This window comes from Rhinolophus sinicus, chromosome 16 (assembly GCF_057876585.1).
Source record: "Rhinolophus sinicus isolate RSI-liver-muscle chromosome 16, RSI-T2T, whole genome shotgun sequence".
Lineage (NCBI taxonomy): Eukaryota > Metazoa > Chordata > Mammalia > Chiroptera > Rhinolophidae > Rhinolophus > Rhinolophus sinicus.
In genome coordinates, this window is record NC_142516.1 from 16165565 (window position 1) to 16742280 (window position 576716).

Consider the following 576716-nt stretch of genomic DNA (forward strand, 5'->3'; position numbering starts at 1 on the left):
ATAAAAGATGCTCTCAAAACCAGCAGCCCTACAGGTGAACTGGATGGTTTACGCACCCCCTCCCCTTACGTCAGGTAAACTCTATCTTTATATCCCACACTATCCAGCCTATCCATCACAGAATAGCTAACCATAAGAATGTTGTTTAGATTATAAGGGTTGTCTTTCACACCCTAACTGCTCAGTAGAAGATGAGGTAGACAGGCAAGTGAATGGAGCCTGGGTTTGTGCCATTCCAAGAACCAAGCCTGGAAAGTCTGGAAAGGCAACTTTTGGCCAAAACACTCCCTTAGTACCAGTCATGGTACAAACTGGTAACTTGTTCAAGGGGATCAGGATAATACAAATGATTATATCTCTAATCAAGGTGGACAAGAGGCATCTTAGTCAAGGAAAAAAGTACCGTTCAGGGAAGCAGAAGTGGGGTTCTGTGGCTGACATGATGTGTAGCCCTGGAGACTCTCCTTCCCAACACAGCCTTCAATTTATCACTTGACAATTAAAGAAATTATAATAAACATGAAAAAGCACCTGGAACATGTGTACTGCCACCGTCCTTTCCATTTCCATGATAGGCAGCTATGGGGGAGGAAATGAGTTCAGAGAGAGGACTTTCCAAAGTCACACTACCCTTTTCCCTGGAGCCTGGATGCATTATAAAAACCTTCTGTGACCAAGCACTGCTATTACTACCAACCAATCTATGTTGAGATTAAGTTGAAATAATTGCCATCCCTGGGGTATTTAAATAACAATGAATTTGGCCCATTTAGGACAGAAATTATAAATCCCTTTCTCTAGATGAGGCTACTGAAATTCAGACAAGTAGAGAACTGCCCAGGGTAACACAGCACAGAAATAGCTAGGCTACCAGATCCCATCCGACCCCACTCTGACCCCTTCCCCAAAGCCTTCCTCTCTCATCATGACAAACCTAGAGAGGGGTCAGCAGGACTCTTACTTGCATTTCTAAACCTACACACATTATCACATGGTTTTCTATTTTCCCAGTAACCAATCTTAACAAATAGCTAGATTTCCCCATCCCCATATTTTATTAATTAAAATGAAACAAAAATAAGGACACTACTTTCTGCTTACTTTTTCTGTAAACCCAAAACTTCTCTAAAAATAAGGTCTATTAATTTTTAAAAACCTAAAATCAGTCACTAGCAGTGGTGTACAATGAGTTTCTAGAATCACAGAATTTTACACACTAAAGATCATTTTGTCCAGTCTCACCATTTAATAGATGGAAAAAGAAAAATCCTCTGCTCACCCACTGTTATCACTTTTGTCCAACTAGCCATCGTTTCTTTCCTGGACTACACCACATCCTCGAACTCCCTACATCTTCTCCTGTCTTCTTCAGTGTTCTCCTTCACACTGACATCTAAGGGATCTTTCTCAACCAAAAATCTGATCACGTAAGGCTCGTTCTGAAAAAAGCATTCAACAGCTCCCCATTGCTGTTAAGACAACGCCTGAAATCCTCAATATGGTTCATGATAACCTCTCCACCCTCTCACTGGTCCACTGTTACCCTCTCTTTATGTTTTCTAAGTGTATTGGCCTTTTATTCAGTTTCTGGAGAGTGCCATGTTTTTTTCTTACTTAAGATGCTGCATCTGCTGGTTCCATTTACTTGAATGTATCACCTGCCTTTTTCTCATTGCTGACTCCTCCTATCTTAAAAGAGGTAAGTGGCTTACCCCAAGTCACAAGGGGCAGATGTCACTTGTCTCTGGTTCTCCTGATTCCTAACTCAGGCGTTTATACAGCACTGCTATTTTCCACCCCAAGCCTCCTTCCTGTAGAGAGTTTAAAACATTGGCCCAAGGAAGCAAGACTTCTCCAGGACTGACGGCTAAAGAGGCTGTGCTTTTGTCCTAGGTGCTTATTGCTGACACTAAAGGTTAAGAACTGGATACACTTACCAATGCCAGCATAGCATGATAGGAAGCCACTCCTTTTATTTTACTAAAACAAACTTTAAAACCATTTTCCTTGGTTAGACAAACTCTAAACCTTGAATGTTTCTGCCTGTTTTAAAGTGAGAAACAAGTAATTTTCCCATTTAACAGATTAAGCAGATTAAGTCCAGTGAATTTTTCCACTACTATTGTGTGTGTGTGTGTGTGTGTGTGTGTGTGTGTGTGTGTTTAAAAGACACTAGACCTAATATCTCTTATCTTCCAAGAGAAGTCTCTTTGCCCCATGACTTTCTCTGCAGATAAAATCAAGGAGTACAAAAAGTCATATTAAGACTTTCTCTCTTAATTTTTTCTATTTGGGAAATATTTGCCTCTTTTCATGAAGCTTTTCTTTACATTTTGTTTTAGTCTTCATAGTGAATTCAGTGGAACTGAATAAAATCTTCTCTTTAATCATTTATCTTACTGTGGAAATAACCAGTTATCTGGCAGAATTTAGCAATGACCTTCATTTTATTTTATTACTTGGTGCCCTCCCAAATAAAATAATAAAACAAAATGGGGCTGTGTTTGTAAAGAGTCCGAAAACTCTGCTATGGGTAGTCTTGACTTCCTTACCCCTGCCCTTCGATGGAAGTCACACTGATAGTGCCAAACTGCCCCTTTGTGCAGAATCCAACATTTCGAGTAGCCCATATTTTGGCCTGTCCTGTGGTGGTATGCTAGCTACCAGCTCAGTGCACAGTGCTAATAACTTGACTCCATGGCAGTGCCTGGGCGACTGAACACTGTAGTGCACCTTGATTTTATTCTTATAAAAAATAAGCAGATATGTCTAACCACTGCACTGCACACCTGAAGCTAACTTAAAATAATATTAAATGCCAACTGCAATTTCAAAAAATAGTCCTGGGGTTATGAAGTATAGCATAGGGAATATAGTCAATAATACTGTAACAATGATGTACGATGGCAAATGGGTACTGGCCTTATCACGATGATCACTGTGTGATGTATATAAATGTCTAATCACTGTGTTGTTTTGTGCCCCTGAGACTAATTAAAAAAAACAAAACAAGCAGATATTAGACAATTAGTATATTATTAATATTGTCATAAGCAGCCCATCTAATAATAATCATAACAAGAGTTAGTATCTGTCGCAGTTCAAGTCACTTTGCATATTTGTCTTGTTCTAGCAACAACCTCGTGACGTGGGTACTTTTAATATTTCCATTTTACAGATGGGGAAACTAATTCTTAAGGCAGTTAAATAGGTTTCCAACAATCACATAGCTACTCACTTAGTGATAAGATTTAAAAAATGAGATCCAGTAAGCAGATCAAAAACAGCAAAACTTCATTCTCAGTTGCAGGTTCATTTGATGACTTGGATTACTGAGTATTCAATTATGAAGGGAAAAAATGAAAATAATGAGTATGTTGGAAATATATTGTCGACGATAGCATCCAAAAGACTAGAGACTAGAGATAGCTGGTGGTGATATTCGTTTTCATGCCCTGAAAACTAACTGTCTTATAGCATGTAAGAATGTTTTTCAGTGTTTGCATTTGCAAAATGTAGATGCTTTCCTGGAATTATTTAGGCAGAAGATTGCGTATATATTGGATTTGACCTCACTGAGCTTCTAAATTTAGGCCCTGGGGTTCTTTTCCATTAATGTGTATATATGCGCGTCCACTAGATTTCCACAACAGACAAAAACCACACCACTACATATTGAAGCATACAAGCTATTATATATTTTCATAATATAGAACTTTAAGGTATAGTAATCAACAGTGGCAAAATATTTCTGTCTTTGACATTAGTTTTTTTTGTGAGATCCAACCTGTAATTGAGACCAGAGAAAACAGTATGGAATAACAAATCCATGAGAACAGGATAAAAATATCATGAACCGCAAAATATGTCTGAGTATTTAAAACCGTATAGAAAAAATAAATTAGATGAACAATTGTGTAAATATAAATTAAAAAAGATGACATTCTTAATAAATAAAGTTTACTATTTACATTTTTTATATATTGCTGAAAGACTTAACTTAGATCCATAAAAACACATAAACAGGAAAAAAAAATAAAACCCAAAATAGGAGCAGCAAATTTATGCGCGTGAGGTACAGAAAAAGGATTGGAATTGTGTTTTATTTTTGGTGTTTAGATTTTTTTTTTCCTTTTTCATGGTAGGCCAGTAGAATTCTCATGAGAACAGATTTTAAGCACTTCAATGAAGAGTCATTTTTGGTAGTTTCCAGAAGGTGCCAAACAGATTTCAACATCATAATAATTAGAAATACCCATAATAATTATAACAATAATAAAAAAGTATAATATGATACATAAATATGGAAGAGCAGTTTGTAATATGAATACATTTTCTCTAGACGAGATCACAGTTTTATTTTGTAAATATTACATTTAAGTATATATACACACACATATATGTACAACTATATATACATGTGCATATATATGTAAATTTATATTTATATATAATATCTTTATATAGATAGATATCTGCGGACAGGTTATTGATTATAGAGACCCAAGAAAGCAACTCAATAATTGTTCAAAATCCTCTCACTGACTGCTGGTGTATAGTTTAAGAAGCCCCAAGTTATTTGTACTCAGAAAGCCAAATCTTCTCTTAATGAAACACACAATGTGAGATTTTAAGTCTGAGAAGAAGAGAATTCAAGGACTCTCTTCCTCTATAAAGTTGGAAATGGCCTGGAAGTATTGAACAGACAATAGTAAACTAACTTTTACACTGTAGGAAGTAATTGGCTTTAAATCAAATTATAGAACTGGTGAAGGCCAGAATAAGGGAGGAAAAGTCCAATTTACCTAAGAATGAAATACCCCTAAATGCAAGCCTCTCTCTTAACATGGATCATAACGCAGGAGCTCCAGCTTTGTTCCTTGAAACATCCAACGAGCACTCCGTCTTTGTTAAAAGGCCAATGGGCCTGGGCATTCTTGAAAAGTAACCCACGGACTCTGTGTCCAGCCTCGGCTCTCACAGATGGCCACAGCCTATTTAAAACCTCAGGGCCTCACAATCCCCTGGCCTCCCACTGTGAGGTAGGTAAGTAGTATTATCTCCACTTTACAGCTGGAGAAACTGAGGCAAATGGAGAGGCAATCTGATGACTTATTCAAGATCACTGAGCAAACTGCTGTCTGGAGTCAGGAATCGTAGGTTCTTATTCTAGGGACATAATTCCTCTCTTGGCTGTTAAACATTTCTTTCAAAGATCACACAATTGGTAGGAATTTGGCAAAACTGGAGTAAATGAAAAAAGACTAGGCTCTTTATTCATTTACTATTTAGTTCTTCCGTTGGCTGTTGGCTTGGTTTATTTTGTTTCTCAAAAACCATGGGAATTACCTGTCTGGTCATGTAGCAGCTTTTTAGGAAAGTGGACTGTGCAGCGTGGTTCTAAGTGCAGTCTTTATAAAGCCCAGTGCTCTACGGATCAATGCAAACGTTTTATCATGTGAAAAGCACAACACAATCTGCCCTAAATATTTGGTGAAACCAATTTCAACCCCTCCCACTCCCTGCTCTCACTGATTGCCACCAGACAAACCGCTCCCCCAACAACAATTACACATCAAGGGGGTAGATGCCTTATTTCCTGGACCTACCACAATGCACGTAAAATAACAGCGGTATAATATCCCACTGTGTCTCCTGTACGCTGGTGTCTACCTACTCCATCTGCAGAAGAAACAATTTCCTTTAGGAAGCACAAAAATCGTTTCTTTAATTCTTATTTTTAATCATGCATTTTTATTTCCTTTTCATCCCCTCTCCTATTAATTTCTATCTGTACAGTTTTGACCCCATCAATTTCTTTTTATTTTCCCACTTGAAGTAGTTCCAGAAAAAAAAAAAAAAAAAACACACACCAAAAAAACCAAAACATAAAACCTCAAAACTGTTAACTTGAATGTATAGTTTCCTTTCTTTCTTCCCTCATTCCTTTCTTTTCCCCTTCCTTCCTTCCTTCCTTCCTTCCTTCCTTCCTTCCTTCCGTCCGTCCTTCCTTCCTTCCTTCCTTCCAACACAGGTAAGACCTATAACAAATTGACAGTTACAACCAAGTTAAGTCAAACCTGGAAGAGAGGTAGTTGAAATCTGTCTCAAAGAATTATTTTCAGCAAATAGCATTTAAGCATTGGCCAAGGTGGGAACAAGACCAAGAGAACTGTCTAGGCAGTGACTCAACATGCTGAAACCAGGAGTAGCAGCTCCATCTTCAGAGCCCTGCTACTTGTGACCACTGATCTCTCCTTTCCGTAACACCCAATGCAGCCACCAAAATGGCCTTCCCAAGGACTGTCTTCCCGTAAGAGGTGATTGGCACAGAATCTGGGGGCAAGGGGTCATGCAAGTCCTCTGGGCAGGCAGTTAGGGTTGTGGCTTGAAAAGGCTTCCCAAGAGAGGGCTGAGAGGACTATCTATACCAGGGGTGTCCAAACTGCGGCCCGCGGGCCAACTGCAGCCCGTGATCCATTGTTAATTGGCCCGCAGCAAATTCCAAAAATATATTTAGTTTACTTAAATAAACCAGGTGAGGCAATATGTACTTCACCTGAAGTGAGTGGCCCGGCTGTTTGTGTATTTTACCGAATATGGCCTTTGGTGAAAAACGTTGAAAGAAGTTTGGACACCCCTGGTCTACACCATCTTTTCTTTCTTGCTGCTAACGTGCTAATACTTCTTCATTCCCAGAACACCCACATGCTCCAGGTCCCCTCAGCTGCTGACATACTAGTGCTTCAGAGTGCCTTCTTGTGAGTAGTCCACTGTCCTCAACAGGAGATGACCGAAGGGGTGAGACAATGAATTTATTCCCAGCAGGACATTGAAACTGGGTATTCGTGAGTGGCACAACTAGAGCAGACCCTCCTCCATTAAGGTCTGGCCAGGACCTATTAAATTCACCTTCCATGTGGGCACGAGGCTGGCTATCAATCAAGTAGCCTCCCTTGCCTAGTAGCCTTGGCAAACATGCATGTGAGTAACAGAATGGAATGATGGTAGGGAAACTGTGGGTGGATCTTGACTTAGAAGGGCTCAACTTAATCTGTGAATCTGAAGATAGAAGTCAGCCTCCCGGAAACTTTGCTCAGCTGGAGAGTGTGGGGATAGACAAGGGTGAGAGTGAAGGAAGAGGACGAGGGTCACTTTCAGGGAGGCTGGTGAGGTTCTTCTGTGGCTCCTGCAACCCGCCATTTGTAACGCTGTCTTTGGGTCTCCAAGGCTTTTTGCACTGATTGGTGTAATAAATGAAGCTTTCTTAGTTCCTATCTTCTAACTAACACCACACAGGATGATAACTCAGCCAGGGCAAGAGAAGGGCTTTAAGAGTTGGCAAGAGTTCTAAGATACTAGAGAGGGGAACACAATGGGATCAATTCTTCTAGTATTAGTATTATTACTTTGCTAACAATCAGCCCTGCTAATTACAGAAAAAAAGGAACTGAATATAAACGATATGAGTTTGTAAGGAGGACACATACAGGATTTGAACCTGGCCTTAACAATGGTGGCAGCCTCTCCACTCCGGCATTCAATCTCAGAGTTTGTAATACAGTACCAGCCACACAAAGCTGCCTAAGCCCTGCATCCTCATTTGTGGGCACCTGTGCAAAAAGCACCTTGATATATATTTTAATGTAACAGACCACAGATGGCCAGTAAGTGTCTCCTCAAGTGTTTTTGATCAGCTGGTAATTGCTGTTGGGAATGATATAGTAAGAAGCTTTCTGAAGTTATTTTTGGTCCCCGTAGGAAAAAGGGCGATAAACGATTAACAATGCCTGCCTCAGATGCAGGAACGAGGAGGGTCAGCCGACGTGCCTGGCTTTGCCCATTCCTATGCCAGACTTTGTTTTCATTGGTTGTCTTCTCTAGGCTTGAAACGATTTGATTTACTGCAATTTTTGTGCGATACACCTAGTTTAGACCTTCCCATCCCCTCTTTCTCACTTCCAGGCCTCAGAAATGATGTCAAACGTAACCATTCTCTCCACCTCATTCTGTATTAATCTCTTCCCACATTAATGAAAAGGACTGGCCAGGTAACTGGCTTAAAAGAGGCAAAGAGGACCCCAGAGAGGTGGAGGCTTCCACGTGTGTTTGACTAATTTACTCTGAAACTTTCGGAGGCTGAACATAGCAGAGGGAAGGGTGACCCAAGCCCAGGTGTGGATGGGAGTACTGGAGGATGGAAGACTATGGAAAACATGGTGACCATGTTGGGTTGTTGGGGACTGAGGCTGTGAAATCTGGGGCTTCCCTCCGATGGCCTCTGAAACAGTCTAGATTGACCACATCCGAGATAATTCTCTGTTTCAGAAGTGTAGCCACTGTGAGGTCCTCAGGACCAATGCCTGCTGCAGCCTGGAGAGGCAGGGAGGCCTGTTTAATGGTAATAACTCAAGACTTCCTCCAATTCTAACAGTCTCTGGGTGGCTCCAACATCACAGAACTTTAACACTGTTCCACTTGATTATAAAATCTAACACTGGCTTAGTTAGACATTCCAGACTCTCAGTGAAGGCTCCAGCATCTTAAGTCCCGTGTCTCCCTTCCAGAATGAGAAGCCCAACCACGGGGGACTTACCTTCTCACCAGGTGGGCCACTGAGGGTGTTTCTTTTGCAGAAGTGCTAGAAAGTGAGGAGCTATGGGACAATGCGGGTTGCTTTTAAGGCAGACTGTTTGGTTGTGTGGGGTCTTTCCTAACCCAGACCTACCATCTTGGGGTACTCAATGTATAGGATAGAGCAGCAGGGAAAGTAGCAGCAAATGTGGTCCCAAGGCAAGATGTGGGGAATGGGTAGGTTCGGGAAGGATTTTATGGCCTCAAGCCTCAAGCAGGGGGCTGTTATAATACCTTGACATTGCAATTATAAGCCATTTCCAGCTTGGCCTCAAACCCTGGAGTTGGGGTAAATCCCCCATGGCAGCGGAAAAATTGGGGGGCTTTGTATACCTTGGATTCTTTACCTCTTCCTGGGTCCTATTTCCCTAGAAGGGAGGTGATCAGAGACCGTTTCACTTCTAATCCCAAAGGACCACACCACTGTGTGTGCCCTACATATTCCAAGCCTCAGGCTGGGAGCTATCTTGGCATCTCAACACTTGGTCTTAGCGGTTTCTACAACTCTCTTTTTCCCAAGGACAGTGTTAGCTAGGAGCTTGGGAAAGGAAAGATTGACTTTGTTCCAGTCTAGTTCTGCTCAGTCTCCAAAACTGCCCTCACACAGATGTTTGTATGGGTGTGTGTGCATGCATGTGTACTAACCACAGATGTGCACACTCCTAGGTACAGGACATGTTTCTTGCTGTGGCCATGTGACAAATGGTTAGAATTTTAGGAGGCTCTGGGGCTGCACACTGTATGTATAATCCATCTAAGACTTTGGGATGGGATTCCATTCCATTCAACATGGCGAGACTTGGTTCATGCGTTCCCCATTGTGAGTCCTTCCTGGGTGAAATTAAAGGCAGACCGGTTGGGTGCTAAGGATCCCTGGTGTGGAGAGGCCATTCCGTCGAGCAGCTGACTGTGAAATCAATACCAAAGGGATGCGGGTCCTGGCGTTGGGAATTCTTTGACCACTGCCTGTCCTTCCTTAGCCATGGCTGTATCCCCGGAGGTCTTTCCGGCTATGTTCTTGGGCCTGGGGGTCCCGACAAGCACAGTCTCCTTGTAGGTCACAAGACATTGGGAAGGGGGTGACCTGCAAAGACAAAGAGAGAAGAGGTGAATCAGGGGGTTGTGTCAGAAGCAGGAACTTTCAGAGAGGCATTGCAGGATGGGGACAGTCATTGGATCAGGGGTACAGCAGAGTCAAGGTCGATTCATGGCCGTGCCTCTTCCTTGCCCTGTGATAACTTTCATCAACGTCACCACCGTCATCATTATCGCATCTTCCCTTTCTGGTGGCATTTCTCATGGGTCAGGCAATGTGTTAAACACTTTTCTGAGCCCTTTGACAACTCTGTAAGAGTTTAGTACCTAAGATAGGTACTAAAATAATCACCCTTTTACAGATGGGGAAACTGAGGCTCAGAAAGGGGCAGACAATTTGCCCATAATGATAAGTGACAAATATGGTATTTCAAGTCGGACAAGTTACCTTTCTCTGAGCCTCGGGCTCCTAGCTGTAGAACTATGAGAAGACCCCCCCACCCCTTGCGCTGTGAACTCTATGGGCTGAATGAGATCATGGGTGAAAAATCTTAATGTACCATCCCAGAGTCGGTTGATAGCATTGCACAACGGAATAGTGAACTTACAGGACTGTTGTAGTGATCAAGTAAAGTAAGGATGTGTCTTTTAAGAAAACGTAACTATCTGCACACAATGGAATTTTGGTTTGGGGAAGCAATGATGAAAACAACAAAAGCATGTCTCAGCAAGCCGAGACACCTTCTAAGGGGCCTGACGTTCTCCTGGTAGGGAACATGTCCCAGAGATTTTTGCATAAAAGTTGGTTGAAGGAACTAGGGAGCAGATTTGAGCATAAGAAAAAGCGAGAGGCATACAATGTGTCATCTGCATATATTACAAAAGCTGGGGGAAATGAGAAATAAAAATTAAAATCTTTTTTAAATTAAAAAAAAAAAAAACAACAAGGGAAAGTGAGAGGCCTCCGTTTCAGCTCCCACTCCGTCCCTCCACGTGCTCTGTGACCTTGGGCAGGCTTTTCTTTCCAGAAAAGAGCCTAGCAGAGCAAATGTCTTCCCCATGCAGGGGTTGACCTGTCTTTCCCTGCGTGAGCCCAGGCTGGGCTCACGCAAGCAGATTTCATTTCCTTGCATCATGACATTTGCATATAACTTTCCCCAGAGGGTCCCCCATCTGCGCACATGGATTTAATGACCTCATTCACCTCCTGCCGGGGCAAAGTGGCCAAATGCTCACACAGCCTCAGACAGCATCTTTGTCTGTAGCCTGTGGGCTTGTTCTCTATATCTACCTCTTTTTCTCCCTGCCTCTTTGCTGGTTCTCTATATCTACCTCTTTTCCTCTCTGCCTCTTTGCCCTCCCTCCCAACCTCGCTCTCCCTGCTGCAGTTTTGCAACAATTTAAAATGTAGCAATGAACAAGAAGATGGAAATATCAGCCCCAGCAGCTCTGTCATCTAACGGAGGTGTGACCTGGAGCATGTGACAATTTCTCTGAGCCTTAGTTACCTCACTCATTAAATGAGAATAGTGAATGCATACACCTCCCTGAGGTTGTGACGAGGGATCAGTGAACTAAGTGACCAAAAACACTGAGCACACAATGCTTGGCATGCGCTCAGCTCAACCATGTATATGTTGGTCTTGTTTGTTCTTGTTTTCCAAGGCCCAGACACAGAATGAATGAGTGCCTCTTTGTTTCTCCTGCTCTATAACTCTTCCCTTGCACTCATGGCTAGCGTCTCTGTTTCTCGTTTCAATTTAAATACATAGGTGCTTGATGCTGGCTAAGCATTCTCACAGCGTCCTTTTCCAGGCAGTGCCTGCCTTTCTGCTTCCAACTCCTTGCTGTTCCCAGTTTAGAACGTTTTCTTCCCAGACTCCCTATCTTTGTAGAGGCTGTGCCTTCCCTAAAATATTCTTTCGTAACCTCTCCACCTCCAAGAGAAGCACAAAATGTTAGAATCACAAAAGACAGAGAGAAAACCCTCCAGTCCAAGTGGAGACACTGAGGGCAGAGCCAAGTCCAAATGTAACAACTGAGGCTGCGTGGGAAGAGTACCATCCTGGGAGACAAAAGGCCGGGGTTGGCGTCCTTGCTTGCCTCATACTTGCTGAACAATTTTGGGAAAATCCCTTCACTGCCATCACCCAGAGTTTCTACATCTTTAAAAGAGTGATTAAAAAATATATATACACTGTATTTTATATGGTCTTAAGGATCAAACAAAAGAAATATGCAAAAGCCCTAGCACATGGCCTAACACTCAGGAGGTGCTTAATACTAAATACACGTGTGCGGACTCCAATTCCCTACCAGCTCATATTTCACCATCTGTGACACCTTTCCTGCCTGTGTCCCCTCTCTCCCACCTCCCAGACTTGGGCAGCCTCTTTGTCCTGAACTCACCTATTCCTTTATCTGTCCCCTTCCACTGTCCTTGCCCACATTCTAACTTTAGAACGATCCAGTTACATCTAATGCCTCCTGCACAATTCCCTCGGTAACTCTTTCCCATTGGGCTCTGTGACCCATGAGGGACAGTTTCACATCTGATTTCTCCCTCCTGCTTCTTGTCGCACCTCACACAGCAAAAATTCAACAGATTCTATCTCTTCACCTAAGACCCAGAGTCCTTCCACACGTTCAAAGCTTTGCAGGCTCTCATCTCCACATGCTTCTTAGACCTCAGCTGGCTCCCTTCGTCCCCCTCAGTGGCTTACTTATTGATTTCCTGGTTCCTCAAATACTCCGGGCGCTTTCCTACTTTTAAGTCTTTAGCCATTGAGTTTCCTCCATCCTGCCGCTTTTTCCTGACTAGCCCCTCTTCATTCTTCTGCTCTTGTCTCCAGCACAACCTGCTCCCTCATTGGTCTGACCAATAACACTCTCACCTTCATCCCATGGCTCAGCATCCTACTCTGGTGCCCTCCTCGTACTGACTCACTTCCATGTGGGGATGCCAGGCCAGTCTGGGCAGCATGTCTGCTGTGGAACTGAGCCCTTAAACCACAGAACAGGCATTCAGTGGACCCATGAATGGAGGGACACACGAATATATGAATATACAGGCAGAATACAGTCAGGGAGCCCCTGCTCTTTCACTCCCTTGCTGGGTGGCTTTGTACAAGTTCCTTCACTTCTCTGCGCTTCGGTCTCCCTAGCTCGACATTCAGATTTGATGTTAACGGTCTCTACCTTTCCATCTGTCTGAAAATCCTTCTCAGTCTCGCCAGGAAGGACCTAGAAATGCACATTCTCTACAAACCCTGCCTCGCATGTTCCCCCTTCTGCCATTCCCCCATTCCATCAGCTTCTCCCAAATCATCAGCTTCCGGAGCCCTGCCTCCAGTTAATTTCCCAGGCTGGTCTGGCCACTCTGGTTCGGCAGGCAGACTAACAATCTGCCTTCCTCCAGGTCAGCCCAGGCCATTTCAGCGTTTCCCAGAGAAAGGTGTCTGGAACCTGAAGTAAGGAACCCCAATCAGAATACAGCAAAGTCTGGGAGGTTTGAGCTCAGGAGGCAGATCTGGAACCTCCTTCTCTCCACCACTTGCTTGAAAATGCAGCTGCGTTTCCTGAGCCCTCGCAAGGCATTTAGGAGCAGACCAGCCTGGGTTCAGGGTGGGCTCCACACTGGTACTGCATGACTTTTGGCAAGTCCTTGGCACCTGGTGGACCTCATGTCCCCATCTGTAAGAGGAGGGTCGTTATAAAGGCCTCACCGGGTTCTGGGAAGGAGTCAATGAAATAATGCTGTCTCCACACCAGCTCCCACTGTGTCCAGTGCAGAGCGATGCACAGCACTTGTTCCCTCCCTGGCCCCTCCTCTCGCCTCTTTGAGAACTGCCTGTTCAGAGCCTGTCCTGGGGTCTCCTCTTGCCACAAGCTTCCTGCTGATCAAGGGCCTACAACTGGGAAGAGAAGGGTGGCGATGGCTTAGCTCCATCCACCCTCCCAGATGTTCCTAGGTCTGACCTGGAAGAGACTGGGGAAGCCTGTTCATGTAGGCTCACAGCAGGGAACACTACTTTACACACACACACATGCATACACACATGTGCACAGCATTTCCTGAGGGCCTGCCACGTGTCAGATGGTTTCCACGTGCTAGCTTGTTGACTCTGTACAACCTTGTGAGGCTATCATTAGCTACCCATCTTGCAGATGAGAAAATAGAGGCTTCAGAATGTTGCAACAAAACAAACTTGCCCTGAGCCTCTCTACCAGCATGTGCGTAGATGATGCAGAATTCTAAAGCCCACTCCAAACACAGAGTTTTCAGCAAGTAGGAGTAAGGGGCAGGTACCTTCTTCACAGCCTGGCCGGGCTCACTGCTGATTGGTCTACTAGCCAACAGCCTTTTGTCCCTTATTAAAACTCGGGGCCTGTGAACTCAACGTGCATTGTCTTACTGTTCCCAACAATCCCAATAAAGCCGCTATTCTTCCTATCCTGGTTTTACATCTCAGAGGAAACTAAGATGCAGAGAGGTGAGTCATTGGGCTGGCAGGTGCCCTGGCATCTGCTTCCTGTTTGTAACCATTCCTCCACATTGTCCCCCAAAAGGCGGGCAGAGCGGGAGTCAGGATCCCCTTTTCATAGAGAAAGAAACTAAGGCCTGAAGAGAAGAGCCACATCCTGAGAAAGTCTTCTCTTAGCAGGACTCCCAGATTCCCTGACTCCCCCGAGCAGCTTCCCACCTTCTCCCACAGATGGCCTCCCAAGAAAACCTACCACCCACGGCACAAACGCGTGGTGTGGTGGCCAGTTTACATGTGGGATCCCCAGCACCGTGTGGCTAGTCTGTCCCACACATGGCTTGGCCACCCACTCTGGGATTCTGTCAGCAAGCCCAGGTCAATGACCACAGGCCAGGATTATCTCCTTTTCCCCTCTGGGCTGGAGAGGTTGCTCAGCTCCAGGCCTTTCTTCCTCTGGGTGAGCTGCCCAAGCTGACACCTCCATCTGCATGTGTGAGCGGCTCAGAAATGCAGGCCAGGCCAAAGCCCCACAAGGCTCTGGCTGCAGGTCTCATTTGAGGCTGGGAGACAGACAGAGGCTGGATTCTGACCCAGAATCAACAGGGAGGTCACAAGCAGAGAGTATGCCCTGGAAGGTCTGAAAGCCTTGACTGCTCCCTCCCACTGTGGGACCTGGGGCAATACCATTTTGCCATGCTGAGTCTCAGGGTACTCAGAGGGTTGATGGAAAAATATAATGAGCCCAAGCAACAAGGTGTGATGCTGAGTACGAGGACCCCCTGGAAGCTCCTGGCGGGGAGGGGGGATTGGTGCCTGGCAGAGGGCAGGGATCAGTCAGTGAATGCAGAGGCTTGTTGGAATGTGCACAAGTGGGAGATAAAATGGGGGGTGGGGGATGTCAGTAAAATGGAGAAAAGCAGCAGCCTAGAAGGAGATGGGTTTGACTTCTTGCCCTCTTACTGACTCAGTGCTTGCTATCCAACCAGTTACACCCCTTTTGGGAGTTTCAGTTTCTCTATCTGTAAAACCGGAGGCAGTACCAGTCCTGTCACAGAGAAGTATTTTGGATAAAGTATACAGTTTAAGTAAAGCGCTCAGCACCAGTGCATGGCTTATAATATGTGCTCATTTAATGAGGATGGTGGCGGTGACAGTGATGGTGACCTTGGTGTTGGCAGTAGTGTTGCCAATGTGGTGAGAATGGTGGTGATGATGCTGACAATAGTTATGTTGGTGATAACTTTGGGGGATGGGCGAGTCTGATTCCTTCTCAGGAACAAGCTAAAATGAGTGTTGAATTCATCCACATGAAAAGTCAAAGCTACACCCCAAACGAGGATCTCATAACACTCCAGAGGCCAGTGCTTTGCGACAAGGAGGAATTCGTCTAATCTGTTTTGCCATTTGCCTGTTATCTCTTACTAATCTTCCAAGTTAAGCACATCTATCACCTCTTCCAGGAAGCCTTCTAGGATTGTCTCGGCTGGTTCAGTGCTTATAATCATTGGATACCCCCATTGCTCTGTGGATAACATTCAAATGTCCTGGTTTGGCTTATAAAAGCCTTGCACATGCCGCTAGGCTCATCTCTTCCCCCTTCCCATCCTTTCACGGTGCTCTAGCCACACTCAGGGAATTATAAAACTCCCTTAACACTCTCCTTTATGTCTGGGTCTTTGCACAGACTGTGCCCTCAGCCAGAAAAACTCTTTCCTCGCTTATGCTTACGTCGGGTCATCGTCCCACTCCTGTCACCTGGGTAAGACCTACTGTACCTTTCACATCTCCCGTCTGGTGTTGCTTTCCTCAACTCTGCTAACTTGCTGTGTTTCCATTAGCACTTCCTAGACTCTCACTGCCTGACCACGAGTCCACAAGACATGACCTCAGCATGGCTACAACCAGGTCCGTCTTGCACGTGGCCAAGCACAGTGTTTATTACGCAGCCTCAGAACCTGGAATAGATGCATGTTCTGCCCTCATGAAATTGTCATTCTAGCAGCAAGAGGGGTAAGGATTGCCAGCTCATAAGTAATCAATACATTTTCTAGTACGTGCCCAAGCGATAAGTGTTGTGGAAGGAACAAAAAGTGGAAGCCAAGGTAAATGGGCGTGGGAGTGCCAGGAGGGCAGTAAGGTGTGCGGTCAGGGTGGGGATCATTGAGAACATGACACTTGGGTGAAGACCTGGAGGAGGTGAGGGATGAGGATGGATGGGAAAGAATGCTCTCATCTAAAAGAACAGCCAGTGACACAGGCTGTGAGGTGGAAGAATTCCTGGCCTGCGCAAGGGACGTCAGGGAGTCCAGAGGACTGGAGTTAAGTGAAGGGGGGCCTCAGTAGTGGGGGGGTGAGGTCAGAGAGATAATGGGGGTAGAAAGAGCATGTCAAGCCTGATAGGCCATTGGGAGAACTGGTTTTACTCTGAGTAAAATGAGGGAGACACTCTAGGGCTTGGCACAGAGGTCTGACACCATGTGATACATTTAAAAGGACTGTTCTTGTTGCTAAGTCAAGATGTAAGAGTCACTGACGTACATCCCTGACTCTGGCCCTCAGCATCCAAACCTTTATCATGGCCACTCAGCTAAGAAGGCTACTTTCCATCTAACGATTTTGATTCTCTTCCTATATCCTATAGAATTACTAGCCTTCGACCAATGGGCTACATTTAGTTTTAACATCCTTTCCTAAGAAAGTATGTTTTCACTTAGACTTCGCAAGTAAATACCCCAAGCCTACGCTCAGTGTCATCAGTTGGGCGTGCCATCCTGTGCTAAGACATGTTTCTAGGGTTGACGACCTCTTACTCTCTCCTGCTCCCAGCTATGACTGGCCTTCAATTCTCGCTCGATGACCACCTCATGCCGGAAGCCATGTGGAGAGTCCCGAGACCCGAATCTAATCCAAATATCAAGAGATAAAAACCTAAGGTGAACTCGACCTGCCCAAGGTCACAGAGCTAAGTCAGGGAGCTGGCACTACACCTCCACTCACTCCCCAGACATCTTCCAGAATCAGCCTCTTAGCCGCTGCCTGAAACACGACCATAATTATTGTTCCAGGCCACCACACTTTAGAAAGTTTTGGCATGTTCAATGTGTTCAGGTGGTTTCTCCTCTCTCTGTTACACCCCCAACGCATGCTTACTTAGAATTATTCCAATTAGAAAGGAATACTTCTTCTTCTTGTTAGGAGGGGAATGTGTTACAGCAACCATTCTGGAAATCTGCTCTGTATTCAAGACTCCTCAAGGCTCCAATAGAAAAATATTACTGCTGAGAAGCTGAGCCCTGCCCCTTCCTGTCTGCCTTGTACTGCAGACAGGTGTCTGGGCGGGAAACTGGTCACCCCTGTCAGACAGAGTTTCCTGCACTGTCTTGCTCTTGTCTGTCAGCCGAGTCCAGGTCACCCCACAAGGCAGATGTGGGAAACAGCTGGTGTCTGTAGAGACAAACAAGGGGAGGAAGGATGGAGGAATCAGGCAGACATCATTCTGGGCCAAGTGACCGGGGAGGCCCCAGCCCTGGGGACTGGGAAAAGGTTTAAGTGGAGAGTTGGCAAGAACGAAGTCTGGGAGAAGATGCTGAGAGTGTAACCCCAGACCCCGAGGTCATGCCCACGACTCCTGTCCAGGAGGACTATGAAACAAGAAGCCCACCTGCCAGGGGAAGGGGAAAATGAAACCTCACTGCAACAAGATGTTCAGAATAGGGGTTAGAGGCAGGTGTTATGTGGGTTAGACTCACTGGGTTTGCATCTCATCTCTACCACTTCCTAGCCAGTGACCTTGTAAGCCTCAGCTGCATCATCTATAAACTGAGAATAGGGGTGGCCGGTTAGCTCAGTTGGTTAGAGTGCAGTGCTATATAACACCAAGGTTGCTGGTTCGATACCCACGAGCTATGCCCTCCTTTAAAAAACAAAAAACAAAAAAACCTAACATAAAATGAGAATAAAACACCTGCCAACAGGGCTACTGTGCTGCTGAAATGAAATGGCACATGTAAAAGCAGTTAGCATTGCACTTGGCAAATGGGAAGCTCTTGATACATCGTAGCCACTATTCTTTGTTTGGAGTTAGAAAACGCTCAATCCTACACACAGCTCTGTCACCTCCACAGCTCTGTCATCTCGAACAAATGATTCCACCTCTCTGAGCCTCAGCTGTCTACCTTGGTGGGAGGTTCTGCAGTCCAGGTGAGATATTCTACACAGACATTACAGCCCATAGCCAAGTACATACGTAGAGTGTGCTCAAGTCATGGAATTACTCTAATGGAGAAGGTACGTGGGGCAGGTCTGCCCTGTCTGTGAGTTTCTGAGTGCCAGGTTGGGTGCTTATGGCTAGAGAACCTCCCATGATCTGTGTCCGGGGTCAAGAGTACAGGAAGGACCGGCAGGTGAGGGCTGAGGGGTGAGAGGAAGGAATCTGGACCCTCTTCTGCTCCGAGGCCGCCTGCTGTGGAAACTGGACACAAGACATTTTTCTGCTCAGGGAAAACACCTGTCTGGGACTTCAGCGGTGGTTGGCAAGGCTGGGAGCCTCAGTTACTGCCCACCCCGTCTTTGCTGCTGGGGAAAGCTGCTTTCACCTTTGCCAAGGGGAGGGGTCCCACAGCCAAGGTTCCCTGGCAGTCTGGGTTCACAGTGAAATGTCTCCAGCCAGAACTGGGAAGGTCATGCCCAGGTACTCTGAGGACAAGGTCCTACCCCCACCTGCTTTTCTCTTCTGAGACTCAGCCCCGTGCAGGAGAAAGAACTGGACTTGTGAGTCAGACAGAACTGGGTTCCACTTCGGGCCTCGGCATTTGCAACCCCCATGAGTACTCTGAGCCACAGTCCGTTCACCTGTGCAACGGGGTCATAGCAACCTGTCGGGGCTGAGATGAGGATTAAAGGAAGTCATGGAGAACAAGTATCTGACAAACAGCAGCTCACGCAGGCGTATTTTATAGCCCTGTCTCTACCTACCGCCTTTATAAACCAGTCTAACCCACGGAGCAGTTGGGTGTGTGCAAGAGAAAGGAGAAAAGTTTCAAGACATTGAAGTTTCTGTAGAAGTTAGACTGCAAAATTTAAATTGTAGGAAGAATGATTTGAATTTGAGATTCCTTTCTTCTCCAGAAGTCAGACTTCCAGGAATCTCGAATCTGAAGAAAGCCCCAAACACTTCTTAGCAGCTAATTACTACGGCCAAGCCATCTGCACCATAAAGAGGCCGTTCAGCTCTAATCCATACGTCACACATGGTTCTAACAGCTCTCTCCAGTCTGCCCCAACCACCATCCACCTTCACCAGGAAAACACGGCTCCATATGAATGTCACTTCCTCGGGGAACATGTAAGATCTGGCAGCTCTTCTGCATTGACCCTCCCATGAAGGGAATTACATACATAGTTGGATACCTCACTGCTGAATGTCTGCTTCCCTTAATAAGCCATGAGCTTTACCAGGGCAGGCACCACGCCTGCCGTGCACACACAGCCTGGGCCAGTGCTGGGTTTCCTAGGCATGCCCAATGAACATTCATCTCGTGCATGAAGGAAGCTTGGCCATCTGCATTCTGCAGCCTTGGCTGGCCGGAAGAACAATTTAAGGTGGAAGAAGACAATCCTTTTAACACAAAAAGCCACAATTTATAACGTGGGTAGAAAAGAGGGGAAAGAGGACTAGGAAGCATATTCAGAGCTAGCAAAGAACTGACTCTGGGTCCCTTAGAGAAGAGGAAACACTCATTTCAGGGCCCTGCAGCCTGAAATTGCTGCAACTGAGCCCAGTATAGAAACAAAGTCAAATGGCCATTTGGGTCTGTGTGTGCGCTCACGGGCGCGCATTCACGTGACTATGATAAATTCAAATCTGCACCGGAACCTCAATCTCATGACTTCATGTCCTTACCAAACACTCTCTAGAAATAGCAATCCGTTTCAGGAAGTTTCCCATTAAAAAATAAGTTTAGTTTTATTTTGTATGTTTTAGTATGTGAGTTGTACTCAGTGGTAGTACAATTCTTTTAATTTTTTTTTTTATTTATTTTTATTTTTTTTTTTTTACAATTCTTTTAATTTGAGCTGCTCTTTCACCAGATGTTGGTGTCAGATGAATCACGTGTCATAAGTTTGTACACAAACTTCTATTTAAGACACAAATTTCATTGTCTATTCACTTTCAAAAAGGGCTGACTCCAGTGGAGTGAAATAGACACTACTGTGCTCTGTACTCATTTGGAGACAGGTACCAAGAGCCTTACAAATGTTCACACCTTTCATCCTAGCTATTTCGATTCTAAGATTCAATTGTAAAGGAATGAGCAGAGTTACAAAAACATTTTTTGAGTAAAGATATTCACTAGAATTATTACTTATCATTGTGAGAAACTGAAATAGCCCAAAAGTTAAAAATAAAAGTCGCAGGTAAATCGTACATCACAACCATATGGTAAATAAATAATAATACAGAAAAATATGCAGCTGAGAAGCTTAATCTAAGATCAGGTAATTCTTACGTGCAAGCTGTCCTGGGCTTAGTAAACAAAACAGAACAAATCAAGAATCCAAATTGGAGATGCAGATATATACGTAGACACAAACACCCACATACTTTTACACAGAATAAAAACGACCAAAGGAAAGTAGCTGTTTATCTTTGGGTTGTAAGATGATCAGTGAATTATTTTGTTATCTTCTACTTTCTGGATTTTCCCAAAAGTGGAATACATATTGTTTCATAATTGGGAAAAATAATAAATTTGTTCATAGAAACAAGACAAACAAATGAGAAACAGAAACTCATAGACACAGACAATAGTTTAGTGGTTACCAGAGGTTAAAGGGGGCGGGGGGTGGGAGATGAGGGTAAATGGGGTCAAATATATGGTGATGGAAGGAGAACTGACTCTGGGTGATGAACACACAATGTGATTTATAGATGATGTAATACAGAATTGTACACCTGAAATCTATGTAATTTTACTAACAACTGTCACCCCAATAAAAAAAAAAGTTCATAGAAAATAAATTTTATTCTCCTGTAGTTCAACAGAAAGTGTATACTTTCAGTGTTTTAGCCAAAAACATACAAAATAAAAAAGAAAGGAGGGGGTAGCCATACTGAAAAGTGTTGCCTATACAGGACCAACTGATACAAGCGAACCCCATCACCCTTATTCATCGACCAAAAGATACAGTAACAGTCCTCCGATTTGAGGGTGTCCCGTGGGTCTGGCTCTATCCATGCTGCATTTTAGCGTCAGATCATCTTTCTTGAAAGAACTGATTCTCGTAAGGATGTTGCGATATAAAGGGACGTGGCTGGGAGGCCGGGCGCCTTGCTCTGTTTTTGTCACTCACGCTGCTACCTTGGACAAACCATTCCTCCTTTCTGGGCCTCTGGGTCCCCATCAATGAAATGAAAGGTTTAGACCAAAGAATCACAGAGGGCTCTTCCACTAAAACTGACTATGAGTCTTTGCCTTTCTGGTCTCAGGAACACAGTTCCCCTTCTTTACCATGAGAAAGTAGATCCAATGATATTTGAAATCTTTCAGCTCGGATTGTAGATGAGTATAAAAAGGGAAATAGCTGCCTATTCACTCATTCATCACAAGAATACTTCTCAACTCAGGTTGCCCAGGTTGACCACCTCTCTCCTAGTTCTTGGCGGGGGCCCAAACTCTGGTCCCAGCCCTGGACAGGAGGCAGGTGGACGTTGAGGTGAATTTCAGTGGATGTTTCGGGTTCACAATACGTATGCACACCTAAATCACTCCTGTTGCCTCCTAATACACAAAGGAAGAAAATCACCACCAAGACCACCCCCTCAATTCTACAGGGGTGAACAACAAAAGAGATGTTAAAATGCTCAAAGGCAATGACTGACCTTGTTGGGAATGCGCCATCTTCTCTCTTCCCCTCGACTGTAGCCCCACCGCTTAGAAATGCATGCTCTCTAGGACTTTAACACCAGCAAACGTTCTGCCCCTGACACTCGTCTCCTGGCCCCCTCCCCACGCCTCCCCCTGTCCCTCAAGTTTCAGCCTTGACTGTCGATCCCTCCGCCGCGCCTCCTCCCACCCCATGACCGAGCGCCACCGGACTCCGTCCTTCGCTTCTAAAAGTATGTGTTGCACTTTTATTTGTCTGCTTCTGTATTCGACTCTAAGCTGTGTTGCTAAGGGACCACATCTGCAAAAGTTATCCATGAACCTCCACACCTTGCTCAGGGACGAGCATGTGATATTAGCTCAACTACTGACTAAAATAATTAAAAATATAATACCGTACCGTACCATACCGTACAATACAATACACACAACACAATACAGCTTGGAGGCGAGCGCTGACACAACCAGGACAGTGAGTTGTCCAACATGGAGGGTGGATCTTGGCCCAGGAAACCAGAGAGGCCTGTAGGAGGGGCCTGCTGGGGAAGGGGGGACACTGCCTACCTTTTTGGTCTTCACCGTGGACGCGCAGCAGTCCCCACCGTCGTAGTTGCAGAAGGCTCTGTTGTTGATGGCGTCACAGTAATTGTCTCCCATGAAGGGCTAGATGGGGGACAGAGGCAGGAAGGAAAGGTGCCCTGTTAGCATCCCACAGTGAGTGGGGGATGGCCTCTGTCATCATTTAGCTGTCTCTCAGCTAATGATTTAGCTTCTGGCTTCAAATCCCAGCACCCCCTTGAACAAATTCCCACTTCTAGCATTTCTCAAGTCATCTCTAGCCAAGCGTTTCCCAACTAAAGTATGGTCACCCTGGGAGAGACACTCCTGGATGCTGGGGAGTGCAAAACCAGGGGGCAGACCACTTACGTCTTCTTAAAGTTGGGGGCTCATTTAACTTGAAGAAATGGTAAGAAAATTTGAGCCCCTTTCCCCCATTCTTCCTGATAGCAAGTAATTAAAAACATAATTCATAATAAAATATATGCAAATATATTAGCCACCTGAGTGTAAACTGCCCAAGAATTGTAAAGATCAAACGTTGAAGAATTCAGGCATTTGTCTGTGTATGATTATGGGCTCTCTCTCCTGTCACACAGGAGTACAGATATACTTGATCTCACATGCTTTACATCTTTGTTTTCTTCCTTTATTCTCTGAACAACATGTGAGGGCAGGCATTGCTCTTCTCACTTTATAGATGAAAAGTTTGTGGCTCAGAGAAAGAAAGGGACCCAGCCAGGATCACACCGAGCAGAGGCAGAGGAGTGATATAAATCTATAAATCTAACTTGGTTCCATATTGTTTTCTTTACCATTCTAGGCTCTCTCTAGCACATATTGGTTTCTTTCTTTTTTCCTGTGTCCCTCCGACTCTGTGATGCTCCAAAGATGATGGGGTTAAGTCATTACTTATTGGAACCCAGAGCCATCTTAGGGGACAGTCAGGAGTCCCTGCAACGCCCTAGCACTTGTATCTTCCCACCGGAGCACTCAGCACACTGTCTTCTATGGTCTGTTGCTGTTCCTGTAGCTGGTGCAAGACTGAGAGCTGCTCAAAGGTTAGGACCACCTCCAGTTCACGTGGTCTCCCAAGCACGTAGTTTGACAGTAGGCACAACTTTGGCTCTTAGAGATGTTGTTGAAATGGAATGCAACTGTACGGGCGTAGTGAAAAGGCAGTTGTCAGGGCTTTAGACAATCTGTTCTAGTCTTCCAAATCGCAGCCAGCTGGGTGGTTACTTGGTGGTGTTGACTAGGCAGCTTATGTTCTCTGAGTCTCAGGACTCCCAGTAATGAAAAAAAGAGGCAGGGTTAGTCCACTGATTTCTCAAAGCAGTGGACATACCCTTTCTCTCGTCAAAGGCAATATTGTGTAATGCTTTAATACATAGAAAGCAGATAAAAGTGAAAGCCCTCTGATTAAAGTTCGGGTTGGGGTCTTTAATGCTCAGTGACTCATTGATGGGAAAGAAGACGTCATCACTTTGCTGAGATCACTGAATCTGGACACAATCCCTGAGACCCAGTGGTCTCTCTTTCCCATCCTGACTTCTCCATCCCAGTCCCAACCTCACAAGGAGTCCCCGTCCATCCTATATGGCATCCCGGCCTTCTGCATCTGTGTTCCAAGTTCATGCAGTCTTTGTTACCCCCACTCATGATGGCAGATTCGATTTCATCACTGCCCTATAGTGTCTAAAAAAATATCGTAGCAAGATAGCCAAGAATAGGCTCAGGTGTGTGTGTGTGTGTGTGTGTGTGTGTGTACATGTACACGGCTGTGAGCACAATTGTGACTGCCGTAACAGACACATGACTACAGTTATATTAGAGCAGAGAAGCACAGATAACAAATAAAGGATAAGCTCTTTGCTTTTCTCTGTGCCTTAGGAGATCTGCTTGTGGACTCTGTTCTTTATGGTTTTTCTCATATATGTAAGCAGACTAACGAAGGAAACCAAATGTCCCTTCCTTAGAATGAAAGGAACTGGCCTGCTAAAGGAGTAGCTCAGGAAGAAGAGGAAGAAAATAAATAAGTGAACTTTTTAAAAATTTGTCCCATGAAAAAATCTTGTCTCATCGTTAGCTACTTTCCTCTATGTGCCATTTCGTGCAGCCACATCCATCCATCCATTCATCGATCTATCCATGCATCTACCTATCTATCTGTCCATCCGTCTTCTAGTCAACCCTATTTATTGAATGCCCACTACACGTGTGCTAAAGAAAAGGGCATAATAGTGAGTCAATATAGATAGAGCTCCTGTTCCTGTAGACCTTACAGTTCAGTGAGGAGAGAGACTTTAATCAAATAATCACACATCTAATTGGCCAATTTCACCTCTAACAAGAGCTATGGAAGAAAGGTGCATGAGGCGGTTTGAGTAAAGAGTAGAAGGATTGAACTTAATCAGGGAGCTTTGTGAAGGTGTCCCCAAGGAAAGGACGTTTCATCTGAGATCATAAGATGAGTGGGAATTAATTACATAGGGGTGGAGAAGGAAGAATGTCTAGAGAAAGGGAATAGCATGTGAAAAGACCTGTTACTTAGAGCTTTCTCCCTGTCTTCGGTATTTCTCATGCTGCTACTTTTACTAATAATGTGTTCAGGTAAGCAATTCATCCTTCAAGACCTAGCTCAAACGCTGCCCCTCTAACATGCCTTCCCTAAAACCCCCAAGATGTTCAGTGCTTCTACAACTTCCTGACTTGTTTTGTTACAGCATATTTTGGTTATAGCATACATAGCATGTCTACATAGCATATAGACAGAGTTGTCTATTTCCTGTACTGTACTATGAGTTCCTTATGGACAGGAACATGCGTCATCCATATTTTATAGTCTAGATTTCCTAGCAAAACGTCTGGCCATTTGAGCAAAACTTTATCAAATAGATATTCCTTCAGTGTTTATTTAGGAAACCGGTGGATGCACAAACGGATTCATGGATGGATGGGGGGCAAGAAGATACCACAGATGACTCAGAGAGAGCATAGTTACTGTTTCCACTGGACTAAGATCATGTCATTGTCAGAACCTAGAATAGTGTCGGGCACAGAAGAGGCACTCAGTGAAGCTTTGATGTCTGAGTGAGTGAATGACCACTCTGGATATAGCTTGGGGTAGACGGCTGGTGGCGCAGGGCTCCCAAAACCCTTTCTCAGTCTCGGCTACCTCTACACATTCCAGGTGAATGGCTCCTCTGTGGGCCCAGCATTTGTATAATCTTCTAAACATACTTTGCAGCCCCAGACAAGAGACAAGTTATTAGCTCTAAGCTAGGAGGACAAGGAGGCACCTGCAAGAGCAAAGGTGATAAGCATCGCTGGCAGGGCCCAGAGCCTGACAGGTGAGGGTCTCTTAGGCCCCAGTGCTGAGTCAAAGCAGGGATCGAATTCCGCTGTCACACTGGTTGCCCAGACCGCCGACTCAGCAGAATGAGTGCCCAAGTAACCCAAGCTTTCTTTTCTTGAAATGCTGGACTGATCCAGAGAGATGGGAGGAAGCAACGGCTACATGGCCCTGGCCTTGGTTTTGTCATTCCTGGCTGACTCCTGGGAGAATGGGGGTTCTTCATGACTCCAGTGTCAAGTGCCCCGAGAAGATGCTGCAGAAGGTCCCTAACCAATACACAGGAAGACATATGTGACCCAAGGACTGTCTGTGACACTTATAGGTCAGGGGATAGTTCATGGGCATGAGGTGGCCTAGTGGAGAAGAAAAAGCACCTGCCTGGAAGTCAGCAGACCTGGGTTCAGGCTTTGGTTTTGTGTCTATTATGCTGTGCAACCTTGGGCCAGCGCATCCCCTCTCTGGCCCTCAACTTCCAGTCTACACAATAAATGAATAGGGTTAGATCACACTCAGAAGCTTTCCAGCTTTGACAGTCCGTCAAATTTTAGACCAACCATTGTCTCGGTCCCAGTTTTCCCATCTTTAAAATAAAAGGTCAGGTTTAGAGCATCTAGAAGAACATTTCTGGTTCCAACATTCTAAGAATTTCATCAAATACAACATTTTCTACAGCACAATCTATTCCATTTCATCTGCATTTTCCTGAGTGGGTTCTGGGGGGACTGCAGAGATTTGGACATGCACCTGGATGAAATTTGGGGCCTCCTTCTCACTGCCAGCTGAGAACCACAGGAGCAAAGGGGTGCACAGAAACGTCTTTTAGTTGCATAAGCAGCGCCCCCTTGAGACCACAGATGACATCCCAAGTACCCTGCCCTTGTCCCTCCCCAAGCTTGTCACTGATCCACAGAAACAGATCTCCTTAATGCCAAGTTCCAGGACATGGCTAAACCGTGAAGTCAGAGAACTGAAGGGTCAGAAGGCATAATCACTCTCAGCGCAATGTTTGGTTCTAAGGTGTCCATATTACTGCTTGGGTTGAAGAGAGAGTGAATGACAAACGTGGCAGAAGGAAGTGATACGTAAGACGTGTATCAGTAAAGGGGGGATGGAAAAAAAACGGGTTTGTGTTGTTCATTAAAGGTTAAATGTGATAATCTTGGTAAAATGCCTGGCATATTATAGACGCTAAATCAATATGGCTCCCTCCCCCCCTCCCTTCTAGGCGCAATATGCTGAACATAGGCTTAGGAGGCAGAAAAACCTGGCTTGGCGTCCTCTGTTACCCAATGAACATATTTTGGAGTATGTTTGTTGATATCTCTATGTTTCAATCCACCATCTGTACAATGGGATTGTTGATACATGTCCAAAAACTCAGATAAAGGTGTATTTACAGCACTTAGTAGGCACAGTAAATGGTAGCCATGATTAATATGACGATAACAATAAAAATAATAACTGTAGAATCCTTTCTGGGAACTCACCTCACAGCCTTTCACACAGTGAATCAGAGCAGGGTGAGGATACCACTTGAGACCAGCCGTGCACACAACTCTCTGTGGAGAGAAAGAGAGAGAGGTCAGACGGGTTTAGGGCAGGGAGGGAGGCATCTCTCCATTGGCATCACATTCAACCACCCTACCTCTTCTTGGATCTTCCAAGTCCTGACCTCACCTTGGCATTTACATGGGTAATTTGCCCAGATACTGGCAATAACAGGAGCCATAAGATTACAATACCATTTGTGTTTGCTGTAGATGTCAGGATTCTCTATTTCCTCAGGCGAAATAAGGGCTAAAGAGAAGCAGAATTAGGGGATGAAGACAGTCAGAAAGGCCCTTCAGAAAATGTGTGGTGATATTTGGCCCATGGATGGAGTTGGGGATAAAGTGGGAGGAAGAAGGAAGGACAGAGTGTGTGTGTTTGTGTGTGTATGTGTGTGCATGTACATGTGTGCATGTGTGTATGTGTGTGTGTATCTGTGTATGTGTCAGTGCAGCAGGGAGATGGGAAAATGGTGTGGAGCAGGGAAAACACTGAGGGCCACTTTCACAGGATCACTGTGGGAACATATTAAAAAGGCACATTCTTTGGTGTTGGCTTGGATTTAATGAATCCAAATCTTTGAGATCAGGGCCTCTACATTTTAAGAACAAGCCTCCCAAATGATTCGGATACACACTGCAGTTTGAGAGCAGTGGGCTGGAGGATGAATGAACTAACCTTTGGTGTGGAAGCCTTGGGCACACAGAGGACCCTTCCTGCCTGCACCTGCCACCCTGCCCTATGGGCCTGCGCACAATTCCTTGAGGGTGCCCACACTTTCCTACCTTATCCCTGTGACTTTGTTCCTACTACTGCTCTCCTTCACTGAAATGTTCTTCCCCACCTTGTCACCTGGAGAAACTTTAGTTATCTTCTAAATTTCTGCTCAAGACTTACTTTCTCTGCGGTGCCAGGCAGAGCTTATAGGTCTGCATATATGTGTTTATTTAAAGCCTCCTTTAATAATAATCATTACTGTTATGATAATGACAACTAAAATGTATTTAGTGCATTTGTGGTGCTAATTAGTTTATGTATTATCTTATTTATTTTTCACCACAGTGCAGTGAGGTGGGCATTAATCTCTGGTCGCGAGGACAATAAATTCCCCAAGCTCCATAGCTGTTAAGTGGCGAAACCAGGATTGGAAACCAAGCAGTGGTTTTGGAAATGATTGAAGGCAGCTAATAACATCCAACGTGATAATTTTTAAAGTAGGTGAAAAAAGAAAGATAAAATAGCATCAGGAATGGGACTAACATAACCATCCTAGCAAAGCTCATGATGCTTTCTTTGCTTTTCATGTCAGATTACAATAATTTCTTTAAAAATTCTAAAAAATAAAATAAAAATGAGCTGGAGGTAAAAGCTTAGATTTGCGATGATAAGTAACTGTGTCAGGGACCATCACGGAAGTCTGTATGATCAGGGCTTACTCTCCTGGCTGAGTGCCAGTTGATTTATTTTAATCAAGAAATGAACAGTCACATGGGCCAGAATGTGGAAAATGCATGTGACCAGCCCATTCTGTCCCTGAGGGCCGACCTATATGGGAACCAAACTGTAACTAGGTGTCTTGGTGAGCCTAGCACAAAAGGAATCCCCTGACTTCAAGATCTGGCTAAGATTCGGTTGGGTGACTTTCTTCTCTGCCCCATGGCATCTCTGGTTCAGTCTTGGATCTTCCGTGCCTAGAATGGTGCCAGGCACATGGAGGATGCCCACTAAATATTTACATTTACATGAATGAATGGATCCCTCTCAAAATAGACAGGATTTTATCAATGGACAATATTTTCTTGTCTTCCTTTCTTTTGGAGCGTCAAACATTCATAATGCCTAGCCAGTGTCTAGTGGAGAGGGCCAGTTTAGTGCAGCCCGAATTACATTAAAAATCTTGGACAAACAACCTCCCTTGAAGATCTGCCAACCCATCTTATAATGCGAAATCCACTATCTAGCTCTCCTACTGCCTCTATTGACTTCTCCAATACACATAATGCAGTGTAATATATGGGAAAGACTCTGGGTACTGAGGCACAGCAGGTGTCGTTGCAATTCTGATTTGAAATTGCTTTGTAAATTTGCACAAAGCAAATTTACTTTGAGGCTTGGTTCTCCCATCTGTGAAATGGGGACTGAAAATGTCACAGGTTTGTTATGATAATGCATTGAGATGCATGTTGTGGAAATGGTTAACCAGGAACTATTCCTTAAGGTTCTTGAGGGCAAGGCCTGGGTTTTAGACATCTCTGTCTTCCTCCAGGACCAGGCATGGAGCACAGCCAACACACGCATGTTGACCAAATGAAGGAACGTGAGTACTTCCAGGGTTCCTCCCAGCTCAGCTACTTTCTTGTCCCCTGTTTCCCAGCTGTGGGGCCAGAAGTGGAGAGAATCACCTGCTTTCATTTTCTGGGAAACTTTAACCAGACGTTCATCTCTGGGTCTGAGCGTCTGTTCCCAGCCAAAATTCAGGGATATTGGAGGGGCACTTGGTAACAGCTCAAATAGTAGAAAACAGCAGGGTTAGGCTCCACTAGGGATTTGATGCCCATCCCTCCCCCTGTTTATTTGAGAGCTAATTTAATCCGTCTGTAGGAGTGTCTTGGTGTGGTTGTAAATGTTTCTGTCAGTTGAGGTTTACCTGACGTGAGTTCAGAAAAGGGACTTTTATACTATCGGCATGAGTCTATTTATCTTTCCAAGGTGTTTGGATTTTCCACTATTCCTCAGGGCTGCACGCCCCACCTGTCTCACTACAGGGCCCCTCTGTATGTGAGGAGAAGTGAGAAAGGGGACAAGCAGCAGGTCTGAAGGAAAGGTTAGGCTGTTTATACCAAAAGTTGGGCGATCCCAGATGGGGCCCCTCAAATGTCAGGCTTGTTCCTCTCGATGCCAGGGAGACCTCTAGCCCAGTCACAGCCCTTTCAGACCAGATTTTGTAAGACAGCTTTCATTTCCTGCCTTGGTGCAGAGGAAGAACATACTGTCTTTTCTTCTTGACTACAATGACCGTCAGCATCAACACCACCATCATTAGTGTCAACACCACCAGCTCTATTACCATCACCTCCACCAGCACCACCAGCACCACCGCCATCAGCAATCACACCAGCACTACCACCAACACCCCCACCACCACCATCAACAACACCGCCAGCTTTATTATCATCACGTTCCCCCAGCACCACCAGCACCACCGCCATCACCTACAACACCAGCACCACCACCAACACCGCCACCACCACCATCAATAACACCACCAGCTCTATTATCATCACGTCCCCCAGCACCACCAGCACCACCGCCATCACCTATAGCACCAGCACTCCCACCACCACCACCACCATCATCATCTTCATCATCACAAACCCCACCATCATTATCCATATCCATCTCAATACAAAACCCTCTATTAAGCAAATATTATGGTCCAAGCCCTGCTGGGAACTTTCATCTATTTAATTCTTGCCATAACTATGAGATAAATACTATTTTTGACTCTGGTTTACACAAGAGAAAACTGAAGCACAGAGCAGTTAAACAGCCTGCCCCAAATCACACACATAGGCCATGACAGTCAGGAATTAAACTGATGTCTGTCTGATTTCTAGGTCTATACTTTGAACGCTACGCTCTCCTTCAAATTCTCCTAGTCCCTGGAGCTGTAAGTATAAAATAGCTTACTCTTTTGACCGATGGAAAGGCCAAGGTTCAGAAAGGTTTTGAGACAAATATAGGAGGGGGAAGAGTGTCTAAAAGATAAATCCCAGAAAAGATGGGCCCCAGCCAGAGCCAGATATGTGAGAAAGCATCTGAAGAGAAGCCCCTCATCCTGAGGTTCAGCCTGACACCCCTCCTAATATTTTCTAAGGTGAAAGTCTTTTCTCCTTGATTTTTTTCCCTTGATTTACAGGACCCTCTGTGAGTGAATTATATCATTTAACTTATTTTTGCCTTTTGTTATCAGGTACTGAGGTTTTGGCTTTCTCTTGGGTACGCTTTTTGAAAGCCTAGGCATTTTCCACCTTACATCCCTTGTGTTTGAAGAATACCTGCCATTTCAATGGAGGTACACAATCAATGTTTTTGAATGGGTGAATGAACAAATGAGCAGAGGCATGAATGTATGAGTGTGTCCACGAGTGAAGGAGAAATTGCTGGACTTTGGACACATCTCTCCATCTATGGGTTTCCCCACCAGGGCACACAATATCTCCTTCTATACATCGACTATTCACTCTGAACCATTAGACTCTTGGTAGCATTTTCCCTTTGTCTGTAAGTGTTGCCTATGTTTATGGTCTACACTGTAAGGTGGTTGCTTTGCAGGATGGATGCCGGAAAATTAGCCCTGAGTTCAAATTGTGTTTCAATCACACTTGTTATGAGAATTGGGCAGTGACAACCTTTCAGGACTTCAGAGTCTTCATCTAAAATGGTGATATTTAACTCATTGAAGTGCACTCAAGTCAAAATGAGGTGGCATATATGGAATTACCTAAGAAACAGTGCCTACATATATATTATAGATACTCAATAAATGGTGATTTCCCTTTTTCCCCCATAATTCTCTCCCTACATCCCTCTCTCCTTCCCTCACTTCTTCTTTTTCACTCTTTCCTCCTTCCATCCTTTTTCTAGAAGCCATTATAAAATCCAAGGTCCCACTTACCTAGAGGAATTATAAGCCTCTGAGGTTGTGAGCTGCGTTTTCTATTGGGAAACTCCCCCAGCTCCCCGGAACAAGTGGAAGTGCAGGGCAGATTGGAAGTACTCCTGAGGGACTGGAGGAACAGACTGCACCCTGAATTCTAGGTGCCCACGGCCAGAAGAGTCTGTCTCATTCAAGGGTTGCAAGCCAACAGCTTCCAGGCTACACAACCCACAGAAATGTTTGGTTTGGCACACCAAGACCTTAACAGAAGTCAAAATTATTTGCCAATATATATAAAAAAAAAGATTTCATATTTCAAAGACTCCATATTTTTGTACTCAAGAGAAAATGGAAAACCTGGCCACCCTTGCCACCTTGCCACACTCGGCTAGAGCCGTCCCCTGTGGAAGCAGCACACGCTCTCCCCAGTTTACCACATTCCACACCCTTCCCTGCCATCTCTCCAGCATTGAGCCTGAGGGGCATTTCAACATATCCTTAAATTTGTATTGTTTAATTTATTAGATTGGAAGACGAGTCCTCTGTATCCTTATCACCTTCAAAAGTGCATGGGTGTGCGTGGGGTGGGTGGGGAGCCTCAAAGGGGGAGTACTTTACAAAAAATAAAAGGAAAAAAGTGTTTTTTTCTTAATGAAAGGAAATCTAAAATGGTTTAGTACACCCCAAACTAATGTAATCTTGTATGTCAATTATACATCAATTAAAAAATAAATAAGCAAAACCAACAAAGGGGCACTGCCTGGCATGGGGAGGGGAGGACTCTCTGGGGAGCTGTAAATATTCCCATCCCAACTGGATACTGGTTTCATGAGTGGACACAACATAAACATTTATCAAGTCTTATGCTTAAGATTAGCATGTTATGTTTAAATAAAAACTAAGGAACCCCAACTGTATTTGCCAAGTCTTATTTGTTAAGTTGGGTAGCGTGTACATGTGTGTTTGTTATATTTTTTTTAAGTTTTTCCAAAATATTTATAGTAAATACTATAGTAAGTACAAGTAATACACCTAGGTATTTAATGTTAACAAATGATGTGTGTGGCCTGCTTCACCCATTCAGCCCAACTGCCTGGTTCCTGTAGGCATTTAAGTCTATGACTCTTGCTCTAGGCCTATCTCTCGTTTCACAGATGGGGAAATTACAGACTTGAAAAGGGATGAGATTTGTCCACGGACATACAGCAAGAAGGTGCCTGGGCTTGAACTAGAACCTTGGTCACTACACTCAGCATCCATAAATATTCAGTGAGCATCTACTGTGTGCTAGGCTGGGAGGGGTGTACCACAGTAAAAAAGATGACCACAGGCCTGCCTTCACAGAGGTCACTGTTCTGGTTCACTAGTCATAACACACAACCTCAGCGGTGATATTCCACTCATCTCAGTAGGCATCATTCTCTCCACACGTGCCAATAGATGCCAAGTGCCTAAAACAGAGCCCATCATGGATGAGAGTGCCAGTGGTGGGCTGCAGCCGGCTGGCATGGGCTGCAGAAGCAACAGTGCTTCTCTCTCCCCAACTTTGTGTGCAGTGATGCAACTTGGAAAACTCGACATCTGCCAAGGTGGCAATAGTTACACCACAGTAACTGGCAAATGCTACAAATCAGAGTTTGTTTTTTGTGGAGAACCAGTTGTTAACCATGTACCAGCACATTCCTGGGAAGCAATCAGTAAATGTTTTGCCTTTATTATTATTCCTGTACATTCAAGAGAGGCTGGAGAAAACTGCAACATTAGACTGTCCTGGGTTCCCCTTCAATTCCTCTTAGTCAAGTGGCTTCTGTCTCTGAGATGGAATCTCTGAGATTCCATTTCCTACACCGGAAAAACAAAGAGACCAATAGCCACTTCATAGGGGTGTGTGTGTGTGTGTGTGTGTGTGTGTGTACGCGTGTGTGTGTGTGTGCATGCATGTGTGGTGGGGGTGGAGGTGTAAATAAAGGATGGAAAATGCCTGATCCAATGTCCGATTCACAGTAGGCCTCCATTAACTCTCAGTTCTCGCCTCTCACTTTCTTACCCTGGGGACAAAGGTGACAGGAGTTGGAGCAGAGCTTTGCTCATACCGTCTCCCTCGCACTGGCACTCGGAGGCAGACCCTCAGAAAGCGGAACTACCCAGGGCCTGCGTGGGCCTGGCGATGTCTGCACCACCAGCTCCATTTCTACAGCTCTCACCACACAAGGGGCAAGGGTGCAGCAGAGGCCAGCTTTCCTGCCGTATTCCTGGAAATCATCAATCTCTGCCCTTCGCCCTCCTCCCTTTTTCTACCACATTTTTTTCCTCCTGGATAATGAGGCCTCCGGAGACCAGTGGAGGTCTGAACCTCGTTATGGCTCTCTCGGTAGGCCGGCATCAATAAAGGACAGCAGACCAGGGAACTGGGTGGGGGCTGGGGCAGGCAGGCAGCGGGTGGGCAACCGGGGAGGGGGGCTTGCAGGCTTTCAAATCCCTGGATTTATTTCACAGTGAATTATAACTGAACTCTTTAGTGCCCGGGGCTCACAGAGGAAAGGGTGGGAATTCACCCAGGGTGGGGGTGGGGGCGGCAGAGAAAAAGGCCCGAGTGGGAGGTGGGCTGGGGGTACATGGCTGGATCAGGCAAAGAAGCCCTGCAGGACTGGATGTGAAGGTGGTGTCCTGGGTCTGTCCTGTGTGGGGGTGTGTTCCCCTGCCTTCGGGTATGTGAGAGTCAGGGTAGGGTAGAGCGGAGGGGGGGGCCACAGCGAGTAAGGAGTCACAGATCAAGATCCTGACTGTTTCCTGCATGCCCCTAGCCTTGTCCCCTCCCTCTCTGCTCCTCAGTTTCTCTAGCTGTCAAATGAGGGGCTTCAAGCTGGTGATCTCCAAACTCCTTGGGATTCTGACACGTGGGTTCTGTAGATGCCCCGGGTGAGTACAGCACACGAGCATTCACTGAGGTGTGTGGTGAGAGTCTATGTGGGACTCTGGGTTACAAATGGGGAAAGGCAGACTGAGGGGAGCAAACGGATGAAGGAGCATGAGCTTAGGGAAACAGGACTGTCTCCTGGATTCGGGGGAAAGTCAGAGGCAGAGAGAGAGGGAGACAGAGAGTGGGCTTGGAGGGGAAAGGGGGCAAAGGGAGGCAGAGCAAGGTGACAGAGGTGTTGGGGGAGGGAAGGGAGAAAGAGGGAAAACAGAGGCAGGAAAAGGAAATCAAGTTGGAGATGGGGCAGAGAGCAGTAGACGAGAAAGAGGAAGGAGAAATGAGGGGAGGGGAACGGTGGGGCGCATGGGGGAGCAGAGGGGAGCTGGCCAGGTCCAGCGCCAGGTCCATAGGCCCAGAGTGCTGAGTAAGCCCTCACAATTGTGCCCTCAGCTCATTTGAGAAACAGGACACCCAGTATCGGGTTCTGCCCAGCTATCCGGGCGTGATCTGCAGCAGGCAGGCAGACTGGAGTCCTCCCAGCACCCCAGGTGGAAAGGTGGGTGGGCAGACACCGCTGAGCCTCACCCTGCACCCCACGCCTCCTTCTCCCACTTTCTCCAGGGTGGGGAGCCAGTGCCCAGAACTGGTACATGAGGCCTGAGATGCACGCTGCCCTGGAGGACAAGAGTGTGGTCCCACGTCCGTTCTGGGGACCCCTGACTGATCAGGAGACACAAAGGAAAGTAGGAGTGGCCAGCCCCAAACTGAATGTGGCAACGACACTGGCTTCCAGGAGGCGACGCCTCCATCGTCTTCCAGCCTGGGCAAGTCCAGCATGGCGCTGAGGGAAGAGTGTGACACTTGGGCTCAGGCTCGGGTTTGAGCTCTCGCTCTGGGCCCACCACTCCCTGCTGAGATCTCACTGTCCACAAGTCGAGAATGCAGACAGTGCCTCCCACCCCGCTCCATAAACCATTCTGAGGTTCAAATGCAGTCTTGTGTGCTAAGTGCTAGGCCCAGGCACATAGTAGGTGCTTCATAAACAACAAGCATGAACAGTTCCCCGTGTCATGGATTAATCGCTTTCCACCAAATCAGTAAAGCATGGAGAAAGAGACCAGAAATCCAGGCTATGGAACGTGGAAGGTCTTCCAAGAACGTATACTAGGGAAGCCCCATAGCATCAGCCTTATGACAGGCTTTCTGGTCAGACAGACACAAGTATGCAGCCTGATTCTGTGCTTTCTACTTATGTGTTCTCGGTGTCTCCGTTTCTACGGACGTTATTCGCCTTATTCCTAGGCTGTCATCAGGATTCGGTGGGACAGTAAATAAAATGTCCTTCGAACGGGGCCTGACAAGAAGAAAAGGACTAAATGCTTAAGGACTAGAGAAATGATGGAACAAGTCCACACCCCACAGGGAGGTGTGACAATTTGATGATGATTTAACACATGTAAAGGGACTACTGCAGGACCAGGGCACAGTAAGTGTTCCCCAAGTTCATTTCTCTCCCCTTAGCCGTGTGGGCAGCCGCTGTCACTCACCTCCACCCGTGTGGGGTTCAGCCAGTGGGGGATGTCACGGACGGTCACGTTCACTGGCAGGATGATGGATTCGCTGTTGTGGTCCAGGCACGAAGTGGCACATTCCGACCCTGAGAGGAAGCAGAGTATGAGGGAGCAGCTCAGCCCCCCATCTCCTGATGCCCAGGAACTGCTCTCACACAGTGTGGGCCCTGCCACTTCCTGGTCCGCAGGGAACTGGGCTGTCCCACCCTTGATGGCAGTGAGAAGGAATGAAGTGTCCAACATGGCTACCTCTGGTTTTTCTGACTCTGTTCTCTTGTCCCCAGGCTGGCACCCATGGCCATACTCATATGCCCCGAGCCCAGTTTGGTCTTGTTCCTCCTCTGCCTGAAACCTTTCCAAGGTTCCCAACATCCAGGACAAAATCCAATCCCCTTTGCCTGCATACATGGCGTCCCATGGTCTGGTCAATCTCATCTCGCACTAACAACCTTCACGCTTTGGTTAGTCTAACCAGCCCGTGCTTGGTTTTCCATCCGGGTCCCATACTTCCTCGCCTCTGTACTTCTGCTCCTGTTCGCTCCTCTTTCTAACATCCCGCCATCTGCCTTCTCAATAGTCAAATCCTAACGGTTCTTCAAAACCCAGCTCAAATCCCCCAAGAAATCTACCCTGATTTCTGCAGCTGTGTGAGGGCAGCATGTGAGCACTGAGTCTCACTCCAGTGTTGGCCCTATGCCCTCGTGCCTCCTTTCCATGGTTATGGTGACACCATGGGAGGGCAGGGAGTAGGTAGGTTCATCTCTCAGCCTACCTGGCACACAACATGCAAGGATTGCTTAGTAAGCACCAGCCGGTGAATGGCAAGCATACGAATACACAACAGCTTCTGCACCCCACACTTTCTCCTTGTACAAGGCTTACATTCACGCCCTCCCCTGTGCCTTCAAGACCCTTCCCACTCTTCTTCAACGAGTGCATTACTAAGGACCCTTCCCGTGTCACCTGGATCCAGTGTCACTTGCTCAGAGAAGACCTCCATGTTTTCCTAATAGAGGCACCCATCACAGCACTTGTCACGTGACCCCTTCCCATTGGCTTGGTGACTGTTTTGTTATATCAATAGTGTGTCTTGCCTGCTGGACTGTAAACTCCATGAGGCCGACACCCTCTGTGCCCCCCAGTCTATGCCCAGAGCCTAACACTGTAGATGGCAGATGGCAGGCACTCAATAAGCATTTTGAAATGAATGAAAGAGACCATGAGTGAATAATGAATAGATGGATGAGGAAATGAGTGAGTGAGTGAGTGAATGGCACAATGAATAGGTGTTTAGGTATCTTAGAAGTGGGTATATAAACGGATGAGTGAATGAATGACTGACTACATGGAAAAGAATACAAAGAAACGGAAAAAAAAAGAAATGAATCAGATAATGAGTCAATGAAGACACAGATGACTAATGGGGACAGGGGAGAGACACAGAAGCCCTCAGGCCAGGGATTTCTGGGTGAAGATAGTTCACGTTCAAGCTGCAGGTTGGCAAGTTTAACCACAATTCATCTAATTTATTCTCTGCCCTGAGCTCACACATTCTAAAGTCTCCTGAAAATCAAGCCCATGAGATGACCCCAGGACTCCAAAAAGCTGCTCAGTCATGTGAGCAAAGAACAGATATCAGAATCTGAGCAGGGCCTTGCAGAGGTCGTTCCCCTATCTCAGTGCCAAGACCGCCCTTGAACACTGAGTGGTTCACAAGAGACAGTCCAGTCTTCTTTTAAGTACTTTATTCTATTAGCCTTTGTAAAGGCTCCATTCCAAATGTGTGCATATATGTGCATGTGTAAATGTGTGACCACACACACACAGACTTGTACACATACACATATACTTATATGTGCACATGAGTTTATGTATCTAATGCCCTTCCTGTTGCCATCTTGTCATCTTCTTCAGTCTAAGAGACTCACCAGCACTGAAGATGGGGAGAGAGTCGGGTTGCAGGTGCAGGACGATGTTTAGAACCACTTCACTTTAAACATAGGGACACTGCGCCCAGAAGGGGAGAGTCCTGCCCTGCCCAGTGGTTTTCCTGTGTTGCTCATTCTTCTGCAAACCCAGCCCTGGGAGACAAGTGTCATCGCACCCATTTCACAGGTGAGAGAGTGAAATGCACAGAGCTCAGGTCCCAGGGCTGGCGAGTAGAGGCCTATGAGTTAGAACCCTAGCTCTCTGACTTCCAAGCCCCGCGATGAGTACGATGGAGCCACACAGAAGGAAGAGGAAGGAAGGCAGCAGTGGAAGGGGACAGAGACGGGTAAAGGACCAGAGGAGAGAAAAGAAATGGGGGGAATGCAAACAAATAAAAAACAATGAGTGATGAGAATAAGGAGAAAAACTGCTAAGCTGTCGGAGAAACTCAGGGCTGTGTGTGTGTCATGAGATCAGTTCTGAAGGGGTTTTTAGGGAGCAAGGACGAAGCAAGGCGGCAATGATAAAATTATTTTGAGCAAAGAAGGTGCAGCCTCTGAGAAATAGACAAAAGCTGTCTTATCCCAAGAGGCTGGACTAAAAAGGAAAGCTCTGGTCGACAGGAGGCCACCGCTGCCCTGTGCAGCAGTCCTGTCTTAATTTCTCTTTCTCTGCACTCCCCTCCCCCACTCCTGGGCAGCTCTGGGCTTCAGGACCAGGCTGCTGTGTTGTGATATATGAGCCCTAATTGGCATCATTACAGAACGGTGATCTCACCAGGCTCCCGCCTCTCCTTCCCCAGAGGAGCAGGGAGGGTGGCAGCCTTGGTGGCAGTAGCAAGTTTCTGAAGGCTCCCAGCTGCCACAGGAGCCTGCTTGTGCTGTGTGGGGAGGGGCCCAGAGGAAGCTGCCCTGGTGGCTCCAGGCGTGCCCTCCAGCCCCCAAGCCCACCTCATGCTAGCACGTACCTCACCTCACCCCTGTTGCATGGCCGGCCTTTGATCAAGGCCCTCTCCTTGCATAGGTGGGCTCTCCCCTGGGAGGGGCCCAGCCTGGGAGGGGGATCTGAGGGGCCTTTGGAGCTGAGAAGGGAGAGGGAGCTGGGAGTCCTGAGGGAAACCTGCCTTCCCTCTTCCTGCTCCCTCAGCGTCCCCCATGTTCCCCCCCCCCACCCTGGATGACCATATTCTCAATAGGGGTGTCGCACGGCAGTGGGAGCCTGGGGTGCAGGGGAGGGGAAGGATATTCCGGTGCCAATGTCATACAGAGTTCTGTCCATTTGTGCTTCGACCATGAAAAAGCTCAGTGGGTAAAGGAGCACTACCGCCACACCTCTGGACTGTACTGAGGGCAAGTCCAGAGCTGGGTATTACGGCTCATGTGTGTGTGGGTGTGAACGCATGTGCAAAGTGGCCATGTGATGTATTTGTGTACGTGTGTGTGTGAGAGAGAGACCTGTTTGCCTTTTGTGCATCTCTGTGTGTTTGATATGTTTGGGGGCATGTGTTTGTGTCTGTGATGTATGCGGCTTATGTGTCACATTCGTGTGCGTTCTGTGTGTGGCTGTGTGTTGGGGGTGATGTATCTGTGTGGCATTTGGCCGATGTGTACATGCTAAGCATGAGGATATTGAATGATGGGCATGTTTGCGTCTCTGTTTCGTGATTTAGCATCTGTGCTTGTGTTTCGGCATGTGTGAATATATTGGAATGTGTGTGTGGATGTAGACATGAAGCAAGTATGTTTTCATAGTTTTTTGGGTTTTTTTAAACACAAGTAACTTAATGAGTATTTTTCTCCTGGGCCTGCTTAATGCCAGTCATGAGTATGACTGAACATTCACTTGTATATCCTGAGTTGGGGGAAGCGACCCCATCACAGATGTACGTGTCCAGAGCCACACACACCCATCAACAATGATGGAGAGAAGCGTTGCCTTGAAAGGATCAGCTAACGCCACTCACAGTTGCTACACCTGTTGCCCCAACCTTCTAGAATGTCTGTATCAGCAAGCCCTACGAGATCCCACCTTTCTGCAGCCCTCCTGTCAGGGTCCTTCAGGTTGGTGACTCTGTAGAATCTTAAAGTACCTCCTACATCTTCAGAGAGGGTAACCATGAACTTTGGTGTTTTTTGACCGTTGCAGGAGCAAGTCCTCTAGACGAAATGCAGGAGGGAACACTGATCCCCCCTCTAAATTTAGATTGAAGAACCACTGTGCCCTGAGGCTATGTGTTTCCATTTTGAAAAGGCAGTGGTCAGGCCCCAGCCATCTCCACTGTCTAACCACAGGCCTCACTTCTGGTCCTCAAGTGGTAACTCTCATTTTGCTGGGTGTACAATGTGTTGGCTCAGTGTGACTGAGAGTGAGCGTGTGCACAGATAAACCTTCTGCTCCAGACATCCCTGGTGATTGTCCCATAAATCACACCGGCCATGAGAAAGGACATTCGATTCCCCGGGCTTTTCATCATGGTCAATTAGGGAATCAGCCCAAAAGGTCAGCATAACTGTCCTCAACTGAGGTCAGACTCAATGCACGGCCAGCTCCCCAGAAAGCCTCGGAGTCTGTGATTAATGCCTCTGTCCAGTCGCCTGGTTTCAACCAGGCAAATCCATGGCATTGAACCCCAGGGTGTCTCCCCTCACCGTGCGTACTTTGCAAACTGGCCTATCACCACACAGACAGCATTCTGAAACTACTATTTCTCCTTAGTTTGGAGGCAACTGAGACACCATGAAAAGAGCTCAGGCTTTGGACTGGGAGAGATCTCAGGCTTTGGGGCATGTTCTGTTAGCCCTCCAAGTCTCAATTTTCTAAGCTGTTGAAAGTTATTGAGAGGGTAAGATACAATGCCTCTAAAGTGCTTGATGCAGGGCCTGACCCTTACTAGGCACTCATCCTGGTTAGTATTATGCAAATTTTAACATAAATAATAAAGGCAGCCACTCTGACCCACGATTGCTTTCCTAAATATGATGTGTGCTCTCCTTCCCCCGCCACATGGTTCCTTTTGTCTAGAATGTCATGTCTTGTCCAACAAGTTCTTTCAAATCCCTGTGTAAGTGTCCCTTCCTCTGAGAGCCTTCTGTGTCCCCTGAGGCACTGACCAGCTCTTCTGTACTCCGTAACTATGTACAATCCCTTACCATTGCTTCGCCCACATTCATGCCTTAACTCTCTCTGGGAGGACAGGGTCTGCTCTCATCCATTTCCGTTTCCCAGTGGCCTCACACGGGAGAGGTACCCAACTACCCAGCGAAGCACTAGGCTGAGTTTCCAGAAGGTCTTTCCCCTCCCACGGCTCACCGCCGTGCCCACATCATACCTATGGCATAGCCTTCGGGGCACTGGAGTTTGAGGTTGCTGTTGAGCTGGTCCGGGGCTGAGCACTCGCCTTTCATCTCCTGGCAGACGTGGAAGGAGCCACTCCAGGTGCCATCTTTCCGGCAGTGGATGACATTGTTCCCACGGCCCTGAACACCACAGAAACACAGTCAGGACCAAGACAGAACCCCCTTCTCTCAACATAAAAAGCCTCTCAAAAGAAAAGAGAAACCATGTCTCATCTCCCCAGAGATCTGAAAGGATTCCCAAACAATTTCTTAACAATGGTGGAAACCCAATCACCCTAAATAGAGACATTGTTAATATCTCCATTTTATAGATGGGGAAACTGAGGGAGGACTCGATGTAGGGAGAAACTGGCTCAAAGCTTCCCAGACAGCCTAACTCCCAGGTTTCCTAAGTCCTAGCTTCGTGTTATTTTAGAAATTTCAATCAGAGGGATTTGTTTTGTTGGTTGTTAGTTTTAACAAGGTAGCTTGTGTCCTGGAGCTGTTCCTGAGGAGGTAGGTACACACCAAAGCTTGCTTCCTCTCAGCCAATGAGGATGCAACCCATGGCAGGGCTCTGCCATACGCTAACTAGGTAACCTCGGGCCAGGTGAGAGCTTTCTCTTCCAGGGCCTTTCCTTCCGCTCCTTTCCCAGCCCTTTCTTCCTTCGGCACCATTCCATTCCACTCCATTCCATTGTATTCCATTCCATTCCACTCCATCAATAATGGCACCAAGAGGGTGGTATGGGGGTACTTTTATTTGGGCCCTCCCTCCAATTCTTTAAAATAGGCAGCATACAGTTCCTCAGTCTTCTGCCAAGTGGTAGGCAAAAGCAACTCGCAGACACGGTCCTTTCTCAGAGCCTCCTTTCAATGTTTAAGATTCTAATGGGAGGTCTGGCTCTGTAGGTATTTCAGAACTGCCCCTGAATTCAAAGACCATTTCTTAGGCTCAGTCTGTGCCCAGCTCTATGAGGTCCAAAAGTAAAGCGAGCCAGCATCTGCCTCGGTGAGCCAGGCAGAAGGACAGCCATGTGAGCTGTCAGTCAGCCCTGTCACTATGACTGCTCAGTGGCCATGCTGTGGGTACACAGGGAGTCACCGGCTGTCAGAGGGCAAGCAGGGAAGGCCTCTTAGAGGAGGTGATACATCGAAAAGAGTTTTCAAGGATGCATAGAACAGGGATGGACATTTCTGGAAGGCCAAAGTTCATGTGCAAATGCAAAGAAGTATAGTTAGCAGTACAAGGCCCCCTACACACACACACACACACACACACACACAGTTCTTGTCTTGTGACCCAGAGGGGGAAAACGGGGGAGGATGAGCTATTAAGGCCAGCAAGGTGGGGGGGACTTAAACTTCAGCTTACATTTGGATTCTACCCCTCCGAAATGGAGAACCATGCATGGTTTCTGCACAGAGGGTCCAGCTATCTGAAAGCAAGCTGTATATTCTCCCTCTTTCAAGCTTGTGATAAGAAGAGAAATTACATGAGGCCAGAGGAGCTGACTGTACTCTACTAGTGCGACAGTATGTAGAACGGCACCCATGGTCTCCAGAGCCCCCCCCACCACCACCTTAATTCTGCCTAATTCTCCTGCTCATTGCTCCCTACAGCACCTCACCAACCTTGAACTTCAGTTTAAATTGCCTGCATTCTTGAATGCACCATAAACTGTTTCGCACCGCCATGCTTCTGCTCTCATTGCTCCTTCTTTCTATTTTCTCCTCCTTGACCTCTTGCCCAAATACATGATCTGGCACAAGCCATCCTGTCTTAACGCAGAGCGTTCCACCGTAAGGCCTCTGACACACGTCACCTCTCTATCATCTGTTCCCACCTAGATGATGAGCTCCTTAGGGCCCAGGATGGTGCCCTGTTTAGCTCCATGCCCTGGGGGCCTTCCACCATGTTCAATGGGTCCCGGCCACGAGGTCCATTCATTCATCTCTCAATAGATATTTTTGTTCATTTGAGAACTGTTTGTTTAACAAAAGATCAGTGAATGGGAAGAGAGTTATGGACTGAATTTGTTTAATAAACAAGAAGATAAACGCATGCATGGATGCGGAAATAAATGAATAAAGGGTGCACATGTACAAATGGGTGAATGAGGGAATAAATGAATGAGCGCAGGCATGAGGAAATGAATAAACTCTTCGAAAGGGCTGATACAGGCTGAAGCTCCCCTGTCTGAGAAAACAGCTGCAAAGAGACAGGATTCAGAAATGAAAGGGCCCCCCTCTCTGGGCCTCTCTTGGGCCAGCATGAGGAAGGTCCAATAGCAGTGGAAACCTCTGTGGCCATGGGACAAGGGTAGCCTATCCTGAGCGTGCAGCTGCAGGACGCCTTGCAGAGTCCCCCCCCGAGAGGTTCTGTGTGAGCTCAGGGAAAGTCTAGGCAGCTTCATGTGGCTTCAGAGAACCCTGACTCTCCCTCCCAGCGCCCCAGGCCCCAAGCCCCATGATTCTGCTGGGCCCTCAAGGGAGTAGGAAATTGACCCCAATTTCCTGGAGCCTTGGCCTGAGCCTGTGATGCATTTGGCCTCCAGCCCCTGAAGGGCTGCAGACCTCAGCACTACGTGGGCCAGAACTGGCTGGGGAGCTCGGTTTGCAGCAGAGAATGTATTAGAACTCGCTGGAATCTGCTTGGGGAATTTCAAACTGGGAAGGCTCCACCATAAAAGGTGGGAGCATAAACGCTCTGCTCTTGCTGCCTCCAGTCTCTCTCCCTCCTGCCCAGTTCATCTGGCACTTTTGGCTGTTGACTAAATCTGCTTTAAAAAAACTCCTTCTGCTAAGACGCCGTGGCCTTCCTAACAAGGCATGCTCATAGGCTGGCAGCCCAGGGCTGCCACAGTGGAACTCAGACGACACGTCCAGCCCTGTCTCCTGCTACGCACATGTCCTTCCTTCTGGTCTTGAGGTCACCTTGTCTCTCCTGCATGATTCTCTTGCTTCCCACCTCCACACTTTGGCTGTGCCACTGCACATCGCAACCTTTCTGGAACCTCTCTGGCTTTTCAAAACCTCCTTTAGATCGTGGTGCAGTCAGGGCTTGCCTACCACTGAGAGCAGATCCTCTGGGTAGATCCTGGATGTTGAGTCTAATTGGACCACAGAAGACCTGACATAGAGCATACCATCTGGGAAGACCAGGCAGGGAGCCCACTGAGGTATTTGGCTCTGAACGCACAACTCTGCACACTAAGGTGAAATCTCACTCAAGAGGGCTGAACATCCCTCAGCAAAACATTTTGCCTCTCTGTGCTTGTGTATCCGTCTACAAAAAAGCATGTCGGGCTCTCTTGAACTCTTTAACTACACAGGTGCACAAAAAGCTGAAGGCTTATAATAATTATGTGATCAAATACCTATTATACACCCAGTGTTTTCCGCACATTTCAAAATCCTTTTAACAATGCAGTCAAGTCTAAATTATGTCCCTTTTACAGATTTGGAAACTAAGGCTCAGCTAGGAAAGTTAAGTATTGAAATGATGCTAGTGTAATAGTTAAGAGTATGGATGTAAGCCATACTGCTGAGGTTCCAGTCCCATCTCTACAACATCCTATCTGTATGCCTTAACTTCTCTCTGCCTCAGTTTCCTCAACTGTTAAATGGGTATGGCATCCACTACTAAAAAGTCATTATGAGGATGGAGTGAGTTAGTGTATGTGAAGCGTTTATTGCTTAACACACACATCGGGTTTTCTAAGTAGCTCAGGCTCTTAACTGCTCAACTGTACTGTCTCTAGGGGAACTTCACAATCAACCAAACCATCACCCACATTTTAGAAATGGCGGCAGCCAGAATGGGGAGGTAACATGCCCAGTCGTGTAGGGTGCCAATGCTAGAGCCGGATCTCTTCTTGACTGTCAGCCTCTGACTTTACTACCATGGAGGGGAAAGGAGAGGCAGAGAGGGGAGGGCGGCGGAGGGGAGACAGAGAGTTCGACTTCTACTTAGCAGAAATGAAAATGAACAAAATAATGACAGGGAGAAACACGGCAGCATCAGGGCAAGGCAGAAGCGAGAAGTGCAGTGCAGAATATAAAGAATTAAGCTTTGGAAGCAGCTCGACCTATTATCAGGAACCTCAGTTCTGTCATTTCCTAGTTGTATAAACACGGGGCAAACCACTTTACCTCACTGAACCACAGTTTGCTCATCTGCAAAATGGGATAGTAATGACAGATGCTGTGGGGCTTCCATAAAGTAGTCTGTGTAAAGCATTTAGCCCAGCAACTGGGGTGTAGTAAATGCTCAACACATTGCAGCTGCTGTTACTTATTCACCTCTATTCCCAGTCAATGCCCTCACGGGCATTTGTTTCCCCTAAGTTAGGTACAGGGTTGACATGTAAACCCAGGAGTAAGAACAGGCAGAAAATATGGCTTGTGTGATGACTTGGTGAGGAGATCTGACACTTTAAGATCTGACCCTGCTGGTAACTTGCTCTATGACTTGGGGTAAGTCCCTCCCCTCTCTGGGCTCCACTGGCCCCATCTATAAACCAAGTGGGTTGCAGTGGGGGATCTCTTGAGATGCTGCACCGCACTAGTATCATATGGGTCTGTAATGTTTCTGACTTCCTCTAGGAAGCCCTGGGTGCAACCCTGAAACTGGAAGCGGCCTCTTCTTGCGAAGGAGGCATTGTACCTGAGACCCATGCTGCGTCCACAGCAGAACCCATAAAGGCAGGGCCAGTTGCCCACCACTAGTGGCAGAAAGGTTTTTACAGGCACCCTCTGTGATCCTGTAATGAACTGGGTGCCTTATTGATTCCAGCCCCACCCTTCTTCTCTTCTTCTAGCTCAGCTGCCGAAACCCACCATGGAGTGCATGACTGTTCACAAGGCACCTACTAGCCTTTTCCTCTCCTGCTGCAGCCTCTGTGAATTCATCTCCCACACACCCTTCCCCATCCAGAGATGGCCCACTCCCCTAATCACCTCCAAAGCCCCCATGGTGCTTCTCACGCAGAACTGAACCCGAGTTATCGCCTCTGACAGCTCTGGAGCATCTGAGCTGGATTAACGCTGAGACAATTAGCACTTCTCCCCAGTTGCCTGGGGCGGGAAGCCCCGCCCTTTGCCACTAGATGTCTGGAGGCAGCGGGAACAGCAGGGCTGGGCCATCAGTCAGTCAACACTCCCTAGAAACTGGGAACCTTGGGCAAGCACTACATCTCCCAAGCCTTCTTTCCTCATCTGTAAAATGGGCATAGGGTTTCTTTTACAAAGTTTTTCTGTGATTTGTCAAAATTAGAGAAAGTCTGCAACACCAGTTTGGCATGAGGGAAATGCTTCAAAATTTTTAAAAAGCTATTATTATTAAGGTTCTTTGTCTTGGCTTACAGGGATAATACTGGATCGTACTATAAAGTCTACAGCTGAACTGTCCAATATGGTAGCCACTATACAAAGGTGGCTGTTTACATTTCAATTTGAGCTACTTAAAATTATATAAAATGTCACATTTAGCTGCTCAGGTACTCTGGCTGTGTTTCAGGGGCTCCACGGCCATACATGGCTAGTGGCCATAATATTGCATAGCAGAGATATAGAACATTTTCCTCACAGCAGAAAGTTCTACCAGGCAGTGCTAGTCTAGAGAATGTATGTATTGAATAGGTTTACTTGAGTAGGCGATCAGATTTGCTAGTGGTTCATGCTGGTCTCCCAACTACACATCCTGGGCTCATGCGTGATGGCTGCCCCCACTTCTCTGACTTTCTGGGGCTAATGTTGAAGCCATTACCTTTGTTTTCAGGTTCTATAGGAGACCACATGGAGGACCAGGGATTATCTCCACTAGAAGTGAACTTAAAGGCGGGCTAGTTCATTTGTGCCTTCCCCAGGGCTGCCATATCTGGTGGTATAGGTTGTGCACTGCACAATTCCAGGGGCTCTCATAGACACACCTTACGTTCATTACCTCACTTAATCCTCACAAATAAACTATGAGGTAGCTGGTGTTATTACCACCCAGCCCATTTTATGTATGAGGAAACCGATGCTTAAAGAGTTAAATAACTTGCCCAAGTCCTCCAGCTAGTAAGCGGTGGACCCAGGATTCGAACTCAGACACCAGATGCAGCATGACACTGGCTCCCAAGGAATGAATAAAGTGGAGGTTTTATTTGTTAATTTGCTTTTAGTGGCGGTGGGGGAGAGAATGTGAATCTCCCCTGTAATAGCCTCTGTCCTCTCTGCCAGGATCTGGATCTTGTTTGGAAAGCAAAGAATTCCTGCTCCCTACGAGCTGTTTGATTCAAGATGCTCTGGGCCATGCGTTTCTGCTGTGTTTACAGGCAGCAAGAGGGGATCTGAGGTGAATACTAGATTTGGCTCTCCATCCCTTGGTCTGAGGGTAGAGGAAATTCATTTGCAGTACAAACTAGCAACGTCAATTGTATTAGGAGCCCATTTGGCACGCGTTCCCTCATTCTTTGAGCCGACAAGCAATACCCTGCTCCTTTGCGTCTAGCCTCTCCGCCGGTTGCCAAACAGAACTGCTTGAGTCGTCTGATAAATTTACATTTTCCTCTCCTTTAAATACAAACTGGCCATGAAAGGTACTTGGCAAGCCCCAGGCAGACTGGGTTTCAGTTTGATAACATGACCACGGCCAGAATATTATTTGGCTCAGTAGTCGGGGTAACTGTTAGCAACAGTTTTACGTAAGGGAGTGAGAGGGAAGTTGATCAGCCTGTGTGAGGCCGTGGTAATCTCTGGCCTTTGCTTGTTCCAGCATGGGCTTCTGCTTCCCTGGCCGTCAAGCATGGGAATGACTCAGGTACACAGACATCCATGAGTGTACCTGCGGATTCAGTCTGTCCACAGTCGGGGGGACCTGGGTTCTGATTCTGACTCAGCCCACACCAGCTGTGTGACCTTGGGTGGTTGAGTGACTTCTCTGAATCTTAGTTTTCGGAACTGGAAAATGAGGAGATTGGCCTGGATGTTCATGCAGCTCTTTCTCACGCCGTCCCTTCCTGAGCACCTACTAGGTGCCTCGCCCTGTCTTAAGTGCTGAAAACACAGGGAAGATTGAAGACGTGGTCAAGGATTTCCCAGCCTGTGATGAGGGACATAAAAGGAACCGTGTCCAGTGCTGTACAGGGGAACCCTGATGAGGGACACTGAGCCCGGCAGTGGAAGGGACATCAAGGAAGGGCTCCGGGAGGAAGGGGAGGCTGAGCTGAATTGTGAAGGAAGTGAGGCAGCGGGAAATGGTGAGAGAAGCTCTTAAACAGAGAATGCAGAGGAGAGATCCACCTTATCGGGAATGGGGGTGAGGACGGAATGCTACGCTGAGGACTAGGGATTTTATCCTGAGGGACATGGGAGTCGCTGGTCACAGGGGAACTGCCATGATCAGGTTTCTGCTCTAAACAAACCAGTCTGGCAGAAATGTGTCCTGGAGAGAGGCAAGGGCACAGAAGCAGGGAGGTGACAGGAAGCTGCATGGTGGCCCGGAATAGAGGTGCTGGTGGCCTGAGTTCGGGTGGCAGCTTTGGAGACAAAAGAGACAGCTTCAGGAGATGTCTCGGAGGGAGACGGGGTAGAACTTATTAACTGTTTGGATGCGGGAGTATTGAGTGAGAGGCGGTGAGGATGGTGGTTTGGCGGTGCTTGGTGTTTGGTAGACACAAATAAAGATGAATAAGGGTTAACTGAGGGTGAAACCTGCACTGGGGCCCGGCTGGCTGAACTTGGCCTCACCTGGATGAAGACCTTGCACCCTTATGAGACATGGGGGATCAACCCTGATTGGGTCTGTGAAGGTGAAACTTGTTATAGATTTTGGTCTTTGGAGCCAGCTGGCCTCTCATTTCTCTTTCCCATTCGTGACTCCTCACACATCTTATTGGGTGTAGGGGATGGTTTGTGTGTGGGGATTAAGGAAAATTCATTCACAGAACTCCAACGAGAGCAGGCAGGAGTGCTGGGCTTTCTCTCAGTTACACGTGAATTAAGATAAAATGCAATCCCTGCCATCTCCTTTACTCCCTTTTTCCGCAGTATTCTCAAAATTGTACCTCTCGTCTAAATATGGCTCCCTTTCTCTTTCTGCCTGAGGAGCTAATTAATGTCTTAAGATAGCGGTAGTCCTGGGATTTTAAATACTTCGGGGACCAATAGAGAGGTGATAGTGGTAGAAAGTTGGCAAAAGAGCCTTGGTCCTTCCCGTCACAGTAACGTAACTTTGATCAAGTTCATACATTGGGATTCCATGTATGATTTCCTTCATAAGGGTTCCAATACTCATTTTTGTTTCAAAGCTAAGAATCTCGGAAAAACTACAACATGGTGTTATAGGGAGGAAAAGAAGGCTGAGCGAGATGACAAAGGAAGATCATTAGGACCCAGTTTCTTAAATTCTGCGTGGGTGATACAACCATCATATAATCCTGGCATCTGTAGAGTTTCCTGGAGGAACCGGTTCTTAACATATGCGTTGGTCTTTGTTAAGCAGAGAGGATAGGGACGATGCATTGATCTCAAGTTCACGGAGTCTCACCTGGGTGGTGTCACTGTCTTCGCACTTGATCCTACACTCGCTGTTGAACTGGAAGCCACTAGAGCACTGGTAGAGCCCGTGGAATTTCGGTGGAGGCGGGTCACAGGTCACAGGAACACAAGCTCCTTCCTGCCAGCTGCCATCTTGGGTACACTGAGTCTTGAAGGCTCGTCTTCAAGGAAGAGATAAAAGAAGAGACATGTCAAGGACCCAATAGCTAGACCCGCACTTTACCAAAACACCCCCATTTCTCTGTAGCCCCTGGCCTCCCATTTCGCCTTCACATTCTGGATTCCTGACCTGTCCTATCTGGCGTTGGGGAGCATGGGTAGGCATTAAGGAAAACTCATTCACGGAACTTCTTCAACAGGGGCAAGCCAGAGTTTCAGACTCTGTTGTAGTTACACGTGGATTGAAATAAAATCCAAGCCCTGCTCGTCCTTGTCCTTGTCCTTTCTTTCAGAGTGCTCTGATGGGTGCTGACACGCGATGATATTAACACCCACCGTTTATTGAACAATTACTATGTGCCAGGCACGTTGCAAGCACTTCACATACACACCCTCATTTATTCTTCATAACAATCCTACCTGGTAACTTATTATTATCTTCATCTCATTGTTGAAAACTAGAGGCCCGGAGAAGTGAAGTCACTTGTCTAAGGTCACACAGCCAATAGGAAGTCACTAACAATGTCCGTCTAGATTCCCAGAGGACAGAATAGGATGAATGGTGGGTATTGCCTCCGGGAAAGAAACGAACACTTCCTTCTCATCAGACAGCCATACCTGGCTCTCCAGCTCCCCAGAACCTGGGAGGTTGTTTGCAGCCCCACTTACTTCTTTGATTTCCGAGAGGAGCTGGGCACATGATATCCAGGTTTGCACTTGTACTTGCAGAAAGCGCCCACCTTGTGCCTGTTCTCTCGGCACCGGGTTGTCTGGAGGTCTGCGTTGGGCACCGGGGGCGGAGCGAGGCACATGAGCTCACAAAGGGCTTCCGGGAAGGACCATAGCCCGTCCTCCATGCAGGTCAGAAGGCTGTTGTTCCCTGGAGGACACAGACAGGCAGGGTTAACAGATGGGGGATTCCGGAGAGTCACGCCAATTCACCGGCTGCCTGGACTTCAGCCAACTTGAAGAACCAGAGGCTCTTCCACATGTAATTCCAGACCCTTCCACTTACAACTCAGGAACCTAGGGAGATCCAGAGAGCTGCCATGAAAAAGAGATATAGCTTGGGGAGTGACTTAACCCCTGTCTCCAATGAACTAAAACCCAAGTCTCCTGACTCCTGCTTCTGAACTGTGTCCTCTGTGACCTCAAGCTGGCGGTCCTCTCGGAGCCCTGCACCCCTGTATGGATCCTAGTTCCTCTCGTGCCTGGAAGTGACAGCATCGTGGTATCTGAAGGGCTGACTTCCTTTTCAGGCCCCAGTTAGTGAAGCTTTGCCAAAGCAGCTGAGAGAGCAGCACTTCCCCCGTAGCCCGTGCCAGCTCTGACAGACGTGCTGATTACATCGGGAAGCTGGCCTGATGGGGAACGTTGCAAATAAAAGTAAAACACGGGGAGTTAGGCTTTTCACTGCCAGGTCGTATATTACCGACACAGCCTGCCCCAAACCTCCCCAAGACAATTAGGAATGGACCTAAAACTTGGGTTTCTCAATCAAACGCTCTCCTTCCTGGTTATTACTGAATGGTGTTGACAGCCAGGGCTGGGAGCACGTGGGAGGCTCTGGGATTTGGAGTTTGGAAGGTCTGATTTGAAGGTTGGAGGGGTGGAGTGATAGGGACGAAACTGACATTTACTATGTACTGAGGGCTTTTGATGTGCAATCTCATTTATTCTCGTAGCTGGGCTCCTAGTGTGACACTTTATATTCGGAAATAGAGACTCGGAGAGTAAAGTGACTTGACCAAGATCTCATAGTTACTAAAAAACAACACTGAAGCTTAAAAACATTGTTGTGTCACTACAAAGATAGTTGTTGTTTTTAAGAAGTTGGCTATATAAACTCAACAGAAGCTGTATTCTCTATTCTGAGAGAGTCAAACTCCAACTCTCTTATCTATAGAAAGGAAACAATTGCTCCTGCCTTTCACCGTGATGAGATACAATGAAACAACACTTATGAAAAGGGTCTAGGAGAAATGCTGTCAAATTCCTTACTTGCTTCCCTCCCTCCTTAACGTCTTCCCTTCCTCCCTTCCTTCCTCTCTCTCCCTTCTTCCTAACCTTTTGCCTTCAGTAGATCTGAAAGGACCATGTGAGTTGCACAAAGGCCTTCATTTATTCAACAAGCATCTATTTAGTGTTCATTATACGCCAGCTACTCTTTTCTATATTGGGACAAAGCAGGGGACAAAGTTTGAAAGAAAAAACACTTCAAACCCTGCCCTCTTGGAGCTTATATTCTAACGTGGTGGGTAAGAACATGGGAAATTATACCAAGAGGTGAATTATTTCATGTGCTAGAAGGTGGTCAGTACTGTGCAGAGAAAATAAACAGGAGAAAGAAGAAAGTACTGTGCAATGTTCACGTAGGCTCCTCTCCCCTTACTCATTGTCTTCTTCTTCTCCTGTGTCAGCGTGATTCATCTGGGGAGCACAAGACAATTTAGTGTCTGTAAACCCCACAGAGGATTCCATGTTGATAAATGGTGATATTACAAAACAAACTAGATATTTCTATAAAACAAACTAGATATTTCTTTACTCAATAAAAGGAGTAAAGGGTGTGGAAGGGTGATGCATTTGGTTTCCATAAAGCACAGGCTTCCAGAACACCAGAGACTACAAACTGCTTTTTGTGCTGCTTTTATGATTCGGGCAGTGTTTTGGGGCGCCCAGGCACAGCAAAAGCTTAGGGGGAAGGCGCGTTATAAAAGGTGTAGGGAGAACACCCTCTCTAAATTTTCCAGGAAGGATAACATATCTGTGGAAAAAGTGTCGAGACTCTTAAAAGTATACCATATCCGCTATGCAAATAGTAAACTGTGAAGTGAGAGTCACGGTTCTTTGGTGGCAAGATAAGCTAACAATTGCAAAATGGGAATCAGGAGAGAAAGTGCAGGCAGAAATGTAAATTCTGGGAGAGGACGGATAGGAGTGAGCTCTGTACCGCAGTCAAAAGAAGAACCACGCTAAAGCAGGAACTGGGGATTCAGGACCATGGACATGCCCCCGCCCCTCAGCAAACAACATCCAGGAGACACAGACACTGAACTGTGCAGAATCCGGATTTCCAGGCCCCAGCTGCAGCCACTACTGTGCACCCACCAGGAGGCCCTGAACAAAGGAGGGCATGACACATGCTGTCCGTGCCCTGCCTACATCCCCTCGGTACCGACCACTATGCTCTGAAGGATGCTTACTGCACCTGCAACCCTAGCCGGAAGCCCTTTGTCCTGGTCATGGATGCGTGTTCTGCCCGCACCCAGGACAAGCTCACAGTCCTGAGGTAGCAAGGACCCTGGAAGTAGCACTCAGCCAGTGATGGAGTGGGTAGATTAACATGTCAGTTTCCAGAGGTGCAATAACTGTGAGGAATATTCTACCCTGTCCCACCGAGGGACTGAGCCCTGCTTGCCCACAGAGACCACTGGCTTTAGAAGAGACCTTTGATGCTTCTGTCACTTCCACACCTCCCTTTCTCACTCCCTCACCTGTGTTTAATAGGGAAACATGACTGAGGATACTGGTGAAGGCATTTCTGAGCCTGGAGTTCCTTGATGCCGGGAAGTGTGCTGGTGTCAGAGATTGGGCTACAAAAGGTTATGTGAATCTGACCTTCATTTATTCATCTTTTAAAGTCAGGAAAATAAATCTTGCTGAGCTTGTCTACAAAGGTGCCTAAAGAAATTTCAATCTCTAACGAGTATTAAAATAATTGTAACACTGTCAAAAGAGATGTGCCTATTTTTATTACTTAATCTAAAAGATTAACCAGGAGACCAAGACTTTTGGGGAGCATCTTTAAGATAGAAATTAACTGAGGGCAGAATCCAAAAGGAGGACGATAAGATGAAACATTCTTTTAGGAGTTGTGTGAAAATTCCTGTTTGTGGGAAGATGCCTGAAGAGACCTGTGGGATAAAGCTAAACACTCCAGGGCCTGGCTTATATGCTTCTGAGAAAGATGCAAGGGCCTCTGTCTGAGAGAGGAAAGAGAATTTGGAATTCCTAGAGGGAGGGAGGCTGTGGCAGGATTCTGAACGGAGAGGGTGACGGGTGGTGAAAAGAGCTGAGGGCCGGCAAGGAGGTTAATTGCTGGGCACTGGAGGATGTGGCCAGGCTCCCTGCCCACCCAGCTCATGTCCCTGGCTTCAGTAACGTCTAAGAAGTCAGAAGGTGCTCAACAGTATTGGGTATCATATGGAAACTAGTGAATAGACCACGTTTTAAATCTGAGGTTATTAGAAAGGCAAAGCCGACATAGAAAAGGCAACAAGAGCCAGAGTAGAAAGCAGGCCTTTGAAAAAGGTCTTTGTAGCATGAGGGCATGCTTACTTTAGAAACCCCCGACTCCGTAGTCAATATCAAGGAGACCCAACACAGTCAGGTTGAAGTGAGGTGACGTAAGTCATGTTGCAGTTTTAGCCATTCCATGACCCATTTATGATGTTGATTTTGAATTTTTTTTTTTTTTTAACTTGAGCGTATGTTTTTCCCACGTGCGTTTTTGTACGTTCTGTATGTGCTGATAGCGTTCCTTTGATAAAGGACCTTAGCAGAAGTGATTCTAAGGCTGTGAATTGTCCAGATGTTTTGCATACATCTTGAAGAGGGTTTGGAGTGTAAGTCAAAGTCAAGAAAAATTCACTTGGAATAGAAGACGTAAGTGGGTTTGTGGTGATACCTGTGTTATACCAGGTTCCCAAGATCTACAGTTGACAGCCTGTGCTGGGTGGTGGCTGCTCACCCAAATGACTGACTCTAAACCTCTGGGTCCTGGGAGGAACAAGGAGGACAGAGTACGTCTGTACAGCTCCCAGGATTGAGGTCTCCATGGGACAAAGAGATCAGGGGCTTGGAGAGCAGCCACTGCAGCAGTCCTCACAAGGATGCCTCTTGGAGAAGATGAGTACTTACTAAGCACATTCTCTGGCTCTGCGTTCTTATACTCCTCAATCTGACCCTTCCATGGGCACTGCTAAGCCTATTTTACCAACGAGGGTATTGAGGCTCAAGAGATGTGAATTGCTCACCTAAGATCAAGCAGTGGGAACAGAACCAGGAGTATAACCCTGGTCCATCTGATTCAAAAACTAGTGTTCTTTTGGCTTAAACCATATCGCAGGGAAAAGAAATACAGAGGCAGGAAGGGAGGAAAGGGAAGCAAACAAAATAATGGGGGGCAAATTGTTTTGATCACCTCTTCGCCTCGCCTCTTGAGATGGTGGGCATTAACGAGCTCAGGAGAAAGGAAACAGGATGCCCCCAGTCCTTGCTGCCAGCAGATCCAAGCAAAGGCATCCGACCTAGAGTCTGAGCCCCAGATGATGCTGAGAACCAGTGGGTCCTAGTGGGTCAGTGTGGGGCCTGGGAGTTGCGTCCCAGAATTCTTGAGGGAAGAGCAAAGTTCTTGAGGGGAGACTATCAAAATGATGGCCTCCACAGCAGGGTCATACCCCTCCACCAAAGTCAGCAGAGAAGCAATGGCAGAAGGGTCTGAATCCCTTTGATTAAGAACTACTATCAGTCGCAGTGAGGGTTGTAATGATCAATGCAAATTTACATACACCTGCTTTCCCCAACAGCCTCTGATTGAGAGAAGTGTAATTCCTTCATCTGGAGTTACTAATACACCCCGCATCTGGGCCAATGGGGCCAAGTGAAGGGCTCAGATAGCCTGAAAGATGGACAGTTTGTAATTTCCATTGGTCTCTTCACCTTGCTCATGTCAAATCTTTGTATAGTAGCTCAAATAAACTGTCTACAGCTTTTTGCTTTGTTTTTTTTAAATTCAGATTGTCTTGGGTTAAAAATGAGGGGACCTACGGGATGCATCCCCAAAGTGCTCCCTGCTTTTCTTTTGGGACAGTGTAGTGAGATTGATGTCTTTCATTCATTTCTTAAAAGAAACATTTCTTGTGGTGTTACTGTCATCAATTCATCCAGCCATCTAGTCAATACAATACAGGTACTAAATACATTATTGAGTCTCACTATGTGCAGATCCTGGGGTTCCTGACAGCAATGTTAAAAGGAATTAGACACAGCCAACTGCCTTCCAGGGATTCAGTCCACCCATCTTTTGAAGTTATAGATCCCCTTGAAACTCTGGGGAAACTGTTGACCCTCTCTGATCATCAAAATGCCTGAGATTCATGAATATATAATATTACATCCAAGTTTAACTGAATTTACAGACTTCCCTCCAAACCCCCAACACCCCAGAGAAGTCCACTCTTGCACACTGTGCACAATGGTAGACCTCCAAATAGCATCTGTGCTTCAGTGAGATATCATTTTTGGTATCTAATAAAGGGGTGATATTTCCTCTGATATACCAAGCAAAGGGAGAGGGTCCTGGCACCTCTGAGAATTGGGTCTGTTGCCAGATCCAATAATCGGTCAGAACCCAAGAGACTTCATTCAGATAATGTCGTTAACTTGCTCTGTGATTTTGTACAAATTCCTTCCTTCCTCTTACTGGACCTCAGTTTCACCCTCTTTCCAATAATCAGTTATTCCTGATGAGCTCTCAGAGCCTTCTAGTCCTGACATTCTAGGACACCCAGGCCAGCCTGTCACTCGTTTCCAAAATGTGGCCCCTTCTTTAGCATTACAGACGATGTCTTATTCAGCTCTCCACTCCTAGTGCCTCGCCCAAGAGATGCTAGTAAATGCTTCCTACCCACACCCGCTCCTCTTTCTCAAGCTAGCCTTTCTGTAAAAGTAGCTATTGGCTTTGGAGAAAGGCAAGACCGGGGCTCCAATATGAACCCCACTACTAATGAGGTGGCGTTGGACAATCTCCTCCTCTGTGAAAATGGGAAAATAATAATACCTCTTAGGCTTACTGGGCCCCAATCCAGTGAACTAGTCACATGATCCAAGTGTTATTCTTTTTAAATTTTCTTCCCTCTCTCCCTCCCTACGACCCTCCCTCCCTTTCTTCCTTTCTCTCTCTTTTCCTTTTTGCAAAATTTGCAAGATCTTGGAGGGGATTCCTTTGCCATACTTATCCACACTCTACTGTTTCTTTAGCTGCTCAGCAGGGAAGTTTTCGTAAGCACAATTGGTGGAAAGAAATCAGGAGCGCAGTTAAATCCATCTAACACTTGGTTGGGAGGCCCAGGAGAAGAGCCTGAAAGCAGCCTCTGGGTTCCCCAGATGAAGTGGAGCGGCAAACCAAGCCAATGGGCCCTCTGTACCTTTCAACTGCGCTGGGTGACGACACTGGAAGGAGCATTTGCTGCCAAAGGTGGTGCCCTCGAGGCAGGAGAAGGAGGCAGCATAGACGTGGTGCTGATCCGGCATGCCACAGTCCACGGGCTCGCATGCCACCTGCTTATTCCACTTGCCCTCAGTGCAGGTCACTGTGACGCTGGGTCCCGTCTGGAAGGCAGAGGTGTGCAAAGTGAGTGGTGGCACACTGCATCCCAGGTATGGGGAAACACCCTTCTCCCCGACGCTACATCTCAGGGTCTTGTCTGGGCACCAGGAGACCAACGCTTAGTGTTTAACTTTAGCTCACTTTTAATGACCTCAACAACTGTATGAATTAGGCATTTCAGTTCCCATATTACGATGCAGAAACTGAGGCTCAGAGACAATAAGTGATTATTTCCAAGTTACACAGCTGGAAAGAAGATCAGTGGCAATTGAACCCAAAGGCTATGTTATTAACTCTCTGTACTCTCCAGTCATTATTTCCATTGTATTGGTGAGATTCTTGACACTCAGAGACCTCTGGGGCATGACTTCTTTCACAAAGCAGCCTCTGAAACATGACTCAAAGTTGGGGCCCAGGCTGGCAATCTTTGTGTCTTTCTTGGCTCTGGAGGATGTTACAGGGAACCTACGTAGTATCCGGCAGGGCGTGGGCATCGCCCGGGGATCTCGGACACCAATCCGTGTCCTCTGTGCTATGAGACCAGGGGCAAGTCTCGTGCCTTATTTGAGTTCTCTCATTGGCACTGAATCCAAGGATTGATCTAGGAGCCACTCCCTACTCTGAAATGTGATGGGTCCATAGTTGAGAGAGGTAGTTGTGAAGGAGGCACAGGCTGGGAAAAGTCATAGGGTCAGCAGCAGCAATTTGAAGCAAACTGGAAGATAACAGGTCTGCAGGCGTGGAAGGGCGCGGTCATGCTACATTGCCAAGGAAGGGGCCAGCAGCAGCAGCCCTGGGGGCTTCCATTCAAGGAGGCAGCCGCCAAATCGCAGGGGATTAGCGATGCTAAATGTTGATGTGGGACTTTAAAAGCTGAAGGACATCCCCCCCCCCCCTTTTGAGCACACATCAAAGGCATAGAGGTCCCTCTCTGCCAAAACACCCTAATTGTTTCCACAGGAGTTCAGACCTGCCGTGTCTGACACTGGGAAATAGGTGTCTAAAACAAGCAATCGAGAGCTTCCAGAAGGTCTGAACAAATAGATGCTCCCAGCAGCAAGGAACCTGCCCTGTTTGTTTACAGAATGAAGGTAGTCTGCTGGCAGGGCCCTGCATCTGGTGACAGAGCTCTGCATCCTGCATCTCAGGGCGTCAGTGCCACCGTGCCCCACACCCCACACCCACCTGAGACCCCACAGCAACATCTGGCTGAAGCAACATTCTGTCACGTCTCAAATCGACTCACTGCCACTCCCCTCATGCATGACACATGCCTCTTCCTGACCTCTTCTTATGACTTCCTGAGGGCTCTCCGTGCGGCCAGTCTGACTGCCAGACTCCAAGCCACACCCAGGTGGGCTGCCAGAAGGACCTTTGTCAACCATGATCAGACCATGTCATTTCCTTCAACAGCTCCCTGTTGCCCTAAAGATAAACCTCGAACTTCCTGACCTAGCTAATAGGGCCTTGTACCAGTGAACCTACTTGCCCCTCTAGCCCCATTGCTTAAGAGAGCTCAGAAAAAAGACAAATCTCTGTGTGGCCTGCTCTTCCTCCCCAACGGGCTTCCATGTACTGAGCCAGAGCCGATCTTTCTTCCCTCTCCCTGACACACACCCCTCTGCCTACCTATCTAGTTCTCCGTTTTCATGTCATTGCTTCCAGGGCACCTTCCTTGAATCCTCCTGTGTTTTCACAACACCCTACACTTCCCTTTACAGTGCTTATTACTCTGTGAGGACATTAGTCATTCATTGTCTGGTCCCCATCACAAGTCACCAAGCTCCTTGAAAGGAGAAATGAGGTCTACCTTAGTTACATTTTGTTTTTCTCTAGCATCTAGTATAGCCTCTGGTTCCCAGTGAACAGATGTTTCGGAATGAATGAATGAATGAATGAATGAATGAATGAATGAACACCTTATGACAGAGGGCTTACCTCTTCCTAAAGCTACCCATTTAATTGTAGAGGAGTTCTGACTACAAAGGTTTCATTCAAAATGCTCAGCCTGGGGTCTTCCAGATTTGCGACCTGCACTGAGACTTTGATACACATTGTGTGAAACACCCCTGTGCACAGGAGCCATTATTTTAGAAACTCCAGATCGATGACTGATTCATTCAATCAACACATATTTATTGCGTATCGACTATGTGACAGCACTATTTTAAGAGCTTGAGATCCAGCAGAGAACACACTCAACATCTGTCAGCCTTTCAGACTGGAGAGGGGCTCTCGGTGCAGCCCCTGCACATACCTGGCTCTTTATCAGCTCGTCGTCCCGCTGTATCTGGAGCACATAGCCCGTCCGGCAGCTCACGGTGCACTGGGCACCGTGGTAACGGTCACTGCTGGAACAGTTGAGAGAAGCGTTCTGCACAGCCAGCTCTGGGCAGTCAGCGGCCTCACATGCGAAGTGCACACAGCTGGAGAGGGAAGAAACAAGAGGCTAAACTCTCCAGGTACAAAACAAATAAGTCCTGGGGATCTAATGTACAGCATGGGGAATCTAGTCAATGATACTGTGATAGCGTGGTACGGTGGGTGTCAGATGGTTGCTGGGCTAAGAGGGATCACTCCTTTAGGTCCATGAGTGTTCAATAACTATGGTGGACACCTGAAACTAATATAATATAGTATGCTAGCTGTATTTTAATAAAAATTCCTTTAAGGGGGTAAGAGGGAGTTTTCTTGCAGGACCACTGCAATCCAGCTGAAAGATAAAGGCTAATGGCCACCCTCTCCAAAATTTCAGGAGGCCAAGACGGAGGTGGGGAAGAAGAGACTGAGGAGGGAAGGAAGAGGAGCTGGCTTGGGTTAGGAAGATTCTGGAAACAGTGGTCAAAGTTTATCATTAAGAGCACAAGTTATGACCCAAGGTTCAAATCCTGCCGCCTAAAAGCTTTATAGGTTATTGTGCTTCAAAGCTTGCAGAGTCTCAGTTTTTCCATCTGTGAAGTGGGGATCATTCTTATTACAGTTAGTATTCATTGTGTTTCTTATCTGCCAGGCACCAACTTGAATGAAAGCCTCTTGATATGGTATAATAGTACTCACTTCTGAGGGTCGTCGTGAGAATTACATCGCATGGGGTTCAGAGAAAGCACAGCGCAGAATTCCTGGCACATAAAAGCCCTCAATAAATGGTAGCTAACAGTACAATTTAATCTCTGCTCTACTACCTAGAAGCTGCGTAACTTTGAGCAGAGAAGGTACATCGCCTCTCTGACCTTCAGTGTATTCTCAAATTCAGCCAACCCACAGACTCAACTGAGGTGTTGAACGTAGACGTCTTTAATAAACTGTAACGTGATTTATGAATTGTGAGTAAAGCTGTACAGAGATCATGCCTTGCGTCTTGCTGCAGCTGCTGCTCCAATCTTCCTGCCAATTTGAATTCTACCTATTCTTCAAGTCCCCGGTACACGTCCATTTCTGCGGGACGCTGTCCCTGTGTCCCCAGGTAGCTCCCACACAGGCATTTTGCCCTCCTTTCTCTTAATACCATTGTGTCCTGCTTCAGGCACTGAAAGCACAGGTCCTGGGTGCCCACCAGAGCTGGAAGCTGTGCTAATCCTCAAGGAGGCAAACGGATATGACATGACATCCTCGTGCTCGGCACAGCGATCTTTCCCCTTATGTTAGAGTTACAGCAACACTCAGGAACATTAATGACTATTCATTGATTGCTTATATCATGAGCTCACTCCATCCTCACAACAACCCTATGAGCTAAGTGTTACTCATTTTACAGTTGGAAAAATCGGGACCAGTGAGATTAAGTTACTTGTTTAAGTTCCCACCCAGATGTGTGGCTCCAAAGTCCTGTGGGGAGCCTCTCCCTACACCTGAACTAGAACTTCCCTGAGGGTAGATAGAGATAATGCCGCTTCATCTTGGTACACTTTGCACTGGCAGGAAACACGCCTTGCATATAGATATTTCCTAACCAGCAGGACACACAAGGCCACGGTGTCCTGCAACAGCTCCTGAGCATTTAATAGAGGTTCAGACGTTGATTCCTAACACTGAAAGCTTCTAAGGAGGCATTTTTCTCTCACTTCTGCCTCTCTGACTCTGTCCATCAACACCTAGCAGGATACAGTATGCACAGATAGCTCGATTTGTATTCAGGACCTCAAGGCTTTCATTTTCCTGTTTTTATTTAGGGGACAGGGAGCAACTGGTGGTCAAACCAGCGTAAGAAATCCCCAATTATGTTTTTGGTGCCAGTTTCAGGATACACTGCTGAGGGTTTTACCGTCATGGATACTGCCCCACATGCTCCTTCCCTGAATGGTGAGAAATAAAGCGGGGGGGGGGGGGGGGGACAGGGCAGGGAAGGGAGGAGCTAAAAGTCTCCAAAACATATCACAAGAAAATTCACTTTTGTTGTTGCTCAACCAAACTCACTTTTGAAAATCCGGGAAAAGGACAAGTGTTTGACTTCGGTCTCGGACCCTACACTGATGTGGGCTTCCCACTCCCCACGTAACCCCTCTGAAATGCAGGGCTAGTGGGACCAAGTGACACTTGCTGAGCTCCTCGGATTCTCCGCCCTCCTTCCTGCTCCCTGACAGCCTCGGCGTTGCACTAAATGGAGACCTCGAAGAGACGGGAACTGTGGAGTCAACCCAGGGCTTTGACACCAGACAACGCATCTGTTCACATTGTGTAAGCGCTGGGGGGGAAGAGCCACATGGTTCCCATTTAAGTAGATTTACTCTGTAAGCTACTAGCTTCTAGGCTGGTCTGCTGTTGTACGCCTTACAGATTGGTCACTCTCGCTCTGCACCCCTGGGCTCATGCCTGACGGCCACCCAGGGGACTCGGGGAGCCCTTTCGAAAGACAAGGGATCTGGGCTTCTCTGGGCTGCGGGGCCATCAGAGTAAAAACAACGCCCTCCCCAGTTCTGCGCACAGTCGTGCTCTTCTCAGGAAAACGATAAATTGAAAAACTTAATTTCCTAGAATGGAAAGAGTAACAGAGCTTAGCAACTGCGCAAATCCAGGCCTAGCTCTGCCACTGGTCAGCTGTTCGACCTTGGAAAACTGTATGACACCCTGAGCCTCAGTTTCCTCATGTGTAAAGTAGAGGTAACAAAATGATTTCTCTCGCAAGGTTATCAAAAGGGTGACATGTCCGCCACTCATTCATCTATTCAATAGGCTTTGCCTGAGTAGGATAGCACGAGGTTAATGAGACCAGTCAGCTTGCTGTATTGTATTGCAGGACTTCTCAGAACCTTGAGTGTTCTAAAAAGCGCATTGTAGATTTCCAGAAGAGGCTAAGGTGCACATCATTCTCCAAACTCGGAGGACCTTTTTCTCTTGGGACATTTCTTAGGACTAGTATCTTCCAGAACACACTTTGAGGAGTAAGGCATCCCCGCTTTTTCAGCACATCTGTCTGCACTTGGCTTGCAGGCTTGAAAACAGAAGAAAAGGGGAAGGGAGGTAACGTGTGCCAGGCATTGGCTACTGTGTTTTAGCTGCATCATCTTATTTGCATCCTTGTGGTAACTCCTTGAGGTCGTATTATTAACCCCATTTTCAAGAAGAGGAGACTGAGAACAGGGGAGTTTAAATGGCTTATCCAAAGGCACGCTGTATAGACAGAATTCAAGTGTGGGTCTGCCTGTCTGTCCCCTAAGTCCCTGCTCCTTCCTTTGCTTTCTAGATAATTAGAAAGGGTTATGTGAACACATTGCCCCCAAATGATAAACATTACCCCAACTGCCCCTCCCAAATAACTCCCTGACACAGCCCTGTCATTTCTGAAACACAAAAACAAAAATTAAAACAAGGAAAACAAAACAAAGAAAAGCCTCTGGCTTCATAAAAAAAAGGGGGGGGGGATTTAATACTAGTGATGGATAGTCAATTAAAATAAGAAAAGAAAAAAGATGCTTTTCAGAAGGGAGGACTGTGGCTGATCAGAGGGATGTGGGAAGGAATGCAAGTACTGTATTGATGAAATTCTCACTTCTGGGCAAAGGTGGAGACAGCCCCTCCCCCAAAGGCAGAGAGAATCGGATACTTATGAACTTTCTTTTTTTCTTATCTGTGTTAATTTATTTACTTACAGACTCAGGGTTCCAGGTGGAGGTAAAACCTTAAGTTATCTGACAGTCAAGCCCCCAACTGCTGCCCCCACTACCAATTATTGAAATGGCCCTAATCACACATAACAGAGGATACTTGGGTGGTACTGAAACCAGGACAGAGAAAGCCAGAAGTTATAGGGTAGATGAGGGCTCCCCTCCTGGCTCTGCCCCTTGACTCATGGCTTCACTCCTGTGCCGGCTCCTTAGCTGCAATTATGCCATGGGGAAGTGGAGATAATAACAGGCAGGTTGTTTATAAACCATTCTGGGTTACCCAGATGAGGACAGCAAAAAACACAGCACACTCAACACTGGAAAGTGAAGGGGGATGTGCTCTTGGCACAGAAGCTGCAGGGTCACTTGGGAAGTGAGACCGATCAAGAGTTACCAGGACAGGATTCGTTTTCCTGCCAGGAAGTGGAGCGACCAGGGGTAGACAGAGATCCTAAAGGCTCTTGCGCCCTCGAATTCTAGAAGCCAGCGATGTGGTGGAACAAAGGACAGGTTCTGCAGAGCAGGGATGCAGGGTCAGCGGCCTGCAGGGTCCAGGCAGACAATGTGACGGCCAGGGTGAGCTGGGAGTGCCAGTGGGAGGCACGTGTCTGGCCCAAGCTACGGCCCTTCTCCACTCCAGTCCCAGGTTGCCCAGTGGGACTGAGGCTCCGGTATTTCCAAATCTCCTGACGTATTTAAGAGGAGGGAGAAGTCCGTGTATTTTAATATCACTCTCCTGGTATTTAATCATTAGCAACTAACTAAAGAAGATAATTAGTGAGGGCCACACGAACACACGTGGTTTGTGGCCTAGGCTGGCCTGTGGGACAGCAGAGGTGAATCCTCTGATGAAAGGAAAGAGCTCTGCCCTGGAAGCCCTGAGAACTGCATTTAAATGGCAGTGTCGTCCCTCACGACTGGGTGACTTTGGGTGACTGACTTCCCTCGCGTGGACCGTCCTTCTCCTGTCCTCCAAGGAGAGAGCTGAACCAGAGCATCTCTTAGAGCCCCCAGCTCTCAGGGATGGTGGTTTCGTGAGGATGAAACAGAAGGATATAATGTCAGAGCCCTTTGGAATGGGGACAAATAGACTTTGATAATCCCAAGTATTGACAAGGGTATAGAAAAGTCGGAACTCTGACAGAGGCCGATGGGGGTGCGAGCTAGATAACATTTTGGAGACGAGTCAGGCCGTGTCCAGTCCAGTTGAAGAAATACATATGCTGAGGCACAGCTGTTCCATTTGCAGGCATAGCCCCCAGACCAGCGACCCCCGTCCCAACAGATATTCTGAGAGGTGCTGGTCCCTTTGTGGGATGGAGAAGTTCGGTGAGCCTGTGGACAGCAATCTGAGGCCAGGGGTCTCTGGCTGTGAGCAGCTTCATTCTGGCCTCCAAATCTTACATATGAATTCCTATATAATCACCTAAGAGAATCTGCCTCGCATGGGCTCCTGTCCGCGCACAGACTCTAGGACATCTGGGCTTCCGCGTGTAGGCACCCCTCAATCCCCACCCGGCTCCAACCACAAAGTCCACCCTGGCTGGAGGAGGGGTGAGTCTGGCCACACGAAGAACTGATTCCCTCCTAATGTTAGCCTTCTAAAAGTTAGCTCCCTATGAGAACTGCCTCTCTCTAGATGGCCTGGCATGGAGAAAGTGGGAAGAGTTGGATATAGAGGAAGAAATAATATAAATAAAAGGGGAAGGAGGAGGGAAGGAAGGAAGGAAGAGGAGGGGGGGAGAGGTAGAAAGGAAGAGGAAAGGGAGGGAAGGAAGTTAGTTGTTTAAACACATGACCCACTGAATTTTATAATAAATTGCTCAATCTCTGCTTAGAACCCTAAGGATGGATAGACGCAGCCTGTGTGTATGAGACAGACACACTGGAGCCTCCATTCACGATGGTTCCTTTTCTCATTGAAGAAGCCTCCTAATTCCCCCGTCACCATCACTATGCTGCACCCCCCCCCCCCATCTTTCCCCCTTCCTCTATCTTGGTGTGAAGCTGGGGTTTGGCTAGAATTCCACAACCGGACCTCTCATTTGAAACCTGATCCTGTTTTCTCGGACCTCTGAATTAATTCCAAGTACAGCATGGGGATTGGAGACCCTTGAATCTAGGTCAGAACACACCACCTGAATTGATTTTGCTGTAGTGATGCTTCTCCTGTGGCAACCCACTAGATGTAAAGCTCAGGAGAAGAGAGAGAAAATGAAGAGGAAAAATAGGGGAGAGAGAGGAGGGAGAGGAGGAGGAGAGGGAACAAGGAGAGAAAGCAAGAAAAAGATTAGATGGGGAGAGAAAGGGGTGTGGGTGGGAGCAGGAGGGGAGGAGAGAAACAGCACCTTTCACTACCTGGGAAACAGCTGGGAGCACAGTGGGGTATTCTACTACAGCCAGCTGAAACTGGGCTATAAAAAGTGATGCTATTTACCTTGGTGTTTTTGAGAATGGAGAAAAACATCCTGAGGCTTTTTACAGTTGTTGCTAATTTTTCTTTTCTTTCCTCCTGGTTTGTTTGTTTTAGTGCATTTGCACATTTGCACTGTCCTGCCTGTTTGGGTAAAGGCCTCCTCAGATCCCCAGGAGCAGCTGGTGTCCTTCCTTTCCCCCCTCCCACCCTCATTCAGGAGGGGGTCCTGCATCCAGGGGGCTCAGCCTGCCCCAGCTCGGACGAGACTTAGGGCTGAGACAGCCAAGGCCCTGGGGGCTGCGGGGCTGCCTTTCCAGCACTTTACTTAGGTTCCAGGACTACATGCTCAGATGGAAGAAGCCGTGAAAAGGTCTCTACTCCCTGAGATGTGCCTGGCTCTGGAGGGCAGAGCGTGGCTTTTAGGGGCCCACAAAGCAAGGTTTTGCCTCTGACTGTCTGGGTGGATGGACTCACTCAGTCTGTCCATACCTCGCAGGACAGATGTGATAATGAAATAAGATAATAAAATAACAAATGTTGGTTTCGTCTTCTTCCCTCTCTCCCCTCCTAGCTCTTTGGGAATCACAGACTGTTGGAACTGGAAAGAACCAGGGAAAACATGCAATCCAGCATCATTTCGTAGGTGGGGAGACTGAGGCCCAGTGAGGACGAGTGCCTGGTTCACCATCATACCACCCGTCAGGGCTACACTTTGCCCCAGGTCACTGTTCTTCCACCAGAAGTCAAAGAACCCAACAAATATGTATGGATTGATTTGTTTCTGAGGTTAAACCCTTTCTACTGTTTACTTCAGGCACAGGAACTGTTGATTAAGAATTCAAAGAAGTCAGTGCCGGCCTCGGTGAACTCGGGGATGGTGCCGGTGCCTGGGGAAGGACGGAAAGCATTGTGGAAAAGGCCGATGGATTTGCATTTTCCATCCACATTGTTTCTCTGGGTTCTGAGAATTAAGTTATTTTTATAGTCTGGAGAAGCAGGGATGAAAAAGCCCTCTTAGGGTGAAATATAACAATGAGTGATATTTAAGGAGCTCTTTGGCCTCTGTGTGATTGCAACAGACTTTACACAACAGAAGCTAGAGACTGCGGCTGCAAAGCAATGTGGGTTTTGCAACCACCTTTTGTATCCTCTGTGGTCAGGGGCGTGGGAAAGGCTGAGGTCCCCTCTCCCCACTCCTTTTTCCTCTCCTTGCTCCCAGGTATAGGGGCAGGGTTGAATGGCCTTTCAGAGGGCTTCACTCTGGGGGAGCCCACCAAGACCCCAACTTTCTTTTTTCTTCTGGATCTCACTAAACACACATGAGAGATGCTGTGTGACTCTGGACCAGTCCCTCCCCTTTGGGGAGGCGGGGGGCTGGAATTCCAAAGGGTAACACAGAAGCTTAGATACTTTGGATGTACTAGGTGATCTCTGAGGCTTCTTCCAGCTTAACTCTGAGAACTGTATGTGGAATTCTGTGCTAAAAGGCACCACTGCATACAGAGATAAATGTTCTTTATCAATAAGTTGTCTTTTCAGGGTGTCTACCTGTGTGCGAGAGCACCTTCACTTACAGCGTCCCATTTAACTCTCACGGCCACGCTATGGGGCAGCTATTATCATCAGTGTTTCCCATGATAGAAAATTGAGACTCAGAAAAGTGAAGTGACTTATTCACGGATACATAGTCAAGAAGGGGCAGAGTCAGATCCAGGAAGAGTATGGCCACAGCTTGGATTCTTTCCAGGAAACACCTTCCTCTCTTAGCCCCAAATTGAGTATATTAACAGAAGCCAGGCCAAAAGCACTGAAGAAGTGATGTGATGCAACTGACAGACAGGTTCCTGGAACACTGGGGGGATCTCAGGACATAGGCATGGGGATGGCGTGGTGATTTCACCCATCATGGAAACACACAGTGAACTGGGATGAAGCAAATACCAGTTCCCATCCATCCCCCTCAATTTCAGATGCCTTCTGTCTGCGCTACTTAGGAAGCAGAATGTTCTAGTATTTAAGAGCTGGAAGGGAGCTAATCCATCTACCCTGTCTTTGTTCAAATGAGGAAGTTCAGGACCACAGAGGGAAAGTCGTGATCCTGGGGCCACCCTGCAAGCCACTGTCAGCTGGGGGACTGCAAGCCAGGTGAAGGGGGTCCTCTTTCCACCACACATCCCTGAATCCCTCCCTCACGCCTGGAATTCAGAGACATGTGGGCCTCCCAGGCCCAAAGGTGGAGCCGATCAGGGCCCAGACGCTGGAGAAGGGAGACACGCAGATTTTTTGCAGCCACACACGGCTACCCCGGTCCAGAATTCCTTCGTCTCCACTGGCTACAAAACGGCCCAGGGAGAGCAGACTCAGGATACCTTACCTCTGCTCAGCAGAGCTGTAGGTCTCCCCTCTCTGGCAGCTGCTCAGGGTGACGGGGTCAAAGCTGTCGAAGGAGCGGAGGGCCACCCCCGAGATGGCGACCAGGGGTGAATTGAAGCTCACACGGACCGCCTGGCTGTGGTAGAAGGGCTGGCTGAGGTCATGGATCACAGGGATAACCAGGGGATTGTTCCTGCAGCTGAGGACATGGAGGCCTGTCAGGGAGACAGAGGGCCAGGGGGCCAGGCTCATTACTCAAGGCCAGTCACGCCCTCCCCAACGGGCCCTTCCTGAAGCCCCCAGACCCTTTCATGTCACTGCACAAAAGCACCATTGGGTGGCCGGTGGGGATTTTGAGTTTGATTGAAAGTTTCTTTGTCTGCCTTCTTTTCTTGGTTCCAAATCTTTCCAACCCCCTTGCCTCCCTGCCCCCGAAGCTTTCCCTTCACCTAGCGCCCACAGCCCTTCTCCTCCCCCAAAGGGCTACCCCTCAGCCAAGCATCGCTGGCCCTCACCTCCCTCCCACGTTGCATTGGAGCTTGATGGTCTGAATTGCTAGTTTTCAGGCTGCCTTCCCAGAAATAATTCACAGCCACAGGCCATTCTGGGAGTGGGGGTTGGGGGGGTACCTACTCTAATTTTAATCTAGGAACCTGGGAGCAGCCTCGCAACCATTCTGCAGACAGAAGACAGAATTTGGCTTTCCAAAAGGACACAGAACAGCCAGCAATATAAAGTTCAAGTAGAATCCAAGTTTGTCTCACTCAAAAGCCCTCGGTTATTTCTAGAACAGGGAACAGGTCCCCAGGTTTCAAGGCTGAAGGGAGAGGGGCAGGGAGAAAAGGCCCATCCAGAGAGAGAGGGAAGGGAATGATGGGGTAGGATGGAGCGGGTTAAATAGAAGCTGGCTTTGGTGTTGGTGGAACTTGGTTCAATTCATGCTTTAGCCACTTCCTTATTATGTGACTCCAGCAAACCCCTAAATCTCAGTTTCTGCATCTAAGACATGGCATAATCCTAACCATGTCCCAGCAGGCCTGCTAGGTTGGGCTGTGAAGCTCCCACTCCAGCAGCAGCCCCCGCTCTGTGGTCCACTCTCTTTGAGCTGCAAAGCCTCTGCCAGGGAGGTCAGGATGCTGAGGACAGAGGACAGGTACCCGGTGGAGAGGGACAGGGACACGTGGAAGTCTCAGGCATCAAGTGGTGGGACCTAAGGAGTGTCCTTGGAACCAGATGCTGCCCCATTGCACTGAAAACCCTCTGCTCAGAGTCTGGCTGTGGTATTGTCTGCCAGGACAGCTATGGAAATATTTGCTTCCCACTTAGGGAAATTTCCCAGGAATCCTGATAAGTCCACAGGGGTTTTCTTTCTCTTCCTTATTAATATGTCCTCCCTTGCCTTTAAAACGAACTAAATAAGTAAACAAAAAGCCCTCCCTGATCCCTTGGCTTCTGCTCGACCTTGCCTGACCTTTGCCTGCCTGCTTCCTAGGGGTCGTTGAAATGGGCTCCCTGTGGAATGGTGCGGGCATAGCTTTGAAGCCTGGATTTCCAAACACCTGGAATGACTGCCCAGAGGTATACTGGGCAGGCTATACCAGACATGTAGGGGCAGATAACAGGACTTCCTGAGTGCCAGGTCTTGTACTAGGCACGGACCACAGCAGGCTCAAGGAACATCTCATTTAATGATGTCACTCTGCCTGTAAAGTGGCATCGTTGTCACCAATGTGCGTAAGAGGAATGTGAGACTCCGAGTGAGGCACTGAGTGGTCGAGAAAATCACTCGCGTTATCAAGGTGAGTGAGTGGCGGGAATGGGATTCAAACCTTGGCGATCAGCGCTGCAGCTGGGCTCCTCCCTGTGCACCATGGCTCAGGCGGGGATGCAGAGGTGGGGTGGTACACGTGACAACTCCAGCCCTCGTCCTCCCTCTGTGTCCTGTGCTAGGATAGCTGATTCCTCACCTGCCTTCCTACCCCTGAATCCAACCATCTCTTCTTCCTACAATCTGAAGCTTGTGCTGGACACACAGTTGGCCCTTGGGGGGCGTTCACAGGCAGCTCTGGCTATAGGGTAAGAGCAAGGGGCTACTATTCTGAAAACCTGGCTACTCTACCCTCTAGCTGGCTGTTGCCATGTAACCTGGGGTGTCTCAGGGCTTCTCTTTGCTCTCAGGTGCTGATACATACAGCGGGAAATGGCCTATGCTGTCTCCTTCCCAGGGTCTTTTCAGGATCAGATGGCATGCCTGAGGTGAAATGTGTCTGGCAGAAGGGAACGATGGAAGGGAGGCTTCTCTAGTTATACAAACACATCCTGATCGGAAGACAATCAGAATGCCACCAGGAGAACAAGCAGGAAAGGGGAAGGAAGGGCTCATCCTTATAGCTGCCCGTGGGCAGATGTGGAAACGGGTACCAAGAGCAAGCCAGGCCCAAAGGGTTATGCTTACCTAGATCGTGGCTCTGGTCTTTGGTATCGAGCAACTGGACACTAATGGTTTCCTGCTTCTGGTCCCCATAATAGGTCCCATCAGTCACCAGGTGGACAATGACAGCTGCAGCAACCATTGGCTGAGAAAAGTATGCCTGAAACGCACATGACATAAGAGGGTCACTCATGCCCTCTGTCACATGGTGGGGAAGTAACCCCAAGGCAGGGGTTTCAAGGAGAATCTTCTATTTCAGGAATTGGACTACTCATCAGGGGCCTATGATGGAAAAAGGGAGGTAGTGAAACCTCATAGTGAAGCGCACAGGCTCTGAGATCAGAAACTCTCTTCCAGTGTTGGGTCTGCTCCTTCCAAGACGCTCCTGTGTGACGCTCGGGAGGCTGTGTTGCTCTGGGCCTACATTCCCTCACCTCTAAGTGGTAGATTAAGTAAACAGCTACATCACAGGGTAACTGTGAGGCGCAGGAAGATAGGAGGAAAGTGTCTGGCACTTACAAAAACCACACAAAAATGGTCCTTATTATTAGGCAGCGAAGAAAACAAAGCTGAATAAGACCTGGCCCTTGTATTTCTGCAGACTGTGGAGTTCAAAGTAGGGCAGTGACGTACAAGTCAAAATTCGGTACAATCCACAATTCTGAGTCAGGAAGATGGGCTCCTAGACAGCTATGTAATATCATGTGACGAGTGCCATCCAACAGATAATCAAACATGTACAGGACTAGAGGGGAAAGACACGTCACTTTGTTCTGTGGGGATCAGTAAAGACTTCAAAGAAGAAAAGACAATTTTAAAAGGCCTTGAACAATGAATGGGGCGTTCTGGGCAGACAAAGGTATCCAAACTCTTTGCCAAAACAGGAATGACGGGGCGGTTTTTCACAAGCAATGAAGGGATTCCGTTTCAGAAAGCATCCCACCGCTAAGTATTTTGTTCCCTGTCCTTACAATTAACGCCTTCAGTGGGTAGACAAACCATCTCGGGAAAGGGTCATCCGTGGGGACCACTGCTAGAGAGTCTAAGGCTCTCAAAGCTTTGGCTTACCCGGAGCCAGAAAGTGGTCTGAGCCAGCTGGGAGTACGGGTAGCTGATGGTGCAAGGATACCAGGCATGCTGGGAAATGCCTTCACTGAGGTCAATCACCTTGGTTCGACACACCTGGGAAGAGATAAAGAAACACACATGTTGTAGAGGGTCTCAGAGGTTGAATTAAATTCAAATTGATAAACGATTACAATCCACATATTATGTTCTTGGCACCGCAGGAAGAAACAGGGATGGAGAGATAAGAGTCTATTCCAGGAGCCCACATGCTGATGTAAAAGAGGACACCTTCACTGCTATTAAGGAAATAACAGAGAAGATGTTTTGGTGGGAGAGGTGACAGACTAATTCTCATGGGGACAAATCCTAGAGGAGTTGACATTTGAGTTGGGTATGGAAGAACAAGGTAGGAATAAGGGGAGGGGCATTACAGGTAGAGGGCACGGAAGCAGAGGCTCAGAGGAAAGCAAAAACCCAGAATGGTTAAGTTGTGATAAGCTGCCTGGTATTATTAGAGTTTGGGGAAAGTGGCAGAAACACGGGCTGAGGGGTTGGATCTCATAAACTCTTGAATATCAAACAGCGTACTTTAGAACAAATCTGTAAATTGTGCTCAGAGCTGTATTAATAACAGAGCAAAATATAAGATAGTATGAGCATTTGCTTCCCCCCAAAGAAAATCAGCTCCACCACTCCATATATATATAATAATAAACATATGTACATATATACACAAACACATATACACACAAATTCATTCTCAGTGATAGATACACCAAGAGGTGATAAAAGAAACACAAAGCACGTATAGACAAGTAGAATTCTTCAAACTTGGGGGTTTCTTGCGTATTCAAATGTCATTTCATTCATTGGTTCATTCATTTACTCAAATAACATTTATTGAGTGACTGCTAATTGCCAAGCACTCTGAGACAAGGTGGAGGGTAAGACATATGCTGAGGATCTTAGAGTGACAATGTGTGCAAATATTCATCAAGTAATCACATATGCATACATAACCGCAAACTGTAGAATAGAAAAGCACTATGATGAAAAAAGATAGGAAAAGCTGAGTTGTTCTTGAGATTGGTCAGAACTTTTGCAGAAGGTCATTCCAAATTAGTGACTTTCCTCTGAGTTCTAGTGTGGCCCTCTCTGAAAACTTCCCTGTGCATTTGGGCCTGTCATTCTACATCTGCAGGTCTCAGTCTCCTTATCTGAAAAAGTAAGGCTGACCTAGAGAGAATCAAGGTATTCAAGGATCAAACACATCCATTCCGGCAACATCTATCATAGCAAAAGATTGGGGATAGGTTTTATGTTCATCTGTTGGGGAAGGGAATGCATAAAATACAACATATTCACATGATGGGATTCAAGAAACAAAAGAATATTAAGAAAACTGAATGAGATTCATATATACGGATGATACTAACAATATTTAACACCTGTTCAGTACGGGTCCTGGCCAAACAAAAGGGAAGCCCTACTTGTGAGTTCACAGATGTCATCCTGGAGAGATTGCAAAAACATAATAACATTGAGTGAATTTAAAAGAACGAGATGTAAGTGCATAAGTACATTATGATGTCATTTATAAGAATCACGCAAAGCAAGGCTATATGCAGGGATTTATACAGATGAGAGTAAAAGAATTAAAAATGGAGTGGAAAACTTATACATCAAATTCACTAATCAAAGTCAAGATAAAACACATGGCTGCATTGTAACGTACAATTGCAAGCATCAGTGCTTTTTTTTTTTTTTTTTTTTTCTCTTAAGCTTTTTGTTTTGGAGTAATTATTATTTACAGAAAAGTTACAAAGGTAATACTGGGAGTTTCCTAGACCCTCCATCCAATTTTCGTAATGTTAATATCTTCATCAGTTCACTCTTGGAGCCTCAAATAAAGGGACAAAGTCACTTAACCAACTTTGGAGAATCATACATGGTAAACTCAAGAGTTCTGCAACGGCGAGCTGGCTTTGGATGAAGGAGACCTGGGTCAGGTCCGAGCTCCCCGAAAATGTGATGTGCAATTGGGGACTAGTTATCTCGCCTCTTTGGACCTTGGCTTATCTTTCACATTTGAATGTTGCATTGGGTTATAGGATGTCAAGGTGTCACCTATGGATTCCTACGGTTCCTTGGAGGTGTCGGCCTGCGAGGTCAAAATGTGGGAAAATCTGCTTAGTGTCTGCTCCACTGTTTCAACCAGAGTGTCATCTGAGCATCATCTGTTTTATATATCGAGCTGCCTTGTAATGTTTCATTTAAGAAAAGAGCTTCACTGTTTTAAAAACATTGAAAAGCATTGAAACTCATTCATTGTCAAAGTTCCCTGCCCCCCTCCCCACCCCAAGGCATCAGTGGGTCCTGGGAATACAGTATGAGTTTCCTGAATGTCGCAGGTAACTTCTTAAGGAGAGTAAAGTTGCCAAGAATCACCCATGTCATTGGCCAGGAATTAGGTGATGGCTTCAGTTATTCAAAACTCTAGAAGCCTAATACCCAGGAGACTATGGGTAAAACACAGTAACTTTAATGGGCTGGAAGACGTTTTCAAGTTTATTTATTTTTCTCAAAAACAACTGGGACCGAGCTCAGGCAGATCTGCCAGTGGATTGTGTTACATTTTACAACAGTGTGAGACTTTGCATAAACTATCTATGGCATTTGAAATCCAGGCCAGCAATTCGACATGTATCGTTTTGGAATTCTTGCCTCTTGTGTTCTTAGCTGCCTGTCCCCCAGCAGAGCGTGGTGGAGGACATCTCTGGAGGGCGGGAGTGGGGGGCTTATCTCTGCATCTAAAGCACTCACAGGCAGAGAAGTCTCCAAAATGAACAAAGCACTCTTATTGCTTAAATACAACTTCCTCTTATCTCGTCAGCCCTATCAGCACTAGACGGGGCTTTAGAAGAACATTCTGCTGTTATTTTACTCTTCTGTTTTCCTGTTTAGTTTTGTGTTTGTTTCAAGCTGGCTGGGATCCTGACCAGGGACAGTCAAAGCAGATCAGAGAGGAACAAACAAATTCAGCTGAACCTTTGCCCAAAGTCCCAGTTGATCTTAAAACCATCTATGTTCCTGGGGAGGTAGGGGGAGGCTGCAGGGGAACAAACACTCACATGCCTCCTGCTTTTACAGACCTTGCATGAATTTGCTCATTCAGCAGTCATTCATTGAGAGTTTACGGCACACTGGGCTCCAAACCCTGGGAGAAAAAGAAAAATGCCTTGCCCATGGCCACAAGGTGGGTCACTAAAAATACAAGTGTGATCCCCAGCTGACTAATTCTAAGGGGATGCTCTGTTTTCATCCACCCTCTTTGTTGCACCTTCCAAAAGAGCAAATCCAAGTCCACAAGGCGTTCCTGAGCAAAGTGGGTTTTCCTGAACATTTTGAAGAACAGGAGAGTTACATTGCACACTCCATGCAGACTCCGCCTCTCGCACCATCACCCCAAATTCCTCTTCACTCATCATCCCCTTTTCTCCAGTTTCTTCAGTGTCATTGGTTCCAGTGATGTTCCCAATCTCTCCCGACTTTCTACTCCTTCCAATGTGCGCCTCTCTTAAGTCTCGTGCAGAACTATTCTGTTCTCCCTTAGACTCCCTACGCTTGTGCACACAAATCCTTCTGATGTTGCCAAGGGCTCTGCCCAGCCCCCCAAGCCCAGCGATGTCAAGGGTTGAATACAGTAAACTCTTCACTTTCTTTGGTATGAACAAGATCTGATGCCTCCCTTCACATCACGCACTGCCTTATGGCACACATCAAAGGGGCTCTAGAAGCATCTGCTGCCTCTAGGCTTCAGGTTCCCCCAGAGCGAGAAAGGGGAGGCTTCCTACAGCGGAAGCCCATCGTTCTGCCTTGCCCACTTGTATGTTCATTGCATCGTCAATCACAATGGCCAAGGTATGGGAAACAACCTAAATGTCCATCCACAAATTAACGGATCAACAAAATGTGGTATATACACACAATGGAATATTATTCCGCCTTACAAAAGAAAGAAACCCATCCAGGTGAGGCAACATGGATGAACCTGGGGGACATGATGCAAAGTAAAATAAGGCAGTCCCCAAAGGACAAAAACTTCATGATTCCCTTTAGATGAGGTGGCTAAAATAGCCGAATTCATAGAATCAATGAGTGGAATAGTGGTTACCATAGGCTGGAGGGAAGGGAAAAGGGAGTTGCTAACCAACGGGCGTGAAGCTTCAATTAGACAATATGATTAAATTCTAGATCCGTTATACAATATTGTACCGATAGTCAACATGCATTGTACACATATAAGCTTGTTAAAGAGGTTGATCTCTGAAGCGTTTTATCACAATAAAGTGAAATAAAATAAATATTACTTTGAATGACCAAAATATTGATGTTCACTGAATGAATGAATACACTCATAAATAAATGATCTAGTGAAAGGGAAAAGGGAAATTTATAATGTTCCTAGGCAAAGAGCAGATGTGGTTGGGCTGGCAAGCACCCTCACTTAGGTCTTGTCAGCGTTGGGGGTGGGAATATCCAGCATCTTCTTGATTGCTTCATGGACAGAGAACTCACTTCCATGTATAGACAGCCCAATTTACATTCGGAAAGCTCTTCCCAACAGCCAAGGGGAGATGTCTGGCTACACTGCACTTGCTCCTACTCTTTCCTGGAACGTGAATAGGTTCCTTAGTGAGACAATTCCTTTTTCAGTGGTCAAGGGATGTAGGTGTCCTGCACAATATAACACAGCAAGTAAGTGGCCGAATTGTTACGCAAATGCCAACCCTGATGTCCTTTCCTCACCTATATTCTGTACCCTCTCAATCTACCATGTTTCCCCGAAAATAAGACTGGGTCTTATATTAATCTTTGCTCCAAAAGACGCATCAGGACTTATGCTCAGGGGATGTCATCCTGAAAAATCATGCTAGGGCTTATTTTCCGCTTAGGTCTTAGTTTCGGGGAAACACAGTACCTTTGTTGGGTAGAATCAGCTCCAGTGAGATTTCTGCCTCTTCCCCCAAGAATTCATGGCACAAATCAGCGCACAGGAATTCTGCTGCCCATGACTCTCCCTTCTCCAGGAGGTCCAGACCTAGGTCTTTGAAGGAAGCTGAGCAAGTCACTGCCTCTCACCACCATCTTAGCACCTCTAGGATCCAAGAGGCAAGCAACCATTTTCCTCATTGGCCTTGAGGGGAGCTTCTTATCTTTAGGACAATCCCTTAGACTCCCCATCATCTTCAGATATATCTGTGCTTACTTCAAATACCACCCATAGGAGACCTGGGAAAGTTCTGGCTGTGTCACTTATTAGCTGGACATCCCTCCCACCCTCAATTCCCTCATCTGTGACATGTGGTGGTTGTACTGAATGACCTCTAAGTGCCCCCAGGTGCCCTCTAAGGACACCCACAACAATAATACCCACCAAGGGTCTCACAGTCACAATACCATTTAATCCTCACAATTACTCTGCGAGGCTGGACTCATCATCCCGTTTTTCTGATGAGGAAATGGAGCATAGAGGCTTTAAATAACTCCTTCAAGGTCATAGATCTAGAGTCGGAGCTTGAGCCCTCTGATTCTATGTTCTGTGTGGTCTATCTCAAAGTACCACGATTTCCGCTTTTCCTGCTCAAAACTTCCACTTTCTCTGATGGAAAAGAGGGCACCAATTGCCACGCTCTTTGCCTCCAATTGTTGCACACGCTTTCCCTGCTCCAAAGGGCCCCATAATGAACTTTCCAAAGTGAAAAACGAGTCGTATCATCCCGCTACTTATCACTCCCTCCATGGCTGCCCATGGACCACAAGGTGGAAAGCTTCCTAGACAGAGCTGGTTTCAGCCATGCCCTTGCCTTCACCACCAGCTGTTTCTCCTCCACGAGCAGCAAGCAGGTGTCCACATATATATATATATAGTGGTGCTCCCTTCTCAAACTAGACAACTCTTTCTCCTGCATGCTGCGGATGCTACCCTGATGCTTATGGCCAGACTTCTCCCTGCACCCCGCGACTCCCCTCCAATGCGCTGGACTGACCTCTTTGTGAAACACTACACATACTTCAAAGCCAGTCTCAAATATCACCCCTCCTCTGAAAGCCTTTACTCACCCCCAAGCAGAATTAATTGCTCTCTCTTATGTCTCCACATAGTTCTTTATATATACCTTGGTTATAGCACTTGTCAAGTTGGATTAGAGTTGTTTAGAGCCCAGTCTTGTCCCTTTAAACTCTGAAGATTTCCAAGGTGAGAACCATGTTTTATCTTCAAATAAAGCCTAGCAGATCACCCAGCATGCAGGACACAATAGGTGCAGGAACAATAACAGCAGCAGCTGCATAGAGAGAGTGTCTGTTGTATTCTGGGCACGGTTATAGGACTCTATGTGTACTCAGTCATGCAATACTCATGACAACTCTGTGAGGGTGGTACTATTATACCCATTTTATGGATAAGGGCATTGAGGCCCAGTTATTTGCCTAAGCTCATACAGCTAGTTAGTAGTACCAGGATTCCAATCCAGATACAGACTCAGCCACACTCTTCATCCTTGATGCTAGCTTGGAAAGGGCCTGCCTACATATCTTTCAGGGTTGTTATGGAGGATGGACTGGGCATTTCTCCTTGTTACCTTCTCCTGGGTGCCTGAATAGACACTGCTTCAGCAGACCAAAGCAGGCCCTTTATAGGTCTGCCCTGGGCAGATGTGGTCGCGAAAGCCCAGGATAGCCAGGCAAGGGACCTGCCTCCTAGGACTAACTCAGTCACCCACTTCTTCTGACATTCATCCTTCCCACTTGTAGAAGGATAAAGTAAGATGACTCCCCAGAGGGCTTTCTGTTCCGGCATTCTGCCAGTGTTTGATTTCTAGCCTCTTCCTAGCAACTGCTCCTGAAGAAAACGTTGACTCTGCAATGAAGTGATCATCCTGTTGGCCTCTGAGTTGACTCATGGATCCCATGTCTCTGACACTCTGAGGTGGAAGCTCATTTCACAGCCACCTTTTCATTCTAAGACAACTGGAGGAGTAACATAAAAGTTTACTGCATCCATCCCAGCAATGTGTTTTCTGTTTTGTTTTCTTTTTCTAGTTTTATTTATTTATCCTTTTTTTTTTTTTTTTTTTTTCATGTGTGTGTGGCTGCAAAAGAGCTGAAAGTTCTTCCCCCATAGCTTTGAGCACAATGGATGTTTGAGTTGGGATGCTCCTCAGAGATGTGATTCCAGCCATCGTATCTGACACATAGATGGGAACAGAGCCCAGTGGGGAGAAGAAAGACAGGCTTGAAGGTACACTGTAAGCTCCTCTGGGATAGGCCAGGATGTATGGTGGTGCCTGGGGTTGCCCAGGCTGACAGAGCAGAGACCTCTGTGGCCCCAGAAGTTGGGGACTTTCATCCACTCCGCACACTGCCAGCCATACATCCAGGTCCCACCTCCAAACCCCCTCCTTTGCCGAAGACTGCTTTCAATTAGAGGAGTTAACGATGTCTTGCTTTCAAAGAGTTTTTTAAATCCAGTTTATCTTCCACCCACACACGATGTACACAAAGGCGAGGAGACGGAGGGAGAACAGGGAGAGCTCAGGTTCGGGTGTTTTCCCACACGGGGGAGATGCCATGAGGTTTCTATTGAATTTCGCTTTTACAGATTTACATGCCCTTTTGTCAATCACAGGAGGGAGGAAGTGCTTGTCAAACCTTTAGCCCATCCTCTCCAATTTCCTCTTTCGACCCAAAAGGGACTTGGGAACGAGCCTCATAGAGAAAAAGAGGAAAAGGAATAAGGAAAGGGGAGGGTAGGGGCTCAGGCTGACAGTAACAATACACATTAACGCACACGCGCACGCATGCATGCACCCCAGGCCGTGTTTCCCAATATTTCTACTTAGGCCACACATTTCAACCTCAGCCTTGCAGGACCAATGCCAACTTATTTTTGCAAGAATTACAAGGTTGCAAACAGGGCAGAGTTCCTTGATCTGATGACTGAATGCAGGAGGGAAAGTCTGCTGGAGGTAGCACATCGGACCCTGGCTGTGAAGGGCCTAGGGAGGCAGGGACACAGAGTGACCCAGGTAACATAAAGTCACCGCTGTGAAGTCAGCTTGACTGTTCCTTACAGAACATGTATCTTCCTCCCCAGTGCTCCCATGGAGGAGGGAAAGGGCACCAACTCTCAAAGACAGCTTACCAATATGGATGCGTCCCGCATGTGATGTCATCTGGCCCTCATAATAACCCTGAGGAATAAACAGTTTTGTCCCCACTTTAGAGATAAGGACTCTGAGGTTTGGAAGGCCTTGGTCACTCCCTCATGGCTGAGGAGTCAAAGCCAAGTGGCCCGACTCAAAGTCCGTTCTCTTCCCACCCAGCGACTGGACTGGTAACTCTTGGTTATACCCTCTGTGCAATGTGTTTGCATTGTGGTTTCTTGTCTGTCCATCTGTCTCTGTGCATGAGCTACTAGAACAGTGCTAATGTCTGATTTCCCTCTCCTGTTCATTGGTGTCTAGTGCAGGTCACTGGGCAGGGCTGAGTGCACACTGCCTGTGTTGAACTGACGTGGCTTTTCCAAGGTGACACATGTGATCCAGGGAGATGTATCTGACCCAGAAGATCAGGTCTCCATAGGCTGAGCCCAATGTGCAGAGATGACAACTGCTACCGGGGTTGGTGCCAGGAAGTGACCAGGAAACCCAGAGTTCATGCACAAGTACTAATTAGCAGGCGTTACAGCCAGACCCATCTACCACCCAGGCCCACGTGGCCTTGCTGTGCAGTCAATATGAGGACGACAACAATAACTGGCATTCATAGTGACTTCTCATTAGTGTGTGCACGCCAGAGCCTGTTCGATGCCATTACTTCATTTCATCCTTAAAGCCATCCGATGAGAAAAGTGTTACCATGACCTCTACGTCCCAGATGAGGAACTGAGGCCGACAGCAGAAAGAAGTGAAATGGCCCTTGAGCCCACTGGACCCGTTGAGGGGATGCCTGGCATCAGTGCTGCCATTCCCCTGTGTCTTGCCCAGGACAGATATCATGAATCAGACAGTGCACGCTCTTCCGCAGGGTAGAACTGAGTCCATCGCAATAAAAGGCTACCGTGAACCACTCACGATTGCTCAGCATTGGCCCAGGCGATGAACCTACTTGCAATCCTTGAACTTGGCTGTTAGCTCACTGAGAGCAAGAACGGGGTCTTGTTACATCTTCAGTATTAAGAGCAGAGGAAGACCTAAGGTGCTCACTAAGCAAATATCAGTTGAATACAAGAATGAACTACCAACAATAAGTGTTATTGACCCTTCACTATATACCAGGCTTTCTAACAAGTGCCTCCCATGCCTTATTTCAATTCCTGCATCTACAAACACAGGCAACCCACACGCATACACAAACACAGGGCCTCTCCCACTGGCTGCAGGGTGCCTGGGTCCTCTCCCACCTGGGTTACCCTTCTCCCTACTCCTAGGCCCACCCTGACCTCTGTCCTATGCTCCTGTTCCAAACTGACCCCCTGAACATAGAACATTTAAAGGGCAGCTGAGGGTTAAAAGATACACAACACACATACACACCTTCAATCCCCCCTCCAACCTCCTTTTTACACACGTAATAGCAGTGAGAGAGAGAGAAAGAGAGAGAGAGAGAGAGAGAGAGAGAGAGAGAGAGAGAGAGAGAGAGAGAAGCCAGGCTTTCTTTTACCGACCATTAGAAACAATTATCACTTTCCCCAGGTCTCCAGAGCTTTCCCCTTTGACGCCCGCCTTAAAGAGACAGACGGAGGGGAGAGGGAGGAGTGGATTGCTTTCTTTCAATTTCAGGATTTAGTATTTGGCATAGACAGACAATCAAGCAAACAAGCATTTCCTGTGTATAGGGCCAGTGTGGAGAGCTGAGCGATGCTTCCTTTCCTCTCATCCAGAGTTCTAGAAATACCAGCATGATCTCACGGCCTCCACCCAGGAGACACTTCCAGATAAGATAACTTGGCATTGGATGCCCTCCAGCCTCAGGGCTCAGCCCCGGGGTGATTAGCACCTCAGAGCTCCCGGGGTCTGTCCCTGACACATTCAGCATCTCACACACCTTAGGGGTCTAAGGTCCGCCAGGCCTGCACCTTCTCACCTCTGTAGTCCTGTGGTTTGAGGTGTCCACCCCTGGCCTAATCAAATGGTCCTGCAGAAGAGGTCTAGGCGGTCAGGGGGAAAGGAACAAAGACAGCATTCAAGATACTCATTCAGCACGCTAACACTTTTTCCAGGTGTGGAAACAAAATCTCTTAGAGTTTTTGGGAATCCTAGGATTGATTCTTGGGGATTGCTCATTCAATTGCTTAATCCCACAGACAGAGGCTCAGGATTTCTAGGGCACAAAAATGGGATGTCCCAACCCTCTTCAAAGGAAGTGTTGATACAAGAGGCCTGACCAAGCGCCCATGGTAGGAGGCAAAGCCAAAGTATTTTCTGGGGCATCATTTCAGCAACTGTGCTGCAAGTACAAATGCTCACATTCTTGTGAGGTGGGTAGCACCATCCTGACTTACTCTACAGGTGAAGGGCCTAAGGTTCAGAGAGGTAAGCAGTGTGCCAAAGCCACATCGGTCAGGGCTGGTCCAGTCTGGCTCAGTCTCCTATTCTACAGACGAGGCCACTGAGGCCCACACAATGTAAATTGTGGTTACAATGAGGATGGTGACGATAGGGATAGCGCCCAGCTGCTTTCACCTCCATTTAACTCCACCCTCAAGTCATTGGGAAGGGGAGGGGGTGTCATATTACCCAATTCCAGACAGAGAAACTGAGGCCCAGGGAGGGGAAGAAATAATCATCATAGCAGTGGTAGCGATAATTAAAATAATGACACGGGTCACCAACTGACATTGGATGAAATGTTAGTTCTTACAACTGTACCCTATGAGGTCAGCAGTCTCTCCCCATCTTACAGACAGACAGTAGGGCCAGGCAGTGGGCATCAGGGAAACCCAGACGCCTCGTTTGAGGAAGCGCTAGGCAGGGGGCTGGGGCTCCTCCAGCTAGTAAATCCTCTAACAAGGGAGAGTGATGAGTGTCGGATGTGGCAGTCGCTTTTGTGCTGCTGACAACCCCTCCCTTGAAAGGCCTGGCCCGGCTCATTTCACATGGGCCCTCCGCAGGCCTGCTCCAATGTCTGTAATTATGCCATTCACTAGGCACCCAGGCCCGCCTCTGAACTCCTGACCCAGCAGTGAAAGACTCAGGATCTCATTACTAATCTCTTAAGCCACCTAGTCCTCCCAAATACACCCATTTAAGTTGGAGGCCAAGGCTTTGGGGGTGGGAGCCGGGGAGAGGGAAAACCCAGTGCAGGGACTTCTCATGACATGGCCATGTTCCCTTTCTGGGGCCTGTGGCCCCATCCAGAGGGCAGCTGGCCTGGCTCTCTGGCTTAGCCCAGGGCAGGCCTTGCCGAGGGCCGGCTGCTCTGCTTAGAGACCAGGAGGCCTTTGGAGGGGAGGGCATGTGGGCCCACCTGTTTGTAATTTCAGGGGTGCCGGTAAGGGATGAGGCCTGTGTTTGTTTTAATTATTATTATTGTTGTTGAAAAGGGAGGGGAAAAAATGAGCAGAAACTGCTAACATCTGGAGGCTGCTGTCCAGCTTACGTAATCTCCCGTAGCAGAGGAGGGACACGGGATCTCCAGCCAGATGGTCCGTGGGTGACTTCACGGCACATGTACCTTTTCCAGCCGTGAGATGCTGACGGGCGTAGGAGAGTGGGTTGTGGGACCCCCTTGAAACTCTTAAGGGGTAAGAGGCAGAGGTCTGGGGGGCTCCCAGAGATCTCACTTGTTTTTTTGTTTTTTTTTAGAAGACTCAGATGTCTTTTCCAGCCAAAGCTCAAATGTTTCCCTTGCATTTCTCTCTCATTCATTCATTAGGTCATGCATTCATTCATTCAGTATACACCTACATCGCATTTATTATGTGTTAGTGTCTTTGTTCCCCATGGTCTACATGAGAAAATGGATCCCAGAGGGGGGAAAAAAGGCAATAAAGGTAAAAATCCATTCTCTTGAAGAGTCTCAAACCCAGAAAGGGGTTGGGTGGAGGGTAAGACATTATGCAAGCAAACACACTCATAGAACAACGGGGTAGGTTCTGTGTTCGAGGCACACGCAGGCTGCGGGAGGAACTTGGAGGAGGCGATCGCCTGGGCAATCTATGTCTGAGGAGCAGGTCTGAAACGCGAAGTCTTAATGTCAAGTGGGCTCTGGAGAGCAGGGGCTGGAGGAAAGAAAAAAAATAAAAGGCAAGAGGAGGGGAGAAACTGGGCCACAGCTGAGCCATGACAAACCTAGTTTCCCAGATGATGTCAATAGCAGAAGCATGAAGGCTAAAGTTCGAAATGCGAAATCTTGCTGCAAACAGATTTCTGAGCAGATTGTTTTTTAAAAACACATCGCTAACTTTCTGGGTTTCCAAATCTCTCTGTTTTTAAACATTTATACTGAAAGCAATTAATGCAATTTCACAAATTCTAGATGAGGACATAAAAGCTGTGTACACTGTGGATCAGATCAAAAGGGCGCTGTTAGCTTCAACGAACACATTCTCTCAACTCTAGATCAGACCACAGAGATACAGCCAGTATTAGACGGAAATCCTGAGGCATTGCCAGCTCCAGATATGAATCCGGAAGCATCATGATTTTTATTTCAGAGCCCAGAGGCATCGCCGGTTCTAGAGAAGTATGTTGCACCCGGAAATACTTCCAGTTCTAGACTAGAATGCTGATACCATGATTCTAGAACAGGACCAGGCAATGCTGCCTGCTCTGAATCCAGCACCCCACAACTGCCTGAGTACAGAATCACATATCAAAGACCCAGAACACAAATCCAGTTAGTTTGAACCCCAAAGGACTCGTCTACTGGCTCTAGAACAGAATTGGGAAACACAGCCAACTCTGGAGCAAAGTACTAAAACATGGAAATCTCAACCACTCAGCTCAGACCTCTTCTTGGCCTTTCACTGGGAGCCCTGAGATGTTTATGGGTTAATCAGGAAAGCGGTGACCACATCCAAGCTTTGTGCCTGGTCACCGAAACCCTTGGTTGGGAATAGTTGAGCAGTGGGTATTGGCAGTCTCAACTTCACTGGCCTATTGAAGAAAGGTCAGAGGAGTGATTTTTCACTTAAAAAGATCTCTGTGTTAAAAGAACAAGACTTTCGCAAGTTCATAAAACTAAGAGCTTCCAGGCTTTCTTTTTTCTCCCCTCCCTTTTCCTGCTCTGTCTTTCTCCAGGTTTCCTAATTCAGATCTGTGCATTCCAAGTTGTGTCCAAGACAAAGTGTGAGTCACATTACCTGCAGGGAACTCTAGTCACTCTCAGGATGATGACACAGTGTGTATTGTCCCTGGGTATAGCGGCAGATCTCAGGGTCTCTGATCCACGCCTACAACCTGAGTGAGCCAAGGCTGAAAACCACTGAGTAACTTTTGCCTTTCTCCTCTTTGCTTTTGAAGAGCAGGTGGTGCTCTTGCCAAAGCTGCATCCAGCTTGATTTCTTCTAGGAAGAGGCTCCAAAGTGTGCAATGCACTGATATATGCAAAGGACAAGAGGACACGGATTGCTTCTGCTTTTAACAGTATCCTGCTGACCTTGCAGCTCAAACAAGGACTCTCATTCTTAAAGACAAGGGTGGTATTTCTCTCTGGCCTGCCTCCCCGTCCCCCCAGAAAAAAAATTCAGAAGTAGAGGTTGTGATCATGATATGCAAACTGGGGGATTTGCCCCCAAAATGTTCAATCAACACTGCTGACTTACATGTCCACCACCTCATCAGCAGATTCCTGAGACGGACAGAGACCGTCCAGAGTGATGCTTTCCCCCAGTGGCGCCCTTGGCCAAGGCAGCCCACATCTGCACAAAAGAAGGGTGTTCAAGCAGCTGTTCTGAGATGAGGTCCCTGGGAACAACTGCAGCAAGATCTGAATCCGAAATATGAACTCTTCAACAATCACCTGCCACTTTCCTGAATCTTCCTTGGAGCACTGGAAGCCCCATACATTTAATTACAGTCAAAGGGATGTGGGCTGGAATCTCAGCTTCTGCCACTTACTGACAGCATGACCTTGAACCCTTCAGGAAGCCTAGATTCCTCCACTGCAAAAGGGGATGGTGCCTACTATGGAGGGCTGATAGCAGGATTAAAACTATTCTGAGACACACTAGAAACACACAATTAACATTTCCCTCCTTCCTTCCTCCCTCCTTCTTTCTTCCTGGCTCGAGAGGAAGACAGTTGTGGGTTCAAATTCTAGATTTCCTAGCCCCACCCCTGGGACAGCTGCAAAAACTTGGATAAGTTACTTAACCTTTGAGACTCTCACTGGATTCCTCTGTAAACCAGTGAAAGTTAGTCGCTGCCTTATAGGGTGGCTAGCAGGTGTAAATGTGCTAAAACAGTGTGAAACTCTGGAGAGAGCTGTGATGCAATGACTCTGATAGGCTGGCCATTCCATGGCTCTTGTCTTTATTGTCAACTCTTGTGACTGCAGTCATGGTATTGTCATTATGTCATGTATTATTGTTTAGTCATTCCTTTACCTCTCTCCCTAAATTCTGTATTCCTCTTCTCCCTCTACCTCTCCTTCCTCCCCTTCTTGCTTTCTCTTGCTTTTTACACCCTCCGTGGCTGGGCCTCTCTTTGGGAGACCTCTCTGAAGGTGAACCACACTAACAAGCCAGAAAGACAGTCCTTTAGATTTCCAGCAATCTCTGTAGGAATCTAGTCACAGGGACACGACCCAGACCCTAATCATTCCCAGAATAATAAGAGGCAAAGGGGTAAAACCTTTATTCAACTTCCAGAAGTTGTTTCCTACTTTTTGTGCAAAGCTGCTAACAGAGCAAAGTGCAGATTTAGTCATAAATATTTCTCACATGCCTACTATGTGCCAGACTCTGTTCTTGATCCTGAAACACACGGCAATGAACACGGGAAAACAACAAAAAGCCATCCTTGTGCAGCTAACATTCCGGAGCAGTAGAAAGCCATGGAGGCAGAGTGGAGCAGAAAGAATTCGAGGCTGGGGCTCAGGATGGGCTTTCAGGACCTCTCCTCCCGACTCACACGTGGCAGCTGCCTCAGTTGTAATGTAGGGGAAGAACCAGGGGCCTTAAGAAGGCCCTACTCAAGCTGGTCACCTATTGTGAATTAACAAGGGAATGTATCCTGTCCACATAAGGGAATCACTTAGAAACGCTGATTTGTATATGTAAGCCAATCATAAAGGAGAAACCACTCAGCAGATACTGTTTGTAACAGCATCACCCAGTGAATCCGTAAACATTCTCTGAGTATCCTGAAGGTAGCCAACCCTGGGCGAGGCACTGGAAATACCTACAGGGATAAGATGGAGCCCTAATCCTTAGCTGTCCCAAGTCATTTGGTATGGAAAGCCATGGACACAGGCAAATGCAAACTCAAAGGCAGCTTGTGCTCAGGGCCACTGTATGATTCCAGAAGGACTGGCTATGAGATATCAGAAGAGTGAGGGCTGCATACGGGGTGCGGTGGTCAGAGGAGGCCACAGGGAAGAGGTGCCATTTGAGCTGGACTTTGAAGGAGAGTTAAGCCTTAAAGAAGTGGAGAAGCGAAGGATGGATCTTCCAAGCAGGAGAAATGGGAACCCCCAAAGCATGTCTTGGGATTGCATGGCAGCCCATTCTGCCAGGAACGCACCCATAAGGCCAGGGGCTGTAAAGAACAGCCAGTGCAGCTCATACGAGGACCAGCCTGCGAAGGCTATTGGACTGCGTAGGCCCTGGGGGACAATACAGAAAGCTTCACAGACAGCGGTCACTGACAACAGTATTCATTGTGAATTATGGAAAATAGATTCCAAAGGCAAAACTTCTCCACTGAACATATATGCAGACTTACAGAGATGCAAAGCATCGTATCACAAAAAGAGTAGTGTGTCACATCTCATTCTCAGAAAGAGAGACAAATTATTTAAAACTTTTGTTGCGAGAGGTAGAAAGGGCATGGGCTGTGGGGCTAACACAAATGGAGTTACTCCTGTTCCACCACTTGGAGTAAGGGACCCTGTGTGAAACTTGCGGTGTCCTCATCTGTGAAATGGGAACACAACTCCTACTACACAGGTTGGTTATAAGGATTTGATGAAACAACTAAGCTGAATGAAGTTAGGCACCAGTTCCTATTTATCAAGCCCTGTTCCAAGTGCTGCGTGGAACCCTCTCAATGACCACTTAAATTTCCTAGTTTACAGATAAGGAGACTGAGGCCCAGGGAAACTCAGTAACTTGCCTGAGATCTCACTGGCGGAGGCGGCACTGGGATATGACTTCTTCTAGGTCAACTCTGTCCAACAGGAAGCCCACTACCCCCATGTGGTTATTTACATTTAAATTCATTAGAATTCAAAGTTCAGTTCCTTAGTTTCAAGAGCCACATTGTAAGGGCTCAATAAAAGAGGTGGCCAGAGGCCACCCTATAGGGCAGGGCAGGTACAGAACACATCAGCTGTCACCGAAAGTTCTACTGAGCAGCTGATGTGGAGCCTGGGCTCTTCACATGGACACAATTCTACCTTCTCTGGAACATTAAACTCTTGCCCATAGCTCCCTGAGGCGTGTTCGGTCAGCTCCTTCCTTGCATCTCACAGAATTGATACTCTCTCCCTGGCCCCTGGCCCCAGGCAGCTCCAGGGCAGACCTGGGCATGGCTCAGGTAACACTCATTCCTGAGGGCGGCAGGTGTGGAGGAGACCTGCCAGCAGACCAGGTCTCCCCCACCCTTGTGCCTCCGTCCCAGGATGGAGAGAAATGCAGACACCGGCCAAACATCCCCTTCCACTAGCTGCACAGACGGGTCCAGTTTGGGAAGGGGTCCCAGGGTGGGCAGGAGCCCAGGGAAGTCTTTGTTGGACCGCCCTGGCAAGAAACATGCCTCTCAGCAGGGGTCCCTCTCACATGCCTGTCTGAGTCCATCTCTCCCTGGAAAAGGAATATGCACAAATATATCCAGGACCTCCTGGCACTTGGATCTCGCTGAAGAATTTGGAGAGTTTTAAGAAACCCATAGTTGGGGTGGAAGAGAGGGTAGAAAGCGCTTTATAGTCTGGTTCTATAGATAACACACCCTGGCTAATTCAAACAGTTAAGAAAGGGGGATGCAGAATGGGGGTAGGGGACTTGAAAAACAAATACAAACACAAACAAAAACAAAATTCCGTGCACAGCCAAACCCCAATTCCCCTCGGAACCCCATCCTTTTGGGCCTGGCTTGAGAAAGTTTACTTTCAGACTTAGAGAAATGAGCGTGTGGTTTTGGGGACAGAATTCAATGCCGTCGAAGCAGCGGGCTCAGCAAGCTCCACAAGCTCTTGCTTCCTAAGTCCGTTACAGCCTCGCAGAGTGAATACTGTTTACATTTTTCACATGTTTCCTGGGTACAGAACATGAAACTAAATTACACAGCAAAAGCCATGCTGGCTACACGCCGGTGCCCCAACTTAAAACAACAATCATTTTTAAAAAGAAAACGAAAGATGAGAATGGAGCAGGGTCTTCAGGGAGCCTGGGTGAATGGCAAGGATGGGAGAAGGGGTCTGGTCCTGCATCTCAGAGAAGAAAAAGGCGACGGGGAGAAGAAAGACAATGGGATGAGAGCGGGTTAGGCTTGGAGAAGAGGGAAGACAAGAGCCCAGGAATTCTTCCTAGAGGGGCCGTGGAGTGGGTTGGCAGGGCCGTGTCTGCTCTCTGTGGAGAACTCGTGGAAGCAGCCCCAAACCACAAAGCTTTGCTTGTTCTTGGGCTCCAAGTCAGGACTCCACTGGCAAGCAGGAAATGAAGACTCGCTCTTCAAACCAGCCTCCCCAGCTCCACGTGGCACCTCTCCTGCTCCGCGAATACATTCTTCCTGCATGACTACAAAGGCTCGGCCCAGCCTTTGCCTCAGCCTCACGCTACCCCTCGATGCCCGTCCCTCTCAGGGTCACTCCGTGTGTCCGCGTGTGACGGCTGTTGCCCAACATTTGTCTTTTCTTATTAGAAGTCCCTAGCTCCGTGCTCCCTTTCCTCCACGGACACACAGACTGCTGGAGGGCAGCGCTGGAATTATTCATCTCAGCCCGAACCCACTGCTGGAAGGGATTCTGTTGGACACAGTCCGCTCACAATAAGATTATATTGATTGGGAATCCAAATGTCAGAATCACTTTGTAACAGACGGGGGATTGAGAGGTGGAGGGAAGTTGTTTAAGTCAAATCTTAATGAAGGAAAATAAAACCAAGGGACTCTCAAAGTCTCTCTCTCTGCTTAGATTTCTATGGCCCAAAGAGTATTCCTTTAAAAAATAATAAAACTAAAAAACAAACAACGAAAAAAATCCCTCAATTGTTTCTAACTGGATCCCTCAGTTGCTAAAACTTCATACGCCACCAAAAGCATTTCTTTGAAATATTTTCAATTGCTATCAGAAGGAAAATGACATTTCTGACTCAACTGCCCTATCCTTGACAAGCACCTGCCATAATAGATGTCACTACTCCTATTTTATAGATAAGAAATTGGACACGGACAAAGACAATTGGCTTTCCCAAAGTGACAAGAGCTACTAAGGTAAGTGGTGAACCCTAGAACTGGAAATTATGTTGATCTGATCCTACATCTTTTTTTAATTTTTTCTCTTTAAAACCCTCCTCACTCTAAGTGTTCAAGGCCAGTCACTGTGCCCGGCATTTCATAGACATGAAAGGGTGAATGAACAAATGAATGAATGAGGGAGGGAACGAGAGGGTTGCGAGGAGTGTCTGCTAGACTCCTTTGCTGGGATCCTGAAAAAGTCCATAAATGTAAAGTCCTTCCCAGCCCAAGGGTCCATGAAAAGTTCAGGTGGTTATACCCACAAGCTCGGGGTCGTGGGGCGGGGGGTGGCGAGGTCCTTTCTGATGCAGGCATCACTTTATACTCTTCTGGAGAAATTTTTGTGGACCATGGGACTTTCTGTTCTGTCTCCTTAGATGACTCGCACATGTGCTCTTAAAAAATTTTTCAGAAACCACCAGGAGAAAGCAGATCCCTTGGGTATTTGGGAAAACTGCTTGGAATCTTCTCTGACGTTTCAGTGTTCCCTTCCCTCTCCTCTTTCCTCCACCATTGGCAGATGCTGTCCCATTTCACCAGTGAGAAGAGCTGCATGCTTCAGCAGAGATATGTGTGGGGAAGGGACAGTCCTTAGCAGTGACCTCAGCACTGGGCGTTGAGTCCCAAGATTTTTCTCTCTACCCTTTGCAAATAATATCATCGAAACAGCATCACAGAATTACTTATCCATGCCAAATTTCTGAGTGAGGCTATTTCAGTGCAATCCCCGTAGACTGGTAGAAGAAAAGAAAATAGAAGAAAGAGCACCACAGGTGAGGTGGTTCATCTCCCTGAGACTCAGTTTCTTCATTAGGAGAGACGAGAAGTAAAATATCTCAGTTTCATAATGTGCTTCAAATCCCCAGTACGGGTCTGGCATACAGGAGGTATTCCACAGATGTCGCACCTCGTCCTCCAGTGGACACCGGATCCTATAGCCTCCTGCTAAAAGCTCTGAGAAGCCCCCCCCCCCCCCCAGGATAAAGTCTAAATTTCAAGCATCAGAAGGATATCCCCGTATACCTTCCTAGCTCATCTCTCTTCACTTCCCCCTTATTTCCTATTGGCCTTTTGCTTGGATCTCCGTCTGTCTGTCTTTCCCTCCATCTCCTCTCTGTCTCTCTGACTGTTCTTCCATCCACACTCCTCTCCTATCCCCCAGCTTATCCTTTTAGCTGCAGCTTCGCAACCACTCTGACCCTCCTCTAGGTCCTCCTGTCTCAGCAGTTCCTACACTGCATTGAAAGTGCCTGTGGAAAGATTTCTTACCCTTGTGTCCAGAGAGCCCGGTGAGTATCGGCTCCCTTCCTCTAAACACAAGGACGAAGAAGACGCATGTAAACGGCCTGCCCTCCTGGCTCAGAGTTAGCTGCCACCAAGCAGGGCACACATCTTGCGACTCTCTGACTGACATTTCCAGGTTTCCCGTGTAGAGCACGTGGCTTGTGACAAACCTATTTACTGAGTAAAGTTGCCCCGTCCCTTTACAAGTGTCCCCTGTGTGCTTTTCTTCCTTTTCCTCATATAACCCATATATCCAACATCTAACATCATTTTTTTTTTTTTTTTTTTTTTTTTACACTCCAGGGTTGACAACTGAAAACATTTCCTATGTTTTTCACATGCTTTCATACTCACATTTTAAATGACTTTCTGGAGACTCAGGCAATGCCTAACCTTAAAAAAAAGAGTGCCTCTATATAGGTGGAGAGTTAGGCAGGATGGCGGAAACAATGCGGAAACATTTGGGAGGACGCTCCTGCTCTCCTGGTGTTCCCTGAACGCATAACACGTATGAAAAGATGCACGAGACACCAGGTCCCCAGCTAATTCTCCTGAGTCCGTCACTGAAGCCGGTGAGAGCTGCCTCGTCCTGCCCCTGGGCCCTACTGTGTTCAGCGGCCTGCATCGTGGTTCTGTCCCTTCCACGCGTGAGCCCCAGAGCTAGTCACTGGGCTCTCTGAGCCTCACTGTCCTCATCTGTCAAGTGAGAACAGTGATTCCTCTTTCTGGAGCAGATTTGGTAGGATTCAAAAAAAAAAAAAAAAATGGATGCAGAGCCTGGGGAAACTTGGTAAATGTTATTTTTATAATTTGTCCAGAACCTTCTGAAAGGAGGCAAAGGACTTTTCCACCCCTACACGCTGGCTCTCACCCCTGCTGGCTGAGTAAGCTGATAGCAGTGCGGTTTCTTCCTGAGGGAGACACCCTCTGAATCTCACACTCCTGGGTCTTGGCTGTGATTTCTAGTTGGACACACCCCTCTGATGAAACGGTGAGCTCTTTGAGGGCAGCAAAAAGGGCCAGAGCTTCTCTTGAGTTTCTCAAAATGCCTGGCACAGCCCTGAGTATGCAGGAAACATTTGCTAACACAACTGTGTTTAACTCAAACAAATGCTGACTGAGCTTCTGTACTGTGTGGGGTCCCTGTACCAGCTCTGGGTTGAGGGTGTGGAGGGGAAGCGAACATGAATGAAAGAGGTAATTAACATTGGTGCTACCCAATAAGTGGAAAAAAAAGAAAAGAAAAAAAAAAAGTGCTAAGATTTCCCCCTGCATTCACTCCGTTATTTGCCACCAGGTAGATGCTATCATTCCCTATTTCCAGAGGAAGAAATTGAGGTTCCCAGAGGGGTCATTTGGGAAAGCAAAGCCACATCAGCATGGTTCCCATTTCACCCCATTAGCACCTATGGTCTCTCCCTATTCACACGCCTGAGTGTAGGCTATAAATATATTTCTGTTTGCGCAAATGAATTAATACATAAATTACTGTAACACAAGACAAATTACGACTTGCCTTTTAATAGAGGCACCGAGTTTGATGGGCAGGCCAAGGAACTCCTTGCAACTCCTCGTGAAGCGGCAAAGGACTGACCTACCAATAACGGATTGATGGAATATAAAGTCAGAGACTCGGTTACAAAGGAAGCAGCGATGCCTCCATCTGAGTGCAGGAGTCTCCCGTCCAGCCACCAGCACTGCTGACCGCCTCAAGACTCAGGACAGACAGCTTCCTGTATCACAAGGCACTCCATCCGACTGTGGATAGTTCTCATTCTTAGAAAGGTTTTCTTTACTTTGGCCCTGAAACTACTGCCCTGGAAATGCTTAGTCTAAGTTTTACCCACAAAGGATTGACCACATAAATTGGTTGGTTGACGGAAGGTCCATAATTCCTGGGAGAGCACTGCAGATTCCCGATGGTCTTAGTGTTTCTATTTCTTCCTTAGGCCACTGCAGGAGAGAGATGCCTGCTTGGATAAGAGGAAATGGACTTTGGTAGTAATGCTGGGGGTGGGGGCCGGGTGGAGGAATATCTGCATCTCATTTTGGCAGCCTTTAGTATAAAGCATTGGGGAAATGCAAAACATGGAGACAAAATAAGAACAAGAGGAGATCTTTGCAGGCAGTTAAACCAAATCATTTCTGGGGTTCCCAGAAGGGAGAGAACTTGATTCTTCCAGTTCATTTCCATTTTTGTTCTGTCTCAGGGACTTCTTGAATTCCAGCTGGGCCCGGAAGGTGCACGGCCAAAATATCCAAAGAATGTCTCTTATTATAAGATGTTCAGCCCATTTGCACAACCAGGAAGCTTTGATACTTCTGATAATATTTGGATATAACACTCAATGTTCAGGGTGGAGTAACTCAGCCCTAACCAAATTTGGAAATCTTGCTTAAGGAGCATGGATGAGAGAGACTGGAAACTATTAGAAGCGGAGAGTTTATATGAGATCGAAAATGACGTTTCAATCCATTTTCTAGGCTCATCTAGCACAGTGCAACACGGTGAGTGTTTCTTCCCCACAGCAGTGACAGTGAGAACCCGCCAGCTGACTCTGATAGGGCTGCTCCTCTTGATAGAATGCTCACGCCTACATCTTGCTCACTGACCAGGTCAGAGGTGGGGTCTTTCACTTTTTTGGTGTCTTCCCCAGACTCTAGCATAGAGCTAGACATAGAACAGCAACAGACACCAACATGTATCAAGTTTACAGCATCATGGAAAGAAGGGGACAAAACTGATTTGTAAAGGGGAAATGGGAACAGCTGTAGTCATTTCATCACTGCCCAAGTTCACGCATTTCCTAGTGAACACCAGGGGACCGGAAAACAGGCCCACCTAGACAGGGAATGGGCACAATCTAAACTCAAAGGCATGGCAGTGATCAAGAGTCTGCCATAGGAGAATTCAGATACCTCAGGGAGTCTGTATAGTGACACCAACACTAAGATCTAGCCACTTATGATCCTTTCTGCTTGTTTCCCCGTGACATTTTTCAGGAATTCATTTACTTCCAACTTATGCACCTGACCACATATTCCCAATCTCCCACTGTCATCTTCCATGAGATCCTTCCAATCCTAGGTTCTCCACTTATGGGCTGTGTGCCTTTGGGGAAGCCACTCCACCTCTCAGTTTTGCCAAGGTGGGTAATAATTCTTACCTTGAAGAATGGCTATGAGCTATACATGAGCACCTGGTACGGTGGCTCCTGAGCCTGGAGAACCACTGGTTCTCTCCTCCACTCCCCTCAATCTGCTTTGGTTCCCACATTCTGGACTCATGCACCTACACGGCCTGTTCCTGTAGGAACATTCATGTATGTTGACGGGTGTGTGTGTGTGTGTGTGTGTGTGTGTGTGTGTGTGTGTGTGAAAGAGACAGAGACAGAGACAGAAAGAGAGAGGGAGAGGAAGAAGGAGGAGAGGATAATTGTATAGGGGGAAGGTGCTTTGCAAGCTATGAATCTCCTCACTGGAGTCCCTGACAGAGTGAAAATTAACTACCAGCCTCCTCTAATCACAGCACAAGGAAATGAAGACCATGACTACACTTCCTCCTCTTCTGCTCTGTCGTCAGAAGGGAGATAGTTTCCACTCCAGAAAGAACCTTACTTAGAATTACACGGTGTGTGTGTGTGTGTGTGTGTGTGTGTGTGTGTGTGTGTATGCAGGATGGGGGCAGGGTGTGTGAATGATTTTTCTAAGCATTTGCTTTTAGAGGGGAATTCAGGGGACTTTTGTTCAACTGCCCTCCAAGCCATCCTGCCTGGCCTTGCACCCAGCCTGCACACACGTCCCCTCCCCTGACCCTGTATTCTCCAGTGAGTTGATCTCATTATGGCAAATTTAGTTACAGCTGAAGTCTCCTTGTAACAAAGATTATGTCCAAGCCCGGAGTAATGGAACCTAGTCGATTTCATTAAAATAAAATTGGTTACAATGAATAATTCAATAGGATGATTTTGTTTCCTCATCTCCTCTTTGTAGATCGAAGAGCTAGTATTTATAATGATTTTTGTTTTAAATTGGATTTTTATTTAGGAAAAGATAATCACCCATAATTCCTGACAGCCCCCTCCTTGCAAAAGTGGAATAATTGCTCCATGAAGTCTCTTTTCAAATGCTAAGACTGGAAAATTATTTCTCTCTTTTTCTCACATTAGTAGCAATAACCTTTGGGTGATGTTTAAGCACAGCTGCTACCTCAGTTCTTCTCCATGTGAGATTCTGAGTGTGTTAATAATTCCCTTGTTTAAATGATGTTTTTTAAACATTTCTAGGAACTGGATGCCAGTGTTGAATTTGGAACCCCTGGTTCTACTGCCACCCAGCCCTGCTGTTCCTGAGCTGGACCTTCTCTGTCACAGAGAGGTGATTACTGAATATTTTCTCTTAGTGTTGTTCATTTGTATGTAGCAATATATGTGTGTGTGTGTGTGTGTGTGTGTGCACTCGCCCATGTGAACGTATCTACAGTCAATTAAACATGCATTTCCTGAGTACCTAGTCTTATCTAGATCTTGTGCTTGGAGATGAGGGGACAGAGATGAATAAACTCAAAGCTGTTTTCAAAGAACTAGCAGCCCAGTGGGGGAGACAGACACACAAACAGATCTTTGGCGTTCAGCACAAGAGGCAAAACCCAAGATGAATTCAGCAAGTACAGAGGTGGCCAGGGGGAGGATGAACCTTAGACAGTCATTCATTCACTCACTCACTCATTCACCAGGCTGGCACTGCACATGAGAAGCATCAGGGAACACCACGTTTCCATTTATTTCCACTCTCCGCAGGGCAATTAGAAGCAAATGCAAATCAAGAAATGAAGCGTCTAATGAATGTAAACATAAGCAAACAGATAAATGAGAAAAATGACCAAATACACACTGTAACTTAGAAATGAGATGGTCCCGTCTTGTACCTCATCCGCTGATTTTCACTTATACGAGGCCCCAGAAGAAGGTTACATCTCTCTTTCATCTGGAAACCCAGCCTACCCTCCTGACCCTGACTCGGGGAATGGCTAGGAACAATGGCTCATCTGCATGGCCAGGAGGCAGGCTGGCCTCAGAGATGGCTGGTGGGCCAGGAGGTCACAAGTACTGAGTCATGTCTCTGGGAAATGGGAGTCTCGCAGAAAGCAGGTGCTTGCTCAGCAGGATAATTGGAAAGGGGGCCCTGGGGACAGCACCACCACCCCTAGAAGCACATAAGCTCCGGTGGCCCCAACGCCCTTGCTCCCTCAACGAAGCTGTTAGTCCTTTGGGGAAGAAGCCTGGAACGTAAATAGTGCATTAGGGGACTGGGAGATGAGTCACAGCTTTTTAGAGCTGGAAAGGTCCTTGGAGTTCAAGTTCAACTACTCTCTCATTTAAAGATGGGGTGGAAGTGGGGCCCAGAGAGGTGGAGAGACGGGTCCAAGGCCACACAGCAAATTCACAGGAGAATGCTCAAGGAGCACACAACTTGGCACCCTCCACAAAATGTGGGGCTCCCCAAAGAATGTGTTCTTACCGTGTTGAATTCAGTAGTATATCTAAAATGGAGTTTCTTCCCTAAATATGAACGATAACAGGTGGACATAGGAGCAGTCATTACCTCTCCTGTGCTGATGTGCGCTGCACTTATCCATTGCATGTCTACTCCCTGACAAATGGTATTCATGAGGCCCCGTAAGCACATTTGGCTAAAAGTATGGTCACATGGCCATGTCCAAGGGCACTGCCTTTGAGGTGGGCAGCCTTGAGGTGCAGAGCAGAAATTCAGAATGTCTGCAGGGAATGCCACCCACAGCTGGGGTCTTACCTGGGACGCTGCTGGCTGGCCGATGATGACCCAGCCTGGGCATTGCTGGTCTTGATGGGAAACTGACGCATTGGATGCCCATTGATCCAGGAACCCCTGGGGCGTGTAGACACCACAGTCCTTGATGCTAGTTTTCTGTTCAAACTCCTCACATACCCCGTCACCATCATGGAAGTAGCACCGGCTGGGTTCATCTGCAGGAGATGGACATAGAAGAGAGGACAGATTGGTATCTGTTCTTTGGTGTCAGTTATCAGCAGCAGCTATGGAATCATCAGCACTGGTAACCCCATCATCCACAGGCACAAGGGAATATTATTTAGCCTTAAAAAAGGAGGAAGTCCTGCCATAAGTGACAACATGAATGAACGTGGAGGACATCCTGCTAAGTGCAATAAGCCGGTCACAAAAGGACGTATACTGTATGATGCCACCTGTATGATGTGTGTGTGTGTGTGTGTGTGTGTGTGTGTATGTGTGTATATATATATGTGTGTATACATATATGCTTATATATATCAAACTTAGCAGAAGGAGAAAGTAGGCTGGTGGCTGCCAGGGGCTGAGGGGAGGGGACAATGGAGAGTTACCGTTCGATGGTATAAAATTTCACTTATGCAAGGTGACTGAGTTCTAGACATCTGCTGTACAGTATCGTGCTTATAGCTAACGACATTCTCCTATACACCTAAAAATGTGTTAAGAGGGTAGATTCTGTGCTATGTGATTTTTACCCCCCCCACACACACACACACACTCACAAGCACTTCCACCTTCATTACCCCAAGTGAGTCCATAACAACCTTGTGAGGAAGGTGTTATTGTTTTCATTATTATTTTCATCTTCCAGATTAGGAGACAGAGATTCCACGTGTCATTAATAACTTGCCCAAGGCCACACCGTGTGACAATGCTAGATCCTGGTTTCAAACTCAAGCTTCCACGTCCCAAGTTCTGGGTACATTAGCCAACACCGTAGAACTCCATCATCACAAACTGAGGTTTATTGAACTCCAAAGAGGATTTTGGTTTCACAGGAACAGTGAACTTACACACCAGAGAGGCTGGCATCAGTCCCAGTCCTGTAACTAAATCGCTCTGTTACTTTAAGACAGGTCTCTTTTCCTCACCGGGTGCAATCGTTGTTATAGAGAAAGGGTTAGACTCCTGGGTCTCCCGGAGCCCTTGTTGTTTAATGCTCTAGGTTCTAAGGGCTTGTTGGATAACTTAGGCATTTCATGTAAGGCCACCCAAGCCCCCATGTAATTCAGATCACAGTCAAAATGTCTGCTTGGGATAATTTAAAGCTGCAGCTGGCTGCAATGGTTGTCATTCAGCTGCAAGGACAAAGATCACAGACGCACAGAGCTGGTGGGGTGCCTTCTAAGTAGGCGGGACCTCTGCATGTTTCTTGGTACTTCACATGGAATGATACCAGGAGAAATCTAGATGTAGCCATCTGAAAGATATGACTCTGCCCGTGTTTTAATAACTCGAATGTCAGGTATTGTGTGCTATTTTCCCAACTCTTGTAGGCAAAGTTAAATACCCCATTCTTGCATGGGTTCCTAGTTTATCAAGATCCCCACCTTAACACGTATCACTCTGTGCTGCCATTATGTCTACGTGCTATAGCTATTCCAAAAGACCATGAGTTCCTTGAAATCTGGTCCCTACCCAGGGTCTTAGGGTGATCATATAATGTGCCATCCACACTAGTGCACTTTGAGATTCTATTAAATACTATGTCCAGACAATAGGCACATATCCTGGGGAAAGCTGAATATCCCAGGCAAATCAGAATATAAGGTCACCCTAAGAACCCTGCCCGATCTAGGGCACCCTTCCCCTATTCACCCCAGAATAAGCAAGTGGAGCCCTATTTCAAACCAAGATCTGACTTGTGTCCCTTCTATTAGCTATGGAACTTCGCATAAGTAGCTTTCCTGCTCAGCCTCTGGCTTCTGTCTACAACACAGAAATGACTGTCCCATCTGAGACAACCTTTCAGAAGAGCCATAGGCCTCTCATAGAAAATGGACATAAACATGTTTTGCACATTCTAAAACAATGGTCAAGAGAAAAGATACTCTTCATTTTTTAAGGGGTCAATCTATCTCTAGGTGACTGAACTGAATCACCTTGTGAAATCAGGACTCACTTGAAACACTTTCAAGAAGCACCCCCCCCCCCCAAAACCCTAAAGGAAGAACCCGGGTCAAGTAGGAATAAGGCAAGGATTTCTATGATGCCAACTATCTGAAAAAGGAATCACTGCATTCAGGGGCAGCAGAATGTTGAACCCTTTTCGAGCTCCAAAATCCCTTGTTTATTTCTGCAAACCGTTTACATAGTGAAATACTATCAGAAGAGCCAGAATAAATCAATTCATTATAATTCAATTATTTAAGGGTGAGTTTGAGCCAGCTCAGGACTCCGGTGACCAGTAGCACGCCTGGCAGTTCAAGCACGGAAAGAACACAGGCTCAGCGCTTCTCAGGCGCTCCAACAGCTTGGTCAACGTGGCCAACTTACATATAATAAAACTCAGGCCCAGCCCAATCCAAGAGTGACCAGCCATCAATCCAGACTTCACTCGTTAGAAACCCAATAAAGGGAATTGCAAAGAGCATAGGTTTTGGCACCAGGTGAAGCTAATTTGGAATCCTAACTCTGCCGTATATATACCCTGTGGAGGACTTAAATAAACTAACTTCTAACTTCTCTGAACAGCCTTTCTCTCATAAAAAAAATAAAAAAAATAAAAAAGGAGATAATAATATGTATCCAGTGTCGCCCCAGTGATTTCATGGGACGATGTGTACCCTGCCAGCCCTTCACCCACTTTACCTAATGGAACACTAAGAGCCATAGGAGGTAAGGAGTCCGCAGAGCTAGAAGTAGCAGCCTGGCCTTTTTACACTTGGCAGAGAAATCACACCCCCTACATGTCATATCCACACAGTGATGAAAACATATCCTCTTGCTGATAAGACCACAGGGTTGCCTGCCTCTCGTTACCACCTTTCTCCTCCTCCAATATGAAGACAACTAGGGTAAGATTACAATAAGATCAGAGAAGGTCTATTTTCTAAGATGACTTAATTTATTTCCTCAGCAATGAGACCTCACAGTGGCAGGAAGTGAGGCTAGAGTTGAGTTCTCCTGAAGCCTAATTTCTTCTTGATTATGTTTAAGATTTTAGTAAAGACCTCTGCTTGGAATCAGTGGAACTGGGAATGAAGGAGAGGGAGAGGGAAATATAGGTAGGTAAATAAGTATGTAAATAGGTAGATACTGGATAGATAGACAGATTGGCAGAGACAGAGTTCAAAGAGCGATAAGAGAATGAGAGAGAGAGAGAGACAGAGACAGAGAGAGACAGAGATAGAGACAGAGAGACAGAGAGAGAGCGAGCTTGGTTTCTCCCCCAAGATTTTGCTGACAAAGCTACTCTGAGTCCCTTTTTTTGAATAACATCCCTGGATTCTGCTACTCAGTTTTTCTTGCTAGGAGAGTCCCAGAGGCCCTTCAGCTATATCTGCCAGTCTTCATCTGGGGAATTCTCTGTCCCTCTCTACTCCCATGCCCCACACACTGAAGAGAACAGGGTGAGGAATGGAATACAAATGTGTGGCCAGGAAAAACAAAGACAGCAACAACAAAACAGGAAAATAAAACTGGCCTTCCTGTTTTCATTACATCAATTTACTTGGTGCTTCTGGAATGCTTTATGCTGGGAGCTGAATAGTTTGCAGTGAAAAGAGTTTGAAGTCAAATGATCACCCTGCCACTTGGCTTCCATGCAGTAGTTAGGTAGCATTCATAATAACACATCCCATTGGGAGGGGTATGGTGAAAGCTTATTACATTCTCAATAAGTAGTTGCTGGTTGAATGAATGACTAAAATTTGGCACTCCCGATGCACATACTCTTGTCCTAGTATAGTTTAGACTCTGCACCCTTTGAATTTTTTATTTTTATTTTTGTTTTTTTACACTGGGTCTTAGGGTGAAGGAAAAGGAGCAGAGACACCAGTGGGGAGTGGTGATTGCACTGGGCGATGTGATTTCTCCATCTCAGCCCACCTTCCCCTGACATAGGGAATTCCTCCTTCCAGATTCATTCTCTTTTGTGCCGTGACACATTTAGAAATCTGCTCTATCCAGGTAGAAGTCTTGATGTGGGTGGGGAGGCACTGCTAAGCCTGTGTTCTTAGGTTAAGCATTTATTTTCAAGATACTTTCTATGCCTTTTGGAAGAAATGAGCTCAGCTCCAAGAGCCCAAGGCAGATGCACTCTCTGCAAGTGGACAGACACAGCTGATGTCGCTTCTCATTGACTTACTTTTCAATTACCATCTGTCTGGAGCATGGAGATGAAATGTCATCCCTCTGCATTCCTGAGGTACGTCTGAAGGACATCATTTGAGATAGCAGGTGTTGTTACCCTTATTTGAAAGCTCAGAAAGCCATGTCTTAGGAAAACAAGACGAGTTTACTTTAAAGTATAAGCAAAGTCTGTGGTTGGAGATATGATATTGTTCAGAGTTCTTGCTCTTGAAATCAGAAAACAGGTGATTGTCTCTCAAACATCTTCATGATGCCCAGCTGAGACTAAGAACCAGTCACTCATTTGCAATCATTTCAGCAATAAATGGGCAACAAATCAGAGGTACCGAAATTTTCGGCAGATTTTAGGAGTGAGGGATGCTTTCATCCCCAGCTAAGATAGACTCTAACCCACAAATGAGAATTGGAAGACTGTCAATTCATTTGACCAGTAAGTACCAAGTATCTGCTGTGTCTGTGCTGGTGCTGGGGACACACTGATGAATCGGATAGGACTCCTCTCCTGCAGGGGGAATCAATACTACTTGGGAAAATGGGGGAAGGTGTTCTGAGAAGATGGTTTGGGGGCAGCATCTTGAAGGATCAAAAGAATCTGAGCATGTGGAGGAAAATGTATTAATGAGCTTTATCCGCAGGTGGGCATATGAGTCACCTGGCAAAGTTATGATACAGGAAGTGCAATGGATCCTGGAACTGATCAACTGAAAAGCTCATCTGACACCAAACTGAGGAAGGATTGCAATGTTATGTGAAGGAATTTTATCCTGCAGAAATAGGGAGACTGTGAGATTCCTCCGATCAAGAAAGTCATGTTATACCTGTGATGTTCACACTCTTAGAGGCAGTGAGGTGTCACACCTGATTTTGCTTAGCACTGTACCACTGACTATTTATGTGATTTTGGGCAAATTACTTAGCATTTCTAAAACTTGGTTTCCTCATCTGATTCATGGTTGCAGGATTGAATGTTTACTTTGATGCTCAGACCACTTAATAAGAACAGGTGATCAATAAATGGCCTATGATGGTGATCTTGGAACTGAAAGCAGTGATTTCACTTTACAAACGGGAAAGCGGAGGTTCCTAGCGTTGGAGTGATTTACTGAAGCCTTTAGAGAAAATTTCCGGTAGAGACAAGACAGACTGCTGGTTCTTGAACTCATAACGCAATGCCCTTTCTACAGCACGATGCTGCCTCATCAGACTGGGTTTTCAGGATATAATTCCGGCAACAGAATAATTTGTACTCTTAAGTAAGTTTCGATATTACTTTTGGGACTCTCTGATTTCACTTTTCACCACAGACACTAGTATGGCCTCAATACAACTAGTCTGAGATGCTATTGGGGTTACGCAGTCTCCAGCCCATTAAGAAAAGAAAAGAAAAGAAAAGAAAAAAACTATCTGCAGATGGGAGATGAGAGTTGTAAGTGATAGGAGATAGATTCGGTTTAGAACTCAAGGAGGAAGCAAAGAATTTGAATACACTCTTCTTAGATGGGCTACCTTCCAAAGGATGGTAGATTTACCTGTCTTTCTAAACTTCCCGTTTATCAAGATGGGTCAGCTTTAGAGACATTCCAGCTGAGGAAACAGTGACTGGCATTAGGATACTCTCTTTTAGTCCAGTGATTACTTTTTTTTTTTTTTAAACTCTAGCAAAAAAAAATAGTATTTTTCAAGTTCAGCTGTTTGTTTAGGGGTGGGTCCAACCACAATAAGCTTCATTCCACATAACAATTCATCCAAACAACAACAACAACAAAAGACCAAACTATGCACAATCTTTGTGTCCAAATAATAGCTTCTTGGAACAGGGGAAATTGGAATGCTTAACCCCTGAAGGTTTTTGAAAGGGAAGTTTGGGATGTGTATATGTTGGGGGGTGGGTGGGTGGCTATATTGGCATATTTCCTCTGGAACAAAAATATCTGGACTTTACATTGCCTATCTTTCAAAGGCTCCACAACAAACCCACACTGCTGACCTAATTTAATTCTATTCAAACTGGGGTTTGTTCTTATTCTCCTCAACCCAATCAGCCTGTCCAGAGTACAAAACATAGGGTGACAAATGGGTCCTAAAAGACCATGAATCTGTTAATAAGCTTCAGATGCCGATTAGGTCTACTGAATCTGAGGAGCTGAAGTTGGTTTCTGGTTCCTTCTAGGGTTGGCCACATACCAAAATGGGCCAGAAATTCCTTCTTGTGTTTCATTGTGACAACCAGGCACCATCTAGCAAACCAAAAGCAGTGGAAAAAGAAGAGTGAATGTGGATGTAGTCTCACATTACTTCTCAACCCCATGCGCAAGCCTACCGTGTTTCCCTGAAAATAAGACCTACCCTAAAAATAAGACGCAGTTAAGATCATCAGCCAGATGGATACATTTAGTACGTTATGACGATGTTCCAGAAGAAGATGATATGACTGTATTTGAACAAATGTAGATTGTTGTATATGAAAAAATAAGATATCCCCTGAAAATATGCCCTAATGCGGCTTTTGGAGCAAAAATTAATATGAACCTGGTCTTATTTTGGGGGAAATACAGTACGTGAAGAGAACCCCCAGGGGACAGCCTCGTTCTCTGTCCACTTGGCCCTTGCAGCACAATAGTAATTGACTTTGGGACTTGCCCACTTCGATCCCTTCTCACAAGGCAGCCTATGAGCGATTAATCTAAAACGTAAATCTGATCATATTTGAAATCCTTAATGGACTGCTGTAAAAGTTTAACTTCCCCACCTAGTACTCACGTCCTTCTGTACTCCAGCTCCGTCTTTCCTATCTAGTCTCATTGCCAACCACACTTCCACTCTCAAACACACAGACTTCCTTCCCAGAGCTCAGACCTCAGAGCTTCTGTCCCTATTTCCTGAGCCTTCCTTAGAAAGGCTAGTTTCTGCCTTTGAATCTTCCATCAAGACAATTCCAGCATCTGCAGCTTCATGAAGACTCACCTGGCACTCTTTTGCATCACACCTGTCTAGCACAAACTAATCCCCTCTATTTCCTGTATGATTATTCTCTCCTTCCAAACCAACAAAACTGGATATTGCCTATATAAAACTTTTAATTTAAAAATGAAGTAACATAAATTTTAAAAATTAAAAAAAGTCCCATCGTTCCATGTATCACCTTACCACTATGTCTCCTACTTCACGTTTCTCTTTGCACCCTTCACACTAAAATTTACTGAGAGCTACCTAAACGTATGTGACCCACTTTCTCTCCTAACAGTTCACTCTTCAGTTCTCTCCAATCTAGTTTCTGTATTCACCACTCCATCTAAATCAATCTTGTCAAGATCACCATTAACCTCAAGGCTGCTAAAATGGACCAAAGTATCAAGCCATCTTGAAGCATATAGAGAAGTAGCCCATTCCTCTTTCCCTGAGGTTCTCTCTCTTGGATTCCATGGCACCGTGCCATCCTAGTCCTTTCTGGCTCTCAGCTCTTCCCACACAGAAGCATTTGATGTCTTCTGCTTCCCTAGCTCTCTACTACATGTTGCCAGCTTTCAGAGCTAGGTAGGTCTTGAACCCCCTTTTTCTTATCTACCTACATCCTCTCATCCAGTTCCAATTTTAAAATAAAAAAAAATTAGATAAAAATTTTAAAATATCTATGTACTAATGAGTCAAACATTTCTCCAGCTATGACATCTTTTCAGAGTCCCAACTGCCTACAATGGCATCTCTACTTAAACATCTATTTAAAGTCATTACAAAATCAACATGTCTAAAACAGAAGTAATGGTTTCTCCCCACATTCCTTTCTTCTTCGTCTTTGTAACTGACAACATTGCTCAACGATGGCCAAACCAAAACCTTCTGGTGCATCTCTCCTCTTTTTTCAACTCACCGCCCAACACCACAGAATGCCCGACGTCCTGTAGACTCTTTCATCTCAGAATATTCCAAAAAGATCCACTTTTGTTCCATCACTGCTAGCGTAACCCAAGCCACCGTCACGATTGCACTGTTCGTTTAACCAGTCTCTCTGATTCTTCTGTCTGTTTCCTAACCCTCTCTCCAAGAGAGCACAGCTAGAGTGCTCTTTTAAAAACATAAACTACTCATATATCAGATCACTCTTTGACATAAAGCTCTTCAATGTCTTTCCATGTCACATGGAACAAAATCAAAGTCTGTATCCCAGCCTACAAGGCACCACTTGTAGTGAACATCTCCTATCACTACCCCCTTGCTCACTGCCTTCCATCCATTTATTCATTCAGCCATAAATCCAGACATCCATTCATTCAACAAGTATCTATTCCTTACATAAACCAAACGTGTTATTGCTTCAGAAACTTGAACATGTTGTTCACTTTACCGGGAATGCTTTTTTTTTCTTGGATTTTCTCACAATTGCTTCCTCTTCTTCATGTAGGACTCAGTTCAAATACTCCTCCCTCAAATAACAACCCTGTCTAATTACACTAAGCTCACATCCTATCCCATCTCCAACAGAGAACAGCATACAATCTTATTTTATTTCATTAACAGTATTATTCACGATCTAAAAATAAATTTTTATGTATGATTGTTTCTTCCCCCAATATGACATAAGTTTTAGGGAAGCACATTTCAAAGTGAACGTCTTTCTTTAGTATCAAGAAAACTGGCTTACCATATTGTGATTGATATTTAAGAATGAATGAATGAATGAATATGTACAGCTCTTGGATTGTAAGATACTTCTGGGCTGGTCTCAGTCTTACTTCTAGTTACATCCCTAATACTAAGGACCATGTTAATCTCATAGCAGGTACTCAGTGAATGATGAATTAACAAAGTTCTTCTGGAGTTTCAGAATCTCTGTTATTGATTGTATTGAAGATGCCTCAAACCTGATTTGAATTTGTTTCAGCAGACTGTACTACAGATTTTTATGAAAATAATAATTGTAAGAAGATCATATTACAAATGCAAGCACACATTAGTGGGGGAAAATGCAATTCTATCTAAACCATTCCGTAATATTTTTTTCCCATGAGACACTGTGCCTCACCATCTGTCCTAAATATAGTTTTATTTTCTTTCTTAACTGAATTTGCAAAGAAATGGAATATTTGGATTGAAATTTAATAAAGAGATTTGATGGTCTTATGAATTGGAACTTGAAGATACATTTACATCACCTTGAATTTAGTATAGTTATTTGAATGGTCTAAAAAGATTGTAAGCAAAGATAGTGACCCTAATAAATGACAATACAGTCAATAGAAAAGAATATTCAAAGCCCTGGATGATTTTTAGCTGGGTCTCTTTTGGGTTCCAATGATGTTTCACGATACGGAAGAGGGCATAAAATTCAGTCCGACAATGAATTCTTTAGTGGCCACAAAATAAGACAAGCATTCTAAGCACAGCCAGGAGGGATAGTGACGCCTAGGACCCAAAGGCCTTGAAAAGTATGAGCAGGAAATAATAAAATGAGATTTGTCTTGGATAATATAAGCTAATAATAAATGGAGAAATCAATCTGAAACATATGCAGAGAGTATGCAAAAAGAGACCAAAAAAAGGTTGATAAAAGATAGCAAACTACAAATGGAATGTCAGTGGTTTTAATGTGATTTCATCACCTCCAAAAGAAATAAATACATATAGATTAAAAAAAGAAAAAAGACTAAAGCACGGGACCCTGTCTCAAAATCAGCAGCTTGGTTAAGAGACCTGGAATCCAGAGAAGATGGCCTCTAATCTATCCGTGTCTTTGGACAAGTCATTTTCCCGTCTGGGCTGCAATTTCCCCTTCTATAGAATAAGATACTTAAATCAAGTAGCCTTTATGATCTCCTTCAATTGAGTCACTCTAAAATGCATTTGGTTCTTGACATATATTTTCTTTTTCTTTTAATCATTAAACTAGATTTTTAGTCTGGAGATGGGGAAATGTGATTTCAGCAACACGAAGACTGATAAAGGTGAAGATGAAACCATTCTGAAAAACATAGAAGTGAACTATAATGAAAAGCAGAGGGAATAAGGGACTGGAAATCAAAATTTGTAGCTCAATGCTGTCACTAAATTATTCTTTGGTACCGGGCAACCTACATCATCTTTCTGAGCTTTCTTTTTGTCTATTAAAAATATGACAAAATTACTTTTCTTACCCATTTTAGAAAGTGGCTGTAATGATCAAGTAAAATAATATTATGGAAAATACACAAACATGTTATAATCACAGACATAATCTAGAACTCATCTTCCAAATCATCAAATTTTTTTTGTGTGTTTTTTTTTTAGCTCAGTGTTTAAGCCTCAGCTGGACCGTCACCTGCCCAGTGAGAACTTTTTAACCACACCATCTTCACTGCAGTCTCTCTCTCCCCAACTAGTCTATTTATTTTCTACAAAACATTATATTGCTTCTTCAAACATTCACTTGATCACTGAATTGTTTCTAAAAAACAGAATAGCAGCTCCGTGAGAGCTGTTTTGCTCACGATCACATTCCAATTCCAGGACATAGAAGACAATCAGAAAACCTTTGCTGAATGAATGAATAAATGAAGGCTTAGTGCTGCAAGGGTCTTAGAAATTATCCAGTTCTCATGTTTCAGTTTGCAAATATCACAACCGAGATTCAGAAAGGTGAAGTAACTTGCTGAATGCTGCACAGTTGATTATTAAAGGCCAAGGGTTTGGGTTGGCTAAATAAGGCTCATTTGATAAATATTAGGAATATGAAATACTGCCAAATAGAAATCGGTCTGTGAGAGAGAACATGCATGTGAGCATAAAGAAAAACAATGCATTCAAATAAAAGTCAGTATGTAGACACATATGCATATCGATTCTTTAATTCAGGAAAACAAGCACCCCATCTGCCTGCTAAGACATCCTCAAGGTTCCAGAGAAGAGAGATTTTGGACAAGTGGATGCTATGTTAACAGTAGCCAAGGAATCGAAGATGAATCAGGACGCCACATGAAAGCCAAGACAGTTGCCTGTCTGGCACAGCTGGTCATGACTAAGGTGACCACAGTTTGGTGGGTTCTTGGAGGGAACCCTATGTAAGAAAGTAGAGTGTCAAAATGGATCCTTCAAATCTGAGCCCCGATGGTGTGGCCCACCCACCACAAAGACTGTCTTCCTGCCACGTGATTCACACAAGTCCAAAAAAACGAGGTATTCAAGCCACAGTGCCCTCCATCTCCTAGTCGGTGAGACATGCTGCAAGGCTCTAAAAATGGGCAGGCTTGTACTCAGGTAAGTTTTCTGTATTTCACAATGATGGGTGGGCCACTCTTCTGTCTTCGGAAGATGATTTTATGTTAGTTTGAATCTATGTGCTCTTTGATTTGTATTGTTGAATTGTAATTCGTTCTTACAGAAATGTGTACAAATGTCTCTCTTTTCCCAATGAGGAAAGAAGAAGAGGAAGGAAGAAAGGAAGGAAGGAAAGGAGGAAAGAAGAAAGGAAAGAAAGGAAGGAGGGAGGGAGGGTGGAAAGAGGAAAGAAGGAAGAAAGGAAGAAAAGAGAGGGGAGGAAAAATTGGTCCTAAATTTTAAGAGTTAACTTGGAATATTTGAAACTATCAACCAAAACCACTGTGTTTTTATCAGAGATGAAAAGGGTCAGCATAACTATTTATGTTCAAAATAATGTTCCAAGGATTAGTGGTCACCCTGAGATTAGTTTCCACCAACTGGAGAAGCCGTTGGCCCAAACAAGAACATGAGATTGCAGATTGCATTGCTGGATGTAGATTCCAGAACAGAGGACAGAGAAGTCCCCTCTGGTCTTACTGATAGCAGCATAGACCCACTCTGGGCCACTGATGACCTATGGGGCCCCAAATCGGCACTATCACTAAGCAGTGTTCACATAGGTATCGGGATGCTTAACCTGAAGAAGAGAAGGCTCAGAGGGGACACAACAGAAAACTCCTTTAACGAACTAAAGTTGGTCTGAAAATAAAATTGGCTGCCTCAGAAAATACTGATACATCCAACATTTTCTGACAGAGGCTTGATGATGATTGATAAGGAATAATCTGGTCCCTGTCTGTTTCTGGAACCCCTTCTTGTTTTCTCTAATGCACTCTAGTCTCAGCTCCAGGCAGGGGACATTGTGGCCACTTCCAGAATGTACCAAAGTCCCTCTCACTTTCCCACCCTTGCAGAAGCTTCCCCCAAATTCCCAGCCCGGCTTTACCTGAGACAAGTCTCCACTCCTCCTTTCTCCACAGTTTAACCAGGTACTTCTCTGGAAAACTCCCTCAATCCACCCCAGAAGGGCTAGTTGTCCCTTTCTCTGTCTTCCTAGAGCATCATCCACTTCCCCAATTAAAATTATAGCTACCATGTCATAAATTGATTTGCTAAATGAATAACTGCATGACATAGTATGTGCTGGGCACTGTATTAAATGTTTTTAAATTTGTAATGTCATTTAATCCTGGAAGAACCCCATGTGTTTGGTGTTATCATTCTCCCCATTTAACAGACAAGGAAAATGATATTTAAAGAGGTTAAGTCATTACCTAAGTTTCACAAGTTGCAGAAATAAGAATCAAACCCTGGCCAGTTTGATTCCAGAATCCACTCCCTTCCGCCTTCCCCTGCCGCCCAATGTGGATATGGATAAAGAGGGGCCTCTAATGCGACAGCAGATCTGATTCTCTCCAAGATACCCTACAATTTTGCAGTACTTGGGGGCTCAGGGGTCTGATGGAGCTGTGGTCACAGCTCTGCTCTGCACGAATTAGCTGGGTGTAGATGAGCAACCCACTTATCTCTGAGTCCCAGTTTCCTCTTTGGCAACTTGGTGAAACAATGACTCCCTTCCCAGACCTTGGGAGGACGAAATGAGAAACTGTATAGAAAACGCCTAGCATGGCGGCCAGCATGAAAAAAGATTCTGTGAAAGATCAGGAGTCTCCCTTTTCCTAAAGGAAGCAATCTGTCTCTGCTGCCTTGTGCCAGAGTTAAAACGCAGAGGCTCAATACCTTATGTTTTGGTTAGAGCTTTTTGATTTTTTTAAAGTAGAATCCGAGTTTTTGTTGGCAAGTGGTTGAATGCACAGGGGCCGAGCCTCCAGGCTCATAGTCCATTAGGGAATTTACTAGGGCAGCTCAGAACCTTCAAATCAAGTGCTTGCTTCAGAGGCAGTACTTACAAAGCCATCAATTTCCTTAACAAAGAGCGTTGGCTTAAATGCCCCCTTAAAGCAGTGTTATTTACACAGTTCTCCACTTCCTTTTGAATTCTCTGCCTGGGGGGCAGCCTACCTGCCGTCCTTTCCAGCTAGTCCTTAATTAGGCTCTGTGCCCAAAAGGAGGCTCGCTGAGTCTGGGACTTGCTTTTGAAAAGCAGCTCAATTTTGGGCTATCAGAGAATCCTGTTGGGTGACTTAAGTAACCACCAACATCACTGGTTCTGTCCTTCCCCTTCTTCTAAAATTGGGAACTGTGTGGACCTTGTCAAAACGTTCTGACCACGGTCACTATAGAGAAGGAGAGTCGCTCTCCCCTTTACAGGAAGGTAAAATCAGGCTCAGAGGACATCACTGCCAACACCGCCCTGGTGAGGTGTATTTCTGCGGCATATCAATATGGTGATAGTGCCATTTTATAGATGAGGAGACTAAAGGAGCCCCCACCCTTTTTGTGGCAGAACCAGGATTTGAACACAAGCAACCAGCCTCCGAGGTCTGGGCATGAAACCAGCACTCTGATTGCCCGAACTGAGGCATCTTGCCTGAGATGACAGCTCAGAGGTGCAAAGTCTGTGATTCAAACGGCCGTTTGTCGGACTCTAAAGACCAAAAAAGCTCTACTCCACTTTGTTGCCTAAAAAATAAAACTTAAGAACGTTATCCTTAAGAAACATCCCTTTAGAAATATATCCTTCCATCACACGTACTCTATATTTATTGAGCCACAAATGATTTGCCAGGTCCTGGATCAAATCCTGGGAAGCAGATGAATTAAACTGGGTCTCAGCGTGCCAGGAACTCAGGCTGGTGAGAGGGGCAAGTAAGTCAATTATTGACTGCACAGTATTTTGCTCTGCGGTACGAGATGATGTGGGAGCATAAAGGAGGGATCTCCCAACTCAATCTTACCCGGAAGTAAGAAAGCTTCTTTGAGGAGGTAGGTGAATCTCAGAGGAAGAGGAGTTAGTGGGGATACCCTGTGAGCAGCAGAAAGGAAGCTTGAATCAGGGTAGAAGGTGTAAAGCGCAGAAAATGCTGGAGCATAAGGTGCACGTGACTAGATCAGGTGCCATGGTAAGTAATTTCGATTTATCTCAAGGGCAAGGCCGAACCACCTGACACTTTCAAATGGAGAGCGGCAAAATGATGTTTGCATTTTAGGAAGGTTGCTCTGTCTCTGCTGGAGGATAGATGGGGGCAGGCAAAGATGGGGCACCAGGAATCTGGCAGTGTTTTCTTGCAATAGTCCCGGGAGGAGCTGAAATGGGGAAGGGGGCTGAGGCAGAGAGCAATAAAGGTAGGCAGAGAGAGGAGGGACTGATTTGGGGGAAGGAAAACAGTTTTCAAAGTGAAGCAAGGGAAGAGTAAAGGAGATTTCCTGACCTTCTAGTTTAAATGTCTGGTTGGCTCGTGGCCCCACAAGTTGAGAATGAGAAAACTAGGGAGTGCAGCAGGTCTGGAGAGAGAAATGGTAAGCCTTGTATTAGATGTGTTGAGTTTGAGTGCCTGGGGGGGGGAGGGCATCCAATAGAGTCACTAGATACACAAGTCCACAGGGCAATAGGGCATGAGACAGATTCCAGACTGAAGATGGGGATTTTGGAGTCTTTGGTTCTCAATGATGGGATCGGAGAGAGAGTGTAGGATGGAAAGTGGGCCGATGATGGAACTCTGGAGAGTGCTAATATTTAAAGGAGGGGCAGAAAAGGTCTGTGTAGGAATGACAGGAAAGATAAGGATGGCTGTAGCGAGGTTAAAGAAAACTGGAAGAAGATAACACTTCAGCAGCCCTGGGAGTTCAGAATTTCAAGCAAGAACTAGATAAGCTGAAGGAGAAAAATACTGCAATCTGTCTATTGAATCATGCTATTTACTAGAACCCCCTTCATGACTTCCCAGAGTAATGATTCTCAATTTTCTGCTTGTTTCCTTCGAGAGGCAGGGCATTCTCTACCTATAAGAACTAGATTATTGTTTTTAATAACCAAGTTATCAGTATTTATTGGTCACTTTCTGAATGACAGGCAGTGTCCCAAGCACAGCAGATCTGGCCCTCTCAATGCCTAGTGTGGGCCTGACACATAAAAGGAGCTCAATACATATGTGATGAGTAAGTTCATAAATGAAGGAAAGACTACATTATAACTCCCATTTCTCACATGGGAAAAGGAGTTTAGGGGGCCAAGTTCCCGTGCTCCTGGATCAGGCCAACGGGCTTGTCCTCTCACTCTTCCCATTTAGGAGTTCTCTTGGCAAAAGGACAAAGACAAATGGGCAAGTCAAGGCTTTAAGATGCTCGTGCAAACCCTCTTGTTGGAAATGAGGCTGAACTCAAGTTATACGCGTGGTTTTGGGCTCCTGAACTGAAGGACCAGCTCCAGCCAGGACCTTTTACAGTCCTGCCAATGGCAGTTGAAAAGTTGAGTTCAATCTTGTGGATAATTTGGGCCGGGTTTCCTACTGGTGTTGAAAGCCAAAATCACACTGATTTCTCTTCAGGTCAGTTTGCCAAGAGTACTTTGCCCTTGAAGAGCATCCCACTAAGGAGAGGTTGATCTTAAAACACGGCTCCTAGCATGTCATGCTTCTACCAAGAAACCACTGCTTGTGACAGGATCACACCTATCCACCCACCCATGTTGCAACTCCCATGAGTACCTTTCTTTGGGACTAGTTTACTCGTGGTACCCCCCAAACAACCCTGACTCTGGACCTTTCTAGCAGCAGAGCACTGCACTTGGTTGTACTGAGTCCGGCTGTCCAGGAAGCTGTCACAGACTCATCCACCTCCCACCAGGTGCTTTCCCACTCCTCCTGGGGATCCCGCACTCCAATCCATGCACATCCTTAATGACCAAGGTCCTCTGAAGTCCTCCAATGAAGGACTTGTTCTGCGGCTGCTTGTCACTCCCATCTGCACCCTGCCTAGCACAGAGCTCTATGTATGCAGCAGGTGCTTAATATAGACCAAAAAAAAAATAACGAGCGTGAGATTGGTCACATTGGCATCCAGGCACAAAGACCCTATGGACACAGTCCGGGGACAGAGGAGGCAACCTTAGCACTTGTGAGCGGGCCTGCAGACATGGGGTGCAGAGTATTTTATCTTTCTGTCTGGCAAATCAACACTGCAAACCTGGTGCCTTCAATATTATCATAATTTCAGATTTGCTTTATCTTAATTTCTCCTTGGTACTTAATCAGTAGCAGCCAAGAAAAAGTCGCTAGTAGTTTCATCCTCTGTTAAGTCGTTAATGATCTGTAAACAAACACTTCAGACAAGTGTTTCTTAAAGAGACCCTGGGATCTTTTCATTCTGTGGAGATTCCTTTTGCACAGTCCGTTGCTTCTCCTTCTCACTGCCTGTTTGCTGAAACTCTGTTCAGCATGTGCAGGCCCACGTTTTTGTATTAGGTAATCTCAGTGATCAAGAGGTAGCAGAAATGACTGCTTCAGCCTGGGGGCTGAAGAGCCAGACTTCCAGAGCCCCAATCCCTTCTCGGAGCCTTGAGTACATTACTTAACATCTCTGTCCTTTTTTTTTTCCCTATCTAGAAAGTCAGAAAACTATGAAAGCTACCTCTTAGGGTCAATGCAATTAATCAAAGGACTTCACAGGGGAAAAAATCATTAAATTAATAAAGTCACAACTAACTGTTTTTATTATTATGGAAAAAGGGTGGAAATCTATGTGCCTGTCTCATCACTGCCACTTGCTCTGAAGGTCTGGTATTTTGGAGGAGGTCAGGGCTCCTCCAGTTTTGGAGTTAGGCAGATGCTGGTTCAAATCCCAGCTCTGCCATGTCATAGCAACTTGCTCGGAACAACTTACTGCATCTCTTCCAGCCTCAGTTTCTCCTTGTATAAAATGCAGGGAATGATCCCACCTTCCTGTAGTCTCATGATGCTCAAGGGAGGAGACATAAGTGTCGCACGTGTCCTACAGGGCATGTGGCATTCAGGAAGGTTTGCTTCCTCTTGTGGTGGATTTCCAGCTCAATAAATATTTCTTGAATGGAGGCCACTTTCTCAAATGTCACTTAAACCTTTGGGGAATCTGTTGTGTCATTTGGGAAGTGTGGTACTAATGCCTGGCAGCAGGTGTACGGTGGGCTTGCCGTGAGATAACGCATTAGGCTCTCCATAAATATCAACCCACTCCCTTCCACATTCCAGGGGGGGTCCAGGCTGCTGGCAGTAGGTGGTTTGGGCTCCTCTGGCTACTCTTTCTGCCTCAAAATGTCATTTGGTTCAATTCACTAGACAATGACTGGCTTGGGCTGGATGCTGGGGACCCAGGGACGCACAGGATGACTTCTTCCCTCAAGGGTGACGAAAACTGATGTGTAAACAGAAAATGTGGGGAGTCAACACAATCACAGTGATGCTGCTATAGGCCCAGGAAGGAGATGGATGAGGTGACAGGCTCACCTCCCTACCTCTCGTCTGCCTGGATCTCTCCCTAACTGGGTATTCTTTCAGCCACTGAGAGACGCATCCATCTATACCAACAGTGGGTTGGCCTTTTTTTTTTCTGTACAGGGTCACAGATAGTAAGTATTTTGGTTTTGTGGGGACCATACAAGGTCTCTCTTGTAACTACTCAACTCTGCTTCTACAGTGGCAAATATCTAAGCCAAAGGGCATGCTTGTGTTTCAGTCAAACTTGATCCACCCAAACAGGCATCAGGTCGGGTTTGGCCACGGTCAGCAGCTTTCAGACCCCTGACTTCTGCAAACACGCACTTGCCCACTGTGCCTAGTGCAGCGGTTGGCGCTGCGTGCAGAACGCATACATAGGGGGGGCCTTCTCCTCCTTTCCTGCCGTAAGCAACAGCCTCACTGCGGTCTTCAAGGGCCTGCAGGATTAGAGCCTGCGAGGCTCAGGCTCGAGGCTCTTCTCTCTCCCTCCTTCTCTACCGTCCGGCCACGCTGACTTTCTCTGACCTCTTCAAAAGCTCCTTTCTGGCCCATGGATTTAACAGTGTGAACTTGGAATCCTCACGCTATCACCCTGCTCCCCATCTCCCTCATTTGCCCACTTCCTTTTCAGCCTTCAAGTTTCAGGTTCAATGTCATGTCTTCACGGAGACCTCTCCTGACCCCTCAATGTAAAGGAGGGCCTTCACTTATTACCCACCTCCAAGTATTTCCACTTAGTGGCGTTCTCAACAACTGCTTTTAAATAATTACGAGTGTCATTTCCCTGGCCTCCCTGGCCCTCCCTGGTCACTGCTGGTTTTCTTGCAAGGAGCACAGTGCTTGGCACACAGCAGGCATCCATACATGTCTGAATGGATGACCTGACATGACGCAGCAGCCAATTTGCACCATCTTCTGCCTCGTTCTGATGGCATATGTTAGAGCCCCCAGCAGCAGGCTACAGCCGTGGGGTTTTCACACCACCCTGACTGCCTATCCATCATTTTATTTTAAGCATATTACTTCTCTGTCCAAAAAGAAAAGAAGGATACAATTAGGTCTCTATCTCTTACTTGCTTAATACTTCAATTTCCCCCCAGGGCACCCCCTTCAAGAGATCACACTCATGAATATGAAATGTCTCTTCCAATACAACATGGGCTCCAAGGCCTCTCCCCTCTCCCAGGCTACCTGGGACATGACTGCTCAGATGCATCGCAAGGCACATGTGTGCACAGACAGGTTTCGGGTCACTTGAAATGCCACAAAGAGGTCCTTGTTCTTGGCTACCCAGACTCACCTGCCTTGGATTGCGGCTGCCTTTCAAAGGCACGCATCAAAGTTCGGTCCTGATTTCTCCAATTCAGACAAGCTCCAAGTTTTTCTGAGCTGGACCCCCTCCCTGAGAGTCAGGAAGCCAGCCGGGGCAGAGGGCTAGAATCGCTCCCTTCTGGCGTCAGAGGCTGTCCTGTTTCTTTTCATTCAAGCCCGACCTCTCTGTGGGGTAGGCCTCCCTGATTTCCAAAGGAGGTGGTACGTCTTGGTTTGAGGCGAGATGGCAAGCTTGATCCTAACCCGTGCTGACTCAAGGGTGTTTGAATGCATCCATCAGACCTCCCTGTAGAGGACTTCAGATCTTTGGTCCTGCCCCACATGGCAGCCTTCCGCCCCATCTCCTCCTTTTCCTGAGTCTTTGTCCCCTCAGTGACCCCCTTTGACCCTCCGGGTTAAAGGAATTCCTTTCTCCTCCCCAAGCCCTCACTTCTTTTAAAATGCACAGTTCAAAAACGATAATGACTTGGGACTTAAATTCTGGAAGTCAGAGCTGAAAGGGGCCCTGGCAGCTCATCTAGTTCACTCCCATCACTTCATAGCTGGGGAAACTGAGATCCAGGGGGTTCAATCACTCTGCATACGGTACCACCACATTTTAATGACAGGATCCAGTTCAGGACCATTTTTTTTTGCCAGAGATAGATTAGCAGTCTTTGCATCCCTCACAGTTGAGATGGGAAATGAGAAAAGGGATGAAAAAGTGTCATTAACTGGCATTCTTGAGTGTTCACAAACTGCCATGCCTTGTGCTAAACACCGATGGACATCATTTCCAGCTTTCCCTAGACAGAACTCTAGGTGTTTTAATTATATCCACCTTCCAGAAGAGGAGACTGAGACTCAGAGAGAGGAGGAGAGATACCCAAGATGAGCCAGGTAGTAATTACAACCAATATCCATTTAAACTCAGGCTCCTCTGTCTCCAACACACTGCCATGAGAATGGGATGAAGTATCAAACTCCTTTCATGCTAAAAATAAAAAAACAATGTGGCTACTGTCAAAGGAGGGTGAGCTATGAAAAATGAAAATACAGCCCAAAACATAGAACGGCTGTATGCTGGGGGCCTGGGCTTTATGCAGTGGAACATTTATAGGGTGATAATAACTGAAAATGGTTGTCGTCACGACTCATGAAAAAGGCACAGGAAGGACATATGTGCTCACTTTTGTTTCCTGCTGTGAGTCAATGGCAGCAACGCAGAAATAGTGAAAAAGAGAGGCAAGCTAGTGTTTTTCGGGGGGTTCCTCTGGATATTGACATGGTCTTTAAAGGTGGGCTGATGGGATTTGAAGTCTCCTCTGATGTACTTGGCTGTATTACTTAGGGCAACTCACTTAATCACTCAGTGACTCAGTTTCCTCATCAGGAAAATGGGCATTATTATTCTGACTAAACACAGTTGCTGGAAGGATGAAAGAAATCATTTGAAAAAAGGTTATTAGAACAGAGGATGGTACAGTTGGGTGTCTAATCAATGAAATAACTTCACACCTAAGTGTCTAGACTCTGCCTAGATACTCTTAATACCTCCTCTGCTATTTCTAGCTATGTGACCTTGGGCAAGTTACTTGACCTTTCTGAACCTCGGTTTCTTTCCTCTATGACATGGGGATAATAATATTATTTATCTCATAGGGTTCGGAAGGATTGATACAACTTCTTAATGAATGATATTAATAACAGTAACAACAGCAGCAGTAACAAATACATATATAACACTTTCCAGGTGCCACTGTTTTAAAACGCGTTACCTACATACCCTAATTTCGTTCTCACAGCAATTGTAAGTAGGAACTGTCACCCATTTTACTGATGAGAAAAATGAGGCACAGATAAACAGTGTCCGGGCCAGGCTTTTCCTCCACAGTATCACGGGTGAATACCCACACCATATTAATCCCAATGAATCATGACGCCGTATGTCATTACGCCAGTGCTAATCTTGCTACGCATCCAGCTGTCCGACTACCACCACCACGGTCACCTTTGTCACCACCACCCCCACACCTGCCACTACTATTTCTCTTTTCTTCTTATAAAGGCTTGTCTTCAACCCAAGGGCAGCTTTATTTCCAGAAAGCATTTTGACGAGAGTTACGTCTTCCACAGAGGGAGGTCTGAGGGAATACACGCAGCCAGGAGAAATTTTATTTTGTTTTTGTAATTTTAATTTTTTTTGCAAGGTGAGAAGTGGGTCGTCTGTTATAATTTCACTTTGTGAGGAAGAAAAATAGTAATAACTGCAACTCCCAGCCGAGCCTATCCTTCCCCTCCCCCAACTCTCGCCCCTCCCCCAACCAGATGCTGTTTTCCTTTTTTCATCATTGTTGTCCTACAGTCTCATCAGAACATCCACCAAGAAGACATGGCAATTCATCTTTTTGTTTTCCTTTCTCGCCTGGGCTCAGAGCAGGCCAGAGAGGCCTGACAGAGGGGCCCCAAAGCTGGGTGACCCTCACCCCTCCCAGTGACTGGTGGGGAGGCGAATTGATCCCTCCTCCTCCCCTTTCGCTGCCTCCCAGATAATTGAGTTATTGGCCCTGGCTCTAGGACAGGGCTGGAGATGCTGTGTGGGGACTAGAGACAAAGTACCGGTAATGGCAGAGAATGCGGGAGCAGAGAGGAGTGAGGTGGGAGCGTGAAAAAGAGACACACAGGGAGTGTGTGTCTGCCTGGAAAAGACAACGTGGTGGTCCCTTTGCTTTGTTTTCTTAACTATATATCAGCATCGAGCAGAATTTGAAACCCTAAAGTCTCTAAATAGATGTTTGACAAATGGAAGATTCCTGTATGAGACAGGACAAGAAGCGTTAGAGCCCTCAGCCTCATCAAATTCATTTTACAAAGGGAGAAACTGAGGCCCTGAGAAGCTAAGCTGCCGCCCAGGCTTGAAAGTCTAAACTGGGACCCCGACTCAGCTCTCCTGAAGAACACTGGATGGCAAATCAAAACAGAGCATAAGGAGGGCTCCATCATCACTTCTCCAATAACGGATTAAACATCATCTCAGGAGGTAGCACTTTTCCAGAACCAGCTCAAGATATATTACCAAGTATCAGCCCTTTTGGTGATGCTTCACATTTTGTCTGACTAATTTGACCGTTACCTTCCCTCCTTCAGCTGTTATCAGCAGCCTGTCTGTAGTTTATGACTCAGTTCTTTAGCAACAGAATTCCCAAGCTGCTGAACAATGCCTCCAGCCAGTGCCTGTTGGGGGCAGGGGGGAGGTTATCATTTCACTGATACCACATTTTTTAACTGAAATCTCAAGCCTGGTGTATGTTATATTTTAAAAGGAGTGGGGGGAGGACAAGATAATTTCCACATTGCCAGAGATGTACATGCATTGCCTAAGTGGTCTTGTGGGTGGTGATCCTTTTAACAAGCAACTTATTATGTGCTGGGGGATGAGGGCACTGGGGGTGGGAAAGTGGGAAAGGGAAGTCCCAGGCTGTTGCATAATAACACATTGGCACCTTGGGAATACTTCCGGATGTGTGGGCTTCTGACAAGTGAATGGGAATGCCACCATAAATCTGTCATCCACCCTCACACTACTGTTACCAAACCCAGGGAAAACATTAGCCCTATGAAATGGTCAGTGACAAAAAAATTTAAAAAAAAAGAAGGAAGGAAGGAAGGAAGGAAGGAAGGAAGGAAGGAAGGAAGGAAGGAGAGAAAGAGAGAAGGAGAGAAGGAAAGAAGGAAGGAAGGGAAATAAATCATTCAGATGGGGAAGCAATGCAGCAGAATAGCAAAAGCAGGGGCTCTCTACCTAGTCTGGAGATGAAATCACACATCTATGAGCGGCTGTGTGACCTCGGGCAAGGTAAGATATCACTCTAGGTCTCAAATCTCTCTTCTGGATATAAGAGACATCACATAGGCTCACATTAAACAAAGGTGTGTGACACATGGCATACACCTAGAGAACATCCATAAATGGTTGTTGTTGCTGATATTCACCCCCTACACACACATAGACGTACCCACACACCTACATGCACACAAACACACACTGAGAAAGGTAATAGTTAATGTGCTTCAAGCATGTCCCACTTGCTAAGAATAAGCCTAAACCTCATAGCATCTTGTGGCAACAATTTTCAGTCAGGATTCTAAGTGACAATCAACAGAAACTAACTTCGGCTAACCTAAGCAAAATAAGCAAACAAATAAGCAAAATAAGCAAAAAAGAATACTGGGTACTGATGGAAGACTCTCTGGGAGGGCTGGAAAGCCAGGCTCGTGTGCTCTGAAGCCCAATTTAAAGCTCAAGGTAGACCCCAAGACTGGTCTTGTGAAGGCATCTCAGAATAGTGTCATTTGGTACTTTGGAAATACATGGGTTGGGGCCACACCCACCATCTTTATCAAAATGGTTTCTGCAGGGCCCCTAATGTCTTCTGATGCAGAGTGCTGGTGTGTCTGATGAGGGTCGGGGACAGTGTAAGTCTTATGCCCACACTCAGCTACAAGGGAGAGTAGAGAAGGACATGCCTGGGCTTTCAACTTCCATAGTGGGGTTAGGGATCTTCCTCAATATTGTTATAACAAGGAGAGTTCTTTTCTAAATCTAGGGAGAGGATTCAGATGGTTAATATCCAAAAATATTGATAACTAACCCGCGATTGAGTCCCAGGACTTTTATCATTTTCTGGATGAGAACACTGACACTTAGCCAAGGTCACATGTCTAACCCATGTTATGAACCCAAGTCAGTCTCCTGCAAGCCTGTTCTCTTGGCCACGGTCTTGACCACTGTCTTAACAAATGTAATGATGAGAAGAACACTGTCCACCTTGGCAAAGCCCTCCGCACTCCAGTCCCATTTCTCTGACTCACTAAAGCTGGATCTTCCAGGAGCCCAAGATTCATGTTTATTCTTTAGCTGTTTTTCTTAGAGGACGATGGTTTTCTAGACTCAAAGCCATGGAGTTTAGTTCCTGGGATCTGGGATCTCTGGGTAGACTCCCTTCTTCCTGGAATGCCCTGTGTCTCTGTGAGTCTCCATCATGGAATTCTAAATGGTGAGAGTGGGAGGCACAGCTGAGGTCCTTTCTCTAACACAATACACACTTGACATAAACGGGTAAGAGTGAAACTTCCCCGCACACCATCCACACCACTGACAGTTTTGTAGGCCATTTTATTACTAATAATATGCTCCATGAAGTGTTCTACAGTAGTATGTGCCTCATTCACTCCTTGAAGCCCCACAAAACCGAGAGCTATCTTTTTGCAAGTAGCTGCCCACAGTGAGCTCTGAAGTCTAGGTTTCAGTCCCAGTTCTACCATTTGAGTTCTACCCTTGTCCCTCTTTTGTAAAAGCAGGACAAGAAAAGCATTGATATGAGAACGAGAGTTTATAAATGTGCTGGATATATAATAGGATATATAACAGGAGTTCAACAAATATCATCTGCAGCAGAACACTTAGAATCTAGTAGAGAATGACAATCTATAAAATGGATCTATGCAGATCTAAGTCTCTCACTCTCGAGTAACTCTCTCATCTTCACTCCTTTCAGTTAACACAATTTGAAAACCACTGATCTAATCCACACCAGTTATTCTGGCCAAAGTGTACACGGGGAAGTGAAGCCCAAGGAGGGAAGGCAAGCTAGGGCTGAACTCACTGTCCGGTGCTGTTTCTAACAGTCTCCCAGACCCCACCACTGAATGCTTAAAAGTCAGTTCCTCTGCTAAGAAATGGTGAACCATGCCATAATTTTCACTTCCTCTCTGCCCTAGTCTCCAACCACCAAGAGCATCAAAGACTCCAAATCCATGGACCACGGCTCAGCAAGTGTGGTTGGTAAAGGGCCAGGCAGTAAATATTTTAGGCTCTTTGGCCTACAGGGTCTCTGTTGCAACCACTCAATTCTGTTGTTGTAGCAGGAAAGCAGCCACAGACAATGTATAAAGGAAAGGGGGTGCTGTGTTCCAGGAAGACTTTATTTACAAATATAGGCAGTAGGTCAGTTCTGGCCCATGGACTGTAATTTACAGTCCCGTTCCATGGATAGTGAGCTACCTGTAAGGGGTCACCTTATTTTTGTGTATTGCTATATCGTTGCTAAAGTGACATAGAACAGGGATGTCAGGACCCAAGCATCTCTTTTAGGACACCATGTCTTACCTTCACTATATCTTACCTTCTTCCCAGAGGCACTTATGTCACATGTCACCTTAGTGCAAATAAAACAGGTAGATACTGTCCCACATGATCTTAGAGCAATTTGGGGTGTCATGAAAATGACGACAAAGGCGAGGGTTTGGTTTAAGTAGAGCTCTCCATCATGAGAAATAATAATACACCTTGCAAATCACACACTAGAAGTGCAGGTAAGACTCTTAAAAATGAATTAACCCAATCCTTTCAATTGACAGGAGGTAAACTGAGGCCCAGACTAGGGAAGCGACTTGGTCAGCTTTATGCAGCAAGTTCTCAGCACAGCTGGGACCGGAGCCTGGATTTCTTCACTTTAGTCCAAGGCTCTTTCCACCACAACGCTAGGCTAATATCAAGCTTTTATTAGAGACCATACTGAAATCAATGGAGGACAGGGAGGTGGAGGGAGGGAGGGAGGGAGGGAAGGAGGGAAGGAGGGAGGGAGGGAGGGAGGGAGGGAAAAAGAGATATAGAAAGATAGAGAGAGAGACAGAGAGAGAGAGAGAGAGAGAGAGAGAGAGAGAGAGAGAGAGAGAGAGGAGAGAGAAAACTTCTGCCATTTAGAAACCCAAGGTCCTGCCTAGACACTCTCCTGTCTTCCCTCCCTCCCCATCTTCCTTTCTCCCACCCACCAACATCGCGGGACATCTCTGCTGTGTCGTTCAGCCCCTACTTGCTGCCAAGGAGAGAATAGGTGCTCAATAAATACGTGTTGAAGATGGAATACAAGGTGAATGATACCTGGTAAAGACCTCATGGAGCTCAGAACTTACTGCGAGAAGCTCTAAAAGCACCCCTGTAACGCACTGCAAATGTGAGGACCCCATGACATGTCCTCCCCTTCAGTCCTAGAAAACTGCCTTTCAGTGAGAAATCTTCCCACCAGTGTTTTCCTTGCATCTGTAGCTGCCCCTTTTCTCTTCAGAGAGAGCACCTCTGTCTTTTGTACTTGCAAATGAATTGTGATTAGTTTTCACCTCCAGCCCAGGGGATTAGCCTGGGGACCTTTGATCTTCAGGTATCGATTTGCATCTTAAAGGAAGTATGAGCTCATCTGGGCCAGCTCAAAATTCCATCCCTGCCCCCCAACCCCTGTCTGTTTACGGGCCCCAGGCTGGCCAGGGCCTCCCAAGTGGGGCTGAAACAACTAGCTCCGCCAGAATTGGAGAGAAGGTAGAAGAAAACAAATTTCCCAACTGAGTCAGTGAAGGTGGGAAGAGGACATTTGATTTCTAAACACAGGCTGGTCTGCTATCATCCTTCCTCAAGTTAGAGAGACTGCCCAGGGTTGTGAGTGTGCAGTGGGGGCCCTGGCGGTGGTCCCCGGGTCCTGGCGGGAGGGTGTGCAGCAAAATGAACGGAGCATGTGCTTGAGACTCAGACAAAATGAGGTTCCAGTCCTGATTCTGTCTTCAATCACTTCTAGCCTGTGCGATTCTGGGCAAGTTTTATCATCTCTGGCTTTTGATTTTTCTCATCTCTCCAGTAAGAAGAAAAGCCTGAAAAATCTATACCAATCACCATCCTGGACAGTTGGTCTGCAGAAGAGCGATAATGTGTGTAAAGTAAAGTTAGATCAAAAAAGAGGTACCATTCATCTCTGTCATCTATAGGATGGTGCAAAAGTAACTGCAGTTTAAAAGGTTAAAAATAATTGCCAAAACCCCCATTATTTTTTGCACCAACATAACAGACTCCAGGAGGGCAGAGATATCTGCCCTTGTTTGTTTCCACTGCATATTCCCTAGTGCCTAGAACAATGCCTGGCCCATGGGAGGCGCTCAATGCATATTTGTACTATAAAGGAATGCATCACCCTTTAGTCATACTATTGCTCTTATTGTAACTGTCCAACTATTGCTCACTGTCCATGTCTCCAGCTAGGCCCAGGGAAATGACAAAGACTTACCAATGCAATTGAAGGAAACTTCCTGTCTGCAGAAAAGGGAGCAGCCATCACCATTGATCTTATTCATGTCATCACATTCTTCACCTTGGCTTCTGTAGAATGGATATAGAAACGTGTCACATCAGCGTCAGAACCACAGCTGGACATGGAAAAGTCCCTCCCTGGGCTGTGAACTTTCCATGAGGCCTCGGGCAAGTACCTTTCCCTTTGTGAGGCTCTGTTTCTTCATCTCCAAAATGTGATGACTAAAAGGTATAAATGCGTAAGATCCCATTACATTTGCCTTGTTGTGTGTTTCTGATGACAAAGCAGAATTTCTGCTTCAAACTCATTCGCTGAGATCTTGTCAGTTAAGTTAGCAAGTCAGATGAGAGTAAGAAATGGATGCATGAATGACCAAATGAATGAACAGACCGTGCTGCCCTGTGTGTTGTAAATGTCACTGCCATTTTAAAACGGTGGATTTAAAACAAATGTCAGCGTTTTTAAAATATAAATGCTGTTCTTCACTACGCCCTGCCTGAACCTCCTCCCTACATTCCCAGCCCTTAAAGGTCAAGATATTTTCCATTCACATGGCTCAGGTTTGGTCTTCATTTTATCAGAAAGCTTTGCCATCTCCGTTGGGTGTGTCATTCCATGGTGTTAAGAACTCCTAGGCGTGTGGAACTATGTTTCTAGGAAATAAAAATGCCTCCTCTTGTTTATTTTAGGCATTATTTTCATCACCTAAGGATGATTCTGCAGAGGTTAGGATGGGCAGGAAATGAGCAATGCTCTCTGAATTGGACCTAGTAGACGAGAAGGAGGAATAACAACTGAAAGATTGGATGAATTGCTGCTTTCCAAAAAAAAAATCTCATCCTTTTAGAATAATAAAACTTGATCCCCATGGTCCAAATCACCCGTGTGATCCCTGACACGTCACTTGATCTCTCTGTCCAATCCTTCTATCTTTGACAATTTAGATCAACTAAAATTAATAAGAATTCAAAGTTCCACTTCTCAGCCAGAGTAGCCACATTTCAAGTCCTCAGTAGCTAGAGGTAGCTAGTGGCTAATGTACTGGACCATACAGAATGTATGGCCATCATTCATCCATCACTGCGGAAAAATCCACTGGATGGTGCCACTCTAGATGCTGATTCTCACGGGTTAAAACGGAGATAATCATACCACTCCTTAGAGTAGGCGCAAGAATGAAATATGACTTAATGTGATTGGCACGGTATGTGACACATACGGTAGTACATGCTGAGGGAATCCTAGTTCCTGTTCCCCCTTTGTCCTGGGAGGTCTCTGCAAAGTGTGTGGCAGCTGTCCCTCCCTCCCCAGAGACCAGCTGGGACCTGTCACAGCATGGAAGAGGCCTCAGACTTTTCCTTTCACCCAGGGCAATTAACACTGGGAAATGTTTGTTGCTTTTAGGAGGTGTGAGAGTAGCGGGATGGTTCCTTGCAATCAATCCTTAAGATGGCCAGGACACTGCATTGATCTCTGAGGAGCCACCCAAGTTCTCTCCTGTCTGCAAACCCATGAGCAAAGAAGAGTCCAAATTCTAAGCCGCGCCCATATTCCGTCCTGTGCCAGTAAATCTCGTATATTGGAAATCTGTGATGGCCGTGTGCTTCTCAGCTATTTCATGGGTTATCTGGGGAGAGATTTTTCAACCTGGGCTGGATTCCCTAAGCCACAAAGAACACTTCTAATCCGCTTTCCCTCCCCACCTAAACAGTGTGTTCTATTGGTTCAAGCCAAACATTAGGATCACCACAAACATCTTCTACGCATGACAGATCTATCATTTGATAGAGAGGTTCTGAGAAACCTTCGACTTCCCTTGCTGGGTGAGTGGTCATCTTCTCTGTGTCCAAAGACACCGGGCTCCATCTATCACAGCATTTGTCACACTCATTGTTTTTGCCTTTACTCAACAGCCCCCTATACTAAGCTCTAAGATGCCAAAGGAAGTGACCGAGTCTTTGTCGTCCTAGCACCCCAGGGCCTGGCTGGCACAGTGCCTGAGACTGAGACATAGCAGAGAGCATATAGCTACTTCCTCACTTGTTCGCTTTGCACGGCCGTCAGTCACACAGGCAACGGTGAATCCAGATGAGAACCCAAGCCCTGGCCTCACGCCTTGGTTCTTCTCCTCACTGGGTGTGTAAGCTTGAGAAAACCATTTTAATCTTTGTGTGTTGGTTGTCTCTTTTGTAAAGTATGGTAATAGGACCCATCTCATGTGGTTGTTGGAAGAACCCAAGAAGATGACGGTGTAGCACAGTGCCTCATGCTTAGTAGATGCTCAATAAATACTTAGGAACATTGTTATCATTATCATAATATCCATCCAGTGTTTTCATCCATTAAGGGCCCCGCTAAGTGTTAAGACTGTCTGCATTTCTTAGTAAATTCTCTTATACATACATATAGCAAATTAGCATGTATCATCTCATTGAAAATCCAGTTAGCTAAGATGTCATCTCTCCTTTCCTTTAAACTTGTGTGTTTTATTGTTTTTGTTTTGGGGCATTTTTGTTTGTTTTTGCTTAGGGGACCATTCATAATGGACATTCAGTTTCTACAAAGCATGTCAACAGTTATTTGGTAACTGCTGATAACGGAAGTATTTGATATCTCTGCAGGATACCAACTCTGGGTAAAAACACTAAAAAATATTACGCTAAGAATACTATTTAAATGAATAATAATAATAAAGTTTTAGATCAGCAAGAAGAATAACATTTTGCAGTGTTTTACCAATGTGTTTATATCTCGCTCGGAAATGGATAGACTGAGTTGTAGTGAGTTTCCCTTTTTATCCATTGTGCCAAATTAGAAAATCCCAAATCACAATTACGGGTTGTGAGCAATGACCGCAAGTGTTTCCTGGATACCTTGGATACGCTGCTCCATCTTGGGACCCACACATAATGGGACATTTTCCCCGGAGACTGCCTTGCTCAGTTCTCAGGGGCCCATTAGACAACATCTGCATCAAAAGCTGGGTTGATATCTTAATGTGGGAGAGAACAGCGAATGGCTTCCCTCTTCCCAGTTTTGTTACAGTAAGTATCAGAAATTATATCTTCATGTTTGCTTTTGGCATTTGGATGTGGAACTTAGAGACACCTAACAGCACACCATCGATTTCGCCCTCTGACAAGGGAGGAGCTTTATTGTCTGTGTTTGAGGAGTCAAATTCTTGGCAGACAGGTGGTTTGCACCCTAATTCAATACTTAAAACTCCTTATATTACCTACTCAATATTAAAATCTTGACAATTCAGCTTTGAAATCATAGTTGCAGGACCTTTAAGACAGGAATATATATCCCTGAAATACACCACTTCAGCAAGCCACTTAAAATCGTGCAAAAAAATCAGTATTGGCCTTATCAGTGTCAACATTTAAAAAAAAAAAAATGTCATTCCTTATTTCAAAAACTTGAATTAGGACCTTTCTTGTACATCAGTGTCTGTGCGTGGGGGTGGGGCATGGGGGGTGCAGAATCTTGTACACACTACCATCTTTTTACACAGCAAGTTGAAAAGTTGTCATTCAATGGCCCTTATCTGATCCCATTCGCAACACTCAGAATTCCCTTCTGTGCTAAGTCACGGTCAGAAAGTAAACTGCTGGCCAGTAGCTGACATCTGTGAGAACGGGCATTCCTTTGCACACTCTTGACTTGCATAACTGTGTCATCCTTGCTGTGCTCCTAGCTGGTCCCTTCATCCCACTGCAGGTTTCCAGTGTACATTCATTACATACTACAAAATCATCAGTGCCAAATTCAATCACTCTTCGCCTCCAGCCCTCGTAGTGTCAATGATGAACTGAAACAAAGTCATCTAGCACGTCTCTTTCATATGTGTCTACACCTATGAGCTGATTCCTGGACAGCAGTGGTTTCATTCAACTGTGAAATACATTCTCTTTGCAGCACCCCTCCCCCCACAGAAATAGTCATTGCAATTCCATGTTGCACAGATATTATGTGACCCCCAACAGTGCCATTTAATGAAGGAATTTTGCCAATAGCTTATTTTGCCATCTTCACACATAATGTTTATCATTACATTTGCCGATACTTTTAAAAGTCTCTTAGCAATAGTGTGACTTGCAATAAGGAACACAATTTTAGCAATAAGGAACTTAATTGTGAATGATTTTTGGTCTGTTTTTCACCTCTAGGGACAAAACTATTCGATTTTGTGCCAGAAAACATTTTTGTGCTTATTCTGGATGAAAACACTCAAAAGTTTTACTTTTTTTTCTTTTCTTTTTTTCTTTTTTTAACAATGTGAAAGTCTTGATGGCTTCTTGCCCCTATTTTGCGGTTGCATAACATCTTGCCCTGTGGACAAGGGGATGAATGGACTGATGATCCAATTAAATCCATTTTTCAGACATGCAGCTTTAAATTTTCTAATCACACTTTTCCTTTTTGGCTGTTCATGTGGAATCTTTACACTCACTGATTAACGTGCCTCTCTGTACTTATATTCACCTTCAATAGTCACTCTGGAGTACGGTTTACATTTTACGATTTCAACATTATAGTGAGATAGAATATTTTGTTATTTTTATGAGCCTTTGGCCCATTTTGTAAATTGTTGATATAACATGATACAACCGAAATAAATAAATATGCAATTTTTAACAGATGTAAATGGTAACCAGCAAAGAATGTAAAAATGTTATGACCTAGATGCACTGTGACCTGTTAACGGAAAGTGGGCTGGGCTGGAAACGACTAATAGAATCCTTGTGGCATCCATAAATCAACTAAGAACAAGAGCACACTGGTAGTAAGTGCGTGATGGTAGCTCTGTCGAAATCATATATTGTATTACATACTGGAGGAATGTATGTGTTCACAAAAGAATCATTGCTTTTCTTCTGGGACCAGCAAACAGCTTGCAGACATTGATAGACTGCTGGGGATTGCTGGTTACTCAGCTCACACGTTGAAGAGAATCCCAATAAGCATTCCTAGTCAGCATCCTGACCATCTCTTTGCCTAATTAGTATCCCCCCTCCCTTTTCTTTAGTTCGGTCTACTTACTTCTGGATAATGCCATCACCACAATACCCACTCCCATGGATGTATATGGCAGCAGGTGACGGCTCACTCTCTTCACTTCCCGAAACAGTGATGACCCGGTACTGGTACACGCTGCCAAGATTGAGGTCCCTGGAAAACATAAAGAAGACCATGAGCTATACGGACACCATGTGGAGAGCAGACAAAATTGATCCCCTTGAGTACATTCTATCAGTCTTGCTTATTTTTGAAATCCCATGCACATTCAATTATCCAGTCATTTTTATTGTCTACGCTGGTTGAGGCACTCACTCACGCATGATGGACGACATGGAAACGTACCACGATAGTAACTAGCATCAATTGACAGATGACCGTGAATATGATTAGGTACTTTTTATTTTAATGTAATCTTTACAATAACCTGGTGGGTAAGGATCAGATGGTATATGGCGCAGAATGAAGGTGTTTGGGAGAATGCCATCCAGGAAAAATAAAAGGGATAAGAAAGGCACAGAAATAGGTAAGTCCCAGGGCTGATTCTATGGGCGTGGTCTGATCACTTTCCCTCATTTTAAGGCCTGAACAGAAACCCCATGACATGCGAGCAAGACCTTTCCTTACGCTGCACACCCAGCCATTTTCTTCTTCCCCACCACTAGTTCCTCCCTGTCTCTCATTCTTGACTAAAATAATAATAACAGCAGCATCCATTAATTGAATGTCAGGCCTGGGGCTAAGCAATTTCATGTATTTTCTCATTTGAGAATCAAAACAACCTTACATGTGTACTCGTATTTTCATGTTTATTTTACTAATGATGAATCTGAGGCATAGAGAGGTTAAGCATTTTGCTACAATCATAGGCTATTAAATGACATCCTGCGTTCTGCTTCCCTAATCCCTCGCTTAGGCCTGTTTTAATAATCTCATCCCTGGCAAAGGAGTATCTTGTCCCTGAATTGCGATTCCAGGCACTGGTTCCTGCCAGATTTCCAATTGGCCTAGATGGCCTCTCTCCTCTGCTCTCAAGACCTCCTAGTTCAATGCCTGTTCTGACTCCCTTACACTCAACCTTATACCAGATCACTTCACTCCCTTAGTTAGCCCCTTTCCCCTCCCTGCTTGAATACATCCTGCCATCGAACAAACCTGGCTACTGGAAATCATCTTCCAAGGCACAGATACATTTACGTCAACTGTACATGAGTAAATCACCATCCCCATTTCCTTTTTGACCATTTTCAAAGACAGATGTCATTCCTTTCTTTCATCTCCCTCTGCGTCAATTATTCACTTTTTGATAATAAAAAAGTGCCATGGAAAAAAAAAAACACACACAAAATGATAAGGAAGAGAATTCCTACCAGATTCCAGTACTGGGGGAAGGGGGATTTCATAAACAAAAGCACGATGTCAAAAAATCTCAAGTTCTCCTGCCCATCTCTTGTCTCAACTGTTGTTAGGGCTGGGGCTATTTGGATAAGGCCAGTAACATACCAGGTATGGGGCAATGAACAGACAATGTCTCCTGACTCACAACATAACAATGAACTGGAGTTTATAAGCACTGAAGGACCTGATGAGAAATACTGCCTTCTTGAGAAAAGACTGGGCTTACTACCCAGAAGAGAGTTTGTCGGAGCAGTGCTGGAGCAGATAGGAATGGTGGGGGTAGACCAAAAGTGCCTGGGGATTCCATTCGTGCTCTGTCAAAGAAAACTAAGTAGGTGAAACGCATACGAATCTCGAGATACGGTATGGATGAATGTATGAATAACTGTTGCCTTGTAAACCTCGGGAATGCTAATTTGTCGCTCTAATTATATACTTTCTTTTCTTTCTTTTTTTTCTAGTTTATTGGGTATTTCATCCACCTCTAGACTTATGAATGTACGTTTTTTTCTGGTGGTGCTTCTAAAACTGGAATACTGTGGTGGGGGAAAGATTATTTTTTTTCTCAGGGGATACATGAAGGCACAGGAAAAAGAGGCATGTATTCTGTAGTACATTCATTTTGCTCTAAAATACGGAGGCATGCTTTATATTAAATAAACATGGCCATATGAAGGAATAAAACAAGACATTTTCTTCAGGGTACATCCCAGGCCACTGGGGGCACGTGATCACTGTCTGAAGCAGATGGAGAGCTTCTGTGAAAACGCATGAGTGTGAAAACTACTTCTCTACATCGTATCTTTATTTGTAGTATGTATCACAGATCCCTCATGGTTGATGATATTTAAGGAGCTCTGATAATATCTGTGAATGTTCTCCTCCTCCCCTCTACCGTGTCCTCCCTCCTGCCCTCTTTCTCCTCCTCCTTCTCATAAACACAACGTTGAGGCAAGCAACCATGTATTTCTATCCTGACTCCATCACTCACTAGCTGAGAAGTCATACGCAGGTGTTTAACTGCTCTCAGTCTATTTCAAATTAGTCACAAACCTGGTCTCACAACATTTTCTTACAGATTAAATATGAGAGCATACATAAAGCACGAATGTATGTATGCCCAGCCTATGATAAACAGTTAACAATATTAATGCATTGATTTTAATGCTTAACTATCAATAGTCTCATTCACTGGAGTTGCGCTATGTTCTCTTTACTAGAAGAAATGGGGTAAAGATAACTACATGTAACCTTCGTTAGGTAAACCCATGAATATTGGGCCACCATCTACTGTGCGTGTCATAGCTTGACAGAAAGTCTCTTTTCTATCACATCATTTGGCTAGAACTCCCTCTGTGGTTGCAGCTTGCTCTCTCTCCATGTGGCTATTCCAACTTCTGAAAATTCTGGATCTCAGAAGGTTTGTCGTTAGCCTGGGGCTAAATCTGTCTCCGAATAACTTCCACCCACTGTCTTTCTTCTTACCCACTAGCATCACATAGCACACATCTGATTGGTCGAGAAATCTTAATAACCCTCCTTTTTCCAACTGTGTGTGCATGGCTCATGTATCATTATCTCAGGGAAACCTGACAGCAGCCCTCTGAAGGAGATGCTGTAACCCCAAGTTTTCAGATAGGAAAACAGAAGCCCAGGGAAGGTAGGGAACAGGGTACGACTGTTATTAAAAAGATTATGTTTTCCCACTGAGGAATTTTTTTGATAAAAACTACGTTTTCTCCAAGTTCAAGTAAAAATAAATGCTAGCTATGGACTCTTTTCTCAAGAACCTAGGTAGGACAGAATTCTCTCCGGACAAGCGAGTGGCTTCTGAAGGCTTTGCTGGAGGTTAGGACCTATTTCATGGTTGGTCTAAAAGTAGGATATTTATTTCAAGTTGTTCCTTTCGGATGCTCCTCAAAACATCTGGAAAGTCTTACGCTGCCTCTCGAACTCCTTCTTCTCCTGTGCCTCCCACATCCAGGCGGACCCTAAACCTGTCAATTCTTCCCACCCAAAAGCTTCCACGCCATTCCCTCTGCATCCCTGCTGCCTCCAACATCTCAGCTTTGATGGCTGAAGCAGCCCCTGGCTCCCCTTCCTGCCGCCTCTAGCATCTCCCTTTTCCAGTCTTGCCAACCCCATGAGAATATTCTTAGACCCAAAGCCACCCTCCAGCTCAAAAATCTTCTCAGCTAGTGCACGTGCAGTACTGCACTACCAAGCTGAAAAACTTCCTACGCACGCATTGTTTGTAACTAAACTTTTACCATTTCACTTGAAGCATGCTTGGCTTCACCACTTCCGATTCCTTTCATAGAATGCTGAGTGCCATTTTAAGTTTAAAACATAAAAATAAAAAGCTAGCCTCCATTAGTATTTAATCATCCGTTCTTCAAACTGCAACTCAGATTAATTTTATATTTCTAGCTAATAAATTTACGTTGCAGTATTTAAATGTGATGAGATTGTTTGGCTGGTGTTGAAGGGCTGTTTTGTGCATCCTTTGTATGATTTAAAAAAACAAAACAAAAACGTTTTTAACATTTAGCCATCATTCTTTCAGAAATTTCTCAAATGACATACCTGCCTTAGGTTTGTGTTTCTGGCAAATAGAAACAAAAATACTGAACTTCTTAACTGGTAGGATATTTCAGTATTCCTCCTCAGAAACATATTGATAGTAATATGTATCACATTTGAGTGTGATTTACAGTAAAATTTAGTTACAGATTATAACATCTTAAGAACACAAACACACACATGGAGTCTAAGCACTTATGACTTAGCTTTTGGTAAAAATCCATGTTTCTTAAAGTGCTGGTGTGTAGTTAATATGGGAGATCAATTAAAACCTGCAGACAAGTACCTTCACTTCTTTGGCTCTGTTTTCTACCTTTCAATTAGAATATATGTTTCTTGTTTAATACCCATATAAAAATAAAATGAGAAATATTAAAGTACAATAGGAGAAAAAAGGGAGAGAGGGCCTCACTGCACGATGGAAACATCCCACTTTGTTTCTTCCAGGAAACCGTCTCAGGGCCTCTTGATTACACATTATTGACCTCTTCTTGTTTCCGTATCACAGCACTCATTTATCACACTCCATCTCCCCAAATAGTCTGTGTAACTGAACTGTGTTATACGTCTTTGAAACTCCTTCTGTAATAATAATAGCAATTGCAGTTTCTATTTGGTGACTATCATATGCCAGGTACTATATCTAATACTTTCTATGAATAATGTCATTTAATCAAAACAACAGTCCCTTGAATAATTATTATCTCCATTTTCAGATGAAGAAACTAATACTTAGGGGAGTTAAGCTACTGCCCATAGGCACACTGCTTTGCCATGGGCCAGGGACTTGAGCCAGGTCTACCTAACTTTATCCCAAGACACTGCTTTCTGGAAGTGGAAGCTATTATGAACTCAAAAAATACAGATGTTACAATACCTAGGTTTGAACCAAGTACAGTCTGAATTCTAAGGCTAGTTAGAAAGTTCTAGAAGTTAAGAGAAACACACATTCTTGTAAACACTACCACTGCCACAGCCATTTCCTCTCTCTAACCATCTATTTCTTTATCTATCTATGAAATGGGAATCGGGGAAGTCTGTGATGACGCGCTCAGCACTCCATAGTTCTAATTTAATGAGGAAAGCATTGTTGAATCTTTCTGTTAGGAGCTTTTCCACAGGCTTTAGAAGCTGTTTCAGCTATTCAAATTCTGCACTGAGGATGAGTAAAGCTCAGGATCTGTCACCCAGATTGTCTAAGCTGGAAGACACGGTGTGGGGAGCCACCTATGATGCCCCTGGCACAGGGAGAGCCCAAATATTCCAGCTCTGCTTTGGGCTAAGAATCAGAGGGTAATGCCTGCGCACTCTGTATGCCTGCTTCGAGCCAAGAATGGGAAGAAAAGAAAACAATCATCTTTTAAGCCTGAGGCGATGTGCCGAGGGACTTTCTACATATATTATTGTTGTTTTAATAATTAGAAAAAATGTCAATTACATTGAAAGGTATAGAGAACATCATAACAAAGGTTCTTAGACTTACAACTCAACTGTATCACATTATAACATTTTACTATACTTTCTTCGTATCTTTTACTTTCGATGTAAAAGAAATTAAATATCTTGTTTTGTATATTTGTTTTCAACCCACCTGTGTGTTCTTCCTGCATCCCATTTTCCTCTCTCCCAGGAATGTTTTTACACTTTTTATACATATGCATTGCTTCGTATATTTCAAACTTCATAGCTTTGTTAATACCGTATTCTGTATTTATTATTATGTAGCTGGCTTTTTAATTCAGCCCCCCACACTCCAGGATAGTTTTTGAGATCACACATATTGATACATGTAGATATAGCTCATTATTTTCACTGGCGTAAGTATTTTACTGTATGAAGACACCACACTTTCTTTGACCATCTTCTTTTCTTGATAGACACCTAGGTTGTTTCTATTATTATTATTATCATTATTATTTAGTCTTTTGGGTTGTTTTTCCAATAACGTTGCTTGAAATGTTTGTGTTCATGTGCCTTTGTACACATAACAAGAGCTACAACTAGAGTAGTATTATTAGGTTGAAGGTAATTTCATCTTCAATATTATTAGACATTGCCAAAGTATTTTCCAAAATGGTTATACTAATTAACATGCCTACCAACAGACTTCCCATTGCTCCAGGTCCTTGCCAGCACTTGATTCTGCCAAACATTTAATTTTTTGCCAATCGAATTAGTATTAAATGCTATCTAATTATTGGTTTATTTTGCCTTTCCCTGATTACTAACAAGACTGGATATCATTTCATGTGTTTGTTGACCACAGAGGTTTCTAACTATGTTCATTGTTTGTTTATCACTTTTGCCTGTTTTAAAATGGTTCTTTTTCTTTTTCTTTATTTATATATAAGTGTATTCAAATATACTGGATTCTAATCCTTTGTAATTACAAGTACTGCAAAATACCACTGCCAACTCCCTGACTCCTTTTTTTTTTTATTCTAGAATCTTATGCTGCTTTGTTGAACAGAATTTTTAATCATTCCCTTCATGTTTGGTGCTTTTCATGTCTTCTTGAATAATGTTCCTTTATTCCAAGGTCATAAAATAGTCTCCTCTATTTCTTTTGAATAATTGTAAGATTTTTATTTTCACACGTATGGCTTCAATCACCTACACAGTTTTAAAATGATGTGTGATAAGGATTGTTTTCTCCCAAATATGGATGAGCCATTTGTCTATCATTATGTACGTAGTAATTAATCCTTTCACTAGTGAATTGTAATGCCGCCTTTGCTGCATATCAGTCAGGACTTAGGCAAGTTTGTTTTTTGGCTTATCTTGTTTCATTGGTCTATTCTTTCCTATCATTTTATCAATCACAGTCTGTTTTAATTTCCATGGTTTTATAAAAGCCTTGTTTTATGCTACATATCTATTCTATACTTTGGGTTTCTCCTTCAAAAGACCTCTTTACTCTTCCATGTGAATTTTAAGTTTCATTTTTTAAATGCCTTTTGCGATTCTGATTCCAATTTCATTGAGTTTATAGATGTATTTGAAGAGAAAAGACATCTTTGGAATAAGGTGTCTTCCCATTTATACACACAGTTCATCTTTTTATTTATTTAGGTGATCTTTTATGGTTTCAGTAAAGATCTAAAGCTTTCTTCATAAATACTGTGATTTTTTTTAAAATTAGGAATATAATGTATTCCTAACTCAGCATTTTATAGAAGTGAGTGTTATTGTAAATGGTAGCTTTAATCGACCTATCTGTCTACACACTGTACATGTATATCTATATTTGTATTATATTTTTGGGCTGATAAAAATTGAGTTTTATAAGCTGATATTCTATTTAGAAATCCTCATAGACTGTTTTATTAATTCTAATAATTTGTTGATTTTTATGAAATTTTCTATGTAGTCTGTTACAGATGAGAATAATGATAGTTTGTTTCTTTTCAAGTCTCAGAATTTTTGTTTATACTTCTTGTCTAGCTGTGCTAGATGGGATCATGGTGTTACTGGGCATTCTTGTTAGATCCTGGGATCAGAAAGAATATTTCTTATATTTTACCATTAAGCACAATGCCCACTGTCCTTTATTAGATTAAAGATGCTCCTTTCTATTCCCAGATTACTTCCTTTTTTTTAATCATAAAGGGATCTGATTTTATCAAAAGTTTTAAAATTCTGAATTCTAGTCAAGATAGTAGAGTAGGTAAACACTATGCCTGACATGACCACATCAGAATTACAACTAAACTACAGAACAACCATCGTTGGGAAATGCCTGAAATCTAGCTGAATAGAAGTCCTACAAGTAAGGACATATAGAAGAAGCCACCTGGAGACTGGTAGGAGGGGTGGAGATGTAGAATAAGCTGGTCGGATATCGGGAAGGATGTCTCAGCTGTGGAGGACCCCCCAAAAGGTGAGGCATCCCAGGCCCATACCAGGCTCCCTAGCCCAGGGTTCCAGTGTGGGGAAGGAAAAGAAGACCCCACAAATTCTGTCTGTGAAAACCAGCAAAGATGGTGGCTGAGTGACATGGAGTGCTGCTGGAGTCCCAGACATTCCTCTTAAAGGGCCCATTCGCAAACTTACTCGCTGTTGGACTCACTCACTCTCAGCTCTAATGCAGGGGCAGCAGCTTGAAAAGAACCAGGGACATATGAGGAGGATCTGAACTGTCTGGCCTCAAGGCAAGGGCAGGAGGGGCAGCTTTCTCCCAGACAGAAGTTCTGGCAGAAGGCTTTGTTCCTTTGTAGAGCCCTCCCACTTCCCAATATGCAGACTTAGGTGAGTGTCAGAGCTCAGTCTCCATCAACCTAGCTAACACTGTTCACCCCACCCTGATGATTCCCTGGGACCCCACCCCACCCAACTTGCAGGCCCACTCAAGCCACTTCCAGTGGCCTTTCCATACAAACAACCTATCTTATCTCATGCTATGGACTTTCTTAAAATCTCTCAAAGTTTCACAAATTCCAAACAAGTGGTATCTGGCCTCAGTGTGCCCCATAACTCTTGCCAAGCAGCCTTAAGTCTGGCACTAGCAGCAGCTGGACTTGGTTCACAGCTTAGCCTCTCCTAGGCACCTCCAAGCCCAGTGCAGGTGGTAGCCATCTGCATATTGCTTTGTGGCTCATACTCCAGGTGCCCCACCACCCCACAGGGCACAGACTGAAGTTGAGCTTGGCCTGTGACAGAGCCCCTCCCCCTGCAGGAGACCCCAGAACCGGCCCTCCCAATGGCCTGCTTCAGACAGAGCCAGAGTACCACCTGGCTGCCTCCAAGGACGACACACACAAGGGGCAGACTGAGCAGGTACCCAAGCCCTGCTAAAGCAAATACTGCTTCATATGGTCAGCCCCTGAAAAGCAGCTCTTCCACTACAATCAAGGCCAGCTTTCACAACCAATAATCCCAAGGACAATCCACCCTATTGACGTGCAAACAGCAACCAAGGCTCAATTACAACAGGAGGACACATACAACTCACACAAGGGACACACCTGGAGCACCCAGCTCAGGTGACCAGGGAGACTGTGCCACTAGGCCCCACAGGACACCTATCATATAAGGCTACTCTACTAATACTGGGAGACATAGCAGCTCTACCTAATACATAGAAACAAACACAGGGAGGCAGCAAAAATGGGGAGAAGAAACATGTCCCAAATGAAAGAACACAACAAAGCTCTGAAAAAAGAACTAAACAAAATGGAAACAAGAAATCTATCAGATGCAGAGTTTAAAACACTGGCTATAAGGATGCTCAATGATCTCAGTGAGAACTTCACCAAAGAGACAGGAAACATACAAATGGAGATAGAAAACATAAAAAAGAACCAGTCAGAAATGCAGAATACAATTACTGAAATAAAGAATACATTAGAGGGAATCAACAGTAGATTAGATAAAGCAAAGAATCGCATCAGTGATTTAGAAGTTAAGGTAGCAGAAAACACCCAATCAGAATAGCAAAAAGAAAAAAGAATCCAAAAACATGAGGATACTGTAAGAGGTCTCTGGGACATGAAGCATACCAACATTCACATCATAAGGGTACCAGAAGGAGAAGAGAGAGAGTAGGGTATTGAAAACTTCTTTGAAGAAATAATGACAGAAAACTTCCTACTCTGGAGAAGGAAATAAATGTACAAGCCCAGGAAGCACAGAGTCCCAAACAAGACGAACCCAAAGAGGCCCACACCAAGACACATCCTATTAAAATGCCCAGCTTAAAGACAATGAGAGACTCTTAAAAGCAGCAAGAGAAAAACAGTTAGTTACCTACAAGGGAGTTCCCATTAGACTGTCAGCTGATTTCTCCACAGAAGCTGTGTAGGCCAGAAGGGACTGGCATGAAATATTCAAATTGATGAAAAGCAACGACCTACAAACAATATTACCCTACCCAGCAAAGCTATTATTTAAAATCAAAGGACAAATAAAGAGCTTCCCAGATAAGAAAAAGCTAAAAGAGCTCATCACCACCAAACCAGTATTACAAGAAATGTTAAAGGAGCTTCTTTATAAAGAAGAAAATAAAAAAAATATAAAAAATATGAATAATAAAATAACAATAACTACATATCTATTAATAATTGCTTTAAATGTAAATGGATTAAATGCTCCAATCAAAAGACATAGAGTGGCTGAATGGATAAGAAAACAAGATCCTTACATATGCTGCCTGTAAGAGACTCACTTCAGATTGAAAGACACACACAGACTGAAAGGGATGGAAAAAACTATTTCATGAAAATGGCAACAAACAACAAAAGCTGGGATAGCAATACTTAATCCAAGCCAAATAGAGTTTAATACAAAGGCTATAACAAGAGATAAAGAAAGACCCAGTAATCCCACTTCTGAGTGTTTATCCAAAGAAATCCGAAACACTACTTTAAAGGGGCATGTGAGTCCATACATTCATTGCAGCATTATTTACAAGAGCTAAGATATGGAGGCAATCTAAGTATCCATCAATGGATGAATGGATAAAGAAGAGGTATTCTATGTATACAATGGAATATTACTCAGCAATAAAAAAGAATGAATTCTTGCCATGTGCAACAACATGGATGGACCTAGAGGGTATTATGCTGAGGAAGTCAGACACAGAAAGATAAATGCCATATGATTTCACTTATATGTGGAATCTTGAGAACAAGATAAATGAACAAACAAAACAGAAACAAACTCATAGTTACAGAGAACATTTTGAGGGTTGCCAGATGGGAGCAGGGCTGGAGGGAGGGTGAACAAGGGGAAATAATTAAGAAGTACAAATTGGTAGCTACAAAATAGTTATGGAAAGGTAAAGCACAGCATAATAAATATAGTCAATAATATTGTAATAACTATGTATGGTGTCAGATAGGTACTAGATTTATCGGAGCGATCACCTCATAATTTATATAAATGTCTAATCACTATGCTGTACACCTGAAAGTAATGCAATATTGTATGTCAACTATAACTGAGAATTTAAAAAAATATTTAAAAAACAGGAAAAAGTTTTAAAATTCTGTATCTAGTAAGACAGCCTTGTTTTAAAAACTCATTTAATGTTAGCATTGTGAGTTAGATTCATGTACCATCTAACATTAAAATCTCCTCTCATTCTGGGATAATCCAGCTGTGGCAGAATGTATGTGTTTTTGTACGTGTGTGAGTTTTAATACATTGTTGTATTCTTGCTGTTAATATATATTTTTTTTACTTCTTGTCATACATTTAATTGACCAAACAGTTTTATATTTTTCATTTATTTTTATTTTATTTTTTTTAATGTGTTGCTTCATGGACAAAAATAATGTTCTATGTGATACTAATTCTTTGATATTTGTTGGGATTCGCTTCCTGGCCTAGGTAAGTTTAACAAAATGTTCTACATATCCTAGAAGAAAATGTTTATAGTTTAATTTTAGTAGCAGGGTTCTATATATTTTTATCAAATGAAACATTTTTTGTGTTGTTCAAAATTTTAGATCATTACTCTGTTTTAGTTTGCCTGATCTATTAGTTATTGAGAAAGGTGTATTGAAATATCATAATATAATTATGAATGTATCACTTTTTTAAAGTAAGAGTCACATTTGACTTACATGTTTTCATGTCATGTTATTTGGTCTATTTAAGCTCAAAATCATTATATAACTTCCTTTTATCAATTATATGGTGGCCTATTCTTCTTAGTGATATTTTTGCCTTAACATCTCCTTTGTCTGATAATAATATTAATTTGTTTTGGTTAGGCTTTGTCTGGTAAATATGTTTCATCTTAACCTTTCGGTGAACTTATCTTTAGTTAAATCCAACCTGAGAATTCCCATCTTCATAGGTAACTTTAATCTGATTAGTATAATGACTGTTATTAGATTTCTTTCTCCTATCTTGTTGGTGTTTTCCCCCTTTTTATTTTTTTTATTTTCCCCTTTTCTTGCCTTCATTTGGATTTGTTGAATTTCTTTTATTTTCCTCTTTTCCCCTTTTTTAGTCCATCTAGTCTTTGGAGATTATATTTTCTAATTGTAGTACTTTTTCTTGTTTACCCTCAACTACTAGTATGCATACTGGTTATCAAAATCAAAATTTAATAAAAACCCTTGTGTTGATTGTTAAGGTTTTCTCTTGATGTTGTCTTTACTGTTGTGTTTGTTTTAAATTTGACATGTTTATTGGGTTTTAGCCTGTGAGAAGCCTGTGTCCCTTGGGTCAAGTCTTTGTTGGCCTCCATAGTGATTTTCTCTTAACTTCTAGGTACCCTTGGAACCACTTCTTTTCTTTTTTTCCAGTTAGTTTCTCAGTTCAGGCTTTCCTAGACCATACTGAGCAGTCTACACTTAAATGTCAAATCTTTGTTAGGTGTAGGACACACACACACACACACACACACACACACACACACACACACACACACACACACACAGAGGGTGCCCAAAAATGTACACATATTTTTAAGAAAGGAAACTGTATTAAAATTGTAATACTCAATATATACTGATAACAAAAGATGAACACAAGTCCCATTTGACTTTTGCAATTACAAGAGGTGCTCAAAGTGGTTACCATCAGCATCCAGACACTTCTGATTATGGTGAACTGCTGCTTGAGCAACGTTGACCAAAGTGTCCACTTGTATACATTTTTTTGGCAACCCCTATATTTTCCCTACTACACCCTTTCACTAAGCATGTAGATTTCAGAGGCCCTAATCTTATTTTGAAGGCTTTAGTTACAATCCTCCACCTTGCACAGTTGCAAGGCCAAATCTCCTCTCCTGGAATAAGCAAGAATATACAATTGCCAAAACTTATGGTTCCCCTTTATACAAACTACATCAATTAAATGTTAGATTCACGGCTTATCTGTCTAGTTCTCAGTTTCATTTTATTTATTGCTCCTGGCAACATGTTTTTCTGATCTCAGTCATGCATTTTAAAGGATGCTAGTTATATCAGTTATATTTTATCTAGAATATCTAGATAGATGTTTGCATTGGGAATATTTTTGATGAACTAGTCCACCAAATTCTACATACTATTTCTAATATCAATCTGAATGGTAGAAATCGTTTGCATTGGTCAACTGAGGTTCAGTGAAGTTCAGTAATCTGTCCAAGGTCAGGAGATAATAATTACAGAGCAGAATTTAAACCATGTTGTTTGACTTTAGTACCCTTGACCTTTCCATGACATTGAGCTGACCCCTTGGATAAGCACACACTAGTGAGCAATGCATTAATATCCAATCAACTACAGAACACTAAAACTATTTGCAGAGAAGACATAGTCCTAAAGTCTTTTAGGTAGCTGCAAATCCTCCTAAATTGTATTTTTTTAATGTGGAATTTTAGGGAAAAATAGCTTCAGCTCTAACATATAGTTAGGGTGAGCTGACATTTTTCTTAATTGAGGAGTAACAGTACATTATCATATTATCTTTATTTTTTTTCTAACCATAAAGATCACCCATGCTTATTTTAACAACTCAGAGCTCTATGTGAAAGACTTTAAAATAAAGCAAAATCATTTCAAAATCCATCACTTTGTGGCAGCTACCAAGACTATTCCTGTCAGCATCCTTCATGTATTTTTTTCATGTATAAATACATACACACACATACAATTTTCCATGAATATAAGATTGTAAGCCTGTTAGTAATCCTTCATTTTTAGAGGTCATGAAAAAACAAACAAACACAAGAGTATAGGAGAATTAAAGCCAGCTACTTATCTTTATGCTGGCTAATTCTACGTCTAGCTTTGACCACTTCTTCAAATTCTGGATAAATATATTGATAACATTTCATTTGTTCATCCATCCATTCATCTAAATAGTCTTCATGGAGTCATACCAGCTTCCCTTCGGTTTCTGGGATTCAAAGATCAATCAAATATGGTCTCACGTTTAAAATGCTCATAGGCTTACGGGGGATAAAACAAACAAACAAACAAACAAACAAACATTAAAATGGATGGCTGTAGCACAGCCTAAAAGGTGTAAGGTAGGGGTTATGGGAGCATGAAGAACGATACCTGACCCAGGCTGAGGAGGAGGGGGTCTGAGAAGTGGCTTGACTGGAGAAAAGTAAGGAGAAGCCAAGTCAGGGGAAGTAGGAAAACTGGCTTTCTCGGCGAAAGACATAATCACATTTGTTTTGTGGAAGAGCATCTTGGTAGCAGTATAGATAGATCATTGTTTTAGGGGGAAAGGGAGACTAAATATCCCCCCATGGAATGGAAGGTGCAAGAACAGAGTACGTACCAAGTTTTGGCACTAGGCTGGATGTGTTCATGTTCTATTTTGTGTAAAGAGAACTACAACTTACAACAAAATATCCTTCCCCACGGAATGACTCTGGCGCTGTGCAGTCTCCTCAACAGAATTTGTTTCTTAGCATTCACACAGTAAGGTTACATACACTCAGTATTTTCCTCCATGTGGTAATGATATACTCAATTCCAATTACATCTGTGTATCACCCTGAATTCTTATTTTCTCGCTATTTGTGTGGTAGTTTAATTTTTTTTATTTACCCGGAATTCTTAAGAGAACACATTGTTTCTGTTTTAGGGTAAGAGGTACTTTGGTCTTACTTTTTTATGGGAGAGGGTGGCTGTTAAGGATTTGGGATGGAGCGCATCACATGCCCTTGGAAGGGGCACCTTGAAAGGCCGTCTGACGTCACTATAGATGTCACCTTGATCACATGTCAGGAAAAATGGTAGTGGCTCTTCTATTAACTTTGGCTGTGATTTTGGATGAATCAGTCCTCCTTTCTGGACCTCACTTTCCTTGGGCCAATTTCTGGTAAGGGTCAGGCAGTGTGGTCTCAATGACCTTGTGCAAGTCAAATACAAAGCATGTGGGACATTCTAGTAGGAGTCATTCTACAGATGAGGAAGATACCATGAATGGTCTCGCACAGTTCAAAGGGCAAAAGGGAGGGTAAGTCAAGTACAGTATGTATGGTTGTAAGACAAGGTAGAATTTAAAGCGTACCCACAGAAGGGAGGACCAACACGTGGTTGGAAGGATGAGAAAGGCTCAAGGCGACTTCTGACACCTGGATTAGGCTGATGCCTTGTACAGGTGTCTCTAGCACCCCGTCCTGTATTATAAAACTCAGCACACTTTGCTGCAATCAGATGTTGAATGCCTGATCTTCCCTGATATAGGTTAAATGCTTCAAGGGCTGAGAACACGTAGGCCTTTCATTGCTCTGTCTCTGGGTCTAGCACAGTGCCTGGCATAGAATGGGTTTCCAACAATATCTGACGAATGAATTACAGTGTGAGACAGTGCACCTGGGCAAATGTCAGACGGCATCATGATGAGTATGGGCATCTGAGCAGTAGGGACAGGGCAAAGCAGGACACAGGTAAACCTTTCTGGAGGAAGAACGTTCATTGAGACTGAGCTTCAGTCTAAGCCAAAGGAGTGCTACAGTTTTACTAGCATGGTCAATGGAGAGTGTGCAGCAGACAGCAGGAGGCTCTGAGGCAAGATGCGGGTCACTGAGTGACAGAGAGCTGGCCACAGTGACTTCCCAAGCCCCTCTTCTCCTCCAGTTGTAGAAGCAGAACGAGCTGTGCGAATAGTAGCCCAGATACTGAAGCAGCATCCCAGGTCCTTATTCCCATCTCTCCCTCCTTCCAGGCCCCAGCACTGGGTACATCGCAGCACTTTCCACTTCATGTGCCCTTTATTTAAAGCAAAGCTGAGAGGCTGAGAGCCCCTTGCCAAGAATCGTTGTTTGGGAAAATGGAATTTTGCCTTCCAATACCCCTCTGCTTATTCCTCCTGGTGACCACTGTGAGCTGTGACCCATTGTCTGGACGAAAGGAATGAAGAATGAGATGACAGGGGTCTGAGAATCCCCTGGGCATTCGGATCCCTCCCAGTGGGACGAAGGCCCACTCCTCTCGCACAGGTAACACAAAACTCACTGTTTCTATACAGATAATGCTGCCCTGGCTCTGTGCAAGGCTCAGGAAGGAGCAAATGTATACATGCAACTGATGAATTCCAGCCGCCTTTGATAGAATTGTCCAAAGATGTGCCCTGGTACCAATTTAAAACACAGTAGCAAATTTAATAAAACTAACAGTTTGCAGCCAAGGCCTTTGTTATTTTGTTTTAATCATCTTTTACCACCAATTGAAATGATTTTCTACTTTCTTGGTGCAGTGAAATACAATACAAGGGAAAGAATGAAGGGAAATTATAAAAGGTGCTGAGCTTCAAATCCTGGGATAAGGTAACAGCAGTCCTGAGATTTAGCTGGTTGTTTGAGTCAGGCGGAGATGAGAAGGGAAGACGTTTACCAGTTTGGGGGAAACGCTACACCTGGATAGCATTAAAGAGCGGAGAAAGGAAAAGATCTACAAGGGACTCTTGTTTTTCCTGAATGCAACCAAAGGCGAAGTGTGACAGCTTCCCCCAAACACCCCTGCTGGTGATGGACAGGTCTCTTGATTACCAAGCAGGGGCTTCTGACAAGCTGACTGGTCCCCAACGCCTCTGGGAGCCAAAACACCAGATACAGTTGAAGGTAAACAAGGCATGAGGCATAGTGTGAAAATCGAAGCCAAGTGGGGCCAGCAAGTCCAGCGGAGGGACACGGTGACAGCTGGTGATTGAGCTGCGCTAACTGAACACAGTTGTTGAGACCAGGGGCCAGTGGGGAAAGCAATCTCCTTTCTCCTCCCTGTGGCCTCTCTGGGTGGCCAGCAATTTTATTACTGGCAGAGGGCGAGCCCAACAGCATTTTCGAATTTGGCACCACATCTAAAACCATGTGGGGGCTGGGCTTCTCTTTCTTCTCTGCCCCCACCGCCCCATGAATGCTTTGGGTTCGGTGAAAGCCGGCATGCAGTGAGCAAACTCCATTTCCCCTCAAATTTTGAAACCCATGTGCACTGGGGAAAATGTAATCCTTATGTTTCTGATTCATTTACACTTAACTCATCAAAACGCTATTTTGTAAGAGCTATTTGATGTCTGCGAAGTCTTCTGAGCTCTTTTGTAAGCCTCGCTTCTTAGAAGCAGGAAGTCACGTTTCTGACGAGAGGGAGAATTTGAACCTAAAAGGTTGAGTTTGTTTTGAAATGAGGGGCTCTTGGAGGGTCACGTGGATCCTGAGCTTCGCCAAATGTGTTCTCTCATTTCCTATATACCAGCTCCCCCCACCCCCTGCCCCCCCGCACCAGCTGCCATGACGTTACGGATGTCAGCTCTCTATGATTTCACTCTGAGCATCCAGCAGAGACTTCTCCATGATCAGAGGGAGCCGAACCCATATTTGAGTCCCAAGGTCTGGCCACACTCCAGCACTCCTCTATGTGGGGGAAGGAGCACCTGGATTGGGAATCAGGAACCCTAGGTTCAATGCCGTGTTCTGCCATCAATAGGCTGTGTGACTCTGAGGAAATGGCCTCCCCTCTCTGGGCTCCATTCTCTCATTTGTAAAGTATCAGGGCTTCAATGCTCCTTCCAGGTCTGAGAGGTTTTCAGTCTAATTCCTAGACAGTAAGAGGTTTACACACCTCAGAATCTCTCTGCTTAAAAATATTGGAGACTGAGTTTGTATACCAGGAGCTCAGCTCAAGAAGGAAACACAGAAATGTAGACACAGAGCTGGAGAGCTTCAGAATCACTTACCCCCAAATTTCTCTTTGTGGGATGGATACCAACACCTAGAGAAGGGGAATAAATGGCCCCAAGTCATACAGAAAACAAATGGCAAAGTCCAGCTTTCCTGGTATTTTTTGACTAACATTCTTGGATGGAAGTTTTTAAACTTTTTAGTTTATAGGATATTGAAGCTGGGGCAAAAAACTAACCTCCTTCCCACTCTGACAACAAGAATGTGAAAACTGGCATTAGAATGGCAGAGGGGGAACTGGCATTTCTGCAGGAGGCTCAGTGAGGTGGTGTCTGGCTTGTATTAAAGCCCATGAGTGAATGATTAATCCCGGGTAGAAAACAAAGCCCATGCCTTGTAACGTTATAGGTATCAGTGCTACGGAAGATTAACCCCACAAGACCCCCCAGGGGACCTTTTCAGAACACTGGACTACACTTTGAGACTCGGTGGATGATGAAAACAGGTGGTCTCCCAGGTCCTGTCTGCACACACACACACACACACACACACACACACACTCCTCCATGTTTGTGCACACACATGCACACATGCTCAAGCTCACCTTCATTGCTCCTGCAGCTTTCCACAGGGAAGAAACATTGTGGCTCCCAGTGAATCGTAGCTGTGTGCCTGCCCCTCATAGGCTGACCATGAGAAGGGACTTCTGAATTCGTCTTTCTTTGCTCATCCCAACCCACACACACCTCTAACTCCACATGCTCTGTTTCAGCCATGCCAGTAACACAGGCATCTTCGTGACCCACTCCCCAGCCTCCTCCCTCTGATCAGACATCAAGTGCTTCCGTCCCATTAGAGCTGGTCAGCCGCGTCTAATTCTCTCCATTCCCCCCATGACTACCCTAGACCAGGGCCATCATCTCTTACTTTAGTTTTGGCAACACTGTCTTACTTCCCATACCATTTACCATCTGTACCTCCATCCCTACATCCACCTGGATAGCCACACAAAGACAGAGAGCTGTCCTAAAACCAAATCTAATCGGGTCTTCTCTTACCTAAAGGCACTCAGTGGCTCCCACTGCCCTCAGCATGAAGTCCAGACCCTGGAATGTGGCCGTCGAAAACCATCATTACTTGCCTCCTCTCAAATACTCTGGTCTCTTTGCTCAAACTTCCTTCCTCAACTTTTATCCCTCAGCCACCACGAGCAAGCAGGGTCATCTCCTTTCCCTGGCTCAATCCCCTGGCCTTAGCTTAGACGCTACTTTTTCCTGCAGGTTCTCACTGACTCTTTAAGATGAGTGAGGAGCTCCAAGCCCATGTGCTTTTCTTATCAGAACACCTTTCTCACTGTTTTGTTACCATTTGTTTATGCGTTCACTTCTCATATTAATTAGACGAAAGCTCCTAGGGGCCTGGGACTCCCTTCCTGCCTGGTTTATGTATAGCCACTGCCTAATACAAGGCCTGTTACAAAGACTGTGCTAAATAAACACCCGTTGAATGAATGAAAGACTGACCTACATTATCTGATCTAATCCCTTCACTTTAAGAATAAGAAAACTGAGGACCCAAGACGAGAAAGGACGATGCTGTAAGATTCTCTTTTGTTCTTTTGATTATGTGGTAACTAATCCATCTTGGAAGTTACAAAGAAAGATCGTCCATAGACCAGATATCATCTGTATTATCATGTATTTCTGACCACTTATTGATCTGCCACACATTTTACTCATTCATTCGTTCATTCACTCATTCATTCACTCATTCATTTATGCATACATTTATTTACCTCCATTTATTGACCATCTACTTGGTGCTGGCCTTGTTCGAGAAGCTGTGGTTAATGTGGCAAATACTAAGTAGACCCCACCTCTAGTATCTCACTGTCAAGTCACAATGCAACTGAACAGGAAAGATACACCCGTATATTCTACATCTATCACAAAGGGAGAGCTTGGTAAGCCCTAAGGGAGATAACTTATGTCTGGGAGGATCGCTGAGTGTCCCCGTGTGCCTGGAAGTCTTTCATTAGAAATGGCCAGTCTCCAAGCTCACGTACTGCCAATGGGACATGTAACCTGCTCCCTCCTCCATTTCAGAATTAGATGCATTCAGTGGTCTGAACAGAATGTCAGCACTGGGAATGGCCTTCAGAGTCACCTGACTATCCCTTCATGTTATAGAAAGGGAACTGGGGCCCCCAGTTGGGGCGTTAAGGACCAAGACACAGAAAAATTTCAAGACACAGCAAAATTTTCACTCAGTACTGTAACCCAGGTCTCCTGATCCAGGGCCAGCATTTTGATGGCTTTCTTCTTTTTTTTTCTTTAGCTCAGCCATAGAGGTTAAAGTGCCATTTATCTTTTCTTTCTTCTAATCCAACACCGAGCCATAGTAACTCCAGTTAGAGTTTAACGGGAAATGGTTTCATGTGTGTGTCTGTGCGTGTCCGTGTGTTTGCTTTTCACAGTTACTCTCCAGCCTGGCCCTGGCCAAGAACAAGGCTAATGAAAACCAAACAATAGAAAGAATCATGAACATTTAAATCTTTATAGTTCCCCTGACTGCATCATGGTTTTGTAAGTCTATTATCTCGTTAGTTGCTTTCAGGACCCCCCCTTGTGGGACCGTATAGCCAGGAATCGCCGCCTGCTGTTTCCAGGGAAAGGAGTTGAGGCTTGTGTGAAGGCCCTGGTCAGGGTTACACAGCAAGGCAGTCCTGTGCTGGCCTGGGAATCAGCTCTCCCAGATCTGAATTCAGCACTTCTAAAGGAAACGGCTGAGGTTCCTGTTTTAACAGGCGCAGCATAAACCCGCTAAAACTGTCCTAAGGAGTCTCAGCATCCCCGAGCACAGCTGAACGGATCTGGTCCACTCTTCTTACCCGTGCCCAGTGTGAGATAAATTGCTCCATGCTTCCCACATCTGTAATTACTCTGACGGCTGTTAATTTCCTTCTCTTCCCTACTCGTTTATTTGTTTTCTTAAAAATCAGGAATTGGAGCTGTACAACCAAGTCCCGTCCAACCTACCTGCCCCCAGGGTGAACAGCAAAAGAACAAAGAAGTAGGTGACATCAGGACACCACTGCAACCTGATGTCACTAACTCCTTGCTTTCCAAAGGAACTCTTGATCTACCCCACCCTCTAATCAAATACTAAATTAAAATCGATTCCTCCGTTTCAGGAAATAACATTTCTCTCATTGCAAGTTCTCCAACCAGAAGTGAGAATCACCGGACAGCTCCTTGTTAAAACACTTGCATCCAATACATCACCAAGTCCTGCTGATTTTACCTTTGAAACACACCTCCAATTCACCTACCTCTCTATGCAAAGAATCCTAATCTCTGCTTTGGACTTTAGCAATCACCCCTATGTGGACTTTCTCACTCTTCCTCAATCTTTCTTCACAGAGCACCCAGAGCAATTATACATATATACATATACATACACACACACACACACACACACACACACACACACACTTGATTGGTATAGTCTTCTATTTCCTAATGAATAAATCCAAAGTCAAAAACGTAAGCCACAACCCCTTCATAATCTGGCCCCCATTTAGCTCTCCAGTCTTATCTTCTATGTAGTCCCCCTTCACTTAGGGGAGAATTATACTCTAAAACCTCTTGTAATAATAATCTTTAGTTGGTCATTATATTTTTATTTGGGCTATTATTCAGTGCAGCCCTCCTACCCAATTATAAGATTGAGAATCACGGTGCCAGCAATGAGATTGATACTCTGTAGGGCTGCACTGAATAAATGAGTGAAGGAAGGAAGGGATGAAAGAATTTATCAACAGAGCTTTGGGTCCATCACTTCACTTCTGTGGGTCCCATTTAGTAGAAGAGACACTGCCATGACCCCCTTGCTTTAAAGTTCAGTACTGCAGCAGACTGATCCACAGACATTCGTAAGGTAAGCGATTCCAGTGGTGTCGGCGTCCAACAGGGGCGCTTCCCACTTTCCAAATCATGAAGATCCTTGGAAACTGTCAGCATTTCGATGGCTGCTGCTGACGCTGGAGATCTGTTGATTTTGCTAAATCCTTTTGTTTACCCTCATGTTCTCGGAACCGTATTTCATCCTGAGAGGTACTTGGCCTGAGACTGGTGAGAGGGAGTTATAGGTGGATGATGCCCAGCTTCCAGAAATAGAGTAAGATTGTGCTGACTATTTACCCCGCTAGCTTGGGCTAGGAACAGAGGTCTCCACTCTGGGCTTGGAGAAACAGCTCTCACTCCTGAGGTTGCTGTCTGCCCTTGTGACCAGGACCTCAAACCACAGGCTAGACCACTGTGGGCAGGCGTGGAAGAAGCCCCTGCTCGGGAGGAGGTCTGCTCTGGAGGATGCATTTCAGCAACAGGTTACTGAAAACCACGCAGGTCTGACAAGGTCCAGCCTTCGTCAAGCCTCTGCCTCCTTATCTACTTCAGTGTTCGAAAAACAAATGAAAAAATGTGTTCGCTTTTGTGTTTATTCTATTGCTTCTTGGAAACAAGAAAAGCTAGTTTGGGCACCTATTTTCTCCATCCATCAAGATACCTGCCACCTCATCCTTTGCCTGTTATCGTAGTAATGATTGCGCTCTACAGTTTGCCAGGCACACCCTTGGGAGGTCAGGCAAGGAGATGTAAAACTCGACGCTAGCATCTACTAACTGTGGATCTTAAGTGAGTGCTACCTCTTTGAGTTTCAGCTTCCCCACCTACAGAGAGGGCATACTGATGCCTACACTTCCTTGGTAGGCTTATAAAAGACACTGAGCATATATGACGTATTCACAACATGGCAGATATTACTAGTAGCGGTGTTAGTACATGGCAGATATTACCGTTAGTGGATGCTACTAGCATATGTGAGGGTGGTTAGCACAAGGACTAAATTGAGTCTCCACCAAGGGCAGAAACCAGGTCTTTATTACCTATTTTGTGTTCAGAATGTGGCATATTTCCTAGCACAGAAAGCATACTAAATTACCATTTGGTATATATATCAATGTATGCAAGATTACTCAGAGTAACTTCTTCATAAATGACGGCACCCTCTGGACTACCTGTTTCCCTCTAGATTCTAATAACATTGTTGGACACTCAAGAAGGCTAACATTAAAATCCCCATTTAACAGATGGCAAAACTGAGGTGTACAGAGATTGATGACCAGACATAACTTAAAGATGTGACTAGCAAGCCACAGAAAAGGCAACGTAAATAGCTAGTAGTAATATTTGAAAGATGCTCACTCAAGGTGTTCCAGCACAAGAACGTCAGTGAGAAGTCATGTTTTACCCATCACATGATCAAATGGCCAAGGACAAAGCACTTTCATTTTGTCAAGTTCTAGTGATGACGTTGAACCCTGCTGTTGGGGTGTGAGCTGGTTCACTCTCTCAGAATCCATGAATGAAAAATACTCCTATTTTGGAACCCAGCGGTTCCATCTCTCAGCATCAATCTGCAGAAATGGTCAAATGAACCCATAAGGAAGTTTATGTAAGAGTGCTCACTGCAGCATTTGTTTAAAATAGAAAAATGTGTGAAATAACCTAATTGGCCAGTATTAAGGGTACGACTATTCCTACTACAGAATACTATGCAGCAGGTAAAAAGAATGAAGTAGATTTAAGAACCATAGTGATCGATAACCCAGATTACTACATTCCCTCCCCTTCAAAACTTGTTCTGCAATGGAACACGCACTTCTGCTGTGAAGTACAGTATGGTGGTTCATTCATTCATTCGTTTAGTCATTCATTCATTCATTCATTCATTCATTTATCAATGTTTGCTGAGCAGCCACCTGGTTTCAACCATTCGTGCTGTGGCAATTTTCTCCGATGCTGAACTCTTGTCCATCCTTCAGGTTTCAGCTTCGACACCACTTCTTCCAAGAAATCCTTACCCACCTCAAGTTGTGTTAGATGCCCTTCCTATGTTTCTTTACAGCCCCCTTCCGCACACCAGAGAACTCTTTATGTTGCAGTATAATCACCTGATTCCTCACCTGTTCCCCCTTTAAACTCTGTGCTCATAATGCCAGAGATCAGGACTCTATTCCTAGTTCTAAGTTAATTCCTAGTTCCCAGTAAATATTTGCTGAATGAACTGATGATGGATGGATGGGCAAATGAAGAGATAAATAATGAGAGCGAGCCGCTATTCACTGTTTCTGGTTTGCCTTATACCTCACTTACGCTAAGCCAAAAAAAAAGGAGGGGGTCGGGAATCTTATGTCATGTGGGGACTCAGCTCCCGCTCCCCACATAAGAACGCAGGACATGGTGAGGCCAGAAAGGAACACCCACGGAGCCATGGATGGGGGTCATACCACTATAGTCTCACTGGCGGCTGGGTTGGAGACACAGGAAGCAGGAGCCACACGATCCGCAACCCGCCGTCCACTTCTCTGCTAACCAACCAACTCCCTTGCTAGCTGCAATTCGCTTGCTAACTGCACTTGCTAGCCACAATCGGCCGTCTGTTTCTCTGCCAACCAACCAACCAACCAACCAACCAACCAACCAACCAACCACCAACCAACTCCCTAGCATAGCCACGGCAGCTATACCAGTGGCCAATGGCTAACCAGTAACAGCTGATGGCCACCCAGCCACAGCGGACAGCCATCTGATTACAGCTGATGGCAATCTAATAACCGAGCCAGCACCTTTCCACCTGAGGCCGAGAGCCTAGAAACTGCTCTCTGGGACTGTTCCCACATCTTAGTTTTGTGGAGTCCTTACTTAGAGAAATCCGAAGATTCCATGCAGACCCACACAGCACAGTGTGCAGTACAGAAGCAAATCAAGCTGACAGTCAAGTTCAGAAACAGAAGCTTCCCTGCTCTTTTCCCCAGCCAGACCCATAAAGAACTGGCTGTGTAACTTGTGTTGCTGGGCTCCAATACAGGGTCAGTTCTTTGACTTCGGACTAGGGGCCTATGACCAGCAGCCTGTCTTCTACTTGCTGTATCTTGAACGTTAGCCAGCTTGGAGGCATGTCTGAGCTTTGCAATTCTGCCTTTACATTACGGCAGCACGCGGTATTGTGGTGTTGTGGTTGAGAAGGTGGAATTTGGAATTAGACCCGGGTTTTACACCTGGCTCTGGTGTTACCAGCTGTGGTAGGTTGGGTGAGTAAATTTTCTCAGTTCTAGCTCCTTCTCTGAGCTTCACCAGCCTCGTAAATACTAGTACGGTACTTAAAATAGAGTGAGTATTCAGTAAATGGTGATTATTATTGTGATTATTATTAATTATTGTTATTATTATTATTAGTGTCATCAAGATTGTTGTCCACACACTACACATTTCACTAGGGCATCCACGTTGGGTATTGATTCTTACAGACAATCTCTTCTGAGTCCCTTTTACTATGAAAAAGTGAATGAGTCATGCCTCACCTAAGAACAGTGTCTATCCACATACAATTGCTTAACATGTTTTTCAGACAGGGAAATTGAAGTCTAAATAAATGATACAATATGTCTTAATGCCACATGGTGAGTTAGTAGCAGTGTCGGCATGGCTCCCCTTATCCTCTGCTTGTGTCAGTTCTCATTCAATGAAGGGGTCCACTTAAGGAAGACGTTGCACAGTTCCTTCTTGTCCTGGCCAAAAGTAATCAGTCTACTGGAAGCATCCATGGGTAAGCACAGAAGCCTCTCCCTTCACCAATGTCATACCTTGGGACACTATCTCCAGTATAGATAACAGAAAGAATAAATATTTTTGCTGAGAGAAAAAAATGAAGACAAAGGTCAAAGGGGATCATGTAATGGGTTGAGTCAGGGAAGGAAAAAAAGCATTTTTTTCCTCTCTCCTCTTTTTCTCCAAAACAGTCTTTATATAGAACTTGTATTAGAGCCAATTTATTTGATATGGAAAAAATGTGAAAGCAGCAAAATACACACGCGCGCACGCACACATACACACACAGAGACAGAGAGAGAGAGGGATATATTTGTGTTGGAGTTCAGAACTTGAAATACTAAGAGATAAAGGAGTTGAAATGATAGGTTGACTCGGAATGATGTTTTTCTTTGTTCAGAGTCTCAGAGAACATTTGGGTCAGGAAGCCCAGCCCAGCCCAAGTCTCCAATAAATTCCTTGGGATTCAAGAAAGACAAAGAAGAAGGCCAATCAATGCCTCCGTTTAGCGCTTGTGCTTGTCACAGAGTAGGGACTAAAACATTTGTTGAGTGAATGAAAGAACAAATGTTGCACACAGGCGTGGACCTATGGTGGTTTGGGAAGCCAACTGGCAGAGGAGCAGGCATTTTTACTAAGGACTTAAGGTCTTCGGCACTGAAATGTGAGTGTCTGCAGGAAAGGGCCTGGGTCTGAGTCATCCCTCTAATCTCCGCTTCCCATTACAGACGCTGGCTCACAGAAAGTTCTCAATATATATTTGTAAATTGAACAAGTAGTTGTATGAGTGAAAGAGACCTTGCGGATTCCTAGGCCTTTGAGATCATTTAGAGCAGTGGCTGTTAAACTTGAGCCAGCATCAGAGTCATCTGGAAAAGCCCTGTACTCAAGGAGTTTCTGATTCAGTCATCTGGGCTGGGGCCTACGAAACTGGCCTTTCTACGCACCCATTGATGTGGATGCTGCTGGTCAGGAGCCACACTTTGAGCACCTGATTTAGTGCGGTGCTTCTTCAACTTAGCTGTCCATTATAATGAGATTTTACAAGTCCCATAGCCAGACCTTATCCTTACCAGTTACGTCAATACCTGGGAGGGGAGGGAAGGGTTCAGAGGGTCGGCAAATGAGATACAGGCATTTTTAAAATGTCCCAAGTGTTCCTGTTATGCAACCGAGTTTGAGAACTACTAATCTACTACAACCTCCTTTTGTGGAGGAGGCCTCTGAAGACCAGAAAGGGTAAGTCACTAGCCTAAGGTCGTACAGCAAGTTAGTGACTTAGCTGAAAATAGAACTCAGGTGTTTGTACTTCTTCAGTTTAATTCCCACCACGCCACACTCATCAACCCATGTCAGCTCCTACAGGCTCATAACTTGAGGGGGGGAAAAAAAAGCGGTGTTTAAACTGAGGTTTTAAGATACCTATTATTTATTATCTCCATTGTTTTATAAAGAAATATTAAGTGGATGCATATTTATAGGACTTTACTACTCTAGACAAGTTAGGAGATAGAAGAGATGGGATCATGGAATATTTTCAAGGCAGGACGATTCTTTAACAAACACAAACCGAGTGCCCCCTCCGAGCTCTTAAACAGGTGTTCTTCCTCTCCGAGTCAATGAAGAGGGACGGGTTTGCTTGTGATGTGCATGTTAATTGCTGGCATGTAAAAGGAAGTGCTGGTAAAGTGTTTGAGAGTGGTTCTGTCTCTTCAAAAGATTGAAAGTTTCCTCCAGGACTTGGTTTCTATTGCTGATTGGCTTAGTAAATAGTCTCAAGTAGACAGAGCAGAGAGATTGTGTCTTCTGTCATCTTAGGATCAAAGAAAGAGCCACAGAAGACCCATAGAAACCACTGACTTCAATATCTTCATCACACAGAAGAGGAAATTGAGGCTCAAAGAGATTGATTTATGTAACGTTAGTAAGTGGACTGGCTGGAACTAGACACAGGCGTCTGACTCCTGAGCTATTGTTCTTTCCAATACTCAAAGTATTCCCTACCAATGTCCACTGTACAGATTCATACTCAACAAATGTTTGGTGGTTGACTTTATAGGCTCTTGGTACCCAGATTCGATGGCTAAGGCTCCCTCATTTCTTAGGTTAAAGCAGAATTTGGAATCACATTGTTAACTGAATACGGGTGAAGTGCACTGGCTTCGTAGACAAGATGGAATTCCAATCCTGATCTCACCACATCCTAACTGTGTGATCTTGGACATGTGACTTCACGTCTTGAAGCTGCTATTTTCTTCTCCGTGAAATGAGAAGGGTAATAGGGCTATGGATGTAGAAAGGATGACACAAGTAAAAGACCCAAAGACCTTAGCCCATTGTCTGGCATAGAGGAAAAGCACTAATGACTTCATTACAACGTGGCTTCTCTCATAAAACATAAATCCTGAGCAAGTTCGAGGAAGGTGTAATAGATAAAGGTGGCTTGAGAACTGAATATCAAGGACAAATACTATGTCATATAAAAGCATTGAGTATCCAGAAGAATTATGGAGACCTAGCGCTGCAAGGACCCTTGAGGATCAAATGTGTTTCACAAAAGAAAACAAGGACCATGAATGGTGATGTTCACCTTCCAGCAAAATTCTCATGCAAATACCCAGGAACATGGCCAATTCCCAGCCAACTTGCTATCATTTCACCTTTTCACCCACTAAAATAGCAATCCAAATGCATGAATCTTCTTCTTTAATAACATAAAAAAGCAATCATTGGCAAACTTCAATTCTTCCACTTTCATTAGTAATAAACGACTTCCTTACTGCTAATTTCATCCAACTGTTGGGAAAACTAAGTTTCAGGAAGGTTGAAACGCTTAGAGTCACACAATAGAGCTGCCACCAAAATTTAAGTCTCCTGTTTCCATGTCCATTGCTTTCCCCACCAAACCCACTCTGCCTTGTTAAGACAATTCTATACCCAATGCCAAGCTATAAATCGCTAGAAGTGAGTCTGGCTGTGATGAACCTTCTTCCCGTCCAGCTGTCTCTGACCCTCCTTTTATCCCTCCATAGCCCACCTACTTGGTCCTCTCCCTATCTAGAAAATGCACTTACATGTCCGTGAATCTTCTATGGAGATGTAGGATGGAGGCCACGTCCACCTGGAGAGGAGGGTCCCGGACCACTTTGTACTGCAGGGGCTTACACTCTAGGCAGAGCGGGCTGTCTGCAATGGAGGTCAACATGGCAGCATCAATCTCCAGGTGCTCATCCAATGTGTAGATCTGAATGCCATACACCTCCTCACCCACATCCCGGAGTTTAATGGTCAGTGGAACATCGCAGAAGACATTCTGAGGGCCCAGGGAGATGTTCTTCCCACTGGCAGTCAACAATTTGATGTCATTGACAGCCCCACTAGAGTCCCAGTCAGTGGAGACGAAGGTCACCCAGATCGTCAGAGACTCAGGGACCAAAGGGTAGCGGAATTCCAGTTCAAGGTAGCAGCCTTGTGGCTCAGGGCAGGCTGGAGGGACCGTGTGTGGGTTGACAGCTGAATTTGGGCTCCACGTACGGACACTGGACTTACAGGGCTGTTCAACATCTGGATGACCTATGGAGAAGAGATGAGGATATGAGTTCCTGAATGACCTTCAGTCTGGTCCTCAGAGTTGCCTGCAGACCTTAGGAGAGGTTGGTCTGACTAGAACTCAGACAGAGGGGAAAAAGAACTCTCAGTGTTTTGGTGAACCTTCTGTATGTACAGCAGCCAGCTCATCCCCACCACTGTAATACAGATCTTGAATGAATCACCAGACATTTGGTCAAAACTATATTCAAGTAAGCATCTTACTATTGAGTGAATGCCCAAACCTTCCCTCCTCATCTTCCACTTTGTAGGCTTTGTGCCTAGGATGGAAAAAAGAAGAGGACAAACATTTGTCAAGTGCCTACTATGTCCCACAAACTTGTTTATCACTTGCAAGGACTCACTTCAGAGGTGAGGGAATGTGGAGTGAAATGACCAAAGTCTCACAGCTTTAAGTATAAAAGGTCAGCATTAGGACTCTACTTTGCCTCTTCCGGAAGTTCACAGTCTGTTTTCACTATCGGATGCCACTAAAACAAATTAGAATCCCTGTGGCATTGCCTTTGCTGCAACCTGTTTGGAATGACAGCCCTGTCGGAAACCTTCAGCAAAGAGGAGGTAAGCACGGATAGCTTCTGCCCCTTGGACTGAGGATTCTAGGAGGAAACTGTCTAGAACAATGACTGACAGAGCTGGAAGGCAGCCCTGGAGCCACCTTATCTCTCCTCCTCCCCTGCTCTACATGAGATCATTTCATACCACTGAGCTTCTTCATGCTCTGTCCCGTCTGCCTCAGGAGAGGGAGGGTTGGGCGAAGAGAGGGGAGAAGGAAGGAGGGATTCTTCTACTCTTTCCTCAAGGAGAAAATGCCTAATTCCCACTGATCTCAGACTGCAGTGACTTCCGAGTGTTTCTCTGCTGAGATCATTAGTCCTACTAGACCCTCAGAGAGCTCTCCTGTGCACTGCGGAGAATAGTAATCAGGACTCAGTATAGTCATTGACTCTAATTCGTTGAAGGGATCTATCAAGAGCTATAGATCAGCTGGTGAGGGTATGAAGGAGGATTTCAAGTTGTCCTGTTTGCCACATTTTTTTTTCCCTTTAGCATCCGTGGTTGGTAGAGGGTGGGGATGCTGGGCATTTCCAAAGCAAAAAGGAAAAATCCATCTTCGTCTGAAAGGCTTTGTGGTGCCGTTACAGTAGAACAGGAATCACCTCACCACAATATGAAAACTAGAAAGTCATTTTGGGTGGAAAAGCTATTGCAGTGAAGGCTGTAAATGCCTCCAATCTCCTTGTATCTACCCAGCCAAGGGACAAGAGAGAAAACACCAAATGGAGGTGGAGAAGAGAAAACAGAGAAGGAAGAGGGGGACAAGGAAAATTCACAAAGACCTTTTAAGACATAACACATCAGAGCAAGGAGAGACGGATGTAACGACAAGACCCCCTCCACCCCTCCTTGGCTCGGTCCATTTGTCACTTGTAGCACATGCTGGTTAGAACCAATCAGTAATTTAAGGCAAAGGCACCAACCAGTAAGACTCCCCACCTAGAAGGAAGCCTTTCTTGCCATCTACTCTCCATGCCACTGAGTTCTTGATTCTCTTGACTTTGTGGGTTGTTGGCACACATACATCACTTACTCATTCAGTAAGCTTTACTGAACATAGCATTTGAATATATATGAAGCACATTCTGTAGCCATTAATTAATTCATCTGAGTGTCACCAAAATCTGGCACGATCCTTATCATTTTTGTTGCCCTGTTTCACTCAATACGTATAGCTTTTGCTTAATATAGTGCCTGGTTCAGAGACAGTGAACACAGTGAATGCTCAGTAAATATGTGGTAAACAAAGAATCTTCTATCTTGTTAGCATAAAGTTTAAAAAAAGAAGTTAATGCTCCATGGAACAATGGAGCCTGCTGCATTATGGTGAGTGCCAGGCAAACATGCCACCCGCTCCACGGGCTTTCTCCTGGAATTGGCAAGCAATAGAGCAATCTTTCTCCCTTCCTTGGAGAAAACGACTGTCAGTGGTGGGAAGCCACAGGAGAGCAAAGGTGACAAATCTGTTTGGCTCCTGCTTTCTCCCTGGTTCCTTGTTAATCAACAGAGGGACCGAATGCTTTCCAAAGGACAGGAAGGTGAGCCTGGTCATTATGCCCAAGGAAGTAAACAGAAATAGAAATCTTAGCAAGGTCTCTTCTTGTCTGGTTATCAGAGACAAACTTTTAGATGTAAAAAAGAGCCTCAAGGGTTCCTGAGTCCATCCCATCACCAAAGCAACGATCCCTTTAATAACAACAGGCTTTACGAATTGACCATCCTCTGTATGCCAGGTACTACGCCAAGCATGTGATATGCCTCAGGTCTTTGCATACTGGCAATACATTTATGATGCAGGTCTTACGAAACTCATTTGAAGGAAGAGGAAACTGAGACTCAGATGGTTAAGTAATTAATTCCCTGATGGGGAATAGAATATTATATGATACTGTTGGTCCAGGCAGTGTGCCAGGTTTTGAAGCCATGAAAGTTGGGTAAAAATATCAGCTATACAGCTTCTCATTGTGTCACCTACTGTAATATTACCTCACAAGGTTGCTGTAAAACTCAAATGGTATGAAATATTTAATAGATGCTCACACGTATATTAGCTCTGTTCTGAAAAGTAAGGAGGAATTAAAAAGGAAAAACTTGGGAAGAGGAGGCATTCCAAACAAAAAGAACATCTGATAGAGAATGTGAGTTAAGATGACAACAGTTGTAGGGCGGCCGGTTAGCTCAGTTGGTTAGAGCGCGGTGCTCTTAACAACAAGGTTGCCAGTTCGATTCTCCACATGAGCCACTATGAGCTGCGCCCTCCACTAGATTGAAACATCTACTTGACTTAGAGCTGATGGGTCCTGGAAAAACACACTTGAAATAAATACAAGTTAAAAAAAAAAAAAAAAAAAAAAAAAAAGATGACTATGGTTGTGAGCGCAATGAGAGAACAACAAGTGATGAGTGTGGCAAACTAAGTAGAACCCACTTTATGAAGGGTCTTGTATGTCATGTCATGGGAACTGAACTTTCTATTGCGAGAGATAGGGAGCAAGTGAAATTTGTCTTTTCGGAAAAAAAAACACTGTTTAGAGACACCGATACTATCCATCCACTCATCCCTCTTTCCATCCATCCATTCAAAGAATAATTATTGAGTACCTGGTTTGTGTCCAGAGCTGAGCTAGTTACCGAGAAAACAGGTTTGTAAATATGTGATCTCTGCCCTGGTGGAGCTTCTAGGCTAGTGAATCCAGTTAGGAGACGGCTATACTAATGCAGACAATACAGAACTGTGGCTTAGAGCAAGGGACCGTCAGAGGAGAGGAGAAAAAATCATAGTCTCTGAGGAGAAAACTGGACAACAGCTAGGAAATTGACTGAATGTGTGGTGGTGAGGCAGGGAGCAAGTCTGAAAATAGGAAAGAGGGGATTGAAGAAAGGAAGGGAGGGAAGGAGGGGGAAAGAAGAGTGCAAAAGTATAGTTACTTCATTATTAATACATATCCTTTCATATATATGGTGACTAAATGAGAAGTTACATGTTTATATAAGCTGTCAACTAGCAATGAGGCCATATATGTGTGTAAAATGTATTTATACATACTTATGCGGATTTAACTTTACATTTATTAAGGTCTATACAGACATTATATACATCTATCTATCTATCTATCAATATATATACACACACTGGAGCTGTTGACACAAATATAGTTATAAAAATTTGGTGCCAAGTTTTTTCCAGATGCATACTTCAGCACACCTGAAATATTCTAGGCAAAAAAAAAAGGGGTAAAAGACACACACACACAAAGAAACCAGTTAGTGCCATATGTTAATGTCTCATGGAAAACCCAACAGTTAAAACGTATTATATGCTTGCACAAGTCATCTTAATTGGGATTTGAGTTAGTCAGACCTAGCTATGTAATTACTAGGCTGCATATGTATCATGGTATCGAATACCCCGGGAAAAAATTATCTATGAAATATAGGTTTTGCTAAAGAGATAGGAAAACAGGGTTTCTTTTGATTACACCCACTTTCTATGTACTATGTACAAGACAAGAATTTCTGTGACTGCACTTACCTGAAGTTTAGGGAATGGAGTTAATGAAACACAGTGGATACTCAATAAATATTTTAAATGTTAAATGAAGAATCTCCTGTTTGTTAACCTTTTCATTGTGTTAACTGATTTCAAGTTTGTTCTCCAAAATGTGTAAAAACATCCACAGAAAATAACTACAGTATATATATATTTTAAGTAAATACAGTTAAACTGCTACATTGTATTAAAATAAATGATTACTTTAAAGCATAAAATTTTTCTATTGTTACTCACTCTTTTTCTTACTTTTTAAAAAATTTATTGGGGTGACAATTGTTAGTAAAATTACATAGATTTCAGGTATACGATTCTGTATTACATCCTCTATAAATCCCACTGCGTGTTCACCACCCAGAGTCAGTTCTCCTTCCATCACCATATATTTGATCCCCCTTACCCTCATCTCCCACCCCCCGGTAACCACCAAACTATTGTCTGTGTCTATGAGTTTTTGTTTCTCATTTGTTTGTCTTGTTCTTTTGTTGTTTTTCGTTTATATACCACATATCAGTGAAATCACATGGTTCTCTGCTTTTTCTGTCTGACTTATTTCGCTTAGCGTTATACTCTCAAGATCCATCCATGTTGTCACAAATGGTCCTATATCATCTTTTCTTACTGCCGAATAGTATTCCATTGTGTATATATACCACAACTTCTTTATCCATTCATCTATCATTATTCATTCTTGAAAGACACAAAAATGTAGAAAAAATGTACATCTGCTTTCCTAAACGTCCTTTCTGGAAAACTGAGCTCGTGGGGTAAAATCGAAATCATAGTCAGTGGCATGGAAATATCATTCGACTATAGACAAGAGTGTCAGTGAAAATGTTAACATGGAGATAAAAGACAGAAGTAACAACTCCGTGGATATTAGAGCTGGAAAGGACATTCATTCTGTGGATTAGATGCTATCTTCAAAGAACCCGAGTGACTCCCTCACCAACACAGAGCTCACTGACGGCCAGGCTGGAACCCAGATCCATCCTCTTTACACCCCCACCCCCACCCCCCATGCTCTTTCCCCAACCCCAAAGACACGTCTGGCATCGCTCATGGATTTGGGAGTTTTATGTTAGTTTGGGAAGTCCAAAAACTTAAACACGCAAAGATAAATAGGATGAAAATGAGTTGAGAAATAAATTGCCGAGTTTGGCTCATGGAAAAGTTTATTTCTTCAAGGATATTAAAAAGGGTCTGAGCCAAACGGATCACAGAGCCTGTAATAGGATGCTCTAAAAAAAGAACAGTGTCTTTTCCTGGCCTGCATGTACTAAATTTACATATCCTAAAGGAAAACCCCAGCTGCTGGGGTTCCTTGGAGGCCTGAGTCACTCAGGGAGACAGGGGGCTCTGCACTTCCAGCTGAACTCATTTCGACATATGACGTTTGAAGAGGGTCAGGGACAGACCAGGAACAGACTTAACCAACTGACAGTTGGGTTGGATGGAGGTGTGGGGAGATGTCTGGAAATTATTTCATTCACACAAGTGGTAGAACAAACCAAGATGATTTTAGTCGGAGAAGTGTCAAGGGAGAGTCTTGCTTATTCTACATCCCAAATCTTCTCAATGTCTTTGACTTCTCTGCATTCTCACTACCCCCGACCTTATCCAGGCCACCACTATACCTCTCCTGGATTGTTGCAACAGCCAGGCTGCTGCTCCCTTTCCTCTCGCACGCTCCTTTCCCACTTTCTCCTCCACAGAGTCACTCAAGCATTTTTAGCACATGCACATCTCACCATATCCCAGACACTTGCCAAGGCACATGACCTCAGTGTAAACCCAAACCACCTCATCTGGCCATTACCTATCTCACCCAGTCCAACTTCTCTCCACTCCACACCTTGCTCATGCTCCAAATCCAGCTCTTCTAGCATTATTGTTTATGTGGGTTTATTGTGTATTAGCAGTTACACTATCGTAAATTAAAACCGAGAAACTTTAAAACACGAGAACACATAAGCATGTGTCCCATATGCTATCAGAGTAGTAATAACATCACATTCCATGTAGCTACCAGAAAGCTCTACTACTCTCCTGAGACAATTAAGAATGAAACAGGTAAACGATGTCATAGCATTATTACAGACAACATTTTAGACTTTGAGGATAACCTCACGTCTCCAGGAACCTCCTAAGCCTCCAGATCACCCAAAACACCACTGCTCTAAGCATACCACTTTCACAGTTTCAAATGCACCTTGCTCGTGGGTGTGGTGACATTTCCCAGGAAGCCCGAGTCTCCAGCTCTGGGTGAAGTCTCATTCCTCTGGGTCCCCCAGTGCTCTGTACTTCTATAAGCACGGGAGCCCCTTTACTGCTCTGCCTCCCCTAGCACGGTCAGCTCTGCCTTGCCGCTACACCCAGCACGGTGCTTGGCACACAGTTCCTGTGGTGGTCATAGGTGAGACTGGGGCACTCTAGTCTGCAAGCACAGTGTTCAGTATGGGGCACACGCTTTCCTCTGTGAGAGCCCAACATGGGTTAGGTTTGGGTGGGAAAGTCACGACTACAGATTTCAGGAAGGAGTTTCTCACACATGGGGCTAGAACAGGAAGCCCAAGGAAAGACATGAGCTGGTGCTAGAAGATTCTCCGTGAGGGAGGGCAGCAAGGGGAGTCCTGCCCTGGGTGGGAACTGGGGCTGGCTGACTCCCAGCGTCCCTTCCAAGTCGGACGGCCTGTGATGCTGTGAGGATGAAGTGAGGGCTTCTCCCAGGCATCCCTCTCGCTTTACATTCCAGATGGGCTTGTTTAGAGTTCCCGAGGTTGACTCTCATTTTTATTTTAAGATACTTTAGAAGATAAAATATAGTGTTATGTTTTTCCCCATCACTTTTCTCTCTGATCCCTCTGCCTTGCTTTAGTCTATCTTTGGCTTTTTCTTTTCAATCTTCTTTCGAGAAATACAGAGGAAAATGGAGGCGTTCTCACTGACCCTCAGTGAGGATTTGGATTCTGCTTCCTCTGATGGATGAGTGGCCCCACCCAGTGACTGCTGGCCTGAGCTGACCTGCATAGGAGCAAGAGGACTGGGGCGGGGGTGGGGACGGGTGTTCTAAGTGTAAGTCTCTGGGGGCAAGAGAGGGCAAGACAGAAGACTGAGAAGAAAATATGGGGTCTCTCTCTGCTAGCCTGGCTTTAGGGACTATCTCTGAGCCCTAAAGCAGGAGACGTTCCAGAAGGAAACCGAATAGGCAGTAGCCCATGAGATCCTCAAGGTTCCAAACAGCCTCGCTTCAGGGACACAGTGCAACAAAGCACTGGGGAAAAGGCACTCTCTCAACTTCTATAGAACAGAGGATCTAGCAGTGAAGGTACCGTAAGGGGGCACAGAGACCACCGGCCGCTGGGAGGCCTGGGAGCGTCCTCCGAGCAGGGGAGTCTGGTCATGGGTGGAACCCACAACAGCAGCGATCATGAGGTGTTTTCCTCAAGGTATTTCCTGCAGATAAATGGATCCCGCAAAGAAGCGCACATGGCAGAGACTGAGAGGAAAAGTTATGACACATGTGAGAGTGCCCTGGGCATTCCCAGAAAAAACTGAAGGAGAATCAAAGACTACTGATGTCTTAAAGCCTCCAAATATGTGTATTGATTCTAAGGTGACCTTGTTTGTACCTACAGGCCGTCAGGGTCTGGAGGTACATACGTATAAACACACACATGTACTGTGTCTTTATCAAGCGTGGGGCCTTGGGTACTTATTTAATATCTCAGTGCCTTTGCTTCCTGTATGTAAAGTGGGATGGCATACCTAGGACAGCACAGACGCTCAAAAGACATGTGCTGAATGAACGAATGCGTGAACACTTGCCTGGATGTTGGACAATGGGTACAAACCTCCAGTTTTCAGATGCATAAGTTCTGAGGTTCTAATATGCGGCATGCTGACTATCAACAACCCTGTATTATTGCTAAGAGTAGCTCTTACATGTTCTCACCCCCCCAAAAAAAATGGTAATTCTGTGAGATGATGGACGAGTTAACTAACCTGACTGTGGTAATTACTTTGTAATAGACCCATGGATCAAATCATCATGCTGTATACCTTACATATCCACAAAGTGATATGTCCACTATCTCTCAATAAAGCTGGAAAAGAAGACAAACATTTTTATATTTTAAAAATGCTGGCCTCGCAGAGCACACTTAAGATCAAATGAGAGGGTATGTGGAAGAGACCACTGAAATCTCTGCTGCATTGACAGACTTGTTTTTTGCACATCCAACCGGTAAAAGGGTTTCCGGACTGGCTTACCTTCGGCTTCCCGGGGACTCCAGTGCCCGGAGGGGCCACAAGGCATGGGGGAGGAGGCGTTGAAGGCAAACTGCACCAGGATTCTCCCTTCCAGGCAAAGGTCACATGCTGATCCCAATTCTCTAGGAGGCCAAGGAAAGCAGAAAGAAGCACCGACTTAGGAACAGTTGAATGAGCCTCTGACTTGAGGAAGCCAAAGGCAAGAGAGTGGAGGACCCAATTATTGCATGCTATCCCCTTTTCTCCCCATCCGTGCCAAAGCTTCCAGAATATGAAATCCCTAACGGAAATCCCTCGCCATCGCCCAGCAAGGACCCTGTTTGGGCCTAAGTGGCTTCTGCGTTGATGGTGGATATACTCCTTTAACTTGAAGCAACACAGAATCAACAGGCCAAAGGCTTACTCGCTATCTGCATAATTTTAATTTCATCAGCTATCCAACACTCTATGGAGAATCTGATTTGTGTTTGTGAGAAAACTCTTTGGCCCCATTTGACCTCAACGCTGATTCTTTTACTCACATTTATCAGGTACCTGCCACGTACCAGGCACCATCCTGTGTCCTAGGTATTAACCAGGAAGAAGGCATGGCTTCGTTCCTTCATCTGAAAAATGAGTGGGCTGAACTAGATGATGCCTAAAGAAGCTTCCAGCCCTGACATTCAGTGGATGGAGAACACACTCCTTGATGTAACAGTCAAACGCAGTTTCTTCACCACGCCATCTAATTCTTTTTAGAAGCTTTCCAAGGGGTAAGCCAATCCCTCAAAGGGACCAGTCCCAGAAGTCAAATAGTACAGGGGCTTCCCCTACCATCTAGTGTCTTTTGTATGTGGATTCAATCTCCCTTTAGCCACCATAGACTCTGGGATTCTACTTGTTCTCCAGACTTGGCATATGTTTAGTAGGCAGTTGCCAGGAGAGCAGGGAGATGGGCCCTGTCCTCACCAGTGTGGACCCCAAACTACAAATCTGAGTGACCTCTGCAGAGAGACTGCAAAGGGAAGAAAGATGTCAAGAAATGTGCCAGCCTAACCCATTATTTCTCAAGATGCATCATTCCTAGAAGAAGCTCCATCCTTTGGCTCCCTGCAGTGACATAATGGAGGAGCTCTAGCTCGAGCCTTAGGGTTTTCTTTTCACAGGGAAGCTCTGTAGCCCTGGATTCCATGGTAAGGGAGAGCACGCTTCAAGTATCACAGTCTGCTGGTACTTCCCCATTCCTTCTCCACACAGCTGCCAGGGAGCTCATCCCCAAACCCAAATCTGAGCAAGTCATGCCCCTGCTTATCTGGTGGTCAACATGTATACTCAGATAGATGAATTGATGGATGGATGGATGGATGGATGGATGGATGGATGGATGGATGGATGGATGGATAAATGCCAGTCACTCAGACATGTTGCTAAGACTCATGACTAACCTAGTCTACACCCTCAAAGTTCAGATTTTACATCCTCAGTTTTAATATTGTAAATATGAAAGAAACCACACCTATCTAGAAATGTCGCAAGCACACTAATATTCAGTGATAGGAGAATGATGAAATAAACTAAGGTTACTCTGCCCAATGGAGTAGTAAGCAGTTATTACAAAAATATTTATGAAGATTATGAAATTTAATGGAAAATGTGTGAACTACAATGGTAAGGGAAAAAGTCATAGTCAGAACTGAATCTACAGCAGCATATCAATGCTGTTCAAATAACATTAATGTGACAAAATATTATTGGCAGTAATTTATGGGTGGTGGAACATAGGAGGATCCCCCACCCCTATTTTTATTCCTCCTGGTTTTCTGAATTTTCTATATATTTCTGAATGTGTATGAATTACTCTTGGACTAGCAATAATAACTAATCATACAAACATACTTATAGGCAAGGAAAGAGGAATGGAGAGAGTGACTTCCTCGGCACCACTCTGGAGGGCAGAGTTCCATTACAATGACCACAATCCATGCGTAGCAGTTCTGAGTCACATGAATGGCTTTATGATGACAATGAGATTACAAATGTCCTGGGATGGAATCAGGAACCACACTGACTTTAAGGGCCATTGAGTCTTTCTATTTCTTTAGATGCTTTTGTGTGTACTTCACTGAGTTCTTGACACATTCTAGGTTCCCAATAAATCTTTGGTGAGGGAATAAACCATCAACCACCGGACAGTAAATAGGTCTTGTTTGCACAGAGCTCCACAAAGTGTATTCCCTCATATTCAGTCACTGATTTACATGTTCACTCATCATTTCATCTATTCATTCACTGGATGGTCATTGAATAGCCAATGGTTGCTAGTGCTGTACAAGTATACTAGACATTGATCATTGATCATCCAAGGATGAGTATATTTGATGTGATGGTCCCATTTTACAGATTAGGAAACTGAGGTTCACAGGTATAAAGTAATCATCCTAAGGCCATCGTTTGGAAAGTCATAGAGTAAATCTGGGCTTTTGCAAAATCAGGCAGTGTCCTACACATCTAGGGAGTGTATATATGTGTTTCTTACCTTTGGCATTTATTTTATTTTTATGGAGACCTGTATCTACACAATCAGACACACAGGCAAACACACACATATGCACACGCCGCACTCACTCACACACACACTGAAATCAGAGAAATGCAGCGTAATGCTGAAAGAGATCCTCTTCCTTACCTGGTATCCTGGGACTCAGTGCTGAAGTCCCAAGTCTATGCTGCCCAATATGGCGGCCATCAGTTACAGGGGGCTATTTAAATTTAAATTAATTAAAATTAAATACATTTAGAAACCTAGTTCCTCAGTCACACTCGTCACATTTCAAGTGCTCCACAGCCACAGTTGGCTAATGGCTACTACATCGGATAGTGCAGAGAGAGAACATTTCCATTATTGCCGAAAGTCCTAACGGACAGTGATTCTCTAAGGCATCCACTATATATAATGCATTAATTTCTCTTTTATGAATCTAGAATGGTGTTGGTTATGTACCACACTTGGGAGAATTAAGAAAATCATTATTCAAGTAGTTTTCTGTGGTCTGAGATTTGGGAGAAGAACCTCGGTTGAGAAAGGTTAGAACCCTTTGCCTTCCATATCAGAACACAGACTGAGGAAGAGGGAAGAGATGAGGTCTCAAAGACTTCAGAGCCAGGTCTCTTGGTTCCCAGTCCAGTGCTCTTTCTAATACACCACAGCCAGTCATTCAGAAAACTGAAACCATCCAGTCAACACATGTTTGCAAGACTGATAAAAATAAAGGAGTTAGAAAAGCCAAGGGTGGCCTTGAATTATTTATTCAGTTGCCCGTGTGTGAGGACACAGGCTGGGAGAGGATCTGAATATGTTTTTTTAAGGAAAACCCTTGTAGTCCCTTAGACCACAGATGTGAGGAACAGCAGGAGGGCATGAGGATGGCCAGGGGCAAGAGGTTGGCATTGATGGATGTAGTGGAAAACACCAGAGATTTTGCAAAGAAAGAATATTTTCAAGTAGCTAAACAGCTCTGGAAAACTTTGTACAGGATGGGAGCTAATGTATTTTGAACATAGAGTGTGTGTGCTAGGTATCTCACAGATGTCATCTTGTTGAATTCCCCCACAAAAGCCAGCTGAAGTGGGCATGATTAGCACCTTTTTCTGGAAGACACTGAGGGTCAGAGACGGGAGATGTCTTGCCCAAGGTCCTATAGACTAGGAGTGGTGAAGCTGAGAATGGAACACAGGCAACCTGACATCAAAGCTTGTGGACTTTGAACTAAGCCAATATGCAGGACTATAAACTCTGCACGTACAGGAGAGTGATATACATAGATCTGTTTCTTTACAAGTTATTGAACTTGTGGACTGACTTCCTTTAGCCATAGCCTATGGTCTACATAGCTGTTAACCCTAATTAGACATGTTTCTGAAATGTCAGTTTTAATTTAACATATGATAACTCCGTTATGAAATCTCAAACTGAACAGAATAGCTATTGTATGAGCCTCAAGTACCAACTGACTATAGGTTATTAAAAACATATTGATTGAAGCTGAGGGCACTATGTAATAGAGACATATCTCATTACACAACAATTAACCCTCCAATAGGTTTCCAACAATCAGATGGTATTTATTTAATGGACAATAACTGCTTTATGAAATACAAATTGAATACATACACAGGAAGCTTCATTTACAAAACTTCCATTTTTAAGTGGAATCGAGGCCAAGGCTTGACCAAAAGTCTGATACTTCTCATTGCCACAGAAAAAATAAATAAATCTACAGGCTGCTGGAAAGCCTGCTCTGAAGTGTCACATGAGGTTTCCCAAACCCAGCTCTGAGCTCCCAGTGAGGGCAGCTGGGCCAGGGGGAGGGGGGTTTCTACAGAGGGGCTAGGGAGTGCATTTCCTTCCCTGCGATCACATTCCCCCAGCTGCCAAATGAAGGTTCTAGATCAGGGACTGATGGTAGAATGGAAAATTAGAGCCCAAATTTAATATGGTGCCATGAACTGATACATTTTCTCACACACACACACACACACACACACACACACACACACACACACACACACACACACCTCCTTCATAATTCGACTTTTGGAAGCACTTACTGAAAACACATGGAGTCTGAGACCAGACATTGCCAACTATGAGTTGCAGCCTAGCTCCCACCACCTCCTATGGGCTCTCGGTCAAATCTCTCAGCCTCTTTGAGCTTCAGTTCCCTCATCTGGAAAATGGGGAAGATGACCCCCCTTTTATAGAGTTACTGGAAAGATTATATGAGAGTCTGTATATAAAGCATTTAGTACAGAATCCAGCACAGACAGAGTCAGCACTCGGTAAGTGGCAGCAAACACAACCATTGAATAATATCAATTAATGATTAGTTGATTATTTTCAGCAGCATCAATGTTATAGCATCATTTTTGGATAAAGAGGGACTGGGGGGGGCGAATATGCTAATCTGTCCTAAATTTTGGCTAAATGCCAATAGAGGTGTTATCATCTTAGACCGTTTTCATGACCTTTTATATATTTTTTTTTTTTCAGAGAATTTTTGTAAGAGTTTATTTAAGCAGAACTGATGCTATATGTTGGGGAGCAAGATCTCAAATGCTCTCCATTTCCACGACCCTTTAAAATCTGGTTCCCTTAACACCTGAGCTCCTCAGGCGGACTCAAAGCTGAAAGGTACCACAAGGGAATGTCTGAGTCAGGTCTCCACCTCAGGCCACTGAGGCGTCACGTCACCCACTTTTCTGGGGAGGAGAGTAAGACCCAAGGAGGGAAAGTGACTTGCCCAAGGCCATACAGCTAGTACATGACAGACAGGGGAGCAGAGCTAAGGTATTCTGTGCCTCCATTTATCACTCCCTGCTCTTCTAAAAATTCTACCCTTCATCCTACAAAGACACACGGGGCACAGTCAAAGATTCTAATTATATGTTATACATATGCGTGTTGATCCATGTGTAATGTATGAATATATACCCTACACATACGTACACATTCATAGATAATATTTCTATGAAAGTGTTTGCCAATTTCAAGTCCTGAGCTCATGGAGACCAAACCAGTATCTCTATCCCAGAGGAGGTTCTGGCAAAAGAAGTTTCCAGATTTTTAACAACAAATTAAAGCTAAACATTCATTCACTTAAAATGTTTTATTACTTGTTAATTTCTATTAGTCATCATTCATCTATTCCCCGACCCCCAAATTTATAATGTGTCTATATGGGCCTGTCACTGTGCTAGGTGGTGGGGATCCCCATTAAACCAGAGCAAGGACAAAAAACACAGCAAAATCTCCAAGTTTCACTTGCTTTCCAAGTTTCCTTTCTTGGCAGGAGAGAGAAGGGGGAATCAACACTGCACAGACCACACTCACCTTTCAAAGGAGTGGCCGTCGATGGGTGGGAACCACTCCAGCGTCACGGAGTCGGTTGTGTGGCCCACAATCTGGGGGGCCAGGGCGACAGGCGCCGGCTTCCTGGAGGGCTGCCAGCTCTGGTACACCAAGTCCAGGTAGCAGTGCATTCTGGCCACTTGATTGGGCGTGAAGGAGTCAGTGCAGTCGTCATCTGCAAGCGGGCAGAGGGAGAGATAAGATCCTGGCTGCACAGGCGGGCGTGCAAGAGAATTATGACGTCTCCTGGCGGCTGGAGGGCCAGCAACCCAGCCCTTGCCAACTCAGAGCTGGCCTCTTCCAGTGCTCAAGAGTTAATGGTCTGTGAACAAATTAGTGTAGTCATCACTTCTGGAGACAGGTGAGAAGGAACAGGAAGAACGGGAGGGTGGGCAGAATGAAAAAAGTATATCCATGGCTGGAGAGGGAACAGCCCAGAGGTCACGGCTAAGGACAAGGGCAAGATAAGCTGCTTTCCATGAGCCCCCAAATCCACTGGTCAGTAAGTCACACATTCCCTTATCTGCTCCCTCCCTCACCACTCATTCACTCTCTCATTCCTTCATTCAGTTACTCATTCACTTGTTCTTTTATGCATCAACTTGTCCATTCATTCCTTCACACTCATTCATCTGCTCATTCATTAATTCTACTATGTACCGATGCAGTGATATTGTCCTTCAAACAAACCTTCTGAGCATCTATTACATATCCTCTGCTCTGTGCCAAGGGCCAAGGTGCCAAGGTGAAAGTCAAAACATTCCTGCCCTTGAGTAGCTACCAGTCTAGATAAAATGTGAAGGTCAGTTTATTGTATGAGTCAAGGTTGTCATAAGGCTGTTAAAGTTTGCCATGCCGACCACTGACGAACAGAAGGAGACAGCATGTTGGGGAAGGAGAATGAACAAGAGAGACTTCTGAAGGAAGTACTTGAGGTCAACCAGACAGCATGGCTAAGACTGTGAAAGAAATTTGAGGGACTGCAGGAGACGGAGCTCCAAGACCACAGAGGCAGGGGTCCCATGCCGTGAGCACAGGCCTGAGAGTCAGGCAGAGCTAGCAACAATCCAGGCTCGGTATCCATGCTGGGAACATGAGGAGAACTGCAACCTTCGCACAGCACTGACACTGGGACGTCTGTCGTGTGCTCAGTGTGAGCCAGGCCACGGGCACTGTGCTTTGGGCATTTAACTTTCCCACTGGTTTTGGAACAAAGACTATGGGTTTCTCCATTTTACAGAGGAGGAAACTGAGGCTGAGAGAGGTCAAGCTACTTTTTTAAGATCACAGAACGAGAGACAAACCTGAGATCCGAACCCAGACAGTCTTGACTCCAAGGCTAGGCTTCTACTGTGTTTCCCCGAAAATAAGACCTAACCGGAAAATAAGCCCTGGCATGATTTTTCAGGAGGACATCCCCTGAATATAAGCCCTAATGCGTCTTCTGGAGCAAAACTTAATATACGATCATCAATATGAGAAATATGATAATCATTACGGGAACTTCTTTCTGAACATAAATGAGACTTTGTGTGGGTAAAGCATCCTGCAGGTGCTTGATAAATAGGAGTTGAACCTGAGTCTGAGGGGGCTGGGATACAATCTCTTAAATGTCTTTAGATGGAATGACCTTCAATCCTATTCTCTCTTTTCTAAGATGGGGACTAAAGGCGGTGACCCAAGACTCAGCCCCCAAGGAAGAAGCTTGCCTCCCATCTCCTCCTTCAACAGCTTTCTTCAGCTGCCCCAGGGACAGGGCAAGGCACTGTTTTGGCTTGCTTTCCAAAAACACCACTTCCCGGAGGTGTCCGTCTGCTCAGGGTTTCTGCAGCTGGGCCCCAGACGGAGGAGCACGGGCCTCGCCAGATCTTAAAATAAACCCACCACTGGGAATCCTACAGCATAAACTCACTTCCCCTTATCAAACAAACAGAAAATAAGTTTGGGCAGGTGCTGGGCAGTTGGACGTGACCTTGAGAATCCAGCTTGGGGAAGGGACAGGGATGCAAGGAGGTTATACACAGAAGCTGCCTCTGATCCCCTTAGGAACTTTGACAGTCTCCTTTCCACTGCCCTGGGGAAGTCTTTCCTACATCTGAAGGAAGCAAAAGGGCCTGATGTCTGTTAGCAAGCTCTGTAAAAGAATGACTAGCATGAATCTCTCTCAAGCCCCAATGGTGCCTTGGATACCAAACATTCTATGACTCCCGACTGCCTGCAGAATAGAGTACAAATGTCTTGGTCTGAGAAGAGCCAGGTCATCGGGTAAATTTTTCTTTTTTACTATGAACTTTGCCCTTCATCCTGGGAGCCTTGGAAAAGCCACTGAAGAGGCTAGAGTCAGAAGAACATGATGGCTACGAAGCACGGTTCTATAGTTAGTTTAGTGCATGAAGGACCTGGAATCAAATGGGCAAGTGATTTCATGCCCACAGTTCCCCATCTGTAAAGTGAAGGTGATCACGATAAGGGTGCTGATCTCAGAACACAGAGAGGGAGAAGGGGAGTGGAGTACCAGGTACCATGATAAATGCTCAGTAAATGTTCACCGCCACATGACAGGGAACGGCACGTGTGTGTGTGTGTGTGTGTGTGTGTGTGTGTGTGTGTGTGTGTATGCATGCAAGTGTTGGAAAATGGGAAGCCAGAAAAACACAGAATAGAAATTATTCATTCTGTTCGATATATGAGTATCACACTTGGGAATGCAATAGATATGTATTCATGAACAAATATGGGGAAAGATATGTACAGGGATTTTTGAAGCATCATTTATAATAGTAAAAATATTAGAAATGACACGTCTCTCTATTAATAAGGGAATGGCTGTGTTCGTTAGGCACAGGCATAGAACAGAATACTGATCACTCATTGCCAAATAAAGAAAGTAACTTTAGAACTCAGGACCCTCCTGTATAAATGAGTTATTTAAATCAATCCCACTACATAGAATTGTTATGAGAATTCAATAAACTGGAGCATACAAAGCATTTATCAAGATGAATAGAGAGGAAAAACAGCATATGTTTTCTTCTAAACCCTCTGATTTGTTTCTTGTTTTCCCCCAAAGAAGCGTATTTTCCTTTTATAACTTAAAAATTAGCCATTTCCATGTTTGTCAATTAAAAAAAGAGTTTAAAACATGGGTAAGTGATAGAACCTGACAGGGAAACAGAAATGCATCTGAGTTTTAATGCGAAAGTCAGAAAATGAAGTCTGTCCCATTGTGCATTGCTGGGAGACCCGCTGCTATCAGAGTGGGTGGGAACCAAAGGGTTTCCATTTATCATGAACGCTCTATCTGAGTTAGAGGGTATCTGCAGTCAGCCCCTCTTGGCTTGCAGTCACCACACGCTTCCCCTCCTGACGACTGTGGCCACTCGATCCTGCTCTCCAGTGGGCCACCCGGCCCACTTTGTTCTTCTGTCTCCATCTTGTCCCCTAGCAGAAAGAACTTTGGGGATGTCAGCACGTTGGGATTGGGCACCAGTCGCCCCCCATGCTGTTGCTGTCCTGCCTGAGTTTGCGAAGGGAACTTTGTTCTTCAGAGACTATCTCCCTCTGGGCCTGGGAGGCCACAGAGCATGGAGGTGAAGGGCATGCACAGGGTGCTTCCGTTCCCTGTGGAACCACAGGCAAACTGCAGACTCCCAACAGCCTCCCTTTCACCCAGGGTGAAATAGGGAATCACCATGTTACCTGCCTCCGAAAGCTGGTGGGAGCATTTAGCAAGCAAACCCGTATCTGGTGCATGGAGAACTGAGTTGCTCTTTGTCAAAGTCCCTGCCTTTTTGTTGTTTTAAAAAAGAATGATAATGACAATAATAATAATAAGAGATGATGAAAGTTACAGATATTCATTGTACAACACTTGTAATATAGCAAAAAAGGTTGCAAAGAAATAAATATCACCCTAAACTCATTACCTAGAGAAAATAAATTAATATTTAGTATATAAGTATGTGTATATGGATATAAATATGTATAATTCTCATCACACACACACACACACACACACACACACACACACACATATTGCCGTCTTACACTAGACATAAGATTCGTGGCTATTTTCACATTAAATAGCTAACGAATGATCCTACTAATTGTCACTGATTGAGATCTAATGATATTACCAAGGATAGTTCTGAGCCCTTCCCCTGTACGATGACACCTACTGTCACACAGGTAAGTGTGATTATTCTCCATAGTATCGATGAAGTAACTGAGGCTCAGAGAAAAGTAAACTGCTTGGCTCAAAGGCATGGAGGGCTCAAGCCCCAAACTTCATGCCCTGAACCACTGCGTCCCTCTACTTCTCTGTCTGCACCCCTCAAGCATCTGCCACATCTTCTGTAGTGACCACACCACGCTGTAGCCTACGGATGCCTTATTTTAGCAATCCATTCCCTTTGGACTTGGAAGCCGCTAATTTTTCACACATAGAAGCATTTTTCTTCTATGCCTCGCAGGTAGTAAATGCCTAATTAATATTTGGAGAATACATTTTAGTAAGAACATTCGCATGACTAAATCTTTAAACGCATTAACTGACTTACTTCCTTAGGATATAGTCCTTAGAAAGACGACTGCTGGCTCAACGCGTATGTACGTACTAAGAGGCCCTGACACTCAGGAATTTGGTAGCAAGACATCTGCTCCCATAGGCGGGAGAAGGCCTGGTTACCACACTCAAGGAGGCCCTGACTCTTGGTACCTCCCCACCCCCACCCTGTAGCCTATTATCTTCAGGAAGTAGAGTCCAGGCTGTCGCCTTTTTATCTACCAGGGCTTATCCAGCAGCTCAACGTGACCATGCGCTCCTATTGTTCAACGAGGCTTGCCCCCATCACCTCTCTGCTGCCTGGTTGGTAGCACTTGGGACCCTCTTAACTTTCCCTAGTTTCAGAAGGGGAGCCAAATAATTATTGATTAATAACACAGGCTGTGCAGTAAGAAAGGTTTGCCTTGGCTTTGCTGTGTGATCCTGGGCAAGCCACTGAAGCTCCCTAAATCACACTATCTGCATCTGTAAAATGGGCGCAATAATAATAGCCGTTACCTCCCTGGGTTATTTTGAGGATTCTCTGAGACAAACCTCTGAAGCGTTTCACACAGTGTCTGGCATCTTATAGGCACTCAGCAATTATTATAGACCAGCACTGACCAATACGGTAGCCACCAGCCACGTGTGGTTGTTTCCATTTAAATTCATTAAAATCACTTAAGACTAACAATGCAGTTCCTGTCTCACTAGCCGTATTGCCAAGTGCTCCACGGCTTGCATCCTGGACAGCAGACACAGAACATGTCTATCTTTGCAGAAAGTCCTATGGGACAGCATTGCACTAGATTCTTTACCCAACCAGTGGCCAGGCCTGAGGAAGAAACACCCAGGAAGGAAGGGACTGGAAGTGGCTGACCTGGTAAGGTTTCCGCCCTCTTGCCTTGACTATACAGCCCCTGTGCATTGCTCTCCCCAGCCCTGAGAACCCGGCCCTGTTCTGTATTTTGAATTTCATCCAGCTGCTTTTGTCACCTCATCTATCAGAGATCCTAAGGAAAACAAACATTTCAAAGCTCGTGGTCGCCTTGAATATGCTTTTGCGGGTGTAAGTTTGTTATCGTAGCTCAGTGAATTAGTTCTGCTGTTAATGGGTCACTGAGCTGAGGGGTTCCTTTAAAAAAACAACAGTAAATCAATCACCCTTTAGATCTGTACAAAGGGGAACAAAAAACAAAACAAAAAAAAGATTTAGTTTATGGGGGTCTGGTAGCTAGTGGCTGCTCCTAGGCCCTTAAGAGGCCGGCAAACTTCCAAACTCATGTTATTGTTTATTTTCCATGTGCGTCGAGCTGGCCAAGGAAAGGTGCTACAGAAATGGAACGTAAGCAGGACTATGTGAGGGGACAGGGCACCGGATGTGGGATGTCGGCTTGGCTGGGAATGGGAGCCCAGTGGGAATCTGCTTTTGAGGAAATACCCAGCCCTTGGGTCTTTTTAAGAGATCTAAACCTAAAGACTCTTGGTTATTGACACTTCAAGGGACCTTAGGTTTGCACTGTATGAACCCGAGGCCCCCAGAGGTCATCAGCCCAAATGGGAAAGCAGGGAGATCCACTGGGGATCATCGAATTCATAGGGTTTTCATAGAAAAATCCTCTCCCCACACATAATCTGAAGCAAAACCCCAACAGAAATGAAAAACAGTTGGAAGGGGGGCATCCCTGTTCAAGCAGAGATGGGGGCCCACTCAGGGCAGCCCCCCGAGGCATCTCTGTGGAGCCGAGTGTGAAAACCACCCAGGTTGCTCCATTTCCCACTCACCCATCATCCACTTCCCTTTTGAAGAGTGGTGCGATTATAGAACAGAAAAAATGCCTGGAGTCAGATATGTGCCCTGGGGCAAATGACATCAGTAGTCCTCAGTATTGTCATCTGTATAATGGGAACAGTTCCCACTCCATAGGTTTTTCAGTGAGAATGCAATGAGATGGTGTGTATTAAAGTCCTTTATGGACAATAATCTTTCATATAAGTAGAAATACGATTATGGATAAGAATCAATTTTATAGACCTGTTATAAGAGCATTTACTCCTTTTTGTCCCTCCAGGACTCTCTCCCTCTCTTTCTTCCTAAGAAATATTTATTAAGCCTGAAGGCCCTGTTCCAGGTGCTAGGAATACAGTGATGTATTAAAGGCAATCTCTGCCTTCATAGAACTCACTTGTTCTGGAGGGAAAAGAGACACCAAAACTGAATATTATAATAGAATTTGTGCTGGGTTACCATATGCAGCTTTGCAGATCTCACACAAGGACTCTCGGCTTAAGGGGTCAGTGGTGAGGGCTGTGGACTGCTCTGAGAGAGGGGGTATCTTATTCTAATTTACCAAAGATGAGGGCTTAGAAGTGGCCTTGATACATGCTAAAAGGAAATGTAGGGCATCCTAGAACCCAAAGAATGAGTCCTTAATACTGTTACTGATGGAATTTAAAAGGGTTTTGATAGGATATACGCAGTTATAGGAAAAGCACATATTGATCTCATGTAATAATTTTGTATTTGTAAAACCAAAAGCATTCTTTGTTTTTCTGTTTGTTTGTTTTTTGTTTTTGTAAGGAAACAGTAGAGGAGGGTGTGAGAGTTTTATGTTTAAAAAAAAGTTTGATCCACCCCTGGCAGAGAAAAATACAGATGGACAAGTAGGAGAAACGTAGGAGATACAATCCAAAGAGTCCATTTTCTTGAGAAAAGAGAGGGGACACTGTAGTGTGAAAGGCCTCAGGTGACCTAGTGGCAGAGGCAGGCCTTCTACTCTGGTTTCCTGACTTTTGGTCCTGGTCTGCTTCCCATCATGGGTCTTCCTGAGGCGATTTCAGATGCAACATCTTTCTCGTCCCCTAAGGGTGTCACGGAAGGGATATTATCCCTATTGTGTGGGGTGAGGAATTGTTAGTAGGAAGACGAATGCTTAGCAAAGGTAAGCAGCTTGCTCAGAGCTCCTCTGCGCCCGACTGAGGCCCATGCCGACACCCAGCCCCCAGCCCCCCGGCAGAGACTAAGGTCCTACCTGCGTAGCTCATGAAGTTGTTGTAAGGAGTATTGAAGAAGCTGTGAAAGCCACAGGTGTCGTTTCCTGGGCCTGGGTCCCCGCAGAACTTGTGTTTCGGGGCTGGGTTGGTGTCACTGCAGAGGTCTCCAGTCTCAAAGGAGGGCTCGGTTTCCATGCAGGGGTCACTGCAAGACTGGATTTCCGAGATGCCTCGGAAGATATGATAGAGGCCCAGGCTGTGCCCGATCTCATGGATCATGGTGTGGGTGTGCCCAGGGATGCCATAAAAAGACGGGTTCAAGACAATGCCACCTGCAAAGGAAAAACCAGAGCATTAGGCGAGCTGGACACTTGGCTTCCTGGTACAGGAATCTCTTAATCAAGGGGGTGCTGCCCAAAGTAACCACAGGCTTCTCCACCCTATGACTCCACGGCCCTGGGAGCTGTTATGACTTGTAATATGAATCACTGATGGTGTAGGAAGGAGTCTCAAAAGTCATTTTATGCAATGCCTTCATTTTTCAGATGAAAACACCAATGCCTAAAGAAGGGAGACAACTTACCCAACGTGATTTCAAACTACTTAAAGGAGGTGGCATGATTATAACCTAAGGACTCTGATTTCTGGGCTCGTCAACATTTCTGCTGCAACTTCTTCCTCAGAAAGTCACGCCCTGGCTTATAAACATTCGACTTGCTTTTGTTGAAATGAAGCCCCTCATGGTTCGGACACGTTGGTTCCAGTTCTCATTTTGCCTTCACTAACCTGTGACGTTGAGCAAGCCGATTACCATCTCTGAGTCTCGTTTCATCATCTCTAGAGTCTACGAGAGTGAGACACTCATGAAAGCCGGCACCACGTTACACTCACCATTATAACAGTGAGCGTAACAGTCAACATTTCTTGGGCACTTATTACATCTCTTCAGGCCTGTGCTGAGGGTTTCTTGTGTATAATCACACTTAATCATTCACAGCCCAACGAGACAGGCACTGATTTACACAGAGGTGAAGTAACGCCTACGATCAAGCGTCAGTCCGTGTGGAGCTGAAAGTTGGACCAAGACCCTTGGGTTCCAGAGCCAGGGCTCTTAATCTAGTTCTACTGCAATGCCTATCACAGGGCCTGGAACACGGCGCCTCAGGAAATGTGTGCTGAATGTTTGCTGAATGCTGACCCAACAAAATAAGTTTTACCAGGTCTAGCCACATGTAAGGAGCTAGCATAACACCTTACTTACTGTCTAATCACTTGCTACCCCAAGGGTAGCTCAAGAACAAGCAGCATGAGCATCTCTTGGAAGGTGATTAGAAATGCAGAATCTCAGGTCCCATTCAAGAGCGACAGAAGCAGAATCTGAATTTTAACAAAAGCCCCAGATGACCTGTCTGTATGTTCTAGTTTGAGAAGCAATGGTCTACACTGCATGCCTTAAAAGACCGAGCATTGCTTAGCTTGGGGAGACAGATGGAATGGATCTCAGGGGAATCAATGGATAGCATTGTTCCATGTTCATTTTAGGCATTGGAGAAATACGTATTGGCTAGTAGAGAGATATTTAAACTTTAAAATCTAAGTGTGTCTCAGGGAAAGTTAAAATTCAGGTCTGAGCTCCCTGTAAGTTAGTAACTTTAAGTGCAGTTTTATAAAAGAATGGTAAGGAGGCAGAGCCTTGTTGATTTGTCCTGGCAAGCCTGGTGAGGGCAAGGGGGCGGGGGGTTATCTCGGACTGAACTGCTGGGAGGGTAAGCTCGCTCAGTCACGGGGCTCACAGAATCTACTAATTCTGAACTGCTCAGAGCCTTCTAGCACAAAGATAAAGATGTATGAGAAGGGGTGTGTGTGTGTGTGTGTGTGTGTGTGTGTGTGTGTGTGTGTGTGTGTGTAGAGGCAGGCAGAGGCAGGGAGGAAGAGAAATTGAGACAGGAAATCTCTCTCAATTATTTTCTGTCAATCATAATATGAAATATAATCTCCTTCCCACCCAAGACTTTTTCCAGGGATCATAGTGCAACAGCAGAATTGTAATTATATATAGTTCTAATAAATTGGGTTTGATTGGGGCTACTGCAGAGAAACTGTTTATGATCAATATCTCAGAGTGGGGAGGCGGCAGCCTGGAGGCCAGCTGGAGTTAGCCTGACATAGGTTGCAATCCTCCATCTGCTTCACGTTGGCTGTGTGATCTTGGGAAAGTGGCTCTGCATCTCTGGTGAGCTCTCCAATCAATAGCAACACAATGCCTGTGATGCTCTGCCTTCCTGAAGCTTTGACACTGAGGTAATGTGGAGGGGACCCACAAGTATTTCCAGGGATACTGACAGGATTGCAGACTTAATGTCCAGGCTGGTTCTGTTTGTTTCACCTCAGTCCCTCCCAACTCATCCCTTCTCACAGAGCAACAGCACAGAGCCCTGAGTCCTGTTTCATTGCTTCTCTTAAAAGGTGAAATAGCTTGCGCCTGACATCATCCTGAAATACTATAACATGCCATGGATTTATAGCCTTCTGTATTCCTGGTCCTGAGCCAGTCTCTGAAATTCATGGAATTATCAGGAGTATTTTTCTATAACTTTAGAAGCCTGCTGTTCAACTCCTCTAAGACTCTGATCATGGCCTTTTCGGTTGCTTTGCCAATAGGACAAAATTTCAGCACTGAGAAGAGTCCGTGGAGGCCGGCCTAGTTGAACCTGTTCACTTAAAATCTGAGGAAACTGAGACCTGGGGAAGGAAAGAGACTTGTCTAGGGCCCTACTAAATAAAGCCACAGCTGAGCACAACCATGGATTTTGGCTCTGGACCAGCAGGATTCCCATAGGTAATCCTAGGTTCGTGATACAAGCTGATTGACTTAAAAGTTTGCTGAAGTAGCACACTCTCTTCTGCCAAACCCCTGTCTGTCTGTGTCTGTCTGTCTACCTGTTCATCGTCAATCTCAGGGTTTCTCAACCTCAACACTATTGACATTTTGGACTAGATAAGTCTTTCTTGTGGATATTGCAGGAGATTTAGCAGCATCACTGGTCTCTACCCACTAGATGCCAGTAGCATCACCCCATTTGTAACAAAAAAATATCTCTACACATTGTCAAATGTCTCCTAGGAGATAAAATCCCCCCAGGTGAGAAGCACCACATATTTATCTTCATATTTATCTCTACACACACACACACACACACACACACACACACACACACACACACACACACTGGTTTCATCCTCTTAAAAACAATTGAGAAATGAGAGCAGTGTAAGAGAACTAAGTCTGGAGTTTGATTCAGCACAATTTCATCATCCGAAATTGCAAAGTTCCTCATCTCCAAGATATGGCAGGTGTAGAGCAGCTATTGGACTCTGGGCATATCGCTGGGGGACCAGGCAGGCCTGGCGACACATCCAGCACTGTCACTGCTGAGCCCCAACGTTCTCATATGAAGACACTCACTGAATCATCGCTGTTCATTGGTGTAAATAATGGCAACATCCCATCACAGGGGAGATATTTAAATAAACTACAGTGCCCTCACTCCATGGACTATTATGTGGCCATTACAAATCTCGTCTTTAGAGAGATGGAAATAAACCAGAAAGACAGGCTTTTCTCTTGTGATGTCAAGTGAAAAAAAATTGGATGGGAAGTAATTATGAAGACTGCTGCAACATGGAAAAATGCAGATAGCATAATATTAAGTGAAAAAAAAAGAACACAAACTTGCATCTATACTATGATTTTAAATATGCACAAGTTAAAAAATGCATGTCTACATTGAGAGAGCATGGACAAATAAAAATTGGACAACTACAATGTCTGCTTGCAGGGCCTGGTTCAGAAACCACTGTCATCTCTGACCTTGGTGCTTGCTTTGTATAAATGTATGTCTGTTTATGGATATGCATAAATTGAATGTACGAAGCGTTCCTGGCGTTGTCGGTGGGTAGAACATGACGGAACAAGGAGCTCTTACAAACTCACTTTCTCTTGCCTCTTTGGTGTCTCTCAAGCCAACCCATGATTGACGATGCCAGCACAATGTGGTTATCAGGCTGAGAAAATATTTGTATGACCAAAGAGGCGGGGAATAAGGAGAAAGCAACCAATGGGCAGAGGTGGAAACTTGAATTCAAAATGTATCTCTGCCGCTGACTTGTGTGTGACCTTGGATAAGCCCCAGTCCCTCTATGAAGCTCAGTTTCCCCACTGGTAAAACCAGGTTAATAATATTGTGTTCTTTTCTTCAGAGCATTGTTTGGTGGGTGAAATGAGATAAGGAATGCTGAAGAGTTTTAGACATTAAAAAGCGACAAACAGATTGTTCCCCATCCCCACTACCACCAACCACCACCATCATGCTTGGTCACCATCTTCCTCATCGATACTAAATTCATTCCTGTACTAATCCCGTTGCCGCCTGAAGAAGTTTCTGATTCTCACCTAAGTGCATGAGGGCCTCCTTGTCCCATGGCCAAGTGGCTACTCCCGCCAATTCCTCCTCTGAGGAGTTTGCAAAGAAGATATTGAGGTGTGTCGATCCATCCAGTCTAAGAATGTTCTTCAGTTCATTAACATCCAAGTACGCTCTGTAATAGAAAAAGAACCTTGGCTGTCATCACCATCCAAAAACGTTACGATTCACATAACAGGTACCGCTAATTAAGTGAGAGCGACTATGTGCCAGGCACTTTCCTAAGCACTTTATAAACACCACCGCATTGACTTCCCCCAGGAATATTATACGGTAAGTGATATGATCCCATTTTACAGATAAGAAAATGGCGTTCTTATGGGTTTAAGAGGCTTGATAAGGTTACTCAGCTTATAAATAGCAGAGTTCAGTTCAGAACCCAGATTTATCTAAAGTCAACATCTGTGCCCCTAAGGACTCTGCTATCCTGACTGATGACTAAGTCACATAATGTGGGTACACATCAAGAACACAGACCATGGAAGTGACTCCATGTTTTCTCATCTTGGCTTCTTTCCTTCTTTGCTTATTCACTATGGACCTCGGATCATTTATTTGGCCAATACAGAGCTGCACTAGGAGGCCTCCTTTGCATCTCTACACTAACCTTGCAAGGAGGTGTTATTACTCTGTTTTCAAAATAAACAAACACGTGGCCCAATGTTATTATACAGGTTGTCCAAAGTTGCAGACCTGGGTTTCAAGGCCAATTCTGTCTAGCTTGGAAACCTATCCTCTTTTCACTGGGGCGTCATGCTGCCACCCACAGCATATGCTTCTGCATTCTGTAAGCCTCTATGTCTTTTTCTGTAAAACATACTAGAGAGGGATATTGTATTTGAGGTAGCTGCCACTGTAGTCTCGACATATAAGTGAATTAACTCCTCATGCGACTTGTCAACTCTTTAATACATGGAACAAACACATGTGGAAGAGAGAAAGAGATGGTCTTTGGACAGAGACTGGCATATCCTAGGTGCTTAATAAATAAGAGTTCTTCCCTTGCAGAGTAAGACTCTCTCATCAGAACAGAAACACTACAATTTGCATCAGTCACAGGCATATTATTCAACGGCTCGCGGTAGAGAGAGGGAGCCGGCTCCACCCTCATGTATTTTTCAGCTCCCATTTTATATCTGTCATCATTATCTTAGGGATCTTGTGAGTAACTGATAGTCATTTCTTGAGGAAGGTTGGAAACAAATCAATGAATAAATTGTTAAAAACATACATAAATAAGCAAGCATGCAGCTTGATGTAGTTAGTAGGTGAGATAAAGTCTATGAATAATGGTATTTAATGTCTGTTGGGCCCTTCCATGTGACTTGACTTTACATGGATTATCTCTTTGAATCTTCTTAATAACACTGAGGTAGGCAGTATTATTATCCCCATTTTTCAGATGAGAAAACAGAGGCTTCTGTTTCATACCTTGTGAAGGTCATACAGCCAGTTGAAAGTATTTTCCTTTTTTATAATGTTGTCTCTCTACAAGAGGTTGGCATAGAACCTGGCACGTAGAGCACATAATAACAGTTCCCCTCTCCTTCTCTCCTGGAGTCAGAGAAGGGACTCCCCACATGTGAAAGAGTCACATCCAAGCTCCTCAGCATGGCCTGCAAGACCCTGCCTCCCCTTTCAGCCTCAAATCTCTCTGTTTCCTCTCTTGAATATCCCACAGTGCACTGGCAGCATCTACCGTGATGCATTAGCACCAGTGCCTTTACTCATGCTGTCCCTCTCTAGGACACTGCTTTCCATTTTGTTCTCTGATGAACAAATCCAAAGTCCGTTCAGGTGCCATTCCTCCAGGCAGACTTCCCTGATTTCCATCTCACCTCCACCCCCTTTACCATCTCTGTACTCATCCACCTCCCGTGCGTGCGTGTGCTCTCACACCATTCCACATAATCACTTCACCTGTCACTATCTGCCATTCCTTGTGGCTCCCTGGAGACAGGGAACATGCCTTCCTCATCTCTGTTTACCCTGTCCTCAGCCTAAGGCTTGACACCCTAGGAACTCTCAGTGAACGTTGATGGAGTTAAATTTATATTGGGAATGAAAGAAAAACTAAAATAGTTAGAGCCTACTCTCAGTTTCAGCACTTCCTTCCTATGAGGCCTCAGTTTCCTTATCAATACAATAGGTGCTATCAAGAGCATTTCTGTGGGTCAAAAACCTATACCTCTACTCCAACAGGAATAGGACACGTCTGAGACCCCATGTGCCCTCTTGCCCACTCAGGTCAACAGCCCCCCCACCCCCCAAAAAATAAATAAATAAATAAATAAATAAATAAATAAATAAATAAATAAATAAAGGTTAACTTGATTTGGACACAGGAAGGGCCAGGAGAGGTGCATCTGTGTTGACCAGAACTAGGTGGAACCGAGTAATTGCGAAGATAGCCACGCAAGCTCACGCACTGACGTGAAGTCTTGCTGCTGTGCCCTTCTCTCCTCTAAAATCCCATCTTCAGCTTCTTAGACTGGAAGCCTCACAAGGAGTTCAAACCAGTCTGTTCTGTGATCAGAGAAGGAAAGCCAACGCTTATCAAGCCCTTGCTGTATGTCAGCCCCTGTGCTTGCTGCACACGCTGTCCCACCTGTGCGCAGGATTTGAAGTCATATGGGAGAGTGGGTAAGAAGGCTCGTTCTTTAGCCAGAGTCTTGGGTTTGAATCCAGCTCTTCCACTTGCTGTTTGGCAACGTACACAACTTCCCCTGCCCCTGTTTCTTCATATACAAAACAAGGGTATTTGGGATGAGCCAAGCTGGCTAGAGGATTTGGGATGTTAATAAAAGAAGTGTAAAGGGCTTAGCATAATAGCTGGCATATAGAAAACCTCAGTAAGTGTTTAGTTATTCCTATTACTTATCCCTATCTTGCAGATGAAGTAACAGGGGATCAGAGATCACCTAAATAGTGACACGGTCAAGTGCAAATCTGGATGTGTCCAGCTCTTCCCACAGGGCCATGGCGAAAAGGGAAACAACGTGTGGGAGGAGAAGCTGAAAACACCGAGAAGTTGAGGTTTTCCTGTCAGCCCTTTCCATACTACGTATTATTTTCTAATTGATTTGTGCATTTCCATCAAGCGTTCTCTCAGGCAGAGAACACAAATGTTATTAGAGAAAGTCACCTCTTTGCCCCATTGCTCTAGGCTGAGAAAGCTTCATGAGAGGGCGAGAAGGGTGGGGTAAGGCCGGGGGAGCCATTTTAATTGGTTGTTTATTCAGTTGTAATTGCAGAAGCAATCTTTTCAGAGGGTGGTATTCACTCTGGCCCAAGGCAGTGATGTGGGATGTTGGATCCATTCCCCTGCTTGTATGTTTGTTTGTTTGGTGTTTTTTTTTTTTTCGATTTTCTTTTTTCTTTCTTTCTTTTTTTTTTTTTTTTTTTTTTCATACTTTGAGAAGTCTCAGTTTTCCAAAAAGGAGGAATCCATGGTAGCCATTCAGGCTTCTAGCCCCACTGGCCTCTCTTTTCTCCATCTCTGTTTGGGGGACCCACCCAAAGGAAAAGCGCTCTGTGGCTAAAAGTTTCCTTCTGCTGGCTAACATCTTCACACCAATTCAGAGCCAAGCTGGGTATCTCCCAAATGCATCAGGGGAAAATCTCTGGGACAGGAGTTCACATGGGTATCTACCTCCTTCCCCCTGTCTCTCTAAGATATTGTTTATTCCTTTCAGCCAACGGATGGAGGAGAAATCACAGAAGGTCAAATCGAGAAGAACCCTGAGCGTCTAGAGAGATTGAGGATGAAACCTGCTCAAGGGACACTTGCCTTTCCATTTTGCCACTGTGGGAAGGTTGGCCCTGTGTGTATCTTATAAATTGATCAAATTTATTTGTTTTTTAAAAAAATCATTAGCCCAGAAGAAAAAATCAATCTAAATCTAAAACTCTGTGTGTTTATTCATTTATGAGCCAGTACTACTCAGAGTGGGACAGACAGACCTATGTCCAAGGGCACACTGCTTCACGTCTCCGAATCTCAGCTCACAGGGATACCGGCAGGATTAAATGAAACAGCTCTGCACAGTCCCGGCACGCACTGCCCTCCATATCCTGCTCTCCTGTTTTCTCCTACTGGGGAAAACCTAAACTGACAGTTTGCTTCTGGGTGGCTCTCCCAGTCTCAGCTTTTAGTGCCTCCTCCCCACCACTCAACCTTCTTCCTCCCACACCCTCCCTCTCAAGTTCTCACACTTCCCTCATCTGAGAACCTGTGGTTTTCCCCAATTATGCCCATTCCCTAAGCATGTCCATTATTTCCCATGAATCTTCAGCCTTTTAAAATCTCACCCTCCCTGCTAAGTTCACTTACATGCGATGTACTCCAGGTATACGCTCGGGACCACCCATACCTATAAAATGGGATAATGGTGTCCTCTTCTCAGGGCTGTGAGGAGGATTAGAACTGGGTGGAACTGGAACCAGAGGCAACGCAGAGGAAGTTTCTCACACAGTGCTCAGCACACAGAAAGCACTCCAGCATTAGCATTGGCTCTTTTTATTGCACTGTCATTATTATTACAATGACAATGATTAGCAACACCAAAATCATCATATCACCTCTAGCTGAAAATGATTTCTCCCTCCTCAGAGCCCCCTCCCCCACTTTTGATTCGAGTGATTCTACTATCACCCTCCTCTGTGTTATCGTCACTGTGTGAGTACCTGTCTTCCCCACCAGGCTATGAGCTTCAAGCAGGTGGGGCCAAGTCTTTATCATCTCTGTGTCCCCTAAAACTTTCCTTCAAGACAGAGAGCTACCACTGATTGGCAGAGAGTGGGCCACTTTCTCTTACATTGCATAACTTCAGATGAGTGGCCCGGGGCTCAGGGAGGTGCAGTGACTTGCCCAAGGTAACAACAAACCTCAATTTCCTAGCCTGTATGGCAATGCTTTTGCACCCATTAGTAAACTCACCTCTTCCTTTAGGGAGACATAGTTCCCTGCAAGGCAGCATGACTTGGAGAGTCAAGTACGGGAGGGATTGCAGCCCCCAGCCCCCCGCCCCCTCAGCTGGATGCCTCGATGCCTCAGTACAGAACCTGCATTGCCTGAATGTCTCGCCTGTTCCTTCCTCCCTCTGCTGCCTGGTCTGCAGCTCAGGGTTCCCATCTGATCAGTGAGCTTGTGAACTAGTTCAGTGTCTTCCAAATCCTTATCTATAGAAGGCTAAACCCACAAGAGGCAGATGAATACTTAAGGTAAAAAAGTTTCAGAGTCAAAGGGGTTGAGGACATGCTCTGTTAAACAAGGTTAAACACGTATACTTTTTAACTGCAAGAGTTTTTAGAGCTTTCAATATACAAAATGTGAGTCGGTCAGATAGTGTATAAAGTGTTCCCAAACATATCTGACCATAGTCCCTTTCCCCACCCCACCTCTGCCTTTGCCAGAAAACCAAATAATATCATCACCAACAGAGCTTGGAAATGTAGGGCTGAATCAGAAAGTCCCTCCTAACTTAGATCCTCTCCCTGAGCTGTCCCTCAAGAGAGGTGTGTTGGTTTCTCTTCTTCCTGCGCAGCCTGTGCACTTGGACCCTACTGGGAAGGTTGCGGCTCCCCTGGAATGTCAGTTTCAAGGGACCCAGCCCCAGAATGCCAAGGCACCCAGACTGTACCTCTCTGCCAGAACTGCATTTCAAAGCCATGAGAGCAGTTCTGGAGGGAGATCAAAGCTCTCTCAACTCAACTGTCATTAGAATATTTTCTTTCTGCATCTCACTTGCTGGTGAGTGCCAACAACATATTTCCTAAATGCACTGGCCTGAGATGGTACAACTCTGTAATAATCTCAATGAGAGTGCTGTCAGGGCCTGTTTTATTGAAAGAGAAGCAAAAGGGAACTACAATCAAAATACAGAACAACAACAACAACCAGTCCCTTAAGTACAATCATGGGAGGCTTGAGTTTTTCCAACTCTAGACGCATAATACACTGGCTCGCCCATTTTAAAGATGGCTAGTCGGAGGTATGGGTCTCAGTGAGCCCAGATCAAGACCGACCAGTCTCAGGTTTTATTCCCACTCAAAGCAAACTGACTTTCCAGCTACAGAAGTGATAGCTGAGGAGATCTTTGAGAAGCGTCATGCCAAGGTTCTGCTCCCTGGGCCCTTCATATGGGCAGGAAGGTTATGGGGATGGTGTTGCCATGTGTCAATGTCCTCAATTTGAGGAGAAGTAACCCTGGCTGAGAGTGAGTGGGCCACTTCCAGGCTAGAGGCTGGCAACAGTTCTTTCAAGTTAAGGGAAAAAGTAGCAGAGTGCTAAAGAAAAAAGCCCCACATTCAGAGAGAGACAGACTAGGGTTCAAATCCACCCTTTCCTACCAAGGGGCATTGTGACCTTAGAGAAGTGACTCAATCTCTCTGAACCTCAATTTGCCCATCTGTAATATGGGGGTTATCAAATTCAACCTAGAAAGGGGAATATAAAAATTCAAGGAAGCAGTACATAAGAAAGAACTAGAAGATTCCTGAACCCATGAAAAGGCCTTAAAATGCATAATTGTCTTTCTTAGCTTACTCAAGGAGCTAGAGAAAATGGACCTTAGCTCCCAGGGCCTGTTGTGTCTGTCTCCCTTCCATCAGCGAATTCTGGTTCTTATCACTGGACCAATGTGTTTATCTTCTTCACAGGCAGATGCCCTGTTTCTACAACTCATAGAGCAAGTCCTGTAACATTGCCTAGTTCCAAATTCTGATTGCAGCCTGTCATTCCCAGAGAGGACCTCAAATCCAGGAACCACTACTCCCCTTTCAGCACACACTAGACCATTTGAAAGTGATTATCAAATGTAAAGATCAAAGCCACGCAGGACAAGTCATTAAACAAGATAAACCTCAGAATGTTTATTGCATCCATATCCTTGTTCCAAATAACAAGCTTTCTCCAAGCTGTGACCGGTTCTAAAACCTGGATTTTGTACTTTATCCCAAGGGCCCTAATGATCTGGACTTTATTCTCCTGCTTAGTTTCATTGTCAGAAGTGCTTAAATACGCCTCTCTTGTCTGTAAGGAGAGGCACAGGGGGAGGAAAAGTGCTTATTAAGAGTTTATTAAATTCTCGGAATCCTGGATGATTGGTTTCCAAAATAATAGCTTTTGTATAGAAGCTTGACACACAGTCTAAGAAAAATGGAACAGACCCAATCAAAGATCAGTTGAAAAATCAATCATTCTTTCATTCATTTATTGAATAAGTCTTTGTTTCATTACCTCTCCTTTTCCCATCTACCCTTCCTCCCTTTCTGCCTGCCTTCATTTTCTCCTTCCTTCCTAACTCCTTTCCTCCCTGCACGTGATTCATTCAGTCTTTTCCTCTTTCATTCACCAACATTTATTGAGATGCTCTCACATACCATGCTTTAAGCTAGAAACTGGGCGTACCAATATAAAAGAGAAACAATTTTCACTACCAAAGAGCTAGCAGTTTTATGAAAGAAGTCAGACAAATAATCAGATGATCATCGCATAATGTGCTAATACTAATAAAACCTACTATTTGGGGAGTTTACTACATACTGGCTCTGTGGAAGTACTTTTTAAATATTATTTCTTTGAAGCTTTACAAACGCTCTATGTATTAAGTATGAGTATCCCCAATGTACAGGGGAAGAAACCAGGGATCAGTGAAGTGACACCATTTTTCCAAAGTTCCTCCTTCCACAGATCGCTGTCAGAGGTGAGAGATGGCCCTTAGTCTGTGGGTCACTGTAGACCATCTGCTTCACCATTGCCTCTTACCTTCTCTTACAATATGTCTTATGATAGAAGGGGTACTGAAGGTGATGGCAGCACAGAGTCACGACACTTCCCTAGCTGAAGGTGGGTAAGATATCATTGCAGTTTTCACATGAAGGATAAACCTTGATTGGATATTGGAACAAACACAGGAGACAGAGAAAATGGCAGAAGCTCCAGAAAGCCAAGAGGCATGAAAGAGGGAGAAGAGTGAGACACTGCAAGTCCTCTGGTGTGACTGCAAAGTTGAAAACATGGGAGCCACTCCGCAAGATGAGGCTGGAGGGGTTGGCAGTGGCCACACTGTCTGCCAGCTTATGGGACGGAGTGCCCTGAAAGCTCCTAGCAGACCCTGGCAGATTTCACGGGAGAGGAAATGATCTAGTTGATGTTTTCCAAAGAGTTTTCCTTCCTTTCTGGAGGAATGTGAAAGATGAACCAGAGGAGGGAAGAAAGTGGATAAGAAGGCATTGGCAGTGGATTGCAGAAGAGGGGGTGGGTCCGAGACTATCTAAGTAGAGAGGTATTTATGCATGGGAAACAATTTGATGCTGAGGGGGGGTGGGAGTGAGAGGAGGTGAAACGATGGGCCTGGCTTCTGACCTGGTCTCCTGGAGTATTTCTCCTTTATCAGTCTCAGATTCTACACCTCCATGCCTCACCCCCTTGTTGCTGTGCTAAACTGGAGGGTCAGCAGGCGAGTTGTCTCCTGGGGCTGTGCCCTCCGCTGAGTCACATGGACGATCAACTCTTAGGAAAATCACTGTCTGCGGCTCTTTGCTGGGTAGGATCACAGTGAGACCAGGAGATGGGTGGCATGAGGAATCCTGATGATGTGGATGCGGGGAGGGGAGCTGCTGATTTATAGAAGCAGGTTGGGCCAGTGGAGAGGTTCTCAGACCTTTGGATCATTTTAAGATATTGAAGTGGAAGTCGCGATTTTGAACTTGGACAAATAAATGAAGCATTTGAAGATGACCCCCCCACACACACGCACACACCACTTATGACATCCCTCATATAATACAACAAAGGGTACTACAGCAGTGCTCCACAGGAAAGAATAAGATCATCTCAGAAGAAAGGACACTAATTTAAAATGAATATGCTTTACTAGGAACTACTCAGCTCCTGTCTTTCTCATTTGCCTTTTTGCAAGTGGCTTTTAGGGATAGCTGTGGCAGAAGGCAAAGCGTCAGAACACCTGGTTCTTGGCAAGCTCAGCTACGCTCACTTGGTGAATATGACTCACCCTTCAGGACTCAAACTAGAAGTGCCTCTGACCCCTAAGAAGTCAAGTGCCCATCCTCTGTGTTTCCTCAGCACCTTGAAGTTCTCCATGAAGCACTTACCTAACTAGCTGCTTATCTACCTACAGGAAATGTCACGAGGGCAGAATCACACCTATCTTGTGAATGTTCATTGTTGTGCTCCCAGCACCTAGAACTGTGCCTGCGCGTAGTGGGGGTACACACACACACACACACACACACACACACACACACACACACACAATGTCCAATGATCAGTCACTTCCTAAGATCTCTGTTTGGGGTTCTACAATCTCTGCCTTGATAGTCCCAGAGTCTCAGAATTTACTAGTTTTCAGGGAAGCCCTTAAGCATGAAAAAATCCTGATAAGTAAAGAAAAGCAACAATTGAAGTACAATGGTGTGTGGAAAGTACCAGAACAGTCATGCGACTATCTCACGTCACACTACTGCTTTCACGAGAGAAGCACATACAGTTCCAGGGCCCGCAGCTATCTCTTCCCACCACCTCACTTTCTTCTTGGAGGATCAAAACCACAATTGATAAATAATACAACTGACCACATTGAGTAAAATATTCACAGATCACCGACAGCCCTGTGGTTTGTGTTACACTTGAAGCACAATTAAATAAAGACAAATCACCGCTATTTCATAAGTTGTAGCAGCCACAGTGTTCGAGGTACAGGCGGTGTTTCACTAGACTGTGTAGTTTGGCTACTGTGTAGTTAGCCATGAAAACCATGTAACTGATGTGAAGACTGTGAACAATATTATGTTTGGGAAGGATAAAGCAAGAATTACAACATCATCACCAATAGCTTCAATATGGCAACTTCAAGATTTTAGTCTGGACTGGAGGCCCATACAAATCACCTAACCTTAGGCAAATAACCGAATGATCTGAAGTTAGAACTACACAGCCATTACGGTAAATCTAGACCTCTCTGGACGACCTTGAACAAGTCTAATAACTTCCCCAAATTTGGGTTTCTCCTGAGGTTAAAAAAGAGATAGCTCTCCAAGGATCTTGTGACACAGAGTTAAAGCATGGGGAAATGGTGCTTGCTGGAAAGCATGACACTGTATGTCAGGCTCTTACAAGTAGAATTAAATTCAAATTGATTTTTGGAAAGGGGATGCCACATTCAGGGCCTGAGGGCCCTGAATAAATAAAATAGTAGACACACAGACTGCTTGAGATGGAGGACCGTCATTAGGTCACTGCTGGGACTTCAGTAACGAGAGTAGGATTTTTTTTCAACTTGTCATAGAGTATCACTGTTCCTTCACTGCTATTCCAATGCATCATTTGCAATTAAGATACAGGGGCTGGTTAATACTTTGAAGGCAAGAATGTCTCTTATTTCCCTGATGTCCCCACTGTCAGTGTGGGGCATTATTTGTACCTTATCAATAGTAAGCTCCCCATTTGTTCTCTAGCCCTGTACCCACAAACCCTGTAACCAGGGTTATTCTAGTGTCTGATTTGAAAACATCTGAATAGGAAGAGATCTTGGAAATACTCTACCCAAACTGTCCCATTTTACAGATGAAGGATTTGAAGTAAAAGAAGTGACTGACTCCATGTTGGCTAAGAAGTTACTGGAACTATCTAGTCACTTCCTTCCTCATGTTGTGCCAAGCCACAGGCAAACTGTGTTTTTCTCCCATGAATCCTCATGGGAAATAGCTCTCATGTCTGCTTTCCACCCTCTGTAAGATTTTGAGATAGTTCGTGCTTTTTGGAAGTTGTAGCCACCATTGCCCTCTGTGGCCGTAAAAATAGTTCAGTAGCCAGAAGTCAAGCTCAAGGCTAAGTCCAACTGCAGTTGGCCGTTTGAACTTTTAAAAGGCTGCAATCACAAACATCGGAAGTTTGCAATAGTGACAACAAATCCCCTCCGCTTCCATCCTTCATCACCAGGGCACCAAAACAAACTAGAACACGGCAAAAAAGAAAGAGAAGCAAAGAGGGAAGGAAAAAGACAGAGAAATGCCCCTCCCCCCCCAAAAAAAAACCAACAACAACAAAATGGGGGCATCGGAGCTTGTTCGACTTAAGCAAACAAACCCAAGAGCAAAACACACTGCTGTTCACACACTAGTTTTGTGTTTCCAGAAAGTAAGAGTGAAGGTTCCCTCTCAGGAGGTGGAAAATTGGCCCGCTGTGAGTTTGAAGATGCAAGCTGAGCTGTGATCAATTTAGGGAAATATGGTTTACTGAAACAAAATGTACTGGTGTCTGTCCTCTGAACCCTCCCTCACACCCGCACCACTTTGTTTCCTAACCTGAAAGGGCGTCTGATCGAGAGCGCTGAGGCTGTCCTGAGTGGTGAGTGTCACCAGTGGATGAAGAAAGGCAAATGAGCGTGCTGACTATGCAAAACCCCGGGTGGAAAAAAACCCAGCTGCCTCCTGTGGAGGCCCTCGAAAGGGCACTGAGTGCTCCCATCTGTCCAGGGAGCTAGCGATGGAAACACACATCTAGGAAAGGGGTGAGAGAGGGAGCGCTTCAGATCCCGGCAAGCCGGGGGGCCTCTCTGGCTGTCCCCCCAAAAAGGTTCCAATTTGCATCTGTAAACTGAGAGATCCAGTGTGCTGTGGCAAGAGTCTCGGCCAGGAGGGAGTTTGTTCCACCCCTTACATTGCTCAGGACGGCCCTGAGCATGTTAGGGCACCCTCCTCCCCTTACACATGCGTGAACCACTCAGTGAGCCCCATCCAGGGATCCCAAACGTAACTTTGCTTTTTCTTGGAAAGGTATAAACCTCAGTGTGGTGCGCTGCCTATCTCGAGGAAATGGATATTTTAGCATTTAATATGTGCAGGGCTTTTGGAGTAAAGAAACTCTTTTAAAAATGAAATCTGGCCGGACCAAACTAAAAGGGCTCTTGGTAGTAAAGAGTGATTAGGTCTTCTCTAACCCCCATGCCAGTCCTGAGGTTCTAGTGAGGGGACTAAGGGTCAAGAGGGGGCTGGGAATTAAGGGCTCTATATGGAAGATTTCCTGCAGATGGAAAATCCCCAAACAACCACCGCTGTTATTTGGAGAGTTCACTCAGCGCAGGGTGCTACTCTAAAGGGTTGACTGTGCATTATTTCATTGAATCCTCTAAACCCCCAATGCTATAGACTGTTACTTTTAACCCTGATTTTACAGAGCAGAAAAGTTGCCCCTTTTGATAAAGGAAGAGACTTGTTCAAGGTCACAGAACTGTGGAGGACCTTGATTCAAATATGCTCTGACTGCTTCCAAAGGTTACAGTCTTACGTACTTGCTGGACTGTTCTGGTCCTCCAGTGCTTCTCACAGGTCACTGCTCTGAGCTCCGTATTCACGTCACCGACAGGGGCCACGAGCAGTTCTCCTGCTCTGCATTCACCCCTCTATTCTGCTCTCAAAGAGCAAAGTCACATATACACAAGGGTCACAGGTGGGACCTGTGAGTAAACATGGGCTTTGTTCAGAAGAAAAGTATGAAGGAAACCCAGACTGATTCCAAGAGAATGGGACCGGTGGACAAGTGTGGCTGGTGTGTGTGTTCGTGCATCTACACTCAGGCAGGCCTGTGGGCTGGAGATAGTTGAAAAATCTAGGAACTTCGACCAAATTGGCATACCACCCATTATGACCAATCCCAACACAGCCTGGGATTGTTCCATGAGGAAATATGTCCTGTAACACAGTTAGACATTTGGGCTATTTTCAAAATAAACTAGTGTGCAAGCTCAATGAGCTTGATATAAGTTATGTGGTCTTTATTTAAAAAGGCCAATTCTGTGGCCAGTCCTTAAAAAAAAAAAAAAAAAAAGTTAGTATTTTAAGAATGAAAGTCATCTGGATAAATGCTCTCAGTGTGTGTACTGGTTTTATCCAGGCCTCCGTTTCGACGCTGCAGGAAGGCATCTCTGAAAAACAGTGCTGACAAGGAGGAATCCACGTGTGTACTCGAGAAGGGAGGGAGCGTTTCTCCAGCACCTATTGTGTGCCAGACCCTGTGCCACTTAAGTTTCCTGTCATGTCCCAGGAGAGCTGTTCTCACCCAATTTTTATAGATGACAAACCAGTGACTCTTAGTGAGGACTGGGCCAAGGTCAGTCAGCGAATGAACAGTGGATGCAAGATTCAACCCCTGGTCAGTCTCCAACACACATCATTTTTCTACTATACCAGGCCTGACTCCTGTTATTGTTTTAATGACTATTAGTCACGTTAAATAAACTCTGATATTCTGATTATAAAATTCCAAGCTATTTTTCTTACATGATGACTGGAAAAGAATGAATAAAGTTACTGAAAAAAAATATATAACAATGCGCTCTTTCATCTGCAGGCTGGTTAACTCTTCCCAGAACTCTTTCTGGGATATTATTTTATGTGACCTTCAAGGCGGTGTGATCCAGGCGGTCAGATGTTATTATTATTCCCTTTTGGAAGATATGGAAATGGACGCACAGGCAGATCAACAGACTTGCCCAAGATTGCATAGCTAAGAAGCTACCGAGCCATAACTAGACTCCATTTCCCCTGCATGACGTCCCACGCACACTCATCCCTTTCTCATGCTTTCCCTACATAGCCCCCAATCCCTTTGCTCTCACCCACCTCTTTTCTATCACGACAAAGCCAACTAATGCTGCAAGACTGTACGCCTTCACCACCAGAAAACCTTTCCTAATTTCTCCAAAGCACAGGGAGCCTGCCTTTTCTCAGAGTGCAGGGAAGCTTTATCATCTGTGTGGTTCATTTGTAAATTAATCATCTTGCCATCTCTTGAATGACAAGTAAGCAAAGGTCATTAAACCACAGCTTACAAGCACTTTCAGGACAGAGATTACATCTTAGATCCCTAGGGCATTGATCACAGTGCCTCGGATATTGAAGTATCTTAACAGAATAGGGATGATGGGTAAGAACGCGACCATACTAAATAGAATTTGTCTACGCTTCATATGGCCAGCTTGTGAGATACCAGGACAAAGTAGAGGGGCTGAAATGCCTTGGGACTACAACATGAGACTCTGGGTCTGGCTCTCAGCTCAGCCCACTCTCGTTGTGAGGCCTGGGTCAGTGTTTGCCTCTCTTGGGAGCCCAGTCTCCTCGTCCACAGCAAGAGGGGGTTGGACCACTCCAGTGCCCCTTTCAGCTCAGAGTCCCTGAGTCCACACACCTTTTCTAGATTTGGAGACATCGTGGGTGAAAGAAATGTATGTTCCCTGAAATCACCCCAGAAAAGAAGTGAGAGACCCCAGTGAATGAAGGTGAACCATTGAATGGAGTCTGGTAAGGGGCAGGGGAAGAGGCTGAGGGGAAACTACAGAGGCCCGCAGAGGGGTCAGGGAGGCTGCCTCACTGTACCCTTGCCAAAGACTTCCCGCGATGTCAACCAGGGTCCAATTAATCAATCAGTCAGTCAATCAGGCAATCAATCAAAACATGGCAATGGGAATACCCTTGTTACATTAAAAATAATAATAAAGCGAAGACAAAGAAAATGTTGGCTCCAACAGTATATAAGGGGAGTCTCTTTTTTTTCCATCTGCCCCATTCCACATGAATAGATATTCATGGACAAAGGTGAAATAACCTAATGGTGCCAGAGCTGGCAGACTGGGGCGGGGGGGAAGGTCCAAACAGGAAGTTGGTGGGTTTATTGCAACATCTTGCAGTGGGGTACATACAGACTAAAATGCCAAGTGCCCCGGGGTGGCGTGCTTCTGGGGATTTCTATCAGTACCCAGGTTTTCCATTTTATTTATAAAAAGGCATGTGAAGCACATTCTGACTTATTTGTAGACATTGCTGACAGCTGCAGATGAAGTTCTGCCTACCTGGCTCATCTCCACCACAGTAGAGAATGGCCAAAGAGCATCGGAATGTCTGTTTCTGACTGACCAGTCTGATGGAAAGACCATTACTGCTCACACAGACCGTTCCTCCTGGCTGACACAGGGGTCCTTTCACATCGGTGATTGCAATGGCCTCTTTACTTGTCTGTCTTTCTCCACGAGATGCTGAGCTCCCAACGGGCAGGGACTGGGCTGGCACAGAGGGAGCATTCAACAAATATTTACTGAGAGAAGGAAAAAAGAAACGGAGGGAGGGAGGGAAGGAGGAAAGAAGGAAATGAAGAAAGAAAGGGAGGAAATAAGAAAAGAAGGAAATAAAGTAAGGGAGAGAGGCAAGGAGGAAGGGTTTAGCCTGATACTAGAGTTTTCCATGGGATGAACTACACCTTCCTCTGCCTCTCGTCTGCACCCAGCCATGCTATGGGACTCTGTATTCTCCAAGCCCTTCCTCACCCCCTCCCCCTCCCCATTCTCACGCGGTACCCTCTGCATGGACTGGCTTTCTCTGTGTTTGGGACGTGTTCCGTTTGCTTACCCACATCCACTGCCCACCCCTCTCCACCCTGCTCTGTGATCTTGAGAGGCTGGCCTCTTTGAGTTGCTTTGGCTTGTGGTTACCAGTCTGGTTCCCCAATGGGAAGCACTGGCAGGAGACTAGAAGGCAGGGAGAAGTGATGTATAGAATTTAATCTTCTGGCTCCCGTCTGACCAGCGGGTCATAGATTGGCTACTCCTCTCTATGGAGAGTCACAGGTGCCAGGAAGCTCCTCTCCACACAGCCACTCTCTTGGGGTTCCATAACCACTCCCCCCCTCTTGCCTCTACAGGCCAAGGATAGAAACGGCTCCCCCAGATTGCTGACCCTGGCCTTGCCGGTTGTCCTAAACCCTGCCTACACTGTTGCAAATAGCTTCTCCTTCAAAATAGGCCCTCCTTCAATGCTCCTTAATTGTTCTTTCCAAATGCGCCATCTGTTTCCCACCAGGACCCTGATTGGTGCAGACTGCATCTCTGTCTCTCAATGCACTGCCAGTTCCGCGACACGTACTTAGATCACGCCTGCTCCAGCCAACTTACCTTGTTTTCCCAGAAGAATAAATCTCTGCTTTCTAGGTCTCCTGCCCCACTGTGTGCCACTAAAACCACAGATCAGAGTTTCTTATGTTTGAATATGACTCCCTTACTTAAGTGGAAGGCCCCTCAATGGTGAGAAAAGTGTCCTACTCATTTCAACACCCCCAGTGAATAGCAGGGAGGCCGGGAGGGGTAGACGTGCCCAATAAATGCCCATTAAACAGGACAGAAACAGTCACCATTTGGTTTCCTAAAATTATTTGGAACAAGGTATCGTCAAAAAGTTGGGCTGTGTACTGCTCACTTCCAAGTCCATCAAGGCTGCCTTTCCCACCATTGCTGTAATCCTGGCTACCGCCTCAAGGTGCGTGCCTCAGGTGAGGGGGGGCTCACTTCCCTACAGAGAAGCACTCCCCTGGAAGGACCATTCTGATTAGGGATGACATTATCTGTTACTCAATTCAAAGCTGCCTCCTGTGGTTGCCACACGCCGGTCCCAGCCACGGCTTAGAAACCATATTGAATAACTCTGCCCCCTTTTCCACAGGACATGCTTTCTGATACTTGGAAGTGCATGTGCCATGGTCCTGTGGTCACAGCCCTGTGAGAATTTTCTCACCTAGCCAAACATTTTCAAATGATTATACGATAAGGCTCCTGGCCCCCTCACTGTCTGTCCCAGTACCCCCCTCGGTGCACACCTCAATTCGCTGTCCTTATCACAGCCTCTTACTCACTGCCAATGTCGCTCTAATATAATAGTGCTTCAATGACTCACAGAAAGATTCTCTTCCCAAATGACTCATTCAGGACTTCATAATCCCAAGCTCTTGAGGACAGCAGGCAAAGAATAGAGCGAGGACAGAATGTGAGGGGTAGGTACCGGTGGCCTGCAAGGATGCCAGGGCAGTGCTGGGAAGCTGTGCCACAGCGGACAACCAGGATGCAGAAATCGAGAGCACCCCTAACCCTAGTATGGCCCTAAGGGACTGGGTGAGATTTGTCCGCAGTGTCCCTCTAGGGAAGGGAAGGATTTTGGACCTAGTGATCTCCAAAGATGTTTCTAGGCCTGACATTTGATACCACTTTGATCTGCAGTCTTAGATCTGCTGGGGCTGGGTGCTCTCCTACAACGTAAGAATTCTTGAGAACACGGACTAAAGAGCCCAAGGTTTATTAGGTAAAGCATGAGTTTAAATGAGTTCAAAGAAATGGCACTTCTCTGATGGCATCTGTCAATGTGCCTGCTGCATTGCTGGTGGATCTTATTTTACTCAAGACACTTTTATAGAACTCTGACACTGCTTCCCCACGCTCACAGTATTTCATTTTATATCCATTCATTGTTGCTGCATATTATAAAGGTGTTGGTTTGCAACATTTAGGGGGAGGGGGGAAACCTGGTACTTCACCAGAGATTGAAAACGAGTAATTTAAATATTATCTTTACCGCCTTTACCCATTAAAAAAGAAAAAGAGAGAGAATGGAGAGAGACAAAGAAAGAGAGAGACAAACACCCTGGGTGACAGTTAAGTTCAGCTCTTTATTAAAGATCGCCTAGATAATGTTAATCGAATGTTCACTGCTTCTATCACAGGTGCCTCTCTTCTTTCCTTTTTTCTCTCATTTCTTCCTCCTCCACTTCCTCCCCCTCCTTTTTTTTTCTTTCAATTCAAAAAGCAAATACTTCTCTACAAAGTTTCACAGGTTTCTCTCTGCACACAGGAGAGCTGATGCTGCCAGAATGCTGTCACCCCCAGCCCCGTGAGGAGATGACACGTTGCCCAGTGGGGCTTACCCAGGGCACACGACTTTCCCAGCCAGCAAACAAACAGGCCCTGGCGTGAGTGGTCACAGCACTGGCCCAGGGCCACTCACAGACATGCTGGGCATGCAGCCCCATGACTTAGAGAAGAGGGAGGCCACTGGAGCCTGCCAGCTCTGTCTGCTGATAGCGAGGTATTTCGCCTCTGGGGCCCCCAGCCCCTCCACATCAGCACAGCGCCCTGCCCCAAAAGCCAGCTGCCCTCGGTCCTGACCCAATCATACTCAGCAGTTTCCCCCCAAGGCTTTACGAAAGCCACCCTGACTGTCACTCCTGTCCTTTAACTCTGCCTCTTACTGTGCCTTCAACTTAAAAATACCCTCCTTCAGTGACAGCATTGGAGTCAACAGACCTGGGTTCAAATCCGAGCTCTCCATTTGTTAGCTGAGTGACCTTAGGTTAATCCCTTCATCATTCCGAAGCCTGCATTTCCTTCAGCAAAATAGAAGTCCGGGTACCCATCTTCCCGGCACTTGGTAGGTGCTGAATAAACACGTGTTGCATGAATGGATGGATGAATGAATGAATGACAAATGGGTGAATGACTTCCAGCCATTCGTCCTCTGCCATGCCCAGGCTGCGTGGGCACGTAGGTAACTGCTGGGAGTCTAGTTCAGCAGAACACATACGAGTGCTGCATTAACCTCGGAAAACCTGCATTTGTGACTTAACCGAATGACTTTCCTGACCCATGACCTTGGCAGAGTCATTTTACTCTCGAAGGCCCTCTATTTCCCTGTCCATCAAATGCAAATATTAACCCCTATCTTGTCTTTGTGCCAAATTCTGTCAAAGACCAAATGAGATTAGAGATGAAAGGGCATTGTGACCTGGAAGGAACTGGCCACACACCAAGGCTTCTTCCCCCATGGGCTGTTCATGTGTCTCAGCCAAGGTGAGAGTCCAGGGGCCCGCCTGGTGCCAGGAAGCTGAGCTGACGTGCTTTCTGGCTTGCTGCCAGGCATGACATTCTCTTGCCAGCATCGTCATTCCTTTGCACATAGGTATTTTGTCTGTGCAGGGGAGGCCCTTGCTCTTTTGAGAGACACATAAAGAGAAGAGTCAGCAGAAAAGCTGCAGAGGTCTGCAAATATGCTCAGGCTATCAGCAAATCCAGGGTCCGATGTGTTGGACAGAATGGAAAAGTTCAGTGTGAAACTGGGACATCAGAAAAATGGATGTGAACTGTCTCTCTGGCTCGGAAGTCGTTCCTCCAGGTCCCACATCGAATACACATCACCCATGGGTCCCCCCCTTGGAGCTCCTGGTTAGAGTTGACAACACAAGGCAGAGGCTACGAGAGACATTAGACAGAAGACCCCCCTTTATACCCTCTTCTCAGCAGGACACGAGAAGCTCCTCTGCCTCCAGGGTGTTCCATTCTTCCCCAACCCAATCTCTGAGGTCCGAATTGTACCAAAGCTCGCCCCGAGGTACTCAAACTGCAATTCAGTCCTTTTTCTCTTTGATCTCCCATGGCACTCCCTTTACACAGCACACGCTACCTTTCATTATACAAATAATGACAAACACACTTATTGAGAATTAATTGTCTGCTAGCCACTATGAGACTGTGCTTTATATGCCTTCTCTCACTCTCAACCCTCCGAGCAGCTTGACAAAACAGGTACCACGATTATTACTATTTTACACATGGGGAAATAGCATCTAAGAGGTCACAAAGTGAGGAACTAGGATCCCTGAGAGCTGAACCCAGGCTGTCCGACCCCAGGTGGCCCCAGCTTTACCTGCTCTGTCTAACAGACCACATTGCTTCACCCAGTATGGTAGTTGCTAGCCCCACGCGGCCACTGTGTACTTGAATTGGAGTAAGTGTGGCTCAGAAACTGGATTTTAAATTGTATTTAATCTCAACTAATTTTTAATGTACACAGTGAAACGTGGCTAGGGACTACGTATTGGATGGCACAACTCTGACCCACTCTACCACATACATTTCAACAGCTGCTTGTTCTCTGCTCTTGCCACCCAATTTAGACTCTGAGGTCCTCGAGAAAACAGGGTTCTGAGTTTTCCTTCTCAGCTCAGAGTAGGCACTCAATAAACATGATTGTGATGAATTATGCTTGCATATGGTCCCCGTGATTACGTGAGTAACAGACTGGCCTCAGTCACGACGCTACTGTGTAAACTGGGAAATTCCCGAAACCCTTATGGGCCTCAGGTGACTTGCCTATAAAACGGGGGACAAGTTCAGCTCTGAACCGGGCATCATCTGCCCAACAGGTCTTACCTGTGTGGAGAGTCGGGATCGAAGCAAGTCTTGGTGACGTCGGTGATGTCGGGGTCACAGCACTCTCCGCCGTCAAAGTTGAAGCGCTCGTAGTTACAGTCCATGTCGCACACCCCATTCTGCTGCTTCTTCATGAAGGCGGGGTGGCGCAGGTGGCGGCAGTCCCCCCCGTCGTGGCCAGTCAGCGTGTGGTTGCACTCGGGGTCGCAGTTCTCGTCCCCGATCTTGCCGATGTCGCAGTTGGCCAGGACGAGGCGGCGGCGCAGGGAAGAGTTGTTCACCTCCAGCACCTCCAGCTCCCAGGAGATGTTGTAGTGCTTGAAGGCCTCGGCCAGCTGGCGGTGCTGCACGTCGATCTGCTGGCGGCTCACGGTGGGGTTCTCGTGGCCGTCATCGTGCAGGTTGACCACACGGTAACGCACCACCTTGGGCCGGCGGAAACGCGGCAGCTGGTTGTAGCTGGCGATGACTTCAGCGTTGTCACACAGCGTCTGCCCACACAGAGGGGGCTCCAAGCTCGTGTCCAGCAGGAAGCTGTGGGCAGCGCTGAATTCCACTTGAGGGCTGTTGCCGTCCTTCATGGGGGACCAGGTGCGCTTCATATTGTCCCAGTTCTCCTGGAGGAGGAGCTGAGGTACAGGCGCGTGGAGGCCATGCGTCTCCATGTCCAGCAGCACCTCCCGCTGCGTCCTGGCCACCTTCCACAGACTGAAGCGCTCGATGTAGCCCCGGTAGTTGTGAGTCAGGGTGCTGCCTCCCAGCATGAGCACCTTACACTTCTGGGTCAGCGGGCTGAAGATGCCACCCACCTGTTCCCCAGAGGTGGCCACCTGGGCACCATTCACATAGAGCTTCATCAGCCGCCCATCATAGGTGGCAGCCAGGTATACCCACTGGCCTGGCAGGTAGCTGCGGTGGGCACTGATGGTGGTCACTTGCCGGGCCCGGTCTGTCTTCAATGAGAAGAAGTAGCGCGGGTCTCTGTTGCCTTGGTCACTGACGGTGTGAATGCCCACGACCCATCCTCGGTCACGAGAGGTATAAGAACATTTGTCATACAGCCCTAGATGGCCCCAAAAGAGAAAGATGAATAAATAAAGGATGGAAGAAGAGGGGTAAAATATTTCTCTCCAATACATTTCTACCAGGATGTCTAGACCCAAGTCTTCACACTGTGCTCTGTGGGATCCTGGCAGTTACTGAAGGGGCCTCGGGGACCACCCTGAGGGCAAGGCGAAGGCTAGAGGACCTGAGGGGACAGTGAGTTGGGTTTGCGGGGAGGGGCTTCTTACCACAACTGTAACCCAAGCAGTTTCACTTTTATTTGCTTTGAATATGGAGCATAGAAAAACAAGTTGTTGTTTGAAGAATCAGTACTTGAACTAAACAAAATACCACCTCCACCAATGATGGTAATTGAAATCTGAAAACCTTTGATTTTGCAAAGCTGTGAAACGGGGAAGAAGACTTTCTAATGAAGCGGGTATTTTAAGTGTAGGATGATACAGGTGAGAGAGAAACAGAGGGAGATAGCAGTGAATAGAAGCTGTTCCTTTAGCAGAACCATAGCTTTGAGTGTACATCAGCCGTTAGTGGTCATCAGATGACCCGTGGTGGTGATTCGTCGGGAAAGTTGGCCTGAAGAAGCGAGCATCAAGCAAAGCTAACCCTCTGTCTCTAACAGGAGTCCTGGCAAGCCCTGACAGTCAGTCCCAAAGTAAGGCAGGCATGCTGAATATCTGAGCTGGAAAGGTTTTTAAAGACCACCGCTTTCAACTCCTTCCCTTGACAAGGGAGAGAGTTGAGATCCAGAGAATGGAAGGCATTTGTCAGGTCACATAAAGTCATTGACAAATTTCCTGAGACCCAATTCAGTTTGTTTTTCTCTAACACTAAAGCTAATATTAAAAAAAGACAAAAGAAACACACACACACACACACACACACACACACACACAAACCCCCAGCAGTCTCTTAACATAAACAGATGTTGGGGACTCCTGCATAATAGCTAATAATAAGTAAAAACTACCAAACAACTAATGGCAGGTCAAGCATTGTGCTAAGGTCTGTGTGTGCATTAATTCATTTAATCCATGTAACATCCCCAAGGTGGTGACATTAAGTTTACAGGGGAGGAAATGGAAATTAAAGAAGGTAAAGAGATGGGTTTACAGTCAACTGGTTGGTGAGTGGTTCTGGATCCATCACACCCTCATATTCACTGTCCTCTGCACTGACGCTACACATCACCCTCTCCCTCATCAGTGCCACTATGGATCAGGATTACACCATCTGCCTGGGGGCGTCACAAGTTTTAGTTGGGTGTTTGGGAAAGTTCCAAGCCAGACTTCTCTACACTTACCCTGGGAACCCCAGGAAGTCACTTAGCAGATTCTCTTTGGATCCAATTATCTTTACACTCACCAACCCCTACTCCCCAGCCTTTGTGGTATATACCCAGTGTCCTTGGCACAGACAGGTCGTTGGACGGGGAAGGGGACTTTCTACCTAAGAGTGTATTTTAGCTCTCAGATGATGCATCAGGCCAGGTGGGAGGAGAATGAGACGGCTACGAGGATGAATAAAAGATGCCATTTACAAGGACGGCCCCTACGTTCAGCTGAGAATTGTCGCAGTCACAGTAACTTTGAGTGTGCGTCTGCCATGAGCACTCATCAAATGATCATGGAGAGCTTCCCGAAAAATCAATAGAGGAGGCCCACATCGTCTTTACTCCTTTGTGGGCACCAGGGCCCCGGAATTTGTGTCCATCTCTCTGTTAGCAGCTGACGTGGAGGGCAGTTTGGGTCAGGCACTTAAGTCTGCCTACACTTCTCTTCCCACTCCCAGGCCAACAGTCCTCCATGAAATGGCCAGAGTATCCTCATAAAATCAACCTTTTCTCATGGTCTGGGCAACCTGGTGAAGGACCAAGTACCTCTTCTGGGCCTGGGTTCTCCACCATGTGGCAAAGAAGGGGATTGAATGAAATTCCCCTCTCATGCTCCGTCCAAGTCTGCTTTTCTGTGATTCCAGGTTTCCCAACAGCTGACACAGAAACCACCTCTTCCAAGAATCTCTCCCTGATCATTCTCTTCTCTGTAAGGAATGATCATTTTCTTCTCTGAATTCATTTTACTTTTAGGAAACTGGACACTTGCTCTCTGGTTTTAGAGTCATGCCGTCCCACCCCCTCCCACCCCAGACTGGATGCTTTCTGACAGGGATGACCCGTCTGAGTCATCTGCACCCTGTGTCGCAGCTTGCTCCATGACTTACCTACAGCAGGCACTCAGTGTCTCATGAATGAGCCTATGAGTTATTCTGAACAGACAGAGAGAAGAGAGGACAAATAGAATCAGGGGCACTGATTTTTATCTTCACGGCTAACGAACAGAGAGAATCAGAAGGCAGAGTGTGTTCTTGGTAGGGTAGAAAGTGCAGGGTCTCTGGACTCAGGGTCATCCTCATGACGACCATCACGAGCTATATATCTGGGGCAAATCACTTCACCTCTGTGGATTTTAATTCCCTCATCTGTATCTCTCTTTAAGTTGTCATACTTAAAAGCAGTGTGGCTCTTGGCATACAGTCTGGCTCTCCAAAAGGAGTTTCATTTTTAAGATGCTGGAGGATCTGGGAGTGAGGTCAAGGATGAAAAATAGAAAATGACAAGAAGCAGAAAACGGGAAGGCCAGAGAGAGAAGGCATCTTGACCAATACATCAAGAGCAGGTAAGAGGAAGGCTCGAAAAAGCACCCGTCCTCCTCCCACTGCAAACCTTACTTAGAAATCATAAGTTCCCATGGGCTTAGCTGCTAGTAGGAGACTGTGCATAAAAACTACCTCCCCAGTGACGTTTCCAACGCCAAATTTTTGACTCCAGATTTGGAATGAGTTACCTACCCTCTATGAGCATCAAGGAGAGCAATGGTTCCTGGAGCTGATACTCTCGTACCCCCCACCACCCCACCTCTCAACTCACCTTCTCTTCCTTCCCTGGCTCACCCTCCTACCCCCATACACTGAAGCAGAAAATTCTTCTAATGAGGAAATTAACGTCTGAAATAGGGCTCTCTCTCTCTCTCTCTCTCTCTCTCTCTCTCTCTCTCTCTCTGCAGGTTTTTATTTTGCCAGGGGCTCCCAGTCCCTGGTTTTCCTGTTGCCTTTGGAAGGTGGCTAGCTGGGTTAGCAAGGTAAAATGTTTACACATCTGTAGGGTGCCGTCAGTTCAGAACCTTCCTGGGGCTGGGGACCCTGGCTCAGGCCACCTCTGTCTGCAGTCAAGAGAGAAGAAGGAAACAGTGAGAAAAGGCCAGGCTCTGCACCACTGCGCAGGGCACTAAGAGGTGATTTAGCCCCAGGAGGCAGAGAGGAAGGGCAAAGAGAGGGTTTGCAGTAGAACCAAGAGGAAACACATTAAGGGAAATGAGAGCCTTGAAGCAGTCGCTTCAGAAGTTCAGAGGGAAATATTTACCTGGAGTGTAAGTGGCGAAAGGAAATCACTGAACTTCAGTAGGGATGGGGTGAGGCATAGAATGGTGACGGGGACCTATTTCTGTAGGAAAATATTTTCATCAACAGAAGTCACATTTCAGGGGGTAGGATTAGGGTACACTGCTGTATCACCAGCCCAGAACCGGGGACGTGGAACCATATATCTGGGCTCAGCTTGCCAGATGAACTTGCCTAGGACAAGCCACACCACCCCTTATGCTGTGGGGCTCATTTCCCTTCTCTGAAAAAGGAGGGGTTCGGATTAAATCATTCCCCACTATAATCTAAGAGGTCTTTTATTCTCTGTTAGAACGGTTCCTTCTAAGTAGGAGGTACTCTCAAATATGTTGATTTGATCGGAGGCCTCGTGCCATTCCCGATTCTGGCATGCTTAGGTCCCCTCTCTTCTGTGTCTCTGGAGGACATGGGTATATTCCCAACACCTCCACCCTGTCTCTCCCCATGGTTCTCCAGGAAGATAGAGACATAGTGGAAGAAACAGTGAGAGTAGGTCTGAAGTGAGCACCATCTGTGTGGTACTGGAGGTGGATCCCAGGGGACGTATCCCCACCTGGCAAGATGGAAGGCCTCAGGCAATCCTGCACACATCTACATCTAATTAACACAAGGCTGTCTCCAGGCTGTAAATACATGGAGGCAGACAGTACAAGTGGGAGAGAGCCCGTTCCCAGGCCCATGTGAGGTGTCTGGGCCTGCTGTACAGATGGAGTGTCATTCGAGTGTCATCGGTCACTCGAACCCTGGTCAGCTGGCCTTTCTAACATGTCCCTACCTTCCTGCAGGTAGGCTTGCTGTGAAAAGGGCTTGCTATCCACACCCAGAAGCTTGATGTTTACTGTCATTGCCTCTTTTTCTTCTCATCTACTCACTACACTTCACCCCAGAGGTGAAGAGCATGTATAAGGAGGCAAGTTTGATGGCAGAAGGCTAATGGGGCGTCTCCCGAAACCTTGGCCAGGGTTAGACTGGGAGAACCTCCAGGCTGTGGGGTTACCCTCTAAATATCACTTTAAACAGTACTCCAGGACAGCTTTGTCTGGCCACTCCATTCCACCCCAGCACAGACAAATCTTTCTCCCACATATTCACCCTGCTCCTCCCTGTCCGAAAATCCACCACTTCTGTACATACAACGTCTGGGTTTCCCACCTATGTGTCCATTTGGTTCCTTTCAAAATGCCTAGCATCCAATGCAGAGCCCGGTGCCTTGTAGGTGCCCCACAGAGTTTGTTATTAAAAGAAAAAATAAAGGGAGGGAGAGACACTTCTCTACTGCTGTCTTCTTTAAAAAGCATGTGGCCCTTTATTTAGAACTTGCCAGGTACCATGTGCTCTGCATTAAGCCTCTTACTTAATCTTCACGACAAAATTGTCAGCATTGCCCATTCTTCAGAAAAAACTGAGGTTCAGGAAGGGGAAGAGGCTTATGCAAGGCAACACCGCCCATAATGCAGGCCTGCAGGATTCCCAGCCCAGGCTCTGAATCACATCACTGCAAGAAGTGCCAAATGGGGGCCGTTTGAAGGCACAGCCCCTCCAAAAATATTTCCGTAAGTCCCATAGCACCAACGCAAGCAAGGTAAACGGAACGGCAAGCCGGGGGGCTGCTGCCCATGCCATTCTTCTGCCTGAGCCTAAAACACTAAGAATCAATGGTTCTTTATGACTCGTGTTTAATCTGTTCTACTTGGTTCGCCCCACTTCACAGGGACCCAGGATTGGGCCTGTTGTCTCCCTGGCATTGGGAATACCTCCCTGAGCTCATGCTTCCACATATGGACTTGCACTGCGAGATTCCTGCCTGTTGGTTTTGGACCCACATTTTTGTTTTTTGTTTTTTCTTCAAGGTTGCTGTCACTGGGCTGCCATCATTCTTTCCATGTGTTATGAGCTGAATCGTGTCTTCCCCAAATTCCTGTGTTGAAGCTCTAACCCCTAGCACCTCAGAATGTTACCTTATTAAGAGATCGGGTCCTTACAGAGGTCATCAAGCTAACATGGTTCCCGAGGGTAAGCCCTAATCCAATAGGATTGGTGTCCTTATAAAAAGAGAACATTAGGACACAGACACGTACAGAAGGAAAACCATGGGAAGACACAGGGAATGCAGCTATCTACATGCCAAGGAGATTGGCCTCGGAGAAATAAATCACGAGAAAATAAATCTCTGCTATTTAAGCCACCTCGTCTGTGGTACTCTGTTATGATAACCCTAAAAAACCGTAACACTATCATTCACCAACTTTTCTAAGCTCTCCCACCAAAACTTCTCCAATATTTATCCCATCTTCCACTGCTTTGTACCCAGTTCAGAATCCTTCTCTGGTTACGTATCATACATTGCCTCAGTTTACCTGATTCCTATTGTGAACAGAGCAAGGTGTATTAGGAAGATACAAAAATCGGTGGTGTGGTCACCACACACAGGAAATGTTCTTCTCAGGGGAGGGGTGCTTCTGAGTTTCAGCTGCAATGTGCATGTCTGAAACACCTGCTGTGTGCTGAGCAGGTATATAGCTGCTTCCTGGCCAATTTGTCACACATAACCCTCATAGCAACCTTGTACCATAGGTGCTATTTACAGATGAGACAACTGAGACTCAGAGAGGTGAAATCACCTGCCCAAGGTCACACAGCACTAAGCAGTAGGACAAACTGGAATTCAAGACTTCCTGATGTCAAGTTCAGTTTCCCCCTCAGACAAGCGGGGCCTCAACTATGCCTCTATCCTGTGTTTCTTTTTTTTTTTTCCTTGAATGTTTTCCCAGGCTCAACACAAAATTAGCTCTGATAACATTTGGCTTTCTTTCACCACTGTCTAGGGAGGACAATTAGCAAAGGATGACAATTTACATCAAGGTCCTGTTATTATTTGTTTTCTCTCATTGGGAGAGCGGAGGTGGGAGGAGAGAAAACTCCACCCGGGTCATTCCTGCCTGTGACAAAGCAGCATTTTCAAATAAATAATGATAATAATAATGAATGTTTGTTGAAAGCGTCTATGTAGCAATCTCTCTGCTAAGCACAGACATCTCATTTAATGCTCATGGTGACTGACCCCGGGAAGTGGGCTGCCCTGATAGTCCTTTGCCAGAGAAGGAAACTGAGGTGTAGCAAAATTAAATGATTCCCCCCCAAAGACCTCAGGTAGAGAATGCTGGAATCACCACCGGACTTACTCTAAAGCCAGAGCTCTCCTGATGCTTTTCATCCGCCTACCCAATGAGATAGGAGGGTTACACCACAGTTCCCGTTCCTCTCATACTGCCTGTGACTCTGAGATCCCAGGCCCTTCAGCCATCCCAGCCTTGGTTCCCACTGTGGGAGATGGAAGGTCATGCAGGAGGGAGAGGGAGGAAAGGTAGGCAGGTTCAGCCCTTCCCATTTAAGGATGTCCACTAGCTGTGGCACATCTGCCAGGGGGATCCAAGCAGAGGTGAGAGGATGGAAAGGGGGAACTTGAGGTCAACAATCTCCTTTCTTTCAGGAGGCTAAAAAAATCAAAAGCTAAAGGTTGGAGCTGGTCCCTTTCTTTGTTGTGTTTTGTTTTGTTTTCCTTTCCGTGATTTAATGGCTGGTATCAAAGCTACAGAGGAATGCTTGAGAGAGCAATCCTATGGAAAGCTTTTATCTCTCCAGAGGAGAGTGATTAAAACGGACATATTTGGGTTATGTGTCCCTATGGTCCCCACACTTGGTGCAGTCAGGTGGAGGCTCACCAAAATGACCCCAGAAGACTCGGGAGCCCCCGGCATTCAGAGGAAGGCTAGGATGTCACAGAGATAGGTACCTGAGTACCAGAGGGACTGCTCTTCAGTGTCCTCATCTCCGAGGACACCTTGACTCAGACTATTGAGCTTAGGCTCAGTGGAAGGAGGAGGCTTGAAGTAAATCATACCTGGCTAGAGTCTCATCCCAAACTATACTGAGTCCTGGACACCCCTCTCTTCTGGTGTAAAAGAGCCTGGAGCATCAAGAAAGACTCTTTGGAGCAATTCACAAGGTCAAGATCAGCTCAGGTGTCTCCTATGTGTTGACCATGCAAGTGGATGGGTGGGGCCAGATTTTCTTTTGCAGGACTGCGTGGAGTAGAAAGAATGTCCACAGTGGCATGTGTGTCTGCTCTCTGCCTGTATTTTTTTTCCCTGTTGGGAGCCATTATCTGAAAGTCCCCTGACTACATGAATCCACTTGCCTTTTTTACTAGCTGTGTGACCCTGGATGAGTTCATTCAATTCTTTGAGCCTCAGTTTTCCCACATGTACTCCAGGGATTAAAAATCTTATCCTATAAACTTCAATAGATCATTTTTCAGAGAGAAAGGAGATAAACGTACGTCTATTTCTTTGTAAACTATTTAAGGTTATCCAGATGTAAGGCAAGGTTGACAAAAGTGTGCCTAATGGTTCCTAAAACCGACAAGCTTTATTAGTACACAGACTTGTCCTGTGTTTGGGATGGCAAAGTGTTCTTGAGGACTCAGTGTGCAGCCGTGTTTCCTTCTGGCTCTTGGCTCCAGCATGCCTTGTTTGCTTCTATGTAAGCAGGCTGTGTGGACATGGAAAGGTCAGGGTCTTACAGACCAACAAATGTGCTTTCAAATGCTGACGCTACCATTCGCTAGCTACGTGACTTGGAAAGTTGGGGCATCCCTACTAGTATCAGTCTTCACATCTGTAAAATGGGGATGATACTATCTACCTCTGATGGCTGTAGGGAGAACTAATGAGATAATGAACGAACCAGGACTTGGCACATGGTCACTGGCAATATAACAAGTGTTAAACATGTATACTGTGGAGTCTGATCTGTGAGAATCCCAGCTCTGCCACTTGTGAGCTCTGTAGCCTTGGGCAAAATCCCTTCACCTCCCTGATAGTTTCAACTGTAAACTGATAATAACAGTACTTAATGCATAGTGCCATTCTGAGGATTTAATGAGAGAATGCAAACACTCATTGGCATAGCACGTCATAAATGTTAGCTACACTTTGATATTACTGACATTAATTTAAGGATATTAAATATAAACGTCCGCTCTGTTTTTCTCAGAATTAGAACCATTTGTTTTTTGTTTTTTCTCCCCTTCCTTTGCGTTGTTAAATTTGATCCTTTCTGACTTGTTCTCTGAAATAGAGAAACATGTTTTTTGTTCTCTTTTTCACACATTGTCAATGAAATTGGTGCATACAAACTTTAAAAAAAGGAAGTGAGAGAAGGAGAGGAAGAAAAAGACAAAGATAAAAGAGGAGGGAGAGTACGAGGGAAGAAAGGAAGGAGAAGGGGGAAAGGGGAAAGAGGAGGAAAGGGAGGAAGAGGAGAAGGAGGAGGAGGATTCACGCATTTTCTTTTTGTTCACCCTTAAAGGTTGCTGTAGCATGAACCAGACCCTGCTAGACTGAGTGGGTGCTGGTGGTGGAGCTGCCCTGGAGAAGGCAGCCTACCCTTGGTCCTTTGGACGAGGGGGGGACGTACGAGCTCTCCCAGCTCACTCATCAAACCTCAGAGGCCATGATACCCCTTCCCAGCAGATTGTGAAGGACCAGTGCATCCCGCCACCAGCGTTCTTCCCAGCAGCCCCAAGCCCTTCCCCTTCATCGTTCATGGAGTTCGGCCTCGTCGGAGCTGAAGTTGCCCTGGAAGTCATCCCCTTTGACACCCCACCTCCTGCTCAAATCACCTGTGTCACATCTCGACCAGTGACTGCTCACATTTCCAGAATCAGAGAACTCCTATTGGTTTGAAGAGGCCTTTGTACCTTTGGCCGTGTCTCAGTTCTCTTCCAGTGTGAACCTAAAGCACCTCCCTCTCCTTTCCACTCAGTGCTCCAGGAACTGGTCCCGGCAACTCATGGAGTTATTCTGTGTCCTTTACCTCAGGACAACCCCGGATATGTCTGAGGCTTTTGATCATATTATGTTATTCCTGACTCTCCTGTTCTCCAAATTAACAAGCCCAAGTCCTGACTCATTTAATCTAGTTGTCTATTCACCAATCCATTCAACACGTATTCATGGGGCATCCTCTGTATCAGGTCCTAGCTGGTCATCCAGGGTACGGACCAGACATAGGCTACAACCTCTGACAAGAGACCTGCTATTCCCTAAGTCTAGTGCCAGCCCTTCTGTTGACACAGTGTAGACACAATAGGAGCTAATACTGTGCAATTCGAAAGACCTATTATTCCCATACCTGCCTCCTTACATTGCCCCTAGGATCACTACTCTGATTTGTTCTAATGCCATTCAGAGCCACATGAACCTATTGAGAAAGAAACAGACCCATTTCTGGCATGCCACGTACAAGATCAAAGAATGTCATGTGCATCACCTCTTTGAATTATTACAACTACGCTATGAGATGTGTTCTTTTGATCCCATTTTACAGATGAGGTAAAAGAGACTCAGAGTGTTGTGCTGATTTGGCAAAGGTCATTTGAGTTGAAACAACATAAATAGGATTAGAAACCAGCTCTGTGACTCCAAAGCCAGGTGTTTAACAAAGGCCTTATTTTTTTTCTATGGTACTTCTTCACAGAGCCAATTTTTAATTTCCCCATATTGATTATATACTCTATTGGTTATAACAACATGGGAAACATGCTTAAGTGTACTTGACATTTGAAAGCGTACAAAGCATCTTAATTATTTCATTTGTTTCTCCCAGATCACTCTAAAGGAGGCAAAACAGAAAGTGTGCTTCTGTTCACACACATGGGGAAAGTGAGGCTCCGCGAGGGTAAAGAGTACATGTCTGCTTCCCACTTTGCATCCAGAGTCCTCTGTATGGCGTCTAGAACATAAATACTCTGTAAACATTTGTTGAATGGATTGATGGCTGGCTGGCTACATAGGAGGGGGAGAGAGAGAGAGAGAGAGAGAGAGAGAAGAAGGAGGAAGAAAGGAAAGAAGGAGGAAAGGCCCATGCTTGTGAGGAAACCTGATGTAAGTAGATTTTGAATTCTCAAACCATCTTTATAATACTGGAACAAAAGCCTCAATTTGGAGGCAGGAGGGGGCATCTTTGTGACACTGGGTCTTAAAGCCCCTTCTGCTCGCTTGCTGGCCCTCAATTTCTCCATATACATAGAGGGGAGGTTGGCATCAGTGATCATTACGTTTGTATAAAGTACAAAAAAAAAAAAAAGGTAAGGAAAGCACTGCTTAGCTGAGTGCTGGTGTGAATAAGCTGTGTGACCTGAGGCAAACTTCAGCCTGTCTCTGGTGCCTTTTCTCCATCTGTGCAAGGAGAAGACTACAGTGAAATCACTTCTAGGGATTTTCTGGAACATGTAGGGAAAAGACTCCTAAACTGGGGGTGATAAGAAATGAACTTTTGCCTTGATTTGTCACTAATGTATTATTGATCTTGGGCAAATTCCTCTTCATCCACGACATTCATGGGCTCTGGGCACTTTTTCCTTAATATATATATATATATATATATATATATATATATATATATATATATATATATATATATTATATATATATATATAATTGTATTTCATAATTGCATTGGTATAAAGATTTATATAATCAAGAATCTGGGTTCATAATTGCATAGAAATTGTTATTATTATTATATTAACATTTTTTCTTCTGATTTCAAAAGAAATCAAGTCATTTTTATGGGCCCTTAAAAAGTACAGTGGATTTCAGGCACTTTGCCAACGCTGCCTAATGGATAAGTCAACTTTGGGTCCATCTCTGGACCTCAAATCCTCACCTACAAAATAGCATCGGGCGGGAAAACTCAGCACCTGTAGCTAATCCAAGCAGCTCCGAGGCGGGGGGAAGGTTCCTACATGGGCAAGCTAACTGATGTAAATTTCATAACTGACGCAGGCCCACAGCAAATAATGTAAAATCACATGCCAGACAGTGTGGGCTGAGCTCTGGAAACGAAAGCTCCTCTCTCGGGTGAGCCTGCCATCATCTCATCCTGGCCCACACAGCCAGGGGTGAGCCTTGCAGGGAGAGAGATGACAATGGGAGATAAGGAAGGGACAGGGCCAGACAGGCAGATCCCTACTTCACAGGACCGGTGCCATCCGGAATTACTCTTCTGTGCAGGGCGAGCAGTGAGAGCTGATGGCTGCCGAGCATTCCGTGTGTGCTAGAGGCTGTGCTAAGCTCTTTGCATGATTAACTCAGGTAACCTTCACAATAATCCAGGCAGGGAGAATTGCTATTATCTCCATTTGACAGATGAGGAAACTGAGACTCAGAGAAGCCCAAATTACTTGCCCAAACCTGAGTGACAGAGGTGGGGTTCACACCCAGGCAAGCAGACTCAAGGGTCCTTGTTCTTACCTTCTACCTCTTGCTGCCCAGCCAGAGGAAAGCTGACTACATGAAGGCAAGGGGCAGATTTTAATTATAAATAAATAAAGCATAATAGAGTAAGTGTAAGCACAGCTACAAGCAAACAGAGCTACTTGATTTGGACAAGAAAGCTCAGGGAAATTTTCCTGAATGAGGGACATAAGAACTGAGCCTTGCACGAGGAACAGGAACTTAGTGGGGGGACCTGGGCCAAGACCCTGTAGCAGCAGGTGACCTATGAGCCAAGGTCAAGAGCTGTGACGTCTGCTCTTGATGTAACTGAAGGGGCCTAGGAATGAAGGGAAACAAAATAGCAAGAGCTGTCTGAGGCCAGATTGCAAAGCACTGTGAACGGCATGCCAAGAGATCTGAAGTTTATTCCCTAGACTATGGAGAATCTTTGGTGGTTTTTCAGGAAGACAGTCCATGGGCGTGGGGATCATTAGCTAGGGATTTCATGTTGTTGTTATTCATAGGGACACAGAACTCAAAGAACCAGGACTCACGCCTCAGGACTCCCTGTCTAGTGCTCACTGGCTAGCTGGAGTCATTGAGCCTTGAGACTTATAATGAGAAGCATGGAATGTACGCAAAATTTTGAAGAAAGAGGGCTGATAGACTTCCGGTATTAATTTTCTGTTGTTTTACTATCCGCTAGAAAATTGTGAATTATGACTCAACTCACAGGAGCGTCTTAAGGCTCTAGATGAATAAGCAGTATTTAGGTGCTCACTGGGACTTCGGAATTTTAATTTTATTCCACCAAATGAAGGACGATCTAGCTCAGCCTTGAGCTTGGTCTCTAGTTGACCTTGATCAAATACCATCTCCTTTCTGGGGCTTGGTGTCCCTATCTACTCAACTGGGAGAGGGTGGAGAGTGGATCTCCAAGTTCCTTTCCAACTCTGATAGTCTATCACGTAAACTCTTGAGGTGCAGCTGTTGTATCTTCTTTGACCTCATACTCTGAATGCTTAGCCTGGGACCTGACACAAGGTAGACCCAATGAACAACTGCTGCATACATGGAATGAATTGAGCTTTTAACTCAGACTCCTGTGGAATCTTTAGGGGATTTTAAATGGAAAGTTCAGAATCGGTGATGATGTTTTAAACAACAAAAGAACACATTAAAACAAGAAGATCAGTAACCCAGACAAGCCAGTGTTTCCTTTCTGGCTATAAAAGACGTTGAGGAACTGAAAGACTCTGTAAGTCTTTTAGAGAAGACTGATGGGGAGGAGGTCAAGGACACTGCAAGGTCAAGGGAGAAATGAAATGTGAAAAAAGCATAGAGATGGGGATATGTGTTCTCGGAATACCAGATAACTCTATTTAATCAGAAGAATCCACGTAAGCCAGTGGTTCTCAACCAGTGAACATTTGGTAATGTTTCTGCAGACATTTTTGATTATCACAACTAGGGAGGGGGGAGTGCTATTGGCATCTAGTGGGTAGAAGCCAAGTAAGTTACTAAACATCCTACAGTGCACAGGACAAACTCCCACAGCAGAAAATTACCCATTTCAAAATGTCAGCAGTGTTGAGGTTGAGAAACCCTGATACGTATAAGGAACTAGGAAAGTTACAGAAGGAAACAAGGTTTGGGGGGGGAGTTGAACGTGAGGCTAAGGAATTCTGACCTGATCTAGAGAGTTTTGTGGAGGAATAGTTAGAATGTGGACTCTGGGGACTGATTCTACCATTACTGGCTGTGTGACCTTGGGCAAGTCACTTAACCTTCCAGTACCTCAGTTCTGCCGTTAGGAAAACTGGGGTTATAATAGTACCTATTTCAGAGGGTCATTGTGAGGAATAAAGAGTTAATGCGTGCAGTGTACTCAGAAGAGTGCCTGGCACATATTATGAGCTAAATATGTTTGTGATTATCATTACCACGCGTAGGTAAAAGGGGAGCTACAGTAGACTCAAGTTCAAGATGGTGGCGTAAGAATTTCTGCAGCTGTTGATAATCCTAGAAAAATGGTCTACGGCTACACAATCATCAGGGGACTATTATATCCACCCAATCAATAATCCTTCTTCAATCAGCTTCTGCTTCAAATGACACTGCAGGCTGGACACATTTGGGTCTGTCTTGCTGCCTGCCAGCAACTCTCTGTCTGGGCTCTGTTTTCCAGGTAGCCCCAGGCCCGAGCCAGCTTCCAACTGCCGCTCTAGCCCAGGCTCCTCACGGTTTTACAGAATAAGTACAAGGAGCAGAGGAAGCCAGACATGGAGACAGATGGAAAGACAGAAAGGCAGGGAGCCTTCCACGAAAGCTACTGCCCGTGATACACACTGTTCACAAGGCCTTCAAGGGCAGAGTTGGGGGCACGTTTGAGAGGCTTGTTTGAGCTTCTGATACTGTTCTCTCAGAGCCCTTGTTTGTAAACAGATATTTCTGCTGACACGGGGCTTTGGAAGGGCTGACAGAGTGGGGTAGGGAAGGGGAGGGTGTTGGGAGAAAAAGGCAGGTTGTGTCCGCGAGTCTTAGCCCATGTGTTTGTTGTTGAGAATACAAAGACCTCACTGTATTAAATGAAAATGCTTGTTTTACAAGGCGAGTGGGAATATGATAGGTACATGTCGAAAATGCTTCGGAAACTGAAACAACCCCATGCCATGAGGGCTTCCTGCTACATCCTGCATCCAGGAGCACACATGGATCACGAAGGCTCAGAATTACTATATGAGGGATTTGAGGGTTGTGGGCAAAGACAGTCCCAGGAGCCAAGTGGCTGTGGCTCCCTTCCCTGCTCACTTTCTGAAGACTGCACTTTCCCAAAGAGCCTGCTTCTATTTCAAGTTCTCTATTGGTTTCCCACCACCTGCTGACCTAAGGGTAAAGCTGCTATTGATCTAAAATATTAGTTTTGATAAAGGAGTCTCCAGGAGTCTAGACCCAGACTCAGAACACTACTGGGAATACTTATAATTATGTAACTATGCAGGCAGACCGCTTTAATTTTTCCAACGTAGTTTGCAACTTCTGAAGTGGGGTTTTCACACCAGTATTCTAGTAGAAGCAAAGGTTTCAAAGGGGGTTTCTCAGGGGATATTTTTCAAGGAGTCACGGTGGCATAAGAGCAAGCACTGGAGTCTCCTAACTCTTGCCCCAGTCCTAGTACAGAGCCTGGTAAATGGAAGATTACATGGATGGAAGAGTGGAGAGATGAAAGGATTGATGGATGGATGGATGGATGGATGGATGGATGGATGGATGGATGGATGGATGAGAGGGAGGGAAGGAGGAAAGGAGGAACAAGGGGGGGGGAAGAAAGCGGGTAGGTGGGTGTATGGTTGGATGGATGGAAGAATGGATGAATATTTGGATTCATAGATTCGGGATAAAATCCACAGTGAATAATTATGGTCAGGACCACCTCAGGCCGCGTTTGAAATGAACTTGCCAATTTTAAAAGTCAAAGAAACTCAGAGACCAGAGTTTGAATAAACAAAGTTGTAGATTATATTTCTAAGGAATAAACTAACTTGTCCTCAGAGGAAAAAAAGTCCCAAATTCTATTTACTCCAACAAGGGTACAGATGAAGGAAAGTGCAATTCCTCAGTCTGATATGACAATTCAACATCAACATTCTCATTTTCACAGATCTCCGAGAGTGTGCAGATTTGAGAGCTGGGAACGGGCTTCAGGAAATGACCTCTTATGCCCCCTGCTTTTCAGCATTTAAGTCATCATTTGGAGGCCACGGACCCCTTTAAGAAACTGATGAAAACTTTGGACCCTCTCCCCAGAAAAATATGCACAGTTTTTACACTAAATGTCTTGGGGATCACAAATCTCTTCAAGTCCTCCTCGACCAAAGAACAAGAAACACGCCCCCTCCCCTGCTCTGTTGATCTGAAATATAAGTGCTAGCCAGGTATTTCAGTGGGTAATGGTGATAGTCAAGAAATGGATGGTAATGATATGAACCAAAGTATTAAGTCACAAGTAAAATAATAACATCAACAATCGATTCACACCGTGATCATGGTATAACTGAGATTCTACTCTTGTCCTCACCCCATATATTCTCCACATAGAGTCACAGTGACCTGTGGAAAATATACAACAGATACTGTAACTTGACTTGTTTGCAACTTTTTGATAACTTCCTAGTTCATCTAGATTAAACTCTAGATTCCATGACCGGGCTGCCTTCAGCTCCAGACACACACATCTCCAACTGGCCTGTACATCTGCTCCTTTAACATCCTGAAGTAAGCCTGTGTCACGGTCTGTGTGCTCGCTCTCGCTCTCTCCCTCTCTCCGTGGCCCTGTCTCTCCCAGCTCTCTTCCTCCTCCTCTTCCTCTCTCCTCCTTCTAGCTCTCTCCTTGTCTATCCCTCTCTCCTCCTTCTCTCTCTCATTTTCTCTCGTTCCACCCTCCCCCCCTTCACTTACTGTCTTCCTCTCCTCACAAGAATATAGAGTCTGCGAGGGTAGGAGCCTGCTATCTCTGCTCACTGCTGCATTTCTAAAGGTGCCAGGCACATACGACCCATTTGTTGACTATATGGAGACATAGAGGGCTTTTTGCTGTTGTCCCTACCTCACTGTGGGGCTCTGAACAAATCTGTCCCCCTCTTTGGACTTCAGACTTCCCAGTTGTAAAAGGATATTTGGGTCTGATCCAACTACAGGATCCAGTGATCTGAAATTTTGTGACCAAATTCAAGAGAGCTGGGCCCCAATCCCAGGACAAGATGGCTGGATAGAAAAAATAGCATAACTGGGCTCTAGTCCCTTTCTGTCCCCTGTATGGGATGAACTTGGGATAATTTCCTTGCTTCCTCTAGATGTCAGATTTCCCATTTGTGAACTGAGGACACTGGACCAGATGCACTGGATATTTACATCATGTATTCATCCAGAAATCCGCCCATAAATATTTGTGGAACTCCTGCACTGTGCCAGGCCCTGGGAAGGTGTAGTGAGCACAGCAGACGCGATTCCTGCCATTGCTCCGCTTTCATGTCCTCTGGGAGGTCTCCACAGCACAGGTGAGTGTGGAGCATGGATGCATCCTGCACAGTTACACCTGGCTCTTTAGCAGCTCTCTCCAGGCACGGGGATGGAGAAGCAGAGACGAAACCAGGGGAAAAGTACATAAATACCATCAGAATGGTTCACTGGTTCAGCAGAAGGAAGGGAGTGAGAGGGATAGAGAAAAGTGGTAAGAATGTATCCAGGTAACTGGTCAGCTCAGAGACACCAGGGCCAGCCATATCTCATGGTTAATGCCATTCATAACGTGTTTGCTTTCACTGCCTGGCTCCTTCTAAGACCCATGATACCTTTTCTCAAAGCACCTTTCCTTCCCAGCACCCACTTTCAGTCACCCTGTCTTCTCCCTCTTTGGAGCCATCTCCGATTCATTTAACAAAGTGGACTGAGCCTGCCCAGCTAGGCTGGTAATGTGCTAAAGGTAGGAATAAACCAGAGATAAAAACAGAAATGGTCGGTGCTCCTAAGGAGCTTGGAGACGAGTGGGGAGAGACAGACAAGCTTGAAGGCAATCACCACAAAGTGATAAAGGCGATGGGGACGGGGGCGATGGAAGGGGTGATTGGACTTGATTCAGATGAATTGTCCCATCATTTCCTACTCTCATCCTCCTACCCTGTTTCCCCGAAAATAAGACCTGGTCGGACAATCAGCTCTAATGTGTCTTTTGGAGCAAAAATTTATATAAGACCCAGTATTACATCACATTATATTGACTCAGTATTATATTATATTATGTTATGTTACGTTACATTATGTTATATTATACCTGATCTTATATTAAAATCAGACCAGGTCTTATATTAATTTTTGCTCCAAAAGACGCATTAGAGCTGATTGCCTGGCTAGGTCTTATTTTCGGGGAAACATGGAAAAAGCTACTCTGGGTCGATGTCCTCAGCTGAGCTATGAATCAAAAAGTGTGTATCATTCTAATTTGATCTACAGCTCTGCATTCTAGATGACGTGCATGATATATCCACATGTGATGAAGGCACGCACCCCACATGTGTATCCCTGCCACCTGTTTCATGAACAACTCCCTAACCCTTCCAAGTGGAAGGGACCTCTTATGTCTCTGAAATCTCAGCGCACTTTCTGGCCCCCATAATAAACACAGGTACTTAACGACAGTGTTTCTGCCTGTGTGCTTGCCCAGGACTCTATTAATGGCTTAGTTATAGCGGTTACCATGATGTCATGTATCTGTTTACCAGTCTGCTTCCGCCACTAGGACTGGGAGCCCCTCAAGGGATGGAACTGTGCCCTGTTTTTAATCCCCATATCCTAGCTCAATGTATAACACACAAAGACATAAAGAATTCTCTATAACTAATTAAATGGATGGATAGGTGGATGGATAGAAAGATGGAAGGAAGGAAGATGTACCTCTCCTAACATACTGCCATTTCCTACTGAACCTCAGAGAATGCCTAGGACAGAGGTTTGGCATGTTAAGAAGTGCTTAAGGAAAGCAACTTAACAGCTGTATGATGTTTTCACTAGTGTGAACCTGCAGATAGAACTGGCATCTCACACTGTAAAGGAAAACAAAGGGATCCAATAAAAAGAGCACTCATTTGGGAGTCCAGAGATTTGAATTCCAGTTTCAATTTTGCTGTCAATTCGTTGCTTAAGCTTACTCAGCTTAGCTGAATTTAACAAGTTAACTTGCCTGGACCTCAGTTTCTCCATCTGTAGGCTGAGCAGATTTCCTAAAGCAGACTTTAACATCGTTCCAGCTTTAGAATTTGGGAAAGGGATGTAGAAGACATTGTATTTGTTTTTAGCACATCAGACCTAAACTAATCATCCTTGTAAAGGATGTCATCCTGAGAGCTTCCTACTGCTTCTACGGAGGCTTCATCAGCTCCAATGACAGCACATCACCCATCAGCCTTGTTACTCCAGAGCGATTTTCCTACTCAGAGCCCTAGCGTTCACGCAGCACAATCACCTACACACATCCCACACTTGGCTCAGAATGGACCAGGGCCCTCCTCAGAGGGGGGCAACCTCTCTTCATTTAGCTTATTTGAGGGAACATGCCCCAGGCTCTGATTCCCCAAAGAGAAACCCGGAAACGTTTTTTTGACAGAGAACATCTTTGAAATAAGTGTGTATCTCCCAATAGACTACTTAAAGTCGGGAAATGCTCTCATAGATGTAAATGGTCTTTTTTGTTCAAAAGTCACCTGCAAATAAAATAGATTTTGCATATCAGAGATTTCTTAGCCAATCTCTTAATGTCTATTCAAAATTTTTCCCCATCTCCCCCGCCCCTTCCTCCCTGTCTCCCTCTCTCCCTTCCCCTTTCATTCTATAATCTCTAAATGTTTGCATTAGCCATGGGGGGCACCATCATTCATTCATTCATTCATTCATTCATTCATTCATTCATTCATATAATTATCCTCTCATGGAACATTTATGGGACAACTGTTGCATTCCAAGCAATGCACTAGGCTCTGTGGATAGAGAGAAATAAAAATGTCCCAGATCTGAACCCCAACTCTACCACCCTTTAGCTGTGGGGCCTTCAGTGAGTCCTGTAACTTTCTAAATCTAATTCAGAGGACTCAGGAGAGTGCCAGCACATAGTAAGTGCTCATTATAAGCTAGCTGCTTGTATTAATGTTATTACTGTTGAGAATGTGTATTCTCCCCCAAGGGTATATCAACAGTTAATAGAGGATTCCAGATCCTGAGGTCACCACAAGGTCTCACAAGATCAAGGGAAACAGATGGAAAGCCCCCCCCCCCCCCATCAAGAAGGAGTGAAGTGGATGAAAACCCAGGCAACAGATATAACTGCCTGGACACTTGAGGCCCAGAAAGAAATTGATAAGGGGGAGAAGGGGCAATCTGAGAGGAGAGCAAAGCTTGGGATTCTGTGTTGCAGTTCACACACAAAACAAATGCTTTGCAAACAGGCCAGGGGCTGAGAAGGGAAGACCAAGGCTAAAATGTGGCTTGGATTAGGAGGGCCAAAATGTGAGTCGAGGAGGCATTTAAATACACTGCCTCCTCCCTCCTCTGTTTTGGAAGACTGGATTTCTTTTCTGTTCCGACTTCTTTGCTCCAGGGGAAATGGAATTAACCACTGTGTAATGTTTTTGAGTGTGACGCACAGAGTAGGTCATGTGTTTTGGTTACGTAATGCAACATGCCTGAGGTTCCTGAGCTCTTTCTTCCAGGATCATTAGCTATTTAGCTGGTTCTCGTATACAGTCATGCATTCATTAAGCAAAAATACATATGACTCCTCTATGAGCCAGGCACTGTGCTAGGCAGTGGAGAACTTGAGATGACCTCAAGTATGCACACCATTCAATGTGGTATAAAGAATGCCAGGCCTTTTGATATACATGTGTGGAGGCTACAGTGCCGATGGATGGTGGGGGGGGGGACCATTTATACTTGGAGAAGAGTCAGGGAGGGCTTCTCAGAAGAGGGGAACCTTAAGCGGAATCTTATAGAGGCTTAGGTGTCCTGTAAAATGGTTCATGGGGAAATAGGAGGCACCCTAAGTAAAGGAAATGATGTGGAAAAAAAAAGCCTAACGAGTCTGGGGGTACTGCAAATAATTCCAATGCTACTGAAGGGCCTCTCGCTAGAGTCAAATTTGCATTTTAGAAAGATACGACTGTTAGATATTGAAGGCTAGGTTGAAGGGGGTACAGAGGTTGAGGTTCAGAGACGTGAGGATTACAATACTAGGGAAAGAGTCAAAGCCAGAGATGAAGAGGGCCTGAGCGAAGAAGAGGGAAGACTGGATATAAATAGGAGGCAGGATAGACAGGAAGTAATGACTGAGTGAATACGGTGAATGATGTATTATATCTAGAGTAGGTGACACTAGATGAGGACGTGATGAATTTTAGAGGAAAGATGATGCAGCTTAGACATGTTGAGCTTGAAGTACATGTTGACATTTCCAGTGGATATTTGGATCTCTGGGTCTGGAGTCCAGCAGAGTCTGGAGATAAATGACGCTCATCAGCAGAGAGATGGAAATGATTCCATAGGGACGGGTGCAAAGTCAGGAGACAAGTAGAACGTGCTGTGCCTAAGACTCAGAAAACAGAGGCTCTTACTCAGCTTGGTCACTGATTTGGACAAGCCACTTCTATCACCAACCTCAGGGCCTCATCTATGAAATGAATGGCTTACGTGAGTGTTTCTTATTCTCACACACCTTGGTTCTTTGGACATGAATGTTTCTTCACAGAACAGAATACAATATGCATTTATTTCTTATGTTTTCTGTCTGAGTACTTTGCACCTCTTAGAGTAAGGGCTACTTGCTTCTGATTGGCTTGTTATCATATCTTTCTCTGTTTTCTTATCAGCTTTTGTATCTGAAAGATCTCCAGTCTCATTGGAGGGAAATAACCCCTTCTACACACACACATTTGTCATATTCTGCCCAGCCCCATTTCATGTTTATAGAGCAATAGGAAGTAAGAAAACACGGATATGGAACACATAGAGGAATGACTCCTTGACTATGAAGATGATAGGTACAGGTTAGACCACAAACTTCTCAAAGGCAAAAGGCCAGGGCTCTGTATTTAGTCACATGCACTGCCCCCGTCCCCACACCTGGATCCCAAGCTGTGACCTCCCACCTCCTAGATTTTGTCTGTTTCCTCCAAATGGGCTGGAACCTGGGACCTTTTCATGTTCCTTAAAATTGAAACCTCCTACTCTTCCAGATTCTACGAATCCTGGGTTTGTGGCAAATAATAGTGGAAAACAATTTTCTTCTTCTTCTTTGAAGAAAAATGTAAGTGGCCAAAGTAAACGTGGTAGGTATAAGAGGTAGGAAGACAGAGAGAAGGGAGGGGACAGAAGGAGCAAGAGAACTTCACAGGTGACAGAACTGGGGATTCCAGGAAGGGAAACAGATTCACCGATGGCTACGTACTCCAGAGTTTTACCATTTTAATTCCTGAAACGATCTGATTAAAATGCTAAGCAAGACTGAAAGGCCAGTGGCCTACTCTGATGTCCAAGAACTTGTCTGGAACGACCTTTGTATAGTAAGAAATTAGGACATTTGAGTACGCTAACCGTTAGAGTGATCATTGGGTAAGTCACTCGGAGTTTTTCGAATATGCATGACAGCTAATATTAGCAATATTATTAACGACATGGCTTCCAGCTATTGGGGAAGTACCAATATTCCCTAAACAATGTCTTCAGTCAGTCTTTGACTAAAATTCTCCCCATTGGTACTTTGCTTTTTGAGTCAAGGCTTTTTGGGGAGATATTAAAGTATGTAGGTCTCTGGAAGAGTAACAGTCTAAGTTGTTACCAGTCAATGATACCTTAGCAAGAAGGAACACCACGTCCTTTTCTGAGAATGAGCGTTGCTGGGAGAGAGGAAGCAGAAAGTGTGTGGGCACTTGGCCCCTGAGGGATACAGGCACAGGCACCACCTAGTGGAGGAAAATGCACCAGAAGAGCAAGAAAAACAGAACTAATGTCAACTTTGCACTTCTGTCTCAGGACAATCCTGGCTAGGATTATGGAATCCTAAGAGAGCTCTGCTAGGAAGTTCTCCAGGACAAAGAAAAACTCCCTCCCCTCGTTGTTCGGATGAGGAAAACGGGCCCCAAGACACAGAGAGAATTGCCCAAAGCCGCACAGCAAGCTAGTGAATGACGTAATGGTCTAAAACTGACATCTCCTTGCTCCTCTGCACTGCTCTTCCTTCTCCAATATTCAGTGGTCTTCTCTCGATGGCCTTGGGTCTGCTCTTAGAGCTCTTCCCCGGTGACACTGCTCAGGACCGCGCCCCCTGACCACCCCGTTTAAATTTTAATCCCCCTGCAACCCCACCCCCACAGTGGTCCCTAGTATCCCTTCTCCACTTTTTCTTCATAAATGTTCACCTGACATTAGGTAATATATTTGCTTATTCATGTATCCTCTGTCCACCTGTCCTCCCATTTCCCTCCAATATAAACTCCCAAAGGTGGGGGCCTTTTCCTCTTCTGTTCCTTGCTCTGTACTCAGGGTCTAAAGCTGTACCTGGCATGTAGCAGTCACTCAATAAATACTTAGCGAATGCCTGGGCAGGGACGGTCAAATTTTACTTTGTCCCTTGTTTTCTAGCTATACTTCATAGATTCTCTATAACGAGCACACGTTGCTTTTGTAATGCAAAACAATAAAAGTGTGTATTCTGTTTGTCTTTCATTTTAATGGTTGTTTTATGTTAAGATGATAGCAATAAATCTTCCCTGAGTGGTGAAGGAGGGAGAGGCAATTCCCGGCTCTACTAAAGGAGAGAAGCATGTCTAACTCACAGTGTGATTGAGAGAATTCAAAATAATGTGTGGCAAGGGCTGGACACACATAATACTAATATGAGTTAACGTTTACTGGGTGCTTACCCATGGTCTAGATTCCATTACTAAGCATTTTCCACATGGAGGCCCAGTTAATCTTCAAAACAACCCCATGAAGTAAGAGCCAGTCCTATCCGCATTTTACAGATGGGAAAAGTGAAGCTTGGAGATATTAAGTAACTTGCCCAAGGTCATGCAACTGGCAGGTGGGAGAGTCAGGAAATCAAACTCAGGCAGTCTGACTCTTAGTCCGATGGTCAACCACTACAGAATATTTCCTTAGTAAATACATGCTTCTTTTCCCTGTTTCCTGATGGTGTCCACTCTTCCTGAGATTAGACGACTGCAGATCATTTCCCCCAGGGCTCTAGAAGGTTCTCGGAGGCTCCCAAGGCAATTGTAGATGGAGAGAAATAAGGAGCCAGTAATGAAAAATGGAGATATGTGTGAGTGTGTGTGTGTGTGTGTGTATGTGTGTGTTCACAATATATTTTGTATTGTCACAATGACTAGCAGATCCTAGGTGTTTCTTATGCACAGAACCAAGGATGCTACATGTTTCACAATGTGGGGGACAGCTCCATACAAAGAATGTTGTTACTCAAAAGCTTCTTATTGCCCAGTGAGGTTCTACCTGCCCCTCCGAAGGCTCCTCTACTTTTTCCTTCCCCTTAAGCTCTCCCAGGATGGTCAGTCACCTGCGTTTGCAGGTGTGCAGGGAGGAGAGGGCTCCTAGTGTCTGAAGCCTGACTGGGTTCTTTCAGTTCATCTCTGTGTGACCTGGGCAGAGTCCTGAACCCTCTCCCACTCACCGCCTCTGTATCTGGAAACCTATGAGCTCATCGAACACACAGGGACTGAAGAGCTCAACTCCTCCTGTGGCTCCCAAACTCTTAAGTTTTAGAACTTTTTATTATGGAAATCTTCAGTCACACACAGAGGGACAGACAAAAGTGGATTGAAGCCCGACCTTTCTGTCCCCTGGTTTTAACAATGTTATCAGGTCGACAATCTTCTTTCATCTACAGCCCCCCACCCCCAACTCCCTATTTTTTTCTGGAGAATTATAAACAAATAAAACAGACATAACGTTATTTTACCCATAAATACTTCCGTATGCATTTCTAACAGATTGGATCATTAAAAATAGATAACACGACCATCACCAGTCCTGGCAAAATTAACAATAATTCCTAAATGTTAGTCCATTCCCATTTAAATTCTGTAATTAAGGAACTTGCACATTCCTTCAAATGGAACCTTGCAGACTCACACAATTTAAGCAGAGTAAGGTGAAGGGAAGGTGCGGGGAAGCAGATGCCTCCCCTTCAGCCTCTCTCTCGGGTCTCCATAAAACTGTGGGGCACAGTTTAAAAGTCCCTACTGTATCCCTAGCCTTCATTGTGTACCCTCAGAACACTGAGGCCCAGAGAGAGGCAGTTAATTTGTCAAGGTCACACAGCAAATAAGTGGTAGGTTTAGGCAGATCGGTGAAGTCCAAACATCAAACGACTCCAGTGAGGTTACGGGTATGAAAAGATTTGCTAACTGGATCACTACTTATCACTTGCAGTGTGAATAATGATAACAAAGGCACCTCTCAGGAATGACCTTGATGGCACAAATCCCTCACATCTCTCACCTTCTGGCTCCTCTTACTACTATTGACATGTGGACTGAGTTCTGACCTTGGCCAAGAGCTCTGTCACCATTGTCTCGCCTGGTTCCTGTGACAACCCATGGGGATGTTGAGTGTAACCACACCTTAATCCCCCTCCCTCAAGGCCCCAGCAGTTGAGTAAGAAGCCCCAAGTTACCAGCTCAGAGGAGGCCAAGCCTCCACTTGAACTCCGAGCTCCTGAGTTCGTTTCAGGTCTGAGAAGGAGCCAAGGGGCCAAGATCCACAAGTCAGTTCGCAATTGAGCATTTCCAGTAAGTGCATGAAGGCATGGTACGGGAAGTTCAGTGCATCGAGAAGAAAGATAAGGGGGCACTGAGGAAAAGAAAGTTACATCCCTGGGGAGGGGTGGCAGGTGAGGGGGAAAAAGGCATGCGCTGAATTTCTGAGCACTTGGCCATAGGGAGACAAGGCACAAGCTGCCTGTCGAGGGAGGCCTCCTACCTGGGGTACCCAGGGTCTTCTCTCTTCCTCAAGTGAGAAGCCTGCAGTAGTCAGTGCTGGTTTCAGAGTGATGGAAAAGTGTGTGTGTGTATGTGTGTGTGTGGGGGCGGGGCACTGAAGTAATAGGAACATGCCCCTTTCTGCAGGACTAGCCCAGAGCAGACTGGGGATGCCTCAGAGCTGAGCTTCCCTTTTTAATATTCCTTGTTCCTGCTCAGACAGGATCCCCTCCCAAGAACCTGGAAAGATTCATTTAAAATCAGATGCATAGAACTCAACATGTTACCATCCTACAGGAATGTCTGCACTTTAAAGGCAGCTCCAAAAGGAGACGATGTGGCTTCACACACGGGAATAGCTCTGGCAAAAGGGACTGTCAGGGCCTGGGCACCGAGGGGTTTGGGGTCAGCAGGGAAACAGAGAATGGAAGAAGGCTCCTTCCTGGAGTTTGGCAACTTAGAATTGGGACAGCTAAATATCTCTAGAGGCTCAGCCACAAACCAGCTCAATAAGCAGGGGACAATGTTGCCCCTTTGGACCTCAGTTTCCCCACCTGCAGAATAAGGAGACATCAGATTGGATCAGTGATTCTCCCCTTTGATGGTTCTTCCTCGTTACCTGAGAAGACTTTGAAAACCCCCAGTGCCCAGGCCAACCCCACACCCATGACCTCAGAATCCCTGGGATACAGCCTGGGCGTCAGGATGTTTTAAAAGCCGGTGATCCCAAGTGCTGCCAGGGATGGGAGCTACTGGACCAAAGGATCTCCCCAGCCCCTTTGAGAGGGGGCCATCTGTGAACATAGTTTGATTCTTAGCTCCTGTGTGACCCTGGTCTTCACTTTCCCTGTGGCACAACGAGCTGCTGGTCCCACTCCGTGTCCGGGCTGACCATGCACAACCCACGCTCCTGAGCCCCCCCGGCTCTAGCCTCAAGTTTGCCTTCCTCTGTGTAGAGGGGTAAGGGAGATACAGCCCCCATCACCCCATTTGTCCACGTGAATGGCTGCTTGGGGAAACGTGAAAGTTGAACAGCAGCTGGGGAAGGAGCAGGAGGCCTGTGACAGTAGATCTGTGACCTGGACCCCACTGTGACCACCGTCTGGCTTCTGTTCCTGGGCATGCATGCTCCCCCTTGAGGCTACTGGTTTTCCTGTTTACAGGTCCTGTGGTCTGGACCTCCTCTGGCTTTTACCACGAAGGGGTCATCCAAGTAGGTCACAGAAGAGGAAATCCAAGTGCCAGGATGAGATGTGAGGAGGTCTAACTCTTCCCCAAGATACACTGTCTATGCTATTTAGATAAACTCCCCAACAACTCAAGAAGGGAAGCCCTAACAAGGCACAAAGGGGGCCACTTTCTGCAGGTCAGACTAGCAAACTGGGAAAGGAAATGTGGTTACGTACTACATCCAGCTACTGTTGACTGAGGCCCTAATATGAGCTGAAACCATGCCAGGTACTTTCTGCACATTTATTTTATTGTAATATCCTGATCTCATTATGCCCATTTTACAGATGAGCAAACCAAGGGATAGAGAGATGAAGTGACTTGATTAAAATCACATAGCAAGCAATTGGCAACAGACATTTCAAGCCTGGTCTGTCTGATAATTGGGCATTAAAGAAAAACAGGTCCGCTCCTTCAAATCCAGGGTTCCACATGGGGTGTACATATATTTTTTAACCTCTTTAGTCTGTAAATGGATGGTCAGCACGCAGAGAGGCAGAATGAGAACATGCTGTAGCAGGGCTAAGCAAGGGAAGGTGAGTCATTTCTTCTCTCTCCAAAAAGACTGCTGAAGAGGAAACAGGCACTTGGGACTCAAGTTCACATCTGTGCTCTGCCCACCCAAAGGCCTGTGGGACTTTGGACTAGGTCACTCCCACTCTTCGTGACTCTGTTTCCTCATTTGTAAAATAGAGATGATGATGCTCACGTCCCAGGGTGGCTGTAAAGGTGAAATGTGCAGGCACAAAGCAAGCACCTAGCACAGGGCCTGGCACCTTGGAGGCACACAGGAAGAGTTGGCTTCCTTCCTGCCTTTAAGTATCCTCAGACCGTAAAGTCAAGACTGAGATGGTTGAGAAATCATGTGCATTAATAAGAGTGAAGTTTATTGAGCACTTACTATACACCAAATCCTGTTCTGAGCACTTGCCACATAGGAGCTCATTTTATGGATAGGTACTCATCCTATCCTGACTTTGTAGATGAGGAAGCTGATGCCCAGAGGAGTCAACTAGCTTGTCCAAGGTCACACAGCCAGTTAGGGGCACAGATAGATTCCCACTTAGGTAACCTGACTACTAAAACTGGCTTCTAACCATTGAAATATTCCAGACCCCAAGTGTGACTACAAATGTTGGGGGAGAATGGTGTTAATGCAATGTTCCTTGAAACCTAGCCTTCCCTGTTACAGCAATCCTGAAGTTGAAAAAATGCAGGTACTCTTTTTTTTTTTTTTTTTTTTGGGGGGGTTGAGTAGGTAGTAGGTAGTAGGGGCTATAGAGAAGGGGGGGGAAGACCCTTCTGAGTAGTCAGCAAAATCAACAGTCCAACATTTAGAACAAAAGAAGAAGGCATGGCAAGAGGACATGCTGGATGGGGTTCAGGTAAATCCCTTCCTCCTTCTGAGTGGGGATGCTGGATCACTAAGGGAGCAGCTGGGAGGGGGCAGCCCTTGTGGGGTCCACACTTCACTTATCTACAGGTCAAGAGAAACTTTAACCAGATTAACTGCTGCGCAGAGCCTCTGCTCCATGGAGCAAATTGAGTCTATTGTTTTCTTTTTCTTCTTTCTCTTTCAAACTGGAGGGCACTGAGGGATGGGATGCTTGCGGATGAGGGACAGGGGTCTGGATCCTGCCTGGTACGGTACAAAATCAAAGGGATGTGTCAGAAAGCCCCCACCCAGGACTTGAAAGAGAGCCCAAATCGCCGTGCATGAAGGCTGAAGGCTGTGCCTGGGTGGTGGATATGTGAGGGGCGAGAGGTAATGGTGTTTATTAGACACATTCTCTCAGGGGTATTGGGGGTAAGGCCTGGAAGTCAGGATGCCCTGGATTAAGTCCTATTTTCTGCCTTTGAGGATCTGTGTCATCCAGCACATTCCCTTCCTTTTTCCTTCTCTCTGTTTCCCTATTCAGCCAAAGAGTGAACTGGTCTGGGTAACCTCCCAGAACTCTTATCCCAGTAGCCTTAAAGGATTCTTCAATCCAAAAGACCCCCCATTGTTGGTGGGTCATCCAGAGAATCCTCCACACAGGCATTTTCTAACTTTAGCTTTGTTTTTGCTTGTACTAACCTTTCCTTTTATGTTTATAAATATATATATGTGTGTGTGTATATATATATACACATATATATGTATATGTATCACACATACACACACACACACACACACACACACATATTGTTTTTTACTCCTTCCCTTTTGGAAAAATAAAAGGCATATTTGCTGAGCTTCAGAAGCAAACTGCTCCTTCATTCCTTCCCTCTGCCTCTCCAAGCGCCTGTCTGAACTGGTGTCAGTGAAGTTTGAACCAGGGCAGAAATAGCATCCCGGACGGATCTGGGAGCACAGCCCGCCTACCAGGAGCGGCAAGGCCTGCCTCTGCCAGACGACAGACCCGGTTAACAGCACCGTAAAATTAGACCTTTACGAAGCCCAATTGAATCCTGCAGCAAAGAGTGATGTAAGGTAGCCTGGCCTGACAGCAAGACAGCAACCCTCTGCCTGAAATAGCAGCGTGGTCCCTGCTGAGAGATGCCTGCTCTCTCAAGATAGGTGACCAGGGATTCCTACAAAAGTGGCGACGCCCAGATGAAGAGAGCCACCAGAGGTCAGGCAGCAAACTGGGCACCCGAGGTCACAGGCAGTGGGAGGGCATGGCCTGGCACCAGCATCCCTGCTGCCCACCTCATTCCTGCTTCTCCCAGCCCAAACTTACACGAAGGAAGAAGCTGAAAAAGTGCTTCTGCAAAGAACCTCTGTTTGTTTGCTTTTTAATTCAAGGAAAAGCAGGTTCTTTTTAGTCCAAGTCTCTACCGTATGGAGGATACGCAGAATGACTCTTTGCTGGCTCAGGGCCAGGTGTTTACACACCACCAAATCTGGCTCAGGCTCAACTAGGGGAGGGAAAAAAAAATCCACCAGTATCCTCCGGAGGAAAGCTCCTGGCTTTCTGGTGCTACACGACAGCAGTGCCTTTTTTTTTTTTCTTTTTGAGAGGAATGTTATTTCCACACATAAAATGGACCAGGCATTTTATACAAGCAATAATAACCTAGCGTCCCCCATCCAATTAAAGTATTTTACTGCACAATCTTTGTGTGAGAGAATGAATTGAGTGCTCAAGAGAACGCGTGCGAAGAGAGGTTCCTTGTCTGAATTACAGACATTTATAAAGCAGGCTCCTGTGGAATCCCAGGTGTTTTACATACATGTATATGTACATACATATCTATTTGTAAATGCATTTACTACTTTTTCATTGATGAGACCTATACATCCCTGGGCTTTCCTCTCTGGAGGGGAAGCCTTCCAAATCACTGGTTACAACAGGTAAACACTAGGAAAAAACAGACCTACTCATTTAAAAAAAAAATCATCTCCAAGCAGCAGTCTTTGTGCTTTTCCTATGTTCCAAAAGAGAAGTAAACATACCACAGCCCTGAATTATCATCATTATCATTACTATTATGAATAACATCACTCCTTTACCCTACATTACACCCAGCTCTGGGTGAGTAGGGCTTGGGGGCTAAAAGTGAGTGAGCTCAGTTTCCCTCTCCTTCCTGGGGGGGGGGGATAGCATGTGATGACATCAAATGTGGGGGAAAGTCACTTTCTTGCTCTCGGTTTGGTAAGGAAGAGGGGGAGCTTTGGGGGGCACATTCTTGGTATAGCAGCAGAGTTTGGGTCCCCCGAAATGGACTTCATGTAAATAGGACAGAGTTGGTGCAACACTGGAGAAAGTCTAAGCCAAGACAGAAGGGAGCAGAACTGCGGAAGAGCTCAGAGCTTTTCCCTCTAAGAAAGTATGTGTGTGAGGGGGTGGGATCGCAATATGCTTCCCCACGTTCCTGGCTGCAGGGAAGGGGGAACCCCTACTCTCACTTTAAGACATCCTAGGACATGGCACAATTGTGCAGGAAGGGAATCTCCCAGCCAGAAGAGGCAAAACTTTCCTTCTCTCCTCCAGCGCAGTCCCCCTCCCCGTGCCCCCCAGTTTTATTAAAAGCATTGCCACAAATTCATTTAGAGGGGGGAAAATGGATGTTGGAGCATTTCTAAGGTTTGCAACCCTCGCAAAGTGTCCGGTTTCACTATGGGCTTTGCTGTGGAACAGCGAAGGGGAGAGAGAGGGAGGGTGAGGAGGGAGAACTCAATTTCATTACGGGCTATAAAAGTCCCAAATGAGAAAAGCGCCCCATTCCGAAGCTGAGTCGGGGAAGACTGGCGGGGTGTGCGTTAGGAAGGTCTTGCCCCAGCCCCGAGTGACAACCAACAGGCTTTAAAAGCAAGGACAGGAGATGGCTGTGTGTGTGTGTGTGTGTGTGAGTGTGAGTGTGTGTGTGTGTGTGTTTGTGTGTGTGTGTGCGCGCGCGTGTGCTTGGCTGGGAGGAAGGGGGTGAATCCCAGAGGCAGACATCAAGCAGAGAGCAACTTTGGGGCACTTCAAGGACTTCTAAGTCTAGGAGATCATAACAACCTCGTCCTTACAAGCTTTCAGGGTAAGGGGGTCAAGTGAAGGGGGATCATTTCCATTAAAAAGTCCAAGAAATCAACAGTCTCCTAGCCTCTTTTCACATGCATCCCAATTGAGTCATCCTTCCCTCCATCCCAAAAGGAGACAGTACTTCTGACCATCCCGAACACGGTTTACATGCATGACGCTCCTCGGACCAGCCCTTACTGATTGCGGACTCCGGCCCGCCAGGAGCGCTCCCTGCGCTCCTCCCGGGGGCTGAAGTGGCGATGCCTTCCGAGCGCCCATTCCGCAGATGGGGCAAAGTGAGTCTTAAAGCTCCCCCCGGGTGCCGCCTCGCCTGTGGCGGGGCGGCTCCCGCAGAGACACACCCGCCAGCCCCGGACCAGCCCGCCACCCGCGCCCAAGCACCCGCGCGCCCCTGGGGACGCCGGGTCGGTGCAGCGCCCGCTAAGGCGCCCTCGCCTACCTGTGATCACTGCCGGAGACCTCTGGCCCCCCTCCGCTCGCAGCCACACTTGCAGCGTGAACGCGTCCCGGGGCAGCTCGAGGTCGGCCCGGAGGCGCAGCTGCTCGCCTCGCCCGCTGAAATAGAGCGCCCGGCTCGGCGGGCTCGGCTCCTCGGCGGCGCCCCTCGCCTCCCGCTGCTGCCGCCGCCGGGGGACGCGCACGGCTTCCCAGGCACCGCCCGGCGGCGGCGGCGGCGGCGAGGCGCGGCGGCCACGGGCCGCCCGGGTGGCGCAGGTGGCCGGGCCAGCGGCGGGGCGCGGGGGACGGCCGGCCCGCGGGTCTCTCCGGGCCCGGCGGGGGCGCTCGGCCAGCCCGCAGCCCAGCGCGGCGCTCAGCAGCCCCAGGCGCAGCACCCAACTCCAGAGCCGCATGTCCGACGGTCCCCCCCGCCCCCCCTTCGCCCCTGCACCGCCGCCCGGAGCTGCCAGCTTTGGGAGCCTCCGCACCTCGACTTTCTTCGCTTCTTCACCTCTTGGGCGAGCCCCCCCTTCCACTTGCTTTTTTCTTTTCTTTCTCGCTTTCCTCCTCAAGGTGTGTGCTCCACTCCCCCCACCTTTGAAAAATACAACCCAACTCCTCCTGGCTGGCAATTAATTTCTCTCCCCGCTCCTCTATCTGCCTTATTTCCCCCCTCTAACAGCTGGTTGCCTTCCTCCTTGTTTTATTTCATTTTATTTTATATGATTTCTCGCTCTACCAAAAAAAAAAAAAAAGCTCTTCTAAGACACTGCTCCGCTGAATTCCCTCCCCCCAAAAGATGCTCTAATTTATTTATTTTTTGCGTCCTTTATAACACAAGCCACAGCCCCCTTCTCCCCCCCCAGTCCCCCCTCCCCTCCCTCCTTCTTCACAAAATGAAAGGAAAGAGGGGGAAAAAATCCCTCAGAAGATGAGTAAACAAGCGTATGCTAATCTGCTCCCGAGCGCTCCACCTTCCCAATTGAATGAGTCCCTGTTAAAACTGCGGGGATCATGACTAATCAATCAGTTTGAAGAGGCCGAGCTACCCAGCCTGCTTCCACTTTGCCGTTTGCCTCCTTCCCTTCACTCCCGCTTCTCCACCCCCTCTTTTTTTTTTTTTTTTTTTTTTTTTAGAAGACAATCTTAAAGTAACAATTTAATGAAATTCTGTACACACACCCCCTTACGGTCCTCCCAGCTCTCCTCATTCCTGTTCAAAACACACATTCCTGTTTTTGTTTTGTTTTGCTTTCTTTTTTCCCTCCTTCACTCCCCCTCCCCCTTATTATTTTTTTTCCCCTCCTGGCGGGAGAAAAAAAAAAAAAATCTATCTCTTCTCTCAGGATCCCCTTTGCACTTTGCTGGTAAACCTCATCCTTCTGTATAGCACATAAAGAGTCTTGAAACTTGATTCTCAGATTTCTTTTTTCAAATGCTGTCTTTTTCTCCCTCTCTTTCACTCTCTCTTTCTCACCCTCACTCTCCTATCTTTCTCTCTCCCCTCTCCCTCCCTCCCTCCTCCCGCCCTTACTCCCTCTTTTTTTCCACTCCATTTCTCTCCCTCTTCCTCCTTCCCTTCTCTCCTGCCTTCCCTATCCTTTTCTTCCTTTCTCCTTTTCCTTCTTAGAATTCCCTAAAGTTATGCAATGATTAAAATTCCCCCTTTCCCTGAGCCCCAGTGCTGCTGGCTTCAGCTAGTCCCAGTGTTGTCTCCACAGCCCTCATGGATCCATCAGAAGAAACCAGAGGAAAGGATATTCCAAGGCATCTGCCTTTCAGAAGCTGTGGACTCAGCACAACCAGGTCTTGGAATTCTCCTAAATAGTCTTAAAAATATTTTGTTGGTTGTTAGAAATTATTGTAGTTTTATATTGAAAAATGAGAGAAAAATATTAATTTGCCTTCCCCCCCTCCCCCCCAAAAAAAACCCTAAGAAATTCAGGTCCTCTGACATTGTTCAAGTCACAGGTAACGATCTGACCAATTTGCTGCTTTGTATATCTGTTTTGAACTGGGACACACATGTAATATATTTTTGTTCTTCTTTTTCCCCCTCTTTGTAGAACTCAAAAGCTCCCCCTTATGGCAAAACAGTTCTTTTTTTCCTCCAAGTGTTTAATAAGTCAAAATGAGTTAGCAGTGGTAGATTGCACATTATTAGTTACCAGTCTGTTCAAATAATGTAGTCATAAAAATATGCTGTGTGAGGTTTGCATGTGGATAGCGTGCTGGAAGCCTGGGGGGGAATTAACTCTACTAATGTGTGACTTTCTTGCCCACGAGCTCCTGTGCTCAGGGCTGCTCCAGATCCTGTGTGAGAGCTGGGATCATTCCTATACACTTCAGGGAGAGGGAACACCAGTAGAGAATAAGTGTTGGTGAAACTATTCAGATTTGAGGAAGGAGCAAATGAATTTGACATCTCCCCTATAAGAGCTTGAATGTGCTAGGCAGGGATTATGGCCCCATTCTGAAAACGGGAGCCCAGAGTCAGATCTTGGTTTGAGAAGAACATGCCATCTACTCGTAGTCTTGGGCCAAGAATGTTTGAACTCAGTTTCTCCAGTTATAAAATGGTAATGGCATCATATCCTACATGTGTTTTCAGAGACTGGCTGTAAGAAGTGCCCAATGCCATGGATAAGGCATTTGCCTGAGTAAATCTTGCAATGTCTGCAACTCCAAGTCATCTAGAAAAGTCATGAGTTTGCCATTCAATTAAAAAAGAAAAAAAGAAAAAAAGACATGTTGAACTACACAAATTATGTCCCACAAAACGCCCCTTTCCCCAGTAGAGATTGGAATATGACTACTAATTCACTTCAATTGTGGTAGTTATGCATTTGGAAATGTTATTTCTTCCAGGGGCTTCTAAATCATTATATCCAATAGTTTTGAATATTCCTAGACGTTTAGGATTCTCAGCTCTCCCGTGGAGAGTCAGAACATGAGAGCTAGAGTCTTAAATCCCCACTCACTCCAACACACATCACGGCTATGCCCTGAGTGAGTCGCTTTGCTAGCCCTGCACTTTCTTACCTTGAAAATGGGAATAGGTATTTCCCAAAATGACGTGGAGGACAAAATATGTTCTCAGGAATAATACTTGGTAAACTATAAAAATGCTACGTAAATACCATTTGGTCTGTTGAGCAAGTGCTCCTTGGCTTCTTAAAGACAGACCAAATTCCGGGAGGCCATGTTTTCATTTCTCTCCTTTGGCAGGCACGAAGAGGAAGGGATAGAGAGATTCAAGTCTCAGCTCCTTGAGTTCTGGACCTCAGTCCCTAAGTGCATTGGGAGCAATTGGCAAAGCCTCTGTCTGGTGGTTCATTGAATATACATGTGTTATTCTATCCCACCTGTCTTGGAAGCCGCTCTTACTTTTATGCCAGTAAGTATCTGTGCATGTATGTATGTGTTTGGTTAACTGAGTGAATAGAACTGGATGATTTGTAACTCTTGGTACATGACCCACCCTATTTGTGGGTCTTATTTACTTATGTGTAAGAATCATGTCTATATGTTGCGATCCCTCTTTTACTCCATCCTTTGACCTTTCATGGATTTGTCCCCCTTTCCTTTCATGATTTGTAGTCAATGAGCAACCATCTGAGAGTTAGGAAACGGGTTCTAATTCTGACCTGTGTGAGATTTTTGACCTTAGTTTGCTCTCACGTGAAATGAAACCATAGGCGTTGAAGATTCCTAAGATCGTTTCCAAATCTGAAGTAGATCGGAGTCATTAATTCTTGCAGTACGGCAATAATTCTCATCAAATCATCCCATATTTGGTCAATTCCCTCTCACCCACTAAGGAGTCCCTTGTTTCTGGAGATTTCTGTTCTAAAAACGACTTTTTAAAACAAAAGTATTTCTGTTCCTCCACTCTTAGGATATGATCCTTCAATATTCATTTTATGTGGTAATAAGTAAAAGCAAGGTGTTTTGCCAGGGAGGGTGTAAAGGTCTAGTAGAAGTTAGGAGAGTGATACCTAGGTGGAGTCCTAAAGTTTGGGAAGGGTTTGCACGAGTGAGGGTGCTTCTAAGTACATATTTCAGAGTCATCCTGACCTGGGTTCCTATGACCTAAGTTGCTTAATTTCTCTGAGTCTCAGTGACCTTATTATGGATGGGCCCTGAGGATAGTGTGCTGTGTAACACATAGTAGATGCTCAATAAATGAGTATCCTCTCTTTCTTTCCAGGGATCTAAATTTTATGACCCTCTGGGCTTTTGTCAGCTTTCATCTAGAGCTGGAGTTCTACTTACTTCTCACTCCATGCCAGAAAGATTATTCTCATCTCAGAATTCCTGAACAAGCATTGTCTGGTAGAATCTGGAACTCAATTAGATAGGATCTTGCATTGTTCTTGGTGTCCTATTTATGTCTTTCCTGTGAGATTAGAACCCTTCCAGGGCAAGGATCTTCAAAGGCCAATTCTGTCACCAGGTCTCTCCCCCACCTGTCTGAAGGGCTCCCTCCTCTGGGCTCTCACAGAACTTCCTCTGAATTTCCCGGGGCACATGACCAAAACCAGCATCATGCTTAGTTACCTATCTGCTTGTCTCCCCTTTCCGTGTGGACAGAGATTCTGTTGCATTCATATCTGTGTATCCCCCAAATGCCTAGCCCAGCACTTTGCATAGCTGCTGGTTCAGAACCATTGAATGTAATTGCACACACACACACACACACACACATACACACACACACACGGGGGAGATAATTCGTAAATCTATATAGATATTTAAACATATGTATATATGTTTTGCTTTAATTTTTCCTGTGATCCAATGTGTTCAATGCTATAAACATTAGGTTTTTAATAAATACTTAATTTCTTCATTGTGTCAGCCTCCCCTTTCCCATCTATGGACACCCAGACAAATACATTGAAGTTCATTGGCTGCCCAGGTGAGGGTCTCTGGAAAGAATGTGGACTTTGGAGCAAAATAAATTAGATTCAAATCCTATCTTTGCTAAATAACAATTCTAATAACAGCTTGCATTTATTGAGCATGCACTATGTTCCAAGCAATATTTAAATGCTTTTTATAGGCATGAGCCCATCTAATCCTCGTAATACCTACAGAGGAGGTCCAATAATCATTCCACAGAAGGTGCCAAAAAAAATGTATACACATTTTAAGGAAGGAAAAAACTGTATTAAAATTGTAATTCTCAATATATACCGGTAACAAAAGATGAATACAGGTCATATGTATACATTTTTTTTTTTTTTTTGGTCACCTCAGTATTTTATAGGAGAAAGAAAACTAAAACCCGGAATCACTGAGACTAAATAAATAGTGGAGAGCCCCGCCAATCTGGATCTAGCCTTCTGTGTCCTAGCTTCCAGGGAGGGGCTAGGAAGAATCACTTAACCTTTTGAATCCTGTTTTTCATTTTCAAAGATTTCATGGGGTTATCTGGGAGATTAAATGAGGTGACGAATGCCATGTTGCATAGTGACTAGTACATATGTCAGTGGGTGTTGGGTAAACATTAGCTTCTTTACTTCCTCCCCAACAGTAGTTTAATTATATTAATTTAACACATGTAGTAGAGTTGTCAGTTGTAAGACTCCTGCCAGCAGTAATAACGACTTGCCTGCATCGAGCCCCTACTATGTGTTAGACGCTGTACTAAGTTTTTAACTTTTCTCTTCACAAGACTAGGAGGTAGGTTAGAAGGCAGTCTGTCTGAATTGCTCAGCAGTTTTCTGTCTATCCTTCTACCTTCTTAACTCATATTAAAAAACAAATTTCAGCCCTGAGTACTTTTTAACACCTCCAAGCCCTGTCCGAAAGAAAATTAAGTCCTTGATTTAATAATCGCCTGTTCTACAAAGCCGAGAGAGAGAGAGAGAGAGAGAGAGAGAGAGAGAGAGAGAGAGAGAGAGAGAGAGAGAGAGAGAGAGAGAGAGAGATTGGTTTGCCTGAGGTGGGGTTGGGGAGATGGAGGTTAGGAACCACTCTGGCTGGAGTTAGAGCTGTTGAGCTCTTGGTGTTCTCCTCTGTATTTTTTGAACATTTTGTGTGCACAAGTGGGCGGCTCTGGAATGAAGTGGAATCCTCGCTTAGTCTTCCTGCAGGCCTATGACTAGGGAGCTGAAATAGCAGCTTCTAGATTCCAACCCTGGTGCTTTGACTCATGCCAAAGGGCTTCATTTTGTTCAGTTCAGGTGCCCAAGTCACTTCTTAAACGTAGAATTTTAGTTGAAGATGAAGATCGCTGTTTGACACTGCATTTTTTTCATTTGTAGAAAAAGATACAGTTTTATGAATTTTATTATTTTTTACTCTCTTTAGTAGTAGTAATAATTAGCTATAATTTGAGAGATACTGTCTTGGATGCTTACTGTACTATTTCATTTAATCCTCAAAACTATAATCTGTAGGTTTTCTTATTCCCATTATGGAGGTTTTTGTTTTTAGTGGAGTTCAGTAAAGTTGGAGTTTATGACACATTTGAGCCTACATCTGTGTCATTCCAAAGGTCTCGTTCTTAACTGTTTGGCGGGCCTGCTTCTAATCGACCTTTAATCTTTCTATTGTTTTGAATTGGAATCAGGGAAATGTCTCTCTGATTTTGTGGAAGAGGAAGCTTTGTGAGAAATCAGCAATGGCAATGGTGGGTGTTCTCGTTCCTTTCACCATGTTTTGTTGAATGGAAAATAAAACATTTGAGAACCCCTTCTGCTTAATTCCAGGACAAATGTATTTTGCGGCTTATTTGAGAAGAGGCCTTGAGTCACATAATGGACAATGCTTTCAAATCTTCTTTTTTCCAGAAATTACAGAATCACCCACTGTCCAATTGGCCACTTTTTGTATAAACTGAGATCGAAGGCATGCAATTAATGTTTCTTCAGTGAAGACCTTTCCATGGGACACTAATCCAGCAATGCTTTCTGATGAACCTAATCTATACCAATTAAGGATAACATGACTCGTTGAGCACCTTCTGCATTCAACGAATGGACCTGAGGGCACATATTCTCACAACCAATTTGCGAGATTTGTTTTGCTCTGTTTGTTTTAAAAGGTAAGGAAATTCAGGTTCAGAAAGAGGGAGACATTTACTCCAAATCACCTAGCTAGAAGATACATGTCCAAGCCAAAACTCTAACCTATGTGCTGTTCTCCAATCTAGTATAAATGTCACCTTCTCTATAACATTCTTTTTATAAAACATTGAAATAAATCATTCCCAGAGGATTATTTAGCTTTACTTTTTGTCTCCTGTGTTGTTGGATTTGTGTCTTTTGTCTTCCTTTCTGTGCCAGATCTTAAAGTTCTCGAAGATGAGACTTGAATCTTCTCTGCCTTTTAAGATTCCCCCATGGGGTTAACCCTCTATGGTTTATGCTGAATAGAAGCTCAGTGAACATTTGGTGAACTCCTGGGGACCTCCGTAACTCCGAGCTATGTGTGACTTCCAGAATAACGCCCTACATCTTTCATTTTATCTTAGCTTGAATCCTTCGAATTCTTAATTCTTAAAACCCAATTGAAGCAAGTCCTGGCTCTATCAGAAAACCTTACTCAAGCCCTCCACCAGTCAGAATGATTCGCCCCCTCCTCTGAAACTCTCTTGTCTTATCTTCAAGCCATTCTCAGCCAGCACTGTCATGCATAGCCTTGTATCACTACTTACCTTGTCATATGGACGTAACAATACCTGGGTGGCATATGGGGATGATGTTAATATGTGCTGCACCAGTCCAATGTCATATATATATATATATATATATATATATATATATATATATATATATATATTTTAAAGCAGAAAGTGCTTTATAGCCTGCAAAATCTAGCACTCTCGCTTTATAGATGGAGACTCACAGAGGGGAAGGGATTCTCCCAAAGTTCCTTCCAAACCATTCCAAAATGAGAATTCTCTGGTTTCCTGGTTCCTAAACCAATATTCTTTCTACTATAATGATACCTCTCTTCTGCAGATGATGACAACTCATTTATTAATTCAACAATTACCTATCGGTTACCAATTTTGTGCCCGGCATTATGCCAAGGTCTGCCTAGCTGTCTAGCACAATTTTTCACTCTCGAATTATCATTGTCACTAAGAGTCAAAATGTATTGTTTGCTTAGATGTGGTGAGTGCTTAGACATTTTATCATTTAATCTGTGTAACAATCCTAGGAGGCAGGTGAGAGGACTACTTCCATTTTACAAAGGAGAAAAGGAGCTTTAGAGTAGTGCATGAATTTATAAAACCCAAAAACCAGGTATGCCTGCCTTCAAAGACCACGTTCTTAATTTTTCGGATAAACTACAGCAATGAGAAATTCGAAAGTTTCATCCAGATAATTGGAGATTCATTTGTGCAATGTCCCAGTGTCCTAAAACTCATGGATATAGAGAACCAGCAGTGATCAGATTTCCACAGTGAAGTCAATTGAACTTTTGGACACTGAACAGAGAACACCACTCAATTCTGGGAGAATACAGGCCCTCAGCTGACTTGGACTACATGTGAAATTTTAAACAGTGAATAAATAACAACAACAACAACAGCAATCACCATAACCTTAAACAACGGCCCTGGTATAAGTGGAGAAATTTGTGCTCCTCAGAAGAAAAAGGCATTTAAACTTACTGTGCTGTGTCATGTTGAGAAATGACCGATTTCCACTTGGATCTTTTCCTGTGGTGTTCAATAAGGACCCTGAGATAGATTAGACTGACAGAGGAGCTCTTGTAGAAGCCAAGAGTCCAGGCTCCACTCTCACTTCTGCAACTAAATCCCTGTGTTGCCTTAGACACGTCCTTTGCCTTTCCCTTGGAGAGTCGGTCATGCATCCTAAGGGAGATGGACAAGTACTGAGCCCCTGGACTGAGAGCCAACACACACGGGTTGGTAGGCTGTGCTCTGGGACCACTGGCCATTCTGTTCCCTGGGGCCAGTGTTGTTTCTGACGGGTTGGTGTCTGTGACCTACCCGTTGTTACATGACTCTGATCATTACCCCATGTTGATCATTCACTTCTGACTTGAGAAGGCTGAGCAGCAGCATCCTACTTGCCATGGGAATCCTGTTAAGACGCCTGCATGATGCCCCCCCAAGAGTCCCACCCACTCAGTTGTCCCCTGATTTGCATGCGCATGCTCAGTTCCTCCACATTACCGTGTAACACGGTTCACAGTAGTGGGCTAGCTTGTGAAGTCAAATGGGTTGTAAGGTCAGAAGTGGTTGTAGGGCCAGCCAGGCTGCCACCCACCAAACGGTCTCGACACCTTCCTGAAACTGTCTGGGCCACCTGGCATACTCCTTCTCAAAGGCAATATGCACTTATCGGCATGTCCCATATCATTATCTTTACCGCTCAGAGGGGAGAGGAACAAGCACTGTCAGCCAGAAACATAAGGCAGGAAAACCCTTGGTGACTCTTATGGACCCAAGTTACTCAGGGTCTTCATGCTAAACCAGTTAACAAATGCTTTGGACACAGAGGCAAGGCTGGAGAGAAATGAAGATTATCCACATTGGGCCCACACTGGCTGGATTTGAATCTTGACTGTGTGACTGCCGGAGACCTAACCTGTTTGCCTCAGTTCCCTCACCAGTAAAATGAGGCCAGTGACAATAAGATCTATCCTTTAGGATTTCTGTAAGGGTTAAATAAGTCAGTATGCATTATGCATGCAGGACTTCTCTGTGCAGAGTAAATGCTCAATTAGTGCAAGCTATTCTTATCTTAGTAGTCTTTCTACTAAGCTTTTCCCACTCCTTAGCATCTCCAGATAAAAATGAACATAGCATTCTTCTAGGAATTTAAGAAATATATGTCAATCACCCATTGGGTACCAGGTACTAGACTAAGTGCCAAAGATTCAAGTATGACCCATGTCTTCATGAACTTACCTGACTAGTAATAATACTAATGAACATGCAGAGAGAACCACAGGTGCCAGGAGGTACTCACCTGTTTGCTGCATTAACCTTTTTGATCCTCAATGGGCTCTCCCATTGCCAGTCCTGAGTTAGGTACTATTAGTGCCCTCACTTTGCAGAGGACGAAATTAAGACCCAGAAAGGATAAACAACTTCTCCACAGTGTTAGAATATGAAGGAGCCCCAATTCAAACTCAGGCAATTTGGGTTCTGAGCCTCGTCTTCAAACATTCAGCTACATATCTCATTGGAAAGGCAAAACATGAAATAATGACACACACACACGCACACATGCACCATAAACAAAAACAAATGGATTGAAATGGTTGGGATGGTCCACACTTGGTACCTCTGAGGAAAGTGATGGGGGAGCCCAGGGCAAGCAAACAGGAACGAATCAAGAGACTTTGTGTTGTTTGGCTTCTACTTTTACAAGGGAGGTATGCTTGTGCGTGAAGTTTGATATTAAAAACAAGAGGAAAATACCTAAAGGTGAATTAGCAGTACAAATTCTTTCTATACCCAGCCCACTGTAGAGTTTGCACAAAGGGTTTCTCTTCCATCATCTCACTTGAAATCCGGGACCTCCTTGCCGGGTGGGTGAAACCGCAGGACTCTTGACTAACTGCACTTTAGCAACGAGCTTGAAGCTCAGCTTTACCCACTGCACTGGGGTAAAACAGCTAAGAGGTGGTGACCCCGGGGTTTCTCGTTGCACCCTGATGCCTGAGCATACTCCATCTTGGCTGGCTGTTGCAGGTTCCCGCTGCTGCTAGATGTAAGACATGACGATGCTGACGGCAATGATGATGACGGTGACATAATAAGTAATATTTCTAGGGTGCTTGCTAAGATAATGCACTCAGCTAAGCGTTAACTCCTTAAATATTCTCAACACCCATTTGATATAAGCATGATTCTTAGTCGTACTTAGGCGTGGGGAGGCTGAGGCTTACCAGGAGAGGCTAACTGGCTCAGTGGAGACTGTGTGAGGATTTCAGACAAAGCCATGGAACTAAAGACATTTTGCTCTTAACTACTCTCCACTAATGCTTCCACTGTTAGTTATCAGAAAGGAGAAAAGAGACCCCCACAACCTCAGTGTCAAGGCCAACTCCTGAGGAAACCTTCCTTGAACTCCTAAGCAGCTATCCCACCATTATCCTTCTGACAACCACTCTATCCATCTGCACCTCAGTTTCACCATCTGAGAAATGGAAACATCAATGCCTCCTTCACTGCACAGTGTGGTTATAAAAATGATGTGATCAAAATGGTGGCATGAGGTGAGCCTCTGTAAACTCCCCTGGAATTTACAACGAATCGAACAACAGTAACTCCACAAAGGACTCCCTGCACAGCCGACAGGCAAAACGAAGAGGCCCACTACAGAATTCACCTAAAGGTGGGCGAATCGCGCGAGCAGGGGAGGAGGGAAGGGAGAAGTGCGGAGACGGAGCCGCGTGGGCGCAGGAGGCAGACCTAGCTCAGTGCTCCGAGCTCGCTGCTTCCCGGAACTACCACAGCTGTGGGAAAGGGAAGAGCTCGGACTGCTAGGGCTCCGCTTATGGCCCACAGGGTTCAGGGGGCAGCATATAACACGGCTGAACCCAACACTCACGGCAGAGACCTCAGAGAAAAGACTGAGGGAAGAAGGCTGAAAACGGTGGTTTAAGCCCTCACTGCCGAGCAGAGAACGGAGCCTTAGGCACTGAGACTAGCCGCCCCCTCCCTACCCTCCCAGAGCTCGCCCTGCCTCCACCTGCCCGGTGCTAGAAACAGAACAGTAGCAGTGTCAGATCAAAAGAGCAGAATATTTGCTGTTCTGAGAACTGTGGACCGCAGACACAGATTCGCAGCCCAACTAGTTCCGGAAAAGGGGAGGGAGCTGTGGAAGCAGGACTGGCTGTGGTGGTGGTCGCTGCCATTGCTCTGGGCCACCTCTCACAACTCACCCCGCCCCTGGCCCCACCTATCTGGGCGGATCCCTGCAGGAGTAAACAGAACTGCTAAAACATAAAGGCTCTGAATCTGGTGCAGGAAGAACTTTGGAACTTCAAAAGTTCTCCGCATACCCACACGAACACTGCGCCCTGTGACCCAGGCGAACTATTAACAGAGGAGAAGCCCATCTCCCAGGAAATCCCCCCATTGTGTGAGAAGCTGGAACAGTGCAGAGAAAACATAGCACTACCTTGTGAGAGAGAAATAAAAGGCTGCAGTCAGAGAGAAAATAAAACATTCTGCCAACAAGTACTGGAAAACGAAAGAAAGACCTCTTCCTATCAACCTGTTGCAGAAGCCACTCCTGTAGCTGTCTAGGAAGAGAAATAATAAATCAGTAATTGCCATGAATAACCAAGGCAACAAGACAGCTCAGAAAGAAAGTGAAAAGTCTCCAGAAAAGGAACTTAAAGATATGGAAATATGTGACTTAAATGACAGAGAATTCAAGATTGCAGTTCTGAAAAAACTCAACGAGATGCAAGAAAACACAGAAAGGCAGTTTAATGAACTCAGAAACACAATCAAAGAACAACATGAACATTTTACGAAAGAGACTGAAATTTTAAAAAAGAACCAAATAGAATTTCTGGAGATCAAGAACTCAATAGAAGAAATCAAGAATGAAATAACCAGCTTAGGTAGTAGAGTTGACCAGATGGAGGAAAGAATCAGTGATATCGAAGATAAAAACCTGGAAATTACACAGATGGAAGAAGAAAGAGACTTGAGACTTAAAAGAAATGAAAGAACTCTACAAGAAGTTTCTGACTCCATCAGAAAGAGCAATATAACAATAATGGGCATACCAGAAGGAGAAGAAAGAGAGAAGGGAACAGAGAATATATTCAAACACATTGTTGATGAGAACTTCCCAAACTGTGGACAGAACTGGATCCTCGAATCCAAGAAGCAAATAGAACACCTAATTACCTCAATCCCAACATGCCTTCTCCAAAGGCACATTGTATTGAAGCTGTTTAAAATCAACGACAAAGAAAGAATCCTCAAGGCAGCCAGGGAAAAGAAGACGGTAACCTACAAAGGAAAGCCCATTAGATTATCATCAGATTTTTCAGCAGAAACTCTACAAGCCAGGAGGGAGTGGAACCAAATATTCAAACTATTGAGAGAGAGAAATTACGAGCCAAGAATAATATATCCAGCAAAGATATCCTTTAGATATGAAGGAGGAATAAAGACTTTTCCAGACATACAGAAGCTGAGGGAATTTTCTAATACACAACCTGCACTACAAGAAATACTAAAGGAGGCTATTCGACCACCATCAACAGGGACAATTTGTGGCAACCAAAACATAAAAAGGGGGAGAGTAAAGGCCTGAACCAGAATATGGGAATGGAGAAAGTAAGCGTGCTGAAGATAATGGAATACTCTAAATATCAAACTTTCTTTTACATAAACTTAAGGGTAACCACTCAAAAAAAATTCAGAACTGAAATATATACTGTACAAATAGTGCCTCCGATAAGGGGCTAATATCCAAAATATACATGGAACTCATGAAACTCAACAACAAAAAAACAAACAACCCAATTGAAAAATGGGCAGACGACCTGAAGAGACATTTCTCCAAAGAGGACATACAAATGGCAAATAGACATGAAAAATTGTTCAACATCACTAATCGTCAGAGAAATGCAAATCAAAACCACAATGAGAGATCACCTCACCGCAGTTAGAATGGCTATCATCAACAAGACAAATAGTAACAAGTGTTGGAGAGGCTGTGGAGAAAAAGGAACCCTCATACACTGTTGGTGGGAATGCAGACTGGTGCAGCCGCTATGGAAGGCAGTGTGGAGGTTATCAAAAAATTACGAATAGAATTACCGTGTGACCCAGCAATCCCTCTCCTGGGTATGTTCCCAAAAAATCTGAAAACATTTATCCATAAAGACACGTGTGCTCCAATGTTCATTGCAGCTTTGTTTACGGTGGCCAAGACATGGAAACAATCAAAATGTCCTTCGATAGATGAATAGATAAAGAAGTTGTGGTATATATACACAATGGAATACTATTCGGCGGTAAGAAAAGACGATATAGGAACATTTGTGACAACATGGATGGACCTTCAGAGTATAATGCTAAGCGAAATAAGTCAGACAGAAAAAGCAGAGAACCATGTGATTTCACTGATATGTGGTATATAAACCAAAAACAGCAAAAGAACAAGACAAACAAATGAGACACAAAAACTCATAGACACAGACAATAGTTTAGTGGTTACCAGAGGGTCAGGGAGGTGGGGGGTGGGAGACGAGGGTAAGGGGGATCAATATATGGTGATGGAAGGAAACTGACTCTGGGTGTTGAACACACAATGGGATTTATAGATGATGTAATACAGAATTGTATACCTGAAATCTATGTAATTTTACTAACAATTGTCACCCCAATAAATTAAAAAAAAAATGACGTGATCAAATATGCCCAAGTCCCTCCACAAAGGTGTAGCCCTGGAAGAAGCAGCTCTCTGGTTTTGCAGTCTTATGTAAATGCCCTCTCTGGCCAAGCAGGATGTAAGGATCTGGAGAAGGTTTGTGTCTTGGAAACAGGCTTTGGAGCATGACATGCATGAGTTTAATTTCTGGCTCTGTCACTTACAAAATGCATGCCCCTGGGCAAATTACCTCACCTCTCTCTTACTCTCCGTTTCCTCATCTGTAAATAGGCTTAAAATTGCCTACTTCGCAGTGTTATTGTGAGGCACGAAGGAGAGAGGGCAGCGGAGGCGCTGGCACAGTGCCTGGCCCACAGTACGTGCGGAGGGACGGGGCTGTCTGAGTTAGGTGTCTGTATCTTACGCCGCACCAGCTTATTGCCAGTGCTCGAAACCCAGGGAATGATAGACAGAGAGTTACACAACTTTTAAAGGAGCAATTCCAACCACAGATATTTGTTCCAAGGGATCCCATTCTATCCAAATGGACTCATTCGTCCTCAGTCTATATTTCATAAGGGGGAAGGAAAAATGACATGCTTTATTTTCATTGGAACTTTTTCTTTTTCTTCTTTTTTAAATTTCAGACTCCTGAGGGACCAAAGAAGGTAACTGGAGAGGCTAAGACTTGATGTAAATGAGTATGTAACTGCTGGATGTTGAGTTGCCATTTTCTCTGTGCCACATCATGTGTGTCTGCCATGCCAGACAAGCAGAAAGGAAACTGAGACAACCCCTTAGCAAGCACACTTGATTTGTGTAGTTGATTTGTCCACTAACATGGCTTCCAAACTCCCTGCCCAGGCAACATACTTGGCTATAAATACCTGTTTGTCCCCCCTTTTTTTTTTCTCTGTTACTAAGGAGGCTAAATATTAGTTTGTTAATGACAATAGAACCTTTGCAGTAGGTACTGACATTCAGAGCTGAAGAATGGAAAGCTGCTTACTTGGGCAAGGAATGCTACTGGACTCGTCTGTCTGTCTGTCTGTCTCCTCCCTCCTCCCCGCCCCCTTTCTCTCTCCTTTCTTCTTTTTATACAAATAAAGCATAGGCTCAGGAGTGAGGAGAACTGGTCTCCAAAGCAGACTTGGTAAATGAGCCAGTTGGGACACGGATCTCACTATTTCTCTTCCTGCCTACGTCACAGGTGTTATGTACCAAGCACCCACTTTATACCAGACACCACGCTGTAAACATCACTACCTCTATCCCTTGAAGTCCCACAGCTTGTATCTGTCAAATGAGGACTCAACCCAAGTATCTTGATCTCTTTACCCACTAAGAAATACAATGCATGAATTTAAAAGTTTTCTGAGCATAATAAAAAGCTAAATAAGACTAATCTACATCATAATTGCAACTGGTCCACTGACTTATGATTAGTGTACTTGATTTGATCTCCTAGAGTCAGGTACTTGTGTAATGAATATGTTCTGTGACTTGGTTGACACAGGTGTCATTATCTGGGGGAGCATTTCAATACTTCAATGAACATCACACCTCACAAACATTGATTATAAAGTCTTTCTTGTAAGTGCCACAGAACGCAGAGCTATAGATCCCTGATCTCACCAGTATGGAAATGTTGATGTGCTAATGAAATTTCTCAGAACATTTTCTTATAATACTCTGCTATTGTGTCATTGTTGAGAAAGATGCAGCGGAGCTAATAAAACCCATGGAAACACAGACATTAAGAAAGGCAGAACTGGAAAGAAATTTGTCTTATCCAACAGCTCCCATCCCCATTGTAGAGATGGGAAAATGGAGGAACAGAGGGGGGTGTCACTAACCGAGACCTTTGCTGGAACAAGATCCACATCTCCAGAGTCCTACAAAAGTGCCCAATCCACTCTATCACAAGTCCTGGGGATGGCACTAGTTCAGCTGAATCTTCTTGATCAGAAATGCTAAGGAAACACTTTTGAAGCCTACAAATGTTGTTAGGACAATGAGTAAGCCCAACTGCCTGCCAATCAGGATAATGACACTATTAGGGATTACTTGACTCCTCCAAATGAGGCTTCCCTGTTCTGGGTGGTTCCCATCCATAGAGATACATCTGTAGGGTGCAGAAGAAAGGTAGCCACACAAACAGGCCATTTTGAAAGTACTGATCAGTATTCCTCGTCCTTGAAGAGTGACTAGTGTACCCTTCACAGTCCCAGGACAGTTAGTTATGCATATATACTGCAACTCCCACCCCACCAGATAAGTTTTGGAGACGATTACATACTTTTGTTGTTGTTGTTTTTCTGGGTTAATAAGCTCCAAACAACACCTTTATTGCCAGGGGGAAAGAAGGCTGACAGCTCCAGATGGTGGCCCATCAAGGCTGAATATGCTTCCTGAATCCTCCTATTTCATGGTGATAAGTTCCCTCGGGGGGCCGGGGGACAGACCACCACTGCCTTGCAGCTTCCACAGCGGAGGATGGAAGCGCTGCTGCCTACATGGCCGCCATCTGAACCTCGATGAGGAGAGTTAGGATTTTGCTAAGGATGAGCAGTGCTTAGTCTCTGCCCTTATCCCACAGAAACGTAAATCAGACTATCTCTTGCATGAAGAAATGTTTTGTTCCTGATGTGACTTCTGGTCGTCATGCTGTCCGTGTCCCCAGATGGCACAGGAAAATGAAAAATCTCACCTCACTTGATTATTCTTCAGATCTTCGTGATGACACTAATTATATAGTCTAATTAGCAGGCTCCTGTCCGGAGATTGGGAGCTACTTACAGAAAGGGGGTAAATCTTGAAATTTGGTTGATTTTATCTTTGGCTCCGTGTGCAGTGCCTTGAACTTCTTATAGCATGAAAGAGCCTAAGAATGAAAATGTGCTGGTTTTTTAATCGCAAGAGGTAGCCTGGGCAGTTTCAATTCCTTAATTTAAAAATACTGTTTGTCAGATGATTGGGATGCAGTCTTTGCCCTCAAGGGTTCTGCAGTTTAGCAAGGGACACACTCCTGCAAGGAAATGAGTGTAATAAGGCATTCATACTGCTCCGATAGCGGCGCACATGGAATACTGGGGGGCTTCAAAGGATCAATGGTTAATTCCCACTTAGCTGAGGGGTGAAGAGGGCAAAGGTTAGGGAAAGTTTCAAAGAGGAAAAAACCTAACTTTGATCAGAGAGGGAGAGAGTTCACATTTCGAGGCAGAGGGAACACAGCACGTGCAAAGGTCCTGTGCAATGACTCAGACAGACAATTTGAAAAATGCAGTTGGTTCATCTGACTAGAGTATAATGTGCCTGATGATAAAAAAAAAAAAGCTGGACAATTGACCTATCAGATGTTCCGCAAGCTTGGACTTGATCCTGAGGCCAGTGGGTGATAATAAATGGCTTCATACAACGGACTGATATTAGGAGATTTGCATTTTTAAAGGGTCATCATTCTGGTTATTGTTTGAAGAAAGGACTATCCTGGATGCTAAAGGTGAGGAAACAAGACTAGAGGCCAAAGGCCTAATATGAGAAATGGTGAGACCTGACCAAGGATAATGTCTATAGGATGAATAAAAATATGCTTAGGAAGTACAATCAACGGGACTTGGTGATGGGAGGAAGATGAGACAGATGGAAGAGTTGAAAATTTTTAGAAAAGAAACTCTGGAACTAGATCAAAGGGCACTGGAGCATGAAGAAGGAACCCGGTCCACATCCTGACTCGTGGTCTAGGTTGAAATATTCTTACTGAGGAAACCACGGCCGCGCCAGGGTCAGGGGCGGCCATCTCAATGCCACCGGTAGGGGTGGATTATTCTTCAATGACCAATGGCTGCGAGCTTTCTGACTCTCACACTTTCTAGGTTCTCGAACAAGAACCGAATTCACTGCTCTTACAGACAACAAGGTGCTATAAATGAGACCCTGAGGCATTTAAGGGCCTTTCCCAGGGCAGGAATTTCTCTTTCAACATTCCTTCTCCTGGAAGCCAACTGGCCTCCTGAAATACTTTCAATGAGCAGAAGCTCAGTAACTTACAAAATTATCCTGTGTGAATTTGGGAAAGTTGAATGGCGGACGTTAACCGATAAGTCTATTTTCTTTTTACACAATGCTGTCACCCATATTAAATCTTTTCAGGTCCACTACCATCGTGCCAGGTAGGTTATGAGGTGGTGGTACCAGTTCTGAAACCCAGCAAAGTTACCCTGGTCCTCTACTCCCAGGATGCATCTGTGTGCCATTGCACTTAAACGTCACATCATCATCATTTCTGGTGGTTTGTCAGTTTCTTCCCATTGACTATAATCCTCTTGAGAGCAAGAACTTTGTTTTATAAATTGCTCATCACATGACTTGCTCAGGGACTGGCCCAGAAGATATAGGTGTTTCATTAATGTTTGCTGGAAAACAACAACAACAATAACAACAGATTACCTTTTGAGTCAGTCCTGTATGCTGAAAGGATAAAATCTAAAATCATCTTCCCTGAAACTTTTGATCATGGCTTCACTCTCTAGAGTCACAGGGGAGACACATTTGTCTTCACCTGAGAATCTTCGATCATGCCTCGTGAATCCAACCTTTGTTGCCCAGTTTTTACATATGGCTTCCAATTCTCTCTCCCCGTGGTAAACTTTCCTTTTTACTTTTGCTTGTTCTGCTTTCTAAAATGTTACTAATTAATAGTGGGTGCAACAAATAGATCCCCCACCACAAGCAGCTGTTCCCTGATTAAAAAAGCCTTGCCCATGTATACAAATGCTTGATGATTTCAAGAGACCAGAGGAAACTTGTCACGGCATCAGGATTCAGTGCCCAACCTTCAGGCAGTGCCTAAGTAGTGCCAAACCATGTGGATGAAAAGAAAACCAAGATGAGTCAGTTGCCCAGATGTTTTGTTGTCAGGTCACCAAGGATCTGGTTGATTGGAGGCCTGGATGCCAGAGTTTGTGTGGCCATGTGTAGCCACGGCTTCAAAGTGAACACAGGCTTAATAAAGCAAGGACTGATTCCAGGCCCGACGGGAGGTGAAACAGTGGGAGGGGGAGAAAGATTTGGGCAGAGGAGGGGATTATAGTGGAGGGGAATTAGGCTTCCAGGAGATCAGGGACAGGGGACAGAGAGGTTTGTATTGGGGAGCTCACATAGTCACCCTTCCTAGAGGAGGGGCGTGGCACCAAACATTTTCTGAGCACCAACTCTGTGCCTGACACTGTGGGACTTGCTGGGAGTGAGTGGTGAACAACGCAGCCATGGTACATGCCGGTGTGTAGCTTAGAGTTTAGTGGACACAAGGGACATGAGAATGCCTCATGGTAAGTGTCCCAGTAGGGAAGTACAGGGCACTGAGGGGTGTCCAAGGACAGTCACCTCATCCAGATCTCCGAGTGTGTGTGTGTGTGTGTGTGTGTGTGTGTGTCTATCACAGAGCATTCCAGAAGGATTCCTCGAGGAAGTGAAATCTAAGCTGAGAGTTGGAGCACAAGTAGGATTTAGGCAGGCTGTGATCAGGGGAAGCCTGTTCCCATCAAGGGAATAGTATTGTGCAAGTCTGAGAGGTTCAAGTAATGGAAGGAAGTTCAGTGATGAGGGGGGATGCCAAGAAAAAAGTCCGGAGAAGCACAGCAGGGCCACGTTCTGTAAGCTCTTGTAAGCCATGCTGTCACCAAGCAAGCTATGACATGGCGTGGATTTGCATTGTCTGAAGCCTTCTGCTCTGCAATGAAGAGAACGGATTAGGAGGGACAAGGTGGGAGGCTGAGAGGTCAGTTAGGAGGCTTTTGCAGGAATTCAAATGAGAGATGACGGAGGCCTGGACACATCCCAGGTGGCATTAATCGCCCCTTTTCAGTTCTACTTTGGTCCCTCCGAATTTATTTTGAGTTAGCCCTTTCACTACCTGTTAACCCTTCATGTATTCCTAAATCTAGGACAACTCCAGGCACACAGGACGTGCTCACACAATGACTGTTGCATAAATGAATGAACTAGTCCTGGTCCTCCATTCTGGATTCTCTCTCTCTCTCTCTCTCCCCCCCCCCCCCCCCCCCCCGTTCATATGAACAATTCTCAACTTAAAAGGATTAGGAGCTTATTAAAAGCAGGAATGGTAATGTCTTCCACTTCTCATATATCCATTAAATAAATGGATTCCTGATTACTAGATTTGTTTTTAACTTTTTAATTTGTCTTTTCCATCCCCTCTTCCCCACTACAATTGTAGTGTATGTGCAATCAGACCTCCTGATTTAATGATCTCCCCAGGGAATTACATAACCCCAGCATTGGAGGGGACTTTAAAGATCCCTGAGTTCAGCCTCCCTCATAGGTTATAATAGTGAATATATTAAGTATTACCAGGGACCAGACACTCTTCTAAGTTCTTTTTGAGACTTTACGATTTAATCCTCCCAACAACCCTAACATTAGGTACTATTATGAGTCCCACGTTATAAGGAGAAAACTGAACCACAGAGAAGATAAGCAACTTACTCAAGAGCCCACAGCTACAAGGGGTAGAGCTAGGGTTTTGTCTCCAAAGCCTGCGCTCCCAAAAAGCTGTCAACCACGACAGCATTTGAATGCTATTTGGAGATTGAGTTCCTTCAACAGCAGCCTCGGTAATGGGCTTTCCATTTCGTCAATGTACCAGGGGTGCCAGAAACATGTGTATACATGACTTGTATTTATCTTTTGTTATCCGTATGTACTGAGTATGACTATTTCAATACAGCTCGTTTTTTCCTTCAAATGTGTGTACATTTTTTTGGCACCCTCAGTATTTAATGACAGGAAGGCTGGAAATAAAGTGAGGAGGAACGCTACTTCCCAAAACGCAGAGCTAGAATTTATTAAAATGCCACCCCTTGGGCTGGTTGAACGATAACTTTCCTTTCCCCCTTGGGATTGTGTGGTTTGGGTTACACACTCCAGCAACTGCTGTCGTCTTTGTCATCCATCAATCCATCACTTTCCTTTGGAACTCCCTTCCTCAGGGTTGGAAGGCTTTTTGTGACCACAGGCTGGGTTAGGTGCCCCACCTCTGTATTCTCACAAATCCTTTCATTTTCCGACCCCAGCTCTTTTTCACATCGCTTTACCACCGCCTGAATACTTGACGTTCCCTTTAGAGTGAGATGGCCACCAGGATGAGGACTTGTCCCACCTTGTTTTTCACTGAGTCCCCAGCCCTGGTACAGACTTAGCTCGTTGCAGTTGTTCAGCAGAAACATGTAGAGTTGATGAAGTTTTAAGAAAGGAATCAAATTTTCTACCACAGAAGATTGTTCTGCTCCCCCATTCTAAATGTGTTTCACCTTCCTCTTTTCCTTTTCTTTCCACCTTCCTTCCCAAATGGGGTGAAGGGACCATCAGGGCCACACAACTTGAGGTGTCATGGAAAGATCTGGCTTAGTCTCAGATCTCAGTTCCGATTCCAGTTTTGCCAGGAGTGTCTGCTGTGACTTTGGGCAATTCACTTGTATTTCCTGGACCTCTATAACATGAGGGGTTTGGACAAAGTGAGAAATTGCAACATGGTAGCCCATGGACTGTGCAGACATGCTATGTTTGGCCTACGTAGTATTTTTTAAAACACTTGCACTAAGTGCCAACATTAATATATATATATATATATATATATATATATATATATATATATATATATATTTTTTTTTTTAACAAAAATAATTGCCAACTCATCAAAATCTGGATGCATTAGAGCTTTCCTATGATAATAGAGGACATCGATCCTAGGACCTCAGTAGCAACTTCCCCTGTAGATGAAGCTTGACCTCCCCAGTTCGCTTTCCTGACCAGGGTCACTCATTTACTTCCCTTCCGGGCCTTGCTGGACACTTAAGTTCACCCCTCTGGAACAAATGGTCTCAAAGATCCTCTCCACCCTTAAAATCCTTGGACAGCAGTTCCTGGTTATGTGACATAATCGGAAGCACATATCATCTACTGACGTTTTTTTCCACAATAGAATAAACACTTTTAAAATGTACATTTTTTTTTTTTTTTTGTTATCCTATGAAGATCTCACTTTGAAAACAACTCCAAGGAGAAACAAGTCATGTGGAGAAATGATCATGTTGTCTGCCTGCTATGGCCCTGGTTATTCCCCTACCCCATAGGACCTCCTCACCAGGTAACTGAGAGTAGAGAGGAGCATGAAAATTTGAAATGCAAGCCTACTTGGGCATAAGGAAGGAAAGGACGAGCTCCAGGAGACCTGAAAGCATCATTTGGTATCACCCGGCCCTCGCCAGGGCTCCAACAGCAATTCTTCCCCCAACGTATGCTCTGAAATCTACAAGACATGACAGACTGGAAAGAAGTCAGAGGGGAGCCTTCAGAGCAACTCAAGCATCAGAAGTAAAGGCTAGAATGAGATCTAAGATGTGCAGTCAGTATAATGTGTAGCACACAGTAGGCGTTTAATCGGAATGTGACGTACATGGGAAAACATGTGCAGCGTCACCTTTTGCAGGAGAGATGCACAGATGAATGTGAAGACAGACCCGTATCCAATGGTAAGAACCTGACCACCTCTAACTACCGTGCCTGAAGGAGGGGGAGCGGACATTTGTGAACACCTACAGCCTACCATACACTTTCTATGTTGTCATCCCACTTACTATGCATCACAATTGTACAGAGTAATATGTTCATTTTACAAGGAAGACGTCTGTGGCCCAGACAGGTGAAACTAATTGACCAAAGTCATAGAGCAGGGCCTGAGCACGAGCCCAGGCCCCGGACTTGGATTTCGTGCTGTTTCTGTGACACTTGGGTTGCTCTACCTTCCTCTAATTCTCCATTGTGTTTGTTTCTGACAGCACCTCACATTGATTCCGGCGGTTTGTCTCCTGGTGCCATCTCAGCGGACACTAGGTTGTCAGCAGACATCTGCCCTGGTTTCTGACTGAGGGTGGTCAGCTCAGGTCTCCGGGCAGGCTCGGCTTGCCGGTGTGCCCTCTCCCTCTCTCTGCAAGTGTCTGAGCCCCTGGTCTCACGCCAAATCTGAGGGGGAAGGGGAGAAACACAGAAACTTGTAGCAGACTATCCCTCTACCTGAGGCCCTAGTGGTAAGTATGATCACAGAAAATAAGAGAGACGGAATGTCCCTGATTCCGGAGAACAAAATGCACACAAGTTGGCCGAGCTTGTCTCCTGGGATAAATAAAGATTTGGGATGTAAGAAATGATCTCGCAAATTCCCTTGTCAGGTTGGGTTTGATGAGCAGTAAAACTGGTCTCTGTTTTACATAGGCCAGAAGAAACGGGTATTTCACATTCTGAGGGGATCAATGCACCTGGGAAGGAATTCAGGGGAAGCTGGAACACAGAGTGACCGTCCAGTCACAGACAGCTGGATCGTGTGGTGCGTTCCCTCAGGACACTGTCAGAACCGGGTTTGAGCTTTACCTCTTGCCATTTCAGAGAATTGGAGTAAGACATACATAACTCTAACTTTACCATGTTAACCATTTTTAAATGTCCAGTTCTGTGCCATTAAGGACATTCACATTGTCGTGCATCCATCACCACCATCCATCCCCAGAGCTTTATCTTCTCCAACTGAAACTTGGTATCTATTCAATAGTAACTCCCCATTTCTTCGTCCCCTTAGCTTCTAGCAACCACCATTCTCCTTCCTGTCTATGAATGTGACTCCTCAACGTACCTCATATAAATAGAATCGTACCATATTTGTCCTTTTGTGACTGGCTTACTTCACTTAGAATAATGTCTTCAAGGTTCATTTATGTAGCATGTGTTAGAATTTTCTTTCTCACACACAGAGAGAGCCAAAAAATGTATACACATTTTAAGAAACGAAAAAACTGTATTAAAATTATGCTGATGGTAACCCCTTTGAGCACCTTTTGTTATTGCAGAAGTCAAATGTGACTTGTATTCATCTCTCGTTGTCAGTATACATAGAGTATTACAATTTTAATACAGTTTTTTCCTTTCTTAAAATGTGTGTACATTTTTTTGGCACCGTGTGTGTGTGTGTGTGTGTTGCATTTTGTTGAACACCACTCATCTGTCAATGGATACTTAGGTTACTCTCACTTTTGGACTAATGTAAATTATGCTGTTATGAATCAGGCTGTTCAAATATTATAGACATATTTTTTCATTACCACTGATATACATTCTTTAAAAGCAAGGATTAGTAGCTAACATTATGTAGCCAGAAGAGAAACCCACTGGACATATTTTAATGAGAATGATTTTTAGCACAATATAAAATTGGATAATGCTGAGGGGGATTGTGGGAAATTGGTCTTCCGTATTTTACCAGAAGTCTTTTTCTAAAAACAAGCTGTACCCATGTCCTTGCCCTCCTTTAAGTATATACTCAAATGTACATTAGTTTTCGAATACAATACCAGTTCCTTAACATGGCAGGCACGGTCTCAGCCAAATTTCCCAGCCTCAGTTGCTGTCACTGCATCTATCCCCAGTCTCCCTGTGCAACATAGAATTGTGCGTGGAGCAAGCTCTATCCTGATGCCTCAGGGCTCTGGCCTTCCTATTCCTTTCCCTTCACCTTCCCCTTCACCTGAGAGAGCCCCTTACTATAGCACTTATGATATCGTGTGGCACAGTGCTCTTTCCCCATGTCATTTCCCCGGGGGCTACTAGAGGGTGTGGATTTTATCTTCTTCATTTCTACAATACTTGTACTTAGCCTGGAAGGAACTGCTGCTTTTCAGGTGAAGAACGAATGGACGTTCGCATCTCTTTCAGTAGATAAAACACGGTTTGAACATCTTGACTGGACACTTATTTTGCTGGACAAATCCTTTTTCAACACACAGTACAAAAGAAAGTGTAAATCCCAGGCACATCTGACGTCGGAGGATTTTCATTTGAGGAGTCAGACAAGAACTGTAATTTCCATGTCTTCTTCAGTGCGTGGGCAGCAGGAGAAGGTCACTGCAAAGGTCATGAGCCCGAGTCTGCATTCGAGAGAAAAGGGACAAGGGAGGTATTGCAAGTCCTGCAGAGCAACATGTTCTCTGCAGCGAGTCTTCCCCATGGTCTGTCGTACTTCACAAAACAGGAATAATTGAAACGGAATTTCATCGTGACAAAAGACCAAAGGTCATGCCAAGGTCTTTGGGCCTTGGTTGAGTCATTAATAAAATGATACGTTGGACCAGAGATTCTGAAGCGCTCCAACTTCTAACTATTTGGCAGTGCTCTCCCAAATAGCATCCTCAATTGAAGCACTTCCTGAGGTAGACCTGAGCACCTTTCATCATTTGCTTCCCACCCACCCCGGCACTAAGGTGTCTCGAATATGTACGCATCAGTTTAATATCTCTTCCCTGGAACCAAAACAAGTCTGTTTTCTCACCTGTCTGAGAACCCTAGAGGCATTTATCTCCCCCGTCCCTCCCCGGCAAACTCCCTCTTCTTTAGGCAAAAGTCCCCCCGTTCCTTTCTTTTCATAATTTTCCAGTTCTTTTCCACGTTAAATAGGTCCCACTCTGTTCTTTTCATCTTCAAGTATGGTAGCAGGTGTGGGTCCCAAGATTCCAGGGTAAACCCACCTTGTACATCTAAAGCCTGACTTCGGTGTCTGTCTGCATAATGGCAGGTCAGTAATATCAGTTGAGATTCCCTCCAGGGCTGGGAGCAATTTGAATCTTAGGCTGTGTGTTACTCAAAGGAAGGATAAAAGGTCCTAAGAGAGGAACACCCAGCTGAAGAGATGGAGGAAGATTGGGGATCTCTTTCTTCATAGAGTCTTCCCAGATGAGCTTAGTCATTTGTTGTGTTAGACTTTTACTGCCGCAGTAAAAAATTACCACCCCACGAGTGGCTTAAAAAATATCACAACTGTATTATCTCATAGTTCTGTAGGTGAGGCGTCCAGTTTGGCTTGTCTGTGGCTCACAAAAAGTCCAGTGGGCTCTGGTCTCATGGTGCTGAAATCCAGGTGTCAGCAGGACTACGTTCCTTCCCGGGTTACTTGGGTGAGAATCCCTTCCAGGCCTCATTCAGGTTGCTGGAAAAATTCAGCTCTATGTAATTGTAAGAATGCAGTTCCTGTTTGTTTGCTGGGTGTCAGCCTGGGAGGCGGTGGGAGATGAAGTTGATGATGTAGCAAGAGTTGCTGGGATTCTAGGTTCAACGGAAAATGATTGGAGGACTTATGCAGGGAACGGAACTGATCTAATTTTGTGTTTACAGACCTCACTCTGGACTCTACGTGGGGAATATTGTAGTAACACAAGGGTGGGATCAGGAATACCAAATCGGAATCTACTGCCGTGGTCCAAGCAAAACATCACGGTGTCTTGGAGTCAGGGTCTAAACTCTCAAGCAGGACAGCTTCAAGGTCTGTGGCAGTTTGAGAACCTCAGGGCGACTCATTTAGTTTTTGATGCTAGAGTCCTAAAGAATATTTCATACAGCTTTGCATTTCACAGACAAGTAGACAAGAAGACTAAAGTCCAGCCTGGAGTAACTTGTCCAAATTCACAAAGTAAGTTGGGGGCAGAGCTGTGATTAGAACCTGCGCTTCCTGACTTCTAGCCCAGAGTGCCTTTTACTGGACTCACGTGCTCAGAGTTAGTCCTTGTGAAGTGTTTCACGAGCAAATTATTGCTCATGAACTATGGAGCACCGGCCTCCTTTTTTTTTTTTTTTTTTTTTTGCTGAGAGAAGAAAGATATACTGTCCTTGATGTGGAAGGTTGTAATAGGTAAAATAAGAATATGGATCAAAGGAAAACACAGCCTGTCTGCAGGTGCCAGGGAGATTGTTTTTTTGTTTGTTTGTTTTTTAAAAAAACTATCTAGAAACATGACAGAAAGAGCAGGACTGATTTATTTTGATGCCACCAGGATGATCTGGCAAAGCTGAGGCTGGTCCCCTACAAAGTACCAACAATGGGTTCCCAGAAGGTCAAAGCTTCTCATGTGTCCTTGGTAAAATCATAAGACAGGATACAGGTACACAAACATTGTTAATTCATGTCCTGCTAATTTAGAATCTGCTATAATTAAGCGAAGATATGTGTGATGTTAATGCATGATCGAGGCCAAGATAATAATGCATCTTCTCTTAGAGGTAACAATGTAGTTTTGCATGATGCAATTCTTTCTGACTCTACTCTTCACAATCTGTTTTACTTATTCTTATCCATTTCATCTTACTGTGTCTGTATAAATCATGCAAGTCGCATCTGTGTGTATGATATACCAGTATCAATTACATACATATTATTTTTCTGTAGTGAGATCCTGGCTTAGTATAAAAGGATTTTAGCCTTTTCTATGTATGCCTAATGGAGCGATAGATTTGGTAAACCCATAGATATCTATTTGCATGAATTAATATATATGAGAGCTTTGTGTTTCTTTTTTTTTTTTTTCTCTTGGTGAAGGAGGAGAGCGGTACCTGAAGGAGGTACCTAGTGAATGCAGAAAGAAGGGACGGAGAGAAGGAAGAAGAATTAAGAGTGGAAGAATAGGACAGGTAACAAGAGGTCATCTGCTTCTTGATAGCGTCATAGATTACTTTTGCAAGCAGATACCTGGGAGTGAAGGTAGAGAGGAGAAGGAGAATACAGGAGATGAAATGTAAAGGATGATGCTTCTTTCTCAGGTGGGTTGTGACCTTTGGGAGAAAAGTTGGTGGCAAGACGTAACAATCTATTTTTATGAGATAATTTGTGAGATGACTTACAATCAATATATCAGTTAGCAACAGCTATATAACAACAACCCCCTCCCGCAAAGTAGTGGTGTTAAACAACCATATCTTATTTTTTACAAGTTTACGAGTCGATTGGGCAGTTCTGCTGAATTGGGCTGGTCTTTTTCTGGCAGTTCTTTTTGTCTTCTGGGGACTCAGGTGATCAGGTGAGTGTTAGTGAATTTACAATAGCCTTAGCTCGGCCAAGTAACAGTGCTTCACATGTCTCATCCTCTAAGCAGTCTGGTCCAGGCATGTTTTTGCAAGTACTTTCACAAGGTTCTGCTTCCATAAAGTTTGTGATCTCATTGGACAAAATCAGTCATATGGTCCAAGCCCGGAGCCAGTGGGTTAACTCTCAAATAAATCAAAGGATGTGGATTTCGGGAGGAGTGAAAACATTTGCAGTCAATCTATTGCATCTCGGCAAATTTTCTCTAGGCTCAGATGATAGAGTCATGCAGAGTTGAGGAGTGCAGCATTCTTCCCATTTGTGACTAAAACACAGCTTGGCTCTGATGTAATGTGTACTGTAGAAAAAAAAAAACAGCAGGGTTTAGCAACTCAGGGAGCTCTCTCTCTATTCATTGCTGAGATGGTGGTGGAAGCGTGTGATGAGTCAGTTACTCCATGAGTAGAGCCTCCCTGATGTTCCACTTTGGGCAGGTAGTAGGAGTCATACATAAATATTTGGTAGTGTATTTTGAGGGACCCTGCGGTGAATCATCCTTAGCAGGAGCACATTCTTTCCTCTCAGGGTCCTGAGAGCCGTGTTCAAGATGAGCAACTGCCCCCGGTGACTTTGTGCAGGAGACAGCAATAGAGGGACCAGAATAGAAGGACATGTGTTGACTTACTGACTGAGCATAGTTGGATGCCAACAAATTGGAAAGAGGCTTTAGCTGGATGGTGCTGAGGTCCCACAATCACGCAAATGAGATCTTGAAACAGCAAAATGTGGGTCTCCGTGCAATGGAAACCTCAGGCTCATGTAACCTGGAACATGCCAGCTTTCTTTACACATTGATTTATAAAGGTTCAAGCATTGCAAAATATGTTACAACCTAGATTTGCTACCAATTAGGATAGGATTTCTTTCTTGAAGTAGGAAGGCTTTAATCTCATCAACTTAAAATGAATAATACCTAGTAGATTTTTATTCACATCTTTGTGCAAAAAGCATCATGGAAGAAAGAGTAGCAAAATGTTCTACACTGGCACCAGGCAGAGCTGAACTGGCATCTTAATTTTACCTCTAAGTGACTTAACATTGGCAAATTGTCTAATCTCGCTACATCTCTGTTTCTCATCTGTGAAATGGGAATAAACATATCTTTGTTACAAGGTTGGAGGAAGATTAATAATAAAGGATGCAATATAGCTGACACATCACAGGTGTTCTAATAAATGTAGTTGTTTTCATCATCAAATACTTACTGCATGTTGACTAGGCATGGTCCTACACGTTGTAGATTAAAAAATAGTCAACCGTCACAGAACATCATATACAGAGTCAATGAATAAACAAGTGAGTAATTGTATGTCTGTCTGCCCCACATAGCAATGGATTTCCTGAGGTCACAGTGCTGGGTTCCTGTTTGCAGACCCAGTATCTCTGACATCTAGTACAGAGCTTGGTGAGTCAATGTCTTTACAATTGAATTGTATCATATCTCAGAAGTCAGGTCTTTCCTATCGTAATTAACATAGAGTCTCACACAATAGCTGCTTAGTACATTTTGGAAGAATAAATGGCTGAGTGATCAAGAAGGAAAGAAAAAAGAAAAGGAGGTAGGAGGAAGGAGGAAGGGAGGAAGGAAAGGGAGGGAAGGAGAATGGGAGGAAAGGAAGAACAAAGGAAGGAGAAATAAAAGAAATGAGATTGAAAGAAGGAAAGAAACAAAGGAAGATGAAAAAGAAAAGTCTCTGTTTCCCATGTTTTCCACCAGAATTCTTGAATATTTTCTTCAGAGAAAGACCATTGCCCACCTCAGATGGAGATACAGCTGCATGAGCAAAGGGCCAGGCAACGAACCATGACTATGGCCCCAGGCAGCCTGGGCCAGGGAGGTAGAGAAGGCCTTCTCATTCCCAATTCCCGGTCTTCTTGGAATGAAGTTGCCTTTTCCTTTTTCTATTTTTTAAAACCCTCTGATTGACGACCAATCCCCCTGCCTCCAGTGCTCATGTGTGCTCATCTCAGACACCACGCTCTCCCCCACTCTTCTTTTCTCAACACCAAGCACAGGGGTAATTTATCTTCCCCTGGCTAAACCCCTCTGGGGAGCGCTAATCTCCCCCTCGCCTCACCCCCTGCTATCCCCTGACCTCTCACCACCCAACCATTGCCCCCCTCACTCCTTGCTCTTACCCCTCAGTTGTCAGAATGTGTGGAAATTAATTGATTTGGGAAACTAGAATTCAGGGGGGCTGTAGTAAATCAAAACATTCCATTCATACTGCCCCAGCTTTTAAGGAGAACAGGGAGTCTTCCAGAAAAATAAGGAGGAGGAACTAGCACTGAGGGGTGTGGGGTGGGGGAAGAAAAATCAGAGGAAGAAGAGGAGATCTGAAAAACTGGATTTAGGGTTCATGTATTAGACATTTGGCCTGTGTGCTTCTTGGGGCGATGTCGCTGCATGAAATAAATACTGTCTTGGGCTTTCAGTGAAACTATTGCCATATGTTGTGTGGCTGGAAAGTTGCCCACCTCTTCTCTGCACCCCTAACTCTCCTCCACCCCCACCTCTGTTCATTCACTTAAGGCTCTGATTAAGTTTGGTGAAATCCATATCTTTGCCGTCACTTTCCTGTATGTTACAGATGGACTGGCGAGGGAAGGTTTGCCGCCAGCCAATGGAGAAGGGGGACCTTCTCCTCACTGGGTGCCAAAAGGCCCGGGAGTTCCAAAACCTGCCATGGTTTTTGCCTGCTTGTGTGAGAACACTGGGAAACTCCAATGAGGCCTGGAGGCTCCTTTGAAAGAGAAAAAGGACAAAACTCTGTCCTGGATGGAAGCGTGAACTTAGCAGGGAGGCATATTTCAGCCCATTAGTAGGGAAAAACAGAAATCTTCATAGCAATTAGAAATATCCTAAAATAAAGCTAATTTCCCCAGGAGGTAAAAACTTTCTTTAACTCACCATATTTAAGCACACATGTCAAGACGCTGTTCAAGGAAATTGTGACTTGCGTGACGGCTTGACCTAGATCTATAATTTGCCAACTTTTATGGCTATGGTAAACTTCCTATTTGTTTGTTTATGTTTAAGCGAATTATACTGGAACCCCCAGCATATACACAGGGTACCAAAGAAAAATGTATACACATTTTAAGAAAGGAAAAAAACTGTATTAAATTGTAATAATATGTACCGATAACAAAAGATGAATACACGTCATGTGGATACATTTTTTTGGCACCCCCGGTATATAGGGGAAAAAAAAGCAGCAATGGATTTTTTTCTTGGAAATGATTTAATATTTTTATCATCTGGATGAACATGAAAAACATTTGGAGTTATGATATGACACAGTATTGATAAAGTTCTCAGTGACAAAGATGTGGTTGTCTATAAGAACATTAACAAAAATACACAACAAACTTGCCGGTAAGACGTTGGATATTTTTAAATTAAGAGATGATTACAGAAACTGTGAGCAGAGTTCTACACCAAAAGCAATGAACTTGGCGGTCCATGTCAGCACATTTGAATTATCTTCATACTTAGTGTAGAACCAATTTATTCATCATATTGCACAAAGTAAACATGTCCCAAGTCCCCAAAACACTGGGATCCATGAAACTCGTTTTAAAACAGCTGCTCTAGAGATTTGCGAGCTCCCACTTGCTTCTGTAGTTGTACAGTTTTAAGAGTTTTGAGTATACTAAAGAGAGAGGGATTTCTTATCTCTAGGGTTGTCTGATGAATTCTATGTTTGTTTAAGAGTATTGATTATGTTCATGAATCTAATTTGTGTTTAGGAAGTGACTGCCCCCATAACGTTTGTGGGGACAGATAATCTTCGTAAAACTAAAGTTGAGAAGCAACTTAGTCTAACAAAACTGATCCAGGAAGGTGTCAATAACTCTTGTAAGGAATAAGGAATAATTTCAGATATGCGTCTTAGTTCAAGATCCCCAGCGGCAGTCCTTGAGGCGAGAGTTTGAGGGTAAGCAGTTTATTTGGGAGGTAATCAAAGGAAACACCAGTAGGGGAATGGGAAAATATAGACAAGGAAGAGAAGGAAACCAGTAAGGCAAGTCACCACTGTGTGTGGGAAACTGCAGATCTCATCCCACGGGGGAACTATGGGAGCCAGTGTTGAACAAGCACTAAAAATTATCCTACACAACCCACCTCACACTTATTAGATTCCTACGACCATCAAAGCAAAGCAAGACAGGAAATAACAAGTGCTGATGAGGAAGTAGAGAAACTGGACCCCCTTGTGCACTGTTGGTGAGAATGTAAAAATGGTGCAGCCACAATGGAAAATAGCATGGCAATTCCAGAAGAAAAAAAAAAGATAGAATGAACATAAATTCAGTAATTCTACTTCTGGGTACATATCCCAAAGAATTGAACACATGGACCCAAACAAGATATCTGCACATTTGTGTTCATCACAGCATTATTCACAAGAGCCCCAAAATGGCAGCACCCCAAGTGTCCACCCTTAGGTAAATGGATGAAGAACGTGTGGTATATGCATAACACGGAATATTATTCAGCCTTGATAAAGAAGGAAATCCTGCCATTTGGGATAACATGGGGAAACTTGGAGGAAATTTGGCTGAGTGAAATAGGTCAGACACAGAAAGATACATCTGTACGATCTCACTTATATGTGGAATCTGAAATAGTCAAAGTTGTAGAAACAGAGAGTAGAAAGGTGGTTGCTGGGGAACATGGGAGGGAGAATCAGGGAGATGTTGGTTAAAGGGTTAAAATTTCAGTTATACAAGTCAAGTAAGTTCTGGAGATTTACTATACAGCATTGTGCCTATAGCTAACAATACTGTATTGTATACTTAAAATATCTAAGAGGGGAGATTTTGTGTTAAGTGTTATTATCATCATAATTATAAAGGGGGCAAGAGGAAATTTTGGGAGGTGATTGTTACATTTATGGCTTTGGTGGTGGTGATGTTTTTACAGATGTATACTTATCCCCAAACTCATCAAGTTGTATACATCCATGTGTACAGCTTTGTACATACCATACTTCAATGAAGTGGTTTAAAAAATACTAGCTAGGCGATCTTAAGACAATTTTTATACTTCTCTCAGCCTTATGCTTTCATCTGTAAGGCTGAGATGATAGCACCTACAGTAAATAATTGTCATGTGGTCTGCCGTGGATATGGATATGGACTTGTTCTCAATTTGGGGGACTTCGTGGTGAATCTTGGAGGGAAGTAGGGAAGCTCACGCGGAGAGATGCATCTCTTCAGGTATCCTGGACTGGAAGGCATAACCTGGGCTGGTTGGTTGGATGTTTTTGCCTTGGACATTGGAGGTTGACTGAGTGATCAGAGGTGAAGGAACAAGGAAGAGAGATTTTCAGTTGAGGCAGGGGTACCCAGGTGTGTAGTCCAGGAGCATCCACAGGTAGTAGAGGCCTGCAGAAGACCCTGTGTCTGCTGCCTGGAAACAGTCTATTGCTTAAGACAGGCAGAGGTGACTTCTGTTGTTGCTGATACAATTCTTCCTAGGGTTCTTGTGGAAATTAAATGAAATTATGTAGATATATAAAGCGTTTTGTATAGACTCTGGCAAGGAATAGTATGGTTGCTTCCTCTCCTTGACAAAGCAGAAACTTTAAAACAGAACTTCAGACTATTACTTCTGAGTGCAAGGTATTGGCTTTTTCTTTTTTTCCTTTTTTTTTTTTTTTTTTTTGCATCCATCAATCATGCCCTCTCTCCCACATATACTTCATGCATTCTTCCAGGAAAAACAAAAAGGTGAGCGTTCACAGAAGTTTGTTCCATGACTTAATTCTCTCCAGAAGAAGGCATAGAATGATGAATGTTTAAAGTTTGGAGTTCACTGACATCATTTATCATAGTAGTTTTGGGACTTGGTTTTTTTCCTGTTTCTTACCAGTGAAAATTTTTTTTTCCTCCCAGTGAAATTTTACACTGAATCCCAATATGTGAATTAAAAGTTGCTAGTTTGTCTCTGCTTTGCAATAGAGTCTTCTCATTTTCTAAGATGACTTTCTGCTCTGTATTATAATAATTTGTCCTCAGTCTTATCCCACTTCTTGGTTATTTACCTGAATAACCCTCTCTCTACTTCCGTTCTCACCTTTACACATTCAGTAACATTATGCACAGAGTAGTCATTCAATGATGATTTATCAAAGGAAAGGATCCACTACTGGTAGGTAACAGTGTTTTTATTCTTAGCTTAGCTACCAGTGAATTTTCATCCAAAGTATCAGTTTTTTGTTGTTGTTACAAACTTTCTCTATGATTCTCTATGGACAAAGAGAGGGAAAACTGCTGAGATGATCAGAAGACAGTAGCTTGTGGTCTCACGGGAGCAGGGAAATAAGAAAAAAAATCAATTCGAGTTAAATGATGATGAGTTAAATATTTGCGTTGCTCTTATTCTTGTGAGTTACAAAAAATAGTATAGTGTTCCAATAAACCATTCATCCAGCTTCCTTCAATGATAACTTCTCAAGTACATTCAGATAACTAGGACATTGACAATGGCACAACACTCCTAAACTATTGACCTTATTTACATTTCACAAGTTTTTACATGCACCTTTCCACATTGGCCCATGTGGGGATCAAACTGGCAACCTTGGTACTATCAGCACCACACTCCAACCATCGTTGCTAACCAGCCACCCGCTACATGTACCTTTTCTGGTTACAGTTTTATGAAATTTTATTGTATGTGTAGGTTTGTATAACCACCACCACAATTATGATACAGAACTGTTCCATCACCCCCCAAACACTCCCTCATCCTCTCCTATTAGTTACATCCTCCCCCAACATTGACACTGGCAACCACTGACCTGTTTGTTCATCACTACGCTGCTTTGAGAATGTTATATAAATAGAATCATAGAGTATGTAAGATATTGAAGATTTTAACCTAGAACTCTGCCTCATGGTTTTGAGAATCACCCAAGTAGTCAGCTGTGTCAATAGTTTGTGCCTTTTTACTGCTGAGTAGTATTTCATTGTATCGATATTCTACAGTTTGTTTATCAAGTCTGTCAAAGGCCATTGGGGTTGATTCCAATGTTTTGAAATTGCAGATACGGTGCTATGAACATTCATATACAGGCTTCTGTGTTATATTAAGACATTTCTCTAGGGCAGAAACCCAAGAGAAGTGCCATTGCTGGGTCACATGGTAATTATATGTTTAACTTTATAAGAAACTGCTAAAATGTTTTCCAGAGTGACTGTAACACTTTACATTTTCTCCAGCAATGTAAGAGACACCCTCTTGACTTAATATTACCTGACTTTTAATTTGAGTTATTTTATTAAATGTGCAGTGGTATCTCATTGTAGCTTTAATTTGCATTTCTCTACTGGAGAAAGATGCTGAATATCTTTTTGCCCTGTACATATCCTATTTAGTGGAGTGACTGCACAAATCTTTTGCCATCTTCTAATAAGATTGCTTATTTTCTTAATGCTACATTCAGAGCATTTTTTGTATATTCTGGGTACAAATTCTTTGTTAGATAAATAATTTGAAAATATTTTCTTCTAGTCTATGGCTTGTCTTTTCATTCTCTTAATAGTGTCCTTAAGAGAGAAAATATTTTTAATTTTTATGAAGTCTAATTTATTTTTTCCTTTTATTGATCGTACTTTTGGTGTCACATCTAAGAATTCTTCACTTGGCTTTAGATCATGCAGATTTTCTCCTCTGTAATGTTTTAAGAGTTTTATAGATCTATATCCACTGCGAGGTTAAGTTCAAGGCATTTTTCTTTTGTTTGTTTTTTGTTTTTGTCTATGGATGTTCAATTGTTCTAAAGCCATTTGTTTGAAAAAGTTCTCTCTATTGAATTGCTTTTGCACTTTTGTCCGTCTTTATTCTTTTTATTCAAATTTATTTTAACTATTCCAGTTCCTTTGGCTCACCTTATAAATTTTAGAATCAGCTGGTCTATCTCTCCAAAAATCCTTCTGGAATTTGATAGAAATTACATTAAACCTATAGATCAATTTGGGAAGAACTGACATTTTTACTTTTTTGGGTTTTCCAATTTATGAACATAGTATGTTTCTCCATTGAAAATATTTCTTAAGAAATTATTTCACAAGTGTTTTGTACTTTTCAGCTACTAACAGATACTATACATGCTTTGTTAGATGTATACCTAATATTTATACCTAAAAATTCAAGTTTTCAAAAAATAGTTATTGTATAGTATTGTGTTTTTACTTGAGTTTCTAATTGTTCATTGCTAGAATATAGAAATATGCTAGTTTTTTCTGTTGATTTTTGTATCCTGCGACCTTGCTAAACTCACCTAATAGTTCTTGAAGTTCTTTTGTAGTGCCATTGGGATTCTCTTGTTCTTTCCTTAATGTTCTCAGTAAATGAATTTCTTAGGGAAGTGAGGACTGAATAAGGCCTGAGGCTAGTATCTATATACCCTTTAAGGAGCAGAGAAATACAACTCAGAGTCTTGAGGTTTATATGGCAAAAAAAGACAGCTCTCTAAGATTGGGAGAAACACCTCACTATTAGAATACACCTTTAACTCAAAATGGATTAAAGACTTAAATGTGAGACCTGAAACTATTAAACTCCTACAAGAAAACAGTAGGCAGTAAACTCTGTGACCTCACCCTTAGCATTATCTTTTTGGATATGGCTCCTTGGGCAAGGCCAACAGAAGAAAAAATAAATTAGATTACACGAAATGAAAACTTTTTGTACTGAGAAGGAAATCATCAACAAAATGGAAAGAATGGGAGAAGATGGTCGCAAATGCTACATCTCATAAGAGGTTAATACCCACAATATATAAGGAACTCATATAACTTAACACCAAACAAACAAACAAATAAACAATACAATTAAAAAGTGGGCAGAGGACCTCAACAGATATTTCTTCAAAGAGGACATACAGACGGTTAACAGACATATGAAAAGATGCTCAATATCACTAATCATCAAGGCAATTAAAACCACAATGAGCCATCACCTCACACCTGTCAGAATGGCTATCATCAATAAATCAACAAACAACAAGTGCTGGTGAGAATGTGGCGAAAAGGGAACCCCTGTGCACTGCTATTGGGGATATAGATTAGTTTAGCCACTATGGAAAACAATAATGGAGGTTGCTAAACAACTTGAAAAACAGAGCTGCCATGTGATCTGGCTATTCCACTTATGGATATTTACCTGATGAAAACAAGAACACTAATTCAAAACGTTATGTGCACCCCGGTGTTCATTGCAGCATTACTAGTAACAGCCAAGATATGGAAACCACCTAGATGTCCATCAATAGACAGATGGAAAAAGAAGATGTGGTATACATAGAATATACTTTTATTAAGAGTGAATATGAGAACTAATAAATGTCAGTAACACCACAACTAAATGAATAAATTCAGTAATTCATTCACCTCAACTGAATGAATGAATGAATAAGTAATTGCAACAAAATGAATTTTCTTGCTTTTATGGTTGACCTGTTGTAGTCACTGTGCTGGTGGGGTTCTAGAGCGGGTCATATGCAACCAGCAGCTACAACACTACATTTGAATACCACAACATAAAGCCAGTGAGGCTTAGTGTTCTCAGAGAGAACACAGTAGATGGTGCTTTGTCGTTAACTCTTGATTGCAAACTTACATTCAAAATGTCTCCTTAGTGTCTTATAGAGATTTATGGACATGTGGATTCATGAAAACCTCCTTTGAAGACCTGGTTTTAGTCCTTACTGAATGATCTTGAGTAAGTTACTTGACTTCTACATCTGTTTCCTTATCTGAAAAATGGGGATGGTCAGAAATATTTCATTTTATGTGTGTTTCAGAGATCTTTGTAATGTAATGAAGAAAATGTCATTGTCCCAATTGTAAGACCTAGGGGGTTGACAAATGACCTTGAGAAGATCAGGCTCTGAATAACAGGCCAAGTGGAGACTTGTATCTAAGGGCTATGGGACTCCAAAGCCCATGCATTTAACTATTAAACTATAGAAAATTCCAAGGGGCAGAATAAAGAAGCTAATAAAGTACGTATAGTGGGACCACAGAGGAGATACGAGAAGGACCATATTCTAGCCTTGAACAAGTGAGAATTACCTACCAGGAGAAGCTTATTGATTCATTGCAATTATATTGTAAATGCAACCATTAATAGTGGGGCTATATGGAGACATCTTAGTGCATTTAAAACAAACAGTTATCATCAGTGATTTTTAATTTAAATTTAAGGGTCACAGATAGAATTGGATTTGTAATCAGGGAGATAGTTTTCTCCAAACTATTTATTGACATTTCCATGGAAGAAGAATGATGGCAGATACAAGTATCCAGGAGAAATATGAAAATGAAAATGTCATTGTCTTTCTTTGAAAAGTACGTGTGGAGCTAAATTAAAAGATATTTCAGCCACCTTACAACATTTTGTAGCCATCTTATAAAAATGAGGAGAGAGAAAAAAGGAAATAATGAGTGAATACTACATGTCAGTCAACAATCTATCAAGTAGATACTTGTCTCATCTTGAAGATAAGGCTCAAAGAGGGGAATGGGCTTATTTACGTACGGATGCTGAGTCAGTAAACCATAGAGTTGGTATCCAGTCCAGGCCCCCCTGATTCCAAAGATTTGCTCTGTCTGGTGCTTCATGCTGCCCCTTAAAGAATAAACAACTCTTCTCCTGATTTTGATACTGAGGAGTGATTTACCAATATTTCAAAAGAATTATATAATGGATACACTATGTGGCATCATTGCTACTAACTGAGCCAATGAATCATTAACATCTCTAACCGGGTGGTGTAACTGTTCCTGTCATGGTTGTCTTGTCTGCTTTCCATCCAGAATTTGGGATTAAATATTTATTCACCATTAAAATATTAATGCAGCCCTACTGTTTCTGTAACAAATATTAATTTCTTATGGCATTTCCAGGCAATGCATAAGTTATACATTTCACATCCCACAGGAAACGGCTCATCTTCTGGCCTCCTTTGTTCACGGCTCTGTTTACGCCTCTTGGCTGCAGAAGTCTGGAAGGGGAGCAGGAGGGGAGAGGACATTGATTTGTAAACCAAGCCCCTGCCCAGTCACCGCTTTCCTACCTTCTTGTTGCTGTGTTTTCTCTGGTCCAGGGACTGTTCCAACCAACCAGTCAGGAAGCCAGCGGGACAAAGCCAGAGAAGATCACTGTCATCAGGACCACTGAGTTAAGTTTCTAGAAATCACCAAATGTCAGGATTTCAGGATGGATCATTTCATCCTCCTTCACTATCTCACCTCTCACTTTTCCTCTCTCCATATATGGATCCCTTTCTTACCCCAGCTTTTCAGCCATTTCCTGATTAGAAGAACACCGTATTCACTTTTTTTTGGGGGGGAGGCAATTCTTAACCCAGAAAGGGCTCTACTTACAGTTTTAGAAAGTTTTCTTTGCAAATATGGTGTTCAGAATTATCTAGTAGTGTCAGTCAAAATGCAGATTCCTTGGCCCACTATAGACCCACTACATTGGACCCTGAATTGGGGTGTGTGTTTTAGGCCTAGGAGATTACAATACATTCCAAAGTCTGAGAAGCTTCAGGCTAAGTATTGGGCTTTAATTTCAGCCAGACTTGGATTTGAATTTTGGCCCCACTCATTCATTCTGGCACTCTGGGCAAGTTAACTTTATAGTTTCCCTATTGATAAAAATGGAGATAATGGTAATACTTAATTCAATCAAGGTGCTAAACATATCCATCACCTCCAAAAGTTTCTTCCTGCCCCACGTTTTTAAAAGCTGTTTAAAATAACAATCATAAGACTTACGTTAAAATACGATGTTTGACGATTGGATGAGATATTGCATATAAAACATTAGCACAGTACATGGCACATAGTAAGTATTCAATAAATAGAAGAGTACCTATTAATAGCAATGATAATGTCAAATTTGTAGGTGAGTAATTTGGCCAACCGCAACCTGTACACAGGAAGTGATACCCGCCAGCCCTGTTTGGCTACTTCTCCATCAGAGCAGGGGGACCTCCAGGATCTGAGGAACTTACAAGAAGCCATAATAGAACTTCAAAGTTAGGACTGGAGTTCGGGGCCGCCTGATAGGAGGCCTCCAACACGTTCTCTGTAAAGCTTTTGGTTTTCAGAATTAATTCATACTGGGGAGCTGAGGGAGGGCTCCTTTTTGGCAGGCCTTGGAGGGGCCGGTTTTCTGGGCAATTGCTCATGACTATTTCAGGTCACTGTAAGTTGCTCAGTGCCCAACACTTCTGCTTGGCCCATCTTCGAAGCAGAGTTCACTGGGCTTTGCTGCTCTATCCCAGAAACACTTGGATTTGGGTGTTGAGGAGAAGTCTTGGAATTATAGAATTTTAAGGCTTTAGCATTGACGGTACCGGGGAAGAAAACTTGACTCCATCACCAATCAGCTGATTACAGCCAGACAAGTCTTTTAATTTCTCAAATCCTTAGGTTCTGGACTTTTAAAAATAGGGGTAATATTCTCCTTTATGTTATAAGGTTTTAAAAGAGAAGATATACGCAAAGCACTAAGTCATAATAGTTATACTCTCTTCTTACTATTATTTTAAATTATTTTCTTTTGCTTTATACTTTAAAGATTATCTTTCTTGAAAATTTTGCCAAAATAATTGCCATAATTCATCCTTTACTTTTCACTATGTATCTCCCCCCCCCCCCACCACCACTTCTCTCCTGGTCCTTCAACTTCACTTTTCCAGGCATAGAGAAGATGCTGTAAGCCAGTAGGCCACACAATGAAATATTCCTTCAGGTTCGCAGCTGTACTGAGCAGAACTTCATCCTCATTCATATGTCTGCTTTCTTCAAAAGTTGCCACCATCAACTCCCCACACCCCCTGCCAGAGTAACAGCTCTTTAGAAGGTTGAATTCTTTTTCAGTGCAGTTGGTGTTCCAGCGTGCCCAGGCCACAAAAGCAAGGGTTCCAAACTAGAATGTGTTGCTCGAAATGGAATGTTTAGCAAGGGAAACACTGGGTTTGTCCCCATCCATAATGGTCAGCCCACAGCTTGAATGGAGTGTCCAGTTCTGGGTGTCACACTTTGATGACAGTACAAACCAGTGGTAGCAGAGAATCATTGTGAGAGTGCAGAGCCGGGGGGGGAGGGAGAAGCCAGATAAAAGCAGGTAAAAGAAAAATGTGGGCCATGAAATATAGGGATATGATGACGAGGGATGGACTAAGGTGTGATTCCTGGTTTCAAAATTCTGAAGGGAAAAGTGGGATTCAATATACTCTGTGAAACTGCAAAGGGGTAAAATTAGTCAGTGATTCAATTTCACAGTTAAGTGGGTTAACATATAATAAACAATGTTCGTATATCAGAGTTATCCTAAAATGAAATCGGTTGGCCCACGAGGTAGTAACCCCATTTCTGCCGACCTACCAGCAAAGACCTGAAGGAGGGATTTTATCCATGTCAATCTTTTAGTGTAGATGATTTGAAAAAAAAAAAAAAAAGATTTTAAAATGCCTGAAATTTGATGAAGGAATCATAAAGATATTGTACAATAAGGACAGTGTTTCTCAAAGTGTGTTCCTCAGAATAGATGTGTTCATTTAAGGGTTCTACAATCAAGTAAGTTTGAGAAATATTTATTTGCCTTGATTAAACAGCTTCCCTGAGGATTTATTTAATTAACAAGTAGTACGAATCTCCAAAAATATACAGATTATACAAACTGTTTTCCAGAATTGGTTTGGTCATAGAACCCTTTCATTTACTATGCAGTTTTTCCCAGTGAAACATCTCATAATACCAGTGTACGGCAAACCCCTGGGTACTGTTGAAGGGGTAGAGTGGGCTTTGGAGTATGAAAGAAAAGGGCTCAAGTCCTGGCTCTGCCAGTCACTAGCCATGTCTCTTTGGACAATTTTTATTTCTCTGAGCCACCTTCACCTTATGTGTAACACCCACAAGGTTTAAAAGATACAGAGCATAATGTTTGGTACTTGGAAAGAATATGATAATTGTTAACTACCACCATCATCATCACCACCATGACCATCATCATCATCATCACCATCATCATCACCATCATCATCATCATCACCATCATCATCATCACCATCATTATCATCATCACCATCATCATCATCACCATCATCATCATCATCACCATCATCATCATCACCATCATTATCATCATCATCACCATCACCACCATCATCATCATCACCATCACCATCATTAGCATCATCATCATCACCATCACCATCATCATCATCATCATCACCATCATCATCATCACCATCATTATCATCATCATCACCACCATGATCATCATCATCATCATCACCATCATTAGCATCATCATCATCACCATCATCAACATCATCATCATCACCATCATTATCATCATCATCATCATCGCCATCATCATCACCACCATGATCATCATCACCATCATCACCACCATCATCATCATCAACATCATCATCATCATTATCATCATCATCATCATCATCATCATCATCATCATCATCAATATTCTTGACAGGATCTGATAGGGGTTCTGCCTCTACAATAGTCTTTAGTTATTTGAGGTTTAATAGAGTAACATTTTTATGACATTAGCTCTTGGGAGGTGTATTTGGAAATATAGATTTAATTTTAAAATATGCATGTGCGCTTGCTCCTTCAATCCTCTCCAAGGCAGCCACCTTCAAAAATATTTGCATGTATGCAGAAACACGCCGCTACACTAGAGGACTGCATATCAAAAGACTAAAAATAACCTAAATGTCTATCACTAGAGGACTTGCTACCAAATGAAACAGAACAAAACAAGACACAACTTTCCATTGCAGAATTCAATGTGGTCATTAAAAAGAAAGATATAGATCTGTTGACAGGAAAAGATTCCTCCTGGCTGTATTCCAGGGCCTGCAGCATAGTGCCTGGTTCATTATAGGCAATCACTAAATATGTTTGAAATACAATAATACAACAAAGCAATACTATGATAGATTTCTGAGTGAAAAAAGCAAGTTGCAAAACAAAAGCATATATATTTTATGTGCATATATATATATAATGTGCACATATTCAGTGTAGATGTGTATATGCTCATACACATATGCAATAATACAGCAGATATACAACTGCTGTATTATTGCATGTGTGTGTGTATACACACACACACACACACACACACACACACACACACACACACATATTCCAGGTCTTAATACTTGAAAGCATTCCCTATGATTTCTGTAAATTCCAGGACTTTTCCCCTTACGGTTTTCTCCATATACATGTTTCTACATATACTCATGCTGCTTCCACTACACCCCATTTGAACTTGGGGTATAAAACTTAGTCCTTTTACCTGTATCTTCAAGAATCAATTCACGCCAAGTCTTTTCTTATTTTTGTTAACACTGCTGAAGATTTGTAGTTATTCTTGAGCATATAGGGTGGCATTGAAACAAATATGGCCTTCTGCCATCTTGCTGGCTTCAACATGACGTCTTCCCCCTTCCTCCAGCCCCCTTCTCCTCCTCCACCTCCAAAGTAACAATCTACTTCTTGTGTTCATTTCCCCCAAACCCTTCTAGCCATACCAGGGACTCCTATTTTCTTACTTAAGAGCTCATTTTCTAACTCAACCATATTTCCAAACAAATATCCATTGAATACAATTTTCCATCTAATTATAATCATAAATTTATAGACAAAAGTGTGCAAGGGTACATATTATACTATTAAGAATCACAATCTTTAGGGTGTGAGCTTGTAGAGATTGGGATATGGCTGGCTAAGGAATTTTACATTTTCATGGACATATTTCTCTATTGCTTGAATTTTCTTAGTATGTTTTATGTTTGTAATCGAATGAATAAAGGAGATTCACAGAGTCAGTTCACTATTTCTACTGTCTGAATAAAAGGACATGTGACAATGAGAAACTGAGCCTCTTTGGTGATAAAACACTGCAGAATGAGAGGAGAGACTAACCCAAGACGGGACTTGACTCTGTCCCAACTGACTGAATTTTGAACACCGTGTGTTGGGGAAGGGGAGCTTGAATCTTCTTAGGTGATCTTGCAGAGATGTAGGAGCAGCTGAAAACAGCACTTCTGTATTAAGCATATGTTGTGTCTGAAAGTAAAAGCCCTTCAATTTAGTCATGAGAAGAGCGTGTTCTTCAAATAAAGTCCCAGCTAATACCACGGTTATACACCTGCAAGTGAGAACTCTGCTGAGCAGCTTGTCAGCACCTATCCATTATGCTAAGTAGCTGTGGAAGTGTTGGATACCTGGCTGCTGAGATAATAACACCAATGGCACTGGAACACTTTAGAGCTGTGACTAATCTTTGTTTCCTCCTCTTTTCTCATGCTTGAAATTAAATACTCCTCTTTCTCTCAGGGAGTTGATTTCCATAGAAAACATCACTAATTGATAGCCTGTCGGATGTGAAGTATCCATTTTTCTTGGGGGTCTAAGAAGTCCATAGGGATGTTACTTGGCTTCACATCTTGCTCTGGCCTCAGAGGCTCATGGGGCAGTAGGAAAAGAATAAAAATCACAATAAAGACAATAGTAAATGATAACAATGACAGCTAAAGTTTGAGTGGTTGGTGCTAAGCACTGCATATGAAGAATTTTACGTGCAATAACTGATTCAACTTTTACAACCGTCTATGAGTGTCCTCTTTTTTTATGCTTGTTTTGCAGATAAAGAAACTGAGGCTCATCAGGTTAATGTGCCCACGGTGGTGATATAATTACTGTTTCACCCAAATAAGCCTTCACAAGAGCTGTTCACTTTACTAAATGACTGAAAACCATGACATTTTGGAACTCACAAGATGCTCAGGAACAAGAGTCTAACTTCCTTGTTTTCTAGATGGGACATTGACATCCAGAATGGTACCCAACATCATGGATGAAAGCTAGCTGTGACAAGGCCAGGAAACTCCCTCTAGTGCATCTCTGCTACTCTAGTGTATAAGAAAAGATGGCAGGCAAGTTCTAAAGATTCTTACCACCTCTTTTAGTACGCCCCCCCCCCAAACACACACATCTGGGCAAATCAGCCCCCAGCATTTACAGTGAGCTGCTCAGAAGACAACCTCTTTCTTGAGGAGAGGGGTCTCCACCTTCTGGGAAGAACTCTCATTTGTCCTCCAATGAGACTTCTCAAACAGATCAGACAGACAGAAAGAGTGCGGGCTCTGTGGCATCTGCTTTGAGAACGGGAACGGATTGTTGGCAGGTTCTGAAAAGCCCATTAAGTTTCACTGAATTATTCAGTCCCTTCCTTGCTCCTTAAGAGTGATCTGTCTTCTAGGGCTCCATTCAGTTCTTTCCAACTCTCCAATCCTCAGGAAGAAAGTCATGTTTTACAAACATTCCTGCATAGCTGAGAGTGGAAGGAAATGCCTTGATTAGACCAGCTTGGATCCCATTTTATCTCATCCCAGCATGCCATAGGGAAAAGCACTGGTGTCAGGGAATGTGCATTCAACTTCCAGTTGTGTTTTCCTTTTTTTTTTAATCACTTTATTGAGGTATGGTTGACAGTTCTCTCATCATTAACTCCAAGAACTTGGGCACGCCACTTTACCTCTTTGAGTCCAATTTCTACACCTTTAGTTTTACAAATGAGCTATAATATCACTTTAACTAACGCACATTGGGTGTTGAGAGAGCTAAGGAGGAAGAAATCCAAACCTGCTTGTAAACAGTAATGCACAAAACAAATGTAAAAAAGATGTCGATTTACTATTATTACAGCATTGTGGAGCACGAGACACTGGAGGGAGAGTCTAGATTTGTCCAGCTTTGCCTAGATTTTTGTCATTAACTTTTGTGGGTTTTAATATATCTCAATAATAATAAAAATATATGTAAAGCTGATGTCAAAGAATTTTAGATCATGAGGGTTTGGAATGACTCTTCTTAGCATCATGGTCTAGCCCGCTGGTTTTACTATTCAGAAGCTAAGTCCCACAGCCGTGCAGAAATCAAGGACTCACTATTTTGTCTCCCTAGATTTTTTTGGCTATTGATGTTTTCCTAAGTTACCATTCCCTCCAGCTCATACACACCTTTGAATAAGGGGAAGAAAGACATTTAAGGGATGCAAATGCGTCATTTATGTTTCAAATTACCCCTCTGAGATAGAAGGGTCATCCTGAATTAGGCACATAAAACAAAAACAGTTTATGTGTTTGGCAGACAAAACGTGATGAAGATTGAACAAGAGAGAGTTGAGCAATTGACTAACATGACTCATTCTTACCTCATTCACATTTAACAACAACAGCAACAACAATAATAATAGCCTGTGGGATGGCTCCGATATGTCATAGCTGTATTTGCATCATCTCATATAATTGTCCTAATAAACCTGTGGTGTGATGGGACTACCCACTTCGAAGGGATAAAGAAACTGAGGATTAAACATATTAAGCAATTTATTCAAGATCACAAAATGAGCGAAGGATAGAAACTTGATTAGAAGCTAAGGCCACCTAAATATAAAACAGTTTTGTATACAACACAGCAGGACTTCTCTTTAGATGGACAGACTTTGCAAGCCTTCCATTTTGGAATTGTGCTTGGCATGTATAATCAACAACCAACAGACGTGCTTTGATTATATTTAGTTAGCATTGCTACACAACAGGCTGAAAAGCTGGAGAAATGTGAGAAACTTCAGAATGGGTCACATTGAATGACAAGAGGATGGGATTCTTTCTGGCCAATAAATCATACTTCCTGACTCTTCTTCCCATCTTGAACATTGTTGTGTTGTGGGACCTTGAGAAAGCCTGAATCTCTCCATGCCTTGGTTTTGATGCATATAAATGGGGACTATTGTATCTGCCTCACACACTATCAGGGAGGTTCCAGAAATCAAATGAGATGTCAGGACAAGCACTTGGGAATAGGAAAAAACTTGCCATTATTACTGCTCTTTTTGACTAAGTATAAGTGTGTATGGTCTCTCTCTCTGCAAAATAACTGTGATAAACTTACATAAGCAAAGGGGTAGAATGATTGTGGGCAATGACATGAATGGAGGGAAGTAGGAGGTGTGTGGGTGAGCAAGATGAGTAATATGGGCATTTCAGGGCATGATAAATATTACACGAGTTCAGGGGAGGCTGAAATTAACCCAGAATAACAAGTCTGTTGGGTTAGCTGGAGGTGAGACAGGTGGGTATTGGGACAGAAGTGGGTATTGGGAGAAGTCAGATGGGAAAAACTGACTCATTTTCTTACTTGTGGATCCATCTCCTAAAACCACAAAACAGGGGTTAACCCCACAATAGCTTAGGGCTGGAAAAAGGTTCCTTTAATGGATTCTTACTTGGTACCTACTAAGTACATGAGATGGAAAGATGGTCAACAGTAGCAACTGTAAAGAAAGTAGTTGTAAGGACAAAGAGATATATTGGAAAGTGATTAAAACAGAATCTGGAATAAATTCACCATTTCATGATAGGTATGATGATACCATTTGATGCTCAGGAAATGTAGGCTATAGAGATGTATAATACATAGTCCCTGACTTCAAGAGAGCTTGCAATCACTTAGACCAGTACTAGAGCAGGACAGGGAAGACTTGAGAGAGGAAAAAAAGGAAGATAAAACTGTGGTAGATTGCTTGCAAAAATAGCTTCAATGTCCCACTGATTCCTGTGTCAACACCTTTTGCAAAGCTACTTGACAGCTTCCTCGTCAAGAAGTGGAGTCTATCTCACCCACCCTTGCATATGGGCTCGACTTGGGACTTGTTCTGCCAATAGAATGTGGCAGAAGGGACTTTGTGCCAGTTTTCAACGTAGGCCCAAGAGGCCTTGCACACGTCTACCTTCTCTCTTGGATCCCTGCCAGCTGCCATGAGGACAATCCCAAGCTAGCCAGCTAGATGATGGAAGACAGATGGTCTAGTCACCCCCGTTGCCCAACTTGACAGTTAGCCAATTACCAATGAGTGAGGCCATCCTAGACTAACCAGTCCCAGCTGACGTCCCAGCTGACCGCCCAGCAGACCATAAGCACATGTGTGAGCCCAGACGAGATTCTCCAAGTCTGACCAGATCAGAAGTTCCCGGTGGATCAAAAGACTTGTGAGCCATGACAAGTTGTTTTTGTTTTAAGCCACTGAGTTTTGAGGTGGTTTGGTGTGCATGACTGATACAGGAACTGATATGCACGCACTACCGTTTTCTCGTATAATTGTCACAATTGGTCTGTGGGGTTTCTGGTCACTGGTCGTTTTACAGATGAGGAAACGAAGATTGAGTGAGGTAAGAAGTAACTCGCCTGAGGTCAGAGGGTTAGACGTGGTCGAGTCAGGATTTGACCCAGTCTGTCTGACGACAAATCATATGTGCCTTATACTACTGCACAGGGCCTTAAGAAAGGTGAAAAGTTGGTTTGTGGGTTGATCAGTGTGTTGGCGCTGGGATAAGGGGTGAGACAGGAGGACAGGCTACGCACCGTCCAGGGGTGGGGCTCCTTGAGGGCAGGCACAAGAGAACACCCGGAGTGAAACCCACAAAGGTCAGATGGGATGCTTCTTGTCTAACCTCCTTAAACCATGAGAGAAAGGAAAAGTTGCTCACCAACCAGAAACAGGTCAGGAAACAGAAGGGATTTCAGGAAGAAAAAGTGACACAGGTAAGGGCTGGGGACAGGGTGAATCAACATCCTCCTCCAAAAAAAGATGTGACCTTAGATGGGAATGGTGAAAAATGAGACTATCATAGCCACACATAGGCCAGCACAGCATTTCCAGTAATCCCTGTTACCCCCTCCAAGGAGAAAGAAATCGGAAAGAGAGGTCTGGAAAGAGTGTTTCAATGATCGGAACCCAGAAAAACCTGTGTTGTACTATATTCTGAAATCCTTCATCCACCTCTTTTGTCAGTGCTCTTTTCAAGAGTCTTTCTCTTATTTTGTAAGTAGAGAAATCCCTCAGTGTCTTCTCCTCAGGATTAATGTTACTGCTACCCACCAAATAATTCTGATCACATGGTAGGTGAAGCTTTCTGGGCACATAGTAGGATCACACTTCCGATCTTTCTTGTGGTTAAGTGGAACATGAGACCAGTCCTAGTGAAATAATTGTAAAGTAATAAGTAATATGTATCAATTCTATGCCAAGGAATTTAATAAATGAATGTGGGACCCACCAGAGGTCTCTTTCTCTCTGTTGCAGAGACCAGTGGCATTAAAGATCATGGGTGACTCCCTAAGTCACAGCAATTAGTAAAGTCCCTCTGCCAACTGATGATGGATAAGATATAAATTAACCTGTGTTATTTTAAGCCACTGAGAGTTCCAGGTTAGTTGTTATTGAAGCAAAACCTATCTGGTCTTAATCAATGGAACTCGCTTCTCTTTGCTGGTCTAGATGAGCCTTTCTCAGATTGTGTTCTCTGGTATGCTAGTACTGAAAGGTTCTCTGTTAAAAGGATTTTATGGTGAACAAACTCTGGGAACACGCTAGCTACCCTATTCTCATCTTCGAAAAAAATCCCAATAAACATTTTGGAGCAAATTGGAATGTGCTAGTGTAGATCCTACCCTTGCCAAACCTATCTATACTTAAGGTCTCAAACACTACAACTATGCAGTTTACTCCTCATATAAAACTCTTACATCTAGATATCCCCACATAGAATGTTCTTCTGGCATTTCCAATTCAATATGGCAGATCCCAAATCCATGGTCTTCCTATAAGTCAATCAACCCTTGTGACTCCTCTGTTTGTGGAGAAGTTCCAGGTCGATTTTCCATCCAGGGTTCCATTTTTAAAATTTCCATGAAGCCGAGCGAGGACAACCTAATACGTGAACCAAACAGTGCATTCTCTCCGGAAAAGACTGCGCTGCTGGAAAGGTGCACGGTTTATTTGGCGGCTCTTCTCTTGAGTTCTCTTGATACTGAGTTCAGCCCTCAGTATCACACGGACACGACACAGAGCCCTGCTTTCACAAGGGAGACTTTGCTTGGCATCATTTCTATACAGATAAAGTGTGGAGCTGGTAACTTACCTAAATAATTCCATAAAGAAAAGGGGAGGAAAAGCATTAAAATAAGCATAACATTTAAAAGTAATCCTTAAAGAGTGTTGCCTCTGGACTAGGCACAATGCTAAATGTCTCCCACGGAATTTTGTCATTTACTCTTCCCATTGACCCTAAGGTAAGTATCATTTGTATACAGCTTTACAGATAAAACAGGGAAGGCTCAGAGAGGTCTAGTGACTTTCCAAGTAAAGAAGTGTTGGAGCCAGAACAAAAATGTGAGCAATATGACTTCAGAGCCGTGCTCTAGACTGCTACTGCATTATGCTGTCTCCCCAAGGAACGGACATGTGCTAAGTCTCTCTTTCATGTTCTGTAGTACGCTAAGTCTTTTGTAGTGTTTTCATGTTTAACCCCTTAAATCTGCCCCAGGAGGTAAATGTGCTTATTCATGAGAAAATTCATTTCCAGAAAGAATGAACTCGTTAAAAGTTCCCAAGTGGTAGAGACTTCTTCTGTGGTTTCTTTCATGGGGCTTCTTCCTGTGGAGTACTGTATCCTTCCGATTGACTTGGCAGGGAGCTTGCCTAATCCTTCCCTAGCCAGCTCCAGACGTGTTTCCACACCCACAACGTTATGCTTCTTTGGAAGCCCATTTATTATTCACTCAATCGACAAGCATGTACTGAGATTTGACTGCATGGCAGCCCCTGCTGAGACGATGACGTAGGGTCGTGAACAAAACACAGTCCTGGCCTCATGCAGCTCACATTCTAAGGGGAGAGACAGCCCATAAATGCACTGAGAAGTAAGTCAAGTAAGATAAGGTGAGAACTGGAGATACACAGAGCAGAGTGGAGCAATGAAGAATAATGGGAGATGAACTTTTGACTAGAACGGCCCAGGAAGTCTCTTGGGGGCACTGACACTGGCGTGAACACTTGAATAAAGTGAGTGAACAGTTGAATCCATCCTCGAAACATAGGATTATCTTTTCTCTCCCCTCCCCAGTGTCTTCCCCTGACACACACACAGAGGACGCACCTTCCCACACACTTAAACATACGCCTACACATAAATATGCATGTACACCCATGCACACACACATGCACCTACCCACCCACACAATGTACTCACACACGTGAGCACACACATGTACATGTATACGCACCTACTCCCTCACACCCACGTACTTAAATATACACATGAACACACACCATGAACATACATGTACACATCCAGATGCATGTGTGTGCATGCGCGTGTACACACACACACACACACACACACACACACACACACGTCCATATCCTGTATTCCTCCTTTGGCCCGAACCATCAGTCTTCTTACTTCTGCATTCATAGCATAAAAGTACCAGTTCTCCGTTCACTGTTCCTTTCCCAAAGTGCTTTTACAAGATCTGTGTTCAAATGCCTCATCCGAAAAGCTCATTAGAATAACGGTCTCTGGGACACAACCCAGGAAACCCCAAACCAGTAGGTCTGTGGGAGGAGCCAGGCATTTCACTCTTAATCCAAACCCCAGGAGATGTGAATCATTGTCAGGAGCCCAGTGTCCCCTCACTTGGAACTGTCCTACCACTGACACCTCTGAAAGGAAGTATCCTCATCCAGACTGTGGGGTGGCTCAGTGATTGCCTTTGGAGTCAACAAGACTTGGATTTCAAATCCTCTTATTAAGTTTCCCTAAGTCTTGCTTATCTAATCTGTAAAGTGGGGAAATGATACTTCATTGGGTAGCTGAAAAGATTAAACGAGATAATATAGGTGAAGCATGTGATACTAAGCTCTTAAGGAAACTCAGTAAGTGCTATTTTAGTACCTCTTCATCTCTCTCATGACATTACCTAACTGGTTCCACACCCACTCTTTACAGACCATGAAGAAGCTCAAGAGCCCCCTAGAATTCTCTTTGCAGTTTGAGAATCACTGACAAGAGTGAGTCAAGAGAATGACTTGCCCCAGTTTTGCAGACAGCTAGTTTGTGAACCAGAATAAGAGCTGAGCTTGCCTAACTCCCAGGTCTTTTTTTTTTTTTTTTCACTACTTAGTCATTTCTATTCTGTTTTAAAGTTGTGCTTTCCTGATTTCCCAAGAAAAATGGGTCCAGAGGATGTTCTATTTAGAGATATCACAGTAGTGTGAATATAGGTTATGTCTCTTCAGTCAGATGGCCTGGGTAAAAACTGTCTCCATCCTCTAGTTATCTACTTACTGCATGGGCTCGGGATAATATATGTCGTGTTATATATATTTCTATGTTAAATATATTTTTACTTTACACATATATTTATTATATACCGGGGGGGGGGGTGTCAAAAAAATGTATACACATTTTAAGAGATGTTAGCACTTTGGTCAAGGTTGCTCAAGCAGGAGTTCGCCGTAATCAGACGTGTCTGACGTGACTTGTATTCATCTTTCGTTATTTTTCATACGATTACAAGTTTAATACAGTTTTTCTTTCTTAAAATGTGTATACATTTTTGGTATCCTCTGTATATAAAATTATAAATATATATAATCTATATAACATACATACATATAAAATTATACATATTTATATATGTATATATATTAGGTGTTAGGTATTTTTTGACATGTCAAGTTAAATGGTAGAGCCTAGAGATTGTTACCACAAACATCCAGCTTCAAACCCACGTTCACTAGTTCTGTGGTTTTGGACCAGTAGTCTAAACTTATTGAGCCTCAGTTTTTCCATCTCTACAGTGGGGATTTTGATATCTGATTCTTAGGGTGTGTGTGTGTGTGTGTACATGTGAACATAGGTAATGCATGTTTAGCATAGACCACAATATCTGACATATAATAGGTATTGAACAAGAGTGAACATCTCCGTCATGCATCTCTGCCAGAGTTTGAAAGTATGTTAGACCATCTGGATTAACTTTGCCAATGCAAGCGATAGCTAATAACAGCCCCGGTAAGAAGTGGACTCTTTATGTCATGAATCTCAGCAACTACAAACTCAATCCCTTGTTAGGCAGTAGCATCAGTAACACGTTTTCCAGAAAGAAATGCAAGCGTCTGCTTCAGAAGAGAAAATTTCGTTTTCTTCTCCAGTGTCTGTGATTTTACTGGGCAATGCTTTTCCATACACTGCCTGTTTGCCACCGATGGGAACTATTTTAGGGTCCTGTTGGCTGTCCTGTGAATCTGTGCTTCGGCTCTGGCTTGTCACCTGCGTCCTGAGCTGACATATTTCAAAAAGCCTTGGAAGAAGATGCAGTTATCATTTTAAACGTGAGGAAACTAAGGATCAGAGAGAGTGGCCAGCCGTTGGGTGAGACGAAACTTAGCTAAAATCATAGAGCTAATAAATGCTTTGAATCCAGGTATATGTGACTCCAAATTTCACGGAGGAATAAGGGATTTGGACGCAAAGAGATCTCAGCCCACATCACACACTCTACAGCGTATTACATGACTGGGTCATTTTTGAGAAATTCCTGAAGCTCTTTGAGCCTTATGTTCCTTATCTGTTAAATAGGAACATGCCAGTCTACTTCACAGGGTCGCCACGGGCATTCCAAGTCTATGGCACAGTGCCAGGCACAGAGCAAGTGCGCCAAAGATGTTGGTTCTGCTTTCTTGCCTTTGACTCTCAGCAAATCTTAGACATGACTTTACTTTTTTTTTTCCTCATGTCAAAAACGAATGGAATTAGAAGAATTAAGGTAAACGAGCATTGACAGCAATATTGCAGGTGAAGGGTTATTAAAAACCAAACACACACATAAATAAGTTTTTTGCGGGAAGGAGAGAGTATGTGGGAAGATGAAAATATTTTCTTAGGGGGCTATGAAGATGAGGACACCAGCTGGGAGGGAGCACAGACAAAGATACAAAGATGGGATGGTACAAACCCTATCCAGGGATCAGCTGACAGCTGGATGAGCTGTAGTCAAAGATGGGTATAAGGTAACAGGGGTAATTGAGGATGAAAAGCTCGACTTGGGGATGGGTGGAGGCACTGGTGTTACCCCAAGAAAAGATGAGTAATTTAGAAAAGATGAGTGGGTAATGACATGCCTGTATCTAAACATAAAACATTTAAAAAAAAAAAATCAAACTAGGTGTTTGGTGACTCAAACCTAGGGCGAGATTCCTCAAACACTGGTGAGAACAAAAACACCAAGAAAGGAAGAATATTTTGGGGAAGATTAATTATGTTTGAATAACGTTGTTTATTTTTATTGCTAAAAAACAGCCATACAATTCAGTTTTTTTTCTTTTTCTTTTTTTCTTTTTTTTCTGGCAAACAGCATCTCCACCAGGAAACACCCATGGATTTCTGTGCCTCATGCTGAGTTCCATCTGTTGCCATATTACTCAATGGCAAATGGCACCCATATTTTCCCTTGTGGGAAATATATTTATTTTGGGGAATGTAAAAAGCCTATTTCTTTTGGTTTATTTGATGTCATGAAGGGACAATCACAGTTAACTCTTAAATATTTAAAACCTGATTGATTCTCAACCATTGCTACAATGTTTTCCTTGAGAAGAGATGCAGATTGAAAAGATTCCTATCTTTAGAATAGCTGGGAAACCACTTAAAACAGAGTAGATCTTCAGAGGAAGGCAGTGTGGGCTAAGAGTCAACACTTTTGTAGTTTTCTGTGAGCTCATTGGAAGGTTGGTTGTATGACCTTTAAGAGGCTAGACTGTCTGTTCTAAAGGGCACAGATGATGGAGCCACACTGACGCAAGTTAAATTTCTGACTTTATCACTTGCCAGCTATGCAAACTTGGGACCTGCTCTGAGTATCAGAGTCTTGTCTAAAACGTTTTAATAGTGCTAACTGTTTGCATAAGCAAGTGTGGGTCACTTTGATCAAAGCACGTGCGTGCTTGGTGATGAGGCTCACAGACAGTACTCACACAAGAGCAGTTTTCCTTTCCTCCTAATTTTCCTCAATTCCTTTTGTTGAAAAATGAAGGCAACCATTTTCCTGACAGTTTTAGAGAGTTGCAAACTTCAAATAAATATATTTTCTGCAGAGAGATGAGAAGATTTACAAATTGTAATGGTATTGCTATTTGAAAATATCCTTATTTTGGCATACTGTGGTGTTATGTAAAAATGCAAGTGGTTACGAACGCTTCTTACGTGCCAGATACGATGCTCGGTGCATATTAGGTTGGTGCAAAAGTAATTGCAGTTTTTGCAATTTTTTTTTTTAACCTTTTAAACTGCAATTACTTTTGCACCAACCTAATGGTTATATAGGTCAGAGCAAGCAATACTAATTGTATAATAAACAATCCCCAAATAATCATGTATATACTGCTCTGAGTGAGACCTATCAGCTCGTCCTCCTCTAGGACCTCAGAGTCTTCCACTGGATTTTTATTTTTACATCCAGCTGGCAACTAGGGAAGGATCAGTGAGTATAAGGTTTTTGAGGGCCAGAGTGGGAAATGGCCTATATCATAACAGCTCCATTCTTTTGGCTAGATTTAAGCAGCAATGCCCTCACTTAGAAATAAGGAGCAGGAAGACGACTTATGTTCTCAGAAGAAAAATGAAACATTTTGCTGACCACGTTGCTTTGCCTCTGCTATAGCATCTCATTGAATCTGCACAGACTAGTTGCAAGAGAGGGCTTATTATACGTACTTTGCACACGGGATAACTGAGGCATAGAGCTGTTAAGGCACTTGTACAAAGTCACACAATTAGCAATAGACAAACCTTTGTCCTGTAAAACAACTTGAATTGCCCACATTTTGAACTGGAAGCACAGAACTTGGAGGAAGGTCCATTTGCATACTCAGATTGGGTAGGTGGGGTAAGGATCACCCACAGAAATATTAAAATATTTATGGTTGTGGACTGTATGTTTTCAATATCTAGCATTCAACAGCCAGAAAGAAATACTATAAGAGATCATCTTCTCCAGAAATAAGTTTGCAGCAAAATTACAGCATGTGAGAAACACTGAGATCCTTTACGTGCTGAAGACCCACCTAGAGATACAAAGTACAAATAGCATATGGATATTGTTTCTGGCCCCCAAAGGTCTTGGCCAAGTGGAGGAAAGAAGACAAATGCTTTTGTAACACTTAATAAACATGACATTATTAGGATAAGAGAACATACCTGCAGAAGACTATGGGAGCTAATTTTTACGAGATCAGATCATCGAGTGAGAATATCTAGTTTTAAGCCTTTCTTTATTTCACTTACTGAGTGTGCATTTTGGGTGAGTTGTTTCTATTCCTTGAGTCTCAGTTTCCTCATTTGTAAAAAGGGAATTTAGCAACTAATTATTAGGTTGGTGCAAAAGTAATTGCGGTTTTTGCAATTGCCCTTTTAAACTACAATTACTTTTGCACCAACCTGAATACATCATAGGGTCATGAAAGGAAAAGATGTGTATACGTGTGTAGATAGATAGATAGACAGATACAGATATGGAGATTAGATATAGATACAGATAGATATATTGATACCTATCTATAGTGTAGTTTAAGGCAGATGTTCAGGAAATATTCATTTTCTTCTTCCTTTCATGAAATAATATTATAGAAATAATTTGAAAAGTACTGTCACCTATTAGAAGTCTAATATGTCTCACGTGAAGTGCTAGGTACTTATATAGATTATTCTATTTAATTCTCACAAGCCTCTTTTTGAAGAGGTAAAGTCATGTTCCTGACATCACATCCAAGTGGCAGAAACACACTTGGATCCCTGGTGCTCTGGTTCCAAATCCACGAATACCACCAGCATCATACTCCGGCAGCATATGCCATCCAGCCCAGCCATCAGTTGTGCTCTGATTCTTATTTTGACATCCATGTTTAGGCTCAGAGTCTTTCCTTGAATACCTCTGGTGTTAGAGAACTCACACTCCAAACTTTATAGCATTTATCAGGCAGCTCCCTGGTGAGAAACGTCTTCCCGTTGAGCAGAAATTTCCTTTCATATAACTTCCATCCATCAGTCATACTTCTGCCCCCTGGAGTTCACCCACGAGTTCTACTTCTTCTGCCTCATGATGGCAACTGAAACATTTAAATACATTTATGAGGAGGCTTAAGTCTTTTCTTCCCTGGTAAAATACTCCCGGTTTCTTCAAGTTCTCTATGACATCTGGGTTTTTCAATCCACCAGTGTAGTGACCCTGGGCAGTTTCCAATTTGTTAATAGCATTCTAGAAGTGCTGTGCCCAGAAGAAGTGGTGGTTTCCAGTTAGAGGCCAGCACATTAGACAGCAGTGTCTGCTCTGGACTCCGCATTCTCCTTCGTAAGAGCCCAAGATCCCACCAGCTTTCTTGGCAGCTCTATCCTGTCATTGCCCCATGGTTTCCTTACAGTCCTCTTATACGTCAAAGCTGGTGAATTACAGGATGTGGGGACTAGAAGGAAACTAAAATATCACTTTTGATAAAGGGTAAATTGAGTCACCTAGTCCAGTGGGTAGAAGAACCACCCACGTATTTTTTCCATCTATCCATCCACCCAACAAATATTGTTTGAGTGCCCATTGTGTGTTTGTCCCTGTGCTGAATGCTGGGTGTGCAGTGGTATATAGAACAAAAATCCTCTCTGCCCTCATGGAGCTAACAGTCTAGAGGATGAACCAAACTTTATCCAAGCAATCTCAAGTGAAACATACTATACTCTGTGATGAGGACAAGACAAGGGACGATGAGGGTTCTGTGAGAGAGGATGATAAGGAACCAGATTCAGCCCAGCGGTAAGCACTGTGTACCCCTAATTCAAAGTCGTTTCTTTTTATTGTACTAACAGCAGTGTTGTAATTTCGTTCACTCCATGTAATTAAATAAAGATGGCCACAAATTCTTTGACTCTCCTCCCACCAAGATGTAGTGTCTGTTTTCCCTCCCCTGGAATCTGGGTTGGCCTGTGATGGCTTTGACCAATAGAATTTGGTGGAAGTAATGCTGTGCCAGTTCCAATCCTAGACTTGAATGTGACTGGCAGATTCTACCTTCATCTCTCAAACCATGTAAGAAGTTTAATTTCTCATGTACAGAAGCCTTGAGGCTTCATGAAGAGAGAGAGACCTAGCTGAATCGAGCCTTTCAGACTTTCCCATCAAGTTGTCCGCCAGACCAGACCATCCACAGCTGTGTATCATCAAGTGACCCTATGTAATGTCACATGGAGTGGGAGGACTACCCAGCTGAACCCTACAAAATTTATGACTCACAAAATCATGAGATGTCACAGAAGAGTTGTTTTTAAGTCTCGGAGGTGCTTTCCTGTACAGCACTATATAACCAGGAACATTGTATTCCCCCAGTTATCCTTCTTCTTTGGGAAGGTTTGCTATTTCACTATCCAGGAATTCATATGGGTTTACTCATTAAATGTGCATTTTACACCTACTCTAGAGGTACTGGGGGTGCAGATGTGACAAAAGGAATATGGTACATTATGAAGAACACAAGCCTGGACACAGAAATTGATTTGAATCCCATCTCTGCCACTTACCAGCTACATCATCTTAAGAAAGTTTGTTGACCTCTCTGAGCCTCCTTTTCACCATCTTTAATGTAGAGATTAAAAAATGTATAAGTTCGTTGTGAATAGTAAAATATAAAATATATGTGAAACACTTATCTTTCTGGTATATAGTGAGTGCTCAATACGGTGCCTATTTTTTAAATATTTTAAAAAAACATCATCCCTATTTTTAAAAATTGTACTTACTAGTGAAATTAGTAATGGGAGAGATAATGGGAGAGATGGAAAGGATCAGTGAGTGCAATAAACACCATGATGGAAGGAAAACACGGAACACCATTGTGCTATGGTAGAATAGAAGGACATCCATTCCAGTCTTGGAGACGGTAATCATGGGAGACTATCCAAAGCAAATGACATTGAGACTTAGACCTGAAGGGTTAGCGGCAGTTGACTGAGGAAAGGTAAAGGGCTGGGCAGGAAAGTGTGTGCCAAACTCCAAAGGAGGAAAGCAAGTGACAAGTTCAGTAAACTGCAGGCAGCTTTTCACAGTAAGAACATGGTATTTCTGTTGTCCCATATCTTGCTGAACTTGATCCAATGACTCTTATAGTCCAGTGTATTAACTGTGCTTCCAATCCAATCTCTATTTCAGAAAAAAAACGGATAGGCTTTATCAATTATCTTCCTTTAAATTGTTGCTAGAAATTTTGAGCAGGACTGAGCTTGATGTCTGTGCCCTGAGCGTCACCATTAGAATTCTCCCCCTGAACAGCAAACAAAAAGTTCCACAGAGGATGAGGTCAAACCGAGTACTAAATATTATGTGCAGAAATGGCCCACTATAAAGGACAGCAAACAGTGGTGCCAAGTATGTGAGATAATAAAACAATCTGAAATACACATACTGAGGGTGCCCAAAAAATGTATACACATTTTAAGAAAGGAAAACACTGTATTAATTGTAATACTCAATATATACCGATAACAGAAGAAGAATACAAGTCAAGTTTGATTTCTGCAATTACAAGAGGTGCTCAAAGTGGTTACTATTAATGTAATTTTAATACACTTTTTTCCTTTCTTAAAATGTGTATACATTTTTTGGCATGCTTCCCTCTCTTTACACACACACATACACACACACACACACACACACACACACATATATGCAAAATAATTTCAAAAGAACTTAGAATCTGAAAATTAAATTTGTAATCTGAAATGTATAAAGCTAGCAGAGTTTTAAACAGAAGCATAGACACAACTGAAGAAATAATTAGTAAAACAGAAAACAAATTTTAGAATATTGTGTGTTCACCATCCAGAGTCAGTTCTCTCTCCATCACCATATATTTGATCCCCTTTACCCTCGTCTACAATTGTCACCCTGATAAACTTTAATTTGAAAAAAAAAAAAATAAAGTAAAACTTCCACACAAACCTAAAAAAGAAAGAAAAATAGAATATTGCTTAGAATGTAGCACAGAGGTTTATAAATTTAGAAAACATGAAAGTTGGGCGGCCAGTTTGCTCAGTGGTTAGAGCACAGTATTCATAACACCAAGGTCACCAGTTCGATTCCCACATGGGCCAGTGAGCTGCACCCTCCACGACTAGATTGAAAACAATGGCTTGACTTCGAGCTAAGCTGCACCCTCCACAACTAGATTGTAAACAACAATTTGACATGGAGCTGATGGGTCCTGGGAAAACACACTGTTCCCCAATATTCTCCAATAAATGTTTTTTTAAAAAAGAAAGAAGATATGAAAGCAAAGTTGTGAGACAGGGAATCTAACAATTCGGTCATTCAGAGAGCATGTCTTCATGACGCATAGAGATTATGAGGAAAACTCTAAAGGAGGACTGTTTGATAAGCCCTAGCCAGCTTCATTACACTGCAACCTTCTTACCCAACTAATATCTTCCACTCTTTCCATTCTTCTCACTTCAAACTGCCTTTACTGCCCTGCAAATCCATCCTTTCTGCCAAAAAGTATCAGGCCCACCAGAGCTGAGGCAGTGATTCCACTGCTAGGAAAGACAGGGCAGATTCCAATAACTACTTGAATAGCTGCAATAATCACACATGTCCTAAGAAAGCACACCCACACATTTCTGGAATATCCTGACCTCTATGGAGCTATAAATCTTTAACTTTAAAGTATTCCCAGTTATGTCCTTATACTTAAAAGACACATAGTATTATAATATTTTTCACATAGTTATCAGTGATCCCAGTTAAAGATGGTCCAAGTAAATAGTTCTTAAAAAACACACATTATTATCATATTTTTAACGTAGTTATCAGTCATCCAAGTTAAAGATGATCCAAGTAATTCATTCTATCTCTTCCAATGCGCCAGGATCCACAGACAACCTCTATCAGTGAATTAAACATTTGGTGATCCATCAGTTAAAGTTATTTCTGGAGTTGTTATAATTTAAATCATTTATACCAGAATTTATGGCCCTTAAACCGAGGCACTGTCTGTAACCATGCTTTACGGGCAACGTAAATGATTCTGGGTCTTTTTCCTCTTTCCCTGTCTATTCACCTCACAAAAAAAATCATATATCATAACCAGAGATGTCTAGCACATAATAAATTATTTTGCCTGATGCTCTGGGTAGGGGATGGATATACGAGACTGTGCTGGCATGGTACAAGGATGTTGACAGAAAGAAAGGATTCTGTTATCTCTTGCAGGAGCAAGTTCTGTTAAGTTGCATTAAAAATCCAGGTAAATGGCTTTTATGAACACTGTTAATGTGTTTATTACACGTGCTTATTTCCTAAGGTAAAATAAAACATCTCAAAGTGACCAAATAAGTAGTTAGCTGTGGTGCTTGGGGTATGGTTATGGGCTGAATTGCGTACCCCCTCCAAATTCATATGTTGATGTCCTACCCCTTTGGTGTCTTGAATGTGACAGTATTTGGAGACAGGACCTTTAACGATGAGGTCATACGGGTCGGCACTAATCCAGGGTGACTGGTGTTCTTAGAAGAACAGGAGATTAGGACACAGAGAACACACAGCTCGAGGGGCACTCATGGGAAGACATAAAAAGAAGGCGACTGTCTACAAGCCTAGGACAGAGTTCTCAGGAAAAAAACAAACCTACAGACACTGTGATCTTGGACTTCCAGCCTCCAGAACTCTGAGAAAACAAATTTCTATGGTTTAAGCCATCCAGTCTGTGGTACTTCCTTACGGCAACCTGAGTTGACTAGTACTGGGCCAACAACACACCTCGGACTAGGGCTGGAACAAGGGTTGTTCAAAGCAAGAGGGGCACTCAGACCCTCATCACAAGGTCACCGGGGAGGGGTGGGGTTTCACAACACTCTGAGGGAATGCTTCTTAAATTTCTACCTCAGGCCCCTTAGTTGTCTCACCCTAGTCCCTGTCCCGCCTCAAGCAGCTATGAAGAGACTGCCTACTACCTAACTCCCCTTCAGACCTCACAATAAAGGTATTTGGACTGAGTTTGCAAGTTTTTGGTTGGAAATTTTCTGGCGTTTTCCAGAAAGGCATCTGTAGTTAGCCCGTCAGGTCATTTTATCATTCATTCATTTGAAAAATTGTATTGAGCGCCTACCACATTCTGGGCATTTTGCTAGCTTCTAAAAGGGAACAGCAATTAAAAGACACTTATTAAGCACCCACTATGTGCCAGCGCTATGCCTGGCCATTACAAGGAAGATACTCAAATAGATACTTGTGAAGTGTCTTTCTCAGGCAGGATGCTGAGCTCCCCTCCATGGGAGAGATGCAGAGTTGATTAAGACGTGCGCTCTGCCTACCACTGGCTCACAATCTTCCTGTGGAAACAGATAAATCAACAGGAACGCTAGCACAAGGCTGGGGTGATGATAGAAATATTTCATGGGAGCCCAGGAAAGGAAAACTATTTTAACTGACGGATTTGAGGAGGTTTTTGTAGAAGATGTGGGATTTCAGTAAAACTTTGAACATTTAAGCAGAAAGTCACAGGAGAAGACGGGGAAGGCATGTGGGCGACAAGTCCTTAGAAAGGACCTAGTGCCCGGGCATCCCTGTGTGATAACAACCGGCAAGGAGTAGACGACTCCTGCCCGTCAGGAGGTGGTGGTTTTGCTGCCAGAGGCAGGAGGCGGACAGCCCTGAACACACTGAGAGCTGTGCAAAGTGAGAATCCCCACGCAGGAGGGGAGCGTTCCATAAACTTGATGTTGGGCTCACACTGTGAACAGCCTTGGATCTCTGTCTTCCCTTCCATAAAAAGTGGGGTTTGTGCTAAGCCGCTGGTGTCCGGACTTCTGGATTTTGGGGACTAGTATACTTTAAGGAAATCAAGAGTGGCATGCAATATGTTTCTCATTTTGCCAAGGCAGGATAGTAAGATGCCTACTACGTTCTACTCTCATTTTGTTAGTCCGTGGAGCCACCCCTAGGGTCCAAGGGCCACCTGGCTCTGACATTTGACCCCCCGGGAAGAGCAATGCAAACTAGTTTGGAAGATTCCACCGCTTAAATCATAGCTTGTAAATTGGTGGTCCAGGGGCTGAATTCGACCCATGGCTGTGTTTGGTTTGGACGGCAACGTGCTTTAAAAGAATTTGAATCAGATGCCAACATTGAAAAGTGGTGAAATTCGTACAAAAATCCAGATTTCTCATTGTGGTTTTTCAAAATATTTGAGTATCTGGCAACCCTGCCTGCCAGCCACTGACGGAACTGCTTCTCTCCCAGTGTGGGTCCTCCAGTCCCCTCCCAGCAACGGTATCCCAGTCAGTTACCTGCCCAGCCACCAAGGGCATTTCCTTTGCGATCTCTGATTCAAATCATTTGCTGCGGGGCTTGGGTGTGGGTCCTCCAGTTTCACCAATGAATCTCAGTTCTTTTGTCAATGAAATGGATATAAGTGTAAGGATGAGTATGAGTATTTTGGAAGCTATTAAGTGCTAGGTTATAATAGTTTATAATTGGTGGTGAGTTTGGGTCACTCAGATTCCACCACACAAGGTTACTGAGCCAGGCACTTGGGGTGTAGGAACAAATAGGGTGGTCCCTGCACTCAGGGCCTTTGGGATCTACTCATTGGAGTGAGGTTGGGCAGTGAGGATAGACAAGACAACACAGTAAAAACAGTAGAAGTTCAGGTAGTGTTTGTCTCCAAGAAGACAAAGAAGGAGAAAAGCTGGGAACTACCATGTTTCCCCGAAAATAAGACCTAGCTGGACAATCAGCTCTAATGCGTCTTTTGGAGCAAAAATTAATATAAGACCCGGTCTTATTTTACTGTAATATAAGACTGGGTCTTATATAATATAACATGATATTATATGATATGATATGACATGATATATGATATAATATCAGGTCTTATATTAATTTTTGCAAGAGAGGCATTAGAGCTGATTGTCCAGCTAGGTCTTATTTTTGGGGAAACAGGGTCCAAGAGAACATGGGAGCCATCAGGAGAAACCTAAGCTGTGGTTAAACTTATTATCATTGACAGCGATTTTCATTATGCAAATTTATTCTTTACCACTGACATCTAACAATGTAAAAATCACAAGCTCCATTTATTAAACTCGTTATGTGCCAGGCATGTGTTCGAGGTTGTACTCAACTTAATTCCAAACACACTTATTGAGTCCCACCCATGTGCCTGAAGCTGGTGACACAGAGATGACCAAAGGAAGGATGATCCCTGCCCTCAGCAGGGTGAGTGTGGGAGACAAACAGTTGTCTATGGGAAACTTCATTTTCTTATCAGTGTAGTAAGTGCAGAGAGAAGAGGTTCACAGTGCTGTTGGTGTGTATAACAGAGGAATCTAGTGTAGTTTGGGAGGGTCAAAGGAAACATCCCTGAGGAAGAGACATTTAAAATTACACCTTAAAGGTACATAGGAGGTAACCAGTCAGCAAAGGTATGGAGAGTTGCCTAGACAGAGAGAGCAGATTTATACGGATTATTTCTTTTAGGCCTTGTGAGGAATATTCCCATTTGACAGATAAACACCTGAGGTTAAGAGAAACTGAGTTAAACCATCAGCAACTGTGTTGGTGTGGGACCCCAGGTCAGACACCAAAGCCATAAGCTCTTTCTAGCTCAGATTACTTCCCCTTAGTTTTGTCAATAGTCCATGCTTTGTGATGTATAGCATTTCTTATGATTACGGAAAACAATAGATGATTTTACTGTGACATTTTCCCTCTCATTAACTATTCAAATCCTACATATCTTTCTCATCCTTGCTCCAATCACATTTTTACCAGAGTACTTGATTCATATGTATCTTCCCCTCCTGCCCACACCCCAGACTATACATTTCACAAAGGCCGGAGTCAAGTGTGCTTTTGCTCAGTATTATTCCTCATGACTAGCCCCATGCCTGGCACATAATAAGTGCTTGATAAATATTTGTGGGAGGAAAAAATCAACAGATATGAAGCAGAAAACACTTGCCAGAATCTGTGAGCAAGGATTTAGACTTGAATTTTCCCCAGCACAGACAAGAGGGAACTGTGTATAATTTCCCACAACCAGAAGATCAATTTTTGCTATGACAGCACAAGTGTGTCCTGGTGGAGGAAAATACAGTCACATGTTTGCCCCTGGTGTAAAGTTGTAGATTTTTGGCAGATGCATTCTACCATTTTGGCTGTCAAGTGTGTGTGTATATGTGTGTGTGTGTGTGTATTTCTCTTCTGACAATCTCCTTCTGTTTCTGTGGAAAAAAGCCAAAGGAGTGTGGGGAAGGGGGAAAATCAAAGAAAGAGCTAGATATTCAATTTCTATCAGAACTGATCAAGGGAACTTCTTTATTAGAGGCAAAAGACTTTAGAAGCAGCAACAATAACAGTAGCTGTGGAAACAATAATAGTAATAGCAACAATATAATCACCACGGAATCCTGTGGACAGCAGTGGAAAGTCACTAGTCATTTACTGAATACCTGCTGTATGCTAGGCCCCGTACTAGGCATTTCTTTTTTTACAGAACTATCCCATTTAATTCTAGTGACCAACTTAGGAGGTAGGAAATATTATCTCCATTTTCGAGATGAAATCATTGAGCTGCGAGAGAGGAACCAATATGACATGATCAAGATCATCTGGCTGGAAAATGGAAAGAGGTATAATCAAAACTCAGGCCATTATGATGCTTTTTCCCTGTATCACACTTTCTCTTCCAAAAGATGAGACTGAGCATTTCTAGGTTGTTTTCCATTGTTTTGGGGGTAAGGAGTCTTTGGGAAGACTTGATTTCCCTCTTGACTTGACTCCTCAATGATATTTCTATTTTACTTGGTTGAGCTATATAGTAAGGACTGAAATCCTGGTTTCACAATTAGAATAGCATTAAAGTATGAAAATCAGACTTATCAAGTGATCAAGTCTGTGTCTGATCAGCCAACCTCAAAAATACAATTTTCCTGCTCATGTGGTAATTTGAAGACAAGAGGTTGGGCACCTAACAGACCTGAGTTCAAAAAATTCAAAAACATGCACTATTTAACAGTCACATTATTTTTTGGACTAATAACCCCTCTGGGTATCAGTTTCTCTCCACAAAAGGGGCAAATAACACCTACCCCACAATAATATTATGAAGACAAAAAGAGTCAATGTCCATAAAATCCCTCATCTGCAGAGAGGCAGTACCTATTCATTTCTCTCCTCACTTTTTCTTTGAATGCTGCTTCAAATCATTTGGGCTACTTTCCCTGACATCTCCCAAGAGCTGATCTTCAAACCTGCACGCTTTCACGTTGTTTTCCTTAAGTCTTTGTCCAGCTATGCACTAGATTGTGCCTTTAACCTTTCTTTTCTCATAAATCAATCACACCAGCCCCTTTTTGTCCACAGCATGATTTACTCTACTTCTTCCCCTATTGGAGGAAAGCACGATGTGAAACTTAGCCACACTCATAGGAGCTTGTGGAAACGAAAGACGTGGGCTCACGGGAAGATGTGAGGAGCTTACGGGTCCCGTCCGAGGTGGGAGGGGTTTGCAGAGACTTCCCATGACTCACAGTGGTCTTTCTTGGTGTTCCCAGCATCAGGAAGAATTCCAGCAGGCCAGTTTCTGGATCCGAACAGGATATCATAGTATAGACGAAGGCACCTAATCGTTCACCTCCTTCTGACACGCTGCCTTCATACCCGAGGTATTTTCCTCCTTACACTCTGTCAAATGTGGTTTTAATCAGCAGCAACCACAGAAAAACAAACTTTAGGATTTTTTTTTTTTTTTTCAATTTCCATGCCTGAATAATTTTGCAGGGACCTACAGGAGACTAGTCGGATCCTCTAAGGTGCAAACGAGCAGATAGAAAACAGGTGGGTTGTGAACCCAAGTGCTGGCCATGAGCATCACTTCTCACACAGGCAGTGTGCCAATTGATGCCAAAGAGGCAGGGTACCCGTGGCTGCCCAGCTCTGAACCAGAGGCCCAGCCCTTCACTCAATGCTGCCAACCTATGGCCCAAGGGGCTGCCAGACTGAGCTTCCTAATTCGCAGCTTTGAGCTCTCCCTGAATAAATTCCTGTGCTGGATTCCTGTCACTTAATGCAAATTCAAGCTTTACTGCACTACTTGGAAGATCCCTAACTACACCAGATTCTTGATTCCCTATGCCTCGATCACTCCATTCTTGCTTTGTCCAAACGACTAAGTCTGACTCATCTGTGGAAACCTCACTCAGAATCACCCCTGCCAGGAAACCTCTTATCCCCTGGACTGGGTTAATTGAGCCTCCAGAGTATTTTCAGCTTCTCCAGGTTTGCTATAGGACATTATTTCTACACTACTGTATCATAATTATTTACTTTTTAAAAAAAATCTATCCTATTAGACTGTATGCAATTAGAGGACAGAAACATGATTTTTATTTATCTCTGAGTCCCTGTATTTAACATTGGCCTGACTCATAATTAAAAACTACATAGAACATAGCAATAAAAACACATTGGTTTGGAGTCTAATAGATTTGGACTTCAGTCCACTCACTGCCATTTACTCCCTATGTCACTGTGGGAAAGTTACTTCGCTTGGTTAAGCCTGAGTTTGCTCATCTGTAAAACAGGGATAAGAATAAGCCCACCCTCATTGTTTCGAGGACTGAAATGAGACAATGTCGCAAAGAGCTTAGCACAGTTCTTGGCACGTGATGAACACTGTTACACTTACTATAAATGTTAATTGTAATGCTCTGCAAAGGTTTCGTGGGTGAGTGGTTGACATGAACCATGGCGGTAAATTGTTCCAACAAAATGGGCTGATTCCAGAATCTGGCCTTCAACTCCGTTGACCTAGGTGTAACTCTGAGGCTTTGCACTGTTCATTAAGACTTTGTTAAAATTATTTTAACCTTTGGTGGTTGCCAGAGCCAGACATGCCGGGGAGTTGAGGTTTGCCACAATGAGCTGTGTCCTCCCATGTATCTCCACCTTTGGCAGAGCCGGAGAGGGGCGTGGGCTGAGGGCCAAGGGAACATACTCCTCACTCAAACCTGTACTCTGACCTGTGTCTTCGAAAAACTGGAAGAAAGGCCCAGCTGTTTGGAACTTTTGGTAACACTTTTGTAAGTTTTATGGCTTACAAATATCTACTCACACCCATCTGACTCCAAAAACCTGTTCTAAACTCACGTACGGGCCAGTCTGACCTTGTGTTGCCCTCCAGAGAAGACATCCCTGACTTTCGTTACGTGCTGTGTAGGTGGAGTACCATCAGGGCTAGCAATGAGCCTACACTGCTGTACAAGACATTTCCCAGGTCATGCTGCAGCCATGACCATCACTGAGTGTTCTACTTTGAAGGGAGACTAGAGGTCTCCCAGCCCCACAGTGACACTCTCAGGACCTTAGGGGGGTACAGATATATTTATTTTTCCATAAAGGGGATCTGATGTTTCTACTTTTGTGGTGGTTTCTTCCTCTTCCCTTGTCCCTAATTGTCTCTAAGTAATGTCCCTCCCCCCAACACACACACACACACACACACTTCCTCATCCACAAATCTGGTAGTCTTCTATTCATTTATTGTGGATCACAAAGTCAGCTTTCCATGCTCATTAAGATTGTGTTTTCAGTAAGATTTCTGGGACTCAGCAATGAACTCTACATGAGCACCCAGGGTAGTAACACGTACATGGGCTTCTGACATTGCTTTGTGTACCCCAAAGTCATTCTCCCAGCTTTCCAGATGTGGAGAGCTGTACCAGGGGTGCCAAAAAATTGCATACACATTTTAAGAGATGTTATCTATGCTGAAGCAGTAGTTCGCCATAATCAGAAGTGTCTGGATGCTGATGGTAACCACTTTGAGCACCTCTTGTAATTGCAGAAGTCAAACGGGACTTGTATTCATCTTTTGTTATCAGTATATATTATTACAATTAATACAGTTTTTTTCCTTTCTTAAAATGTGTATAGATTTTTTGGCACCCTCTGTATGTATAATCTTCAATCTACTATCACCAGCAACCTGAGCAGAGCTTTACCTTTTTTTTTTAAAAAAAATTATATTTTAGTTATAGCAGAGAACCCCCTGCATTGCCTTTCTCTGTTGACTTGTCTGCTTCCTCTACTAGACTGGATACTCTTTGAGAGTAAGTGCTCTACATGTTTTATTTATTCTCTTGGGCCCTTACCTACAATGAATGACCTAAAGTACACACACAGTCTGAAAGTAAAGGGATGAAAAAAGATATTTCATGAAAATCGAAATGAAAAAAAAGCTGGGGTAGCAATACTGGTAACAGACAAAATAGACTTTAATGTAAAGGATATATAATGAGACAAAGAAGGACCTAGTAATCCCACTTCCGAGTATGTATTTGAAGAAACCCAAAAGTATACCTTGAAGGGACATGTGCATCCATATATTCTTTGTGGCATTACTTGCAATAGCCAAGACATGGAAGCAACCTGGGTGTGCAGCAATGGATAGATGGATAAAGAAGAGGAGGTATATTTATACAATGGAACATTACTCGGCCATAAAAAAACAATGAAATCTTGTCATCTGCAACAACATGGATGGACCTAGAGGGTATTATGCTGAGTGGAGTAAGTCAGACAGAGAAAGACAAATGTCATATGATTTTACTTACATGTGGAATCTAACAAAAAAAATAAACAAAGAAAACAGAAACAAACTCATAGATACAGAGAGCATTTTGAGGGTTGTCAGATGGGAGGGGGTTTGGGGGTGGGTGAAAAAGGGGAAAGGATTTAGAAGTACAAATTGATAGTTGCAAAACAGTAATGGGGATGGAAAGTATAATCTAGGGAATCTAGTCAGTAATATTGTAATAATTATGTATGGTGTCAGGTGGGTACTAGATTTACAGAGGTGATCATTTACTACATTATATAAATGTCTAATCACTATGTTGTACAGCTGAAATGAAAATAATATTGTATGTCAACTATAACAGAAAAATAAAAAAAAATTAATAAAAAGTAATAGATAACCCAACTTAAAAATGGGCAAATGACCTGAATAGCTATTTCTCCAAAGACATAGAAATGGCCAACAGGTGAATGAAACGATGCTTATTATCACGAACCATCAGGTGAGTGCAAATCAAAACCAAAATGAGATATTACCTCATACCTGTTGGGGCATCTATTATTCAAAACAAAACAAAACAAAAAAATAAAAGTGTAGCAAGGATATGAAGAAATTGGAACACTTGTGCACTCTTGATGGGACTGTAAAATGGTGTAGCTTCTATGGAAAACAGTATGGCAGTTCCTCAAAATACTGAAAATAGAGACACCATATAATGCAGCAATCCCACTTTTGTGTATATATCTAAAATAATTGAAATTAGGATGTCAAAGAGATATCAGCACTCTCCTATTTATTGCAGTATTATTCAAGATACCCAATACGTGAAAAAAAACTTACATGTCCATCAATGGATAGATAAGAAAATGTGGCATTTACATACAATGGAAAATGATTCCATGCTAAAAAAGAGAAGGAAATCTTGCCATGTACAACATTTTGGATGAACCTGAAGGACATTACACTAAGTGAAATAAGCCTGTGACAGAGGGACAAATGCTCTGTACACATGTATGAGTTATCTAAAATTGTCAAACTCATAGAAACAGTAGAATGATGGTTTCTAGCACTAAGATAATGATATGCTTGTCCCTATATGACCCACAATCTTCAGCATTCAATGTTGAATTGACATTTTTATTAGTATCATTAACAATAAAGGTCACATTTTATTTCTGACATCAGAAAAAAAAATTGGCTAAACTTATTTTTCCATATCTTCTGATGATCAGAACACAGATTTAAAAATCTTTTTTTTTTTTTTTATAATGCCTTTTTTTTCCTGCCAAAGAACTGCTAATTTCCCTTTTTCCTAGAAGCAATGTGGATTTTATGCCAACACCATTCTAAAGAATGGGGGTGGTTTGAGGTGGGGAGACAGAAAGAATTAGAAAATTTTGTTTTGGACAGAGCAATCCAAAGCCATTTCCCAAGATGTTTTCAAACTAAGTTTTCCAAAGAGAACCATATGAGCACATCTAATACAACTAATTATTAATAGCTAAACATTCAGAATTTTTTGAGATGATTTTGGTCAAGTGAGATAGTCTAAAAAGGTATATGTCAGTAACATGTTTTGAGATATTGGCGTGGGAGAACGCAAATTGCAAAAACTACATTTATAACAAATTAAAAAGGCAGGACATTCTTCTCCTGGAGGAAAATCCTTCTCTCATCGATATCACATAAAAAGATTTTTTAAAACATAAACTTAACACATAGAATACTCAAAGGAAAGGAAATAAAACTATCCACATCCCACCATCTCAAGACAAAAAAAAATGTGGGATGTCAGCATATAAATATTAATATATTTTCTCAATCAAAACTACCATATTTTGCCATGTGCACCCACGTTTTTTGGCCCACACTTCCAGGGAAAAACATCTTTCATTTTAACTTTTTAATTCAAATTTTTACTTGTTTACATTTAGGTACTTGTTTTTTGTATTATAAAGGACTTAGCATTTATTTTTTAACATATTATGGTACAAGAAGTTTTCTGTAACAAATCATTACAAAACACAAGAACAGACACAAGGTACAAGAAATTTTATGTACCGGTAACAAATTTACGATATTTACGCATCATAAAAGGCCAAGAACTCTTTGTCGTTACAAGTTCGTTGTAAGTTCAACAAAACCGATTACCGTATTCTAGGGTATTATTTTGCATATGGATATTGTTATTGATTTCTAGACTTACACTTTTAACTCATAAGCATATATAAAATAATTAAAAACATGTATATAGAGACAGAATTAGTACCACCCGTGTATAATGTGCATCCTTATCTTACCCTCACAAATTTGGGCCAAAAGGTGCACATTATACACAGCAAAATATGGTATTTTCTGTTTCTTTCATGTCAGCTGATCTATCTATATTATCATTTTAAAAGTTTGAATACTATTTTATAGATTATCTATGAGATTCTATTCTGAATATTCCAATTTTCATTTTGTTTTTTTATAATTGTTTGTGTGCAATATGCTGTAACGAAAGCCTCGTACATGTGTTTCTGAATATTTGTCCTTTCCTCCCATTTCAACCCCCTTCCCAGATGTACTAATTAAAACATTCTTAAAATGAAGACAGCATTGCTATTGTACTTACTTGACAGAAGAATATCAGCCTACTTCACAGGAATTATTTTATTAAATAATTATCTTGCATCTACTCTAGGTAAAGCTCTGTTCATGTTGCTGGTGATAGTAGATTGAAGATTATACATACAGAGGGTGCCAAAAAATCTATACACATTTTAAGAAAGGAAAAAACTGTATTAATTGTAATAATATATACTGATAACAAAAGATGAATACAAGTCCCGTTTGACTTCTGCAACGACAAGAGGTGCTCAAAGTGGTTACCATCAGTGTCCAGACACTTCTGATTATGGCGAACTCCTGCTTGAGCATAGATAACATCGCTTAAAATGTGTATGCATTTTTTTGGCACTCCCGGTACAGCTCTCCTCTTTACAAAACTAACATTCTAGTAGTGGTAAGATTTATAAAAGGCAATGAACATACTTCAATATTTTTATTGTCTGTTTCTGAGAATGTTTCCAGAGGCTAAGTAGACATATATTTTATTAAAAAGTAAAATATAAAACAAAAAATACTTCCTGAGTTGCTGAATGCAAAATTTGGCAGAGTATTTTAATATTCATTCCTTCAAGAGGGAGAAAGGTAAAGGCTTTCTTCTCTTTCCCCGAAGAATAAGGTTAAATGAACCATTTACAAGTTTGCAAAAACTCATTTTATTTACCCCAGAGCTTCCTATGTAACCCATCAACTGAGTAGCGCTATAAAACATCCTGGCAGCTGAATAACCATAGCAATAACATTTGCTATATTTTATTTCACATGCCAAAATCACTCGATTATGCATCTCTAGGGGGGTGTTAGTTAGATTTAATAAGCAAGATGGCAAATGTTAGAGCTACTAGCCACATATGAAAGCAGAAATGCCATGCAAGGGTGAAGTCTTAACAGGTATTTTGTGAAGGCGAGAGCATCACACAGTGCGAGGGACCACCATTTATTGTGCACCTACTATGTGTCAGTTGAAGTGCCAGGCATTTTCACATCCTTTATCCCTCTACTTTTCAATAGGAGCCCTGTAACCTAAGGTTCATTTCTAATACACAGATGAAGAACAAATAGAGGTAGATTGAAGCGGCTGCACTCTGATGACAAACGCACGATTGAAGCCGAGTCCGAACACACGTGGTTTAGTTCTAAATCTAGCACTGTGTTTCTTCAAAGTTTGAGTGGGAGCCTCATAATAGGAGATATTCAAGCAGAGGCTAAAAGATCACATGCAGTGAATTTTGTGGAGTAAATTAAAGCATCTGTTGGGGGATAAGATAGATGAACTTCAAATTCTGGTCCAACGTCAAGATTCCCTATTTTTGAAACTGTCAAGAAAAATCTTAACAACAGCCCTCGCTACAAATGTTTACACTGTAATCATGGACCAATTTTCCCAATTGTTGCTATAGCAAGGATGCACTAATCTTGGGCATAGAAGAGCAACCTGTATTCAAACTTGTAAAACCATTGACACCCAGTTTCTGTTTCTGTGCCTCTTGCCTTTGTTTATATAGAAAGCCAATTTTCTTTATCAACCACAACTGTTTCCTTGATGCCCTCCTCTTCTTTTCAGCCTACCATTCATTATAGACATTTGTTCTCTTATTTCTTTTCTACACTGTGGCCCATGAAGCAGAAGAGTAGTGTCTGTTCCTTTATCCAAGTGCCTTGCCTCACATAATGCTTGACATGAAGGATGGCCTCAGTAACGGCTTCATGAATGAATTGAGAAAACAGGTATTAAGGGAGTGACAAGGTTGGTGCTCCTGAAGAGTGTTTCCAGGCAAAAGAAGCAGTGTGTGGGGAGGCATGGATACCTTTGAAGGAGACATCATGCCGGGAATAAAGAATTAAGAGGTCTAGTGTGTGTGTAGTAGAGAGTGCTTATGGAAGGCAATGAGGTCACAGAGATAGATGGGTCTGTATCTATTACAAAGAATGACTTGAAATTATCTTGAGGACAATGAAGGGTATTAACATGCAGAGTGGCAAAGTCAAATTGGCCTAAGAATTATCACTGTGACTACTATGTAGAGTAGAAGGGGCACGACTCTAAGTACAAGGACCAGCTAGGAGGCCACTGTGGTTGAGGTGAGTGGTAAGAGAAGCCTACCTTCTGCAAGATGGAGTGGAGGTGTTGGGTGGGAGAAAGGATGAAGAGATAGCCTTACTAGGATTCTGGGCATGGAGGGCACAATGCGTAAGGGTTAATGGTGTGTCAGGAATAGCTTCCTGGCTTCTGGGTAAGTGGTTTGTGAATGGTCCCACCATCCAGGAGGACAGGAAATAGAGGAGGAGGAAGATGAGCTCAGTTTCAAGACTTCAAGTGAGAGCTGTCTAGTAAACAGGGGACTATTAAATTATGGAACTCATAAAAAAAGAACAGGGTGAGAAATTTAGACTTGAAATAATACAAGCGTTCACTGCATTTAAATTGGGTGAGATATTTAAAACTTTCCTATGATATAACTGAATCCATGAACATTACAAGAATTTATCGTTGGACACACTGGAAAACCAGCTATCTCTGACGGTTGTACTGGGGTTACCAACTGCTTCCATGGGTCTAAAAAGCCTCATAAAATAAGGCGCTCATTTTTCTTCAGGTCAACAAGGCTAACTAAAACGTCACATTTGAGTACTCTAGACTGGAATCATATTGATTCATTGTGGTGACATGGATTATCTCCAGGAGAAAATTATTTGTACTTATTAAATGCAGTGCCTTTGAGGGGTAAAATTGTTCAAGGTGGACGGATAATCAGGAGGAAAAAATAATTAAACTCATAATAAGGGCTCAATGAAGCAATGGATAAAATTTTACATATAATTAATTTAAGTTATAGTAAAAGCAAAGTTAAAGATATCAAGGATCGACTTTATAGAAAAATCTGAACATAACAGAGGAAAGACTTTGGATGGAGATTTGTAGATTAGGATAGTCTGTTGTTTTCAGAGAGATCAACTATACCTTCATTACCTCAACTGCTCTTTAAAATCCAGACATAAAACACAGCATAAAATCTGGGGGGAAAAAAAAAGGAATAGGTTCTAAAAAGTTTTACCCACCAACCAAAACGATCATAAATTCACGATGGTATATAGGAGTCAATATAAAGGTAAATAGCATTAGGATGTTCATCAAAGAAGGGAGAGAAGAGAAAGGGAACATGTGTCATAACAGATCACCCACATGCCACAAGGCAGAGATAAAATTGGAGGAGGGCCAATCGAGGTTTTTGTAAAACTCCAAAGTTGCACAAAATACCGTGTTTCCCCAAAAATAAGACCTAGCTGGACCATCAGCTCTAAAGCGTCTTTTGGAGCAAAAATTAATATAAGACCCGGTCTTATTTTAATATAATATAAGACCGGGTCTTATATAAGACTGGATATAATACAATATAATATCATATAATATAATATCAGGTCTAATATAATATAGTATAATATAAGACTGGGTATAATATAATATATAATATAATATAATATAATAATATAATATCATACTGGGTCTTGTATAATATAATATAAGACCAGGCACAATATAATATAATACCGGGTCTTATATTAAAATAAGACCGGCTCTTATATTAATTTTTGCTCCAAAAGACACATTAGAGCTGATGGTCCAGCTAGGTTTTATTTTCAGGGAAACACGGTAGCTGCAGAATCCCAGGTTCTGTGACCAGTAAAGGCTGAAAGTTCAGAATTATTTAGGAAACCTACCCTTCTATCACCCCCTTTCCCCTCCGGCACCAATGGAAAGTCCCTACATAGAAAAATGTTGGCTTCTAAAACTGTGAGCCAAGCATATTACAAAGACAAAGGACATTTGGTGAGCAATGAGTACAGGAAGTCACTTTGACAGGTGGTGTTGAGCTGGGCCCCACAGAAATGAGATTGGAAACGGTAGTTTTTGTTGGCAATCTTGCGTCTTAAACTCTTTGTCTTGAATGCCAATATGATAGAGTAATGTAAAAGAAACCATATACCTTGGCAGGCCCCAAGTAGTTTGTATTCCCCTTGAGGCAAACAAACTTCTACACACACACACACACACACACACACACACACACACCCCATGCCTAAGCTATTTACATATCACTCTGAACTATTTTGGTTCCTCCTCTCTCCTCTCTTCTCCCCCTCTTGCATTAAGTCCATAATAGAACACTTAAGTATGTGATTCTTTGGAATTTGGATTGTGTGGTCAATGGAAACCACTGTTTTAAATTCCCTGGAAACATGGGTCATAGATACTCTATTTAAACACATTTCAGAGTCATCAGGTGGCTGGATTTTTCCACCAATGTTTTCACCTTATGTTGAGTGATTCACAGACACTCCCCTCTTTCATGCCAACCTTTCATACTCATATGCATGACAATCGCTACCTCGGATCTGCATCGTGTCTGTAATGATGCCAGAGGCCCATGATGTGTCCCTTTTTTGTAAGAGAGAATTCTCCATGAGGTTTGAAAAAAAAAAAAAAAAAAAGTGAAAGGTAAGGGAGCAGGGCAAGTAGTCACTCCGTGTCTCAGCATGGAGGGTGGAAGTTGTGATGTGGTTTTAAAATTCTCATTGGGGTCCAAGTCTAGCTTGACCAGCAACATTGCCAGCTAGAAGTGAGGGCTGCAGAAGAGGTCTGGTGGCAGAGCTGAATTCTAAAAAGACTTAGAGGGCAACACCCAGGATGTGACCCTCTCTGATGCTGAGCGTGTTGGATTTTCCTCGGGAGCTGAAGATGCTATTTTCTTTCCATTTCAAAAGATCAGCAAAACATATTTTGTACTTAAGGAGAGGAACCACCGCGTAAGAATTGAACTGTTCCTTTTGCCCCTTCCAGGATTCAGCTACCCAAAGACTGCAGCTATGTGTGCGCCTCACCAGGTCCCAAGGGACAAAGGTTTTATGAGCCAAACCTCAGGTCACTCCCTTGTCACCACAGAAGAAAGTGAACACTCTGGTCTCCAGTTCAGGAGTTTTTAAGGTTCTGTTTGTGGTTCAGCTGCTGACTCATCACCAATGTGGGCCTCATTACCTCACCTTCCTGTGATCAAATCTATAATCCTTGGTAAAAGGAACTGCATGGGACCTATTTCTTACTTCTTAGCTAAGGGCAAAGAGGCAGAATGCTTTCCAAATGCTCTGTCTACCTGCTTCCATATATAAAATAACTTAAAGCATGACACTCCTTTTAAACCCATGTTTTTCTATTTATTAGGAAACACTATAATAAATGAATACTTTAAAAAATATTTGCATAGGTAAAAAAAAGCACATGTGTCTAATGCGAGAAACACTTCCTCAGAAACAATATAAAGTGAGTCTTCTTTCACTTAAAATTCAACCACGGAGGCAGAGGTAAAACATTATTTCCCACAAAATTTTACACAGATCCAGACATCAAGCCAGGGTTAAATGTGGTTAAGTATGGAGAGAGTTATTTCCATTAGTTCTCTTTGCTGTCATTTGCTAGCCATATGACATGGAACAGATTATTTGCAACCTATGGGATGCAAGTGGTTCATCCACTAATAGAATTATGCCCATATTATGATTTATTTATTATTTTAAAGTATAAACATTATGTTATGCTGCTTTATCTTCTATGATTGTTAGTATCACATAGTTATATCCAAATCTCCAAATTGCTTAAGTTGTAACTCATTCATTTGGAAATAACCTATCCTATGCAATTGTCTTATCTTCAGCATCTCTGAATGCTGTATGCCAAATGACAGGGGACTTACCACCTCCCTCCTGTCTGGTTTATCTATCCATCCTTCCAGCCAGTCACTGACTCATTAAATATTTATTGGGTACATACTATATACCAGGGGCTGTTTTTGGTACAGAGCATGTATTGTGAACAACAGACAGATCATTACACACTTGATACTTATATTCTAGGGGAAAGCCCAAGTAAAACACACAATATATTAATGTCAAAAAATAAAGATTAGAGAGAACAAAATAAAACAGAAAAGGAGGGCAGGAATTGCGGGAGGTGTGGAGGGTGGGTAAATGGTCAGAAAGGGTCAAGTTGAGATGATGCCCTTGTGTTAATAAGAAGTGAGCCATGAAACTATTTGGAGGAAGAGCATTCAACGTAGATAGAACAAAAACTACAAACACTCAAATGTTCTCACTCAAGAGGATGCTTGATGTGTTGAGAAGGCTAATGTGGTCGAAGTGAAGAGAGAAAAAGGAGGGCGTCAGGGCCGTCAGTGGTGCTGGGCAGAGCCTGTCGGGCCCTAGTGGCCATCGTTTGTGAATTGGTTTCACTCTCTGAGAGAGGCCACCTTTGGAGGGTTCTGAGTAAGAAGTTGCATGATATAACTTAAGTTTAAAAAGACTACCTTAGCTGCTATGTTGAAAACATTTTGAAGGGAACAGGGGTGGAGGCAGGTTAAACAGATCATAGACTATTAAAATAATACAGGTGATAGATACGGAGGCTTGGTCCAAGGAGATAGCAGTGGAAGGGATGAGAAGTGATCTCATCATAGATATATTTTAAACATAAAGCCAAGAGGATTGATGGATTCAAGAGCGAGAGCACAAAGGAGCAAATTCATAAGGTTATACGTGTTTTGGCCTTAGGAAAGACAGAGATGACGTTTTCACCATCTACAACGCTGAAAATGATGTTATGGCTAGGGAAGGTTTGGTGCAGTTGTGGTGGGGAAATATCAGGAATTCAGCTCTGGACTTTTAGTTTTCAATACCAAACGAGACATCTGTGGGGACCGGTTTGGTTGCTAGTTGGTTATAAAAACCTGGGGTTCAGGAGTTATACCACCAGGCTGCAACTAAAATCTAGGAGTTGTCACAGATATGGCATTTTAAAGGCCTAGAATGGGACAAGGTTCACCAGTGAGTGAGGACATATAAAGATAAACCATCCCAGATTTGAGTCCTAGACATTCAATGTTGAGAAATGGAAGAGATTAGAAAGAATCTTCACAGGAGACTAAGGAGTAACCAGAGAAGAAGGAAGAAAACTAGGTGAATGGAGTGTGCAGGTAGACCACAGTTTCAAAGAAGAAAGAGATCAGCAACGTCAAATGTTGCTGGAACGTTGGGCCAGATGAGGACTGAGGATTGACCACCAGGGTTAGCATCATAGCAACCATTGATCACTTTGATAGGCGGGCTTTTGGTGGAGGAGTGTGGGTAAAACTTTGACTGGAGTGGGCTCAAGAGAGAACGGGAGGAGAGAAATTGGACACTCTTTCAAGGTTTTCCCTAAAAGGAAAGAGAGAAATGTGGTGGTTGATGGAAGGAAAAATAGGGCCAAACATTTTTTTGGTTAATGGGGAAGTAATAACAATTTTGCATGTTCAATGGAAAGATCCTGGACAGAGGGAACATTGATGATGCACGAGAAATAAGGGGAGAATTGCCTGAGAAATGACTAGATGAGAAAGAGGATAGGTCTATTGAGGAGGTAGACATCTTGGTCTTGGCTAAGAAATCTGAAAACAATTAGTCTACAGTAGGTCAGGATATGGATTATTAGTAAAGATATAGGGAGGTAGGTGGATGTGAAAGTGGTAGCTTGGTAACATTCCCTCCTGATTGGTTTCATTTTCTTGGTGAAATATCAAGCAAGGCTGCCAACTGAGAGTGAGGAGGGAGGAAGAGGCTCTTGATATTTCAGAAGAGAGAAGAAAATAAGATACGGAAAATTTTTATGTTGACTCAGAATCTGTCACTCAAAGTGCCACTCAGTGGTTTTCATAGTTATCTAAATAGACACTTTCTAAATATCTGGAGAGGACTACCATGAACCTCATGAATCATCTGTTCTCCATGGTGAAAAACTTTTCCCGGCAACTGTCCCATGTACCAAGATTTTCAGACTTTTTATGATTTTATTCAGTCTTCTTGGGGATTCTAGATTGCCAATATCTCTCTTAAAATGAGATGTTCAGAATGAAAGTCAATGGTCTAAGGTGGTCTGAATACAAAAGTGGCCAGACACCCTATGAGACTGACCTGGTGGCATTCATTTTGGAAATGTGACTTTCACTTAGGCTTCTCATTCCACAAATCCATACCTAAATCTAAAGAACCATCCGAACCTTGGGTCATTGATTTGGTTCAGATTAAATTCTGTCTCACATTCTTTCGAAATCCTTCCTTGTTGGTTTTGCATTAGTCTGTCAAGATCCCTTTAAATGTTGTTAAGTCCCTTTGAGTGTAATTAAGTGCTAGAAAAGAAAAACAAGTGCTATTTATTTAGCAAGTGTCACACGCTGGGGTAAGGTCGTTAAGTCCACAAAATGAATTCTCTAAACATACACTGGGGAGAGATTGGGTGCCCATTTTATAGATGAAGAAATTGATGTACTGAGAGATTATGTTATTTGACAAGTGTCACAGAGTTAAGGTACAGAACTGGGATTCAAAGTCAGGAATTTAGGCACCAATGCCTCAGCTCCATTTTATGCTCCACAGCTGAGGAAAAATGTGTTTAGAAATCTAATGGATGAGCTCAAGACAGACTTCAAATCTCTTGATTCCGAGAGCTCTTCCTGAAAACTTAGACCCTTTCTTACTTAAATCGCCTAGCTTCCCATCTCTTTAAAGATAGCTAGACCTATAAATTTCATACATCACTTCTTAGGTCTAATTCCTAAATGTTCATGTTCTACCACTCATTCCTGAGATATTAGCCACTTCTAGGGTTTGTGCTATCTTCAGATTTAAATAGCATTTAACCCAAATGGACAGGCATTACAGAGGGCTGGGACACCTGTTGAAAGCTTAAAAGCTATCCCATATGTATCAATTCTATTCATACTAAGCATGTTTTATTATCTTTTCCTTTTTAGAGTTGATGATGTTATTTTTTTCCCCTACATGACCATTCATATTTAATTACAATGGAAATCTCTCTCTCATATTTGTCCTCATCGTACACGTGCATTTTTAATACAGTTCCTGGAATAAACAACATGCTTCAAAGGAAATCCTTGGTTCCAAAGACGATGACACCCTTAACAAGTTTTTCCAACTTTTAAGCCTCATATGGAATTCTCAACTGTCCAGTGATTGAAGTTGTCAGATTGCTGGAATCGAGTCACTCCAACATATGACCCCTTGCCCTCCACCTGGCAGCCCTAGCCTCCTCCTTTGCAAAGAATGACACTTCTCCTACTTGACTGTCTGCTCACCGTTTGCGCACAGCTGTGGCAGCTGAAAGCATCTGGCATGCAACATATGGCATTTCATTTCTTGATATTTACATAGATTGAACCTGTCTTTGCTCCAGTCTTCAGACGATCTTTTGCACCAGCCTTTACGGCAAGAATTTTCAGACAATTTCATGCCCACCTCTTATCCTCCCCGCTTCAATTCATTTAGTGAACAGGAGGGAATCAGAAAGGAAAGTCTCCCAGTGCTTCCGCCTGTTGAAAGAGGAAGCATCCTTTACTTAGTGACTTAGGGGTGTTGGTGGCTTATATCAGTCTGTTTTCAACTGGGAAACCCAGGATTTTAAAATACAGGTGGATCCTTGGGAATTTTTAAAAATAAATTCTTAATTTGAGAACAATTTTAGATTTACAAAAAATACTGGGAAGATAGTAGAGAGTTGCCATATACCCCACATCCAGCTTTTCCTGTCACTAGCATTTTACAGTGGTATGGCACATTTGTTATAATTAGTGAACCAATACTGACAGATTACTATTAACTAAAGTCCATTCGTTCTTCAATTTCCTGATGTGTTCTTTCTTTACCCAATGTGCTCTTTCTGTTCCAGAATTCCATCCAGGATACTGTATTACATTTAGTCATCCTGTCCCCTTAGGCTCCTCTTAGCTATGACACTTTCTCAGACTTTCCTTGTTTTTGATAACCTTGACAGGTTTGAGGAGTGCAGGTTTGGCATTTTGTAGCATGTCCCTCAAGTGGACTTGTCTGAGGTTTGTTTCTCATGATTAGATAGGGGCTATGTATTTTCAGGAGAAAAATCACAGAGGTGAAATGCCATTTTCATGCCATTGTATTGAGTCTGGACCATCCACATTACATCAATATTGATACTAACCTTGATCACCTCGCTGGGGTACCATTTGTCAGGATTCTCTCCTGTAAATGGACCCATTTTTTATCGTCTTTCCATAATGTACTCACTGGAAAGAAGTCACTCCTTACAGTCCAAATTTAAGGAATGAATGGGGAGTAGGGTCCTCCTCCTCGAGGGCAGAATAATCTACATAAATTACTTGAAATGCTTCTGCATGGGAGATGTCTCCCTAATTTATTTATTTATTCAGTCATTTATTTACATCAATATGGACACATGGATATTTATTGTATACGTAGGGTTATAATCCGCTGCCAATATTTCTTTTGTTGTGCAAATTGTTCCAGCTTTGGCTATTGGGGCCTCCTGCAGTTGGCTCCTGTGTCCCTTTGACATATTCTCATCATTGTGGGATTTGTCAGTCTGTTTGCTTATATGTTGCGCACTTCTTTACTTCCTGGCACTGCAAAATGCTCCAGGCTCATGTTGCGTATCTCCTGCTTCCGTTTAGAATCAGTCTTTCTTTTTTCCCTTGGGATTTTGATATGACTTGAATAGTCCTAAGAGGAAAGTTTTCACGAGGCATATTCATAATCATGGGTAGTGGAAATTGGGCCCAGGAAAAGCAGTTAGTGAGGGATAGGATTTCAATTGCTTAATATTGAAAATCTCATGCATTTGTTCAGCAAATACTTATTGAACACACTACTGTGTTCCAAGCAATGAGATAATTAGATATAAAGGATACAGTGGTTTATGAGAACTGGTTCCTACTCTCAGAGAGCTCACAGTCTAATGAAGGAGACAACTAAATAAGCAGGCAACACTGATGCATTGAGTAATTCTGTGGTGGAAGTACGTAATCCCAGGATTAGGGAGGAAGCCATATAATGCAGGCTGAGAAGATTTCTGTGGAGATAAATTTTACGCATGAATTGAGAAATTCACATTCATGGTAACTCCTCTTAGCTTCTGATCGAAGACATTTTGAGGTTCCTCCAAAGCATATGTCTTAATGGATCCTCTCTCTCGTAATTTGGGTGGTTGCTTTCTTTCAGGAGCTGTGGTCAGTTAGAAGAATCTACACCTTTTCCCCATCTCATCATGAATGAAAATGACTAAAGAGAGAGAGCTCAGGAAGGTGCTATATTAATGGCTGCATGTGCAATTTGCTCCTGAGTCATTCTGGATCTCACAGATACATAAGCTCTCAAGCCTTCTGCTGGCTTCTGCCTATGAGGGGCTGTTAAAGGTAAGGACTGTAAATATGTTTTCCTATCTCTGAATATCTAAAAACAACATTGTTTTGATATATGTTGAGGTAGATTATATTTTCCAAAGATGGTTGCAACAATCTCTCTCATTCCACAAATTCCTCTTACAATGTAATGCTGACACTCCTCTGATTGAGTGGCCAGTGGGTCTATTGTTCTCCCCTTAAATTTGAGTGGGCTTGTCCCTGTGACAGAAGTGACATGTAATTTTCAAAGCTAGGTCACAGAAGGCAGTTCCCTAGCTTTGACCTAGTTCTCCTCCGAAATATTCACTCTTGGCATCTAGCTGCCATGCTGTGAGGAAGCCCAAATTAGCTCATGTGGAGAGAACATGTGGAGAGGCCATGTGTAGGGGGTGTGCCTGACAGCCCATTTGAGGTCTTGGCTGACACCAGCATCAAATGCAAGACATATGAGTGAAGACGTTTCCAGATTTTCCCAGCCTCTAGCTATCAAGTGGTCCCTGGATTATGAGTCTACTCAGTGGATGCCTCAGACATCATAGAGCAGACAGATCAGCTTCCCTCTGCCATGTCCCACAGAATTCATAAGTATAATCAACTTTTTGCTTTATGCTGCCATTTTTGGGTGGGGGGATGTGGGGTGGAAGTTGTTATTATACAGGAATAGTAACTGAAATAGAAGTAGCCACCTTTTCAGCACTCCAAGCAAGAGACTCTGATAGAAGAGCTAGTTCTGATCTACAGAAAAGCCTAGCATTCTCTCTTATAAGCCCTTCTGTTACCTGGTTCTTGGTTCTTCCCAGTTTGTCAATGTATGGTAACTTGCTCAATGTCTGTTCCCTCTCCTTAGTCATATACCTGTAGTGCTGGAAACTTAATAAGCACTCATTAAGTATTTGTTGGATGAATGGATGGATGCAAAGAGACATGGTTGGTTGAATATGATTGTCTTTTTTCAGTGTTCCTGGAGATATAGTAAAACAAAGGCTTACTTATAGTTAAGTAAAGTAGGAAATGTATTTATTTCTTCAGCTATATCAAACGTGAATAAATAAATTCTGACATCATTTCCTTACCTGAGAATTTCAGGTTGTTTTGTTTATCTATTACTAGGCAACAATTTATCCCAAAACTCAGTGGTTTATAAAATAGTTTATTTGGTTGTGATTCTGGGCTTGGTTTGCCTGAGTGATCCTTTTGCGTCCCTTGGTATTGGCTGGGGTTGGTCCAATGTGCCTCACTCGCATGGCTGGCAGTTGGTGTCGGCTGCTTGCTGGAAGCTCGTCTGGGGCTATCAGCCAAGGCCCATGTTTCTCCTCCATGTGGGTTGCTATATGTGGTCAGTTAGTCTTCATGGCAATTACATAGCATCAATTCTGCCACACTTTATTGGTCAAATCAAATCAAAGGACCAGTTCAGATTGAAATGGAGGGAAATGAGTGTTACCTCTTAATAAGGAAATAACAAGGTTACATTACAAGATACAATTTGGGGTAGGAGATATTGCTGTGGCCAGAGGTGATTTGATTGATTGAGTGCTTGATTATGTATTAATTTACTTGCTGTAACCTGCCTCTCTGGATTACCGCTTCAATTCCCAGAAATTTTCATTCTCCAGTTGGCACAGAAACACCATGTATCCCACTAAGCACATGAGGACAGCATTAAAGTTCGTCAGAAGGAGGCCGTTGGAGTTCTGAATCTATCATGTAACTCATGTAACCATTATCTCTATTGGGTTTATTAGTCAACCTCCTGAAGAAAGTGATCTAGTTTTTAAAATAGTAATAATCAATATCTTACCAGATATACTGGTGGTCTTGAAAATAGATCAATAATCACAAATATGCTTTGAACTCTCTGATGCACTGTACAGTACTAACAGGTCCTGTGTGTTCTACGCCTCTATGTGCTGTGCACTGTGACATACGTGATGCATGTATTAGCTCTTTTAATCCCCACAACCTGAAGCTTCAGAATCAGTAGTTCTGCGTTACAGAGACAAAGATAAATAACCATCCAGGTCAAACAGCTAGCAATGGGTGATCTTAGGCATTCAGAGTACGAACTGATTCCACAGCTCATGATCCTATTTCGGCAACTATAATCTTAAATAATATGAATATTTGCAAATTTTATATATATATATATATATATATATATATATATATATATATATATATATATATATAAATAATATAAGGGACTTATGCCTATAATATATAAAGCATTCTTATAGCTCAATAGTAAAAAGACAAATAATCCAATTAAAAATGGGCAAGAGATTTGAATAGGCATTTCCCCAAAGAATATACACAGATAGCACTTAAATACATGAAAAGATCCTTAACATCATTAATCATTAAGGAAATACAAATCAAAACCACAGTTAGGTACCACTCCACTCCCACTAAAACGGCTAAAATAAAAGAGGTAGAAAATAACAAGTGGTGACAAGAATGTGGAGAAGTTGCAGCTTGCATCATTGCTGGTAGGGATGCAAAATGGAGCAGTTGCTTTGAAAAACAGTGTAGCAAGCTCCTCTGGAATGTAAACAGAGTTACCATATGACCCACTAATTCTCTCCATGGGTATATATGCAAGAAAGAAATAATAATATTTGATTATAAAAAGACTTGTGCACAAAAAATGTTCATAGTAGCATTATTCATAGTGATCAAAAAGTGGAAACAACTCAAATGTCCATTAACTGATGAATGGATAAATAAAATGTCATATATCTACACAATGGAACATGATTCAGCCATAAAAAAGGTATGAAGTACTGACACATACTACAATATGGATGGACCTTGAAAACATCATGCTATATGAAAGAAGCCAGTCACAAAAGACCGTACATTGTGTAACTCTATTTCAATGAAACCTCCAGAACAGGCCAATCTGTAGAAACAGAAACTAAAATAGTGTGGTGGTGGTGGGGGTGGGGGTGGGGAATAGGTAGTCACTGCTAATAGGCACAGTGTTTCTTTTTGGGATGTTGAAAATGTTCTAAAATTGTGATGATGGTTCAACAATTCTGTGAATATACAAAAAGCCATTGAATTTTACACTTTAGATTGAACTAGACAGTAGATGGTTTATATAGCAATACACCTGTTAAAAATAATACTAGCAGACAAGTGTATCATTAACTACGTGCCCAGTACTCTTGTAAACTCTTTATAGACAGTAACTTATGTAATCTATACTACAACCCTGTTAGGTAGCAATTATTATCCTCTCTTTAAAGAGAAAGAGGAAGGATGAGAGATTAGATAATTTGCCCAAGAGAAGGTTTGGGGCTGAGATTCCAATCTTGATGGCAAAACTTGATTCCTATGATACGTGATTTCTTATCAGTTATAAAATATACATAATACTACCTCTGTTTCTCCCTTCCTCCATTCTTCAATTCTGCTTTGGTTGTACGCTTCCTCCTGCCAAATGATTTGTGCTGGGAATCTTTATTTATGTGAGTGTCAATGTCATTCTGAATTTTTTTCTTAAGTCCCCATGTGTGTTGCCCCCTGTCCTAAACAAAGCAACAAACAAACAAACAAACAAACAAAAAACACCAGGCAACTGTAAACTAATGTATCCTTTGGGGCAGGTTGGACTATTCTTTTTAAATTTCTTTTGAGGGATCCAGACAGCACTGTAGGATGTGAGGTAACATGGTTATGTGATTTAAAAGGAAAGGTGTTCATGTCACATGATCCAGAATCTGAAACATGGCTCTAGCTTCGCTAGCTGCATAACCTTGGAGGAGTTAATTTGTTTCTCTGAGCCTCCACTGGGGACGAAGAAGATATCTCCAGGTATTTCTCGGATGGCATTGCTGTGGGAATTAACAGGTGGAAAGCGCTTGGAGCGCCGCCCATGCTTAGCAAACAGGAGCCATCCTCCATACTCACGCTTGAGTCCACCAGCATCCCAGCTTTCCTAGCACTGTTAGCAGAGCAGACTGGCAGACAAAAGTCCTCCCCAAGCCCAGAAAGCTCTCTTTTCATCAAGCCTGGGAAGTTCCATCCTCTCCAAATGGCCAACTTAAACCAGATTGAAAACCTGGGGCAAAAACATGCTATGACCGGGGAGAGAGTGCATGACAGGAGTTGGCTAGGTCTCCCGGCTTCTCTAGAGAAATCAAAGCGGCTAAGATGTTTAAATCCCCAGCCAGAGCCCCTGATTGAATTTGCTTTTATAGTTCCAGGGATCGCCTTGTTGTGGTTTCCCTATATCACATACAGAGCTGGCCTTTCCTCCCCTGTGGAGAGGGAAGCTCGTCAGTGTAAACGTGCTGGCACAGCATTCAGTCTCATAGACTCTTCTCCTTACGCTGCCATTTCTCACGGAGGCCCAGGTGTAAGGACCAGAGACAGGACATGGCATGAACAGGGGACGATTTCTACAGTCCCAGAAGGAGCCTGAGCTTCTTGGTCTTACTGTACACCCTCAGGCACGTCTCCTGCCTGGCTTCCATTGATCCACATGCAACATGGCAATAACAACCCACACTGCTCAAGATTGGTGTAAAGATGTCGGAGGTGATGAATGGCACTGAATGAGAGCTCAGTCGGTGTTATTAGAGGTCCACCCGGAAACAGAAGCAGGTAAATTGCATGCACAGGGTGTTGGATTGGTCTGCTGACCTCAGTTTCACCAGTCTGGTCAAAAAAGAATGGAGTGAGCAGAAGGAAAATATTTCTTCTTTTCTGGTCTGAGGAGACATCCGATAACATTTCTTGAGATGTCCTCTTTTTTCTACGTTTAGCTCTAGAATCCTAGAATATCACTGGCGGAAGGAAGAGTAGAGACTACAGAGCACTACCCACTCATTTAACTAGGGAGACCGAGGTTCAGAGAGGCAACTTAACCTACTAAAGGACACACAGCAAGTGAATTGCAGAGCCTGGAGTTGAAATTTGTGTTCTTCTTACTACAATGTATCAAATTGTGTCTGGGTAATCATCTGGGACAAATTCAAAGACAGGCATGATTACAATGGCTGTAAAGGACAAGAAGTGTTTGGAGAAGAAGGACTCCCTTTATTTGGCCAGAGGCAGTGTGAAGGTGGAGCTGAGGCAGCCTACTAGGGTCTCGTGGGTCTCACTCAGGATTTAAGCTTTACACTGAAGTCAGTGGGAAGCCAGGCTTACTCCAGTATAAATGGCTTGAGGGCATAATTCTAGTTCATATCATCTTTGTGAACCACTTCCTGGTATGAACATCTGGCACATATTAGGGATTGAGAACTGGTTGCTTGGTGATCCTAGATTTCCAAATCTGGGAGCCAGCCTTGCTGGAGAAACTTCCAAACGCCTTTGGAGTTTTCTCAAGGAGAAATCTTGAACTCGATTAGTAATCATTCACTTTTCTATGAATTCTTGAACATGGGAAAATAAATGCAGGAAAATCTTTCAGATGGCTTCCTTCGGAAATGACTTGCCCCTGTTCACACACTGAGCAGGTAATAAGTAACCTGTCCGGATAGCTAGTGTTTAGTACATGACTCTGCATAATGCTGGTTCCAGTGAGTGAAGTAAATAGATGTCACATAAACAAAACTTAACAGTCAAAGAGATTCTCCACCTGGCATCTGCTGCAGCCTCACCTTTTACTCTGAACGTACCTGTGTTCCACTGCTCTTGGCCATCATTTCAAGGCCATCTAGTGACATGCTGATATGTGGTCATCCTCACTGTTTTTGGAATAAATAAATAGTCCTTGGAAGACTAAGGGTGTAAAGGGAATATCGAAATGTGGATGTACCATTTCTTCAAATGGGGAATGAGTTATTGAAAAGCTTAACTGAGTTGAAATAAAACAGCATTTAGCTAAAAATAGAAAAAGACTTTGCGCTGGTCTTATGAATGATGGTTTCTTAAAGGAAGGAGAGCCTGCTGAACATTCGTTAGACTTTTTTCACGTATCAGGTTCTAAGTTAGGTGTTTCCCTCTTCTAATCTTATTTGGTTATTATCACATCTTCACAGCATGAGATTTATTATCACCATAATTTTGGGCTAGGAACTCAAGCTTCAGAGAGACAAAGTTCCATGGAGATAAGAACCGTGTCTTTTTTCCTCACCGCTATAGGCCTAGCATTTAGGAAGTATGCGAAATGCCTTTCCCATGGTCATAAAACTAGAATGTTATAATATAGGAAATTGAATGGTGGTCTGTGAGGGTATATGGGACGCTATGCATATGCGTAGAAAGCCCTGGCTTGGATGACACCACTCCTTTGGTGGTAATTTTTCAATAACTTTTCCTTCTACCGGCCTTGATCTGTCTGGTCCTGAGTGATCTCTTCATCTTCCTCCCTGTCCCCTCTTCCTTTTCATTTCCCAGCTTCCAGTTCATTGGTTTTGTTTCTATCTCGCCAATATGCTGAGCTTCCTCTTGTCTTGCTGTTGTTGTTCCCACGCCTGAAACCCTCTTCCATTATCTCAGCACAACCAGCTTTTCTCATTTTCCCGATTCCAGCTCCAACAACCTTTCCTCAGAGAAGCCTACTCTGACAACCCAACCTGTACTTCCTACCCAGCCACTCGCTGGCCCATCACGCTTTTGATTCTTTCCTGTGTTTGTTCCTATCTAAAAATACCTCCTTATGTATTTGCCCATTGTTTGTCAGGCCCCTATTAGAATGCTAGTTCCATGAGAACAGGAAGCTTGCCTCGTTTTTATTCACTGTTGTATTTCCAGCATCTAGAACAATTACTGGCATACAGTAGATGTTCAATAAATATCTATTTAATGAACAACTTAGAGAATAAATAAATAAATAAATAAATAAATAAATAAATAAATAAATAAATGACTGTCACCTTCCAAATAAAGTCCCAAAACACCAGACCCCCCACGTTTTTACTGCTTTCTGTATTTCTCTACTCTGGTCTCCTACCTGCTCCTCCTCAGTCTCAGTCTTTTCTGTAATGGACAGCAATTCGCTCAGTAAAAGTCCCCCTTCTGCTCCCCTTCCATCTCTGACTAGGGTACTGGCATTAGCATGCTGCCCGCACCCATATTCCAGCAAGGCTCGACTCTGTATGGTTTCTCAAACGCACCACATGTGTGTGGGTAAGAATGCATCCTCTAAGCCTTTGTTCTCACTGTTCCCTCTGCTTGGACCATCCTGTCCTCTCAGTATCCTCTTCTTTCCCACTGCACAAATTCCATAGAATCTGCTTTTACTCAGCACAAATATCTCCTTTTCTAGGAAGTCTTTTTTCATCTTTCAAAATGGTAGGGTCTTCCGGTCTTTCTTTAGTGCCTGCTCCATATTCCTGTTGTAGCATTTCTCCCACAATGGAAGTATACTTTCCTGTCATGCTCCTCCTGGAAAATGTTAACCAAGAGAAGAACAAAAGTAAATCTGATCTCTGTCTGAATCCCAGCTGGAGTATAAGGGTCAGTACCAGATGTTCATTGACCAGGTATGAATGAAGGAGTGAATGAATACCAAAGAATGAATGAATCGATTCTTAAGGAAACACATCTGTGACCGTCTGACCCAGGATTCACTGTGTAAAGTGGGCAACTGTCCTGGTATACCTGGGACAGAGGGCTTCTGGAACGAGGCAATTTCAGTGCTACAACTGGAAAAGTACCCTGCCAACAAGAATGAGTTTGTCACCCTATACACACCCAACTTCTTGAGCACGGCGGTGACAGTATGGAGAGAACCATGCAGTGAGATGTTTAGGTTTCAGGTAAAGGCTAATAGTTAGGAGCACAGAACTGCATAATAGACATAGGACCAAAACGGAAGTCTAGATGCAGGAACAGGGACCCCAGATCATAGTGAGATTTTCTTTGACGCGTCCTGATACAGACTTGTTGAACTTCTGGGGTGATGTGGTGAAATACAGAATGGCAAAGTGAAGACAGGCAGGCTTGGGCCTCACTCTGACTGCCTCTTCCTATCCCTATGACGTTGGGCAATGTCTGTGAAGTACACTGTCTGTGAAATACGCTTTCCATTGACCAACGCAGGTCATTATGGGATCTAGCTCTATGCGGACACATATAGTACTCGATAAAGCACTATTCTCTTCACCAGGCTATGAACCAGATTGTCTCCAGACTCTGGGTTGTCCATACATATAGGGGTAAGTAGCTATTAGATTTTGCCAACCATGAATTAGCATCCTGGTCTGGTGAACTGTTCGTTTTATATATAACAAATATTTACGTGTTGTGTATGCCCTAACTCTAGTTTTGTGACTTTTAATAGTTCCTTTGTCACAATAGTATGCCTGATGTGGTGAGGTTACAGAGAAATCCCTCATTTCTCAACAATCAAACAAAAAAACACCAATATCCACATAAAACACATTACATATATCCTTTTGACTCTACAATTCTTTTAGTAGGAATTTATCCAAAGGAAATAACTAGAGAACGCATGTCCAGTGATGTTCATCTCAGCATTGCTTACTATGTTGAAAAATTAGAAATATCTGAAATGGGTAACAATAGATATTTGGCTGAATTAATTTCATTTCAGACATTCAATTGAATACCATGCAGTCATGAAAAAATTGTGTTCCCCAAAAGTATTTTGTGACTTGGAAACACGTTCAAGGCATATTGTTAAATGAAGAAAACAGATAACAAAACAATAGACTCAGTATGTTTCCAATTCTATAAAATCAAAATTATGAAGGAAACAATAATAATATTAAATAATACCAGAGGTAGTATCATTTATAGTTGAGAAGATAGGCTGTGGAGTTAGAACTCGTGGGTTCGAATCCCAGCTCTAATAACTTTCTCGCTAGGCGAGTTTGGAAATTATTTTGCCTCTCGTTGTCTCAGTTCCCTCATGGGTAAATGGAGACCATCGATGTCCATATCATAGGGTTTTTGTGACATGAGTTTTGTATGAAGCTTTAGAACAGTCTTGACACAGAGTGAATGTTACAGAAGTGTTGGCTATTCATTTTTTTTTTTTTAAGTGATGCCATTCATAAATCAAATTTTTTTAAAAAGTTAAAATAAACAAAAAGACAAATCTTATCTATGCAAATCCATTCAGCAAATAATTGCTTAAGCGAGGATTTGAACTTAAGCCTGTCTGGCTCCAGAATTTGAGCACCTAACCACAATGCGACTCAGGAAAAGAAATGTTAGCCACGGTTGGCTCATATTAGCAGGGTGACGGCTAACTTTTACTTTCTTATTTGTGACTTTCTGAATTTTCCAAAATTTTAGTAATGAATTCATATTACTTTTATAACGAGAAAAATATTATTATGCATACACTACATTTTAAGTTATTTTAAATGAAGCAAAACATCTCAAATTCAACTGCTATTTATAACAGCCAATTAGCCAATAACTTTATTTCTGCACCATGACTGAGTAAAGGGTGAATTTCATGGGAGATGCCTCAAATCATACAGGGTGTCACAGAAGACAAGTCACAGATACCCTATAGCTTTGGCACAGAACTCCAGAATCAGCATGAGTTCCAGAATCAGACAGAAATGAGTTCAAATCTCGAAGCTATCAGCTACAGGCCCTTGGATAAATGTCTTAACTGTTCAGAGTCTCAGTTTTCTCTTCTATGAAACAGTAGAATTAAAGATCCGTATGGTGTCCCAAGGTGTTAGAGCTCTCTATGTGAAGAGGACATCACTGTTCCAGGTACACAGGAGGCGCCTAACTATTGGTGGTCATAAGGTTATTATTTAGCTCTCTACTGTATCTCGGAGCTACTAAATAGTCCTACACTGACACGAGGTCGGGTGAGTCCTAATTCCTACACACTAACCTTAAATAGTGGCAATAAATGCAAAGCCAGCAACTTCTAGTTGGGGAGAGGAACACCAGAAAGCTCTCTGCAACCTATTTTCAGGTTGGAGGAAAATTTGGCCATTGTTCTGGAGTGTGTATCCCATCGTTAAAGAACAAATAAAACAACAAATGCAAAAGCTTTTTATAAGATGTTAAAAATACATCAAAGAATAAATCCCGCCTGCCTGTTGCTGATTTGAAAATGTGCTTGAATGCATTCTGTACATCCAGATTGGATGTTCTTACTTTTACTCTGCGATACTGCCAGTATTTTCTTTTCTTTTTTTTTTAGTTATTATTATTACTAGGACTTGCTGTGAGTCCAGAGCAATAGAAATTATCTCTGGCAGTTCTGCAGCTCACCAGCCCCTAAATCTCAACAAGCATTCTGAATTTCAGATGGAATTGATTGGAAAATTGGCCTTATAATTCACAAGGGTTCAGATTTGAGATCAGTTAACACCAGACTTCTGGAAACATTGGCTGCCCCCTTGGGCCAATGAGTGGTGAGGTTTTTCTCCTTGAAAACAGAGCTGAAAGTCATTCCTTTCTTTTTCACTCCTAGTTATTACAGACTTTGCATCTTGAGAACTACTCTGAGAGGGGGAGCAGATGCTGCCTCATGCAGGCTTTACACAGAACAAGAAACCTGTTCGTGCAGAAGGGGATCTCAAGACCCACATTCTCAATTTACAGATGGTAAAGTTGAGCCCTAGAGAGAAGGCAGGATTTGCTGAAGTTAAATCAGGAGTTATGGAAGACTACAATTCATATCTCCTGAATCATAGGCTGCAGCTGTTGTTTTTCCTTACTTTGCCATGTCTCATTTATGAAAGTATTTGACATTACTCTAAAAGGTGGGTCATCTATATACTGACTAACCATACCATCTCCTAATTGTGGCCCAGATCTCAGCAGCATATACCCCGTGCAATTACTCAATGAGAGAACAAGGCACTTCCACCATCTTTCAAACTGTGGCCTCCTCATGAACTCTTTTGGTCCCTCACTGAGCCATTTTGCCATGTAGAGCAAATACAAATGCCTTTTAGAAGTTGCAAGTCTGCTTTGGAATGTGTGTTCCTTGTTCCAGTTGGACTGCCTTCTGAATTTGGACCTATTAAAAATCAGAACACTGCTTTCCTGGAAGTGGGAGAAACATATGCGAAGATGCAAGCTGGCAGTGTTTCCTGTGATGCAGGCTCTGACCCATCCTGGAGTTAGTTAGCCCTTCAAACCTGGCATCCATTTTAAACATGATGGTTGACAATCCGAGAGGGGCATCTATCTGGAATTGCGAATTGAAGCTATAAGAATTAGGCAGAAGGCGCTGCATCCAAATTGGACTTCTGACACACATCGAGAGACCATTTAATTGCATGATCAATAAGATTTCAAAGAAAGCTTAGAAGGTCACCAACATCACTGCGGGATGTAGTAAAACATGATAGAAGGAAAACCTGAGAGCTCTGTGTCAAGAGCCCAATCGATAACCACTAAGTTGTATCTGTGTCAAATTTAAGAACATGTGACATCTGTGCCAGAAAAGTGCAAAGGCAGTTATGCAAACCATCCAGCTGCTTCCCAGAACCCAAAAGTTCACTGAAGATCCTTTGTAAAGGATACACAGAAGACAGCCAGTGAAGGGACTCAACAACGCTACTCATAAAAGCTTGCAAACAAACAGATTTCCATGTTGGCAAGCCAAGTCCCAAATGTTGCTTACAGCTGAGTAAATTTGACCTTCCAAGTATTTGCCCTGCTTTGTCACCCATTTTAAAACGGAGAGATCCAACCCCGGCTTACAGGGAGAACATTGAGCATGTCAGGTTAAGGAATCGGGCTGTGGAGTTAGATTGTCTCAGTTGGAATCCCATTCCCGCTCCTTACTAATGGCATGACCTTGGGCAAGGTCATGTTTAGCTTCCCTAAGCCTTTGCTTCCTCATCTGTAAAATGAGGAAAATCAATGTGCTCATCTCCTAGGGCATACTGAGGGTTAATTGTATTAATCTATCTGAGGTACCCAGCACAGTGCTTGGCTCATAGCAAGGACTCAATACCTATGAGATTATTATGGAAATAGTCCCTTGCTTCTCGCTAATAAAATGTTCTGCAAATACAACAATACATTGATTATATCCAGGTATGTGTCAGAGAAGACAATGTCTAGGAGAAAAAACGAAGATTGCTTAGCATAATTGTTACCATTGCTCCCTCTTACTGAGAGCTGATTGAGTGCCTGGCGCTGGGTCAGGCACTTTGTGAACAGTTTCTCGTTGAATCACCATGGAATATTATAAGGTAAGTGCTACTCCCCATTTTTCATACAAACAACCAAAGCACAGCAAAGTTAAGTAATTTCCCCAGAATAAGACATCCAAAACATAGACTCAAACGTGGCACCTTCAGACTCTACAACTCTTGCTTTTCTAAAGTCTACTGTGATCGTCTTTAACTCCCCGGAGATGGCATGGTGCAATCTGGCATGGCACCCGGTGAGACGTTGGGAGATAGCTACGTCACGCCACACCAGCACCCCATATGGTAGGATGGAACTCAACTATACGTAGTGGGTGCATTTTCATGGGCAAGGAAGGAATGGAGGTTTCTACTGGTCCATCCATTTTCAGAAAAGTCGAACAGAGCAAACATATGGACAAAGCTAAGACAGTTGGTCTCTTTTCCCTTGAAGTTCTCATTCCCCAGGTGGGGCAAATTGACATGGCTAAGACTCAAAATATATTTAGTTTGGGTGAACATAGCAAGCATTTGTAAAAAGTGGCACTCGTAAGTATTCTGGAGGGGGGCAGTCAGGACGAAAAATGAATCATATTGAGATCGCACACAAGGAAAGCTCATGGAGAAATGAATAAGCAACTATAAAACTGTATATTAGGCCTGGTGATGGAGAACCTGGGCTTTTGAAAAACAAGGACCTGAAATGGATCCTGATTCTAAACTTACTCAGTGTATGGATTCAAACACATCACTCTACTTTTGCATCTCTAAAATGGGGATATTATGTAACCTCTACTGCACATGACCACCAGGAGAACGAAATGGGATGACACACAGAAACAACTTAGTATCTGCACACAACTAGCACTCAACCGTGTTAGCTGTTACGATCCAATTAGACCACTTTCCTGGGTCTAGTCCTAGGTTTACTGGCTTGGTGTCCCCAAGCAAGTTATTGCACCACTCTGTGCCTCCGTTGTGCCATATGTAAACCTGTGGTGGATGGTCAGAAAACACTGTCTAGAAAACAGAGAGCAAGTGAGCCTATTCCAGGGAGAGCATAAGGTGGTAGGGGACAGAAAAGGCAAGGGCAGGAACGCATTCTTGGATTTCCTTCACGTTCAGTCTGCAGTGGAGACTGTGCCTCTCGCATCTCCTGCTTTTACCCATTACCATTCATGGGACCTGCAATTAGTCTGAAGGCAAATTCCAGGCTAGCGAGGGAGTGAGGGCAAGAGGAGAATGCAGTACCCGTTTCTGGAGCAGGGCTGTAAGCATTTAGCCGATTATTTAACGCTGTGGAATGCAGTCAGGTCAGAGATTGGCTCACCTTTCAATGTACCTACAGTTCCAAGGAGCAAGCTCTGAAATTGCTTGAAGTCCTTTACACCATTGAATGCATCTGCATCCGGGCCTGGTTAGAGATTTAGCGGATAAGCTGGTTAATAGAATTAATTTGATATATCCGGTGTAATTCAGTGGGGCACGTGAGTGCCCTTCAGAGCCCAATGCTGTTGGGAGAGAAACAAACCCGTGTACCAGCCATTGAAGAAGGATTAGTTGGTCTCCAGGAGGAGTCAGCCCATGACTTTCATTCTTCTTTAGCTGCATGAAAAATGGACGTCTTGATAAACGGCTATGCTGTCAACAGCTTGTCAGAAACTTGCACTGTTGACTTTTTCTTTTTGGCCACTCCAGATTGATGTCACAGTTGTAGCTGGTCAGTTTGCCTCATTTCTGAAGCCAGGAGGGAAAACGCGGAGGGGCAAGTCACTGTACCGTCACCAAGGGCATTATCCTGTATGAGAAGGGAGGCCACCTCCATCCCTCCCTGAACAGGCTGAGGGGGGACCCTAGAGAGAATAGTGGCTAGCTGCCTTGGATTAAAATATGGGCTGGCCTGGTACCGAGGCTGCTGGTGGGAGTTGAGAAGCAAGCCAGCCGAAAAAAATCTAATATTTACTGCAGTTCACCAAGACGTCAATGTCCCCATATTTTGCAGTTGAAACACAACTTTGTAGGACCAAATGTCTAGTTTTTTGAAGGTGATTCAAAACAGGAGTAGATCATATTTTGCTAGGAGAAATTAAAGCTTCCTCCTTCATTCCTGTTCAATTTGTGGTGCCAACTTAGGGAGAACTTCTGGCCCAGAAATTGAGGGAAAAAATTGGAGATGCTTTAAGATGATGGGAGAGGTTCTTTTCATGCCACTTTCAGTATATGTGATTTTTTTAAGGCATCAAATTGGAACAGCGGTAAGCTTTTTCATTCCAGGAAGAAAAAACTTGGGAGTAAATGCTGATTATTCTTTTCGGGTATGTATGTCTGTGGCCAGCATGACCGTTCAAATATTCTATGTCATGGAGAAAGACATTGCAGGGGATTTTTACAAAAGGAAGAAAGTATACATTTTCTATTTACATAAAAGTATTACATGGCAAGGTTGTTTTGACTTTCAGAGATCATGCAGAGAGTCCAGCATACTACCTGGTAGAGAAGAGCCAAAAGCATGTACTCGAAGTCTATTTTGACCAAAAATATATAGGCATTACATCTTACACTAATTCATGTTCTTAAATAAATAACTTGCTTTAAACAAAGTTCCCTTCCTCCTGGAAGACAGTCACTGTTTTCCTGTTTCTCTCTTCACCGCTTATTGAGTCAGCAGAAGTATAAACCCTGGACCCTACTAGAGAAAGCAAGCCCTGGACTGACGGGTCCGTTTTGATTGATCTTGAGCAAGTCCCTTTGCCTCAGTCTGCCTCGGTGTCCTGACCTGTAAAACGAGGAGAGTGATGCTTACCTTACACAGTGGTTGTAAAGCAACCATCATGGAAATGCACACCTCATGTCTTCCATAATTGTCCACCCCTTTCCCTCTATTCTTCACCAAAGATTCTGTCTCACATATAGCACGTGATCAGCAAGCACAAGCTCTGCATTGAGCAAAGGTTGCTGATGCTACGTGGTGTACAGAAACTTCCCCATCAGTTGCAGCTACTCCGGTTCACAACAAAAATGGATGCTGACCGACCCCAGGACCAGCGTGGCAATGGAGCAGCTCCTCCATGCCCTGGCCACAATAGGCCTTTTCCACGCCATGGCATAGAGAATCCATGTTGAATCCAAGTAGGTCAAGGAAGAAAGAAGGACAGAAAGAGAGAAAATGCCAAGGGGCGGGGGCATGGGGACGACAGAGGGATTAAAAGAGAGAGGGGGAAAATAAATGTGTTTTTGAAACACCCTTTGAATTCTTTGGGAAGAAAAGACAGCAGTGTTGAGCTAATGACCTCAAAATAGATCTGAGCCAACATTTGCCAATGATGTGGAAAAGAAAAATCTTTCCTGACACTTCTCTTTAAGTAACTTTGGAACTTGGGATTCTGGGAAGGGGGGGTAGCACTGAGGCCAGGCGAGGTCTTGCCCACACTGTGTACGCTTCTCTGGAGTACCACCACCAAAGTTCAGACCTGGCTTGGGACAAGAAAACCTCTGAATGCTGTGGTTTGGATTTTGCTTGTGGCTTCATTTTCTTATGTGAGGTCTTCTCAAACCCAAGAAACCAGGCCTTGCCTAATCGAAATCAGACAGAAAGGCCACACACATTTGCAAGGATACATGCCATCTTGCCCTTCTGTATAATTTTCACGGAACTCTCTTAGGGGGAAGGAAAGAGAGAGGTAGCAATGGGAGCTAGAGGTACTCGGTTCTTCTCCTTTCCTGGCGTCTAGACCCTCAGTTTACAAACCGAGTGCTTGGGGCCTGGTAACTGATATTAACAAGAAAAACATTGTGTGGACAAATGCATTTGGGAAATGGGTTCCGTAAAGTTCTTTTTCTTTTTTTCTGATAGGGCACCTTGATATGTTAAATGTGTATTACGCAGGCGCTCCATCATCCTGTTTGTTACCTGTTCTCGTCAGTTGACACTGTCACCCACTCTGTCTTTAAAGTACTTTCTCCACGTTGCCACCCTCCCTTAGTTTCCTCCTATGTCATTGGCCTCTCTTTCTCAGCATTCTTTATAGAGTTTCTCTTCCTCTCCCACATCTGGGGAGACTCAGCCTGTCTCCAGCACTCCCCTATTTTAGGACCCCTCTGCAGAGGGTCACATGGGCTCAGTGGGCCTTCAGTACCGTGCATATGCTGATGACTGCCACCTTCTTTCCCCTTCCTGTGACCTCAGCAATTATCTGCAGATTCATACCTTTAATTAAACAATGACATCTACACTTGAATGTGTAATACACCTTATCCACACAGTATGTCCAAAACTGAACTTCTGACTTCCATTGCCTCACCACCCCCCACATCCCCTTCCCATAGTTTCAACATCATTTTCCACATTCGGTGAACAGCACCACTGTTTTCCTTACTGCTGAGGCTCAATATGCATTAGTCATTCTTGATTCTTCTCAGTCTCTAAAAGTCTACACCTAATTCAACCCCATGTCTTAAGTGCATTACCTTCAAAATAGGTCCTGAACCTGTTGTTACCACTCCCAAGCCATCCCACGGCATCACCAGCTTTCACCAGTTGTCCCGGGACACTCTCACTCTCCACAGTCAATAATCAACTTTCACGAAATAAAAAAACGGAAATCAGATCGTGTTACTGCCTTCTTCAAAAACGTCTGAAGATTTCTCCTCTTACTAAAAATATACTATGAACTTTCCCCCATATCCTAAAAAGCCCCATATAATCTGACCGCTGCTTACCTCTCTAACCTCATCTATTACCACTCTCCCCCTTCCTCTCTTCTCTAGGGACACACCGGTGTTTGTGCTACTCTGAATGAGCCAGTGTCAGCCTCAGGGCCTTTGCACTTGCTGCACTATTGGTCAGCACTGCTTTGCCTCATATCGTTAACTGGCTGTTTACCACCAGTTCACCATATCAATCAGTACCTTACCCTCTCTGAACCTCCATTTCCCCCCTCTGTAAGATGATCTCTTGGGAAATTTGCTGTACTTTTCTTATGTAGGGGAAGTGATACATGGACAAGGGTGGAGAGAACTAGTAAACCGAAAAGTGTCAGGACATGAAACAACATTTGGCATTGTATACTATGATTGATTCATATTATTAGGAACCAATATAATTTAACTACACATTGGGGATTTAATGCCATAGATCACCATGGCCTTTGTCATGTCAGTATAGAATATCTTAGTCATTTCCAAGTGATGACATAATTTATTGTATATCTGGCTTTGTTTCCAAGTTCATTATGAAGATGTCCCTTTCCCTCGTTAGAGATTAAACTGAAGTTGAACAAATGAACCATTTATTTGCACAATAACAATATTTTGGAGCCTTTTCCAAGATAGTTCATGTGTTAATAGATTTCTTCCTCTTGAAAACCCTCTAAGGGGAGTATCATTATCCCCATTTTACAGATGAAGAAACTGAGGCACGGTGGGTGAAACTTACTTCCCATGCACACAGAGCTAAGAAGATGATTTTGGAACCCAGTTTTTCTACCAGTTCACCTGGTTTGCCCATGAAACATTATGTTCAGTTAGCTCTGAACTTTCAAATACAGAGGCAAAGAGGATTTCATCAACAGTAAGAACATCTGAGTTTGTGTACTGTGCTTAAAGGTCCTGGGCCTTAATCTAAAGAAGGAAAGTTTTCGTTTGCATTGTTTTTGGTCTCTAAGTCTCTGAGCATTTTTAGAAACAAGAATATACGGCATTATGGAAGGGTTCAAAAGATTAAACTAGGAGTAATGAGAGCATTTCTCAAAGGAGGAAGTTTTCACTGATAGCTGTCCTACAGTAAGATGGTTCGCCTCATGGGAAACCATCTGTCTCCCCATCCCTAGAAATGCATAATCAGGGACTGGACAACCTCTACTAACAGATGTTATAGACTAGAGGACCTTCCTGAATCACAAGAGCTGGACTAGGTGTTTCTACACAAGCTGTACTGGATGTCATTTAGGGGTCTTTCAAATTTGTTGTCTTAGCTTGGTTTCCTCCAAAGACAGAATCTGAGATAAGGTCTAGGTATTAGGCAGTTGATTTGGGAGGTGACCCAGGAAGTAGTAGGGATGAGAGTAGGGAGAGAGAGGCAGGGAATGCAGGAAAGCTAATCAGTGGTAGGCTACTGAGCTGACCATGACTGTGGTCCTGTTGAGACCCTTCAAGGAACCATGAGAACTGAGCCTCCATCCACATTTTTCCAGGAGGTTGGGGCATTCACTCATAAGCTTCCATCTACCTGGTGAAGGCTGGGCTTGCATAGGAGCTGAGCAGGCTTCTGTAGCCCTGCAAAAGGCCATCAGGAAGAAATGTGGAGAAATTGGTCGTGTACCTTTGAGATGGGTGGAAATCAAAATGCACAGAACTGCCCATCACAGCAACACTTAGGTAAGAGAGACTGAAAGAAGATGTATAATGTGGGTACCAAAAACACGTGCTATAGCTAGTCTTTGGTTTGGTCTGCTTTATAGGTTGAGGTCTGGAGCAAACAGCAGGAGCCCCACGCCAAATGCTTCTCTCACTGTGGTCCTCCTATGAGTATAGGATGACCCCCTCCCCACTCCCAAAGATGTCTACCTCCTAACTCCTGGAATCTGTGTATCCGTTAGGTCTGTAGATGAAATTAAAGTTGGTAATCAGCTGGCTTTGAGATAAGAAAATTATTCTGAATTATCCAGGTGGGCACAACATAATTACAAGTACCCTTATAACTGGAAGATGGAGGCAGAAGAGAATCAGAGATGGCAGTGTGACAAAGGCACGGCTGTCCATGAAGATGGAGAATGGGGGCCATAAGCCTAGGAATGCGGGCAGCCTCTAGAAGCTAGAAAAGAGAAGGAAATGGAGTCCTAGAGTCTCCTGCAGGAGGGCAGCCCCACCAACATCTTGATTTTAGCTCAGTGATACTCACTGCAAACTTCTGACCTCTGAAACTCTAAGATAAATGTGTGTTGTTTAAGCCATTAAGTGTGTGGTCATTTGTTATAGCAGCAATAAGAAACAAATACAGTGCCCTGTTCCACAGCACTGCAGGGCAATCTGTGGAGTCTAACCCAAAGAGGATTAGCACATCAGTTAGCTTTTGGCTGAAATAATGCTGCTGCATGACAAACAACCCCCAATTCTCTGTGGCTTCAAGCAATGAGAAGATAGTCCAGGCTGACGGGTGGATAGGTTGTAGCTGAATTCAGTTGCAGTATATACGTTAATCCATATATTACCATATGGCTGGGCTTAACTGGGCTTGACTGGACTATGCTGGGTTGTAGGCTTAAGGACAGGCTTGGGTCAGCTCCAAAATTTTCATCCCAGAACCCAGGCTGAAGAAGCAATGACTCTCCGTCATGCTGTTCTCCTGGCAGACGGAAGACGCTCTAAAAGGCCGACATAGATTGGCCATGCCTCTTAAATTCTCAATATGAAGCTGACACACTGTTACTTCTGCCTCCATCTCATTGTCCCAAGTAAATCATAAAATCTGCCCAAGTCATTGGGACCAGGGAGGACACTCTGCCAGAGAAGCATAGCAAAGGCAGGGAGGGAAGGCAAAATTGAAGACAAAGAACGCAGTCTACCCGCAGTCACTGAGAGGTGTCTCTATCTGTGAGACTGTGGGCTCACCAGTCTCCTATACAGTCAGGGCCCATCAGGGCCTGGGATGGTTGGGTTTCCTAATGAATGGTCCGTGTCTAGAGAGACCTATTAGGCTGCAAACATGTCTAAACAGACTCATAGATTCCCAAATTTAAGAATTACACAAAGAATTATAACCCAAGTACCATTTTTAATAGGGGAAAAATGCAGCCTCGCGAAAAGAATGTGATTTTCCTCAGACCAGACAGTTAGTGGTAGAGCTGACAATAGAACAAAGGCCTGCACAATCTCAAGCCAGGGCTCAACCCACAGCTTTCTTAACTCTGGAATTCTGCTCCTGGGGACCCCAAAACTTTGCTACTGTTCCAAGTCCTTTGGGGTCTATAATATATTAAATAGCACTACTGAATTGAGAAAGGTGAGGTTGATTATTCCAGCATCAGACACACAATGTCTTCATTTTTCTCCTCCAAAGCTTAGGTTTGAACAAGGCTTTATTTTGGCTGGGGCTAGAGAAATCCACTCTGCTTCTGCCTGAGGTTCTGCTTGGGTGTTGTGGAGTCGTGAGTCAGGGGGAAGGCACCTTCCCAAACCACACGGGTTCCTTCACTGTTTTCTCTACAGCAGTAATTTTGGGACTGGTGTGAGAGGCCCAAACTTAGACGCTGGAGACATAGAGGTTCTCTTTTTGGCCATGAGTCAAGGAGGACATCTTCTGGGGCTTTCTCAGACTTCCTCTTCCCAGGAAGCGTCAATCTTCCAGAGGAAGAAGTTTGGATCTTCCTGTACCCGAAGATCTCTTTTGTTATCCTGTTGTTCCTCCTAACCATGGTGGAAACCCCAGGCCAGTTGTCATCTGCTCCAGAAAGCCTTCTCTACTTTTCCTGGGCAGAGTTCATTGCTCACTCATCTCTGCTCACATAGCACTTGATGCAGCCTCTATTCTGTCACTTCCTGTATTGTATTATGCTTTTGTCTTTGCACAGCTACCTCCTTCACCAGGTTATGTCCTCGTTTGTTGCTGGGTGCCTATTTTATTTAACATTATGCCCTAAGCATTTAAAATGATGTCTACCACATACAAGGCATTCAGTAAATACTTGTTTGATTCATGATGGAAATGATTCTACTGCTTATGAGTCAACAGTCTGTGACAATGTTAGTGAATTACACACAATAGTCACTTATCACATATCCCTGAGTAAATGAAAAAGAAATGAGCACTACTGAGTATCTTCTAGGGACCATCTCTATTCTACACGTCATCTGAACACACAGAAGCAGGCACACAGATGCACAACCATCCATGCTTACACAATGAACAAAATAATAAAGCAGAGCTCGGTGGACTCCATAACCCATCTCTTTACTTACTAATACAGACAGGAACAAATTAAACAACTCTTTTCTGGAAGACATCTTTTCAGAGCTATAGCTTCCAAATGGTTTGTGTGTGCCCAGCAGTCAACCAATGAGCTCCATTTTATTGATCTAAAAATAAATAGGGAGGACTGCATTGCCAGAAATGATCTCAGCTCACCTCTGGGAGGTAAAGTCTCCAATGGAGGCGCTTTTGTTGCTCAGCTGCAAAAGACAGGTAGGCCCTCTGCAGCCATTCCCAGTTAGCGACAGGGGTTTGGAGGTGATTTTGGCAAACCTGACCTAGCTTTGGGCATAAGCTTGTTTCATTCCTCACTGTGCACATCTTGCCATTTCTGAAGCTGTGAGTCAGGCTGATGTCAGCCAAGCAAGTAGCTGAACCAGCATGTCCAAGGAGATTAGAAGTGTCCTTGGCAACGGTGTTTGATGCTACCTACTAGGGGCAGATGTCCTAGAAGTGATGTCACTTTCTTCCTATTCAGGTCACCACTCCACAACAGGCTTTGGGCAAAGATGTCAGAGTGAAATTATGAGTGCCTCAAGAGAGCTTTCTTTAGGGAATGATTATATACATATGTGTTTATCTCTGTCTAGTTACTAGAGACCGAAGAGATATGAATTCTAGTTCTTTCTCTGTTAGGATTCATTATGCAACCTTGGGCAAATCACCCCTGTTTTCTGGGGCTCTGTTCTTCTAGCTGCATCCTGACTCTTTTAGAAACGGAATCTCTGAGACCCCTTCCAGCAACTTTGTTCTCTTAATTACTAGAAACCAGTGGCAACACTTATTTTACTGTATTTAAGGAACTGATGTATCCTTCTGAGGATATTTTGCTAGCAACTCAATGGTCTTGTTTTGTCTTTGATTACCACTGCCTCAAACAGGTCTGAAATCCATCAAAGTTCACGACTCTTGCCAATCCGTAGTGGGACTGAGAAGGGCAGCTGAGCTGCCTTCTGCTGGGTGACTGTGGCCAGGTTTAAGCAGCACGGAATAGAGAACCAAAGCATGCAGTGGAGTTTTGGAAATGGCGAAGCTCTACCATCAAATTCCAGATCTTAGCTAAGAATTAAGTTTTGGGATACCTTAGACCTTGAATTTTTTGAAAATTTAAAAATTCATAGCACCACGGATGTCTTTGAAATAAGCTTTCCTTAGCTTTATCACTTAATAACTGATGACCGTAGGAAAATCTCTTCCAATATTTAATTAAGACTGTAAAGTGTGACTTTTGGATCAGGCTCTAAGCGCATCTTTAAATGATAACTAACATTCATGCAAATGTTGCCATTCACCAAGATACTAATGTTAATTTTTATTTTTTATTTTTACATTTGGAACTGTTACAACATCTTCTGCCTCCTCTCCGGTATTCTTCCTTAAATATCACTACTGGTCTGAATGCTGAAGTGAAGAGAAAAGAGTGGCACTAAGGCAGAGGAGCTAACTTTGATTCAATGGTTTCCGGGAACCAGCTCTAGCACGCTGTGCTTAAAACATGTTATGCCTTCCATCCTCCCACCAGCACTGTGGTCTAGGAATTTCATTGATGAGGAAACCTGAAACGTGAATCACATTTAGGAAGGCTATACCAAAAAGCTTCATCATTGCAAAGTGGAAATTACTCAAAGGGCTTTTGATGAAAGTAGAATATTTTCACCGCTTGAATTTGTTTTAACATTCAATTCATTTTTGTGTGTGCTTGGTTTTAAAATGAAAATCTTCAATATTTTTTGCCTAGCTACGATTTTGAGAGTTGAAAGCATTCAGGACGTAAGTGTTATTTAACCTTTTTAAAGAATCTTTCTTCACTTCTAAAGATTATTAAATGAATCCAGTCTATTGCAGAAAATCAGAAAAAAATAGTCATTACAGCAAGTGTCTTAGGCATCAACTGGAAAGAAAATTAAACTTGGGAGAGCAAATGTCAATGGGAACTTTTACTTCTCCTTCGCTTATGTTTGTACCTTTCTCCTGAAGCACCTTCCCAGTTGGTCTTCACTCACAAACACTTGTTCAGGTAAAGGGTACATAGATCAGTCTTTGTGACCTGAGAGGCCTGGATGTGGGTTGTGCTCCAGCTCCTATTAGCTATGTGGCATGGTCACAAACACTGAGTTTTTTAAGGTTAGGATGCACGTAACCAGGCCGACTAGAAGGGTTGCTGTTAGGATTCCATGAGAAAATGCACTGCACATGTCTCAATACCAGGTAAGATGTTTCCCCTCAAAACTGTGCCTCGCAAAGTAGGACCGCCTTTCGTTTGAGAGCTCACTCAATTACTATATTTTGAACAATAAATTTTGTTTGGGGAAGACACATTATCCTGTAACTATCTCCATCAGTTCTAGGGTTGGATGTTTATATGAATCATCTAATGAAAGCCGTTACCATAAAAGGCAATTAAAGGTAACAAATATTTAGTGATTATCCTGGGAGTAAAGTGGGGAAGAGGGGATGGGGCATAGGAGGATGGGGTAAGAGGGGAGATGGCTTTACAATGATAAAATATGCAAATAAACAAGCCCTGTGAGCAGCACTTTAAAAAGTAATAAACTAAGTGGTTCCATTGTGACATGCTTGAATAATCATCTATAGGAAGAAAAAATAACCTTTCATAATCATATATGAATGACTGCTTTTGGTTTAGGGAAGTAAATTCCCAGTGAAGAGAATTATAGATGGTTTAAAAACTGCTACTAAAACAACTTATATGGAACAAATTGAAAGAGATGATCTACTAATGACCAAGCAATATTTTAAACTGCATGTGAAAAGTTTGAATAAAACTGTGTTATGAAATAAAGGAATGGGGGGAAATCATATTTCTAAATTAATATAATGTTTAATATAAGAGAATTTTCAATGTTTAAAATGATTTAGCTAAATGTGTACACTATATGTAGATATTTAACTCTTTAATATATATCGCTATCTCTAATCTATACCACTAAAATAAATATTTTCAAGTTGGTTAAATTTATTTTAATCTTCTTATTGGGAATATGGAGATTTCTGTATATCTGTGGTTTCTTTATTTCTGGAAACATATGATACAAAATGCCTGGCAAATAGTGGTCTCCCCAAAAAAGTCAGTTATTGTGGAAGTAGTAGTAGCACTAACGGTCTGAAAATTAATCTCTATGTGAAAACACTCTGACCCCCATAACTAGTTTATAAAATACTGATTAGTGGTCCTTCTGTTTCATGCCTCAGTTTTCCTCATCCATTTCCTTATTCATTCATTCATCCATGCATTCATTCACTTATACAATGGCCAAACATTTAATAACTGCTTAAATGTGCAAGGCTCTTAGCTAAACACTGGAGATGCAGAAATGAAGGCCACAAAAGCCCTACCCTTAAGGATCTTATATTTTAGAGAACTCATATCAATATCTATTATCAGGGTTTCTCCATCTCGGCACTATTGATACTTTTGGTTGGATAACTCTTGGTTGTGGGGCTGTCCTGACAAGTAAAGGATGTTGAGCAGCATCCCTGGACTCTAATTATTAGATGCCAGTAGTGCTTTCCCCAGGTGTGGCAACCAAAAAGTGTCTCCTGACATTTCCAGATGTTCTGGGGGGTGGTGGTAGGAGCAACATCACCACTGATCTGTATCAGTATACACATACCAAGATCTTGTTTCCCTAAAAAGAGTAAGCTCTTAAAGATTTGGAGACATACTGCTTATATCTCTCCAGTACCTACACAAATGGTACATGCATAATGGACCAATAGTTGAGATATAATGTGTTTAAATACTGGTCAGACTTTTCAGAACCTAAAATACTGAACTCTAAGATCCAATGTGCAACTTCCCTTTTTGTCATTGTGTTGCTCTGTTTTTGCTCTGAACACCTTCCTTTCTGAATCCCAACATTCAGTTACAGTAAGCAAAGTCATGCATCAGAAACTGGGGCATAGAAAAAGACAGTGGAAAAAAGAAAAGAACCTTGAGATTCTGTGGCCTTTGAACAGACTTCCAGATAGAAGGCATTATGTAAACACTCTGAAGCTTTCCTAATTCTGACTAATACGTATCTACTGGTATGAATCTGTAACGCTTTGAATTACGCAGAGATTTAAAATAAATGCAGATTACCTTTTGAAGAAGATATATTAATTCAATCTAGAGTTGCCAAGTAGGTGTCTCTAGGGACATATCTTAGTAAATAGAAAGAAATGATTTGTCATAAGCTTATCAGTAGTTGGTATGCAAAGTGCTTGAGAATAGCTTGTTCTCTTTATAGTGTTTAAACATTCTTTCCAATGATATCAAAGTCATTTATTTGCTAAGCAAATCCTTTCTCTCAAAAGAGTGCAGTGGTGAGGTTCATTCATTCACATGTATTCATTATTCATGAAACTTATGTACAATTTTTCAAACATTTAAAAAATTAAGAAACTAAATTCATGAAGTTCTCTTTAAGATGCTTTGGAAGAATAATGACAGGTAAAAAAGGAAGACTGTCACTAGGTTTTTAAAATAATGGATTTCTTACCAATTTTAGACATTTCCTACAGGAAGAACTTTACTGAGACTGGGGTGGTGGTGGGTAGTGTGAAATTGCAGATGTGGACAAAGTTTCACCAGATATTTACAGCAGTTAAACTTGTGTTTCTACCAGCTGTTTGGCAAGATCCTCAAAAGACACATCTCTTTCTCATTTTTTCTTACACCTTACACCCTATTTTCTAATAGTTCTACGTATTCACACAGCATCATAACTCAGTCTTACTGTCAAGGAAACATCAATGAGTAACATTTCTACACCTCAGCCAGGGAAGGAACAAACTTCCCTGCAGTCCATCACACAGTACCCCCTTCTCCTAGGACACACTCCTCCTTTATAGCTTTGTCTCCTTCATCTAGAAGATCACATCCCTGTCCTACATCGACATGGTGTGTCCTCTGAATTGTTGATTTATTCCTAGGCTGCAGAGCTACTACTTCTAAAGACTCAGAAGGAGTCTGTGGTGAACTAAAAGGAACAGATTACGGAGTTGGGCAGACCTGGCTTGAAGCCCCAACATTGGCATTTTCTAGCTATATGGACTCAGGAAGGGAACTTATCCTCAGTGAACCTCAGTTTTCTCAGCACTTTTGGGGGAGTTGAAAGAGAAATATATAGAAACCTCTTAGCTCAGCACCTAATACCATTTGAGGCTCAGTAAATTGTAGGTCATCATCATCACTACCACCACAACCACCACCATCATCATCACCACCACCACCATCATCACCACCACCACCACCACCATCATTATCATCATCACCACCATCACCACCATCACCATCACCACCATCATCACTACCACCACCACCACCATCATCATCACCACCACCATCATCACCACCACCACCACCACCATCATTATCATCATCACCACCATCACCACCATCACCATCACCACCATCATCACTACCACCACCACCACCATCATCATCACCACCACCATCACCACCACCACCACCACCACCACCACCATCATCATCACCACCACACCACCACCACCACCACCACCATCATTATCATCACCACCACCATCATCACCACCATCACCACCACCACCATCATCATCACCACCACCACCATCATCACCACCACCACCACCACCATCATTATCATCATCACCACCATCACCACCATCACCACCACCACCATCATCACTACCACCACCACCACCATCATCACCACCACCACCACACCACCACCACCATCATCATCACCACCATCATCACCACCATCATCACCACCACCACAAACATCATCACCACCACCACAAACATCATCATCATCATCATCATCATCTTTGTTGCAGGGTGTGGTCTGTGATGTCCTGAGGCTCCTCAGAATTGAACTTATGTCTTTGACTTCCCAGGGTCATGAAACATTTATTTCACTCATTTGACAAATGTTTACTGATCGTGTACTATCCCCTATTCTTTGGGAATGAGCAATGCACTTAAAATGAACAGTGCCCCTCCACACCTTACAACCAATTAAGCAATTGGTCATATAAACTAACACACAGTTATACATGGGAAATGTCCTGCTAAGTGATAGGGCATGCCAAGTTATGGGAAAGGCTACTGTGTGTGTATGTGTGTGCACTGATTTTCAGTGAAAAAATGGGTTAAGAGGAAACTTCAGGGACAGTGAAACTTAAATTGACATCTAAGCATGAATTAGAATTAAGCAGGTATAAGTGAGGAGAAGGCACTGTCAGTGTGAAGTCTCAGAGATGGAAAGGACTGAGGCATGTTCAAGAGAATTAAAAGACCAGGTGGCTGCAGAAAGAGAACAAGGAAGCTATGGGTCTTTACGTACAAACAGGAAAGGTGGTGCACATCCGACCACATGGGGCTTTGTAAGCCATTCCTGGAGAATCTTGGTCCTTATCCAGGGAGCAACAGGTAACCATTTAAATGTTTAGGCAAGGAAGTATGAAAACCTAATAACTTTAAACACTGAACTGGCACTGGAAAATGTGTTGGAGGGGAGCAAGAATATGGCTTCAAGGAAACGTGTACAAGGTTACTATAGAAGGTCAGGAGAGAAGTAACAGTGGCTTTGGATGAAGATGGTAATAGAGAGAAGTGTACCTTGTCAGTACTCTTGGTAAGTACTCAGCTGAGATGACTGACCATAAACACGTGGATCTACTGTCTGCCAGTCTACCTTCGGGTCTGGTAAAACAGCAGAGTTGAGATAAAAGACATGTGCTTCACAATTAATTAAATCATCTTGCAACCTTGTGTATGCATTCATTCATTCATTCATTCATTTCCTTATCAAACATTTATTGTTATGAGGATCTATGGGAATCCCTAGACGATATGTCATATAAGACCTTAGCATTAGATTTGTCACCATAACTGAGCTCTACCCCAGTCTAACACTGCAGATAGAATGGAAAATATTTTCAAACCAGACACCCTGGAGTAATTCAGAACAAATGTGAAATCGCCAAGATCAACATAAACATGGTAAGGGATGGCAGACTCTAGACCAAATCCAGAGAGAAGTCACAATTAACAGATCCTGGAAGGAACAAGAGAGATGGTGCAGTCCTATATGGTCAGGAAAAACCTCTCTGTGATCACATCTTATGATACATGTTAAGTGAGTGGCTGACTTCTGGAAAAAACAAATTAAGTGTTCTTCCATTTCAACTCTTGCAAGCCAGAAAGGCATGCTTACTCGACACAACAGAAAAGAGACCACTTGCCACTCTGCTTGTTCTGATGGACTGGGGACATTAAAGCGTCCAGAGCCAGAGCTGTGGTTTCTGCTCTGCTCTCTGGATAATCTAATAACCGGAGAATAGAAAACTGTATGCCAGCCAGATTTTAAAAATTACTCCCTTTAGATTCCGCTGCCACCAGCTCCTTTGACTTATATTGAAATTGTCCCATCTCTTTCAGCCACGTTGTTACAAATTTATTATCTAGACTGATGATGACATCATCTGGAGAGGGACCAGGGCTGTGGTCATCCAGCTCCTCTTTCCGCATTACATAGGCAGCTTCTTCTCTCCTCTTTCAGGTCATTAATTTTTTAAAAGAGGCCTTGCTTTAAATATCCAGAGTGGTGCTTTCAGCTGTGACACAGAGAAGGTTTCCCGTTTCAGAGCCCGCAACACGTGCCTGCTTCTGATTGAAGGCTGCTTGCACAAGTGGGCATTTGAGATCTCTCAAAATGTCTCCTGAGAAGTCCTTGGTCAAAGTCATGCTAAAGGCACGTGTTAACTTTGTTTCCAGTTTGGAAAGAGCAGGAGAATTGGCCTGGGGTTGTAGATAATGGGCTACAAATGAGATTAGAGCAGCTTCTTCACAAGTTCATTGCAGAGTATTGATCATTCCTTCTGGCTCAGCATTCTTCTGTGTGAAATAGGACGTTCTCACATTCCATCTCCAACTTCCAGGATTGTAGGAAGACTTGGGAGAAGTAGCAAGTTTTGTTAAAGCACTTTGAACCTCCTAATTCCACAAGTATATGCGGTGTGCCAACTACATATTGAATACTGAGCTAAGCACCAGATGTTCTGTGGTGAATCAAATAGGTCTATTACCACTATGGGGCTTAAATGTAGTTGGGAGACAGATGACAAATATGCATACAAATAAGTATGTAGTTACAAACTGAAAAATGCACTAGAAGGAGGGGCGGAGCTTCATGACATGGAATAGTATGTACATTGAGGAAAGATGAGTCGATATAGAGAGGTCAGGGAGGTCCTCTCTGAGCAGCTGGCATTTAGAATAAGACTTGAAGGCTGAGAAAGACCCAGCCATGCAGAAGGGTGTGTGTGTGCTACATACTGTGTTTCCCTGAAAATAAGACCTAGCCGGACAATCAGCTCTAACCCATCTTTTGGAGCAAAAATTAATGTAAGACCCGGTCTTATTTTACTATAATATAAGACCAGGTATAATATAATATAATTAATATAATATAATATAATATAATATAATATAATATAATATAATATAATAACGGGTCATATATTAATTTTTGCTGCAAAAGATGCACTGGAAATGATCGTCCGGCTAGGTCTTATTTTCGGGGAAACAGGGCACACAAGCACTGGGAGAGACTGGTGTTCCATGCAGAAGAACCAATCTCTGTGAAGGACAGTTAGTAGCAAGGGATTTGGTGTGCTTAAGGAACCAAATGGAGACTGATGTGCTTGGAGGCTAATGAAGAAGGAGCTGAAAAGTGTTACATAAAAGAAAAAAAACAGTTCTACGTTTTGCAGGCAACTGAGTGAAAACTGTTAAGCTAAAATGCATCCAAATAATAGATTAAATAATAGATTAAAATGGCAGAACACTGAGGACTTGTTGGCAGGTGCGGCAAAAAATGAGTGACTCCTGGTGTCTCGTCCTCAGATGGCTCACAATATGTTGAAGAGTGTAAGGACACAAGAAGGAGCCAGAAAGCTCTATAAATACAAGATAAAAAATAAATAAATGCTAAAAAAAAGTGGCTATAATGTGTGGTGGAGGACCAACAAAGGGGAGGGAGGACAACTTTTGGAGTGGGTCTGCAATATGAAAGAAAGTTTCCTAGACAAGGTGTCTTTTAAGATTGTCCTTGAAGATGGATTATATTTCCACCTGTGATTGTACCATTTGTAACCATGGCATGGTCTGCTTTTTCTACTTTTTATTGAGGCATCTAGTGCAATCAGCTGGAATGTAAGAATAATTAAATGGTGCGAGGTCAGGACCATTTTCAATGCATGTTTTTGACCTGTGATAAACCAAAGAGTAAGGGGGGAAGGAGGAAGGAATCGCAGAGTCTGCCTTTATGCCATTTGCTCATGTGGCCCCTTTAACCTGGGATGTTATACCTTTCCCCACGGGAGTCCCTGTCCGTTCTTCAAATTGATAAAGTTGCCTCATTCATTCACTCATTTATATACTCATTAAAAACATAACAATCCACCATGCCCAGCACAAAATCTGAAGTTTCATAGACACTGAATAAATACTTGCTTAATGAGTAAAAGATACGGTCCAAAAAAGTTTTAGGCAGAGGCAACAGCATATGCAAAGTCACAGAGGCATGAAACATGTTACCAGAAATAAAAAGGATCATACTTGGCTGGAAAAAAGAATGTAAAGGAGACACCTTAGGAAAATGAGCCTAGACGAATAGATAGGGACCAGATCATAATGGTCTTGAGTTCCAAACTGAGGATATTGAATGTTGACCTCAAGACTATGGAGCATCAATGGAAAGGTTTTAAACAGCTTAAAATCACACCACCATCCAATGAAACCGTAAACAGGAAAACACTGGAAATTGCTCCATGATCTATCTATATGTCAGCTGTCCTCAGCAGCACACTCGTGCGATGTGAGGGACATCACTGTTCCCTTCTGAACATGGTGCAGAAAGTGCACCAAAGATGGTCTGACTGTGGTGTTGAACACAAACATGTTATAGTTCCTGATATTTATACTAATTTTAACTTTTCCCCTTACCTATTTGAGGCCAATCAAGTAAGATTATTTTTTGCCAGGATTTTAAGTCAAATACTATTTGTTTGAATATGGTGGCCAGACAGGAAACACCTTCAAGTAAGGTGACCACAGAACTCAGTTTGCCTGGGACATACTGTCCTCTTGTCCAAGTTTACCATTTGCCCAAGGTTTTCCATTTTGAATAACATATTATGATTAACAGCTGCATTTAAATGAGCTTGGATGGTATGGAAGACTTCCATACTGTGTTCCAGATTTCACCATCTAATAGAGTGGGAGACACACGGAACACTAAGGCCTTCCTTAACTTAGAGTTTAGTCTGAATGACAATCATCTATAGCCCATTCTTCTCTTCCAACTCTTTCTACACTTGTGACAACCAACGTTTCCCTTTTAGACTCAGCCCTTAGAAAACACTGACTAGGAAAATCCACACCCTTCCTGTGTCCAGAGGTGTAGGAATAAAGAATTCAACGGTGCTGCCCCTGCTGATCACTTGGTGTACCATGTAATGCCACGGCCCCTGCCACAGGCTACGTATGACATGGAGGAAGTAGCCAGGCAGCTCAGTGAGAAGTAAAGAAGTGAGATACGCATGAAATACATGTGGGAAATACAGACTGAGTAGCCCTTTTATAGAGACCCAAAATGCACTTGCTACAGCGGTTTTCATCATTGCCGTATGGTGTAAATCTACAACTATCTGTGACTTTAATTGTTTGGTAATGCTTTTTAAATTTGCGATAAATCCTTTCATTATCACTAAGATAAAAAAATAAAAGTATCCTTTTAATAAAACAAAAATTAAGTACTGAGTTTCTGAATCTACTTCAAAAGATTTTTAAAGATCCTCTTATGGCAATTGCTAGGTGATGATGATGGGATGTGGGCAGTGGCGGAAAGTGAGGTTAAATGTCATTTTGAAATATCTAGATTTGTAGCAACCATCTTTGAAGGAGCTTCTATTGTTATTTACATAATGTCGTATTCTGTGTTGTATTGGCATGGAATTGAGACAGTGTACAATTTTGCAAGTATCTAAATTTAGTATCACTTATTTGATAAGTTCTTGTAAAAATATTTGTTGGAAAAGCCATTTGGCAAAATTCAGGGGGAAAATAGTACCTGTAAAAAAATATTTGGGTTGAAATATTTGTACATTTTACTGTGAAAAAATAGAGTTGATAATTTCCTCTGCTTAGCAGAAATTGCTCTGAGCTTCCCAGGTACTTTAGTATCCGCAGAGGATATTTTCTCAATATTCTGGTCTGCTGAAAAGAGTCAATTGAAGGTATCAACAATTTTAAATTTCTTAACCATAACACTGAGAATGATTGCAAGTAATTTAGTGAAAATATTGAATCTAAGAACACCATATTGAGAGAAAAAAACTTTCTTCAGAAAATATCAGACACCAGATTAGATATAGATACAACAAAAAAAGTTATTACATTATCTATTTACTGATAAAAATTGCTTTCTTTTTCAAATAATCAATATGTGCAATTAAAAAAACAAACATTTCTGAAAGTATATGTGAACTTATGTTATTTCTTGAAAATGATTTAATTTTTGAAAACAGCTTTTGTATTGTACTGTTTTATAGATCCACCCATATAATAAAACCAATCTGTCAGGCAATAAAATTTTTAAAAATAATTTTTATGAATTTTATTGCGGTGAGATTGGTTAGTAAAATTACATAGTTTTCGAGTGTACAATTCTATAATACATCGTGTATTTATTGGATTGTGTGTTCACCACCCAGAGTCAGTTCTCCTTCCATCACCATATATCTGACCCCCTCTACCCTCTTCTAACACTCCCGTCCCCTTACCTTCTGGTAGTCAATTTTTTTTTAAAATCTATCATTATACATTTATGTATATAGTAATATAAATTAACTATATATCAAAATAATTATGTAATTGTTTTAATACTTTTAGTGCTCCTTTAGTTTCTTAGTGAGCCCTGTAAATTATGTGGTTTTCTCCTTGAAAACCTCTTTTTCCTTTCTTCTATCTCTTTGACCAGGTGGAGGTTATGTCTTAAGGTCAGAACCGATTAATGATCTCTCTGCTTTAACAAATATGAATATAAAGAAAGATATTTCCCCCAAAGCTATTCTAGATACTGCCAGCCACCCCATTCCAACAGTTACTTATATTTGGAGATTTGTTGGCTGATCAGGGCCCCTGGAAGGAAAGTCTCACTGGATGCAGGTTACAATGGTCCTGCATAAATACTTGCTATGGAGACTTCGTCTCTTATGATGATGGCAGTTAATTGACAATTTGATTAGAGCTGGAGTTTCTCCTATGGCCTCACTCAGGGCTGGCAGTTGGCAGGCTCTTAACTGGGATGTCTCCAGCAGGTAAGCTTGAGCTCTTCCATAGTGTGGTCTCAGGATTCCAGCAGAGACAAAAGAGTGTACGCTCTGACACATAAGCACTTTTCAAGCCTCTGCTTTTGTCACACTTGCTCATGTTTTGTTGTCCAAAGCAATCTACATGGCCAAGCCCAAATTTAAGGGTGGAGAAAGAAACTCCACATCTCAATAAGAGCAGTGGCAAAGACACATTGACAAAGGTGGACATACAAAGATGGTGGACCTGTTGTAACCATCTTTGCAAACAACTGTCCGCATTGTCTAATTTTTGCTCACATTTAAAACACCTTAAGACTACAATAATGGCAAAATGCCACAAAGCACAAATAATGCTGCAGTGAGGCACAGTTATGGGAGAATCCTTTGAAGAGTCAGTCACCCCAATTACAGTAAGGGTAATAAATAACCCCTGACAACCTTATAGTTTGTTGAGAGCTAGATTGATATTGTGGATATAGAAATGTTTTCTAAATCACCAAACAGATGAGAAGGATTACCATTAATCAAAATCTAACACAAACTCTACCCCACCACTCTTGGTATTTCATCCCTCACTAATTTCTTGAGTCTACATTTTATTGGCATTTCGAGTCTGAACCACATCTTTTTGGCCCTTCATTCTCTGCCGCTTTGTGTAATCTCTCACTTGCCACAGTCAACAATTTGGGATACATGTGCTAAGTATCACCTCAGTGTCAAGTTTAGCTATTCATTGGAAAGACAAGGAATCAATCACGCATAATTTTTGATTTGCTGGAGCTTATACTCTAGCTCTTGACCTTGGCTAGCCCAACAATCCCAAACACCCTTTCGGAAGTTTAAAATCAGGTGTCCAGCCTGGGCACCTGAGGAGCTGGCCACGGCCTGTGGATATCTCTGTTGCCCTCAATTACAGTCCCTTCACTCCTCACAACTCTCCAGACCTTACAGACCCTATGCACGTATGAGTCAAACATCTTTACTTACTTTGGCTAATAATGCCCTCAGAACCACAATTCTAAACCACTTTGACAGACAGGCAGAGGCTATGCCTTATTCAAATCTACATCCTTAATACACAAGACAGGTCACTGGTAGATATGTAATATATGCTGCATAGATAAAATGACAAATTGATCTCTATACGATACAGCCATTAAAACTTCTCTTGGATTAATTTGTGCTTTTTGTTTTTCTGGACTTTTACTATTTTTGTTCTAGCCTTATGTTAAAGACTGCTTTTAACCAACTATTTCTATTAGTCACATCAGTATAAAAACTGGTAGTTTCAATTGAGTATTAATTTCTGTCATTTGAGATAGACAAGCAGTGATTAGTTGACAAACTATGCATTAGATGGCAGGTTCTAGTCCAGGGTTTGCGTCAAGGTAGCTGTGTGGATTTACACAAATCAGTTCTCCCTCTGGGTCCCAGTTTTCTCATCTATTAATCTGAAGATAAGGGAATCATCTTAAGGGAGGCAGTGGCCCCTAGGAGTCCAGCAGCCCACATTAGCCTTCCAGTGGGTGGCTGAGGGCAAGGTTTCCATGGCTTAGATGATCCCATGCCCTCCAAATCACCATCAATGAAATTGACCAGGAGAAGGATATGTCAACCCTCCTGATACCACTTCCAGTAATAAATTTGGAGATATCTCCAGTAATGGGAGTGAGCTCAGCTTACTGGACCTGTTTTCTTCAGAAAAGCTTTACGGAGAACTGCTCTTCACAGGTAAATGCCTGCTTTTATCACACCATATATCAGCGGGTGAATGGCTGTGAAATCCCTGCCTTGCTGTGCCAGCCAAATGGATAAACAGGAAAATACAATCATCTCACAGCCAAATCACCACCGGCATTTTTATTGCTTAAGGGACCACATGATTGCATATTGCTTCTAGGTCCATTCATTCATCCATTGAGTGTCTTTTCACATGTTCCCTCCCTCCGGATACTGTACCTGGGGTTTGGTGTGGGGTGGGGTACAGTAGAGGTGGTCATGAATTTGCTCTGGACCGAGTCCTGAAAGGGTTTACAGACAAGTGGGTGAGTTAAGATTTGCACAAAAGAGAGTTTATTTTGTGCTTTGACAAAGTCATTTTCACATTGTCTGTTTACTTATTTGTGAATGTATCAATTTATTCCTCTGAACAGCTATAACTCTTTCAGGGCAAGAACAATGATTTGCTTATTTTCCTTGGCGATCCTAATCTGAGTTGGCTGCCTCTACTTGCCTACCAGAAAACTTCTCAGATTGGGTATTGAGTCTACCATATCTTTCCAGTGGTCCATGAGAAATAAGAGGGTAAAGACTGAGCATGTCTTGTTCAACTTTGTATTCATTCATTTATCCAGCAAATAGTGATAAGACATCTACTATGTGTAATGTGCTTTTTTAGGCATGAAGCATTGAGTAATTAATAGAATAGCTAATATTCCGGTGGCAGAATCAGACAATATATGAATAGAAAACTATAGAGTGAGTCAGAGGATGATAGGCAATATGGAGGAAAGTAGATCAAGCAAAGGATAGAAAGAGTCATCATGGAAGTTGATTGCAATTTTATGTTATGTAGTTAAAGAAGGCATGACAGAGGAAGGAGCATTTAAGCACAAACTTGAAGTAGGTAAAGGAAGGGCAGGTTGGTATTAGAAAAAGATTGGGCAGAAGGAAGAGAAAGTACCAAACACAGCGGTGGGGGACATGTTCAAGGAACAGAAAGGAGGTCATTGTGGTTGGATGGAAGGGAGGGAGGGTTAGAGCAGGGATGAGAACTCATCACGTGGGGCTTCAAGGCCACTGAGAGCCATGGGCTTTTACTCTGCGTGAGGTCCCCTAGTCATAGGATAGCTGTTAGTGCTCAAAAAGTATGTGTTGTATGCATGTTGAGTCATATTCCTGATCCAAGAATAGGAGTCAAAATATCTGGGTCCTGTATCCAGTTCTCCCATCATTCAATGTGACCTGTTTTGCACTGGGTGGGTGAGGGAGCTGCTGATAGATGGAGTGTTAACGTCCTCACAGACCCAAACTTTCCGTTCTAAGAGCCACAAGATAAGAATGAGCCAAGCAGATGAGTTCAGAGGATTGAAAGATGGAATCAGTGCAAGGGGCCATCTAAGAGTTAACACTGGGCTTAGGCTTTGGAGGAAAAGTGAAAATTAGAAATTAGGATGAAGACAAAGACATCCCAGGGAATCGGCATAACATACACAAAAGCATAAAGGATGAAGAATTTGTTCAATGGAGATGGGACAGTCAAGTGTGGCTGGATCAAAAGATAGGTAAAGGAGAAAAATAGGTGAGTATGATGTACAGACTGTGGCTTGAGGCCAGATAACAAAGACCGTGTTCAAGTATTAAGCACCAAGTTCAAGTATCAGTAGGAAAAGAAGAACCATGGATGGTTCTGGACCAAAAAAGTGTCAAAACCAAAGAATCAATAGCAACCAACTCTGGTCTAGTAAGGGAGGGAGAAACCAGTCAGGGGGTTGTTGTACTGAGATCTGATCTAGGTCTGTGGCTGAAGAAGAAGAAGAAGAAGAAGAAATTAAGCAAAAGGAACACAGGAAATATGGAGGAAGGCAAATCCCCATGACTTAGGAACACATTGTAATGGGGCAAAGGAATTCTCCCAGCCTACATTCTCTGCAGGTTTCCCTAATAATTGTTTATGTTCAAATATTAATCAGCATGACTTGTTCATTTCCTCTGTCTTCTTCCCTGAGGGAAGTGATTTAGAATATTTTGAAAACTCCCACACTTTCAGAAATGCACATCAAATGTGTGCTGTGGCTCAATCCAGGCAAGGATTATTCAAAAGTGGATGGAGTATGAACATTTATCAGAAAGGCCTGGAGTGCAAATGTCAAGACAAATGAAAGGTATTTTCTGATGTTAAATTACCTTTGATTTGTGATACCCAGGAAAAACGAATGAGGTGCTCCTGAGACATTTGACCTAGGAGGGGCTGTGTAATATGGAGGATAGGAGGAAGAATCTGGAACTACACAACCTGGGGTCAAATCCCAGCTGCTATGCTTACTAGCTGTGTGACTTTGGACAAGTCCATTGACTTTTGTGTGTCTCCATTAGCTGATGAGTAAGAATGTTCCCCAAAGGCATGTGCATACTCCATCAGGTCCACACGTCATGTCCATTTGGATGGTACACACATACAAACACACATGAATATTATTGGCACTGTAAAAGTGATGGGATGGGTAGGACACAATCTTACAATGGCATAAAGGGCAGTGTCATGAGCTCCTATATATGCAGTGAACTAGGCTACATGGTTGGCCTACCTTGCCAGACAGGAGGAATAACTCTAGAACACAAGGCTAATAAATGACACAGCTAGGAGATGAAGCCCAACCAAGCTGCTGCCTCTACCTACACAAGATACACCTTGGAAATCACCTGGTTCAAACTCCTCACTTAACAGAGGAAACAGATGTTGAAGGAGATTAACTGATTTGCCTACAACCACAGAGTTAATTCACAGCAGACCTAGACCTAGTACCAGGTGTATCCGACTTTCAGGTAAAGATTCTTTTCATTCAACACCCTGCCCATCACATGTTCTCCCCAAAATGAACCCACACCTTAACTTACTCTTCATCAGCTCTTCCCATTCACTAAAAGTCATGGCATAATTGAAGAATCCACTTCTTTCTCTGCACAGTCATTTTCCCCAAAACAGCCCCTGACTTCTCATCCGTGACTTCTGTGTGAACTTCATGTACCACTGATGACAAAATCAAGACAGGGAGGTGCCTCAGCTGCCCTGTAAGCTCCCACCGGACATGATTCACCAACAATAACATCCTTCCCTCCAGGCCAAATGCCACCTCTCAATTTCCACCTGAGGCCTGATTTTCCTGGGTAGGGTTTCCTGGTTAGACCAACTTGTATGCAATGTGTGGGATGGATGGGGAGGGTTAAAATAACCAAGCCACAAGAGTTTACTTTTAAGCTTAGCCTCCTGAAGTTCCAATCTCCTCACTCTTTTGTACTGAAAACCATACCCTGTCCACAAAAGTATCCAGAGAGTGGGTTGCTACGTTGTGGGAGTAATTAACCTTTCCAGAATTAACCTGAGGCCAGAAAACACCTTGTTGGGAGTCTAGCATATGATATACCCCTCCTAACTGAGAAGTCCAGCCTCCTAAACTTGCAAGTGGCAGCTATCTTCAAGCTGCTCTGGTCAGACCACATCTAAAGTATTGCATTACATTTCAAACTATGCATTTATTTTTCAAAATGAAATTACATTTATTGATTGCTTCTTAATATAAGAAGTAAATTGAGCTTATTTTAAGAGATGCAAGAAGTACCAATATATATAAAGTAGAAACTAAAAGTCTATCACCCATAATTCTACTCCAGAAATAACCTTGTGTGTATGTTTAACTGTATTTTTTTCTGTATTTTTTTACTGCATTTTTTTAATGTAAACTATTATGGTTTTCAAATAGATTGTTCTTTCCCTTCTATGTCAACATGTATGAGTACATTTTTAAAATAAATTCATTGATTTATCACCTTTTGAGTCATTCACTACTTAGTCATTTTCTGACAATATTTATTGAGCTCCTACTATGTGCCATGCATTTATAGTCAAGGCCAATCTATTGTAAGTGATTGAAAAAAAATACCCTAGCTCTCCTTTGAATAAGAAAGTGTGCATGAGACAGGGATGAGGGATGCAGGGTGTGTATCAAGGGATGCATTTGCTCATATTAATAAAGCAAAATAGGAGTGACAGTATCCTGGATGCTAATTAAATCCAGGGTGTGGGGACAGAGTCCCAGAGAGCAGTTTCCAGGCTCTTGGCCTCATATGGAAACGTGCTGGCTCGGGTAGTAGATGGCCATCAGCTGTGGCTAATTGACCATCGGCTGTAACCAGTTAGCCAATTAGCCACTGATATAACTGCCGCGGCTGCGTTGGTTGGTCAGTCGGTTGGTTGGCAGGCAGAGAATCGGACAGCATGTTGCAGGTCATGTGGATCCAGCCTCCAGTGAGACTATAATGGCATGACTCCCCTACGTATGGCTCTGTGGGTATTCCTTTTTGTCCTACCCATGTCCTGTGTTCTTATGTGGGGATTGGGACCAGAGACCCCGCAGGCCGCCTCGCATGACAAATGGCGCAGTGAGCAGGGTCCCCCGCACGATGCAGGACTACAGTCATTCTGCACAGACTCTCCTTAACTCTCCAATCTGTTTTCTTCTTTATTTTGGCCGCATCTTATCATGCACCTAAACTCTTTCCAGGGGTTGAGAGGTTGTGGCCATTGATGGCTCCAAACATCTACCCAGCAATTGATTCCAAAAGAAAGAGACATTTTCTGTACTCTACTGAGTACATACAAACTTCTGTGGCTTGTCTCTGGCCTATACTTGACCTTTAGCATCAGTGAATAAATGTCAGCAGCAGGATCACCTTGAAACCTGCTAGGAATGGAAATTCTCGGGCCCCACCCTAGGCAGACTGAGTCAGATACTCTGAGGTGAAGCCCAGCAATCTGTTTTCACAAGCCCTCCAGGTGATTCTGATGTCCTCTCAAGTTTGTAAGCCACTAGTATGTATGTAAGACTCAGTCTTATTTTCGGGGAAACATGGCATTTCAGACAAGTCATTGTGTCTAAGGAGATGGGGTACAATGACTGATCGGTTTCTGATCACAGGCTCACCCCTGTGGTCTAGAGGGCAGAGTCCTGTAATTGATAGAGCCACCATAACCTCCCAAAGAATTTCGTATAAAGGTGGTTCCCAAAGGGCAAGGCTGGGAGTGTGGATTGCTGTTATCAGAGGAAGATACCAGACATACTGAAATCTCAGATGTTCATAGCACCACAGCAAATATTTGGGAATCCATTCTGAAAGCAAGGGGACCTCCTGAAGAGTTTTCAGCAGGAGAGAGACCCAACCAAATTTGTGTTTAAATGATACCTACGACTGCTGTGTAACATTATGACAGGGAAGCCAGGCAGAGAGAGCTGTTAGGAGACCATTACAGTGGACTAGTAGAGAGATTGAGAAATATTTAAGAAATGGATTCAACAGCACTCAGGGATCAATTGGACTTGGGCGTGAGGGGGAAGGAAATGTGCGGTCTGACTCTATCACAAGGCCACATATACGAGTATGTTGTTTCCTGTGCTTTGAAATTCCCTTCTCTGCTCTCTTGACCTGGCAAAATGTTATTCCCTTGTCAGATCTTCCTTAAGTGTCTCCTCTCAGGGAAACCTGATCCTCCAGCCTCACTTTTAATGCTGTTTAATTTCCTTTCATATCACTTAGAGTTTATTAAATTATTTTCATTCATGCAATTATTTCTTTAATATTTTAGATTCTCTAAAATTCTGTATCATTCCTGAAAGCTGGAGCTACTTCTTTCCAAGAGACAGAAAAGCTCAGCCATTAAGTACACAGGCTCTGGAGCCAGACTGTTTGGGTTCAAATCTTGATTCTGTTACTGGCCACCTGTGTGATTCCACACGAGTTACTCAACTTCTCTGTGCCTCAGTTTCCTCACCTCTTAAATGGGTGTATTACTAGTCTTACCTCATGGGGCTGTTTTGAGGAATAAATGAGGTGATATATGCAAATCCCTTAGAAGAGTACCATGCTTATAATTAGCACGAGCTTAGTAACAGCTACTTTATTTTTTCTCTTTTTGTCTTCACCACCTATCCCAATGTCTGGCATCTAGTAGGCACACAATAAGTGTTTAAAAATGAATGAAAAGTAAACAACAATCTTTTAGGTGTAATTGCGTGAATGTGGCACTAACTACTGAGTAGAAAGAGTGGTAAAAGGTGAGCATAGTCAAGAGGGCAGGCAAGACATACTGCCCAAAGCTATCTGTAGATTTAATGTAATTCTCATCAAAATACTAAAGTCATTCTTCAAAGATAGAAGAAACAATCCTAAAATTTGTGTGGGACCACAAAAGACCCTGAGTAGCTAACGCAATTCTGAGTAAAAAGAAAAAAGCTAAAGATATCATGCTTCTGGATTTCAAAGTATACTAAAAAAATGTAGTAATAAAAACAGTATGGAACGGGCACAAAAATAGATACATAGACCAATAGAACACAATAGAGAACCAAGAAATAAATCCCAGCATATACGGTCAACTAATATTCAACAAGGGAACCAAGAACAGCCAATGGGAAAAGGATAGTCTCTTCAAAAAAATGGTTCTGGGAAACCTAGAGAAATGCAAACAGAATAGTGAAAGTGGAACCCTATCTCACAACACTCACAAAAAAATAATCAAAATGAATCAAATAGTTAAATATAAGACCTGGTACCATGGGACTCTTAGAAGAAAACATAGGGAAGAAACTCATCAATATTGGTCTTGGAAATGATATGGACATGATGCCAAAAGCACAAACAACACAAGCAAAAATCAATAAATGGGATTGCATCAAACTCAAAAGCTTCTGTACAGCAAAACAAACAATTAACAAAATGAAAGACAACCTACAGAATAGGAGGAAAGTTTTGCAAACCTTATTATCAGGTAAGAGGTTAATATCCAAAATACATAAAGAATTTGGTCAACAGAAACAACAAAAATGACAATCTGATTTAAAAATGGGCAGAAGAACTGAATAGAAATTTTTTCAAAGAGGATATCAAAATGGCCAAGAGACACGTGAAAAGATGCTCAACATCACTAATAATCAGGGAAATTCAAATCAAAAACACAACGAGCTAGTACCTCATACCTGTTAGAATGGCTACCATCAAGAATACAAGAGATAAAAGGTGTTAGTAAAGAGGTGGTGAAAAGGGAACCCTTATATATTGTTGGTAGGAATGTAAATTGATTCAACCACTATGGGAACCAATATGGATGCTCCTCAAAAAATTTGAAATAGATCTATTATATGATCCAGCAATTCCACATCTGGGTTTATACTCAAAGGAAATGAAAATGTGATTTCGATGAGCTATATGCACTTTTATATTTATTACAGCATTATTCACAATAGCCAATGAATGGAAACAACTCAAATGCCTATCAGTGGGTGAATAGACAAAAAAAATGTGGCGTCTTCTGGAGTATATATGGAATATAGTTCAGCTGTTAGAAAGTGGGATATCCTCCCAATTGTGACAAAATGGATGGACTTAAACATAATATGCTAAGCAAGATGAGTCACAGAATGACAACTACTGTACAGTATCACTAACATGCAGAATTTTAAAAAGTTGAAACTGTAAAAAACATAGTAAAATGGCAGTTCCCAGGTGGTAGGGGTGTAGGGGATAAGAGTGATGGTGTTTAAGAGTACAAACTTACAGTGAGTGGTAAATGTGCCATAGAGAGCTAATGCACAATATAATGGATGTAGTCAATAATACTGTACTATAATTATGTAATGAAATAAATATCACAACACTTGCAACCATATTGCAATATATAAAAGTATCAAAATGATTCATTGTACACCTTAAACTTATACAATGTTACATGTCAAATTTATTTAATTTAAAAAAAGAGAGAGAGGGCAGGAAAGGCCGTGAAGTCACATCAAATGATGTCTGCCTAGGAGGTCATCAAAGAAAGATTTCCAGGAGCAGTTGGAAGTGTGAGTCTGAAACACAGAATAGAGACCTGAGGGGTTGTATTAGTTTCCCAGCACTGCTATAAAAAAGTACTACAAACTGTGTGAATTAAAACAATAGACACTAATTGCCACACAGTTCTGGAGGCTGCAAGTCTGACATCAAGGTACTGGCAGAGTTGTGCTTCCTCAAAAGGCTCTGGGGAAGAGCCTTCCTTGCTGCTTTCAGCTTCTGATAGCCCCACGTATCCTGTGGCTGGTAGCAGCATAGCTCCAATCTTTGCCTCTTTCTTCTCACGGTTGTCTTCTCTGTTTGTGTCCAAATTTCCCTCTTCTAGTAAGAACACTAGTCATATTGGATTAAGGCTCCACTCTACTCCAGTATGACCTCATCTTAACTAATCATATCTGCAACAATCCTATTTCCAAATAAATTTACATTCCCAGGTACTGGAGTTAGCATTTCAACATATCTTTATGGGGCACACAATTCAACCCAAATGGGGGTGATATCTATTTGGGGAGTGACTGGCAGTTAGCTGCTATTTAGAGCCACAGTAATAAATATAGCCTAGTGGTTAAGAGCAGAGGTTCTGGAGTCAGACAGATGTGGGATTGACTCCTGTCTCCACCACCTGTTTGCCAAGACCTTGGGCAAGTTGCATAAGCTTTCAAAGACTTACTTTCCTCGCTTGTAAAATAGAGATAATAAAAGTATTTGCCTCTAGGTTTCTTGTAAATATTAAATGAGGAAACAAGTGTAAACTGCAGTGCCTATTGCAGGGTAAGTGTTCAGTCAATGTTGTGTGTTAGCTAAGATTTTCTATGGAGAGAGTTGAGGATGAGAAAGAAAGAGGAGCACCCTATCCTCTTGAGTGAGAAATAAATTCTTAACCAAGAGGAAGCACCCCATCTTTGGTTAAAAATTACCCAGGAGAGCAATTGGGATGATGAGAATACTAGAAATTATTTTCTGGTGTTTAGAGTGCATATTTATCCCAGGAATATAGTCGTGGGCCTGTCCTAGGACAGGTGACTTAATACAGGCTTGCTGGCTACATTGAATGAATATAGAGGACGTATTTAGCTGGCAGAAAAGGAGTATTAAGGGGGGGTAGGTAAAAAGGTAGGGAAAGAGGACTGAAAGTTACCTATAACTCTTCAAAAGGCTCTCCTTCAGAAGAGAAGTTGTACCTCCCCTGGGAGTGTAGAACCGGAACTGAAGGATGAAAATTATAGGGAGAACCAATTTTACCCAATACTAGAAAACATTTGCTGAGGTCCTCACTCCTTGTTGCCTGCCAGCAGAAATGGAAAGCACCAGCCAAATCATTTCCAGATGATGTCACTGTACTGGGGAGATGGCTGTGTTAGAGCCTTGATGAGTTTCTGTCTACCTATGATTCCAAATTGATTAAGAGGCCTTAAATAAAGGACGTTTATTAGATGAAAGGAACATAATAGAAACTAAGAAAAGACATTAAGTGATATGAAAATTCCTTCCTAAATTAGTTTTAAACCTAACCCTTTTCCAAAGGCCAAAGGTACCAGCCATTGATGTCATGTTACACTTAATCTCTTTTATGTTAGATTTTTATAACAGTGTTTGGGAAGCACCTGTGTATTAAAACAATAATTCTTAATTCTTTAAGTAAAAGCTAATGGCCATGTTACTGTCCTTCAACAGAAGAAGAAACAAGTCAGGTTAGTAAAAGAGATGTTACTTCCCATCCTTTTTAATGAGCCATAAGACAGAGACCAACCGGTGTCCCATCACAAGGTGAAGTTCATGATTTTCAGAACTGTGAAGCACAATCTGGGAGACGCATTGAAGAAATCGGAAAAAAGGAAGCAGGAGTCCCATATTTTAAAGCTCCTTCTGAAGTGAATTTTGGAACGTGCCATTCGGATCCCTCTTTGGGATTGCAAGACTTATTCCTGCAGTTGCTGGGAGTGCTGCTGACCAACAGCTCTTAGTTGTCATGCCCTGTAAGGAATTGCCTTGGTGGAAAAGGACCACACTGCATAAGGAAGTCCCCCCTCCCCGAGGCAGCCCTCATCCGATGACCAAGCAATGAGGGTACAAATAGACCTGACTCCCTCCCTTCACCGAGCTACAGCTCTGAAGGGCCACGTCAGCTTCAAAGCTCTCCCTGGAGTTGGTTGAAGCTTTTATTGGACTTCATCTCAGCCAACTTCCCCCTCTGTTTAATCGTGCTTCTCCTCCGAAGAAGTTGACTCTGAAAGCGTGACCTTAATACACATTCTGCATGCCAATCTTCACCTCAAAGATGGCTTCCTGATAAACTAATTTTCCCCACCTTTTTTGACCCCTTGCCTCCTTTCAGTTATTCCCCCCACCCCAATTTTCTGCTTTCTTTACAGCAAATCTCAAAAAAAAATTATATATTTTTTATCCACAAATCCCTCAATGAAAGTTTAGGTTATTTCCATGTCTTGCCTATTGTGAATCATGCTGCAACGATCACGAGAGTGCAAATATCTCTTCGAGATCAGGATTCCAATTTTTTTAAACAAATACTCAAAAGTGGGATTGCTGGATCATATAATATTCCTATTTTTAATTTTTTGAGAAACCTCCATACAGTTTTCTGTAGTGGCTGCACCATTTTATACCAACCTTGTACTTATACTTAACAACACTGTATTGTACACTGAAACATGTATGAAGAGGGTAGGTCTCAGTTTATGCTCTTACCACATTGACTATCTTCACTTCTTCACTTTCCATTCTCTCTCGGACCCATTCCGATTAGACTTTGTCAGTAACACTCCATATAAACTCTTTTTGCCAATGTTGCTACAATTCGTCTTGCCAGATCCAGTGATCAAATCTCAGTCCTCATCTTAGTTCACCTCTCAGCAACATCAGTCAAAGCTGAGTCCTCCCCACTTCTTCTTAAGACCTTGTCTTCTCTTGGTTTCTAGGATATCACACTTATTGGTTTTCCTCCCCTGACTGACTGCTTCTTGTCAATGTCTTTGGCTGTATCACCCCCATCTTCCCAATCTTTAAATGTTGGGAAACCCCAGAGTTCATCCTTGGCCTGTTTTCTTCTTTACCTACACTCATTCCCTGTGTCAGGAGTCAGCAAGCTTTGTCAGTAAAGGACCAGATAGTACGTATTTTAGGTTTATGGCTATATGGTCTCTGTGGCAACTATCTAACACAGCCAGGATAGCACAAACATAGCCACAAACATTACATTAAAAAATAAGTGCAGTTGTGCTCTAATAAAACCGTATTTACAAAAACAGGGAGCAGTCAGATTTGGCTCAAGGGTTTCAGTTTTAAAACCTCTATTCTAGATAATCACATCTGGTCCCATAGCTTTAAATATCATGTCTAACTTCCCTAAACTCAAGACTTAGTTATCAAAGCTGCCACTTGACAATTCCTCCCCAAAATACCATGTACGAAAAGAAATCCCTTGACTTTTAGCCACGTATTCTCCTTGAATCCATTTCTTCTTCAGTCTTCTTTGTATCAGCGAATGATATCACTAATACCATCTCTCTACCTCCTACCTCTGTTATTGACTAAGTTCTACACACAAACTTCTTCTATCTGGATTATTTCAATCATGCCTTTCTGCTTTACCTCTAATCCCCCTAAAGTCTAGTCTTTATGTGATAACTAAAGAGTACTTAAAAAAAATTACATCTTGACATGTTGCTACTCAGCCCTGTCCAATGGCTTTCCAACTTATTCGTAATAAATTTCAAACTTCTTACCAAGGCCCAGAAGGTTGTATTAGGTTGGTGCAAAAGTCATTGCGGTTTAAAAGGTTAAAAATAATTGTGAGGGGTGAAAAACAAAATTGCAAAAACCACAATTATTTTTGCATCAACCTAATAAATGATCTGGCCTCTCCTCACCTTTCTGGACTTATGGTCTGTTATGTTTCTTATTACAACCTGAATTTCTACACAAATATTATCCATCAATGTTATTTGACATATAAACATTTTTTAGACATACATGGTCTTGAAGAATTTACCTCCTGTTTTTTTCCCAAGAATCTATTGGAGGATATGCTCCCGAAAATTGTAGGAATAAACCAAGAAAGAGGAAGACAAAAACTCAAGAATCCTTGGACCCAATTAGGAAAGAAGAAAGGGGAATCACTAGGAGAATGAAGATGAAAAATGTCAGAATGACAGGTACATAAAAGGCCTAGGGAACAACCATTCCACATAAGAGCTGGAAGACAGAGAACTCTAGAAGGGTCATATTCCAGTTTAAATAACTAGACTGATTGAAAAGTAGTGCTTTTGCTCCCGCTGAAAGGAGCTTTGTGGTTCTACTGAAAATGCAGGATAATTTAATCGTAGACACTTTAAAAACTGAGCAAATTGTAAGGAGGCAATTATTAACTCCAATAAAAACAAACAAAAAACTATACGCAAACAAAATGTAATCGCAGTGTATACTCGCATAGTACAGTAGTTACATAACTATATAATTACATGGGTATGAATGCAATTTTAGCCAATAGAATAAGTTTGGTGCAGTGGCAAGTTATTTAATGTAAGTCTACTAGGGACCTCTTAGAGTGCTGTAGGTATTACTGTGATATAATTACACTTAGACGGTCATGATTAGAGGATATATGTAAATCTGTGTGTGTGTGTGTTTAAAAAAGTATAAATTCTTGTCTTTTATGAGAACAAAGTCAAAAGAAAACACCTACAACCTTAAAACAATCCAAATTTTTTGTTTTTAAAAATTAAGAATATTAAAATGTGATTGCCTTTCTAAGAATAATCATCTCGGGTATAAAAGGGGACTATTGCCACTTTTAAAAATGTTTTGGTCTTTGTAAAGTACATAATTTATTGCTTTGATAAATATTCTTAAATATTAGTTTTAAAACAAATACGTATCAAACAAATCAGATAATTCTGACTTTCCCTCGTACCAGGGCGAATTTGCCTCACCCCTCAACTTTTTAAATAAAAATGAAACGATATTACGTGCAAAGAACCTAGTGCATAGCAAACCTTCACAAAAGCATATCTCATTCCCTCATTAGCATAAACAAGGGATACAATTCTAACTTGGAATCTTAGTTTGGTTAATAGCCTTTAGTTTGGTTATAACAACAGAGTCATTTATAAAAATGCTGGTTTCCATAAAAGAATTGCTGGGCTTCAGGAATGACAATAGTTCTGCTAGCTTCCATAAACTTGTGACTACACTAACAGTAGACACACCCCTCCCCTTCCTCAGTCATCAACTTTCCAGCCATCTATCATTTAATGTGCTGCTGAGAACCCTGCAGGAGTTCAAAAAACAATTGCCAACTGATGGTCTTGCTAGGATGAGCTAAGGCACCACTAGAGAGAAGGAAGTGAAATTGATTTGTAGGAGGCCAATTTTTACAAAGCACAGTTTCATTGGGTTAGTTACAACTATTCAATTTCCCAAATAAAAATAAAGGGCTTACAAAGTAACGCATTGCACTTTCAAAGAAGTGAAAAAAAAAAAAAATCTAGCTGTTGAATGATAATGCAATTTGGCTTTCTTTTATATATTTATAGAGAGAGACTGTGTTTTCCCAAGAAGCTGTATTCTGCTTCAGAAATATGTGTCTTCTTTGATGGAATGTATTTTTTCATGAATTAAAGCCATTCTTCTGGAACTGGTTGCTGAAGCCATTTATGACTCACCAAAACACGATAGCTTGTGACTGTTGCTCAGAGAAGCCCATATGTCTGAGAAGCATGCTCTTCCAAATACAGCCTATTTGGATTGTTTCTGGTACTGGAGAACCTCTCTATTAAACCCAAGGATCAAAGCCTGTGGGTGGCCTTGCCATAATCCTTACGTTTCTAAGACCGGGGTTAGGGGAGGGCTATTTGCATCCCTAACCATGATAGGAATGACCTGCCCTTAGGAATCAATTATTTTATGTATTAAAAATATATTCAAGACCTTTTAATGTTCAGGTACTGGTAGATATGAGGATAAAATGTCATGATGATCCTTGGCCTGATGGGGCTACAAGGACATAACAGGTTATTGTAAAACTCTGTGTAAAAGACTATGATAAAGAGAAACAAAAAACCTATAACGGGAAGATTAAGATGAGAGACTAACCTAACCTGAAAACGTCTTTGCAAAAAGAAGAGAGACAGAATAAATGGGAGCTCCCTTAGGGAAAACCTGGACGAAATCAGGCCCATGAGAAGCACACTGAATATTCACTCACTAATCCCCAAACCACACATCAAGTTATTTTTAGTAGTAGTGGTGACAGTATTTTATTATTATTATTATTATTATTATTATTCCCATTTTTAAAATGTGAAAACAAATGTTTAAAGTGAGGCCACTTATCACATTGGTTAATTACAAAGCATTAAAGGACTTTTTAAGAAAAAAGCTATAAAATCTCATAGAAACCACCCCGAAAAAGGTCTAACACAAATCCCCCCTGCTGTGACCTGAGCAGTTTCTAAGGAGAAATAGGACATATTCAATTCAGGATACTATTTTAATTAATTGGAATTAACGTATGCATTCTTTTCTGGTTCCAGTAAATATGTGTTATTTACTTGGCGCTTGGTTTAGGTCTTTGAGAATGTATAGATGGCTAAACATATCTCCAGCCTTTAAAAAAAACTCATAGGCTATGAGGATAAAGCCTGGAACAGGCATCATATCCTAACAATTTTACCTCCATTCCCTTCACTCTATCTTCAATGCCATTAGTCATCACATTTATATATTAATACAATAGTTCTCTTATAGCACCTTGCCTCATCTCCTGCCTCCCTTTTAACCTGCTAAAGGTAGCTAGAATGATTTTTGAAAACACATAGCCGCACTTTGGTTTTTAAGAGAGAATTAAATGTAACTCTGATCCCATTCTTCTTTCTAAAACCAACAGAATTCAATGAAAACAAGAAAGAGAACCATCAACTTTATGCTTCTGTCTCATTTTTATACCCCTTCCACTCCCCTCACCACATTATTGCATATTAGAAGGGTTTAGACTGTGAATTAGTGGTACTTCTCTCACATCATCATTAATTTTCCACAAAACTGATAATGAAAAAAAAACACAACTAACCTTATTCCACGAGCTTGGTAATACACAAAAAATCGGTAGGCTCTAGAATAATACCTACAAGAAGAAAAGGGAAAAGGAATCTTACAAAGGAGAGAAAATTGAAGAACACCCCCTGAAAATCTTACCACGGATGAAATATTTATTATCAAACATTTTGCTGCATTGATAAAATGTAAACACAGGTGTTTAAGAATTAAGAGCTCAAAAAAGTTTTAAGGACTCAAGGAACAACAATAACAACGATAAGACAAATGAGCTAAACAACAAGGTCAGGAATAAAATGAAAGTAAAAAATATAACTACCACTGAAACCTGCATTAAAGCACCATCTCTACTGGTGGAAATAATGTTAGAGGTATGGAAACCTCTTATTGCATACTTAAGGAAAGTGAGCTAAATAGATTAAAATAGATTTAAATAAACAATTGAGGGGAAAGTGTTCATAGAAGACAGAAAAAGAAGATAAAACCTACATATAATTGGTGTCATTGAAAATACAATCAGGGCAAGTGAAAGAAAACTGAAGCAAATCAAATATCTGAACATGAACTCTTGTTTAAAACTTCGAAACATTTCACATCCCTGACAGAAGAATTTAAAGCCTTCCTGTGCTGACACATTTCTTCATGGTATACCATGATAGATATGGCTAGCAAGATTAAGTAAGGATCCCATGCTGTAAACCCTCATAACTTAAAGAAGGATTCGTTACCCTGAGTGTGATGGGAAGCCAGAGAGTGTGCTGAGAAAAAGCATGACATAAACATCTTTGTTTTAGAATAGCAATTCTGGCTGCGGGAGTCGAAGAGGAGAAGGGAATTTATAGAAGCCTTACTGATTCTGTCTCCCATAGAGTAAAAAACCCAGTAGACATTCCAGACAGTGTTTTTGACTTCACGGTGGCTATCCTGCCTTAAAATGCTTTTACACAGGACCGCCATTAATCGGAAACAGGGAAGTTTCCTCACAACCCATGTGAAGCTTCTGCACCCAAGAAATCATGTTTCAGAATTCTAAGTTGGCCAAGGGTTCATCTACTTCTTGTGCTTTGACTTTGTGTTGACAAATATCTTCTCAGCTGCAGGTCAGGATGTTAATTATAACTTTCCATACTCATGGTCCATGGCTATACCCCAAGGCTCAACTTGCAATGCAAGGAATCCAAAGCCATTTGGTTAGAGTATGCTTACTCTCAGACTTCCAAAGAATTCTTCTCTTGAGCACTACCAGAAAATGTTCAACCACAGAGCCAGGGCCCCAGTCTGGACTGCATCTGTTGCACCCCACGCTTTTACATTACTGCTTTAGTAAAGACCAAGAGGGTCTCTAATGCTTTGCTTATTAGCCTGGGCAGAGAATACATGCTGATCTTAGATGAAATAAGGAGCACCATTTTCCCAGAAGCAACAGAAAGTAAACCAGGTATGTGTAAACCCCTTCACTGCTACCATCTAGATTGACTAGTTCCTTGAGGGTCAAGAACACCAATTTCATATATAATCAGGCAGACTATACCACCTAATAGCTGTATAAGTTTGAGAAAGTTTCTTAAACTCTCTGGGTCTCAGTTTCTCCATCTGGAAAATAGAGATAATAAAAACAGTCTTTATAGGGCTATTGAGAGTATTAAATGAGAAAATAGTTTTAAAATAATTTCTGGCCCATATTTTGGGCTCAATAAAAGATAGTCATTAGTATTTACAAGATTATTATTGTTATTACTGTCTCCTGTGTTAATGCATAACTCAGCATCTTACACGTAGAAGGCATTCATTCTATAAATGTTTGTGGAATTTAATTTTCTAGTTTCTGATAAAACAGAAAATATATTTTATCCAAAACAGTAAAGGCAATACAAAATAGGTCACAAACATTGATAATACTGGATGATTAGTTAACATGAAAATTTGATATATATTAATAGATTTAGTTATTTTATAAACAAGATACTGGGTAAAGATATTTGTGTGCATAGACTCACAATCTTTTGATGAGGTACTAGAGCTACTCTAAAGGTTTTTTCAGTAGAATCTTAAGTTAGTATTTTGTAAAAAAAAAATTCTATTGTTTAATAAATGTAGGAATAGCTGATAGTTTTCTTCAAAAGGACTCACCAAAGTCTTAAATATCCTGATGTGCAATGAGATTCTCTAAGATGAAGCCATAACATGTATCACTTCCTGAACTCTTTGGTTTGGAACTATTTTTTACTCAGCATCTATTAATATCTCTTAGATCAGATGTTCTGTGGAAATCACTTTGGGAATATTATACTAGAAAATAGAAAGGGTTATGCCCTTTTTTTTTTTTTTTTTTTTTTTTTACGAGGAACTATTTTCAGCTTCTGCTAAGTTAAGTGGCCCTGAGGGTTGCCTAAGATGAGAAAAGAATGGGAAAGAATGGGGGTTTCTGTCAGTTCTACTCCTGTCCTTAATGTAAAACTCATGTAACAGAAAAGAAGCAAGTGAGAGAGAGAACTTGGGAATCATTTGTGCCTGAAATCAATTGTCAGAGCTCTGTTGGATGGTTACAAATTCCTCCATGAAGTCTCTAGTTCTAGAACCATCTCCATGTAAACACGGCATGTTCTGCCATCCCTCCATTTAACACTAATAAAGATCTAACCGTGAACCAACTCTGAGGTTACCTGGGACCTTCAGAGTCGGCCCATGCTCTGTGCATCATAGGATGGTGCCCAGAGTGGAAAGGCAACACTTGTGAAATTTATTTCCGAAAAATTGCTTTCTCCCAGCTATTCTTCTCATTGCTTTGTTCCAACTACAGATACACTTTCCTCTAGGCAGATTCTCCTGGTGACTGCCCCCTGGTTGTTACCCTTGCCGAATCATTTTCTATACTCAGCTCAGCACTCTTCCTCTTAGAAAAACACAGAAGGGCAGCTGCACGCCACTTAGCAGAGTCTTATGACATTCTGCATGTGTGTAAGTTCTTCTCCACCAACATTCCTATGTCCTGAGCTCTAGCTGTGCATCATGAAAGCCAGAGAATCCAATCAGGGTAATGGATGTGCTCAGGTGTATTCCTCTGAGCAACTATGTAGACAGGACTTCAGACCTAACAAAACATGCCCCCTTGTTTTAGCCATACTTCCTATTTCCATATTTTAAAGTGTTACCAAAACTTAGTGTCTACAAAAAATTTAACAAAAACTCAGTGTTTACCACCAACAGTTCTTACGGTCTGCGTGTAAATTATTAGTGAAAAGCTGCTCCAATCCCCTAGATTCTGCAGGTTTTCAAGAAAAGTATTTAAGTATTTAATCCCCAGGAAATGACAAAGATCATTACAGGTTTAACAGGATGCCCTCCGGGGTCTCATTTATTAATTTAACAAATATTTATTGAATGCGGAAAATATATCGAATGTAGAACTGGGAATATAATGATAAAACGCAAACCAGATCTTTAGTTTCACAGCGCTTACAGTAAATGGGAGAGGGCAAATTAAACAGAGAATTACAATAAAGCGTGTTAACACTTTGTATGCAGGCATTTTCCCGCCAAATCGCGTCGTAACGCGGGGCTTTTTTGACATTTTCTCGCCAAAATTAGACTTTCCGTAAAATATTCATATCTTTCGATCTATTTGATATTTTTCTATGAAACTTTCAGTGTTTTAGTTTAAAAAGAGGTGTCTATTTATTTACTTTGCAAAATTTTTGCCGGTTCCAACTAGAGGCGATATGACGAGTTTACTCGTTTCTCACAAACAATGTTAAGTGTTAAAATAGATGTTAAAGCAGTTCATTCTGGAAGGACATGGTCAGGTCTTCCAGTTTTGCCAATGAGTTGAGGGGGTTGGGGAAATATTTAGGGAAGGCTTTCCAGAGAAAGTCACTTCTAATCTGATATATGAAGAAAGCCAAATTTATCCACGTAAGCACAGGAAAGAATCAGGGTGGAGGGGATAGGGAACCCACTGACAGAACAGAAGAAGCCTCAAAGATTATTGCAGTTAGAGGGAAGGGTACGGATGAAAATCTGAAGGGCGTAATTAAGTGAGAATTGTAGAAGGCAGGAGTGGAAGGAGAGCAAATGAACCTGGAGAGCTATGTGCGGACAGCAACATAAAAAACAAAACAAACAAAAGCTCGATGCAATGACTGATAAGGACTTTAATGTGCGTGAACCAAGGAGCCAGTAGGTATTTTAAAGCAGAAACGTCAGGTGATTGGATTTGCATTTTAGAAAATTTCCCTCAGGTGCCCTGGAAACCAGAGGTGAATGTCCAGTTTTCAAAGGAAGATAATGAACCAGGGAGTGCTTGCAGGACGTGTGTCCTGGGTTCACTTTCCAGTGTCAGGTTTTCTGGGATCCGTGTGATTTCCATTCTCTAGGCGCCCCTCCTGAGTGACCAGGCCTGCCCACAAACCCGCTGCACCTGCCTTCTGTCATCCAGTGTGGAGGAGATAATGTAGGCAGCCAACAGTTGATCTCTAGCGCAGAAGTCAAAAGCCTTAAATCATTGGGCACACCCCAGGGGGGAAGCTTGGGATCACGTTATGTTATTTCATGAACAGGAGGAACGTGAACTTTTCACTTGGGGAGCAGCACGAGTAGCTCTCCAGGCCCCAAAGGGAGTCCATGAAGCAAGGAAGGTGGACATCTGTCTGGATTGAATGACTGGTCCACACAGGGGCCTGTGGCTGAGAAACAAATGCCCTGGATATTAGCTGGCTCTGACCCAAGAGCTCCAAAGCCCTTTTCTATCAAGGGAGGCCACAACTCTCCCTGGGTGCAGTAATTTCCAATGACTTTAGGAGGAAGAAGAAATAAGGGAAATTTCATGAACTGACAGCCAGGCCCCTCCAGGAGACTAGTCCCGAATGTTCCTCACCTCTGAGCTCCTTGTGCGCTGCCCACCCACAGGTTCCTTTATGAAGTTCAGCCAACAGAGCCCCCAGCCCCCAGAGAGAAATGGCCTAATTAAAATCACACTTTGCCGCCAAACTTGATATGCTAGTCTCAGCTCCAAGAATGTCTTGGAAAGGTATCTGGAGTTGAGCGAGTCTTTCCCAGAGGGACTTTTTCTTGTTTAAAAAAAAAAAGGCAAATGTTGCAGACGGAGGGAGAAGGAATCTCAGTTTTAAATTTTCTGCTGGTCCACAGCTTGCTCCTCTTGCTTTCCCTCTGTGCCCCTGTTCCTTGTTATAGGTTATGGGATTTCCATCTCCTCTCTTCACGTGAATTGTGTAAGCATGACAAGAGGGAAAATCCATCATCAAGCACCACACGTTGTGTAATGCAGTGATAGAAGGTAAGAACATCAGGAACAGCAAGACTTGTGTTTGCTTTCTGACTCTACCATTTAATAACTGAGCAAGGTACTTCACCACTGGAGACCATGGATTCTCTGTGTATTTAATAGGCACAGGAAATTCCTCAGGCAGGTGAAAACCTCTTGACACATTCTCAGTACTAGAAAAACAATAGCTCTTATTATTATAATTATCAGATTCCTTTGCATTACAGAAGTATGATCGATAGAGAATTATGGGAGTAAGGTATAAAGCAATTAGAAATAATACTTGAATACCTGTACCATTTGTGACAACATGGATAGATCTTGAGAGTATAATGCTAAGTGAAATAAGTCAGACAGAAAAAGTCAAGAACCATATGATTTCACTGATATGTGGCATATAAAACTGAAAACAACAAAAGAACAAGACAAACAAATGAAGAAACAAAACCTCATAGACACAGACAATAGTTTAGTGGTTGCCAGAGGGTAAAAGGGGAAGGGGGGTGGTTGATGAGGGTAAAGGGGATCCAATATATGGTGATGGAAGGAGCACTGACTCTGGGTGGTGAACACAATGTGATATGTAGATGACGTATTACAGAATTGTACACCTGAAATCTGTGTAATTTGACTAACCATTATCACCCCAATAAACTTAAATTAAAAACAAAATACTTGAATACCTGCCCGCTAGCTGTTAGAAAACTATTTTGCCTCCATGAGCCTCAGTATCATTTTCTATAAAAGAAAAAAAACCAATTTGAAATAGTCAATGTCTAAGATCCTTTCTAGCTCCAATATCCTAGAATTCTAGACTCTTCAAAAATCGACTTGCTTTACTCATTTATCCATTCATTTAACAAATGTTTCAAATAAAATCTAGTGTTTATTTAGCCCTTCCCGTATATCATATACTGTATGAGTACGTGTAGTACACGGACACAGATTTTCTCATGTAGCCCGCATAATACAATTTATCATCCAAAAATATTTTATCTTCTGTTTTATGGTTTGCTGAGAGTCTCATTCTCGCCTATTCAATCTATCTTCTTTGGCATAGAGATGATAATTTTAAACAAAGTTCTTAACTGCATAATGAAAGAGAAACTAATTACTATTATGTATTAAATCCCTTCTCTGTGCCAGAGACGGATCGATTATCTGCCTGCTCTATTGCACACATCTTCTGTGCCATATTGGGTTCTGTCAGAGCTACTTTCTTCTAGCCCTCCACTGCTGGTAGCATATCAGTTGTCACAGCTCTTCCTCAAGGACTGGTTCACAAGCTTGTTTCTATGGCCGACCACGTCTGCTTGAATCTGCATGGTTCCTGCCTCTTGGAGCTGGCCAGCAGCTTCCCCAGGAGTGTCAGCCTCCACCCTTTGGTTGCCCATGCAAAGCCAGACTGACCAGCTGTATGTCCTGGATTTCATTTTTTCCCTGCTACTTCTGGACTTGGATGAAATGCACAGTACAGGGTGGTGGTGGTGGTGGGGGGGGGTCAGGCTTTCTGAGAAGCTGTCCAAAGGGCCAGATGTAGCTGTCCAGAAGTGTGGGGTATTAACTGTGAGAAACAAAATGCAGAAGAATGAATCCCATTCCCTTCCAGTGTTACATGGACCATTCTGATGTGTGGATCCTCTATACTGACTGCTCAGAGATGGCCCATATGACCAAGGGGATCTGGCTCTTATGCTACAGTTGTGTCTCTTCATAGTTGACTATAAAACAATGGACGGCACAGTAATGCATTGTCTTGCATTTGTGTTTGTCCTTTTATGCCTCACTTTGCTTTTCCCACATGTTTCTACCTTGGGATTGCATCTGCCAAAATTAAGCATTAGCACTTAGTCCTTGCTTCAAGCTCTGTTTTCTGCAGAAACTGGGCTAAAACCGTGCAATATAACATTTACTTCTTATAACAACTTTATGGTATAGGAACTATTCGTGTTCCCAATTTACAGAGGAGAAGAGCTTGAAAGTATAAAATGAATTGGTCCATATCACAAAGCAAAAGTGAAAGTACGCATTAACACTTAAACCAAGGATTGTCTTATTTCCAAGCCAACATTCTTCACCAATATCCTATCTCTATGGTAAAATAATTTGTAATGAAATATGCAATCAGTAAATATTTACTGAGCCCCTGTGAGTCAGGTACTCTTTCAGACACTAGACAAACACAATCCTGAGCCGTAAGATGCTTACTATTTTGTGAACACAGTTATTAGCTAGAATACATAATTTTAGTTGCTATAACAAACCTCATAATCTCAGTGATTTAATGCAATAAAATGTATTTTTCCAATCACATTACAGGGTAGTGAGAGTATTCCTAGCCAACAACCTTGTAAGAATAATGGAACCAAGGATAAATAAATTCAGGGTGGTATGAAACCATACAGAAGGGGTCTAGAGAGCAGAGAGGAAATGCTCTGTTTAAACTGAGATTCTGAAGAATGAGTAGTGACTGGCGAGGTGAAAGGGCTGGGTGACAGTGGTATTATTTTTTTTAGATTTTCTTGAAATGAAAAGTGTTTTAGAGCCGTTTTAGGTTTACATAAAAATTGAGCAGAAACTGCCCACATACGTCCTCTTCCTCTCCCCCCTCCCACAGCTTCCCCTATTATTTACATCTTACATTCCTGTGGTATATTTGTTGTAATTGATGAACAAATATTTATAAATTATTATCAAAAGTCATAGTTTACCTTAGGGTTCACCCTGTGTTTAAGAGTGTTCTCTTTTAACAGACCCGTGCTAGGTATCCTGCATGCGACGTACCACTATGCAGTAGTTTACTTTGGGCTCTACTAGCTTTTCCTGCTTCGGTGTATATCTTATGCATTGCCAAACTTACTCTCTCGCTGTACTGCTCTAATTATATATTTTTTTTTTACTCTTCAGGGTCTATTCATAGCTACCCATTGTTTTAAGGCTCAAGTCCCAAATCTTTATTTGCCTGGATTTGAAGGTTCTCTCCATGCTGCCTACTTCTCTGGGTTTACGTCCTACGGCTTCACTATTTTTACCTGCTACTCTAGCAAAATTTCACTATTTGACAATCACATGGCATAATTTATGTGAAACTATTTTTTTTCCTCCTTGTCTTTATTTAAGCCATTTCCTCTACTTGGAATATACCCGCCCGGACATACGCTCATATTCTGCCCATTCTTTTAGCGTCACCTCCAATGTAAATTCTCAGATTGCCATAATTCCTCCAGTTGATGATCTCTCTCTCCTCTGGGCTCTCCTGTACTTAGTCTTCCTGCTTCTTATGAGACACCGAGTATATCGTGCCTTGTATTTTATTCAATGTTTTTCACTCGTTATCTTCCCAAAGGTGGAAGCCAAGCTACATATCTTCGCTGCCTCCATCGTATTAAGCGTAGGGCTGCTCACTTAGCAGGTGCACAATACGTGCACGCTGTCTTGTGATCAGGACCCCCGTGTCCTTTGCTTTTCCCTTTTTATGGGACCCTAAGGTAGAATTCCTGCCTGATTATACCAGGATGTAGACTATAGAATGGCCCGCTCTGGTTTGTGTATCCCTGGTGCCTAGCAGTATTACTAGCCGAGTACATGCTCAATAAATGTAGAATGAAAGAATCAGTGTCTCTGCTCTGAACTTACCAGCACTCTGTGATTCTACCTTGTCCCTCTATAGATTTCAACTCCTATGTATTAGTTGTTATTGGCGCCCACACAGGTCCCCTTTCATCCTCTAGCCGTTGTGAGTTGCCAACAGCTCAGCATATTCACAGCTAGAAAATCCACCTTAGCCAAGGGTGAGTTACCTTACTCAGACAACCTTGCAGGTAGCCCTTGCCTTCAAACCCCTTGGAAATCCTGCAGCCAAGACTAACTGATACAGGGTAATAAAACTGGACCTTCGTGCCTCAAGACGGGGCAAACCTGTGGTACCAATGATGCGTGAGAGCAGCTCGTTAGACCAGGCTGAAGCTTTGCCTAGATTTTTCCTTTGCTCTATTAGCAGAGGTCTTGATGCCTTTTCCACAAGGGAGGACTTCTTCTCTTCAGTATTTTAGAAAACAAAAGAAACTGCAAGGAGAATACACACACACACACACACACACACACACACACACACACGGCATTTCAATGTACCCCAAACACAAACAAAATTGTTTATAACCCATGTTTTGTATAATATCAACCTGTCAAGCCAGAAATAACCTTTTGCTCTCTGCATCTCCAAAGACCCAGCACAAAAACAATCTTTGATTTTTTTCCAGCCATGATTTCTTATTCCTCGTAGAATCAGAAATACAGTGTATGTCATTGTCCACCCATTTGCAACACAAGGCCATAACACTATACATTTTTCTTTTGCATTTTTGCAAGTTACTTCTTCATATTATAGCTTCTATATTTCTTTCCTTTATACTTCCTCCCCACCTCGAGATCACAGCTGAATCTTTACTGGCTCTCAGGGACCATGCAGCAATAATTTGAAGTGGCTTGGTGGAGAGTTCCATGGCAGGGTGCCAGTTCTCCCTTCCAAAAGCTCAACCCAAAGAGAATGGAAGGAAAAATATGGAGCACTCTGGAGGCAAGCATCCTTGAAAAGCCCCTTCTCACTTAGTGAGAATGAAAAAGTTTTATTCATGACTTTTACCACCAGGTTTAGGCCTCTGCTGAAAAACAACAAGGAATTTGGAATATCTGTTTAAAATGAGTGTAAATATTTACCCACATATGCTGAAATATTCTTGTGACATTTAGCCTGATGCATAATGCCAGGAGAGAAGCAAGCTCCTGAGCCAAACACAGGATTTTTTTTTTTTTTTTAAATCTTCCCTGGGAGTAGAGCAAACATTTGCAATGATATAAAATGTATTAAATTCACTGACCCTGGAATTCATAAATGGTTTTGCATCAAGTATCATCATCTTATTCAGGACCCCAATGTTTGCAAACTCCACATTCCTTACTTTTCTCATCATTCTTCAAGAATGCCAGCAGGGTTATTCATATTATTATCATTATTATAATTACATAAGCAGAAATGTGTACACATATTTGTCTTAATGTTGCAGCAATCACATTATAATTATTAAATGTATGCTTCTATTTGCAGAGTGCTTAACTGTTGGCAAAGTGTTTTTCCATTCACAATCCAGGACATAGTAGGCACTCAAATGTTTGTTGAGTTAATCACTCACTCACACATAATATACTAAGCACTGCACATGCGTTTTCTCACTGAATAAGAGAATGGATGAGAAAACTGAGGGGGAGAGAGGACAAATGATTAGAATTTACATAGTTTAGTGAGAGAGGAAGGCACATCAATAATTAGAAAATATCACAGCTGTTAACAGTGGCTTAAGCACAGTGATGGGACCACAGAGAGCGAGGCAAAAGAAAGATCGAGAAAAAGTTGAATGAAAGAGACTGAAAGCCATGGGAAGACCGAGTGGGAGTCAAATAGAAGTGTGTATGTGGCAGAAGGTGGAGACAGAGGTCTGTGCTTGTGGAGAGCGTGTCAGGGAGTGGCTGTTCACATCATGTATAAAACAATGGGTACATGAGGAACAGGCGAGGGACCTGAAATCCTTGGTCTGGCTCTAACAGAGGGCACACGCAGGGGAGAACGGTGGAAGGTGCTAAGTGCTCAGACTTTGGTATGTTCCAAACCATGAGGGACTTCGCATGCCATTCTAAAGAGTCTGAATCACAAAACCAGCAAATGGCAGAGCCAGGACGTAAAATCCTTAGGTCTACTTACTAGTTCTCTCTGTCCCCTCCAGTGACATTCCCCTGCTGTGTGCATATGTGTGCACATATGTTTGCACATACACATGTTGGTTGTGTGCTTAGGGGTCCACATACGCACAATACTTCTGTACTTTTTATTTCACATCTTAAGATGACTGTTATCTTTGACATACAAAAAGCTGTACATAATTAATGCATATATATACATAAGTGTACAGATAAGTACACACCCATGAAGCCATTACCACAATCTCTGCCATAAACCTAAACCTACCGATCACTTCCAAAAATTTCCTCCCAGCCTCTTAGTTTTGTTATTGTCATTGTTATTATTTTGTGATCTGGACACTTAACGTAAAATCATGTTTCTGCATTTTGAGGGCTGTGGGGAAACTGGTGAGGATTGGATATTCAGCTAAGAGAAGTACAAATCACAGAAATATTTCTATTTCCAAGAGACTCAGTGACTTGAATCAAGCTGAGAAGTTATATGCAGAAAGATTCATTGAAGGTTCTGAAGAGGAGCAAAGGAATGTTTGTAATTGGATAAAAACATTTGCAAATTCCTTGGAGCTTCTAAAGTGTTCAGATGTTGTGTATTGTTTGTAAGTTGCTTTTGTTCCTTGAGGACAGATTTACCAGGATGCTTTTATTTATTTGTATTTTTAAGCTGATGATGCTTTGGAATATTCCATGAGGTCTGCTGTTGAAGCTGACTTATCCCCAGGACTGAGGCGGTGAGAGCTGCAAGTGGAGGCTCACGTCAGTCCCCTGTGCCTAAAATCTGTTTCCCACTTTTTATTTGGCTAATTTTCATTCATTCTTCAGCTCTCAGAGAAACCTTTCCTTGAATCCTACAGCCTAAGGCAGTCTGCTGGCTCTCAATACTTCTCTGCCTTGCAATGGTCACAATTATAGTTTACATAACCATTTATGTTCATTGTTTGCAGAGTGTTCATGTCCATTCTCTCCATCATTCCATGTAATGCCTGGCATAGGGAGTCTGGTTCACTGCTGGAGTCCAGTCTTGGTAGGCACTCAATAAGTGTGAGTTGAATGAATTAATAAAACATAAACCAAAATAAAGATAGATCATCCTGATGGCCAATTTGGTGTTTAAATAAGTCATCTGCATCCAAAGGACTCCACTAGTGTTTACAAAGAATGAAATGAACCTGTGGTTTTCAGAAGGATGGCTTCAGTTAACATTTATTGATGATACACTATGTACCAGGCTCTGTGCTAAGCACTGATGTGTATTTGCTCATTTCACCTTCACAGCAATGGTATGAGTCAGTACCAGTGGCTGAGACAGAGACGTGTGCTCTCCTTGCATCATATGAAGTTCATGTTGGGAAGTGGCTGCCTGCCAGGGACTTTCTTTTAGACCCCCTTGCATCTGGGTGGGGCAGTGCGAGCGGCTCTGGTCAATGAAACATGAACTGAAGAGGCATGTGTCCCTTTGCGGTTGAGGCACTTGAGCCTCTGGCATTCTGTCTCCATGGTCATCCTTTTCTTTCTGCAGTGAACTTGGAGACAGTGTGTTGCAGATGGGAGCCATCAAGTGGAAGGAGACTGGGTCCCTGAAAGCCAGCATGGATAAAATTCTCCCAAACCTGACTAAAACGCCTTTGACTAGGGTGTGAGTAAACAATCTTTTACTCCGATCAGGGTGTCACTAGGATTTCGAGATTTATCTGCTACAATCTTTAGCGTTACTTATCCTAACTAATACTGGCACAGGGGGTATGGCCAGTGTGAACTGGTGGAAAGTAAGGTTTAGAGAAGTCAAGTAACCTCCTCAAAGTACGTATATGATGAATGATAAATAGTTACCACTAGTAGAGACTCATAGTTTCTCTGGGGTAGGGGGACTGATGTAACTATCTGTTTGGAAAGGGGTAGCCTAGGAACCTGGGGCTCAGCTGGCATAACATATTGTACTTGTCTATAACAGAGAAAACCTCAGTTGTCTAATACCCACTAACAAGGGCGTGACTAAGAAAGGTTATGAGGGCTTAACAGTTCCACCTATGTCGGCTTGTGGAATCATCGTTGGCTTCTTGTGTTAGTACTCATACGTGCCAAGTACATTACACAAATAACTCTAATATAGTAACTATGATAGACAGATGTTTTATGCCCAGTTTACAGAAGGCCAATTAGAATTTGAGGGAGACTAAGTGACTCGCCTAAGCTTCTGTTAATAATGAGCAATGGAACGGAGAAGCAAGTTTAGGTCTGTCCAACTCTTTGTATATCAGTCATCCTGTCTCTGCACTCCAAAAGGTTTGACTTTGTTAGTCTTAAACAGAGGCATACATAGTATCAAAAGGCTATTTTGTATCTCTTGCACCCTCCAAAGCTATGCAGGTTTCAAGTGCATGACCAGTAATATTCTTTACCGTGTCCTAATGTTTTCATGCAATGTCTAATCATTTGGGACCTTATAAGAATCTAGCCTCTTAAACTTTGTTTCCTTCATTTTACAGATGCGGAGAGTGGGGTTTGGGGAAAGAAAGCAGAACTTTCCTAAAGCCATTCACTGAGTAGGTGACTGACCTGAGGTGTGAACATGGGTTGGCTAAACCCAAGGAAGGTCAGAGATATTTTCATTATCACATAGAGGCAGGGGCTGAGGGAGAGTTCATGGAGCAGATGGGGATTGATATTTGCAGCAGTGGTCCTCAAACATCGCCATGGCTAAGAATCAACCAGGACCTTTTTGCTAATAGTAACTACTGGGCCCAAATTCAGAGAGTCTGATTCAATATGTCTAAAATAATAACTAGGAATCCATGTTTTTTACCAGCTTCCCAAATTAATGCGCCACAGGTGAACTTCAATTTTAGACACTACCAGCCATCAGGGAGGGCATCCGGTCTGGCACTTAGCGAGGCTCACCTTTGAAATCCTTTATTGCTATTCCCAGCACTGAGGGAGAAAATGACACATCTCCTTCTAGATGGAGGCGGAGGCCTGGAGCGTCCAGTCACCAGCATCTGCACTTGGCTTCCGTTCTCTGTGTCGATTAGGCCTTTCAAACCGATTGCCATTATCCAGCGCTGAGATTTATAGTCCTTGGTATTTGAGGTTACAGGACTTCCGTTCTCAGGAAGAAGCTCCATGCCATCACTTCTAATCAGCTCAGCACGATGTCTGACTTCCCCTCTGTAAGAGGGCCGTGCTGCTCCATTAGAGTATTAATAGCCAGGCAGAGTGGCCTCAATTGCAGTGCTTGGGGAAACATAAAAATTGGCTTTGGGGGAGTCCCAATTTTTAAGGAACTGTTCTCCTTCTTATTAAAATCAACTCAGTGATTCAACAAAAATGACTAGGGGAAAAAATACCCCTGACTTCCAGTAGATAGAGTGTACTACCTATAAAGTTAATCCCTCCACAGGGTAGGCAAAATGGTCTTTCCTGGGCTTACTATGGTAGAGAGAATTCCTGTCAATTTCAAAGTACAAATAGTGTGCAGCACAGCTTATGAAATACCAATTTATTTCATCGTTACTGAATACTGAATGAACAAGAAGATGAGTACAAGACAGCTGGGTGCATAGCTTCCATTACTGTTACTTATGTGTCTGTCCATCCATCCATCTGTCCACTCACCCATCATTTACTCAAACAATTATTGCATATTATTTCCCAGTCATTATATTAAGATCATGAGAAATTCGGACACAAAACCAAATATTCTGTCCATAGAGAATTCACAGTCCACTCAAGAAAGATACAGAATGCTTTCTCCACTGCCTCTGGAATTAAGAATTTCTAAGACATTCTGTCATGTGCTCCTAACCTACATTTTCAGCCTCATTTCCTAGTGTTTTTGTCACACATCAACCTGTTTATCTTTCTTTGCATTTCTCTCTTCCTCACACTAAAATGGCTATCCTTCCTCTTTCATGTCCAAACTCCATGCTTTCTTCCAGAGCTGTCAAAACCCTCCCTGTTTCATGGAGTCTGTCCTGACCCTCCCATTAGGTAAAATAATTATCTCCTTTGAAAGGTCAAAACAGTTCTTAACATTAATGCATATAATTAGTCTTTGCTCTATCTCAGTTTTTTTGTTGTTGTTAATGGTCTTCTCGTCACATAAATTTTGAGCTTCTGTGGTTAAAAAAAACCCCACAAAAAACAGAAAGCCTCGATAATCTGTGTAACTCTTGTAATTCCTTGCCAATATTAACAGCTCACAAGTTTCAGTGAGTTGAGTGGAGCCATCCTTCAGGAGGGTAAGATTCTCTCTTAAGTCCTGCTGTCAAGTTTCTATCCTAACTCTGCTGGCAACAGCCTACTAATAACAGCAGTATTGACGTGAACAATGTATTGATTACTCGCTTGTGCTAATACTGGTCTACTTATTTTGCACTTTTTATTTCACATATCCTTATGGTCCCCTGGCTGAGACAGTTATGCTCACCTTCATTTTAGAGATGAGTAGCTGTGGCCTAATGTGACCCAGGGATTGGCTCAGGGCCAGGTGTGCATGCTCCGGGATTCTTGACCATTAGGAGATATACCCACCTCCCACTGGCTGCATTTCACAGACTGTAAGCAACGCCTAGAAAAATATTTTTTTTTTTTTGATAGTTCCTGAGATAATCCTGGTTCTGCAAGAGCAGATGAAGAAGAGGAAACTCACTCTAACTTCCCCAAGGGGGAGATTCACACTGTACAATGCCATGGGGACAACCTGGACAACGAAATTAGTGGTCTATGTATTTCTCAATCTGGGCGAACACCAGCTATGATTGGGGAAAAAAATGCCCTCGGATCCATTTTCCATAAAGAATCCTCCCAGCATAATTTTTATTCGATTTTGATTTTGGAATTACTCCAATAAGACAACAGCTGGTCTGGCTGAGATATAAAATTGTATGCATGGTCTCTATACCCACCAAAGTATGTAAACTCTGGAGTCAATAAATTTAGAATAGCTAGCGCAGAAATTCTGTTACTGTACCATGCTACTTTACCTAACCTAAATGTCCCCATTAGAACCCTCAGAGTAGAAGACACAGTTATATTACATGTGGCTGCCAATGCAATGAAGCTTATCAGAAAACGTGTCAGTCTCCCCTACTGTTTTACCACGTAGTCCCTTCCCCACCACAAGAGTTGTTGGTTTCCTCTAGTGTTGTCTTACATGTCTATTAAGCAATGTTGTCTGCCTACCATGAGCCATTGGAGTCTACCATCAAAACCTGTGATACAGCCTTGTCTCCAGCCCTACACTGTGGAGTTTTCACAGACTTGCACACATCAGCGTGTTTGTTGGCACAGATCTCCACTTACTCACCTGGTACACCCTGCTCCCAGTCCTATGTGGCGGCTCACCACTTTCCTACAAAGAGAGGGGATTAGTCCCCCCCCCCCATTGGGGAAGTGCCACCACAGGGCTGCTTGGGTCTCTAAGTGACACAGAGCTTATTTAGACAACTCTTTCCCTTCTACGCACCCTTTTACTCCCCAAGTACTCTTGTCGTTCCAAGCTGCTGCTGCTTCTTTTTTTTTTATGCATTCTTTCTCAGCAAACTCATGGTCCAATTCTTCCTTATAATCCAGTTTTCAGATCTCTGTCCTGCTCATCCCTACCACGCGCAGAGTGTTATTAAATTTGCCTGTACCGAAGTTGTGGGTGCTGCTTTTTCTAACTAGGCTTCACAGTCCCCACTTTACTAGATTATCCGGCAGCAGCACTCTTGCTACATTTACAAAGCATTTTCACACTCAACATTTCATCAGAGGTCCATAGAAGCCCTATATAAAGCATAGCGTGTATTATTATCCCCATTTTAAATAATAATAAAATCTGGCCAGCAAATATTAAGGAAGTAGTTATGATATGCTAAGTAAGGTCAGTACTCGGCATTGAAGATACAGATATGAGTATGTCACAGATGGCCCCTTAGGGTTTAATAGACTAATAAAGAGGGCACAATTAATATTATTTCCTCTATCCCAGCATCTTTTCTTCCTCCGTTTCCCCTTATTCCCCCTTTTTCCCCTTCATTTCTATTTTTCTTGTTCCCTCCCTTCGTTTTTTTCTCTTTTCCTCCATCCCTTCTTTCCCTTCTCCTCTCTCTCTCTCTCTCTCTCTCTCTCTCTCTCTCTCTCTCTCTCTCGTTCTTCTTTCCAAGAGGAATTTTTGGAATAACCCCACCTACCAGGCTTATGCTAGACATGAAGAAACATGAGAGAAACTAAGAGTTACTGAATGTTAAGATTATACATAGATAGGCATTTTCACATGTGCCCTCATTTTTAAGCTTCTAAAGAAACTTGGTAAGTAGACGTTATTATCACCGTGTTTGCTTTACACAAATTAAGCATGGCGAAGTGACTTGTTTAAAGTCATACATTTGAGGGGGTGGAGCCAGGATTTCCATCCACACCTGCCTCTAAAAGTCATGTTCTGTGACCTCACAGCAGCAGACCAAGCACATAAGCACAATCCAATGCAGCGGGAACAATCAGATGATTGACATGAATATAAGGTTCTGTAGGAACAACTGCTACTGTGGGATTAGGAGGCTGGAGAATTTACAGAGGAGGAAGTCAGGCCCAGAAAAGATAAGAACTTGCCCAAGAATATACTGTGTGTGTGTGTGTGTGTGTGTGTGTGTGTGTGTGTGTGTGTGTGTGTACACGCGCCAGAGTCAAGGCTAGTGTTTAGATCTTCTAAAGTCTAGTCCAACCCATGTGGTACATTCCCGGGCTGCTAACTCTCCACCATTTGTCTTGTATATTCTAAACATTCAGGACTTTTTTGTTATAGACCCAAGTGACACTAGTATCCCCTACTTGGAAAACTTAGTAATGAATCCTAGAAATTGGAGTCAAATCTCAGCTTTTTACATCTTTTGTATTAGATGTTCATTTCTGTGTATGCAGCATGTTTGTGGGGAGGTGTGTTTCCTTAGAAGCTTAAAATATGCTCTGAATTATTGGGGTAAAGCTCAAAGCCATTTGGCTCAGAGTCTGCTAAGGAGAAAAAGAGGATGAGAGACTGAGAGGCAGAAGGTATGAAGAGCTTTCTGTCCAGCTATGGCTCTGAAATACTCAGAAGGGTTTGTTTGGGGGGGATCGGCTAGAGGAATTAGAAAGCGGAAGGGAGGACTCTGTCCCTCCACCGTCCCTCCTCTGCACATCTGTCCAACACTGCTCATGCCTGCTCTAGCCTCTTCCCATATGTTACAAGTATGTTTGGCCTGGCTGGTTCCTCCCTGTACTAAGGCAGGGCTCCTTGTTCTAAAATTCTTCATGTGATATAGAATCTGGTAGGCTCAAGGAAAAATTAGCCATATCCTAACAGATGAATAAACATCTGGGCCATTTTTACTTTTTCTTGCAGACAAGCATCAATGAGAGAATGACAAGAAGGGCTGGGCTTTGCCTTCTAACTTGAGAGCATCTCTGAGGAACCCACAAGGTCTTCCAGTGGAGTGTGGCTAGACTTGAGAAGTTGTGACAAGCCCACATAGAGATCTAGAAGCCTCATTTGGGACATTTCTTCTGGAAGAGGAGGAAACCTTACTTCACAAATAGTTTGATTTTTGCTTCCACTAATAAAACACATGAAGAGACTGCTGGGCAGGAAGTGAGTCTCTTCTCTATCGAACTGGAAGATAACTAAGTCTGAAGTGCTCCTAGAATGATAAAGGTCATGTAAGGTAAGTCATAAAATCTAGATCCTGCCCCTGGATTCTAGAGTCTATCTAGTCACTGTCACTCTCTGACATTAGAAAAGGATTCGGTCAGATCAGAAATGGCATTTGCTTGACCTGTGTGCTGCCACCAGGATCTTCCAAGCTCATGGCAGACATCACCAATCTGTTGTGATCCTCTTTCATGATTTGCAAGAGTGTAACTTCAGGATTTGGACACATTCCACTAGAGAGCAGCTCTCTACTAAACCTATTGTTCATTTCCAGAATAGATCATCTTTTATATCCTTTCTTGATTTAAAAAACATTCTGGGGTGGCCGGTTAGCTCAATTGGTTAGAGCGTGGTGCTAATAACACCAAGGTTGCCTGTTAGATTCCTACATGGGTCACTGTGAGCTGCACCCTCCTTAAAAAAAAAAAAAAAAAAAATGTCCGTTGCCAGAGAAGAATATTTCTCTTCATCTACTTACACATTTTCCTTTGGGAGGCATATCCCAACCCCACCCAATGAATGAAAACCTATTTCAGCTGCATCTGTCTCAGGCATACATGAATTTAGCCACGATAAACTTTCAGCAACTTTATAAAATTTGGAATTAGTGTAGATAAGAAACCAAATGTTTGGATACTGAGCTGAAAACCATTTGAAGTGTTGCGTGTGATCCATCTCAATCCAAACACTCAGCTGGCAACCTCACAACGGACTCTCAAAACACACTTTCTTCTGCTATTTCAGATCCAGTCATACAAATGAGCAAAAAACATGCTCGAAGCATGATGCAGACCTTTTCAGCCTCATTGATCACCATAAATTTTGGCAGTGAAATGGATCAAGATTCAGGAAGTGGAAAGTAAAATACACACACACACACACACACACACACACACACACACAAATGTGTGTGTATTTATTTTAAATATATATATATATATATATATATATATATATATATATATTTTTTTTTTTTTTTTTTTTTTTTTTTTTTTTTTTTTTTTTTTAAGTGAGCTGCCCTTTCACACAGCCAGATGGGAGGCAGGGCAGAATGCAGTGACCTAGAGACGAAGAGAATGTGATGTACAGACAAAGCAGGAGTCCCAGTGTGGACTGGGAATCAGGGAACGTGAAATTGGAACATGGAATCAGGGTCCACTTTCTACCTCTGTCTTGTTATGTGACTTTGGACCTCTCTCTTCTCTTCTTCAGATGTGCAGCCCTTAGAGGCCAAGCACCCAATCCAATTCCTCTGCTCTACGATGCCGTGAATCTTCCTCTTGGCTTCTGAAAAGTGAATGGATAATCCTGGGATTCCCTAGAGTTACTTTTATTTACATTTTCAGTATCTCCAGTTGTTCAGAATTTGAGGAGGGAGAGGGATGCTCCAAATATCACCCTTGTTTTCCTTTTAATATTCCAAGAAATTACCTTTTCATTGTGTGTTCCATGACTCTCAGTTGTATAAGCAGGAGATTTCTGAATTTTTAACTTTATCTTTGTAATACATACTCTGGTAATTTTGTTGATAAACTTGCTATGAGGTCTGTAAGCTTCAGGTTTTCTCAATTCACACTTTTCTGTCAAAGTCTCACTCTTCAGAATATCCTCATTCTATTTTTTTATTTATGTAAATTACGCACATCCTTTAAAGCCTAGTGTTTTATTATCTCTATAAACTCAACCAAGGTCAAAATCTTATTATCTGTTCCACAACTGATGGTGGACAATCTCGTTGCCTTTATTGTTATTTTACCCTTTTATCATTTGTCCGTCCACGCATTTATTCCCCATTTTCCAATAGGATTTGAGGAGGCACAAATATAATTTAAAAAGGATCCCTCTTAAATTTCAAACTTTGCAGTAGGTATGCTTATGTATATATATATTTTTTCACATATAATATTCCTAATCACATCTAGATGACATTAATTTTGCGTTTTTGAGTTGAGATAACTAAGAGTAGTGGCAAGTAAGGTATAAATCTAGTAACACAGCTGACCTTGAAACTCAGTATCATGTGACTTCAAAGTGCATGCTTCTTTTACTACCATACACTTTATTCTCTCTTTGTCCCAAATTCTTTAGCCAGTAGGTTTAAATTCACATATTTAAACCTGGGAAAGAGGCAGGGGAATTAGTAATAGAAAGAGAAAATAAAAGTGGATTTTAAAACAATTTTGGTGGAGTAAAATTATAGTAACTAAGAGCCAAAATTAGCTTTGAGTTTCCTGAAAGTCTAAGCAAAGAGAGAAATGTGATGGGTATCTATCTCTTAGCATCTAGTAGAAGAATACACAGATAGATACACATGTTGTCCTGGATTTTACTTCTGAGTTAAACCTGACACAAAAGACACTGAGCAATACTTTGGAAGATGTTCTCAGTAGCACTTTGATCAAGATTCCAGAAGATGTTCTGCAAACATCTGTTTTTTATAATAGCAGTGGCCTGGGTGAACACAGAGAATAGTGCTAAATCATAATTCCAAAAAGGCAATTTGTTAGAAGGCCCGAAGTATATAGTACAGGGATGTGACTTTCTCCTGATCTGGCTTAACATAGGAATACAATGTGAAGAATTTTAAGGTTTGAATAGTTAACGTGCTCTTAGCCTAGTATTTCCTAGAGATATAAAGATTTTGCCTTTTTTTTGCATGAAAAAATAAAATATGTATTTTTTTCTGAATTTTTATTGGAAAATTGTTAATTATTTATAGTTATGTAATTATGTAGTTGTTTTGCAAAAGTTTGTTTATAAGACTCAGTGAACTATGTTTATAAATAAGAAGTCATAGGAGAAGTCGGTGTAGAAATTCATGCTTTGGGAGTTCTTAGGGGGTAGGGAGTGGTCAAAAAAGTCATCTCTGAGGAGGTGGTAACATTTGAGCTGATATCTAATGAAAAATTAAGAGAAACCAAGAGTAATAGGTTTTGGTATAGATATAGCTCAGAAGATGAACTGACCTACTCTCTGAGAATGGGTCACAGTAGAGGTGACATTTGAAACAAACACTGAAGAGTGAGTTTTCCCAGTAGGCAAGGCAGAAGGGCCTTTTGAAAACAGGAAACTGCATACACAAAAGCACAGAAGCACAAAACGTGAACTAGTAATTGCATATTCAGGTCATTTTAAGTTGCTTCATGTGGTCAGAGCCTGCCCCTGTAGGAAAGAGGCCAAAAATCAGGCTAGAGGTCAACAGAGTTACATGATGAAAGACCTCACATGAAATGCCAAGGAATTTTGGTTTTGTTCTGGACAGGATGGGGTTTGTATTTGAGCAAGACACTTGTGACTGATTGTGAAGAGTCGCTGTCAGGAATGTCAAGCTGGAACCAAGGAAAACAGTGAAGATGCCGCTGTGATGATACAGGCAAGAGATGAGGAAACTAGAACTGAGTTGGTGAGAGTCAGTCAGAAGGATTGAGATGGTAGAATTGAGAGATATTTAGGCAATCGAATCCATTGAATTTAGTAACTTGTTGGCCAAAGGAGGGGTAGCAGGGAGGAAGAAATCCAAGATGATTCTGCAAATGATAAGAACCACGGGAGGAAGAAATGCATCTGCCCTGGGGTCAGCATCGCCCAATAATTTGCGCAGTGCCTGACTCATGATAGCACTCTGATGACTCATTGCTTAATGAATAAACATTTCTGTCTTGGGTTACTGGGAGAATAGCAATGTTGCAGCCAGGGTTCAACTAATGATGTCGAGTTGAGGACACTAGCTGATAAAGCTTCTCCAGGACAAGGACATCTTTATCTAATTATTTTAATAGTGGAACATTTATTGAGCTCTTACAATGTGCTGGGCAGTTGGTTAAACACTAAACATTATGGTCTCACAATCAACGGTCATGATGCTTCTATGAGAAATGAACAATTCTTGTAATGGTCATTTTAGGGATGAAGAAATTTAGGCTGTGAAAGGTTAAGAAAATCATCCACAGTCACAAAACTAAGGAGTGACAGAGTCAGGATTTGGACTCAGGTCAGTCTGATTCAAAGCCTACACTCTTAGTCATGATACTTGGAGATCGAGAGAGAACAAGTTGCTCAAGGTCACTTAGTAAGCCAGGGTTTCATAGGGACTGGCGCTATGTTTTTTTCTTACAACACATGTTTTTACTGAGAAGGCTAGGTAAACATTGGTGGTGTTCCACTGTAGGACTTATGCTATAAATATGTGCATGCCATTTTGGAGAAAATGCAAAACTATACAATTCACTGGGCAGATACAAGTACATCCTCTTTTTCTGTTATGTTTCCAGCCAATGAGCTGTCTACTCCCTGACTTCACTACGAAAGATGGTAATGTATTAAAAGAAGAAAGAGGGGACAATAGGTTGGGTTTCCTTAGTGAGTACCAGAATAAAAGAAGTGATTTTATTTTTACCATAATTTACTGACAACCAGAGGATTTGGGAGCTGCAAATTACATGAGTACGTGAGCGTTTGCAGAGAACACTGGAATTTTCACACTCCCAGTCAACTGATAAGATATTTAGAAGGAATGTTGGGGTTCATTTTCTCTCATATTTGCACATGAATGCCCAAGGGAAAGTTTCTATATCAATGGAGAAGGAGAATGTTGTGAGGCATGGTCTCAGAAGCCATAGGAAAATCCTTCCTAAATACCTATGGCATTGACAAGCAAAAGAGAGGTGCCTTGAGAGAAGAATGTCAAGCATCATTAACAGCCTAGAGGTGACGTTATCCAGAGTCTAATTTTACCTACAACTCTCCTTCCAGCCTCTTCTTAAGGATTTCCTGAGTATAGTGCTTCATGAGGAATCTCATCTTTTGCTGGACAGTTCTAGCTTGTAGAGCCAAGTTTCTTTATCGACCAGGGTCTGTTAAACCATAACTTTAATTTTTTGCTAAGTGAATCTCCTTCCTCCACAAAAAAAAATGATTCCTCACATATTGAAGGACAGTTCTTGTATCCCACAATGTCTTTTCTCTAGAAGGTTTCAGAATGAATAGATGAAGTCAACAATATGGCAAGAATGCACATAAAAACAGCTTTCCTTTAGGGAGTACATTTGACCTTGTTCTAGATGTGCTCAATAAAATAGCCTGTCTGATATTTTGCTTAATCCTAACTGCAACTCAGAAAGGGAAGTAATGATTATCTCCATATTGTAGGTGAGGGTATTGAGTCTCAATGAGGTATTTAAAAAGTGTCCCCCATTATTCAATCAGTAAACGGTGGTTCCAGAATTTGAATTCAAATAGGTCTGATTCCAGGATCAAGATTTTTCTCATATAACATATAACATGTCTTTTGAGTCTTACCTACTTTGACTTTTTACATCTTTCGTTTTCCCCTGTACACATAGTTATATGCACAGAAAAAGAAAGCTCCACTGTGTGAAAAAAATCTGCTTCATCTTCAGAGAGTTTTATATGACACTTATTTTGAGTAGTTTCCTAGGGAAAGCTATCATCAAATGAAACACCGAATGTGTTTTTCCCCCCTAATTAATGACTCTTTTTAAGAACATTTATTTGTAATGATGTTAAGAAAATAAACATGAAAATAACCAGGACAAGTCAAGTTAAAACTATCCCCTTTAATTCTCCACTAGTGGGAACAGAGATAAGATACATTTTTTTTTTTTTTTAGTGAAGGCCAATTTGGCAATAGGCATCAAAAGCTTTAATATTCTTCATACACTTTGATAGAACAAGTCATTTTTTCTGCCATCTATAGATTTATCTATATCTTATTGAGCATCTCCTAATGCAGATATTTTTCTAGCTTTGGTAGGCACAGTGATGAAAGACTCATGAATCTTAAGTTCTAGTGTGGGGAGACAGAAAAGTACATTTATAATATGAGATCGTTCTAGGGTGATGGAGCAAGGGGAGGTGGACTGGGTGATGGGTTAGCAGGAAATGGACAAGGGTGTTGGTGTAAGGGGACATACAGTAGAGTAGTAGAAGTGGAATTAGTGAGCAGTTCTGAGATTTGGGATAAATCTGATGGAGGAGCTAGCAAAACTTGCCAAAATGATCTACTTTGGAAATCTGTGGCACTGATTTCACTTGTAGGACTTTACTTTAAGGGAATAATCATGGATCTCCCGAAAGACACTGTAAGAATATTCATGGTTGAAAATGGCAAAATATTAGAAACAACATGTATTTCTGAAAATTTCGACCTTGTTAAATAAATTATGGAAAGTCCTGGAATGATCAAATCAATAATTATCAGATCTCGTGTCCAGAGAGTGCTCTTTTTTAGTCATTATTTTTGTTTGTTTGTCTGAATTTTTAAATCTGTTTAAAATGAGACTGTTATATTTTGTAAAACAAACAAACAAAAAAAGTCAAAGCTATGTCTAAAAGTAAACCTGTCCTCATTTGACTGCACTTCTGAACAGCAGGGTCCACTGACTTTCCATTAAAAAATGTATCCCAAGAACTCAATTCAGTTGGACATCCTGTGAGGACTTCACAAATACCAGTGATAGATTTACTATGTAGGAACACGAGTCCAAACTGAGGCTGACACTACGATTCATACACGTCTGGAGAGCTGGCTGGGTGAATGTTTATTTATATGTGTAGTTTGCACTGGTTGGAGGGGGTAGAGTGGGGAAGGCTGTAAAGAAAGAGGAAAGGGAAATGGTGAGAACAACTGGGTGCCTATGATGTGTTTGGCATGGTCCAGACACTGAAGGAGCTATTTATTCAAAGGTTTTGTGGGACACAAAAGTACAAAAGGTCATCCTTGGTGCCCGGGAGATAAACCATGGCACAGAATAGGTGCAAAACAACCTCCTCCTAACTCAGGGGTGGAATAGTCAAACTTGAGCATTTTAAAGATGCCTGGGAATGTGGTGTGTCTGGAAGAACCAATTCTGAGAACATCCTCATGCTCTCAGACCCTGGGAAGTGCTCAGCATCCCTCTCCAAGTGGATTCCTTATCATCCCACCTAAGAGGGAGCACTGCGGAAGTAGAAGAAGGGCATTGTATCACCATAAAGTGCCTGGAGCAAATGGGCTGTTTGTGAACCTGTGCGTGACATCTCCTGCAGCCTTTTGAGAGTTAACAAGCAGAGATTTGGAGTTGGGAGTCTTTGTTATGCAGAGGAAAAGTAGGTTAACATCTTCACGACCCTGTCTATATGCAAAGGGCAGTGTAATGCGGAGGAACTGAGGTTATAACAGAATAAAGAATCTGAGCCCTGAAATCCTAGAGATGGAGAGGGCACTGGAGGTTTTCTAACTCCTTCATTCAACTCCACAGCCATCCAGAGAGATGGTTTCAGTCCCTGAATAGCTCCTTTGATGGGACCTACTGACTCTTTTTCGGTATATCAAGGTGATCTCATTTCTCTCCTCTCAGTACTGTTGTTTGGAAACATGACAGCATGGCCGAGAAAAAGAGTACGAGTGGGGGCGAAAATCCAATCTGTGCTCTACTCACCAAGCTGTGTGCCTGGGCTGGGTGAAATGATGTTTCGTAGCTGTTGTTTTGTTTATAAATCTGTCAAGAGAGGGCACTTTTAGAAATTAGTTTGCCTTAAAGAATGAATTTTTTTCCTTTTTTTTTTTTAAGATTATTCACTCAAAGCCACCATATGTGCTCGAGAGCAGTGCTGAGCACGGGCCAGCTTCCGTGACAATCCTCACCATTGTCTTCTGGGGCACATGGCCTGTTGCCAAACAGTTTCAGCTCAGACATTTCTAGAAAAGGTCTCAACCCTATAACACAGCCATCTTTATGATGTTCCAGAAACTATCCTTGTAGCGATTCCTTCCAGCTCTAAGTCCTTGCCTCTATTATTCAGTTCCTCAATATATTCTAAGACATTTTGACAACTGGCCAACATAATCCATTCCTCCTTTCAAAAAGAGCCCTCTTGTATCCCTCCAGAGCATATAGCTATCTGATATTTATTTACAGCCCCATTTCTTTCCAGAAATCCCAGTCAAGCCCTATGAGCAGTCTTATTCTGCATCTCTTGGGCAGGCACGCAGACAAACAGGTCTACATGACTATGGAGAACTTCTGCTTGCTTCTCCCTCTAGTTGGTCTCCAGGTGTTTTTTGTGCATTTGTTTTCTTCCTTCAACTTTGACTATAAACTCCTTGATGGTAATTGATGTGTACACAGAAGTCTTGCAATACCTGTGTGCTGACTAATTTAATTCTTCTGTTATTCAGTGCCCTCCGCCTGCTCTCTTCCTCTTCCTTTCCTGGTCAACGATTCAACAGGCCCTTGATAAATGGTGAATGAAATGATGAACCAGCACCAACTAAATCTAAGGTGTTACTGTAATAATTGGCTGGACTAGAGAGCTATTTGGATACCATGTGGAATTCTGCGGCAGCACTGGAACGTCACTGGATATAAGGAGGTCTGGCAGAGAGCCAACTGTGGTTGGATTTGGGCACAAGAAGGTGAGGGTGGGAGTGGGAAAATCTGAGCAGGAGTCATTATGTCTGGGATGAAATGGAAGGTCTGAGCAGGGAAGAAAGCAGCTCAACAGCAGACTGGCCCTGAGTATTAAAAAGTCAGGTGTAAGAACCAACAACAGCAGTAGCAACAATAATAAAGTGATAATATCAAAAGTGTACCATCCCATGGTTGGATGTTAGTTTAATTATTTTCTGAGGTTGCTAAATCTTCATACCAATTTTGGAAACAAAAATGCATCTTGGGGAAAAAAAATCACAAAGTATATTAAATTCTAATGAATGATAGGCATACTAGAGTATTTGTGTGAAGTGTGATGGAACTCATTTTGAAATGCCTCGTAAATAATACGGATTGATAGAGGGACAGACGTCTAGAGATGGCTCGATAAGTGATAAGGCCAGCGCAGTAAAATGCTCACTGTAGAATCGAGACAGTATGTGGAGATATATATATATATATATATATATATATATATATATATACACACACATACTATATGTACACACACACACACATATATATATGGTGAGTTTGCAAATTTAATTGTCAGAACTTTTGTGTATGTGTGTATATATACATATATATACATATACATATACATATACATATACATATACATATACATATATATATATATATATATATAGAGAGAGAGAGAGAGAGAGAGAGAGATGTCGACTGTAAAAAATATTTTAACTTTTCTGTATGTTTGAAAATTTTCACAATGTTGGGAAAAAATGCTTCAGTTCCCTTAATAATGATCATGTTGGATCCTACAATCTTCAAAGCAAAACGAAGTTCATTAGGTAGAATTTTCCACAGTGGTAATAATAAATTTCCATATTCATACAAGGTTTCATAGTTCACCGAATACAAAGTGGGATGACTGAGAGAAAAGACTCTGGAGCCAGACTAGCTGGTTTCTGACTGCTAACTGTAGACAAGTCATTTAACTTTTCTATCCCCTGGCTTTTGTGTAATTATTCCTAGAGAAGCTGTAAAGATTAAATAAAACAGTAAATTTAAAATGTGTAGAAAATGCTAGCAAACTACTAAGCTCCATAGTAGTGCTAGCTATTATAATTATAATTATTATTAGACTTTCCCATTTGCTCTTTGGAATAGAAATAATGACTCTGCTTTACAGCTGAAGAAACTGAGATTTACGAAGATGTCTCTTGTCCAAGGCCACGTACATTATTAGTCAGAGGTAACACTGGAACTGAACTCAAGTTTTCTTTGCTTCTTTCCAAATATGCTTCTCCCGACTTCCATTCGAATGTCCAGCCAACTCCAAGGTGGAGAGGAATGCTACGTGCCCAGCTGAGTGCTTGGCACCCGGTAGGCACTTAAAAAGTAGATGAATGATAAATGTTCATTTACAGCACTTACTGTGTCTGTTACCCTGCTAAGCACTATACATGATCTCAACGTATCCTCAGAAAAGCTCTAAGAATTTAGTGTTATTACCCTTACTATCCAGATGAGAGCAGAGGGCTTAGAAAGTGTACATTGCCCAAGATCCCACAGCTAGCAAGTTTGAGCCATAGATCCATCTGGTTCCAAAGCCCAAGCATTTTAAACAACACTACAACAGTTTCATGAATGGAGGGCAGGCTGCTCCAAAGCTTAGCCAAATGGTAAAAATTAGGAGACATGAGCCATTTTACCCTTAATCCACAGAGTTCCCCCGGGTCCTTCTCATCATAGATGCATTGTATTACTAGCAAATGTGAATGTTTTGATGAATTAGACAAACACGAATTGCCTCTACATTGCAACATCTTCTCTTCAAAGGCCAGGGAATGTAGACTGTACGTTCTTTGTCCAGCTTGTCTGAATGCGTCAACGCTGTCTGGGAGGCACAGAGGTGGATGCTTTCCTAGCAGGGGTGAGGCCCCCCCTGCATGTCCAGCTCCTGTATTTGTAACATTGCCATGTGTTGTACCACTGGGCCAAGGAATGAAGGGGCCCATGGTCCCAGCCACCTCAGATTACGCAAGCCAAGAAAAATGTGCAAATCGCATGAGAAAAGCAGGCAGTCCCCAAACATCTTTATTTGTTCATGTCTGTGCCCTGATGCTTTGATTGCCGTCTTGCACTTAGAAATTTCAAGATAAGTATCAGCAGCTGGACACTGGGTAAATCAGAGGCACAGACTCTGTGTAAATACTGAAGTTTCGAAAGCACAAACTTATGTCCAACAGCTTGGAGCACAGAACCCAGTGGGGAGGGAGGAGGAGTGGTGGTTCTGGCTTTGGCAAAGTCAACCTTATGAGAAACTCGTGGACATGTCTGTACATGTCTGAACTTGTCTGACAAAGCCAAGCAGAGAATTCAGGATCTGCCAGATCCAGATATAAGCAGCTTGCTTGCTAGGAACCAAAAAGTAATAGTCAGAGGAAGTGAAGGATTAGGATGAAAAAACAAAAGATTACAGGGCTGAAATCTGTTAACAGAGCAGAGGTTGCAGGGTGGGCAATCCAACGATGACAATAAACTAAGCTGCCATTTACAAGTGGGTACCATTGAGAAGATCGCAGGTTAGGTTTTTTACATCCCATTCACATAGTTAACTCAACCAGTCGTCCTGGATTTGGACAGAATTTGCCCCACTTTATAAATAAATGTTTAAAAAGGAAACTGAGATTGGAATGTAAAACAACTATCTCCAGCTCAGCAACTAGCAAGTAAGAGGAAACAGGGCTGCAGCACATTCCTGTCAGGTCCAAAGATCACAGTGTGTTACCTGGAGCTGCCCCATAACCAGTGAACGTGCATTTAAACAGAAGGAATCCCAGAACCTAGTTCCCCCACAGTTAGAATAAATAATAAGCATTACACACCATTTTAAAATTTTCAAAGGGGTTATATAATCTATATATGTACTGGATGCAGACGTGATAAAAGTGCCCAAAAGGACTTTGCCTCTAGCACAATAGAGTTTTATAGACTAGCTGTAAATTTCAGCTAGTAAATACATCCATGCCCCTTTCCCCATCAGAAGGGGAGAACTGTACTTGAGAAGAACAAAAAATAAAATAAGATAAAATAAGAATGAGAGAGAAAGAGAGAGAGAGAGAGAGAGAGAGAGAGAGAGAGAGAGAGAGAGAGAGGAAATTTTCCTTAAGGAGTTAAAGTATGAGGTGCAGCCACCCTCTCAGCAGAGACGAGAGCATTTACTGATAAGATCTGTCAAGGACATACCAAGAAGATGGACTGGAAAAGCATGGACAGCACTAGGTGTGACAGCAGCCTGGCCGGGACCGCTACGAGTGTGGTTACATTAGTGACTAAAATTAGAATAATAGGTAAATTAAGGTTATTGATGCTGAAGCTGTGCTGTGAAGCTCAGGGTGTTATTTAGGATCCACTGGTTTCAAGTGACAGAATTCAATTCAAGGCAGCCTTTAAAAAAAAAGGGATAACTAATAAAACCACGCCGGGATTTCTCTTGAAATAGCATGTGGAAAACATAATGTAAGAATGGGAAAGAAAATTCAAGGCGGTTGGGAGACTAGGGAGAGGTGATGCTGGAGAAGATGACAGAGTACAGCTCCTGACGTTCTTTGTAGACCCTATTAAGGCACTCAGATTCAACTCTGAATGCAACAAGGAGTCAAATAAAGGGAAGTAACATGGTCAAGGGGCAGGAAAGTGGGATGATCAGAGGAAATGATTCTTTGATATGCTGTATGGGTTAGAAAAAGCAAGGTGTCAAGGGTGACTGTTGGCTTCTTGGCCATGCATGTGGTAGTGCCATTAACTGTGATAAGTAACGCAGAAATGGTAGAGATGAGGTATAAAGAAGAGGTTAACGATCTATTTAGTTTTGGATAGATTGGGTTTGACATGCCTGTAGTTGCTCCATCAGATATCGATAGATGCTTAGATGTATGAGCGTATTGTTTAGAAGGAATATTTGGGCTGGAATTACAAATATGCAGTTGCCAGCACAGAGATGCTAACTGAAGCCATAGCAACAGATCAGGACACATGAGGAGCTAATATAAAATGAGACAGCAGGGAAGCGAGTCTAATACACAACCCTAAAAAATAAACTAAAACAGTAGTTGTGGGTCAGACATATTAAGAAGAATGCCTTACAATTTTAGAAGAGTAACCAAAGAGATAAGAGGAACTTTGGAACAGGATCACTTTCAGAATGGCAGAGTAAGGAACCCTGAGAATCTATTCCTCCATCAAAGCAAGGAAAACACTGGGGGAAAAAAAAAAAGTCCAAATCAACTCTTTCAGAATCCTAGAAATTAATCAAAACTTGCAATAATCTGTAGAATGTTTATTGAAGAAAAACAGATGAATCTCAGTAGAAACAGTGGGGAGACTTGTGTCATTTTAACATGCCCTATCCTTTTTCCTTTTCCCCAAACAGTAGCCATGAACATTCACAGCCTTATAATCAGAGTAGCTGTGAAAACCAGCAGCCTAGCATGAACAGCGTTTAGAGATTTCCAAAAGCCCCATCCCAAAGAATTATTATGATTTGATTTGCCTGATAGCTCCATGTAATACTGCATTTACAGGACTTGTCTTTATTTGACCTGATAAAAACTTCAGAAACGTAACGTTGTTTTAATATCTAAAAATCAATCAGTGGAATATACCATATTAATAAAGGATAAAAACCACATAATCCTCTCGATAAACACATAAAAAAGACTTGACAAAATCCAATACACTTTCATAATAAAACTCAACAAACTATATAGAGAAGAAAATTTCCTCAACCAGACAAAAGGCAGTTATGAAAAATCCATAGCTAACATCACGCTTAATGGTGAAAACCTGAAATCTTAGGATCAAGAACAAGACAAGGATGCCCATTCTCACCATTTACATTTGACTGTTGCTGTTGGTTCTCACCAAGACATTTAGTCAAGGAAAAAAAAAGCCACCTGGATTATAAAGAATATGAAACTATCTCTATTTGTAGATGACATGATTATTTATATAGAAAATTCACAAAAAAAAAGTATTAAAACTAAGGAATCCACAAAAAAGTATTAAAACTATTATGTGAGTTCAGGAAGGTTACAAGATATAAGATTAATAGGCAAACATTGATTATATTCTATTTACTACCAATAAACAGTTCAAGAAGAAAATTAAGAAAAACATTCCATTTACAATAGCATCAAAAAGAACAAAATATCAAGGAATACTTTTTTTAAATGCATAAGACTTGTAGACTGAAACTACAAAACACTGTTGAAAAAGTTAAAGAAGACTTAGAGAGAAATCTATCCTACGTTCATGAATTGGAAGACTTAATATTGTTAACATGGCAATGCTTCCCAAATTGAACTACAGATACAATGCAATCTCAGCTACATTTTTTTTTTTGGTAGGAAAATAAAACTAATTTCAAAATTCATAGGGAGATACAAGGGACCCAGAATAGCCTAAATTTTTTTTGAAAAAAAAAACAAAATTAAAGAACTCAGATTTGGTGATTTCATAACTTACAACAAAGGTAGGATTCAAGACAATGTGGTGCTGGCGTAAGGATAAGCCTGTAGATCAACTGAAACAGAGTTGAGGGTCCATAAATAAATCCTTATGTTTAGTTAATTTGTATTCGATAAGATTGCCCAGACAAACCAATAGAAAAAGAAGAGTCTTTTCAACAAATTGTACTGGTTGAACTGGATATCCACATGGGGAAAAAAAGAAGTTGGACCCTTCACCACACTATACAGAAAATTAACCTAGACTGGATTATATACTTGAGTACAGTCATGCATCACTTAACATTGGGAACATGTTCTGAGAAATGCATCACTAGGCAATCTCATAATTGTACAAACATCATAGAGCGCACGCACACAAAACTACTAACCACCTAGACTATATGGTATAACCCGTTGCTCCTAGGCTATAAACCTATACAACATGTTACTGTACTTAACACTGTAGGCAATTGTAACACAATGATAAGTATTTATATATCTAAACATAGAAAAAGTGCAGTAAACATAAGATACAAAAGGTAAAACATGGTATACCTATACAGGGCACTTACCATGAGTGGAGCTTAAAGGACTGACAGTTGCTCTGGGTGAGTCCGTGCATGAGTGGTGCGTGAATGTGAAGGCCAGGACATGGCTGACTGTACACCACTGTAGACTTTATAACACTGTTCCACAAGCCCTCCCGGCTTCTTTCCAGAAAGTTCAAAATAGAACCCTGAAGTTGTCAATAATGCTCCACGCACAGAGATGTCTGTTGATTGACTGGAAGTATCAAGGAGAAACAGAGCAGGTAAGGCCATCGATCACTATAATAGTTACTGTCAGGAGGGAGTGAACGTTGGCCTAAGGATGAGTAAGAATAAGAAATTAAGATGGAGAGAGAAAGGAACATAGAGGATTGTCATGGCGAAGTAGTTTTGGCTATTGCATGTTGGAGCAGTGGTCAGATGAAGGAACTTTGTGATATTCATTTTAAAAAGAGTGTTTAACATGGAGAAAATGTAAAACTGAGGATTCAATATTTTGACTTTGAAAATTTGTTTTTGGTCCCATTGACCCTGTCAGGCACAAAGGGCTCCCTCTGGCATTGACTTGATTAAAGAAATAAAAATCACCTATGCTTTACATCGGTACAACCTGAACGTATTTCCAAAGTAGAGGGACAAGCTGGCTCCACACTATCACAGAAAGGTATTATTGAAGGTCCAGTGGCACTTAATAATTATTAAGGTAACTCTTGTGGACCTGTGTCCTTGTACAGGATCTTAGGTCCTCAACAAAAAATGCACAGCAGTATACTCTGAAGACCATCAAGCTAGGTCTGGGAGGGCTATAGCACTCTCTAAATATGTAATGTTGAGGGGACAGGCTCCTCCGTAAACAGGTCAGTGGCTAAATGATTGGGATGCAATCTGTACACTCAAAATTGAGGTGCTGTCACTGAAAGGAAATCTATTGCCAAGCCCCACTGATATTCCTCCCTCAGAGGGAAAAAAAAATCCTCCTGAACCACATATTCTGCCATTTCTTACAGGACACTCAGCTCCATTACAATCTTATGGGACCACTGTGGTATATGTGGTCTGTCATTGACTGAAATGTTGTTATGCGTGCATGATGGCATTAGAGAGAAAAACTACAAAGTTCTTAAAAGTAAACATAGTATTAACATTTCATGAAGAGATCCAAGACGGCAGAGGAAACACTGTGCTTGCCTGCTCCTGTGAACATATTAAAATGATAACTACATTATAGAACAATCAACCTTTAGAACCATCTGCAGTCTAGCTGAACAGAAGTTTTATAGCTAAGGATATAAAGAAGAAGGCACACCAAGACTGGTAGGAGGGGTAGAGACACGGAACAGACTGGCCCCAAACCTCTCTGTGGTGGTTGAGAATCGGAAGCGATATCGCTGCCTTGGAGGTTCCCCGCAGAGGAGTAAGGAACCCCAGCTCCACACCAGGCTATCCAGCCTGTAGTACAGGTGCTGGGAAGAGGAGCTCCCACAACACCTGGCTGTGAAAAACAGGGGGGATTCTGACTGTCCTGGTGAGACTGAACACTGCAGGAAACTCAGAAGGCCTCTTAAAGGGCCAGTGCAGAGACTCACGTGCTCACAGGCACTCATTCTGGACTTTGGCGTTGGAATAGTGAGTAAGGGGGCATCGGAGACGTAAGGGGAGAGCTTGAATTGTGTAGCTTCTGGGTGAGGACTGGAGTGACAGTTGCCACTTTCCTTACGTAGCCATCAGGGAGGTTGAGCCCTCTCCTCACACCCATGGCCAAATTTGAATCGGAATTGTCTGGTGAGCTCCACTCACTCCACCCTGGTGACTCTCTGACTGAATAATAAAATACAATAACTACATATCTTTCAACAATTACTTTCAATGTAAATGGATTAAATGCTCTAAACAAAAGATATAGGGTGGCCGAATGGATAAGAAAAAAAACCCTTACATAGATGCTGCTTACAAGAGACTCACTTTGGATTGAAAGACACGCACAGACTGAAAGTAAAAAGATGGAAAAAGATACTTCATGAAATTGGAAATTTGAGAAAAAAGCTGGGGTAGCAATACTTACAGCACACAAAATAGACTTTAAAACAAGGGCTATAAACAGAGACAAAGAAGAACACAGTAATCCTACTTCTGGGGATTTAACCAAAGAAACTCAAAATGCTACTTCGAGGGCATGTGTGCATCCATATGTTCATCGCAGCATTGTTTACAATGGCCAAGATGTGGTGGCAGCCTGGGTGTCTGTGGATGGATAAAAGGATAAAGAGGAGGTGGTACATATATACAACAGAATATTGCTCAGCCAGGGAAGGGAATGGGTTCTTACCATCTGCAGTGGCATGGATGGACCTGGAGGGTATTGTGCTTAGTGCAGTATGTCAAACAGAGAAAGACAGATGCAATGTGATTTCGCTTATATGTGGAATCTAAAGAACAAAACAAACAAAACAAAAACAAACTCATAGATACAGAGAACATTTTGATGGTTGCCAGATGGGAGGGAGATTGGGATGGTGGATGAAAAAGGAGAAGGGATTAAGAAGTACAAATTGGTTATTACAAAGTAGTCATGGTGACGTAGGGTATAACATAAGGAATATAGTCAATAATACTGTAATAACTATGTATGCCGTCAGAGGGATACTAGATTTATTGGGAGGGGGTTGAGGGGCAGGGTGAAATAGGTGAAGGGATTAAGAAGTATAAATTGGTAGTTACAAAATAGTCATGGGGATGTAAAGTAAAGCAAAGGGAATATAGTCAATACGGTGATAACTATGTACAGTGCCAGGTGGGTATTGGACTAGTTGGGAGGATCACTTCTTAAATTACACAAACATCTAACCACCATTCTGTACACCTGAAACTAATATAAAATAAAATTGAATGTCAACTATAATTGAAATTTTTTAAAAAAGGGAGAGAAAGGTGAAGGGGAATATGTGGTTCAAATTTTCAGGTATAAAACAAGTCATGGGGATGCAATGTACAGCATAGGGAATGTAGTCAATAATATTGTGATATTGTGGTACGGTGTCAGATAGTTGCTGGACTTATGGTGATCACTTCTTTAGGTATATAAATGTACACCTGAAACTAGAATATTGTATATTACCTTATTTCCCTGAAAATAAGACCAGGTCTTGTACTAATTTTTGTTTCAAAAGACACATTAGGGCGTATTTTCAGGGGGTGTCTCATTTTTTCATGTACAACAATCTACGTTTATTCAAATATAGTCATGTCATCTTCTTCTGGAACATCGTAATAACATGCTAAATGCGTCCGTCTGGCTGACGATCTTAACTGGGGCTTATTTTCGGGGTAGGTCTTCTTTTTGGGGAAACACGGTAGCTATATTTTAGTTAAAAAATGAAATTTAAAAAAATTTGTGACTTCGAATTAGACAAAATTTTCTTAGACATGACACCAAAAATATAAAAGCAAAGAGAATAAATAAATTGGACTTTATCATGTTTAAAAACCTTTTGCTTCAAGGACACCATCAAGAAAATGAAAAGAGAATCCACAGGAGAAAAGGTTTGCAAATCATATTTCTGACAATGGACTTGTATCTAGAATATGAAAGAACTATTATAACTCAACAGGAAAAAGACAAATACCACAATTTTTAAATGGACAAAAGATCTAAACAGACATTTCCAAAGAAGATAAAGAAATGGCAAATAATCTTAAGAAAAGATGCTCAACATCATTGGCCCTGAGGAAAAGGCAAATCAAAACCACGATATACTATTTCACAGTCACTAGTACGGCTAAAATTTAAAAAGAAGACAGATAATAACAAGTTTGGCCAGAATGTGGAAAAATGGGACCCTCGTATATTTCTGGTAGGAATATTATATGGTGCCAATGCTTTGGAAATCAGTTTGGCCATTTCTCAAAATATTAAGCATGGAGTTATTACATGACCCAGCAGTTCTACTCTCAGGAATATACCACAGGGAAAGAAAACCATATTCCATTCAAAAACTCATACACAAATAGTCTTAGCAGCATTATTTATAATAGCCCATAATTAGAAACAATTCAAATACCTATCACAATGAGAAACAATACAAATACCTATCAACAGATAAATGGATAAACAAAAGGTGGCATATCCATATAATAGAATATTATTCAACCATAAAAAGAAATGATGTACTGATACATGCTGCAACAAGAATGGACCTTGAAAATATTATCCTATGTGAAAGAAGGCATTGACTGCATTGAGTGATTTCACTTACATAAAATGTCCAGAATAGCAACAACAGAAAAAGTAGAAAAGTGTATTAGTGGTTGCCAGGGACTGGGTTGGGGAAGGGAATTGGAAGTGACTACTATAGAATATGGGGTTTCTTTGAAGTGATGTAAATGCTCTGGAATTAGATAGTGGTTAGTGTTTCACAACTCTGTAAATATACTGAAAACCACAGAACTGCACACTTTGAAAAAGGTGAATTTCATGGTGTGTGAATTATATATCAATAGAAGTGTTACAGAAAGAAAAAGAGGAAATCAGGAGAGATGGTGACAGACGTGTCGTATGCTGCAAATAAATGTGTTTATATAAGGAATGAGGAATATTTATGGGATTTAGCAGCAGTGAGGTCTTTGATGAACTTGGCTAAAGATAGTGGAGAAGACGGACAAAGCAAGTTTGATTCATCAACTGATATTCATGAATTGCACATTACACATTGGCATGTGTCATTGGGATGAGGAATGAATAAAGGGAGGATGGGCGGGTGGATGGTGAAGGGTACAACTGAAAAATGAACCCTGAGAAATGAAAGACTGGGGTAATAGACAGTCTGTATAGAAGTTTGGCTGCTAAGGGCAAAAAGCAAATATCTTAGTAATCAGAAGGAGACATAGATTAGGTTTGCTGGAAGTTTGTTAATCTGGGAGAAACTTCAATATCTAAACATGGCAAACTCATCTCTATTGAGGGCTGATGGGAATGATCCACAGGAGAAAGAGGGGTGAGGTTGATGATACATAATAGGGAGGGGATAGATGAAAGGACACCGCTCTGGAGAAGTTCACCAGCGCACTGACAAAGGAATTATCTTTAGACAGAAAGGAAGGGACATAAGCAAAATTTTTGGTGTGATAGGAGGAACAGAAGAAAGATGGGTGGAAATGCAGCTTATCTTGAAGACTTGTGGGGGAACACTGAAGGATTCCCCTGTGCTGACTTCGATTACAAGGGAGAGTTTATCTGTGGAGAGTCCAGAAAGAATTAGTGGAGCTTCTAGACTTAAGCAGAGGTGATGAAATTGTTGCAAAGGAGGAAGGCTGTATGGGACACAGGACAGATTGCTATGAGTGTTCAGGGCTCAAGGGAGGTTTGAGACTCTCAGTTTGTTGTGACTTCAAGCTACAGTTTGGGGCAATGTTTTTATTCTCCCAGAGTTCAGCAGGCAATACCAATAAGACAGATCTTTGCATTTATCCAGTCTAGTTTTCCCAAAGAGGTTTTCCTCCATTTCCCAGTGAATGTTCCATGGTGAAGGAAATGAAAATACCTTATTGATAAAGGAATCCTTTAAAGTGGGCACTCAGAATGTAAGCTGCGGGAAGGAAGTAAAGTCTGGGCATGACTGATAGGGATAAATTAGAGGGGTCAAAGAATTGGAGGTGTTCCCTCCCCATTTCCTGATCTGTTTTTTATCTCCTCCCACCCCACTTCCCACTAGCCTTCTCCTTCTATTTCTTCTCCTTAAAGAGATGCTTGTTTGAAATTGCTTTTCTGCCCAGTTGGTTATGTTATTGATGAATGAGCTCATCAGTTCTTGGAGAACTGATAATTCACCAGCACTTGGATAAGAGTTCTGCCTGTTTAGGAAACTACATAGTCAACTCATGTTTCAGCTTTAACAGGGATTCTTATTTGATCTTCACAGCAACCCTGTCCTACAAGTGAGGCAAACAGAAGAATCGACTCCAATGTGTTAGGAGAAATTCGAAGGAAGTTCCAAGAGGTGTACAGATAACTCTAAGCTATGAAGTATGTGGTTACAATCCAGGCCTGCCCTGTTATACTTTTCTCCATGGCCGGATGACAGATAATTTAATTTATAAATGAGAACACATACATTTGGTTCAGCAAAGGGAGTCCTACTTATTTGGAGGGATAATATTAATCATAGAAAACACTTGAAAAACAGCACATTTTAAATATAATTATTACTGTATAAATGGAGTCCTTCCTTTGTTTTCCAGTCCATCTTTTCAATATATTCATTCATTGCCCCCCTCCCCTCACAAGCATTTTCTTTAAATTAGAACCCACATATGAGGTAGGAAAAATCCTACTCATGATACGAGAAAAGCCACTGGTTTCAAGGGACTTAAAAACCAATTGGGAATATAAAATATACCTATATATGCATGCATGTTTGAGTATATAACATATGTTATGTTGGAAAGAGTTGATTATTTAACTTTTCAATTAACTTTCATGTGATGACACAGTTTTCCCAGCAAATGCATTTGAACATCTGTTTGCTCTGGTAATTTAAAATCAACAACATTTTTCTTAACATTATTATAGCTGCCCAATATTTAGATAAAAATTTCTGCTAGTCTCTGAAATTTTGATGGCAGAAATTGTATCATTTGGTTATCTTCAAACTTAATGTCAGTGTCCAACAAATGTTTGCTGAATTTAACTAAACTGATGAATCAAAACAAACACTAAATCTTAATACAAATGCGTATCTGTATTGGCTTCTATACACCTAATAATTTTCTAGTGTTGAGACACAAAAATCCTCATTACTTAATAACTTTAAGCAAGTTGTCTCATGGTACTCCCGGATAGCTGTTGCTTCACTTGTTAAATGGGGTTACTCTTCATACCTAACAGGGATGTTCTGAGGATCAACTCAGACAAGTGAAAATGCTATGAATCCCGGTAAATGCGCGACAGTTGGAAGAGGTTATGGACAGTGTCATTTACAGAGAGAGAGACATGGTACAAAATATCATTCCACAGATTCATAGACTTGCTATGACCTTTCAAAAATGGTTTGTTCATAGGTAAAACCAGAAAACATTCAAAGGGGATGTTGAATACACACACACACACACACACACACACACACACACACACACACACACACTTGTTCTTTTGAAAAACCATTAGACCAAGGAATCATAATATCTTTGCCCCTGATGCAGGTGAATCTAAAAAGACTATGAATCCCAGTCATGGATGGTTATTATTAATTGGTCACACAGGACAAAAAACTCAAATGTCCTTGAATGTTTTTATTCATATACTACTTTTAAACACTGGAGCTGAAGATAATTAGTATATGTCAATCTTTAAATGAAGATTTCTCAACCTCTGCAATTTGGGTCTGGATAATTGTTTGTTAGGAGATGAAGAGAAGCTACCCTGTGTATTGTAGGATGTTGAGCAGCATCCCTGGCCTCTACCTCTTAGGTGCCAGGATGACCTCTAACCAAGTATGACAAACAAAAATGCCTGTACAGGTTGCCTCATGTCCCTGGGGGAGGGGGTGGAGGATTACCTCCAGTTGAGAACTTCTGCTTCAAATAATATGAGTCAACACATCCATGCAGTATTTTGCAAAACTCTAAAGATAGATATTAAATTCTCCATGACAACTAAGGCTTTGAGAAAGTAAATGACTTGCCCAAGATCACACCGCTGGGAATCAGGGAAGCCAGGATTCCAGCTCAGGCTTCTGGTGCCCCAAATCCATAGTGATGCTATCACACATCATGCTTCTGTGTAGTGTGTATTCTCAGGCAGGGACGTGGAAGAGCCACCATGTCCTAACCACTTCCTAGTTCCTTACAGATCCATAAAGAAACTTCTGAAAGAGAAAAGCATAGCAGACTCTCTTCCTCTCTCTTCCTCATTGGTCTCTTACCCATTTCCCTCTGATTAATGAAACAGTAAGTCTGGCTTCCAATGAGCCTTGTTGTTCTAAACTAGTGTTGAATAGTATGGTGTTAATGGTCACTGTTTCCATCGGGCCTGGCAGTCCCCCTACTTTTGGACTAACATACCTTTATGATGTGCTTTGTTTTCTCTGGTTTTGTTGCCATATGATAAGTTCTAAAAGGGTTTTTGTTCCTTATGGGATCCTTGAGTCTATTTTTCAATTTAGCCAAAGCTGGGAGGTAGAGTGACCAACTTGTCTCAGTGTCTGGGACTTTCCTGATTTTAGTACTGAAAGTCCCAATCCCAGGAACTCCTCGGTCCAGAGGTAGAATTAAATTCCCCATATAACTGACTTCTGCCTTCAGAAACCTGGAGAAGTTAAGAGGTGAAAATCAAATTCTCAAGTTAGGGTAGAACAATTGATTTCCAGACATGAGCCCAGAAAGAGAAATCTAGGAAGGGACAATCACTTATTTTTTTTTTAAATAAAGTGTACTTAAATGCAGATAGCAAGAGAGAAAGAGAGCTCATGCACGAGAGAGAGAGAGAGAGAGAGAGAGAGAGAGAGAGAGAGAGAGAGAGATTGAGAGAACGCAATTAGCTTTCCACAGCAACCATAAAATGATTCAGGAGATGGATACATCTGAAAATGTTGGCATGTTGACATAGCAGTATGTTGACATGACTTGGATGGACAGATGAGAGATTTCTTTAATATAGCTACTAATTTAGAGTTAAAAATACTCACACACTTTATTCTCACAAAACCCCAGAATATCCAAAAACTAAGTATCAATGTCTTTAGCTGACAGAGAAGTAAATCAAGGCTTATCCCTAGGACATACAGCCATTTAATGGCACAACTGAGATTTGAATCCAGATCTGTTTGATTCTAATCTCTCCTCTCTTGCCTCTCATGTCTTTCCCTCTCTCTCCATAGCTGACATCTAGAAATTTCCATTTTCTTAAGGTAATAGTCAGCTATTAGTTCTCCTTAAATTCCTCTGAGGAGAAAAACAAGAGTCATTATTAGGTTTTTTACTTAATTCAATTCACATTCAGTTAATATTAATTGAGGGTCTTTAGCGGACTTGAAACTTCAAGTATCCTTAATGAGGTAAAGTCTGAAAATTTCAATCTTCTCTAGTATAAGAAACTTTGAAGATTTTTTTTCCTCCTTGCTTTAGAGAAATTCTCATTGCTTCAGTGCATATCAAAAAGGATTCAAGGACAAAAGGGCTTCTTTCCTGTTATTTAAAATACCTACAGTATTTTATGGTGGGGCTATGAATGCACTATTAATCCATCCAGCTCTAATACTTCCAGACAGCTCTGTGATATGCTTAGAGCACATCAGCTGCGTGTTTCACTATAGTCAGGCACAATGGCTTCTGTCGTTAGGAAGCAAGGGTCCAACAAGCAGAGTGGGGAGGTGAGTGACTTACGTGCGAGCTGCAGTTCTCTCTTTGCTCGCCATTTCTATATTTCACATTTCCAATAACCTTTGGAGCACATGGGAAGCAATGGGACTGAGTCCTAACTTACATGTCTTCCAACCCTGAATTTCTCTCATCTGTCCCTTTATTTATTACTTCACTCATTCAACAACTATAACAGAGCTAGGAACAGGGCACACCACACGAGTAAGGCACCGGCCAGCCTCGCTCTAATGGCGCAGACAATGTGCTGAAGCAAATAAAGAACTAAAAATGAGGACACAGGAGAGAAAGTGTAACATCTGTGCAGCTTGCCGTGGAACAGTGTAGGAAGAACACTTAACCTAAAAGGGGAGTCAGGGGAGACATTCTGGAGAGGTGACAGCTACATACAGGTGAAGGATAAAGGGGGATCTGAAGAGTGGAGGTGCACTGGGGGTGGGGGGCAAGACCAGGTTGAAGGACCAGCACATGCTAAGTGACAGAGTTGAGGGGGAACTTACGTCACTCAGTAGAAGTAGCAGAAACTTATTCTGAGTAGAGACTAAAATGTATTAAATAAAAAAGTGGCCATGGGTGAGAGTGAAGGGGTACACAAGACTAGAATGTAAACTATGCATTTTGCATGTGTTGCAAAGGGGATGTGTTACTGAAGAGTTTAGGTAAGGGTTAGAGCTGGGGCTAGTGTTGGTTTTTGAGAAATATTCCACATGCTTCATTGTGGAAGATGGATGAATAAGAGGCAGCCTCAATGTCCAGTTTAGATGAGAGGCAAAGAATACTTCGGACCAGGGCAACATAGGCAGGATGGAGAAAAGAAGGCAGATATAAAAAGCATGTCTTTTGAGGGGAAGAGCTATTGTTTTAGACAAGGAAACTGAGGCTGATAGAGAAAATTTGACTTGTTATATATAAACCTCAGAGGAAGGCTGTCAAATAGAACTGCAGATGTGTGGGAGATTAACAAGGATTCAGTCTCAGCTTGGCCACATACTAGACGTGTGACCTTAGATGAGTTACACAACTCAGGGTGCCTCAGTTTTCTCGTGTGTAAAATTAGGATAATAATGTAAGTCCCTCATAGTGCTGTTTCCAGGATTCTGTGCAATAGCAGCACATCAAGCGCTTAGACCAATATTGGGCACAGGCTAACTACTCAGTAAATCATCACCATCACCATCACCATCATCATCATCATCACTTTTCCTTCTCTTACCCTAACTTGGCCTACAACCTGAGGAACAGGAGTGTGGGGGGTGGTGGTTTATTTCCATTCTGTACTGAAGGAAACTGGGGAGAGAGATTGGCCAGATACCCTAATTTCTCACAGTTGGGCACTTGTGGTATTGAACTAAATAGTTGGGCTCTTTTGAATCCAGTGTGTGCTCCTCTTATCACACTGACTCCCCTTTTCCCGGTGAGGGTCGTGGAAGTGCCAGATTCTCGACCTCAGGTGGGGCTTCCCATGGGATTTTTGGGAAGTCTTTGCTTGTATCCAAATGGACCCAAAACTTGGTGTTGCCCCATGATGGTTTGCCTGGGCAGGACCAGGGACACATCTTGATCTCTTTGAAACTGGTTTTGGTTTTGAATGAAAACAGAGTGAAGACAGTAGCCAGGAGGACCTGGGTGCTGTCGCGCCATCCAGCAGATGCATGGACCGCTCCCCGGAGGATGTCCTGTGATAAAATGAAATCATGCAGAGGTAAGATGGGCACAGGGAGGCAGGGCTCGACCTCACCACTCCATGCCTCTTAGCCCCCAAGGCACAGTAAGGTTTCTTTAAGGCTCCTTCCTGCATTTCTGCTCTTACAATACCCTGACTTAGTAGAAGAGGATGGATTGGAGCACATCAATCAAAGAGAAGGAGATTGGATTAGAGCATATCAGCTCTGGGAAGACCCTAATAGACCATTCCATTCAATGACCCTCCTCCATGTTCACAAGTGGAACCCACAGCCCAAAGAAAAGAAGAAACTTACTCAAGGCCTCCCGTCAATTTCATGATTAAAAACAAACAAACAAACAAAAAGACCTAACTGCCTCCTCATTGGATAAAAATTACTGATTGTCCCTGCTATGTGCCAGCTTCCCACAGCAGTTCATCTGACTCTCTCGTGGTTTATTTCTTCCCTACCTGGTGGCATAAATTTGCACACATTTCTTCTTTTTCTCATCCTTAACCTGGTAAATCCCTGGGGAACGAAGTTCATTCTTTTTTACCACTGCATTATACACAGCCCCAAACACAGAAATTTACACCTGGCAAACAAACTCTCAATAATTAGTTATTATTAATCCTGGGGAATAGGTGTGCTAATTGGAAGGCTGACTGTCAGATCTACCTTGGAAGGGAATATGCCGACAGCATGCCTCCTAAATAGAACCCAGAGCACCATGTTAATCACATTTTTTAATTTAAACCTTGCTGGGATTTTAGGGTATCTCCCAAGTTCTGAGCTTGTGTAACCAAGTTACACAAAGGAGTTGGGAAGATAGAGAGCAAAACTGACTTTATTACTAAGGGAGCTGTTTGAGAATATTCAGTGGCGTTCTCCCCGCATTAGACAGAAGTGTACACCTGGTCACAGTAGCCCTGGACATCCCCAGGCCTCTCGAACATGTCCAGGGACTTTATGGCCTAGTTTATTGCATAACGGTGGGCAAAGCCGATCACAGGTTCTCAGCAGACAGGAAGATCCCAAAGAGAAAAGGAATGATGCAGAACTATGAATTCATTCCTCGTTCTTTGTCCCGATTAGATAAATGAGGGGTAGACGGAACCCAGAAGTGTTTGCCTTTGGGTGTTCCTCCACATGGAAACACACACAACCTGCCCCCGCAACAATATTCCCAACTGTCATAGGAGAGAGGTACAATTCATTTCACCTTTCTACAAATGAGAAAGCTGAGACTCAAAGAGTAAGGGACTTGCGCTAAGTCACATGACAAGTAAACAGCAGGGCTCGAATTTGAAACCAGGCCTGGCATCAGGTCCCAAAGGTCTAAACAGTATGCTGTATTACACTGGTGCCTCTTTCTCGAAGGTGGTCATTCCAAGTCCCTGTGTCCGTGAAAGGAAAATTCTTTAAAAGGATTCTGATTTATTAACTCACTGCCTTTATCGGAAGGGTCATTTTGCTGGCATTTGAATGGAGATTGATGAGAGCAGAGTATTTGGCAGGGCTTTGCTGTTTGAAGTGCAGGAGAGGTTTTCTTTGTAGCTGAGGAGGGATAGAGAATGTAAATTGTGAGAGCAAGGAGATTGGTTGATAATTCTTCCCTGGAGAGGGTGTGCCCTGATCAAGCGTTACAGAACCAGATGATCTGGGTGAAAACACCTTCACTCCAAGTCTTCTCCCACTGGCCCATGACTCAACTTTAAAATAAAACTGCTGCTTTGTGCAGAAAGAATAAGTAGAAAGCAATATCATTTTTGACCGCTTAAGGGTCAGGAGTTATAGCTAAATTGATCTGCCTGACATTTTCTATACTTTTCTAAAAATATCCTTGCCCATAAGAGAGCAGGAACATAAGACCCTCTGTTCTCTGTTCACGTCAACCAGTGTTATATCTGACAGGGCAGAACATAATATAATTTTAGCCGGAAGGGGCTGAGCATATGGCACCTCACATCAAAAGACTCATGGGATTGTTGGAAATTCATTTTACTTTTGGGGCCTCTTTTCTCTCGTTTATGAAATCAGTTGACTTCTGCCTTACCCACTCACACTGGAAACCGTGTTTACAAAATAGTAGGTTAAACTCTAGAGCAGAGTAGCACTGAAAGCACAGACCTTGGAGTAGACTTGGTTTGAAATCTTGGCCATACCACTTACTGACCTTGGGTGGTCACTCAGCCCCTCGGAAGTTCAGATTGGTCATATGGAAAGCATGGATAGTCATACTTGTCCTCTCGCTTTGGAGGATGCATAGAAACAATGTAAATAAAGCACTTTGCACAGCTTGACACATAATAAATGCTCGCTAAATGGTGGCTGATTCTGTTATTATGGTAATATTAGACACTGTTATTATCATCTGGTTCCTAGTAAATATACATTTATGGAGTAGTATAAACAGAGAGACTTTAAGAGAAGGAGCCTCATAAAACTCATTTTTAAAAGCATTTTTAGAGATATTGAAGAGGATATCTCCCATTCTATCACGTTAATTCTTCAGTAAGGACCCAGGAAAGAAATTTATTTTAGCCTTAGAGTCAGCAAATAACTGTTTTTCTCTTGACAAGTGATATTTGAATTTTTTTTTTTTTTTAATTGACATGTTCATTTTTTTTTCTTTTTTTAAAAATTTTATTGGAGAAGGGGAACAGGACTTTATTGAGGAACAGTGTGTACTTCCAGGACTTTTTTTCCAAGCCAAGTTGTTGTCCTTTCAGTCTTAGTTGTGGAGGGTGCAGCTCAGCTCCAGGTCCAGTTGCCGTTTCTAGTTGCAGGGGGCACAGCCCACCATTTCTTGCGGGAGTCGAACTGGCAAACTTGTGGTTGAGAGGACGTGCTCCAACCAACTGAGCCATCTGAGCCACCTGGGAGGCAGCTCAGCTCAAGATGCCGTGTTCAATCTTTAGTTGCAGGGGGCGGAGGCCACCATCCCTTGCGGGGCTGGAGGAGTTGAACTGGCCACCATGTGGTTGAGAGCCCACTGGCCCATGTGGGAATTGAACTGGCAGCCTTCGGAGTTAGGAGTTTGGAGCTCCAACTGCCTGAGCCACTGGGCCGGCCCCGATATTTGAATCTTATAACTGATTGCATTTCCCTGTTTGTTTTCAATGCTGGGAAGCTCATATTTAAAGTAGGACAACAAATTAACATATGTAAACACACTTTTACTCAAAGGCTCATTATACCAATTAGAGAACACAGTGGCCCAAAATGATGTGTTTTATGTATTTGACACAATTGACCTTTGCCTCATATTTGGAACTCTTTTTTTCTTGACAAACTACGCTTCTGAAAATGTTTTCCCTTTTTTCTGTTGTAGCTTTTTGCACTTTGGTACCTCTTGTAGCCCATCTTTTTAATGTGCTTCACCCACATCATCATATTTAATTTTCCTAGCTATGCTCTGAAACATAACTATTATCTTCACTTTGCAGAGAAGGAAACTGAGGCTTAGAATGATTTGCAGCTACCAGTATACTAGTCTTTCACTCCCTTCACTACACTCTCCCTCTAATGATATGATACATTTATGTAGCTTGAACAATAAAGACACCAAACCATCAAATTAGTCACCACAGATCTCTTGAACACTAAAGTATTATTTCTAAATGACTACGAGATATTCTACAGACACTCTAAATTCAATATGTTGAGAACCAAACTTAGTATCCCTCATCTGGAAAATGTTTCTTTTCCCATAAACTCATTCTTGTCTAATAGAATTAAGTAATTAATACAATAAAATTTTTGAGCATTCATCATGTTCCTGGCATCATGCTCTGTGTTTTAAACGCAGTGTCTCCTTTAATCCTCACAAGGATTATATAAGGTCAATTTACCATTTCCTATAGCTGAGAAGTATGTCATTCGCCCAAGGCTGCTCATCAAGTACCAGTTCTAACCAGTCTGATCCCAAAGAAAAGATATTGCAACAATAGTAGCCTTTCTCCTAGTCATGTGGCCTGGAAAAGTCTTATCTTTCAGGGTTTCTTCTTCTTTCCTGGTCACATCCAATTAGTCTCCCAGACCTGTAATTCATAAACCAATGGTTCTCAAACTTAGCCACACAATGGGACCATCTGGGGAGCATGACAAACTATTGCCACCCTGTCCTGCCCCCAGAAATTCTGAATCAATGGATTTAGGCCGCCTCCTGGGTACACAAATTGTTTAAGGCTCCTTAGGTACTTTAATGAATAGCCAACTTGGAGAACGATTGACTTGAAAACTCTAAGTATATATACCTACATCGTCATCCATCACCCCCACATCCCATTCCCCAGTGTTGGTTCCATCACGTCTTCCCAGATGTTACGAGGCTCCGTATCCCAGCATTATGTCCCCCTTTTTCATCCCTTGCCATCTGTCCTTCATGATGACAGTCAGAGTGACCTCAACAAAGCACAGACCTGTCCAGGCTACTTCCCAGACGAAATCTGGCCATGGCTTCCTATTGACATTAGGATAAATTTCCACCTTCCTCTCCTTATTGTACCTGCTAAGCTCTTTTCCCTGCACAAGTCCCACAGCGCCATGTCTCCATCCTTTACTCCTGCTGCAGCCTTGGCTGAAATGCAAAGTCTTCCCCATCTTGTAGGATTAAGTTCAGATGTCTCTCTGAGGTCTTCCTTGTTTGATTCCCCCCTTATAAAATCAATTGCTCCCTTGTCTGTAGTCCTAAAGCACAAAACTATTAAAACACTTATAATTTTATATAAAATCAGCTTGGCTAGATTGTGCTCACTGAGGCCAGGGAATGTTCCATTCATTTTTCTCCCCTATGGATACAGCACAAACTATATAAGAGGCCCCCTGTATCCATGGGGGACCCATTTTAAGACCTCCTGTGGAGGTCTAAAACCAGGGAGGGTATCAAACACAATATATAGTTTTTTTCCTATGCATGCATACCTATGATACAGTAAGCGGTCAACAACAATAACTAATAAAAAACAAAACAATTTTAACAATATACTGCAATAAAAGTTATGTGAATGTGGGTGCTTGTACTGCCTCTCTCTCTCTTTGTAAATATTGTATTATGCTATACTCACCCTTCTTATTCTTGCCATGCTATGAGATAAAATCCCAAACCTATTCCTGAATCTGTGTATCCATCCCTTACGTGCAGTAAATAGCTTGGTGTCACCCATTTCAGGAGACCCCTTGCTGAAGTCTCCAATACAGGCTCAATGCTTTTTTTTTTTTTTTTTTTAATTTATTGGGGTGACAATTGTTAGTAAAATCACATAGATTTCAGGTGTACAATTCTGTATTACGTCATCCATAAATCCCATTGTGTGTTCAGCACCCAAGTCAGTTCTCCTTCCATCACCATATATTTGATCCCCCTTCCCCTCATCTCCCACCCCCCACCTGGCTCAATGCTTTCTGATGCAACATGCCACCATGAATCAGAAACCGTTTTCTGTTCATGTCCTCCACCTACAAATTTAATGTCTTTTCCATCTGAACTAAGCACTTATCAGGAACTGTGGCCAAATTGTTTGCAGTTTTAGATGCAACAACAAAACTATCACAGCTTACTTTTCCCTTCTTCACAATGTCATGGATAGACAAATCACTCTTACCATAGATCTTAGCAACCTCAGCATATGATTTTTTTTTTCTTTCCTTATTAAGCCGAGGACTTTTACCTTTTCACTTAAAGGAAGCATTACAGGTTTCTTTTTGGCATACGTGAATTGCCAGCATCACTACCCTGGCATGTTGGGGCCATTATGAATTAAAATAAGGGTGACTTGAACACAAGCACTGTGATACCATGACAGTGGATCTGATAAGTGAGATGGCGACTAAGTGACTAATGGATGGACCAGGAGCAAAGTGTCTACAGTGTGGAGCCACTGGACAAAGAAGGGATGAGTCACGTCCTGGCTCAGATGGGGTGGGACATGGGAGATTTCATCACATTACTCGGAATGGCGCACAATTTAAAACTTATGAATTGTTTATTTCTGGAATTTTCCATTTAATATTTTTGGACCATAGTTGATCATGGGTAACAAGCTGCAGAATGTGAAACCACAGATAAGAGAACTGTTGTAATATAATTATTACGAGGATTAAATCATGATAGTTTGAAAAACTAAACAAATATGATAAAAAAACAAATATGTTGTTTTTTTCTTTTTTAAGGTAATTTCTTTAGATTTTTATTGCATTTAATTAAAATTGTATTCCACAGTTGGGAACCGAACAGAAACAATGCTGACTCCTGGGTTTCTATACAAATTGTTGTGGTTATCTTAAAAAAGTGAGTTAGCCTGTTTATACTACAGTTTTCTAATCTATAAAATGGAAATGATGATAATACTTCACAGGATTGTTAGGAGGATTTAATGAGGTAATGGATGTAAGATGTTCTACTTAGCACCTCATGCACAGTAAGTACTCAACAATTATTTTTTTCCTTCTCCATGAAGCCTTCCTCACTGATGTCTCCCATACCCTTACTTGTTTGGGTTTCCTCACTTAACAAATATTAATTGACATTCCTATATACAATATACACCTCTCTAAAGTGCTACAGATATAACCCTTAAGGAGCTTACTTTCTAGTGTGGAGAGAAAGAAAGAAGAAATAAATAAAAAAATAAGATATATATTTGTGTGTGTGTGTGTGTATGCATATATATATATATATATATATATATATATATATATACACATGCATATATATACGTATGCATATATATGTATACATATACACATACATATGTATATATATTTGTATCTATAGTATCTGTATCTATAAGATGGCAGTAAGCATTGTGGAGAAAATTTTTAAAAGGAAGGGAAACAGAAAATGCTGGGGTAGGACTGCAGTTTTAAGTAGAGTGGTCAACTACATCATCTGTAAGAAAGTCACATTTAGATGAAGATCTGAAAGGGGTGGAGAAATTAGCCATGTGGATGCCTGGGGGACAGAATTTAAGATAGGGGAACAGCAAGGAAGCCAGTTAGGAGTGAGGCCAGAGCAGAGTGAGCATAGGTGAGGTGAGATGAGTCGGTGCTGAGTTCAGGGAGGGGACATGAGGCCAGAAGGCGTAGGATCCTGTCAGTTACTTTAAGGACTTTGGCTTTTGCTCTGAGAGGAGAAGACTTTGGAGTGTTATACAGGAGCGAACCTACTGGTCTACCAGGATTATTCTGGCCGCTGAGTTGAGACCAGCAATATAGGACAGATGCAGAGGACGGGAGACCACACAGTAACCTGGGTGAGAGAATCTGCTTGTATCAGGCATATCAGACAGGTAATCAGAAGATGGCAGAGTAGCCAGATCCAGGACATATTTTGAAGATAACTCAAACCAGATATCCTGTCAGATTGAGTATGGAGTATAAGCAAAAGAGAAGACACTGCCTTTTTTTTCCTGAGCAATGGGAAAGATGGACCTGCCATGAACTAAGATGGAGAGTCCGTCATCGGAGTGGATTTGATGGATAAAGATTGGGGGTTCAATATTGAAAACAGTAAGTTTGAGACATCCCTGAAGAGATATCCAGTACCGTATTGTATATACCAATTGGAAGTTTAGGGAAGTGGACCAGAATGGAGGGCAAAATCAGCTGTTGGTGTGCAGACAATATTTGAAGCAATGATAGGGAATGAGATCACCCAGCAAATGAATGTAACTAGAGAAAAGCGGTGGCCTAAGGACTGAGTTCTGAGAAAGTCCAATACAAGACATGAGGTTGATGAGCAGAAGCCGGCTAAGAGACTGAGAAAGACCTGGCAGTGTGGGGCCGGCAAAACCAGGAGAGTGAGTATGATGTCTTAGAAGCCAAGAGAAGAAAGTGTTTCAAGGAGGAGGAAGTAATGAACTGTACTACATGTTGCTAATAGATTAACAAAAATGAGGACTGAGAATTGACTATTGGGGTTAGCCATGCGAGTGTCAATTACAACCTTGACAAGAACAAATTTTAGTGGAAGGTGGAGGTGAAAGCTTGATTGGAGATGGAGGGAAAACGGGTGAAGAGCCTCTTCACCAGCTGTAGGACATGGTACAAGTTACAGAACTTGAAACGCTTCATCCATCCCTTCCTTCCTACTTTCCTTCTTTCACCCCTTCCCTGATCTGTAAAGTGGGATAATAATATATATTTCATGAGGATTATATGAAGTCATGTGTGTAAATTATAATGATATGTGCCATGTCCTCTGTGAAAGCCCCTTCCTGCCTTTTCAGGACCCTATGTCTTGTGTCTTCAGTGATTGGGATAGAATCTGCACAAGTTTTATGAAATGCCCACTGATGGGGATTAATTAGGTCCATAATTCTCCTTCTGGCCCGAGTACCTGGTGATTTGTTTGTCTCAAACAGGAAAGCATTCTTCTTATAGGTGAGGATGGAATGTTGGAGGCCACTGCCGGCTTTTCAGGAAAAAGGGCTATTGGCTCAGAACTCCAAGGAGCTTCTGGAGTAAATAAAACTCACAATGGCTTCTGCTTGGAAGTGGGGATAGGAGCTATGAGCATAAGTACACTCTGTCCAGGGCAGCCTCATGCTGAAATGATTTCCGGAGCAGAGCGCCAAAGTGCTTTCGTAAATGACTCTGGCTCATCCTCCCCCCTATCTCCTTCCCTGTAGATGCAACATTTATAAAAATAAACATTTGCAGGAGGCATTTGGGAGAAGGCCAAGATGGAGCACCCAGCAAAGGAAACAGATACACCAGAGAACTTAGAACTCCCAAGAAGAATATTAGTTTTCAGAGGAGGGAACAGAAGGACCATTGGATGTTAGAGAGGGTGGTGGCAGGAGAGAAATGTGGGAGTTACAGAGCTCCAACTCTGTCTTCTCTCAGCTTCTGCTCTCATTCACTATCTGGTACCTCACCATCTCCCCAACTAGAATGCATGATCTTTGAGGGGCAGGACTACTTTGTACTCGTTTTTGGATTGGGATTATTTAGCTAGAATGACACATTTATCAAACACCCAACTGGTACAAGGAACTCTGGTCCTACAATCATGTCTATCATGCATTAGATGTTTTCTAATTAAGTGACAATTCCTTCATCCTTAAAAGTTAGTGCTGCTTTGTTCCACTCAGATTAGCAGAAAAGTCACCTCCTTACAGAAGCCATCCCCTAACTCCTACTCCAGGCTGAATGGGGCTCTTCCTGCTGCCTGCTTCTCTCTTCAGAGTCCCCTCACTTACAGCTCTGTCATAGAAACCCCTCTAGGGCAGGACTTTGTTTTCTCACCTGCATGCCCCACTGCCTAGAACAGTGCCTGGAATCTGGTAGGCATGCAATGAATATGAACTCATGATTAGCACCCCTTTCATGGTCATTTTAGTCACTTACTTTATGTCTATCTCCATTGCTAGATTGATGTCTTTGGTGGTGGAGACGGCTCCATTTTCTTCTTCACTTCTCCATTTCCTAGCACTTAGAAGGTGCTTAGTAAATATTAATGAGATAAACATGTAACCAAACCTCTCTCATTTTTTATGAGTCTCTGATAAAATTTTCTCTACTTTATTAATAATAAATAATTCAGTAATTTTATTAAATAAATATGTGTTACACAAAACATGAAGTAAAGCAGAGAACAGTAGCATAAGAGACTAGTACACAATAAGGGAGGTATAACCATCGTACTCATCACTGTCAGCAACACACCTTTGCTGTTATAGTCACCAACTAGAAAGTATTTATTGCATACCTACTATGTGTCGAGACCATGTAAGTCACTATAGAAACAGTGGAGATCAAGAGGTCTAGTTTTTGTACTCAAAGAAGTCAAAGGTCAGTGGCAAGAAAAGGGTACTAATGGGGGCTGTGGAAGAACATAGCCCAACCCAGACTGATGCCATTAGAGAAAAACTGTTAGAGGAAGGACCAGTAAAGCTAAAGAGGGAGTTAGAGTAAGTCATGTATTAAATTGATGAGTAGTCTGGGATTAGGTAGGGGCAGGGGAGGTGGGTAGGAAGAAGTTTGCCCCGGCAGAGGGAACAGCATTTATCACAGCATATGAGTAAGTAACAGAGTGAAAGGACATTCAGGAAAATGACGGAAATTCAAAGTGGCCAAAAAACTAGGTAGCCGGAGGGCAGGGGCACCAGCACAGACCACAGGGCCGAGGAAGGCATGCCAACGGGAGTCCTGTCATTTATGAGCAGTTCACACTGCCTTTTCTCAATGCTGAGTCCTGTATTTTCTCACCTTTCATTTTCATAAACGTACAGAGGCATGAATAAGATAAGCAGTCCACCGGAAATACTAGTGAAGTGATGGCCTGAGCACCTATCAGATATAGATCTCTGCTTGCTAGAAGACCTGGACCTCAATCCCCAATCTCCACACTCTCAAATCCAAGTCACTGCACTAGGAATGGAAATTAGATAACATCTCTTGCGCCCATTACAATTAACTGGGAGTAGATGCCTGGAATCAGTGTTTGTAGGATTCTGTGGTTTCATCTGCCTCTATAGAAAACAGAGCTAGGATGGATTCCTGCTGGCTGTCCTGGGTGGGTGAGAGGAGAGCACAGCCCCACCTGTCATGTATCAGGCATTTCCTGCAACCGCGTTGTGCACTTCCTCAGTTACACCACACAGACCTCTTTCTTGGTGAATTCTTTCTAAGTGATTATAATACTTCATTTGCCTCTTTTCCTTGTTTGAGCATTTTCTCATTATGACACACACCAGAGATTTTCCTAGAAATCCAGAAAACTGCTAGCACAGGCCTGTCAGACGGATGATTGTGAAATTCTCCAAATTCAAAAATGGTTCTTTTGAGTCAGGCAAACCAGAGGGAACCCTTACTGTTGCTTCCCCCTCTCCCACCACCCCCAGATTTGGGAACTAAAGGGAATTAGGATGACCAATAACAGATATCTCAACAACGATTACCACCTCAAGATGACTGCTTGTTCACTGCCATAGGATGCATTTTAATTAACCCGGCCTTAAATATTGAAAAGTGTACAGAAGCGAAGGTGTCAACCCTCCTACAGTAAGATATTTATACTTCCACGTAGGTAGGTATCATATATTTCCTTGGCATTTTGATAGTACATTTCACTTAGTAGGTAATTCAGTAAATATTTATTGACTGAACGAAAGGATAAATTAATTGATGAAATAAAATAGTAAATACATGAAGGTAGAAATTACTGATGCTAATCTAGTTCTAATTAAGCTTTCTGAGGAGAGGAACCATGCATTTTTCATCTTTGTGCTGCCACAGTCTATCACATTATTTGACAAATAATGGTTTCTCAGTAAATGTGTATAGATTCACCGGACCATTATCTCTCCTAGTACAGTATATGTCTCTATATGCGATGGTGTACATTCGATAAATACAGAATATATGGAATAGATACATATTCTATATTACATGTTACAATATATATATTCTCCACAGAGCCTCCCACAGTACCTGGTGCTCAGTAAGAGCAGATGAAGCACTGTATGTTTTACATCACCTTCAGGATTCAAATTTCTTCACAAGCAGTTTATGGACCACTTGTATCAGGATATAAAAACCTAAGTAGCAATAATTCCTGGGTCCCACTCCAAGACCAATCGCGGGCATTTTTTAACAAGTTCTACGAGTGGTTGTGATGCTCACAAGTTAGAGAACCACCTTTTAAACAAAGAGCTCCTTGAGGGCAGGAACTACATTTATGCATCTTCAATTCTCTTGAGTATAACGCAGCTTAATATCTAGCACATACTGGATCTTACTCATTGACTGGAAGACTTTTCAGGGGGTAGTTCTATGCTTCTTTGATTCCCTCAAGTGTAATGAGCACAGTGCCTAGTACACAGTAGGTCTTAATTATTGAATGGAGGAGCTATTGGGCAGTTTCTTACCAGCTGTGAAGGCTGTCACACTGGTTTGATATGTCAAACAAAGCTAATCAAGGAAACAGATGATCCCACAAACGTGAAATTGTTATGACAATCATTTTCTTATTCTGCTAATATGAAGGCTGTTTCCTCTTGTGGGGTTAAGCCCTCTGAGGACCAAATCTATGTCTTATGGCTCTTGAATCACTATCACATTCTTCACTGAGAGAATCAGTTCATATTAATAATTAAGAACTCAGCCTTCAGGGCCAGGACGTTTCCAGACTCTTTCATTCACTAGCTTTGTGACCTTGGGCAAATTCCTTAACTTCCCTAAACCCAAACTCTGGAAAGTGGGAGTAATAATAGTACTTTCTTAATAAAATATTGATTGGATTTAATGAAACAATACATAACTTGTTTTAGCATAGTGTCTGGTACATAACAAGTGCTTACAGCTGATTATTACTATTATTGTGGTTGCTGTTAATATTATTACATAATTATAAATATATTTTTTAAGTTAAGCATTAAAAATCAGCCAGTCAAGGAAAATCGCTCTGGGGATCATTAAAGTTGTAATTTCAACATGACAATGATATTGTTAATATATTTTGCTCGTAGATCATCTTTTTAAAAAAAACAAATAAAAAGCCATTTCAAAACATTATTCTGATCTGTATGTTAAAAAGAGGGTGAGGTAGAGGGGCTCAAAGAACTGAACCATCAGACTTAACTGAGAATCCACTGTAATTAACGTGCTGGTCTAGGAATAGAATTAAGATATTTGGATTCAAATCAATAGGTACTTAAAAGAGAGAGGACTTTCAAGTGGAAGCTCAAAGAATTCTCTGCCAGCAACACCTCTACCACCATGCACATTGCTCCCTCTAGTCCTGTCAGCAAAACACATGCATAGAAACCACCAGAAACCTCTGGATCCAGGTTGCTTTTACTTGCTAGTCCCAGTTTGTCATGCCTGATGATTTTTCCCCTCCAAAGGTTAGAAAAAAGGGGGGCTTGAGGTTTATACGGGTACTTTGTGGCAATACAAAACCTCGTGGAATTTATAGTCTTACTTCTGTTTGAATCTCAGCTCTGCCATTTAGCTGTGTGACCTTGAAAAGATTCTTAACATCTTTTAACATCTTTTCCACCAGTCCAATGTGATGACTAAATGAGACAATGGAATCTACTGTCTCTTGAGGACCCACCAAGCAGCAGGCAAGGTGAGAGATAATTGAGAGATATAGAGAAACCTATACAGGATATCTAACCTTGGGAGATATTGGCGGGGGTAAGATCTATCGCCCTGTGTGAATAGCAGCTCAAGGGATGCGAGCATTAAATGGTCCGATTCAGAGCAGAACAGATAATTCAGACACATCAGAATGAAAGTCTGTTCCCAGCCATGGGAAGTTACCTTATCACTTTGCCTCCATGTACCTCAGTTTCCATATCCATAAAGTGGGGGGAATAAAACCTATCCATAGATAGTTGTGAGGAATAAACGAGACGTACGCAAATCACACTGCACTGTTTTCCCCATAATTATTACTTAACAAGTGACAGCTGTTTGTTTGTATTATTGTTGTTATAGTTGAAGTATTACTATGATCACGGTTATCTGTTATTGAAGGGAGTGGGCAGGAAAAGGTGCATAGGTATCCTATGTAAGGAAACAACCTGAGCAAATGGGTGTGGTCTGGAACCCAAGATGTAATGGAGGGGCACTGAATACCAATGTGAGCTGATAGCACTTTATAAATGGAAGAATCAGAATGTACGAGTAAATATGGTGTCTGGACCCCACCTCCGTCTCTACCCCCTACACACACTTCTATGATAGTAAAGGCAAAACCCAAAACAGAAGAAGGTACAGATTTTAATTCACTTCAAGGCAGCCCTTTTCCCTTTATCCTTATAGCTGGGACTGTGAGTAATTCTCTCTCTGCAGTAGATGTTCTAGTAAACAGAAAAGGTGGAAGAGGATTCAAAGAAGGCGTCCCTGAATACCCCTTGGAAGTTTCCACACGTTTCCTTCTCCCTTGGTGTGGGAACTGATGGGGTGTAGGGTACAACCTTCCTATAAATCAACAGGGTAGAGTAGAATAGCATACTAGAACATCAAAACAGAACTCAGCAAGTTCGCTCAATTCCTTCCTCATTTTATATTTTGGGAAACTAAGGCTCAAGAAAGGGACAACTTGGGTTAAATCATACAGCCAAAAGGTAGTAAATATGACATCAGATGAGGCCCCAGGGTGTGTGGCTCCAAAGTGAATGCCGTTTTCCCCCATATAACACTGTTGTTCACCTCCAAAGAACATAATAATGAAGTACTGCAAGAGAGTAGAACTGAAAGATGCCTTACAAACCCTAGTCTCCTCCGTGGATGTATGGGAATTCTGAGCCCCATCGAGAAAAAATGACTTACCTCAGCTAGTAGCCATAGATAGCTAAATTAGAATTAGAACGAAATTCTCTGTCTCCAGTGTATTATCAAGTGCCCACTCCTATCCTTCCACAGAAAGCCCATGAGCTGGAGCATTATGAAAAATGTCTCCATCCCTCTAGGTTTTCTGCGTATAGACCAGGGGGAAGCCTGGGAAGCCTTAGCTCACTGCCTGTGGTTGGCCATGCCCCAGTTTGGCTCCATATGTCTCTCAAGTGGCAATTCCCATGAAATATTGCACAAAAACGTAGTGCAAAGGAATGAGGTCTTATTAGATCTGTTTTAGGCTTGTTGCCTGCTCTCCTATCTTGGCTAGTTTGACATCTTCCTTAATCTCTTGGCTCTTAAACATACAGTACAGGTGTTGCACTGGGGAGTCCAGAGGGCTCCAGAACCCTGGCCCCAATGTGAACAATCCCCAGGTGGCTTTTTCACCTAGAGCACATATCAGCTGTGTGTTCCAGGCCAGAGCTGCTGAGAGAGACAAGCCATTCAGCTCCTTGGCCAGGTAGTAGTGAAAGAACCACAACACATAGCAGCATCTGGAAACGTGTAATCAGAATTGGCACAACTGCAGGGGGAATGCAGTGTGGTATATTACATTATTTCAGCAACCATGGCTCTGTCTTTAGAAGGGAAACAATAGTAATCACACATAAAGTTTTATATTTCAATTTTCTTTTCTTTTTTTCCAATTTTCAAAAAAGCCTTGGTTTCTAATGTCGAACACAGTTCAGAGCAAGGGGCACAGTTGGGTTTATAATTTGTTTTCATGTGTTTGTTTGTTTGTTTACTTATGGTTAGCCAAGTTCCAAAAAGGATTTGAAGCAAAAGATTTCTCATTTTTTCTTTTTCAAGTTTTTGGAACTTTTGGTCAGGCCAAAAGTTTTCATTGAGTATCTTATCATTATGCTGGAAATTTGGGTTGGAGGGCGGCAAATAAAAGAAAAAGTGTAATCCTTGGCCTCAAGGTCTCAATGACACAAAACAAATATGGATTAATAATAATAATAACAACAATAATTTAGACGCACACAGCGGATGGTTTGTCAAAATATTATCACATGCTAGAACCTAATTATTTTCAGGTGACACTGTGAACAAATAATATTTTCTCTAGCTTATTCATGATGAAACTGATACTGAGAAAGGAAAGATGTTCTAATCAGTTTCACCTGGCTGGTAGCTAGTAGCCTCAAACTCGGAATCTCAGAATATTTGCATCTGAAATCAAGCCATTGAGCAGTGTGGGCACTAAAAAGGAAGAGAGAAAGAATAGCTTAGGAAGGCTTTCTGAAAGAGATGCTTTATAGATTGGGTATGAAAGATGCTATATGGATTGGTTTTGGTGGAAGTGAGGAAGGCACAGCAATGCAATGGAGGACTTTCTATACCTTCACAAAATGTACTAACCCAGTTTATGCATATTTCATATCTACGTGGTACCTAGTGCCTCTTAAAATTCAGCCACTTGCTTTGTTCCCTGGCCAGAGAGGCCCTGTCGATGGCTCAAATATACTTATGGTGACAAAGCCCAGCTCTCACCTCTCCTCAGGTGATGGCTTGGGTTTGGCCTTGGCCTCCATTGAGCCAATCATAGTTACAGCCAGCCACAAGCGCTTCAGCTATGATTGGATCCACAGAGGCTGGATGGTACAACCCACAAGTAATGCCCACAGGAAAGACTTGTCAATGGAAAATAGAATGTGGCAAGGGTGCCAGTAGATAATTTTTTTTTTTCTTTTCATTTTTCCATCGCATCTCCGACAGGCTTTTCGGAGATGCAGTGGTTCCATGTGGAACCTCTCCAGAGAGGTCTTAAATGAGCAAGCAACCAGCTGTGTTTTCATGAGAAGCTAAGGCCAACTTGTTAATACACTATCCTGTAATGACTGCCCCTTGAAATACTTTCTTTTCTTGTTTCTAGAATATCTAACTCTCCTTACTTTTCTTGTTCTTCCCGCTCACATCTCCTCAGTCTCCTTTGATAGTTTCTTCTGTTAGAACCTGTTACCATTAGACAGTCCCAGGTTTCAGTCTTGGGAGCTTTTCTCATCCAGGCTCAATTGTATTTTTGTGGGGAGAAGGGTGGGAGGCAGGGTTTCTACTGCTGATGAATCTCAAACATATTTCTCCAAACATGTTTCCTGGACTTCAGACTTGTGTAGTCAACAAACTTCCAGATCAGTATCTCCACATGGATGTCGAATGAGTATCCCAAACTCAACATGACCCAAACCAAACTATTTGTCTTCTTTGTATACACTCCGCAAACAAACAAATAGCTCTCCTTTACTTTCCCCATCTCAGAAAATAATCGTTCCAACCTACTGTTGCTTGTCTCATCTTGGACAGCTTTTCTTACCTACTCCCCCTTCTCTCCACACCTATTTCCAATCTATCAGTTAATACAGAATCAGTTTGTTTCTTTTCCTTCTGCAGCTTTCATTTTGGTCCAAGGGACCACTGTCTCTTGCTGGGTTACTGAAGGAGCTCCCCAACCAGTCTCTTGACTGTTCCCCCTATTTTCTACTCAGCAGACTTTTCTCTTTTAGAGAAAAAAAAATCAGATCATATCTCTTCTTAGCTTAAAAAAAAATCCTAAATTTTCCATCTTACACAGACCTAAAGCCAGTACTCACAATGACCTACAAAGTTCTCTTTGATCAGCCTCCCCAAGACTTTAATAACTCTTTCCTTTCTCTCTCCACATCAGCTCTCTCGCCCTCCTTGCCTGTCTTCAAACAAGCAATGCCTGTTTTCATCTGAGGACCTTTACCGTGGCCATTCCTCAGCCTAGACAGAACATCCCTAGATATGTGCCTGACTCACTTTCCCACCACCCTGGGGCCTTGCTCCAAAGACACCTTCTCAACAAGGCCCATCCTGACCACCCTATTTAAAATCACCACAGAAAGCTCTTCTCCTTTCCCTGCTTTATTTTTCTGTATAACACATCTCCCCTTCAACATGTTATATATTTTACTTATTTATTTTGTTTATAGTCACCATTCACCCTCTCATGGCAAGCATCACTATACGTCCAACAGCTCAAAACAAACAAACAACAACAAAAAAAAACAATGAAAAAGTGTTACACCGTTTTTTGGTGTTTTTTTTTTTTTTTTTATAATTCAAAAGATCCTAATCATCCTGAGTCCCGTATATTTTACTCAATTTAAAGAACCTCAGAATTTTTTGTGGTGAAATGGGTCAAGAGGCATTACAATTTTATATACATAAAGGTTTCCATTTTTTTGCAAAGCCCATTACTTGGTAAATTATTCACTGAACAAGTTAGCTCTCAGTACAGTCCCATTAAAAATGTTGCTGTTCTCATCCTTGTCTACCAAAGGTTCCCTCTTTCCCCATCCTCAACCCCGTTGATCACTCTGGATATTGTAGGTTAAGGAAACCTAACCAGAGTTACCACTTGCTCGGCTCTCTGAGGTTATGTCTATTTCCTGCACTGAGATAAAAACATTTCATTAATAAACAACTGATTTTGTTCACATCACTTCAACTCTCCAAGTTTTAAGATACTTTTTTAAAAGCATCATTTTCCCTGAGTTAACTGGGGCCTTCGGCTCAGTGACCTTTTAGGTTCTTTGTAACTTTATGGAACCAATGATTCTATAACATTCCAAATGCTCTTTTACTATTTTGAACATAGTATCTAATGAAAGTTAGAGGATTGGAAGAGCTGTGGAGAAGCAGTGGGGCAAAAGAGAGATCAAGTTGTCCCAACTGCATGTTGGAATCCTGTAACATTAGCCTGGGGTCCCAGATGAAACCTCTAGAGGGTTTTAAATACAGCATGTACACAAAGTTAGAGTCGAAGCATGTGCTTTGCCAGAGCAGATCAGTCTCCACATCAGGCCAGCAGCCTCGGGAGGTGGGGCCTTGTAACCACCCTCAAAGTCCAGTCTCCCTGGTGTTAGAATGCATACTACCTGCATAGCATGGCTGTGGGACTATGTGCCCCTGCTTAGAAAAGCCCTGTTGGGACATACATTTGGCTCCATGCACATCTGAGGGTTGTGTCAGAGCCTTGGGAGGAAACATCAGGCTCTTTAAAAATAGGGTTACATTTGTGGCTCTTTTCTCACCTTCCCAGAGAGTGGGTTGGGATAGGAACAGGGAGAGGGAAGATGTGTCCAAAGCTAAGATTACTGGGAGTCAGAACAATTCATCATCTTAATGAAAAAAATAATGGACATAACAAAAGGACCAATTAATAAAGTAATTTCTTTTACTCAGAAATGTTTATTGATCTCCTATTAGGTGCCAGGGACAAGTGTGCCTGCAAACGCCTTAATGAAACAAGACAGACAGGTTACTGTTCTTATGAATTCATATTCTAGTGGGAAATAGAGAATTTGAGGCTGAGGAGATAGTTTACTCAAATGGCTCATTACTGTTTCTGAGACATAGTAATAGCTCAATAAATGGTAGTTACTTTAACATGCTTATTGGTAGGTAAATCCATGCAGGCAGGGCACTGTCTTGCATTATCTTTCTCACTGCTCTAGGCACTTAATAACTATATATTGAATCACTGAATGAATAAATGAAAGAATCTGAATTCTGGCCTTGGCTCTGCTAATTAAGTAGCTGTGGGGCTTGGAGAAGGCTACTTTCTCTTTCTGGGACTCAGCTTCCTCCTCTGTACAAGAGAAAAAGGAGATGGACACTACAGGTCACATGGTTCCCAATTATAGTCTCATCACAAGGCCGCTCCACCCTACACCACCCCAAGCCTAGATAATTCAGACCTGATTCCACAGTCTCACAGGACCTTCTACAGGGAAAATACCTGTTTATATTTTCAGCCTTATGTCTCACTAGTCTCCTAGACCTCTATGTTCAAGATGAATCAATATAATCACAATCGTCTAAATTCCCCATGTGTTTCTGGCCCCTAGGCCTTTGGCTCACAATGCTTCCTCAGAGGGCTTTCCTCCTCTTTTCTTCATTGGCGCTGTCTTTTTCTCCCCATTATATATATATATATATATATATTTTAATTATAGACTTTTCAAGCTTATTCTTATTAGTCAAGTTTCAGCATCAATCACCTTCTCCAGAAAATACCTCCTATCACCCTCCCCAACTCTCTATTATGCTGGCAAATCTCCCTAGGCTTGCCACTGACTTGTTGTGGGCCACATTTAATTGTGATTCTCTGTTTTTATATATTTCTCCCTTTTCAGACGAGTGACCATTTTATTCTCCTCTGTGTCCCCAAAGACGTTCCAGTGTCTTTCTCATAATAGATGCTCAATAAATGTTTCTTGAACTGAAATGTTATCCTCTACCACTAGGACGAAATCATCAACCATTATTTTATAATGGGTTCACATAAATGTTCACAAAAATGAGTTATTTTTACAAGAATTAAATTTTGGGAAGACACTTATCTAATATAACATGGCTCATATATTGTCCAGCTGAAGAAACATATAGAGAACATTTCCAAGTCTGGATGTTAAAAAATAATCTATCATTCCTTGGTGAACTGAAATTATATAAAAAGACATGCATTAAAGTGGAAAGTCAATTATATTTCACATAAATGGTCTTAAAACCAAGCTCTGCCACTTTATTTAGCTCCCTGCCTTCTCTTGGAGGCAATACAATCTGAGAAACAGTACTGGTTTTGGAATGACAAAAATCTGGGTTCAGTTCTTATATGCATCTTTTCATAACTCTGTGAACAGGCAAAATGTATTTATATTCTCTAAGGTTTTATGAAATGATATAAGAATTTAGCATAGCTTTTACCCCATATGAGATGCATATTAGCACCATCTCCTTATTTATAAAACGAGGATCTTGGGGCAGAATGCATCTAAGACCTTAGCCATGTCTATGAACATGGTATGCCAAATTATTGGCAATAGTTGACATTCAACAAATATCTGTTAATATAATAAAAATAATGACATCATAATTGCTGCTCTGTTGACCATTAAAACTACTTCTTTAAATATATTTGACCCAGTTATCACCTAGTTTTCTGAAGAAGGAGGAGGAGGAGGAAGAGAAGGAGAAGGAGGAGAAAGAAAAGGTGAAGGAGGAGGAGGAGGAGCAGAGAAGATGGATAAAAGGAGATGAAGAAGGATGAAGAAATAAGATGAAAAAGGAAGAATATGAGGAAGAAGAGGAGAGGGAGAAGAATTAAATTGCTATAGTAAGATGAGAAAATTTAAAGATTTTTTTTAAAGGAGCATAAAATGTGATACCCCTGTTATTGATACAAAGGAAATTCGCTCACTGGGAAATAATTCCTAGAGCTTTCAGACTGGAATATTCCTAGTGGATTTTGTCTGTACCAAAGTGTACCATAAGAGGAAATTGGTTGAAGTTGCTTTCCTCCTGATATTTAAAAGGTCTGCTGACATCTCTTAGGATGAAGTGTTCTATACTTGTGAATTTATTCGAATTCCAAGATGGCCATGACCGATGTTTCCATAACCCAAAGCAACATAATTGCAAAGGTTTGAACTGGATTTCCTGATTTAGGTCTAAATGTCTTAGTTTTAAAATAACTCATGGAAGCTAAAAATAGCCAAGACTTGACTTCAGGGAATTACCCTTTAAAAAATTATCATTTCTTTAGAAAGTGCCACATGTCTGATTTTTTCCATCTCATCATTGGCATGACCATTTTTGCAGGCTTAGTAATGATCCTCCTTTTAATTTTTAGTCTCAGTGATGAGGCCCTTTTAGAAGAGAACCAAAGGCCCTTATTTAACTCTTTAGGTAAAGAGCATGGGGAAAAAGTTGAGCTTATTATATGATATAGAAACTGCTAACACTGCAGCAAAAACTAGCCTTGAAAGGCATTCAAGTCTGCCTGTGCAGTGGTCTTAGGATTGGGAAGTATGCACGTCAACCATTTATTTATTTATTTATTTATTTATTTATTTATTTATTTATTTATTTATTTACTTACTTATTTTATTTATTTATTTTAAACTTGTATTTATTTTAAGTGTGTTTTTCCAGGACCCATCAGCTCCAAGTGAAATAGTTGTTTCAATCTAGATCCATCAGTTCTAAGTCAAATAGTTATTTCAATCTAGTTGTGGAGGGTGCAGCTCACAGTGACCCACGTGGGGATCAAACAGGCAACCTTGCTGTTAAGAGCACCGCGCTCTAACCAACTGAGCTATCCAGCAGCCCCCATATCAACAATTTAGGACTTTTCTTATACATGACTATTTGCTTTAATAATTTCATCAGCCATTTTCCTTGTTTGATCTCTTTTAATTCATTTTGTGTTTCTTTCATATGTTATGACATTAAAAACCAAAACGTCAAAATGAACAATAGATGCCTTAGGCACAAGTTTTCCTTTTTTCAGTTTTTAACTTGTTCCTGCTTATGAAAGGAATAGAGGCTCAATGGAGAAAACTTAAAAAATAAAGAAAATATTAAAAAGAGTATAGAACATCCGTATGCTACATACCAGAAGTGAGTGAATGCACACACACACACATGCACGCACGCATACACACACACAATATTATAAATATGTTGGCCTATTTCTTCCTAGTTTTCAATCTGTATTTTCTTTTTGACATACTTGTATAATTTTATATTGAGCTTTTTCATTTGTTTGCTTTGTATTTTTTTATCTCAGATGAGGCATGTAATTGAGTCAATATTACTCTTTGTTTCATGGTAATTATCACTGATTCTTTCAAGGCTCCATACTTGTGTTATTTTACTTTATATTTTATGTTCCATTAATTTTTTCTCCCTCCCCCTATTCTCTTCCTCCCCAAAGCAACCAGATTAGTGTATTTGATATTTCCTTAGGTGTATAGTTAATCTTAAAAATATTTTATATATGTGTACAAAATATGTAAAAATGTACACATTTTTCACTTACATAAAATTATACATTTCCTGTTTAGTTTATTATATTTCTTAATTTACTCAGTCAAAACTGTTTTCAATATCTAACATTTTTCTTCTAAGTGCATCTATTTCTTCTGACTATAAATCTACTCCATGTGAATATCCTCTTCTTCTTAATCTGTCTCTTCTTATCTGTCCAACCTTCTGGTTATGGACATTTAAGTTGGCTCTACTTCCCCACTGCCACACATATTTTATGAAAAATGTGTCATGTACAGATTCGATACCCAAGAGCAGTATTCCTGGGTCCCTGGACATACTCATATACATATGCAATTGCACGTAATACAAGCAGATTTGTTCTGCAGAATAGCTGCATCTCAGGCTCCCTCCTACAGTACAGGAGGATGGCTTCTCATTTCACCTCCTTCCTCATACCTGTAGCCATATGCAGTGCTTTCTGACTTTAAAAAATCTATCAACTAAGTAGTGTAAAATAGCACATGTTCTCTATTCCTGCAATGTTCTCCCCCAGACATTCACAAAGCTCATTCTCTCACCTTTATGTCTTCATTTATGTCAACTTATAAGTGAAGCATTCATTTAGGCCCTCTTAAAGTTGCAACCCTCATATTTTCTATTCTCCTTTTCTACTTTTTATTTTATGGTAGCACTTTGTGAGCTCTTACATGTTAATTTTTGAGACTATTTCATATGTCCTTGAAAAACAATGGATATTCTTGGTTGGTCATAGAATTCTATATGTATCAGTTCCCACCTACTATTTATATTTCTGCAGTTTTAAAAATAGTTTTGATTATTTTTAAAGTCTACTTGATACTTTAGAGGAATGTGTTAAAAACCTCGATCTACAAATTATTGCTATATTTATTTCTCCCTGTAGTTCTGCTAATGCCGCTTCATTAATTTTTAATCTATCTCCTTAAGTGCATATATGTGTATGAATATGGTACCTTTTTGATCTATTGTTATTTTAATTATGCTGTTCTTTTATGTCACTTTTATCTCAAGTTATATTTATCTGTTATGAAATTTGCTAGGCTCCTGTAATACACATCTTCCTCATATGCGTGTTTCCATACCTTTGTGTACACTATGTATGTTCCTTTGTTTTAGAATTTTCTCTGAAAGATAATAAATTAGTGGATTTTGGCATAAAAAATATAATGTGAAAATCTCTAGCTTTTGAGCAGTGAATTTAAACCATATACATTTAATACATCATTGCTATACTGTAGGATGTCACTTATTTCTGCAACTTTATTTTATACTTTCTATTTGTCATGCTATCTTTCTCTTTTTATTTCACCTTTCCTAATGCCCAATGAACAAATATTCTGCTACTTTGAAAATTTTGCATTCTATTGAAATCTTTCAGCTAGTTAGAACCAATTTATTAAGAATTATAATTGTTTTCATTTCCTCATCAATGCTTAGGACTTACAATTATGTATCTTCCTCTGATCAAGACACTTTTGCTCATCTATCAAAGGACACTTTGGTTGTTTCCATGTCTTGGCCACTGTAAATAAGGCTGCAATGAACATCGGAGCACATATATCTTTATGGAAAAATGCTTTCAGATTTTCTGGGTATATATCCAGGAGAGGGATTGCTGGGTCATATGGGAATTCTATTCTTAAGTTTTTGAGGACCCTCCACACTGCCTTCCATAGCGGTTGCACCAGTTTGCATTCCCACCAACAGTGTATGAGCCATAAGATGTAATAGTGCTATTTGTGACAACATGGATAGATTTTGAGATTATTATGCTAAGTGAAATAAGTCAGACAGAAAAAGTTAAGAACCGTATGACTTCACTGATATGTGGGTTATAAAACTGAAAGCAACAAAGGAACAAGACAAACAAATGAAGAAACAAAAACTCATAGATACAGACAATAAATTTAGTGGTTATCAGAGGTAAGGGGGGAGGGGGTATAGTAGAAGAGGGTAAAGGGGGTCAAATACATGGTGATGGAAGGAAAACTGACTCTGAGTAGTGAGCATGCAATGTGATATATAGATGATGTATTACAGAATTGTATACTTGATACCTATGTAATTTTACCAACAACTGTCACCCCAATAAATTTTAATAAAAAAGGAAAAGAAAAAAAAGACACTTTAGCTCATTTTCTTCTTCCCTGATTTTGTCCCCTTCATACCCTCATTGTATTATATTAAGTTTTAGTCTGAATTCCTATACATTTGTCTTACTTTCCTTTTTTTTCAACTTTGTAAGAGAGTTATCACTGATTAAGATAAAAACTTTTACTACGGTAATTAATTAACTTTGTTCCACAGATCTTCCCAGATAAGTAATTATCTACTTGTTGTAATACTTCCTATGAAAATGTCTTCAAACACATTTTTGTATTTAAACTTCTGAGACTTTGTATAAGACCACATTTATTTCATTATTGCATTTGAACTTGATATACAAGTGCTTTTATAAAATTCTGAAAATATTTTTCCACTCTCCTTTTAAATCTAGTTCTGCACACTGAATGTTGATTTCAAACTAATTTCCTATCCCCCTGCAATTATGTATTTTTCTTTTAGAATTGGAAAGAATTATCTCTTTTTCTGGTCTTTAATTTGACCATACTATGATTAGTTATTTCTTTATTTCTTTGTTTCTTGTTTGTTTTGCTTTCTATATCCACATTATTTAACACTGAAACTGTTCTATCTGAAATGCTACTTAAAAAAAAAAAAAAAAAAAAGATTTGGGGACATTCTCAATTGTTATTTCTTCAAATATGACCTCCTCTCCATTTTTGACTCCATTCTATTACTTCTATTACATGGATATTAATACTTCTGCTTTCCTCCCCTATATTTCTTAACTTAAAAGAATATTTTTCATCTTTTTATCTCTCTCTGATGCCTTCTAGGAATCTTTTTTGACCTGGTTTTCCAGTCTACTACTTTATTCTTCACTGTATCCATTCTGTTATTCAGTCATGAGGACTTTATTTCATTATTTCATACCTCAATTTTTAAAAATAATTTATTTTCTTCCTAATAGACTTTCTTATTACTCTGAGTATGGCTTTGTATGCTTATGTCTATCTTCCCAGGCAGATTCATGAAGGCAGAGGCCACATTTTATTCATCCACTTCTATATTCCATAAATACAAGTAATTCAAGTAATATCTCCTAAATTAGCCAAATTCCTGAATGAAAGATAAATTGTATTCATTATGTAGCTTTTCAAATGTTTTAATGAATTTTTAGCATTTTCAAAGCACATTTATTGGTTAGTGGCAGAGTTTTCTCAAGTTCACTCTGCTAAAATTTTATTGTTGCTATGTCTCTAGTACCTAGAATAGTACCTGACATATAATAGTGTCTGAAAAGGTATGTGTTGTGTGATATATATGAATGAACAAAATATAAGTTCCATGAAATGGTTCCATGGTATAGTGGGCTGAATAGTAGCCCCAAAGAGGACATGCCCATCTTCTAACCCCTGGCACCTGGGACTATTGCCTTATCTAGTAAAATAATAAATATTACCTTATGTTTCACAAAAAGGTGTGACTAAATTAAAGATTTGGGGAGGAAGAGCTTGTGCTGGATTATTTAGGAGGGCCCTAAGTCCAGTGAGTCAGAGAGACATTCAACAGACACACACAGAGGAGGAGATCATGTGACCACGAAGGCAAGGTTGGAGTGACATATCCACACAGCAAGGAATGCCAACAGCCATCAGAAGGTGGAAGAGGCAAAGAATAGATTCTCTCCAAGGAGTTCCATAGGAAGGGTGGCCCTGCTGACACATTAATTTTGGACTTTTAGCTACCAGAATTGTGGGGAAATAATTTTCTGCTGTGGTAAGCCACTAACTTTGTGGTAATTTGTTACAACAGCCACAGTACACAAATAATGGTAAAATGTTTTGGGAGCCTTTCATACAATGGTCCCTCTCCCCACCATTTTGAGATTTATAATATACATTAACATATTAAACGATCCATACAGTCCTGTGAATTTATTTAGGTCAATGTTTTCAAAACTTTTCTGAAACTGGCATTTTTTTCCTTCCCTTTGTCCTTATAGCTTGGGTGACTGTGGTTTTGCAGAATACACTTTGAAGAATACTAAATTAAATATTCTTCACCTAAGAGTATGTCTAAAATAGCTGCAAAAGCATGACACATTTTTCAGTACTTTTAAAACGATCAGTACATTGTGAGTGATACTTTTAGTAACCATATTATAGGATTCATGTTTTTAACAGCAAAACGGACTTTGTACAATATCATATATAGATTAGGACAACCAAAATGAATAATCTGAAATTTTTACATGAACTTCCTTATTGCCACCTCACTTTCACAAATATTAATAACGTTCTGTATAGCATATAGGTCAGGACATCTCTTATATACTCCTTCTACAAAAACCCTTATTACTGCCATTTACCTAAAGACATCAGATTGTTACTCCAGATAACCGAAAATTGTACTTGATTCATGTATGCGTTATAGTTTACAATAACCTAAGTAGGGTTAAGTATTTAAGTAAGGACAAAATATTCTAATCCCTATTCTACTGTATTTTGGAAAGAAAACATATTTTAAAAGCCAGAAATGTGGAGGGTGAAGTGCAGCCGAGTGCTGTCAAACGTCACTTAAATCAGAGTAATTACTTACTTAACATTTTTTGTACAAATATTTGTTGAGATGCCCATGTATATCACAGGCATTTTGATAGGTGCTGGCATCATAAATAATAGTGGGAAAGGATTTAAGGAAACATTGTCGTTACTACTAAACATTTACATTTGGGAAAACTGAGGTTCAGGGATACAAAGAAGCCAGTGGTCACACAGTGAGATAATAGGATAACAGGCTTGAACTGTAATGGTATTAATTTAATAATTCTACTGACACTATGCACAATCAATTTATGTTAAAGTGAATCAATTTATGTTAAGGATAAGGACAGACCTAGGTGCTACCCTTGTTTTTTACCCAGTCATTTAAAATTTATTGACCTTTTTTATTGTCCAGGAAGTGGTTTATCTTGGTAAACAGGCTATGTACACATGAAAAGAATGTGTTTTCTGCTGTTGTTGGGTGGAGTGTTCTATAAATGCCAATTAGAATAAGTTTGTTAATAGTGTTGTTTGAGTCTTCTACACTCTTACTAATTTTCCGTCTATATGTTCCATCAATTACTAAAAGAGGAATGCTGAAGTCTCCAACGTGGACTTGCATTTTTCTTTTCATTCCTATCAGTTTTTGCTCATGAATTTTAAAACTTGCTATTATAGCCATGCTCTTTTAGGATGTTAGCTCTCCTAGGTGAATTAACTCGACTGCCTTTATTATTATGCAATGTCTCTCTTTATCTCTAGAAATATTTATTTTTCTGATGCCTCCTTTGACTGATACTAACATAGCCATTCTATTTTTTTTAACAGTCAATGTTTGCATTGTGTATATTTTTCATACTTCTACTTTTATACCTTTTACTTTTGACTTATACATTTTAGCCTATATGTGTTTTTAAACTTAAAGTGAATTGCTATAATCAGCAATTAGTTGGATCTTACTTCGTTTCCAATGTGATGATCTCTGATTTTTTAATGGAGGGTTTTTATCTTTAGATTATTCACATTTAATGTAACTATTGATATGATTGGGTTTAAGTCTACCACATTGAAATTTGTGTAATTTGATCTTTATGACTTTTTTATTTCCCTTTTCTGCCTTATCTTGGAGTAACAGTATTGTTAGTATTACCTTTTATTTCCAATATTGGGTACATCATATCACTCACTGTATTTTTTTTTTTTTTAGTACTTGCTAGCAGGTTTACAATATGCTTTTTTTACTTTATTATAATATATATACAAATTCAAAGTCTCTAATATCCTTATCCCTTCTTAACCTGGCTAATTCCTAATTTCCTTTGAAAACTCAGTTCACGGATTACTTCTTCCTTTCTCTTAGGATAATATAGACATTCTTCCTCCTCTTTTTACCCAAAGCTTCTATTGTACTCATAATTCTAGTTCTATTATTTATTGGATGTAACCTTGAGTAAGTAACGTCTACCTTCTTGATTTCTCTCCCAGATTTAACAAAAGGACACATCTACCTCTTGGAGTCATTGCAAGCATACCTCTTAGAGTCAATAGAAGCATTAGATATCCCATTCAATATGTGTTGGTTATTGTTAATATTCTATAGTATTATAGCTTTTCTGGATATATTATAATTCTATTTATTGCTCTGTTTTCTACTCAACCTAGAAAACAGGTCCATAACTTACTTTTGTTGTATTTTCAGTGCCACTACTCAAGGACCAGATATGTAATGGGTATTCAGTAAATCTCCACTGAGTAACGCAAGGAAAAGGGTCTTCATTAGGAATCAAAAGATCCAGTCTCATAACTGACCTGATGTGGGATCTTAGGCAGATCACTTCCCTTTCTAGGAATGATGGAATTAGAAGATGTTTAATTCCCCTTCGAATTATATGATGCTATTAAATCTATCAATCTACAGGATGAAATGCTTTGGTGATTTTCATATTTTTATTCAAAGAGTTTATTCTAACTCCAGGGTCTGGTGCACCCAAATACAGGCTCTCAGAAGTTCTCTGGCACATTTAGGAACCCCAGTACTCAGTGGAGTGAATGTTACTTAAGCTGATAACTCTAACAGTCTTAGTCCTGACTACTTACCAGGGTAACTATATAGTTGTCCCTCTTATCCAAGGGGAACATGTTCTAAGGGGGACATGTTCTAAGACACTCAGTAGATGCCTGAAACTATGGCTATTACTGAACCCTATATAGACAGCAAGTCGTCAGTTAACGTCCTTGATAGGTTCTTGGAACTGCGACTTTCAGTGAAAGGATGCATAATAAAACCAGTGTTACCACAGACTAGTTGATATAAACAAGAGTTCCCATGGCATATTTCTGGTCACAAAAATATCACCAAACTTCCAAATAAAGACCTGTAACACTTATAATATCAAACATTGAAATAAATGTGAGCTATATATACATTTAAGAAAAATGAATAAAATCAAGTAAGATAATTCTTTTCAAGCCACTTATTCTGGCAACTCAGGGCGCCAGGCAGGAACCCATCTTGGACAGACACCCTTCCATCACAAGGCCACTCACACCCACATTCACACTCACTCAGACTCAATGGAACACGCCCATTCGCCTCAGGTTCACGCTTTGGGATGTGGGAGGAAACTGGAGTACCTGGAGAAAACCCCGCGGACATGGAGAATATGCACACTTCACACAGACAGTGGCCCCAGCGGGAATCAATTTTTTTTATTCTCATCAACATTATAATAGAATGATGTTGAAGGAAATGACATTATTTGAGGACCTGTTGTATTATTTTTTTTCCTATGTATACCTACCTATGATAAAGTTTAATTTGTAAATTAGGTGCAGTAAGTGATTAACAAAAATAACGAATAATAAAATAGAACAATTATAATAATGTACTATAATAAAAGTTTTCTGAATGTGGTCTCTCTCTCAAAATGTCTTACTGTGCTGTACCCCCCCCCCTTCTTCTAACGATGTGAGATGATAAAATGGCACTGTGACCATAACTTTTGCAGTTTGAGGTGCGACAGCAAAACCAGTATGAATTTATTGTTACTTCTTCACAATTTCACAAATAAAATGTTAATTTTACTGTAGATGTTAGCAACCTCAGCATGATATTTTCTTTCCAAGAACTTTCACCTTTTCACATAATGGAAGCACTGTACTCCTTCTGTATGGCGTCATGAACTGCCAGCATCCCCACTCCTGCACTTCCAGGCCATTATGAAGTAAAATAAGGGTGACTTGAACACAAGCATTGCGATACTACAACAGTCAACCTCACAACTAACATGGCTGCTACGTGACTAACCGGTGGCAAGTATCTATAGTGTGGAGACGCTGGACAAAGGGATGATTCACATCCCAGGTGAGATGGAGCAGGATGTGCAAGACTTCATCATACTACTCAGAACGCACACAATTGAAAACGTAGGGATTATTTCTAGAATTTTCCACTTAATATTTTAGGACCAAGGTTGACTGCAGATAACTGATACCACGGATAAGGGGGATGACTGTGCATCGTTCCTTCTCTTTCAGAAAGACCTGAGAGACACATTCATTATTCAGTATGTCAAAGTCACAGACAGAGAAGTTTTCTGTAATTCTTATATGTAAAGGTGACTACAAGTTGAGCTGACGGAGTGAATCAGGCTCCCTTTCCCACTTATTTTGTGTCCCATCTCCAGCAACTTGATTAAAAAATAATAATAATAATAATAATGATAATAATAATAAGACGTTCTCTGAAGTAAACCTACTGAGATCTGGATAATTGCTGGAAGAAGGGGTATTTTCCAGTGACAGAGGAGCCAAAGACGCTGTTGTTCGTTATGGAAAATTCCAAGAACTTGTGTGTGATATTTTGAATCAAGCAAACCCAAGTTCTGCGTGGCTGAACTCTATCATTCAGTGGTTGGGAAACTTATGATCATGACTATGCCTCAGTTTCTACATCTGTAAGTGGAGATAATAGCTACCTGGGAGGATTACTAAAAGAATCAACTATGATAAATTCACAAGCTCTTGGTCAATTCTAAATTACCAATAAACATAAATTATAGTTAACTGACAGAGGAGTCATACTTTGATTTGCATATTTATCATCTTTACAAAAGACATAATTCTAGTTTTCACTTGGGATATAGATTATACTAAAAATAATATAAACTTTGTTTAAATGTTTTAGCTCTTACAGGGCATTGAGGACATTTTTGTGCATGGAAAATTTCACTCGTCTGGAATGAAGAGAAGCATAGGGATTTGAGTTTATTCTAATTTTGTTCCACTGTGTTTTCTAGAACTTGAAATGGGGAGGGGAGTTGTGTTGATTAAACACACACACACACACACACACACACACAATTCCATCCTTCATCTTTATATAGTTGTCATATTTCTCCTAAACAGGAAGAGCAAACAACCAAAGAAAACTATATACCTTGGTTGCAAAGCAAGGGCACTCATACCAATTTCATATAGTTGTTTTGAGGAACAAACGAGCTAGATTTATGTGACTGGAGCTTTCCAAATAGTCACATTATACACAAATGTGCATATCTTGGATGCAGCTGTGGGGTATGAAGTATCATCACGGGCTCTGATGTCAAAAGCCCTGAGTTCAAGTTCAGCCCTTGCTTCTCTGCCTAGTTTTTCTTGTGTGACCTAGGACCTACCTTTTAAATTCTCAGTTTCGGTCTCCTTGGGTATAAACTGTGATACCCCCACCTGCCCCCCAGGGCTGTCATGAGGAGGAGGCCAGATGATAGATATGATCTTGCTCTGTAACTGGCAGCATGTTCTGCAAACATACGGCATAAAGAGTGGGTTCTACTCTAATTACAAGAAAAGCACCAGGGCCCTAATAGTAGGTGGGGAATTACTCCCCTTTCACTGAAGCCTTGAAGCGCCAACAACGGGACTCAGCCACCAAAGGCACAGAGGCAGAACTCATTACTACTCAGCATTCACACTCTGTCTCCAAAGCACAGCATTTCTTAGCCTAATGCTCTCATAAGTGCAATCAGCAACACAGAAGAAACAAGTATTTGCTGCATAGATGAGTTCCTTTGCAAGAGGAATCCAGCATGTTGTTTCACCTGGGGTTGGGCACAAACACCATTCTCTCCCTGAGTCTCAGCTGTGTCAATTCGCACAAAAGAAAGGGATTAATGAAGCAAAATCTCTGCTCTGAGTAGTCAGCCATCCCTGGCTGAAAAGAGGAAAGGAGGCAAACAAAAGGAAGGATGTAACTAGCTTTGCCTCTGGGAATGCAATCCGCTTTGATATTCATACGGGTGACATGCATTGGCAATAAATGCAGACACCCATTTAATGAAATATTAAGAACAGAATAAGAACATCCAGGAACTTGACACTACAAATGATGTTCTAAGAACCCTGTCTGTTCTATGTGCTATTTTCTGTCCCATCTATGGAAAAGTACTTTAAACCTCTTGCCTTTTGTTTCTGTGTTTACCTACACTTGACAGCTTTGTTTTGCAGAATGAACTCTTCAGAGACACAGGCCGTGTCTTCTTCATCTCTTTATTTCCCTGCTTAGCACAGGAATGGGCACAAAGAAGTGGCATGTGAGACTCACCTAGGGGCCCATGCATGTCTGGTCACCACTCTTCAGAAAGGACACTGGACTAGTTGAGTAGTTGGAGACCTAGACACCATGTCATATGAGGAACTAGTGAAAGAATAGAAAGGGCTCTACACTAGGAGAATGGAAGGCGGGGTGGGCATCACAGGCTGCCTGACAGCTGGTCAGCCAAAGCCTTTATAAGGACTGAGAGACCAAACCTTGAGAGCACAAGAAGGAAGGACTGTGCACCCACACCTGGCAATGTCTTCATACCTCTCTCCAACACTGACAGTTCTACGTCGTGTGGGGATTTTCACCTGCAAGGATTTAAACCTTTTGCATCAGAAAATCTGATCGACTCTTGAACATCACTCCAAGAAACGCGGGGTCCTGAGTGAGGTCATTTGACTTATATGAGCATGAAAATACAAAACAGTAACAAAGCTTTGTCTGGGCACATGATTTGTTTTTTCCCTTTTTTGTACTGAGAATCACTGATTTTCCCTCTGATGGGAGAGAATTTTTCTAAAACAGCATGATGGCATGTCGTTTTCCCTGAAGTCCCAACCCCATAGCTTTCCAAAGAATACACATTCCAGATTCAGTCATCAGGGATCCCTCATTGGACAGCCAATGTTTTGATATAAGGCAACCCAAACGGAAGCAGTGGGGAAGCAGTTTCAAATGCTAATAAGCTTCATGAGAGGAGGATGTGAGACGGTCTAGAACCATAGGGTGTTAGGCTTTGAGGGAATTTTAGACATGGGGAACTTCAGGTCTAAAGAAAAGTGACTTTCCCAAGGTGACTCAGAGAGCGATAAAGCTGGGACAAGTGGTAATCCCTGTGTGCTGTAGCAGCAGAGAGATGTCAGAAGGTACATCCTGAAAATGGAACTCTGCCATTGGGCTTCAAGGGTCTCTTTGCTCCCCCAAGATTCAGAAATACAACTTTTGAGCTTGAGTTTTGTAGAGGCACCAGAGAGGAGGAAAGGGTAGAGAAAGGCACTCCAAACACCCCTGCTCAATGTCCAGTTTCCTAAAATCAATGATTGAGTTAACAGTAAACCTGTAAGAGTAGGGCAGTGCCCTTCGTGTCCCTTTGTCACCTCCTCAGTACCAAACACAAGGCTCGGCCCCTAGTAGGTACACAGCCCATTCCCTGGACCTGGTAGTGTCTCAATAATTATTTGTTAACAGAGAAAATGGTAAGTAAAGGGGAAATTAATTTTTGCCCCATTAAATTCTAGAACTAGTCTAAAGATGAAAAAAACTGAAGGGGAAGGAAGGAACCTAGCATATGTTAGGAACCATAAATCCATACCCTCTAAACTGACCCCAGGATCGTCTATGTGGCAAGCAAAGTTGGTACAATCTCTGCCTTCATGGGGTTTGCATTCTAGTTTCTTATACCCACTTCAATAAAGGCAATGATTCTTTAAAATCCACATTGATGTATTTCACACTTTGCTAAACTGAGGGACAAGTTCCATTACCTGGGTACCTAATAGCGGGTATTTTCCTGCCTGATTAGTAGCCGGGAGATTTATGTTCTAGACCGTGACTCCCTAGGCAGGTTATACCTGTCTCTGAGCCTCAGTGTCACCATCTGTAAAATGAGCAGATTGGGATAGATGTCCTCTGAAGTCCCAGGTGTGGAACACCGGGGCCTCACCTGGGAGCAGGAAGGAGGTTTGTGGTATTTCACTTTAATCTGCAATGCCACCTTGTGGTTATCAACAAGGACCGCACTAGGGCCAGTCAGGAGGCTGTGTGTTGGCCTGTAACACAGCAGCCAGGTCAGAAGAGAAGGGAGGGGCGTGTGTGCCTATCCTTTCCTCCCCACCGAGGCTGGGCCAGGGAATGGACGCAGGAGCTCCCCTTCAAGTCCACATCTCATAGCCCTTGGAAGCCTCATGCTGCTTAGAAACACCAGGAGTGTCGGCTCGTAACAGAGTTGGGGGCTGCCTGGAGGCTTGGAAAATGTCTCCGTCCCTCTCACTCCACACTTGCATGTCCTTCCTTAAGTCGGCTGGACAATGACCAATGGAAGGAGGCCGGAGCAAGGCCATGGAGACAGAGATAGAAAGAAGACGAGCCGGGTTTCCAGGCCAAACTCCCCTCACTCAGGCTGCGGGAAAAGTATGTCATTGTTACCAGGGTCCAGGAAAACTGAAAAATGTCAAGCTTCTGATACCATTTATTTCATCTTAAACTGCGTTCCTTTTCTCATGAATGCATCATCAGAAAGGAATTTGCATATCCTGGGGGGCCACAGCCCCGGTCCCTGGTCTTAGTTACACACCATCCAGCCCTAAAGCTGTGATTCCTTGTCCCAGACATCAAGCTGCAGGTTCGAATTTACTGTGTATGGGGCGCTCACTGGGATGACCTTAAGTGCATATGCACTCTGATGGCTTGCAGGAAGAGAGAGAGCCAATTTGAAACGATCTCGTTCTTAAAAAACATCAGCAACTCTGAAAGTTCCTTGTTTTGGGTTGGGAAGCAACATGGCACAACAAAACAGCAATGCTGATGGCAAAAGCATCAGCTAAGGAACCCTCACTCTGTACTTGGCACTGAGCTAAAACTGAATATGCATTATTTTATTTAATCCCCATGACAATACTCTCAGCTAAATAGCTTTAATTATTCTAAATTTTTCTAATTTTATAGTACATATATCTATAAAAAAAAAAAAAAAAAAAAAAAGGCTTAAAGAAAAAGTAACTTGCCCACAGTCTCCCAGCTAAGACATGGTGTCACTGGGATTTGTACCTCCTCTAACTCCCAGTCTCATGCTCTGACGAACACTGAAAAAAGCATGAGCCATGGAATACAAAAACTTCTGTTCTGGTTCTCACTCTGTCACCTTGAAAGCTTGGACCAATAACTCAGCGTTGCCAGCCTCTGGTTTCCTGAGATCTAGCAAGGAGGTGATAACAAAATCAGACTAAAAGCAAAACGCTGGATCACATCCTGCTGTCAAGTTCCTTCGAAAATCTCCGACTGTGTTTTGTGGTACACTGGTGGGATTGAAGCCGAGGTGTGTACACCAGCACCCGAGAACGGAATTCAGGTCACCAGTTTGTTTTGTTGGCTACCAAATGTGTTAAAAATTTGAATGGAAAAGATTGACCCTCCCTCTTCTCCTGGTTCCCATCTCTCCATACCTGATTATGGCAGGTTAGTTGCTTGCCTGAACATGGTGGTCATGAGACACTGACCTTGATTTAAGCCAAATCCAAGCTTTCATAGATTCGTACCCAGAGTTCCGGCCATGGTGGTGGCTAACCTCATTGCCAAGCTGCCTCTAGTATGGATTATTATCATCATCATCACCATCACCATCACCATCATCATCATCATCATCATCACCATCATCACCATCATCACCATCATCACCACCATCACCACCATCATCACCATCATCACCATCATCATCACCATCATCATCACCATCATCATCACCATCATCACCACCATCATCACCACCATCGTCATCACCATCATCACCATCATCACCATCATCATCACCATCATCACCATCATCATCACCATCATCATCATCACCATCATCATCACCATCATCATCACCATCATCATCACTACCATTATTAAAGCATTGGTATCTCTCAAACTTTGTTTTCTGCTCTGGGTATATTACGTAACTCAGGCGAAGATTATAATTGTAGAAAATATTCTGTCCTAGATTTCAGAAGACCTGGATTCTACTGTAAGGTGTATGATTCTGGGCAAATTTAAGAATTTCTCTGAGCTTCAACGTCCCCATTCACAGGTTTAAAGTGAACCTTGTAACTTTCTGTATCCCTGAAAAAATGGATCCTCCCATTCTGATGGGTTAAGCAGTAGTTTTCTATTCTGGCTGCACATTTGTGTTGTATTTTTAAATACCTATGTTCCACATATAGGTATCTATATTTTTTAAAAGCTCCCTAGGAGATTCTAATGCACAGCCAAAAATGAGAGCCATTGCACTAAAGGATGAATTTTGCAATCAATTACCTTTCTTATAAAGAACATGGAGAGGTTAAAAAACTGCCCAAAGGTTTTTTTGTTGTTGTTGTTTTTTAATTAAGTCATATGTTCAAAATTAAACCTAGGACTAACTCCAAGCCCAGGTTCTTTTCTATTATACTCACCGTTGCATAACACTTAAAGAACCAAATCCATTTTTCCCTAGAACAAATGTTTAAAATACCTTTTTAAATGCTCAACAATTTTTTTTAAATGTGTAGCTTGTAAAAATAGTTATGTTATGGCTTTTTCTGAGTTCTCTAGTTTCTGGCAAAAATATAGTTGATATTCTCTAGGTGAGCCTTTTTAATCCATTGGGCCTCGGGACCTTATTTCCATTGTGCTAGAGACATTCCTCAAAGTGAAGAGAGAGGCTAAAACTAGATGGGAAGAGTGAAGAAAAAGCTTGCTGAATCCCAACAGTTAGCTGATTCTTATATGCAAACTGAAAAATCAAGCTGCACTTTTTAGATTTTCTAATTAGTTAAAAAGCCTGGATTATCACCATCCAAGGATAGAGAAATGGCTGGGAAGTCAGTTTCTGCCGACACCTGCAACTTTCAGCAACTCTACTCCCTGCTTCAGGCTCCAAATCCATCTGTCAAGTCACACTAGCACATTTGCAAATGTTATCTGGCTTCCCAAGGACTCTTTTATTCATCACATTTATTAAGTAATAGAAAATGAATTATAGTCATTAGAGAATATAAAAATTATTTTCGTTCGGGTGTCTGAATGAGTCTCTTTGGCCAGAACATGAAAAAGGAACCCTGGCTGACTTCTCTCTGTGCCCAACGATTGTGCCAGGAGGGAGAAAGTGTTGGGCAGCCCTTTCTAGAAGATTAGCTCAGCACTTAAGCTAATTAAGTTTTATTCCTTCAGATCTATTTGCTGAGTGTCAACCATATGCCTGGCTCTGTGCTAGGAGAGTATGACTTTACAACAGGTATTTGATTGGCTTGAGCTTCTTTTTCCCCATCTCAAGATGGGTACAACAATGTCTATATCACAATGCGAAAAATGACAGAAGAAATCTTAAAGTTCTGTCAAACAGAAAACAACATTGGCAAAGTTTTGTTTTCTTCTTTTTACCTTTTATTTTCTTGCATTTAAGATGAGGTAATTCTTATGCAATGGACAATGGTCTGTCTGATGCAACTTAAGGTTCTTAACTCACTTGCCAGGGTTCCTCAAATTTCCCTCATGCCATTTTGATTGATGTGTTGTTCTATTTCCCTGATAAAGGCGATTAAACTGCTGTTTATTGACCCAGTCCCTCAGAATCTTGGCCTCCTCTCTTCATCTCTTTATGTTAATTCTCAGTACAACCTTAATGAACTTTAGGGACATAAATCTTTCCAAGGAAGTGATTTATATTCCCATGGAATTACAGATCTTAGACATGGATGACTGTTGAGCGTGAACTAGTCTGATGTTCCTCGTCTGGAAGGAACTTGGACTATTGAGCTGGAGAAGAGGGTATCCAGAGTCCACTGGAATTATCTGCACATATTTCAAGTTTCAAACTGGAAGAGAGATCACACCTACCACCTGAGTGAAAGGAAGGAAGACATAGATGGCAGATTGCAATAATCAGTCCTAGGCCACACTGGGCTGCCTGGGAATTCATTGAGTCCTTCCTCTCTGCAAATACTTCAGGAATAGCTATATTAAATAACATTAGCTACGTGATATGCTGAGATGAATTGATTCAGTTGTAATTCATAGCATTCAAATCACAGGTGTGCTAGCTACCTTTGGTTTGTCCCTCTAGACATGCTTTCTACACTTCCCCACCTGTCTCTGTGCCCCAGTTGTTTAATCTCCTTGGGCTCCTGGCCTTCTAGCTTCAGGCTAGATTCATCCAGTGGGAAACACTTTCAGAAGATTAGAGGGATGGCAGAGCATGAGGTCAGAACATTTATTCCACCTGCTCCTTGCCTACACGTTTTACATGGCTGGCTATGTTTTCTGATGATGGGCACAGCTGCTCTCCAGCAGCCTTACCCTCCATGAGGGTAGCTGTGTCTCCAGGGCCCCTTAAGCACTCTTTCCTCTCATCCTCTCAGTTGCAGGTGTGATGCAAGCACCTTGCTGGTACTACACTCAAAGGGATACACTAAAACTTGGGGTTTTTCTCCACCCCACCCTCACCTTTGTTAATAGTTCCTTTATCATATTCTCCCCAAATTTCACATTTTTCTTTCTACTGGGACTCTGACTGAGAAAGTGGTATAAAACTAAAACGTGAGACTATAGAATGTAGTCGTTCTCCTCATTCACAGAGGATACATGCTAAGACCCCCAGTAGATGTCTAAAACCACAGATAGTACTGAATCCTGTATATACCCCGAGTATGATTTTTCCTATGATAACGTTCAATATATAAATTTGTCACAGTAAGAGATTAACAACAACAATAAAATAATTGTAACAATATACTGCAATAAAAGTTATGTGAATGTTCTCTCTCAATATCTTATTGTATTGTACTCACCCTTCTTCTTCTTGTGATGTGAGATGATAAGATGCCAAACCTATTCCTGAATCTGTGTACCATCCCTTACTTGCAGTAAGTGGCTTGGTGTCCTTCCTTTCAGGGGACCCCTTGCTGAAGTCTCTGTATAGGCTCAGTGCTTTCTAGCACAACCCGTCGCCGTCAGTCAGAACCCGTTTTCAGTTCATGTCTTCTTTCCACAAATTTAATGTCTCTTCCATCTTAACTAAGCGCTTATCACCCACTGTGGCTGTAACTTTTGCAGTTTGAAGTGCGATAGCAAAACTAGCAGGAATTTCTTTCTCCTTCACAATTTCGTGGACAGAAGATTCATTCGTAACCGTAGATCTCAGCAACCTCACAATACAATGTCTTTCTTTCCTTTATTAACTCGAGAACTTTCACCTTTTCATTTGAAGGAAGCACCGTAGGGCTTCTCTTTGGCATCTCCAAACTGCCAGCGTCCCTGCTCTTGCATTTGGGGACCACTGTGAAGTAAAATGAGGGTGACCTGAACACGAGCACTGCTGCGGTATCTCCACCGTGGACTGGATCACCAACACGGCCGCTGCTTGACTAAGGGGCGGGGAGCGTGCGGCGCAAAGAAGCTGGGGAAACGCATGATTCACGGTCCTCGTTGGATGGGGAGGAATGCGCGAGATTTCATCACGCTACTCAGAACGGCGCACAATTTAAAACGTATATTGTTTATTTCTAGAATTCTCCATTTAATATTTTCAGACAGAGGTTTACCATGAGTAACTAAAACTACGAAAAGAGAAACCACAGAGAAGTGGGGTGGGAGGACTACTGTATGAGCAATAAGACCTCAGAAGATTTTCCTTTTCTTTATAGTGTTTTCCCTGGAACCAACAGATTATAGGTGAGACCTAGAAAGTGAAGTGACCTAGGAAGTGAACGGCAAGGCCAGGATCAAGAATTTATATTTCCTGCCTTGACATCAGATACGTCACACATGTTCCCTGTTGCATCTCTGAATAGTAAAGAGTTGGTTGAAAAAATAATCCATGTCTAACTTGGCAAACACTATTAATGCCAGGTCATGACAGTGAACACCCTCTGTGACAAATCATGTCAGCAGCACGCACCCTCGATGTGAGGTGATGAGAATGGAACGTCACCTCTGAGGTTTTCCTTCCCCAAACACCAAACCCCAATCTAACCATGAGAAAAACATCAGGCAAACCCACACTGAGGGACATTCTATAAAATGCCCGACTAATATTCCTCAAAACTGTCAAAGTCATCAAAAACAAGGAAGGTCTGAGAAGTGCCACATCTAAAGAGACGTGCCAACTGAACATGATGTGTTTCCCTGGGTGGGATACTGGAACAGGAAAAATATATTAAGGAAAACTGGTGAAACCCAAATAAAATGTGGCATTTAATTAATAATAATGTACCAATGTTAGATCCTTTGTTGTGACAAATTTATCACAGTGATGAAAGATGTTAATAATAGGAGAAAATAGGTAAGGGATATAAAGGAGCTCTCTGTACTATCTTTGAAGTTTTACAAAAATCTAAAACTATTCTAAAACTCACTTTAAAGGTGTCTTAATTATTTTTTTTTATTTTTTTATTTTTTAAGTAAGCTACTACCATCCTCTGACATAGAATCTGAACTGTCTGAACCATCTCCCTGGACCCAGCACCTAATCAATAAAAAGCTATGCAGGAAAAATACAAGCCAAATTCAAGGTTTAAACATAAAAAAATGTTTTAGAGCACAAATTCTTTAAAAATTATATTTTAGAAACCTTCATGAAACACAAAAGAGCATAAAAAGACTTTCTAAAGCGTAGACCACAGATCTAAAATCATGTTGCATGTAATCAATTTTCATTATTTGGCAGTGGTACTGTTTATTTTTTAAACTGAAAATAGAGAATTGGGGTGGGGGAATATCAGAAAAATGAAACAGTTAAACACATATTACAGATATGGCTGTACTTCAGCCTACAAAGCCCAAATATATTTATCCATATTTTGAATTCAAAGAATTTTGGATTTGTATTTTTTTAAAACTACAGTCTATCAACTCTAATCTTCTGGTGGCTGAAAGAAAAAAAATGTATATTTTTAAAAGAAGATATGAAATATCCTATAGAAAATCACATTTTGTGAATTAAATCGAGGGATTAAGTTTTCATTAAGTTGCAACTGGGATTTAAAAAATAAAGAGAGAGAATGAATATGTTTGGGCAAATGCATTTGGAGTTTTATTGAATCTGAAATGAAACAAATCCCAAATTCTTCAGAATGTAGACACAGACCCAAAACTAGATTGTTTTCCCTTACTGCCTATGAACATGGGAAGGTCTAAAAGCCTGTATAGTTCACCTGGTCGTTGGGGCAGGGATGGAGAGTTCTATAAATCCAAAGGCATAGAAGAATGGGAAGAGGGTAGGGAGCGAAATTTTAAAAGAGGGAGGAAGGGACTGGAAAGGAGCAGAGAGAAAGAGAATAAAAACTGTAATACCTGACTGGGCAATAGGTTATTCCGGTACTTTATGAGTACCCGTCATCTGTCTCCAAGGTTTTGATAAAGGCTGGAGGCATATTCATTATGGTGGCCATATGATAAGGTTGGATACTTGAGAGTTAAAAGCAGTACTACTAATAATTACATTAGGACACAGATGTAAACCAAGACTTTCTGGGGCAAAGCAAGATATATAAAGTAGTCCCCCTTGCCTGCGTTTTGCTCTCTGGTTTTGCTCTCTGCAGTTTCAGTTACCCACAGTCCAAAAATATTACATGGAAAATTCCAGGAGTAAACAATTCATACGTTTTAAATGGTGCACCATGCTGAGCAGCGTGATGAAATCTCGCGAGTCTTGCTCAGTCTCACCCGGGACGTGACCCACCCCTTTGTTTAGCGTCTTCATGGCGTATACGTTTCCTGACTGTTAGTTACTGAGTATTCGTCTTGGTTGTCAGATGGACTGTCGTGATGCCGCAGTGCTTGTGTCAAGTCACCCTTATTTCACGTCACAGTGGCCCTCACAGTGCAAGGGCAGTGAGGCTGGCAGTTTGGAGATTCCACAGAAGCCATAAAGTGCTTCCTTTCAGTGAAAATGTGAAAGTTCTCGAGTTAATAAGGATAGGAAAAAAAATCATATTCTACGGTGAGAATCAAGCTTCTGTTCTCGAAATTGTGAAGAAGGAAAAAGGAAGCCATGCTAGTTTTGATGTCGCACCCCAAACTGCAGACTTGACGCCACAGGGACGTTTTATCATCCCCTCATTACAAGAAGGGTGAGTACAGTACAAAAAGGTATTTTGACAGTGAGAAAGAGAGACCACATTCACATATCTTTTATTACAATGCATTGCTACAATTGTTCTATTTTATTAGTTGTTATTATTAATCCCTTACTATACCTACTTTATAAAGCAAACTTTATCATAAGTATGTATAGGAAAACACATAATACAGCAGGTCCTCAAATAATGTTCCATTCAATGTTTTTTCATTATAATTTTGATAAGAAAAATATATGTGTGTGTATATATATACACACACACACACACAGACACACACACACACTGGGGGTGCCAAAAATGTGTATTCAAGTGGACACTTTGGTCAACATTGCTCAAGCAGTAGTTCACTGTAATCAGAAGTATCTGGGCACTGATGGCAACCACTTTGAGCACCTCTTGCAATTGCAGAAGTCAAACGGGACTTGTATTCATCTTTTATCAGTATATATTGAGTATTACAGTTTTAATATAGTTTTTCTTTCTTAAAATGTGTATACATTTTTTTGGCACCCTGTGCATTTCGATTTCCATCCAGCGCCACTGTCTGTGTGGAGTCGGCTAGTTCTCCCCACGCCCATGTGGATTTTCTCAGCGTACTTGGTTTCCTGTCACATCCCAAATATATGCACCTGAGGTGAATGGGCGTGTGTCCATTATCCCAGTCTGAGTGAGTATGGGTGTTGCTGTGAGTGGCTCTGCGATGAAAGGGCATCCTGTAAAGGATGGGTTTCCACTTCACACGGGGGCAGCTCCAGCCACCTGTGACCAAAACCCTGAACTGGAATCAGCAGGTTGGAAAATAATTATCTCGCTTGTTTTTGTTTATCTTTCTGAAATGTATGTATAGCTCACATTTATTTCAGTGTTCAATATTAGAAGTGTTTCGGCTCTTTATTTAGAAGTTGAGTGAGGTTTTTGTGACCAGGAAAATATCGTAGAAACTTAACGCTTGTTTATAGCAATTAGTCTATGCTAACATTGGTTTCATTATAAGTTGTTTTGCTTAAAGTTGCATTTTACAAGAGCCTATGGACGACATGAAACGAGGACTTACTGTATGTATAGGGTTTGGTACCCTCCATGGTTTCAGGAATCCACAGGGGGTCTTGGGGCATATCCCCCACAGGTAAGTGGGAACTACTGGAGTCACTCTAGTTATAAGAGAAAACATGCTAATATCCCTCATAGTGTGAAATAAAAGAATGATGTTAAGTTTATAAACCACCATTTTCTTATACCCATCACAGCAACACCCTAGTGGTTATCAGAAAACCTTTTTTTTTTTTTTTTTTTTTTTGTATGGTTCAATGCGTTTGGCAGCTCATCCCTGCTCTTGATGTAAACTTGGATGATTTGTGCCATCGCGTGTATGTCTCATATATGGTGCAGCATCTGGGCAAGCCACTTTGCTTTGATGAGTCTCAGTTTTTTCTTGTATAAAATGGGCAGATAAATTGCACCCTCTCAGGGTGGCTCTGAGGACTAGAAACGATGTTTATAAAGCTGTTAGCATGGTGTTAGGAGCCTTCTAATTAATGACTGAGAGTTCCCAAGGTTTTGGCAAAGTTGTCACCAAAATCAATGTGTCCTTTTCCTTTAGTTACTCATTGATTTATTCATTAATTTAATGAGTACTTATTGAACACATACTGTGTTTCAGGGACGATGGTAGGTACTTGTGATGAAATGGTGAGTGGCACAGACAGTCTTCTTTTTGGAGCTCTCACTGTAGACTTTGATGCAGCGATCAGTTAGTTACTTACCTCATGGACTATGAAGGAAAATCTGAGATGAGAGCTATGAGACCTCCTGTCAGAGCAGCCTTCTTTAAGTGATGAGAGAACTCATCCTGAAGGAAGAGGAGACTAAATCCCGGTCTGAAAGATAGGAAGGACTTAGCTAGGTGAAGAGGGTGCAAAGAGAGAGGGATTTCCCTGTCTACAGAATCACTTGAACAAAACCACGGTATCTCTCATTCCACTTTTCAGGAGATTGTTGTCCTCTATATTCAGACTTCTCCTTTTGTGAACCAGTTATCTGGTGATTAGCCAATTCCACCTTAGTGGAAAGACGATTAAGTCATAGAGCTGTAGAATTTTAGAAATTAGGAATTTTATATTTCACAAAGGGCATTATACTAAGTGGACTTAATGTTCCTTTCAATCTTGGCAGATTAAAATGCAACGGACAAGACAATCATGTGATAGCTACTGCGTTTTGGGAATATGTGTCTAATAATAAAGTCTGGGATGGGGGTGATGGAGAGACTGGAGGTGGGGAGAATGGTTTGGAAGCTGCTGTGGGTATGAAGGGGAAAAGGTTACATATAGTATATGACATTGAAAAGGAGAATGGAACCATAAGCAGAAATATCTCAGATGAAGACTTAACAAGCAGGTCTTGGGGATTAGTTAGTTGTCAAGATGAGTCCAAACCTCTGGATTTAGGATCCTGAAAGTATAGTGGCAAATAGTGGAGAGGAGGGTTTAAAAGAATGTGTTTGGGAAGACAAAGATGAATTTTCAATAAGCACTACACGCTCGTGGAACAAGCAAGCCTGTGACGATGTTTAGGTAGGTGGGAACTTGGAGGACACCGTGGTATGGACATTTCTAAACCTAAATCATGATTCCTTCAGTGACTAGTACATTCTTGCTGGGTTTCCACATAAGAGTCAGCTTGCTTTCCTGAAGGGGCTTGCTTTACTCAGTTCTGTTGTAATGCACCAAGGTAGCTTGGTGCTCTGACACTAGCAAATCTAGGCTAACCCCAATCTATGCTACCTATTGCCCAGTGATCTTGAGCAGGTTATTCTTTAGCCTCATTGTAAAGCAGAGATATTACTTACTTCATAGATTTTATTTTGTTTTTTTGAGCATTTAATGAGATAACACAATGTAAAATGCCTGAAAAGAATCCCTGGCATATGGAAGTTACCTAACTACACCAGCAATTGCCATTTAATAATTTGTAGAGAACATTGCAGTTTTCAAAAAATCTGTCCCATATTCTGTATGCATCACTTAATCTTCACTATAAAATGGATATTTAGACTATTTTACAGATGGGAAACACGAGGCTCAAGTAATCAATAACTTTCACAGCTTTTAAATGATTGACACCTATAATTCCAAATCTTTTTTCCACTATGCCATCCAGCCTCCCCCAGATCAGGGGCATGGGAGCTGAGAATCTTCTAGAATGCCACCATATTATTATATACATATGTTTTTTCTCTGGGAGCTATATACAGTAGTTTTAATTTTTAACATTTATCAAATAATTTACATTATTTGTCAATAATATAAACCCAAATTTAACAATCTTTCCCCTTATGGTTTGCATTTTTGTGACTTTAACAGGTTCATTGAGGTATAATTTACATACCATAAAATTCACCTATTTTTTTTAAATTAAATGATTATTAGTAAATTACTGGAATTGTGCAAATCCAGATTTAGAATATTTCAGTCGCTCCGGAAAAGAGCCCTTGTATTTGTCTCTGTAAGCTTATTTTTTCTGGACATTTTGTATAAATGGAATATACAATATGTGGTCTTTCATGTCTGGCTTTCTTCACGTAGTGTAACGTTTTTGAGGTCATCCACTTGGTAGCAGTTGCAGTGGTTCATTCCCTTTTAGTGCTGAACAGTATTCCGTTATATGGATATATCATATTTTGTTTATCCATCCATCAGTTGGCAGAACTTTCCATTGTTCTCATGTTTGGGCTGTTATTAATAATGCTACTATGAATATTCACATACAAGTGTGTGTGACAATTTTTTTTTTTTATTTCCTTTGCATATATACCTCAGTAGAATTGCTGAGTCATATGGTAAGTTGCTGTTTAAGTTTTTAAACAACTGCCATGTTGTTTTCCTAAGTGACTGCACCACTTTACATTCCCAGCAATGTAGGAAGATTCCTATTTCTCCACATCCTCAGCCACACTTTGTATCGTCTGTCTTTTGATTATGGGCATAGTAGTGGATGTATAGTGGTATCTCATTGTGCTTTCCATTTTTATTTTCTGTTATTCATTAGGAAACACATCTTTTCATGTGTTTATTGGCAACTATTTCCTCCAGGTCTATAACTTGCATTTTTATTTTCATAATTTTTTTTTAGTAAAGTATTTTAATTTTGATGAAGTCAGATTTATTCTTTTCTTTTATGGATCATGCTTTTGATGTTATATCTAAGAATTTTTACTCAATCTAAGATAATGAAGATTTTCCCTTTAGGTTTTCTGCTAGAAGTTATATAGTTTTAACTTTATTTTTGGGTATATGATCTACTTCAAGTTATATTTTGTGATATGAGATAAAGGTTGAAATTCATCATTTCATGGTTAGAGTTTTACCTATTTTCTTTCTTTTTTCTTCGAGTCAGTTTAATTCTATTGTATTAGTCCTTTCAAGAATAAGATCATATCAATTGCCCCTTTATTTTCATTTTTCTTACACTTTGCTCTTATTTTTTTCTTCTTCATTTTTCTGTTTCTAATGTTTTTATTTAATGTGTATATCATTTACTTTTTCGGTTTTATTGAGGGGTAACTGAAAAATAGAAATTGTATAATTTAAGATCTACAACTTAATGTTTGATATATGTATACACTGTGAAATAATCACCACAATGAAGCTAATTAACATATATCAACACACATAATACTGTTTCCTCCCCGTCCAGGTCAGTTAAGATCTAGCCACTTACCAATTTTGAGGTATGCAACAAAGTATTGTTAACCATAGTTACCATGTTGTACATTAGACCCCCACAACTTACTCATCTTGTAACTGGAAGTTTGTACCTTTTGACCAACATCTCCCCATTTCCCTGATGCCCCCAGGCACTGGCAACCGCCATTCTATTCTCTGCTTCTATAGGTTTGACCACTTAAGATTCCACATAAAAGTGAGATCAGACAGCATTTGTCTTTCTGTATCTGGCTTATTTCAACTGCTATACTGCCTTCCAGTTTCATCCATGTTATCGTGAAGGGCAAGAGTTCCACCTATCACATTAATCTTCTTTTCTTAATAAAGGTTATATATATTTTTTTCCCTAATCACTGCTTTAGTCATATCACACAAGATTTAATAATTCATGTTACCATTGTGGTTCAGATCCAAATATCTTAGTTTCTATTATGCATTCTTCACTGATAATTAATTTTAATCTCCCAAATATATAAGAACTTTGGTTATCCTTTTGTCACTGATTTTTATTTTGCTTGCAGTGTGGTCATATGGTCTTCTGATATCAAGTCTTCGGGATTTGCTTAGAACTCTTGCGTGGCCTAGTTTATAAAACATTCTTTAAGGACATTTCTTATGCTTATATATTCTTTTTACTTCTTTGCCTACCAGTTTCTGAGAGAAACAAATTAAAATCTTCACTATAATTATATCATTCTCCCCTTAAGATATGTTAATTATTACTTAATGCATTTTAAGGTTATAATGTTAAGGGAATCTTATCCTGGAGGATGATCATTTTATTGTTAATTAATGTGCTTTTCAATCTCTACATATGCTTTTTGTAATAAAGCTGTTTCTGTGTAAAACTGATTTTTTTTTTATCCAGCTTTCTTTTGATTCTATGTGCCTTGAGTACCTCATTCTGTCTTTTTATTACTGTCATTTTTCTATTTATTTGTTTTACTTGAATCTCTTGTATATAACATTTAACTGTCATTTTTTAATCCAGTCTGAGAATTTCTGTCTTTAATCAGATGAAATTAGTATTGTTCCTTTAATGATGATTATTGACTTTTGAGTGCATTTCTATCATTCTATTCTGAGTTCTCTGTTAAATATGCTTTTCCTTTTTCTTTCTCTTTTTCTGCTTTTATTTGGATTAATAGAACTTGTTTATTCTCTTTTATTTTCTCTACCAGTTTTAAAGATATATATGTGTGTATATATACTATAGACATATAGTATATGTATGTGTATGTATATATGTACATATATGTATGTACATGCATTAGTATATATAACATTTCTATTTCTTAGTGTTTACTTTTAAAATGTTAAGATGCATATATAACAACAAAGTCTAAGTTTTGTCAATATCTCTAAACTCCCACCCAACAATTGAAAGAGTCTAAAATATTTTATCTTGTTCATATCACCACCCCAATCTTTCCTGTTACTGTTTTGGAGTATTTTCCACCTTATTTCTAGTTACCTCAATTTAATTATTATTGTGTGTTTTTTTATTTTATTTTGGTTTACTAACTTGCCTACCAATTTCTTTACTCAGCATTATTTTCTGTGCATCTCTAATTCCTGGTGATACAACTCACTCCTTTCTGAAATACGTTCGTTAACAACGCTTTTTATGATGATCTGTAAGTCTTCCGTCTCTGCTGAAAATTTATTCAATTTGCTATCAATCTTGAATGGCACTGAGGTTTTATATAGTCAGAAGCTTAAAATTACTATCTTTTGCCTTGTTGAATATATTATTTCTTATTAGCCTCAATTTTTACTTATAAGAAGTCTAATTAAGAACATCTAATAAGAAGTCTGGATAAGAATATCTATTTTCTATTTTTGTTTTTGATAGTTTTTCCCCTTTGTTTCCCTTTTAAGATTTTACTATGTCTACAGTTTCACTATATTTTGTCTAAGTGTATGTGTATTTTGATTTTCCTCTTCAGGACTTGCTATACTTCTTTAAACTGATTTTCATATCTCCAGTTTTGAAGAGTTCAGTGCTGTTCTCTCTTTAATTTTCATTTCTTTGCCGCACATCATCTGCATTCTCTTTCCGGGGCTTCTAATCATTCATTCATTCATCCTTCAACAAATATTTCTAGAGTACCTTTTATGTACCACACACTGGTTTAGGCAATTACTAATGTATTACCAATATAAAACTATTGAAACATCCAATTTTCAGCTCTGAACATCTTTTTTCTTTATTTACATCTATTTATAGCTCAGTGCTACAATCCAGGCAACTTTGCCCTTTTTATCTTCCAGTTCTTTACTTCTCTCTTCAGCTATGACTAATCTATTTAGCCCAGACACTGATTTTTTTTTTTTAATATAAGATCATGTACTTTTTTCCTTATAATGTCTATTTTTTCTAATTGTAATTATTCATTTTTTAGTAATTTCTTGTTCTTTAATTTTAATTTGTTTCCTTCTATGTTCTCTTTAATCATTTAAAATGTATTTATTTGATAGCCTCTTTCTTATGTTCTATAATTTCAGTTTCTTGTGGTATTAATTTTCTGCTTTGTTGTTTATGTTGATCTCCCATGTGGTAGATTGTTTCCTCAACTAATTTGTGTTTTTGGATTATGTGTTTATTTTACATGGTGGCCTTTCCCCCGCATTCTATGCCCTCTGTCAATATATTGAGGCACATATTCCCTGGATTTTGGAAGGGCCTCCACGGCGTGGTTTCTTTCATTTGTTTCTGCCAAAACCATGGGGTTTACAATGGTCTTAGCGTGTGTTTTGCATTATTTTCCTCACTTGTGATCCCTACACCATGTAAGTAACGTACTTTCAGACTGGACATGCATTCATGGCACATGTTAGGTTTTTCATTTCTCACTGTGGATGTATTTTCTTTTTCTCCATGAGCATAAGCAGAAGATAAGCTTTCTTGCTACTTTATTGGACTTGTAGGAAGAATTTTTCCCCCTTATTACAAGGATCCTGCAATCTTTCAGGGCCCTGTCTATGTATACCACCTAGTTAAAGTTCCCAATCTCCAACAGTCATAATTTCATACTTGCTGCCCCTAGAGAGAGTTCAATTTTTATCTTGTCTATTGCCATTGTAAGCTACCATTATATTAACTTGAAAACACATGCACTTGGCTTAGATATAGCTCTTAATTCTCATGCTTCAAAATTTGTGTTTCTTTGTTTTAATCTTAGCTATCTATGTATGACTACATTATTGTTGTTACAATTAATGCAGTGTTTCTACATGTTTAAAGTAAGAGTGAGACTCTGAAGGCTCAGCCAATGACTTTTCTAGAAGTGTGAAGTTAGACCAAAAAGAAACAAAAAAATTCTAACTTATGGTCTTTAGCATGCCCATAGTAGAGCTAGGTCTCCCGACTCTCGGTTTAGTCCTTGTAATGTCACCCTAGAGTGGATGACTGTCCGTATGCTTTAATATACTTTACACTTCCTTCCCCCACAGCTTACCTTCTTCACTGCTGCTTTTCAGCTATTCTGCCTTTGTCACCATATTCTTTCCAAAGGTCTTCTGAAATAAACGCTTCTTAACCAATGCTTTCTGAGGTGCAGAGCATAATGTTACATCTTTAAGGCAGTGGTCACATCTCTGCTGGGGGCTGTGTAATAATGTAATACTCAGTAATGTATGCAGTACCATAAAAAATCCCCTAGCTCAGTTCTGTGATGGCACTTGAATAGGCTAGGAGAATAAACCTCCAGAAGGCACAATTTGGTATGTAATTTTATAACAAGAGGCCTGCATTGCCCAATGTAGTAGCCACTATTTTAACATTTGAAATATATCTACTAAGACTGAGGAAATACGTCTTAACGTTTAATTTTAATTCATTTAAATTGAACATTACAAACTGGTGATCATTTTATTATTGAAAATCTTTTAAGTACATTTGGAAGAACTTGATACGTGAATCTTCTTTTCCAACTGTGAATTTGATGGAATCTAAATATAGATCAGCTATTTCTGATGACAATTTAGTGTTCAAATTAAGATACCATCTAAGGGTGGGGTAATCACCTACTTCAGTTTGCCCAGAACTGAGGTGTTTTCCGGAATGAAAGGGCTGAAACCTGGACAATCCCAGGAAAACAAGATGAGTTGGTCACCTTATTTAAGGGCAAATACACACTGGATTTCAAAGAAAAGTATTTTTAAAAAGAATGAAAAATATTTCACTTACATTTTAATGCTAATGACATGTTGAAATGATAATATTTTAGATATATTGGGTTAATACAACGTACTATTTTTTTTTTTACTTGTTTCTTTTTATTTACTGTGGCTACTAGAAAAGTTAAAATGAGGTGTGTTGATGTGGAATGTAGGCCACTTAGAGTGATTTTACCTATCATCTCTATCTCTGTCATCATCTCTTTGCTGTGAGCATTCAAAGTTTAATACCAGGACTTATAAAATCCTTAACTAGAGCATACAAATCTTAATTGATGTTATATCCCCAGTGTCTAACAATTATTATTGTTCATAACTGTCATCTTTTGAACAGTTGTTATGTTCCAGCCACTGTGCTGTTCCTATATTCTTAAATTCTATGTATTCTGATAGAATTGAACCTTTAAAATAGCCCACTGAAATACGTGACTTCATTATAGCTCCATTTTACTTGTAAGAAAATTAAAGCACATAATGGAAAAATAACTCTCCAATCATCATTTTTCTAGTCAGTGGTAGAGCCTAGGTCTCCAACCCTGGATGATAATTCTCACCAAGGTGACTGACACGCTTCAACACTGGTGTGGTCACCTGAGCTACGCATGGGCATTTGTGGGACTGGAGTTTACAGTGGCACGCAGGACCAGAAGTGAGAACGAGGAACATTGGGTTATCTGCACAGGTGCTTCCAACCAGTAAATGTCAGCAATGAAACTAGTCAACATCTTTTTCTTTTTAGTTTGAGTTTTATATTTAGTGTTTGTGGTGACCTAGCTTGTGTCTGGAGAAGATGGTCTTTCTAATAGATTGCTGTCTCCTGGCTCAGGGTTTGCTGTGATTAACAACAGAAAGGGTTACTGTCTTCCTGGTACATAATTTGTGCCCCAAAACTATGTTCAGTGCTGAGCATGCATTATTTCATCTCGTCTTGACCTAAGACTTCTGAGCACAGATATTATTAGCTTCCTTTTATAGATCAGAACATTGAGGGTCAGAGAAGTTAAACGATGTATTGAAGATGGTTCCATTCTGGGTAGAGCCAGAATGTTAATCTGGTTTGATCTGCTTCCAGAACAGGAATTCTCTGCCCCCTTGTATAGTGAAGATGTAACAGATGTTCTCAAGATTCTGGGTCCGGTGAGTCTGAATCTTCTTTACCAGAGTCTAGCTCAGTGTTGGCTTCATAAATTGCATCTTCTGGGGTGGGGGGTAGGGGTGGATATCAACAATTATTTGAGGTTCACACTGTATTAACTCCTATTAATGCTGTTACAAATTACTACAAACTTGGTGGCTTAAAATAACACACATTTATTCTGTTCAATTCTGGAGGTCAGAAGTCTGAAATCAGTTTCACTGGGCCAAAACCAAGGTGTCAGCATAGTTTGTCTCCTTCGGGAAGCTTTTGGGGGAGAATTCACGTGTTTGGTTATTCCAACCTCTGGAGCTGCATTTCTGTCATTCCTTGGTGATGGCTCTTTCCTCCAGCTTCAAAGCCAGCAGCCTAGCATCTTCTAATCTCTTTGCTTCGTCATCACATCATTTTCTCCTTTTCTGTCTCTGTTGTCAAGTCTCCGTCTACCTCCCTCTTATGAGGACCGTTGTGCTTACATTTAGAGTCTACACTGGTAATACAGAAAAATCTCTCCATCTCAAGGTTCTTAATATAATCACACCTATACATTTCCTGTTACCATACGGGGTCACATGCACAGGTTCTGGGGTTAGGACAGGAACATCTTGGGGGAGCCATTATTAAGGCTACCACATAGACTGAGAAACAGTACGTATCTGGGCATGTCCGTGATTTCCACACTAGTCACCAAAGGGAGCGTAGATGGTCCTTCAGAAAATGCTAGTTTCTAAGCAGCTGTGCAGAAGTCTTTTTTATTCACATGTCCAAAATATTATAAAACCTCTATGGAAGGTTGTTTCATAGGAGAGCCAGAGATATTGACAACATTAAGGCTAAATCTTATTGTTTCTTATCCACTCTCTTAAATGTATCTATCCAAAGATGCTTACATTTTGGCTTTCATCATCGTAAAATGTAAAAGGATGCTACTTCAAACAGTGCATATGACATACACTCATAAAAAATATGGATGAGACAAAAATGATTTCATGTGATTATCTCATCTGCTTGCAGTGGATGCAGACAGTGTGCTTTGATTCTGGTGAACAGCTTTGTTAAATACCTATGAACACATATAATTGGAAAGTTCTTTAGTAGAGAAGCTTCTGTACTTGTAACAGGAAACTTAAAAGACACTGGCTGAAAAGATGCAAACTGCTTATAATATATGAGATCTTGTCACACGAATAAAACCTTTTTATGCTCACAGTCTATGGAGCAATGCATAATTTATTTTAAACCATCTTGCTTCCACATAGGACTTGTATGTGTTTCAGAGTGCAATTATGCGACGCCCAAATGATGCTCATAGATATCTCTGAGCGGCAGAATAGGTATTATCCCAGGTGGGGACTGGGGAGAGACAAAGATGTTCAGGTTAGTTGTCGCCTGGGTTCCTGAGCTAGTTACACAGAGAGAGTAAGCAGAACGTGGATAGGGACCTTACAGCTCCCTAATTCTATTATCTTCTAAACTGTCTTTCTACTTAGGCCATACCAATGTGACTTTGTTTATTAAACATTTGGTCTACTTGTGTTAAAGGGAATGAAAAGCTCTAGTAGACAGATGGAGAAACAAAGACTCAGTTCAATGTGTTCAACACAGATATTCACTTGGTCTTTTGGTCCATGTCTTTATGGATCCAGGAGATTCAACTCATTTAAATCTTAGCTCAAATAACATTTTCTCAGGATATCTTACTTGGTTCATTTTTTTTTTTTTTTTTTTGCCATCCAACTTATAGTACTGTGAACTATGTTGTTTGTATGTGTGTGTGTATGTGTGTGTGCAAGTATAAATAAATTATATATGTATAAATAAATTATACGTATAGTCTATTTATGGTCCATGTCTCTATGCTAGAATGCAAGCTCCATGAAGGCAGTGACCTGTATACTTGATTCAATCATTTATCCCAAGTTCCTAACTGAACTTGACCTATAATAGGTACTCAATGAAAATTTGTTGGAAAAAAATGAAGATTCTCAAATTCTTATTTAAATAAATGAGTGTGACTTTAATAGAAATAATAGTTATGAAAATAGTCTCTTAAATTTTAGAGTATTTTACCTTAAAATTCTCTAAATTTTTAGAGTATTTTAAATACTTACAGCAACTTTCATATAATGTATTCTCATTGTACAAATGAGAGAACTTAGACTCACAGAAATGACATGACTTTCCATGGTTACCCAATAGTTTGAACATAACATATGTATGTGTGATATATATCATATGTATCTGGATATAATGATATTTGGTTTTAAATATAAACAGTTCCTCCTTCAATCCTGCTTGATCAATGAATAAAATAGTCACAGGTGTAGAAGGGTCTTTTATCCTGACAGCAGGATTCATGCTTTCATTGAAATCTAAGAGATAAAAGATAATAGTAGCCTACGGGACTGATTTTGACAGATAATATAGGATGATTATTTCTATTAATATTTACCATGGAAACCATGTACTCACAAACTTGCCCTGGGCCACCTTCACCTCCATCACCCCCAGCATTTTTCTTCTATGCTTAACTGTTTAGATTACTTTCAGGGGAATTATGTGAAACAGAACAGAGATAATTCAGCCAGCCCTTATCTTTACCCTACTCGTACAGCTGAAAGGAGACTCAGTATTAGACATTAATCCTTATTTCTAAAGAAGAACAGAATAAAATGCTCCAGCTGCCAACAGTGTCCACATTGATTAATTGACACTCATGTTGTGGTTGGGTCTGGAAAAACCATGCAGCCATATTTGCATAATTGTTTGCAAACTCATCCTGTTCCTCCGTGGATGCATATTTACACCCCAGGCTGTATTCAGCTGAGAGCAATACTTTCCAGAGTGACGGCAGGATTGTGATCACCCGAGTAGGGCAATTGCATTCCTCAAGGGGCATCAGAAACACCTATCTCCTTCACCTGACTGCATTTCAAGGCCATTATCATGGCATCTTGTTGTTAATGAAGAGAACTGACTTTTATTGAATGCCCGAGGATTTGCTAAACTCACTTATATCCTATAAGAATGAAGCAAAAAAAGCAAAGCAGGTGTTATGTGTCTTATTTTACAACTGAAGAAATTGTGGCTCAAAGAGGTTAAATCATGTATCAATGCCAAACAGCTACTATGTGTTACCCCAAGGCTTGAGTTCAGATCAAACTCCCAAATACTTATGCTACATCTCAATGCCGACCTGTTTTTATTATTATTATTATTATTATTATCATTATTATTATTATTCTTTTGAATCCATGCTTGCTTTTAAGGAAGGGAAGAGCATCTGAAGGAATTATTATATGCAGTCTCTGCCTAAGAGGATGTTTGCGGAATAAATAGTCAAAAAACATAGCTTTGAAATTTTTTAAATAAAAAGTTCAAATTTGGGAGTGCATACATTTATTAAACACTGACCATGCTTCTAGCATTTTCTATAATACGCAGCAGCAAATTGTCATCTCAGCGCTGTTTTTGGGAGTAGTTGGGTTCTTCAGGCATAAAATACAGATAAACAAACAAACTAAACAAACATGACAAACCAAAAAATATGTCTTTATTATATCAAAGACATACCATGCAAGGGAGGCGTTAATCCGCTGGAACCCAGCTGCTGCTGCTCATGTTAATATTCTAGAAACCGGCTAAGAATATTCTTCCTTTTCAGAGAACTTGTTTTGCTTAAGTCATACTAAAGTCCACAAAGAAGGAGACATGTGTCAAGTTTTCATCCTCAAGTCAAGCCTGGAAAATAGCTTGACCCAGTGAGTTTAAGCCAGTGAATGGTATCATGTCATAATCAGAGAGAAGAGGGAGGCCACGTTCCTTTTGTTGCTCACACTAATTCTTCTGATGATCCTGGAGTTACTGAATTGAACCCTGGGTAGGAGTAATGAAACTCTAGACCACAGGAAAACAATTGGTGGCTCCTCCTCCCACCACCAATGCCACTGGTATCACCTATAAACCACATGAACACTTGCAACCCAATATTTATACCAATAAGCATGTAAACAAAACAAGAAAGAAAGTCAGATAAATGAGGTCAGTGAAAATTGCTATAAAGAAAATATAAGAAGGTGATGTAATAATTTGGGGGTTAGGGTAACAGTTGTTTTAGCTGGTCTGAGAAAGGCCTCTCTCAATAGGTGATAGTGGACTCGAATGATGACAGGGAACTAACGATCCATGAAATCTTCTGGAGAAGAATTTTCTAATAGATGGCTTGGCATGTGCAAAGTTCCTGAGCTGAATATAAATGAAATGTATGTGAGAGACAGAAATAGGCCATTGCAACAAAAGGGAGAGAATGGCAGTAGATGGGTACTGAGAAGTGTCATGGGAGACCTGGTAGGTCATGATAATGACTTAGGATTTATTGCAATTCCATTTATTGCCGTTGTTGGAGGGGTTTCAACAAAGAAGATAAAGTACATGATTTGTACTTTTTAAAAAGATTGCTGAATGGAAAATGTAGTAAATTATTGCAAGGGGGGAACATAGGAAAGGGCAGAGTCCATGGGCAATAGAAAAATGAGGCGCACTTATTTAGGAGATTTGGAACATCATGGTGGGAGGGAGTAGTTGAGACAGTAGACTGACTAAGAAGTAAAGGAGTCACAGTACTTCATTCCAAATAGAACCTGTCAATTGAAAGCCTTACCATCGATGCTATTACCTTTCTTTACATGCTGTGAAACATTTGTGCCATGACACATCTGAACCTTAACCCAGAAATGATTCTACATGGAATTATAATGTGTACACTCCAATTTGGCTTTCGTCGCCATGACTATGCACATGGAAAATAGGAGAGTGAGAAATTGAGAGAGTAAGACATAAAGAGAAAATTTTAGCTACTTCTTTTACTTCTGGAGGCAATTTGGAAGAAATTATGTCTGTTTGGGAGCCTTAGAGAGCCACAAAAAAAAAAAAAAAGAAAAAAAAGAAAAGCAACCTAAAATGGAATAAAGAAAAAAAAGAAATGAATGGAAAGGAGAAGGGGTAGACGTAAGAAAGAAGAATGAACCAAAATGTATGTGAGAGGGGACATGGTAGAGACCCACAGCAACAGATTTAGGAATTCCTTTCTAATTCTAGAATAACATACTTCAAAGGAACCCTGGATGTCAGAGCTTGAAAGACTCATAACAAGAACCACCAATCTCTGATGTTCTTTCTGATCAGTAATGTACCCCTTACATATGAGACATTCTAGAAGAGTAATTGTTATTTGGAAAAACTGATCTAACATTTACCACATTTATTCAATTGTTTCCGTCATATATATATATATATATATATATATATATATATATATATATATACATACACATATATATGTATGTGTGTGTGTGTGTGTGTGTGTGTATATATATATATATATATATATATATATATATATATATATATATGATACTGTGCTGTTTTATGTGCCAGATGGGGAAACTGAGACTTTGAGAAGTAACGGAATTTGTCTAAAGCCTGATAGCCATTAACTTGCAAATTCAGGTTTCCAATCCAGATCTGTCTAATCTCAAATTACTTCTCTCACAATAAATTACTTTTTGGCCTGTTTTTTAATTGTACATAAATGGCATCATATAGTATGAAATTGTTTGTGGCTGGCACATTTCCTCAACATTATGAGATTCACCTGTGGTTTTGTGAGTTCCTTTTCATTGCTGAATAATATTCTATTGTTGGTGGACACTTGGGATATTCCCAGTTGTTATTATTACAAGTCATGCTGCTATGAACTCTTGTGCAGTCTGTCTTTTGATGTACAGGTTCACGTGTTTCTGCTGGTATATACTTAGCAGTAGAATTGCTGGATTATAAGGTATACATATAATCTGCTGTAGGAAATACTGCCAAAGAGTGTTCCAAAATGGTTGTACAAAACCCCCTCATTTTTACAGATGGAAACAGTGAGGCTTTGCAGAGGAAGAACTTACCAAAAATTAGTGAGCTGAGCCTTGTCTAGAACCCACGTTGCCAACTTTCCAAAGCTTAGTGCTCTTTCCAGCATAATGCCCACTCTCTTTCCTTTTTCAGAACCATTCAAATAAGGACTTGCTCATTCATTTCTATCATTCGTCTTCTATCTATAGTGTTCCCTTTCCTCTTCTCTAAAAATCCAAGATAATATTCTGTAAGCAGAATTAATTTCAAAACAACAAAACAAAACAGTGTAGCCATTTGTGGAAAGGCTGGCTGATGGAAAACACCAGACAGTTACGGCCATAGGTCTCCAGTGTACCTTTGACTCAGATGGGATTCCTTAGCGAGTTTTGTTATAAAGATGAGTCATTGGCTTTTAACCACTTGAGAATAAGTATCGTTGTATTAAAGAAAGAGTGGCAACATTTTCCAAAATTTTTACTTCCCTCACTCTCTTTTTTCTGGATACCACTATTTCTATGTTTACCTAAATGTGAAAGAAAGTAGCCAATTCCACTAATTGCCATAACAAGCCAAAACTTTTATTTAAGCACATTATAATATAATAAACATATATATTTCAAAGCCTTACAAATAAGAACAAAGCATAGTGGACAGTTTCATTTCCAAGTGCTTTATTAATTACGGAGAATACTGTTAGAGGTGCAAGATCCAAAGTTTGTGTGTGTTTTCATTTTAGAAACTGTGGTAGGGATCATTCAATATTAAAAATCTATATAAAAATGTTGATTTTATGGACAAGTAGGTAGAGAACAGTTTTGTAGTATACCCACTCCTGCCCAATGTCTGATGTTTTAATTTTCCTGCTACTGAAAAGTCTATGCATTATTCTGCTTTTATTACAATCAACAACAAAAACCGTGTCTAGTTGTTCCCTCTCTGAATCTCTGATGTTCCTTTTGATCAGTAATGTACCCTTTATAGCTGAGATATTCTAGAAGAGTGATTGTTATTTGGGAACGTTAATATAACACCACATTTATTCAGTTGTTTCATTCATTGAACAAATAATTGTTGAGCACCTTCTGTGTGTCAAAGTCCTCAATGCATCACTATACTAGAATTACATTTTGTGTGTGAGAGTTTGCTTTGAAGGAGAACATTGTCTAATAGAGGTCCATCTTTTTGAACCATCTTTGTGATGGCACAGTGAGTAGCTTTGAAAATGTTGCCCACATGTATTAACTGCTGAGAGGTCTGTATTAAGACAATATTTTTAGGTAACTTCCAGACTCAGTGAGAATAAAGGTCTCAAATAATCAGCATTATCTGCTCAGAGTGAGTAGATAAATGAAAGTATGTATTTTTGCATCATTGTCTAACTGAATTCTTGCAAAGAAGGATTCAAAAAAGCACGGCAGAATGAGAGAGAAAAGCCACAGGTGGTCAGTTTAGCAACCAAGTATCACGCTGCATATGTCCAGGAATTCAGAAAAATTCTCAGCGTGTGAAGATATCGGGTGGGTCTTGGAGGGATTTGGGACATTTTCACCATCCCCTTCATTACATTCCCATCCTTGAACTCCCAAGATTCACACACACACACACACACACACACACACACACACACCAACAAAACACTTCAGCAAATGCCTTATTGAGTAGCACATTGTAAAGTATAAAGGTGTCAGGTTAAAGAAAAAAAAGATCTGTCTGTCTGTGAGACCTTGGGAAAGTCACACCTTCCCTCCCTGGAATCAGTTTTTCATTTTGCTAAAAGAGGGATTGGAACTTAAAGAGCTCTAAAGATGCATGGAGAAACTTGTCTGCTTCTTTAACACAGCTTGCTAAATACCTGGAATGAGGGCTTTGCCTAACACACCTTCAAAGTGAGCAGAGTGCCCTCTTTCCAAGGGGTGATCTGTAGAAGTCCTTGTAAGCCCCTTCTGGGTGGAGTGGCTGGCTCTGTTCAGCAGATGGACCCAAATTGCAGGGTTGGTGAGTCATTTGCAGCACTCTTTAGTCATTCAGGTGCATTTGCATTGGACTCCACAGCTGGGAATGGCCCCAGACTCAGAGTTTGTTTATTTCCACGGACCACGGATGTCTCAGAGCTTGTTGTGAAATGAGAAGTTTATAAATTGTTATGTTCTACTGCTCACAGCCTCCTCCCTTCTCTTGGCGATCAGCAGCAGCTCAGACAGTCCCTGGTTCCAATCTAGAGGATTGGACACTGGGATGGTTGTCATGCTCTGGATTGGGAGCTCAATATCGATTATCTCATTTTACCTTCCCAACAAGCCTGTAGGATAAGGTATAATTATCCTAATTTTGGGGCTATAAGAACAGACGCCAACAAAGCATAAGAGGATTTGCAAAGCTCCACAGTTAGGGAAGTGTGGAGCTAAGATTCAAACCCACAACTGTGTTTTTCCAAAGCCATGCTCTTGATCCTATGTTATACAGCTTTCAACCTGGAAAAGATCACACATTCATACGGTATTTCATGTTGGTTCTCACAATTACATTCTGAAATTGAGAGGCAATTTTAAGTTACATCTGAAGGCTAGAGAGATTGCAATGAAAGTAAGTGTTCACATTTTCTTTTCATTCTGTTCCTTTGTGTGGAGAGAGACCGGCACTCTTTATGTTTGTAACTTAAGGCCAAAAATATAATAGGGCTTCAAAAATGTTTGTGGAACTGAACTAAATTCATTTTGTGCCCAATAGGATTATTTTAGAGTTTCTGTTGGTGTCCATTACTGGGGTTAATGTGAATTATGGTAATGTATAGAAGCAATGATGTGCTGAGGTCATAATTCAAAGAGAGAAGAAATGATAAAAGACATAAAAACAGAGTAATCATATCATTGTTATAACATAAATTTTTAAAAATCAACAATCTCACATTTCCAATTATTTACAGGAAAAAAAAATATTGAGTTAGTATGCGAGAATTAAGTTCAGTGGAACACTTGCCAGGTTCTAGAAGCCATGACCCTCAGTAATCTGAATCCTTAACTGAGCTCTAAGAAATATGAACATTTCCAAACAATTATCTGCAATTATCAAGATAGATAGATTTATGTGTATATCCATCTATCTATCACCTATCTACCTAACATTGAGGGAATCTATAATGTTTTTCAGCATTTCCCTGAATGGAAAAAAAAAGGGAAGGAAAAAAGAAAAAGGACAATTTGGGGACAGACAATACTAGAACAAGGTTATATATATTTGGAATCATGGAGCATAAGTTTGTGGCAGAAAACTGCTACTGAAGAGGCCCCTGAAGGGAAACAGATGTCTACATGTCTCTGGCTTACATGAACTCAAAATAAGTGAGCTATGAGGCAAAACTTCAGCAAATTTGCATTCTGAAAAAATACCAGTTTTATAAGAAGTCTTAATATCAAATAGATATTTGCCCTCCATATCTGTCCTTTTTTTTCAAGTTTCTTTTGGCTATTCCTGTTTTTTGTTGTTGTTGTTTTGTTTTGTGTTTTTTTTTGTGTGTGTTTTTTTTTTGCATATCAGTTTCAATTTCAGATGCAGCTGTTAATTTCTACAAAAATCCCTGGTAGGGTTTTGATTGGGATTGCATTGAATCTATAGGTCAGTTTTGGAAGAATTAATACCCTAACAATATTGAGCTAAACAATTATGGAGCACCCTCTGCATATGTTTAGAACACACCCTCTGTGCAGCCAACTCTTCTGCTACCTTGTATTGGGAATTCTAGACAACTTGGTCTGAGATTCTCAGCTCCCTCTTCTCAACTCAAGGAATCTTTTATGGCTCAGACTTGGTGTGTTCCATTTTCTTGCTGCTAGGTCTGGAAACTGTCTCAAGGTGGTAAGCTGTGACAATTGTAGGGTTCATCTTATTTGTTTCCTGTCTGTGCAGGACCATTGTCCTTTCTTGCCTGATGTCTTCAGAACCATTGGTTTATATATTTTGTTTGTTTTGGTTTTAATAGAGTAAGGTAATGACCCATGTTATTTCTTCTTGATGGGAAACCAAAGTTAGTTAATTATGTTTTAATGAAATTTAATAAAATAGGATAAAACTATTTTATTGTTTTATATACATATTTCATTGTTTTATATACATATACAAATGTTTTATATACATATTTATATACATATATACATATCTCTAATGTTGTCTCTTCCTTTGCGTAGAAGCAACTTTCCCTCTGATGTTCTGTCTGCTTGAAGGAATTTTTAAAAAGCATTCCTTCTAGAGGTAGTTGGCGACAGATGCTTTCTTTCAGCTTTCTATCTGCAAAATTTATTTTGCTTTAAAATTTTAAATATAGTTTTGCTGGTTATAAAATTCCAGATTAAAAATGGACTTTTTTTTCATTTAGTGTTTCAATAATGTTGCTTTGTTATGCCGAGTTCCATTTTTCCTGAGGAGTAGTCACTGTTATTCTTACCTTTGACACTCTGTGCCTAATGTGACTTTTTTTCTCTGTTGCTAAGATATCCTTTTTGACTCTGGTTTTAAAAATTTGATTATAATATGCCTTGGTGTAATTTTCTTCATGTTTATTCTGCCTTCTGCTAGGGGACTGTGATGTTTCTTGGATTCGTGGGTTTTGTTTTCATCAAATGTGCATAATTTTCAGTCATCATTTCTTCAAATACTCATTTGTTGTTCCTCTTCTTTTATCTCTCCTTTGGGAACTCCAATTATACATATATTCTTTTGCTTAGGGATACATATATCCCTAATTGTTTGATTATAGTGGTATCTGTCATGTTTATGCATATAAAGTTACTCCATTTATAATTAGTATGTATCACATGGGGAGATATTTTGAAACTATTCAAGTGTGCTGTTTTCTCATTCTCCCTAACTGTAGTGTCTATCAATGAGTACAATAATGACAATAGTGTTTGCCAAATGGCAATGTGCTACTTACATCATTCCTTTTACATTTATTAAGCATAATTCTATGTGATAAGCAGAATAATGATCCCTCCACCAAAGATATTTATGTACTAAGCTCCAGACCCTGTGAATATATAATGTTACATGGAAAGGAAGAAATAAGATTGCAGATGGAATTATGGTTGCTAATCAGCTGATCTTAAAACAAAGAGATTATCCCGAATTATCTAGGTAGTCCAATGTAAACACAAAGGTCCTTTAAATGTGGAACAAGGAGGCAGAAGTTAGTGTGGGAGTGAAATAATGTGAAAAAGATGCCACTGGCTACTGCTGACTTAATAATGTTGGGTGGGGGGGTAATGTTAGGAATGCAGGAAGTCTATAGAAGCTGGAAAAGGCAAGGAAATGTGTTCCCCCATGTAGCCTCCAGAAAACAATGCACTCCTTGATTTTAACCCACTGAAGCCCATTTCAGAATTTGATCTCCATAATTGTAAGTTTTTTTTTTTTCAATTTAAAATAAACTTGTATTCTTTTAATCCATCAAATTGTGGTAATTTGTTACAGTAGCAACAGAATATATATATATTTTACCATAAGGGAGAGTGTCCTTTTCTCTCCATTTATTTATCTCATTCATTCACTTGCTCATTTATTATATCAATATGGACTAATGGATTTTTTTTTTTTTTTTTGGCTTATAATTCAGTACTATCATTTTCTATTTTGTTGCTAGACTCATCATCCCAGATTTAGCCTTTGGGAACTTCTAAAAATTGACTTTTGTGTCCTTTCAACATGACCCATCGTTTGCTGGAGCACTTTCTCTCCCTCTGGTTCTTACACTCTAAACTCAATGTTATACTAACCTTCGTGAATCAGATTTTAAATATTTAGTTGCTTTCAGAATTACTGGTAAAATTGATATTGCCCCCCAAATAGTGTAGTCAACAAAAAAAGAAAGATATTCAACACCATATAAATTCTCTTGTCTTTCAAAGCCTGGTTAAAAATGTTCACAGTCATTCATCTCTAATGTTTGGAACTGACATTAAAAGGAACCAGAAAAAAGCAACTGTATGCCCTTGAAATGCCCTTACTGCACAGTTGGAAATGGCATCTTGCACTATAATTTTGTTTCATAATATGCCTTCATGTCAGTATTTACTCATGACTTCACATGTCCTGACAGAAAATCAGAATGCAAGCGTCCAACACTGATTAAAAACTCATCATGGCCAAAGCATGAACTTTCAAAATTAACAAATCAGGAGTTATTTCCCATACAACACAAAGTATCTTTGCCTCATTAAAAGTACCTTTAAAAGATTCAGTGAAATATGTATTTACAGTTTATTGATGACTTGACAAGGAGCTGAAATATTAGAGGGCACTAAAATTTGAAAAACATCCATACAATTCATCCCTACGATTACAGTGTATGTAAATGAGAATATAACATTTCATATGCAAAAGGCTTCTCAGAAATACAGGTGTTGTGTAAAATAAGGCTTACTGGCAAATGTGAGAAAAATATATACCAATATCTCAAGGGCAAGACGATAGCAAATGGTATCTTTTGCAGGCTGCCTTTATTACTTTTTGTTCATGTAAGTAATAATTTCTAGGTTATTAGGGTTTAATTCTTTGAATATTCCTTGGAAAAAATAAGTAGCCCTCCCATTTTCCAAAATTCCAGCCCCAAAATCTAACTCAGTAATGTTTTAGGTATTTAAATGAGATGACAACATTGACCTATAGAGAAACATTTCAAGTCAAAGTCCTGGTACTTTCTTGGATAAAAAATAAAAGGTAGAGAAAGCAAGTCCTTGAATAATAGGGACAGAGACCAAGCAAGCAGGTCAGGCTTCCTCCGCCACGCCATGAGGAAGGGATCGCTCCAGAAGCCAGATCCAAATTTGATGATTGCAACTTCACTGTTTTTTTACTCCACTACAGCTGAACAGAGAGGTTGGAAAATACAGTGTTCATGAAGAGATAGCTTTTGAGGTGGGTCTTAAATGGCAAGCAAGGTTTTCTATGACTGAGAAGGGCAGGATGGAAGGGTAAGATGGAAGGGCAGGATGGAGGCACAGAGGCGGGTACTTGGTGTTCCACACAGAAAGTTTCTCTGGAGGCAAAGCGCAGAAATGGAAACTTCAGGCAGTTAATTCAGTCTGAGAAGAGTCATATATAGAAGATGAATGGAGGGAAATTGCCATCAGAGGTTGGAGCTAGAGTGTGATGAGCCTGGGATGACATCTTCAAACCAAGGGGCATGGTTACTTGCCTTCCCAGCATCTCTTGCATTCTCTATAATGGTTCATGTTGTTTGGTTAGAAATTCCTTTAACCCTCACTCCTGGGGTTGGTCCCAATTCCCCTAAACTAACAGATTACAGTAATCCCACATACCTTCCCACAGTGTTCAACTCAGCGATGGCATTAAACTTAACCAGCTCCTGACATCTCTATAGACCCAGCGATTGCTTCAGAGGTGGGTCCACAGATTGAGATAACACACTGAGAAGAAACCTCTGACTTGTGTTTGTTTCTCTGAATTGGGATGGTGTGATGTAGAGATAGGATACCTGTGACTGCTTTAAACATTTGCCAGTGTGAGAGAACCAGCTAGTCAATAAGACTGGCATTTGGGGGAGAACCAAGAGAGTAACCCAAGAAACAGAGCTAAAGTCCTGATCAAATTGTGCCCAAAGCCGAAATCACCTCTGGATTTTTCAGGTAGGTAAAGCAATATATTCTCATTACCTTTTAACTTGATATGAGTTCATTATTGTTCCTTGCAATGAAAAGTGTCTTCACTTATTATTCAGAAAACACGGCATCTTTGAATGTTTCCAAACATGGATATAAGATGGTCAGTGTGGTATTCTCAGAAGAACATTCTGATATCTCAGTGGAAGCTAGATTGGAATAGTCAAGTTTGGAAGGAGGTGGGGGGGAGGAAGGGAGGGAGGGAGGGAAGGAGGGCGGGAGGGAGGGAGGGAGAAAAAGGGAGAGAGAGAGAGAATTGAGAATAATAACACACTAAAATAGGTGGGACATGAACCCTAACTTCAGCTATGGCAGTGTGGATATAGAAATGCATAACAATTGGGAAACATTACCAGAGTTGAGTTGAAGAGTCTCTTCAATGTTGACAGCTAGGTGAGACATACTATTTATCCATAATTTATGCTCTGTTTGCCCCTGCCCCCCACTCCCCATAGTGGTAGAGAATCCTAACATGAATTTCCCAGTGAGTTATCCATAGGAACTGTTCTTGACATGGTCCTGGCATGGAGCTAAGAATACCCAGCGCTCAGTTATTTCTGATTATCCACTGTTCTGTTCCTGGGGCACAACTGGGGTGGAATGTCAATCACAGGAGTGAGAGGGCAGGGGAAAGAGAAAGAAAGATGGAGAGGGATGGAGAGAAAGAGGGTGGGTAGCGAGTGGATCTAGAGTTGGGTGGCTTCCAGAAAGATGTTGATTCTAAATGACCTGACTGGGAGGTGGAGACCAACAAGGTGATGGAGAAGAGAGTAAGGGCATGATGTGGAGCACATAAAAGCGGGCAGTAACAAGGACAGTGATGATCATCAGGACACTAGTAAAGCTAATGATACGAGCTACTATTTATTGAGAAGCTGTCCTGTGTCAGCGACGGGGTAAGCGATGTTTATGCTCTACCTTACTTAACTTTTCTAGTCATCCTATGAACTAGATGGTGACAGTCACCCTTAGTGAGGTTAATTAAGTAACTTAACCTTGCTCAAGACCAAACAGCTACAAAGAGTTGGAGCTTGTGTGGGACACAAGTAGTTCTGACCATAGTGTTGTAGATATCCTGGTTGGTTGGTTTGTTTATAATACCATTCAGATCCTCCCTCTCTACTTGAATCTCTCATCCAGTGACAGACACTCCAACTCCAACCTGGAACATTTATCCTTCCTTTTGCTAACAGCCTCCACCCATTCCTGTCTTTCCTCAGCTTGAGTATCACATCTGGCATAATATCCATGACTCCCTGGAACCATATAGCACCTACAGCCTTCCCTGCCCTGCCCCCGTGATGGTATTGACTAAGTGCTGGACTATCGTCTTTCTATGTTGGACTGTGGCGTCCATGAGGGCAGAGTCTTACCTGCCTTGCTCACTACTTGGCACACTATGAATATTCAATAATTGACTTGAATGAATGAATAAGGTCAGCAGGGAATGAGTTGGAAACAGAATGTTATCTGTAATAAGGAATATGTGTGTATGTTTGTGTGAGGGGCTTGTTTTTAGAAATAAGATCTGAACAATAGCAAGAATGTACTTGGGCTTTCTCTCCAGTATCCTGGAGACTGGCTGAGACGGAGACTTTTGCACTGGGTGGCAAGGTATGTTTATTTATCCTTATGATTCCCACACCACCTTTTAAAAGCCTACATTTAGCATGGAGGTTCCAACTTCAAATGGTATCCGAAGACATCCTTGGTGATCAATGCAAGAACTTTCTTGGTGAAAGAGAGCGAATGAAAGCAAGACAAGAAATGGTCAAACAGAGAACAGGCCAGACAACCAAAGCTCTTTCCACAGGCACTCAAGTAATTAAAATAAAAACAATTACTCATATACATACAGCAGGTCAGCACATTTTTTCACAGAACAAGGGAAATGCACAACTCCTAAGAGGCAGTGATATAAATATTTCAGCTGATAGTACATCCAGGACCAAGAAGGTAAAATAAACTAGATTTAAACAAACAATTTGACACAGAACTGCAAAAGGCATTGTGAAATTCTGCAAAATTGCAGATCCAATTTCCCTGGAATATACTTCGGCCTAGCAAAACCTTGACAATTATTCATGTTGGAGGACTAGGCAGAAATGCAGACAATGGGAAAACAAACACTCAATCATCAGGTTTCAGAATGCCGAAGTTTCCAGAAAATGCCTATGTTCGCCTCTTTTTCCCTGAAGCCTGGAACTGGCCCCTGATCTCTATATACCTCCAGTGCATATCTTGCCATTAACAATAAAATGTGGGTTCATGGGAGAAATGCTAGAAGGACTCACTAGTTGCAATCAGCTTTTGTCTTCCTATCGGTAAGAAGGGGGCCTCTGTATTTTTGGCCCTCATACTGAGTTTGCCTTCTGATTTTCTTTGTTGAGAAGTTACTAAGTGCCAGGTCATCAGCCACTCAAAGGTATTTGTTGTTGTTGTTGTTTGTTTTCTTTTTTAATGAGACCCTGAGTCATGAAGTTGTGTTCTTCCCTGTATACTATCCACCCATTGAGGTTAGCATTCTGAAATTGCAGATCTGACTTACTCCACTGCTTGCCGTCCTGCTACGACCTCCCATCATGTCCAGGACAAGTCCACATTTCTGAGACTGGCACAAGAAGTCCGTATACTCTGTCCTTGCTTAAGTGTTCAAACTCATTGCCCAGAACTATGTGGAGTTCTCAGCTGGCTGGCTGATTGTACGCCTGCAGCATTGTTTGTGACTGATTTCCCACCTCTCACACTTCTCTATTCCATCACCCTTGCCCATCAGGTCATTTCTATCTAACCCTTTTGTCTGAGCTCAAGAGTTACCTTCTTTGTGAAACCATTTCTCATTCTCAGAGGTAGATCTTGGAACTCTTCTGTACGTACCCAACTTCAGGTTGTTCAGACCTCCACTGATCACTTGGGATACCTTATCATCCCTTTCTATTTACAAATCAATTTCTCCCCCAAGGCTTATGTATGCATCCTAGGGCAAAGGCTGGATGTTATTCTTTTCTGTGGTCTCATGGCTCAGCATCCTGCTTAGTGCAAAACCAGCGCTCAGCAAATAGTTGTTGGCTGCAGACTCTATAAGTCTGACTTTACTGTTCGGACCATTGTAATTTTTTTTATTCAGTTTTCATTTATTCATCTAATAAATGTTTATTGAGTTTCTGTCATGGGCCAACCTTCATACTAGGTACTGAGGACACAATGGTTAAGTAAAAATAGACAGAGCCTATTGTTCTTATGAAGTATACTGGCTGGAAGAGGGGTCAGAAATTACTCCAATAATCCCACCGATGAGCATATAGCTACAAATAAGTCCTAAAGGAAAGGCTGTTATTACAATGCTGTGATTGGTGGATCAGTGTAGACTCCACATGGGAAGTGATGATTACACATGACTGTTAGCAATGATTAGACATTAATGATTTGGGGGTGGGGAGAAAGGGATTCTTTCCAAGAAGGGAGGTAGAGATTTCAGAAATTTTGTGATGAGAGTGAATGAACATGGTGCCTGGAGAAGAAAGATCTAGACCAATGGTTCTCAACTGGGGACAGTTTTTCTCCTCCAGGGGACAACTGGCAATATGGAGAAATGTTTGGTTGTCATAACTGAGAGAGTACTATGTTCAGGTAGAGACCAGGGATACTACTCAATATCCTAGGATGCTCAGGACAGCCTCCCAAAGAATTATTCAGTCCACCCAGCCAGTAGTGAAAATGTTGAGACACTCTAATGAAGTGGATTCTGGTATTGAATGAGGCTGAGGAGACAGACATAGGCAGACAGTGAGAGTCTTTGTAGCCCATGTGAAATAGTTTGGTCATTAAGAAGAACAGGAAGCTATTAAAGGATTGAGGGTGGAGAGATGGCTTTATATGTGTTTTTTTTTAAATCTACAGTATGGAACCATTCTGAAAGTCTGTCCGATCAGAGAGGAACAGGATAGAAGACAACAGTTAACAGTTTTTTGAGTATCCAGGCAGGATGAAATGTTTTAGACTAGCCTTGTCTCCACTATAGCTGTTACCATCCATTCCGGTGTGATGTCCAGCATCTTCCACTGCTCTTTTAATCATTATTTCTTTTATTTATTTATTTATTTATTTATTTATTTATTTATTTATTTATTATTTTTAATTTTATTTTATTAAATTTATTGGGGTGACAATTGTTAGTAAAATTACATAGATTTCAGGTGTACAATTCTGTATTACATCATCTATAAATCCCATTGTGTGTTCATCACCCAGAGTCAGTTCTCTTTCCATCACCATATATTTGATCCCCCTTACCCTCATCTCCCACCCCCCACCCCACACCCCCCTTACCCTCTGGCATCCACCAAACCATTGTCTGTGTCTATGAGTTTCTGTTTCTCATTTGTTTGTCTTGTTCTTTTGTTGCTCTTGGTTTATATACCACATATCAGTGAAATCACATGGTTCTCTGCTTTTTCTGTCTGATTTATTTCACTCAGCATTACACTCTCAAGATCCATCTATGTTGTCACAAATGTTCCTTTATCATCTTTTCTTACCGCCGAATAGTATTCCATTGTGTATATATACCACAACTTCTTTATCCATTCATCTATCGAAGGACATTTTGGTTGTTTCCATGTCTTGGCCACCGTAAACAAAGCTGCAATGAACATTGGAGCACACATGTCTTTATCTCTAAATGTTTTCAGATTTTTTGGGTAGATACCCAGGAGAGGGATTGCTGGGTCATACGGCAATTCTATTCGTAATTTTTTTGAGGAACCTCCACACTGCCTTCCATAATGGCTGCACCAGTCTGCATTCCCACCAACAGTGTATGAGGGTTCCTTTTTCTCCACAGCCTCTCCAACACTTGTTACTATTTGTCTTGTTGATGGTAGCCATTCTGACTGGGGTGAGGTGATATCTCATTGTGGTTTTGATTTGCATTTCTCTGATGATTAGTGATGTTGAGCATTTTTTGTTTCTTCTTTTTCAGTCACATCTCACCCGTAAGAGTGAGAACCTGTCCTGAAAGGCCACCATGCTTAAATAGATAATGCAGAATATCTTACAGCTGGACAAATATCTCTAATGTCATATAATCTAAATTCTAGTCCAGGGCTCAAATACTTTGAATGCTAACAACCATGCGGAGCTTACTATTTCCCAAAGCAGCTCTGTCCTTTGGAAGGGTACAATGTACGCCACATGCTTGTCAGCCAGTGGCTTACAGGAAGCGGAGGGAATGTCTTCACAAGGCATTTAAGGTGTTTCATGAGACATTACCCAGCTACCTCCTCTCCATCTTCAACAATTCTCTTTGTGCTTCAGCTTCTAGCACAAGCACTGTCTTATAGCTCTATTGTCACCCAGTATCACTGCTCTGCAGTTTGCATGTGCTTTTCCTCTGCCAGGACCGACCTCACTCCGCTAACCCTGTCTGTGTGGTCAACCACAAAACAGCCTCCACAATGATACTCAGTCATGGCCTGCACTGAAGAGCTTCATCAGAAACCTTCTGGTATTTAACGCCTAGCACTGTCCATGGCACATACTTATCAAAGCAGAATGTGAGTTCCTTGAAAGTAGCATTTTTTTTCTTCTTCATCTCTGGTTGTCAGTGCTGTTTGCATTGGCGGAGTCTCTTGATAGCACTTCCAGGGTGGTGTGGACTAAGAAAGGGTCTTTCCTCCTTTGTTCCTTCTACCTAGGAAATGTCTCCTGATTCTCTCTCTTAATCATATGTGCGTCTTTGTTACCATGAAGACGGACCTCTTATTCCTGTGTAGCAGGCTGCCTCTGCTTGTCTCATGGAATGGCATGCTCTGGAGAGCCACTATTTCCCAGAAGACATGTCATCCAGGTCTCAGGCTTCTCTTCCCCTTTTGTAGCTTTAGAGCCTCCTCCCAGTTCCCATCTGTCTGCTGAAATCTCTGTAGAGCCCCAGCATCAACCTTAGCTTGCCAGGGAGGGGAAACCCGAGAAGCAGCTGGCATAGTCCTTAGGACAAAGTCGGTGCTCTATCTACATGCACCTGTAGACAAACGCTAAACTCCCATTTATGCTTTTTGCAAATACATAGGACCCTATGGTGTTCTGTATCCCTTCATCATCTGAAGCAAGCAGAACATCAAGCGTCCTGTGATCATTTCAGTTCAAATGATGGAGTTCCTTGAGCAATTGACTAAATAAACTCCTTACATTTTGGAAAGACTCTTACCTCTCCAGGCATTCATTTGCTACCTGCATTCCACTTTGCTGTCTGCAAATTGGGAAAGAGGGGAGTGTGTTCCTGGATTGTTTCTCAATCAGGTCTCTTCAAGAAGTTATTTGGTGAAAGTTTCTAAGGACATACGCTCAAGCCCATTGGAATCTAGTGGATTAGAATCTTCATGGGTGGGACGCAAGCATTTCTATTTAGAGCAACATCTCCACGTCACGATGGTGGTCAGCCCTGGCAGAAAACCAATAAACAAAAGAACACCTCCAAGGTGTCTGTGTGATGGGCATGTAACATAAAGTCCAAACTGTACTGTTGCTGACTGATGAATAAAGCACTTTTTTTGGGGGGGAGGAGGGCCGTCAAAGCTTGTGCTGGGCTGTTTGTCAAAATTCCCACTTCCTTCAGTATATTCCTATGGAGGGCCACTGTTGCAAAATTCCACACTGCGCCCCATCCATTCAGAGGATGCAGAAGTGAAACTGTGGTAGTCAACGACGCTGGTCAATGTGTCACGTTTCTGCATGCCGCTTGGATTGATGGTTTCAAACCCTATCCTAAAATGATTATGATTTCGTATTTGCTCTTCTCACTCACCTAAATGTGGTGCTATTTCCTATAAGTTTCTCAGATCAAAACAAGTATTTCCAGGAAATGGGAACATGCTAAAAATATAAAATGATTACAACTAAGAAAATGGGTAAAATGCAGCAGAAAAATTACTGAGCTCAGTTCAGATTCTGGATCCTGTGGTCATTCACTAAATGTTTTGGGGAAGGTCAATTTACTTCTGTGGGCTTCGACTTTCCATGTGTAAACTGAAGGGAGTATAGTTTCTTACCTAATGGATGAGGTTTGAGGTATTCATGACTTGAGTGAAGTTTGTACATGAGTTAATGAATAGTGATGAACGGGCTTATTTCAATTCAATTCTATCTTCAGGAGAAACTATAGGTAAAGCTAATTAGGTCCTCAAAATGGAGATGATGACCAATAAGTAAATAAGTTACAAGATCCCTTATTCTATTATATTGTATAGTTAACATTAACCTAGCTGAATGTTGATTCAGAAAACTCTACTATTTTGGATTTGGTACGTGTTGTCATTGTGCAGGGCATGATGGGAAGACTTGGAAATTGTATGGGCATAGTCATTTTGGGATATGAAATCACACGGTTCAAACCAAAAGTCATCATTGTTGCCTAAAGTATTTCATGTCTTTCCCCCTATCAGTTTTTGTCACACCAACTATACTTGTGTCAAATTTTCATAGAATTTGCTAAAGTAATGATAACAGGCTAGTGTCAAGTAGGTAACAGAATGAAAAATAAGTCAAATGAAAACCTTCCTTTTGACAATGATTCCACATTAACCTTGGAATATTCCCAATTCTTGGAATAGCCTTAAAGAGAGGATGGGTCATGAATCGTTACCTCCTTCTAGGATGAGGGAATCTGGAGTATGGAGAAAAACTTGGTCAAAGACACATGAAATAGCAACAATGATGCAGTTCTTAGGTTGGTGCAAAAGTAATTGTGGTTTAAAAAGGTTAAAAATAATTGCAAAAACAGCAATGACTTTCACATCAACCTTATAGTTTCTGACTTTAAAGCACTGTTAAGTCTAGCAGATCAATGCCATTCTCTGCATCTTTTCCCATCCTAGCTGATAATGTCTCTCCAAAAGGAAAAATGTAACCCCTTTCAAAGATTCACTGTGTCATAGGCAGAATAATTAATTAATTAATTAATGAAAACACCCCACGCTTATTCCTTTCTTCTACTCAGGCTCTCTTAGAAAATCTAGTTCTTTCTTCCTAGAGGAGTGACTTTATCCAAATTATTTAGCCTTCTTGAAGTTCAGTTTTTCTTACTTATAAATGGGGGATGGGTATAGCTACCTCATATGGTGTAGGAAAGTTCATTGAGGGTAAAGTCATGTCTCTGCAGATTTATGTCCAGCACTGAGGGTGACACCTTACAAGCAGCAAGTGCTGAGCAAGTGCTCTTTTCTCACTAGTTCCTTTCCCCATCCACACTGACCAGTTACCTCTGGGAGTGAATATCAACTCCAAAATGTCATATGGTATCAACTGAGGGGATATATATACTCATACAATTTTAACGTTTCATCCCTAAATTGCTTTTTCCTCCTGAGTCTCTCAATTGTGTTACTCTCCTAAAGAATTGCTTATCCCCACAGCCGTTTCAACCTCTCTCTCACGTTCCCTTAGTACTTCCAGCTGTTTTTTCTCATTTCCTATTTGGCGTTCATGGTCTCCATTGGACCTGAAGGAGTCTCCAGTTCACTGGTCATAGCATTTCTCAGGTCATTACTCCCAGTTTGTGAAGGGTTTCCCACCTAATCTGGTTTTTTGAGAATCCACTGTTAACCTTACCTGGGATGAGCCCAAGTAGCTCCCATTAGACCCTGAAAGCTACCAGGGGATACAGGCAAAACATTTGGATTTCTTGGCTCTTCCAGGCCTGACCCCAGTGACTATCCAATCAAAGTACTTTCTAACCACGTAATTGGAAACACTGTGAGTCAATTTCTCCCTAGGTATCAATAGATATACGCTTAGAGTTGATCAATATTAAAGCTGTCATGCTATATTTATATTTTCTAATAGTGAAACTCAAATGGATGGCTAATAATGAGCAAAAGGTCTTCTGTACCTTTCCAAGAAGCTAAAAAATAATTACTCCCTTCCAAAATACCAGACATATGATTTTTTTTCCTACCTTGAACCTGATCCAATTTTTCTATTTTGATTCATTCTTTTCATATTTTATTGTTTATTTATTTGCTCACTAAAAAAAAAAAAGAAATGGGAGAATGGAGACATCTATTTAAATAGACACTGTACCAGGCCCTAGGCATTTTCAAATAAATAAGATACAGTTTCTGCCTCCAAGGAGGACAGAGTTAGTGGATAAAGACAGATAATGCACACAAATAAATAGCAACACAATGAAATAAGTGTAAAAAGAGAGGTGTGTACACCATATGAAGATAGCATTAGGTATGAGTATTCATTTCCTATAGCAGACTGTAAAGAAGAGACTCTGATTTAGGTGATTTGATCTGCTTTTTGATAATGCACTAATCAAATAATGCAGGAAATTGTGCCGGAGAAGTCATCTGAGATGTCATTGTGAAATAGGGCACATGATAGACTTGTTTAGACTTGACCTTCTAGGTAATGGGTAGCTATTGGAAAAAAATAAACAGGAAAAAAAGCCATTTAGAATGGTCACTCTGACAACCCGTGGGGACATTGATTGGTGGGAAAGATACAGGAAGCAATAAAAACAGTCCAAAGGTGCTTCTATACTTCAGGTCAGGGCGGATGGGTGTCTGAACCAGGGAAATGGCAAAAGGAATGAAGAGAAGGTGGTATATTTTAAAAGTATTTAGGGGATGAAATTAATAGGGTATGGTGTTTAATATATGTGAGTGGTGAGACAAGGAAAAATAGAGTATGGATCCCACACTCATGATTGAAATGTGGTTCTTAGAAGCATGGCTCAAAGAGTCGCATTAAGCTACTTTTAGTCTCTAAAAATATTCCCCAATGAACAGGGTAATCTATTTTGTGATATATAACCCCCTGTCTTGCCCTGCTTTGGTAATAAGTGATCTTCCCAAAGTAAAAAAAAAAAAAAGAAAAGAAATTCCTATGGCCAGTTTACCTCCCTGTGTAAATCACTTCTTTGCTACTTCTTGCTCGCAGAGCCTAAACTCCTTAACACAGATTATACATTGCGTGATTTGGTTTCTGCTTCCCTTCCTAGCCTTATTTACCCACTATTTCCCCCTTCCCAATTCCACTTCCCTGTACACTATCATCCAACCACAGTGAACTTCCCTTTCGTTTTACCTCTGTATCACTGCAAATGGTTTCCTTTGCCGGGAACCACCACCACCGACACTACCACCACACACATTATTGCCTGGCAACCCCTAGTTCTGTTCAAAGCAGTTAAAATGTCCTGTCCTTTGTGCATCCTCCCCATTAGCACCCATCCCTCAAATGCAGAGTTTATTCCTACATCTTCTCTTGTTAGGTTATTTGCATTAATCAGCTACAACACTTGCCATTGTTATTTCTCTTTAAAAATATTCATTAAGTCAAACACTATGCCTGTGGCTGGGGATACACTGATAAATAGCACCACCCAAGTTGCTACTGTCTTAGAGCTTACTCCCTAGCAGTACAGATAAATATTAAATCATCAGCAGCTGTATAGGTTATTAAGAAAAGTTCTTTATACTTTGAGAGTATTGTCCATTAGTTTAACGAAGCCAGGGGCCATTTGTACTGGATTATAACATACATATTATAATTATAATCACGGAGGAGGGAGCTAGGGTAAATTTTCTTCTTATGACATAGATCATTTGAAGGCTAAGGGAATATTAGGACCTCAGGGTTACACAGCCACTGCCAAGGTCATGATTGAGACCCACTCATTTGAGGCGGGGGCATTGTGATTTATAACAGAAAATATATATTAAGTCTTGGACCCGATTCTTGGCACTGAGCTCCTAAAACTCTTGGAATTTCCTGTGATAAGAGACAGAAAGCTGTCTGTTGTGAGGAGACTGGGGAAAACCCATAGATAACGTAAGGGTGGAGGCTGGTTGCCAGAGGAACCAACCTAGTGATTAGAAGGTTGGAACTTTTAGTACCCCTCCCCCAACCTCCCTGGAGGGGAGAGGGGCTGGTGTTTGAATAGCACCAGAGACCAATGATTTCATAAACCATGACTATGTAATGAAACCTCCATAAAAACCCTGAGGGGCTAGGTTTGGAGAGCTTCTGGGTTGGTGAACAGGTGGAGACTGGGAGAGAGCAGAGGGCCTGCAGAGGTCATGGAAGCTCTGCACCCTTTCCCCAGACCTTGCCTTTGCATCTCTTCCCTCTGGCTGTTTCCGAGTTATATCCTTTCGTAACTAATAATCTAGTAAGTAAAATGATACTCTTACCTTGCTTCCCCAAAAATAAGACCGGGTCTTATGTTAATTTTTGCTTCAAAAGACGCATGAGGGCTTATGTTCAGGGGACTGAAAAATCATGCTAGGGCTTATTTTCCAGTTAGGTCTTATTTGGGGGAAAACACGGCAGTTCTGTGAGCCATCCTAGTAAATTAATCAAACCTGAGGAGGGTGTCCTGGGAACCTCTGATTTGCACAGCCCGTCTGTCAGAAGCACAGCTGATACCTGGTATTTGTGACTGGTGTCTAAAGTGGGTGTGTTTGGGTGGCGGTGGGAATTGAGGATGGACAGTTTTGTGGGCCTGAGCCCTTAACCTTGGGACCTGGTGCTATTTCCAGGTAGACAGTATCAGAACTGAATTAAAATGTAGGACACCTAGCTGGTGTCTTAGACAATTGCTTAGTGAGGGGAAAAGCCTCCAGACATTTGGTGACTAGAAGTGTCAGAAGTGAAGTGTTTTATGTGAGTAGTAAAGGAGACTCAGAGGAAAGAAACACAATAGGGAAAAACTGGGTTTTCCCTCCACAGGAAGGACAATTCTGAGGTTTTCCTTTTACAGAGCCCGAAAGCGAGCTCAAAGTTTCGTTGCTGATTGAGGTCTGACTGGAGGAAACAGAATTTTGCTCCAAGCCTGGCCTGATTGGCATTTAGAAGCTGGTGTACATTTTGTCCCAGTGTGAGCTAAGGATCCGGGTTGCACTCATAGGTGCAGAGTGGATTTTCCAGTGCATTTCTGTATAGAGATCTGGGACAGACAAATCCAAAAAGCTTTGAGAAGGAATCATGGGTGTGTTGCCCATCGCTGCCTGTGGCGCTAGCAGAGAAGAAGCTTGCAGGGAGAGAGAGAGTATGTGTTTTAAGTGAATGAGTAAATGAATTAATGGTGAGTGAATAAATGAATTAATGGTGAGTGAATAAATACATATATTAGAGACTCAAAGAATGAGAAAACTATAAAAAATACTTTGAGTAAGTGAAATACATCAATGATCGTGATTGAGACGATCATGAATGAGTTAATGACTGACAATAAAACAGGAATACGTGAATGAACACATATGGGTGAGGGAGGGGAAGTGAATATCAAAGTAACTGAACATGTGATTGACTAAATATGCACTGCAAACTTATTAAAATCAGTTTTCCAGAAGAGGAAGAAAACACAAATTTGCATTTTATAGGAATTTGTGCTCAGAGACGAGGTCAGACTTCCTTGCTTCTACCGAAGTCATAAATTCTAAGTGTACTTGCCACCTCAAGAAGAGTAGTTCTGTAAATGTCTGAGTGTCTGAGGTGTGACTGTTCCGTAGTTCCTGAGACTGGGATTTAGGGGCTTCAACAAGATGGCTTTGACTTACTGACTGGAAAGACGTCTGCTCTTTAGCCTTTCTGACATGAGAATGGCAGGAATTGTAGGCCGTGTGTCACCAGGAGAGACCAGGTGGGTTGCCTCCCATGAGGGGTTAGACTCCTGGATATTATCTCACAAAGGTACCAAGGTCTGTTTTTGGTTCCTGTTTTTAAGCCGAGAAACCTGTTTTTGTTTTTGTTTTTCCATATGAAGAGTAATGTCTTATTAAAATGAATGCACTTTTTTTTTCTTTTCTCAAACTCTCCCAGAGATTGAGATATAAACCAAGTGACTTTGTATTAATTTGTGTTCAGAAATAAAACTGCCCAGGGGACTGTGGTATTCACATGCAGGATAATGACTCTCAAACCTGTGGTCTTCAGGCTGTCCATTTCATTATCTTGGGGGATATGTGATAAAAATGCCGCCACGGAGTTAGTACATTTGGAAGTATAGTTGAGAGTCGTACATTTGAGAATTACTGATACAGGCCCATCTCTTTGGCTAACTAAGTTTTAACTGGAAGATTTACGTTGTTCATACTATTCTGAGGACCTGGTCCTCAGCTAAGACAGCTTGGGGGCCTCACTATACAGAATCCTTTCAATGGGAGATCTGTTGGTTAACATGCTATCTTCCTTAAAGGGTTCTCAAATGGATAAGTTCCTCTCTCTAGGTTTCCATTGATAACCCGGCTTCCTTTTGCCTTCCCCATCCTTGCTTGGGCCCGAGAATCTTACTCTCCTGTTTTTGTAGATTTTGTAGTCTGATTGTTTTGTTTTGGGGATTTAAACATGTGCACTTTGATTTAGTCTACTCTTTCTAGTGTTTTAGTGGTCATGCTACAAATTGCATATAATAATTAACGATTTCCTCTTGTTAATAGATATTTTTATTCCCATACTGAACAACACATGGACTTTAAAATGCTTTTACTCTTCTCACTCCTCCCAATATATATGTCAAATACTGTCACCCAGTATTTAAGTTGCATCTTGGGTGGTTTTTATTTTTCAACCTTAAATTAAACACTATTATTATTTTTTGGACTGTTAGGGTTTGTTTGGATATGCCCAAACATTCGCTGTTTCTTTGCATCATGGATCTTACTACTGAGTTTATTTTTTTCCATAAGTACATCCTCCATAAATTATTTTATGATAATTTATTCATAATCTATTCACTGTTTATTTGTATAAAAATACCTTTATTTCAGCCTCATTCTTAAAAGATAGTTTTGCTGGCAATGCAATCCCACCAAATTTTTTCAGCACTTTGAAAATATTTGTCCATCTTCTTCAATTACTCTAGCTCGACTTGCTTTCTATTTCTTCATCATTATAGTTTAACTGCCAGCATCCATACATTTATTTTAGTTTGCTCTTTAAAGAAAACATTGTTTTTTTAATTAAAGCAGTCTACCCCATCCAAAAAAGCTTAGAATTTGGTTACATAATCTCTCTGATTCTGTTGGCTGTCTCTGTAAACTGGAGTTATTAATATCTTTTTGATAAAGTTATGAGAGTTAAATTCAGTGAACTAGCATAGATAAAATGGGGGCCTCTTTTAGTTCCTCAACAAATTAAGAGAGAACCTGGCATATTTTGTTGTAATTATTTTATAATGTCTCTACAAAGGTGAATTTATGCAAGGTGTTCAAGAAACACTCAGTCTTTACTATTCAAAAAATCCTGAGTTAGTAAAAAAACACAAGCAATTTCAATGCTGAAGTGGCTGGACATTCCAAATGCACAGACATGGGATGGGGCAAGAGGGCAGACAAGAATGATCCATGGAATGCACATCGCACTGTAAGAACATCGCCTTTTGGAGGAAGGACATCTGTCAGCTATTGGCTAACCTTTGGCATAGAACATTACCCAGGAGTCCTCTCCAAAACTCTACACGAATACATTAGATTGTGTTACAATATTAGATAAAATAAACAAGCTGGCATTTTTCTGAGGACTTTTTTGTGCTTTCATAAATCACAACATGCCTTTATTGTTTTGAAATTTAGCAAGTGTAACTCCCATTGGCTTTGGAGGATGATGATGCAATGGTAGTGATTAATACCATGGTTATAGCTGAAATTTCGTATCCCCTAAAGGTTTGCAAAATCTTGGCTTGCTATCATCTACAGATACTCTATCACATACTTCAAAGAACTATAAAGGTAGAAACCAGCTGCTAATAACTGTGTTTTAATGGGGGGTAGAAATTTGGAGTCCATATATAATTACTTTTGGACATCCAGCCTACTGCTCAAGTTTCAGGAAAGATGATTTTCTGTGCTTATAAAACATAGAACTGTGTATATTTATGGGTTGGAAAGAGCCCGTGGAAAGAAAATGCCATTCCAAAAAATACACCTCCTTCCACAAGTAGGGAAACTGAGACTTGGTAAAGAAAGTGGGATTTTCAAAGCTTTACGGTATATAAGGGGCAAAGCTGCGAGCTGGAGCCTACGTAGTCCTGTTGTCTTTCTGTTGAGGGCTCTCCATTACTCTGGACTCCGCAGAGAGCACCCCTCTCACTGACTCATGCTCTTTGAAGGCTGGTACGTGAGATGAGAAAGTCATTTATTCAGCTCACATTGACTGGTGCTTGTAATATTCATCAGAAACGATATACTTACTCGGAAAAAGAGATGAACTGGACACAGGCTCTGCCCTGGAGGATTGAAATAATAATAGCTGAAATGCATTGAGTGTTTACTATATGCTGAGCAGCATTCTAAGTGTCTCTCTCTCTCTCTCTCTCTGTCTCTTTCTCTCTCTCTCTCTCTCTCTCTCTCTCTCTCTCTCTCTCTCTCTCTCTCTCTCTCTCTCACACACACACACACACACACACACACACAAAACGTTTCCAACTAACCTGAGAAGGTGATGCACATACCGAGTACTTAATGCATATTTTCAGAATTAAGCAATATACTATTTCAATTGAACTTTTTATTTTGAGTTCACTGTAGGTTCACATGCATCTGTAAGAAATAATGCAGAGAGATCCCAGGTACTAGAACCTAGTCTCCCCCAGGGATAACATCTTGCAATATCACAGCCAGGAAACTGACATTGATACCATCTACCTGTAATGTTTGAATTTCCACAGTTTTATATGTACTCGTTTCTGGGCATATTTAGTTTTATGTAATTTTATCACGTATATAGGCTTGTGTACCCACCACCAAAGTTAAGAAACATCAGTTTCATCATACTAGTGTCTCATATTGTTCTTGAATAAGCACATTTGCCTTTCTCCCTCTACCACCATTGTCATCCCCAGTCCGTGGAAATCAGTACTCAGTTTTTCATCTCTACTTTTGCTGTTCAAGAATATTAGATAAATAGAATCATCTAGTGTATAACCTTCTGAGATTAGTTTTATCAACAGTTAAATTTTTTTTTTTTTTGGTTGCTGAATAATATTCATGCTACGGATATACCACAGTGTTTTTAACCATCCCTCTTTAGCACACATCTGGATTGTTTCTAGTTTTTGGCTATTACAAATAAAGCTGTTATGAATATTCATGTACAGTTTTTTATATGAACATAAGTTTTCGTTCTCGGGAATAAATGCCCAGTGGTATAATTTCTGGATCCTATGGTAATTGCATGTATAATTTAATAAGAAACTGTCATACTTTTCCAGAGTGGTTGTGTCATTTCATGTTTTCACTAGCAAGGTATGAGTGATCAGTTTCTCCATCTCCTCACCAGCTTTTGATTTTTATTATAACTTTTTGATAATATAACTGAGATACAGGACAGTCAAGTAACTTCAATTATTCATTCAATAAATATTTGTTGAGCCAAATACCACTCTATGTGCTAAGAGACAGCAGCATACCAAAAAAAAAAAAAAAAATTATCTGGCCTTATGGAACAGATATTCTAGTGAGGATGATGGGCAATTTATACAAGAAAAGCAAATAGTAAAAACCACAACATGTAACATAATGCCAAACTCTAAGGACAGTAATCGAGTGTGGAAAGGAGAGTGGGATGTTTTGAGTAGTATTTAAAATTTAGGAAGGGTCAGCTATGAAGGTGACTTTTTAGTGAAGACCAGAGGAAGTAAGGGGACCAGCCTTCCGGACATCTTAAGGTAGCACGTTCAAGGTAGGGAGACCAGCAAGTATACAGCCCTGTCACTAGAGCTCCCCTGGGTGAGTCTGAGGACCCTTGAGAAGTTTCTGGAGGCTGAAGAAGGTGATAGGGGATGTGTGGTCACATGTGGACAGATCACATAGGGCCGTGCGGGTCTGGGAAATGAGTTTGGGTTTTATTATGAGTGAGACTGAGAGCCACCAGTAGGTTTTGAGCAGAGGAATGACTTCATGAGACTGTTTTTACAGAACCATGGTGTTGTCTTTACCCAAGATTCCGTAACTAAGAAACAGAAGAGCTGGAAGACCTCAGACTCGTGTAGGAGAGGCAAATAGTGTTAAATCACAATACCGTGTCGCAGGGGACACTAGAGATTTTATGAACCAGCTGAGAGAGAGAGAGGAGGAGGGGACCATCTCTGTCTGGGAGGAGAGGATGCTTCCTTTTGCTTCCATCTTCCTGCTCATCAGCCTTCAGGTGGAGACCAGACGCAGCCAGAGATCATCACTACTCCTCTCTCCTCCATCCTTTTCCGGCATCCTCTGCCTCTCCTCTGTCTCCTCTCCTCTTCTGTCCTTCCTCCATGTCTTTTAAGGGCAAGGGCAGGCTTAAGGGCAACCCATAAGTCTGTATTCTAACAGAGCCTCTCTCTTGCTTTTTTCCTTCTGATGACTTTGTAAAAATCTTAAAATGCATGAACCACTGGCTTCTCTTATGCAACACTAGAGGCTCAGATGACACCTCCTCTTTAAACTCAACTTTTTTGCCGTCAGTTGTTAAGTACAAAGACCCTTTTGCAATGTGCTCAGACAGAGACTAGTGGACTGAGAGATGAATCGGTTAATAATGCCCACCTTACCTACCTCTCCATGGTGTAGTGCAGATTAAAAGAGATAGCACGTGTGCAAATGTCACCAGAAGAGTATGTGTAAAATGATAATTTATCACTATTTTAAAAACAATTTATTTTGCAATAATTTCAAACTTACAGGAAAGTTGCAAGGACAATATGAAGAACTTCCGTATCCTTCACACAGTGTGTTAGTTTGCTAGGGATGCTGTAGCAAATACCAAAGACTGAACAACTTAAACAACAGAAATTTATTGTCTCCTGGTTCTGGAGAGTCTGAAATTAAACCTGAGGTCTGAAATCCAGGTGTAGGCAGGATTGGTTCCTTCTGAGGGCTGTGAGGGTAAGATCTGCTCCGGGCCTCTCTCCTTGACTTGTAGATGGCAGTCTTTTCACGTTTCTTCCTCCTACACATGTCTCTGTGTCAACTTTTGCTCTTCTTGTAAGGACACCAGTCATACTGAATCAGAGCCCACACCACGGTCCTCCTTTCACCTGATTATCTCTGTAAAGACGCTATCTCCAAGTAAGATCTCTACCTAAATTACACAGGGCTAGGATTTCAGCATATGATATTGAAGAGCAGGTATAATTCAACCCGTAACACATGGATTCCCCACATTTACTATCTTCCTTCTCTTCTCCCTACACCCATTGCCATTAGTCTTTTTCTGAACCATTGGAGAGCAAGAGCAGGTATGATGTCCCCAATGACTCCATAATTCTCCAACGTGCTTTCACCCCAGGCAAAGCTGCTCTCTTACATCACCACCAAACAAACCTACAAAGCAGAATATCAACCTGGGTACAGCACTACCATCCAATCTACATACCCCATGCAAATGTCACCAGTGTCTCAAGTGTCCCGTTTGCTCTCTGGGTGGAGGGAACCTGTTCAGGAGTATGTTGCTTTTAGTCGGTAGATCTCATCTCTCTGCTTCAGTCTGAAACAGTTGCTTGGCCTTTCTCTGTCCTTCGTGTTCTTAACCGTTTTTAAGAGCACAATCCTTTTGTTTTGTAGGACAACCTTAATATCAGCAATCTCCCAACAAGGCTGGCTTTATCTTCTGCCTTTTCTGCCCCCTTTGGCCACTGGGCACACCATCACCTTCATGCACTCCCCCCACCTCACACACATCAGCATCTCTGGGCAGCCAGGTATAATGCCTTCTCTGTGTCTCCGTCTCTATCCTTATCCTTTCCTGCAGGACAGGCTGATACCTCTGTGAAAGAAAGGGAAAGAAAGAAGCAAAGGAAGAGGAAAGAGGAATGAGGTAAGGGAAATTCTATTGTTATTTTTATTATAGCTGGAAGAAATCTCCAGATCCAGATTTAGACAACAGTTGGCAAATTATAGCTATACAGACATTGACATAATGTCCACTCAGATCCAGTACGTAAAAGACATTCAACTGTAAAACTTACGAGTGTGTTTCCCTATACGTTTCCCGAGCTGGGTCCTCCACCCTCTGACCTTACCTCCTGGCTTATCCAAGGGTCTTTTTTTTCATTTTACGTACATTCTGTCTCATTAGAGCTGCCTTTCATTGTCTCAGGGTTTTCGGTTTGTTGGGCTCATTTCAAACCAAGGGCAGGGAAGGCTGGTAAGGGGAACATAGTACAGTCTTCTTGGACAACCCCCAGAGTACCTGGCTACTCTAGGAGGACTGCGGATTGCACAACAGTGGGTGAGAGTGAGAGCCAGAGGAATTTTTTTCATTACGCACAAAATGACCCTGTTTTTACAACCTTAGGAGCCATTCGTGTAATACATACGCACTTTGAAAAGGAGAGTGTTGTTTATCAAATGTGTAGTCTTTCCATTGAATGTAATAGAACTGGCTTTGAATTCTGGTTTGCATTCCCTAGCTCTGTAGGCTTAGTCAAATCATTTCCTTCTCTTAGTCTCAGGTTTCTTTTTGACAAAATAAAGATATGAATTCTCTTACCTTACAGAACTGGCACTTAGAAAATGACAGAAATGTTCTTAGACTTTCTAGTGAGTTTCGTTACAGAGAAAGGATTTTTATGAAATCATGTTTTTTTCTTTTTTTGTCATACAATCCCTGTAAGCTCGGTGTTGTGTGGACTCTTCGTTGGTGTTCATGTGTATTTCCCACTGGATGTTGCATCTAGAGATAGAGTTTCTATTCTTATGTAATAAATAAGTAGAATAAAGTCAAGTTCTCGGTGTTTGTCTTTGCAAAAGACCCTTCCCAAATGAGGCCCTCAGCTTCCCACAATTATATTAAGAGACTGGACTACCTTAGATTCCCAAATCTGATTCCCATTAGAAACATCTGGTGAAATTTTTAAAAATACAGATTCCCCTGGTGTTATCTAGACTTAATGAATCAGGAAATGCAGAGTTGGGGCCTATTCAAAAGCTCTCAGGTTTTATTCAAAAGCTCTCAGGTGATTTCTGATGTACCCAGCCTAGGTAACCCCCATTTAGATGATCCAGAGAGTAGTTTTAGAGAGACTACATGGCATGTGAACTAAGTGCTCTAATTCTGGAGACAGATGGGCATGGGTTCAAATATCAGTCCCTCTACAAACATGTATTTAGCTGGGTGACCTTGGGTAAGTCATTAAAATACCTTCTAGCCTTGTCTGTCAAATAGAGATAATAATACAATTATTTGCGTGTAACCTCTGGGTTAGCTCAGAGTCCCCCGCCAAACACACACATATGCACACTTGAGATTGATCAAATTGCTTCAGACTCCCAAATTGACCTGTGAAAGTCCAAGTCCTGCCCAGGGTTTATAGGAATCCTTGGAAGATAGTTTCTCTTGGGACCTGATGCTTTAATTACCACCTCTTCCCCTCACTGCACTGATTTAGGTATCATTTTCTCCTTCAGTTTACAAAGCAGTAACAACAAAATCACTAACACCAGCGTGCATATGTTTGGGAGACTTTACTGGAGCATTTTGGGGGCTTCCCTGGAAGACTGCACAGACTTCTGTCATCACGAGCCTCCCTGCTTCTGTTTCTCTCTTTTCTTTTTTCCCCTCACTCATCTTTTCCATCTCACAAAGTCCTGGGCACACGAAAAGCAGGACATTGCCACTTTTCTCTGGTTTTACTACCAAACATGAATATCCAAAGCCATCCAAGTTTTCAAAAGAACAAAGCTCTTTCTATCTGATAGCTTCACCCGCCTTTGAACATAGTTGCTATTTAGGGAGGGCAAGCAGACACTCTTGGTTTGCTGTCAGTCTCTGTTTTGCTCTTGCTCAGATCTTGAAGCACTTAACAGTGTTCTGTATCTGTGGCTTTCTGATCATGTGTGACACGGCGACACAGATGCAGCCCAGTGTGGCTTTCCAATCATGTGTGACACTGCGACACAGATGCAGCCCAGCCGTTCTCTCCTGGACATATACACTCTTTACACTCCCTCTACACTTGCTTACGCAACTCACAGTCCTTATGGGGAACCAGCTAGTATCAACTACTTTCTTCAAATCCAAGTCAGCATGAAGATAACAAACATAACCAGAGAATGATATCTGAGTAGGAAGGGTTCAAAAGTATTAAATCCAATTCTAAAACAACAATGATTGCTAACATTAATTGAGTGCCAATCAAGGATTTCTTGTACAAATTCTTTTATCCTTACAAGCATCTAAATGCTTTATTGTTTTCCATAGATGGAGACTGAAATTCCCACAGATTAAGTGACTGAGTCAGGATTTGAATTCAGGACATGTTGCTGCAAACCTTTAGCATATTCGACTGCATCACAGTGTCTTATAAATAATTAACAGAGACGTCTAAACTTTGTTATACTGCAAAAATGTTAACTGATCTAAAAGTGGTGTCAGTGATACACATAAAGAGCTAATAATAAAATAGCTGTTATTTAATGATAATAGGCTCTTTGCTTTGATATTTAAACTTAAGTGAACTTTACCTGTAACTTCATATAGCATGTCCTTGTCAAAAATATAGGCGATTTAAAAAAGAAAATAAAAGATAATTCAATGTTTCCCTATATCTTAGTGACTAACTATATAATAGAACTGATTAACTCTGTGTAGACTTATCAGAAAAATGGCAGGAAAAATAGTACCTTGGGCAAACTGTGGTTGATTTACGTATTTGAAACTTGTGATTCAAGGAGATAAATATAAATATTTGTGGCAATTCCTATCTTAGCAATTCTTAATATGGACTCATGAAGACAAGCATTGTGATTAAATTTCTCACTTGTAAATTCAATTTTGGAAAAGAATGAGTAGAGAAAGGAATGAAATGGATACAATATATAGGAAATATATATCAGAACGACTTTGGTCATAGATATAACTGACATACACTACTTTACAGCCTATGTAAATACACATTTATTGGCTCATTCCCTCTTTATAACATGAGTAAACTCTTATTATCATCATTTAATGGATGAAAGAACTTAGGCTCAGAGAGCTATGCAGGGTTGCTCAAAATGACATATCAGTAAAGGACAGAACCAAAAATTAAACTGGAGCGAGCCGTCTGTCACTAAATTTCATGTTCTTCACATTACATCATTTTAGAAGGAAACAGATAAATAAGCAAGTATGATGTTTGGCTATAATCTATAAAATTTTTAGTAGGCTAAATTTCACGTTAATCAATAGCAAAAATAAAATAAATAAAAAATACAAATTGTAGTTCAATCACTCATTCAGTTATTATTTATTTAGTTCCCACAATGTGCCAGGCAAATAGTAGCAGCCAGGTAGGAAAAAGACACAAGGTCTCAAGCTGCATGGAGCTGGCAGACAAGCAGGGAAAGTAGCAATTAAGTAAGTACAGATGGGCTGCCCAGTTTTAGATCCATTAGAAAGAGTAGAATAGTAATGTTTAGATCTGTGTTGATGTAAGTTTCTCAGTGTTGTTATCAATAAGCTACAGAACGCGAGGCACGTGCAACCCCAAGCTGCCCTGTACAAGGGCCTGTAGCAGTAGAATACACATCAGTGAAATACGACAGCCAGTCTCTCTTCTCCCCTCTTGTGTTTTCCATGGTCTTCTGTCCGACAATAGCATCCTTTGTTGCAACACAGGAAACATTGATTTACCCATGAAGGTTTACCAGAGACTGGTGTAATATAGCCACTTCACCTTCAATGTTTTATGTATTTATTTTTTAAACAAAGAAACAGAAGCTTACTGGAAGCTCTACAGACAACGTCTGTAGACCCAGGGAAATCTATTTCCCAGTTTTCAAAAACTTCCACATTTAACAAAGATGTGGTTCATGTTTGCAAGTTTTTCATATTTTTCTTTAATAAATGATTACATCTTTTTAGGTATTTGATACATATAAAATAATATCTACAAGCTTTACGTGTGCTGTAAAGCCTAATAATATAATCAACACTTCTGAACTCAGCTTCCAGTTCAAGGACAAGAATATGACCTTTCATTCACATCTGCCTGTGTGTTCCTCCCCATCTCATTCCACTGTTTCATTGTTTATATGGAAATATTTTAAAAATTCAAACAGTATTAGACTTTTAACAAAAAATAGCAATCCTTGACCCCTTCTCACCACTAATTCTTACTTCTCTGAGGCTCACGATTCCAACTCTTTCAATATATTGCTTTGGGTATTATGTAGACATTATTTCTTTAGACATTTCTTTAGACATAATTTGTTGCCTTTTAACTATAGTTGATGAAGATTTGGCTGCACTCTTACAATGTGCTCCATGGCCTACTGTTTGTATCAACATAGCAGCACACATTTGCCTTCCCTCAACTTTTCAAGATAGTTCTATCACACTTTAAAGTAAATCAATGTTTAGTGTTTACGTTATTAGACTATCAATATTTTCAGAGCTGATCATGAAATACAACATAATTATTTCCTTTTTTTTGTATAATTTTTTTCCCTTTGGGTTTAAACGTGCCTGGATAATCCATTTGTTCAGGGAATATTTTAAGCCTCCAAATATCCACAAGAATAGCAAAAAATTATTTTGGTTAAAAACAAAACAAAAACTTTATCTGTGTATCTATTCATGTATCTATCTATCCATCTATATACCTATGATATATGTATGTTTCTTTCTTCCTATTATCCATCCATCCATCCATCCATCCATCCATCCATCCATCTATCTATCTATCTTTCCCCTTAGAGATCTCTCTCCTGGAGCCTGCCATCTTTGGGCTCCATCTCAACTAACTACTAACTTCTCTCCAGGCTTTTCAAGTAGCTCACCTTGGACCTTCCCTTCCTCATCACCCTGGAGTTTCCTTTTGTTTATTCTTCAGTATAGAAACCACTGTTTTCTGGATCCCCACCTTTTTTTGTTTACATTTTATTGGAAAACATGAGCTTCCGGTGTAAAGTTAATTTTCTGAGTCCTTTCATATTCGACCTGTCTTAATTTTATTTTTACATTTGAAGAACAGTCTAGAACATAAATTTTAAAACTTATTTACAATATTAAAGACCTTGATCCATTTTCTTCTAGTGTCTGGTATTGTTGAGAACTGTTATGACACTTTTATCCCCAAATACTTTGTATATCAACTGTTTTCTTCTGCTTTCTGAAAATTCTTATGGTTTTCCCAACACCCTCAGTATTCAGAATTTTCACTGTGTTATGTCTTGATTTATATTTGTATAATTACACACACGCACGCGCACACAGACACTTTCCTCCTCTCCACTATCTCTGGTCCTTCTTTCTGGAACAATCTACTAGTTATTTTATTTCTTGGACTTACTAATATTATAACATCTTCCTTTCCTATTTTCCATATATTTATTTCTCTACTAGTTATTTTATTTCTTGGACTTACTAATATTATAACATCTTCCTTTCCTATTTTCCATATATTTATTTCTCTGCTTGCTGGTATACTTTCTCAACATTATTTTTCAATTCAATTTGAAATGATTTTTGAGGGGGGAATCTTGATTTTAATCTCTAACAAGTTTTTTTTTTGGTTGTTGTTCTTAGAGCATTCCTTTTTATAGCATCATATTCTTGGTTTGTGAACATAATAATTCTTTTACAATTGTTATAAACCTCCTGTTATAGTTTTTACATTTTGGGTTCTGTCTTCATGTGTGAGCCTGTTCTTAAATGTCAGGAAACACTTGAGTATCTATTTATATTTAGAATGAAGAACAAAAATCTGGTGCCAGGGGATGGGGGGCGAGGAGTTGTTCATTATTGGGTTGTCCTTTCTGTATGGTGATCTAATAGTCACCCCATTGTTTCACTGGGATCCTTGAAAGTCATTACCTTCTGTTTATTCCTCCAGGCCAATCAGGATCCCCAGAGAGGATACCACCCCCACCCCCCATCTCCTGTCTGCATTTTAGTTGGCTAAAAAGGGTATGGAAGGTATTTTCACCATCCAGAATAATCACTTAATTTCCTTATCTTCAAAGGGCATCTCACCTCTACCCTCTGCTTTACTGGCCTCCCCACTTTAAAGCACCCCTCATTCTACATCCACACATAACAAGACTCTTCTGCTTGGTCAGGAAAGAGCCATTGCCTGGCTTCCCGGGACATGGAAGAGTACCTGGGGGTCTGATGGCTTGCGTAGATTCTTCGTCAATCTGTGCATTTCGCACTGTACCTTCCAAGCTACCTTTCCAGGGTTCTGTGGTTTGATTTTTTTCATGATCCCTTTTGAAAGGCACTTGGGTTTCAGGATTGTCTAGTCTGTTAGGTCAGTTACAACTTACTTATCTGCTTTTCACCTTCCAAAAATGTGTTAATGCTTCTTTTTCAGGTCATCTTTTCTCTGGTTCTCTTCAGCCTCATAAATTTGTACATATTAATTACATTATTATCATTGTCATGGTGATTAAAAAAAGAAAATATATACACTAGATTGGCATTTTAACTGAAATTGTTCTCCTGTATATTCATATAATATGGATTTGTATAATGCAAATTCTATGAATATAGGTTATTTGACTATTATGACTGTAGACTAAGATAATGTAAATATATTAATCTCCAGAATTGTAAATACAATAGAAATTTTGGCACCCATTACTTTGCTATTATTTTTTATGGAAACTACTCTATACAGGCATTTTTAGGTTTCATGCACTTTTACAAAAACATGTAACTCGAGCATATTGAAGAAGAAGCAAACTATTTTACAAAAATGCTTGTCAATGTTATACCAGTGGAAGTTCAGGGATGAGAATATATGGAAAGTAGACATTAGGAATTGGAGAAGGGGGTTCCTCCTGAGGAAATGACTTTTAGTTGAGACATGGAGGCCAAGAAGAATTGGTCCGGATAACTGAGTTAAGTGTGTGTGTGTGTGTGTGTGTGTGTGTGTGTGTGTGTGTGTGTGTGTGTGTTTCCTGGAGGTTTAGTGCAGAGAGGATTGGAGAATAAAAGTGCTTTATCCAAAGGCTAACATACCTTCAATAACTTCAAGCTGTTAAGACTGGGTGGAAAGCAAAAGAAACCACAAAAAGTAGACTTAAAAGATCACATTTTAATTTTAGAATGATATCTCTAGCTCTAGAATACAAAATGGACTGCACATGGGCAAGAGTAGAGGTTGGCAGTTCAGATAGAAGGCTGCTGTTGACACCCAAGCAGGAAAAGAGTGGATCATAATATGCTTATGGTGTATTGGAGAGAAATGGATGAATTTAGAAGTGTTAGGTAGATGAATCAATGTGTCTTGTTGATGAATTAGATTTGAGATAAGACAGAAGAGTTAGGGATTACTGTTCATTTACTTGGCTTAGAAGACTGACTGAAATTTACTTTTAAAAGGGAACGTATGTGGTAAAGCATGTTGAGATAGGAGATTATAACTGATTTTGAGATACCTGTAATACCTGTAGGTCATTCAAGTTGACATTTCATGTAAGAAATTGAATGTGCTTTGAAGCCATGGTTTCTTCTAGACTGCGTGTAGATCTGGAATAATCAGCATAAAGGGCTGTAATTGAATCCACAAGAATAGATGAGATCACTCAAGACAAGCAGGATTATTGGGAAGAAATATGAGCCTGAAATCATCTCTGACAGAAGCAGAATTTAGAGGACAGGTAGAGGAAGGGGAACCGCTGATGGAGTTTGAGACAAAGTTGCTAGAGAAGTGGAAGGAAAACAAGTCAAGTGAATTGTCATTGAAGGAAAGGGAAGAGCAGATTTCAAGAAGAAAAACATGGTTGATTAAATAAAGAATTAAAAGGTGACCAAAGATTCAGCAGCAAAGAGTTCACTAATGATATTGTTGAAAGCGTCGTAGTGGGGTGGTGAGAGAAACCTAATCAGGATATTTGAAAAATGGCTGAGAAGTGAAGATACGTAGACAGCTATTGCAGATAAGAGTTTCAAGACTCTTGACTAAGAAGGAGTGGAAAGAGAGAATGAAAAAAGAAAAGGGGAGGAAAGATGAAGGAGAAAAGATTGTTCTACACTGTTTATTGGGACAGAATTAAACATGTTATAAATGGTCATAAAAATCTATTGGGGAGGAAGAGGTAGAGAATGAGACAGGGTTATGGATAAGAATAAAAGGAGGAGTTTGAAAAGTCAAGAAAGGATTGAGGTATGTAACATCGGTATAGAAAATTTCTTTTTTTCTTTCCTTTTTCTTTTTTTGAGATAAGCAGAGGGAAGGTGGCAGGTTGGGTACACATAAAGCTAAATTTACAGATCAGGCTGTGAGAAGTTGAGGACATTTATTTCCAATGTTTTATGTACTTGGTTAAAAGAAAGCGAAATAATCTTTAGCAAGCAGGGTGTCAGAGAGAATGTAGAAATTTTGAAGTAGTTATTATAGAGAAAAGAAAAAGTAAATTAAGAAAATGTAATTGAACTTGCTTTGAAGAGTGAAGGGCTACGCTGAAGCTAATGATCGTAATTTCGTAATGACATCACATGTCTGATGTAGAAGAATGTTGGCTTTGGAGACACACAGATCTGGATTTGAATTCTGCTCAAAAGTGTGACAGTAAGTAAATTAATTAAGTTTCTCAAATCTCCACTCTGTCATCTGTACAATGGAGTAATTTTATCTACTTTGCAGAATTGAACACTGGCAGCTCTGGGCACACAGTAGCTATTATTTTTATTAATACATTTTTTTTCTTTTGACGCATATCCAAGATATATTTTGTTCCAAGTTTTAAGAAAACATATTCTTCAGAAATTACTGAGGACATTTACTTCTTTTCCATACAATTAAAAAAAGTAGTTCTGTCAGTGTTTTCCAATGTGCGTTCTTCAGAGATATTAATTCCTTATGATGCGACTAGTTACCCAACCAAAACAGTTTTGGTGGTCAAATATGTTTGAGAAATACTTCTTTATGTTTACATTACAGTAAAAAAAAAAAAGTGTGTTTTTTTCCATAAGACTTATCAGTGTCTTTAATATACCCATATGATTTATGAATTTTCACAAGAAACATATATTGTCTGACAGTACCCAAGGTTTCTGTATCAAGATTCTCTTTTTCTAGAAATAACACAAGGGACCAATGTGATGGAGAAATTTTCAGTAAACATTCCTACTGGTCAGAGGCCTCTTTTGAGAGGCTAGATGATTGCAACACCCAGTAAATGGTAGTAAAGACATCTGCATGCCCATCATTGCAGCAGCATTCACAATAGTCAAGATACGGAAACAACTTAAGTGTCCACCGATGCATGAATGGATAAAGTAAATGTCACACACACACACACACACACACACACACACACACACACTAGAATATTACTCATCCATAAAAAAGAAGAAAACTTTAATATTTGTGACAAAATTGATGAACTTGAAAGACATTACGCCAAGTTAAATAAGCCAGATATAGAAAGACAGATATTATATCATCTCACTTATACGTGGAATCTAAAACAGATGAACTCATAGAAGCAGAGAGTACAATGTTGGTTGCCAGGAGCTGTGAGGTAGGGGAAATGGGGAGTTGTTGGTCAAAGAGTACAAACTTTCACTTGTAACATAAATAAGTTCTAGGGATCTAATATACAGCATAATGACTATAGTTAATAATACTATATTATATACTTGAGATTTTCTAAGAAAGTAGATCTTAAGTGTTCTCACTATACCAAATAATAATAATAATAACTGTGAGGTGATGGCTATGTTAATTAGCTTGTTTGTGGTAATTATTTCATAATGTATAGGTATATCAAAATATCATGCTGTATGCCTTAAATTATATACTTTGTATTTTTCAATTATACATTAATAAAGCTGGGGGGAAAAAGGAACAGTGGCATGCCGTGGCTCTCTGGTATCACTGAGAATCCCTGATGTAAATCATTTCTTCACGTGTTTATTCACGTGTTGATTCCCTTACTCCTTTCTCTTGTAGATGTGTTCAGTGGTGCATTGAAGCTGCCTTATATTGCCTCACAAGAGGCCACTGTTAAATTTTGAAGAATTTTGTTAGTCAGTTGACATCAGGTTGATAGCTTGAAAACGATCACGGTGGGAGTGCTTACACCACAGAAACTGGCAAACACTACGAATCTCAGCTTCCTTCTTGGAGAGCCAGTCGTTGAATATTTACCAGCACACCACTGAAACTGAGTTGAGACCACGCAATATTAGGGTGAATCTGAGATGTCTTCTGCACTCGCGGACTTTGCTCTCTGATGAGAAAAATAAGAAATAGACCCCCCAAAATATAAAAGATGATGGAAAGTGTTTCTTAATTATAACATAACATTTATCGAGCACTTGCTATGTGTTGTGTATTGTGCTGAGTACTCCTTCAATACTATCTATCAACTTCTCAAAACTAACTCACCGAAGTAGATGACGTTATTATCCTCATGTATATCGCACAGATGGATGTGTAGAAAGCATAAATAAAGGTTTAGAAATGATGCATTAGTAGGTGGCAGAGTAAGAATTCTAATCACAGTGTCAGACTCTGGCACCCAGGCCACAAGCTTTATGTTTTATCATGCATGAAGAGATGGTCAGCTAAAGTAGTGTGGATATTCTGATACAGGGCAAAGAGAGGGCAGAGAGCGGAGGAAAATGGCAGCCTTTTGCAAATATTTCACTTGTGTTTCCCATGAGCAGACACAGCCCTTTCCCACCTGCACTTTCTACAAAGCATAAAGGAGTGAGCTGAGGTGAACCATGTCATTAGAAGCCTAAACTCCAATTGTCCTTCTCTCTGGCCCAGAGCCAGATCCCCTGCGTTAGGCCGCGTCATTTTTCTCTAAGGTACGCACAAAGTAGAGGTTACTCGTGTCACATCTGTTCCTGCTTTGTGGGTCCATTGGAAAAAAAGAAATCACTGACTTTATTTTCCAAAAGAGACCCTTGAAGAAAGGCCGGATGCAGGGTGGCCAGGAGGGAAACCTGTGTTCGTCCTTAAAAGCGAACCTTTCAGCTTTAGCATTCATAAAGCAGACCTTGGCATATGTGCTCAGACTCTAATGATTCCCCCCGACCCTGTTCACGTTTAGAATTTCAGAAACGTCACAATACTACATTCCTTCCTTGCAAAGGAAATTGGACCTCTATGTCTATATTACATATGCAAAATCTTCATAAGATAGGATTGGCGTTTTTTTTTTTTTTTTTTTTTTTTCACCAGAACAGCTTCCAGCTTTAAAGCAGCTTTTCATTTTTGAATCCTGGTTTTCTAACTAAAAGGCTTTCTCCTGCTAAGAGTCTTTGTTTGAAATAAATAGTATTTTTAGGGAGCCTTACTTCTATGGTTATTCCATATCATCTTATATATTCTTTCTTTTAAAGCACTCATTGTATACAGCTGGATATGGTTATAGGCAAATTCTATGTCTATGTGGCAATTCATATTTGAAAGTAAACTGAAAAAAGGTGGACAATTTTTGAAACGGGGCGTCCTGTCTGGCTGTAGGGCTGATTTCAGAAAATCTGGATATTCTTTTCTTCTTCTCTTATGGTAGATTAGTAGTAATTCAGTTAGTAAGTAGACATGTAAAAACGTCATGGCTGTGGACAGCAGTGTCCTTTATTCTTGGGGGGCTAAGGAGTCACTGATGTATGAGGTTATGAAGTGTCACAGTGTGATCTATATTTTAAGGGATGGGATGCCCCTCTGTTAACTCTGGAGAATGAGTTAGATGGGGAGACCCTGACGGTAAAATCAGAGGAAGGATGAGGAAAGAGGACATTATTCACATTCATCACCAAATTAATTAGGAGTGGGGAGAAGTCTGTTTTTTAGCCAATTTTGACGCCCTACTTAAAACAGGCTTACTCTGAACGTACTGTGGAGTGGACGTAACATTCCTGCCTCACTGCCCTGGGGAGCTAATGTTTTGTTTTTTTCTTTTCTATTCACTTATGTCTTGTCTTGACAACTATATCCTGGCAGTTCTTTGTGGGCAGGAAATACGCTTTGCAATTATACATGTCCTCCTGTTTAAGTCAATGCTTTGTACTCAATAAGTATTTTTTAAATGTATTTATTTATTTTTGACTAATGAAACTGTATATGTTTAAGGTGTACAAGTGATATTTTGATGTATGTATACATTGTGAAATGATTACCACAATCAAACTAATTACCATGCCCATCATCTCCCACAGGTACCATTTGTGTGTGTGTGGTGAGAACATTTGAGATTTACTTAGTATTTCAAGTGTACATTATTATTAACTGTAGTCACCAGGCTATATGCATTACATCTCCAAAATATATTCACCTTATAACTGAAAGTTTGTACCCTTTGATCAATATCTCCCTTTTCCCCAACCCCCCTTCTTCTGGTAGCTACCATTCTACTTTCTATTATTATGAGTTCAACATAAATTTTTATTTTAAGATTCTACATATGAGATCAGTATCATTTGATTACATTATTGCTGGTAATTCTACCCCCCTCCCCCCTTTCTTACCCTTTGAACAACCAACGCAAGGCCATTGTTGATGATTTGATATGCTGAATACCTACCTCTCAGTTCTCCATCTCCTTTTATTTGTTGAGACAGATCCTCACATTGGAGACAAAAATGCATGAGCGTCTACTTCCACCTTTGTGACCACTCTTGTAGTGCTCACGGCAAGTCATTAACCAATCTGTGCCTCAGCTTTCTTGTCTATTAAATATAATTCGTACATTAAATATGTGCTAAGGGCTTGGAACCCTGCCTGGTATGTACCAGGCATTTAACAGATACACTTTCCTTTCCCTTCCTAAATTTTCCTACCACCTTTTGTTCTCTCCCTTGCCAGCTACTTCACCCCACCTTGTCTTTTGGCAGCTCTCATCTTCGCTGTTTTACAAGAGAACACAGTAAATGAATACAAAGCAATTGTAATTTAATCTCTGAAAAAAGGACATGCTTGGTTGGAAAAGAATGATGTTTTGTTGTCTCGCATCACCTATGACAGTTGATTAAAATACAGTGCCATGTCTTCATTTACTGAGCCAGTTACTTAGACGCCTTTATGTCCTGCAGCAATGCACTTGAAAACAAATTGATCTTCACTAAGTGGGATACAATTTACCAAAAGAAGAGGACAATTGAAGAGAGGGTTATGGAGTGCCATTCATTATGTATCCATCAATCAGGGTAACTGGGAGAGTATCTGTATGGGTTTATATATTGAACACCCATTTATCGAATACCTTCAAGGCTCCAGACCAGGCAGGAGCTGGTGCTGCTGGTGAATTTCAGGTGGAAGACAGCCCTTTGATTCAAAGGCATCCATCAAGCAGGGAAGACGGACACACTAAGGAAAAATGACAGTGAAGTTTTCTGCTGTGAATACAGGATGCTTTGGGAACACAGGGAAGAAAACAAGCCACAGAGGGGGCTTCCTTGTGGGGATGGTGAGAATATGAATGGAAGAAGTGAAAGCTCCTGAAGTGTCAGCACTGGAAGGACTCTTAGAGGTTACCAGGCCCAAACCCTCCTGCTAAAAAAACGGTTAACTAAAGGCTAACAAAATACCTGAGCTCGTGTATCATACTCTAGGAAGTTGGAGTGAGAATCTTTTCAATTTATGTATGAGTCTGGGATCTGGACGATTGCTGCAGGCTGAGTTCTCTGGGAGCAGACACAGAGATGGAGTTTAGAATGTAGGATATTTAGAGATCAATACCATGAAAGGAAGAGGGAAGGCGTGGGATTGTTATAGGGAGAAGTTTCACAGCCGTGAAGGCCTGAACATAACTCAGCCAGTCCAGAGAGGAGCTGGTCAGCATGTCCCACATTAGGCCAAAATGGCTAAGAATTTATACCTGCCTCTCTCAGTCTCTGGATACAGACGGTCCCAGGGAGGGTGCAAGCTCCGGGAGGCAGTTCTCTCTCTGCGGAGAAATGGACCCTGAGTCTCTGACCGTGGGAGGCCCTCTGCTGACTGCATTCCCAGTACCTGGGTAGCAAGTCCTTCCTTAAAAGGGGTTCTGCGTAGCCCAGCAGAACAGAACTGGATTCAACTAGTATTTATTGAAAACTTACCATGTGCCAGACACGGTCCAGTCATGTTATATCCATTACCTTACTTGATTCTCCCAGCCACCTTTTGAAGAAAACGTCATTCTGCCATCTGTAAGTTCACAAGCTCATGGCCCCGTTTCTTCATAGCTGTGAACATGTCAGTAGCAAAACCCCATTTCAGGTGAGTATCCCAGGGGGTCTGAGAACCTCTATAATATGAGCCTCATCTGTGTCTGAGTTCAGCAACAGCATTGCAACAGCCACTTACCGCAGGAGGGAGCTGAGGCGCAATCAGACTACGGTTTTCTTTAAGACAAACTATCAAATCGGAATGAAAAGGACCAATGCCTGGGTCAGTACCACTTCCTCACCTCAAGAGTTTGCAGTGATCACAGAGCAAACAGACCATTTTTATCCTACAAACAAAGACTCCAACTTTGGGAAGAGACCCTCAAAGCTGGCCACCCTGATCCCTTCATCCAAATCAGGATTCTTGTCTATTGTGTTTTAGACAAGTGGCTTGAGTATTTCTAATGGCTGGGAACTCTCAGCCTCAGTGTAGCTCCTGATTATGGCTCTGCTAGTATTCTTTGGCGTCACACACAAGAAAAGCAACTTCTCTTCCCGGTGTCTGTCTGTTTAGATATGTGAGGGCAGCTTTCTCATGTAAATGTATCTTCTTTTCCCCCAAATGCCTAATCCTGACTCAGGCATGTACTGCCCTTGGTTCATTCACCCAACCTCTCTCAGGTTTCCTCCCTCATTCATACTGTGGGTATAAGTACACCCACCCTAGGATTGTGAGGCTTAAATGAAACACTGTGTTTACATGGGAAACACTCACTAAACAGTCGCCCCGATGATCAATGTAATTCGCCTCACGTTTATACTCCCGGTAATTCCGACGGTGATCACTCTGCTCTCATTGGTATGGACACACACTTCAGTTACTGAAGTCATTAGTGTACCTAAATTCACTCTGGTCATGGATTGTTTTCGTCCCTAATGGAATGTGTGCTGGCTCCAGCTAATGGTGTCCCAGTCTCTGTGTACATTAGATTGCTTATGGGGTACAGGAATTCTCTGCGTTCTATGGCTTTCTATTAGGCATGTTTAAATACATTGGATAGTTTAATTCATATCCCCATATTGTGTGGATGTAAAATGAAGGGTGGAATGGTAGCCTTATGTAAAATCACACACATGTACCGGTCCGAGGCAGTACTTGAATTTAAGTGGTGCTCATTCTAACACACCAGAGGCACTCCGTAATGTACAGGTCATGGCCTTTTTGGGAAATCTCATTAATTTTCTCCCTGGAGGGAGGGGGACTTTGAACACACACACACACACACACACACACACACACACACACTCACACACACACACACTCATGCACATATTTGTGTTTAATTGCAGGAGGTATATGCACCATAAAATGAGAACTTCTCACTGAAAGACACTATGGCTAATAGTCTCAGTAATTCCGAAATCAAGCTGGTAGGGATTTTTGTGATCTGGCTCCTGGGTAGAGAGACCAGAACTGGCAGTGAAAAGACTAAATGGGCTCTGGAGCCACTGTGAGAGTCAGTGAAACTTGTATGAGAATCTCACATCTATATTAGGAGAGGCTAATGTTCTTGGAATAAAGAGTGAAATCATGGGCACTCAGAACAGAGCTCCTAATTTTAAAGCTAATCCACATTCTATTAGCTGCATATGTCAGAACGCTCTGATTCATAACTCCGTGAGGCCCAGAGCTGTCTGTCCCAGGGGATAGCAGAAATAGAAAAGGAAAAAAAAAATGTTTTGTTATGTCTTTGGCCATGCCTAGACACATGGAAATGTTTGTTCATTTCATATAACTTGCAGTTCTTTTAGCCATCTTCTCCTCTACATTCAAACCTGCTATTATTACCTAAACCCAATAAATCTTTTTTTTTTTTTCCCTTTCTTAAATTATTATGAAAATTCTCAGTTCTAATTGTCTCTCTACCCTCCCCTGCCTCCACACCTCTCCACTTACTTATGTATCCTCCATATAAATCTTTTCCAACTTAGGACCTTTGACACAGAGAACTGGTCAAAAGTACAGATTCCTGGGCCACACCATCAAAAACCCAGTTTACCATAAGGTTTGACATTGAGCCTCGGCATCTGCCTTTATAACTAATTGCTTCATTGATTGTGTGGCTCAGTCATGTTGGACAACTTGCACTAAGATATTCCAGGCTGCTTTCTACGGTTCGCTAACCTATGACATGCTGGGTTAGTTGTGCACAGTAGCTCTTAAGCACCAAGCCTCCATGCAACTGCCATGTTTCCCCGAAAATAAAACCTAACCAGAAAATAAGCCCTCACATGATTTCTTAGGATGACATCCTCTGTACATAAGCCCTAATGCATCTTTTGGAGCAAAAGTTAATATAAGACCTGGTCTTATTTTGGGGGAAACACAGTATGGAGGCTTTCATGAGCTTCCACAAGAAGTCCTGTTACAACCAGCAGTTTTCATTTCTTAGATATTTTCTTGAAGACTTATGAGGTTCTGAGGAAGAGTAATGTACTATAGTAATAGCATTTTACTTGAAATAAACCTCTTAGATGTATGTCCTCTGCCAAGGGTCTCCTCCTTACCTTCAGTCCCATCTAAGTCACCCCATCTCTTCCTCCAAGCAGTGTCAATCTTTGCGTTGGTCTTCCTCTCCCCTTAATTATGTAAAGTAGACTTTCTTCTTTATGATCCCCCGCTAAGAATCAGGATTGACTTCCACTATAAGAGGCATCTTTTAAGTAGCAGGCCCTCTCCCTTCAAAGGATTCACATATGAATTGCCAAGAGCATACATATCCCTCCTACTCATTACAAGACTATTACAGCTATATCCTTTACCAGGCTCACAACGTGTACAGCCCACTATAACCGGAATGATTGACTCTCACTGTAGCTGCATCTTAAAAATCCTGATGCTTGGGCTCCAATACAAGTTATTAAATACATTTCTGAGGGTGGGCCCCAGCAGAGATATTTTTTTTAAATGTTCTTCAGGTGATGCTGATAGATAGTCTGTGTTCACACCTACTTATTTAAAAACATTCCAGTCTCCTATACCTGGCCCTGGGCCCCTTTCATGATTCAACCTTAACCATCATTTCCAGTTGTATGCCCCTCTTGTTTTTCATCAACTCTATGTATTAATCATAACTCTAGGAGGTCTCCTATTGGGAAACAAACAAACAAACAAAAACACTGATCCTTCAAGTATCAGGTAAAATGCTGCTGCTTCTACCAAGTCACACCTGATTCCCACCGTGTGGAAGCAATCTCCTCTTCTAAACCCTCCACCCTTTCGTTTTATCTATGTTGCACTCATCATAACAAGCCTATTCTAGCTCATATGAAAGTTCATATTCATATACCTTCCTCTCCATTAGCCCATCAGCATTCCCTATTATAAGGCATTAAAATTAGCGTTTGTTCTATTTTAGCTGCTATATTAATACAACCTGTATTTGATGAATCGTTTTATTAATGGCAAATTTAAACATCCATCACACTACATTTATAACACTTAGCTTCCCGTGCCTTACAGGAGACAGCAAAATTAAGTGTAAAAATGGTGAAACCCAAAATAGGTAATTTCGAAATTGACAGAGATCTTTAAACTTTAGAGCTGAAAGGACCTTAGAGATCACTTACTTCTATCACCTTAGTATACAGATCAATAGAACAAAGACCAGTGAGGGAAAGGAATTGACTTAGCTCGTACAGTAGAGAGCTGGGATGAGGCTCCATGACCCTGGTAAGCACTATGGTGCTCTCTCTACCAGGTCAAATAATTCCCATTTAAAACATCCATAGGCACAGTTATTTTACAGCCCAAGAATGTTTTCTCTGAAAGCAACTTGATAGCGTCATACTCTGCTGTATGTGGCGCGGGACAAGTCAATTTTAATACAGGTTCTCTGTCCCTGTTGTCACCATCACCGAGCATCCCAATGCATGAAATCCTGCCATCAGTAGAGATGAATTCATCACAAACACATCTGAATTCCTGAAGTAAACATGAGTCAAAGCTCCAACTTAATCGGATTCTTAGAAACTTTTCCTTGGAACCCAGATGTGTTTTTATGTGTTATGATCCAAGAACATGATTTAGCATGAAGAAAATAAGACTAATTAGAGCCATCTATGTTCCAAGCATGACGCTGCATGCTTTCAGGAAAACTGAGATGCCTGTGCCATGGTGAGTAGTGCCATCTTAAAACTTCTAGCTTGCGGAAGACCAACACAAATATCCAATTGCCCTAAAATAAGGCCAACTAACAAGTATAAGAATAAATTACCTATGGGTGTGTAGGGAAGAAAAACCTTTGCTATATATAACCAAAATTGTCTTCTCAAGAGAGTAGGGCCTGCCAATAAGAGATATTTTAATTATTTCGAGTATTTTATTGGGCTTAGTTATGCTAAGATGGCCAGGGGCTGAGTTCAGGGATGGGAACTGTGGAGACCCAGTTCACTCCGTCTTCTTAGAGAGCAATGTTCTCACCTTAAGCCTTTTACTTCAAGGTTTCCTCCCTCATCAGAAGGTAGAGCACCAGCTTTTTATTTTCCTTTCAGCATTTAGTTATACGAACAAAGAAGAGCAAAGTGGAAGCATTAATTCAGGCCTTAAACAAAACAATAACATTTGAGATGAGATTGGCTCTATATCATGGATTCCATGAACCAAATGATTGCTTGAATTGCCCTTTACCTCAAGGGTTTTCCAGGTGTACTAACAATGCCTCTTACAAGGGAAGGCCTTTCTTCCTCACACGCCATTTGTCCGTCTTGAGGCTTGTTGGGTTTATGATGCATTATCTCTTAAGATCTTTCAATAAAAGCCTCTGCCTCCTACACTGGGCTTTAGTTACAGCTGAAAGCACTATGGAAATTGTTTTTCTTCCCTCCCATTACCATTTATCTTTTCCGTTATTGTCCTAAAGAGATGCTAACATGACTCTTAGCAAGGAAGGGCAGTTTTTTTCCTATCTAGGCCTGGGTTTCAGCATGCTAATGTAAGATATTAGGGTGATGCTAAATTATCCCATTTCTTTTAACAATGACACATGAAAGGTATTTCACATGGCAGCACCAACCAAATCATATCTGACCCACCCCTCCAGTGACATTTATGGAGAAAGAGGGCTATCGTTGGCGGGTTGCAGAGAGGAAAGTGTCTTTGTTATATAATTGATATTTCCAAATCCTATAAACATCATGCTCTCTAGAGAGCTATATTTTAAAGTCTAGTGAGCTCATGTTTTGTTCACAAATTTTCGGGACTTTGCAAAAGGATTTGGAGTTGTGGATGGGAGGCAGGCTTCTGAATACCAAATATTTAGGACTGGGTGTTTGATTTTGTGTCTTTGTGAATGCAACCTCAAATGCCAAGATTTGAAGCAGATACATCAGAAGGGTAGTTTTGACTCTTCAGATGATATCGAAGAGTGTTTCTTAATCTCTAGTATGCATGAGAATCACCCAGAGAGCTTCTTGAAACACAGATTCTGGACCCCCAACCAACAAGATTCTGAGTCAGTGGGTCTGGGATGGGGCCCGAGAATTTGTATTTCTCAAAGCCTCTGGGTGAGGCAAGTATGCTGGCCCACAGATCCAAATAATGGCATAGACTATTTAAGTTAGGTGACAGACTAGAAGATGACCCTTCTTTCAGATGCGCATTGTTTCTTTTCATAATTTCCATCAGAGTTAGAACTCTTTTCCAAGAGTTGCCTTTCTTTCAGTTGCTCCAATTAGTTAGTCAAAACCTCTCTCGGATCTTTCCTATGTTTTATTTGCCGGGGGCCTTTTTCATTATCTGTTGGTGTGGTTCATTGGTCAAGTCTCCTTTTAAAGGATATTTCCTATAAGAAGCTTTTTCCGAACTTCTTTGGATGGCTTTGGATTGCTGAGGCGCCACTTCTGTGTTTCTGTAGCATCCTGGACTTTCTATTAGTCTCTATCCTTTCGTATTGTTTATTTCATTGCATGTCTAACCACTTAGCTTGCAATCTGCATGAAGTTCTCAGCTTTTTCTAGCAAGTTCACTATTATGTCTTCAAAACCAAGCAATAGGATTAGTACATGGTAGCTGCACCATACTCGTAACTATTTGTTAAATGCACAATAGAACTCAAAATTTCATTTAAGTCATATAGGAGGATAATTGATGAAGTTCTGGAAAAGAAATAGAATGATGTAAGGACAGAGCCAATCCACTCTTGATAAATTATCTGGTTCAGCTGGTCCATGGTATGGGTGGGAAATTGAGACTCAGTGAGAAAATTAGGACTGATCTATTGTGTTCCAACTACGACTCATTCCATTCTTATCTCTTCTCCCTACCCTCAACTTTATTAAACTAGAACATCCATAAAGAGAAGACCAGAATTCTGTGCCCAAATAGAAACTAAATGAAATCCAGGTGACACAGAGGCTTCTTAACACCTGTATTCTTCCAACTTCTCCACCTCAATAGGTGGAATAGTATGAAGTGAGGGTACATTGCTATTATTACCTACAATTGGCTAGCTCATTGCTCTTTCTAACGGGATCTCAGTTCACCTCCCAAATCCCTGTGTTATTTCTGAGTGTCATAGGTTGAGTGCCCTAAAAAGCAGACTGTCCTTGGAAATTTGCATGTGGGTGGTGTCATGCGGGGTGCTGTCGGAAACACTTATGAAGGAGTGAGGGGAGCAGAATTGGATAGAGAGAGAAGTCAAACTGCAACTGGGCAACATGAGGAACAACTGTAATCCAGTGATCTGAAAGTGGTCAGAAGTAGAGGGACAGATCACCTCCTTTGACATTGCCCTCTATTTTTATTTATTTAACCAAATGTTCAAAAGACAGGTCCAAATGATGCTGCTTTGGAATAGATTCCTAAAAATTAGTAAGGTTCTTGGAATGAAGTGCTAGGGCAAAAATATATTGAATTCTATGTTATAGGTTATACAGGTATTCTCATGTATTTATCATCATATGTTTATGGGGTTGATTTTACACGTTAGATAAGAGATAAATGCCTCTTTTACTAGTTAGGTAAAGAAAAAAACTGAAATTAATAAAGGTCATGCATTTTTAAAGAATCTCACACATCTACCAAATGGAGTAGCAAAAAGTTGAACCTAGATTTGTATAGAATTGCCTAATTATATCTAAGCCCATGTTATTAAGTGGGATCAGTGGCCAGAATGGTGAGGAGACTTGAAACCATGCTGTATAAGAAGTAGTAAAAGAATTGAGGCATGTTTACCAAGGAGATGTTCAGGCTTATGCAGAAGGGGAGAAATGATCAGTATTTTCAAATCTTTGCCAAGACTATCAGCTGTATAGAGAACAGGTCAGTATTCAGGAGGACTATGATTGCAGCAAGATAATTGGAACTGAATATTAGGATTGGTATCTGGATGATTGAAATTGTTGAAAAATGTGACCAGGGTGCCTGTGAAAGTAAAAATCACATCATTATTAAGCCCTTGTTTTCACGCACAGGAAACACAACTGGGAACACATCGTCAGCATTTGCTCGAAGAACTTACAGTTTGATAAAGGGAAATAGGCAGTTGGGGAAGTGCCTCTTGTAGACACTCAAGCTGGACACTTATGTGGTGTCCCTGTTGGTGGGGAAACTGAGTATCAGGTGAAACTGGTCTAACCCAGCACTTCCAAACTATGTACTGCAAAGTCCCCAGCATGTCAAGTCAGTGGGTGGCCAGAAGGAAAATGGTCCTGCAGTCAAATGAGTTTGAGAGACATTTCATTAAAATCAGGTAAGTTTCTTTTCTGTGAGACTTCCCAGAGCGTTGAACATGGACATTGCAGAGCTCTAAGAAATTAATCTTGTGGGCACTAATTCATAAACTTGCTTCATCAGGAAAGCCCTTTTCCATGGAAACTTACTAATATCCAGTTGGGGGGATTGCTGGTGACGTGATGATCTCCGAAGTTCTGTCTCCTCCTGAAATTCTGTAATTCCTCAAGCACCAAAGGAGCCAAGCAACTTAGAATTTAGTACTAATCTGGGAACAAAGTCACTGAGTTTTCTTAAACAATTTTCTTCCCCTTTCTGAGCCTCAGTTTAGTGTCCCTGGCTGAAAAAATTATTGCTGAGACTTTTCACCTCCAATATTTTGTGGTTTTATAGAGGCGTCAGGGCATCAAAGAGGGGTTTCACCTATTTAATGGTTCTCTGGGGCCCGTCTTCTTCTAATGCTAGCAAGTTTCCAACCTGGTGGCTTTGAGCGAGCGCGTATTGTTTTCTGGTTCCTATTCTGCTGGATAGCAGCTTGAGGACAGGAAGCCAAAAGGACCTCCCATTCTGAAGGTTTCCAAATGAGTTTTGCAGACCTCAGCAGTTCGCGTGTTTGAAGACACTGCAGAGATGTGCAGTTCTGTGGTTGACCCCTCTCAAACAGTACATAATTCTGAAAAACTTGGAGCTCTTCCATAAAGCCATATTTCAGTTGCACATTTTAGGCATGAGATTTCAGCCAAAAGCCATAATATAACACTGCTGAGGATTTTTTTTTCTTGCAAAAATATGCATTTGGACAAAACTTAGGAACCTAAAATTACAGGAATCGAATACACCTTCTATGTTAACCAAAGTGCTACAGATCAAATGATAAATCATAGGAATGTAGAGTTTGACATCTTCCAAGAGATTTCCCAGTCCAAAGTTTCATATAAGACTTCAGTCTTCCCTTTATCTCTGTGAAGTCATTGGTTAGCTCCTTGATCACACTCATTATGGAAAGCATGCAATTTCTGAGGTAGACCAATCAAAATCATGCATCTCTTCTCATGAGGATGGCCTCTCTTCTCTTAAAAGGTTGTCTTCTGTTATCCCTATCTGTATTTTCTGCTCAGCATTCTGAGGATATAAAGGGGAAAATCTATTCTGTCTTCTTTAAAGTGATCTTGAGTTTTGGAGACAAAAAGCATCTCTCTCTACCAGCTCTAAACAGAGTTTCAATCTTTCAACATAAACATCCCTGTTCCTTCACTGGAATTAATATGAACAACCAAATAAAGCACAGTCTTTGAATTCAGAAAGCCCCAGTCTTCTAAAACCTAGTCCTCTACTTGCACAGTAATGACCTTGAGCTGTCTATTTGATGTTAATGAACCCCAGCTTCCTCATTTTAAAATAATGGGCAATGATAGCTACATCACAAAATTGTTGTCAGGAATAAATGAAGCAAAACACATGGAGCCTTCTCCACACTGAGCAATCAGTACCCTCGGCTTCTCCCCACTCTGCATTGGATTCTCTTCTCTCTTTATACAAACCTGATATGATGTGACATGACTTCATACCCTTTTATCATGTAACGCCCCTGTCTCCCAGAAAGCCCACGGTCTCAAGGTAAACCTAATTCCAGTTAAATTACAGAGCTAGAGTCTCACCTCCATGATTTTGGTCATTATACTTCTATTAAATGAAACTACTCTGTAATATTAAAAAAATCTCATTTCTCTTCAGACGTTGTAATGCAGACTAAAGAAAGACCTTGGATATCTTTCAATACAATATTAATATTGGTGAGAGTGCATTGGAGGAAGTCAAAGCAGCCAGTGTGCTTGGACAATAACTAATTTCCTTAAGGATTATTTTATTATGCACTCAGTGTTCTGAAATGCCAATATCTGCAGATGCAGTGTGATTACTCTGCCTTTTTCATTTCAATTATTCTTTAAGAAGAGTGATCATTTTTCATTACGGAGAAAAAACTTATATGCTCTGGGCTAACACAATAGAACAAAACAACAAAACATCATCTCTCCGTGAGGTCTGACGTCAGATTAAATCATGCTGGAAGCAATGCAGTTCACTGGACTAGGATGCAGAGGCCTGGGCCTGGCCTGTGCATCACACTGAATTGACATGTGACTTTGCCAGCCAAAGCTTGGCCTTTTGTGATCCTCGATGTCTCACAGCTGACCAGTAAGGCATAGGACCAGGTGACATTTAAAGACAATTTTTACCTCTGTATCTCCCGTGTTTACAATAGGAAATGACCTAACCAGATGAGTTACACCCAATGGTCAGTCCAAAGAACTCCCCACATGAAAAAGCAGAAAACACCCATTCAATCCTAGAAAAAGTGTGGGGACTGCAGGTGGGGGTGCATGCCAAGGCAGTGAATGTGACCTTATTTTCATCTGAGAGAGGGGAAAACAACCTGCCCAAGATCTTTGCAAACTAACTGCCAATCAGGGACCTCTTGCCTCGCTGTCTTTCTGTTCTGTCCCTTTGTCCCTGGAAGCCACTCAGATATGGGCATCTTCATTTCTCTTATCTCATCTGTCTACGCTTCTGCATCAACAGGAAATACAGATGTAGAAAACGCTGGTATGGCATTCGTGACATGTCATCGTAAGGTGCTATGCTAAAACAGGGAATGCTGACTTGAAATTTAGCTCTTGCTTTAGATAATTTTTACATATAAAAGGTTTTCCTCCTCTCTTAAAATGATCCTATAACACTATGAAAATTCTCTCCCAAAACAAAGTTTTTTTGAATTATGTGATATAAGCAGCAAATCTATACTTTGCATTTCTCTAAACAAAATCTATTTGATTAAAAAAACGGAATAGTGTTGAATAATGGAAGAAACATAGGAGTGAAGGGGATTCAGAGTTTGACTGTTGATTCTGAAGGTTAGGCGTTCTGACCCCTTGAAGAAAAAATTCACTCGAATAAGCCTGTTTCCTTATACAATAAGGATATACAAAGCCTCAGTTTCCTTATATAAAAGGATAAAGTTCCCATCTCACAGTGTTGTGGAAAGTCTTAAATTAGATATTAAAATTTGGTGCACAGCGCCCCGCATACAAAAGCTCTCAATAAGGACGTAATAGGTATTGCGAGATTTGAACCCAAGCAAAATGTCATAAACCTACCTCCCAAGCCCTTCAGTGAGGTTTGTTTGAACCATCTGTAGGTAGAGCTCCTAATTCCAAAAATGTATCTGAAAATAATCTCCCTATGACTTGAATTTATATTTGAGAATGTAAACGATCACCAGCCTGCAAATCAGGTTCATCTGCTCTTCCTACTATAAGATTTTTTCATACGATGTAGTTTAATTACATATTAATTTCATATTTACTTTTTTCATCCATGAAAAGAAAACTGTGAAAACTCTACACTTCAGTGACAGTACATGTATTCTTTAAATCCACAAAACAAGCATCCACAAGGAGAGTGGGTAAGGGGATTATAAAAATATGGTTCATATCGCTTCAGTCCTTGAGCCAACAGACAAAAGAAAAATATTCCTGGTAGTCCCAAGTATAAGTGAATCAGAGCTATGTCAGTACTTGAGCAAGGACTTGAACATATACCTGTGACAATGCAAGTAATAGGTGGATGGTGGCCTGCAGCTTTCAGAAACATTCACACAATGTAGTGCATTATTCAAAGCAAAACGTTCACTGCTTCTTTCCAGAAGGTTTCAAGAGGGTGAAAAACAAAACAATCTTTCATAGAGCTCCAACTCGGTGTCTGGCTCTACGCCAGGTTCTTTACAATCTTCATTGTATGAACTCATCCCAAGAACTCAGTGAGTTAGATATTGTGATGCCCATTTTACAGATGAGAAAACTGGAGCTCAGAGAAGGAAAGTCACTTTTTTTTTTCCCCAAATTCTCATAGCTTGAAATTTTAAATCTGTCCTAAGCCTGAAATGGTTCTAGTAAGATTTGAAATCATAATTGTGGGTTTTCTTGGCTGTAATTCTATTATTTAATCTTTAGAGCCACAGAGGCCTATAATGTAGAAACTGACGTTACTGCCCATGTTGCCATTTTGTTTTCCCATGTCCCACCATCTCCATGCCCGTGCCATTGCCAGCCCTTGCACCTTCTTGAACTCTTTGCTTCAATGTCACCTCCGTAACACGGTCCACATCGGCCACCATCACGGAACTTGCGACAACTCCTCCCGCTTGCACAGACGACTCACCCTGTCTTCACTGTCTTATTTACCAGTCTTTTCAATGTCTAAAAAGCTATGCAGGTTTATTTGTTTTATAATAATTTTCCTCGTATCCTCCTGTAGAATATCAGCATTGGAAGTGCAGTGACCCATGGCTACTTTTGTTCACCAATGTATCCCACTCATTTACAACAATGCTTGGAACATATACGAAGCTCAATAATATTTGTTGCATGAATTCCTAATTAAGCATGTCATTCTATCCCTCTCATCGTTCTCCAACGTGGCTTCAGAATCCTTCTCAACATACCCTTATGGTTGGTCACTACTGTTGGATCTGAGGTGTAATTTTAACTGAAATTTAAATTTTGTACTGCTGTGAAATAAAAATGGAGGTGGTACCATGTACCTTAGGCTGTTAGGAGGAATAAGTGAGTTAATGTATATTAAGTAGCACGGTCTATGGACTGTCGTAGTCACTCAATAATTCTTTCTCACTTATTTACTGGCTTTCATTTATCTGCCCTATAGCACATGTATCTAAATAGTTCTAGTTAAAGCACTTGCAAGAATCTATGTTATCAAGAGAGTCATCTTGATTTTCCATATCATTCTGATATATGAAATCTTATCACAACCTCATTAAAGAAGTATCCCTCAATCCTTCAAGGCAAAACCATTTGTTTTCTCATTTAAGTTCCCATAGAACCTAATCTATATAAGCCTTTCTATCCTGTTTGTTAGCTCCTTTTTGACAGGGCATGAATTTTTCCAAGGCAGCATCTATGTCTTGTCGCTTTCTTTACTCCGTTTTCTCAGATGATATCTGGCTTATAGTATACATTTAGTACATTTAACATCACTATAGCATGTTGGTGCAGGAGGCGAACATGGGAATTAGTAAATTCAATCTCTATAATACATATAAAGATACTGAAGTTCAGACAAGGGAAATGAACCAAAGAAATCATATAGCTAGTTATTGTCCAAATTAAACCTAGAATCCAATTTTATAATCTCTATGCCCATCCTGGTATAACATTTCTATTTTTCAATTAGACATGCCTTTACATAATTCATTAATTTGTTTTTCTTTCCTTTAATTTTATGGTTAACCTTTAGGATGCCCCTCTATTAAAAATCAACTTTGCATGAACCACTTTCTTTTGGAAACTAATTCCAACTGAATAATTCTGCATAAAAGGGTCAGAATAAATAGTACACAGAGTTGACCATTTATAATTTCTAGCCTGTGATTGAACTGACTAACCCTTGGGGAAGGCTGAGTCACTAAGTCTATCCTAGAATCAAAGAACTTAGAGTTGGCTATGTATGCTTAAGAGGCGAGACACTGACTCCTTTGAATCTGTTTCTCTCCCAGATTACAGCCAGGGCCTTACATGTACTAGACCCTCATTATACGTTTGATGCCTTGAATTGCATCTAATTCAACCACCCACCAAGTGTGGGAGTCTCTATTCCTTGTGTAATTGTCCAGTGTTCACCCAACCTCCGCTTCCCTACATCCAATACCAGAGCACTTACTACCTCCAAAGAGTCATTGTGGGGCCATTAGCTGCAGTGAATTAAATTGAGAAATACCTCATGGTAACTTTGACCTACTGGCCAGAGTTCTCTTGTCTGGACCACAAAGCACATCACTTTATTTTTCCCCAGAGAAGAACATCTGATATCTGGAAATGGTGACCACTGCTTCCCCCTGTCCCAATCCCTGCTCTCTCCACATACATACCAATCCAAGTCATTTCTTCTCTGGGCAACATGTCCTACTGGCTCAAGCTATTTTCAATGGGTAATAAACCAAAAATGTTGGGTCCCTTTCTTTGATGGCAAAATCCCTTTGATTTACCATGAAGGATTATTTTCAGACTCCCCAAATGAAAGGGTGAGTTGACCAATAACAAACATATCATTCAATGGTGTCTTTCAGAGACAGTCTCATTCCACATCATTTAAGTGGCATGTGGGAAAGGAAAAGGAAATAGCATTTATGGAATACCTACTACGTTTTGGCCACATTATAGTGATTAAGTCCTGGGACCTTCACAGCAATCCTTTGAAGTATATATTATTATACCCCATTTTATAGGTGAAAAAACTGAGACTCGACAGTTTTAAGTAACTTGCTCCAAACCAAACATCTAGAAAGTGGTAAAGCTGGAATTTGAACCCAAGTCTGTAGAATTCCTCAGGCTGTTCTGGCAATCTGCCCAGCTGTCTCCTTTCTCACGATTCACAACTGTGGTCAAAACTGTGCTTCTTTTACTTGCCATGAATACCTCCCTTGAACTATAAGCAATATGGTCTGCCAGTAAAGCTGACATAAATTTACTAAAAGGGCCACAACTGACCAGTTGAATAATGCATCTTGCCTAGTGGTCTGTATCTGAACATGGTCCCAAAGGGCAGAACCCTGATCGTGGATATTCTGTACGGGAGCACAAGAGAAAACCCAAAACTAAATACCTTATTCAACATTTTAAACTGATTTCCCTTGTGCAGTTTTTGTATGAATGACACCACCATTGTCTTGTTCCCTTCTTTGGCTATGCTTTCTCCACACATCGAAATTCTCACTGCCAATTCTGCCTATAAAAAAAAGGCTTCTTCCATTTTCCCTCTTCTTTTCATCTTTATTGCAATTGTCTTTATTAACACTACCCTCTGCATTACTTGCTTCTCCTTTTTGCTATACTCCTTCTTACTAGTTAACCAAACTGCACTCATATTTAATCCAGTTCATCCTCCAAAGTGAATCAAGAGAGAAATTTCAGAAAGACATCCGAGCATGCCAACTCCCTCTTCAAAAAGTCTTCAGTGCTGTAGGGAGAACGCTCATCATATTTCCTTTTTCAGGAGACTCCACTAATATAACACACTTTGTCATTCAACCTGAATTTATGTTCTCGTTCCCATTGAGGAGAAGTGTGGAAACCAATTTTGGGGTGATAGAGCTTGACGTGTATTTCTTGACTAGGTGGAGCCAATCTACTGAAAGACATGAGCACTAAGAATTTGTTCTTGCTTTACTTTCTGCCAGGACCAGTGTGATACAACACACTGAGACTTAGGATATTCTAAGGTAAGCGTGTATACGTTGCAGACTACAGTTTTTCTTTATCCTGTGAGTATCAGTCAGCATAAGTAGGGTGTTTTTTTTTTTTTTTAAGTTTATTGGGGTGACAATTGTTAATAAAGTTACATAGGTTTCAAGTGTACAATTCTGTATTACATCATCTATATATCACATTGTGTGTTCAACACCCAGAGGCAGTTCTTCTTCCGTCCCATATATTTGAGCATGAGTAGGTTTTGCTGCAGTAATAAAAGACCCCCAAATCTCACTGATGTAAAACTGTAAGTATTTATTTCTCACTTATGCTGTTTGCATGAAGGGTAAGCAATAGCTCAGCTTCATGTCATCCTCCCTCCAGGACCCACACTAGTAGATTAGCTTCTATTTGGACCATTGTTGGTCATCAGGGCTGAGGGAAAGAAAACAAAGATGCAGCGAACCTCTCACTGGCTCTCAAAGCTTCTGCTCAGACACATGTCACTTGTACTTATATCTCACTGGACAAACAATTATTTGACTTACCTGAGTTGACAAGGGTGGGGTGTTACATCCTGTCACAGAAGGGGGTACCACAGAGAAGTGCACCAAATAAGAGTGAATAGTAATGCACAGTACCACACCTGGAGCCCTCCCAAAGCCCAGACTGAAGGGTGAAACAGAGAGCATTAGCAAGCCCACTTATTCCTATACCTCAGCCAAATCATCTAACTTAGTATTTAGTCATTAAAAAGAAAAAGCTGACATTTGAGCTGATGTGCAAGGAAGAGATTTGCCTCCCTCTGCAAAGCTTGTGAGCCTCGAGTACGGACTAGAAGTAAAGCTCTTCCACTCAATCAGATAACTTCTCAAGCTTCACTGCCCAGGTCTGGCACGAAGGAGGTGTCTAGTACATGCTTGTAGGATTGAATCAGATTTATACGGCCCATTGGTCAGTCTCTCCCTGAGATGCAGTTTTATTCTGTTCAATAAACACAGTTTCCACCTGTGTTCTATGGGCTAGAAAACTCCACCACACTCTTAACAGAGAACTTCCACAGTAAATAAATCCCCTACCCTTCATCCAGCCTGTCCAGACACACATTTTGATTCCTATGTTGGTGTCATATCACCAGACCCCCAAAACAATAAATGAAAAACAGACAAATGTCTTAGGAACAGGAAAAGCCTCCACGTGCCACCCCTCATTCTTGGTTTAATGTTAATCCCATTTCCCTGCTTCTAGGCCAAGAATCTTCTCCCTCAAGCCTCAATCCTGTCCCTCTCTGAAAGAAAGACTAGGTATTTCTTGAACTCATTTAGTGTGTTTTTCCTTCTCTTCAGTCATCTTCCTCAGTAACGTCTTCCATATGTCTGTGAGCCGTTGTGTGAAACAGCTCTGCCCAAAGTCCTTATTTATTCTGAGAGGACTGGACTGGCAGTCGTAAGTCTGGTATTTCCTCACGTTTGACAGCTTGAATTACAGACTTTGGGTACATTTAACGTAATCCATTCATGTGGAATGGCTGTTGTTCCTCTCATAGTAGTTTGAAAATATAAATATTTACAAACCCCTAAGACAAAAGCTCTTACTGACAAGTTCTCTAAAGCAACAGTTCCACGGACAGGAACCTTAGCACTTAGAGTTTTCCACTGACAGAGTCTCAATTCTCCTGGGTCATGTGCATCCATTTAATGCTAATGGAATCTTAGTGAAATCACTGGAACTTATCTCTTGATGTGTCCAAAGAGGGAGGGGAACAGAGTGAGAGTATGGGGGACTGATTTTCTCAGCAGGATACATTCAGCTATCTCCTTTAAGGCTAGCCAGAAAAGAAGTTCCGGGAATTGAAGAGAATTGTCTAACCCTATGGGAATTCCTACTACTTGGGTACCTTCTCTGTTCCAGACACTATGATAAACACTTTGCATACCATAATTTATTAATAACTCGCAATCCATTTTATTGATGTAGAAATAAGGCTTTGAGAGAGAAATGAGTTCATCCAATGTCAGACACCTAGCAAGTGGAGATTCTAGGGATTGGATCACAGACTTTGTCCTTTCCGATAACACTGGGAGAACTAGTAGAGTGTAATATGTGAATTGTTTGGATACACATAGAACAGGAAATACTGCCTGGATCTACATTTCTGAACTATTTTCTCTTAGCTACACATAACCTACAATAGCAACATTTGATCACCTCTATTCATGTCAACTTCCTTTACTTAATCAACCGATAACTATATTTATCCCTTTTTAAGATCTATCCATCAATATTAGCTGGGATTGGTTGCAGTTGTATATGAGGGAAATAAATAATAATACTTTAACATAAGATAAAAGATTAGTTCTCCTTCATTTTCAGGCTTATTGGGGGAAGGAGGTCTGAATTTGGTATGGTGGCTCTATTTCTGTCAGTGACACAAGATCCTTTCACCTCTTTACTCCACCATCCCTTGAGTGTGTACTTCATTCTCATGGACCAAATTGGCTGCTACAATGGCACCTATTAAAACCTTGCTCCAAGCATTAGGAAGGACAAAAAAGAGGTGGAGAGAAGGGAGGAAAAGCACTTAGCTTCCCTTTTAAGAAGATTTCCCGGAAGTACCCTCTGCATACTCCTTCAGCTTGCATCTCTAGCCAGAATGTCCTTGCATGATGACACCTAGTTGCACAAGAGGAAAGAGGATAGGAAATGTAATCTTATGGGTGGGTGGTAATGTGCTCAGTTGAAAATTGTGGCTTAATGTTACTGGAACTGGGGCTATGAAAACTGGCCAAGTTGACAGACATTGGAACCAGAAGTAGAAATCCTAAATATTGCTCCAGAATTTTTGTCTTGACTAAAGAGAACTTTAGCAGGATGGATATTGGGAAGTAACTAGAAGTCTTTGGCTCACCGTATTTCAAATCCCAGCTTAAGTACCACCATAAGATGGTGGAAAGAGTGCTGGTTTTGGCATCAAACAGACCTGGGTTCAATCCTGTTTCTAGACAGGAAGTTATGACATAGACAGGGACAGAGATATAATTGAGCTACTTGAAGAGAGGAGTCATCTATGAAAGCTCTGTCCATCTCAGACAGATCTCGGTGGGTAGGAAGAGAGCAACATTTTGTTTGTTTGTTTGTTTGTTTGTTCGTTCGGTTTTAATCGAAGTGAATTAAAGGGTGTAACTGGCACAGTATGTTAGACAGTTAGGGCTCACAGTCTTAGAGCACCAAAATTTCAGGGCACAAAACCTCAAAGAAAGTGAAACGATAGAGAAAAGGCCAAGTCAGTATTTGCCCTGCTCTAGATTAACTTGAGGCAGAAAAAGATGAGGAGTTTTCATAAAAGCCCTGTATCTAGGGAAGGTAGGAAAGAAAGCAGTCTTTGGAGAAAGTGAAAGGGCTTGGTATTTTCAAAGTATTCAGGCAAAAACAGGGTGCAAATGTGGCCCCCTCTGGGGATATAGACTAAGTGTCCAATCTCTAGGTATGGAGGCTAAGGCCGCTCGAGGAGACTAGCCCCGGGCCCTGGCAATGGTAGGTCCTGAGGGGCAATGGACAGGATGGGGGCAGATGGCAAACAACTAGGAACTGAAGTTTGGCCACATCCTGGAGAAGCTGTGGTCAGTGATACATTAACCAGCTTTGGCCTCACAAAGTTTTAATTGGAGTCATTTCCCATGAATGTAGCCAAGAAAACTGTAAAAGAAAAGAAAGGGACAAAAACGAAGAAAAACCAAAACCATTTAGTGGGGTCCCGGTGGATTCCAGCACCAGAGCTGACGGAATGAAAGCCCGTGGGATTTTAACCATTTCCCTCTTTGGATTCTGGAGTCAGGGGGATTCTATCATGTCTCTGATCCTCATTTTGGGAGTGTTTTAAAAACAGAATACCTGTCTAACAAGGTGGTTGTGTGTATTACATGATATGAGAAATATCAAAGATCTTTGCAAGCTGCAAAATACATCATCCATGGGAGTATCTGCTGCATAGGAGTTTCATAACGACATTCCTTTTAATTCTGATGATTCTGTACCAGCCACTTTCTATAACTTGTCCTCATTCTAATGTGGTCAGTTTATAGTTTTCATTTTTGGTGGTTTCATAATACTAACAACTCTTTGAGCTAATATAGTCCAATCACAGTGTCTTATGGCCTTAACACCTTGACTGCTGAACAAACTTTATGGGAATATATTGTGAAAGTTGGTCAAAGTGACAACCATTGAGACAAAAACTAGAAATCTAAACTATTGTTCTACACATTCTGTTTTTGAGAAAAAGAACTGTAGGGGATTCTGTCAAACTTAACTATAAAATACAGCAGAGTATTTCTGTATGGCTGCAGAACTTACCACTAATAATAAGTGAGAAGTCAGAAATCCTAATCCTGATTAAAATTTGAGTTGGTAACGAGTCAGCATCCCTTATATTAGGGGGACATGATGATGTGCCAATGATTTTAAAACATTAATCTGGTCACGAACGTGGTAAAATAAAAAGCATGGTAAACTTCAAAATGTAATCATGGATTGCATTTTTAAATTGATATCCAATTGAGTCAAAATCATGTGTGTATACATGAAATTCTTTCAACAATTTCCTTAAATGTAGCAGGGGTTTATGCTACATCTAGTGATCTGTGATTTATCTAATGTTCAACCCGACTTGTAGGTCAGTCAACACTAGCTCAAGAGAATGGAAAAAATGTAATTTGAATAAAGCATGGAATGGAAAGCTTCGAAATGTAGAGAGGGGGTGCATGAGCAAAACACTAGGGGAATTAAAAATATACGGATTTAAGTTTTAAGTCTAGGCTCTTTTATTAATTATCTGAGTTACCTTGAGAAAGTTACACATACTCTGTAAGCCTTAATTTTCTCATCCAAAAAATGGTATTCACCATACCTAGCTATCAGTGCCATTAGGAAGAGTGAAAGTAACATGACATACATATGAAGAGTAGACCGCCTCTCTTTGATTCTCTGCTCTGCCTGTGTTACCTGTGTGACCTTTGACAAATTCTTCACATTTCCGTGTCTTAATTTTTTCATGTATAAAATGGTAATAATACTAGAACCTATATTATTTGCATGGTGTGAATATTAAGTATGTTAATACACATCAATACTTATTGATTGGTACATAAATGTCATGACTACTGGTATCTAAAATACAGCACCTGACATACAGAGGATACCAAAAAAAATGTATATACATTTTAAAAAAGGAAAAAACTGTTTTAAAATTATAATACTCAATAGGTACTGATAACAAAAAATGAATACAAGTCATGTGCATTCAGTTTTTGGTATCCCAAGTATATTAGGAGCACAGTCAGTTGTTAATATTATTATATTTATTCAAGAATGTTTTTCCTTCTACATTCATAACATAAAATGGAAAGATTAAACCCATTTCATAGATGAAAATACTAGATTTAACAGCTGGGATCCATTGGGATCCTACAAATACCTGGGGCCATAACCTAAGCTTTTTTAAATTCCAAAATTAAGTGTCGTTCCATATAAAGTATTTCAGAAGGCAGGCAGACCCCCTGGTTTCTCTAAAAACATGCTATTTCCATTACAGCTTTCTCACCCCAAATTTCAATCCCTAAATTGAAAAGGAAAGTTACTGCTATGAACTGACAGTTCAGAATTCATTCCACTTGTCTAAGTTCTTAAGTTTCATATATATGTATATGGAAGTTAAATATATTTTCTTGAATGTGATTTATGAGGCCTTTCTGACAAGGTTCAAGAGGATCACTTATAATATACCCCTGGACTGCATGCCATAATCTAAACACTGGAAGGAAAGTTCAGGAAAGCAATTCCCCAAACAGTCTCACCATGGGTGAAATCATAGTATCTTGTATTTGAAGCATTGGCCCCAATGATTCAACTTGCCTTAGAATTGAAATTGACTAAAGTTATTATAAGTTTGTGGCTTATCTGGTTTACATTAAATGTCCAAAAAGAAACGGATACATCTATGGCGTCAGTGGAAGAGAGAAAAAATGGTGTCAGGCTCCAATCCTGGAGGAGGCGGCTCTTCTCAAGGAAAGGCTTAAGAATTACTTCCTTTCCTCTGTGGGAGACAGTGACAGAAGTCAAGTGACTGGGTAAGGAATGAGAGCAAAATAAGACTAGTCTCAACTTCAAAGACTGACAGAATTCCATGGCCTCTGTTTCAGATGACCTTGATTTAATGGTATTCTGCACTGTCCAGTACCATGAGGGGTACATTCCAGAACATGACGCTCTTGGGGCCACAAACATCAGTAGATGCTGATTACTAACTAAAGCCTTAATGTGCCTTCTAAGGATTCTGTATCAAGATGCTGTGAATGGCAAGAAATGGCAAACTCAAGTCAAAGTGGTTGAAACCATAAAGGAGATTTTTTGGCTCATGTAATACAAACATCCAGAACTATCACTGCTCTCATGTGAAGCTTAATCCATTGGTTCAAAAGGAAATGTTAGAATAGAGTTTTTCTCCCTCCTCATTTTTCAGCCTTACTTTCTCAGTGCCAGATTTATTTTATGTATGTATATATGTATGTATTTATTTATTTTTAACTTGCTTTCCCTCTGGCCCAAGATGACTGCCAGGGGTTCCCAGAGCTCAGGTGTCTTTGTCCACACCTAGCAGGGAAAAGGAGAGCATTACTAGACAATACAGCTTGAAAATAAAGAGGTTTTCTTGCATAAAACCAATAGAAGAGTATCTTGTTTTACTGCCACCATCTAATATCTCTGAACCAGTCCTTTTGAATAAAGGAATAACATACACTGAGAGGTTTAATCTAATCTGGAACTAAACTGGGAGCAGAGCTAATCCCATCAAAATTTTAAGGCTCAGAAATGTGAGGTCGGTGGATTGGATAATCTAGAAACAGCCAAGAAGTTTCTTCAACTTCTGGACTCTGCCTATTTTTTCAGCTTTACCTTGTACTTCGAATTTTACTTTCCATGCATAGTGAACTACTAGTTGGGCAAGCACACCTCCATCTCACAGCCTCTGTTCCATCCTACTTTCCTCCCGAAATGCCCTTTCCATATGTTCTAAATTTATACTCCTTCCTTAAAGCCCAATTAATTCAATTAAGGTCCATATTATTCTCATCTGGGGGTTCTCTCTCTGTCATCCTATTTGCAACAGCGATTTATACATCCTGGTTTCTGAGTCTGATAGCTTTCAACCTTGTATTCTGTTTTACTGCATATATATGTCTCTTCTGGATGCCTCAAGCTCTCTGAGAAAGATGATTGTACCTCCCCTGCCATTGATTCTCCCTAGAATACCGAGTACCTACCCTGAATATTGTAAATAAATCAGCCAATGGGTTTTGGAGGTCATTTTATTGGTGACACATACCTTTGATATTTCTATTATTATCAATAACCCCACTCTTACTTTGAGAAGGTTTAAGCGTTTAGCATTCTGGCAATTTGCTTTTCTAGTAGCCAATTCTTCACCCATCCCAGCTTGTTAGTGGCCAGCAAGAAAGCAAAAAGAAACCAGGGGTTTAGCACGTATTTGCTTCTTACTTTTCAAGATTGTCCCCGATACAACAGCTTTGGGCCATAAGTCAGTGATTCATAGATCAGAATAAAGCAACATCTCCTTTCTTTTTTCACTGTCTTCTTTCTCATAACATCACTCTATTTAGATGACATGTACATGAGAGGGAAGAAAAAAGTATTGCGTGTTTTCAGGAATGAGTGCTTTATAAACAAAACAAGAACTGTCTGTAGTGTTGGAACATAGGGTAAGTAGAGCTAATGGTAGGTGACACCACAGAGAGCCCTAAATACCAGCCTAAGAATCAAGATCCTTACCCAGGAGGTAAAGTGGGGCCATAGACAGGCTAAAACTAACAAATAACTGGATCACATTTTTGTTCACCTTGTTGAGAGTCCTATCAATTTTCTTACCACAGGGAAAATAATTACGTTTCACTCTTAAATTTTGCTGGTTTTTATCTTTGACTATATCATTCACAGATAACTCAGACTTAGCACGTATAAAATTGTTTTTATCTTTGACTATATCATGCACAGATAACTCAGACTTAGCACATATAAAATTGTGGATTTTCCTCCAAAACACGATGCTTCCTTTATGTTCTCTTCATCTCAGTAAATGGCTCCACCATTCATTCACCTTGTTTCTCAAACAAAAAACATGGGGAGACATCCCTGATTCTGCCCTCTCTTTGGCTCTGTACTGATCCACAGACACACAGACAAGTCCTGTAAATTCTGTCTTCACACATATCGTTATCTCTCCCTCCCTCCCTCCCTCCCTCCCTCCCTCCCTCTCTCTCTCTCTCTCTCTCTCACTAGTGGTCAATGTTTTAGTCGTGCCGCTCCTGGAAAGCTATGATAGTCATCCACGGTAATTTCCAGGTCTGTATTGTCCACCTTTAATCCATTCTCCACACAAGGCAATAATCTGGCCCCTGACTCCTCCCCTTTCAATTCTCTCCACTCTTCCCCTCATTCAGCCAGCTCTGTAAACTTGTTCAGGTTTTTTCCTCCCTCAGAGCCTTTGCATATGCCATTCTCTTTGCTTGCAATGTTCTCTCTTCCGCCTCTTCTTAAGGCTGGACTTCTTCCTCTTTCAGGCCTCAGCTACAATGGTATCTCCCAGAATGGCCTTCTCCTACTGCCCTATCTAAAGAATGGCCTCCAGTTAGTCCCTATTTTAATTCCTTGTTCACAGAATTTATCACATACTTTATGCATGCTTGTTTATAATACTCTCTCTGTGTGTGTGTGTGTGTGTGTGTGTGTGTCTCCCATCAGAATGGAAATTCACAAGGTAAAGAAATGTGTCAGCCTTGTTCCCCATTTTTATCCCAGCCTCTAACACTGTTGCATTACCAGGGCTGGGTTAAAGACCTATCAAATGGAAGGAATCTCTGATCATTTCTGCCCATCTATTGTATTTCACAGGATGTTTATTGAGTCTAAGCTTCCCCTGTATATGAAACAGTGGGTAATTTAAACTTTGTGGGGTTTATGGTTCCCTTACCACCAGGAAGCATTCTTGATGGAATTGATGAATGCACTTGAGGCATATCTTGAAGAACAGAAGGTTGGAATCTGTGAAAAATGACAATTTGTGCCCTTATAAGGCAAACCAGACTTTGCCAAACAAAGATTCACAAACCCACAGAGTACTTGTGGTCTGAGATAGTCGTATGCCACTGCAATTCACTCAGTGACAATGTTTTCCAGGGGATGAAAACATAAGCTTCCAGCTCCTTTTCTATGTCCTTTTACTCCTAATCCTTCTCCCTACTGGGGGGTTTGCCAAGATCCAAGCCTATACTCCTTTTGTTTCTATTCTAATTCTATGCTTTATTTCCATGAGATTACTCTACCTCATGCTTCCCAGCTATCAAATTTCTATTGACAAATCTTAAACCCAAATTCCTAATCTCAATCTCGTTTTCTACTCAGGTCGGTTTGTCCATCAGCCTACATCATGGAGTCCTAATTGCTCTGCCTGGGTTCAACTCTGGGCCTGACAAGTCTGAATCCATCAACTGTGCCTCTAAGCCTCAGCTATCCAATTTGCTACTTTCTCTCGTCAATGTTTTCTTTGCACACGGCCTTGTATTTTCACTTTATTGATTCCTGCTGTTAACATATGAGAATGTGGAAATGAGAAATGTTTCTTCATCTCATGTTACACAGTTGTCAAGGTTGTGCACTGCATAACTCTAGAGGGTGTCACTTATACTGGAGTCTGTGTGAATGGTGCCCTCTGCAGTTGTGTCTGGAAGTATCTCTGACTATTTTTTTGTTTTGTTTTCATTTTCTGTGCCAAAAGCAAGCTTCTCTACATTGTGGGCACCAAGAAAAAGCTGTGGAAAGATGACTTTGGCCAATGATGAGAGGAGCTAAAAGTGTCAGAGTATGTCAGATCCACACCCTAAATCTTTTTTACTGGATTCTGTGGAATACTTGCCATGGCTCTTTCCTCATGCAGGGCGCTCCATTCTGAACAGAACATGTTTATGCTAAGTGTTGTCAATTTATTTCTTACTTCCTTATATAATCCTCCTATTGTGGGGGAATTAAGCTCAACAAAGAAACATGAAGCTGAATAGTGCTTATTTCCTGATGGCTCTGCATGGAGATTGGTCATGGTAGTTATTCAGTCAGAAAGTTGGAAATGGGTCCCCTATGCTGAGAGCTTAGATAATATATTTACAGTAGAGATTGGCAGAGGGCTCTTAACCAGAGTCCCTCAATGAGGAGAGTCAGAAATAACCTATGTGTTCTGTTGCCTCGCCCAGGACCTAGCGCTTGGTAGGGACCCTCCAAACATATGCCGAGTAAATGAGTTAAGGTTAATTTTTGTAACGGTGGGATGTCAGTGCATAATTGTCCCAAATCTAATGTGGTGTTCTATATAATGTTTAAGAGCTTCACGACTCTTTAGTTACAATTTATATCCGCTTAGATTTTACACACACAGATTTGTGCCTTTTCACGATTGGAATTTTATGAATCTATACTTACCACAAACATTGAAGGGTATCTGCAGTAAAAATGATAGATCTGTTTGAGCATCGATCATAACCAATTTTTGAAATAATTTGCATATGCACATAATTTTCTATCAGTAGACGCATATTAAATACATTATTAAAAGAATGAATGCAGAAAACCTTTTTAATTTTTACCTCTTTTTCTTCCTTAGTGCTCCTGGCAAAGATCCAGGCCCATGATAGATATCCAATAACTTCATGAGTTAATGAATGAATAAATGAGCAAAAATTGCATGTCCCATTGCTGGCCAGCGCTCTTTGAGACGTAATGTACAGCCCTCACAGAGCTTAGAATAAATAGCCTTTAAGCCATTGTAGCTGTTCAGAAAGCTTTGACAAGAAGGGGAGATATAGTATAACTGGAAGCTGATAGGTAACAGTTACTGAAATTGCATATGAAATTAAGCCCTGAGCTTCGGACAGGTCAAAACAGAAGGGGCTGCACAATAGATTAAATGGATCTGGTTGTCTGCTAAAAACAACATAAGGTGAGTGTACAAGGTCATCTGCAGAGATCAAGGAAAGGAGAAGTTCCTACTGGAACATATCCAAGGTCCCTTCTCACAGTAACTTTCTAGGCTATCTGACTCAAAGAGTGTGTCTGGATCTATAATGAGGCCAGCCTAAAGCAGTCTTGCGTTTCGGGATATTTCACTTTAACTGCTCCTCTCAATTTTCCCACATGGAATAGCTCCAACTCCTTTAGAAACTCAGGGTTTTTCAGTGTTGGTCAACCACCTGCCCGCATTCCAGTTATGTTCCCAGACTGGTCTCTTGCTATCTCATTTTCTTTCCCACCCAAAATCTTTTCCTTCATGACTCTCTTCGTTCTTCTCAACCCTCCAACTTTTTTTTAACTGAAATTTGTTGAACATCAACCATGCACTTGGTTCCACGTCGTGCAACATGTCAGGCATTAGTGATACAAAAGTCATGTATTATAGAATTGTACACCTGAAACCAATGTAACTTTGCTAACAATTTTCACCCCAATAAACTTGGAAGTAAAAAAAGAAAAAATAAGACTTAGGGTAACATACATATTAAAAAGAAAAGTCAGAAAATTTCCCCCACGTCCTCCAAGGTGTGCTCCAGCCTTTCACACCTGCTGCCAAAATGTTCATGCTTTTGGGCTAACCTTCCAGATGTGAGCTGCATGAGAATAGGACAGAGGCTGTGTATTAACAACTGGAGCTCCATTACCCAGCAGAATTGCCTGGCAATTATTTTCTTAGAACAGTAGTGTGGGAATATATCTTTAAAAAGAAGAAATCCGTTGCTCTAATGTGTTTGGGCAACACAACATCCTCTGTCTTCTGCTAAGAGAGTCACAAATCATATGAAACTGTTACACACTCTGAGAAGTTCTGTAAAAACGAAGTATGTGTAACCCAACTTATGCCATTTTTTCCACATTTATTGGACCACAGAAATTTATATTTTTAATATAACTTTACATGGAGCTGGCAATCCTAGAGCAGGCCTTCAGAGTTACTCCGTCCTGAGAAGGAGTGAAAGCAAATGTTAGGCAGCTGGTGGCGGGCAGATGTGAGGACAGATAGTGCTGAACCAGGCCAGTGCTCCCAGGAGCTTCACCTGGACTTTGTCAGCTCTTTACCCTTTGTCTCCCTTCCAACGCACCGTATTTCGGCCACTTCTCAAGGACCAGAGCCATCATTCCTATCATTATTCCCTGTCTCTATCGTTTCCTCCGGAATGGCCACCTTCTCCCTCACCTCCTCCCAACTTCCTGTCACCACCTCCTTTCCAACAGTCATCACAACCACAAAAATCCTGTTGCTAAGGCCTGGGACAGATACCTCCACTTTGTGAATTCGTCCATAGTCATTTCCTTTTATAGGAGCTCCTACCCCTGCCAGTGTCCCCAAGAGGAAAGAATTTCATCTTCAGCAGGTGATGGAGCAGTTCTCTCTCTCTCTCTCTCTCTCTCTCTCTCTCTCTCTCTCTCTCTCTCTCTATATATATATATATATATATATATATATATATATATATATATTAAAACTCCAATAGCATACGTCAGTTTAGCTCGTTGTATAGTGACTTACAAATAAGAGCTTGTCAACAAATGTGGAATTTGAATTGAGATCAACATTTTATTATTACTAGATCGCAGCTGCCTCGTATCCTTCACGATTCCTTGGACAATTCCCTTACAACATTGCTAAAATTTGGGTGGTTGTACCAAACTTTGACCAGAAGCCAGTGTGAAAACTGACCTAAGCCAGTCCCCAAGTTATTTATTGCACATACATATCCGTCAGTGCGTATATGTTGGTGTGGCATTTTTAAGTACACTACTGTTCTGCTCTTAGGGACAGCATGCATCACCCACCCATTTCACTTAGCATCGCTGTGCTTGCCAAATAAAAGGGCACTTCCCCTTACTGACCACTGAGTTTATGGCTTAAAGTTATTATTGAAATATATAATTTATAGGGAGAAGCTCTCTGTGGAGTGTCTATGATATATCTACTTGAAGTTAAAAATCTTCACAGATTAAAAATGGCTTTTGCAACTTATAACTTCATATTATTTGTTTGTTCTAATTGTTTTTCCAATTTTGGAATGAGGGGGTATTTAAAATAAAGTATTCAAAAGTCCAAGTCTGCAAAGAGATTCCAACAAAAGACATTTTGGAGAAAGTTTACTATAAAGTTAACTTTGAAAATGTTTTAGAGAGAAGAAAATTATGTCCCATAAATGGTATAAATAGGTCTTTGAATTTCTTAACTTATGATTCCCAAAGGATTTTGGAATAAGAGGGCACATTCCCCCCCACACACACACCGCCAGTTTTAGAGAAAAGAGCATATTCATTTTACTAAGGCTTTATTTTCCATTAGTGCTTTAAAGTTTACAAACTGTTCTCATTTGATCCTCCTAGGAGCTGAGTAATTGGCACAGAAAAATAGCTACCATTTATGAGAGATACTGTTTTCAGAGATTTCTCTTATGGATGCTCAAGCAGTCCTATGAGACAAACACTATTATTCCCATTTTGCAGATGGGGAGAGTGAGGCATGGAAGGTAAGCAACTTTCCTCACACCACATAGCTAGTTTGGGTGTAGAGCTGAGTTACCAACCCAGGCAGTCTGACCCTCTAGGTGGAGTTATTAATCAGTGAAGTAGACTGTCTCCTGAGACCACAGTGACACTTTTTTTTTTTTTCCACAACTTGTACAAAGAAAGGTGATATGTTGACCTCTTCATGGGTAAAGAGCAATGTACAAGCCCAGATCTCTAACAGTTCAGAAACTTCGGACCTCTGCCTGGCAGATTGGGAACTCCACTATGGCCACAGTGCACCAAATGATGTGTCTTCTCAAGGAGTCATTTGTTAAGTGCAGATGTCCCTAGAAATTTCATCTGTAGATTTACAACCAGGAAATAAAAGCCTGGAAAACCAATGGCTTACACAAGACCACTGACCTACTAGATGGGAGAGCTGGGACTAAAAAGTAAGTCTGCGTGTCTCCAAGTCTGGTGTGCTGCTCCCTAACCCTTTCCTGTGGCTTTTCGTTCCAGCTTCCAGCTCTCATCTAACTCTATACAGAGATAAGTCCTCTCTCTGCCCCTGGCTGGAATTGATCTCTGTCCATCTCTTAGTTTTCTCATCAGAAAAATGGGGACAACCAAACTCTCTCTACTGAGTAGGTTTTGAGAATTAATGATGCAGAAAATATATTGTAAAATAACACTGTGAAAATGGATATAGAGCAGCACTTCATTTTCCAGAATCATGGCAGCATGCTATGCTCCACTTAAGTAGATTTTCTAACTTTCACATACCATCTTCCTGAACTGTACTGCTACATTCCTAAGAATAGATGCCAGAATACACATTCCCTTACCTTGAAAGGTTTCTTGTCCAGGAGCAGAGATGGCTGCCTACAGAAGTTATCTGAGGCAGGTTACTAAGAGAATAACTGAAAAAAGCACAATGTGAAGAGAAAAGAGGAATTATGAATTCTCACCTGGGAGATTTGGGGAAGGTTTAAAGAAACAGGTAGCACTTACATGTGAGGGGACAGAATTTGAGCAGGCTGAGCTGAGGGCTAAGGACCGTCATTCCAGGTAGAAGAAGCTGTGTGGGGAAAGGCGGGGCCGTGAGAAATATCAGGCATGTCCAGGGAATAAAGACTAACTTAATGAAGAGATACTCAGGGTTGCTATAGTGTCCAGTGACAATGAGGTCAGAAGCCAGACCCCAGAAGGCCTTGCATGACAGCTTACAAGACACAAATGGGGGCTACTGTTCACAGGCAGGCATCGGCGGATGGAGCAGACTTGCTCTGTTGAGCAGGGCACAGTAAGATCAGAGTAGGAAATGCTCTATAGGAAGCAGTGGTTCAGCCAGACCTGGGCAGGGAGACCAGGTGCATAAGATTACATGCAAGTAAATGTGGACAAGATGAAGGCAAAGGCAGTGGGCTTGGGGATGAGGGAAGAGTAAAATAGGTCTGACTTTCAGGACTCTGAATGGATAAGTAACAGTATAAGTCTCTTATCTGAGAGAGGGAGTCAAAAGGCAGGTTGTGTGTGTGTGTGTGTGTGTGTGTGTGTGTGTGTGTGTGTGTGTGTGTGTGTAAGGGAAACAGGGGGGCAGCTTGCAATTCACAATTCATTTTGGCATAATGACCATTTCATGAAAAAGGTCTAGAAGCTTTAGAGCATCTTTCGTTCTTCACCTAGTTTCTGGCAACCTTTCAAAACATCTTATAGGTTTGTATACTGTTTACTCCTTTACCTTCATGCATTTCTCCTCTGTTATCCCTACCTCAATCCTGAAATGTAACAAAACTGTAATTAATTTTATAACATGTAGGAAAATAAAGTCCAGAGGAACATTCTTCATTTCCTGGAGGGTGATGACTCTCAACAGCCTGAAGAAATGGAAAATGATTTTTACCACCTTAAGGAGAAGAAAAACAGCAATTTTCAATTAAGCTGTTTGCTCTCTCTGTCCAGGAGGAACAGAGTGGTTTGGACTTATTTCTATAAAACAGGATTCAAATTATGGTACAAGGTAGAAGACATGAAAAGGACATGATGCAAAATTATGAGTAATACAGGGACGTAAAAAAAGATGCCAGCATAATGCCTGGCACCGTGTGTGCTGCTGTTTTGTTGTTTTTATCACCCCAATACTCTGAATTTGTTGATTCTGGAGTTCTTTGGAGGTCAAACAGATAATCCCGTTGAATTATAAGGGCAACAAAATACTCTCTCAGGATTCTGGCAACAGATCTTATGACCACTTCTTTTTTTTTTTTTTTTTTTTTTAACTTCAGGGACCTAGTTGCATGAATGAAGTATCTATTTTTGTTTTTTAATTTGAAAAAAACAAAACAGGCTTACACAAAAATGTTGAAAAAATAGTACAGAATGTTCCTCTATACTTTTCAGCAGACTATTCCAGATGTTAACATTTTATATAACCATGGTACAATTATCAAAACTATAAAATTAACATGAATATAATTCTATCAGCTAATCTACAGCTCTCATATGAAGTTTTCCAGGGATCCCCCAGGTGTCCTTTCTCAGGCCCAGGATCCAATCCTGGATTATGTGTTGCTTTTAGTTGTTGTGTGTCTCCCCCAATCTGGGACAAGTTTTCAGTCTTTTTTCTTTTTCTTTTTCGTTTACAACTGTGACACTTTGGAAGAATACAGATCAGTTATTTGGTAGAATGTCTATCATCAGCTGTTTCTTCATATTTCAATTCAGATAACGCATTTTTAGAGAGCATATCATAAAAATCATGCTGTGTCCATCTCATTAATCATTATTAGGAAGACAATTGTGTCCACATATTTCATTGTTGGCCATGTTAAATGTGATCATTGGTTCAAGTTGCTTCTGTGTGGTTTACCAACGTAAAGTTACTATTTTCTCCCATGTATTTAGTAAGTATCTGTGAGGCCCATACTTTGGGATGATACAAACATCCTGTTTCTCATCACACCTTCCCGCCCCCACCCCCGCCGATTTTAGTTTCTATTGATGAATCTTGCCTGCAACAATTATTGCTGTGGGAGTCACCAAATGAGGAAGTCCATCTATTCTTAGTTTATGATCTGGAATATTACTAAAGAAGGAGATTTTCTGCTTCTCCATTTAGTAACTTATTAAATTGTTTATTTATATCAGTATATAATAATGAATATTGTCTTTATTTTATGGGTTATAATGCATTAATATAATTTTTTATGGTGTTGCTTATTTTATCATGAAGTTGACCATTGGAAGCTCCTCCCTGTTGGCTCCGACGTCCTTTTCACATGCCTCCACCATTTTTGGAGCATTCCCTTATTTTCTGGCACCATAAGTGGCCCCAGGCTCATCTTGCATTATCCCTGTACTAATGCTGGAATCATCCATTTTTACAAGGTGTCTGTTCATTTTCCTGAAGAATGATATTTAGAATCCATTTTTGGGCTCAAGGTATGCTCAGTGTGACTTCAGTATGATTGCTTCTAGGTCTTCTCAGAAGACGGAGCTAGAAAATACAAGTATTCCCACATACACACACATTTATCTATTTTACATCTATTTATCCATATATACATATGTATGTGCATGAATATATATGTATGTATATTTATTCTACTACCTCAGATTAAAATCCAACACTGCAACATTCCTTCTCCCTTTAATTATAACTCCTTCTTTCAACAATGAGAAACTTGGCTCTCATTATCCACAACTTGCTTACTTATTTGTAAAATTCTAAAACACAAATAATTTTAGAACTACTAACTCTGTGGAAAACAAGTTTACTAACCACAGTATAGTATTGTGTACCGTTCTTTTTGTCATTAGCTCTGCAGTGTATAGTCAAAATACTGTTCTTCAAAATTATTTACGTTAGTCATTAATCTTCCTCACCCATATATATATGTATGATGCTATTTATTTTTAATGCAGTTAGTTCATTTGTTATTGTTTATCTTCCACGTGAGATTTACCTCCCTCATGAGTCCTGGAATTATGTATGTATGTATGTTTTGCTATGTGATACACTAATATGGTTCTAAAAGTCAGAACTTTACGAAGAGGCATATTCAAGGAAATGTCACTTGTCCTTCACTCCTTCTAGCCCATTTCCATTATTTCATTCTTTCCCACTCTCCCTCTAGACAGTCAATCTCAGTTTCTGGTTTACTTGCCTGTACTTCTTTTTGAATAAATGTGCAGGCATATGAGTATATGTATTAATGTATGCTGCCTTTTTTGTTACATAAAGTGTTGTGTACTAGAGATACTGTAGGAGAACAAAGCCCGTAATTTTCATGTTTCATGTTTTCTATAACCTGAAGCTATAGAACTAGAGAATGAGAGTAGACAATTATTGAAGCCACGTAAACATAGGGTTGTAAGAATGAAAGGCAATAGCTAAAAAACAGTTATTCTAGTTTCAGTCTTACCTTCTGACAGCATGTATATAGCAAGGCTTCTATGTGTTCTGCTGTGATTAAGAATCCAGATAAGTTGGAATACAGAGCCAACTTTCCATAAAATTGTAACTATTGACTTGCATGTGAACGATATTTTATAACTCATAAAGCATTTTTGGATGCATTACTTCACTGGGCATTCCCATTATCCTATGAAGCAGATGGAAAAGGTTTTCTCTTCCCCATTTTACCTGTAGAGACACTGAGGTTCAGTAACTTGCGTATTTGTCTACTGTCGCCACCAGTGGTGAGGCTCCTGGAAAGCAGTGTATTGTGTCTTACTCACACCTCTGTGCCTAGCGGATCTCTCCAGTATATACGGAGTGACAAGGAAACTCTGTCACGCTGAGAATTGCCCCCTCATGATCTGTGAGTCATTTCAGCTGACTGCCCCCAATTTTACCTCTAGATTGTGGCTCAGTGTCTGTCTTCTTCCGCTTCCCAGAAAGTGTGATTCCAATATTCCGTTTAAGTCATCTCTATTGCGTTATCCTGGCCATGAGGCCAATAAAAATGTAGACTCGATTAAATTGGAGCATCTTTTGGATTTTTTTAAATTAAAATTTACTGGGGCTGACAATGGTTAGTAAAATTACGTAGGTTTCAAGTGTACAATTCTGTAATACATCATCTATATATCACATTGTGTGTTCATCACCCAGAGTCAGTTCTCCTTCCATCACAATATATTTGATCCCCTTTACCCTCATCTATCACTCCCCACCCCTCTTACCTTCTGGTAACCACTAAACTATTGTCTGTGTCGATAAGTTTTTGTTTCTTTATTTGTTTGTCTTGTTCCTTTGTTGCTTTCAGTTTATATCCCACATATACGTGAAATCATATGGTTCTCGACTTTTTCTGTGTGACTTATTTCACTTAGCATAATAATCTTAAGATCCATCCAGTTTGATGGCACTATTTCATCTTTTCTTATGGCAGAGTAGTATTCCATTGTGTGTGTGTGTGTGTGCATATATATATATATATATATATATATATATATATATATCACATCTTCTTTATCCAATCATCTATCAAAGGACACCTTGGTTGTTTCCATCTCTTGGCCACCATAAATAAAGCTGCAATGAACAATGGAGCACATATATCTTTAAGGATAAATGTTTTCAGATTTCTAGGGTATATACCCAGGAGAGGGATTGCTGGGTCATATGGTAATTCTATTTTTAATTTTTTGAGCAACCTCCACACTGCCTTCCATAGAGGCTGCACCAGTCTGCATTCCCACCAACAGTGTATGAGGGTTCCTTTTTCTCCACAGCCTCTCCAACACTTGTTATGATCTGTCTTGTTGATGATAACCATTCTAACCAGTGCCAAAGACATATAATGGAGAAAAGAAAGCCTCTTCAATAAATGGTGCTGGGAGAATTGGAAAGCCATGTGCAAAAGAATGAAACTAGACTGCTATCTGTCACCATGTACCAAAATTAACTCAAAATGGATCCAAGACCTAAACATAAGACCTGAAACAATTAATTGCATGGAAGAAAACATAGGTAGTAAACTTAGGGACTTTGGGTTCAATGAGGATTTTATGAATTTGACCTCAAAGGCAAAATTTGACCTCAAAGTAAAAGCTAAAATTAATTAATGCGACTATCTCAAACTAAAAAGCTTCTGCACAGCAAAAGAAACAATCAACAAAATAAAGAGGCAACCAACCGAATGGAAGAAGATATTTGCAAACAACCCCTCTGAAAATGTGCTAATATCCAAAATATGTAAGAAACTCATGCAACTCAACAATAACAAAAAAGAAACAATCCAATTGAAAAATGGGCAGAGGACCTAAAAAGATATTTCTCCAATGAGGACATACAAATGGCAAATAGACATATGAAAAGATGCTCAACATCACTAGTCATAGGAGAAATGCAAATGAAAACCACAATGAGATAGCACCTCACCCCAGTCAGAATGGCTATCATCAACAAGACAAATAGTAACAAGTGTTGGAGAGGCTGTGGAGAAAAAGAAACCCTCATACAGTGTTGGTGGGAATGCAGACTGGTGCAGCCGTTATGGAAGGCAGTGTGGAGGTTCCTCAGAAAATTAAGAATGGAATTACTGTTTCACCCAGCAATCCTTTGGATTTTGATAGCAAGTTTCTATGCCAAAAAGAACACAAGTGCCAATTCGTACATCTCAGATCCCCAGAATATCAGAGTGGGAAGGAATCTAGGGAGAAGACCACATTTTACAGATGGAAAAAGCTGAGGTCATAAAGCAAACTAGTAATATTACCAAGATTAGAACTTAATCTGCTCTCTCCAAAGATTGAATGCTTTCCGACCCATAAATGGGTACATGAAAATAACAAATCAGATCACTGAATTTACCCTTTTTAGACAAATTAGTCCAAATTCTCTCATAGTATGTAGAGAAGGGAATCGTTGGAAAATCTGAGCCAAATCTGATTTCTCTTTTGGGACCTCTATCTGAGGATTGAGAAATTAAATAACGAAAATTCGGGAAATTCCCTGTGCTAGGGACTGAGTTGTGCCCCCCTCCACCGAGCTGAAATGTGTGTGTTAAAACCCTAATCCTCAATGTGATTTCATCTGGCAACAGGGGCTTTTTTTGTGTTTAATTAGTTTCAGGTGTACAAAGCAACATATTAGTTAGACATTTACACCCTTCACAAACTGATAACCCCCCTCCAATCTACAGCCCCTCTGACACCGTACATAGCTGTCACACACCACTGACTATATTCCCCATGCTGTACTTTGCAACCCATGACTATATATATATTTGATTATAGTTGACATTCAGTACTATTCTACGTCCTGGTTAGTACCTGGATGGGAATAGGGTCCTTTAGGAGGCAATTATGGTTACCTCTAATCTGATAGGATTGTGGGCTCTAGTCCCATAAGCTTGTGGCCTTATAAGAATAGGAAGATCTCTCTCTCTCTCTCTCTCTCTCTCTCTCTCTCTCTCTCTCTCTCTCTCTCTTTCTCTCTCTCTCTCTCTCTTCCCTTCTTTCTTCTTCTCTCCCTCTCTCCATCTTTCCCTCTTCCCCCTGCCATGTGGGGACACAGTGAGAAGGCAGCTATCTACAAGCCAGGAAGTGTGCTCTCACCAGAACCTGACCATGCTGGCACCCTAATTTTGGACTTCCAGCATACAAAAACATGAGAAAATAAATGTACATTATTTAAGCCACCCAATCTATGGTATTTTGTTATGGCAGCCCGAGCTGACTAATATACCCAGGATGACATCCTATATGCAGTGTGGGTATGTTTTAAATCTTTAACAAATACAACTTACAGTTGACTTTTTAGAGACTGGGAAGCAGGTATGAGTCTGCAATTACATTTTTTACCCCAATAAGTGCTCTCCAATTCTTCTAAACTTAATATCAGTGATTCCTCAATGGTAATGCTAGGTGAGAGGTGGGAGAGGAAAGGGGCACTCAGAAGGAATATTATATTGTGTTCTCATTGGGAGGGTCTGTGCTTGAAATGACAGTCATCAGAATTGGGGAGACACGTGAGGCAGTGAGGGAGCGCCCGGGTTGTATTCCAGCAGTGAATGGGCACATCTTCCCTCCTACACTCCCACCGGTGCAGAGCTTCTCCCTGCGGGACACTGGGAGTCCTCACTCTGGTCTAATTTTAAGTGAATCAAATGAGGTGGCACCCTGCCACATCCCTCTGGAAACTATTTGAAAATTGAGCAGATCTCATCTTTTGAAAATGTTCCCTGAGTAATGGAAACATGAAGAAGGGGAATATACTACAGACCCCGGATGCATCTTTCAACCACAGTGGAATGCAGTATGCCAGACACACTTTTATAGTGGTCAGGACGGACGTGGGAAAGATTTGGGGGAATAGAACAATAAGCTCTGCTGTCATCTTAAATCACTGTCACTGCTAGATGCTCTCAAGGATTAAATACAGTACTGGGCACGTGGGGAGGGGCTCAATCCCATTATAATCCAAGACATATAGATATTGTTACATGGCTGCTACCATCTATGTAACAGACTAGTTTTCCACATTCCATACAAATATCACAGAGTGAGAAAAGAAGAGTGAATTCAGTTAGGAATCATTCTACCCAGCAACTTCTATAGAATGGTAGCTGAGATATCAATGGGCTTCTCTGAATCTTGAAATTTTATCATATGTATTTCAGCCCCTGGATTTCTACTCAAATCCAAAGTCAATTTCAAGATTTCTGTTAAGTTCCTAGCAAGATTTAATTCTCAGTATCATCTCTGTCTCCTGGCTTCAGCATCCATGGATGCTTCCTTGTTCCACATCTTGTTAACTCAATTCTTTTTTGTTTATACCTAAACCCTATTACACGAGTCCCTCCAAAACTTGATGCTTGACTATCTGGGGGAAAGACAAAATTGTATTTAAAAGGCAGCAATGCAAGTGATTTCCAAAGGTATTACTAGTTTAGTTTGCTGAAAATATTTTCAGTTGTTCCATCCCCAAAACATTTTAACTAATGCTCTACCTCATAGTCTGAACCTATTTTGAGCTTTTTGCCTCTTATCTCTAACTCCAGCTCCATACACCCACCCCAAGCTCTTATTTTCAGAGTAAAAGAAAAAATGTATCCTGATTTAATTCAGTATATTGAGGGAATCATCTACTGTGGCATTATAACCATTGTCTTTGGGTTTTTCCCTCCACTGAGCCATTCTGGTAGGACTTGTCATAAAAAAGGAAAGATCATTTTATTCCAAAGAGGAATTCTGACATCCAAACCGAAGATAAGACAATCACTCTATTCTGCATTTTCACCTGCTTCTCTACCACTCTGATCTCCATGGAATAGGGTGGTCAGAGGGGCGGTTATCCACACCTACATACAGGCTCAGTACCAAGGCTATGCCTTCACTGAAATGGAACCATGGACAGTAGGTGTCTTTCTCCTCTGCCAGGCCACTCAACCTGTCTCACCTAAATGACTCCTTTCTTGGAAGAGAGGTTTCAAAGTCCTCTGTGAAATATAAGTACCAGTTGGAAATCTGTTGAGGAGTAATGGAAAGGCATGTCCCTGTTTATTGAGGACAATTACAGTTTTCATTCTATTCCAATCACGTGGCTGAGGGCTTCTTTCAACCTCATTTTACTTTTTTTTTTTTTTTTCTGAAAAATAGGATTCATAACATCTATTCTGTAGGGCTATATGAAGAATACTTTGTAAATGTTTAATTCTGTATTGCTAATTCTATTTATTATGACTTTGTTGTCCATCATTACTCTCATCTTAAATTGAAGTTGTTTATTAGGTTTCATCATGAAGTTTCTTTCTGTTTATGTGTATGTGTGAGGAGGAAGGCCAAGAAAATTAAGAGCATGAAGTCTGAGTGGGTATCTGCAGTAGTCAGGGTTCTCCAGAGAAATAGAACCAATAGAAAGTGTATATGCATTATATGTGTATATGCATATATGTATGCATATATACACATACATATATTCCACATGTATGTGTATATACATATCTTTACATGTAAGATCTTTATAAATGAAGAGATGTATTGTAAGGAAGTGGCTTACATGATTATGGAGGCTGAGGTGTCCCAAGATCTGCAGGGTAAATCAGCAAGCCGGAGAACCAGGAAGAGCAGATATTTCACTTCAAGTCCAACGGTAGGCAAAACATCACTGTCTGAATTCAAAGGCTGTTAGGCAGGAAGCATTCTCTCTTGCGTAAGGGAGGGTCAACCTTTTGGTTCTATTCAGCCTTTCAACTGATTAGATGAGACCCACCCATATTAAGGAGAGCAATCTGCTTTACTCAGTCTAAATATTCGAATGTTACTCTCAACCAAAAACACCCTCAGACAAATAACCAGAAAAATATTTGAGTAAATATCTGGGCACCTCGTGGCTTGGTCAAGTTGACAAGAAAAATTCACCATCATGGTATTACAGGGAGTGCAGAGAATCTAAAGCAGAGTTCTGGAAGCGAGATTGATGAGAAAGCCAATCCTTCAAGATTGGAAAGGTTCTAAGAATTCACTTAGTTCTAGGTTAATTTGCTCATTTAAAAGATGAGACAGCTAAGTCTGAGTAGGGGTCTACAGTGGATTCACACAAGTAGAGAGTGCCAGGGCCCAGATGAAAATCTACAATATTTAATCAGTGTTCCAGTTCCCTCTTTACATCAGTGCTTCTCCTTTCCCAAGGAAATTTTAAATAGTGTGTTCATTCTTCAGAGTGGGAGTTTGGGTTTTTTTGTCTTTATAAATGGATATTGAAGGGACTGAAACTTCAGTTGGAAATGTAAAGCTTTTAGATTTGAGATTTCATATTCCTATTAGAAAAGTTCAGGCAGCACTTTATGCCTTCTCTCTTTCTGACAACTCTGAGGTTGGAGTAAGATTCCTGAGCTAGGATGCAGGCAGGATATGCCCCTTGTGTCATATGACCCACAGAATAATAAAAGCCTCAGCTCAAAGGCATGAGAAAGGCCATCTCATTCAACACCACACTCCACATACTCGAGGGGTAGAAATGCCATTTTAAATATCAACATAGTAGCTGTCCAACTTGAATATCTCCAGAAAGGGAAACAGCCACCCATTTTCTGATCACTTGGTTCTTCATATGCTAAAACCAGCATTTCAATATGACACTAACTTAATTCCAACAACCACCCTATGAGGCAATTATTATCATCTATACTCTATAGGTGAGGAAATTGAACCTGAGAGATGTGAAATATTTTGCCCAAAATTCAAGACAAATTGTAGAACTGCTCTTCAACCCAGGCATGTTTCTCTCCAGTCTCCAGGTAGTACTGTGTTTCCCAAAATATAAGACCCAACCAGAAAATAGGCCCTAGTATGATTTTTCAGGATGACATCCCCTAAACATAAGCCCTAATGCATCTTTTGGAGCAAAACTTAGTATAAAACCTGGTCTTATTTTCGGGGAAACACGGTAGTTAGGGGCAGATTTTGGGATCAGTTGGAATTGAGTACGGATCCTTTGCTTTTTAACTGTATAGCCCTAGCCTCATAGCCTGTTTCCTTATCTGAAAACAATAAAATCAAATAAAGAAATAAAAATAGTACCAAAGTCTGAAAGATTTTCGTGAGAACTGAGTAGTCTTTGTGAAGTTCTTGCCATGGTACCTATCATGGTAAGTGCTCAGTAAATGATGGCTGTTAGTAGTAATATACCAGCCTATTCCTCTGGGCCACATTTGGCCCATTTGTGAATGAACATAGCTGGACTGGAAGTCTCAGACTTTCCAGCTCCGATAGTCTATAGCTGTATCCTCAACTCTCAGTAACTGCACTTGTACAGCTATCAAGCCTAAATTGAATGCTGTGATGTGGATGGTTTGTTCAGCATCTATCGCCTTTATTCACTTTGAGAACTCATGATAGAAGCAGCTTTTTCCTTCCCCCTTTTTTTTTTTTACCCCCGATGACAACAGGGACAAAATCCATCACTACACTGCCTCAAAGGCAGCCCAAGATTTATGGAAACACCCGCTTTAGAGTGTTCAACTCATCAGGATATCTGCCACTCCTGTCTTGCATGGGATAGATGTTCCTATTCAGAATGAGTGACAGGTACATCCGTTCACTGAGCGAGAAAAGATGGCTCCATCCGGTGCATCTCATTCATTCACCTCCAAAAAGAGAATCCCAGTCAAAAGTAAAATCAATTCTGCCTCCACTTGTATCTAAATATCCAGCAGCAGAAAGGCATGTGATGGAGGCGCCTGCCCAGCGTCCGAAAGTAGAGCAGATGTTTTCAATTGCTTCCTCCTTTGTAATTCTACCCTGGAAATAAGAATTTAAAACTTGGGAAGTAATAAGCATACATGAACCTCACAAAGGGACGTACGCAGCAGAAGAAGATGAACAGCATGGGATAAGAGTGGATGCATTTAGAATCACCTCTGGGAGTATTTAGAAATTATTTTTCCAATCAGATCAGTACCAGGGGACACAATTGCACCTCTAAATACCTTTTAATTGAGGGGAAAATATGGCAGGTTCTGCTGAATGTATATTCTTTAATAACAGAAAAATAGCAGGATTTGTTTATGAGGCCAGGATTGAGCACTGGACCAACACTTGTCTGAGAAGCTCTGGCATCCTAACAGATTTGTTTCATAAGCAGAAAATATTGATAAATCCCAGATAATACAGGGGTTTATTAATAGTGCCACAGATTAAGTTTTAGTAGAGTTCCAAAGGATTTCTGAAGATAACTTTGAATCAGTGTCACTCAAGGTAAGAGCTAGAAAATACCTGACAATCTGAGGGATCAAGAAAATCCAACATACCCATTTTACAGATGGATAAACTGAGATATGGAGACAACTTGCTTAAGATCAGACAATGAATCAAAGACAAAATAGAACCGATACCGTCAAATTGTCTCAGGGAAACCTGAAATATATGGGTAGATAATCATATTTATTTGTCTCCCATATAGTTGAGTGCATTGATTTGAAGGGTGATTAAAACAATTCCAATTTTCAAATTTATATAGTAAATGACGAGTACACAAAAGAAAGAGAATGCTAATTCAAGAATACAGTGCCATCTTTTATTTTCTTCAGCCTTGCTCTGTCATAATGTTGAGAAAACAGTAAGTCTAAAATAAGTCTTATGTGTAATAGGAAATCAGCACCTTTGAAAAAAATGCTACCCTAGTAAATTTAATTTTTAAAAATGCCAAGAGGGAAAAGTAAAACACAAATTAAATGTTCATATTTGCTTCTTGAAAGGATGCAATCTGTGGCATCGTAAGAAGGAAGTATCTCACATAGTAAATAACTGCAATTTGAAAATTGCTCTAAGTGATTCAGAATATCTATTTGACATCTTAGAATCTCATGTTTTAGAAGGACCTTGTATGCTACCTGGGGCCATCCCATCTGATGCAGCATCCTATCCCAGTGTAGCATTCATGGGGTGTATCAGGTCAGCTTTCTTTTTAAACCCTCCAATGAAACAAAATATTTGACATCCAACACATGTAGATTCTAGAATGTTCTTCCTTATTTGCAGCCAATGTTGGCCTCTCTGTAGCTGCACTTGTTGGTCATTGCTGGGCCTTTAGTGACCTCTGAAAGCTGCTCCCACTCAACAACTGTCCTGTAGATGTTGGAGACCAGAGACCATGTGCTCTCTAAGCTTTCTTGTTTGCAGTCATTTCTACTTGGAAATGTTCTACAGCGCTTGGTGCTGTGATGGTGAATTTTATGTGTTTGCTTGGCTAAGCAATGGTACCCAGTGTTTTGATCAACACCAATTTGGATGTGAATACCTGTGAAGGTATTTTTTAGATGTGATTAACATTTAAATTACTAGACTTTCAACAAAGCAAATTATCCTCCTAGACTTTCAACAAAGCAAATTATCCTCCAAGATGTGGGCAGGCCTCATTCAATCAATTGAGGACTTTCACAGCACAGACTGAGGTTCTCCAAAGGAGACGGATTTCTCAAGGCTACAACATAGAAGTCATGACTGAGTTTCTAGCTTCCTGTGCCGTGGAATTAAAACTCAAGATTGCAATATCAACAACTCTCCCCTCAATTTCCAGCCTGCCAGCTCACCCTATGGATTTCAGACCTAAGCCACCCCCCACCCCCACATTCACATAAGTCAGTTCCTTAAAATAAATGTTTCTTTCTTTCTGTCCTTCTCTGTCCTCTCTCTTTTTCTCTCTGCAGTGCAAAATCTTTTCATAGTCTTATTTCTAACCCGTTGCCCATATTGTGGATAAGCCAATGTTAAAAATGACGTTAGTTTAAAAGATAATGGAGGGTGTTTCATTTCTCTCTAGTGATGAAAATGTCAAAAAGAAAAAAAAAAATTCCCAGTATTTAAGGATTTAACATTTATAAACTAGTCTCAAAAGTGTTTTCTCAGGGGTAATCCTAACTTCAGTCCCATAAACTAGACATTGACTCCATTTTACAGATGGGAAATGAAGGGAGATAAAATGATTGACCTAAGACTCCTAAGTACCTAAGTGGTAGAGCTCCAAGTCTGATGTTCTCCCTACCAACCATTTCCATGGTTTCCTGGCAATAAGTAGACAGAGGCGCTATGGATGAGATTCTACTGTGGATATGCTGTTCACTCATGGGAATCTGACCCACTGTGACCAGGAAAGGCAGAAGAAAAAAACTCTGTCAAGATCAGACCATGCGTTGCCTGAGGTTGTTGTTCTCCATTCCAGCCTCAAGAACTCTAAGAGATCAACGAAAGCATACATTAGGAAATAAAAGAGGCATGAGAAAATTTTACAAATTGGCTAGTTTTCGTTTCCTGTTGGCTTTTCCAGCACATTCTTGGCACCAGATGAGAGTATTGTGGTAATGTGGTAAAATGTCTGTGAAAGGCTATCCATTTAGGCAGGGGGCAGTGAGATACCCTTAGCCCTTGATGCCCTAAGGGCTCGTCTGGACATCCTGAGGTTTTCATAGTAACCCATGTGTAACCCATAGGCCAACTTTTTGTCATATCTGATGGGTCTGCAGTTTAAAGAATCTCGTGGCATTATCATCATGGCACTATCTATATTTCCGCTGCTGGCTCTGATCTGGAAATGCCAATAAAGAAGGTTGCTTTATGCTTACTTGCTGTCGAAAGGAAACATGCAAGCTCAATCTTGTCTTGTCCTAACTGGCATAATTACCTCTCACAGTATGTGTTTCACAGGATTAGAATTAGTAACAAGAAGTCACTTTGTGCCATACTTTATAGAAAACAAGTGCCCAGGCCCTGAACTTGGAAAATGGATTCAATAAGGGAGTTAACCCTCACATTTGAAAAGGATTCTCATGTTATGATGTAATAGCAGTGGCTATGATTTATGGAGCACCTACTATGGGCCAGGTATTTTATAGGCATTATTTACAATTCTCAATTCTCATAACAACCCTGGAAGGCCTGTAGGAGAAAATTGGTACTAGGTGAAGGGAAGTAACTTGCTGAAGCTCACATAGCGAGAAAGCATCTAACCCAGGCAGGCATGTCCGGCAGATGTTTCTGCTACTACATTGAAGCTTTGTCTGCAGATCATATATAAAACACGTTAGTTATTTGCAAAGGAGAAACTCTTCTCTCTGTTTCTCTCTCTCTCTCTCTCTGTCTCTCTCTCTCTCTCTCTCTCTCTCTCTCTCTCTCTCTCTCTGTCTCTCTCATACACACACACACCCACACACACCCCCACACAGAAAGTCTTCCTATTGAACTGGAATTTACATGAAACCCTGACAAAAACAGCTATTCCATCAGACAAAATATACTTTTCTCACAGGACATATAAAGTGGCTACTGTTACGTTAGGTGTTTAATGGATATTTGTGAAATGAAAAACGCACATGCATTCCAATTGATCCACAGCATTTCATCTAAGACTTTCTCTCCCTATCATCCCATCAGATATATTTCTACAATGAAAGTCACTAATTCTTTCATCAAACATGCACAGAGCACATGTTCTGGTAGGAGATGTAGTTATAGGAACTGGAGGGGATCCATATAGATTTATAGGCGACAGCATGCTCGCTTTGAGAGAGAGGACAGTTGCTGCGTGAGACAGACTTGTAAACTGACAATGTCTGAAGGTGTTAGTCCCAGGTATGTATGTATGTGCGATGGGGCCAAAGACAGCGTAGCGGAGGACTCTGTAGGCAGCTATAGGAATAGGTGAAAACCTGGAGTGTTCCAGTGCTTGGCCAAAGGTAAGATCCCCTCATTCTTTCACTTATTCTCATCCAGAGAGGCCTGTCATTGCCTGTGATGGTAGGTTTTTCTCTTAGAACCATAGGACCATGGGATTTGACAAACATGTAAATCATTTTAAAATCAGACTTTTGTGTTTAGCCATAAGATAAACTACAGCACTGAAAAGTTCCACTACTACACAACACTTGGAAACCCTAGATAGGAGAGAGGTCCTTTTAAATACATAGCTGAATTCAGAAGAAAACAAGAGAAATTTATAAGCACCAAAAAACCAAAGAAATAATTGAGATCCAGAAAATCAACACATAAATAGATGTTGCAGCTGCCCTAGGCGGGTGGGTCATGGGGTGGGGAAGAATGTGGGATGGGGGGCTGTTGTTGGAGTCTTGGTAATGTAGGGGTTGGGATTCAAGGTCACTGCAGGAACAGGAGAGGAGGGTTTGGGCCTGCGCACAGATGGGAGTTGAAATTCAGACTTCTGCTTCCAGCCAGGGCTCTCAAATGTCTACACCTCAGTTAAAGGTGGACTAAGTTTGAGTCTTCCCTCCTGAGCAATGGTATCATTCATGGTGGCCTGAGCCTATGGACCCTGGGAAGGGACAACCCAGTGTAAAGTATGATACTATCTCCTTTTTATGTAAATACTTCTACATGTTCTGTACCATTTTCCATTAAAAAAGTGTCTCTCTCATCCTCGGCTCTTAGATGAAAAAAGAAATGTGAGAGATTTCATAATGATACGAAATGTTTTTTGATAAACTTGTCCAAATGCTCATTGGAAGGGTTCGTTCCAATTTACATTCTCTCCAACTGTGTGTGACGAAATCCCTTGCTCTCCCACCATATGAACCTCTGGCAAAATACAAAAACTATTTCATCTTTGCCAATCCGATAGAAAAAATATATATATCTTTTTTAATTTAAGGTGCATGTAATTGTTTTCCTGTGAAGTCAAACATGATTCAACTGTGGTTGTGTCACCTGTGAATTATTACATGTCTAGGTGTTAAATCCCATTTTTCAGTCCAGAGGCTTTCCTTTTTATTTTCTTGTTGATAGTTAATTATACTTACTATTTATACAGCATGTGTGTCTCAGTGACAGCCACCATGTTCAATGCTTGACTTGCTATTATCCATTTAATCCTTACTGTAAGTCCTACAGAGTAGGTGTTATTATTGTTCCCATTGATACAGAGGGAAGAAGAGAACAGTTTCAGAGAGGTTGGCTAACGGATAGAGCCGGAATAAAGATCTTGAGGACCCAACCCTTCTGTTTGGTATGTCTGCCGACTCACCCTCATGTTCAATTATTGTGGGCTTAGTAATCAAAGATTGTAAACTCGTCTGCAGGGAGGTTTTACCTGGGGGAATCCAGTGGGACCTGAGATGAAGGCATGTTCCCCCGGAGATTTTTATTCCTTTACATTAGACATTTTGGAGAGTTCACTGGTGATTTTAAACAGCATTATTGAGAAATAATTTATATGCCATAAAGTATACCTGTTTAAGGTGTAACAAATCAATTTTTTTTAGTATATTTAGAGAGTTGTACAACCATCAGCCACAATCTAATTTTAGAACACGTTTATCACACCCAAAAGAAAACTTGTATCCATTAGTAGTCATTTCCCATTCCTCCCTAACCCACTAATCGACTTGCTGTCTCTATAGATTTGCCTACTTGCAACATTTCATATAAATGCTATCACACAGTATGTTTTTTTTTTTGTGTGTGTGTGTGTGACTGTCTTCTTGCACTTAACAAAATACTTGTATATTACTTTCTCAGCGTGGGGATCAGGTAAATCCTCGAGCTCACATGAAGCTCAGGTCTGTATTTGTGGGGTCTGGGGCTGGTTCTCCTTCCAGTTTCTTGTACTGAGTCAGAAGGCTATCTCTTAGCCAATTATCCCAGGTGATTGGGGAGGCACTTGGAGTGCATAAAATCCCATAGAAACAGAAAAGGGGACTTCTTACATTTGTGGTAATCCTCATTTTAAGCAGTGATATCATTCATAGTAATTTATTCCTATGGGGAGCTTGGGAACTGGGAAGTTCCCTGGTCTAGGGTATATTGTGTTATTTCCTTCTTTAAGTAAATATCTCTGTATGTTTCTGTGTCACTTTTCATTAAAGTAACGTTACATTCTCTGGGTCCATTGGTGTCTTTCCAATGATTACAGCACTATGGTATGTGTGACGTGCACATTGTAAGAATACAGAATATTTCAATGACATAATTAGCAGATTAATTATAATGATATGATGATAATCATGGATACAACCCTTATCCAACAATTGGTGAATACCCATTTGTTCATCATCCATTCCTTAGTTAGATAGTCATTGAGCTCCTCCAAAACTAGTCACTCTTGTAGGAGTGTAAGCTATGTTATTGAGTAAAATCAAGATTCTTGGCCCAAGAATCTTAAGTCCTAGTGGGAGGAACTTTGTTATTATTTTTTTCAATTACATGTGGAACCATTACACAAATTGCATTGATAATCTAGCTGAACTATTCAAAGATAGGGAAATAAAATATTAAAGTAAAATGTCATACCCAGAATCTCAGAGTGTTCTCCCCAGATCTACTTAGGTCTGTCTTATCTCTGGCCATGGCCCAGCACAAGCAGGGAGCCAGAAGTACCTGGGAATTTATATCCTTCCTTGGGCAGCTCTTACCAATGACGGATGGGTGGAGCCATATGAAGACCCAGCTCTCGTGCCTTGAGTTAGTACATACTCTGAGGACTGACACGCTCCAGAGCTCCCCATGCAATCAGACTGAGATGGGGACTTATTCGAAATCACATCTTTGCTTGATTTCATCCCATTCCTCTCCTGCTTCTCCCTTATCAGTCTCTTCTGGGAGCATTTCTTTAATAAATAGCATGTGTATGGCTCTTTCTTTCAGACATTGCATTTGGGAAAACTAACCTAAGACACAGCATTAGTAAATGGTGGAGCCAGAATTTCTGTCTCTGATTTCTGCATCCAAATATAATACATTTTCTTTTATACCACAGAGGGGAGGAAAATAAGATTCAGAGAGGTTCATATTTTTGCTTAAGGCTGTGCATCTTGCAAAAGACTCAAATCTAGTATTCTAAAATCTAGTGATGTGAGCTCTACCACAGTCTTTTAAAATTTATCAGAGGGAAGTAAATCTGTATCAATGAATTACAAAGACTTCTCACAATCTCTCAATTAGAATTGCATTTATACTCTGAATCTCAGTTTCTCCATCTACAGAATTAGTGCACTGCTGTTTTCTTCAATCTTTTTTCCTTTTTTTTGAAAATTAAATGGAATATCACATGCAACATGAATAACACTTGACGCATAGCCATATGCTCAGTGTATGTTGTCCTTCATGAAAGAGCTAGGGCACAGAAAATTTAACCAGGTAAGGATTCCAGTTATTAAAATTGTTCTGAATAACCACAAGATTTTCTTGAACCAAAGTGTCCATTTCCAGAGAAATACTGAAAAATAACAAATAATCCAGTCAGTTTTCATACACAATGAATTACACCAACATCTCCATAGACCTGGTAGATAAATAACAGAGGCTGTTATGTTCTAAAGTTTTCTTAATAAAGTCCAGCCCCTTCCCAAAGAAGAAAAGCCACAGAAGACAAGCACGTCACATTAAAATGGCAGTGAAACAGCCAGCGCCTCCTAACTGCTGACTTGGCAATTCTCAGGCACCCAGGAAGGAAATCCAGAAGGATATAAACATGAAATGAACCAAGTGTACAATTGATTTTCTGTTCTGTCTTTTTTTCCATTCTATTTTGTTTTGATATGTGCGCGTATGTATGTGTGTGATATTTATTTTTATCATCATCAGGACATTCATATTCAGAGGGAGGAAAATGCCTCTTGAATGAGCTGTTTGTAGGGAAATTACAAGGGAGAGGACGCTGACTGACCAAGCAATGCCCTCAGAGAATCGGGCTGGATCAGAATGGCTTCTCATGTTTTTTTCTGCTCCCTTAATGGAAGTAAAATAACAACATGAACTAGAGGGGATGGAACAGCCAGCAGGAGGATAAATACCAAGGAAGCGATGTAAACACAGCCCCCACTTCCCCAGCGAGTAAGAGAATGAGGAATGTGTTATTTATCTCTCTTTGCAATCTGCAAGGCAGAGTGTAGAGCTGCCCTCCTTTGGGAATATCTTCTATAAATAATCAAAGAATTGCAGGATGGGAGTTTCAGATGAGTGAAAGGAACCCAGGAGACAGGATTTCTTCAAATTCCAGGTCTTCATGTCTCCCTTCCTGGAATCCTCTGTTGATCCCCTCAGGCACTGAAAGAATGGGAAGAACAGGCCCTTTAAAACAGAGACACTTTAGAAGTACTTGACTGTGCCCAATCCCTTTGTTATTTTAGGTTAAAAATGGATGCAAACTATAGCTAAATGACTTACTAAGCTAGTCCCGTACTTGCAGATGAGCATGTAGTGTGGGTTCAGGAATGAAACCACCTAGCTTGAACTCTTCTTTTATTACTCACTAAGTGTTACCTTGGGAAAGTGATATAACTTCTCCGGCACTCAGTTTCCTCATCTGTAATCCTCGGGTAAAACTAATACTAAGTACTACTTAATGGGGTTACTGTAAGAAACGAACGTGAACGTGGTAATAATGTACATGAAATTCTTAGCGTAATGCCTAGAATATATTAAGAGCTCCATAAAGCTTAGGGATTAGTCTTCTTGTTATCGTTGTTCGTCATGAAATAGAAGTAGAATCTAAATTCATGTCTCCTATCTTCAAATCCACCCTGATTGTCTCTCCCCTCTGTCATTTCTAATCTCTTAAGATTACGTCTTTATTTTCTGTAAATTTTATTTCCCATAAAGGATCCCTGGTAACATATATGTCTGATGCAATTAGGTAATAGGGTGTTTGTGGAACTTCTCAGACTCGGCCTCGGCTCATTCAAATCCAATATACTTCAACGAATGTGGGCCAGATAAACATGGATCTGTCTCAGTAGAAACAAAGAAAACTGATGGGTTTGCCTGGGGAAATGGACTCAACCATCTCTGAGAAAGAGTTTGCTGACTATGAATTGAGCAAACCTTCATCTGTATTAGAAAGGGCAGGGCTACCGTGATAGAGGAAGACTTGTAGCATCAGGAGTCCTTGGACCGGGACTTGAAGAACACGTGGGCCTTAGATGAAGAAAGGGGGAAAAGAGGGAGGGCCTCCCAAGAGGGCCAACCACATCAGCATTGCGGGACCAGCAGAACTTACAGAATAATCTGCATCTTTAGGCTTCCTCTGAAAAGTCATTTCTTCAAAGATGTTTCACTCAATGCCCCAGTTCAAGACAGTCCACCTTTTTAATCCTCTCTTGTAGCATCCTGCAGTTTTCCTTGGAAGCCTATTATTATTGAAAACCGAGCATATCTTTATATGTGTTGATGGGTGGAGTGGGGTGTCTGTGTTTTCAGTTAATCGCCGTCTCCTCCACTAGGCTAGGCCTTTGCACTAGGAGGGGAGAAGTCAGGCCGATGTTTACTTGTAGCGTCCTCAGTGCTTAGCACCATGCCTATGTGTCACATTGTAAGTGCTATGACACACCTCTTCAGAGAAAGACTAGATGAAGGGATGAAGTTTTGAACGTGACACTCAGGAGGCCCTCCTGCAGAGAGGGAAGGGTTGGGATAGAGAGACAGGGAGATAGGTGAAGAGTAAGACAGGTCACTGTGTCTCTGCCCCCAGGACCATGGATAAGTCTTACTCTTCTGTGGTTCTCCTTTGTTTCTCTGTCAAGTACGAGTGAGAACTCAAGTCCTTGAATGGGTTGTTCTGATCCTCTAATTCTTTATCTGGAAGTTTTGCGTTACACTGGCTGGTACCCATTGGTTAGAACACAGAGACGATGGTGTCTTTTCATGGGCAGAGAAAGGATAGTAGAGGGGTTGGTTTTTTTCTTCAGCATACAAATATCCATTGAGCACCTGACATGCACAAGGTCTTTGGGGAGGCAGAGATGAGTAACAATGGCCCCTGACTTTGAGCAACAGAGCCATAGAATGAAAGAGGAAGAAAAGGATTAGACTTTAAAAGGACAAGGAAAAAGAGGCAGCAGAAGAGAAGAAAAAGAGAGAGAACAAGAAGGAGGATGTGAAAAAGGCATTTTATTGAGCATGGTGCCAAGTGTTTTACACATTGTATCCCATTTTACAAAGGTTGAAACTGAGTTCCCAACAGATTAACCGTAAAGCCACTGATGGGGCCTGGATTTATACCAAGTCTGAGTGCTTATGACCTTGACAGTGGGGCCCAGATCGCCCCTGCCTGGTGCAAGCACATACAGGTAAAGAGGCAATTGCAATGATGTGATGAGCATCTTGACTATACGGTTTGCATTTTCAGTCCTGGACCAAGGACCTTGTATCCCCCTTGGTCTCCCTCTCAGTGCCTGAGTGTGTTCACCCTGCCCCTTGCTCACTCTTGCCCATACAGAAAATCTTCCTACAGCCAAGTGCAGAAAGGAAGACTATTTTCCCCAAAAGGTACAAACAGAGAAGAAGCTTGCAGAGACATGGGCCAAAAGCAGGGTGGGGAGATGGCAGAAAAGGATCAAACTGAAGCCTGAAGCATTTTGGGTCCTGTCCATTCTTCCTTCTCTTCTCTTACGGCTTTTAAGTTTCATTCACTCTTTCAGTGGGATTTGGGTACTGGATTGAAGTTGCAGTAATAGAGGTGCTGGAGGCAAACTGTGATTTTTCAGCTTCCAAGAAAAACAATTATCCTAATCTGGCCTGCCCTCCCCGCTTCTCCCCCCACAGTGGAAATTCACTGGGTTCAGAGAGCGTTCTGTGGAGAAGACACATCACTTTTTGTGACTACACTTTGCCTAAACATCTCTTTTTTTCCCCCACTCATTTTATTTCCTACTGGTTTATGAAGCATCTACCCATCCTTCATACAACCCGCATTCATTTTGCCCTTATGAGGAGCCCAAAGCTCAGCGAAGAGCATTTAATAATTATTTCATTTAGTCTTCACAATGGGCCACAGGGTATGTGTGAGCACAGTCCTTATTTGTCCTGAAGTTAAGTAACCTGCTCAGAGTCACAGCTGTTAAGAAGAGGAGCCAATATTTGAACGCAGGTGTCCAACTTCAGAGCCTGTGCTCTTCACCTAGTACTATTGCACAATCTCTCACCCCAAAACCCTGTGCGTTCGTTACAGTTGTGTCATTTTCATAAATCTTGACACCAAGGCACTGGCCCCAGGTTACACAGCTTGGAGGTAGCAGAGAAAGGATCTGAATTCCAGCTCACATCTGATCCTAGTGTTCGTATTGTTCCTGCCACACCTAGCTCTGTAAGGAGGGCGCTGTGCCAGGGGTGAAGGTGATCTCAGTGGTTTGTATTTCAACAAGAGCATCCTGGCTGGTAGGGGAGCCCTGCCCAAGGCAAGGTGGATAGACCCTGGGAGGCCAGTCCTTCCCAGAGCCAAACCAGGGCAAGGCTGCAGATTGCTTTTTTCTGATTTCTTGCCCCTTCCACGAGGCTTCCACATGTTCATTTCAGTCTGCTTTCCATTGTTGGATAAGAAGGTGAAAAGGTGTGATTTGCATTCAAACGTATTTCAGGAGGGTGCACAATAGAGCCTACATTTTTAAGGGCTCTGAAGTAGAAATCGTGATCAGGCACGGAACTTTCTTCTTCAAAATTGCTGCTACATCAACATTTGACTTTTAGGGAGGTTACCTCCTCTTTCTGGGTTTCAGTTTGTCAGAACAATTAGGTAAGGGGATTAGATCAGATTTGACAACTTTCTTCAGAGCAGGTACCAGAATCATGTGTGCGTTTCCAATACAGATCCCTGCGGCCCAACCCAGATCTATTGATCGTAGGTGTGAAAATCTGCATTTGAAATAAGCAGCCAAGTGATGCCCACTGAAGTTGGACTAAAGGATTTAAGATTCACTGACCTTTATTAAAATTAACAAAAAATGACAATGTAGATGGTGAGTGAAGAAGAAGCAATAGGTGCCTGTGAATTGGTGACATTTTAAGTGTGTGCATATGTGCTTATATATAAGACCAATGTATTTTTATGTGTGTATATACATATGTGTATATGTAGTACTCGGCATGATATCCAAAGCATAGGAGGGACAGAAAAAAATCTTGTTGATTTGGCTGGTTCATTAATATTTCTCAATGGCAATGTACAAAGGTGTGATCAAACAATATGGTGAATGTTTAAATTTAAAAAAAAAAAAATTATACAGTTAAAAAAATTACAGTAAAACATATTTCCATTAATCCCCCTCCCTTTGAACACACTTATGCCATCGTTCTTTCCACTTTCTGAAGCAGTTCTGGGAGTCTTCTTTCGTAAGTGTCTTTAGACGCGCTGTCATGGCTGCCTCGATGTCCTGAATCGATTCAAACCGTTTACCTTTCATGGTCATTTTGACTTTGGGGAAGAGCCAGAAGTCGCATGGTGACAGATCTGGTGAATAAGGTGGTTGAGGACACACCGTAATGTTTTCATTTGACAGAAATTGCTGTGCCAGAAGTGATGTGTGACACGGAGCATTGTCATGATGGAGGATGAAACTGTTTGCCCATTTCTCAAGCTGTTTCCTATGCACATTATTTCTTAAAGGCTATAATAAGCCCTTATAATATTCAGAGGTCACTGTAGTGTTCCTGGGTACAAACTCAGCTCACACAATTCCATCAAGGTCAAAAAACACAATTAATATCACCTTTTGGTTGGATGGCATGCAGTAACAGCAGCATTCACCATATTTTTTTATCAACCTCATACTTCCAACTGCCCCCCTCTTCAGGACTGGCTACATAGTTTGTGGGGCCCAGTGCTAACTGAGAATGTGGTGCCTCTTTTTCAGAAATAATTAAGAATTTTCAGGATAGCAGTGGCCAAGCACTAAACTAAGCACAGAACCCAATGAAGTGAGTGGACTCGGACTGCACAGGTAGCCATTCTGGAAGCTGACCCTGACTCTAGTAGGCTCAGTCATGCTCCCCTTTGTTTTCTCATTGTATTTGATTATAACAGTAAGAAACATAACCTTTACTCCATTGTTGTCTTTTCTCGTGTAGAACTCTGCCCCTTCTTTTACATTAAGAACAGCTTGGGAACAGAGATGGTTTGTTGTCCTAGGTGTAGATCCAATCAACACACAATGCAGAATCTCACATCAGGACTGCTGAATAGTGTCAGCTGGATTGAGTCACAGGAACAAGGGGAGGGGAAGAATTACAGGTGTGCAGTGTGACTGGAGCCAGTTTCTAGAAAGGTTTACGTGCTAGGTCTGGGTGTCTAGACTACAGCCAATGTTAATGAGGATCCATTAAGGATTATTGTCTTGGCTTCCTTTATGTGGTTTGAATAGAGTGCGGACACTTCTTCTTCTTCTTCTTCTTCCTTCTTCCTTCTTCTTCTTTTCTCTCAATGACTCTTGTGATGTTGTGATTTATAATAAGACATATATATTCAGTCCTTGTTCCATTTTCTGGCACAGAGCAGAATCCTAAAACCCCTGGAATTTCCTAAGTGATACGAATAACAAAGGTGTCTTCTGTTACGTTAATGAGGTGACTTTTGGAGAGCTCCTAAGAATGGGGGCTGGTTACCAAGAGAACCAACCAAATGAGAAGAGGGTTGGGATTTTTAATCCCACCTCCAGACCTGCAGGGATGGGAGAGGGGCTGGAGATTGAGTTCAGTCCTCAATGGCCAATGATTTAATCAATCATGCCTATGTTATGAAGTCTCCATAAAAACCCAAAAGTTTTGGGTTTGGAGAACTTCCAGGTTCATGAACACCTGATTTAGGGAGAATGTCACGCTCCAAGAGGGCATGAAATCACCTCACCCTTTTCCCATACCTTGCTGTCATGCAGGGTTTCATGCGGGGTCTCTGGTCCCGCTCCCCACATAAGAACACAGGACGTGGTGAGGCCAAAAGGGAACACCCACGGAGCCATAGATAGGGGAGTCATACCACTATAGTCTCACTGGCAGCTGGGTTGGAGACACAGGAAGCAGGAGCTACACTATCTGCAAACTGCTGTCCACTTCTCTGCAATCTGCAACCCGCACTCCGCCCTGCTAACTGTAATCCGCGCTTGCCAGCCACCATCTTCTTGCTAGCCCCCATTTTCTGCTAGCGTAGTCCCAGCAGTTATATTAGTGGCCAATGGCTCACTGGTTACAGCTGACGGCCAACTAGCCACAGATGATGGCCATCCAATCACAGTTGATGGCCATTTACTACCCGAGTGAGCACCTTTCCACGTGAGGCTGAGAGCCTGGAACCTGCCCTCCTTGCTCTGTCCCCACACTTGCCCTGTGCATCTCTTCTATCTGACTGTTCCTGATTTACTAATATATCATTTTAAAATAAACTGGTAATCTAGTAAGTAAAATGTTTGTCTGAGTTTTGTTAGCTGCTGTAGCAAATTAAACAAACCCAATAAAGCGGGAACCTTTAATCTAGAGCCAGTACATCAGAAGTACAGGTTATAATTGTAGCTTTCTACTGGCATATGAAGGGGACCCTGGCAGTCCTATGGGACGGACACCTCAGTCTGTGTAATCCCTTTAAACTGTGTAATCTGATGCTATATCCAGGTAGGTAGTGTCCGAATTGAGTTGACTTATAGAACATCAAGCTGGTGTTGGAGCATTGCTTGGAAGTGTCAGCCACTCTCCACCCATTGGAAATGGGGTCCAGGGACCCAAAAAGACTCTGATCTTTCTCTCTCATTCTCATTCTTTCTCTCTCTCTCTCTCTCTCCATATATATATATATATATATATATATATATATATATATATATATATATATATATATATATATATATTTCACAATATTTGTAACTCTATATATTTGTGTATATGTGCATATATATATTGCATACATGATTTTTTTCTCTGATTATAACTGATATATAGGAAATATAGAACATAGATCAAGTATAAAGAAGAATATAAAAATCGCCCATAATCCTACATGAGAACTGTTAGAGTATTTTCTTTAAAAATTATAAATACATATACTATTGTATCAGACTCACTCCAGAGATTTATTAACATCCATTAAGTTAATAAGCCCCTGCTGCTATTAATCCTGGACTATGTAACACAGTGTCAGCCAAATAAGAAGCAGCTGGATCTCAAATCTACTTTGCAACATCGAGTGTCCTCCCATGTGAGTTTTTAAAAATACTTACGTAGCACTTACCATGAGCCAGCACTGTTCTCAGCATTTTGAAAATATTAACTCATTTAACAATAAAAACAATTGGATGAGGCAGGTACTATTATTATCTTCATTTCATAGATGAAGACACTGAGGGCTGAGAGGGCTTAAGTAATTTACCCAAGTTCACACTTTCAAGCACTCCTATTTGTTACCATTTTTCATTTTCTCTATCTGTGGCCTCCTGTTAAGGACGGTGTGGGAGGTAGCACAATAGGCCCCCATCAAAGATGTCCCTGTTCTCATCCCCAACACCTGTGACTACATTACCTTACATAGCAAAAGGCACTTCTCAGACGGGATTAATAAGGACCTTAAGATGGGGGACATTTACTCTGATTATTCAGGTGAGTCCCATGAAATCAGGAGTCCTTGTAAGAAGGAAACAGGAATGTCACGGTCGGAGAAGGGATGTAATGACAGAAGCAGAGGTTGGAGTGATACGGGACCATGGACAAAGCAATGCAGGGAGTCTCTAGAAACTATGTAAGGCAAGGGAATAGACTCTCTCCTACAGGCCCCAGAAGGAACCATAGGTGTTTTGACACCTTGATTTCATCCCTGTAAGATACTTTTTCAGATTTCTGACCTCCAAGGCATTAATGTGATAAATCTGTGCTGTCTTAAGCCATTGTGTTCGTGGTAATTTGTTATAGCAGCAATAGGAAAGTAGATGGCATCTAGCATTTATATCCTATGTGTTTGAGGTGTCAAGCAGGGCCCCAAGCAAATTTCACAGGTGCTGTATATTATATGAGAGGATTTCTACACCTCCTTCACTCCTTCACCTCATCGGGAACTAAAACACACACACACACACACACACACACACAGAGACATATATTCAAGTTTATGTGTTTCTCTGACTTGCTATTTGTATTACTTGAGAATGTACCCGTGTCACTAAACACTATGTTCTAAGACCTCTGCTGATGTCTCTGAGTCTCAGCAGATGCTCCGAAGGTCCAGATTGTCAGCTCCCACCTGTCGATGTGGACAGAGTGAGAGCTAACAAACTGGTTTTGTCACTGGGCTTATTTCCCATGTTGTGGGTACAGAGGAGATGCTAGAGGATTGATTCAGAGAGAAGAGGCTTTGGAGCATCTTATATATATACCCTGGCCTTAAGTGAATATGGAGACAGGAAGTTGACAAGTGCCTGAAAAGGCCTAACAGGGAGAGACTTGCTGAAGGAGTCTTTGGGGTGGCTCTTGGAGTCTCACTTTCCACCATGACGGGGGAAAGGCACATGTGTCCTCTGGGCCAGATGAAGCAAAGCCTCCAGGTGTCTGGAAAGGAACTCTATTCAAAGGCTGCCTGCAGGGAGAGGAAACCCAGCAGAGACCATTCATGTAGGGTGGAGGGATGGATTACTGGGCTGAGGTGTGGTCAGAAATACTCAGCGAGAGGGGCATTGGAGACCATCGATTAGGGGAGTCCTGGTGACGGTGGGACCAGAATGGGAGAATGCCTAATAAGTCCCAAAGCACCTCACATAGAAAAGAGCCAGGCTTTGAACATCTGCCAATGTCAGCTTTACATTGTCTGGTCCACAGGGCTGCCTTCTGAGATTTTAATGACAGGTGCACCCTCTTTTTGGAGGTAGCACAGAACTAGGTGATAAAGCAACTAGGTGATAATTTGCAAACATGTTCCCTTCCCCCAGGTGGATGCAGCCCCACACCCAAAGTATGCAGCTTCCCAGGCAGAGTGAGCTAGATTCTTTGCTCCATTGGCTTTAAACCCTTGTGCAGTATGTAACCTACACAACTGGATGTGGCAGCCCTGGTGGGCAGATGAGAGATCCTTCGCCTCTTTCCTCTATTCCCTCCCCCTGATCCCCTTTCCATTCTGGGAGTAGCCAAAGAGAGGAGTCATTATGAATGGGGGGGGGGGGGGAGAGAGGAACAGGAGATCATGGTGCAGACATGGTGAAGAGGCTGATCAGAAGTCTCTTTACTTCTCTCTAGCTTTTCCAGTCGTGTGGACCAAAGGTTGGGAAAGGAAAGATTGTTTAACTGCTGAGATTGACTTTAGTTCTACACTGAGCTGGGAAACAACCTAGTATCTTAACACTTGAGAAGAACCAGAGAAACTATGGGATGCCCCTAAGATCCAAACCAAGAGTATGGGAAAACTCAGCCCATAGAGTATGTTAAAGAGGTAATGATGAAAAAGAAAAGTGTTATTTTCTACTTGTACCTACAGATGAGTACATTCAGTAAGTCAGTCAGAAATATTGTGAAACTGCGACTGTTAAACACATTATGAAGAGCTCTGTCAGAAAGTACAATGTGTTGGTGAGAGTGTGGAGGAGAGATGCTTAATGGCGAGGTCTCCAGGTCTCTTGTTCCCACCTCAGCCATAGGAGGTCCCCTGATCACCAGGTTTATTTACTGGACTTCATGTGAAATTTCACGTACATGAAGACTTAACAGCCAAAATATTTGAATGCTACTAGTTTAAGATACAGTTTTTAACAGCTGCATATGATTAAATAAGCCCTTTATTGTAGTTGAGTGTATACATAGTTAACCATCCCTGCTGTTCTGTATGTAAGATTCTTTTAAGAGTTGAGACTTTTTTTATTTTCCTGTCTCTAAGTGTGCCTTGGAAATTGGGCTTCTCAACATGTTCCCCAAATGAATGAACGATCCTCTCTGACCTGCCCTGTTAGAGTTGCAAAATTAATGGCAATTTATTATTATTAATTTTTTTGTCTTCAGAGGGTGGTAAGATTCCAGTGTGACATGAAGATGGGCTATATGAATCTTTATGTTTAATTACAAGGTGCAGGATTTATTTGGTCACACAAAGGCCAGCAGCCTAGGTGACAGTAATGCATGACTTCAAGAGCCTCCTAGCACTCACACTCACTCATAGCAGGAAATTGGTGATTTTGACATCACCAATTATTTCACGTGAATTGATACTGGATGGCTCCATTTTTACCAAGCAAGTGTAAAATGGCTCGGTGCACAGGAAGCATTTAATGCTAAGTGAGCTGCCATCGATTGGGCTGTAGGGTACAGGTTCATAGAGCAATGTGGGAACTCAAAATGCCAGAGGGAAAACCAAAGTTGTCACATCAGATGAAGCCAGCGTGCCTGCTTTTTGGCCTCTAATTCCTCTGGGATGCTCTGGTAGAAGGGAATCAAGAGGTTCAGACCCTGCGCGGTCTGTGGAATGTTGCAGAAAGCAGGTGTGGAATTTTGTTCTTGTAATTACGTTCCCTCCAAATTCTTGTGCCATTGTGTAATTTGGCCTGAGGTTTGCCACTAACCCACTCTATGACCTTGCGCCAATTTCTCCTCCTCCCTGGGCCTGTTTTCTCATCTGTGCAATCTAGGGACTCAAACTAGCCCTTGCAGTGATTTTAAAAATATATATATAAACCGTGTGCTGAGTGCTCAAGAAATGTCTTATTAAATCCTCACTAAACCCCTGCAACACAGATTCTATCCTTTTCATTTTATAGATGAGAAAATGGGGGCTCAGAGAGACAAACTGATTTGTTCAATGTTGAGTGGCTAGGGTGTGGAGAAACAAGCTTCTAAATATATGTGTGCCTTATCATAGAGATTGCATTAGTCGCAATACATTTTACTCTTAGGAGAGACCTGAATTTATACTTGAACTGCATGAATTTTTTTTTTAATCATGGAAAGAATATAAAGTTATAAAGCTCATGCCTGGATTCTAATTTAAACTGATATCTATTTATCATGGACAAGGCATGAAAATCTTTTGGGTCTTAGTTTTCTCAACTGTGGTAGGTATTAGGATGGTAGAAAAGTAATTGTGGTTTAAAAGGTTAAAAACAATTGCTAAAACCACAATTACTTTTGCACCAGCCTAATAGAATAATGTCCCTCAAAGATGCCTTGGCCCTGATTCCCAGAACCTGTGAATACATTACAAGGTAATATGGCACAGGAGACTTTATTGGTGGGATTAAGGGTAAAGACCTTGAGATAGGGAGCTTATCCTAGATTATCTGAGTGGGCCCAATCTAATCAGATGAGTTTTTAAGAGGAAAAGAGAGGAAGGCAGAAGAATAGGCAAGAGAGATGCAACGTGAGAAGGATTTGACGTCCTGTTGTTGCTTCTGAGACAGAGGGGGCTAAGAGAGGTCCCCAGCAAGTAAACAGATCCAGTGCTACAAACACATGGGACTCACTTGGGTTCTCACCTAGACTGTACAGAAAGGAACACAAGCTTCCAAAACCATAATCTTAGTTCTGTGAGAGGCTCAGTTTTGTATGACAAAACTTCTGACCTATAGACAGAAAGACAATAAATTTGAGTTGTTTTAAGCCATTAAATGTATAATAACTTGTTACAGCAATAGAAAATTAATGTATCACCTCTAACGTGAAAATATCAAACTAGGCAGTGTCAGAGTTTTCTTCTAGATTACTAGGGTAAATATAAGAGGGGGTGTGATAGCAAAAGCAGATGAACTCAGCAGAGACAGAGAGACCAGAGAGAGCAAGAACTCTGCTTATAGATAGAACAGGAGGATTGGGAGAACATCCCAATTAAAACCTAAGGTAACAGGGGGCTAGAGTGTTCCTGGAAGCTTGTGTTATCTTTCTGCTGGACACAGACTAAAAAAGGACCTCACACCTTATTTTTGGAACTGATTTAAAACGAAAAAGTTCAGAAATAAACTCAAAATCCCTGGCCAATGACAAATTAAATGTGACAAGGAATCTCTAGATTGTTTATAATCCATCCTAGTCTCTTGGGTAGTGACACTGAGGTCTGAACTGAAGTACGCTGGATGAGGTTGCCAGACTTGGGAAAAGACAGACACTAATGAATTAAACATTACTCAGGAGAGAGAAAAAAAATAAAAAAAGGAACTCTTCTCTAGTTTTTGGGGAAAAGAAATAACCTGTAAGATCTACTATTATCCTAAGTTCACTCTTAGCTATAATCCTTTATTGGCTTTGAACCTGTGTCCAGGGATCTAAGATGGCTCGTGGATATTTCTAGACAGTGTTGCTGTCACAGAAAGTGCTGTGCAGTAGTCCGAGGTCAGACAATGAGACCCCAGTGGAGCTTGGCCTGATTGCTTCAGCTTTCTGCCTTTTCTCACTCAGTCCCCTTTGTATTTATTCCCCTTGTCCATCCACGTTCTCAATCGATAAAACCCTATTCACCCTTAAAGAATCAGTTCCAATGGCAGCCATCTCTGAAGTTTATCAAGTATAATCTACATGCTTGTCACTCTCAAAGTTCACCTTAAATTCAGCCAAATGTACATACTCAACATTCTGTTGGATATCTGCAGTTGGAAGTTGGAAAATGTACACGTTTCAAATGCTGACTCCCATTTCACTTCCAACATATTCTACTCCCAATCTCTGCCATCTCAGTAAGTGAGAACAAAACTAAGTCAAGTTAAAGCCAGAATCATTGAATCATTATTCATTACATCTTTTTCTTCACTAGCTACAATCAAGCCTTTGACAAGTTTTAATAATT

General features: G+C 42.1%; 1 protein-coding gene and 1 long non-coding RNA gene across 2 annotated transcripts; one reads left to right on the forward strand and one right to left on the reverse strand.

Annotated features, from left to right (window-relative positions):
* Positions 1-3675: 3675 nt before the first annotated feature.
* On the reverse strand, positions 3676-239081 carry PAPPA (pappalysin 1). The gene is made up of 22 exons (XM_019731188.3): positions 238285-239081; positions 205761-206823; positions 185688-185833; positions 181273-181566; positions 173680-173872; positions 167811-167932; positions 158899-159397; positions 130628-130756; positions 125558-125649; positions 98182-98375; positions 72404-72517; positions 71360-71495; positions 68906-69119; positions 60272-60440; positions 57833-58016; positions 51291-51501; positions 50452-50623; positions 41909-42056; positions 36628-36737; positions 27443-27514; positions 22604-22702; positions 3676-9718 (listed from the first exon to the last, which is right to left on the reverse strand). Exons 1-22 carry the CDS (start codon positions 238694-238696, stop codon positions 9611-9613), a joined length of 4881 nt encoding a protein of 1626 aa, XP_019586747.3. The 5' UTR covers positions 238697-239081; the 3' UTR covers positions 3676-9610.
* Positions 239082-239189: 108 nt separating this feature from the next.
* On the forward strand, positions 239190-245499 carry LOC148754964 (uncharacterized). Its single transcript, XR_016019239.1, has 3 exons — positions 239190-240089; positions 241512-241680; positions 245084-245499. It is a non-coding gene; the product is annotated as an uncharacterized LOC148754964 (long non-coding RNA).
* Positions 245500-576716: the final 331217 nt, after the last annotated feature.

Bases quoted from the DNA above. Each gene is read 5' to 3' on its own strand.
- PAPPA (XM_019731188.3), bottom strand. From the start codon at position 238,696: ATGCGGCTCTGGAGTTGGGTGCTGCGCCTGGGGCTGCTGAGCGCCGCG. The intron at 159,398-167,810 runs GTAAGCCAGTCC...TCTTCTCCATAG, and splicing joins GAGTCCCCGGGAAGCCGAAG to GTCATCCAGATGTTGAACAG. The intron at 125,650-130,627 runs GTAAGTAGACCG...TCCATTCTACAG, and splicing joins GGTGATGGCATTATCCAGAA to AAGCCAAGGTGAAGAATGTG.